Source organism: Prionailurus bengalensis, chromosome E2 (genome assembly GCF_016509475.1).
Source record: "Prionailurus bengalensis isolate Pbe53 chromosome E2, Fcat_Pben_1.1_paternal_pri, whole genome shotgun sequence".
Lineage (NCBI taxonomy): Eukaryota > Metazoa > Chordata > Mammalia > Carnivora > Felidae > Prionailurus > Prionailurus bengalensis.
The window spans coordinates 38300797-38877512 of record NC_057352.1 but is presented as its reverse complement, the minus strand read 5'-3'; the positions used below and the strand labels follow the sequence as shown (position 1 = coordinate 38877512).

The following is a 576716-nucleotide window of genomic DNA, read 5'->3' as shown; positions in this document are numbered from 1 at the left end:
GTCCTCAACTCACATTCAGGAAAAAAAAAATGTATCTATTGAGATGAGACAGATGTGGGTGTACAGCCATTCATCTAAAATATCAAAGGGCATTTTTGGGTGAATGCACACTTATATGAGGTAAGACTGCGATATATTTGCCCAAAAAGGCAGATGCAATGGCATTTTAGTAGCATTCATAGAGGTAGGTGTCCATTATAAGGAAGTAATTATTTCACTTCACTAAAGCCAAAGAAACTTATGGTAATGACAGAACGTGGCTGGCACGTATTGATTGTTTGAATGACTGCGTCTTTGAAACTAATGAATGAAGTGGTTAGTATATTAATGCTATAAATCTATCTCTAGTTAGTGTCCATTTAGAATGGAAAGTATGAAAGATTCTCTGAAAGATGCGAAAAGCAGTGTCCTGAAAGGAAATGGAGCCCATGATATTGACCTTCATCCTCTCTTTTGATTCCTGTAATTCCACTGCTGTTAAGGAGGCCAGTAGACCAGTTGGCAGATCTTTTCAAGGAAACTGACCCTGAATAGCTCGCTTTTGACATATGGCCAATGGAAAGTCAGGCTGTAATTCATCTGGGGAGTCTGGTTGAAATGTGTAATGATGGGCATGACATGTACTCAGCAAGAGTGGCATGAACCATACAAGGGCACTGGAATGCTTGCAAAGAGGATGCTCCAAAAAGAGGGTGCAGAGAAAAGCACAGCCCTCATTTGAAATATACTCTTAGTGAATTTCAAGAGACTGGAACATGTTTTAAGGAAATCTGGGCTTGCTTTCAAAAACAGGATCCATTTATAGTCTGAGGGGAAAGCCATAGGAGGCTAAGGGATGCTGGCTGAGATTTACTTTGAATTCCTTGATTTTCCAAATCTGAAGCTCAAAGTCAAGTTCAGGCTCTGCCAACTACTTGAACCATGACAGGAGTTAAAAGGTTTTTATAAGTCCTTGAAAAATGTAGCTATAGCTTGATGACTTCAATTCTGCAACATCAATAATGGTAACCGGGTTGGGTAATCCTTGTGATACTACTCAGTTTCACTCCCTAGTACAAACTGCATTTATTTCTTGTTTTGGAAAGGTATTACTCATACGGGAATGACTGTGAAGTGATTTGTGTAAGACGATTCTCTTGAAGCCCTGACAGTCCTGACTTGCTTGTATTCTTGGGTTGGATTTTGCCTTCTGCAGCCATGAAATTTTGTAAGAGCACATTACAACTCTTGTTAGAAGCAGCTGCAGAGAATTCTACAGGGAAATGGTGAGCACAGATTAGGCACAGGTGCACCATTGGCAGTATCATCTGGATTCAAGAGATGATAGATGACAGGTAGAGTAGATAGATACAATTTTTAAACTGGATAATGATTTTAGTTACCAGCCCTTTTTTTTCCTGTAAAATTCCCTCTTATATCACTCATCACTCATTTTCAGCTAATTGGCACTTGCTCTCAATTTCAGAAAGACTGCTCCTAACTAAATTGGTCTTACCAAAATATTACTTTTCAATTATTTTCCACATGTGAAGGCTCCTTGTTCATGTTGACTCTTACCCTGTTTATAAAACTCCCTGTAATAAACTATATGGTGTGGATTAAGGTCCTAACTCCAAATCTTGTTTGCACAACACTGTAAAATATATTTCAGAGATATACCATGTTATAGGCTCACCATCTGTGACACTAGTAATTGTGGCAGGGAAAGAGAAAGAACAGACACTTGTGCAAAGGTTGATTAAGACCTCCTTCTAGAAGTGTTATAAATCAGTTGTATTCATATCTCATGGCTTGGAACCCAGCCACCAGCCTGCTGTTGAGGACTCATTGTTCAAACTTCACCTGTGATGAACTGAGATGTGATACCAGCAGGTGGGAGGCACTAACAAGAACAATTACCCAGACAGTTGGAGACGTTGGAGTAAAGTAGTAAAGATAAGGACTATAGGAATGAATGGCCATTTTTATAAAAAAAAATGATACACTCTGGGGCCCCTGGGTGGCTCAGTTGGTTGAGCGTCCAACTTCAGCTCAGGTCATGATCTCACAGTCTGTGAGTTCGAGCCCCGCGTCAGGCTCTGTGCTGACAGCTCAGAACCTGGAGCCTGTTTCAGATTCTGTGTCTCCCTCTCTCTCTCTGACCCTCCCCCATTCATGCTCTGTCTCTCTCTGTCTCAAAAATAAATAAACGTTAAAAAAAATTTTTTTAAAAAACGTTTTTTTAAAAAAAGGAAAATAAATAAATAAATAAATAAACGTTAAAAAAAATGATACACTGAATAAGGTAACAATAGGTTGAGGATGGGTAATCAACAATTAAAGGCTAAGTGTGAAAGCCAATGAATTGGTACAAACAAAACAAAACAAAAACAGCCTTCCTTACTGTGTTTCTCCTTTACTCTCCTGTTACTATCACACTTAGAACACTGATACCAGATGTGTGTTGTTGTAGGTCCCCCCCCACACACACACACACAAAGCAATTCTCTGCAACACCAGTTTGGTATTCTACAATTTCACCCTGTTCTAATGCTATCTACCTGGAGATATCACCAGATACCATAGATTAAGGGCTCAGTCCCATAAGACTGTCCCCCATTTCAGATTCAGTAGCAAGTAGTGAGTCCCCAAGTTGCCTACAATTTCTGTCTGATTTGGCTATTAATAGGAGGTTCCCATGACCTTCTACCCCTTAGATTCAATCATTTCCTAGAACAGGTCACAGAACTCAGGGAAACACTTATTTATATTTACTAGTTTATTATTAAAGGATGTGACAAAGGATACTGAAGAACAGCTAAATGAAAAGATACATCGGGTGAGTTCTGGGAGGGACCTGCACACAGGAGCTTCTTTCTCTGTGGAGTTTGGATATGTCACTTGTTCATAGGTGGATAGATTCACTAACCTGGAAGCTCTCCAAATCTCAGACTACTGGGATTTTATAGAGGCTTCATCACCTAAATGTGATCACTTATTAACTCCATTTATAGCCCCTCTCCCTCTTCCAGAAAATGGCAGGTGAGACTGAAGATTCTGAACTTCTTTTTCCTTTCTTTCTTTCTTTCTTTCTTTCTTTCTTTCTTTCTTTCTTTCTTTCTTTCCTTCTTTCTGTTTGAAAGAAAAAGCACAATGGGGAGGCGGGGCAGGCAGAGAATATGGGAAGAGAGAGAATCCCAAGCAGGCTCTACACCATCAGTGGAGAGTCAGATGCAAGGCCTGAACTCACAAACTGTAAGATCATGATCTAAGCCAAAGTTGGATGCTTAATGTGCATCCATGAATGTGCCCCAAGATTCTAAGCTTCTAATCATAGTTTGATATTTTTGGAGACAAACCCCTATCCAGGAGTCATCCAGGAGCCCTCCAGAGTGACTTCATTAGAACAAAAGATGCTCCTAGTGCTCTTATCACATAAGAATTTACAGTGATTTTAGGACCTCTGTGCCAGGAACTTGGGAGAAAGTCTACAGATATGTAGATATAGATACAGATTTTTTTTTTCTATTATCACACAGTCATTGAACTTCCATGGCAGCATGTAAAGAGACTTTCAAGTCCTAAATTCTGCAGGCATAAAATTTTGAAGTTCAGGGCCAAATCTTATTTATAAGACTATCTCAATTCCATAGGAAGTTGAATTCTCCATTGCAGCTATACTAATGTCTGGCCCTAATTGAGAAGGAATAAAACCAAAAGATGACATGTAAACTTCTGAGTCATTCATATACAAATCTTGAATTCCAGATCCTTTTAGTATCCCTGGAACTAGAGAAGTGACCCACTTTTTGTTAAAGGCTGGTGCTTCTGGGGCAACTGGGTGGCTCAGTTGGTTAAGCATCTGACTTTGGCTCAGGTCATCATCTTATGATTCATGGGTTCAAGCCCTCTGTACTGATAGCTTGGAGCCTGGAGCCTGCTTCAGATTCTGTGTCTCCCTCTCTCTCTCTGCCCCTCCCCTGCTCATATTCTGTCTTTCTCTCTCAGAAATAACATAAACATTAAGAAATATATATTTAAAGAGTGCCTGAGTGGCTCATTCGGTTAAGCATCAAACTTCAGCTCAGGTCATGATCTCACAGTTTGTGAGTTCAAGCCCTGCATCCAGCTCTGTGCTGACAGCATGGAACCTGGATCCTGCTTTGGATTCTGTGTCTCCCTCTCTCTTTGCCCCACACCCACTCATGCTCGCTCACTCTTTATCTTGAAAATAAATAAACATTAAAACATTTTTTTAATTTAAAAAAGGCCAGTTTTTATTTCTCTTTACTTAAAGATGACTCAAAAGACTTGCCTCACAAGCAGAGGCATACCCTTAAGAACCCTCACCTACTTCCCACCTTTCACCATCCATTAATCAGGGCTGAGTCACAGATGACTTGGTTCAGTGTATGTGTGTGTGGAGCGGGGGGGGGGGGGCACTAACTACCAATGGACATATGGAAAGAGTAGTCAAAATTTAGCAGGCCAATGGATTAATCTTCATATAGAGCAATATTTGGGCAACTGAGAAAAAAATGATGGGAATATCAGAGAAATCCAAGATATACATATGTAGGTGGACTTATGGAGAGCACAAATGAGAATATCTTTATATCACATGTTAATGCCCAATAGAACACGTCCACTTTTGTGGTAGGCAGGATAGTGCCCCCTACTCCAAGATGTCTGCCTCCTAACCCCTAGAATGTGTGAATACGTTATCTTGTATGTCAAGAGGGACTTTGCGCATGCCATTAAGTTAAGGATCTTGAGACGGGGAGATTATCTTTGTTTATCTCGGTTGACCCAATGTAATCACAAGTCTCCTTACAATTGAAAGAGTAAGGCAGGAAATTCACCATCAGAGGACCCGAATGAATGAAACAGAAATTGGGAGTAATATGGTTGGTGCCAGGTGATCTTGAGTCAAAAAATTCTGGTATCTTGTAGAAACTGAAAAAGGTTAAGAAGTAGATTCCTAAATCTTCCAAAGGAAACCTTGCTGACACCTTGATTTTAACCCCACAATACACAGTTCAGACTTTTGACTTCTAAAACTATAATTTACTAAATTTGTATTATTTTAAGACATAAGTTTGTGGCAATTTGTTGTAGTAGCAGTAGGAAACTGATACAATCAGGGAAGAGGGACTAAACAACAAAGTAGACAGCATTACTCACCTACCTGAACTTGGCATGTTTCTATCAAAAGTACTAGAATAATGGTCTTATGAATTTAGACATATTGGCAGAGATAGAAGTAACACATGGGCTCATTGATGCCCACACACCAAAGCTGACCTAATTATCACCACCAAATATCTTTATTGCCATTAACTAAGACCAGTGCTAAGCCCTTTGTGTGGCATTCATCACTCAGAACACCAACCAGCCACTTAGTCACAAGTGTTTATAACACAGAAGTGTTCCTAACACAGAAGAGGTTCATCTTTCCTGAAGTTGGCAAATACTCTTGGTATGGGTTTCCCTTTCATGCCTGCAGAGCCCCAACCAGCCCCATTGTCTAGAATTTACAGAGGATCTGAACCATTGACATGGGATTTGCATAACATTGCATCCCATCAAGGAACCCTTTTAAGAGCAAAAGTTATGGCAGAAGGCAAATACCTTGGAATCCACTGTTTATGTTACATATGCAGCATACAAACTGTCAGACTGACACAGCAATGAGAACAGTAATTGAAATACAGCTTGGAGATGATCCTGAGTATATAGGATAACATCCATCAATATACCATATACACCCCAAATCAATGACCATTGTCTTTTCCACTGTACTTGGTAGGTATAATATGTGGGCTTGAGAAATACTGGTTGCAGGTAGGAGTGGCCACATGTATCACTCCCAGTGATCCCCTTGGGGAGTTTGTGCTTCCCATACCACATCTCTGGACTCGATAGGTCTGGAAGTCCTGATCTTTGCCAGAGAACACAGACATAATCTCATTAATTGTTTAGTTATAGCTGACATCTGGTTATTTCAGGATATATATGCCAATAAATGAATAATTACAGAAAGGAATTAACAACCTTGCTATGGTGATTGACTCTGATTATCAGGAGAAGACAGGGTACTTTCAGTCCACAAGGTAGCAGAGAATATATTTGGCATCCAAGAGATCCACGGCCACATCTCTCAGTATCCCCTGGCCCAAATTTAATAGGAAATTGACAAGCAAAGCACCTGTGGCCTGAGAAGGGCATGGTGACTATAGGGTAAGACTCCCTCAGAATAACAGTCTGGGTTACTTGACTAGGTAAACTACCTAAGACAAGCACAGATGCTAGCCAAGGCTAAGCAGAATCTAAAATGGGTAGTAAAGGAAGGAGATGGTGAGCATCACTTGCGGATTCAAGATCAGCCACGGTAGTAAGGCCATAGTGCATCCACTAGCATTGTTCTTATAAATTTCCCCAGGAAGATAGAGCAACCAGAATCCTGGAAGAGGTGCTTCCAGAGCACATCATATGACAAAAGTAGATTTACTGGTGTAAGATGTGCCACTCAGGTGTGTCACCATCCCTCCAGTCTCTAATTCCCACTTGTCAGAGCTGAGTCATACATCCTTGAAGCTGCTGGAATTGTTGGTGTCTGAAGGTTCTCAGGTGAATCATTGTCCAGGAATTCCCTCAAAGGAAGAGAGCTGCATTACACAAACACATTACCTTTCCCTGGGATATGCCACATATAGTAGATGGTCAAGAAAGGGGTGTAAATGTCTCAAAATAGAACAGTTATAAAGACCTGTCCCATCTCCAGTGACACCCTTGGATTGTAGTGACTACATGCATAGGTCAACGTCTCTTGCTGTTCAGGCTTACTTTTTTCATTCACCCATAAGTTTTAATCTAAAGCATATTCCCCAATAAATTTCTTACATGCAGATCTCCATCTCAGACTCTTTTTGGGTGAAAATATGACAATCTTTATTATAAGATCAAAGAGGCAACTATTGTTTTTTGTAATGCAGTTTTGTGAATCGGAAGCAAGAACTGTGATATGATCAGATTCTCATTGTGAATGGACCTTTCTGCTTTGGTATAGAAGCAAAAGGTGCATACAGAATATGGGAGGAATGGACACATAACTATGAGGGTATAGGTAGAAGTCAATGAGGACATGAGAAGGGACATCTAAACCAAACCAAGATGGTCCTTAGCATCATGTAAGGCTTCTCAGTAGAAATCACAACTAAACAGAGTGGGAAAAGCTGTACAGGCAGAGAAGAGGAAAAAGGGTTTTTCTAACAGAAAATGTGTGAAAACCTCTGATCAGGAGAGGGCAAGCCTATCACTAGCACTATAACTTGATAGTTATGTATCACTGAGAACAAAAACACATTAGCCTCAGAGCTAAGAGGCCATTTCCTAAATGAACTTCTAGGGCAGAGTTTAGACTTTACAGTAAAGGTCAAGTGGAACTATTGCACAAAATTAGCAGCAGAGGGGCCTGATCATGATTCCACTTTAGAAAGATCTCACTAAAAGCAACTTGGAGGACAAAGTGGAAAACTGAAGAAACATAGCAAGATTCTTACATAGGTAGGGGCTGTCTGTCATCTGATTATAGTTTCACATCAGAAAGATTACTCTTTCAGCTGTATTTATAGTGGAATAGGACAGGGAGACTTACCATCAGAAGCAGATAAAAGATAACACAAAGATACTTTTATAGATTATCAAAAGATAAAGACTTCAACGCACATGGTTGTAGGATGTACATGAAATCCTTGCCTCATCTGTCCATGGAATTTCCAAAGACAATAACAAATGTATCATTAAGGTACAATGAGGTACAGAGGAGGCTTCAGCTTGTCCTAAAAAGAGCTCTAGAATTGGGCTGGCCCTTCAAAGTTGTTCCATATTGAGGCATGGTGGCTGGGTATCTATACTCCTACATAGATCACTCTTTGGATTTCAAGTTGTCCCCAGAGAGGGAGCATACACTTGGGGATGGTCATGGTTAATTTCTGGTAGGGACTCAGTCTTAAACCATCAGCAGTCTATCCTCAGATTCTCAGCAGCTGGAGAAATGAGCATCTTGGCCCTTAATGGTAGAACTTAGTCATGCAATAGAGTATCCACTAGAGAAAGCAATTCCCGGGATAATCCCGGGGAAACTGCCTCCAGTTCTGCATAGGTTTCTCTTGCAACTTGCTCTCTGTGAGGGCTTACAAAGCTTTCAGTAAGTCAGCTTCCTTTCCTGTATTCTTTCGCAGTTTATTTTGGATCCTGTAAATCAGCTGCTTAGGCACACTATAGTAAACACTTTTCCAACTCCTAGGAAGAGTAGCCCATACTAGGTCTTGAATACATGTGCTGTTCACTTCTTAGCCCTGGAAACTGAAGCTACCTCTTTATTTACCTGCCTTTTTTCTTCTGGCTCTCCCACTAAGAGAGAAAGTTTTGCCAAAATCAAAGAGCAATCAAACTGTAGAGAGCTGACTTAGCCATCAAGATTTCTCATTGAGGTGATACATGTGACCTTCTCTCTTTTGCTGTCACTGAATTCTACACCCTACACTTTTTTTCTAAGATGCAGAGAGAAAACCAACTCTCTCCACCTTGAGGAGAATGCCTTTCTCCTCAAATTATCACTTGAGGAGATAGAATGATCCCTCTCAGACTTCAAGTTACCCTATGGGCTTCCAAATATGAGAGAAGGCACAGAATATACCTTCCCAGGTTTTTGGTACCTATCTGCAAAAATGACTGGAAGAGAAATGTAAAAAGTCATTTGAAATGTGTTGAGGCAAATGATCATTGATACTATTTTAAGTTCAAAAGATTTTATCTCTAAGACATTTTATTGAATATAGACTAAAAGCTTCAACTTTGGAGTCAGACAGTTGTGTCTCCAGTTGGACCTCCTTCATCCCTTACTTGTGTTATTTGAGCAGATTAGTCAAACACACTTAACCTCAAAGACATCACTTGTGCGAGGGGATTTATAATAGGTAGCATGTTGTTGGTGTCCTACTCAACTTCCTCTTCTCTGACAGTGATCCCTCCCCCTGCTGCAGGTGTTGACCGCTCCCAATACACATCTCAACTTTTTTTGAGAGGATTCTCCCTGATTTATGAGGTCTATCAAAGTGCCTAGGAGGTTACCCACCCTCAAGTCAAGCCAGTAATTGATTATGAGGTGGGTCTACATCCCATTCTGACTAAACGATTATGAAAAATGTTCTACTCGGAAGATCTTCCTCATTAGGAAGATACAGTCTATTTTTTTATCCTCTGTGTGTTGTTGTGCTTCCATGCACCTCACAAAACATCTGCAGTTACCAGCATACTATACTGAACATGAAACAAACATTGAAGTTGTCAGAGCAGACAGGTGAAAAAGCTCAAGTTCTTGGAAAGATTGGTGAGTATTCAAGCAAACATTCTGGAGACTTTTCTACCACTGGACTTCCTACTATGTTAGTCAATATATGTCATCACTACTTAGTGAGTTGTTGCAAGATTTATCTTACTTGAAATCAAAAGCAAGTTAACAGATAAACAGTGTAGAGGAGAGAGAGAGAGAGAGAGAGAGAGAGAGAGAGAGAGAGAGAGAGAAGAAAGAGGAAAGAAGAGAGAAGATGTGTGTTCTGGCATCCACATTGATTCCCTAGTCTTGGTCCTTGAAGAAGCCATACATTCTTCCCCTAAACCCTGCTCAGCTTTCTCTTTTACTTGAACTAGATTGAATTGAGTTTCATTAAAGGGGACCTGAAAGACTAATATTGATTAATTCATATTTCAAAGTGCTTTGAACAGTTACAGTACAATAAAGACTCAGTGACTACTAGCTATTTATAGCATCCTTAATTATCAAGATAATCATTATATTCTTTCATCTTATCACTCCCTGTGAAACCAAAGTAGTGATTCTTAAACCTGGTTTCACATTAGTATCACCGATAAGGCTTTTAAAACTTAACAACACTCAAATTTTCCACTTCTATAATAGAGTGGCTTATTCAGGTCTTCAATATAAATAGTAAACTATACAAAATATGTAAAGCAACTTTTGTCAGTACAATAAGTGCATCTTTGGTCTTTGCCCGTAGTTGCTGGCATGCAGCTCCCAGAACACTTGGAATCTCCAGAATAATAGGAACATGTTTTGTTCTACTAAGACTGCTCTTGACAGGGTCCTAGATCACTTCAGCTTGGGGTCTGGTTTCCCAAAAGACCAAGGCATGATTAGAGAGTTGGAGCTTTCATCCCTATCCACTTACCTTTAAGGAGAGAAGAAGAACTAGATATTGAGCTAATCACCAATGGTCATTGATTTAATCAGTCATACATACTTAACTAAACCTCCACAGAAACCCCTAAATGACAAGGTCCAGAGAGATTATGGTTTGCTGAATACATGGAAGTACAAGTGTCAGATGGATGGTGTGCCCGCAAAGAGCATGGATGCTCATGTGCCTCCCTCTATACCTTTCCCTATGCATCTTTCCTTCCCATTTGGCTATTTCTGAGTTGAATATTTTATAATAAACCCATAAGTAAGATGCTTTCTGAAGTTCTGTGAACCTTTTAAAATGGTCAAACTTGAGGAGAGGATTGTGGCTAGCTGATCAGAAGTACGGTGACAACCTGGGACTTACAAATGATGTCTCAAGTTGTGTGGGGACTGTGATAACTCCAAGCTGTTAGTATCAGAATTGAACCGAATTATATGACATTCAGTTGGTATCTATAGAGTTGGAGAATTGGTTGGTGTGGAGAAAAAAAGCAGCCCACACATTTGGTGTCATAAATGCTGTGAGTAACAACAGTTCAGTTGACATTATACAGCAGGCAGCAAAGGCTAGCACCTGAGAGAAAAGAAATAAATGAGGTGAACCTTACAATTTCCCCAGCTATTGTCTGGAGGAACTTTCTAGACCTCATACAAGTAGAAGGAACCCTACAAATGCAAGGAGTATTTTTGAGATTAGGAAGCAGAGTTAAGATAGTCTAAGGTAGTTGCAAAACTCAGAGTACTGATGGGATGCAGCCATGCAGAAAAAGAGCTTCAGATATCTGCAAGAAGCCCTATGGGTCTGTTATTGAATACAAAATTGTGTATGTGTAGGGGACGATGTCATAAACCCAAAAGTATACGACCAGAAAAGCTATTAGCTAAATTATTATGAGAGGTCACCTAAGTCTGGCAATATATTTATTTCTGACCAGTTAGATTGAAGACTGTTCACTGAACACCCAGAATATCTGGTAGTAGTAGATAAGTCATGACTTAGTTGTAGAGCAAACCTACCTCTAGGATAAGAACTGCTATAGATCAACACTAGTAAAGTTTAAAAGGAAGCAAGCCTGGGAAGTCTCAAACTGGTCCACAGGTAACTTACCTGCCAAACAAGATAAAATTCAGCATTTGTGAAAGAAGGCAAGAGAATCCAGATACTAATGTGATATTAACAATGCCTAATGCCTACTAAAAATTAGGCAGATAATTTTGGGTAGTCAAGACAATGTCAGCTATGTGAATTTGATTACCCCCCCCCCCATTTCTCCAACAAATAAACAATAAAGGACAAGAAAAAATACAATGACAAAAACTCAATCTGTCAGCATCACATGAAGATTGAGAACAACTAAAATTACATTGCCTGTAACTAGAAAAATAAACACCAAATTCGGGCCAGCTTTCTCTGTGCATCCTCGCACAAAAATTTGGAAATGCAAATAGAGTTTGGAGAATACTCTAGTATAGAGAAATTAGAGGAGCTATGTCTGGGTCTTTTTATTTTTCTAAAACTACATCAGAAAGAGAAAGCCTACTTTCTGTTGAAAATGCTTAAAAAACATTCAGGTAGATCAAAGCAGGGAAAAGGCAAAAATCTTTGTGTGAAGGGTGGGAGAGAGCGAAAGGAAGAGACACTCTTTAAAAGGACATGGAAAAGGAAGAAAAAGCAAGAGGAGAGAATTCAGGATTCTGCAAGATAAAGTAAAAGATATCAAAGATCATGCAACCCTTCCTCTGCTTTCCAAAAATAAATAAATAAAAGGAAAGACATACACTTTTGTACTCTGACAGGAGAGGGCACTCTTGAACTACCAATGTTCTAGCCTTTACAAGCTGGCAGACTTGATCATCTGTGTGTGTGCATGTGTGTATGTGTGTATCTCAAAAAACAAAAAAACCTATGTAGCACAATGTTCAAAGTTGAATTAATTATACTCACACAGCATTTAGGGATATGAAAAACAATCTGAATCAGAAATTTTAAGAATGCAAATAGAAATAGATTAAAACAATGAAAGAATGAAATGAAAATGAATGAATGATATTTGGAAAGAAATAGGAAAAAAATACAAAGACATATTAGAAATTACAACTAAATTACAAAGCACTCAAAGAGGAAGCTATTTGAGTGAAAGCATTAAAAAGGCAAAAATCAGTGTGCCTGGGTGGCTCAGTCATTTAAGCCTCTGACTCTTGATTTTGACTCAGGTCATGATCTCAAGGTTCATGTGTTTGAGCCCTGTGTTGGGCTCCGCACTCACAGCATGGAGTCTACTTGGGATTCTCTCTCCCCGCCTCTATTTCTGCCCTTCCCCACCCCAAAATACATAAATGAACTTTTACAAAAGGCAAAAATCAATGTCATGAACAAGTTAAATAAGTAAAATTATGTGGAAAAAAAATAAGTGTTTGAAATTGAATAAAATCAAAGAAAAAAAATAACATCTGTATAATTGGAGTATCCAAGGAAGCTAAGCTAATGCAACAAAATTCATCTGAAAACTGCAGTACAAAAATAATTCCAAAAACATAAATAAATAAAACCTGTATCAACATATGCAAAGGGCCCATTGCATACCTGGAAAAAATATCCTGTGATTATCAACTCTTTAATATATACTAGTAAAAGTTATAGTGTGTAAAATTTAAAAACAATCCTTAGGACTTCCAGCAAAAGGATACAGTATCTCACAAATGAAAAAGAATGAGGCTGACTTTAGACTTGTCCAAAATAACATACAAAAAAAAAAAAGGCAAAATGGAGAAGTATTTTCAATAAATTGAATGGTAAAAATCATGAAACACAATTTGCTCTGTATTCCTTTTTATTCCATTATTATCAACAAAGCTGTCTTTCAAATATCAAGGCTATTAAAAATAAGAGTTACAAGAATTCTAAAACTATGAGACTTTTTTTCAGAAATCTGCTAGAACATGAACTTTTTCCAATGAAAATATGTCTAGGGAAATTAAAACAAAGGATTAATAATAAGCATTTAATGTATTAATATATTAATTAGAATTGTATTAGATATAATTAGTTAGATATTGTAAGACAGACGTCAGCTGAGGGTGGAAGAATAATATGCTATATGATATATAAATTATCTTGTGGGTTCTGACAAGTAGAAATAATGCTGCTTAAAACATGGAAAGAGAAGAGGAGTAGAAAGTGAAATAAAGTGATTATTTTATAAGAAATGAGTGTGGGGGCACCTAGGTGGCTCAGTCAGTTAAGCATCTAACTCTTGGTTTCTGCTCAGGTCATGATCTCATGGTTAATGGGATCAAGCCTCACTGAAGCCTGCTTGGGATTCTCTCTCTCCTTCTCTCTCCCTCTGGCTCTCTCTGCCCCTCTCCCACCCATGCCCATTCTCTCTCTCTCTCTCTCTCTCTCTCTCTCTCTCTCTCAAATAAACTTTTTAAAAAAAAAATGAGTGTGAATTAAAGGATATCATTAACAAATGAAAAACCAAATAAAAAATTACCTAAGTGTAAAAACTTGAGATAAAGGGCATTTTAAAAAGTATAAGTAAATAGGTATCCACTAAAACAAAACTATAAAGCTTCCTAAATATTGTAATAAATTAAACATAAAAAGCCAAGAAAACTATCATGTAGAAAAAGAGATATAAGATATAGTACTAATTTTAAGATAAAATAATATGGCAGAGGTGAGACCAAACTATCAGTCTTATCAATAAATGTGAATGGGCTTAACTCACCTATTCAAAAACAAATCTCAATCAGACTCACAGAGACCCAAATATATGCTTTTTACAAAAGGCATACTTAAAACAAACTGAATACTAGGATAGAAAAACCCTAAGAAGAAAGGATTAAGAAATACCAGGCAGAACAATCAAACAAAACAGCAAGACAGTAAGAATGCAGCTGCAGAAACACTGATATTAGTTAAGGAAGAATACAAACCTAAACATAATATACATGACAAAGAACATATTTTGATGCTAAATATCACAATTCACAATGATTAATTACAAATATGTATGTGTCTGTACCCCAATGATTATAGCATTACTATCAATAACAACCAAATTATGGAAAGAGCCCAAATGTCCATCAACTGATGAATGAATAAAGAAGATACGCTTTATATATATAATGGAATACTATTTGGCAATGAGAAAGAATAAAATCCTGCCATTTGCAACAACGTGGAGGAACTGGAGGGTATTATTCTAGGTGAAATAAGTCAGTCAGAGAGAGACAGGTGTCATATGTTTTCACTCATATGTGGAATTTGAGAAACTTAACAGAAGACCATGGGGGAAGGGAAGTAGAAAAATTGTTTCAAACAGAGAGGGAGGCAAACCATAAGATACTCTTAAATACAGAGAACAAACTCATGGTTGATGGGGGAGGTGGGGAGAGGGGGAAATGGCGATGGGCATTGAGGAGGGGATTTGTTGGGATGAGCACTGGGTATTGTATATAAGCAATGAATCACAGGAATCTACTCCCCGAGCCAAGAGCACACTGTATATACACTATATGTTAGTTAACTTTGCAATAAATTATATTTAAAAAAATTTATATGTGCCACATAACAGAGAAACCCCTTTATATACCCCAAGTTATAAGAGTTATGTAAGGATTCATAGGTATAAAACACTAATAATGAGTCTTAAATAAGCTTTTCTCAGTAGAAGACCTATCAAACAAACCAAAAAAAATGAAGGAAAAACAGAGATGAACTGTATTAGCACAATCAGTATGGATATACGTCTTTATACCCTAACAATAAAGAATATGATTTCTCAAGCATACATGGGCCATTCATGAAAATTTAACATATTTTATAATACAAAGCAATCAATAATTCCATAAATATTACACATATTACCCTCTGATCATAATTTAGTAAAGACTAAAAATTATTGAAAAACAAAACCCTAGAAATCAATTAACTTTTTGGTTTTCCAAAAGACTCCTTCAACTATTTACAATCTCTACTTTGAATCAGATGTGCCCTGGCTGAAATTCAGCCTGAAATCTTTGGTCAGATGCTACATTCAGTGAAAGCCACAACTCTCCTAGTTTTCCTTTACAATGCTGTTAGTCAAAATTTAGATGATTCAACCTCTTTAATTGGTTTTGTTATATAGCTAGCATATACAGCACACAGCAGCACGGTCATCAGTTTTCCAACCCTGAACTGAGATTCAAAATCATAATGTTACAAGTATTAAGTGATTTCTCTGAATATGTACTTTTTGAAACACCAGTACATTGCAAATCATTAAAAACGAATGCTTTTCAGTTCACTTCATTGTATTTGGGGGTGGGGGAGGAGAAGAGATTTCTTCTGGAATTAACTAAGGGGATACTCTAAATCACGCTTCCGTTGTTGATAAGACGCTGACATTACTACCTATTTTTGAGTAGGTTAGATGTTCTCACCTTCCTTCTAAGGAGGAATCTTGCCAGAGAAGCATATAGCACATTGAATACCCAGATGGAAAAATCATACCAAATGAACAGAAAATACATTCATCTAGCAAGGCATTCCATCATTCAGAAAAGTGTATTTAACACTAGCTACATGTGAGTCACTCTGACAGGTAGTAACCCCCAACTTTGTAAGATAAAATCCTTGCCTTTCAGTAACTTATCATCTGAGAGAAACAAATTCACAGAGAAGATATTTCACTAAAATGTAATGGATATTATAGTAGACATGACACACTCAGAAAAATGATGCTTGACATGGAGAAGGAGTGCCTCCCAAAGCAGAGGAAATTAAGTGTGCACCTTTGCAAATTAAAAGATAATTTATTCAAGTATAAAAATGGGGTGGGTATCTGTTGGCTATTTCTGCAACACTGCTGCATAATATGGAACCACAAGGTCTAAGTGGCACACAACAAGCGTCTATTACTTCATGAGTACTTGGTTGGACTGGGTCAACTCTGATGATCTCAGCTGGACTCATCTATACCTCTTCAGGTTTGCTGTGGGTGCTCTAATCCTGACTGCTCCTGGATGGGTGGCTTGGCTTCAAGCTCTAGGGCTGGCCCTTGTGTTTACACTTCACCCAGGTCCTCACCCTGGGACTCATGCTGAAGGACCCTTGAAGGGGAGCACTTCTCTTAACATGAACAAAAGGGTAAAAGACGGAGCAGCAGACACGGTACGTCAGGGGCTGAAATGAGAGCCCAGAAATGGCAGAGTGTCACTTCCCCCTACATTCCACTATCCACAGTAAGTCATAGGGACAATCTACTCTGAATAGCATGGTAAAGTAAATTCATGCATCTCTGCTGGAAGTTTTTAAAAAGGGAACAGAGAGAGAAAATATATGTCTTATATAGGAAGGAAATGAATAATTGGGAATAAACGATTTAATCGATAAGCGTTATTCATAGCTGACATAATATCCTGAGCCAGAATTATTTTTAAAAACATAGAATATATTAAAATGCATTAAATATACAAATTATAAAAATATATTAAAAAGACTACCTATGCATATGTTATTTTAGGGAACTTTTAGTGGTTCTGTTAGGTTAAATGACATGGCGGGGGGTGGGGGGGAGGCATTGGCAAATGGTAAAGAGGGAATCTGGGCTCTTTTAGCCTAAAACAAAGATTTAATTTCCCTTTGAATCAATGTTTGTTTAGCTATCAAATATGTTTTCTTTTTTTTATTTATTATCTGTCATCTTTCACCCAAAATTACAAATAGGCCCTTTTGTCTTATTCATCAGTTTGACATGAAGGAAACACAGACTATATGGTATGTTTTCATCAGATGGTGAATCCTTGCTACATCCTAGTTAGCATTGAAATTATTATTAATAAAAAAGGCTGCATATCAATTGGCACCTTATGAGATGCCATGGGGAAGACACGAACATAAATTGGAAATGGAATGAAGCACAATATTTAGGATTTCTAGTATTGCAAACACGGCACAGTTTTTTGTGAAATGAAAAATTCTGACATCTATACCTTTCATCAGTTGGTTAAAAATGACATATGAGGAATGCTGAAATATTTAAAACCAGTATAAATATCCTTTTCATTCCATTTCCAATTTGCACCAATATCTCTCCCTCTGTATCTCTCAAAATGAAACTTCGTGTTTACCAACCTGTGGAGAAAAATTTTATTAACAGCACTGTTAACAGGAAGGAAAGGAAATATTAACTATTTGTATCTGTGGTTTAGGGAGCACATGTGACCCTGTAAGAGTTTCCTTTTTATTGTTTTTATGTCAAAATATTTTTGTGCAAATGGAATTCCTGTTCAAAATAGAATCTTACATTGCTATTGTTGCAAAGGCTCTTAATTTATAATAATCACTGAAAGCCTTCATATTTGGAAACCTTGCTCTATGTTATATTTGGAAGCTGCTAACACATTTTTAATCATATGATTTATATCAGAAGTCTTCAAAAATTTAGCAAAGGGAGTTTCTGGCCTCCTTCATTTTCAAAGCTAGTGACAGGTGGTCAATCCTTTCTGATGCCTTGAATCTCTCTCATCTCCCCTTGGTCTCATCTTTTCTGCATTCCTCTTCTAGTTCTAAGGATTTATGTGATTACATTAGGCCCACCCAGATAATCCAAGATAATCTCCCTTTCTTGAAGTCAACTGACTAGTGACCTTAATTTCATATACAATTAGTAACTTTAATTCTATTTACAAAGCCCCTCCATGACAGTATCAAGGTTAATGTCTAAGACTGTTTTTTAGAGTGAAGAAGAAAGTATCTTTAGATTCTGTCTACCATACTGCCTCACTGAGTTCCTCCAGGGATTAAATAAAGGAATATATATCCTATGTATAGTGGCTGACACATAAGAAAATATCTATGAATAATAGCTTTTATCATTGCTGATCAATCATTAGAAGTCTGACAGTTGGGTACATTTGACATCAGTCATCTTATAAAGGCTGGAAAAAGGAAGTTCAAATTTTGAGGGAATGTTATGTAGACTAAAATCATTAGGATGATCAGAGTTGTTAATTCACATCAAAAATTGGAGTCAAGTTCTTATTTTAGACTTTGAAGTTCAGATATGTCACTTAAACAAAGTGTTTCAATAAATAAAGAAGACTACAACTACCGATAGAGGCTATGCCATTCTATTACCATGTGACCCTGGGCTCTTTACCTTCCCCATATCAGCACTCAGGGATTTCAGCTGTAAGATGGGGTGATAATACCTACCAACATTAAAAAAAAAAAAAAATATAAGAAAAGTGCGATGATACCTCCTAAGTAATAAGTGCTCAATAAATGTGAGTTTCCTGTAGTACCCTTATACCCATGTATTAGTTTTGGAGTTAAGACAAAGAAGTGTTATTTTTGGTTCAGTCATTTATGAGCTTTTATTTTCATAGTCTGTAAAAATGGACATAATTGTTCTTACCTGTAGGACATTGGTAAATAAAATTAGAAACCTCCATGATTTAGTGATTACTGAAGTTTCCCTTTTAAAAGATTGAAGAATTTTAGAGGTGCTCGGTGGCTCAGCTGGTTAAACATCGGATTTCAGCTCAGGTCATGATTTCATGGTTCGTGAGTTTGAGCCCACAGTTGGGCTCTAGGCTCTCAGGTCTCAGCACAGAGCCTGCTTCAGATCCTCTATCTCCCTCTCTCTGTCTCTGCCCCTCCCCTGTTCGTGCTCTCTCTCTGTCACTTTCAAAAATAAACAGACAAATTAAAAATACATAAAAATAAATAAATAAAAGATTGAAGAATTTTAAAGCATTTCAAAACCTTTGATTGGCACATGTCCACCTGTCAGGTCACCCCTTAAATAATATTAGTGTTCCAGTTACTATAAGACTGATTGTAAAACACAATGCTCTTTGGGAAATGTGCACTTGTTACCACTAGGGATTCACCTCCTGTGCATCTGCTAGAGCGCAGCCACCTGTAAGCCTTTAGTTGGCCAATCTGAAAAGGCACTGGCTTGCTCCTACTATTTATTAATATGTGTTATCTATATTCTCAAAGGAATCTTCTATATCTGTGTACTTTGTGATCACTAACAATGTGGTAGGCAAGGTCATGGAAGATTAGCTAGGATTTAATGTAATTTGATGTTTGACAATGATAATGAAATGTGTACTGTATTGGAACTTTGCTTGTTAAACAGGGATAGTTTTTAATCTGAAAAGTTGCATTCAAAAAATAATTACAATGCCAGACCCTAAAACCAGAACACTGAAAGAGAAAAAACACGTGGTTACTTGATTTATTGAAACATTTTACAACTTTGGAGAATATGTTTATTCTCTCAATGGACCCAACTACTAGTGTGTTTATGTGTGTGTCTGCACATAATGATGCATATAAATTATATACCTATAAGTAGTACTATATATATATGTGTGCATATGATTATTAATGTTACATAAATTATATAGTATATATAAGAAAAGTAACATAAAACATAAATACATATAATTAGTTATATATACACATATATACACACACAACAAATATGTGTGTGCACACATAAATGGTTGCTATTACTATAACATAATGCCTTGTTAACATGCTATTTCTAAGGCTGAAAGTTCTTTGAAGGAGAGAACTATCGGAAAGCTATAGATACAACTGATCTGTTTGATTACACTAATAGTTTCCATACTAAACTTACTGGGTCAATGTATATGAACATTTCTTTGGTTCTTATGTGCAATAATTTAATTTTAGTAACTCCCATAAAGAAAAAAAAACAAAGTAGTATATCTAATGTGAATTAGATTATCCAGTGCTCTTCATTTCAGTGTTGTTTCCTATAAAACCCTGTTGGGTAATATTGATTCACTTCTGGATAGCACAGGGTCTTTTCCAAAGCATTTGATTTCAAAAAAAAGTTAGTTACTAGTCATTCTCCTTTTACTAGTAGATTTTGTCAAGTTAATTGGGTTTTATTGTATTTGGAGACACCTGTGGGTAATGGTTAGGATAGTATACCTTACACAGATCAGCAGGCAATAAACTGGCTTCTGCCTGGGCTTTCAATCCAAGGGCGTCCCCATTTAATCTAACAACCTGCTGTGTAGAAACTGTTTCCTGAGGTATTCTCACTTATATGCAGCATCCAAGAAATGTCTTTTTGAAGTACAACACAGTTGTGTTTTCTTAAAATACTTCCCACAAGGGATGTGAATATCAATAAATGAGAATATCATAAGAAAAAGAAAAGGGGGTCTTATTTTAGAAAAAAAAAATTCATGCATTCAAAAAGCATTATATTCTCAACCACTGCTGAAACCAGGGGTACAGGAATGAAGAAAATGTGGTTCCTTCCCTCAAGGAACTTGAAGTCTTATAAAAGAAATAGCATGTTAACAAGTCATTATCTTATGGTGCCCATCAGTATTTATCACAGTGATCTGTGTTGTTTGGTAGTCGTAAAAAAAAAAAAAAAGAGCAGTCATTTACTAAGCACATCATGTTTGCCACACCTTGAATAAAATATTTACAAAACTTATGTCACTGGATGCTCACAACAGCGTATGTGGTGGGCATACTTTGATCATTCTTTGTTCTGAGGATGAACTGTGGTTGGAGAGATTGACTTGCCTGCCTGAAGTAATATGGAGAGGACATCACTCAGTCAGGATGCATGCCTGTCTAACTAGCATCAGGGCATCTCATCGCTATGCTGTGTGGCTTGGAGGAGGGTGGGATTGTCTCCTTATTTAGTGGGGTGGCAGGGGGTAGGGATGTGGGAGGTTATTAGTCGTGGCGGCAAGTGATGACGTTGAAGGATTCACAAAAGAGTAAGGTATCAAACATACACTAAAAAATGTATATGTTGGGACACCTGGCTGGCTTAGTCAGAAGAGCATGGAACTCTTGGTCTTGGGGGTTTGAGCCCCACATTGGAGGTAGAGATTACTAAAAAAATAATTAGCTTAAAAATAGATATGTTTTCTAAGCAGACTTACACATGGGGAATTCCAGGTGAAGGATACAGCATGGGCACAGATGGAGAATCCTGAGAAATCATGGCTAGAAAAAGACAGACAATTCTGCATGGCTGGGAATAGGCTGCAAAAGGAGTAGGTGGCCCTCTAAGATTCTGGAAAGGCAGTCATGTGACATAGCTAAAGCTCTTACATTATGAATTGTCATTCACTACCATAGAAAAGAGTCAAACAAGAGTTCTGGGGTGATTAAGGTTTCAGAAAGATAGCTCTTCAGAGTGATAGAGGTATCAGTGGAACAGAACCTGAAAATGGCCATCCCAAGAAAAAGGCCATTGAAAACATCTAAGACAAAACTTACAAACTGAGACAGTGGCAATGGGAGATCAGGTGAGATGAAGGAATGCCAGATTGGATGTGGGTCCATGAAGCGGAAGAAGGATTAGGAGTTTACATTTCTAACTCAGGTGTCTGGTTGAGAGAGAGGCCTGACTATTGGTGCAGGATGGTTGGAAGGAAGGAAGAAATGATGATGAGGGCATTTTGTTTATGTCTGACCTTAGTTATGGCAAATTATGAGGTTACTTCACCAGAATGAAAAATGAGAGCTATCAAGCCATTTTATTTCCAAATACACAGTAATAAATGCTACAGCATAGTAACTTAGCAACCTTCCAAATTATTGAACTATAACTGATAAGGAACATTTTATCTAAGACCTCTCTCCCAATCAGTAGGTTGAAGAACTACACCTAAATGTATGTTTGTTCACCACATTAGATGCTCAGGAGAAACAACAAAACAAATATAAGCAACAAAAAATACTGCAGGAGCACATTTGTATCTTCACACCAAGATCTTATTGGTGAATGAAGTTCCTTTCTTAATATGACCTCCATTGTTGAGAAAGCTCCCCATCCACTCCTAGTATCCTCTGTTAGCTACTTCTGTTCCTGGATCCCATTCATGTTAATTCTCTTGGTATTCTCACTGCCATCAAAAACTTCACATACAAAAATTTTCTCAAGTTTATTAGGCTTTAGTCAGCATATTGTCAGACATTCTATTTACTGGCTGACACATTAGCTATGTAAAATATATATTACTTTGTTTCCTCACTCAAAGACATTTTCTTAAGAAGTTTTGAGAGTAGAAACCACAAGCTTCATTAGGAATTAAAGATACAGATAAAGGAGAAGAGTTATTGAGAATCTACTCTGCCAGGTGCTGTGTTTCTGTGACCTTTTATTTTCCTAACTCACAGTACGAGATTAGTATTATTATCCACAGTTTTAAGAAGAAGGGTATAATGTTTAATGAGACTAAGTACCTGTTAAACATGCCACATCTTGCTGAGATTCAACTCAGTCTCTTTGAGGAGATAAAACACTGCTGTCTTCGTTTGCTTCCCTCTGGAGAGATGCTTGGAAATTACTATGTTTCTTACCCGCTTCATTCAGCCCACAACTTCTTCTAGGGGTTAGAGATGAACAGATTAGAGAACTGCCCAGGATGAAATAATGACTTTAGGACTAACAAATATTGTCACAAATTGTTTTACTAATATATACCAAAGCCATCATTTCTCTTCCTGTGGAAAAATGAGGCAGGTATTCACGTTGTCCTTTTTCATGGATCCTCAGTCAGAATGCAAATTTTTGTGGAAGAATTTTTAAGATAAGTTAAAAATTTCTGAAATACCTCCTCCCTCATGTCTAAAGAATGATCTTTTCATCATATATCACATATCAACTACCTTGATCTTTTTGATTGTATATAATTCAGATATTGATGCATGCATGGGGGCAGAAAGGTTGAAATACATATAGCAACTCAAGTAGTCTTCATAATAAAATGTTGAGTCAAAAGTGAAGGAAGAGACACAAGAACTCTGTGTGGTTTGGTTTAATGACATTTTAGATATTGGGGTTAAAGGAAGGGAAAGGTTTCAGTGTGAGGAAAATACTGTGGGGAAATGGGGAAAGCAAATTCTCCCTAAGTGTTGAGAATCAGAGATCACTGTAGATCATTTAATTGTCTTTTAGCTGTTTTTAATGCCAGATTAATATTTTTTGGTTAGCATCTTATGAAAAGGTGTTCATTTATTTAGTAGGTTTTATTAATCACATTCATACAAGATAGAATAAAGAAAAAAAGAAGGAAAAATGATAATCAAACCCTTAGATCCTAAATGTTCATTTATTTTTTTTGAGTTTTAATAGTCTTTATTATTTTTTTATGAAATTTATTGTCAAATTGGTTTCCATACAACACCCAGTGCTCATCCCAAAAAATGCCCTCTTCAATACCCATCACCCACCCTCCCCTCTCTCCCACCCCCCATCAACCCTCAGTTTGTTCTCAGTTTTTAAGAGTCTCTTATGCTTTGGCTCTCTCCCACTCTAACCTCTTTTTTTTTTCCTTCCCCTCCCCCATGGGTTTCTGTTAGGTTTCTCAGGATCCACATAAGAGTGAAAACATATGGTATCTGTCTTTCTCTGTATGGCTTATTTCACTTAGCATCACACTGTCCAGTCCCATCCACGTTGCTACAAAGGGCCATATTTCATTCTTTCTCATTGCCACATAGTACTCCATTGTGTATATAAACCACAATTTCTTTATCCATTCATCAGTTGACGGACACCTAAATGTTAATTTAGATTCTACCATGTTTATTTCTGTGATAATAAAGAAGATACCTTATCCTCAGAGCTTTAATTTTCACCAAAAAAGTGAGAGATAGAGGGGAAGGAGAAGGAGAAGAAGAAGGAGAAGGAAAAGGAGAAGATGAGGAGGAGGAGGAGGAGGAGGAGGAGGAGGAGGAGGAGGAGAGGAAGGAGGGAAGGAAAGTGGGGGAGGAGAAGAAGGAGAAATCCTGGCAAGGAGAAGCTATCATAATGTTCATCAACTCAACAAAGTCAATAAGTTGCCCACCTTGCAAATAATACTTTTCTAAGAGGTAACCAAAATTCAAAAATACAAATTATAAATATTAGAATTACAAATTATTGTGCCAATTCTATCTCCAAAGAAGTAAAACGTGGTATTATATCACTGATTTTACCTTTCATTTTAGATACAATTTTCAATAATGTAATACTAGCATTTCTTATAATTTCCTTAATTTTGTTTCTTTGTTTCAAAATCAAAGATTGATAACTGGCTTAAGGTCACTGAGGGTCCAGCTAACCCTAGGCATGTATTGTTTTTGATAGGCATTTGAACATTTTCCATTTGTTTTTAATTTCATCACACTTTTATGATACTCCACGTATCAGTGCTACAGGCACTTTTTTCTGTTGTCCATTGTTTTCATATATCAGGCAGATTCAGTAATATTCAAGTAGTTTAACAAACTAGCATGCTACTGATAATGGACGATAACAGCAGGTAGAAACACTGTGTTGGAAAATGAAATGTAAGTTACTCACCTGATGAGCAACAGCCAAAATCTGACATAGGAGAGTTCAAAGTGCCCACATATAATATGCACATGGCAAGTGTTTTGGAAGTGAAATCTATAAAAATTAAAGATTAGTTGATACTTGTGTATGCAAAGAAAACAAAGATTAGAGGAAGAGGTGACAGCTCTTCATGACAAGCTTTCCAAAAGAAGCAGCAAGTACAGTCAGGAAAGCTTTCTAGGACAAAGAGAATATACAAAAGAATTTCAGAGTTTTAGAATTTAAGAGCTGGAACAATTTCAACATGAAGGAAATGATCAATAAGGAGATGCAAGGGGAAAGTTCTGGAATACATTTCAAGAGAGTATCTGTCAGCATCTGGTTAAAACATCATTTGAGAGAACTGAGGATATCTATAGAAATAGTAGAAACTGAGATGTGGTCTGTAGAATATTCAGATAGATAGTTTGGGGACAGAGAAGAAACATTTCTGTGTGTCTTAGGACAGTCTTCCTTTCCTTTTCATTCGAGTCTGTATGATCCATAAGTTTCTTATTAGTGGAAACTTTGAATTACTTTTCAATACATGAATATTCTAGTATCTCCTGGAATCAAAAAGCAATATGAAATGATTCTAAGATAAAACCAAAAAAAAAAAAAGCACTCTTTATATAAGCCGACTTTGGATAGTATCCCTTATAATAACCATAAGCTCTTCCCTTCAAACTAAAGACTCTGTCTCTCCCCCCACTCTACCTGTCTATTGTGGCTAAAGTTTTGATGATTGGCTCAGCCATCGCGGGGTCTCATTTTCCTTTTTTCCTGAACTAGTGATGTGATAAATTTCAAGTTTCAAGTTGCCTGCAAAAAAAAAAAAATGATATAGCCCATTCCAAGTGTTTTTAAAAAATCATGAAAATATCGGTGTCTTACTGTTCCAAAGGGAATTAAAAAAAAAGAGGAACAAAAATGAGAATTCTTTTTTCTGTGTTCAATTTTGAGACAACCAAACATGGACACAATGGGAAATGCAATAAAAAATTACATAAACTGTTTTGAGTTTTGAAAGATTAAATTTTTCAATAAACCATCAATTGAACATGTTTAGATTATTGTCCCTGAACTCCCTATTGTATTTTTTTTTCCAAACAGGAAATTTTTTGTTTCTTTGTTGGCATTTTGTTTTTAATTTTTAGATGACGTGCATAAAAGGAAAAGCATTAGGAAGAAAATCTGCAAAACTCAGTCACAGTTTTGAACTATCTAAACTAATCTTGAAATTTTAAATAAGCCACCCAATTTGTTGATCAGTTTTGTCATCTGTAATAAAAAAGAATTGACCGATATAGTTGTACATAATTTTAAGGTTGGCAGTAACCTTATCTACCTTTATTTAGTTAAATATTGAAGTAAAAAAGTATTTGTTTCTCGGCTAGCTACGTCCACAAGTGGTAAAACTCCCTCAAATATACCTCTCCAATATACTGAGGAATCTCAATTTTCCCAAACCAAATTCTTAGATTCTTCTCCACTGGCTATGGAGTTTTCCATATGAGCACACCAACAGGTTGTATGTCCAAGCAAGCTATGTCCAAGAATCAGACACAGAGTGCTAATTAGGTATAGTGGGTCCAATGTATCTTCACTTGACTTTCAGGAGGCTTCTGCCCTGGCCTTTCTCTCTGATGCACAGTAAATGTGTCCTTTTTTTTCCTCCTACCTCAACCTGGGAGCTTAAGGTCTCTGTTCAATTACCTTGAGTCAACAGTACTGATATGCGTCTGTTAACTGTATTCATTCTATCATTGCTTTCCCTTGACTGTTTCCAACTCCCTCATCTCAAGAATGAGCCTCTTGAGCAGGCCCACACATTACCACCAACAGGAGAGTATTCAAACTTGAATGAAACTTTACTTCCCAAGTAAACACTTGGTAGAAGAAATGGGCATTTATCAGAGATGGTTAGCAGTGGACACTGGAGAATGGAAGGGATTCTACTGTCTCCGGAAAGCCAGAGACTTTAGCACTTATTTTGTCTGTTTAACCAAGCATTACTGAGTAATACACAAAGAAGCAAATCATCTAGCTATTTAAGGTCTAAAATAGTGTAGCACCAGCTACATTACCCATTGTTTATGCCTTGCTATAAACTTGCTTTCACTGATAAGCTGACTAATACTTGGTGTGAATAGTTCCATCTTTCTCCATCTTTAAGAATGGTTCTTAAAGCTATTTTTTGTAGAATATTTTGAAATGGCACAGTTGACTCAATGAGCACAAGTTCCTAGAAAATCTATACAACTTCATGGCTCCCCCGAATTATTGTCATAGTCTGTGATCTTCAGAAGAGAAAACTAAGCTCTCCAAAACATACAAAGTGTCATCTGAGACAATGATCTCATTTGCTATTCTGGACAATTAATACATATGTGAAATTCTGAGATCTAGCTCTTCTCCTCCTCCTGAATTTATTGGAATCTAATGAACTGAGACAGTTTGTAAACAATTTAGGGGGTGAGGTAGAGGGCTGACCCCACTCATTCTGCTTTGAACTGGTCAGCAACACAGAACACGTATGGTAGGTGTGATTCAAGGATAACCTAAATACCACCTGATCCTTTTATAACTCTATCCACCTTAATCATAGCTGATGGAACGAAAAGATTAATATATAGGCAAAGCTAAAGTAAAATATTTTTTTAATTTTATGTATTTATTTTGAAAGAGAGAGAGAGAGCGAGCATCCAAGTTGGGGAGGGGCAGAGAGAGAAGAGAGAATCCCAAGCAGGCTCTACGCTGTCAGCACAGAGTCCCACGAGGGGCTTGATCTCGTGAACTGTGAGATCATGACCTGATCCAAAATCAAGAGTCAGACGTTTAACTGACTGAACCACCCAGGTGCCCCTAAAACATTTCTTTCACTATTTCTTTTCTGACAAAGTGAGGTTTGGTCCTTGGGAAACATGTTAATATATTAATATATTTCACCATGGTTTTTTCACTGAAAACTTCACAGTATTAATGAAAGAAATCAAAGAAGATATAAATAAATGAAAGGACATGCTGTGCTCATAAGTTGAAAGACATACTTAGTAAAGATGTCAATTAAAACACAGGTTTAACACAGTACCTTTCAAAATTCCATCAATTTTTTGTGGACATACACAAGATTGTTCTAAAATTTATATATAAAGGCACAGGATCTACAGTAGTGAATGCAGTTTTGAAAAGGAAGAATAAAAGACAAATCAGTCTGTTCAATTTCAAGGATTATTATATAGCTATATTAATCAAGACTATGGAAATGGTGGAGGGTTGAATACATAGGTCAATAGAGTAGAGAATCCAGAAATATATGTACATTCTCTTAATAATTTGAACTAAAAGAAAAATTGTCCTGAATCACTCTGTTGATGGTGGTCAGTTGAAGGAGGAAAATCAGGCGTGGAACAGCATTGGAAGCCAGGATTATAGAAAGTAAAAAGAAGCATAGATCAGAGATTTTGGGAGGTTAGGGGAGAGAAAGAGAGTAAGATTGATTTTTAGTTTCTGGAAATTCCACATGCTTCTAGAGACTCCTCATTCCTTCTGATTAATCGATTTTATCATCAAGGTAATTAGAAAGGTGTCTTACTGTTATTGCTGTTGTCCTAACATTGTCCCAAGCTACCAGCTTAGAAAGACAGATGTACAACTTGGAAACAGTTCAACAAACTAAAGAGTGAAGGCTGTAATATGAACATAAGTTTGCTGAGTTCAGGTTTCCAGGACAGGCCTTCGTGTTTCTGTGTAGAGAGTGACAGAACAGCAATCTCCTGGCCACTATCAGAAAGCAAAGACACACGACTTTCAGATTTAGGATGAGATTTAGAATTCTAAGATGGCATATATGAGGCAATAAAACCAGTGCTTTATGGACAGCAGCAAGAGTGAGCGTTGTACTTTCATTAGAGTCTCCCTGACCAGGGCTGGACTAAATCACCCTGAGCAAGTTACTTAACCTCTCCAACCTTTAGTGAGTTCAATGGAGAAATGGAGATAATAACAATAGCTCTTCCACAGGATAGCTGTAACAATTAACATACAGCATAGCACTCTGCATGATGTACTGAATATTTAAAAGTGCTTTAGTGATATTAACATTGGTTGTGTCTTAATTTTGTTATCTGTCATTTGGACAAGTTTTAGAGAAAGTCTATAGATGGAGACATTAAAGTATCATTTGTTAAAATTTCACAAAGGTATGTCCACATGTACAAGATTTTCTTTGTTACTTGAGACACTTGACATCCCATGAACTAGGGGAACAAAGCCCAAGTTTAAAATATCTCACGTTCACATTCGAACAGTTTCAGCAATGTGCTCAGTGCCAACTTTTCTGAATATGAAGTTATTAATGTAGAAAAAGAAAGTAGTGATTTGGCCCTCAGAGATGGATCATTGGGATGAACAAATTAAATGTGTATTCACTGATTTACAAAGTTTTAAAATACTTTAAATAAGAAATGAGTTTGAAAGAAATTTTATTCTGGCAAACTGATACCTTTCTTCCACATTTGTTTGCAAAATAAGACTTCTCAGCGATCGTTTGGTTTATAACATATAATTTGCACTAGTAGAAGTAAGAACACAAATGATTTATATTTATTAAATAGCTGTTTGCTAACTGGCCTAAGGAAACCTGTGGAATATCAGAGTTTGAGGTAAGAAATCCAAATGTACTGGCTGTTTTTAAAGGATATAATTGTTTAAAATATATAACTATTGATAGATATTCTTTTAAGTGTTGTTAGACAATAAGATATATGCAACTGATTGTGAAATAGTTAATTAAATTAAGCATAGCCATTTAACTCACCTACCATGAGTCCCAAGAATGTGATGCAATTGAAATCAAGGTTTCCATTTGTCACAGTTCACTGCAATGAGCTTTCATACAATCTCTGCCAAACAAAATGAAATGAATAGAGGTTACACATTCAAGTCCCCTATCTTTTATTCCTTAAAGCTCATCAATATGTAACCCCCTGGGGAGTTAGCTTTCACAGTTTGTACACCAGGCCTTCACTCATGTGGGGATCACAGTTCAGTGAGTTATGTAAAAGATCCCTGCGATCACTCTTTATGTACTCTTCCCTCCAAAAAAGATAATCTGATAAAATGCTTAGGCTATAAACAGGCAAGGCAGTAAGGGCAAAAAGGGCAGAATGCTTAAGATGTGGGAGAAAGAGATGATAGATAAATAGGGAGGGAGGGAGATAGATAGATAGATAGATAGAGAGATAGATAGATAGATAGGATATTGGAAATATTTTATTTTGGATACATAATTTTATACCTTGGAAAATAGATAACATTGCCGTGGACTAAAACTGCCTTGTGGGGAGAGAACTGCAGAAAGATTTTACATAAAATTCTAAATTGCAATAACTTTGTAGTCTCTTCTGACTGATTCAAGCTACCTCCCAACCACTTACATTCATCCAAGTCAACACCTCGGCTTGTGTGTCAGCTCCTTTTGTACCTTACATCTCATCCTAATGTTCTTCCTATCTGTAGCTATTGCTGGTCTACTTTGCTCTTGCAGTGCATTCAGCCTATAGAGATGGTAGCATTCTGAGATGTTAACTTATTCCATGTTAATATCCAGCATTTATTAAAGGGTTTAGGATTTTGTAGATACTCAATAAATGTTTTGAAATAAATGAATGATTGAATAAACAAATTAATGGATGAATGAATGGGTAGATAAATAGGACAAATGGATGGATGGATGGATGGATGGATGGATGGATGGATGGATGGATGGATGAGTGGATGGATGGATGAGTGGATGGATGGATGAGTGGATGGATGGATGAGTGGATGGATGGATAAGTAGATGGTTGTCTGAGTTTGGGTCAAACAGCTATTTAATTGTCATAAAATCAAAACATAAATCATTTAAAAAAATAACCAGTACTCTAATTTTATTAAAGTCTTCTTCACCATCTACTTTGTTGTTCTTCACATTTGGGATACTCAGTTAAAACTTCTTTCTCAAAATTATCAAACAAGGAATTTTGGGGAAAACACTTTTTTTTAATTCAGGAAATATTGAACAACTTCCAAAACCCCTACACAAAGAAAAAAGAAATCAATTGATGTTATCATCAGTGCATTTAAACATAGCTTCTAAAAATGAGACACTGATGAAAAGGAGTTTAAAAGCTGTTCCCTTTACACTATTCTAAAATAGTTGATGTTATTTCATTTTTTCTCCTCTGAGCTTTCAAAATACTCATGCTGAGATACTGAGATTGTATTCAGTTTCTGAAATTAGTGACATAAAGCTTCTCCAGCCACCCCTATTATCTAGCACAAAGATGCTAAAGCAGAATTGAAATCCTATTATATATATTGCATTAAATTGGTTCCCAGCGGGGCATCTTAATTAAGATGTGCTTATTACCTGGGTCCAGATTAAGTGGCATGGACTGTATCACAGTCTTTATAATCAGACAGAAAGCAGGGTTAGCCAGGCCCTGATTTGCTAATGAAGGCTAATGACCCGTCGCCTTCAATGGTACCATTGCGGTGGGGGCTTTTAATACCACACCAGACACTGTTTTAATTTAACGCTAAGAATGCACATAACCCTATTGCCCTTTCTTAAGTAAATACTCATAGGTCTTTAAGCATTACTCTCTTAAAGAGAGATTTGCATCAGAACCTCACTTTATGCTTTAGGGCGATAATACAGTTCCTCTACAGAACCTGCAGAAAATGGAAACTCTTTCCTAGTTTGATTCCTCTTCTCTCATTTCTATTATACCCCCAACTCCAACACCCATGGCATCATACTCCTCCTCATCCCATGTATACACCCTTCTGACAAGTCTTCATCTTCCTTGTTAATCTATCCAGAATCCCCAGAGCATCAAATCTAGGATAGATCAAGAAGCTCTTTATGATGTTATAGCACAAGTCAGGGTTCAGTTTCCAAGGTCCAAACTGGCTAAGAGATTGAGCTCCAAACTACTAAGTGTATTTTTGTGTGTTCTTTGTGAAATCATAGATATATCTATCTGGACCATCCATACAAGTATGTATTTTCGCATCTTTTTCCCTTTCATTGAATTAGAATATCCTATCTTTCTATTCTTATATGAATCTGGGTGCAAATCAGGGGAGAAGCTATCCTACCTGATTATAGAAAGTAGGAAATGTAACTGATCAAAGTAGCAGGAAGTATTCTCATCCAGGTGAACACCCTCTGGTTCATCCCCATCAACCTGGGAGTAAAATCTTATTGAGTGCCCTAGGTTTCTTTACTCTTAAGTGCCTAGGAAACCCACATACGAATTAAATATTCAGCTGGGTAGCAAAGATCCTATGACACAGTCCACCAAACACCTTTAAAATCAGCATTGCTGAAGGAGCCAGCAAAGTTACATAAATATTTGATGAAGGGGACTTAGTTATTGGTGCTGCAATAATTATACAGATTGTAATGGTAATCCTCACTATCAATAATACCTTTGGAGGTAATGGCATTATATACTTCTCTCAGAGAGAATAATAACAATATTAACACCGTACTGACACTTGGCAAGCCAATATCTCCCAAGCTGGGCTCACTTGGCAATCAGGACAGCAAGGAACCTTAGCAAACACATATTTTTTTGGCTGTCGTTCAGTTACTGGAGTGTCAGAGAATATTTGGCATTTAATGCTATGCAAAGTGTTGTTCCCGTTTGATTGTTGTATACTATATAAGCCTTGGAGCATGACGTGAAGTAATTTAACAACTGGAAAAACAGACATCTGGGACAAAACTAATTTCATAGAAAGGCTGATCACAGACATTTAACTTGTTCATAAAAATGTTACCTTGTCATAGAATACAGAGCTGAAGATCAAGCTATGGGGGCAAAAAAAGACAGTTGTGGGAATGTGACATGAAGTCTCTTTTTCACTATAATGTTATCTAAGCTCTAAGTACCAAGATGTGCCTTGGTCTTTCTTGCTGTGTCTCTCTTCGGTTTGCAACAAATGGGCAATTGAGTCAGTAGGTTTATGTTTTAATGAGTACTATTACTCATATCAGCATATTGATATGCTCTCATATCAGCTGTTTACTTCACCTGGCTCCTGTTAAAGATGCTGAAACAGTCTCATCAGTGTATCACAGAATGCACAAAGACCCAAGAGAAACATAAGAAAACAAGGCAGACTGTGAGCCACATCTGAGGACTGGAGTCTCCTTTCTTTTCCTGGATAATTTACACAGGTATAGTCTTAGGAGCCAATCTCCTTACATTTTCACATATCCAAAGTCACCTCACTTTAGTACCTGATGGGGAAGAGGAGGGTTCATCCTATGACCTCCCAGATTCACCCACTCTGCAGCTGCTCTTCAGCATCATGCTGTCTCTCTGTCAACTGTGATGCTTGTCACTGCCAGGGACTTTTCAGCATTGATAGAACGGTGACATTGATAGAATCCTACATTTTCTGCCCAGAATGGAGCAGGGGATTGAGAGTAAGAAAAAGCAACACTTCCTTTTACTGCCTATCTTTCTTTTTTCTTCAAAGACCTGCCTACTGTTTTAGAATTTACTGAATCCTTACGGTATAAAATCTTCAAGTTCCAACATCCAAAAATATTCTCTATATACCCACTGATTACCACACCCACTCACAACAACCCAATTCATACCACTATCATCTTTTACCTGGATTATTGTGATAGAGCTTCTCTTGGTGTTCTATTTCTTCTGTTGCATCCCTACTGTCATTGGTCCATCCAACAGCCAACATGTTCTATAAAAAAATAATGAAATACATTCAAAACATTAACACATGTAGGATAAATGCACATTTAAAATAAAACAGACCAACGATACATAATGTATAGATAGGTACAGAACATCTCTCTCTCTCTCCTAGTACAACATACACATGGACAGACAGAGACCAGGGTGTCTTTGTGTAGCTTATTCATTTTAATAATCCCTAGTAACTGGATCAGCTCCTAGAATATTGTAGAACTGAATATAAACTTGTTGAATTAATTAATTATGAAGTGTTCAACATCCCTGGGTCCTCTGACTTCATAGAAAGTTCTACATATAATCCTCTGTATTTGGTCTTGCCACATGTCTTTCCTCCTACTAATGCTTCTCCCTGATGTGAATCTGTCCTCAGGACAATTCATTCTCAGTTTTAGTAACACATGCTCCTTAGAAAACTGGGTGTGAGTGTTGTAGGTCTCCCACTTCCCAGTGAGTAGTTGAATCACACGCAGACACACTTGTGTGTACATAACCACATTATGCTTACTTTGGGTCTGCAGAGAATCAGAAACACCTATAGAACTGAAACACTCAGCACCCTTTCCTTGTTTTATTCATAGATGGAAGAAGGCCCACTGAAGCTCTGAAACCATGGACTGGAAGAACCTTCTATTTTTTTTTATTTTTTAATGTTTATTTATTTTTTAGAAACAGAAACAGAGCATGAGCCAGGGAGGGGCAGAGAGAGAGACACAGACATAATCCGAAGCAGGCTCCAGGCTCCGACCTATCACCACAGAGCCCATTGCAGGGCTCGAACAGACAAACCATGAGATCGTGACCTGAGCCAAAGTTGGATGCTTAACCAACTGAGCAACCCAGGTGCCCCAAGAACCTTCTATTTTTGACCAGGGGCCATCTTCCTTCCCAAATTCAGTGAGGGAAAGAGGATGTTTCTTTCAGTACCAAGTAGAATGTCAGCATTATATTGTCCATTGTTACCATGTTTTAAGAGATGTGCTGTGCTTAAATCATTGGAAAGAAATGGTTCTTTGAGGGTTAATTATATTTTGTTCAATTTTCTATGTGTCTTATGATGTTTTGACATCTCTCCTTGGGCCATACAGACCTGGGGAGAGACCACCCATCCCAGGGGTAGCTAATTTCTGGGAGAGGTGGACAGCTTGCCTGGGACATGCCCTTCCTGTACACATTGGGCATACCAAGCCAATATTTCCCCTGCCCTAACTCACACCAGGGCCAGGTACCAGACTACTAGGGACTGTCTCTATACCCTAGAGCCCACCGGAATAATTCAAACTAGCCAATCCTAAACTCTTAACCTTGCCATGCCCTGCCTTGCCTTTCCTGCAGAAACCTCAGAAAAGCCCCTGGCCTTGCCTTCCCCTTGCCCCTACTACTGCTTGGCCAAAATGGTCACTAATACTTTTTTCTTCCCCTTTCCATGACACTTACCTCTCTGTATTGGCACTCAGTCATCTCCATAAAAATGAGTCACCTCCATTAAAATCCCATTGGTCAATCTGGACAATAGTACCCCATTCAGAACACATTTGAAGGAGTTCTTTAATGAATTAGGCCATATACATACAAGACTCGTCCATAAGTGGGCCAGGAATTGAAAACAGACTTGGCTCTGTTTGAATTGGGATATTCAGTCCTTCTGTTGTGACCATTAAGAAAACCACCTTTCAAGAGAGGAAACAGGCATGTAATATTCATGCGTAATTCATAACATTGGTTTTCAGGTCTCTTTTTCCAGTACACCTTTACCACGTACATTGAGAGTAAATTTCTCGTCTCTGGATCATGCACTTCATTTACTAGGTCTACTATTTTCTTTTAATAGCACCTTTCCTTGGCCCATTAATTCCACTTTTGACACCTTAAAATAAGGTAAGAAAAAAAGCAAGAACTTAGTTCTCCTGCCTAGTCATTGAGTGTTTCAAATGATTGATGGAAGGGCAGAACTATTCATATGTGCCTGGCAGGAATCAGGTTTGTGCTCCAAGAATCAGAAGATTGAAAGGCAGGAAGGGCCTTACGATTCATGACAGAGGGTGGTAGGTGTTTGGATGAGTGGTTTAAAAAGTGGGGAAATATGGAGGCAGGGGATGGGGGGACTGGCGCTGTAATGACATTAAGGATTCACCACTTACAAGAATATTAAATGCATTTATTTAAAGTCATTGTAAATAAAACACATTGCTAATATTGTAGAACTTCTGTCAACCAGAATATTATTCATTTTTCATTTGTAAAAGAAATGGAATTTAATTATACAAAGGGAGCCACGTCTGGATAGCACTAAGCATTTTCTTGTATTGCTGATGCTTCCTCCTAGCTTTAAAAAAACTGCATGGCAATTTAGCTTGACAGATGTGCTAACAGAGATGGATGTGACATTACATTCTGGGTTTTGTTGGAGTTGCTGTTTTGGATGAATACAAACGCAGTTCTATGTGACTGATATCCTAAACTTTTGGTGTTTAGTGATTTCATAGTAAGAAAGACCCCAATTTTATTTAACACTTTCAAGCAGTTTGTCTTACTCTTTTTCACCATGAATACAGACTGCAGAGATGCAAGTTGGAACATGGTCTTGTTGATAATGGGGCAAGAATAGCAAAGTTAGAATTCGGACACTAGGCCTGAAAACAAGTAGAACCTGGGGCCAGACCCTCAGGCAACTTAGAATCAATTCTCCAGAGTGAGACTGTGATGGAGAATTGCAGGCCAAAGGTTTACTGGGGATTATTCTCAGGCGAGAACACCTATAGGAAAGCGATTGAAGCAGAATTGAGCAGGGAGAGAAGCTGACTGATAACTAAGTTGCAGTGGAAGCCTCAGAAGATCCTATGAGGAGCTCTGATGTTGGACTGGCCCTTTAGAACTGTCCCACATTGATTCAAGGTGTCTGGACCTTTGCACCTCTGAGTCAGCCAAGCATCACCTGTGGCTGAGGCAATGCCCAGTGAGAAACAGCTGTGAGCTGCTGGCAGCAACACTGAGGAGATGAGGAGGAGATAGGGAATGGCCGCTTCTACCCTGAAGAAGGATCTGGGCAGAACACCATAGTATCTATAACACTCGGCCTGGAAATCTAGAGCCATAGGAGTAAGTGAAATTAGAAACACATGTAGAACAATTAATTTTTAAATGTAGGGTGTATAAACTGAATACATGAATAATGAATCCCAGATAGACCTCCAGAGGGGACAAGCCAAGGTTTGGGAATGAGGAAGATAGTACTAATGAAATCTTTACCAGGATGAAGGGAGGTGATTTACAAGGGGTGATAGCCTGACTGCAAGACTTTAAATTATCAATTTCCTAAAGGTATTTTACAGGGCAAATAGGGGATGCTGGTTTAATGGATCAAAGCTGGGGTAAAAAATAGATGTTTCACTCCTAAAACACCTTTCATTTGTGGTGATGCCAAAAAGCAAAAGATTTTTTTTTTCCCTCACAAATAAGTATTCCCATGTTGAAACTGAAATGTTTAAAAGAGGGGAAAAAAAATGAAAGGAGATAAACTTTGGTCAAGGAAACACAAAACCTTCCAGAGCTTCAAAGCAGCATTTTAAGGATTCACATCAAGGCTTCTCAAAAGTGGCACTGATTGGCATTTTGGACCAGACACTTCTTTCTTGTGAGGGCCTGTGCTGTGCATTGTAGGATGTTCAGCAACATTTCTGGCCACTACCTCACAGATACCAGTAGCAACCACCCCTCCCCAAAAGTCATGGCAACCAAAAATGTCTCCAGGAATTAACAAGAGTCCACTGGGTGTGAGGGGTGGGGAGAGGCAAAACCACCCCAGTCTAAATACACTTACATTCTTTTATTTTCATTAAGGGTTACCAGTGGTCTGTTGGCCCAGAGCTGAGAGGTTTCTCCTGATGTGGGAATTTCAGTGCTACAACCAGGCAAGTCACAGGTAAACCATTCAAGTTGCTCACACTAATTGGGCTCTGTTTTGGAGAGCAGTGTGTTGGAAGAAATACATTGACATTGAAGAAATACATACCTGAAGAAATACATTGTAATACCAATTTTAATGAAAATAATAGGCAGCAGAATTGCCCAGCAAGAATTGTCTTTCGCACCTAAAAGAGCTTCTAATTTCTTCAGGACAGTATTGGGGTGACATACTGCAATTAGCAAAGGTGAATTCAGTGTAATTTTACCTAATCAGATAGAAGCTATTTCACTCAAACTTGATCATATGTAAAAATGGATATATTTTTTTACTGACAAGGAAACAATGAAATCCATCTAAGTAAAAGGATATTTTGTTTATTTTTAAGTTTTTTTAATCTTTTTTTTTTCAACGTTTTTTATTTATTTTTGGGACAGAGAGAGACAGAGCATGAACGGGGGAGGGGTAGAGAGAGAGGGAGACACAGAATTGGAAACAGGCTCCAGGCTCCGAGCCATCAGCCCAGAGCCTGACGCGGGGCTCGAACTCACGGACCGTGAGATCGTGACCTGGCTGAAGTCGGATGCTTAACCGACTGCGCCACCCAGGCGCCCCTATTTTTAAGTTTTTGAGTAGAGTTGGCACACGATGTTACATTAGTTTCAGGTGGACAACATAGTGATTCAACATCTCTATGTTTTGCTAGCTCAGAACAAGTGAAGCCACCACCTACGGCCATACAGTGCTATTCCAGCATCGCTGACTATATTCTCTATGCTGTACCTTTCCTCCTGTGACTTATTCATTCCATACCTGGAAGCTTGTATCTCTCACTCCCCTTTGCCCACCTTGCCCACTCGCTACCCCCTTCCCTCTGACAACCGTTTGTTCTCTGTATTTATCAGTCTGATTTTGCTTTCTGCTTGTTTCTTTATGTTTTATTTTTCTTAAGATTCCACATATGAGTCAGATCATATGGTATTTGACAATGACATTGTATTTACAAGTTCTTTTAAAAACAATTTTTTTTTAATGTTGATTTATTTTTGAGAGAGAGAGAGACAAAGAGTGAGTGGGGGAGGAGCAGAGAGAGAGGGAGACACAGAATCCAAAGCAGGCTCCAGGCTCTGAGCTGTCACCACAGAGCCGGATGCAGGGCTCAAACCCACGAACTGTGAGATTCTGACCTGAGCCGAAGTCGGACACTTAACTGACCCAGCCACCCAGGGGCCCCTGTATTTACAAGTTCTTAAGAAAGAATGGTTGTCTCAAATAGGTTTTATTGTTCAAAATTCAAACTTTTAGGGAAAGAAAAAGACCAGTGATTTGTTTTTTTTCTTTTGTTTTGTTTAAAGTTTACTCATTTGCAGTCACATATATTGTTCTTTTCTAATAACATGAGATGTGGAGGGAAGAATTTGAGGATCATACAACTAGTTCTTTCCTTTTTTTTTTTTTAGATTTAATTTACAGTGAGGGAGAGCATGAGTGGGAGAGAGGAGCAGAGGGGGAGAGAGAGAGAGAGTGAGAGTCAGTCAGAGAGAGAGAGAGAGAGAATCTTAGGCAGGCTCCAAACTCAGCATAGAGGCTGACGTGGGGCTTGATCCCGTGACACTGGGATCATGACCTGAGCTGAAATCAGGAGTGGTATGCCCAACTGATGAAGCCACCTAGGTGCCCCAAAGCCCAGTGATTTGTAATTGACTTTGCAGCAGAGATTTCTCCAATAAATCACATATTTATCCACTGCATCCATTTGTCTCAGTAAATTGAGGAAGTTGAAGAGAAAATGATTTACTCATAGGCACACAACTAGCATTGTTCTCTCAATATGTAAATGGAAACTAACTGGAAATTTACTAGTGAGAGTAAAACTAAGGTTAAATATTATTTCTGCTTTTGAAAATTCATTGTTTAATCATTAAACAAATATTGATTGAGATCCTATTATTTGCTAAGGACACTGTTAGATGTTGAGGTTCAATAACTCAATAATACCCCATAAGATAGCAAATTTGATGAACACCAATAAATCACTGATTGCTGTGCTTTTGCTTATGAGCAAAGATTATTAATAATAATAACTTTTATTGATCACTATATGTCAAGCATTGTGTTCAATACATTTGTATTTTTATTACTAATCAAGACAATCTTCTAAAGTAGGTATGAGGACTATTTGGATTTCAAATATTAAATGTGACATATATATGTATATATATAACATTATTATTGGGCAACTAATCATGTTATATGTATATATACATATACATATATGCAGTATATGTACAGTATATATACATATATACAGTGTATATATATATATATGTATATATATATATACTTAAGATTTGGCATGTAACAAGGTCACATGGTTTGCAAATGATGGGTCTAGACTCTCTAGAAACTATGCTTTTAACTTCCACTCTGATTTTTGACAAAATATGTTACCTCTATGATTTTTAATTCTGTACTAATTATAATCTATTGATATTTAAATGGAAAACTATGTATTATTGCTTTCAGAAGTAATACAGCAGCGTGAGGTAGGTGTGCATTAACTTTTCTTAGATTTTCAAAATTAGCCTTGATTTCAAATATTTTGTAATGTTCTCAGGCCATATATCTTTATGATTCAAAATATATATGTGGGTACTCTCAGAAGCATCAGTATGATGATTTGTAAGCTAATGAAAGAAATACAGAGCGCTTAGTTGCCCAAGGTCTCAGAGCTGGTAATTAGGAAGCATGGAATTGGAACCAGGACAGCCGATTCCAATGTCCACTTAATCAAGTCCTCTGACTCATAAAAGTTGTGAGACGGAAAAAGGAAAGATGGTTTAAAAAGAGAGCTCAAGCTCATGTTTGCCTAAGATTTTTCTTTTCTGGGTTTATTAAAGACTAATTGTCTTTTTTATGCTGTCAACGGGAATGGTGTTGGACAGCAAGCAGAAAAAAAAAACAAAAAAAAACAAAAACAAAAAAAACTTCTTTGAGCACTAAAATCCCTCTAACCCTCTACCTTACTAATCAGAGAAAGACGTGTCCAGGGTGTGAAAGCCTGAAAGCCTTTCTAGGGTTTCCCTTACTTCCCTGGACTCTCACTATTGAATATCTCACTACTGAGTGTAAGACCCTATATTTAGAAAACCCATTTGTTGCTTGGTCTTTTTCTATGTTCCACTACAGATACTCTCTTAAGTATCTTATAAAGTGAGCTGGAATCTCTTTTGCTTCTTGCAGTTCCTCAGCCAGCCAAGTCGTCATAAGGAAGGGAGGAAAATAGATCCTCCTTCGTGTTTCATGAGTTCATGGTTCACAGAACATCTCTTCAGAATAGATTATTGGATGTAGAGGTGAATGAGATACTGTTTATCTTGTTTGACCACCCCTCGACCTGGCAACTCACTATTACATAGAAGAAATCCTAGTGTCAGGCATCTTCTGTGTTTTTTTTTTAATTTTATTTTTGTTATAGTACATTTTTAAAGCTAAATGAAGGTAACTATCAAGGTTCTAGAAAATGTAATTATAAGACAAGCACATGTATTGTTGAAAAAAGGCCCTCTGAAGAGGTCAGGAGTTTGACTTATTCTTTGTGCCCTGAGGTCCAGAGTAATTGCCACATGGTGAGTGCTCAAACTTCAGCCCTATTGGATTGAAATGGGTTTCATGTATCACACCAGAATCCCCTAAATTATATGCAGTAAGAACACTATTGTTATACGTATTGTATAACTACTATAGTTATGGTACTTTAAACTCTATGTAAGTATATATATTACTACATATCTACACATTACTATTATGTTACTATATATAGTGCTATCACTTAGCTCAGACAGTGATCAGAGGAACTTTGCATCTCAATCGGAAGCCATATTCCCTTTAAAGAGTGACAGTGATGTGAAGCAAAACAGACAGGGGCTTGAGGTTCAGTCCAAGTTCTGACATTTACTGGCTGAGTGAAGATGGCAGATCTTTTTGCCCAACTGTGCTCCAGGTTTCATGCTTGTAAAATTTACCAGCAGAAGTTTCTTTCCAGATCTAAGGGCTCAATATTATCTGGTCACAAGCTAATCTATGCTCATTTAGTTTTATGATGAGAAACCAGTCCAAAACATTCTCACTTGAGAGCTTTCAAGAAAATACTCTAAGCTCTTTATTTTGAGCCTGTTGTAGATGAGAAAAATGTAGTCACCTCCCTATTTCCCCAAATTCTCAGCACTATTCTGCAGATGGCACCATATGTTCTGTTTTATAAACTCTGTTTTATTTAGTTAAGGTGTTTTTGTTTAAATGCAAAGTACTAATTGCTATCTGAGATCTTAAAAGATAAATATAAAGGAGAGGCTTTGTATTTTTAAAATTAGGAAAAGGCATATATTGACATGTATATCTAAAAATATAGGAAGAGAAAGAATGGGAAGAAAACAATCCCTCATTATGCATATCCACCACTGGATTTTTTTTTTCCTTCTTAAGGCATTCCAGTCCTTCTGTCAACTCCGTTGAAGTGGCTGTCCCTGTCAATTGTCTGTCACTGCTTAATGTCATTCTTAAAAAGACTCGCAAACTTTATGAGTGACACTGTAACTTCAATCAATCTGCATTTCTGCCACGGTGGAAATTATTTTTGAAAACGTATGCATCCTCCCTAGGCTCTTTGAGGCCTTAATTGCCTAGAATGTCACTTGATCTATAAACTTTCTGCAAGAGGTTTGTCTGAAGGGAAGTCTGTATGAGCATGAGGAGTATCTTCTTTCATAGAACATTTTTAAACAAGTGCTAAAATCTTGTCTGGTATACACTGTTATGAGATCCTGAGGACGACCTATTGCCACAATATGTTGAATTATTTTCTGATATTCCAGACTTGGCAGGTGCAGCACAGAACCCAATGGTAGTCAGTTACACAGACTTTAAAGCTAGACTGGTTCACAGTCATAGATTTCCTTTTTACCAATCTTGTGACCCCACATACCTCACATCAACTTGTTAACCTTGGGTTCCACTTTGCAAAATTGAAGATCGAAAGTGCCTAACTCATAAGGTTACTGTGTTAAGTGCAATTGTACTTTATACTTGGAACATCAGCACTCAGTCACTGTCTGCTTTCCTTCTTTTGATGCCTGTCTCTGGGAAAGCTTGAAGGGATACCTCCTAGGAAGCCCAAAACATGAAACTGTGAGAACAAGTCATAGGTGGAATGATGAAAAAACTGTGGCTATTGCTACCAAGTCTTGAATTAAAAGATTCTGTTTTTTGTCTTTACGCAATATGCATCTTTGTCAGACTACAGAGGCTTCTTTGTCTGTCTTTCTGTTGCTCCCCACCCTCTTCCTTCTTTCCTTCCTGTCTTTCACATGTGTGCTTCAGAAAATAGGTACAGGGAATTGATGTAAAGCAATATATGGATTGGTATTTACATTTTGCAGATGAAAAAATTGAAAGAGAGGGTTAAGAACTTACCCAAGACCCTCAGCTAGAAGGTGTCAGATCTGGGCAGGCTGGTTCTGTCTGGTCTTTTGTCGTGCATGAGGCAGCTCTGTCATGGCATTTCACAGCCATCCTATTAGTTTCTCTGATCGAATGACACTAAACCTGCACTTTTGTTTCCCTCTTAGGGAAGGGCTGATTCCAAGCCTAATAGCAGCTATTAACATCCTCATACAAGGTCCTTTTAAAATGTGGGAATAGCTTTGAGATTAATTTCTTTTAAAGCAAACTTGAACTAGCTTTTCTATTGATGCTATGAAGAGGAAAATAGTCTTGCCCAAGGTCGATAAAGAATTGAAAAGTGAGGTTAATAATAAAAGCAGAATTAGAAGCAGTTTCAGTGGTGATATGTCATGTGCAAGCCTATAAAATAAATAGCAATTATCACATTAGAAAAATGAGTCTCTTGGAATGGGAGCTGTTTCTGACAACTCTATCTATGTACCACTCTCCTCTGCCTTGCTCACTTTGTGACTCTTATTGACTAAATCAAAGCATGATACTGCCCACCCCTGTGCTTAAGATGAAAGCTATTTTCTTCCATAAAAACTCAATAACTAGAGACAAAACCATGCCATTCCGAAAGCAACCCCTTACGTATTAGCTTATTGTATTAACAAATACTGTCTGTATTATGCTTTATTTGTATATGAAAAAAGAGTGCTTGCTTATATATATCTATAACATATAACACTAAATTCTTACTAAATGGTAGCACATCTTGCCTACAAAATAATACATGTAAGTGCTTGTTTTATGTTACATCTCTGAATCCTTACAACATCCCAGTTATTAATTATCCTTATTGCATTTTACGGAGCAGAAATCAGAGTTTGGAGAGGTGTAATGACATGTTCAGTTTTATGGTGCTTATAGAGTAGCGGAGATAGAATTTAAACTTAGTTGTGCAGGCATACCTGGACTTAATATTAAGTGTGGATCACCTCCCTAAATTTATCATGTAAAATGTCCATATATACGTTATATGTCATTCACTGCCAATAGCAGAAAGTCATGATTCGTTTTTCCAAAGCTTGGAGATAGTATCTCCTCATTTTTAACCAAGTAAGGTAGGTGTATATCTTAGTATAACTCCACGATCTCCATTTCTAACTCTTTCCCAACAAACACAAAAGTCCTGATTGCTTCTTGAGCCCTTCATGATGGAGCTGCTTATTTGTTTCAGAGATCACATGGCAGTGGTAAACTTCATATCTGTAGCAAAACTGTAGCCTCCTCTTGAAGGAAGTCCTCTACCCAAGTTCTTTTTCCACTGGATGTCCTGGTGTCTTAATGGGCACCACTAGACAGACCCCTGTGAGTCTGTCTTACAAATGTAAGCCTTCTTGTGAATAATATGACTCCAACAATGTCTCAAGGACAGAGAAAAGTTACCTCATCAGTAAAGACAAAATGTTTTCAATGCTCAGAGATAACTTTTCCCAAAACGTATTCGCTTAATTGAATACTTTCCACAGAGCAACGGGTTTGGCAGATGATTAGTTGAGAACAGTGAAAGCAAAGTTTGGCAAAACTGCAATTGTCGTTGTAGGCTTTATGTCCACCCAGGCATGTCTCAAGACCATTTGAGCAGTCATACCTGGGACTTAGTTTTATGGTGGGTCAAAAAGCATTTCTGGGAAAACTCATCCTAGTCGGAGCAGTAGAGTCTAGAGCAATGGTCTCAAAGTGTAGTTCCCAGATCAACCAGCATGCCCTATGTACTTGTTCATGCCAACTTCTCAGGCTCCAGTTAAAACCTACGGAGTCAGAAATCTGCGGAGATAGGCCTGGAAATCTGTTATTTAATAAGATTTCCTAGTAATATTGCTAGGTGCTAAATTTTTTTTTGACATTTTTAATTCATTTTTGAGAGACAGAGAGAGGTAGAGTGCGAGCAGGGGATGGACAGAGAGAGAGAGGGAAACACAAAATTGGAAACAGGCTCCAGGCTCTGAGCTGTCAACCCAGAGCCCAACACGGGGCTGGAACCCACAAGCTGTGAGATAATGATCTGAGCCAAAATCAAGAGTCGGATGCTTAACTGACTGTGCCACCCAGGCACCCCTCGGTGCTAAATTTTAAGTGCTAAACTTAGTGCAATTCTTTTCAAATATAGCTGTATTCTTAAATCACGTGGGGAGGCTTGACAGTAATTACAATTAAGTGAAAATAGCTGGATATAGAGCGTAAGGACTTGTTTGGTTTTGTTTGTTTGTCTGAGACTTTAATTCTGAACTTCTCTCAGCCACTGTCTTCTTTGTAAAATACTTAATGTTTTCCAATACATGCTATGAGTCAGACATGGAATAATTGTTTTGCAAGCCTATCTTGCCTTTATGACATAGATACTAACCCTATTTTGCAGATGAGGAAACTTAGGTGCAGACAAATTAAGCAGCTTTCTCATAATCACTGTGTAAGTGGTAGAGCCAGTATTTGAACCTGCCTTCTCAAGCTCAGAGCCTGCACTCTGATCCACTCTTTGACGTCAGTCTAGACGAACAGCAGATAACCAACACATATTGGTTCTTTTCCTCCCTGCCAACACATCCAGGTACATTTCTCTTCCTACTTTCTTGTTCTTTAGTAGAAAAACATTAAGCTGATGGATTTCCTTTGTAACTCTGCTTTATAGGAACTAATCACTTCTCTTTCTTTTTTTATCCGCCCCCCCCAAAAGTAAGAGACTCCTTTTAGAAAGAAAAGAGGGAGAAGAAGGGACCATGTGATTTCATGCAAGACCTTAGGCTCTCTAGATCTCAAATGTGAATGTAATTTAAAAAAAAGAAACTTTGTTAGCATTCTGTTCATTATATACTCCCTGTAATCTATTCTAGGTTTTATCCCCCATCCTCACTAAACTTTAAAAAAATATATTATGGGTTATAACCATCATACTCTGCAACTGGGAAACAGCTTTAATGTGAGCAGATAGATATTAGTCTATTTGAAAATACCTCTTTGGTAACATTTTTAGCTAAGTAATTGGCAGCAGTGATAGCACAAGGAACAGGGTGGTATTTTCATCCTTGTGCTGATGAAAACCTATTTTACCTGTAGCCTACAGATGACTTTTGGGACTCTGTCGCTGAAGGGATGGGGCTGGGCTCAATAGATTAACCAATGAGGCTGATCTAAAAGAGCAGTATAAGAAAGAGGCAGTCCTCTTTACGTGCATCCTAGCAAAACAAAATTTATTGAGTGTTTACCATGTGTCATACACTCTTCTCTGCCTCTACCACATACCATCTAATTTGATCCCTCTGAAACACCATGAGGAATTGCTATTATACTCCCATTCTAAAGAAAGTTAAATAATTTCCCCAGGGTCACTCAGTAAGTGGCACTGGTAGATGCACTAAACACAAAGAGTTTGCCTTCAGAAACTGGGTTTGCATCTTCTGTATTGTTTTGGCTTCTTGACTATCGTTTTCTAGAAAACTCCATGTTACTTCTAATCTTTTCCTTCGTTTAATTAACAACAGTTTTTGAATGTGTATCTTGTGCTAGAGACTGCTGAAGACACTGGGGATTTAAGGGAAATTCACGGTTATACATATTTTGAAGGAATTCCTAGCATTTCATTTAACCTGCTGAAATTTGTCCATCTCTACCACAGTGCAAATGAACGGTAAGTTATAGTCAGTATTGATATACATTTTTTTCAATGAATAAATGTACAAATGAATACATGAGTCCAACCTGGGAGCAATGGACTTATAAACATATGCTCCTAACACATATGCTAATGATTTTGGCACAGACTAATGGATTTGTTCCCCCAAATCCATTCCTCCTTTCTTCCTTAATAAAGGAACCCCTGATATTTACCTAGACTAGTGGTAACCATGAATTCAATTACATTTCCTACTCATCTGTGTAGTAAGGTATAACTGTGTAACTCCTTTCTCTTAAATTAATACTAAATGTAGCTGTATGTACAATTTCCAAGAGTTGTCCTTGTAGAGAGGTAGCCCGCTTTTCTTTATGTCTTCCTCCTTAATTCAGACATGATGATTGGAGTTTGAGGGGCCATGTTGGACTGTGAGGTGACATATTAAAAATTGCAAAGCAGCAACTTATAAAAATACCGATGGTCACGAAACTCTCTAATCTCGTCTATGTAAGATTATGTGAGAGAAATAAATTTCCATCTTGTTCAAGCCGTGGTTATCTGTGTTTTCCTATCATAAGCAGTTAATCTAGCCTTGTTGATTCAGTGTTAAGATACAAATGTGCATAGTGTTGCAGGAAGACAGATCAGGGAGCATCTACCTTAAAAGATGGCTGAGAATTAGGAAAGATTCCCAAGAAACTTGAAGAATGAGTAGGAGTTTACCAGCATCCAAGGTGAGGATATTCTTTCAGGAACCAAAAATCATATTTCTAGGATTCCGTAGTTCTATCTTTCTCCAGGCTGTTTCCCAGTGGTGATTTTGAATGCGTAATATGCATTGAAGATTCATTCATTAAATATTTACTGGGCATCCAATGAAGCAGACACAGACTCTGTGTTCAGCAGAAGCTCCCTGTTCTTCACACTCTGGGATCAGTCTTTCTCTCTAGGCTTGCATCCTGCCACTGAGCTGGCTTGCATTTTATAAGTATTTAATGAATTAGGAGAATGTCTTTTAATACACCATGCTTGTTTTGCATCCATGCTGTGACAGTTATCCAGAATTCTTCTTTCCAGTCACAAGGTCTGCCAAAACTCTTTGCACCCACCTTCTTTCCCTCTTATCCTTCCCTCCTCTTCTCTTGCCAGATAATTCAGGTGAGACTGAGGAAGGTAGGTATGCACGCCAGGTCCAAGAATGCTGTGTGGTCCAGAGCAGTTTGTTAGAATCCAGTCAGGTAGAGAATGGCATAAAACCGTGTCTGGAGCATCTTAAGTCAGAAAGTAGAGATGTACTAATGGATGGTGGGGAATTTCAAAAGGAGACAGAAATCTCATTGAAGGGGCTCTGGCCAGTTTAGGGAAACTTGAGACTCAGAATAGGTAACAGGAGTAACAAATTGCAATGCATTGAATAAAATATGAAATCACTATTCTACACTCTTATATAATGAATGAATATATTGAAAGTTTTATCAGAATTGGATTATGTATATAGTTTCAAAGTAGCTCCCCATAAACTAGTTGTAAATTGTAAAGGAAAACTGGCTCATTTACAATGGAAAAGCCTGCTGGACACTGTTTATACCAAGAGATCCAAGTGTGAACCTCAACCTACAATGGGAGAGAGAGGATCTGGGCATCGTGGGATGAGATGCAACGAGAACAACGCAGCACTGATTTTGCAGAATTCTCGCCGCAGATACATAGCCTGAATCTGCTCATAAGAAATTTTCAGATAAGCTCTAATTGAGAAACATTCTCCAATGTAAGTGGCTTATAGTCTTCAGAGGAATAAGGCCATCAGAGGGCGAGGAAATATAGAAGAATGCTCTCAGGTTAAAGGGAAATGAAGAGACACTAAATTCTAGACTGCTTCCCTTTGTTGTAAAAGGGCACCTTTTCATCTACTAGCAAAACTTGAAGGAAGTCTCAGAATTCAACGTTACTCATGTATTGGTGTTAAATTACTCATGGACAGGATTGTACTGTGGCCACGTAGAAGAATGTATTTATTGTAGGAAATACACAGTAAGGTGGGCGAGGGTTTGTGGGCACCATCTCAGCAATTTATTCACACAGTTTTAGGAAACAAAAAACAATCCACAGAGTATGCGTGCATTTTTTCCTTCAGGTTCAACAATTATTTTAAAATACACTAAATAAGTACACCAAAAAATTAAGTGGTTGCAGGTTTTCCTCTGATTCTTCTTCACGTACCCTGATGTTGAACACCCCTCCTGCCTCAATTTTCTGAACAAGAGAAGAGCACGCGATTTAAATTAAGGCCGATACGGGTTTTAATCTAAGATCCGCTGTCTGTTTTATTTTCTGTGTGACTCTTGGCAACTTATTTACTTTCTTATCCTCAGTAACCACCTCTGCAAAAGAGAAAACATAGTAGTGTTTGCATTTTAGGCTCATTCTGAGAATCAAATTAGCTAGACTATGACAAGAGAAACACAGTGTCTGGTGCAGAGCAAGCACTGAGTATCTGTTAACCCCTTTAACTGACCTCTTCTGTCCTCACATGTACATCAGTAACTGCAGCTACCTCACTATTGTCTCACACCCCTAGGGGCCAGTAAGGCACTCCTCAGAAATGTGACATCACTTATCCTCTGATGTGACTCCTTTCATCTACCTCAAGCTTTGAAATTTCACAGTCTCTCGAATAAGCATAGGCCAGTAGCCAGAGTGCCTTTTTTCATCCCTGAACTCATTTGATCCTTACAACCCCACCATGGGTTATACCACTGTGTCCATTTTACAGAAGAGAAAGCCTCAGGTTCTTCAAGATGTTACCTGTAGTTCTGACTGACTATAAACCCTCCCCCTGTCCGCTGCCACCCCCATCCATCCATTTTGCCCTGACTCTGCAGGAGCCAGAAAAGTAAATTAAGTAGGACAGGAGCAGAGAGGAGGGGAGAGACGATCATCCTCAGTTTCTGAAGGCAAATTCTGATCATCTCTGTTTCTACCTAAACAAAGATGGCCTAAATAATTATAGAGACTGAGCTGGGTAGAGGGAGCAATAATAGTTTCAGCCAGTGAAAGACTGAAGTTTTTTATATTCTACTGAATTGCACGTGTACGCATCTATGAATGAAGCTGTTTTCATACTGAAAAGTGAGAGGAAAAATAGTGGACTCTACTTGACTCAGTGTCCATGATTGAGTGAGGGGAATAGAAAAGCATACTGGAAGAACTATGGTAGGAAAGAATAAATGTGTTTCTTCCTTATAACCATCCCCCATCGCTCGTTCCTTTCCTTTAGTTATTCTATGTATTAGTTTGCTGGGGCTGTCATAACAACATACCACAGACCGGTTGACCAAATAACACACATTGATTTGCCCACAGTTCTGGAGGCTCAAAGTTGAAGATCAAAGTGTCTGCAGGTTTGGTCTCTTCTAAGAATTAATTCAGTCCTCAGATTGCAGGTGACTGCCTTCTCCCTATATCCTCATATGGTCTTTCCTCTGTCTTACACACATTCCTGGAATCTCTTTCTGTGTCTCAATTTCTTCTAACAATGACACCAGTCAGATTGGATTAAGATCCAGTTTAAGGGCCTCATTTTAAAAATTTAATCAGCTCTTTCAAGGCCGTACCTCCACATACAATCAGATTCTGGAGTACTGAAAGGTAAGACTTTAGTATATGAATTTTGTGGGGACACAGTATAGCCCATGACACATATTATTAAGCACTGCTTCTATACCAAGGAGTTGACACAGTGCTTTCCTAATAATAGCAGAGTGTCTGTCATATCTGATGTTTTCAGTGAAATTTAGGCGAGTACTTTACAGGCATTATATCATTTAGATCCCATACCATGTTTGGGTGTATCAATCATTATCCCATCTCTAGAGTAGAAAACAGCTACAGAGATTTAGGTAAATTTCCCAAGGTCTCACAATTAAGAAGTAATTCAGCAGGAATTGTAGCACAGATATTTGTGTCTAAGCCAGCTTTCTATATTTATGATCTAATTCATCATTGCATATCTTTAGAACTGCATGATTATCTATCTCAAAACCTGGGGTTTGCAAATATCTCATTGATGAGAGATTTCTAGTTAATGTCAAATGTTTGTCACTCTGCTCTTTTTATATTTGATAAAAAATATGTGTAAAACTAATGAAGAATAAAGTACATATGGTTGTGTGTATGTGAAGTTATGAATGCATATATCTTCAAACATATGGTGATATAGTATGCATGTATTTATTCATAAGAATTAGCTGTTTGGTAACATGACCAAACCCTTTTCACAGTACAGTATTTGTTCTTTTGGTGAATCTTATTGTTGCTTTTTAGTTAAGGAATTAAAGAGCAATTGCATTTTTTATAAAAGAAGCCTATTACTAGCATTTATTGAGGGTTTTCTATGTGCCCAGGTCTTTGAACATTTATTTGGTTTCATCCTCCCTGAAAGCCTTAGAGGATTAACACTAACAGAATATAGATGGGTCCCTGGAGAAATTAAGTCACGAGTATCTGTATCAGGGAACTTGACTGATATTTGCAGAATACCCCAACAGATCCAGAGTAAGGAGATGCAGGAAGTTGGTCCCTGACAGAAGTGAGCTGGCCACAGACTTCCAACACCCCTGAAAAACTAACTTCTGGCACCTTCCCTGAAGACAGCAGGACAGACTCCAGAATTACAAGGGAGCTCTACACCAAGTAAACAACCAGTCAGAGGTGTTAAGATGTCAGTAGTCACAGTAGAGGTTGCAATTTCAGAACCTTTAGATTGCTGACTACCAAGCTTCATGGTCCATAGGCATCAACGAAGATGCTTATTAAAAAAATATTTGTCCCCTGAGTATCCACTCTCAGAAATTCTGTTGCATTCTGTTTTGCTAGTGCCCAGGAATTAATACACTTTATGAATTCCCCCAGGTAATTACTGGGGCAGTTAGCCCAATTCTTTTTCATATTGCCAACATAGTACATTTTGAGAAACATATATTTATATTAGTGGTTCTTTAACCTGGCTTCCTATTAGAATCAACTAAGGAGTTTTTTGTTTTCTATTTTTAATTGTTTATTTATTTTAACTATCATTGCTGTGGCCCATACTCCAATTCTCAGTTAATTGGTCGAAGATGAGGCTTAGGAATTAGGCAATTTTAAAGTTCCCAGAATGTTTCTAAAGGTTACCCAAGAAGCAGGGGCTGACAGTGGTTTCCCAGATGCAATGTAATAGAGTCAGGAAGATCTCACAGACCAAACTGATTCTTGCAAAGAAGGCATTCCCATTAAAACATTGCCATTGAAAATTATTTTCTCCAGGTTAGGTGTTTTCTCCAACCTCCAAAATATGATAGTGTTATACCTAAAAATATCAATTTAAAATTATTATAATGCAAAAAGTTACAGAAATATAGACAGTTTTTCTTTTTTTTAACTAAAAGGGAACTTGGTGAAAAGGGGCTTCAAAGAAATTGAAATTGTCCAGAGGAGATTATCACAGAAAATCACAGAACATGACAAGAATTTGTAACATTTGGAAAGTTCTTATGTTGTGCCCGGCTCTATGCTGAACAGTTAATGTACATAACGTTATTTAATCTTTACAATAATACCAAGATATGTGCATCATTATTGAACACATTTTTATAGCTAAGAAAAAATGACAAAATTCACAGAGAATATAAAATAACCAAATGGGACTAGCCCTCAAGGTTCATGATGTCGGATCAATGGTCTACTTATTGTAAGACACTATCACTGCACACTATTCCCAGATAAATGTGTAGAATTTTTCCTTGGGAAATAACAGTTGAGCTGTGAGATTCTAGGTGTGATGAAAAAAATTGATAGGAATCAAAGTGACAGAAAAGAAGTGATCATGGGACGTGAACGCCATGAAACAAGACTCTTGTAGCCCAAATGAGAAACCCACATCCCTTACCATAAACTCCTGGAAAGAACCCATCCCCTTGGAATCCAAATTCCTGCAGGGTATGTAAGAGACATACCGGTTTCCTGATTCTTGCTTTATTTTTTTTTCTTCCACTACTTTATTTAAATTCAAGTTAGTTAACATATAGTGTAGTATTGGTTTCAGGAGTAGAATTTAGTGGTTCATAACTTACATATGATACCCAGTGCTTATCCCAACAGGTGCCTTTCTTAATGCCCATCACCCATTTAACCCATCCCCTCACCCACCCTCCCTCCATCAGCCCTCAGTTCTCTATAGTTAAGAGTCTCTTATGCTTTGCCCCCCTCTCTGTTTTTATCTTATTTTTCCTTCCATTTCCCCGTGTTTTGTTTCTTAAGTTTTGTTTGTTTTGTTTCTTAAATTCCATATTGGCTGAAATCATATGGTATTTGTCTTTCTTCTGACTTATTTCACTTGTAATAATGCACTCCAGTTGCATCCAGGTCATTACAAATAGCAAGATTCCACTTTTTTTTTTTTTGGTGGCTCAGTAATATTCGATTGTATATACATACCACGTCTTCTTTATCGATTATCAGTCAATGGACATTAGGACTCTTTCCATAATTTGGCTATTGTTGAGAATATTGCTGTAAACATTGGGGTACATGTGTCCCTTCAAATCAGTATTTTTTATCCTTTGTATAAATACCTAATAGTACAATTTCTGGGTCATAGGATGGTTCTTTTTTTAACTTTTTGAGGAACCTCCATATTGTTTTCCAGAGTGGCTGCACCAGGTTGCATTCCCACCAAAAATGTAAGAGTGTTCCCCTTTCTCTGCATCCTCACTAACTTCTCTTGTTTCCTGAGTTCTTCAATTTAGCCATTCTGACAGGTATGAGGTACCTCATTGTGGTTTTGATTTGTGCTTTTCTGATGATGAGTGTTAAGCATATTTTATGTGTCTGTTAGCCATTGGTATGTATTCTTTGTAGAAATGTCTGTTCATGTCTTCTGCCCATTTCTTAACTGCATTATTTCTTTTTGTGGTGTTGACCTTGACAAGTTCTTTACAGATTTTGGATACTAGCCCTATATCCCATATGTCACTTACAAATACCTTTTCCCATTCTGTCATTTGCCTTTTATTTTTGTTCATTGTTTTCTTCACTGTGCAGAAACTTGTTATCTTGATGAAGTCCCTGTACTTCATTTTTGCTTTTGTTTCCTTTGCCTCTGGAGACATGTCTAGCAAGAAGGTGCTCTGGTTGAGGTCAAAGAGTTTGCTACCTGTGTTCTCCTCTAGGATCTTGATGGTTTCATGTCTCACATTTAGGTCTTTCATCCATTTCGAGTTTATTTTTGTGTTCAGTGTAAGTAAGTGGTCCAGGTTCATTCTTCTGCATGTCACCATCCAGTTTTCCAATCACCATCTGTTGAAGAGACTTTTTTTCATTGGATATTCTTCACCACTTTTTCAAAGATTAGACAACCGTGTGGTTGTGGGTCTATTTCTGGGTTCTCTATTATGTTCCATTGATCTATGTGTCTGTTTTTGTGTCAGTACCCTACTGTCTTGATGATTACAGCTTTGTAATACAGCTTGAAGTCCGAAACTGTGATGCGTCCCACTTTGCTTTTCTTTTTCAACATTACTTTGGCGATTCAGGGTCTTTTCTGGTTCCATATATATTTTTTTAATTTTTTTAATGTTTATTTATTTTTGTGTGAGAGACAGAACATGAGTAAGGGAGGAGCAGAGAGAGAGAATTCAAAGTAGGCTCCAGGCTCTGAGCTGTCAGCACAGAGCCCAATGCAGGGCTCTAACTCAGGAACTAGGAGATCATGACCTGAGCCGAAACTGGACGCTTAAACAACTGAGCCACCCAGGTGCCCTGGGTTCCATACAAAATTTAACATTGTTTGTTCTATCTCTGTGAAGAATACCAGTGTTATTTTGATACAGATGACACTGAATGTGTAGATTGCTTTGGGTAGTATAGACATTTTAATAATACTTACTTCCAACCCATGAGCATGGAATGTTTTTCCATTTCTTTGTGTCTTCTTCAATTTCTTTCATAAGTATTCTATAGTTTTCAGAATACAGATCTTTTATATCTTTGGTTATATTTATTCCTATGTATCTTATGTTTTTGGTGCAAATGTAATTGGGATTGATTCCTTCATTTCTTTTCCAGCTGCTTCATTATTGGTGTATAAAAATGCAACAGATTTCTGTATGTTGATTTTATATCCTGCAACATTGCTAAATTCATGTATCAGTTCTAGCGATTTGGGGGTGGAGTCTTTTGGTCATTCTACATAGAGTATCTTGTCCGCAAAGAGTGAAATTTTGACTTCTTCCTTCCTGATATGGTTGTCTTTTACTCTTTTTTGTTGTCTGATTGCTGGAAATCCAGCAATCCAGTGCAATGTTGAACAACAGTGGTGAGAGTGGACATCTCTGTTGTGTTCCTGACCTTAGGGGGAAAGCTGTCAGTTTTTCCCTATTGAAGATGAAATTAGGTGTGGATTTTTTGTATATGGTCTTAATGATGTTGAGGTATCTTCCTTCTATCCCTACTTTCTTGAGGATTTTTATCAAGAAAGGATTCTGTATTTTGTCAAGTGCTTTTTCTGCATCTATTGAGAGGATCATATAGTTCTTATACTTTCGTTTATTAATGTGGTGTATCACATTGATTGATTTGCAGATAGTGAACCAACCCTGTAGCCCAGGAATAAATCCCACTTGATCGTGGTGAATAATTCTTTTTTTTTTTATTTTAATGTTTATTTATATTTGAGAGAGAAACAGAATGCAAGTAGGAGAAGGGCAGGGAGAGAGGGAGACACAGAACCCAAAGCAAGCTGCAGGCTCTGAGCTGTCAGCAAAGTCTGATACGGGGCTCAAATCCACTAACTGTGAGATCCTGACCTGAGGGGCAGTCAGCTGCTTAACCAACTGAGCCACTCAGGCGCCCCTGAATAATTCTTTTAACGTACCATTGGATTACATTTGCTTGTATCTTGTTGAGAATTTTTGCATCCATTATTGATCTGTAATTCTTTTTAGTGGGGTCTTTGTCTGGTTTTAGAATTAAGGTGATTCTGGCCTCATAGAATGAGTTTGGAAGTTTTTCTTCCATTTCTATTTTTCAGTACAGTTTTAGAAGAATATGTATTAACTCTTCTTTAAATGTTTGCTAGAACTCCACTGGGAAGCCATCCTATCTTGGACTCCTGTTTGCTGGGAGATTTTTGATTACTGATTCAGTTTATTTGCTGGTTTGGGGTCTGTTCAAATTTTCTATTTATTTCTGTTCACTGTTGGTAGTTTATATATTTCTAGGAATTTATCCATTTATTCCAAATTGCCCAATTTGTTGGCATATAGTTGCTCATAAAATTCTTTTATAATTGTTAGTATTTCTGTGGTGTTGCTGGTGATGTCTCCTCTTTCATTCATGATTTTATTTGTTTGGGTCCTTTCTCTTTTCTTTTTGATAAGTCTGGCTAGGGGGTTATCTGTTTTGTTAATTTATTCAAAGAACCAGCCTCTAGTTTCATTGATCTATTGTACTGTTTTTTTTTTAATTTCTATGTTATTTATTTCTCTCTAATCTTTATTATTTCCCTTCTTCTGATGGTTTTAGGCTTTATTTGCTGTTCTTTTTCCAGCTTCTGTAGGTGTAACATTAGGTTGTATATTTGAGACTTTTCCTGCTTCTTTAGGAAGGCCTGTATTACTACACACTTCCCTCTTATGACCGCTACATCCCAAGGGTTTTGAACTCCCATGTTTTCATTTCCACTTACTTCCATGTATTTTTTTTATTTCATCATTAATTTTCTGGTTAATCATTAATTTTCTAGTAGGATGTTCTTTAACCTCCATATATTTGTGGCCTATCCTAATTTTTTCTTGTGGTTGATATCCAGTTTCATAGCATTGTGGTCTAAAAATATGATCTCAGTCTTTCTGTACTGGTTGAGGCCTGATTTGTGACGCAGTATGTGATCTATTCTGGAGAATGTCCCATGTACACTCAAAAAGAATGTGTATCCTGATGCTTTAAGATGAAAGGCTCTGAAAATACATCTGTTAATTTCATCTGGTCCAGTGTGTCATTCAAAGCCATTGTTTCCTTGTTGATCTTCTGCTGAGATGATCTGTCCATTGCTTTAAGTGGGCTGTTAAAGTTCCCTACTCTTATTGTATTATTACCAATGAATTTTTTTAAGTTTGTTATTAACCTACTATATTTGGCTTCTTTCATGTTGGGGGCATTAATATTATAAATGTTAGATTTATTGTTGGATGATCCTTGCTTTATTTTTGTTCTAGATTCATCTTTTGCTTTGCCACAGTTTAGGTGTGCCAAACACTATAGCCAGTACTGAGAACATACATTGCAATCACTATCCATATAATCACCTACATAACCAAGAGGAATTGACATATACATGAAAGCAATGGAGTGTTTATATTAAGTGCTATGAGCAAAGTAATTTTTGCTCAGGAGGGATGACAAAATTGGAGGGCTTAAGGGAAGAAGGTAGGAAAAAAATACATGAAGCAAAGAAAGAGAGAAAATTATTTCAGAAACATAAAAGAGCTATAGGGGAAAAACCTTGAGTACTGAAAACAGGTGCCTGAAATATACTTCCACAGAGAATCCACCCACCCCCTGCCATTTCCTCTTGACTCTTTGTCCTGAAAAGATAAAGAACCAATCACTTGTTAAGCCTTACTGATGACACATAGTGAACCTTCCCTTCCTCGTACATCCACTCAATCCTTCAGAAAATTCCCAATGGGCAAGGAGTGCTTTTTAAACCACCTATTTTCCTCTGAGTGCTATTATCACGGGCCAATTTCTTTTAAAGTGTTTCCGAAAAAACATTATCTACTAACTAATAGGGACCTGTTGGTGAGTAACAGAAGTCCTGTAGCAGCTGTTGACCAGTCCTACAAGTACACAATGCATATGCATGTGTTTTTCTCTTTCAGTCTGAATGTTATTTTCTGGGGAAAAAATGTATATAGACTTTTTTTTCTCCCCCAGATCAGTTGAGTAGTTCTCTTCTTCTATTCTAGGGAAACATTTCACTAGTTATTCCTGTTAGGTTGAGGTATTGGAAGAGATAGGAAAAGTAGAAATTCTATTCTCCTTTAATCCATCCCAAGACTTCTGCCATGGGGCACAAAGCCCCAAAGTGTTTGCTATTCAGCTGTGAATGGTTCAGCGAATCTACTCAGAAAACATACATCTCTTTATACATCTTCTATTTCACTATATTTTCATTTTGATTGATTTTTATATTTCTTTCTGAACTTTATAACTTGCAGATAAAACAAGCTTGGCACTGACCACTTGATATTAAGGAATGTACTGAACACTTGCTCTTAACAGAAAATTGGATCCGTGATGTGACTATTTCTATTTAATGTCAGGTAGTCACAACTTGTTAAGACCTGCTTTTCTTAAAGCTCTGAAATTGCACTTATAATGAAAATTCATTTTCAATGTTTGGTGTATGCTTACAGCAGGACTTCATCTGTAAATTACCTGTAATTTTCTTTTACTAGACTGGTTTCTAATATAAAATACTGATACTTTAATATAGTTTGCTTGAATTTACATCGATATGAATTAATAAAAAATAACAGTAACTGAATGATGTCTGTAGTCTAGTCAACAGTATCATACCAATGTCACCCTTCTGGATTTGATATTGATAAGTTACCTTAGATGTTACCATTGGGGAAGCTGAGGGAAGGGTACATGGGACTCTGTATTAGATGTAAAAATTTCTGTGAATCTATACTAATTTCAAATTCAAATTTAAAACAGCAGTAAAAGGAGGAAACAGAGAGTACTACAGAGTATCAAATATGCTTTAAAAATTAAATTTGGGTTCCTGGCTCCACCACAAGAGCTGACTTTGGGATAATTATTTGATTACTCAAACCCTCATTTTATTCATCTTTAAAATGGTAGCAATATTCTCCAATGTACAATTAAATAAGAAAAATTCTCCAATGAACCTTTGCTTGAAGAAGCTACTAAAAGTGTGATAAGCTAGTAGTGATACAAGATAAAATCAACAATAATAACAAGAAAATCTGTGCTGAATTACTTGTGTTTAAGTGTTTATACTACACATCCTGGATCTTAGGCAAAAACAAAACAAAACAAAACAAGTTTTAAGGTAACCTGACCCTTAGTCCCTCTACATCTCTGAAATCCCTCCCCATCTGTGTCCCTTTTCTATGGCTTCGGGGTGACTGGAGCATACATAACTTATGCCAGGAAAAGGAGTTTAATTTTCCTTGGCTTTCTCTCCTCATCATAATACCTCCCTGTTAACCACAGGGTTAAGATCTGGACCTGTTGGCTAAAAAGATTACCACTCCAAGGCCCTTTCATATGGTATAGGATGATCCTTCAAGTACCCTCTTTTACAATTGAGGCAGATAACCCGTTGTAATTAAAGTAAACAATCTACTGGATATCATCTTTTGCAATGAAAGCAAGCTTTCATAATCCTGAAGAGTTAGGAAGCCACAATTCTTTTTTCCTTGTAATTGTAGAATATTGCACTTTCAATCACCAGTTGGAGAAGGACACTGAAGTTTCCTGATTGTTTTTTTTTAACTTGTTTCTTATCTGATATTGAGTATGCCAGTGCATTCCTAACGAGTATCATCATTATAGACAGATTTCTCTGAAAAGTACTTCTGAAGCTGTATTACATGCTAACAAGGAACACCAGCCTCAATAAATGGTCTAACATCTATCCTATAAATGACATTTTTAAAAATTTTATGTGCTAATGCAAACATGTATAGCATCCTTAATTTCTGTTTTAAAGAAGTCATCCCTTACAGAAGAATGGATCCCTGCTCTTCATTGTCTCAGTGGAATTTTATGTCTCTGGGTAGAATTTCCATGTCATTGTTTTCATCTTATCAAATTCTCAGCGAAGTGTTCACAATCAGGTATGGGCCAGTGGTTGGAAGTTGAAATTGATGTGACTCTGAGATGCATATGTTCTTGTCAGTTATGTGCAGATCAATTCTAAATGCATATTTTGGGCCTTGATTTCTGTAAGTGTTCTACACACTTTGACAACTATCTCCCGAAGTTTTAACTGCAAGGAATGTTGATGAATAAAATGATAGCTCCCACATGAACAAAAGAATGCTGATGACATAATGTATGACCTGATGAACACTTATGATCTTCTCAGAGGTCTCGTAGAAAGGCTGAGGTTCCTGGAAAAAAAAGACTTATCGGGTACAAGAGGCTGGTGCACAAGTCTTATACAGTGATAAGGGAAAATAAATCTTTTTTCTGGTAACTAACAACTTTAACAATATAACAGAATCACATTTTCAAGACTGTGCATCACTTTGATTGATTTTGAATGAAGCCAGCCAAGTCACTAAGATGTAGAAATGTATGCAAAATCGAAACCTAGACATTCATGCCTGTTTCCTGACTGGTCTCAAATAAGATATTTAGCGCCTAAGTCCACAATTCCACTGGTGAAATGAGGGAAATTAAAAACAGCTGTGCCAGCGTTTGTGTGGCTGAAAGGTTGCCATGCTTCAAAACTGTTCCACATCACTTATGGTATGACTGAAGCTACACTACTTTTCCCCAAAATTATATTGAATTGGCTACCTACCAAATTGATTAGACTGTAATTGTCAGTGTCTTTTTCCTTTACCATCCCTTCTTTGTCTTTAGAGCCAAAGGATCATATAAGAACTGGAAGGTCCTTAAAGGGTTCGGATATCAGGCAGGCTCCTCTTATGTGTCAACTTGGCTGGTCCACAGTACCCAGATATTTGGTTGAACATTATTCTGGATGGTTCTGTGAGGTTTTTTGTTTTTGTTTGTGATGAGATTAGCATTTAAATGAGTAGGCATTGAGTACAGCAGATTGTCCTTAGAATGTGGATGAGCCTTATCCAATCAGTTGAAGGCCTTCCTAGAACAAAGACTTACCTCCCCTGAACAAGAAGGAATTTTGCCAGAAGACTGCCTTTAGATGCAAACCACAACTCTTCCCTGAGTGTTGAGCCTGCAGATTTTAATTCACTAAGTCTTCAAAATTATGTGAACTAGCTCCTTAAAATCAACGTCTCTCTTTCTCATTCTTTTCCCCCTCTTCTCAATAGATAGATAGATAGATCATATTAGTTTTGTTTCTTTGGAGAACCCACACTGATAGAGAATGCTTCAAAGCTCTGTATCCACTACAGCAGAAATTAAAGGAATTGTTTACCTGGCACACTGCTAAAGATGAGAATACATGTTATAACCCAAACACTTGGCCTAATATACATCTTAGTATTTCTCCTTTCAGAGCACAATTCAAACTCCTTAATAAATATATGGTCTCATTACAACCTAGTCTCACATTGTCTTTGCAAACTTATTTCCCAAGGACCTCCATATTATAGATGATGCTTCTGCCTGTCTTCTCAGCCCCAAATATTCTTCTAGGTGCCCTAGGTTTTATTTTCAAACTCTACAGGTGTGGGGACTAGGTGAATGGGTGAACCTAACTTTAACTAGAGAAGGCCTATTTTCATATGCCTTGATTTTTTTTTTATATGCCTGTCATTTGTGAAGAAAGATTCCTGCCATCTTTCATGTGGGTGCTGTGGAAAACCTTTCTACACTGAACTGAAGTTCATGAAGTAAATCCAGCTTCATGACTTTCTTCATTTGTTTACAAATTCATTTTCTGTTATCTCCCAGTTTAACTCAATCTTTGCCTGCAAAGTATTTGTTGGGTAAATAATGTCTCACAGTCTCTCAGAATTGAAGTGGATTATAGCGCCTGACTGGTTCAGTCATTTGAGTGTCCGACTCTTGATTTCAGCTCAGGTCATGATCTCAGGGTCATGAGTTGGGGCCCCATGTTGGGGTCCTTGCTGAGCATTGGGCCTGCTTAGGATTCTCTCTCTCCCTGTCTCTGTGCCCCTTCCCTGCTCAATCTCTCTTTCTCTCTCTCTCTTTAAATAAATAAGTGAACTTAAAACAAGAAAGTACTTGCTGACTTTTCATGAGGAAAATAAGTGCCTCACAAGGCCACTTAATAGGGCATTTTGTTCTAAACTAATTTTTGTGTGTTGTGCAAGCAACTAGATAGCGATGTTTTTCTGTGTAACAACATGTGTGCTGTTTTTCAAAGGAGGGCTGAAGATGAGAAGGGTGGTTTCTCAATTCCAAAATACATGAAAGTTCGGATTTTATATTTATTTTATTGAAAATGCAAGCGAACATTTGCATGTTTGCAATAAAAAAATGTCCGTGGGTTAAATTAGAGCTGGCAATGTACAATTGAAGTAGATAATAACATTCTTTCTTGTAAACTGATATGATACATAGATTTGGGGATGAGCAAGGATGGCAACTCTTATGTAAGATCCCTGACATTAAGAAATATGAAGGGGGCATTTTTTTTTCAGGTTGTCAGTCCATGTAGACAAATCACCACACAAATTTATTTACTTTCTTTCTTTGGCCAAAAATAATAAACAGGAATATTGACCACTGTCTTCATCATTTAGCTAACGAAAAAAGTTAAGAACGCCAAATTTCATGAAAGATATGTAACATTGTACCGTTTTTGAGTACTGATTGTGTACACGGTGCTCTGTAGCGAGCTCTCTGTTGATATTTCTTTATAATTTATCTGCACAGTAGCTCTGCAAGAGACAAATATTCTTCAAAGAGACAACTGTCCTAGAAGTATTATAATGGGACTTCATTGAGTAAGTGCCCCTTCCTTGAAAATGCTTGGCTTCATTTGATTCACTGAAAACCCTAGCAGGTAGGTAGCAATATACCATTTTACAAATCAATAAATCAAGGCTCAGAGAAGTTGAAAAGCATTGCTCATTCACAGCTTCATTTAAAAATAATATTTAGAAACTTTTTGTTTATTTATTTTCTTTTGCCTGGTAGTGTACCAAGCTTTGTCTTACAAAGAACAGAGAGTATGGAGAATCCATGACCTTTAGAATCAAGCAAGGGAGACAAGTGTTGATCAAGTATCCCTGTAACAAACGAAAATGGAAAAGTTGGCAAATTTGCTATGAAGGAAAGGAACAGTACTGTATGAGAGCAGGTAAACGTGATCGTAATGAAACTTAACCAAACCCCCTGGGCCATGGGAAGGCTTTCCCCCACAATAGTGTCACTAAAATGAGGCATAAAAAATAAAAATCCAGGGGTGCCTGTCTGGTTCAGTCAGTTAAGCATCTGACGCTTGACTTTAGCCCAGGTCACGATCTCATGGCCTGTGAGTTCAAGCCCACTTGGGGCTCCATGCTCACAGTGTAGGATTCTTTTTCTCCTTTCTCTGTCTCTCTCCCTCTCTCGTTCAAAATAAATAAATAAACTTAAAAATAAATCCAAATGTTAGGATGGGAGCCAAGAAAATTTAGACAGGTTAGAGCCATGCCAAAAGTTTACTGTAAGTCATTAGAGATTTATTTTATGGTTTGGAAAATAAACAAAGTAAAGCAAGCAAACAAAAAACTTAGCAGACCTTAATGGTCCACTTTAGTGGACCTTTTTTTTTTTTTTTTTTTTTGAGAGAGAGAGAGCATAAGTGGGGGAGAGGCAGATTGAGGGAGACAGAGGATCGGAAGCGGCCTCTACACTGACAGCAGAGAGCCCAATGCAAGGCTTGAACTCATGAACTGTGAGACCATGACCTGAGCCAAAGTCAGACGCTACACCGAGTCACCCAGGTGCCCCTCCACTTTAGTTCTAATAGAGATTATACAAACTTTTAGATAGAGCAGCAAAAAGCATAAAATATTTAAAGGTTGAAGGCCAGAATTCTTTTCTCATCACATGTGAGAACTCATGGGCTGCCCGCTCCACTCCCCATCAGTGAAGACCTCTGGGCAGTGACAAAGCTCACCAATTTCACCAATGCACATTTTTCATTTTCACTCATGCCTTTTTTCCCCCCTCTGCTGAGAATCCTATAGCTTATCTCAATCTTGGTAAGTAAATATCTGGCACTCCATCCCCAAGTCTAGAACAAAGGAGATGCATGTTGACATTTTGATGCCGGTCAATAGTTTCACAAAAAAATAGTCAAGATATCTCTTCAAAAAACCCTATGCCATAAACTTCCCTTAAATGAAAATGCCAGCTGAACTTGTTTCATTCTTTCTAAGCAAAGCTATTCAAAAGGTGCAGGGCATCAGAATGGACCACCTGGGCTGAGCTGTTAAAAAACAGCAGGAAATATAGGAGGTCAGAAAGAATAAAAGCAAGGTGTTCACCATTGCCATAACCAGCAACATGCCCCTGTGGGTTAACCTTTCCCGAGGTTCTGACCCCACTCTGCCTGGAGAAGTTTCCCTTGCAAATGAAAGCTACCTCTGATCCTGGCTCTAGAAATAGAGATATATCTTTGGGTAAGATCCAGGAGGTAATGAAATAAGGAATCATAAATTCCATGGGTGCTTATGCCTGCTAACAGAGAAAAATACTGGAGCCTCTGAGTGTTGCAACTGTTTCCATCTGTTCTCTTTATGTGTAACTGATGTAAGAAATTAGTGACTGCCAGAAGTCACTTGGTTTGCAATTACAGTGTTTCATGATATTAGTATAAAGTAGGAAAATGAGATACTCTATTCTAGAATGGAAAGCACAAATGAAGGTGAAAGCTACTTTTGAGATCCTATATCACTTCTGGCATCCTTTGTCATTACCTAAAGAACGGGATATTCTCACTTTACTTGCAGAGCATATGGAAAATCCCAGAGAACCTGCTGATAAAATATGAAGGAAACTTACACAAAAACTCCTGAATTCTCACAATGGGTCATAGGAGTGGCTTTATTTGTCTCCTATGGGTCAAGTGGTTAGGTGAAATAGAGCTTAAAAATTACAAAGCCTGTCCTGTTACAAATTAAACTTTGACCCCCTAGTGCTTGTTCTGTGTCAAAATGAGGCACTCGAATATTCATCCTTGTTTTTAGTCTGGCTCTGGTAGGTCACACATTCTGAAGTTCTGACTTTCATTAAGCCTCCCAGCCAGCAATACAACCTTCATGTTAATTCAGTGCAACCCTGGGTAAGGTGTTTCACTAAAATGAGAGTCAGAAAAATGATCTGCAGAATGGGTTGATGAATCAGTGCCCTGGATAATGCACAAAAACAATGGTATGGTAAGAAGACACAGAAGCTGAGAATACTCTTGGTAAAACAAACACTTGCAAATATAACTAGTCAAAAAACAAATACTGTGTCTCTTAAAGCACAAGTGTAATACAGAGTTCTCTGTACAGAATATCCTTTAGTCAACAATGAAAGAAAAATAAAAATCCACAAGACAAGCAACCGTTTTAAATAAATATCTTATCTGTGGGTGGCAGTAGATTTTAGCAGAAAATGTATGCATCTTGGAGAAAGATGGATATGAGTTTGAATGCCCAATCTGTCACTTACTAGCTGGATGACTAAACAAATCCCCTAACTTCTCAAAGTCTAAAATTCCCAATTATAAACTAGAAGTCATTCCAACTATCTCATTATACCACAGTGAAAATTATATGAATTAATGAATGTAGAATGCTGGCATGCAATAGTTGATTAATAAATGCTAGTCCTGGGGCGCCTGGGTGGCGCAGTCGGTTAAGCGTCCGACTTCAGCCAGGTCACGATCTCGCGGTCCGTGAGTTCGAGCCCCGCGTCGGGCTCTGGGCTGATGGCTCAGAACCTGGAGCCTGTTTCCGATTCTGTGTCTCCCTCTCTCTCTGCCCCTCCCCTGTTCATGCTCTGTCTCTCTCCGTCCCAAAAATAAATAAACGTTGAAAAAAAAAATTAAAAAAAAAAAAAACATAAATAAATGCTAGTCCATTCTTCAAACCGTCCACACCTTATATTTCAGTAGGATTTATTGTTTGGAGGGTCACTGGAAATCTAACGAAAGCTATCTTATAAAAATGTAGACACATACAACTTGCCTTACCTTTCTGAAGGTTCACAGATGACATCCATGAGTTTCCCATGAGCCCCTGGCTTATATACAGTTAAAAGACCCAAAGAAGGTTAAGGGCAGGATGCCCATTTAGGGTGTCCTAAAAATTCTTGAGAAAAATTAAACAAAAACTAACAGAATGTATTCCATTAAAATACTCAGCAAAGAATATTTCTTGGGAGTCTAGTTGTATGGCAACTATCACTTCCTTTCTGAAACGAACTACCAGGAAGTAAGATTACAACAGAAGGAACCAGATGCATGTATTTGCCACAAAACAGTTTGTTCTGCTGCACTTAGATTAGTGTTATCAAAGTTATGATTATTGGCTTGCACCCCCCTCCCCCCGCTTCTGAATGCACAGAGCATCTGGAAATGATAGAGAACTGTGGGACCATAAAATCAGACACTTGGGAAATTCGTACCCTTGAACTCCTACACCAATATATGGTCTTTTGTTAGTTTCTGAAGAAATATTCACCTCTGAGGCCTTTAGACATTAAAAAACATTTTGTTGCGTATGGTTCCTTATCTAGGGCATCTAGTAATGTAAAAATCCCTTCAATAATTTTCTTTTGAGTTATTATGAAAACAAGTATGGGAAAAAATAAGCCCATATTTATATACAACCTAGTTTCACATTTATTACAATGAGTAACTATATTGTTAATAGCTAGAATTACTGTAGTTTTGCAAAAGGTACTAACTTGAGACTTCATAGAGGATTATTTGTAACCATCCTTTTGAATCAAGTGTTTCCTATTTATCTTAAAATATGAAAACATTTTCTTTCAGAGTTCCTGTTTTTAACAAAGCTTTGATATTCCTTAAAATCTCATAAATTTAGTTGTGCATTTTAACATATGGTGGAACTAAAACAACCATAAAGAAGTCTTCGGCAAAGAAAGACATGAATTCGCTTCATATTAGGTAAACTGGGGTCATGCATATCAAGTGTAGGGAAAATATGTAATGTAAATCAGTGACATAAAATAAAACACTTTGCCTTTACTCATAAGGAAAATATAAAAGTTGAAATAATTTCACTCTCAATTTTTTGGTCAGGTTGGTTATAGAAGATGAGATGTGGGGCACCTGCCTGCCTCAGTCAGTTGAGCATGCATCTCTTGATCTCAGGGATGTGAGTCTGAGCCCCACGTTGGGCATAGAGACTACTTTAAAAAAAAAAAAGGAAGCTAAGATGTTCATGATTCTATTGCATCTTTAAGAGTTGGTAGTAGGGGCACCTGGGTGGCTCAGTCGGTTAAACAGCCAGCTTTGGCTCAGATCATGATCCCATGGTTTCTGGGCTCGAGCCCCACATCAGGCTCTGTGCTGACAGCTCGCAGCCTGGAGCCTGCTTCGGAATCTGTGACTCCCCCTCTCTGTCCCCTTCCCAGCTCATGCTCTGTCTCTGTCTCTCAAAAAATAAATAAACATTAGAAAAATTAAAAAAAAAAAAACAGTTGGTAGTAATGCTGTGTGGGGACAGACTATAACTACACCTATATGGTGAGCATTGTGTAATGCATAGAATTGTCTAATCACTACATTGTACACCTGAAACTAATAACATTTTATGTCAACTATACTTCCATAATAAAAATCGCTTAAAAAAGGAGTTGGTGTCGCATATAGAATGGCAGAAAGCATGACATTCGTAGTCCATAGATATTTTGACAAAGAAGTGTTTTGAACATAGTCATTTTTAATATGTGCTCCTCACAGTGATGACGGTATCGCGCTACAAAGGGTCACTGAATGGAAAAAGCCAATTCTTACTGGAAAACCCAGTTTCCCATTGAGAAATGAAGACCCTCACCACACCTTTTATCTCCCATGTTGTGGGTGGCAGATTTTGTTCTGCACTGATCTCTTAATTTGCAAATTAAATTTAAATGTGCATCTCTCTAAGGGTGCAGAAACATTTGTAGATAGGAGCTGAGTTTCCTTCTAAGGGCATGCATATGCTCTCCAACAGGTATGGTCACAGACAGCAGGTATTAAAAGCAATACAAAAATCCACCCACCTGTGCTCCCCTCCTGAAAAAGTTCTGAAGAATCTGAAGTCTCAGAATATTTCAGATGCGGGGGTTGGTGTGATGGAAGCTCTAAGCCCACTATGTCAACTATCTCTGCTTTTCCTTCAGCTTCAGCTGTATTCTCCATCTATTCGTATTGATTTCGGCACATAGCATATATATGGAACACTTATTATATGGTAGGGCCTTTGGTAAGAACCATGGACTCAAGGATGGATAAGAGATAACTTACATTCCCCATAGGAAGTTACAACTTTGTGTTGGAGGACTTACAAACAGATGTTCAGAGTCTGGGATGGTAACAGTTCTGATGGAGGTGGGCAAATTGCATTGTGAACTCAAGAAAGGGGCTAAATAACTCAGCTAGGGAAGGATTCAGGTTTTGGAAGACTTGCAGTGGAAGTGAAATAATTAAATGTCAGGACTTCTCTGGAGGTTCCCCTGGAAGACCCAGCTAACATTGTCTACTCTGGAGAAATTTATCTCCACTGTCACCCCACCATCATTCTATAGACAGTGTTATCGCAGTTTTGCCAAGTTGATGGTAGCCTCTCTAATGACTACCACACAGCGAATAATATGCACTCCCTCCTGGGGACGGGGGTCGGGGGGGTGGGAAGAGGGGAGGTTAGGGAGACCATCCTGTAATAGAATACATCTGAGTTAAATATTTAAGAATAGGAATTGGCCAGATAAGAAAACAAGGGAAGTGCATTTCAGAAAGAGGCTCTAGCGAACTGAGCATGTCCTGTCTTTTTGGCTCAAAAAATGTGGCTAAAGTCGTGTTTCTCTGTAGGGAAATGTTGATTCTCATTGAGCAGGATTTATTAAAGGTCAAGATTGGGAAATATCTCAAAGATAACAGCAACCTGTTTTGGAAAAATGAAGGGATGTAACAGGAAAAACCCAATGGGATGAGGATGATGTTTTCCTTTGGGAAAGGGGGAAATAATACATGATTTCCATCTCTGCTAGAAGGGAAAGGTGAATCTTCTATAGCTCACAGTGTTGCTCACAGTGTTTTCAGAAGATATGAATTAGATAAACTGCTTATCCTCATGTCTGGGAACTTGTCAGCACTTGATAGAAATAGTTTCTCCTCTCCCTCACTCCTCTCCCACTCATTTTTTTCAGTGAATATGGTTTGAAGACCTCATTTATATGTCTGTAAACATCCTGAAAAAAACATACACAAACTTTATCAGAAGAAAAATATCGAATAGACAAGTAGGATGTTGCTTGGTGTAATATATTAGTTTCATCACACCCATGGCCCTAAAAGCTGACTTATTACAGACAAGAAAAAAAAACCCATGAATTTCTTCACTCTTGCCTAACTTTCATACACGTGAAACATAAATAATGTAAAAAGGTGACTTCTTTGCTGGCTTGTTTTCTCTTTCACTCGTTTCCTCATACCTTTTTAGAATTCTAAGAGTCTTGTCATTGTATTATGAAAAGAAACCCGTGTTAATTGTGTTTTCAAGGTAGGCAAAATCTTAACGGTAATGCTAGCTGGCACGCTCACTGTGTTTACCCTATCTGGGCACTATTACAATGTATTAATTTAATCTTCACTACAATGCTGTGAGTTAAGTTTTGTTATTATTGCCATTTTAAAGAGGAGTCACAACAAATGAGCAATATAAGGTTACATTTCAAGGAGGGACTTGAACCCAGGCAGTCTGCACTTGAACCCAGGCAGTTATGCCAAAGCGTCTCTGTTTCTTTCAACTATTCTAAAGGAAGAAACACATGGTAGAAGAATCAACAGAGTGAATTTTTCTAATGCCTCTCTTCTTCTCTTCAAACTCAGATGGTTGAGGTTGAGTTTGAAAAGAAGTTGTGCAACACTCCCTAGTCACATACTCTGGAAAAGTAAGAGACTAGGGTGTGTGTGTGTGTGTGTGTGTGTGTGTGTGTTGATGCTTGCCTGTGCATTGGAGATGCAAATTCGCTGAAGGTAGAAAAGCAAACACACGCTCAGCATTTTCTCCATTATCTCCTTTGATTCCCCACACACATCTGCAATGTAGATATCATCCTTCCCACTTTAGGGAGACTTCTCCCATGTGACAGAGTTGCAAGTGGCCGAGCCAAGATTTCAGTGCAGGGTGCTTCCACAAAAGGTGAGACAGTATTATAAGAGCATTTAACAGAAATCATTACATTTGCTGGAAACAGGGTGAGATTCAGGAAAGGCTTTCTTGAAGAAAGAGTATGTGCACCGAGATCTGAAGAATGAATAAAATTAGAATGGAGGAGTAGTACTCCAGAGAGAAGAGTACCCGCAAAGATAGCCTCGCTTGCATGAGGAACCGAGGAAAGTGCAGTATTCCTCAACACAGAGAAGAAGCAGGGCAGTGGTGTGGGACGAGGAAGATGTAGGTGGAACCAGACATTTGGGATCTTGAAAACATGACCAGGATGGTCATCTGTATACTAAGAGCAAGGGGCAACCGCACACAGCTCTACAGTGTGTCATGAGCAGAGAGGGGAATGCTGAGATGAACAGCTGTGCAATTAACATAAGCATATTTGCATTTCTGAAGGTTGATTCAATAGGTAGAATATCGGGCACAGTGGAGTTCTGTAGAGCAGTTAGGGAGCTCTTGCAGTAATGTAGCCAAAAGATGGTATCATTAGCATAGAGCAATGGTGGGTAATACGGATGGATACATTTGAGAAATTATAAAAACTAGCTGAACTTACTGAAAGATGAGATGGGTGGTTAGAGTGATCAAGAGGTCCAGGCTTGACTTCTGGCTGGATGGGCTGTAGCTGCACTCCCTAAAAAGCGAAGCATGGCTTAGAACCAGCCACAGAGCAGGAAATGTGGAAAGGAGGAATTCTAGAGTGTCTTGAGCAATATGTATTTAATCATAGTCACACATTTTGCCACACCCCCCTATAGGCATTCAAGGAGAGAAAAAGCATCACAAAATAAGCACTGGAAAATCTGGGTAACCTATACCCACTGTAGTCATACACTGGATGTAAAAGAAATATCCATGGATACTAGACTCTCAGCAGCTCATTCACTAACTACCCTAAAACTGAGGTTCAGGAAGCATGAGTTCTCAAATTCCTCTAAGAAGTCAGGGTTTTGTTTCTCCCTCTGTGACACTTTAACTTTTGAGATGGAAGAACAGGTTAGAGATGCCAGCAATGACAGATGCCATTCAAAATTATTCCTTCATTTTACAACTGAGAAACTGAGGTGCAGGGAGCAGACCCACACACAACCAAGGCCACAGAGCATCATTCTATGTCATAATTCTATTGAACTGTTGGGGATCACACAATGCAATGACAGGATGTGAAGAGAATATCCTTTATACTTTGCTATACTATTCATCCCAGGGCCAAGACACCCCTATGAATCAAATACAGTATACTCAAGCACTGACATCCACATGAGATATTTACATGAATGGTGTTTGGCTTCCTTATGGAGTATTTAATACATTCAGTAATGCCAGGATATGAGCCAATGCCAAGTCCAAATTCCCATGATTTAACTTGCTCAAATTCATTATATTCTGTTCTTTAAACTATTATTTTTTTAGACTTCCTCCTATTTTTTTTTCATTTTTATTACAAATAACAGCAATTGGATCGTGCTTAAGGTTAAGATTCATATCAAAAGGAAGATCCCTTTATTTATTCATGTGTGTGTGTGTGTGTGTGTGTGTGTAAATTTCACTTTAGGAAATTTAAACACTTGCACATGATTAGGAGTAGCAACTAGCGTAGATCATAGATACTGGGTGATCTAGTAGTCAAGTGACAAACAGAACTTGATATGAGTTGTCTGCTTCATCACTCATTTTGGAGAGTCTACAAAACGAAAACTAAAAAGTATGCAGCAACAAAATGGTATACTCTTACAACATATAACTTTAAGGTTTCTTTCAAATCGTTGAAGGAGAAAAACTAGATAGGCGGATAACAAAACCCATTCGACACATTGCCCAGAGAGTTTGGTATTGAGTGGGACCTTAGATTAGGTTTGGGATAGCTGCCAAACATCCTACATTCCAATCCTCATTATTCATGCCGATGCTGTGTGACTTAGGGTAAAAAGCTTAACGTCTCTGAACTTCAGTTTCATCTTCGGTAAAAGGAGAATAATAGTTGTTCCTACTTTGTGGTAGTCTTTCAAGGATTAAATGAACAAATGTAGTGAAGGATTCAGTGTGGTTCCTGGCATAAATGTTAGGTATGCTGAGGATGATGATGAATATATACAGTAAAAGTTGGGAAATACTGGAAGGCTTAGTTAATGCTCCACAGAGAGAGATAATTTGTCATCATGCTATTGGAAAATAAAATTTCTTCATATGTCTGGGCCAAGGAAAACCGGATTTGTAATGGTATTCTGAATAATACCTAGTCTGTTTTCTCAAAGAATATACAATTTCTTTTTAGGCAGAGATTCTCTTCTGTATCTTTCTCTCTTTAGTTCTAGGTTACTATTCAACTGATTAATCTCAGAAAAAAGTATATAATAAAATATGTTTAGTCAATCAAATAATTATATATATTTACATATGGTATATCATATGTATTTAAATTTTTTATTATCATCATGAACATTAGGTACTAGTCATTAATATTAGGTAAATTGGCATAAGATGACTAATTTTGTGTTGGGCATTATAATGACCCTGCTTGTAAGATTTAGGTGGAAGAACAGGTTGATGAAAATTATGTGGGTTGTCAACAAAAAATAGGACAACTCATATTCCAGGATGTGCTGTTTCCTTGGGGTGTTTATTTAACTTCTGTTACCCTCTGTTACCTTTTTGTAACAACTAGAGTCATACAATCTTACAGCTTTTGCAATACATGATAAAATACATAATATATATCAAGTACCAGGTATCCAGGAAGAGCTCAGTGTTGATATAGAACACATTGGAGTAAATACACAACATAAGTGATGCAAAAACACTTGTCTTTTCTTTTTAACTAAATAATTAAACGAACATTAAATGAACCATCTCTGAACTGGAAGTCAGGAGCCCTGGATTTTCATTTTGGCTCTGAGTTGTCATGGTTCCAAGCAGCCATCAACCTCATTGAGGAGAAAGCATATGACACAAAACTTTTGTGCCAAAGCCCATCTAGAACCAGTATTTCCAAATCCCTTGTGTACTCCTGCAGATCTCAGCTTGCATATCTGTAAAACAAACCAGTGACCTAAATTATCTTTAAGTGCTCTTCTAGCTCTGAAATGGTATCATTACTAGCATCTCATGTTTAAAAGTATTTACAAATGGATTTCAATCTCACCTTGTTTTTTTCCTGAAAATTGATTTAAAACTGGTGCATAAAGTGGGTAGTTGGGAGAAACAAAGTATGAGGGAAGGCAGCTCCTTTAGTTTCAATCTGCCTAGTCAGAGACAGATTTTCTGTTAGAAAGAGTTAACTCACAAGAACCTGTGGTAGTTGTGCATCTTTTAAAAACAGATCTCTTTTTCTCTCCTCAATGAAAACAACTATATGTCCAGTCAATGGCTGTCAACTACTGTCAGGAGATTTGTTGATGGCTCACTGTCCCTTTTACATTCGCAGCATCATGCATTTTAATTAGAAGCCCATACAACTGGGTGCCCTCTCTACCTGCCACATATAAATGAATGCTAGCATGTTGCAGAGACAGTTGTCCCAGATGAAAAGAACCAAACAGGTCTCAGAAAAGACTGATATTCGTAGAATGAGTTAAAAACCCAAGGGATGATAAATGAAGGGTCCAATTTTCACTGAGCCAATATAGATGTCCCAAGGTCAGTGGCTCGGTTTCCATATGCAATACTGACCAAAGTGGTCATTGTTACCATTGAAGAGTGTTCCTATGTGCCAGTTACACAGTACACATGTTATGAGACAGATGTGGAAATTTAGGTTCAGAGGAGTAAAGACATTTTACCTAAAATAATGGGGACTAAAACCTAAGTCCCATTGTAACTTCACTTGGTGGGTTACCTCTTCATCACATTGTATAGTGCTTGTTGTTGGGCTGGCCACATCATCTGTTGGGGGAGGAAAATCTCTCTGAACACGAAGGAGAAAAGGAGTGAATTAAGGGAGAAAGGGAACACAAAAAGTATAGCAGAAAAAAAAAAGAAGTCAAAGAAAAAAAAGGTCTTGTCACAAAAGATGAAAAGGAAGACAGAAAGAAGGAAACAAAGACGATAGAACAAAAGGCAAAGAAAACGATTGCAGAAGAGCTATAAGCCAAAAGGAAAGGACCAGAGATGGGATTTTGTGTGACAATGCACAAGACGAACGACGGAGCAAGGGGATTTGTTAGGATGCATGTTAAAATCTAACTGTTTCCCTTCAGGAGTGTGTATTAGTGTCTCTTTTGATCAGTAAGTCAATGTTTCAACTATGTTATCACTGCCTTCCTTGTGGCTTTTAATCATCATTCTTGAAAAAGAAGTGTTTTTTGCCGACATATTGGAAGATGCTCTTCTCACTTGACTGATTATTTAATCCACCCTGAAGCTGTCTGTCTGTCGGTAGGACAAGGTGTTCATCCAGGAAAGCTAAGAACGGCACTGACGTCTTAGAGCAAATTAACTTCCATAATGGCCCTGTCAATCCACTGTCCCATCACATTCTATTTTGTTAGTTTATACTAAACTCAATCAGTTTCACACTCAGTTTGCTTTCTTTCCCATGCATCAGTTAGTTATCTCAGCTCCCTTGAAATGTACCAAGTGCTAGGCATAGATGAGTGACCTAAGGAATATAAGGAACATTTCCACCCCTACCACAGGAAGTATCCAAGTGTTTTTAGACTGAATGTTTCTGCCCTGCCCAAATCCATATGTTGAAGCTCAAACTCCCAGTGTGATGGTCTGTGGAGATGGGGGTCTTTGGGAGGCCATAGATGAAGTCATGAGGGTGATGCCCTGACGGTAGGAGTACTGTCCTTACACAAAGAGGTAGAGACCCGAGAGCGCTCACTTGCTCACACTGTCTCTCTTCAGCTTTCATGGGCTGACATCAGGAAGGGCCACGTGAACACGCAGAGGGATGGGAGCCACTTGCAAGCCAGGAAGAGAGCCCTCACCAAGGACTAAATCTGCCAGCACCTTGATCTTGGACTTGGATAAATGTCTTTTCTTTAAGCCACTCAGTCTAAGGTATTTTGTTATAGCAGACCTAGCTGACTAAGACAACACATAGTGTTAGACAAAAAGGTAGCTGTAACAGCCCGGGAGCTAGACAGCAAACAACAAGGTTTTTCTAAGTGCTGTAAGCCTGTGCCACGTTAGAGGGGAGGGGACTATTCACCTTGATTTGAGGAAATCAAGGAAGCGTTGTCGAGGAAGTGAACTGGCCAGATTCCTGAAGATGAGCCTGATGAAGCAGGGCATTTCAAGCCGAAGGAAGCATGTAAGCTCATTTGGCAAAGGAACTTAATCTAATTGTCCAATTCTGAATGATTCTCAGTGACTGTCTTAAGTGCAACCCTGAAGATAAATCTTAGAAATGAGTCCGTGCTCTGCTGTGATTAATTAGACATGTCTGCTACGGTTACAGGATTGAAGAGGTGCCTGTGTTAACTGCCATATTCAAAGAATTCAAAGAATCTAGGGAGCGCAAGCACTAAGTTTAGGGTGGGTAGAGGGGAAGGTTTATACAGCAGGTATAAGAGATTGGTTAGTAAAGGGAATTTGGGGAGGATATAAAAGGCTGTGGATGTCAGGCTGAGGAAATTATACACTGTGAGAAAAATTATACACTCATATATTTGGTACTCACTATATTATGTGTGAAAATCCAGTGGGACCAACTTCATTTGACTTAAGCCTCTATCTCTTCCATCCATCCAATTTAGACACTGTCAGTCATTTACCATTTCCCAAATGTTAACGGTCCTTTCGCACAATTTATTTTCCCTACTGCATATTGCCTTACGTGCAGTCTATATCGGTTACATAACATGTGCCCCGATTTCCCAGATCTTTAGTAGGTGTGACAGGACAGACGTCAGGAATCTGTGCGACACCGCAGTGGGCTCCAAGTACAGGAGTCGTGGTAGAGAGACTGTTGGGGGGCAGCATAGGAGCAGTGATAGCACAGGCTTCTTACCCTAGTTGGGTGTCATCTAGTTAGATCTTGGAGATCAGGCAAGATTTTCGTATGTATAAACCGTAAGGGAAAGTGAAGAGGAAATTCTAGACTAAGGAAACAAGCAATGATTCAGAGAAAGGAAAGACAATGGTGGCCGCTGCTGCCTGCCTGACAATACGTAGTCACATGTTACAGTAGAATTGGACCCTTAGAATTGTATACAGAGCCTACAGCAGCCTCTGACCCCCAGGACCCCATCGTGGTGTGTTTGGTAACAGTTATAGGGATCTGGTACTTGCTGAGTACTAAAGTGGGCTGCGTTAAAACATAATAAAAAAAATAATAATGCATGGAATTTAGAGTGCTTGTCCTGGAGCCTATGGCTCTAAGAAAAAAAAAAAAAAGAAAGAAATTACCAATTTAATAAGCAGAAGGACAGCAAATCCAAAATGTGCAGTAGGGTCACTTGGGTGGCTCATTCGGTTTAATCTCCAACTCTTGATTTTGGCTGAGGTCATGTTCTTGCGGCTCATGAGTTCACCACCCCCATTGGGCTTCGCACTGATGGTGCCGAGCCTGCTTGGGATTCTGTCTCCCTTTCACTCTGCCCTCCCCTGCTTGCTCTCTATCTCTCTCTCTCTCTCTCAAAATAAGTAAATAAGCATGAAAAAATGTACAGTGAAATAAAAGGAAAATTTTTACAGTGCTTTAGCTTGGTTCAATCCCTTCAATGTTCTTGCCTGGAGTACTACAGTAGAATATAATGGTTAAGGGTAGGATTGCTGAAGGCACACTATCTGTGTGATCATGCGCAATTACTTAATCTCTGTACCTCCCCCTTCTGTGAAATATGGATAATAAGATTACCTATATCATAGAGTTTTATGGGCAGTGAATGAGTTAAACACTCTTGGAACAATGCTATCTTCTATTTGCTATTGTTTTGTTAGTATTGTGGTTACTTTTTAACCAGTATTCCTGCTTCCCATTGCCCATAACCCAGTCTATACCCACTCAATTCCCAGGGCTATATTTTACATGGCTACCATAGAGGTGATATATCTATACCTGCTGGGTCTTTTTAAACATGAGAGAGGTTTGCTAGATTAATGCTCAGTTTCTCAGTCGAACTGAGATAAGGCCCTCTGAGCTGGTAAATTTAACTTTTGGAGCATGTGACCCTTTAACTCTCACCTTACGCTCCTCCATGTATCCTCCTCTCCAGTCACACCTGAATACTTATCAGAGGAGTTAAGTGGCTCCCAAGGTTAGAAGGTGACAAGGATCTTCAGAGAGGTTAAGTGACATTTCCAAGGATACGCTGATTCCTAAGCCTTTCACTGTTCCCATTAATCCATTGCGCTGTAGCTCTAGAGAGCTGTCGTTGTACTAAGATCAGGTGTTGGTGTCATCTGTCTGTGCCACTTGGCTGAGCTTTTGAGGACATCTTGTCTCATTCACCTCTGAGTTATCTGCATCTGGTACTAAACAGGGTAACAACATGAGAATTAATGCATGTTGATGAAACCACATAGTCATGTAGACATTTTCATATGTGAACATATTTTTATCTTAAGACATTGACTGCTAGTGCGTTCATTAAACTAAATACTACTTCTGCTAAGCACTCATGTAATGCCTTACCATTAATGACCAGTGTTCAGGGTGAAATTTTTAAAGGGAATGGCAGGACTCACAAGGGTGTCTGCTGATCAGGGAGATTTTGGACCCACACATAACAGTGTGGACTCTGGCCTCTCTATTTGTCATTATGGAAAAGCACAGATAACACATCAGACTTAAAATTTCAGTAAAATGGGGATTTCTACAACTTCATTTCTTGCTTTTGATCTCACACATTAACATCAAAGATCATAACATGGTGTGTGTGTGTGTGTGTGTGTGTGTGTAATACCATTCTGTCAAAAACTTTCATATTACTATATTTTTACTACAACCCAATAAGAAAGAGGAAGCAAGAGTTATTTCTCTCACATTACCGATGAAGAGCCTGAGGTTCAGGGAGGTAAATGAGGGCTAGTGGAGGGTGACTGTGGAATAAAAAAAAGGAGAAAGTCTATATAGACGTCAAAGTGGCATTGATAAGACCACCATAATCAATTAGTAGTCTCGTCCTGCCTGACTTAATCAGCGTGACCAAATTCACAGGGCACATAGAAAAGAGAATGGGGAGGATCTTCTTACAATTTATCAAGTAATCATTACAAGAACATCATTTTAATGGTTTTATTATTATTGAGGTTTATTTATCTCTGAGAGACAGAGCATGGATGAAGGAGGGGCAGAGAGAGAGGGAGAGAAGAGCCTGACATGAGGCTCGAACTTAGGAAACGTGAGATCATGACCTGAGTTGAAGCAAGACACTTAACTGACTGAGCCACCTAGGTGCCCCTCAGAACATCATTTTTAAAAGACAAACATATGGAAAAAAAAGCAATAGCTGTTTCACTCTTTCAAGGTCCTATACCTAGTGAATGACAGAGCCCAGAATATGTCCCAGATTTTCTGACTCCATATTTGTGCATTCCCAGAATGCTTTCTAGATTTGTGTATTTTGCATCTGACCTTGAAAAGAGATGTGTGTGTGTGGTTTAAAATTGTGAATGTCCTATAGGAGTACCCCAAACCCCAAGAATCTGGCTACACCAGGCAAACTCAAGGATCAAAGGGGAACCAGACAGTATTTACTATGTATTTCCTTTTCTATTTTTCTCAATTTCTGCTTTTTTGTCTTTTTTCTCTCCACTTTGCTTTGTCAAGTGTTTTATTTTTTTTTCTTCCTCCTTCACACAGTAGAGTGCTAGTCAGTAATTCAAACAAAAGGAAAACATAAATGGTACTTCAGTATTAAGTCCTAGGGGACGTAAGTGATTTATATTCTCTTTCTTCAGCAATATTTGCTATAAAGCTATTGAAGGTGATATTTAGAGGAAGTGGATATTTTGCCACAATTTCACCTCTTAATCCTTAGAGCATTTCCTTGATATCCATCAGCAGTTCATAAAGACTTTAACACTTTATGAGCAATATGTTGACTTCCCTTTACAATGGCAAGGAAAAAAAATAAAAATAAGCTCTCATTGAAGAAGACTACAATGTCTCCTCAAATGAAATTGGGTGATAAACCAAATAAAATAGGCACAAAAAATGGAAGTAAGTTTTCTCTTGTTTTCACACACTCTGCTCCAAATCTGCACACTGGGAAGATTTATTTGATTTATTTACTTCAGTCTTTGCTGAAAAAAGAAATTACAGGGGAATTTTTATCAACCTATGGTGAGGATGTTAACCGAAGATGATGATTATTGTTTCACAATATTAGTAGGGGGAGACAGAGAGAGATACAACAATACAAAATACTGTTTGTACCTAAAGACTAAAAGCATTTCTGCAGTGTCCATTGGAATAGGTTATACTGTTCCCATTCCTTAAAACTCTCAGAACTGACATTTTTATTTTTAAGAGTCGATTTTATAGGAAATCAAAGTAGAGAAATATGGAACATTTGATATTGCATAAAAACTTTAAGCTCAGGAATAGTACTTTAAATGTGTATACTTCTAAGTTTAAGAGGACAATTTACTTGATCATAGTACTTTGAAAGACTGCTGATTTAATAGTTTTTTTTCTTCAAGCTTCAGTCATTTATGTAGTTCTGTGTCATTATTTTCTAATGTCTGTACACCATCTGTGTCATATAGTTTTTTAATCAACTCACTTCTTTAAGAATGTAATCATTGGTTTTGAAAGGAAACTTTATATCTACACTTAAGAATAAGAAAATTATTTTCACTTGCCATAAATACAAGGTAAACTTAGAAATAAAATAAATGAAGGCAAAACAATGTTCTTACATTCTAACAAGGCACTCGGAGTCTGCTTAGGGCTCTGAGCCTCAGGCCAGCATTTTGCTTGTTAGAGGCCAGCAATGGCAGGGAACTGAAGTGTTCCCTCTGGACATAATGAGACAGTTGAAAGAGAAGTGGAAAGCAAGTAACTCTCCCACCATGTGATTCAGTGTTATTTATTTTCCACGTCTGTGTCCCATGAGAATCACCACGGGGGTGTACCACCTGCAGCATCGGAAATGCTGGGGTCTCCTAACAAGTCTGGGATGGACAGCCAAAGGTGCAAGTCGTTCTGGAGTCTCACATTTTGCAAATGAAAAATGGAGGTAACATCTGCATTTCTGAACAGTAAGTACCAATATGGACTGATTGCTCAATTAATTCCATCAGCCCTCATTATATGCTATCTTTCCTTCTCTCCTACAAGCATGAAGACTCCATTTATTCCAAGTTCCTGTCTTCTCCCTTTACATATCCTTCCTTCATATGGAAATCCTAAACTTGTGTAATTCACCCCTTATGTTTTGCTAGAATAGTCTGAGGTGTTTGTAGTTCTGAGGAAATTGCATCCAATATTCAGACAGATTCCATAAGGTTATCTGCCTGTTCTAGTGAAAGCTACACTGCCAAAATAAATACAGAAACGGGAAAAAAATACTAGTAATGTAATAAAATACAGGTTAACCACCTCTGTGTAGGGCAAAGTGGAAAGATTTTGAGAGCAAATGAGACTTTGAAATCACATCATCTGGGTGTAAGATCATGAGAAAAAAAAAATAAGTTCCTCTTCTTAAGGCAAAAACAGCTTTAAAGTCCCATTAGGTCCTTTTAAAAAGGCTTCTTGAACATCAAATATCTTTTCCAAAACACTTCATTGATTTAAGTGTAAATTAATCAGTAATGCATGGTTTCCATTTCCCTCAGAATACACATGGATTTTTACATCAGATGCAAAGTATCTTTCCTGTTTTCCATCTCTTCAGAATTTGCAAGGGTGCTTTAGGTACTCCAGACTGACTCAAAAGTGCAAAGCCTTGCCCTTGATTCTTGCAAAACCTAAGTGGTGATTTTGGCATGAGATTTGTTTGGTCCTTTATATGAATGCTAAGGGAGCATGTTTTCTCAGAATTCCAAACAGAAAAGGAGTAATTAAGAAGCATTGTGACCTTGGAAATATTTCTAGACAATAGCAGGGCCTAATAAGAAAAGCCAATGTGTTTAAAGATCTCAGATTGGTTTCCCTGACTTCAACTCTGACTCCATATTTCTGGTTTCCTCATCTGAAAAATGGGGATACTGGACAGTGTCTCTTTATCTTGCAGCTTGCTGGGGGAGAGATTTGAGATGATAAATCCACAAAAATTTATAGAGCATCTCTTCTGTGCTACTGGGGATTCAAAGATAAATGGACAAAATACTTTTCTGTGGTCTTCAAGGAAACTCCTAGCTCTGTAGGAAGAAAGCAGTCTGGGAATCTATTTTAGAGTGCTATCTCTGGGATGGGATGAGATGTGTGTCCAGAAGCTACAGAGACAGTGCACCTGCCCAAGGCATCCCAAACTTCCTTAATGGAAACTTGTTTTGTAAATACCCAGGTACTAAATTATGAGGCACTAAGGAGCAGGTGGATTCTCAGGAATACTTGATGTCATTATAATCATTATTACTACTGGTATTACCACTACTATTATGCAAATCACCAGTAGGGATCTGAATTATTTCCTGATGTTCACTCTTAATTTTGTCAGTTGGAAGAATTAATTTTTCCCCCAGTTATTCAGCCTTAGTCTGCTATCTTCACTGTTCTATTTCTGCTCTAAAAGATTGAGTTTCCTGGTTTTGTTTCCTTTCACTTTGTTTTGCTATCCCTTTTTCTCCCTCTCTCTTTTCCAGTGAAATCTGTTATCCTTGTTGAGTCCCACACACCAATCTGCTGAGCCATCTGATTTTTCTAACTCCAAATCTGGGTCTATTTCTAGCTAACTGTTGACAATAATACCATAGTTATCTTTGCAGTCATATTCCTTTATTCGTTATCTCGAATAACACAGTACCTGAACACTGACTATGTGTCAGGCTTTGGGCTTGGTTTGGATACACGGATACGGATAGTGGAGTCTCTGCTTTGAAGGAGCTCAGAATTAATCTGGTGAAGGGGCCAGACAAATGAACATAAAATGATAGGAGAGTGTGGGCCAGGAAGAACAAAGGTATATAAACGGGCACATGAGTGAAGACTTAAGACTAGAATTCCTTTCTGTGAGCCATCTAGAAAGAAAAGATGGCCAATACTTATTGAAAAGTATCCTAAGAGAGGAAGAAAGCCATCTCTCTACTCTTAGGGTCTGTTCAACAGGCTGATCCCAACCGCATCCCCAGAGTATGGTGCCCAGCCTAGTGGCAAATCCAAGAAGTGTCTCTGGGGAGCTTGAACTCTTTCATAATCAGTGGCAGCACCACAAGAACGCATCTTCAAATAGACGTACAATGTATGTAGGAACAGTGTTCTTGCTATGCAAATTCAGGTTCTAGGCAAGTTCCCCAAGGAACTACACCGTCTTAGGCTGACCCAGACATTTTTGAGTCCAGATCTCTTCCCTGAGACCTTCCCATGTATCAGGATCTTCAGGCTCTAGTCTCTAAGGTACATGGCTTCCAGATAATTGAATTGAGGAAGAATCCCCAGCAGAGTTCAGCAATGAAGAAATGGGTATGGGCGAGGCCCACTGTTTGCAGGGTGCTTCTCCTCTGAAGTCCTCATGTGGCCAAGGACTCAACTACAAAATGTTCTGAACACTGGTATGAAGCCTAGTGGACTGTCATTTTACCTGTCTGTAAATTTCAACATCCCCCTGATTAGAAACTGACCTTGTTTCACTAGAGATTTAGGAGAGCCCTCCTTCCATTACAACATGGGCCCTTTCTTGCCTCAAGATCCCATTATTTCTCCTTTAGGTCATCAAATGCAAAATATGCACCCATATTTCTTTACCAGATCGTGAGATTGAAGTGGGCCTCTTTCAAACATCAGCAGCCTTTCAACTCTTCTTAACAAAAGTAGGAGGGGGTTTGGAAGGCCAAGTGAAATAAAAGAAAAAACAACAACAAAAAAAAACCCCAAATTTTAATCTTCAAGAAGGAATGCAATTGCACGAACAAGGTATAAACTGTTTAAAAAATGATTTGAAGATGAAAGGCTGGTTTGTCTGGAGCTGAGAATGTGTTGGAGAACAGCGGATGGTACTAGTTAAAGGGCTGATTGAGGTCTGACTGAATGCCCTGTGTAGCCACAAGACAGAATTTTACAATTAAGAGGAGTAGCCTCACTGTAGCGATCTTGGAAGTATCTGTTTTCTGGCCATCTGATCTTTTTGAGGTAGGTGTTGATAGGTTTGCTTGAGAGGAAACTAACATATATACTGAAAACTAGATACCTTTTTTTTTTCTTTCATTGCATCCTTTAATGGAACAACGCTATGAGTTAAACATTTCATAAAGCATAAAAAGGCTTATGCACAGAGGCCCAAGAGCCTCCGAGTGGTTATCTAACTAGTTAACCAGTTAGCTGGTCTAATTTACAGAACCAGTAGTGTGTTCAGCCAGCCTTTGAAACGAGACGTAGGACTCCAAATGTCTGGCTCTTTCTTGCAGGCCTCATGCCTCCGAACTCCAGAGTAAGGGAGTTAGCATTTTCAAAGGAAAAAGAATTAGTTTAGCTGGTGCATACAGGACAAATAGATTGTGCTATAAAAGGATAGTGGAAAGATGAGCAGGGCCACTTGGGATTTAGAGAAGTAAAATACATTTCCCTTCACATTTTCATCATCTGAAAAACTAGGAGGTTATTGTAGAGAGTAAATGACACAACATATGTCCATCAATCCCTAGAGTGCCCAGCAAGATTTTAAACACTCAATGTAAGAACACTTATCACCACTCCTAATACCATTTATTATTACTTTCTCTTCCAGAAAAGTGATTATATGCATTATGAAATTTTGGAGGAGAAAACAACCCAGTGAAAAATAAACGTGTTCTGTGCTCAGGCACAATGAGATAGTTTGGGGGAAGACAGAATACCATTATATTAAAAAAAAAAAAAAGAATGACTAAAATTTTAATAGGCTCCTTCATTTTGGCAAGTCATGTGCATTTGTTGTCTCTGCTTTTGGAGAATGCAACAGTCTTGTACACCTGCATTTGAAATGAGTTGTTACTTTGTGAGGATACATCAGAATGTATGAGAGCACATTTATGTATTTTTTTTCTTATGTTGATGTTTTTCTCTGATTCCCCAACAATCCTTACTCCAAAAATCTGCATCACACAAATTTTGCTTTGAAGGAGCCTCTGGGGCTGCATCAGTGAGCTTAACTCCAGGATACTAAAATAATTCAACCAAGACAAGACACATTATTAGACTGAGCAGATACTAGGTGAAGGGAGTAAATGTAATCTCACCAGAAAATGAAAATACTTTACTGGACTACATTAATTTAGATCTAAGTACCTGAACTATTTTTTTCCCCAGTCTTCTAACTTCATATCTTAAAGATTATTGAGTGTTAGCTTAATGATTTTTGCTTGGGCCATATTTACAGAGATAAGTGACAAGCTGACATATGACCAAGGACTTATGACCTGATGACCAAGGACTTAGGATCTTGTGGGGTTCCCTCCCCCCAAGAACGAGTTATATAACCTTAGGCTCAGAAGTCAAAAGCCTTACCCCATTCTTTTCCTATAAAATGAATAACTTGAACTAGATAGTCTCTAAAGGGCCCTTTTGGTTCTGATAACATGTTAACTCTATAAAACTGAGGAAATAATATATCTTCTCCCCTCATAAGATTATTGTTGCAAGGATCAAATAAAAGAGCTGCTGTTTTTGGAAATATATGAAGGGCTATACAAATCTAAATAGTAATAGAAGAGTGCCTGAACCGTGGACTCCAGTACTGAGGAGTAAGCATCACCTTGGAGGCCATTTGGTTTCATTATTTTCCAAATGGTCTTCAGAATGGTGTTTGTTATGCTGAATCAGAATCGCCTTACTCGCTTTCAAAAAATACACATTCTTGGGGCGCTGGGCTTGCTCAGATCCTGCAGCTCTCGATCTCAGGGTGGTAAGGTTGAGCCCTATGTTGAGCATAGAGATTACTTAAATGAATAAAACTTTAAAAACAATACACATTCTCCTTGGAAAGCCTGATTTAGTTGGTTAACCATGGAATCTTGGATCTATATTTACAAAACCACATGCAATTAAAGATTCTGATTTGGTTTGGGAACACATAATGTTTAGTTCATCTTGTATTGCAATGTGTGGGTCCCTGCCATAAAGAGGTGATACATTATTTAAAAGTAGGTGATGATAGTTACTTATTAGTATTTTAATGCTGAGAGGTAGTACTCAACTGTATTTAATGTTGAAAACCCTAGGTTGAAATTGTGCTCTTTAACTCATTAATTGTGTAACCTTAAGCAAATCATTTAACTTTCTGAGCCTCAGTTTCCCCATACTTTAAAGGATACCAACCATGCCCTTTCCATTCTTAGTGCCTTAATAATAAAGCAGACATTGCCTGTAAAGAAATGAATGGGCATGTTATGATGTTATCTCGCCTCCCTCTTTAATTACTTTTTAAAGTATCATCGTTATAAGGGGAATGGTAAAACACAATGCTACATAATAATATTATTAAAAAATGCATCTCTGAGTTACATAACAGGTGTTTAGATATTCTACCCTCTGAATGGATGCCAAAGGAGAAGTTTGTTTACAGGTATCTTCTTCTCTCTCAGAGACTGTTTAGTGGGTGGTGTTTGGGTGAGTAAAATTACCTTCTGTTCTTGTTAGCTTATTTTCAAATTTAGGGAGATACACCCAAATGTACGTCTTGAAGGAATTTTGCCTTACCAGTTAGCTGTATTTATTCACACGCAGGCATGTTTGCAAAAGCAAGTACATTTTTCTTCCCCAGATATTCTTTCCCATTTCCTACCATTCCAAGTCTCTTGAGCAAATCCACTATTTACAATAGAGTTGTTTTAACGACATGTTTATGGAAATACAGACCCTGATCACAGTTTCCCTCTGGAGACCAAAGAGAATTTGAAACCCTGTTAGTAGATGGGAGATGAAAGGCGGGTTCAACTGTATATCAAATTGTATCTGAGGACCTGAAATTGTTTTATAAACCTCAATTAGGCCTCATACCACCCCCCTGAGGCAAGAAAGAAGTATTATGCACTTTTATGGAGACACAAACCGAAAACCCACGGAGAGGTTAATCAATTTGCATCACATGTCTTATAGCTGGGCTGCAGTGAGTTAGGAACAAAATGGAATTTCTTCCTAGGGAGCAACTTACCTTCTTTTATTTGCCTGATTACTACAGTGTGTGAAACTTCTGGAAAATTATGATGAATGTTCAAAAGAGACCCCTGAGAAAGGATTAGCATTTGTTTCCCAGTTTAGTAAATGAGTGATTTGTTTTTCACGCAAAAGCAACAGCACCTTTTTTGTTTTGCCAAACACTTTGGTAGAAATGACCCCTTCGAGGAAGGAGAAAAGGAAAAGCAGGGCAATTCAGGAATTAGGGAAGCAATTGGTAGGATATTTCTTTTTCTTTTTTCTTTCCACCTCCTTCTACATAGCAACCTGCACAGATATCGCACGCTAGAGGGCACTTGAGGTAGAAGGAAAAAAGTCTTGACGTCTCTCCGACAGGACCAGTTGCCTTTGCAAACAGGAGCCGGCAACCTAAAAGCACTGCTTTCCGTTTTCTACATGGCAGTCGAGCTCTGATGAACGAACAGACAAACAAAAAACCCTTCGATAGCACTATGCAGCTTGGACTAATAAGGAAACTGCATTCAGATTCTCGGAAACGCAATTTCCTTTCAACTTCTTGGAACCTTTGTCGAATGTAAATACAACATTCTTCCAATACCCAACTTGATAACAACTAATCAGAACTATAGGCTCCATTTTAGGCATAATAAGAGATGCTGATGTACTGCCCCACCCCCTACTACTGAACCCCCTATACATGTGTAGTGATACGTTAGTGTTAGTGTGCACATTGCAGATGACAGTGATCTAAACTAGTCTTAAGATTAAATTTAACTATTATATTTTAATACCAAATACAATCTGATATACCAAACTAATTTTACCTCATGCGGTGTGTGTGTGTGTGGGGGGGGGGGGGGTGGTTCTTTTCCTTTTCTTTTCTTTCTTCTTCTTTTTTAAAAACACAATGTGGATTCACTGCCCCCCTCCCCCCCCCCACTTCGTGGCTTCCACGTTAACAAGAGGGGTCTGGCATCTTAATCTAGTGGCCGCTCTGTTCCAGAAAACAAAAATAAAAACACAACACAATCAAACCAAACCAAAAATGCTAAGTGTATCATCTACAAAATCCGGGCTGGCTTATTTGATAGCTTTGTACCAGTCCCCTTAAATCTATCTAACTGGCCCCTCACCCCCAGTTTCTGTGTAGAAGCTGAATTGGAGCTTATCTCTTTTCTAGCACCTGGGAAGATAGGAGATAATGCCATTTTGAAAACCTTCTCCAAAATGCTCTCAGCACAGATGTGGTTTTCAGAAAGTGTTTACACCTCCATTTACTGAAAATATAATGGCAAGCTCAAGATTAGTAATTACAGTCAATATTAAGAGATCCAGGCCTAATTTCAGGGACAGCTAAAACCAGCAGCCAAGAAACGTAACCATCACAAGTCTGAATAACAAGCTCAATGATGATTTTACGCCAAGAATCCATCACCACTTCTAAAGAAATCAGTCTAGTTTTTCAAAACCTGTAATAAACATTGGTGAAGTAATTCCATTATTTAGTGTGCATACACTTTTCTTTTTATTTTACCTTATTTGTTAAGATAATAGTGTGCCCTAGAACATCCCAGGACAAAAACAATAAGTATTCATACAATGCACTGCTTTATTTTTATTCTTCTCATCTTTATATATATCACCTGAGAAAAGAATAGCCTAAGGCAGTGGTTCTCAAAATATAGCAAGCAACACAGTCCCTTGGAGCATTTGCTAAAACCCAGGTTGCTAAGCCCCACCCAGATTCAAGGTCTGAGAATTTGCATTTCTAACAAGCCTCCTGGGATGGGGAGGCAGGATCTGGACCAGAGATCGGTGTGAGAACCACAGTAATTGCTCACATTCACTTCATTTGACTACCCATTACATCTTTTCATGACTAATAAAGAGGCTGATTTAAAACAAACTCTTAAAGAAATCTTTCCTAAATGTACCTAACATTTACAAACTTCTTAAAATGCCTTCCTAATTTTTTGCCTTCTCATGATATATGCTCCAATATTGGAAATTCAATCAAATTTCAAAGTCTCTTCTGCCTAATGCTACAGTTGTTATATATTACTTATTACAACTCCCACCCCCTCAAAAAAAAGGACATGGTGGTTTTGAGATATCTGCATCACGATTTCATAACATGAAATCTGGGAAAAGTACTCTGCATTCCTGGAAAGTATTATATGTTAATTGGTATTACACTTACGTTTTGGCCTTCTTCATATTTCAGAGTCTTAAAGTTTTTACTTAAAATATTATGTTTAAAATATCCCAGGCAGGGGGCACCTGGCTGGCTCAGTCAGTGGAGTATGAGACTCTTGATCTTGGGGTTGTAAATTTGAGCCCCATGTCGGGTGTAGCGATTACTTAAAAATAAAATCTTAAAAAATTAATAAAAAATAAAATAAAATAAAATACCCTGGGCAGGAATTACATCGTGAAATATTTTCATTCACCGAATCCACACTTCTCAACCCCTCCTTTAGGAGAAAGTCCACAAATTCATTAATTGATCTAAATTTAAAAGCAAGCCAAGGAACCTGAAAGCTCTCACCATTATACTGTGGTAAACACATGTTTTTTAATGTTTGCTTTTATATTATTTTAGTTTTTAATTGTGTACCGGAGAATGAGAAGAAGAAAAGTTTACATTTTGATGCAGCAAATAGTAGCTATGTTCCATTCTGCCATTTCCTGCTCCAGTGGGACAAAGTGGAGTGTCCCTATCTCTCCCACCTCCTGCCAGGGCTCTGCTTCCTATAAGCCAGCGGGTTCTTCACTATCCAACTAACCAGTCACTTGGTTTAGTGTCTCCTTTAGTCCAAATTACAGCACAAGATCTACCTGTAGTGAAAAAGAAACATAGAGTTTCTTTCCATGTCATTCAACTGCAGTAGAGTCCTCCTCTGCCTGTCACAGAAACCCAGGCTGTAGACACCCTGCCTCATCCCAGTCTGCAACTCAGTCAGCCAAGGTTATTTTGAAGGCATCTCCCCAGCCCCCAGCTCTTCTCTGATTCTACTTCAGCCCTATCACATAATCCCTCACCCTTCCTCCCCTGCAAGGCTCCACCGCACAGGCAATTTCAGTTGCCATTCTGAAAAGCCCATGTAGCACAGTCCTCTTCCTGTGGACTGGAAGCTGGAAGGCTGTAACCCTGGAGAGGATGTTGAAAAGAAAACACTTTCTTAAGGAGTTAGGCTCTCACCATTGTGACATTACACTGCATCCTATTAAGTGTGGGTGGAATTGTTAAAGAGGCAAATGCCTTGTCTTTCAGCAACCCTGATTATTTTAGAAATATCCTTATAGGGCTTTTTAACATTATCCTAATCCTCTTTCACACTGCTTAATCACCCAGACCTCTCCTAAGAATTAGGAGAAAATTAGTAGGAAATTCCTACTGCAGTGCTTTGAGCAGAGATTAGCACATGGAGAGAGGGCTACCTTGAATTCTAGTTGCCAAAATTCAATGAAGACAATGCATGTAACTGCTCTGAGAGTACACGTAGAGGTGAGTCAAAACAACGCATCCCTAACCATGGCATCCAAAGCCATTGGATCCTGACTCTCTTCCCTTTGTCAAAAGAGTTGCTGTTGTTGTTTCCCTTTAAGAAAATGAGATTTGGGGATGTTGTCTAATTCTACCATTCTGGCTTTCTTTTGAGATGAGTTTGTTACTTGTGACGATTTGCAGCCTTCAGTAACACAAAACTTTTTCTGTGGTTCTCATAGATTTAAGAAAAGTACCCCCAGGAAAGGAGCAGAGCATGTGTTCAAACTGAAAATGAATGTCTGAAAATTAAGCACAACCCAAATATCGTGTATTTCTTTGTCCACTTGGGACTTACTTCCTGGTCTAGCAGGAGTTATGATTTGATTGAGGTATGACTTCTGTTCCTTTTTCCTAGATAGAATTAACCAACTCCTGAATACCCTGCAAGCTTACAGTCTGAGAAAAGAAGGAACAGTTACTATGTACTGTCGTGTGTGTGTGTGTGTGTGTGTGTGTGTGTGTGTGTGTTTGGGGGTGGGTGGGGGCAGAGGGGAGATACCTCCTGGTTCTCCTCACCTCTCCGTGTCTGAAATAATTCACTAAGTTTTTTGCCCGTAAGAAGCTAGAATGTGAAACAGATATTAGACCTATAGGCTGTATTCTTTTAAACATTTCATAATGGGACACACACACACACAAATGTCAAATCTGCATAAAACATTACAAGCATATTGTGCCTATTTTCTCATTCTGCTCACTGTGTCTCATTAATTTGCGACAGTCAGTACAAGCTCTACAGACCTTGTGTCTGGTTGTCTGCGCCCTTTCCCCCTTCTGTTTCGGCTGTGACCCCCAGATGGTAAAACCCTTCCTGAGAACTCCCCTCTGGTGCACAGGGCATGGACCAAATCAGGGTGGCCTGTGGAGGGAAGTTAATCAAAAAAGTAAGGATTAGTGCATCTTTCGTTTCACTGATTGTACCAAAAGATCACGGTGGCTCAATATATGCCTTGGAAGTGAGAAGAAAACAAGCCTGGACCTCTTAATTTATCTGTACTGGCTCTACCCCAGGGCGGGGGTGGGGGGGTGGGGGGTAACGTTTCTCAGGACCTGCACGGCGTCCATCAGAGCAGCTAAACGGGCCACAGCCAGGGCGTCTCTTGGCGGAGGTAAAGGAGCTGCAAAAATGGTGTCTGCGAGTAGATCTGGAGGCCAAGGGACACTGACAAGACAGGGCAATCTCCCCCTGGATTTCCCACGCAAGTTCTGCTGTTCTTTTCGTGCCTACTTACTGCGCGCCCCTGCCGGCTGCCCCGGTGCCCGCCCCGATCCCGTCTCCCTGAAGGAGTAGAGGCAGGGGGGTGCTAGGAATGTGCTCCACCCACAAGACCGCGACACACCGCCTGCCTCCGAGCTGTAGCGTCGTAGGTAGCGGTCTGACAAGCACCCCACTCTGTCCGCAAGAGGCTCTCGGAATTGCGAGGTAAGCCGCCCACGCGCACCCCTCGGCCCTGCCGCGTCCTCTTCCGCCCACGGAGAACAGCTGTGGGTCGTTGAGACGATTTTCAAGACCACGCTAGCCTCAGGGCGCAGGTGAGAGCCGACAGAGGAAGCTCGTGGGAACCGCCTCCGCCTGCCTTGATCCTCCGCCGGCCCCCTTCTCCGGGAGGCTGGCCTTCCGCGGGCTGCGCGCTCCGCACGGAAGGGCGCATCTTCAGCCGGGGCTCTGGCTGCGGAGACGCGCGGGGCGTGCTCGGGAGCCAGGAGCGAAAAGTTGGGCGCCCACTTGGAGCGGGGAAGAGCGAGCGAGCGCGCGACAGCCGAGGGGGAAGGCAGGGAGGGGGCGGGGAGGGGGACTGCTTACATGAATTTCCAAGTGGTAGACCTGCCTCTGCGCTCTGCCCAATGAGATCCGTCAGGGGAGGCACCCGGCTCACTTTTCCACATCACTTCACAGTTACATTTGGCAGGCAGGCGGGCTCGCACGCCGGAGCGCTCAGCCCGGAATTCGTGGATTTATTCGGAATCTCCTTGCTTCCCCGAGTCCCTTCCGCCGGCACCGGTCTGGGCACGGACGGTCCCGCGCACCCGCCCGCTCGCTGCACTTTGGGCTGCGGACACCCGGACTCGGCGCGCCCGCCCCGCGTCTCCACGGCGAGCCCCGCAGCTCCGAGAGGTATGAACGGAATCCGGAGGCGCCTGCCCTGCGCGCGGGAACCTCTCTTTGCTCGCCGCCCTCGGGAGCCGACCCAGAGTCCCTGCAGCCGTGTGTGAACCAGGAAGCTTGAAATTCGCCAGCGCCGAGCTCGTCAAGAGTAAGTGCTCTCCCCCTGTCCCCTTTTCCCTCCAAGCCCCGAGGACCCCGAAAGGACCGTTTCCTTTAAGAATCCCTATCCCCCTTCGGACACCTTGTGTGTCTCCTCCCCCCCCCCCCCCCCTCAGATGGTGGACGCGGGTTCCTAGCCCAGGCTTGGGGCTGAGCTGCGTCTTTCATGATGCGCACAGCCGACGGGGCCACCTCAGGGCTCTGACGATTTGGCAAACGGTTGTGACAGTAGGTCCTGGGGAGTAGCAAGCAGCCTGTGCCCCTTTAGTCTTCCTGCCAGTCTCCATCTCCGCGGTCGCCTGGCGATTTCGCCGCCTCGCCAGGCCGGCAGGCAGGCGACGCTGCAGCCGCGCGCCTTCACTGCGGGGTCCGTGCGGAGAATGGGCAACACCCGCGGCGGGGGTGAGGAGGGTGCGAGCCCGAGAGGAAAGAAGGCGCGGGGACCGGGGCTGCCCCTTTCCCCCGCCACCCCGGGGACAGGGAGGGAGACCCCTGCCTTGGGGCCGCGGGCCGCGACCCAGCAGCGGAGAGCCCCCCGCCCCGGCGCAGGGCTTTCCTACAAGTGGCTGCTCCAGCCTACGAGGCGTGGTGCCCGCTGCAAACTTGCTCGCTCTCGGGCCGCCCCGCGGCTCTGCAGCGGCCAAGCCCCTGTACCGAACCCCGGCAGGACGCCCAGAGGCACTGTCCTTGGCGAACCCGCTCTCACAGAGGCCCCCCGAGCCGAGGACTCCGAACCCTCTCCCCATCGCCCGGCAGGGCAGGCGGCTGCGCTTTGTGCCTTCTCCCTGCTCCCCATCCGCCGACACTCGGGGGGCGGGCCGCCTTGCTCGCCGGCCTAGAGGGCTCTCGCCTGGCTTCTGCCAGCGCGTAACAGGTTCGTAAGGGACTTCCTCCCCTCCTACCGGGTTCCAGCTAGGGCTGGGGGACGCCGAACACCTGCTGATGCCAACAGGTATCCGCAGTTCTCTTCGCTTCGCTTCTCTCCCAGACCAAAGCTCTCCCACACAATGTGGCAGGAACCTCAAAGTTTTGTTACCGTTGACCCTTCCCCGCAGGCACTGCGCCGGCCGCTCGTCAAGGGCCAGCCGTTGGCCTCCGTGAGCCGAGATGGCAGCTGTTTGCTTGGGTTGCTAAATCTTGGAAATCAAACAACATGAATTGTTTATTGTTGCGAACGCACAGCATCAGTCCGTCATGGCAAATCAGGCTGTCAGCTGCTCACTTCAGCTCCAGTTAGAGAACGGGGCTTGTAGCCGAGGCAGCGGGAGGCAGGAAAGGTCCTTGCAACTTTACCACCCTTTCCTGAAGATTCCACAAGAGTTTCCTCTTGAAGAGGCACGATCCGACAATCCCTTAGCGCGCCGGAGCTGCTAATCAGATCAGCCGGCTGCTGGGTTTCACCTGGCTTCACGCAGCTTGCGGGCTGACAATGGGAAGGAGGGGGCTTCGGAGAAGGTACGCCAGCACTGCCCTCTCGGGTCGGGTACCATTGCGGAGCGGGTAGGAGGGACCCGGGTGGGTTGGGGCGGTTGTGAAGCGCCTGTCCGCCCTACAGTTCTCCTGACAGCCGTCTCAATGGTTAACAACGCTCCCTGGGCTGTCACCTCTGCTTCATTATGGGAGCTTTTCAACTGGAAAACTATGTGGGAAAGAGATATTTATGTAAGATTCGAGAGTGGGATTTTCCATCCATTCAACCTCGCCGCTGTACTTGACTGCATGCAAAATGAGCCCCGTCTTTTAGGCTAAACACAACTGAAATTTCTGCCCGGCTGTTGCCTTTCATCAGCTGTGTCCAGTTTTGCAGGGATTTTATCTGGGTGTGTGTGTGTGTGTGTGTGTGTGTGTGTGTAACAAAGAGCAAGGGAGAGAGAGATTCTTTTACAGACAGGCCTGATACCTTTGAAGGATGTTCTCTAAGGGCTGCATTTTTCTCCCCTCAAAGGGAGTTCTCCATAATCATCCTGTCCAGACATGTTTTCCACTTCCCTGGGCTCTGTGGCTGAAAGAAATTCAAGGATTAACCCTCTTATTAAATAATAACACTAATAATATTCTATAATTCTTTAGCAGATTGGAAGCTCCCCATCACATACTCATTTCATGCTGGAGCAGTTGCAGCATTTTAAACCATCCCCTTTGATAGATTTTTTTTTTTTTCTGGACTCTTGGAGTCCAGGGCTTGGAGTTGAGAAAAATCTCCGAAAACAGAGAAGAGCTTTCCCAGCAACTCTGGGATTGCTTCATTCAGGGCTATTGAGTGGCATTTCGTCTTCCTCATTGTTTGTTCCCCCTGCCACCCAAATGAGTGTCAAGGTATCCCATGTCCATCACGAATGGGCTATATATTTTAGAGATGCTGGCTAACGTTCTCCAAAATTTGTGCTGTAATGCTGTCACTTAAACTTTGAATCTTTCTCCCCTGCAACCTAGATCTTGTATTTCTAGTTATTATTACTGTTAAGAATCACTCCGGCTTTAAAATCCCCAGATTCCCAAAACTCTCGAGATTCTTGATAGGTAAATCTCTACATGCAAGACTCAACATTTTTTTGGCTGCATTTTTGCTGCGCAGGATGCATTTTTGAGTTCTTGAAGGTGCTCTGAATTTCACTGAAGAGCAATTTTATAGCAGCCTTCCCTAGAATAGCAGCAGCATTTGCTGCTCTAAAGGATATTCTCTCTAAAGGATAGGAGGTCTTTAACCTGAAAATAACTTTATTTGGGTATTGTGTAGAACTCTGGTCCAGACCGAATTCATCTAAGGCAGCCCCTTAGTTTAGCACTGAACACACTTAAGTAGCCAATGGTGGTATGATCAATGTAAAAACAAACAGCCCATAAAACATGCTCAGCAGGCTGGAATAGACCACGTGAGAAGGCATTTGTAAAGGCTGTTGTATGAGCATATTCGTGATACAACATTTCCGTGTACACTGTGCACAGATTTAAGGTCTTAGGATGCTGGTTAGCTGGGAGCATCGGATTTTGGAGCAAAGCATGGGAACTCCAAAGAATCAGGGTATAATGAGTCTATTCAAGAAGTTGTACTTAAAGGTTTTGCTTTCCAGTTTCCTTTCATTGTTCATTAGTGAGGAGAAAGGAACAATCATCCAGAAGTTAGAATCCACACTTACCAACTGTCCAGAAAACCATATTATAAGTAAATTAATGCTTTAAGAAAAAAAAATCTTTATTTTTCTACTCAAGGTGGCACACCTCACAGCTTTATCAACATTCCAATCTGAGCAAAATTTCCATGCAAAGCCAGAAGCTTTTCAGGGGTAAAATGATATTCAATTTATATTTCCAACCACACTTTTCTGGTTTATCAGCCAAGTTTTGTGTTTGACAAATCAAGGAGCAAGCATGATCAGAGTAGCCTTTTAATTATAGATGGAGTCTAAAGTCTCAAGACTTTGTTTTGGAAGTAGCGTGCTCAGTGATACTGTGGATAGTGGTGTCAGTCATTTTATATTGCCTAAAAAGTTACTTGGAGAAGCAGGAAAAAGATGAAGTTTTCTTCCCCCGTTGTTTTCAGCATTGTTGCATTCACAGCTGAAATGATCATGTTTTGCTTTTTAGTTTAGGAAAAGGCTCCTAACTTTGGTGTATTAAACACCACCTGCAGAGTGTAAGAATTCAACCCTGGCCGGTCCTGGTAGCTCTGTATTAGGTGTGGTACACACATACACAAAATTTACTTGTAGAAAACTTCAAAATGTGCCCAGATAACTAACTTATGTATTGGTTCAAGTATGAGGATTTTTATCATGTTTCCTTTGCCATTTCATCTGCCTTGGATGGTTTGATTTGCACCCCCACCCCCCACCCCCGGCTTCCTGAATTTGTATATTGACCAGTCTTTTTTTTTTTTTAATATCTTTTTGCAGTGCTGGAATTTTTTTTCTCCAGAATCCCACAGATGTGTATTTGTGAAATAAAATATTATTTTGATGGAATAAGGCTGTCATCTGAATTAGTGGGGCTTAATTAACCAAAGAGCGATTAGGCTTTTCTCATTTAATTCCCATAGAAAGTTGCGATGAGCAATCTATTTCTGCTGAACCGTTGGTTCTTGCCTCTGGAACCAGCTTCAGATATAACCATGAGGAGAAAATTAGTTGAACCTGGCAACTTCGAAAGGTCAGAAAGGAAATAAGTTCAAGGGATGCCATTCAGCTGCTGCTCCCATATGCTGCCTCTAGCTAAGTCTCCAGAGTTACTTCATGGCAAAGCACCAGGGCCAGTACTGTTTCCTTTTTCTATCATGTCCCAAGCTTTTATTTCCCGAGTTTTAAATGTCATATGCTTTTCCTTATAATAAATATCATCTACCTTCTTGACTTTAGAAGTCTTGTTTTTAAGTTTTATTAATAGTTGAAATAGATGCGGTTTTCTGTCTTTCTTTGGAAAACATCATAAAAGAATAACACTTGTACTTAAAACCTTCAAACTTTCCTTTCCTATTCTCTCTGCCAAAGACAGTTGCAAATGTTGAAATGATGGTTAGTTGAGGGCAAGCACAGAGTTAGTGCTCTGCAAACATTTATTTAATGCATCAACAACGAACAAAGACTGCCCTCTCTTCCTTTACTAGGAGATTCTCAGTAAAGGATGGGGTGGGATATAATCCTACCCAAAATCCAGTATTATGATTATAAACCTCACTTGGAAAATCAAGACCAGACTTATATCAAGAATGCTGCTAACCTATATGGGATGCAAAGTAGTGTTTTATTGGGGAAAACACACTAAATTCTGAAGTGTTGCATGTGTAACTCAGTGTCCATACCTTTCCCTTGGTGGGGGAATGTATAAAATAATGAAGGGAAGAACTTTCCCTCTTTTGCTCCTTCCTTCCCCTCCCTCCTTTGCTTCTCTTTAGTATATTTTGTATTTGAATGGAAAGTTCATATTAACCTTATGTGAATTGCAAGTCAGAACGTCTTAGAAGACCATTCTATACTCTTCTATATTGCGTTAATCAGCAGGATACCTGGCACTCACATGTACACAATGGAAAAAAATACTGTTTGCCATGATAAGGTATTTCTGTGAATAGATTTATTTACATTTTAAGCATGTTGAATATACTGTAAAGGAATATTAAGTGGAATTCTTTTCTATGTATGTCATTAAGTGAAAATGTTATAGTACCTTCATGTTCTATTACCGATAACATTTTCCATGCATTGTTTCTTTCTAGATAGATTAATGCATAAAATATGACTATTTGATTTCCAATGTGACACAAATAACATGAAATAAGTAGGTGAGGGAGTGATATGAATATCATAAGGGAATACTTTTCTTTCTTATACATGCAACCTCATCTTCCGAACTTGTTATAAAAATTACAAGGACACATTCCATTCTTTATTTCTCTATTGCTCTTTCAGCTTGACAAACAGAATTTAATTTTCTGTGTTGAAGTATTTCCATCTTCCTACTGGGGGTGCTCAAAAATGAAAAAACCATTAATTTATACTTATTTTTATTAAAGTGGTAGGGCATATTTGTGTTTGTCTGAGTTTGACTCAAATATAGTTGGTGAAGATTGTACTGATTTTAGAACTCCTATAAATACGTTAATTGTCATGACCTATGTATTCTGTTGTATCTCAGTATTACTTTTGTCAAATGATTGCTTGTTATCTGTCTACCCATCTATCAACTGTGTTCGTAGTTCATGGTAACTGTGTCAGCGGGTGGTTTTTAAGCTATAAAGTCTTTGAAACATGAAAGAATGACAGTCAGGTGCACTTGTAAGAATGGTTACTACACAGTATAATCTAATTGGCAGAATCTTGACTTAATATGCTGGGATACTTGGCTGCATTTCAGTTTTAGTATTACAGACTCTGTACCCTTGGTTATGTGATATAACTGATTTTAACCATTTCCGCATGACTTAAGCAAGAAGCGAGAGCTTGTAATTTTCAGCTATCACCAGTAGTGCTGAAGTGAATGGAAACCAGTTGTTGAATACTTTTGAAAGAAGATACTACCTGACAATCTCCTATTATTATCTTCTCTCAGCAGCCTTCTGAGTAGTGTTGAGAGATCATTTTGGCCTCATTTCTGAGTTAGTGGGGACTCCTCACTTTGACCATTCTCATAGGAAGGTAGATGATGATGAAATGCAACAGAATTTTTTTTTTTTGGTAGCAGTACCCGGCCAATGAAATGTTGGTCATCGAGTAGTTAAAGTTTGGCTGTAGTGCAATTGTACAATAGGATGTAGCAGCCCATGTTTTTCTTTGAGTGGTTACAAAGGGAGGAATAGGTCCCATGTGGATGTTTAGTGCTTGTGTGTTGTCCTGTCTGCAGAAAATAGTGAAGGGACAATGCTATGTCTTCAATGGAAAGAGACATGGTTGGCTCTTGGGAGGGGACTAAAAATCCTGCCCTTTAGCAGCTTAATAAAACTATTTGAAGTCATTAGTTTTGTGTTAGCTGTGGGCAGGGAAAGCTATTTATAAAGTGCTATTTTATTCGTATCCAACATGGTTCCTGCCATTTAAAAAAACAAAAAAAAAAACACAAGAGTTGGAAAAGGTTATTTTATTACCTGTTCTAAATAGAACGCTGGGATATTCCCCATTGAGGTACACAGCAAGAAATTGAAATCATTTTTTTAAATATCAATCAAAAGTCTTTGTTAAGTACATGGAATTTTCAGTAAATAGTAGCTATCATTGCTTCATTGATAGAGTTTTATGTGCATTCACTTATTTTTTTCCACTGTCCCTCAAGTTAGAGAGTATGAAACAGAGCATCAGTTCCCTTGTCATAATTGAGATACATCTCCCCGTACCTTATGAGTGATAGAACAGTAATTCAAACTATTTCCAACTCCAAACTCGATGTTTCATCACCTGTGCCGTGGAGCTTTTCACAGCTCAGCTACACTACAATTGGGCAAGAGTAAAATTGATTTCTATTGGTTACTGTGATTTAAAGGGTCTTGGTTCACAACCTTGGGAGTTCCCAGAGTGAACTTTGAAATTGGCCTCCATATACAGAGGGCACGGAGTTGCCAAAGAAAGATGTGAGACACTCCTGACTGGTAGGTGGCAGTGTTAATAAACAAGGGAACTCAGATATGAGGTTTTCTCTCAGGTGGTCACACGATGAGATCTCCGCATCTGTGCACTAGAATCTTAAGGTGTTAAATAGAGGCCTCCATGGGGTTCAGTCACGTATTTAGTCCAGATGGACTCACCAACATCTTAATCCCTCAAAGCTGAGTCCTTGAAATGACTCGTAGTGAGAGAACAGTGGGTAGAATGTAGGTCCAGGAATAGGGATGGGATAAAAATTCCTGCGCCAGCCCTCTGATCCACTGGTGGTCACATCTTCACAATGACCTCCTCCAACAAAAGGCGAACACATTGTTTTCACTCCTAGGTCTCTATTAAACTTTGAGCACGTTACTTAAAGACAGCAATAGATGGGGCTTTCAAATGGAGAAGGAGGTATTTAGAATAGCCCTGAGAAATCACTGCCTGACACTACTGTGTCTATAATTAGCAAGGGATACATGGAACTTGTGTTCATTTTTTTGAGATGATCTCAGTACACTTCTGTCTTAAGAGTCTGACAGAATAGATTCATCTTCAATATCTTAACCTTATGATTTCAAGAAAGTTTTCCTAAATGAAGGTCTGGGTCTATAACACTAGAAAAGGGCCTTATTTTGACCTGGTCTTTGTCACAGACCTAGTCACCCCATGCTGAAATTTCCCTAACAAATAGAAATGCTTCTGTGCTCTGTGTGTAGAACAAAGTTCTGACTCCTTGGGAAAGGAGAAGGCATTTATTTTTGCCGAGGTAACCAATAATGATTAAACTTCATGAAAACTAAAGAAAAAGAGTCACGTGCCAATGGCAGCAGAATGGATTTGGCAGGTGTTCTGGGTGGCAAAATAAGCGAAAGATACGTGCTTTTGAATAGAATAATAGCTGGATTAAGGATATGGTAGGAGACCAAGGAAAGATGATTAGAGGGTTGTGGCTGATGGGGAGATAAATAGGGTGTGTGTGTGTGTGTGTGTGTGTGTGTGTGTGTGTGTGTGTGTTTGAAACAAAAACAAAATTAGAATCCTGTTATGCGACGGGTATCTGGTCAGGGAATTCTGAAGGCTTTAGGAAAGATGACTCTCCTGAATTGTATTTGGATGCATGCAAGTACCATCCCTCTCTAAACCCCAAATATATCTGTGCCTGTTCCGTTCCAGTCATCCAGCGTTTGGCGTGAATTGCACTGGGCCACAAGCTGAATCTCATACCCCATCTGTGTTTCTGAAACACCACTTTGAATTCAATGTGCATTTACCTGTTTTGAAGCAGCCTGCTAATGGTTCTAAATTCAAGGTCAGAAACATTTTTAATAGAAACTCTCTGGTCTTATGTGTCATTTTTGCTTCTATGAAATATTGTGGCTACTAAGCCTGGTGGATAATAAAAGCATAATTTCCTGTCAACCACAATAATCTGCTGGATTGAATCCTAAAGTGCCTGTAAAAGCCCATTTTTATTTTAGACTTCACCTATTGGTGTGCGGCTTATTGTTTAGAACTTTAATCTACCTTGTTCACAAAATTGATGGTGGAGTATATTTTTGCATAGTGACTTAACATACCTGAGAATTGACCACCTTAAAAAAGTTCACCATAAAAAAAATGTTGGGATCAGCAGAGTAACATCCAGGCTGTAATTAGAAAGGTGTCTAAAATATGTGTATGAATGAAAAGTCAGATTGTAAGTATGTTACCCAAGAGAGGATATTTTCTTATGGGGAAAATTCTAAAGACTTTCTTACTTGTAAGAATTCCAGAGAGACTGTAAAATCTCTTCATCTCACTATCTGGGTGTAAATCAATGCAACAGCATTATAATAAAGTGGATTGCTTGGCCAGACATACGTACTGTGGTTGGAAAATCTAAAAATAAATTGATTTTTTACCCAAGCTTTACAACCTTGCTCAATTTCTTCTTCCTTGCATAGACTTAAGCAGTTTGTGTATGAGTTACTCTTCACGATGTTTATTAATTCTGATAACAGTGACATCACATTTGGTTGCATCTCAAGAATTCCTATAAAGCTATTTTCTAATCATCAAAGAGGACATTACCTCTGCTTGTGGCAGAGGTGAAAGCAATATAAATAGTATGGTTCTAATTGTCACAGTAGAAGCTCATTTGTCTCCAAGTGAAGACTCTCTAAGGCAGACTTCGCTGAACGGAAGGCCAAGTCTCACCACCCCCTGATAGCACATTTGTGCCTGTGAATACTCCAGTTAGTGGCACAGTTTTACCAGAGCCTTGCATAAAGTAGTGTGTGTGTGTGTGTGTGTGTTGGGGGGGACGGTATTGTGACATCATACAAATCGCATATATTCACACCAGTGCAGGGATTCCCAAAGTCTGATGTGTGTATGTACTCCTGTAGGCACAGTGAGGGTGAGCCCTGCGTGGGCCTGGGAGGAAAAACCTTCTCACCACGCTGCTAAATCCTTTGTTATTTTAAGGAGAAGGTCTGAGTTGGGAAGTGGTCTCATTTGCTCCAACCCCAGGCTTCTCAGACTCTAGTCCTCAAATCCATACAAAGTCCCAGGCCCCCACCCTCCATTTACTGGGTTATTATCTGCATTTTGGCCAGGTTTCCTGAGGATTTGTATGCATATGAAGGTTTGAGAAGCACCCCCAGGGGTGTTGTGGAGAGGACTTACTACATTTACCAGAGCCCATTGTTAAATTTTCAGGAAATGCCAGAACTTGTTAGTGGCCACAGCGAGAGCTTGTAATTGGTGGAAGTATTTACATTATGGAAATCATAAATCAAGGATTCTTTCTTTCGAGAGCCACTTAAATATTTAACAGCATATCCTTGCCTCTAACTGTTGATTTTCCTTTTTATCGGAGACAGATGACCTCAGGCTTTGCCAGTGTCTAGTTAAGAGAAAATAAAACATTACTTAAAATACCAGTCTCTCTGTGCTTCAGTTTGCTTATCCATAAAATGGGAATGATGATAACAAAGTGATAATACTTACATTAGGGTTATTTTGAAGAGTAGATGTAAATACATAGCTGTGTGTGTACATATAATATGTATATATATATGTATGTAGTCTTGATTTACCCTATACATACAAATATGTGTGTATGAGTTGATGATTTACTATTACCCAAACACTGTCTAAGTGTTTATTGTTAATCTCTTTGTAACAAATAACATTGGTTTGCCATTTTAAAATAGATATTAGAAAAAACTCACATTTTAAATTTAATAGTGCAAGTAATTTAAGAATTTGGCTGCCTGAGGGAGGGGTATATGACTGTGCTAGAAATTCTGTGCAGGGGAGGGTAGTAGAAATGACCAACGTGGATGAAGGAGAGTCTCCCTTCATCCCAATAGAGTTAGGATAATTTCTCTCCAGAGCTCTGCCACCAGCTATTGGCCACTGACCAAATCATTCCTCCTTTCTCTGAAAAATGAGGAATCAGATTGGAATAGCACTCATATGTTTCCCATACCCTGTCTGTAGGATGGAAAATATTTCTATTCCTCAAAGCCTTGGAGAAATCCAACATGCTCTTTGCTTCACGGAGAACTGGCAGAGTAGAGGGTACCCTATTTGACAGGTACTCTGTGGAGACCATGTGTGGGATGAATTTGGTGGGTGGAGAGCAGATCATGGATTGAATGATCTGGTAAGTAATGATTTGCAGACTACCCAAGATGCTGGATTAATCGGTGGTCTAGTTCCTGTGCATTGCCTGACTTAAATGCCCTTTCACACCTAACTCCTCCCCAGTTGGGAAATTGCTTGCTTCTCAACGCTTAGATGTCACTTCCTCCAGGAAGCCCTTTTTTTTTTAATGCTGTGAAGATGAGTGGCATACCATCGCTCTGTATTTCTGTAACCCTTCTCAGCCTGCATTTCACTAAATATTGTAAGTATATCTTTGTTAGTCTGTACCCATTGGACTCTTTGCTTCCTGATGAGAAGAGTATTGACCTGATTGCCTGTTGACCATCAGAATACACTCATCAGTGTTTATATAACGAGAGACGTGGTAAAGAATGAGAATTTTGGAAGTAGATTACCTAGATTCAAATAATGATCTGCTCCTTACTGGAGGTATTTTTCGGGGCATGCTGTTTAACTTTTCTGTGCCTCAGTTTTGAATGAAACAGTGTGAGACACAGTAAGATTTATCCAGCTCTAAGATACTGCGTTAATGGGTGGTATTTTGGGCTATGCATCTATTCCTTTATTAATGCATCCTTTGTGACTAACAAAGGTGTGCCATGGCGTACAATTACTTCAGGGTTTGTTATCACTTTTTACCCGATTTTGGTAAGTTTGGGTGCAGTACCTCTCATGTCACATTTCATCCTGGCTGCCAGTGGATGGCTTCCATGAAGGAAGTGTCTATTATGAGTATCGGATTAAACTTTCTTATCCCAGAATCATCAACAACAGAACAGATGCCAGAATATACTTGCAGAGTTATTTGGCACAGTTTAAAAATAACTGTACGCTCTAGCCTTTTCTAATTGCTTTAACAAGACTACCTCTTCTAATCCTCAAAATAAACCATTTAGGTATTATTATAATTGTTGTTATTGTTGGTAGTTGGCCTCCACTAGTAAATGCAGTTTTTTAAACTAGAATTCAATCCCCAGACAGGCTGATGCTGGAGGAAAATCACAACCCACTTAGCCTTCTTGTCTTTGTAGTTCTCTGGCCACGAGAAGGGCATGCATGGGTTTTGAGCATTCAGGGATGTTCTGTCTTAGAGAAGGTGAATTTGGAGAGAATATACACTTTTTCCCGAGAAGAATTTAGAGTGAGGCTATGTGGACAGGACAGGTCTCAACTACTTTGTGATAAGGTCCAGCCTTTCCTCCCCGGCAACACCTTTGCCTTCTCCCATCCCACCTTCCGGAAGATTTTTGAGTGCTTTGTGTCACTCTTGGACCTTACCTTCTCCTGCCATAGAGGTCATGTGGCTTAAGTCTCTGCTTTTTCATTTGACTTTTTAACCAAAGCCTCCCAAAGGGATGGACCATGTCAACACCACCCTCACAGTCTGGTTTAGGAAAAACAGTTTAGTGAGTGCTTCGCATGTTCCTGCTGCTTTATCAGAATCTTGTTTCTGACTCCCCCTACTGACTGGAGGAAAGTGGGAATTATTTTTATTGCCATTTTGCAGAAGAGAAAACTGAAGCTCGGGAACTTATGTATCTGATGCATCATGAGAGAGACCTCAAGTGGCGTGAACTGGGATTCAAACCCAGGCTTATCTGCCTCCACGGTGGACCCTGTGGCCCACTACTGTGCTCCTTTAGCACTGTTCAGGCCCCCTGTCTAGGAGAGGGCAGGGTGTGTGATGGTCGTGCTGTGAATGCTGGTTAAACAGACCAGTGGATGGGCAATTTAGAAAGAGATTGATACTTGGGGATGTTTTTCTTGAGAACTTTCAAATTCCGTCTTGTTTTAAATTTGAAGCCTGCAAAGGTCTGCTTCTCACACTGGAATAAGAGAAGGTCATGATGGAAATGTGCTTTAAAGAAAGGCTTCTCTTCCTTTTGTGTGCTGCGGTTCCAGGGGAAGCAGAGGATATTGTTCTGGGCTCTGTTTTCTCTGAGCTGGTTTCCTATTGAAAGGTTTTCTTCCCTTCCATTTACAGACAACTGCCGTTTGCAGTGCTTTCCCTAGGCACTCATGGGGCGGGGCCACCTGAGGTACCGTCCTAGTCCCGGAGATTGAGCTGAGCCCGGGCAAAAGGTGACAAGTGGGGTGATTCCACTGGCCATCTTGTTAGATCTGATACAGCCTGTATTTGCGGCAGAATCTGGGTCTGCCATTTCAGCTGGCATCACTAAGGCCACTCACTAGCCCAGCCAATGTTAATGACTTTCTTGCTTTCCCATTCTGAGCCAGAATGGGACCAAGGACCTAGAGGTGAAAGGTTCCCTACCCCATTATGAATTCCCTGAGCCAAACTGATCCCCATGGTGTCCTGAGGAATTATTTTCCCATTTAATCTAATTCAGCAAGGCTTCTCTCTGGGTTCTGCAGTGAACATTCTTTCTTTAAAAATAATTTTTTTGAGAGGGAAGAAACACATTTTTCCACACTGAAGGTAAGCAAAAAAATGTATTTGACACCTCAGGTAATGGAGGATTTTTTTTGCCCATCCCTTTCTGAATCTCCTCAATTGAAAATTGTATTTTTACCATATTTCATTCCCAAAGGAGCTTTTCATAATTTAAATCTCCTGTTCAACTGTACATTTAGAATGGGAGCTCTGACACCAGCCTGATTATAGCATACATGCTGGACATTACAGAATTTCTCTCTGGGAGACTTCTAATTTTATTCATTCATTATTAGCATCCTGGCAGAGAATAGCATTCTGCACCCTGAATTGGACCATCCCTTCTGATGCTTTGTGGCAGCTAAGACTGTAAAATGGGAAATTTCCTTTCCCAATCTCATGTGTAAATTAAAAAAAAATACCCATTAAAGGCTATTTATACTGCTCAACATAGAGTGAACTAGAACCCATTTTTAAATCAGAAGAGAGGGAGGGAGGGAGGAAGGATGGGTGGAAGGAAGGAAGGAAGTAGGTAGGGGAAAGAACTTGTGTTACTTAAGCGGTTTGTGATAACTAACATAGGTACAAATAAAAAAATCTAAATAAAGCTTAACAAATAAAAGGACCCACTCATTCTAACTCCTAAGATCCACTTTTTAAACTCGAGAGTTGGGGAAATGCCTGCTGTTGTTCATTTAGGTGCTTCTAAAAGGCAGCAGTTTTGTTGGAAGACCTGGTGGAGTGAACCTTTACTCTTTCTCCTTGTGTTTGCAGGCGATTTCAGTGAGAAGGAGTGCCAGCGGATCGTGGTCTCAGAAAAGCGGCTTAGATGATGTCTGTTTCCTGTGCTAGAAACACGTGGCAGAGCTGTAAGTAAACGCTCGACACTGCATGATGAATTGGATGGCTGCAGACCGGAGGCAAAAAAAATAATTGTCTCATTTTCGTGGTGATTTGCTTAACTGGTGGGACCATGCCAGAACGGCTAGCGGAAATGCTCTTGGATCTCTGGACTCCATTAATAATATTATGGATTACTCTTCCCCCTTGCATTTACACGGCTCCGATGAATCAGTCTCAAGTTGTAATGAGTGGATCCCCTTTGGAACTAAGTAGGCTGAGTGAACAGCGGATTTTGAACCGCTCCAAAAGAGGCTGGGTTTGGAATCAAATGTTTGTCCTGGAAGAGTTTTCTGGACCTGAACCGATTCTTGTTGGCCGGGTAAGCTACACTTTTAAGATCCCCATTTCGGGATCTGTTTCTCTTCTTTAGATCTTTAACATCCGACTTGTCAGAATTGTTGGCACACTTAGCTGTAGTACTTTAGGCCAGTTTAGTTACCTATTGGTTTCTTTAGGAATATGACTAATCCCACTGTAACAGTCTTAAATGTAGACAGACTGCTCTTCTGGTGAAGGCTCGTCTCCCCCACCACTTTCCTCCCTTCAGATACAAAATACTTGTGTAATGTGTGTACCTACAGACTTTTCTTTCCCATTTTGTACAAGAAATCTGCATGGCAAACTTTTTCTCTAGCTTAAGTATTTGGAAGAAGGATACATTTTTGTTCGGTTTGAATTTCCTACAACCTTGATTCCTAAGATGTTTAGTTGTTTCATTTTGTTTTGAGGTCATGTGTCTCCAGTTGCAGGTAGATTCCCCCCCCCCTTTTTTTTCTGTGGTTTGTTTGTGGTTTTAGTCATTAACCTGGGTTGGAGAAAAAGAAATTCTTGGAGTGGATGTTTAACAGTGCTTTGTACTGTAATTCAATAAAATTTGTGATAGGAAACTAGTTCATTCATTGTCAGATGGAATCAAATGTATACAATCAAAATTTCACCTAGTGGCGTGTGTGTACATGTGTGTGTGGGTATTTACATTTGTTTTGTCGTTGACAGGTTAAACAAATGTTCTTTCTGTAGGTAAGTTTTTTTTTTTCCAAAATCATACCATGGGTACTGAAGACTGTATACATTTATTCCTCAGAACTGTTCATAGGCTTCTATTAAATTTGATACATCATGGTAGAATTCTAATTATAAGCCTACCAATGGCTGATTTTCCTGATAAGGGAGATTAAGATGTGAATCATGCCAATATTACTCATTTCCCAAAAGCAGTGATTTAGAAAAATAGGAGAATTAAATATTGATCTCTAAGACCTGAGTTAACTCTTTGTGTTTGACTAGGAACTTGTGAATACATTCCTGCTTCTACCTTATTGTCTTGCAAAGCAAATTGAGACTCTCCAAGGGTTATGTTTTCTCATTTTGTATAGTTAGTCTACTTGGACAAACGATATCTGGATGAGGAGATCTCATGAGTAAATCAAATAATACTTATTAAGCCCTTTCTATGTGTCTGTCACTGTTCTAGGGACACTGGAGCATATCCATTTTCAAAACCATGATCTCTTTCTTGAAGAGGCTCATACTGTAGCCAGTATTGAGTGTTTATTATGTATTGACCACTCATACAAAAGCACTTTGTGGGCACAATCCTGTTTGCATCTAAAAATAGCTTTTCTCCTCTTTCTGTGTATATATGTGTATGTGTTTATGTGTGTATATATACACATATAAAAAATGTGCGTGCAAAACAGCTCTACACTACTTTTCTCAGATGTAAAAATGCAAAAATTTCTGAAAGATTTTTTTTGCATGTTTAATACAAACTCAGGTAGCAGAACTGACTTGAGGCTATTTATAGTCATAATGCATCCTATTACTGTGACTATTCATATAATTCCCAGCAGAAATGTTAATGTGCTTGAATACAGGGTACTGCCCCAGACCCTGCTAAGGGTGTTACTTACTATACAGTTTATGTACCTTAATATGTTTCCAAATGTGGAAATTCCTGAATTTTGAAACACATCTGGCCCAGTGGGGTTTGAATATGGGCTTCTTGACCAGCATTATGTTTTTTGGTTTGTTTTTTAAGTACAGAAACTGAGACTTAGAAGGATTGGTAAAGCAAACCAAGATCATTGAGCTAGTAAAAGTTCTGAGTTTGAATCAAGTTGGGGATTCCCAAGGCCATAATTTTACCCACCATATCCTATTACATTTTAGGAACTAGTTGCCACGTGTTGAAACCATAATTTGCACTTAAATGTTGAATACAAGGGTGACTGGCTGGCTCAGTCAGTAGAGCGTGAGACTCTTGATGTCAAGGTTGTGAGTTTGAGCCCCATGATGGTTGTAGAGATTACTAAAAAATAAAATCTTTGGGATGCCTGGGTGGCTCAGTCAGTTAAAGCGTCCAGTTTCGGCTCAGGTCATGTTCTCATGGTTCATGAGTTCGAGTTCCACGTTGGGCTCTGTGCTGACAGCTCAGAGCCTGGAGCCTGCTTCAGATTCTGTGTCCCCTGCTTCTCTCTGCTCCTCCCCAACTCGTGCTCTGTCTTTGTCTCAAAAATAAAAAAACATTAAAAACATTAAAAATAAAATCTTTAAAGAATAAAAAAATTAAAAATCCTTGATCTTAATGAAAACTGAGTTAATGAATACAGAATGCAGAGCCTGTAAAGTCCAGAAAAGTGTTCTGGGTATTGAGAACTTACCCCAACCCTCAGGCAATTTGTTTTCCTACTATAGGAAATTCTGGATCTGCGCACACATGCATCCATGCATAATTGGTGAATTATGTGAATTCGATTAACTTTTTATGGAGGCCTATCACTGTGATGGCATTTTGTATAATATAAATAACCAAACATGCTATACCCAGGATGTCTCATTTTTGTCTGCATAGAAAAAGTATTTAAATTGGGGTTTGCTTTGGATTCGTAAGAGTCTGATGACTAATTTTAACGCTGTTCCTTACATTAATAGAGATAGAAGCAAACACGCAGACTTCAGCATTGATTTGTGACTTAGTAATATTTGAGAAATTCATGCTTCTTTGAAGGACAGAAATCTTGTCAGAGAACCCTAAGATTCTCAAATGACCAAAATGCTCCCAAGTCTTTATGACCATTTTAATGAATTAGCTCTTTGCTTTCCTGTCTACCCCAGCCAGTTCACAATTGTTAAATCAGAGTTAAACTTATTTTCTGAAGAAATTTCTACAAACAGTTCCAATCCTCCATATTTCCCCTTAAAGAAAATTGCTCCTGAATTATTATAGCTTAGCCATGGAGGATCTTGGGTTGTAGTGAAGCCAAAAATACCTTTCAGGTGACTGCTTCAAATTATAAGTCAGGCTGAGTGTGGGGATGATCCGTATCAAGGTGCCCACTGGTGCTTTATGGTGTTCTATCTCTATGTACACTCTTCCACGTCGGACTCTAAACCACTTGTCACTGAGCTTCTCCCCAGGAAGGGCTGGGAGCGTTAGTCACTCAGGAGCATACCTCTCTTTAAAAGGCACTCCTGGGGGCGCCTGGGTGGCGCAGTCGGTTAAGTGTCCGACTTCAGCCAGGTCACGATCTCGCGGTCCGGGAGTTCGAGCCCTGCATCAGGCTCTGGGCTGATGGCTCAGAGCCTGGAGCCTGTTTCCAATTCTGTGTCTCCCTCTCTCTCTGCCCCTCCCCCGTTCATGCTCTGTCTCTCTCTGTCCCAAAAATAAATAAACGTTGAAAAAAAAAATTAAAAAAAAAAAAAATAAAAATAAAATAAAAGGCACTCCTGTTGGTGCACCTGGGTGGCTCAGGTGGTTGAGCGTCTGACTTTGGCTGACTTTGGCTTGGGTTATGATCTCATGGTTTGTGAGTTTGAGCCCTGCATTGGGCTCTCTGCTGCCTGCTTTGGATCTTCTGTCCCCCCTTCCTCTTTCTATCCCTACCCCTCTCTCACTCTCCATCTCTCAAAAGTAAATAAACATTAAAACAACAACAAGAAAAGGCTTTCCTGTGAATCACCATGGTGGGGCCCTTGACACTGCAGGCTGAGTTCAAGCTCAAAGGCAGATTCAGTTTTTGAGTGACTGGCTTTTCAGAGCTTCACATATACCCCCCATCATCCATTGTGCTTTTAATGTATTTGTAGACAGTGGGGTGCAGAGAAGGAACAAGCCCTTGAGATGTACTTTCCAGAAGTTTGAACTTTGCCTTTGCTACCTTCTGAGTGTTAACCCTGGAGAAGTTACTAAAACTCTTTTAAAGTTATCCAGGTAAGAGCAGTAACACTGGCTGTTGTTCTATGTGAGTGATGAATCACTAAATTCTATTCCTGAAATCATTATTACATTATATCTTAACTCACTTGGATTTAAGTAAAATTAAATAATTTTAAATAAAGAAAAATAAGAGTATATAACAGCCAATAAAATAATATATGCATAGTGCCTGCATATAGTTACTGTAGTCATGATTGTATTCTTTAATTTTTTTTAATGTTTATTTTCGAGAGGCAGACGGAGCACGAGGGGTGTTCGGGCAGAAAGAGGGAGACACAGAATCTGAAGCAGGCTCTAGGCTCTGAGCTGTCAACACAGAGCCCTATGTGTGGCTCGAACTCACCAGCTATCATGACCCCAGATATCATGACCTGAGCCAAAGTTGGATGCTTAGCCGACTGAGCCACCCAGGCGCCCCTAGTCATGATTGTATTCTTAATTTTTTGTGTGTGTGTGTGTGTGTGTGTGTGTGTGTGTAGTTGCAGTGGTGGCTGAACAGACAATTACATCACCAGGTGAGCACAAGACACCTGGAGCCTGAACAAGAACCCTTGCCGTTAGTTATCCCAGGTTGCTTAAGGTGGAGGTGATACTTAGATGTGTTTTGAAGGACGACTTGTTGCCTAGACTGAGGTTGGGTGGAGTAGGAACTTAGGTATCCCAGCTGGACAGAGGGTTTACGCAATGTCATGGGATAGGGTAGGACTACTGAGGATCCCTTCTGTCAGAAGTAACGCTGCCTGTATATTTCTTGTTGAATTCGAATCAGGTTGAAAGTCATATTCACAAGAAGTCTTCCCTGTCCCATTCTGTATAAAATATAACTGTCCTGTCTCTAATATTTCATATCCTTTGTGCTTTATGTTTTCTTGTTCCTGATGATCATTGTCTCAGCCATTCTCTATCTTATTTAGGATTTGTCTCCTACTACAATGCAAGTTCCACAAAGAAAAAGGATTTTTGTTTCCTTTGCTTTTTACTTTACATCCCTAAAACCTAGAACACTGCCTGCATATAAGAAGTGCTCAGTAAATATTTTGCATAGATAAATGAATGAATAATTCACCTAAATAAGGGAAGAATTTATTAAAAAGTAATATAAATTCAATATGACTTAATAAAGTGGCATTTTTCAATAAAGAGGGCAATGCATTACTTTCATGTTCCATTTTCATATCGGTACCTTTTAGACAGCTGGGTAGTTTAAACATGGTCTCTATTTACTGATTTTATTTTTATTTTTCTAAATATTTATTTATTTTTGAGAGAGAGAGAGAGAGACAGTGCATGAGCAGGGGAGGAGCAGAGAGCGAGGAAGACACAGAATCGTTAAGCAGGCTCCAGGCTCTGAGATGTCCATACAGAGCCCGACGTATGGCTTGAACCCACAAACCATGAGATCATGGCCTGAGCCGAAGTTGGAGGCTTAACCGACTCAGCCACCCAGGCGCCCCACTACTTTCTGATTTTAAAAGTCTTTCTTTGAGGTAGTCATAGTGTGCAAGTTAACTTGTTAAAACAACTCTTTTTTGAGGAGGCTGCATGATCCTCTCTAAGCCCCTCACCCGTGGTATGAATCACTACGTAGAGATGATGATTTCATTGTCTCCAATCCATCTGCAAACTTATGTTTGTGCTTATGGCACAAGGTACCTCAGAACTCTTCTTTCTGAATTTCTCAGAAACAGGTATCAGCCAAAGAGACTCCAGTTCTTTGTGGAACAGGTGGTTCAGAGCCTGCTCTACATATAAGTACTTAGCATTCCACATACTTAGGAGCTCCAGGGGTGACTTATCTGCCAGTTCTGGAAGAGAATAAGATGGTGCAAGGACTCTTCATCCTATATACTTATGTGCTCTTGTCTTAGAGAGAGAGAGAGAGGGAGAGGGAGAGAGAGAAACATGGTGGTTTTCATAAATCGTGCAACTAAGACAGGAAAAAAAAAAGTCATGTCCTTGTGATGAAATGGACATGACATGAACAGCTTGATAACATCATGGGAGCCCTTCCCTGTGAAACACAAGGATGATTGATCAAGTCATTGTGCAAATATGTATTGAGCACTTACTGTCTCCTAAGCATTGTGGCCAGTAGATTCTCTGCTCAGAACAAATACAAATGCAAACCCTCTGTCATGGAATTAATGGGCTACCATGGGGAGAGAGACATTAGGAAAATAGTCATGAGAACACATGTCACATTAAAATGGAGGTAAGTGCTACAGGATAAAGAGATAGGGTTCTATGGAAGCACATACCCAGGAAGCTTGTCTGTTTGGTAGGATGTAGAACCTTCTTGAAAGAAATAGCCTGTGAGCTGAGACGCTATAGCCAGCGTCCTGGTTATAGAGTGGCATCCCAGAGTGCAGGGATGGAAAGGGAGAGCATTCCCAGCAGAGGCGATCACAGATGCCAGACTGTTGAAAGAGCCGAGAGGGTCAAGGTGACTGAAAGAGAACTAAGGTTGGAATCTGAGAGTCACAGAGAAAGGATGGGAAGGCTCTCTTGGAGATCTGACTTCTTCCTTTTTCACTTCTGCTACAAAGCAGCTGGAAGAGCAAGTCAGACAGCCTCTCTGGGGCAGTTTCCTCTCTTGTAGTGGTATCGTGGATTATGAAATTATATTTAACATACAAATCCCTATGGAACAGGAAAAGCAAGCAATATAAGAAAAAGGAGTGTAGCGTCTATTGATTTTCTGCCCAAGTTCTTTTGGCTCTTGTTCTCTGGTTCTGTGATCCTGGTTCCTCATATTGGTTTATTTTGGGAAAAACCGGCTTGCTCTCCAGGTGGTCAGAGATCTATCCTAAATCCTCTCTCTTACATAAACTCCTCTGCTCTCTTTCTTCCCTTTTCCCCTCCTACCTGGGCTTCTGAGCAGTTCCTTATTTGGATATAACTCCACTGCTGGTGATGCCACATCTATTTATAATTCTCTCCCTCCAAGGCACTGACTCATTTTCTCTCTTTAAATTTGACCTTCTAACCTTCCCTCTTCTCTGCAACTTGGAAATCGTTTGGGTGGTGCTTAGTATGAAGGACACGGGATGCCAAATAATTACACTATATTATAGTTTACGGTGTCAGCGGCTGGGGAGAAAATTGCACTTGACATGCCATTATTTTTGCTGGCCGTTTGCATGTAAAGAGCACTGGGCTACGCAGCCGCAGCCAAATTGTATCCTCGGCCTTGCGAGAACGATTCACTGTCAGTTCCGTGGAGCCTCTGCCTACTCAGACAAAGCCCGTGCACCAATAATTTGGCAGGAATGCAAGTCAGCATCGTGTGTCTCAATCTGGCAAAACGAGAGTTGTCGGCTTCTTGCCCCATGCCCCGACCTAGGAATAACAGGCATCCCAGAGTTTTGGGAAATCTCTGATGCTGATGTCAATAAAGGAAATAATATTCGTCATGGAAATCAGAAACCCTAAACACACACACACACAAACACACGCGCAATGCACACGTATGAGCCATCTACTAGCTGAGTTTGTGCACGAGTAAAATCCCAGATCATCTCCTACTCCTTTGTCTCTGGAGCCCCACCCCCCACCCTGTTTGCCTCATTCCTTACCAAGGGACCAGGTGAGAGTATGGATAGTCTGTGCTCATCTTTGCAGATACCCTCAGTCACACTTCTTAAAAGTCTTTCATATGTTCTTAATCTGCTTAGGGTCATCTCATTAAGGCAGGTCTTGTTTTCCCACTTGAAAAAAATGATAGTGGTCATATGTTTGTGGGTGAAAAGCCTGATAACATAACCCTATTTTATAAATGGCAACAAGGTAATCAGTATTAAAAAAAAAAAAAACTTTCCTTGCAAATTCACATAGCAGAATAGCCTGAATCATTAAAACTTACTAAGATTTATAACATGGGGACATGATTTCAACTGAGGAAATACCAGAAACAAGATATGAGGTGTGGATAGACTATAATAAAAAAAAATGCATGTGTGAGATGAGCAGAGTATGTGGCACACATGTGTTAAGATATGCATGTGCACATGTGAAAATACATACATTTAATCATCTGCAAAATAATGAACTCCTGTGTACTCATCACCCTGATCCTCCATATTCAAAAATTTTCACCATTTTGCTGCTTTGTTTCCTTTAGTTACTTCCCCTTCACCCTTGATAGTGCCAATACTCTTTATTTTTCTTTATTTATTTTGAGATAGTGAGTGAGCAAGGGAGGGGAAGAGAGCGAGAAAGGGAGGGAGGAAGAGAGAGAGAGAAAGACAGAGAGAGAAAATCCCAAGTAGGCTCCGCACTGTCAGTACAGAGCCCAGGGTGGGGCTTGATCCCACAAACTGTGAGATCATGACCAGAGCCAAAACCAAGAGTCTGACGCTTAACCAACTGAGCCACCCAGGTGCCTGTAATACTCTTGACTTTAAATATTAATGTAGGAAGAATCCTAATCATATTTATAATAACAACCCATTGTTTCTGATAATAAAATTCCCTAATAGAAAAAATGAAACATAAGTTAGCAAAATTCCCAAATATATTATTGTATCTAATGAATAAATGATAGGTATGTGACCCACATTAAAAACAAAATAAGGAGTTCATTCCTGATATTGACTCATATTAATAATTGTACCAGGTATCAATAAAGAGGAATCTTTAAGGAAATAGACCAATATATTCGTTTTTTCCCCAATTCATGTGATTGGATTACCATTTTGTTTTCTTTATAATTTTTCCTTACTTTCTAGGATATGCTATTATTATATTATAAAACACTAAAAAATAAAATTAGAGAAAATTAAGTGGCAATGTCATATCATTTAATTTTCTTAAAACCAGTGCTACATATTTATAGCATATTCTTGGAGACCACTGTTTAGTTTGAATCTCATTTCGTAAATGTAATCTTATTTAAAAAAAAAAGTACATTTATGTTAAATTCTTGAAAGGATAATCTCAGTAAATTAAAAAGTTAGAAATATTTAGTCATTTTTACACAATGATGAAGAAATAAAGAACAGCCATATTTAGCTATACTGCTAAATATACTTTAATGACTTTTATTACCTTGGGATAGACCAAATCCTAACTAGAAATAGTTTATATTTGGCTTTGAAATGGGAAACTATGTTTTTAATGTTTAAGTATTATAGTCAGCCTGCATGTTGCAAGTAACTTTTCAATCAATAAGAATAACCTAGAAAAGATATTTATGGAATCATGTTATTTAAGAAAGATAAAAGTGTTACCGCATTTATAGAGTTTCCTTTGGCCTGGCTATGCGTGTTTGCTAGACAGTAGTTTCTGTAATATTTTAGCATTTTCCTTCCATGCATATCATTAACCTTAAAAATAAAACCACCAGTTCCATTACCAGCAAAAGGTGGGTTTATTCGGGAATGAAAGGGAATTGCAATCTGGGATAAGCAAGAGGTGGCGACACTTAAGTAAGTCCAGAGAACAGAGTAGAGATCGCCCTTTTACCGAGGGGAGAGGGGAGTTGGGAAGGCTGTTATAAACAGTCCACTGGAGTAAACTGGGAGTAAAAGTATGGTGGCTTCTCATTGAGTTGTGACACACTCTAATTGGCTGGGCTGTTGCTGAGAGAGGAGGTAAGCTTTTCTTCCTTCTGCGGGGGTTGTGAGGTAGTGTCCATGTGCAAGGGACATCTCTTTTATTTGGGTCTGCAACTGACCTTGAGTCTAAGGGCTCTCCCTGCCATCCCCTTGACTTCATTTTCGTGAGGTATCCTTTCATTAATTTTCGCCGTATCATTTCCATTATAGCTAACTTAAACTCCCCCCCCCCACACACACACACACTTTCCCCTTCCCCTTCCCTCCCTGGCATAATTTGGTCATGTACGTTCCTGTTCCTAACTAAGTCTTTGAATATTTTGAAATATAGTAAAGACAGCCTTGTCAGTATTCAAATATTGGAATGTTTTGTTATGATGTGGGTGTGCTTTCTCATTAGCTACGGCTACCTTACCTCACATTTTAATACATTTAGGAGTCCTTTTAGATGTTCTGTCTGTAAAGAGAAATATAATTCACTACATTCTTATTACTAAAAGTGAGGGTCTGCAGACCAGCACCAGTTTCTGGGAGCTAGTTAGAAATGTGGAATTTCATTCACTACCTGTATGCCTGACTTATGAATCAGAATCTTCATTGTAACAATTTCTCCAGGTAATTTGTGTGCACGTTAAAGTACACATACGTAAATATAAGTATATGAATATAAATAAATACAAATCATCAGTCAATCCCAGGATAGCTTGAATCATGACTTTGGTGCTCTGTATCCGGCCTGAGTAAATTTGGAATACCACTTAATTAAAGAAACAGGTCATGGGGATTGATGTTTGGAAGAACTTTAGGCAAGGTATTGGGTAGGAACCGCAGCTTATTTCATTCGAACCTATGTGATAGGTGCCGGACACTATAGGCTGTGACATCAATTTGCACACGGGACTCCTCTATACTGCAGGTGATGGCAGAGGCAACAGCCTGTGGACCCCCACAAGCTGGATTAGTTAACAGGAACCATCCCCTGCTCAGCTCCATGGAATCCTTTTTTTTTTTTTTTCTGCATGTATTTACCACAACGTGGCAGATGTGCTCTGAAATCTGCAGAGTATCAAATGTCACTGGGCTTCCATGGGAGACAATAGCAGAATCCAAATGAGCCTGATCAGAAGGGCTGAGGGATATTGGGAAACAGCAGGGAATAAAACACTAGATGCATATTTCTATTTCTCTGTAATCCTAAAAAAGCCCAGCTGTGTTGTATAGATCTCTTTTTGTTGTGAATATATGTCGGAGACTATGAGATTGATGACGTGGTACAGGGACTTTAAAGAAAAGAAGGATTTTAAGTCACCAGAACAAACTGATCATGCGTATTGAGTGTTGACTGTATGGCAGACATCTTATAAAGTTTGCTGGTCCAGTCCTCACAGATACCCCTCATGAAGGCATCATTATCCTCATTGCCAGATTGAGAGAGCTCAAGGGAAGAGTTATTTCCATTAGTGGTTACAGGTTAGACAAACAGTGAGTGTGTGATGAAGCCAGGAGTCAAGCCCTGGGCACAGGGACCCCAGAGCCTGTTCCTGTACCCATGGCCACACATCGTCTCTTTTGAACCCCATGTGGGAGGTGTTCAATGAGCTTAGCTGCCACCCCAATTTGGAGATGAGAAAAGTGAGTCTCGCTGAAGTTACTCAAGTTATAGTTTCATGACTAGAATGTAAAGAGTTAGTAAGATTTGAATATGCATTTAGAGATGTCTAGCTAATTGCAAAACCACTGTAACTATTTGCATGCTTCTCTTTGTGCTTTGCTGGTTGGAGAGCGGGGTGGATGTAAAGCCCTTGAGAGAAGAAAAATATCCTTGAGGCTTATGTGTCTGGTAGCGCTGTTTTATTTCCTTTATGGAGACATGAAACCTCCACAGTGTGGGTCTGGGCAGGGCTGGTGCCACCTACAGAGTGACATGTGGGTTAGTCTCCAAATAGAGGGTAGAGAAATAACTGTCTTTTTTGCTTTCTCATTTTTAAATATACATTTAAAATAATTATGATAAGGAAGCAAGAGAAGAACCATGTGGAAGGAGTAGCAGAAGAATATTTCTATTGAACAACTTCAGGCATCTTGCTCAGTGCTTTAGATACACTTACAGATGTCATTCTCTGCATTTTGCAGATGACACCGTTGAGGCCTTTGCATCGAATCAAACTTTAATTGGTTAGGTGACTACATTGCAATGATTCTAGCTTTTCTTCTGAGCTGGGCAGAATTCTGTGGACTCATGAGCTATAGCATTACCTTGGAGTACTCACCGGGACCTTTGACCATGACTGGGCAATTTTGTAGGCTCCTCTTAAACTGAGAATCACCAGACAGCAGCAAGAAGAGTAGAATGGTTGAGTGGAATAAAAAATAAAATCCTGTACACGTAGGCAGGAACTAAAAGAAGACAAAAAGCTTGTACCCTCCAGCTGCTTGAACTAATTGTGTTAATGCTGAATAATGTATTAACAATTCCCTGTACACTTGGAAACTGAGCTGGACAATATTACAGAGGCTCCAGAGGTGGGATCAATGATTTCCTTAGCTCCCCGCAGTGACTTCCCTGATTCCTCTTGCAACTCCAAGGGTCTTTTTCCAAAGGGATATGGGCTTCTCTGTTTCATCTCTTCCTTCCTGACTCTTACAATAGTGACCTTCCTATGGCCAGCTCCAGTCATGTCCTTTGCTACTGGTGCACTTTGGCCTCTGAGAATAATTCCCTCGTGCCTTTAGCAGATTCTCTGAGGAGAAGTGATTTGGTGAGAAGGCAAACATGGCTATTAAAAATGACCAAATCCTAGATCTCTTTGAAGTAAGTCAGACTCCCTAGCCACTCAAGGGCTTTATTTAGAATGTGGCAGGGTTATTTATAGTAGAGTTTTCTTTGCTTTTATTTTTTATGTGCTTCTGGGAATCTAAAAATCTAAATGAATTTCTCATTGCAGTTTGTTTTTTGTCATACTCATGTGTGTGTGTTCACGTGTGTGTGTGTGCACGCATGCCTTAGGGCAGTGATGCTTTGGCATAGCTCAGCCTCCGATTATGTCCCTGCCTGCCTTTGCAGGAACATTTACAATCAGCCTTGTGAGGTGTTTTCAGAAATCATTAGACATTTGCAGTTGCTTGTCCTATTGATCACAGCCACTATTTCTCTCCTCTTCTCTGCTTTGCCTGTCATTAAACTCATATGTAAAGTTCTTAGATTTTTAGAGCTGAAACCAAGTTCCACATCCCCAACTAGACTATGGGGAATGCATTTCAGTGTTTGTGGATTTTTCTTCATCCAACAAGTTGGGTGAGAGATACAATTTGAAGCCAAAAGACCAGGCAGTAAACGTGGAGACCACCCCCCCCACCATCACTGCCCCTCAGAAACACACACAAACAGATAAGATGATCGGGTGGGGTCACAGAATACAAATGATCCAGCCAAGCAGAAAATGGAGTAGAAGACCAAAATTCTGAATTACAGAGAGAAAGTCACATTATAAATGTTACAACCTAAGAAAAGAGGGTAGACACAGAAAAAAACAACTGAGAGACTTTCACAGGAGCCAAACATTTAAAACTACACAGGATCAGGAAACAATGAGATAGAGGGAAGTGAAGAGTTAGAGAGCAAGAGAAGAAAGATAATGGAGAGGAAAAGAGAAGGAGAGAGAGAGAGAGGGAGGGAGGGAGAGAGAAAATGGGAGGGAGGGAGAGAGAAAATGAGAGGGAGGGAGAGAGATGAAGAAAGAGAAAGAGAAAAGCCAGAGTGAGTTTTGAATCCACTCAGTGATTTTCATTAGGAAGAGTCTAATTTCTTTCAGCCTCTACACAGATGGGCTTATGCACACTTCTTTGGCACTTCTGATCACACACAGGTTTGCTTTTTTTTTTTTTTTGAACAAGGAGTGTGTTTTGTTTCTGACACATGGCATTCGCTGAGTAACCGTGGCTGGCAGGACCCGGCATGAAGTCAGAACAATTTGAGAGAACCAGCACGCATGATGATCTTTCTCTTAAACTTTCCCAGAAACAGAATTTTGGCTTTTAAATTTAAATACTTTAGCAACTGGTGCTAGAAACTGAATGGTGGCCATTGTACCTCAAATGAGATATAATAAGTGAATAATGTCTTTAAATGAAATCATCACATAGTTCATTCTAAGGGTTCATTCTGATAGGCACTAGTTTACAAGAGAAGTAGAGAAGTTGGGGAGGATTGTGGGTAAACCCTTGCACCATTTATATCTTCTAAAACTCTCTAAAATTATGGATTGGGCTTTTGAAACAGTGTAAGAGAAAAACACATTTTATTAGAATTTCTATTTCTAGTAGAGAAGCAATTTAACTTATGTATTTAATTTTAAATAATCCAAACTGTGCATAGAGGAGGCTAAGACTGTTTTCTGTGTCTGCTACTTGACAAAGACATTTCAATGATATATTCTTTTGAAAATAATTTTTTAAATGTTTATTTTTGAGAGAGGGAGAGGGAGGGAGGGGGGAGAGAGAGAGGGAGGGAGAGAGAGAGATTGTGAGCAGGGGAGAGGCAGAGAGAGAGAGAGAGAGGGTGACACAGAATCTGAAACAGGATCCAGGCTCTGAGTTGTCAGCACAGAGCCTGATGCAGGACTCAAACTCAAGAACTGTGAGATCATGACCTGAGCTGAAGTCCAGTGTTTAACCAACTGAGCCTCCCAGGTGCCCCTTCAATAAATGTATTCTTAATGGCTTAAGAAAAAGTAGACAAAGTGAAATTTGAAGGGTGTATATAAGTAGGACAAAGGGAAATAACACTTGGCACATACCTCATGCCTTCTAGGATATACAAAATCTTATTTAGCTTCATTGAACCTTGTGAGAAAGAACTCTTGACACTGGTACCCCCCCCCCCCCAACGACCCTTCACATGTAAAGAAACATAGGTTCTGAGAGATGTAGCCACTGTCCCAGAATGGCCAACAAAGTGTGGGAATGGGTACTGGAATGCAGAGCTAGCTGATTTCAAAACCCATGCTTCTTCCTGCCTACACTCCACCACCTCCACCCTCCCTTTATTTGGTTCTTCCTTATGTTTCTTTGCACATGGATATGCTCTTATGGAATATGGAAACGTTCTTATTTTTAAACAACACCATTTGCTCTTCCAAATATTTCTTTTGATCATTCCAACAACCCTGAGGCCCAAGTAGGATGACTGTGACAGCACGAGACCCACAGGACCAGGGCTTCTGAGTCTCTGCTCAGTGTTTAATGTCACACTGCTTGATCAGGGTCCTCTGTGAATTCCTCGGCATTGCAGAAGGTGGGCATGTTTCTGTGATCACTCTTCTCCACTGGGAAGTGTGTTGAGATTCCTACTACAATTCCAGGTTGCACTACAGAGCAGGCTTCTTCGGACATGGAACCCTTATTCTTGCAACATTTTGCTGCCTTGAAATGGGAGAAGTCTGGTTGAGGTTACTTGTTTTAAGTATACTAGCCAATTGTGTGTTTGATGTGGTCTCTGCCATTGAAGGACTACACTACTTCCCTTCTCACGCTGGCAAATGAAGAGTGAGAACTTGGATTAGTAATAGTCATCATCCCAGGAGGTGTTAAGGAAGGAGGCTCTCAAAAACCTTCACTGCCTCATAACCTCTTAGCTTCACACTGTTCAAGATTGTGTTCCTTAATGCAGCCTAGTACCCAACTTCTGGATGACGTATAGTCCAGGCCAGGAAACCGTATGTACAAAAATGTTGGATTCTTTTGTTAATGTTTGAGGAAGTCCCGGGCAGTTGAAGTTTTCTGTAGGAATATTCACCAGGCTTGGATTTGGGTGGGAAAAGGTGGAGCATTTCTATGTCAGTTGGCATCGCAAGCCCTGGGTACAGTTTGATCCTATGACCTGGCAAAAAAGCTTTGCTCTATTTACAAAGGAAATCAGCATGTCTGGGAACTGCTCACTGAGATGTAATATGGAAGGAAAGGTCTGTCTGAAGGCTCTGCTCTCCTGAGAGAACTTTTGAGGTAGCTGAAGAAAGGCTGCCTCATTGGAATTGGAGACATCGAACAATTCTTGCAAATGCAAAGTTCTTGCATCTGTTCCTCTGAAAGCTCCACAAGGTTCTGGCCTTTTCTTTTAGATTTCATAAACGTGTCGGCTCGAGCAACACTTGTCTGTCTCATCAAATAAGAAGCTAAGTGTTGGCTCTTCCTCCCTAAAACTGAGCATTAATGCACCACGTGCAGATTTTCAGTTTGAACCTCATTCATCTTAAAGCACTAGTATTGGGGCGCCTGGGTGGCGCAGTCGGTTAAGCGTCCGACTTCAGCCAGGTCACAATCTCGCGGTCCGTGAGTTCGAGCCCCGCGTCAGGCTCTGGGCTGATGGCTCAGAGCCTGGAGCCTGTTTCCGATTCTGTGTCTCCCTCTCTCTCGGCCCCTCCCCCGTTCATGCTCTGTCTCTCTCTGTCCCAAAAATAAATAAACGTTGAAAAAAAAAATTAAAAAAAAAAAGCACTAGTATTTTCTAGTTTACAATTTACTTTTTAAGGTACATTGTTTTACCTAAGGCATCCTGTTTATGGAGTTATAGGCTTGGGTTTGCAGCTCCAAGAGGAATAAACACTCACTCGAACACAGAAACACACAGTTAGCACAAAGTTAGGAAACAGTGTTGAGCACCAATTTCTGAAACCTTTAGCAGATGTTCAACACAAGTTTTTTGTTATAGCCACAGTGGCTAGTCTGTTTTCCTTCCATATTTATTCCTGAGGCAATGAGCTTATATGGACCACCACACCCTGTAGTACCTGTATTGATCTCTGCTGGTCAAAAGTTTAGGCTTTTTTTTTTTGTTTTTTGTTTTTTTTTTCTAAATGAGAAATATGCTAGCCCAGAGTATTGTGGGAAGGAACTCCTGTGCTGAAGTTAGACAAACTTGAGTTTCAAATTCTGTCATAACTGACATACTCTGTGGCTTGTAACCTCTTTTAATTTTGTTAAGCCTCAGGTTTCTCATCTAGAAAATTAGCTTGTAGGATTTTTTTTTTCTCTAGGGATTCCTTAAGCTATGGATGTGATATCTTAGTATCTACTAAGTATAATAGTATATCTGCTAAAGATAATAGTAGTTGTTAACCTAACCATTTCACACCTTGGAATTTTTTGTCATTAAAGCTCTAATTGCCATTACCTTGAATTTTTTTTAAGTCCTGCCATTTTGTGCCCGTATGCTACTTATCTGTAAAATTACATGGATGAGTGCAATCTTCTCTAGGGCCCTCAGAAATCCAACTTGTCATTTCTCTAGAATTCTGTTACCTATACTGGTAAAACACTGAGCTTGAGGAAAGAATGAATCTCACATAGTGGAAGGAATAGTGGTTCTTTAATATGAGTGTTTTGTATTCTAAAGTCATAGGTGAAAGTATGTGCCTAACTGTTACTTGCTATTCAATACTTAACAAGAAGAACATTCAGAATGACATAATGGATACCCACATTCCATAGTCATAGGCAATCGAGTGCAGTGCTTCAAAATGTCACAGTACCAACAAGATAATTACTCTGAAGATCAAGTGAAGGGACAGGTTGAAGATGTTCCCCAACTTTCAACACTCAGGAGCCCATGTAATTGGAGAGCGATGTGGGTGCGACACAATGATGTTGAGTTCTGCCGTGCTGTGGACTGCTGTGCGATAAGCATGGGTAGAAGGACTATTTTCCTCTGAGCTATGTAGGCGTAAAAATGATCCTATGAGAAAAAATATAGTCAGCACTTACAAAGTGTTCCTGACTTACAAGTATAGAATCATCACCATCATAATAATATGAATGGCAATGAAATACTCGATCTGTAACACCTGGAAAGCAGGTTGCATGAAAAGAACATTATTAAACATATGTAATAAAAGCTATTATGTTGAAATAACTTAGTGTTATTCCATGGCTATATTATTTCATGCAAAATTTCAAAAAGAAAATTTTAAAACTCCTGAACAGGTAAAAAAAAAAAATCTGTATTAATAATACTATCTGGAATTTATTGAAATAGAAGGTAACCTTCAATGGCACATTTTATATATATTAAAAGGAAGGAACCTTTAGATTCATAAATAAGTATTATGTATCCTTCAATACATGCATACCACCAAACCCCATACCTATTCAAATTATTAACTTTCTTACTAATGGATAATTATCGTGCTGAATATGTCCAATAAATAGGTTTTTAGACAAGTGTTGGGTACATCTATTATCTAAGTTGTACTATCTTATAAATTCACCTAAGATTTGTACCAAGTGTCATTTTTAGGAAAATGAGGTGTTTTATAAGAAGAATGTCATTTTTAGGGTAACACTGTATCACATGTATTACGATTTCCATTCTGTATTTCTCTCTTAAGGAAAATAGATCTGACTGCTGTTAATAACACTAATAGCTACCATTTTGAACACTTTCATGCTAGCAGTAGAATGAACACTCTTCACTGCTCACAAAATCTGTATAAGGTGCACACTGCAATATATTTCAATTTGTAGGCATACACAGACTTAATGAACTTGTATAATTTGCTTACAGCCAGCCAGCTGAAAGTCGCTGAATCAGATTTCAAACATAAATATATTTGCCATCAAATTTTGCTCCTAAACATTTCTGATATATAATGTCTTAAAAAATGTTGAGGTTCTTAGATAAAGTACACACATTATGTCATGTCATCACACACACACACACACACACACACACACACACACACACACACGGAAGCTAGAAACTAATAGGACATTCCACAGATTTATTTACGTGTTATTTTCAAAATCAATACACTTGATTAATGTGTTATTCTGAAGTGCTAACACATTACTGGGTCAAAGTAGATTAAAATATTTATTCTGCAGTATTTATTGGGGACATAGTATGTGCTAGGGCCTTTGCTGAAATGATTAAGACAAAAGCCAAGACTCTGGATGAGTTAAGCATTCACTTTGAAGAAATGAGGTAGAAATATTCTAAATAAATTTAGAAGAAATGAGGGCTATTCACTCTTTAAAACAACTTTCTGTTTTGCCTTTAATATCCATACATTTTATTCGCAATACTGTTACCAGTTCACCTAAATTATCTGGATTTCACATCACCTCTGGAAAAGAATTAGCAATCAAACCAGCTTGAAATAGGAAGGATTTCTCTCTTCCTCTTAACAGAGCACATAGCTTGAAGCTAGTGCAACTTTCTAGTCAGTGAGAGAGAGGATCACTATGTAAATCATTATCACTGACAAGTTAAGCCTCCAGTCAAAAGCAGAATGTATAGTTTGTGTATTCACCTCAGGCTATTTGTCTCCACAGGGTAACTTTTTGAAAAGAAATACTTAGAGCAGGTTGATATCCACACATATCCACACAAACATACACACATACGGTATTACTCTCATGTCGTCTTGGGTTAACTGAATTCCAAGATTTAAATTACTCTCAGGACTCTTGATATTCAACTCTCCATCCTAACCCAGAAATTCCAAACCAACAAGATGAATTAAAACTTCCATTCAGAATGAATTGGAATTTATCTGACTCAGTCTGCATGTAGGTGGTCAAATATGCTGTCCCAGCCTCATCTTCTCTGTTTCATTCGACTTGATTTTCTAAATTTCAAAACCAGATCTGTTATTATCCTGCCTGTAAAATTTCTGCTTCTCTGTTACCTATGTGGATGAGTATAGAATCCTTCCCTACCTCAGTGAATAGCAGTTACTATTATGTGATCTTAGGGGAATCATTTAACCTTCTAGAGTTATTGAAAACATTAAATGAGTTGATAGGAAATTGATAACACTTAGAATAGTGCCTAGAGGTACTATGTAATGGCTAAGCATACTAATGATAATAAAACTAATTATAATTGTTCGCCAACAAATAACTGTTACTACAGCTACTACTAGAATTACTACTTCTGCTACTAAAAATACTTCATAATTTGTATCTACAGGTATTACATGAGAAAAAAATATATTAACTTTGCTCAGCAACCATGTGTGCATCTGAGCTCAGAGAAACATTGTAGCCAACTAATTCAAGTAGGATTTTGCTTTTTAAAACTCTTTTTTATTTGCTTTTATTTTTTATCTCTTTTCTTTACCATGATACCTGTAGCAACCTACATCTGTTCTGTTGTTGGCACATTGAGAGTACACAGTAAAAGTTTATTAATAGAGCTATCTGTGGATCATTTTTGTTAGACCATAAAAAAATACCTAACACTAGTAAATGCTAAATAAATGTGTGTTCTCTTTTCTTCTAGCACTTTCCCACAACATTTGGAAAATCAGTCTACTCTAAAAAGGTGAAACATGAACTGTCTTAAGCCGTGTGTTTTCAAGATAAGAAGGGGATTCATTATGACTTTATTTTTTGGAAAACATATTAAACTCCTGTCCTTAAAGTATGCTAATGATCCCAATATGGACATCAGAAACACATGCAGAGCTAAGTATATGTACCTTAGCTTTTTCCAGGGTCCTGTGATAAAACAAAATTCAGCTGAGTAAATTTTAAAGATGTTATTGGTTTCATGAATGGGTCAGTGTCCCATTTAGCAGATAGAAAGTAGTTCCAAGGAACCATACAGAATGGGCAGGAGGGAGTGGGACAAGGAAGTCATATCAGTAAAAAGTAGATTGGTCATGGCAAGGCCAGTATCCTTTAGGGGATGGCAGGGGACCTAGAGGGCAAATTACCTCACTAGTGCTGACTAGGGGATTCCTGATTGACTGGTTTAAGATTCCAGTTTTTGGAGAAGCTAAAACTGTAAGTCTCTGTTTGGTGACATGAGGTTTAGCCTAAGTGACTCCATTTCGAATCTGTTATTATTTTAATATATTCTCAATGATGAGAAACCCATATACCCCCAGAGGTTAGGTAAATCTTCCATTGAAGTGATGACAGATCTGGATCTGCTGATATCTGATAGGCATGTAGCTAGCTGTAGAGCTTTGGTTCAATCATCATACTGTTTATGCAAGAAATAGCCAATAGCTTCCATGATTTTCATGATCCTCTTACTCTGAGAGTTTTGACTTCCAGATTTCAACCCTCCAGTCCTTTATACTTTTTTTAAAATTTTTTTAATCTTTATTTTTGAGAGAGAGAGCAAGCGAGCAAATGGGGGGGGGGGGCGGTGAGAGAGAGAGAGAGAGGGAGGGAGACACAGAATCCAAAGCAGGCTCCAGGTTCTGAGCTATCAGCACAGAGCCTGACGCAGGGCTCGAAATCATAAACCACGAGTTCATGACCTGAGCTGAAGTCAGACACTTAAACTGACTGAGTCACCCAGGTGCCCCTCAACCCTCCATTCTAATAATTCCCCGTTATTAGATGCAATAACCTAGCAAGACTATGGTGGAGTTGTGTCAAACACCCGGATGCACGTGACTGGGAAAAAGCTTGTCCAACTTTTCTGAGCTCATTTGGGTTTTGTTTGTTTCTCTGTTTTTTTCCATCTATAAAATATTTGCTCAACTTACATTTTGTATTAAATGAAAGTGCATATGAGAAATACTGGTCCCACACTTTTTATACAGTAGGAACTCAGTAAATGGTAGCTATGCCTTTTATTTTTCTTACTATTCTTCTTATTAATAATCAGGTCATGTAGAGGCATCACTAATCATTATGAGTTTCATCCTTCTAAGGCTGTGTATTGGTTCTGTTTGCTAATGAGACTCTCAGACTTAACTGAAGTTATCTGCTTTGTCATGCCCCAGTGTCTTAGTTTTACCTTTCATGTAATATCCTACTGATTTCTTAGAACTGAATCTTTGTACCCCCATTGTATTGATTTCATACAATGAGTCTTTCAGCACAATGAGTCATTAGTTTGAAAGATGTGGTCTTAGAGAAAAGTCTTTGGAACCAGGAACTGAAAGTTTCAGTCCTAAGACAAGTAGGTGACTACAGAAAGCAGAGACTTGAATTTCTTTTCCAGATGACAGGTAGCTTCTTTGTGGGTGTCAGTGCTGCTATCCATCCCACGTGTCCTTTGATTCATGAACTAAGGTTGAGTAACTCAGTCTTCTCAGTAATGCTGAACAGATGATGGGCTTGATTCATTTATTTACAAGATGAGAACTTAGGCATGGCTCAGAGGAAGCAAGAAAGGGCAACACTGAAGTTTGTATCAACTTCCTGTGTTTAGGAATAAGACGGGCTGGTTGAAGACAGCATGATAGACGGGGATGTTTTAGATTTAGACAGTTACGGGTTAAAATTTTGATTCTGCCACTCTATTACTCAGGGATTTCCAGAGAAACAGAACCAATAGGTTACATAGACATAGAAAGGGATTTACTCTAAGGTGTTGGCTAATGTGATTATAGAAGCTGAGAAGTCCCACCATCTGCTGTCCCCAAATTGGATGCAAGGGAGCCACTGGTGCATTTCTATTCCAAGCCCGAAAGCCTGAGAACCAGGAGAGTCAGTCACGTAAATTCGACTTCAAGTCTGAAGGCCAGGAATGCTGATATCTGAGGGCAGGAGGAGATGAGCGCCCCAACTCAAGCACAGAACAAATCTGCCTCTTGTCTACCTTGTTCTCTGCCAGACTTCATTGGATTGGGTGGTACCTGGCTGTTTCTTTACTCAGTCTCTCCCGGAAACATCCTCACAGACACACCCAGAAATAACATGGTTTTTTTTTTTTGTTTTTTTCTTTAAGTAAGCTGTATACGCCCAATGTGGGGCTTGAACTCAAGATCCCAAGATCAGGAGTCATAGGTTCTACTGACTGCGCTAGCCATACACCCCCAGAAATAACGTTTTATCGGGTCTCTGGGCATCCCTTAGCCCAGTCAAGTTCTCAAATAAAATTAACCATCACAGCTCCTGAGTAGTCCTACATTCTTAGGCAAATAATCTGGTCTCCTTAAGCTTCAATGTAATTACCTGTAAAATGAGAAAAATTACACCTTGTAGAAATTTGATGAACAACTGTGGTTATTATTTGCCTTAGAGGGCCACATTGTGATAGAATTTCAACTTTTAGGAAAGTTGGAAGAATAATATGAAGATCTCCCCATATTTACCAGTTGTTTACATTTTGATCCATTTGTTTTATCATTTGCTATCTATCTACCTGTGAATATTTTTCTTCAAAGTCATTTGGGAACAAGTTAGGGACATTTTAGGGATATTTTCTAATCACAAGGTAATTATCATTATCAGGAAATGTAACATTGGTACACTACTATTATCCTATCCATAACTGCCTAAAATTCTGTCAGTTGTCCCAACAGTGTTCTTTATACATATTATATTTCTTGGTCCGGGTCAAGATGACAGACTGCTGGTAGTTGTAATGTCTTTTTTGTTTATCTTTAAATGTATATTGTTGAAGAATTATAGGCCATGTATTTTGTACAATGTTTTTTTTAAAATTTTTGAATCTGATATCCTCTTGTGAATACATACATGTTAGGTTTTTTGGATGAAAAACCAGAAGAAGTGATGATGTATTCTTAATATCACACATGTTGTCCCAATGTTGATGATGCCACTTTGATCATCTGGTGATCTTTGAAGTCTCTCTACTAGAAAGCTGCTGTTTTCCTCTTAGTAAATAATAATTGGTGTAGAGCTACTGCATGAATATTTTGTTTCTCATCAGACTTTTGTCTAATAGTTTTAGCATCATTGGTAATTTTGTATCTCCATTATTATATCCATGTTTGTTAATTGACATTCTACTCTAAAGAAGTCTATGAGCATTCAACCACTGTTCTCTATTAGAAGAAAAGCACAGTAGGATCATGAGACAGTCTAAGGGTATAATAGTGCGAAGACCTTAAGTGCCTATATAAATAACTGGTATATGCCTTCCTGACCAATTATTTTGGTGCCATGTGCAACATCATACAGATAGGGCCTTAAAGAGATATGCATTATATTCTCATTCCAATAGAATGTCTTAATTTTACTTCATATAGCATACCATAAGGTGGGATGGTGGAATAATGGGGGAATCCTTGGTAATCTGCACCCTAAACTCGAGGAGACTCTAGATTGGAGAGGGTTGGATGTTACATTAGAATTATGAATGTTTTGGAAAATCTAGACCTTGAGAACAAAGAGACTAGAATATTAGAGAAAGATTACTCTTAAAAATATAAAACACCTCTACTTATGAAATGCTTGTTTGAAGACTATTAACTTCACATATGAAAGAAAGCAAAGTGGAGATTAAACTACCTAACGTTTCAGGATTGTTTAAATTGTAGAACCCATCAGGGATCTAATAAACTGCCTTCATTGCCATTATATAAATCAATTTGTCTTTTGAAAATTACTTCATAAATTACTACCATATTATGGGTTTAGGTGAAATTGTTCTGTACATTTTGGAAAAGATCTTATCTGGGTCTGTGTTTGTGGGAAACTTTCAGATTTTAGAATGAAAACTGTTACAGCTTTGGGAAATGTTATTATATGACTTCATACCTTCCCAATGAAAAAATATTAAAGATGAGCATCCTTAAATGTTCTGTGTTATGTCTCCTAGGAATGTACTAATGCTCTCTTAAGAAGGGAGATGTGAGAGCACACCTTCCCTTCATCTGGGTACAGGTTGGCATGAATCTTTAAGTGTGGTCATTCTGGAAGAAAGCAAAATTTTCCTCCCTACCCCCGAGCCCAGGCAGTGTTTCCCTGTGGTGTGAATGAAAGAAGTGTGTTGTTCAATTAGAAAGCCTGATTCTTCCATTCTGGGTTCAACCTCAACCCTGATGCTGTTATTTTTAACCCTGCTTCTGGGGATTGGGCTTGGATGATCTGTCAGCTCCCTTCTAGCTCAGATATCCCAAACTAAGAAATAGAGAACACACTAGTAAACATTTCCACAGGCCTTGAGTTTTGATGAATTTATCTGCAAGGATGGATTAGGTTTATTTTTCTTTGTCTTGAGGCAAAGGAGACATATGTCTTTAAAGCTGCTTGGCTGGACTGTCTTTTCAGCATGATTTAAGAACACAGGAAACTTTCACATAGGATTAGGATCAGTATGAGCCATTGGAAGAGTTCATAAATTCTTTTTGGAGGGTGAGTAGCTAAGAAGACCAAGGGCGGATGGATTATGTCTGCTGAATTGGGCAGGTAGGATGAGAGCTTGTGAGATTGAAAGCATGTTTTCTTCTACCTTTCTAATATATCTGTTAATTTTGATGGCATAATAATGAGAAAACATATTATTAAATGTAATTGTAGGCACTCAGTCTGCACAGGAACAGCTGTTCTGTTCCACTTTATCCAAATGAAGAATGAGGCCTGTAAAAAAGTAAAAGAGAATTCCAACATGCCTGCCCCCCAGCACAAGCCCATCTTTGTCCTTAGAATGTGAGAATTAGATGATCTTTTGTGGGAAAACAAGAATTACTTTCAGTAACCTCTAAACAATTGGTTTTAGTTTTCCTCTTAATTTTTTTTTCCTTTTTTCTTTATTGTAGCTTTAGGTAAGTTCAAACCTGAAACATCTCATTCATAATCATCTATCACAAGAAGTGTTTTCTCTATCTTACACAGCAGAATGTTTCCTTTGTATGTATACTAGACCTATTCCCTCTTTAATAAAACTTTACCTTGTAAGTGTCTTGTCTGGGAACAAGAGAGTTATCATGATTTCACATAGTAATCACTTTTATTTGAAACTTGGTTCATTTTTCTTAATCTCCTTGGGGCTTAGGGTTTACCTTCAGACAGCTCTGTTTGGTGGAAGTAGGTATTGTGGGACACAATTAGGACTTCAGTGAGATTACCAAAGGAAACATAAAGGGCAGAGGTGAGGGGTGCCTGGGTGGCTCAGTCAGTTAAGCATCCAACTTTGATTTTAGCTCAGGTCATGATATCATGGTTTGGGTTTATGAGTTCGAGCCCTGCATCAAGCTCTGCACCATCAGTTCAGGATTCATTCTCTCTCTCTCTCTCTCTCTCTCCCTCCCTCCCTCCTTCCCTCCCTCCCTCACCCCTCTTAAAATAAACTTTAAAAAGGGTGAGAGGTGATATTTTGCTAATTTTCTAATGGGTGGTTCCAATGTGAGGAACAAAATGGTTGTAGGAGGGTAGATGATGTGAAAAAATTGAGACCTGAGGAAAATACTCTAACATAGTGTGGTTCTGAAAGTAGAGTGATCATCAGAATCACATAGAGGGCTTGCTAAAGCTGGATGGTAGGTCCTACCTTCAGAGCATCTAAAGGGGGGCATGAGAAACTGCATTTCGGACAAGTTCCTGCATGATCCTGATGGTGCTAATCTGGGGACCACACTTTCAGGATTGGGGCTCTAATACATCTGTAAAATACGGTCATTTCAGTAGCTTTTGTCTGTAATAGAGCAATAGATCGGTGTCAAAGCTTTGTGCATTTTATTGGTTATTCGACAGATTTCCCTTGTCCCATAATAGGTAGATTGTGGGTTATGCCCTGTTGACACAGAGGTTACTAAAGCACAATCTTTGTATTCTGGAAATTGATAGTCAACTAGGGGAGGCAGTGAAGGAAATCCACAATCTCAATACAGCGTAATAAACAGTCTAATGGAAGTTAGTACTGGTTGATATGGAAACATAGGTGTGCCTGAATCACTTTGCACCCAGGGCCTGCAGTCAGTGTAAGATCTTTGGGGGCAGACATCTACAATGAGTTTTGAACACCATATAGGATCTGTTAGATTGAGGGACAATATTACATGCATAACGAAAAGGGTTAAAGGCACAAATAAGTGAAATGGTAATGCAATTTAAAAATAGTAACAGTTGGGTAAAAGTAGAACATGCAACAATGAGGTACTTTTTTCCTCCTTGGCCTATTATTAGTAGTATTCACTTCCCAGGCATGAGTTTTGCCTGCTATTATTAGGGCTTTGCACTTTATTATGTATGTGATGGGCTTGGAGAGTGAACTCTGTCATTGATGATATTAAGCAAAGAGGTAATAAGATTTAATTTCTATCACGAATGCCTGAATAAATTGTGATAATCTCCCCTTTGGAATATGATGCAACTGTACAAAAGGGGGTGGCAGTACTCTTATATGTTAAGGACTAGTCTCTGAAACAGGGTACAGGATAATGTTCATAAAAAGCTTTTATTCATGTACAAAGCAGATGGAGGAGAGTAGCTGCACTCACATATTCTTGTGTGTGCTTTGAATATTTCCTTCTGTATGGACACATGTATATGCACAAATGTGCAAAGTATAACTTGATAGCCGTGGTTGCCTCTGGAGGGAGAAACCGGAGGACAGCGATCTGCATTGGGAAGGAGAGTTGATGCTCCGCGTGCTATTTTGTGCTACTTACATGACGTAATTTTAACATGCACATTTTGTTTTTGATATTATCACATATATTTACTACTACAACTACTAAGAAATCATTTTAGAGTAAAAAGGTTGCTATTATAAATGTTTTTATAAAAGAGGCCAGAAGGAAAGGCTGAAGAAGGAGGAACAGTTACCTTCTCTTTCAGTTCATGCCTTGAGTGTATTTAAAGTTAGAAATATGATGCTGGGGCACTTGGGTGGCTCATTCCTTTGAGCTCCTTGATTTTGGCTCAGGTCATGATCCCAGGGTTGTGGGATCGAGCTCTGTGTCGGGCTCCTCCCTGAGCACGGAGTCTGATTGTGATTCTGTCTCTCTCCCTCCCTCCCTCTCTCCCTCCCCCCTCTACCCAACCCCCCACCTCTCTCTGTTTGTCTCTCCCTCCCCCCCTTCCTCCCTCTCCCTTTCCCACTCCCTCACTTGTACTTTCTTTCACAAAATAAATAAACATAAAAAAAGAAATTCATGACAGGGTGTATTGAAAGGAAGAAATTGATTGATCTGAGAGAGTTATAAAACCCAGGTGTTTTCTGGAGTCACTGTATACACATAAAAGTTTGTTTTTGAACCATGTGTATGCATATTAAAAATATCAGTTTTCCCCATCAGAAGGTATGCAAACTGAAGGCAAGGGATTTATTTTTCTTGTTTACTGCTGTATCCCCAGTACCTCCTGGGTAGGTGCTCAGTAAATATTGTTAGATGAATGAATCCCAGAGCTTTAATTCCTTGCCTCTGTTGAATTTTTATTCTCTCAGCCACATATTAAATATACCCCCCACTTTGGTGTAGAATCCAAAACTTAATATATTTCTTTTTATTGCAGAACTCTAAATAGGGTATATTGCCTTATATAGTAGTCTCCCCTTATCCGTGGGGAATATGTTCCCAGGCTCCCAGCCAATGCCTGGTACTGCAGATAGTACTAAACCCTATATAAATTATGTTTTCTCTTATATATGCATTCCAGTTATAAAGTTAATGTATAAATCAGGTACAGTAAGAGATCAACAACCATAACTAATAATAAAATAGAGCAATTATAACAGTTTACTGTAATAAAAGTTTTGTGAATGTGGGCTTTCTCTCTCCTTATTATACCATATGCACCCTTGTTCTTGTGATGATGTAAGATGATGTAAGATACTTGATGAGATCAAGTTTGGTGAATGACGTAGGCGCTGTGACACAGCATTAGATTACTACTGACCTGACGATATATATTGTCAAGAAGGAGGATTATATACTTTGGACCTTGGTTGACTCTGGATAACTGAAACCATGGACAAGGGGGGGGGGGACTACTGTATTTTGTTTCCTGCGAAGATGACCCCCTACAGAAAAAGGCTTTACATGTATTTTGCTGGAAGCAGGGGGTTGCAGACATGCATTCAATATATTGACTGGCCGAAAAGTTAGAAAAGCAAAGCATCAGGCAGTCCATTGTTTCTTAAGGGAGGCTTGTGTCTCCAAAGTAGTGAATAAATTTTGTGTTTGCTAGTTTTAGGAATCAGATTACAGGAGAGAGAGGGAGAGGGAGAGGGATGGAGGGAAGGAGGGGGATGGATTCTTGGATAACTCCGAATTTTCTGATTTAGCTAAAATGATTGAAAGGCTTGAGCAGCACCTTTGTCCCTTACTTGTGTTGCTTTGGGCAAAACTCTCATTCTCTTGGAAACTCTCTTGTCCTTCCCTATAAAATATCCTTCATCTGGCTCCAAATGTGGTTTTAAGTACCCAGCAACGTGAAGAATGTGAAAGCATTTGGTACACTTCCCCAGTGCTGCAGTAATTTAAGTCATGTCATTGTCTGCCTAAATGGAGTCTTTACACATTTGCATTAGGTGTTAAGAGCAGCTAAAGGTTATGATCACTTACACTCCTGCTACATTGGGTTTCTGCGGGGAAATGAGAGCAGGAGTTTACAAAAAAGAATATCTGTAGTACAGACGGAGCGCACAAAAGTGCCTTACACTCCGCCTGGCAGATGGTAGTGTCTTAATAGATGTGTTTCCTTCCCTTCCGCCCCTGCTTACCTAAAATGTCTTAGAGATGCTAACTCTGGCAGTTTGTAGAAAATTGGATTCCTGAACTTGCCAAGTTGGTTTAGGGTATGAATCTATGATTTTTTATCTGAGTATTGTTAGTGAAGACATATTGCTAGTGAAGTCACAGAGGCAAGGAGTCAAGTCCTGACTCTTTTTAAGATTATTTGGCCAGGGGCGCCCGGGTGGCTCTGCCAGTTAAGTGTCCGACTTCATCTCAGGGCATGATCTCACGGTCCGTGAGTTCGAGCCCCGCATCTGGCTCTGTGTTGACAGCTCAGAGCCTCGAGCCTGCTTCAAACTCTGTGTCTCCCTCTCTCTCTGCTCCTCCACCGCTCACACTCTGTCTCTCAAAAGTAAATAAAGATTTTAAAAAATCTTTAAAAAAGATTATTTGGCTAATGTGCACCTTTATACTTGACTCTCAGCTTTTCCTTTCTGTAAAATGAGAGTACCTTCCACTTTATCGGCATGTTAAGATTTTAGCTAAAATATGCAAATTACTTGTTAAAGGATGTAGCAAATAATGGCAAACAATGCATGGAATTAACTAATATAACCTGGTTTAGAGGACCCTTCTCTGATCTGTTATAATATCAGCTAATGATAACACCCATGTAGTAAGAACTTAATGATTACTGTTTCATCATGCCAACCATTAAATTTTTGTTTCTGTATCTTAGGATGGAAAAAATAATAGTACCTGTCAGTTAATGTTGCAATTTAAAGAGATGATATACACTTCTCATAGTAGAAAATCCAGTAATTTGAATTATAGCAATTGGACCTATTCTTGTCCATCTCTAGAGTCTTAGCTGGCTTCTAACTAGCATGTGATATTTACTTTTCTAAGAGCATTAGAAGAACAAAGAAGGCTCATCCTGGGGTTTTCTCAAAGACAAAATTCATTGCCTTGGACAAATTACATACTATCATAAGATTCTAAGTTTGACACAGACAGCAAAAAAAGCGTATCCTTAGCACAATCTCAACAGATTATGGGAAGGACTTAATTAATGTTTATAGAGTGTTTCCTTGTTTGAACAGGAATACAAAAGAAGGAATAGAACCAAGCATATGCTTTTCATTCCCTGAGCTCTAATGCAATTCAGTACAATTAATTTATTTCATCATCTCCCTGATCAATCATAGGAGCTAAGGATGGCAGTCTGAGCACACTCCTGATTTGTAGCTGCAGGGAGTGGGGCTTTTGGCTGCACGAGCAAATCGCTGAGAAAGATTTTCCTGGAGATTTGAGAGGGGACCCTTGGCACTGGTTTTATCTCGGCATGTGTGTATTGTTCTCCCAGGACGTAGATGCTCTGCCTGCTTTAGGACATGGAGTTGAAGTTGCTGTGAATCTCAGTATTTCCCCACATCTTAGGAGTTCACCATTCCATCAAAGCTGGACATCAACACGTTGACAAACTCTAACATCAGCACGTTGCCACTCACCAACCCCCCTGTGTGAGGAAACTCATTTCGGTCAATCATGGTACTGATCTATCTGCAATATTTTGAATCACTCTCTTTGTCTAAAAATAACAATGCATCAACTGCATGGGGCCTCCCTTGCCAGAAGTGTATGGATGTGTGAAATTATAATTTTGGCCTCCCTTTTCTTTTTCTTCTATTTCATCTCTCTCTGTCTGACTTTAGGTGTTAGAACTAGTCCCTAAGCCAATTCACTTCCGAGGGTTTGCAGAAATCTCTGGTTACTTTTGGATCTCACATAATTGAAGGACCTTTCCCTGTCTGTGAGCTGAAATACAGACCAAAGGAAAAAATGCTAGAGTGTTTTTAGAAAATCTATTCAAGTCTTATCTGTACCCTGACCTTTTTATTCTTTTTTCTTACCAAAAAAGCCAATTCTTTTTGGAATGAAATTATATTGATGCCATGATCTCATGTGTGAATATTTCTGGTCTCAGCAGCTTTCTTTACGTCTCCTCAGCCTAACATTGGGATTTCCTGGGTCACATTTCACATATCTGAAGAGATTTGAAATTGCGGAGTTAAAAATTGCTGACAAATGATCAGCTGCCAGCCTTTATTATTTAAGTTAATAACAAAACATCACTTAAAAACTTCTCATTCAAACTAAAAACTTCCCATCAAATTGTGTTATAACAAACTCTAAATTTTTTAAAGATTGTTTTAATTATTTGACAGCATGAGAGAGTGAGCAGGGAAGGGGCAGAGAGAGAGGGAGGGAGGGAGAAAGAATCCCAAGCAGACTCTGCACTGTTAGTGCAGAGGCCAATGTGGGGCTCGAACTCATGAACCATGAGATCATGACCTGAGCTGAAGTCAGACACTTGACTGACTGAGCCACCCAGGTGCCCCCACAAACTCTGTAAATTTTTTTCCCATATGTAGTTCATTATATTTTGTGTTTAACAGAAGAATCCTCCGTCATCTGAAGATGATGGGTTTTTCTTTTTATTTTCTTCCATTATCATCATCATCATCATCATCATCATCATCCTTTGGGTATTTGTAGTTCATGAAGATGGGCCAGGGGTGGATGCTGGATTGTTACTGCTACATGCTTTTAGGATGGTTTTATACTGCTATTTCAAAAATATTTACAGCTAAAATGTAGAATTTGGTTTAAAGAGCACCTGTGTAATCAAGGATAGAAAGTCATCTTTTGTATGTGCCACTAGGTGAATAGCTGCCTTGCATGCCACTTCTGTCTCTGACGATGGCTCTGTTCTTGTGGAGTTTTCTCTCATTAGAAGATAATTCTTTTTAGAACCAGTGATTAAAATTTTAGGACAGATATTTCTGTACTGAGCACTGCTTGGGCACCAAGTTAGATATTTGTTTGTTTTAGTATAACTTTTTATGTTTAAGTTCCTTTCTGCCTTTAGAAGTAATTTCCTATAGGAAGTTTGTTGTAGATCTTACCCAGAGGAGGAAGAAGCAGATACCAGCAGTGTCCTGAGTCTTCTGAGCATCGTGATGGAATATTTTTGTTAATTGAGCAGTATTATTTTCTAAGAATAAATACAGGGTAAATTGATCACAGCTTGGGTCCTTAATGTTATGAAGTTAGAGAGAGTTGGGCCATTTAGTAGCAATGTAAACTTAGGAAATTTACTAACTTAGATTTTCCGTATTTGGAAAGTTATGAAAATTATATTACATACCTCATAGTGTTATTGAGAAAATTAAATGAGGCAATTCATACAAAGTGCCTGAAATGAAGTTAATACTTAGTAAATGGTAACTATTAGTGCTATGATTAATACCCAAACAAAAACTAAAAAAGGGGAACGATTTTTAGAGACTGAGTATTTTTGCCAGTCTAAAACACCAGACTGATTAGAATGTGAGTAATGGGGAGATTCATGTTTTTGACATCATATTGTAATGAGAAACAGAAAACTGTAAAATCAGCCAGATATATGAGTCTGAACTCTACTTCTTACTAGCTAAGCTTTAAGTTTTCTACCCTGCCCAATGGATATAATAATCCTGTCTCTAAGGGTTATCGTAAGGCATAAGTGACATGATGTCTCCAAATTGTATGACCCATAGTGAAAACCCAGTGTATTTTCAACCCTGTATGCATTCTCCTTTGAACTCTTCATTATTAATTAGCACCACAGAATAGATTAATACAGGGGAAACACATTTTTTAAGCCCCCCTCTCTTATGTAACATGGCTTTCATTCCCTGGGAGTTGGGAACAGGTTGTATTTGTTTAAAAGCCCAATCTTAGGTCATAATTTCTCAGTACTTTTCCATTGTTGTGAATGATGTGCAGTCCAGCCTGCCTGAGATTTGTATCTGAATGAAGAGTCTGTCACAAAATAGAAATTAGAAAAACTACATTAAAGTGCTTAGACAAATTCCATATCCTGATGTCTCTTTTTCATCCTTTGAATTGTAAATGGCTTTTCCAGACAAAAATCATTCAAGGTGTGCTTGAAACTTCTCTTTCAGCCACTAGCCCATAGAATCCATGGCTGGGTTAGAGCACCTCCTCCATTACCTATCTCATTTTCTAATCTGTCTTCACATAGTCCTGGACTCCCTGCCTCCAGCATACATAGAAACTTTACCCCTCCTTTACATAATCACCTCAAAGCCCATTACTGTGGTGACTCAGTTTGGACATGTTTCCAGTTTTTAGTGATTCAGTTCTCATAATTTCAGCGTTGGGTCATACAACATTTTGAATTAAGCCTCTGTTAAACAACACAATTCAACTGAGTAAGTTGTTATGACCTTATGGGCTTTGTTCAGCGATTTATGAATCAAGCAGCATCCAATCTAGCAGACAGAAAGGAGTTCAAAGGACTTGTATGGTTCAAGGTTTTAAAGCCCAAAGTGAGCTGAAATAAGACAGTTATACTGAGCATTTGTTGATGGGTTAGAACTGAATTACTTCCCTTATATGGAAAGGGACCTAATATGGAAAGGGAAGGGAAAGTCTTAGAGCCAGGTTAGGTAGTTTGTGATAAGCAGGCAAGTGCTCATTGGTTGACCTAGATTTCCTTTTCTGGGTGAGCAGAACATTAAAACGTAGTAAAGCTTTTGCCTGGTGAAGTGGGACTTAGCATGGGGAGCTCCATCTTGGGCCCAACCTGATTATTTTAACACCTGAAATAGCACATGTTCTTTCTTTTGTTTTCTACTCTATGCATGTAATAGCCCTTCTTGCCTTTCATAGCGATTGCAAGGTGAATAGAGAACTCAGGAAGATAATGAGTTTCTTATCACTAGGCATGTACAAGCAGAGATCACTTATCCTGCAAGTTGCCCAGGGATTTGAATATCAAAAGGTTTGTAAAAAGGGTTGAGAAAGTTGCTTACAGAATCTTTGAGGTGCAACTTACCCTTGAGGCTATTATGATTTTTCCTACTCAGTACACCTTAATTTTTCAACTGTTCATCTTTTGGAATGAGGATACCCATATTTAGCAACAAAGACATTACATGTAGAGATTTTAAAGAAATCCAAATGTAGAGAATAAGAAAAAAGAATGAATCAGAAGACTTTATTAGTTTGTTGTTGCAATGTTTTGTTCAAAAGTCAATAAATCAGCTGTCTTTTACCATTCCATCTTAAGGGTCTGAAACAACATTATCTGATAAAGTTTTCTGTGATAACAGGAAAGTACTATATCTCTGTTTTCTGAGATGATGGCATTAGCCACTAAATGTAGGTAGAATAACTGAGTAACTGAATATTTGTATTTAATTTTAATTAACATAAAATTGTGCACATGTATCTTGTGGCTACAGTGTGGGTTGATTGCAGGTACAGAATGTAAAATGGCTTTCTTGGAAGCTTGCCATTTACAGGGGATAGAGCAGAGATCATTACAACTTTCCACATTCGCAAAATAATTCTTCTTGGAGAAGAAAACAAGGTATGGGTGGTTACACTAACATAGACAAAGACTCAGTATAAAAGAAATATAAATTGTGGCTTTGGCTCCGTGATAGCCAAGTAGATAGTAGGACTGAATTAAAGGGGCCAGAAGGAGACTGTGCATACACCAAAACTTGCTGCAAAACAGAAATGGCCTTATAAGTCAGTGATCAAAGACTGGTCCATAGTTGGTAAACAGCTCAGAGACAATTCATTGTCCATATGGAAAAAAAAATGGTTTTCTATTTTAAACCATCCTCCCCAAATTAATTCCAGTTGGATAAAGGCCTTAAGGATGAGAGGTATAAGTTTTGGAAGGCATATGAGAAAATTATTTTATGTCCTTTTGATAGGGAAGAATTTATAAAGCAACAAACAAATAATGCAGACATTGAAGGGAAAAATGAAAAGGTTTCACTGCATCAAAATTAAGAACTTTGGCTTAGGCGTCAGGTTAGAAAAAAAGTGAAAAGGGAAGAGAAAAGCCGTCCGTTACATGTAACTGACAAGGATTTTCATCAGAATATGTGACAAGTAAGATTAATAAAAGACAAATAAAAATGAGAAAAAGATGCAGAAAAAGATACAAGTTACCCTTAAGCATCTTAAAAAGTGTTCAGCCTACTAATCATGCTAATTAAAAATTATAGTTAAGTAGCATTATGTACCCAACAAATTGCAGAAATGAGAAGTTCAACAATATCAGATGATGGAGATATAGAGCAGAATGAGTTCTTACAACTGGTAGGTAGTGTGTGAGCTCATAAAATTGTTACATACAACAACGTGGTATTATCTTATATATATTTTAAAGTAGGAAAATTGAAGCTATGGATGTATTGTATTACCTAGCAATTCTCTGGGTAAATGCCCTAGAAACCTTCTCTTAGGCATACACACTAGAGTCCAAGGAAAAACTATAAATCAGCAATGTTTATATTGCTAAAAAATATGGGAATAACTTACATTTTCACCTATTGTAGAATAGCTAGATTTTTATTGTCTTTCCATAATTTGCTGAAAATGAACTACAAGTGAAAGCATTAGCATGAGTCAATTTCAAAAACAGGTGAACGAAAAGCAAGTCACAGAAGCATTTATGAGGTTGAACTTAAAAGAAAGGCATGTTAAATACAGCATTCAGGGTATTGACAGCCTTTATTGATGAGAGAAGGGGATGCTATATTATAGGGTCATATTTAAGGTCAAATATATTAGGATTGTTCTATTTTTTTGTTAGATTTATTGATAAGTGTTCCTTTTAGTAGTATTCTTCAACCTGATTTTTATATGATATATATAAAATATATAAATATATAAATTTATGTTTATTATATTTCCTTAAATATATTTATATATTTATATATATTTAATTTTATATTTATATTTATAAATTTTATATTTTTATATTTATATTTTATAAATATATAATTTATTTATATATTTATATATTTATATATATAAATATATATTTATAAATATATAAATATATAATTTATATTTTATAAATTTTATATATTTTATAAATTTATATAATTTATAAATATATTTTATATTCATATTTATAAATTTTATATTAATAATTTTATATTTATATTTATAAATATATAAATATTTATATTTATATTTATAAATAATTAATATATTTAATTAAATATATTAAATATTAAATATATTATATATAATATATTATTTAATATATTAATATATCAATATCAATATATATGAACTAATATATAAATTAATATATTAAATAATATATAAATTAATATATTAAATAATATATAAATTAATATATTATAATATATTAAATATGTTTATATTTATAAAAATATATAAATATAAAAAATATATATACATTTATATGATATATATATATAATTTGCATGTAGAGAATCTATTTCATAATAAAAGTATTTAAAAAACCAGGAAATACTTTTATGACAGCATAAAAATTGTTTCATACACATGTACTTTATCAGCTACAGAAGAGTTCAGGGCTCACTCATAAGCTAAGAGTGTTTGATGGTTTCATTTTTATGTTTTGTTTTTATTTTTGTTTTTTTCCAGGCTCAGACTCAGAGTTCCTGGCACTCACATGTCTGTCTTATTAAATTCATTAATTCTTATATGTTATAAAACTTCAGGATCACTTATGGTTAACTAAAATTACTAGTATTATATCTAGAAATAAGAATGGCATGTGTTTATTGACTAGTTACTATGGATATGGCACTTTTTAAAGAGCTTGGTACACATTAACTTACTGAGTTTTTACAACAACTGAAAAGAGAGAACATTATTATTATCCCAACTCCTTTCTACTGGTTAGGGAGCTAAAACTCAGAATTTATTTTTTTAGTGTTTATTTATTTTGAGAGAGAGAGGGAGAGAGGGAGGGAGGGAGAGAGAGAGAAAGAATCCCAAGCAGGCTCCACACTGTCAGTGCAGAGCCCGATGAGAGGCTTGATCCCAGAAACAGTGAGATCATGACCTGAGGTGAAATCAAGTCAGACACTTAACTGACTGAGCCACCCAGGTGCCCCTAAAACTCAGAGTTTAAGAAGCTTGTTCAACTTTCCAGAACTGGTGAGAGAAAAGACTATTTCTTATGCAGGTAGTAGGACTTCAGAGGAAAGGCTTCTGCCATTTACATTGTAAGGACTTACTATACATACACCTTGTGATTTTTTTTTTTTTGTATAAGGAATGCATTTGGGAATTTATTCAATAAATATTATTGAGCATTTTCCATGTGCCAGAAATGATTCTAGGATATGAGGATACAGTGATAAGAAAATTAAAAATAAGATAATGCCTTTCTTTCCAGAAAGCCAGCAGTAAACTCACACAAAAGTAAGGCGCAAGAGAGGGGGCGATGGAGTGAGGGAGGGGAAGAGGAAGAGGAGAAAGAAAGAAAGCAAAACAAAGGATCGGGAAGCAATTTTACGTTCTTGTCACCAGTCCAGGGTAATTAAACAACCTTAATAGGACAAACAAGGCCTTTTATTTTCTGCTTCCTAATTACTCTATAACCTGAGAGTCTTAATTTATTACATTACTTTTCAATTCCTGACTCAGACATTCTTTCTGCTGTCACTTCTGCCCAGAATACCTTTTTTACTTACCTTTCTGTGCCCAGTGCGCGCGCATACACCCACCCACACACGCACACACACACCCTTCGACCACCACCCCCACCATACCACACATCCTTTTAAATTTTTAGCTCAAAATTTATGCTTTTTTTAAAAGACTTTCTGGGCTCCCCTCAATGTCTGAGGTGAGTGGATGATTTACTCTGTGTTTATTACATTTAGAGTTAGGGAGAGAGACATACTGGTTCCCTGTATTATTCTAGAGGCTCTTTCTTTGTATGCCCTAATTGATGCCTTAGAAAAACCCCATGTTCAACTTTAGATTCCTGCAGACCACCAGATGGAAGCCCATGGAACTAAGAAATTTAAGCCTTATTGAGAAGTATGGGGAGGAAAGCAATATTGAATACATTTGTTACAGTTCTAGGAACATGATGAGGCAGCAGGTCGACTCACCATTATCTCATGTTGAGGTGATGGCACTGGCCATGCTACTATTGGTTACTGCTCATTCCTCACTAGGAAGTTTTCCAAATTTGCTTCTTTCACTGTTGAAATGATTATAGGTCTGTTGTCAAGAGATATAAATCATAACAACTACAGCTAATGCTTCTTTAGTACTTCCCATGTGCTAGGCACTCTGCTAAGTGTTTTTGAGATATGCTCTCATTTAATCTTTGGCACAGGTACTGTTGTTATCCCTACTTACCATATAGATGAGGAGCTGAGCCACAGACAGATGCGGAAGATTGTTCAAGGTCACCCAGCTGTGAAATGGCAGTGCTGGGGTTCAAACCCGATCTTGCAAAGTCTAGCTTAGTTTTGTTCTTTCAGACTTTTTATATCTGCGTGGAGAGTACATTTGCCCTGTATAATTTTCTGGTCTGATGCTTCAATAAAAACATAAGTTAGGTAGTGTTCTAGGGCAGGACTTCAGGAATTGGCAAACGTTTCTAGAAAGGGTTAAATAGTGAATCTCATAGGTTCTGTGGGCCATGCGGGCTCTGTTGCAACTATTCAACTGTGTCATTGTAGAGTGAAAGCAACCATAGACCTAATGCAAGGGAATGCATGTGTCTGAGTTCCAACAAATCTTTATTAACAACAGGATTGACCATAATTGGCCTGAGACTAATAGAATGTGGACCTTGGTTTTAAGGGCTTTGTAAATACTCCCATAGTCCTTAAAAACAAAACAAAACAAAACACAGAAAACGTGAAAGTACCATGGCTCTTGGATAACATGGGTTTGATTTGTGCAGGGCCACTTAGTTACATTTTTTCCCCCCATTGAATATAGTACAGTACTGAAAATGGGTTTTCTCTTTCTTGTGGCTTTCTAAATAACATTTTTTTCCCTAGATTCCTTTATTTTAAGAATGCAGTATTTTATACATCTAATGTACACAATATGTTTATTGGTTATTTGTGTTAATGGTAAGGTTTCCTATCAACAGTAGGCTATTAGTAGTTAAGTTTTTGGGGAGTCAGAAGTTATGGGTGCGTTTTTTAGTGCATAGTGGGGTGGTTGGTGCCTCAGTCTCCAGTTGTTTGGAGTCAGCTGTGTTACTATTAGGATGGCAACAGTTTAACATAAGAGGAATCTGAGGTAAATGGAGTGCTAGTCACTTTCACCCAAAGTAACAGTTTGGTAAACAATAGAAGAAGGGTATGATGTCAGTAGGACTGTGTTCTTCGACATTTACATGATGTTATCTGCATTCTGACCCAGAGATTCCCTGAATGTGAGAGACGGTAAGAGCAAGTCACTGCCTCTCCAGTCCCAGCTACTTGCTTGGTTAGCTGTATGAAATCCCCATGCTGTGAGCCCCTTTAACATGTATCCTTGTCCCCGTTCCTGCCCTTCTCTCTTCCCTGGAGACCCATGCACTCTCCCTCTAGTTTCTACAAGACTGCAGTGCCTCATTATGCAAACTTGAATGCCTTCTGCCACCTTTTTAGGCTCCTCTTTCTCCTTCTACTCTCTAGTTCCTATTTTTGGGTTGTCTCTGGGTGGAGTGGATCAAATGTTGCACATCCTCTAAGTTAAATCTTTATAGGGCTTGAAAGGAGAAGAAAGGCACATGTCTGTGCTAGAGTTTTAAAAGAGGGAAGTATAAATGGATAAATGATTCTGTCTTGAGGGTGGAGTTCAACAAGATGCATCTTGATTTCTCCAGCAGGTATCACAGGACCTGACATAAAATAGATGCTTAATAAGTGTTTGTGGAATAACCTAATGGCTGAATGGCATCTATTATTTGATAGTCTTAAAGCATTTCTAAAACCGTGGGAGTAGTCACTGATTAGAACAGTGGCTGGCTCTGTGAGTACCTGTAATTAAATATTGGGGACCCTTGAGAAAGTCCCTTTTGTTTCCTCTATATAGCAGATGACTTCATGTGTCTCTCTTTGGCTTTCATTTTTAACAAATCTATTGACGTATAATTAATATTTAAAAACTACATATTTGGTGTATACAGTTTAATGAGTTTGCACATATGGACATATGTATACACTTGTGAAACCATTACCATAATCATGACAATAAAAATAACAATCCACTCCCCAAACAAAACAAAACAGAAACAAACACAAAACAGAAACAAAAACCAGTGACTAATGTTATAGAAAAACCTGAGGGTAAATAAAACAAGCAAACAAAAATATTACAGAGTCATCCATATTCCCTGTCTTCTGTGTTTGGGTTGGCCCAATTTTTTTTTCTTTTTTGCCTGTTCCAGTTTATTGATAGAAGCTGCTTGGAATGTGATGTTTAGAAGGACATTTAGGCTAATTCTGGCCCCATGAACACAAGTGCCTTCATCAGTTAGTGATGTCTGCCCTGTGTGCATGATCACAGAGTTGAGGCACCCTTCCAAAGTATCTGTTGATCTTTACCTAAGATTTATGTTGCTCTCTAAATAAAGGATTTTATTTTACTCATCAATGAGAAACCTTTAATTTAATGACATACTCTTTCTGGAACTGGGCCTTACTAGTGTTTGTCAACTTCTTTCTTCACTCTGCTTATGTCCCTTGAACTCCAGGTGATGAAGGAAGCCTTTTACCGTCATTCCAGAAGTCCTGTATGATGTCCTGTCTTGAATATCTCAAATGTGTATTGTTGATAGCCAAGATTTATTGCAGTGCCTACCTTAGGCAAGACACATTTACTCTGGGCCCATTGTTCCTGGCTCTGACTTTGGGCTGGATTCTTTATTTCTCTTGGCTTTTTTTTCAGTCGAGGTGCAAATTGCTTTTCAAAAGTTTGAGTAGAAACTAGAGCAGTTTTGGATGGGTTGGAAATGGGGAAAATGGCTCATTTCATGAATAAATATTTGCCTGCAGTTCTCTACTTTGCAGACTCAAACAGGGATTAAAAGGTAAAGATTGGCAGGAGGGAGGTGAGGAGGCTTTTAGGCAAAAACCAGCATGTGTGCTACAGCTCCACACACAGAGAATGCAATTTTCCCTTTGTTATAAGTAAAATCAGCTATAAGTAACCCTTTGTAGCTGCCACTACAGAGGGTCAGTCTCGTGGAAAAAGCACAGGCTTTGAGCCAAAAATATCTGAATTGGGATCACTTAGAAGAGGTGTGAGCTTGTGCAGGTGGCTAACTGTCTCAGAGTGTCAGTTTCCTCATCTGTAAAATGGGAACCAATACAGGCAAAGTGCCATGTCCAGAGCCTGATAGGCAGTAGATAATGAGCAGTAAAGCTTGGTTTTCTTATTTTTGCCATAAAGAAAAGATTATAAGCTAATCAGAATTACCCGATTTCAGAAGACTATTGAAGCAAACCTCTTCAAGCATTTTATTTGGATAGTCTGTTCGCCGTACAAAAACCCTACCATCACCATCACCACCACAACAAAGCAGCAGCAGCAACAGAACAGTGAGTGGGTAACTTCCTGAGCAGGTATAATCAGGGAGATGGGTCATAGCCTTTTTGTTAAATTGGTCAAGGAACACATGATTTGTGCAGAGAGAAATTTATGCACACGTGCGTGCGTGCACACACACACACACACACACACACACTCATGCACACAAGACGTAATGAGAATATTGTGTTTCAGAACTGCTAGGCTGGTATGCTCCCTAAAGTCCTGGCATAGCTTTTGAAGTTGCATAAAGATTTCAATAGAAGAGCAGAAGAAAATTTTGCAGTGGGCAAAGATAGTATGGCTTTCTTGCCAAAAGAGAAAGAGATTATAAATCAATAGATTCCGGACTTAAACTGAGCATGGATGTAGGTGGAAAAGCTGTTTAATGTATTGGCACATTTTACATGATTCTGTGCCACAGTAACAAAGCAACAACAAAGATAGCAATAATAAAAATAACAATCACTAAAGCTAAAGCCAGTATGTCCCGAATGGTTACTAAGGCCAGGCGTGTGCCAAGCCCTCTAATAAACCTGTCAGAACCCATGTGTTGTTGTTATGCAGGAAAAAAACGAGTTAAGTTAATAAATATAGTTTGTTCGTGGACACATAGTTCAGACATGGCAGATCTGGTATTGGAAATGAAGCGTTCACATGTCACATGACAGTGGAAAGGGCAGGCGTAATCATAAACGTTCTTCTCCACTTCTGTACCTTTAACCTTAGATATGATGAAAATTACCTTGATAGATTCACTTTACCTCCCCAAATTTCCTATGGAGATTCTAGGGTATTTTTCTTCCAACCTATAAATGGGTATCACATTTGAACTGATTTCAGTTATCCTTTATCTCAGACTCCCCTTTCTCAGGTAAAACTTTATCATAGTGACAATTTAGCCATCATGTTTTTTGGGAGACAAGGCTAGGGGAAGAGGCACTTTTCTTTGAAGTTGTTGGGAAGAAGTCTTTGAGCTAAATGTCTTGGAGAAATGTAGAATAATACCTCTTTATTATGGTATTTTTTTTCCCCAGTGTTTTTCAAGGTTTGGCCTCCCTGACTTCCTGCCTCTTGCTTTCTTTTGTGACTTAGACATTATTGAGCATTTATTATGCTCTAGACTGCTTGGGGCTGGAGACTCAAAAACAAATAAAGTGTTCTTTATGCCCTGAAGGAGCTGCCATTCTAGCATTTCTCAGAAGGTTAACTGTTGTATGAGTGGGAGAAGATAGTAGAACCCTTGAGAAGAATTTAAGTGACTTTATCTTAACCCCTCAGCAGTGAGAGATCACCTTTATTTTAAAGATACATGTTGCCTGAATCCCATGGCTGTGTGCTTTTTGTTAAAATTCTGGCTTCTTTTAAATTTTTTTTTTCAACGTTTATTTATTTTTGGGACAGAGAGAGACAGAGCATGAACGGGGGAGGGGCAGAGAGAGAGTTAGACACAGAATCGGAAACAGGCTCCAGGCTCTGAGCCATCAGCCCAGAGCCCAACGCGGGGCTCGAACTCACGGACCACGAGATCGTGACCTGGCTGAAGTCGGACGCTTAACCGACTGCGCCACCCAGGCGCCCCTCTGGCTTCTTATATTATGCAATTCAAGGCTCCATTGATTGCATGTGCTGGTAGGTATTTTGGAAACTGATATTGATACTGGATGTCTGTATTCCAGACTTTTCCCATATGAATTAGTGTGCGTTTTTTTTTGTTTTTGTTTTTTTTTGTTTTTTTATATGTATTTGAATTGTTTGCTGAGTGAAACCCCCAATGAAAAAGTTCCCACTGGCTTGGAAAATAAGGAATTATGCTTATGCGCCATTCAGCTGCTTATACTGGTCTAACTTTGATTTGCAATTAAAGTCTCCATCAATGTCCATTATGCTGTAGTTACACGCTATTGTGTTCTTAGTGTAACTGTCACCAAATTATAAAGCTCTCATTCTCAACATTGTTTCTATCCTAGAATTTTGATTGATAACAAAGTAAAACACATTCCATCAGCTTAAGCAGAAATAATAGCAGAATATCAGGAAATTCACAGAATCCAGAAGAAATCCATTGAATCTGTCTTGGAGAACATATTTGGATTCTGCAATGGTAGGCTTTATGAGAGCCCTGCTGCTGCCCCCTCCAACACTAATTCCTGGAAGTCTGCAATTCCTACTTAAATTCACGAGTGGTGGTGGATTTCCAAGATATTGGGAGAAGGCTCAGAAACCGTGCAGCCTGAGAGAGAGAGAGAGAGAGAGAGAGACAGACAGACAGACAGACAGACAGACACACACACACACACACACAGAAGGACAGAGAAGAGTGGATCCTCCACAAAAGCAATCTGGCCTGTTCAACTATATACTACTGAAATAGAGCTATGAAGCACAGAGGGTCTGCTGCATATATATTGCTGCAGGAATATTTGCAGAATGATTTTTATCCCTGTTTTGCAAACTAAGAAGCAGAGAATTTAAGCAATTTCCCCAAGTTTGCACAGTTAATAAAAGGCTGAACTAGGTTTTAAATGTAGTACGTTTTAGGGGCACCTGGATGGCTCAGTAGGTTAAGTGCCTGACTCTTAATATCCTCTCAGGTCGTGACCTCCTGGTTCTGAAGCTCTAGTTCTGCATCAGGCTCTGTGCTGAGAGGGCAGGGCTTGCTTGGGATTCTCTCTCATCCTCTTGCTCTGTGCCTCCCCTGCTCACACGTGTTTGCCCTCTCTCAAAAAGAAATAAACAACAACAATAACAACAAAGTAAGTGTAGTATGTTTTTGTATGACATTCTCCCTGATGAACTTTCAGTCATGTTTTAAGGGATTGAGGGTGTAGCCTTAGGAGGCTAGATATTAGGTGGAGCTAGAATTTAAGCCCATCTTCTACATTCATGGCCACTTTTATTTTTTCCTCTTCCAGCATTCCATGTTTGACAGTAAATGCCATAGTAGTATGGATTTTCTACTTTGGGTTTCCAGTGTCAAAATGCTGAGCAGCCTTTTTCTTGGCAGGAGGATGATCAGATTTGTTTCTTCTTCTTCTTCTTCTTCTTCTTCTTCTTCTTCTTCTTCTTCTTCTTCTTCTTTTCTTTAATGTCAGTGACACTTTCTCCCCAACCACGTAGACCATCACAGAACCTTTATGATCTAAAGGAAGACAAAGAGATTTATGGCTTCTTGAGATTGTCTCCTGCTTCCCTGAGAATAAAATGAAATTCTTTGTACCACACTTCAATATACTTGACATCTTTTATTATTTTCAGGTCATACACATCTTTCTTCCTATAAAGAGAGTCATCCTACAAGCATTCATTCATTACTCTTAAGGTCATGTCACAAAGAATCATAGACTTATTGTCAACACACTCAGTGTAGAAATACAAAACCTTTTTCCCCCAAAATCTTCTGTATGTTCTTATCAGGAAATCAATGTGCTGATGGGGCACTGAGGAGTGGGAGAGTTGGAGAAATTCAGTGCACTTTGCCATCTGCCCAAACAGATGGAATTGGGATTGAGTGCTCTCACTCCGATCTAGGATCTGTTGGGTATTAGCATCTGGAATGTCATAACTACTAGAATTACTGCCCATGAAAAGGTACCAGTTAAGATGCTGAAAAAGATGTGCAGAGCATACTTTGCTGTGATATGGTTTCTGTGTTTTGATACTATTTAATTCATTGTGTGCTTTGGAAAGTTTTTAAAAAACTGGGAATATCTACAGTTTCTTTCTTTTGAGTCTGCTTTTAGACTTCCCCAAAGCTGTGATAACCAACAGTAATAGTGTCACATATGGGTCTGAATGGTTCAAAACTTTTAGAACTGGGCATCTTTGATTTCACAGTACTTATTGCATCTTTTATTAGTTCTTGAGTTTGTGAGTCAACTGTACTCTGCATTGTCTAGGCACAACAGAATGAAGCACATGCTGCTACATATCCAGACCCTCATCCCTGACACAGGTTGGTACCTACCCCTATTCTCATGGTAACACCAGCCTGGTTCAGAGAGGGATGTCTATGCACTTAATACAAAATTCCACTGTCTCATGGGTGGCTATTGTAAATCCAGTAGATGCCTCATCCCTTTCCAAGATTCTGCTTTATTGAAAGCCAACTATATTTTCTCATTTCATGAATGCATTTCTTTGTATAGTTCTGCTGTTCCTAGCCTTTTGAATTATTATGTAGAAGTGTCAGCTAGGCCCAGTACTAGCTGCATTAGTCAAGTTATTTACCCTCTCTAAACCTCAGATTGTTTAATTCAAAACAGGACTAATTATACCTACACCATAAAACTCTTATGATGGTTAATACATGCAAATTGTTTATTGTATTTTAGGCACTGGGTTGGTGACTCACTGATGATGAGTCTGAGGATTAGGCAAACCTGATAGATGAGACTAAGGAGAAATGTGGCAACTATGTCCATTTCAAATATTTGTGACAGGGGCATTAGGATATATGGGCTTCTTAGTACAAACATCTCAGAAAAGTGTTAGGTATGCGTAGAATGTTTGGATATCAATTTCCAAATTGTAAATCTGAGGGGTAAGACATTCTGCACCTTGAGACTGAGAAGCTGTGGATATTTTCTCTAGCTCATCATTCAGGAAATTATATCTCTGGATTTATTTAGTTTCATGACATCATTTTCATGGACTACACTCCAGGTTTCTTAGCAACCTGGATGCCTCTGTATTTTTGTGCATTTTGCTGTGTGGCACCATGGGCTCTGTGGTGTGAAGGAGAGGTGGGTCAGTCTCTAGGGAATCGTATGACTATACATTATTCGGGACTCTGAAGGGTTGTATGCTTATTTCAGCCTCAGAGTCACCTTTTTGGTGTAAACTAGTGTGAGCAACTTCTGAATTTCGATCCACCTCCTTGCCAAATTTCATAGAATCTTGACTGAGTGTATCTCTTCTCCGTGTCTCCCTTTCTGCTTTCCTCTCTCAGTGGAAATCATCATGTAGACCTCTTCTGCCAGGTGCCTGGGTGAGACAGTTGCTGACACCTACAGGCTTAACAGTTCCTTCAACCTCAAAAGCCACTAGGTAAAGTGAGGTCCATTATCACCTAGCACTCATGACATTCCACGGAAGGATTTGGGTCAGCCTTGATGGGGTGATATTTCTGCTCTCAGTTAAATCTCATTGTCATAGGAAAGGATATTCTGAACATTCTAGGAACTAAGCCCAATTAAAAAAACATAAAACATAGAATAAAACACTCAAGTGCACACACACACACACACACGCAAAATATGTTCTCAGAAAAAGTACAATTTTTCTTGCTAAGAGAGTGGGGTAGGCACATAACTATAGATGCAGAGCTGACCTTGGTATCACTCTCTACCTCTTCACCAACCCTTGCTTTGTCTGCAGGAATCGTACATGATGCTTATACTGTCCCACCTCAAACCAAATTGCTACAAATTGCTCCCTGCTCCTCAGGGAGGTGAACAAGTTGTCTTTATTCTCTTCTTATGTTGATCCACTCCATTCCTCATTTCTTTCTTGATTTTGGAATGTCTGCATTTTTCCAGTTGTTGCTGCTTTGTTCTTCATTTTTCTGTGACTTTGGCAATCTTTTTTCAACTTCCTTCAACTTCCATTTATGAAAAGAGACATTCTCCAATATTTCCTGCTTGACTTTATTTTCTCATCCTTCTCTTGAGTTTGGATTTCACTTAGATCATACACATCATCTAAGTGATACACATACTCTCTTTTAGAGATCATACACATCTCTAAACCATGTCTCACTTTTAAGTTTCTAAACTGCATGGCTAATGGCTCCACCTAAACTTCCACGTTAGCACATTAAACTCAAATTATCTTGATGTAGTTAAAAGTACAGGGATTATGATGATTTATGGACTTGGGTAAAAAGTCCAGCATCCTAAATTTAGTAATGGGGTGACCTCGTAGAAAATACTATGTATCGTGTAGCATGCATAATATGGTGATGATAATACATGCCTTTAAGAAATGCTTTGAAGATCAGAGATGTTACATGTAAAATATTAAGCAGATGACTTGGCATATAATATTAAAGGAGGTCACCATTCTAAGAAAGAATGCCTTTCTTACCCTTTCAGTACTCATGGCTCAGTCCTAGGGAAGCACCTTAATTTGAAGACTTTGAATCACATAGCTCTATCTCTGGGTCAAAACACTGTTGTCCAGAAGGCAGGCCCAAACCTGATTTATATTCTCATATCAGAGACCAGCAAGGTACTTCTATATGCTAGATTTATACTCATGCCGTCCCACTTAAAGAGAATGCAATATATAGAAATGGCATCAGGAGCAATACTATACATATTTTACCCCACTAGTGTCCTGGTACACATTATATGTTCAGTCAATCTTTGTTCATAAATGCATTAGAAAATATATGTATCTGGGGGCACCTGGGTGGCTCAGTCAGTTGAACATCTGACTTTTTAAAAAATCAATTTTTAATGTTTATTTATTTTTGAGAGAGAGAGAGAATGCATGAGTGAAGGAGAGGCTGAGAGAGAGGGAGACACAGAATCGGAAACAGGCTCCAGGCTCTGAGCTGTCAGCACAGATGCAGGGCTCAAACTCAAAAGCCGTGAGATCATGACGTGAACCAAAGTCCAACACTTGACTGACTGAGCCACCTAGGCTCCCCTGAACATCTGACTCTTGATTTCAGATCAGTTCGTGATCCCAGAGTTGTGGGATCGAGCCCCACATCAGGCTCTGTCCTGGGCATGGAGGCTGCTTAACATTCTCTCTCTCTCCTTCTTTTTCTGCACCCCCCCCCCCCCCCCGCCCCACACTCTCAATCTCTTAAATAAAGAATAAAAAATATGTCTTTGGATCACTGTATAACTGACAGGATTTTGGTCCTATTAGAGCTAGGAGAGAAATCAGATGTTGTTCAGTACATTCTGCAGATAAACCCACGTAGGTCCTCTCTGCGCTCTGGGTATTCTTTGATGGATTTCAAAATAAAATGCACACAATATTTAAGGGACGTGCTACACGCCAAGACAATATCTCCATTACCCCAAACAGTATATGATGACATGTCTCATTTAGCAGTGACTCAGAGTAGTAGTTACAGCAAGCAAAAGCATGCAGCCAGCAAGTGTCAGACTTAGGATTCAAACCTGTGCCTCTGTGATTTTAATAGAGGAACACCCTGTCCTATGAAATCTACTCTCCAGATTCACAGTTTGTGTTTTAGCCTACCACCTCACACACGTGGAAATCCATTTCAACATTTCAAGGTTTCAAGGGAGGATACAGTCTACCCAGAAATCCATTCAATGATGGTGCTGCCCCAGGAGCTCACTTTTTGTAGTGATTTTCCGTGTTTGTGTCTGGGTTGTGTTCCATGGGTTCCGAGAACTTTCATGTCACATGCCAATCCTCACTTCGTACCATTCACTCTGCCAATGGGAAGTCTATTTATTGTGAGTCATTTGTATCGTTACTGCACACTTGAGGGCGAGGGAAATGAGGCCCTTAACACCGAGGAACACAATCGCCTTCATTTTTCTTTCTCCTTAAATATATAACCCTGCGTGAGAAGGTTAGTTCGGCTCCTTTTTGTGTAAATCCAAAGCCCAGCTCAGTGTTACTCAACAGTCGTGGACTCTTAGCACTCTGTGGTCTTCTGCCAGGAAAAATAGTCAATTTGTGGTGTGGGGATACAGGGAGACGTCCCTCACGGTTTCTGGGAGCAGAGCTTGTTTTCCATGAGCAGCCTGCCCCCTGTCAGGCTCCATGCCGCTTTCTCAAGCAGCACTAAAGGAAATGAGCTAATGATAGCTGATGCTTGGGATGGGCGAACTCCCTCCTGCTGCTCAGAATGGGAATGCGAGGGAAAGCTGTGGGGGCCCGGGCCAACCCCGGCAGAAACAGGTTTTTAACAGCATGAATTTATGAATCCAGTCAATGCAAATGAGAGTTTATTATGCTTGGAGTCTAAAAAACGATGCCTCATTTATTAAATTAAGCTGCAGAAATTCTGTTCAGATAATGTTAAATGATAGTTTTTACTCTCAAAGCTAGGCTTTTCTTTGAGTGCTTCTGCTTTTCATAGTATTATTTTAATGCTGTGCTTGAGACGGAAGGGAGAGGAAAGATAAGGTGATGGAGGGCATTATGATGATGGCCAGATAAGACTGGATCTGAATCACGGTTCTGCTCTTCCCTGTTCTGGGTCCCACAGATTTGGAGGTAACCTTTGTCATCTTTTAAATGGGCACAGTTACCTAAACCGTAAAGTGTGGCGAATGAGACAATGAAGGGAGATCACGACATTTAACTAATAACTCAGTGCAAACAAGAGGAGGAGAGAAAACAACTTTCAGATGCATATATAATCTAGATAAGTGTTTTTCACTGAGAGGCTGTGGACCATGTGTAAGAATTCCTAGTCATTCATTCATTCATTCATTCATTCATTCACATATTTATTTACCTGTTGAGGAGCTATTAGAGGACTCTGCATCAAACTAACCCTTATTCTAGTTAAAGAACCACTGACCTTAAAGTCACGGTCTCTGTTTAAATCCAGCTGTGATGTAAGTAATATGAGTATTTTAACCCCAGCGTGAGAGTGCTCACTAGGTTACTAATGATCAGTATCAACATGTTAGGAGCAAATGTGATGATGTTGGAAACAGAAAACTAGCCTGTACACACTCTTTGGGATCTTTTGGTGTGTTTATTTTTCACTGACTATATGACTCGGGCTAGTATTTAATTTCCTATGAGACTAGTTTCTACCTCTCCAACTTGAAAAAGTCTTGATGTATTTGCATGATTGCTTTGATTAGTAAATGAGATAATGCATGTAAAGGTTTTAGCGCAAAGCTTTGTATGTCGTGGTTGCTTTACAATGCTAGTGTTTTCTCTACCTACGTCCTAAAAATAAGTAATTGCTCATTGTTTATATCTATAGTTCAGAACATAATTGATTTGATTGATTTAATTTTAATGGTTTGACTCAGTGTCTTTTTAGTGTTCTTGCTTGTACATGGATTTTATGATGATAAGTTAATTATATACTTGAATATTTAGGTACTCTGTGTGTGTGTGTGTGTGTGTGTGTGTTTGAATAATCACACTGTTCTTTTTTTTCTTTTCTCTTTGCTAAATTGTGTCAGTATACAAGTTGGTTTGCTCTCAAGTTATTACCATGCCAACTTTCTATAAAATAATCACAAGACATATGTGGACTAGGGCACTGTTTTATACTCTTCTTTTCAAAGCAATATTTTCAACAAAGAGGTTCAGCCCAATAAAGCCCTTTGTGATAAAGCCAATGAACATGCGTTTTAATTGATAATTCTTCCTGAATCTTGCAAACATGATTTTTCATCCTAGGAAGCCAATTTTGCTAACCTTTTAATTGTGTCACATATGTGATCAAGGCATAAGGTGTTCCAAGAACAATTAGCTGTTAGGATTCAGGTGTAAACAGAAGGATAATTCACAAATGCATTCTCCATGCATGTTATGCTAAAGAGTCACTGCAAATGAAAAGAATTAACATATGTTATGGCCCATTTTCATGAAAGTGCCCGCTTGCAAATTAGTGTACCTAGTTGGAAATGTACAGTCACAGTGCTCCCCAAAGTGCAGTAATACTCCCTCTTCTCCTTGTCAGGATGTTTTATCAGGAAATCAAATGGCTGTAAGGTCATCTTGTGTATATATTTGTTTTATTCTTAGTTTTGTTCTTTTGATTTTCTTTTATTTGGAATTAAGTATGTTTGTTAGCAGGGACGAGTTCCTTTGTGAGGCTTTCACCTTATGTGAGCTCATTTTAGAATTTCACTTTTGGGTTTCTGAGAGCCATGACTTAGAGAAAATTGGGTAGCCAAATACTCAGTTCAGGTTACTTTGCTGTTATAAACCTTGAGAGCTATGAATGGGTCTTTCGTTGGAGACATTTAATAAATATGGAGGGAAAAATGAGACATTCAGGTCTTGTGCTGCCTCTGGGGTTTCAACAGTTACCATATTGAAGTGATTCTAGCCTTTACAGAAAGGTAACTTGTTTTTGCTTCTACTCCCCCATGAGAATGTAAGCACGTTAATAAATTAAGCACCAGGATGGGAAGTCAGCTGAGAAGAAAAGAAACTGGGTGCTGATCAAAAATAGCACATGGGTACGGAAAGTCTATTTGAGGTGAGTTGGTCATAAATTGACCACTTTCGACATTTAATTAAACAGTGATTCCCACTTGAGGGAATTTGCACATGTTGTTTCTTGTATTTTGAACACTCTTGTCCCCAACCTCAACTCTAAAAGCCAGGGAAAGAGTAGCAGATGAGGGGAATGGAAATCGTTTCATACACAGGGAACAACATGCATCAAAGGCCTTGAGGAGGATAGAGGTGGGAAAGAACCAGGTATATATGAGGTCCTAAGTAGAAGACTACTGTAGTAGAGGTCAGGTTTACATAGACCAACTATACCCCTATAAGGAGTTTGCATTTTATACTTCGTACCCAGGAAAGCCCTTAAAGCATTTTAAGCCAAAAGGGATGCAAACTAACTTACAATAAAGAAAATCCATCTTTTACAGAGCATCAACATAGTATGAGAAAAGTGTAGCCAGTAGACCATCTAGAAGGTCAATATTTAATGCAGGAGAGAGCAGTGGTGGTATTTTATAAAGAGGGTAAGGGGCAGACAGGGGGTTCACTATTTTGGGGAAGACTGAAGCCCTTAGAGGCAGTGATTTACCCAAGGCCGCAGACCTAGTCAAAAGTTGATTTAGGATTGCAGCCAAATATCTCCCCCATGCTCATTGTAAATAGGTGAGGTTTGAAGAACTTTTTAGAGAGAAATGCCCACGCGTTTTATTTTATTGCCGTTGCCTACCTCTTGTTTGCTAGAGATAAGCAAGACAGAAAGGCAAGCTTAAAAGTGGGTTTCTGAGTATTTGCTTACATATGGTTTGTTACAAGATTCCCAATTAAACAACAAAAAGTCAATGAACGTGACTGGTGTATTTGGTTCCTTGAATTTCAGAAACCGTAGGAGCTTGGAAAATACTTAAGACATTGGGCAGTCTGTTATTTCCCAAGGCATTCCCAGTTAGTTTTTGTTTGTTTGTTTGTTTGTATTTATTTTTATTTTTTCCCCCCAATCCTTATCACAATGCAGAAGAAAGTCTCAGTTTATTAGTCTTCAGTGAGTGTTAAAAAGAGAGGTTAACACTTCCCTGGGCCTGAGGCCCCTTCTCTCTTTCTTAGTGCCTTTGGCAGGCAACAGCATTTAGACAGAATTTAATAACATTACTTTGTTTTCATTGAATTTATTTTTATGATTACATTTATTTATGGCCTGTGATATAGGTTTTGTGTTAGAGTTGTGATGTAGAGTTTTCTTTTGAAATATATTTGAGTAAAAAGTCAATTTAAAGGCAAAAGTGAAAAACGTTAATAGATGGTATGTTACAATGAAACATTTTACATCCCTCCTGTCAGTTACCTCACTGATGGTTATGGTGAGGTAGTGGGGGCCGTGGAGAGGGGTGCACTGGGGGCCAGCTTCCTTTGTCTTATGCCTTTCCCTTGCCCCCGTTCCTTTCCCGCTCCCTACTTTGCTTTTAACTCTGGGGAAAGAATCAGTAAGGTAGTGAGTGCAAGGTACACAACACCCCTAACCTTCAGAAGCCTATCTCATTAAGGGAGCGGGGATGGGGAGAGAAGAAGAGGCTTAGTTTTGATTTTACACGATTCTCTACCAGTGTACCACTTTGCTGTGTTAGCCCATACTTTTTCTCATACACACACAGGTGACAACCACACATTCAGTTTTGGAAGGAAAGGAGAAGGTACCAATTTTAAGTCAAAGCCCTTTGAGTCCAGCAGTTTTGGAAGCAATGCTTTAGTCCAGCAGCCCCAGACTAACAAGGCTTGTGGCACATGTGCTCAGCACTGTCCTGGAACAACAGATCCTGCGGATCACGTGATGGTAACGGGAAATGCTTGTGCGGCATGGTCTTGGGACATCGTCAAGTTTGTTCTGCTCCCACCTCCACTGAGGATTCAAGGCTAAGCCACTCTTAGGGAGACCTGCTGACTTAGTATTTGTATTTTTCCCACTTTTAACAGTTACGTACCGAGATGCTGCTCTTTGCTAGGCACTGTTCCAGGTATAGGGATTCAGAAGGGGAGAAGGTTGTCTTACCTAACTTGATTTTGGTGTGAAAAAAAAAAACATTCAAATGGAAGTGAACCATATTTATTTACCTAAGTGCTTTGTATCAGGCAGCATTGAGAGACAAAGAGGAATACATTTGGGGGATCCTCTGTGAAGCAGTAACATCAGCACAGGGACTGGAATGAGAGAGCTGTGAAAATTCTTTCCCTGAGGTGGGAGGAGCTGGCAGACTTAAGGAGAAGGAAGAGTTGGGATCTTTGTGATGGAGACCAAGAAGGGGGGGGTGGGCAATGAAAACCTCAGGGGCAGAACCTCACACTCCCTGGAAAGAGACTGAACTTGGAAATGCATGATAGGAATTTGCTGCCAGATTTGGACATTTTGAATGGGAGAGTAACATGATCCAATTCATGTTTTTTAAAGAGGTTATTATGTTTTCTTTGAGGGGGATAGACTGTGGAGAGGCAGCAGTAGAAGCAGTGAGCCGATATAGGACCCTACTCTAACCTTTGAATTTTCATGTTAGAACTTTTTGGAATGCAAGTCCTCAGAGAATGTGGGTAAGGAAAAGAGAGCAAAGTGAAGTGAATGCTGTTAAACCTAACACAGACAGCTCTGGCAATATACATATATGTATATGTATGTGTGTGTGTGTGTGTGTGTGTGTGTGTGTATATATATATATATATATATATATATATATATATATATTTAATGGGAAGTGTTTTTGCTCAGCTCGACTGTAAGGATTCAGTCAACCAAGGCTAGGATGGATGATGGATAGTAAAGAAAGGAAAGAAAAAGGAGGGAGGGACAGAGGGAAACAGGCAAGTAGACTGGATAAAACAAAAGGGGCACCAGTCTGAAGTAGCACTTACCCATTTCTTCAGTTATTTGTGTTGTGTTTCTTTCAACATTAGTGTAGTTTTGAGCCCTAGGTTGTGGATTCAGTGAGCCATGCTGCACTATACAGAAAAATCTTCATGACACATTTTTTTAAAGAATTTTTTTGTTTATTTTTGACAGAGAAAGAGTGCGAGTGGGGGAGGGGCAGAGAGAGGGAGACACAGAATCCCAAGCAGGCTCCATATTGTCAGCACAGAGCCAGATGCAGGGCCCGAACCCACGAACCGTGAGATCATGACCTGAGCTGAAGTTGGATGCTTAATCCAGTGAGCCACCCAGGCACCCCTTCACTGAACATTTACTCTGTACTGCAGTGTGGTAGAGTCTGTGGTAAAGACAGAAAATAAAGTGAAGGGCACCTGGGTGGCTCATTCACTTTAGCATCCAGCTCTTGATTTCAGCTCAGGTCATGATCTCTTGGTTCCAGGCTGCATTGGGTGCTGCACTCATGGTGTGTAACCTACTTGGGATCCTTTCTCTCCCTCTCTCCCTGCCCCTCCCCTGGGCATGCTCTCCCTCCCTCTATCTCTCTGTTAAAAAAAATAAAATAAACTCTAAGGAAGAAAAAAGTGATAAGGCCATGATGCCCTAGGAATTCATATTCTAAAGACACCAGCCTGGCTCCTTATGCATGCAGCTTAGGGAATTGCATGGGTCTCTGTGGCCCAGAAGAGCCCATGGCTGGATTCTTGCTCTGCTGTTGCTGTCTTGAAATTCTCAATTTTTGGACATGAAATCCAATGAGACAAAAGAGCATGCGCATAAGTGGGAGAGTTACATGGAAGAGAGGAAAATACTTTATACTTTAATACCTAAATGATGCTTTATTCTTGTCCCTTTGTCTACATTTTCATTTCGCACTGGGAGCCACAAATTAAATTAGCTGGTTTTGCAGCCAGGCACGTGGACATATAAACCAGTAGTTCTAGTAGACCACGACTTTTCTTGCGTGAGAGATGCTTGTGTCCAGCCACAGAGTAGAGGCACTCAAGTCAGACGTAAGTGGGAGGTGCCAGTGGTAAAAGAAGAATATCAGGAACAAGTGAGAAGGTAATTGATTTTTAAAGGAAAATCAGGCCAGTGAGAGAAAGGACTTCAGACAGAGCAAACAATATGTGTGAATGCTGAGAGTTGTGAAGAGGTTGTGCCTGGGGATTTACAGTTGTCATTCAGGCTGTAGTCCAGGGAATAGTCTGGGGGTTATATCCACTGGGGATGTAGCTGGACAGACATGGTCAGACTCAGGTCAGGGAGGGCCTTCTGTGTCACAATGTTGAGCAGGGAAGCAAATTGTTGATGAAATACTGGTCTTAGTAAATAATCTCACATGTCCACGGAGTACTGAAGGTTTTAGGAGAGTCATGATGTAGTATTATACGGCACTCCTTGTGCAAATCTTTCCATGTGCGTTACTTTCCTTCACAAGATTATTTGGAAGGTTCCTATTAATTGCTATCCTGGCTGCAGGAACTGAAGTTGAGTCTGAGTTACTCTTCAGACATGTGATCTTAGAAAGATTAAGTGAGAAACAGATTCATCTAAAGTATTTTGACTTCAGAGTCCATGCTTTTAACCTTTTTTTTTTTTTTTTTTTTTTTGTGGCATCCCTATGGAATGGTAGGTAAACAGCAGTGGTGGGAAAAGGCTTTGACAGATGGACAAAACTTGACCTAAATTGTAAGGATCTTAGAATATTATTGTGTCACTGTTATGGATGAATGTGACAGTATTGCTTTCTTATATTGATACAGCTCTGCTTTGTTCAGCTTCTTTCCCACATATCACCACAATCATACACGGAAATTCAACTTTCAGATAGATCAAGAATTCCCATAACTTCAGACCTACGTACCCACTTTTCTTTTGACTGGAGAGCAGTTTCAAGCACGCTTTTCCTTAACTCAGTGTCGGGGGGCCCACCTGAGCTGTCTCCCACCTGAGCTGAATCTTCCCTGCCTCATGCAGACAGGCTTGGCCTCCCTTTTCCAAATTCCTGAATCTTCCATCTTTTTCTGTCTCTTACCATCCACACATTTTGCTTAGTTTTCTTTTTCTGTCCCACTACACAGGAGGTTCTTGAGGACCGAATCTGTTTTCTTTCTGTATACTACACCCATTGCCTAGAGCAACCTGTAATGCAGTCAGTGCATAATTTCATTCTGGCCTGGGTTACCACCACTTACCCCAGCAGAGTTCTTCATCGAGTAGAACACCTGATATTAACAGGATATTGTATTGAGTGCCTACTGTAAATAAGGCAGACACTGTGCTAGGTTCTGAAACTAGAAAGGTAGAGTAAAAGACATGATAAAATTAGGGGGAAAAGAAATAAGAAATGATTTTAAATATGGTGGTGAGCAGAAGTGGGCTGACGGTTAAGCTGTAGCTTGAATGGCAAGAAACCACCCATGTAAAGGTTCGCATAGAAAGTGTTTCATGTGCCGAGAAAAGTCCAAAGGATCTGAGTAAAAAGAAAATTTGCTGTGCTCAGAAAGCCTCTGTGGCTAGAACAGAGCATATGAATGTGTGTGCATGTGTGAATGTATGTGTGTTTGTGTTCAGATACCTACATACTGTCCTTCACATGTATTTAAGTAGCTCTGTTCATTTCCATCCTGAAATCCTATGCTCTCCTCTTTAGTACCAGAGCTGAATGGCTACTTAAATAGTTTGGAGTCTCTTGAAGTCACATTAACTGGTGTTCTTTTTCACAGAAATGGTGAACCTGACAGATAGGGAGGGTTTCCAATGTGTTCCTTTTAAACTACACTTAGCTGCTGCTAGTGGCTCTTAAATCGACATTCTTTCTGGCTTCCTTGAAGGGAACAATCAGATAGTCTGTAGGTGGTCTTGCTTAGACATTTGAAGCTTTATTCTTAGACAAATTCTGCCAGGATATGCTTTGATTCCTGAGAACAGCTAGAACCTATCAAGGTGTGTGTGTGTGTGTGTGTGTGTGTGTGTGTGTGTGTGTCTAAGGGGAGGAGACTTAGACTTGGATCTCTGGAGTCTCTGATTGTGTAATTAAGAATCAATTGGCCAAAACCTAATTTTGAATATTTAACTACTGCCACTGACTTGCTTCTGCTGAAATGATTTGCCAGGCAATATTACATTAACACCTAATCTACTCTGAAAGACTGTTAGAAATACTAAATTACCCAGATACACCTAATGTTTTCCGTGGAATGTCCATGTTGTATTAAACGCATGCATTGACTACTTCACACTTACTAGCATGAGGAATGATGTCGGAACATGGACTCTTTTGACCGCAGGTACAATGAAAGTGGATTGGAGAGAAATGCAGGCAATCCTGAAACATGCAGCTTTAAGGGCCCTCCAACCCACTTGCAGGCTGGACCCCCTGCCTCAAGTACTGAAGTCCATTCCTATGGGGCAGGTGAGAAAAATCAGTCCGAGTAAAAACACTGTTGAAATCAGAATGAGTTGTACAGAACCGAGCATTTCGCTTAGCTTTTTATTCTTTTTTTTTTCTTCTTCTGTTTTTTACTTGAGAAGTAAAATAACTTCTTCTTGCCGAAGAAGTACAAACTTGTTAAGCGGCATCATAAAAATGCTGTTCAGGAACTTGGTACTTTTACTGTAAAAATAGATACTGCTTTGTGCTTATGCAAACTAGGCTTAATTTGCCCTCATGAAATAGAATTGCATTACCTTGGGTCTGCTGTTTGGAAATTAGATAACATTAAAGGCTATAACAAAACACAATGTAAATTTACCTCCTCTCCTTCCTTTATACAAGATGAATTTTATTGGAGTCTAGTGATTATTTGAGTCAGTTCCAGGCATTTTCTCTAAGTTTACCTTAAGATTTTACTGTGTGTGGCTTCTGCGTTTTCAAAGACTGTCTTGCCTGCTTTAGAACAAAATAAACAAACACTTCTGTTGTGCAAGGCAGACTTTCAAGGAATAGGATCAAATTAGATGTACTGTTTTTAACTTTCAGAGTGTAGATATTTATAGTTAAAGGGCATGTACATGTGTGTGAGTGTGTGTTTGCATGTATGTATGTTCATGTATACATACTTTTTTGGGCAATTAATTTACCGGATTGAAACATAGTCTAATTATTAAAACACACATTTGGACATTTATATTAGAGAAAGTTAAACACATTTCATTTATTTAAAATGTATTAGTGTTTACATATTTACGTAAGCACTATTAAATTAAAAAAAAAATTAAATTTTTATTTATTTTTGAAAGAGAGACAGAGCACAAGCTGGAGAGGGGCAGAGAGAGAGGGAGACACAGTATCTGAAGCAGGCTCTAAGTTCTGAGCTGTCAGCACAGAGCCCGACGTGGGGCTTGAACTCAAGAACCGTGAGTTCGTGACCTGATCCAAAGTCCCACACTTAACCAGCTGAGCCACCCAGACACCCCTGAACACTACTAAATTTAACTTAAGTGATCAGGTATGATTATACTTAAGCTTCATGGTGTCAATGTCAAGAAAGGGGTTTACATTCTCAATATAGGGCTCATTTCTACTTGTTGGTTTAAATGTGGGAGAACTTTTGGTCTGTCTCACATGGCAACGCTGTTAACAGCATTATGTATATTGGGGCATTTATAGGTCAAATGCTACTTCTGGTATTTGAGCATTTGCTAGGGAGTCAAATAGTTTTGAATTTTTCAGGAGCCCTGTGAGACACATCATTACAAGATGTTAGGCATTGTAATGGAGATGGTGTTATTTCCTACAGAATATCAAGAAACCCTTCCTTTTTTTTAATTTTAATTTTTATTTATTTTTTGTATGAAATTTATTGTCAAATTGGTTTCCATACAACACTCAGTGCTCATCCCAACGGGTGCCTTCCTCAATGCCCATCACCCACTCCCCCCTCCCACCCCCATCATCTTCCTGCAAGGAATTTCCTTTGTACAAAGTTATACCCAGGTCTTTGCAGTCATTTTCCAATCACCTTATAGTTAAATCTTTATCCCAAGTTGTCAGTCAAAAAACAGAGAAAAAAACACAAAACCTAGAGTAACAGCAAAATAAAACAAGACAAAATGAGAAAGTAGATGAAAGCTCTATTTATGAAATATTTGAACATCTGAATGAAAATCAAGAAACCACTTGGTTCTCTGAATGTTCACATTCTTCAGTGGAGAGTGGCATGGTCTTTATTAGGAATGCCGTTTCTTCTTCACTTACTGTATCTATATGCTCGGGTAAGTAATTTCCCTAATTCTCTTTCACTTCCTCATCCATGAAAGGGAGCCAAAAACTAGTTGAGAAAGTTACTGTTGAAATACAGTGATAGTGCTAGTTCCTGATGTGTTAGCTCTTAATACTGTTACCGCCAAGCAGAGTTCATATTTAAAATTTTTTTTTTCAATGTTTATTTATTTTGGGACAGAGAGAGACAGAGCATGAACGGGGGAGGGGCAGAGAGAGAGGGAGACACAGAATTGGAAACAGGCTCCAGGCTCTGAGCCATCAGCCCAGAGCCTGACGCGGGGCTCGAACTCACGGACCGCGAGATCGTGACCTGGCTGAAGTCGGACGCTTAACCGACTGCGCCACCCAGGCGCCCCACAGAGTTCATATTTATAAATGTGTGCATTTTTCTTTAGATGTCTCATTTCCCACATAGTTAAAGATTGGGACTCAGTTAATTATGGGAGTTGAAACTCATTCTCAAAAGTATTTTTGTTCTGCAAGTTTGGTTAGAGTATTATGACACAAATTTAGTCTTGAGGACTAGGGATATAAAGGTGTTTAAAGCCTTCCTTTAGTCTTTGTAGGAAGCACAGTATTAAAATCAAAGTTGGCACTGGAACTGGTGGAATTGTGTTGACGTGAACTCCTTAGTAGAGAAGAGGATGTGTAACCAAGAAGGACAAACACCGTATCTTTTTTTAAATTTTCTTTTAATTTTAATCCCAGTATAGTTAACATACAGCATTATATTAGTTTCAGGTATGCAAAGTGATTCAACACATCCATACATCAGCGGGTTCTCATCATGACAAGTGCACTCCCTAATTCCCATCACTTGTTTCACCCCCCAACTCACTCCAGTCTGGAAACCAGCAGTTTGTTCTGTAGAGTTAAGAGTGTGTTTCTTGCTTTGTCTCTCTCTGTCTCTCTTTTTTTCCTTTGCTTGTTTTGTTTCTTAAATTCCATATATAAGTGAAATCATATGATATTTATCTTTCTCTGAGTGACTTACTTTGCTTAACATTATACTCTTTAGTTGCATTAATGTCATGGCAAATGGTAAGACTTCATTCATTTTGATAGCTGAATAATGCTATATTAGGTCTATATCTATATCACATCTTCTTCATCCATTTGTCTATTAATGGACACTTCAGACTGCTTCCATAATTTGTCTATTGTAGGTAATGCTGCTAGAAACATATAGGTGCATGTATCCCTTCGAATTAGTGTTTTTGTACTTTTGGATACATATCCACTAGTGTGATTATAGGGTCATATGATAATTGTATTTTTAACCTTTTGAGAAGCCTCCATATTGTTTTCCAGAGTGGCTGCGCCAGTTTGCATTCCCACCAACCATGCAAGAGGGTTTCTGTTTCTCTACATCTTTGCCAACGCTTGTAGTTCCTTGATAAACATCGTATCTTGTTTTTTATACCCCTTTTCTCCATAGTGGATAGATGAGAGGTGGACAACCAACTTAAAAACGTGCTCCCCTGAGTTACGGGAAACTCTGCAATGAAAAGATGTCACCTTAGTGGAGTCGTTGAAAATTCCAGATTACTTCCTTGCGTCCGTTTGTCCCACCTCCAATCTGTACGTTATGCTTAATCATAGAGTTGATAAGATTTGATTTGCATTTTGGGAAGACCACACAGGACACTACACATCATTTATTTTTCAGTGCTTATAGAAGATTAAATCCTGAGGATCCAGTAGACATTGCGTATGTTGCCCATGCCTAATTCCATGATCAACCTTCTGTAGACCGCGCACTCTCCTCATTGGTATCTGTGTCCCCCTACTCTGGCCTCCTTTCATTTCTTAATGTGTGCGTGGGTTGTTTCCTCTGGGTTTTTACATAGGCTATTTCTTCTATCTGGATTTCACCTCCTGTGTCATCCCAACTCCAGATTTTTAACCCCTAGTTGTTTTTTTTTTTTTTGAAAATCTCAATTCAATATTTATTTCACTTGAGAAGCCTTTCCTAACACCCCTCCATAAAGCCAACTGTCTTTATTCATTTTCACATGATATCCCAGGTAACAACACAAATATCAAAAATAAACACAAAGCATATGTAAAACCATAAGTCTGTCCCCCAAGTCAAGCTGTGCATTATTATTTTCTTGGTGTTCACCATTAAATCTTCAGTACATAACACTATGAGGGAGCTCAAAATATATTTATTTTTGAATTAATTATTGAATGGAATTCCCCTGTGGTATTCTTCAGCTGTTGTAGTGGTATTTTATTTCTGTGTAATAAACTCATACAAGAAATTATAGTTTATTGGCTTCTCATATTAATGAGAATAATTTTCACAAATTTCAAAAAAGGCATTTTATTTTACCAGACACGTATTGAACATCAGCTCTAAAGAACTCTGCTTTGGAAGCCACACAGATGAACAAGACATGGTCACTGCCTTCAGGGTGTCTAATAATATTCAGTAACTGATTTGGGGTTTATTCAGTTTCTCTCTACATCAAAGGTTTCTACTAGGTTATGCAATGAATGAATTCCAGCAAAGTTGGCAAATTCCTGTGAAGCAAATCCCATTTCCCATCGACTTCCATTATTAAATTGGAAATGCATTTCCTCTTGTGAGGGACCCGCGGTATTCTATTGCTTAGCACAGTGGCTCATTGGGAAATCATATCCCTTCAAAGGAGTAAAGAGAAAAGGAGGAGTGACAGGCATGGTAGGAATTGTTAATATCCTATAAAGGTGCTGCCGTTAAAGGATAATGGTGGTGTAGAAGCTCACTCTGGCTTTTAGCTTCACTATAGTAAAATGTGAGGCTCAGTGGAGAGTATGAGCAGGATCTTTTGATTTTGAATCCCCGTTCTCCCACACTAGTTAAATGATCTAAGGCGGTTTACTTAACTTCTTTGAGTTCCGTATTCCTCAAATATGAAAAGAAGATAATATGGGATCTCTCATAGGTGTATTGAGAGGATTATAAGTGCTAAGAATATGTGTATTGCTTAGCATAGTGCCTGGTACAAAGGAAGCACTCATTCAAGTGTATCTTCTGTTTATGATGATGATGATAATAATTAGCCAAAGACCGGAGTGTGGAGTGTTAGCAGCATAAAGATTGAAGGAACAAAAAAATTATAGTTGAACTGGTGTTGGGGAAGAAAATAAGAAAAAAAAATACTGTTACCTCTTGATGCTCTATTTCTTTATATTATCATTGTTGGCACTGAGCCACTTGAATCAAAAGCAGTAGGAGGGAATAGACACCCAGTCACGTGGTATTCTGCACTCGTGTGTCATTTAATCTTTTCAACATCAGTTCACTCAACAAACAAGTATTGAACTGCAATGCACATTTGCTAAATAGAGTAAATCTAGCTCCTGCCTGCAATATTTCCCTAAAGGTGTCTTTCTTATGAAGAGCTGCTTCTCAGCTAAAAATATCCTATACCCTGTCTTATCTCTACCACCTTCTCTCAACACAGAAGTCAAAGAAGAAAAAAAAATCCATTTGGGATCAAAAGGTCTTGCCTTCTGTATTACAACCTGTATCACTTACCAGGAAGTATGCTGGGCTCGTCCTGTATAGACAGAAAGTGCTTTATCAATAATTTTGCTGTACAACCTCATTTACAGGTCCCTGGCTGTCTTGATTTCAGGATTATTCAGCCTGTACATGCTGTACAAAACCAGGGAGCAGGAAGCACCAGTGTGATGTTTTGGTTCACAGAGCTTAAGATGCCTTAACTCTAACATGTACCCGAGTGCATCCTGTGAGGTATTAGTAGGTGTCACGTGAAATAGTCCCAATGTTAACCACAAAATCTATGAGTTAATTAGATCCTAACATGTGTCTCTGCTGAAGGAGTAATCAGAACTTTTAACACGCTGACTTGGGTATCTGCAAATTAGGAATGTAGTGTGTAAGTTCAAAATATCAGGTATTATTTTTCCAAAATTTATTGGATTACTTTTTATATATAAGATTACTTTAAAAAATATCTGCTGTCTCCATGGAAGGAGAATACTTTCTCGCTTTCCCCATTTTTTCTCAAAATATTAAGAAGGGCTGTATGCCTGTGTGGCTCAGTCAATTAAGCATCTGACTCTTGATTTTGGCTCAGGTCATGATCTCAAGGTTTGTGAGATTGAGCCCCGCATTGGGCTCTGTGCTGACAGTGTGGAGCCTGTTTGGGATATTCTCTCTCTCTCTCTCTCTCTCTCTCTCTCTCTGCCCCTCCCCTGCCTGCTTGTGCACATGTACACGCTATCAAAATAATAAACTTAAAAAAAATTTTAAAAATATATTAAGAAGGGAAAGTGAAGTTTTTATAAAAAGATACTATATTGAACAATTAGAACATACTCTCATCTGTAGCATATTCTTTAGAGGGATGAAAAGCATACATTTAGAGGCACCTGGGTGGCTCAGTTGGTTAAGAGTCCAGCTTTTGATTTTGTCTCAGGTCATGGTCTCATGGTCCTGAGATCAAGCCCCACGCCAAACTCTATGCTGACAGTGCAGAGCCTGCTTGGGATTCTGTCTCCCTCTCTCTGGCCATCCCTTACACACACACACACACACACTCTCTCTCTCTCTCTCTCTCTCTCTCTCTCTCAAATAAACATTTAAACAAAATAAATAAAAGTATGTATTTAATATGTGTTCTTGGACGGCACATTGTTTCAGCACTAGACAAGTTCTCTACCACTTGGAACCTTGGTTGTGATCTGGTTACATATTGGTAATATTTGTTGACTAAAGAATGAATAGCATGTCCACTATTACAGAGGCACTCTGCTAGATGTTAAGTCCTGACTGTGTTCTAAACCCCTTTTGGATGTTTCTTCCAATGTTGTGAATTTTCTAAACCTAAAATGATTTCATCAAAATAATCAGAAAACTAAGAGATCAGAAATTTTGGGGAGCTAATTCTTATAGGAAGACTTAATTCTTTCGTACATATCTTAATGTCTGCCTGTTTTATTATGTTCTTTACAATGTCAGCTCTACCCAAATGTCTTTGCCAATCTGCCCCCAATGTAGTGTCATGAAGTCTTATAGCTCAGTTGGTAATTACTGATTTCCAGTAATTATCATGTGGATTTCTCATGATGTTGCTGCTATCAAAGTGGGGTTCTTAATGACTTCATAACCAGGGCAAAAGTAGGGACAGGGAAGACTTAATGGGGACTGTTAACTTCCTGTGATCAGGAGCCTCTGTGTTTTCAACTATGTGGTCCTCCTGGGTGCCTCACTGTAATACAGATTCCATCAGATGAACATGTCCTTGGATTATTTTCATTTCCTTGTGGCATCTATTATTTGAGAACAGAAGCACAACAGCCTTGTAAGTTGACCAATAGCAATACCACACTGAAATTTAAATGCATTTTAACCCCATTTGACATTATTTTCATCATAGACATAACTTGCAAGACCCCAGAGTAATGAGTAAAGCTTTTTAAAGAATGAACTGAAATAAATATGTAGAATGAGGGGAAAAAAAAGCATATCCATATCTTAAGTCTGAAAAGGAGTATGTTACTTCATTTAGAGGAAAAATGTGCTATATTTTCTTTCCGATTTATAATACCTGAAACTCAAATTCTATTCCATTTTTATTTTCTACTTACTCATATATTCCGGGGGGAGAAAACTCAACCCAGAATGAGAACTCCTTGAAGGCAGGGGCCTTGTTTTATTCATCATCCCTGTATGTAACTCCTCTGGAAAATAATAGGGGCTCTGTTTGTTGAATCTGTATGACTGAAAAGCAGCTGAATCTATCCTTGAATGGTACAGTTAGAAAATATGTGCTTGGGGAATGATCAGCATTTTCTGTGACACATTCAATACACTTTTTAATTCATACTGTTTAAATGAAAAAAAAAGCCCTCAGTGTCTTATAGAAACGTCATATTTGCCGGTTTCCTCATAATCATTGTAATAATAATCATACTCTACTCAAGCCTAAAGTCACATATACTTCAATTTAAAAATAATGTCTACAATACTATTCCTGCATGGGAAATAAATAACAGTTTAGAGTTGTTTTGATACTGTTTGTGATACTGTTTTTGAGCAGTCTTGAAATTTATGGCTTTAAGAAACAGAGCTATTTTAACCTCCCGCCCCCACCCCTGCCAGCAAGAGAATACTCTGGCAAGCTATTGGAAAGACTCTGCTTTGATCACTATGAAATATTTCACCCACTAAATATAGTTAAGCACTTATCTTGGAAATAGATGACTGGATTTGGTCAATCTTACCCTACTGTCCAATTCCAGATTTCACCAGTTGTCTTCTCTCTGAATTCTGCACATAAGATTGTTGTGCACCATCCAAGAGAAGAAGAGAAGTTTTGCCATTCAGTTCAGCTCATGTATATTAAGAGACCAAATTGTCAAGATCTAGAGTCTGCAGATACCTTTACAGGCTGTGCCTCCTTGGGCAAGTTACTTAGTGGCATTGAACTTCAGAATCAATCCTTGTTCTCCCTACATGATATCTTGTCTTCAGTACAAACAGGGCTAATGTGTGAGTGGTAATGGTGGAAGAAAACTAGTAAGCTGTACACGCTTACTGTGTACTGGAGAGTGTCCCTTTCCAAGCTCAGCTTCCTAATCCATTAAGTAAGTATACTGGTACCTACCTACTTCAGAGGAGAAAATAGACCCTTGAACGGGCACCAGCTGCTGTAGCTCCTGTAATCTTATCCACAACGGTGGGGCAGCCTTTGTGCTGTAGGATGTTTCACCTTTCCTGTGTGTATGTGCACACGCGCGAGCACGCACAGACCTGGGTATTAGGGGTGCAGCTTAGGTGGTAGGAGCTTCAGAGTAATTAAATGGACTCAAGTTTTTGAGAATCACAGGCAGTGATTTTGAAGATGCTGAAATCCATTCTGCCTGTGACTTATTAAAATGAGGGAAAATCACAAAGCATCCTTTGGTTCAGTCACGTGTCTTTTCACATTTTACAGCATTCATTCTACAGGCTTTTAAATCCAAATGATTTAAAAGAAAAATAGTAGGGAGTAATAAAACAAAACATCACCATGCCTGAGAAAGCTATTAAAAGAAAAAAAAAAGCCCAGTTCTCTGTAAACAGGTAGCTCCATCACCTTTTAGCAAGAGTCTTCTTAATTCATACCAGCTGGTCATTTCTGGTTTCCCCTTACTTTCTTGGAATAGCTACTTTTCTTTGAAGCAAATTGCTCAGCTTCTGCAGCTGACTCCCCTAGTTTGGAATTCGTGAAGAAGGTAGTAGACCTCCACCGTCTGCTCTTCTCTGTTCTTCCTCCTCAATTTCTTAACCCTTAAACAAATTTAGCTTTCATGGGTAACCTTTGAGGAGGGGCGCTCCCCGAGATGGACGCCGCCTATGAGTTTGGGTGACCTTTACGAGTAAGTGCGATGGTGTAAGGGGGCAGATAAACTAGAATCCCTGACTTTTACCTTGCACCTAAGCACACAGTGAAATTGACTTTTCAGCAAGACCGGTGGAGGCTGGACTACCATGCCCCCCTATCACCTTTCTCTGAGCATTGATAGCAGTTTTAGTGGAGAAACTGACTTTGTGACTGTTGAGATGCAAATTCTGTTAACAAAGTAGAGCACATTTCTCCTGTACTGTTTCATTTAATCTCTGCAAGGATCCTGTCAGGTGGGCATTTTCATGTCTTCTTTAAAAATAATTTGGAAAATGCTGAGAAAGCTTAAGAAGCTGCTAATATCGCCTAGTTCATAGGAATAAAACCTTATTCAAACCCAGACTGTTAGACTCAAAAGCCAGATATTCTCCCTAGTGAACAATAGTGTCCCATCCTCTGTTGTAATAAATCTGATGAACTTGATGTTTTTTGAACCTATTTTTGTTTTGGAACTTTTGTCTTCCTTTACCATTGGTAAAACTGTAGTTTTATATGTATGTATAATTATAGTTATATGTATGTATAATTCCATATGTATATGGAATTAAATAAAAAATACAAGTACATAATGAGTATATAAATATATAACTACATGTTTATATACATATAAAATATGTGTGTATATATGTATATACAGGCTATTTAAGTTTTGTTTTTGCATTATTGAAAGGCTTCTGGATTTTGAGAAGACTTCTTTAGGAAATGAGGCAGTAAGAAACAGGCCTGGCATATTTCTCGTATTGTGTATTTAGAGAGAGCATTAACTTTTAAAATGTAAATGCCTGATATATACTACTTAATATAATTAATGTGTTTAATATATTTAATACTCACAACCTAATAAATTAGCCACCCACATCATTTTTGTTTTTAAAACAAAAAGAAAGAAAACTTAAATAGGGTGACGCAACTAACAAGGTAATAGTCAAACCAGCTTACTATGTACCAAATGGACAGTGGCCCCTCCTCCAGCAGTGTTTAGGAAGGAAAAACTGAGAACCTGTAGAATACAGGTTTATTTTTGTTGTTGTTAACAATTTCTTCATCCAAAATCAGCAAGAACTACAGATTCTTTGCTAATCAACATTCAACCTCTATAGCTCATTTCCTGTCACTCTGTGCATTCCATTTGACTGTTGAAACTATTTACTGGTCACTCTTAATGCTTGGAAATGTGACATGACATGCTTTGCACCTGTTATTGTCACAGTGGTCTTCTGAGGTAATGAGAAGTGTTCTCAAAGCCTGCCTTGTTCCTTGTAAAAGGAGATACTAAGTAACTTTAAAGACATGGGACTCATTTGTAGTAATGTTGGAATAGGAACCTTGTTCTGAACCTTGTTCCGCCTGATCTTAGAGCACCTGCTCTTCCCCTTACACTGTGCTGCTTATGCTCTGTCTACTATTTTAGAGGGTTCCTTCACAGGATTTGGTAACTTAACTCTCTCCTTTGGTTGACACTATCCCTGATGTAATTTATCTGGCTTCTCACCTAACTTTTATGTTGCTCTGAGAATTAGATCAGGCATTCACTTTTTCAAAAGAGACCTTCTATGATGGTTGACCTGTGGGCTCCATAACATTTCCCATAGTATAATATCACTTACTGTGCTGTAGTATTAATATTCTGTTTTTATTCTGCCACTCCCATTGGACTATGAGATCTGAGAAAGGGGGCTATGTTTTAATCATATTTCAGTTTTCCCAACTCAACACAGTACATGGAAGATAGCATAGACTGTCATTCAATAAACAACTATACAGTGCCTTGTATGTCCAAGTAAATCTACTTCTGACCCAGATAATGTGTGGAAGTACTTGGAAATCATGTGAGCAACTAGGTTTTGACTCAGAGTAGAATGACCACTCTGTAAAAAGTTCTGTACTATTTTGACATGAAATTGATCTGCAAACACTCATCTTGAACCCTAAAGTAATTGAAAGGACAGAATATATCCTCTGGACTTTATTTTTCTGAAGTATCTGGAATCTAGAAGATGGAAATCCATTGTACTACCACCATGTTTGTTTCCAATCACCTGTTCTCTCATTCATCAGTCTATTACATGGCACCTAATGTTGGTAAGACATTCTTAGATATGCTGAAATACAGACTGATAAAGACAGATAAGTCTTCTCATGAAGCTCTTACTGTAGTATTTGAGTCTATGGAGCAAGAAAATAAGATAAAACAGTGATGTAGTATGGAGTGACTGGATGATTATATTTGTTTGGATTTTCTGGAAAATAATTTCTGATTGGTGATTTAAAAAATATTGAAATATAATCGATAGGCAGTGTTATATTCGTTTCAAGGGCACAACATACTCAGCAATTGTATACGTATTCGTGTTCGCAGTGGTAAATACAGTTACCTCTGTCACTGAATTGGTGATTTCGTGTTCACCATGCTAAATAGAGTTACCTCTGGCATTGAGTTGGTGATTTATTTTCAAGCTATGAATGACAAGAAGAGACCAGCCTTGGAAAGATAAGAGGAATTAATGCAAATACCTTAGCAGAGAATAAGGCGAATTTGCTAGAGGAACAGAAAGGAATGTAGAGTGGCTACAGAGTGGTGAACTAGGAGTACAGTGGTATGAGATGAAGTTGGAATGTAAGACCAAAGTTAGGTAACAGGTTTTTATGGACTGAGATGAGGAACTTAGCTTATGTTCTAAATGTGACAGGTGGGGATTGAAGAGTTTTTGTTGTTGTTTTGGGGGTATTGAAGACTTTTACGTGAGGGGCAACAACGTGTGTGTGTGTGTGTGTGTATTGCGCAGTTTACAATATGCCGAATGGACATTAAGGAGGGAAGAGTAGAAGAGTGGAGACCATCTGGGTGACTCTTATGTCGTCCAATCAAGGGGTAGTATTTCATTGGTCTGAGGATGTGAGTCACAATGGAGATGAGAAAACAGGATAGTTTAGGGATATTGTTGAGAGAATGAGCCAGTGCTACTTTCTATTTGGACATAGAACTTATGAGAAAAGGGGTCAAGGAAGTCTTGTAGATTTTTGCTTTGAAAAATGGGTAGATGCTATTACCATTTACCAAAATGAGTATCAGGTTATGGGCAGAGGAGAGGTCAAGGTATTCAGAATTCTGCTTAGCTCATGTTAACATTGAGGTTCTTTGAAATATTCATGCAGGAATGTCACACACAATGTTGGATATTTGAGTTTGAGAACCTCAAGATCATTCATTAAACATACACATTATTGTGTCACTGACATTGACGTTAGGATGAGATTGACTAAGGAAAGTGTGTAAATAGAAACAGGAGATCAAGGAGACGACTGTGGGAACTTCAGCCTTTTGAGTTCTGGAAAAGGAGGGCACATCAGCAGAGGAAGAGTGTGCACCTGGAAAGTGAAATGCTTTGGACACCAAGAAAAACAAAGTGTTTCAAGGAGAATATGACTCTTTGTTTTACTTGCTGTTATCATTATTTTAATTAAAATCATTTTGAGTCAAAGATGGAGCTATTTGAAAACACTCTTTAAAGAAATCTTAACTTTCCAGAAAAGGGAAAAAAATGGCATTAGTCACATTTATAGGCCACCTCTGGAAATTTCACCATACAACCCAAACTGTCTTTTAAATCTGTACATGAATAAAATGAGAACCAAAGATGAATGTGGTCTGCCTCAGGTGCTTCTTTTTCTTGTGGATTAGGGCATAATTATTTGAAAACGGTGTTGTAGTACTGTCAAATTATTGTGTCTTTTTCTCTGTTTCAAGTTCACCTTGAGTGAATTTCGTATGCCTTTAAAATGATACAAGAGTAACATGCTCACTTAAGAGTCCCATATCTTCCAACATTTTATCATTATTAGCATTATTGTTACCTTTATGGTAATTGTTATGCATGTGTTTTGCTTGTCTTCAAGATCTGGGACTCCCCAAAACTCGAATTTGTAATTCTTGAGAGATCGACAAAGACAGGGAAGAAAGCATCTTTCGGGGTGTTACATATGGCCTCTTCCTGCCAGGAAGTTGTTGTTGAATCAGCCATGGTTACATCAGACCCAGGGAGACTTAAGGGATTCCAGCAGCAGCCTGTGTTCTGGGCCTTTTTTTAAGATAAAAGAACCCATTAGCACGGTTTTCCCCTGCAAGGCTGTAAACTCTGGTCCTGGTGAGGAGCACACATATTCAGAAGCCAATTCGGGCCAGTAATGAGATCTTTAATATGCAAATAAATATTAGATAGGGCAAAGAGCACACTATGATTAGATGCTGTGGTGACTCATTTATGTTGATGTGCAATGTTTGACGTAACAAAGATGTAAAAGGAGATAAGAGGGGCATGCATTATTTTTAATACATTCTTCATTTATGTAAAAAAAATCCATGAACTATCCAAGAAATATAACTGAAAGACTGATTTTTGTTTTCAACTTGGTGTTTATTATTTTGGATGTGGAAAAACTGGTAAAGAAGGAGCTAGGCTGAGTAAGGGAATGCACCTTTGTTTATGTGATGTTGGAAGGGAAGTGTTGGGAGGAGGGTGATGGTTTGTGAGCCAGACATTTCTGGCTTGACTCCTGGCCCCATCACTTAAAGTCTGTGTGCTCTTCCATAAGTTTCTTAATCTCTTTGGGTCTCAGCTTCTTATCGATGCAGTGTGACAAATAATGTTTATGTCCCTGGACATGGCAGATATTTAGTTAGTGATAGCTATTTACAATATTGTTTTATATCTTTCTCCAAATTAAGAGCCTGTTAGTCTTTTCCTCTAACTTTATGTGTAGCTGGAGAGGCAGATCTATTTGCATAGCCCATCATTTTCAGATTATAGTAGGGCTTGGTATTTAGCTTTTTGGTATTAAAGTCAATTACAATTGATTTATTAGCTACTAGGAAGGTGCAATATAAATAATAAACTTGAAGGTTATAGATAAATTATGTTTTTAATTGGGATGCTAATAAATTATAATGTCATGGTATGAAGTAAGTAGCTGACTTCTTCAAACATCAGAGAAGTCACCTGATGAAAATGTTTAATAAAATTAAACTTAGCTGTCAGAATACAATATGCCAAGGAAGAAAAATAATCCCATCTGTAGTTAATTTGAATTTAGAATTATGTCTACAGATCTATACTTTAATAAATCTGGAAGATCCAGAAATCATTTTTTTTCCTGATTATGTAACAATAAACTTTTCCCAAAAACTTTTTTCTCCTTGAGATAGGTAAGCCATATTTTGTTTGCAGATATCCCTTGAAATTGGAATGTGCGGCTTAACTCTTAGTAGAAACAACTTGAATTGTTATGATAAATGGAAGCATTTTTTTCATACCTCTTCATCTTTCTGGATTCAATACCGATATCCATATTTGAAGCAAGTTCTAAAAAGTGTTTGGTATTTGATAAATAGCATCACCTCTGGGAACTGCGAAACTCAGAAGAATAGATGAGGCCCTCATCCTAGATGAGACATTGGCTTCTTGCTTAATTTTCCTTGGCTTCCTTTTTTTGTTTGTTTGTTTTTCTGAGTGACAGAAGGAAATGTTTATATCGTACAGCTACTTATAATAGTATAATGACTAACATTTATTAGATGCTTACTAAATAGCTTGTACAAATGCTAAACATTTTACATATATTATCTCATTCAGTTTTAACAAACAACTCCAGGCGATCTAAACTAGCATCATCCCATTTTTGGATGAGCAAATTGCTCACGGTCATGTGGTATATAGATAACAGAGCCAAGGACACAGGCAGTCTATTGCATGCTTAACCTCAATTCAGAACTTCCACTTTTGATGAAAACCCCTTGGAGATAATGATCTTTGGACATTTGAGTGATTTTGCTCACCTGTGATTGTTAAAAAGGGGTTACCAGGTAGATGCCCTTGATGTTTTCATTGTCAATTTAACTATTTGCTATTACCTTACATTTAAATATTACTCTTCAGCTGTTCTATTTACTGATAGCAACCTTTAGGAATTTTATTTACAATTCTCAGAGATGTGGCCAAAGCACAGAGCCTTCAGTTCTGTTTCATGCAGAGCAAAACAGAACACAGGGATATACATCTTCTGCAGTCAGAGAGAGATGCCAACAGGGGTGGTAGGGAGGGGAAAGGGGGCTCCTCATTAATATCTAACTGCAAGGAGTGAATACTTCGAATTTTATGTATTCTTCTCCCTGAATGAGCTACCGCAATTCTGAGATGACTGGTAAGAACATGGAAATCATGTATATTGTAAAATAAGTGTCATTTGGGATAACGGGGTAATTAATTCATTCCTCATCAACTTGTCTGTAGCTGCTGATGTATTACATAGATCTGTGCTTTAGTAGGAATCGGTGAGATATACACTCAGTGAAATCATTTTATATATGATTGGGGATTTTTTTTTTTTTCGGAATGACTTTATCTTGATGATGCAGTGTGAGGTGTTGTACTTTTCCAGGGCATCAATGAATACGGAATTGTACCATTTGTCTCTTTTAAACCAATTTAATTCCATTACATTTAATAATATTTAGTACTTATGGAGCATCATCTCCTTTCAAATGGAAACATTAACTGTTGTAATTAATTTTCTGAGCACTTCTCCAGGCTTAAAATATAAATAGACATAAAGGAAGCAATTAGAAACAGGTGTGCCCTTGATAAAGGAAGGGAACACAATCAGATGTTCAGCCTCTGACTCAGGACTCCTGGGTTCAGTTAGTGCATGTAGAAGGTTTTTTCTTCAGGGAGGCAAGCAGTTCACTAAATAGAAATTGCAGCATATATCTGAAGCTGGACTCATTGGAAGATTTCTGGGTCCCTTTATAGATGTTGTGAATAAAGTTCTATCATTAGTAAAGGTTTGAAAATAGATAACATTGTGGGCGCCTCTCCATGCTGAAATGCTAGGATTGTTTTTTTTTTTTTGTTTTGTTTTTTGTTTTGTTTTAATTCTATGAGGAAATTGGATTACTGGGTCTCTGCTGTTCACTGTCTCTGGCTTATGCCAATTTGTCAAGGTCTTAAGAAAAGGTGTGTGTAGGGGGGATGGGTGGTGGGTAGGGGATAATGGAAGCCACAGATGGTTAAAAAAAAAAGTTGTTACTTTGGTCACTTGATAGCCCACTTGGAGAATCATCATCTCCCCGTTGAATGATAACTCAATAGGTCAGTTTGATTCCTTCTAAAACATGGACCTTAGCATTCCCCATTGTCCTTTCACTAAAGGACAATTTCCTTCTGTCCTCAGGAGAAAACATCCAGGCTTCCACTCATGGCACAAGACATGCCGTGATAAACAGCTCCTTGTTCTTCATTGCCACGTCTTTGAGAACCATAAGACCAGAACCATGGTTTAAAGTCTCACACATATAATAGTTACAAATTCACATTTCATGAAGACCACCCACTAACACTTGGACAAGCAGTGCTCCACCCAAAAGCAGGGTCACATGGTTTTCAACCCTGAGTAAACATCAAAATTACCTTGGAGGCTTAAAAATATCATTTCTTGCGTCCCACCACAATCTACTAATTCAGAGTATACAGAAAGGGGAGGCTCCTCGGCATTGGGTATTTTACAGATCCCGTAGAGACAGGTGGCATCAGTTTGCCTCCAAATTTTAAAACCACTTCAGTATAACAAAAGGTAATATTACTTATAAGTTAAGAATAAGGGCTAGATAATTAGACAACTCTGGGGTTCTTTATGTGTTCCTAAATGAATTTTTAATTCAGTATTTATACAGAGACAGAGCAGGACATTGAAAATGATCAGAAAAGTAGGACCCCTGGTGGCAGACCTTAGGTTTGTCTCTTGTGCAGAGCAGTCAAGCTAGTAACCTCCACTCTAGGGTATCCCACTCCACAAGACAGAAGCCTTCTGATTAACTGGATCTATTGTCCTTAGATACTAGTAGGGAGATAATTCATCATTACTTGAACATTCCTCTTCGGGAAGCGGGTCTCGTGTGACTTCTCACGTTACTTTTGCCAGCCACATGCATCCTCTTCCTGATGGAATTGTGATAAATCTAGTGTTTTTAATCTTTTTAGAAAGCCGTTGATATTTTGTCAGTCCTTATCTACTAGCCTTAGTTGTGTGGATTAAATGAAGCAACAGTAATAAAGCACCGTGTCTGACATTGTTAAATGTTAAATACATGTTGGCTGCTGTTATTATTTTTATTTTCAGCACTACGTATCTAATTACCTTAGTGCCTCAAAACTGTGATGCTCTCATTACTCATTATTTCTGAAATGCCTTGTTCTTCTCTTACCAGGAAATTCACAGTTAGAGCTAACACGGTGTAAGTATTTATAATGTAATGGGCACTGCCTTAAGTCCTTTATTTAGCTTATTTAATATTTATACCTATGAGATAAGTCTTGCTATTGCCCCCATTTTGGAGAGAAAGACACTGAGTCACTAAGAGGATATGCACCTTTTTTAGGATACAGCTAATCTGTGGTGGATTTAGGATTTGAACTCAGGAGCTTTGTTTCCAGAGTTTGTGCTGTGAATCTTTACAAAACTGATTCTCTCATGCTCCTAAGATTTAGCTCCCAAGTATTATGACCATGTGAATCCATCATAGACATCTTCCTGCCTAAGAAAAATGACCTATTTTCTCCATTGTTTCCTATACAGATGAAAACTGTATATAAAATACTATACTGTGTGCATTCCTTTTTCAAGGAACACATAGTCCAGTGCAAGAGCGCACATGTGTCTAATTGAGTTGAGTGTCTTTCGTCCATGGTAGAGTTTTGGGCATATACTGGAAGCTCAGCAAGTGTTAACAATAGAAGCAAAGAAGAGAGTGAAATAGTGAACTCACAGGAAATAGAAAATTATATCAGTGTCCAAGAAATAAGAGATTTCTTCCTTCCTCTCTAATCAAGGGTATGTAAGTATGAGTTGCCAGCCATGGTGGCGATGGCGGTGAGGACATTTAATTGTATATTTTCATTTTTTTGAAGTTAAAGAAAAGAACAGTTAATACACAATGTTACATATGTTTCAGGTGTATAATAGCATAGCGATTGGACACCTCTGTATTTTACGCTGTGCTCTCCACAAGTGTAGCTACCATCTGTCACCAGACTATATTTTCATTCTTGATGATGTATTATTGAAGTCCAGAAACAGTTGTAGTTATGTATTTTCAATGATATGCCACTGTCATTCATCACTTCTAAATCCCCCAGAATTCATCTACATAAAGTTGTTTTTGCGCCTAATGGAAATTTAATGAAAATGAATAGGTTACTTCATTTCATCAAAAGTAATATGATGACTGTATTTTTCTGGTTATGCATCATACATGCACATCTTCAAGTTTACTGATGCGTTCCAAATAGAACAATTATATCCTACTTTTACATTTATCATGCTAGCTTAAAGCATGTAGACTGTAGCTGTCTTACTTTTGGCTCTTCTGAAGTTAGCCTGCAGGATTTTGGTACATTCTCATCGAAAATATCATCTAATGGGAAATCCATAGGTAATTCATCTCCGCTCTGATGTAAAGATAGCATTCCCTGTGGCTGTGGGATTTAATGCAAAAGATGATAGTTAACATTAGTGTTAACAAATTCAGCTTGTTCCCAGTAGTCAATCCTCTCGGCGGTTTCCTATCTGGATGGCATACTGTGGACGTGGTGTGGGACCTAACGCCGGAATCACATCCTGTAGTTGCTGAAGCTTGCATTTTTATCCCTGAAAAGCTTCAGGTGACAATTAGACTTAAATCCCCTGAGGATTTTAGTGCTGGTGATCATCTGATAATTCTACAAGCATGTCTTGAATACCAACAATACGTGAAGTCTTGTATTCAGTGCCAGGTATACAAAGATGAGTGGGATGTGGATAGGAGTTCAAATCCATTTTGAGGGAGGAAGACAGTCGCGGTACTCATAATCAAGTAATAACAACCGCAGCTTCCGCTGAGTAATGTAAGGCGATGTGCTGGACATGTACCTCTCAAGAGGGTTTTCTTTTTTTTAATTGACTTTATATTTTCCTGTCTGAAAAATTGTGATAGAAGTAAATTCTTTAAAGTGAAATAAATACCATATGTCCTGGATCACACATGGGTTGTCCACAAGTCGTATTCTTCTTTAACTCTATTTTTTTTAATGTTTATGTATTTATTTTTGACAGAGAGAGAGAGAGAGAGAGAGAGAGAGAGAGAGAGAGAGAGAGAGACACACAGACAGACACAGCACAGCGAGGGAGTGGCACAGAGAGAGGGAGACAGAGAATCCAAAGCAGGCTCTAGGCTCTGAGTTGTCAGTGCAGAGTCTGACGTGGGGCTTAACTCAAGAACTGTGGGATCATGACTTGAACTGAAGTTGGACGCTTAACCAACTGAGCCACTCAGGTCCCCGTATAAGTCATATTCTTAAGTGCTAGGATACAAAAGAGTAAAGTGTCCTTACTGAATCTTGACTTTAAGCTTCCTCTTATTTTTATCCTTCAGTTTATACTAACTAGTGTAGAGTCACCACTTACTCAAGGGGTCAGGGAGACCCTTTATTGAGCCAGGACTTGAAGGATATCTGGTAGTTCGTTTAGATTCCCAGATACATCCTATGTACCCACACTAAACCTACCTTCTGACATATGTTGCCCCCATGTCCACTGGGCAGGCTGGCATGCCTCGGGTATTTCGCAGGCAGGGCTTTAGTGTTCTGGAATTTAGATAGGCTGTTTGTCTCTGGCTCACTCTGGGCACCACTCAGTACTTCTGGGCCATATGGGCTGAGGCAACTTCATTCATTCAGGTACTGTCTCCTTACTTTGTGGCATATGCCAGCACCATCCAGAAACACCTCTGTCACTGATCCAATCTGAGCACTGTAGATGATTTCTGCCCTCACTCAAGCAATGTTATCTCTACAATCACAGGTTTTGATGTGTTCATTGCCCTTTCCATTCAGAGAAAAAAAAATAATCTATACATTTAAAATTGTTCTGTCTGTACCACTTAAAATTAATTAGGGTATCTCTCTTCAGGAAACACAGATGTAATCCAAAATAGACTAGACCATATAAAATCTTAAAGTAGGAGAAAAAAATTCCTAGAACTCTGTTCCTTTTGCTACATGTGAAAATTGAAAAAAATAAAGAGAAAGCAAAAACCCAGGCTTGTAGAGTTAATTAATATCCCCAATATTTATCCCAATGAATATTTCTCAAATTTTACCATGCCTTTCCATTTTTGCTGAAACCACCTTAAGCTATATTTCCATATTTCCTTGCCTGATTTATTTCACCATGTATTTTAAAAAAATTTTTTAATGTTTATTTATTTTTGATAGAGCATGAGTGGGGGAGGGGCAGAAAGAGACGAGTCAACAGAATACAAAGCAGGCTCTAGGCTCCGAGCTGTCAGCACAGAGCCTGACCCGGGGCTCGAACTCACAGACTGCGAGATTATGACCTGAGTCGAAGTTGGACGCTCAACCGACTGAGCCACCCAGGCACCCCTTCACCATGTATTTTTTTTAAAAAGTTTTTTTTTGATGTTTATTTTTAAGAGACAGAGTGCAAGCGGGGGAGGGGCAGGGAGACAGGGAGACACAGAATCCGCATCAGGCTCCAGGCTCTGAGCTGTCAGCACTGAGCTGTCAGCATAGAGCCCGATGTGAGGCCCGAACTCACAAACCCCAAGATCATGACCTTAGCCAAAGTCGGAAGCTTAACAGACTGAGCCACACAGGAGCCCCATCACCATGTATTTTTTTAAATTTAATTTCTAAAAATTTCTTTCCTGATTTCAAGATTATACTCTTTCATTCAGTTTTCCACAGTGCAGTCTGAGTGATATTTTTAAAACACGTATCTGGACATGTGTTCCCCTGCTCTAAATCCCTCATTAACTTCTCCAAACACCTTTGGGTAAAAGTCTAGTGTACTTAATATGTCTATAGGATGCCCACAAACATACCACTACCTAAAAAATCAGCCTCTCCTCTTTACACACTGCTCAATATCCTCTGCTCCCCAACCATACTGGACCTATTGTGGTTTCTTGAAACTGTTCAATTGATGCTGATCCTCTCAGTTTGGTACACAGTGGGGTTGATTGTAAAGGAAAAGGGCTTTAGACCTATATTTAAACTTGGCTGTCCATTTTCCCTTTGTCTGTATTGGTGTATATTTCAAATGAAGAGGGTCTTACTCTCAGGTCATTATGAATAAGAAAGAGGACAACTTCTTCAGTAGATGGAACTTCTTTTTTTTTTTTTGTAAGTTTATTTTTATTGATTTTGCTAGAGACCTAATAAGTGGGGAGGGGCAGAGAGAGAGGGAGACAGAATTGCAAGAGCCCGATGCGGGGCTCAAACTCAGGAACCCTGAGATCATGACTTGAGCCCAAATCAAGAGTCAAATTCTTAACCAACTGAGCCACCCAGGCGCCCCTGGAACTTCCTTTTTCGCATGGTGGTTCCATCTCATCTTCACCTTCCAAAGAATGGATTCCTGTCTTGTTCTGAGTGGGTCTTATGGGGTTCCTAGGTCACACCAGTGTCACCTCGGAGCTTTTTAGAAATGCAGATGCTCAGGCTCCATCACAGACCTGCTGAATCAAAATTTGCATTTTAACAAGGTTCCCTAGATAGTATGGGTACACATTGGAATCTTAGTTCCCTGCTGGGGATTGTATTTCTTAACTACTGTGTTTTCTTTTGTAAAATTCAAATCCAGACATCATGTCAAATAAAATATATGTCACTGAGGGCAGGAGATATCTCTGATTTATTATTACATCCCCAGGGTTTGGAATGGTACAATCAATGACAGTTAAAAAAAAAAAAGCGGGTCCCAGAAATTAGGACTCAGTTTTCACCACTCTGAACCTCCTGTTATATCTTAATCCTGATAGCACTTAGTTATTACCTGACAGTGGCATAATAATCAAGGACACTGTATATAGCAAAACTCATATAATTCCAGATTAATTTTCCCCAGGCCACAGATATATTCCTGTGTGGAGAATATTTTCAGAAGTACATGTGTATACTGCAAAATTTATTTTTGGAGCACAAAAGTCCAAAACCCTTGAACTGGGTTTTTTTTTTTTTTTAATTTTTTTTTTCAACGTTTGTTTATTTTTTGGTACAGAGAGAGACAAAGCATGAACGGGGGAGGGGCAGAGAGAGAGGGAGACACAGAATCTGAAACAGGCTCCAGGCTCTGAGCCATTAGCCCAGAGCCCGACGCGGGGCTCGAACTCACGGACCGCGAGATCGTGACCTGGCTGAAGTCGGACGCCCAACCGACTGCGCCACCCAGGCGCCCCTGAACTGGGTTTTTTGACTTCATAATGCTATTTTTTTGTTTGTTTGTTTCTGGCATTATTTCTCATAGGTGTCCAGTGTTCTCTTCACAGTTAATAACACAGTATGTCATGGAGATGATTTGTAATTTTTCATTACATTTTAGAACATCTCACTTCTAGTCCAGTTATTCATTAGATGTGTATGTGTTAATCCAGTTATCGATTACTAGGCCTGTGTATGTGTGTGTGTGTATGTTTAGCTCAAATCCCAGAACCGCACATTTAATACCACTGATTTTTTTTAAAGCAGATTTTATCATTGCAAGTTTATGTGCTATTTTTGTTTGTTTGTTTAACATTTACTTATTATAGTTAGTAAAACCCCTCGTGGACTTTCTGTTGGACCCACATGACATCGTGGTTCACAATTGCTGACAGTGGAACGTAAGTGTTCCTAGTAACCAGAAAAAGTGTCACAGTGGTGTGATGAGAGTCTAATACAGTTTATATTTGCCTCCACCACCACACCCGCAAACCGAGGGATTCTTAACATCAGACGTACTCATTATTTCAACTTTTATATTCATTTTAAGTGAGACTATATGTGTGTATACACACACACACACACACACACACACACACACACACACACACATATATAGTTCAATGCAGAGAAAATGCTGCAGTAAGTACTATCTTTGATGTGAGTCCCAGCAACTTTTAAATTCAAGGGTGTGGTTAGATGTGCATTTATTAGCTAGTCAGACCCAGCAGGTAGCAAGTCAGGCTCTTTTGAAAGCTGCATTTTTGTCTCTTGGACTCTTCAAGTCAAGTAATGGAGAATAACATCAGGAATTTCATTGAGGGTGACATTTAAGGCCCTTTGTTTTGTTTTGTTGCAGTCAAATACCCAGAGACCACTTTTCTTAACTAGACAAAATTGTAGCTAGAAAATCCTTAATGGTCCACGGAGAAAGGAATGATACAGTACAAACTCTTGCTTCAGTTGTTATTTTAAATATGGACATTATTTTTACCAGGACTGAGAAAGAGTTTATGGTTTATTTTATGGAATAAAAAGGTCCACACAGTTCTAAGCCCAAAGCAAGTGTCTCCTAAGGTTTGTGAGTGATGAATCCAGAACTCCAAAGGTCAATGCAGGATTGTAAACTTACATTCCTTTTGGCATTAAAGAAATAAGCTAGTTTTAAACATTTTTCAAAAGTGCATTGAGGAATAGGCAATCTAATTGTAGTATAAGCAAAGGTCAGCGACCTGTGCTAATTACAAAGCATTTTAACCCTATTCTCAAGTTGGAATGTGTCCTCATAGTAGTTGGTTAACCTGCTTCTAAAGGTTATATGCATTTGTGTGCAAGAAAATGGAATTTCTCATTAAAAAAGAATATAGATACATGTGTGTGTGTCTTCTCTCATTTTAGCTACTTAATCCACATCACTGATGTTTAGTTTTACTGTTCACATTTTTTTGTTGTTGTTACTGTAAACATTTCTCTTTCTTCTTGGTTCAGCATAATGCAGATTTCAGTAAGCACTTGTTTTTAAGCACTTATTTCTAATCACCACTGTGATATAAAATGATTCATGACTGCACTTCTGTTTAAAAACTGTTCCCAGAGGGGCGCCTGGGTGGCGCAGTCGGTTAAGCGTCCGACTTCAGACAGGTCACGATCTCGCGGTCCGTGAGTTCCAGCCCCACGTCGGGCTCTGTGCTGACTGCTCAGAGCCTGGAGCCTGTTTCAGATTCTGTGTCTCCCTCTCTCTCTGCCCCTCCCCTGTTCATGCTCTGTCTCTCTGTGTCTCAAAAATAAATAAACGTTAAAAAAATTAAAAAAAAATAAAAAAATAAATAAAAACTGTCCCCATAGTATATAGGGCTATAGTGATAGGCATGTATTTGTTATGCAACAGAGTCATTGAGCAAAAGGCTCTACAGATATTAAGCTGACCTATAATTGATTGCATTTTAGTTTTTCTCTGAGGCATGTAATTGACATAAGTTTTGTATGTATTAATCTATTGATTAATTAATTGATTTCCTTCTTATTAAATAAGGCATGCTTTTGTTTACATCTTTACAGTGGTGCACTTATTAGAAATCTTTCCTGGCAAGCGCAATATAATAGTTTTCTTCCCAAGAATCTTCAATCTGTATGGGGAACAACCAGCTGGTGAGATAGCTGGGAATGAAAATACCTAGCTCAGGAAGTTTTTGTTGTAGTCACTTGGTTAAGAGCAGGAGTTCTGGAGTCAGGGTGGCCCGCTTGATACCAAGTCAGCCAGATATGTAACCTTAGCCCCACTATACCCATTTGGAAACTAAGGCTCAAGATGCTTGTATGGTTTATACATGGTACATGGTACACAGTACAGTAAATCAGAACAGGTAAAAATCTAAAGACAAATAGGCAAAGCAAATTGAAAAAGCCAAACTGTAAGCTCTATTAAAGAAATATCTAATGTATATAGTTCCAGACACTGTTCTGCTTCTTCACAGTTGCCCCTTTCCTAAAACACAAGTTCCTATCTAAGCCCCAGATATGTCTGCCTCTTATAATATAGACAAAGAAAAGCTATTTTAATGAAGTGGCTTCTACAACAGCACCTGTACCTTGAACATCTTTGGAAAAGTTCTCAGATCACTGACTTTCATAGAGTTTTTAAAATATAATGTTATTTTCATTTGCTCATTTGATAGGATGATAAACATTTCCTATTAACTGTTATTAGGTTCATTAATATTGTTTTTTATTGGTCTTAAAGTTGGTCTTTATTAGAAGTGGACAAGAGATAACAGGAAGGAATGGAGGAGGAGAGCTGTGTGGGCACACAACAGATGCAGTTACCCGGGGCAGTCAAGAGTCGCAGTAAGAACAAGGTTTCAAAAGTTCAAGTTTTTGAACTGATGAGGTTCCTTGATGAAAGAGAGAATTATAAATAGAACATTTCTACTCTGCAATAGCCTGTGCATAGGGTAGGTAGGCATTTGGATATCTCAAAAGCAAGTTTACTGTATTCACCTAAAGCATCTCAAAGCTTACCATAGATGAAAATACAAATCTAAAGAAATAAAACCAAAAAATAACATAAAAGCAAGGACAGGCCTTCAAAACCTAGTGATAATTGAGATCCAAGTTACAAAAACGGAAAACAAATGGGAGCGAAATAGTTTAGCTAATCCACAAAATTGCACAATAGAATTCCTATGTATTTGTTAGTGGTGGGGCCAACAGGTTGACTCTCAGCTTGCTAGTATCCATTGTGAAGTATAAAAGTTGATTACCAGTACAAATTAGAGTATCCATAAGATAAACCAATTCACCTCAAGAAATTTGGTCACTGGCTTGGTGTTGGGAATACTTATTTATCCTTCACCATTTTCCCCCGAAGGACATTAGGCAATGGAATGAGCAAAATCCCCAATGTGAGCTGTGTAATATCACAGTGAGGTATTTCATAAGGCTTTTAATTTCTAACATTCCTTAATGTAGGTCACAGAAGTGCAACTATTGCATGTAAAGTACAATTCATTGGAACTAACTTTACTAACCTACTGAAGGGAAGGACTGGTCATTATGATGATACTGCCCTTGGAACTCTCAGGTGTTCCTATATAATTGAATCATACGATTAGAGTATTTAGAGCAATGGTTTCAAATATAGTAAAATCTTGGTTTGCAAGCATAATTCATTCTGGAAACATGCTTGTAAATCAAAGCACTTGTGTATCAAAATAAACTTCCCTGACCTAGTTGGGATCATGTGACATTTGGCATCATGTACTGCTTGTATCACAACACATCGCTTGTTTATCAAGTTAAAATTTATTAGAAATGTTTGCTTGTCTTGTGGAACACACACAGAACAAGTTACTCTCAATCCAAGGTTTTACTAGGTATTTTTTTTTAATTGCCTCATCTTCTTGTCAACCAGTGTCTTATATAAAAGCAACAAAAGCAAACAACAAACAAAAACCCCAAACATTTTGGGGCGCCTGGGTGGCGCAGTCGGTTAGGCGTCCGACTTCAGCGAGGTCACGATCTCACAGTCCGGGAGTTCAAGCCCCGCGTCAGGCTCTGGGCTGATGGCTCGGAGCCTGCAGCCTGTTTCCGATTCTGTGTCTCCCTCTCTCTCTGCCCCTCCCCCGTTCATGCTCTGTCTCTCTCTGTCCCAAAAATAAATAAAAAAAAAAAAAAAACGTTGAAAAAAAAAATTAAAAAAAAAAAAAAAAACCCCAAACATTTAAAGTTGATTAAATGTAAGGCTTCATCATTATGCTTCGGGCCAGATAGGTCCACACGGCTCCTCATGCTCCATTTTCTGAAGCATCTCCTGAGGTATCACCATAGACCCTGCCCTGGGCACAGAGTTGTGTCATGTATTTACTTGTATATAATGTCTATGATTTAGCATTGCTGTGTGTGTGTGTGTGTGTGTGTGTGTGTGTGTGTATGAACGCACATGTGTGTTGTGTGTGTGTGTGTTTAATGAAAGATATGTACAAGTAGAAATAAAAGAATGTTTGGTGAATCCAGACCCCCACCTGTTCTGTACCTTACACACATAATATTGTCAGTTAACAGATATACTTCATTTTAATATAAATGTCACATTGACTCTGTAAGACGTTCTTGTTCATACTGTGATGTAGAAATTGAAGATAAGTAAAACGATTTGTTGAAAGTCACGTGATGTTTGAATCACAAAGCCACTGTTGGGATTCAGGACTGAGTGACTCCAAAATCCATCTTCTTTCTGCTATACCAGGTTGTTGAATTACATGGCAAGGCTAAATGGTGAGGCACTCAGACCACAGGTGATATAGCTCATGCAATGCCTTCTAATGCATCTCTTGGTTTTTTTTTTTTTTTTTTTGCTCTTTATCCTTGAAATTGTCATAAAAGGTATTAATGGCGGAGTTCAATGGCAGTGATTAGCCACTTGAAATAAAAAGTGTATAACAAATGAGACCTTGTGTAGCCATTTTCCTCTCCAGTCTCACCATTAACTCAACACAGCCTGGATGCCAATTTTCAGTATGTGTCTATGTATAGTTGCTATTACTATTAATGAGACTTATGTGAGCTCACAAAAGAAATAGTGGAATCTATTAAATCAAAATTATGACTCCTTTACCAGTTCTTCGTTGTGAGTGAGTGCACCACATCCTGATGATTCCTATTGCTTAGCCAACAATTGTTTAAATGCTGGGTCATTTGTGGGCATATGCTCCATCTGTCAGGTGTCACAGAAACCTAAGGACATAAAAAGTCCTTCTACCACCTAATGGTTTTCATCTGTTTGGTGAATTCAAGAGTTGACCCTTTAGAAGAAATAGCTAACAAGGACACAGATCAGGGTGTTAATTTGGAAGGTGTTACAGAGACAGGAAGCAACATTGTCTATAAATAAGTATGAAGACTTTGGAAAGTGATGTGAAGCACTGAAAATTAATGGGCTGCTGTCAGGCATACTTGGGTTCAAATAGCTGTTTTCCTGTTTGTTGTCTTCTGACTTAAGTAATCTACTAAATGATCAATTTTCAATAAGTGTTCAATCTATTCCCTTCTCATATTTAGGGAATAGATTATTTTTCTATTTCCAAAGAAGTATCAACAGAATCCTGGAGAAAACAAATAGAATATTTATTTCAAATGGAGAAAAAAAAATGGTTGTAAAGACGTGTACACACACACACAAACACATGTAGCTTTGTAGTTCGAGAACAAAACTCCATGATTCTTCTTTATTAACTTTGTCTTGGAGTCAGTGATTTAACTACTCTGTGTTTCAGATTTCTCATCTATAAAATGTGAATAATAAAAACTACCATGGAGAGTAAGGCTGAAACACACACACATTAATCAATTAGAATGGTACATGGTAGGTTCTATGTACTCAACTTATCCTGTCATGACCTGACCTGATCTTGATAACAGTTATCTTTGAAATAATAATGGTAGAGAGTTTGTGTTGCTTTGCGACAGCACACATCCCCCCACCCCATTAAGAATTAACTTCAGAAACCAAGTCATTTAGCGGGTAAACAGTTATTTACTGCGAGTCTTAATTTTCATTTCATGACATACATTTAAACTAAGGAACTGTATATTGTACTTTTGTAGAAGAAAACCCTTTTAAAATTTATGTTTCTTGATGCTTTGAAATATATGTGGGATAATTCTCTATAATTAGGCAAGATGCATTAATTATTTCCTAATGAGGCCAAATGGAAAAATAAAATAAAAATGAAACAAAGGTAATGTACTATCACTGTTTTATTTCTCTAAAATCATCAAAAGCCTATGTCTGACAAGTAGAAATAATTATTCATTCTCCAGATGGTGGCTTGGATTGGTGAAAGGGGAGCCTTTTGATTTGGGGATATTCAGTATTATCTCTACTAATCAATTTTTCCATTGAGATTTAGTTTTTACTGGGATAAGAAAAAACTGTGAGTCTCCCGACTTTGGTTAGCTTCCTGAGGTTCTATTAAAACAACAGGAACAACAAAAACTTCTTTGCTTTTTTTATTGTGTTTTGTCGTGTTATTTAATCAGGCTGGCGATGTCTGATAGGCATTTGCACTGTTGCTACCCCATGGTCTCACCTGCGTTAATTGGACAGTGGCAGTTTTCAGTTAGTGTAAGCTCAGCTTCTTGGACTGCCTTTGCGATTTCTCTCACACATACATTGTAATTATGTGTGTACCTCAATGTGTGAGACTATAAACATATGCTATATATTTGAATAAGAGTGCTGTCAACACTTTATTTTCAAAGTATATTAATTATGACTGAATAATAATGTGGATGCTAATGCAGTGAGAGAAGTATCCTGTGCCTGGTTGATATTTACATTACCAAATGCATCTCATTCTCAGAAGAGTGAATTTTAAAGTAAGGAACAATTAGCAACTCTATGGAAATTGTATATTAAGGGTATCTTACAAACAGTCCTCCTCAAGACAGCTAACCACTCTTTATTTTAAATTGTTTCTTTGCCACAACAGACAGAGATGTTAAAAATAGAAGGGTTGAGTTGTATTTAGAGTTGCAACAACTAAAGAAGACTGCATGGCTAGATAAGATTTTTAAGTGTTTATGGCTTCTTTTTATTTTAATAGAAGCTAATATCCATTTATCTTGATTATATCGCTCTATCAATCACCAAGATCCTGTATATTTATGAGTGCAATTTTTGAGTATGATGCTCTTTGACCTTCACATGAGTACACACTGATGATGCCTGGGAAGGTGAATATTTTCAGCAACTTTCAGTAGTTAGGGTAGATGTTAGGAGTGTGAAAAGGATTCTACTATTAAACATCCAAGGTACTTGTGGATTTGGTTAAGCAGGTAAATTTGACCTGATATTTAACTCTTATAGAACAGTATGAATCTGCTATGTGCCACAGCAAGAGGATGGGGTGAGAATCTGTTTTCTGGGCACATAGTAGAAACGGTATTAATATTTGTTGACTATATTTTACAATAGACTACAGGGACAGATATGAATCTCTATTACTATATAAATTAAGAGTTTTAGTATTCAGGACATGAATGTCAGAATCTTTGTAAAAAATGTTTTGGAACATAACATTGACCATTTCTGGCAGAAACAACTGGAACCATTTATTAAAATTAGCATTTGTTACCAGATAAAATAATTTCACTTACAATTTTTCAAGATTAAAAAAAAATCACAGAAGTAAATTCCTTTTTGATTTCTTAGCCAGTGGTTTTCAAAGGTTTCCTGGACCAATAATATTAGTATCACTTAGAAGCTTTTTAGAAATGCAATTGTTTGGGTGCCCAACCCCAAATTTCTACATAGGGTCCAGAAGTCTGTGTTTTTATTTAGGATTCTGATACTTATTAATGTTTACACTGCTCCAGTATATAGATGAAAATGTGTTTGTACTTTTTCCTTCTAGCCATGTAGATGGTTTACCAGGGCTTTGGAATAACCTGAGATAATATTCACCTGAGATTTCAGATGAGTGCCCAGTGTCTAAGAAGAATTGCTTTAATGTGCAAATTAGTGTTAAGTTAGCTTCAAAGAAGGAGGGAACTTGGGCGGGAACTTGATTTATAGTATGTCATTTAACATTTAACATTAACAAAGTTTCAAAGTGCTAATTTTCCCATTTGTAAAACTTGCCTCAGATTGAAACAAGGTAAGTTCAACTTTCTTGTGGTCATACATTGAAACTTCCAAACCTAGGTTTGGAATAACCCTACAATTTTTCTTTCTTTCTTTCTTTTTTTTTTTAATTTCAGCAACCTTTGTTTACATTACATTTAGCCTATGTTTAATGAAAATTTAAATTATATTAGTTTTTTTTAAAATAAACTTTATTAAGGTATAATTGTTATAAATTTGAATAAGTGGTTCTCAAATTTCTTTTGGTCACAGGACATCTTTATAACTTAAAAAAAACTTATTAAGGACTCCATAAAGCCTTGATTTATGTGAACTGTATTATACTTACATGTTTTCCATTTTAGAAATTCACACTGAGAAAGTTTAAAGATTTAAGTCATTTAAAGTTAAAAATTATAAACTTATGACATAAATCATTTATAAATGATAAACTCATAAAAGTTGAATGAACACTACTTTCCAAAGCAAAAAAATGAGAAGAATGTTATTGTTTTACATTAAAAAAAAACCTCTTTAATTTCGGAGTTAATAGAAGATGGCTGGATTCTTCTATCTACTTCTGCATCCAGTCTGTCATAGTATGTTGTTTTCATTAAAATATAAGAAGAAAATCCAGCCTCAAATCTGTAGTTGGGAAGGCATGGATATTTTTATAATCTTTCCAGATAATTGTGGATATTTTTCTTTGGTATGACACCCAAATCTCCACAAGAGGAAGTGCCTGAAAAGCTAGTTTCAATGTGAATCGGAAACCATGTCAATAAGTTTTTGTATTCTTCTACATTAAGTCTGTTGGTTTCCCTTTTGTTTGGAATAGATCTTTGCCATTTTATAGTTTTTTTTAGCATCACTCATTTGGAAAACCCTGTTTCACTGAGTTATATAGATCTTTAAAATTTTATTATAATAAAAATTCATGTTTAGTAGTGCCATCAGATTAATCTCACACAAAAAAATTAAGTATTTTGAAGTTCAATCTCACATAGGTGGATGCATGTTTTCTTAAATTTTAAGATTTGCTTTGAAGCTCAAATTCTTTCATGGGCAACAAATACTGTTATCTTTGAAGCAAGAAGCTAATTTTATTTGCAAATTAAAAAAAATATATTTTACAAATTGTAAATTTTTGATAAAATATATGGTAAATACTCAAGTCAGAATAGTTTGTCTATCATTTGTTCACATAAAAAAATGTAGCTTGTTCAGCTTGCAGCTGAAACAATGATATGTGACATTCCTTGAGTCAATAATCATACCTCACTATGGAGCAGAGATACCTTATGGGCATTGTCCATTCCATTATACAGAATGCTAAAAATGTATACTCAGAGCTGAGATTTAATAAAATTAATATTTTGTATTGTCTCATAAAAGACATTCTTGTTTTAAATTTATTTATTTTGAGGTGGGCGGGGGTGGGGGGTGGCGGAGACAATGGAAGAGAGAGAATCCCAAGCGGGCCCCATGCTATCAGCCCAGAGCGTGATGCAGGGCCTGATCCCACTAACTGGGAGATCATGACCTGAGCTGAAATCAAGAGTCTGTTGCTCACCCGATTGAGCCACCCAGATGCCCCTCATCAAAAACATTCTCAAGTGAAACCGACTTTTTAAAAATTATTTATTTATTTACTTATTTACTTATTTACTTACTTACTGAAAGTATGTGGTAGTGAAGAGTTACCCTGTTTCTTAGTATAGTTTGGTGCCACTGCCTTGATTGGTGCTAACATGGCAGCAGTTTTGTCTTATACTCACAATGTAAATACAAATGTCAATATGGTGAAAAAAGAAAATAACTTTGACGACCTGGAAGGTGCTCAGAAATCCCCAGAGATCTGTGGACCCATACTTTGGGACTTCTGATGTAGCCCTTCCTGTTTTTTCCAGTGCTCAGGTAAGAAGTCCTGACAGAAGTGTTTCCTATAGAGATAGGAGAGATCTCCTTACCAACCGTACAGGTTTACTTCTTCCCAGAGTATGTCTGGTACCCTGATGACAGAGACTTATAAATGTAACTATAGATAAGTAAGCATACCCACCAGGACTACACCATTCAATCCAATCTACCCAATCCTCCATTGTTGGTTCTGAATTGCCAAGTTATAAACATACACACACATGTAAAATTTGTGCAGTGCTGACCTATATTAAGCCTTTATCTCAGTACATAGTCACTTTCAAAGAACCCTCAGTCTTATATCCAAAGGTAGTTGAAAAGCAACGTACTTCTTTATTTTTTTAAATTTTTTAAATGTTTATTTTTGAGATAGAGACACAGAGTGTGAGCGGGGGAGGGTTAGAGGGAGAGGGAGACAGAGAGTCCAAAGCGGGCTCCAGGGTCTGAGCTGTCAGCACAGAGGCTGATGCGGGGCCTGAGTTCACAAACTGCGAGATCTTGACCTGAGCCAAAGTCAGCTGTCTAACCAACTGAGCTACCCAGGTGCCCCAGCAATCCACTTCTTTAATAGAATCCCTCCATAATATGCCAGTGTGAAACCTACATTTTATTGTTAAATGAAACATCTTAGAAATTTGGTTCCCTTCTTGCATCTCTGAAAATCTTTCACACAAATCTCTTCTCTCTGCTCAAATACACCAAAATCGAAAGTAAATATATAATACACAAAAAAGCTTATCTTCTCTTCTAACCACCACCCCATGCAAACTCTTCGTCACTCTTCTTCCCTCTCCTGTCCACATATATTACATCTGTATTAGTAGCTTTTGAACTTGTCATTGCAAATAAACTAGTACAGCTGATTAATAGGAAGAAGGTGAAGGGGACCGTTTGATCAATTTTGAATGGCCTAAGAGTCCACTAAGCCAGACTCACCTTTTCTCATGATCAAAGGGGGTGAAGAAGTTAGGAATGCATATACCCAGTATAGTTTCTTATAAATACATAGAAATACGAGCAAGAAGAAATTAAGTAGATTAGAGCTTTTTCCTATATTCAAAATTCCATATTGAGCATCCATATGCACCTAATGATTGCTGTCATGCTATTAGGGTTGTTGCGTGTTACAAAGGAAAGCTCTTTTAGTTTATTTTTTTCGGGCAAGTGGGAATACATGGTCATTTGAGTAGTTTTTCCCTATTAGTAGATTCAAATTTGAAAAGTGTATCTAATAATTCTCTAGCTTGCTACTGTTTTCTGCAAATCCCACATCTCACCTCCCTACTTCTACCTCCTAAGCTTGCTAGATCTCCCAAGAGCTAGGATAAGTTCTCTCCTTTACTCCACCTGGGAAGGTTGCTAACATTAGTCTCCTCCCCACAGGCAAGTTTGGGGACCTAGGGCTCTGAGGTGTTAATTAGGTGTCACAGGTTTCCAGAGGTCATTTGATCTAGGATTCTGTTTCCTGCTCTGTGCCTCAGAACCGATTACCCCTACCTTGGCTGTAATTCTTACAAGACTCTTATTAAGCAAACAGGCAGTATGTGAAATGCATGTTTTAAAATAATCACTAAACAGGTTTTTATTTTGTGAAGTCTTTGGTTTCAGGTACTTTCATTTTTCTTCCTCCATGTTTGGTTCTGGCACACAACTGTAAAACAATAAAATGAACATGAGTTTCAGAAGCAGATGAACTTGGATTCGAACCCTTTCGAGATAAGGGAAGGGGAAATTTTCCGCCAAATAAGTATACAATGTGGTAATATACGATACAAGCAAGGTGAAGAAGACTAAAAAGCAAATGCACAAACAAAAACAGGATCATTGGCCATACACAAAAGAAGTGGGTTTTAAACAGATGTTTAAAACATCCAGGATATTTTCAAAAGGTCAATTTACACTGGAACATTCACTCAAACTGTGGAAAAAGGAAAAATTTTAAGAGAATGTTTTGTCAGTGTTCTTTATGTTTCAAAAGAATTTGATTAACCAGAGAAATAAGAGGAGTTGAAAATACGAGTTAGATTTCTGATGTGCTAATCACAATTACTTGCTAAACAGGATGTATCTTGTTATCCAAATAACTGACAAGAGCACAGTGGGAAAGAACACAGTGGATAACCAAATGACAGTCATCTCCTCTCTGAAATTCTGTATTTAAAAAGAGACTGGGATAATCAAAATGCCGTGACCTTGAAAGAACATTGCAACTGAAGTTTAAAAAGAGCTACATAAACCTAGATTGTAGTCTGGGTCATCAAATGGGGTGTGATATTGGTAAATCATTTTTTTTCTGTGATCAAGATGCCTAATAATAACTTAGCTGTGTTACCTCATACTCCCCCTTGGGCTCTGCAAACCATCTCATTCAAAGTCTTGTGAAAAGCAGACGGTCACAGCCAAAGCTCAGATTTAACAGAAGAAATCACAATTTCAAGTTTCATCCACCACTACTCAATGGGTGGATGGATGGGTTGATGGGTGGATGAGTGAACGGACAAATGTGTGGATAAGAGAATTAAGGGGGGAAATGTAGGTAGATAAATGGTTTTATTCAACAGCATATGGGTGCATGAAAGAGTGGGTGAGAAGAGTGGTGACTGAATAGATTCACAAATATCCTTCCTTTTAGACAGATGAGAATCAAAAACTCTAGTTTGGAGTACAAATACAGTAATTTCCCATTATCCCAGTTGCCCTTTCCATGGTTTGTTACCCTTAGTCAACTGCAATCCTGAAACAGAAGATCCTCGTTCTAATCTATTATCAGTCAATAGTAGCTTAACACATGACGTCACAGTGCCTACACATCATTCATTTCACTTCATGTAGGCATTTTATCGTTGTGTATCATCACAAGAAAAAGGGTGAGCACAATACAAGAAGATATTTTAAGACAGACCACATTCACAGAACTTGTATTATGGTATATTGTTATAATTGCTCCATTTTATTATTAGTTACTATTGTTAATAGGGTGCCTAATTTATTTTTTTTATTTTTATTTTCACTTTTTTTATTTGAGATAGCACGCACACAAGCAGGGGATGGGCAGAGAGAAGGAGAGACAGAATCCCAAGCAGACTCTGCACCGTCAGCACAAAAGTCCAGGGAGGGGCTCAGACTCATGGGTCTGACACATCATGTTTCCAAATCTGTAAAGCCACAGTCCAAATGAAGGTGATAAATTTGCCCAGGTCATGAATGTTGGCTTGGGTAGTCTCTTGGCAAACAGTATGCTGGCCTCCTGTTAATATTCTCCTTTCGCATTCCTATTAGTTGAGCATTCTTTCTATGTCTGTGTCTATTCCATTTCAAACTTTTATAGGATAAATTAGTTTACAAAATACGCCTGTTCTCTATGGTTTTATACTCATGGCTTGTAAATGTGTCTATTAAATATTGTCATTCAGGAACAAACTGGAGAAGCTTTTATATCCTGTCTCCTCATCTAGGGAAATGAGAGATCCCTAGACTAACTACTTATGTACTCCTGAGGGTCTCTCTAGAATTATGCTAAAATGTACATGCTCTGGAATCCAATTTACTAGGTTTATATCTGGTTCTGTCGTTGTTAGGTGTATGTGTCAAAAAGTCATTATATTTGCTGAACCTGAGTCCTGCATCCATGTAAAATCATTGACAAGGTACGGGACATTAAAATAGGTCCTGTGCAGATGAAAAAATAAATAGACTTTAATGAGTGTTGACTATATGCCAAGTATGATCTTTGTTGCTGGGCATAATGTTTAATATTGTACATAGAGGTCCTTCCCTTGTGGAACGAACCTTCCTTCCTTCCTTCCTTCCTTCCTTCCTTCCTTCCTTCCTTCCTTCCTTTATATCTGTCTATAATCTATCCATCCATCCATCCACCATCCATCCATCTATCTTTAAAAGAGTAGTGAAGACAATGTATTTTTTTTTCTGACTATATTTTCAGGTCCCTGCAGCCAAAAACAGCAGTTCACTTGGGCTTGTTTCTAACTTTCTATTTCTCTGGACACCAGTTCCCATGGTCAGGTCAAGCTGTTCAATGCTCACACTAGTAATTGACAGAGAATGCAAAGAACAGGTCTGAGATATCAAGATGCTGTCCCTTTGCCAGTGGTGATGCTTTAGGAAAACTATATTTTTGTGAAGCAGGAGTCATTTTCAGTATGGGATGCTGTGTTCTGTTATTTTAACCAGGGAGTGTTTCTTCTTTAGCCTTTTTACCTCTTAAGACAAACTGAAGGGTAACTCGGTTTATAGGAGAGTTAATTTGAGAACTGTTGTTTCACTGAATTATTTTTTTCCTTAGAGTGTGTGATCACAAGAGTAATTGCATATCCCAAGCTTTGTCTTACAAAATGTTGGGGTGATGCTATCCCTATTACATGGCTGTAATCCCTGCTCCTTATTGGTAGAGAGCAGTTTGGAAACATGAAAAGGATCTTTATGCCCTTGTGCTCTTTTTCTTCACCTGCCCTTTCAATCTCCTAGCAGCCTATAAATGTTTTTTTTTTTAATGTTTATTTATTTTTGAGAGAGAGAGAGAGAGAGAGAGCGAGCAAGCATGAGTGGGAGAGGGGCAGAGAGAAAGGGAGACACAAAATCCGAAGCAGGCTCCAGGCTTTGAGCTGTGAGCTCAAAGCCTGACATGGGGCTCGAACTCATGGACCGCGAGATCATGACCTGAGCCAAAGTCAGACGCTCAACCACCTGAGCCACCTAGGTGCCCCAATGTTTTTGATTTAGATTGAAGTGCCACATTCTTGAGATTTAGACCAAAATTGTACATTGTGTCAAAGTCCCTAGTGCCATCTTTGGTAGTAAATGGTTGTAAGGATGAGATTATCAGTCTACTCACTGATAGTTTCACAGACCATGGTATTGTTTCTCCCTGACAGGCACAGTACTAGATACTGAGAATAAGGTGCTAGGATACAATTTGATTCAAGAGTGCTAAGCTTGCTGTCTTATCCAAAGGGGAGGAGATTCTTGAAAACGGATCAATAAGTGACAGTTTTATGCCACAATGATCTCTGTTAATTTCTCTGGGTCCCAGAAGATGATTCTTTCCTAGCAACTTGGATACTTCTCTAGAGCAGGATAGGGAATGAGACACTCTTTGGTGATGTCTTTGCAGATAAAGTGGAACTTCCAAATAAGTTCTGATGCCAGAGCTATCCAGTTGTCAGTTGATAAGGAAGTGATGAGGAAGTAATTTCCCCTGTGAGTCACTGGATGTCATCCCTCAAAACTCACTCCAGAGGGAAAGGTGGCAGAGTGGTAATTAAATCATTCTTTGGCATTAAAATAGCCATTAAGGGAGGAATTCGTCTTCTCAGACTCTGTTGTCCTAGGAGTACTTTAGTGTCCTCAGAGATCCTGTGTGAGAAGGTTGAAAAGTAGTCTGAACTTGTTTTTGACATTCACAAAGAGATGTGGGTGACATTGGAGACTGGGGTGGGGCAGGGGCTCTTGTTCTGAGAGCAATGATTTCTGATTATCACATAATTGTTATTTTCCGTCTGTTACCCTTCCACTGGCCATCCATTTATCCATCCATCTACTCATCCTTCCATCAACATTCCCATGTCTCCCATGTCCCCATTCTTACACTGGGTGTTAAAGTTGAATACACAGTTGGGGGACTTCCAGGGCTTTGGATTTACAGTTGATTAGACTTTAGATCACTGTGCCTAATTATTCTAAATTCCTTTCTCTCCTCTTTAAATCATTGTTTTGAAAATGGAATGGGAAGATCTTACTTCCCTCCATTCCTTCACATTCACTTTATTCCATGAAAACATTTAGAGCTTCCAACACCGTGACAGACACCTTACTAGGCAGTGGGGATACAAGGGGAAATGTAAATGTAGATCCTTCTTCCCATGACTTTTGTAGTCTAAACTCATTTTAATTGGGGGGTATTATGCAAATAGATGGAAGATGGCGAGGGTGCAATTGTACTGATACTCACATTTCAGCTCAGATATGTAGCAGTCCTGTTAGGATCCCTGAAATTGAAGACTTCATCTAAGAAACTGGGTTCACCCTTTGCACACCTGACACTCTGCTTCTCCAGCCAGGCCGCAGTGAGTGACCAGAGGGACTGAAGATTCGTCTGGTGGTAGATGTGACAGATCATGGGTGTCAAGCCGAACTTGAGCACCAAAATTGAGGCAGCTTTGCGAATTGGTGTCTGTTTTCTCTCTGACCTCCTCTCCCTCTTTTGCCCACAAGACCTTTCTTGTAGGCATACACCAACCTCTGTGATGTTATGAAAACAAAATTATGATAATGTCAGGCTCCTTACTGAAACCTTGTGTATATGGACTCTTGTTACTTTCATAGTCAAATCTAAATTCCACTTCTTGTTTTCCAAACTCTTCATAATCTGACCCCTGGCTGGCTTGGTTTCTCTTTCTTTCTTTCTTTCTTTCTTTCTTTCTTTCTTTCTTTCTTTCTTTCTTTCTTTCTTCCTTCCTTTCTTTCTTTCTTTCTTTCTTTCTTTCTTTCTCTCTCTCTCTCTCTCTCTCTCTCTCTCTCTCTTTCTCTTTCTTTCTCTCTCTCTCTCTCTCTCTCTCTCTCTCTCTCTTTCTGCTACATTTTCTCTCCTTGACTCAGTGCTCTAGCCATATTGAATCATCTTTACTTCCTCTAACACAGCATGCTCTGTTTTTTTCTCTGGATCATTATCCGTACTATTACCTGTGGCTGGCATGTGCTTCCTCCTTTCTTTGAGATCTGAGGTTTTAATCATCGCTTCTTTGGAGAGGCCATTCCTGTCCCTCCACACTTCACGTTCTGACTTAAGTAAAATTTCTGTATGCTCCCGTACCCCTCCATATCATAGCCTGTAGAGCATGCATTTGGATCCAGGAAATTGACTCTAAAGCTTACACTCTGAAGATTGCCACTTGCTGATAATGCATTCTGTGGAAGAGTTCCCGAAAACTCTCTGAATTGCATTAGTTGCATTGGTGAAGTGGAGAAATATTATCTAGTTTGCTGTGGGAATAACATTGCATTTATACATGTAAAAATGTATACCAGATGATAAGTAGCCAACACATGTAATAATAATTAATAATAATAATAATAATAACAAGTCTACTTACCCTGAATTTTCTGTGTATTTATCTCTCACTAGCCTTTGGGTCTTGGAGAGCAGCAACCATGTGTATGTTGTTTGTAAACATTCTCTGTTCATATTTATTTATTTATTTATTTATTTTTTAAATTTTTTTTTTCAATTTTTTTTCAATGTTTATTTATTTTTGGGACAGAGAGAGACAGAGCATGAACGGGGGAGGGGCAGAGAGAGAGGGAGACACAGAATCGGAAACAGGCTCCAGGTTCCGAGCCATCAGCCCAGAGCCTGACGCGGGGCTCAAACTCACGGACCGCGAGATCGTGACCTGGCTGAAGTCAGACGCTTAACCGACTGCGCCACCCAGGCGCCCCGTCTCTGTTCATATTTAATAAATGAATGGGTATACTGTACTTTACTGTAGCCAGGCCTTGAGAGTTGTACCTCTCGAGGAGAATTTGCAGGTGTCCCTTACCCAGCCTGCTCCATGTCACAGAAGCAGCCCTCAGGAGAGGTGGTCCTCACCCTTGCACGTGATGCATGGTGTGTGAAAATTCAGTGTCTTGGGGACATCTTTTGCACCATAATCTCACAGAGAGGATCTTGGTGACAGGATAAGTGAAGTTGTATTGAAGTGAGCAGGTGCTGGCTGACTTGTGTGATGCACAACAAAGAGAACAGCTTGTCTTTCTGTACCCCACGTCCTTTTGAAGTCCACACCTGGAGTCTTACAGCGTTTGTTGCCTGTAAATTGCTATTCTTACATATCCACAGATCTTTTGTTTGTAATGCCAAGTGGGTTACTTGAATAACCATGTGAGTGTGTGTTTGTATGTGTGACATAGATAGTAGGATGAGCCAAATATATATATAGAAACACAATTCTCTGTGTTTCAAGAGTACCGTTAGCCAGGTGATCTGGATTTTACTGAGATTCGCTAAAAATGAATTTCTGGAAGAAAAACGGAGCATACAATGTTTACTTAGGGTTTTTGTTTGGTGTTTTGTTTTGTTGTGGTGTTTTTTTTTTTCCATTTTTTCCAGGATCTAGTTTTGGGAAGTTGCTTTCACTTATGTTGCAGTGTTTCAGATAGTTGCAAATGGTTGAGTATGATACTGATATAAAAACAGTTTTAGTTACTGTATCCTTACTATGTCCACTCCCCTTTTCCTCTATTCCTCAGATGATCTCAGATTCCAAAATCACATCTGCAGAGTAGATGGTTTATCCCTGTGTTCTAGGCAAGGTATCTGAAGCTCAAATAAATGCGTTCACCTCTCCAGTTCATATGGTTAGAGACCTAAATATTAGCTTTGTGTTTTATGACTTCAAAAACCTATGCTTTCCCCTTCTGCTTCCATTACTTTTAACAGAAGGGGCCATCAAAACCCAAGTTAGGATTATAATGCAATTTACTTATCAGAGGCTATGGGTAAATATAAAGAAAAGTATGGCAGAAATAATTTCCAGCATAAATGAGGATAACACCATTTGGATGGCTTGAGTTTTTTTAGCAAAAATGCTGTGTGCAAGAGTGACACATACCAATACCTTTGTGTCTCAGGAATGCCTTGTATGTGGATGGAAACCTCCAAGAAGGATATATTATTCAAATTTTCTTTTTTTAATAAAAATGCTAATGAAAATGTTAAAATGCACATAAATTAAAATGATCATAAATTAGGATTAATATCACATTAATGAATTATAATCCCATACTCATTAAGATAAAGTGGCATTTCAATATTTGCTCTTGTTAATAAATTTAATACAATAAATGAAAGGGATACATTTTGAGATTCAATAAATATTTGATGTAATCTTATGCTTTAACTTTTTAAAATATGCAAAAGTAAAGTAGGAGATCTAGATGCATTTGGATTCTTTGTTGCTATTTTATGTCTTTTTTTTTATATTCTTTTCATTTATTGAAGCGCTAAATACAATTTAAATTGGCAAAGAAAGCGATAGAGCCTGTTCTGAATAAAAGTGATCCCAAGAGAACACAGTATCTTTGAGTCTAGGAGTTTCTTTCCATGCAGCAGCAATTTTTTTTAAGGAACAAGTATTTGAAATTTGAAATCTTACAGTGAAATACCTGGAAGATAGATAGATAGATAGATACACGCACAGACACACATACATACATACATACATACATACATACATACTGAAGATATGTACATTTAAGCACTATTTTCAGCCATAATTCAGTGAATTTTCCTTTAAAAATGCAAACTGAAATATATACAGTTTTGTTTTTAGTTTTTTTTAACAGGAGTCAACGTAGTATAAAGAAGATGTACCATGTGTCAGAACACTCCTGTCTCACTCTTGAGAGTAAGCTGAAAATTTTAAAAGAGGGGTTCTGTTTTCCCTAGTACTTACCAGAATGCTTCAGGTAGGGTAGGTATTCAGTAAATTTTTGCCCTTGTAACCAAACTAACATGAGTTCAGTCCTTGGTGAGTCACAGATAGAAACTATACCAGGTGGTGTTGTCACACAAAGTAAACTTTTTTGCGACAAATAAGGAGACCATGGGGAGTAATTTCAAAAGCTGTGACTTTTGAGCAAGGGTAACTTTGTTTTCTTTTCTTTTCTTTTTTTTTAGGATTAGGATGAATATTTAGAAAGGGGAGCCTTGTCATTGGATGTAGAGGTGGGCATTAAGGTCCCACATGTACCTTAAGGAAACATGCATATTCATATTATATTTGTATGTTATGTAAATGAGGCTTGTGCTCCTCCCAGGGTGGAGATTTTAGTATTGTAATAAGGTAAAGGTAACTGTCAGTCACTCTGTGGTCCATCTGCACAGGTGTGAGTCAGAAGTTTAGTTCAAACTGGTCTGGGTGGTCTGGGTCCATGGAACTCTTCCTCTAAGCAGTTCGTTATTGCTTGAAGGATAATTTTGGTTTCCTTCACGGGATATTGTACCTATAGGGTCTTTTGCTTGAATAAAGAGATAAGCTGGAAAGAAGAGCTTACAGAAACGTGTGGAACAAAGGTCAGTGGGTACAAGCAGGTAAAAGTAGTAAAGGTTAGGCCTTGGGGGTCTAGCTAGTGATGACACCCTGACCTGAGATGAATTTGTATTTCTCCTGCAAAGTTCTGATTTTTCAAAGGGGACCCTTTTCTGGCCCCGCTGTTCTTTATAAAATGGGAATAATTTTCCAGGACCAGAAAAATTGTACAAATCAAAGAAGAGAAGGTCATAGAAAATATAAGATCTTGCTATACTTCAGGTTGGATTATTTTTGTTTTTCTAACAGGTAGACCTGAGTTGAATTATGGGTCTACTGTACCTGATCCCATCAAATAGAAACATTGGAGAGGTTATGATGGGCCTTGTCACACCTCACTTTTCTCATGTTTCATGTGAAATAGTCTAACTTATCGACTTCTAGAAAAGTTAAGAGAATTATCATATAAGCAAATCCCATAGTTGTTGACACTATAATCCATTAAATGATCCATTAAAGGTAGCTAAGAACAACTTTAAATAAATGTATTAATAAATGGAAAAGAATACATGATTTTTGTGTTTTCCTCTTGATATTTTTATCATTCTAAATGTATGGTTGAGTGTCTGACTTTGGCTAAGGTCATGATCTTGCCATTACTGAGTTCTGGCCCCACGTGGGGCTCTGTGCTGACAGCTCAGAGCCTGGAGTCTATTTCAGGTTCTGTGTCTTCCTCACTCTGTACCTTATCCACTCATGCTCTGTCTCTCTTTCTCTCAAAAAATAAATAGACATTAAAAAAAACTGTTCAAACTGATTTGTATACATTTTATTGTATTTCATTTTGTTTTATAATATTTTTTAATTTTGTGTTTAATGTTTTATTTATTTTTGAGAGAGAGAGATAGAACACAAGTGGGGAAAGGGCAGAGAGAGGGGACACAAAATCTGAAATAGTCTCCAGGATCCAAGCTGTCAGCACAGAGCCCGATGTGCGGCTCAAACTCACAAGCTGTGAGATCATGTCCTGGGCTGAAGTCAGACGCTTAACCGACGGAGCCACCCAGGTGCCCCTATATTTCATTTTGATTGATATGCATACAGTGCCTAAACTCTTTGTACAACTACTGTTAGAATAAATTGATGATGTTAGAATGAATGTAGAAAGAACCAACTTGATACTCAAACAGAAGGTGGTTAAGAAATAACTTTGCAAATTGCCTCATTGCTAACCGATGTCACTTTGCATTTTAGCTACACACAGACCTGGATCCTGGAAGCAAAAAAATCAAGTATATCCTGTCAGGTGATGGAGCTGGGACAATATTTCAAATAAATGATATAACAGGAGATATCCATGCTATAAAAAGACTTGACCGTGAGGAAAAGGCAGAATATACTCTAACAGCTCAGGCAGTGGACTGGGAGACAAACAAGCCTCTGGAACCTCCTTCTGAATTTATTATTAAAGTTCAAGACATCAACGACAATGCGCCAGAGTTTCTTAATGGACCCTATCATGCTACAGTGCCAGAGATGTCCATTTTGGGTAAGTATGCTTCCAATTTCACAGAAATATTAAGAGTCCTCTTTAAAATAGCTCCTGGCATCTGGGCTGGTGTGTTGCTGAATGAAAGACATTTATTACCGTCTTATCTCTGATTTGCATTTCCAAATCCCCTTTTTTGGCCTAAGTTCCACAGCTCAATAGCTTTAGTCCCTTAGTAATAGGAACTGACGAAGCAGTTTTATTAAAATATCTCTCCTTACAACGATAGTACTTCAATAGGCTGAATTTGTATTCCTCTCACAAACTTGTAGTTTGAGTATTGTTACTGAGATGGATTTATCAAGATTTGTTCCAACATGCCAGACTAATCCTATTGATATTTGCTTGATGTTTAATTATTTGTTTGTGTATATTCACATGCAGATGCCACGCATAGAGAAAGAGAAAATGGTCAAAATCTGTAGTCAGCCAGATATTGGATTGAGCTGGTGGGTCAAGTCAAGAGTGAATTAGGAAATCACAGTTGCGAGAGACTTCTTTGTAACTGAGCTTTCTGTAGGAGCACTTCATTCACCAGTGTCCTGCTCATACTTGTTTGCAGGCATTCAAGTATCCGTTATATTTTATTGAGCAGTATATTTTTCAAACCATGATTTTCTCCCTTTTCTTTTACTGTTTTTGGATATCCTTATCTGTCCTCCACCCCTGGCCTTGCTCTAGGAAACACCTGTTTCTAGACTTTATACTATTAGAGGAAAGGTGTTAGACCTCTTCCGTACCTGACAAGATAAGGCGGGATCCAAAATTCAGAGTCTGAGATTACAAAAGTCATTCTTATGTATGTAATAAGTACCCCGGCTTATTTCAAATTGCATTTAAGACAACCTATAAGGATACGTGCAGTGCAGCAAAGTCACGTAAATTAAAGCAGGTGGAATGATGAGACAACTAGAAGACACAAGTAAACATATAAATTGAAGGCCACAATTAGGTAAATAGCTTGGCTTCATTTGATTTCTTTGCTCTTAACCTACATTATAACTTTGGTAAATAGACCCACTGCAACAGTGAATGAGCATTTTAGGTCTTCCTATCTTACCCATGTTATCTCTTGCCAGGACTCCACTTTACCCATCTCTTGTGCAAGGAATTCTACTTTCTTCTTGTTCTTGTTCTTGTTCTTGTTCTTGTTCTTGTTCTTGTTCTTCTCCTTCTCCTCCTTCTCCTCCTCCTCCTCCTTCATCATCATCATCATCATCATCATCATCATCAAAATCCAGTTGCTCTTCTACACCTGGTTGAAATGACCTGTTTTCTAGGGAAACTTCTATGGCTTTCTAGCAAGCAATTAGCTTTCTACCATCACCACAAGGAGACACCCACAAATGAGCAAAAGCATCTCCATGTTTATACTTCTTTAAGAATCTGACATGCAGGGGCAGCTGGGTGGCTCAGTTGGTTAAGCTTCTGACTTTGGCTCAGGTCATGATCTCACACTTCTTGAGTTTGAGCCCCCCATTGGGCTCTGTGCTGACAGTTCAAACTCTGAAGCCTACTTCAGATTCTGTGTCTTCCTCTCTCTGCCTCTCCCCTGTTTGCGCTCTCTCTCTCTCTCTCTCTCTCAGAAATAAACATTAAAAGAATTAAAAATCTGACATGCAAACAGGAACTCAGAAACTATTTTTTTTCTTTTTTTCCCCTCCTCTTTTTCTTTGATCAACTCATTTAGAGCAAAGAATTTCTCTAATTTGTCGTTTTATTTTTTATCTAAATTATAGTAAGATGGTTTTAAGAGACTCCTGATACCTACAATACATACAGAACACTTTGTCTTAATTGCTAATAAGTGATGAACTGTTGATTGCAATTCATGATTATGATTCCTGCATCATAATGACCAAATCTGTATCTATTTATTGTAAATATGTCAGAGGCTTCCTTTACTGTGTATATGAGTCATGTACTTGGTGAATACGTTGGGAAAGAAAACCCCCAAAACTTCTGAAGACTTCAAGATCATTCAGCTAAGAAAAGCATATTAAACATAATATTAGCTACATAATACAGTGTATAAATGTATACTTATGTATGCATTTTTTCCTCTATTTAAAAGATTTTTCTTGATAATTAAGTAGAGACTAAAGGAAATAACATAATATTAGCTACATGTGTATAAATATACACCTATGTATTCATTTTCTTGATAATTAAGTAGAGACTAAAGGAAATCATCTATAGTAACATATACACAGTTATTTTTTAAAAGATGTATGGCCTTTGACATCTCTTCCAAAAACCTGTGGTTTTTGCTGCGATTGAAAGTGTGGTTTTTGAAGTTAGATGGAGTTTTGAATCCTAGTTCCATCCCTTATTATCTGGTTGACTTTGAAGTTCAGGGAGGTTAAATTATTGCTTATTTTCCCAAGCTATAATGCAAAGATAATAATTTCCATCTTGCTTTCATTGTGAGAATCGCATGAGGAAACACAAGGTAAAGGTATGCTGTAAAGTAAGTAATTGTGCAGAATTGGCTGTTGCAGTTTTTAAAATCATTTTTATTAATCTGTTTCCCACGTTACCTTTGGACCTTTGCTCAAGTATTGATTTTACGCATTGGGTGTCTGGTTTCTGTTTGACTCCAGCCTCTCTGGTTAAAGGAAGCAGAGGCAGCTGCACTATTTTATTGTCAACTGTGAATTATTCCCTTCATTTCTCATGAAGGTGAATATCAGGATGAAGGTCAGCTACTATCTCCTTTCTCTCCCCATTACCACTGTTCTCTCTCAGCCTGGCTCTTCCCTCCCCTCCTTAGTTCTTTCATTTTTCTTCCTTTGCTACTGCAGAAATGCCAGCACTTGCACCTGCACACCCTGAGGAATGCCAGCAAGGACTGGGGGTTTCATTGTGCAGAAAGTGAAAAATAAAATTCTAATTGAGAAATTTACCAATATTAAATTGAAATGAATGTGATGTTCAAGAACTGTCTGCCAGCTGACAGGCTGTCAAGACAAAACACACATATATATTTGCCCAAATGGCAGCCAAATTATTTTAGAAATATCTTACTTGGAAGCTAGAGACACAGCTCTTTTATATTCTACTGTGAATTTCAGAACTTGATGAGAATTCACTTTTATAGCAATACCACATAAAGAGTGGCATGTGAGCTTGTCTGATTTTAACTGTGAATCCCAAACTAGCATTGTTGAGGTGGGTTTTTCAATGCAGATTTGCCTATACCTATTGAGTTTCAGACAACATAGATATTTTGAATGCTGTGGTACATTGGGGTGAAGGGTGTTTAACCCTGACCATATGCCTAAACCTGTGTTCAGATAAAATAAACTTTTTATTTGAGTTGAAAATAGAATCTCAGATTAGTGGCCTGCAAATATGCCTTCTATTTGTGTGACAAAATCTGTAGAAGCCTTACTTTATACTGTGCACAGTGATCTCTACCTAAATAAATATGTTGGGAAGAATTTAGTGATTATGTGTAAAGTACTTGGCAGAGCAAAGAGTTAGTGACCAGGGTGTATGAGTTTCTTTACAGCCATCCATTCGTGAGTTACTTCTACTAGTAAGATTCAGTAACCTATATGAATGCCTTGGTCAATGAAAAACTTCTCAGCAAGCCTTACCTTTTTATTTCAAAAAAATACATATGTTGGAATGAACCCTGCTTCATTCAAAAGGCCATATTAGTGAAAGTAGTGGTGAAGGAATGAGAAGTCAAATAGTGCTTAAGCTGCTGGATGTTACTGCATTGTAGAGTACACAATTATATGATATATAACACTAGAGGTTTTCTTAGTTTTCTTTGTGATTCCGGGCTTCTCTAAGGATGATCCACGTGTATTGAAAAGTTGCTATATGCCAGAAGCTGTGTTAAATGCTTTTAATATCTGCGACAGCCCTCCACCACCAGTACTGATGTTAACTCCTTATTTCTCATATTTTTAATCAGAAAAACAGGGAAAATAATAGCTAATCCAAATCCAGATATTAAGTGAAGGAGCTGGGATTTAAATCCAGACATCTGGCTCTAGCTCTCATGGGTTTAACCAGTATGCTGTACTCATCTTTGATAATATCTCTAGAGAATTTTGTTTATATGAGCACTATAATTCTGCTACATATATATAATAGTTAATGTTTTTCCAAGGTAGATGATCACTTGAGGTCAATATACTTTGCAAATTAAACAAAAAACGAAGACAGGATTTGGAAAGGAAAAGTTTGGGTAGAGAGTTGCACAATTTTCAACCTAGGCACAGAAGCACTTTACAAATTTCAGAACAATGCATCACATACCTATTCAGATAACAATAAAATTAATTAGGAGCCATGTGGTGAAGACTGACCCTGAAGCGCTGCTAATATAATAAAGATTAAAGGGAATAACTGAGATTGACTTTGAATTTCCTGGTTGTGAATGCAAAAGGAGAATGTACTATCCACCAAAAATATCCACCAAAATATCAGGAGAAAGTTAAGAGATGACTTAGTATGATATATTTTATTTTGTTTTATTTTTTAATGTTTCTGTTTTGAGAGAAACAAAGAGTGTGGGTTGGGAAGGGGGAGAGAGGGGGACAGAGGATCCAAAGCAGGCTCTATGCTGACAAGCGGTGAGCCCGATGCGAGGCTTGAACTCGTGAACTGAACTGTAATCATGATCTGAACTGAAGTCAGACGCTCAACTGGCTGAGCCATCCAGATGCCCCAGTAAGATCTATTTTAAAAAGGCGATTCTTACTGCTTTCCAAAGACTGACAACTGAAGCGGTTATGGAAGTCAATACACAATACACACATAAACTCATTCTCCATGAACACTAACTCACACAAAGGAAAATGTTAAAATTTGAAAATAATTTCTGTCATTTTCTTTCTATCTTCTCTTGCCATTAATAATAAGCCTTTTCTTTATAAACATGTCCTTTTATGATAAACATCCTCAAATCTTCTTATGAGGAAGGCCCCACATAAAATACTTATTATTTATTTGGTGTTTTTTATTATCTTTGATTTGGAATATATTTAATCTTAGAGAAAAGGAGTAAATGTAGTTCAAGTGTATTTTCCTTGAACCACTTGAGAGTGAGTTGCTGACTTGATGCCCCATCACCATGGAAAACCTCAGTAAGTCCTTCCCACGATGCACAATGCAGCCATCACCATCAGGAAATTTATATTGATGTACCATTGCTATTGAGAGCACAGACCTCAGTCACATGTCTCCAATCATGGCAGTAATGTTCTTTTGTATTAAAAGTATCAAATCCAGGACTGTAGGTACATTACCAGTATGTGTCCTTAGAGCGCTTCAATCTGGAATGGTTCTTAAGTCTTTACTTTGCTTTTATGACCCTTCTACTTGGACATTATAGAAGAGTTAATCTATAGAATTCCTTAGTTAGGATTTGTCTGAGGTTTCCTTGAGATTAGATCCAGAATATGCATCTTGGAAAGTGATATCACAAATGATATCTTATTGATTTGTATCACGTGGTACAAGATTTTGACATTATTGGTGATAATAACTTTTGAAGACTTCATTAAGGCAGTGTCCACCATGTGTCTCCATTGTAAAGTTATTTTATTTTTACTCTTTGTACTTAATAACAACTTTGTGGGCAGATGCTTTGAGCCTAAGTAAATATCTTATTCTTCATCAAATTACTACACCCCCAGTTTTAGCATTCATTGAAGTTTCTTGGCTGAATTATTACCATGACAGCTGTCAAATGGTGGTTGTACTAATTCCCTCATTCCGTCTGCATTGATTACTTGATATTCTTCTTTAAGGAAAAACATTCTTTTCTTCCCATTTATTTGCTTGTGTATTTATGTTAATTTGGACTTCTAGATTTCTGTTTTATTTAGTGAGCTATATACTGTTATTATCATTATTTATCTTAATGCCATGATAATAGTTATGAATCATACTTGTATCAGACTTGGTCATGACATGCTCTTGAAACTTGTTCTGTGTCCTATTGACATGCCTCATCATTCTTTGGGTACAGTCTTATCTCTGGCGAGAGTGTTCTAGGTTTTTTTTTTTGTATTTTCCCTACCCTGGCCCTGGAATTTGCCATTTATACAAAGACACTTGGTTCCATTTAAAACAGACTTGTATTTGGCACCAAATTCAGGGTATTGGTTGTATGCATTGCTACCAGGGTGTTGCTCCTCCCATATCTTCTCAGTGGACAGGGCAGAACGAAGTAACATATGAGAGCATGAGCGCGTGCACACACACACACACACACACACACACACACACACACGCACACACACTTATCTGTATTGAGTTGAACAGTGTTCCCCTCAAGTTTTGTCTGCCAGGACTTTAGATTTTACCTTTATTTGGAAATAGAGTCTTTACAGATGTAAGTAGTTAAGTCCAGGCCATGAGTTAGATAGAGGCAGAGATTAGAATGCTGCCCTAAGAAATGTCAAGAGCTACTAGTAGCTGGAGGGGCAAGGGAACATTCTTCAGAAGAAATGTGGGCCAGTCAACACTGATTTTGATTTTGTACTCCACCACTGTGAGACAATAAATTCCTACTGTTCTCAGCAATCCAATTTGTGATCATTTGTTATGGTAGCCTTCAGAAACTAATGCACAATCGATCTATTGAAAACCATAAGTTTGTCTCTAAACCTCCAGTTCTAATGCAACAACGGAGGGTTCATTATATATTTTTCCCTTCTCCAGCTGTAAGAAACTGGATTTTCCTTATCCTCAATGTATTTATTATTTGGATCACCCTTCACATCCTGTAATATGGGATTTCCATTTGCTCCTTCTGCCCAACCCCAGATCTCTCACATAAATGTTTATCTGTTGTCATACTTTCCCTTCATCTTTCTATTCTTACACAGATTAGTATCTTGCCCAGTCACACTTAATGGCTTTTGCATGAAATTGTTCAGATGGCAGGAAAACAGGAATGGAGGCAGAAAACTTATACTACTCTCTTCTTTTGTTCTCTTCTATTCCTCAGTTGTTTCTTGTTGTATACTGGACCTATAGCAACATTTTCCAATCTGTATTCAAAATAGGTTTACTAAAAAAATCAAATTCAATTGATAAACACTGAATTTTGGAAAATGCAATGTTTTTTTGTACTTCTGAGTCTTTATTATTATGTCATAATTTGATAAATTTGTATTACATGCTCTTTCAGAGATTCAGACATTTATATGATCCCAGAAGCTATTTTTTAAATAAATATTTTGCAGCACTGCATAATTTTATACTATACAAGCTTTACAAACACATATCCAAAGAGAAGAGATTTTTGATTCTATGCAAGGCCACATATTAGTTTAGCATGTAGCTAAATAGTAAAATTTGCAGTTTCTAAAGAGTGAATTAAAAATTATGACAACTGTAGCTTACATGGATTAACTTGTCATTCTTGTCACTTCCTGGTACTTATTTCAGTCATATGAACAAGATTCCCAAAGTAATAAAGAGTTCATTCCCATATTCTTTTTTTATTATTATTAAAGAAACATTTTTTGTCACATAAGCTTAAAAGATCAAAGAATGTTCATACTAACAAACAGTCTTAAGCTTCACATTCTCCTTTCTTATAATGTAGAGGTTGTAGATTTCTTGTCTGGATTAAAAAAAAATGGTACTTTTCTCTATTTTAATGGAAAGATGCAAAATGAAGAAAGGGAAATACATATCTTGATGGATTTGATTATATTTTTTTGTCTTGTTTGATTCAGAGTGATGAGCAAAACTGCAATTCTTTAGGAAAACATGGGTAGGAAATCATGGGGATTGAAATAAATACTCTCAAAAGAAATCCAGCTGCTCTACCTGATATGAATGCCTATAACAGCTGTGGTTCCAAAACTCAAAGATGACATGAGGATTGTGTAGTTTCTATTTTGCATAAGGAAGCTAACCTTCATTAGGGATACATGTTTGAAATACTGAAAGTATTCTCCTATCAGCAAATCTGTACTTATCATAAGGAAAATTAAAATACCTCCAGAAAAACTTTGTATTATAGGTTGAGGTTTGAGAAACCAAGGTAGTATTCTACCTAGACAATCCAATGATCTGCTGTCTTCCTTGTCTTTTTGCCCTCATATGAGAATTAATATTTTAGGACTCACCATATTTATTGATTCCAGAAGCAAAAGGGCAAGTCTTCTGTAAGTTATTCAAGCCGTGCTTGTGTCCAGAGCTCTGTGAATTAGCATCAACACCCACAGTGTTAGGAGTTTTTCTGTTATGTTGTCATTCCAGGAAATCATGAATTAAAAGGAACCAAAGAGTAAAAGCTTATAGAGTTCAATCTTTGCCCACATTCGCCTGCTAGAGACATGAATCAACTGCATGTCAGGGCAGCTCCAAAACATGCATTTGTGAAATTCTGAAGTCTTGGCTGAAAATGAATGTAGGACACCTTTGTCAATATATTTTTGCTATCAGCATGCTCTTCTCAGAACCTTGCCTCTTGGAGCTGGTGGGAATTCCTTAGAATGTCTATGCATTTATTAATATTATTTCTTTAACTTTGGTATTTGTGCATGATGGGCTTAATAATAGTACTTCCTGGATTCACTGGACTTTAAAAATTACCATTTGATTTTTTTAGAACCAAACGCTTTATTCCTTGGTTGTTTTATGAGGTATGTGTTGCTGTTATTTCCTATTCTGCTTACCAATAACTTCACATAGAGAAAAACAATGAGATTTATATGGCGAGAGAGCTATATGTGTAGGTAAGCACATAGATTAATAGATAAAAAGTGATAGAGCTGTTAAAAGGGAAAAATAAAGATACACAGATATGTAAAATGTAGACCTGTGGATAAAAGAGCTGTGTGTGTGTGTGTGTGTGTGTGTACGTAGTTGATATATAATTTGATATCCTAAAAAAAGACAAAAAATAGTTATATAGGAGGCTGTAGATGAGAATACATGGATTGCTTCAAATACATGTCCCATTGTAAGGGAACAGGTTTTCATCCCTTGTGCCTGCATTTGAAGAGTTTAAAGTCAGTATAACCATATTTGTTGCCAAGAAGATTTTATTCATTTTCTTTTGTCAGTGAGCATGACACCAAAGAGTCTTCCCTGTATAACCATGTCACATTTTTCAGATCTCATCATTATCGAACAATTATGAATCTTTGCAAGCCACAGGAGCCATCTGAGTTCAAGAAATATATTCAATGTGGGAGAAGGGGAGAAGGTGTCTGGGGAGGAAGACCACAGAAGTAAAAGTGACATTTTCATCACATTATATCAAGGGTACCTACTATCAGTAGGATTTATTCTTGTTGATGTTAATCTTGATCACTTGGCTGAGGTATTATTTTATTAGATTCCTCTACCATAAAGTTACTCTCTCCCTCCTTTTCCATACTGTACTCTTTGGAAGGAAGTGTCAGTGTGCAGTATATATTTAAAGAGTGGAAGGTTATGCTTTCCTCCCACACCACATAATAGCATCGCTCATGTGATTTCTCATACATATGAGATTTTTCTCTTCTGTATTTTTCCTTTCTTTCTTTCTTTTTCTTTTTCTTTTTTCTTTTCTCTCCTCTCCTCTCCTCTCCTCTCCTCTCCTCTCCTCTCCTCTCCTCTCCTCTCCTTTCCTTTAACCAATATGTGTACTCAAGTGTTATTTATTTTGTACCTTGGCTTATAATCCAATACAACTTTATTTTCTTGCTCAATTTCTTTGTCAGCTTTGGCCGCTGGAAGCCATTTTAGTTGTTTCCTGTGTCCCTTTAACATCCATCCATCCATCATTATCATCATCATCATCATCATCAGTACTTTGGTTTAGATTTTAGCACTTATTTACTTTCTTACTTTCTTGCACTACATGATGCTTCAGGCTCATCTTGTATAATTATTACTCCAATTCTAGAATAAACTATTTTTCCAAGGAGCCCCAGTTCCTTTTATTGGAGTGTTACAAACCAAGATGAGTATTGGGTGTATTTGTTCCTACTGAGTTGCCTTTGCTTCTAGGCCCTCTCAGCTGATACAGGGAGGGCAAATATATGTGGATATACTAAATTATACACACACACACACACATATATATTGTACAAATATATATGGATAGTAGTATATGTACTAATCTACTAATCCATGTATTCGTATATACGTTAGTATGTTAGTGTATTAGTATGTTAATGTGTATATATACACACACAGTATACTTATATACACACATATACAAACATATACAAACACTCACACGCTTAGGTCCCCCTTTTTCCCCCATCGCCCTCAGTAAGTTCTAAAATACATATGTAATATAGTGGCATTATTTTCTCACAGGTTATATTTTATCCTGGGAAACTCTATTATCCATTTTTTTAATTTGCATATATTAAGATTTACTCATTGTGCTATAAAGTTTAATAGTTTTGATAAGTATGTTGTGCCATGATTCCATCATTACAGTATCATACAGAATATTTTACTGCTTTAAAAATATCCCTTGAGCTTTACCTATTAAACTTTCTCATATCCTTAACTCCCAGTTAGCACTGATCTGTTTATTGATTCTTTCCTAGAATGTCCTACAAAGAAATAATATAGTATGTAGACCTTTCACTTAGTAGTATGCACTTAAGATTCATTCATCCATGTTTTTGCATGGCTTAATAGTTCATTCCTTTTAACCAATAAGTAGTATTGAGTCATATGGATTACCATAGTTTGTTTATCCATTCACCTATTGAAGGATATTTTTATTGCTTCCAGTATTGTGTGATGATAAATAAAGCTGCTCTAAACATTCATGTATAAGTTTTTGTTTAGAAATTAGTTTTTTTAATGTTTATTGTTATTTTTCTTATTTTTGAGAGAGAGAGAGTGAGCGAGCATGAGCAAGGGAGGAGCAGAGAGAGAGGGAGACACAGAATCTGAAGCAGGCTCCAGGCTCTGAGCTGTCGGCACAGAGCCCGATGCGGGGCTCAAACTCATGGACCGCGAGATCATGACCTGAGCCGAAGTCGGCCGCTTAACCGACTGAGCCACCCAGGTGCCCCTAGAAGTTAGTGTTAAATTTAGTTGGATAAATATCTAGGGGTATGACTGCTTATATTTAATTTTATAAGAAATTTTAATTGGTTCAATGGAAGTACTAACCACAAAGCCCTATCTATAATCTACAAAACACTATAAAGATATCCCTCTTTGATCATCACGTCATCAAAAACCTAGAATAGAAAGCAATCAGTTAATATAGAGATGGACATAAGTACTTGAATGAGTTCCAGTCATCACATTACAAACAGGAACTATCTTAAAATACTGTCAGACCTTTGGAAATGCAACCCAAGAGGATTTTTTTTTTAATTTTTTTAAATGTTTTTTTTTTTTTTTTTGAGAGAGAGAGAGAGAGAGAAAGCATGAGCAGGAGAGGGGCAGAGAGAGAGAGGGAGACAGAGAATCCGAAGCAGGCTCTGGGCTGTCAGCACAGAGCCCGACGTGGGGCTTGAACTCACAAACTGTGAGATCATGACCTGAGCCGAAGTCGGATGCTTAACTGACTGAGCCACCCAGGCGCCCCCATTTTTTTAATCTTTCCTTTATTCTGGTCAAAATGAGTCCTCTTTATTCTATTCTTTGTGTGTTGTTCATAGGCACTGTTCACCAGCTTGCCACTAACAACATTACTCTGCCCATTCCTGCTTTTTGAAAGTTTGTGTGAAAAAAGGGAATGAGTGAAAAAATGAGTATCTTCTAGTCCATAACCACCTATGGAGAACCTACCTCTTTCAGGCTGTAGTGAACATCCATTGAGTGTCTGCCTAACTCATGCTGTGTTTAATCTCTGCTAACTGTCCATCTCCCTGTTGACAGTATGGATAATTAACAGTCGGTTTATATAAGGTTGCTTCTGTTCTGGAACACAGGTAGACATTTGATCACATCGAATTTACTTAGTCTCAACCCCAGGAATTGGCCATGAAGACTCAGAAGATTTTGAAATAGTATCTTTCTAAGAAGCCCAACATGTAAATATGTGAACATGTAAATCACTATGTAGACATCATCTTTTCACAGTGTCTATTAGAGAAATCAAAAAGGTACACTTGACCGAGAGAGGTAGGGAGATGAACTAAGTAACAAAGAAAAGAAAATGATGAATAAGTAACAAAGAAAAGACTCTGCAAGTTCTTACTGGATTTTTTAGTCTCTGGTTTTCTAGAAACATAGTGAGTCTTAGGTAATTCCCATCACTGGCTTCCCATGATACTCCATCCATACATGACAACTCCACAAGGGGAGGGACATATTATGTTTCTTAAAAACAAAAATTTCATAAGAAATATATAATTGTCTTTTGTGTGTTGTCAGTGCCAGTGGAAAGAAATTATTCAGAGGAAGTTTGGTCTATTAGAGAAGGGATATAGAAGCATTTTTCTTCTTGGATATGTTAACCCTGTATAAAGATAATCAATATTTATGCACACTGAAATTATATGAAGTTCTTTTTTCATTATATAAACCTAGAGAATAGACTATCACTTTTGTGTCTTCCTTCTGAAACATCTTGGCTCTTCAGGGCAGGGTGTGGCATTGGGAATATGTCGGGCTTATCTTCATAATATGAGTAAAAGAGGAAGTTTTGTCTTCATCTGCCATCAACTGCTCATTTAAACACAATGAACTGAAATATTACATTCTTGGGAATGTTTAAACTAGAATTGGGGATGGGAAATCCCTTCTCCCAGGCTTTTGAAAAGGTCATGTATCTCCTTGACCTGGGAAAGAAAGAGAAAATGAGTGAAGGAATATTCTCTGTTCAGTATGAAAAAAGACCCTTCATGCCAAATGTAATGTCACTCTTCCACCCATTTATATTCATAGATGCTTTTAATGGATGTCAGATAACATGCCATCTTCTGTGCTTTGTTCTTTTAAAAATCACTATTAAAGAAAAGCTGGATGATCAAGACTGAAAACAAAGGACAAAATTCATTCCTGAGTATGTCTTTAGTGTCCTTTTTCTCACCTTGACAAAACCATCTGAATAATGATAATCACCCCAGGATCCTTTTTTTTTTTTTTTTGGTATTGTTATTCCTTTGTAATTTTTAGGGCTGCTGATACCATTAGGTAACAATGAAATAATATTCAATAGTCCCCACACATTTATGTATATGTAACAAGTTACAATGTCAAAATTAAACGAAAGGAGAAGTGCCAGTATCTGCCTTAAGAGTGGCTCTTGCAGTGTCTCGCAGCTCCGGGAAATGCTGTGTATGTGCACTCTGAGCACGCTTTTTTTAAAAAATAATTTATTGTCAAATCAGCTTCCATACAATGCCCAGTGCTCATCCCAACAAGTGCCCTCCTCCATGCCCATCACCCAGTTTCCCCTCTCCCCAACCTTCATCAACCATCAGTTTGTTCTCTGTATTTAAGAGTCCCTTGTGGTTTGCCTGCCTCCCTCGCTGTAACTTTTCCCCCCCTCCCCCCTCCCCTATGGTCTTCTGTTAAATTTCTCAAGATTCACATATGAGTGAAAAAATACGGTATCTGTCTTTCTCTGACTGATTCCACTCAGTATAATACCCTCTGGTTCCATCCATGTTGCTACAAATGGCCAGATTTCATTCTTTCTCATTGCTGAGTAGTATTCCATTGTATATATAAACAGCATCTTCTTTATCCATTCATCAGCTGGTACACATTTAGGCTCTTTCCATAATTTGGCTATTGTTGAAAGTGCTGCTATAAACATTGGGATCCCAATGCCCCTATGCATCAGCACTCCTGTATCCCTTGGGTAAATTCCTAGCAGTGCTATTGCTGGGTCATAGGGTAGATCTATTTTTAAGGTTTTGAGGAACCTCCACACTGTTTTCCAGAGCAGCTGCACGAGTTTGCATTCCCACCAACGGTGCAAGAGCAAGTGCAACAGTGCAAGTCCCTCTGAGCACCTGTTAGGGGGACCCAACAGCAAGGAAAGTAAGACCATGTGTTGTGAAGCCAGCATTGTCTCCCTGCTTCATGTAGCACTAAGGGCAATGGTGACTTAGAATTTTCATAAGCACAGAAGGCAATTCTTGTTCTCATTCAGGCTTTTCTGCATGTTTGCCTTCGCTTGTCCCTGGTACATATTTTTGAATTATGCATTAAAGTATAATATCCATACAGTAAGTGCATATGTCATAAGAGCACATGCTCACAAACTGAACAGTTTCATGTAATTAGCACCCAAATAGAAAAAAATCAGAATAGTATTTGCCTTGCAAAATTCATTCTTGGGCTTCTTCCTGACACTATTTCCACAAAAGTAACCTGTATCCTCACTTCTAAAAGTATAATGTTTTGCCTGCTTTGTGCTTGACACAATTGGACTCATACACTCCTTTTGGCTTTTGTGTCTCATTTCTTTCTCTCAATGCTCCAGACAAGCTTGAAACCAGTTCAACCAAATTTACAAGACATGTGAATGAATCAGTGAATATGGTGCTTTTTAAATTCCTTTATCCTGTTGATTCCTCCCACACTTCTCCTCTTTCTTTTTGGTTTTGGTGTTAGAAGGTGACTTTACCATTAGATATGTTATTTCGGATGTCCTTTCACCACGTACCCAGCTCAAGGCAGACAGTGGGAACTTCCACATCAAGGCCAGGATTGGTTTGGTAAGTCTGCATCCATGGGACACAGAAGTGGTTTCTAATCTGCCTGAAACAGATTGATTGATTGATTGATTGATTGATTGATTGACAGAGAGAGAGAGTGAGCGAGGATGAGCCTGGGAGAGGGGCAGAAGGAGACAGGAGAGAGAATCTCTAGCAGGCTCTATCCTCTGCTCTGAGTGGATCCTATCATGGAGCTCCATCCCATGACCTTGGGATCATGACCTTAGCCCAAATCAAGAGTAGGATGCTTGTCTCAGCCACTAGGATGCCCCAAATGTCACTTTTTTGTAAAAGAAATTTACATATTAGAATTACTTTTACCCCAAAGGGGAAAAACACACAAACTGCAGTTCTGCCTTTTCTTTTTGGTTTTGTGAGAGGGAGGGAGAGAGAGAGAGAGAGAGAGAGAGAGCGAGCAAGTGCATGTGAGCATGAGCAGGGGAGGGGCAGAGAAAGAGGAGAGAGTCCCAAGCAGGCTCCACGCCCAGCACAGGGCTTGATCCCACAAACCGTGAGATCATGATTTGAGCCAAAATCAAGAGTCAGACACTTAACCATATGAGCCACTGAGGAGCCTTCTACCTTTTCTTTTTTTTTTTTAAACATTTCACTCCCTGTTTCTCCATTGTCTCTAATGTTATCATCAAACCACCTACATTTTTGGACAGTAAAGTCACAGAGATGAAAACTCAACTCTGGGGGCTCCTGGGTGGCGCAGTCGGTTAAGCGTCCGACTTCAGCCCAGGTCACAATCTCGCGGTCCGTGCGTTCAAGCCCCGCGTCAGGCTCTGGGCTGATGGCTCGGAGCCTGGAGCCTGTTTCCGATGCTGTGTCTCCCTCTCTGTCTGCCCCTCCCCCGTTCATGCTCTGTCTCTCTCTGTCCCAAAAATAAATAAAAAACGTTGAAAAAAAAATTGAAAAGAAAACTCAACTCTGTGTGCAGAAAGAAGGACCTAGTGGTTAAGAATTCTTTCTCTAGAGTCTGTAGGCCATGTTGCAAACCCTTAGTAGTTTCCTTAGAGCCCCAAACTGACCTTTAGTCCTTTGAGATTTGCCACTGGGATTTTTGTCCTATATCAAGTATGACATTAATTACATGGAACATGTCATGTTAGAGAAAACTATTATAATTTTGTTTACTGATATAAATTATCATTTAAAAAGGAAACTTTAGGGGGTACCTGTGTGGCTCAGTCGGTTAAGTGTCCGACTTCAGCTCAGGTCATGATCTCACAGTTCTTGGGTTCGAGTCCCATATCTGGCTCTGTGCTGACAGCCCAGAGCCTGGAGCCTGCTTCGGATTCTGTGTCTCCCTCTCTCTCTGCTCCTCTCCTGCCCATACTCTTGTTTTTCTCTCTCTAAAAAATAAATACAAATAAAAAGGAAACTTTATTTCATCACTAGTATCATTTGCCTTAAATAGATAAATGTCAAATGTAACATTAGATATAATGAAACATATATATAACATTAGGTAGACATCATGTGAGATATATGTAAATATATAAAAGTTATTGACTTTTGTATAGACACTGTTGCCTGGTGAAAGCTTTTATTTGTAGGCCTTCATGTTCCTTGGTATATGAAAGCATATTGGCAAATATCAGCTGTTAAACTCATACAGGCATAAAACTGAGATTATGCCTTTAGTATAAAAGGAGAATGGAATGGGTATATGTCTGTCACTGTGGATTTGAAACTAATTAATGCTGATTCCTTGCATACCTAGAGTACCCTGCTGGAATGCTGCTCCTATTTTGGAGCAACGTGTTATGCAAGGTGCATGTTTACATTTTGGTATATGCCATGCAAGGACACACACAGCCGATGTTCTCTCTTAGCCATACTTACCGCCAAGGGGCACAGAGTTTGGCAGGGAGGGTCAGCTGCTACTTACATCTTGCCAAAGATGTGGAAGGACCATCACAGCAGAAACCAAGACTGCCTGGAGGACCCAGAGATGCCTGGAGATATCCCTGGGAATTTTTCCTCACCCAAGATTTGCATGGCAGGGGATCCATTAAAATTTCATGTTTCCTGTGACTAGAGGAGCTGTGGCCATTTCTTAAGGTCTTTGGAACAGATGAGGAATAGGCACACACTATCATCTGCTCAGAAGTCAAGTCCTGTGCGTTGGTCAGAGGCTGTGCTAGTAGGATTGTGTGGGCTCTGCTAAACGATCCATTTCTGCAAAATGGAAAACATTTCAGCATCATCTTTCCATTCCTGGGCCTTAGCCATCCGGAACGTACGAACAATTAACATTGTATTCAGTGAGCAAGCAGGTGGATGAAAAGAAAAGTGTGTGATTGTTTCAAATATTTGGTGGGAGCCTTTACCTCATATCCATCAAGTGAAACACATCTGATCAGAAGATATTTCAAGATGTCATGATAAAAGTGAGTTATTGCTGTGCTATCATCCTTGGTGAAAAAGGCAGTTTTGAAGCTTCCTTATCCCCACGCCTCAGACACAAGAGCCATGTTGGGTTTTGAAGGGACATTCGAACACATTAGACTTGGCATTTGCTTTGAACAGAAAAGACATTCCTGATTAATTTTAAGATTTGCTTGACTCGTTAGATATATCTGTAGCTCTTTAACTTCTTTAGAGCTTCCGATACTATAGAAACCAATTTGAGCAGGGTGGGGAATGCTTAGATATGTAAGATCCAAGGTTAGGCATAGGACTGCGTGGAGATTATAAAAATTTGCTTCCCTGTCTCTGATGTAATGCTTCCTTGAAATATTCAAAGGTAAATGCTTAGGCTTTGAAGCCAGACTGTGTTTGAATTGTGATCTCTTCCTAACTACTGGGTGACCCTAGGAAGGGAATTTACCTCTCTGAATCTGAGATTCTTTGTCTTTAAAATGGGGCTTAAAGGGGCGCCTGGGTGGCACAGTCAGTTAAGCTTCCGACTTCAGCCAGGTCACGATCTCGCGGTCCGTGAGTTCGAGCCCCGCGTCAGGCTCTGGGCTGATGGCTCAGAGCCTGGAGCCTGTTTCCGATTCTGTGTCTCCCTCTCTCTCTGCCCCTCCCCCGTTCATGCTCTGTCTCTCTCTGTCCCAAAATAAATAAATAAATGTTGAAAAAAAATTAAAAAAATAAAAATAAAAATAAAATGGGGCTTAAAAAGGAAAATTACGTGAAAGGATAAAATACTCTGGTATGTAATATTCCAAACAATGTCATTTGGCCCAGGCTCTGAGGCATAACTACCTGTTCCAAAGGTCTGCCTCATTGGCTTTCTTTGCATGCTCCTTCTGAATTCTCTGAGCATCAGTGTATATAAATTTGAGTCTTTCTGCATGGTGGTTTTTGTTTAGGATATATTTTCAGAATTAAGCTAGTTAGTTTGTTCAAATAATCAATTATTTTATTACCTTTACTTAAGACTATACCTTTACTCTTTGTTTCTGTGATCCTACCTACTCTATGAAAGAATTTTTTTTTTTGAGAAAGAGAGAGACAAAGCCTGAGTAGGAGAGAGGCAGAGAGAGAAGGAGACACAGAATCTGAAGCAGGCTCCAGGCTCTAAGCTGTCAGCACAGAGCCTGACACAGGACTTGAACTCACGAGCCTTCAAGTCATGAGATCATGACCTGAGCTGAAGTTGGCCGCTCGACCAACTGAGCCACCCAGGCACCCCAATGAAAGAATTTTTAACATCTCATTTCTTTACTTTGTGCTGAGTTCCTGGCCTATAACTCCCAACTGCCCGCATGACATGTATATGTGAGATTGAGAAGCGTTTTTAACAACTAGCACATCCAAAACTGAATCTCATACACCCTGTGGGACAGGATCCAAGCAAGGAGAGCCATGGGTCTTCTGCATTTAAGCATCTTGCAAAGCTGCAGTCAACGTGTCAGCCAGGACTGAGATCTCATCTGAGGCTCTACTGGGCAAGAATCCTAATTCCAGTCTCATGGTTATTGACAGTGTTCAGATTCTTGAGGGCCTTCAATTCTTTTTTGTATTTTTTTTTATTTTTTAATGTTTATTTTTGAGAGACAGAGGGAGAGAGGAGAGAGAAAAAGCAGGGGAGGGGCAGAGAGAGAGGGAGACACAGAATTCGAAGCAGGCTCCGGGCTCTGAGCTGTCAGCACAAGAGCCCGATGTGGGGCTTGAACTCATGAGATCATGACCTGAGCTTAAGTCCGATGCTTAATCGACCAAGCCATCCAGGCGCCCCAGAGGACGTCTGTTTCTTTCCTGTGTGGTGACCATCTTCCCTTCCTTGCTGCATGGCCTTTCCCTGTGACAGCTCAGAACATGGCAACCTCCTCCTTCATAGTCACCAAGAGAGAGTCTCTGGCATAACAGTCATAACAGTCTCGTGTGACATAATCCCTTTGCCCCATCACCTTGGCCGTATTGTATTGCTCAGAAGCAAGTCACAGGTCATAGTTATCATTGATCCCCTCCTCTGTGGTTTTATAATAGCAAGAGTGATTATTTCTAAAACAGGGTTTTGAGCATGGCATTCCCTTGCCAAACACCCTTGTGTGTCTTCCCTTTGCTCTTAGAAATAAATGTAGTCAGATTTGAACCATTTTACAGTAGAGAAGGGTCACCTTCTCCTTTTCAACTGCTGTGTCTTCCCTCCCCATCCTAGTCCAAGAAACCATTATATTTCACTCAGACTTCTGGCTGGCCTCCATGCTGGCTGTCTGGATTCTCTATACTGTGAATTCTAGTGCATTCTCTGATTATGGTGTGTTCCTGCTTACTGAGCGTCAGTGTTTCTCCATTGCATTGTAGAGATCGTTCAAAATTTATAACACGGCTGCTAATGCTCCGCTCAATTTGTTCCAACATCCCTGTGTTTTCAAGCTGTTTACTGTCCCTCACAGGCCTACTTCTTGTCCCTCGTGTGTGATGGCCTCAGAGACTCCACATGTGCCATTGATTTTGCCTAGGAGAGTCTAATTCCTCGTCATCCTTCTAGTTTGGATTTTTATCATTTCTTCCGAGTGTGTTCAAGCCTTCCTATCATTCTGTCTTTTCCTTCATACAAATTATAATTAATTAGTTACTTGTGTAGTTATCTGTGCTTATCACTCCTGAAGATGGAGCCTCTGCTTACATTGTTCCCTGTTGTCTTCTGTACCTCGCAAGAGGCTAACACAGGTATATCTCAGAAAACAAACAGACACACAACAAACAGAAAAGGAAGATAGGACTAAAATAACGAACGATGTTCTCTTTACATATTTCAGTTGCAGTTAGGGAAACAGACAAAAGATCTTTCTGCCTTGAGGCCAGGTGTGAAGGACATCTGCGTTCTCATGATCTGTGCTCCTGAGAGGTCAGGAGAGGAGCCCAGGAGAGGTTCGGTCATGGCCAGACACAGAACACTTCTTGAGGTGGTAAGTATCAGGTACAACTGACAGCACTCCAGGAATCCCATGGTGAAGCAAACTTCAGTGTCTTGGGGAAACATGAGGCGTTTTGGTGCTGGAACATTATCAAGATCTGTGCTGCCTCGCAGAGTGACAAGGCAGCTGATCTTGAAACGTGACAAACGGTAAATTCCTTTTACGTGATGCTGTGTCTTCAGTCTTCCTGTACACACCAGACTGATAGGGAAATGAGGAAAGTGCTCTCTGTTTAAGAGAGAAGATGCTCGGGCCTTCTTCACTTGTTTTTCTTTTGATATTCACGTTTCTCCCTCCTGTTTAAGAGAAATCAGTCTTAATAACATTCTTCCCCTTTATGATTCAATATAAAGTTGACTTACGTATTACTTCCTTTTAATTTTTGGTTGTCCTAGGTAAGAGCATCATGGAAAGCTGGGGAATAACGATGTATCAGTGTACCTTCCAGGAAACTCATTTGTGTAGGATTTAGACAATGAAATATAAGATTCACTGTATCATCTTTTATTTTTCAGTGGCTTTAGAAACTTAGGCAGGACATGGAGGTGAATACATTAATTTTATTCAGATACAGGGGATCAAAATATTCAGGTGGCAACTTAGATAACCTTTTATAGAATAGGATTTAATGTACAACATGAGACTCTAGAGTCTCAAATGAACAGCAGAGAACAGGTAGACTCTGGAGAGGAAGCTGTGGATCTGGGAGGCCGCTCGTTAAACATGCAAATTTGGATGTATTGTTTCTCTTCTCTGCACATCCAGTTTGTAATTTTTATTTTTATTTTATTGTATTTCAATTTTTGAGAGAAAGAGAGAGAACATGCATGTACAAGGGAAGGGGCAGGGACAGAGGGAGAGAATCTTAAACAGGCTCCATGCTCAGTGCATAGTTTGGCACTGTGCTCTATCTTAAAGCCATGAGCTCGTGTCCTGATCCAAAGTCAGGACTCAGATACTTAACCGACTGAGCTGCCCAGGTGCCCTAGTTTGTAATTTTTAAAACAATTTTCTTTTACTATTATTTAGGGAACTGATTTACATTCAGTGCCATTTAGTAGGGCTTCAATACCTGTTAATTAAGAAATAAAAATAAGATCACCTACAAAATTCCTGGGCTAGTGTCTTACACACAGTAGGTGCTCACTAAATCTACACCGTTGTTATCTCATTATCAGCATCATCATTACTACTGTAGACCAACACTACACTGAGCAATTTCACCTGATTGGATGGGCACACATATCTATGAGGCCTTTTGTTCCTTTGTTCGGTGTAAGAAAAGCCAACAGTTGTCTAAGAGTCTTACAGCAAATACGCAGTGAATCCGGGGTTTTATTCTTTCCAGTCTTACCACAAACACTTTAACTAAATCATGATTCTGTACATCCCAGTGGAGCACATCATTGTATGTTGAATACCTGTATATGGTTATGAAAATCACAGCTGCTTTCAAGGTACTTAGGGTTCACTCACTTTCCATTGTCCCCAGACTAAAACCTGGGCAATTATGTTGAAATACTTAAAAGCAGGTGAGGAAGTATAAAGTATTTCTGCCATTTGGGCATCGTTTATTCAGGGTTGCTCCTTGAGCAGCTTTTAAAGGATATTCTTTCTAGGAATAGAAAAAGAAACTCATTACTTGGTTTTCCATCCTTCTTTAATAAACATAGAAAAGTATTCAAAGAAAGATTAAAATTCTTCTAATATCTGACTCGACGATCAGTTCCATGAAGGCAAGACCATTGCTCACACACTTTGGCATGGTGTTTGCAAGTATTTTTTTTTCTTAACTGTGACAAAAACTTCATTCTAAATCCCCCTTCTTGGTTTTTAACTTACTGTTTATGAATTGCAGGTTAATGCAGTTTGTAAAAAAAATTTTCTCTTAAGCCTTGCAGGAACCAAAATTTTCTAATATTTTGTCTTTTTTGCACCTGTTCTCTCCTTCTCTCTGTCTCTCTATCACACACACACACACACACACACACACACACTCCTTTGCCTTCCACTCTCTCTATATGTTGCAGTGTGTGTGTTTGTGTGTGGATTTGTGTGATACATACTGTCTGAGTTGGAGGGAAAATGCTGCTTTCTTTCCAAATCAAAGAGAAAAATGCGTCGAGTCTGGAATGGCAACAAAAATAGCTGGCTTGACTCACAGTCTCTCTACTCTGAAATATAAATTCTATCCTGAAGGGAATTCTCTTTTCTGTCTCGTGCAGTCTACTCTTCATACATACACACGTAGTGAAATATGCACAGATTCTAAAGTCTTCATAGGAACAAGAGAGATCATTAATTTTGTCCTATCTTGGCAAAAATGGGGGGTGAGAAATTATTTATATTGTGGGCTGTAATTCAAGGCAGTTCAAGTTCCAAAGAATTGAGTTTCAGCAAATGCCTAGGAAGCCTCTTGTTTGAAGAATTCCACATTACCCCCATTTACTTGTTGATGAGCTTGCCAGTTCCAACTGCAATATACAGCTTCGGGTAGTCTTGTTCTGAGAAGATGATGAAATTATTTCTTTCTAGTGGTGCGTAAAGTAATTGTGTTTGATTTCATGGGTTTTATAAATGGAGTAAAGAAGGTATCTGAAATGGCACATCATGCTGGTGACAGATAGAGGAGATAGAGGGTTAGATGTAAGAGAACTGACATCGAATATGTAAATAGGTATTATAGTTATCTCTGTGGATTCTTTATTGTTTGTATGAGGTTTTTGTATATTATGCAATAGTGTTGTATATCTTTGTGATCCCTTTGGTTGTCCATGATAGTACGGTCATGTGAGTAAAGCAGAAAAGTATATTGGACTCAGAGATTTATGATTTGCTTTAAGTCTGTCTGTTCCAGCTCTTATTATTTATAAGCCCCACCGAGACAGATCCCCTGTGCCAAATGTGCTTTCCGTAGACTTTCTACCAAATCTAGGATAATGCTTGGATCAGAAATAAGGGAGAAGGGGCCAGACACAAATGGAAAGTTGAAGCTGTTCTCGGTGGTTGATCACCTTCATTCATTTAATCAAGAGAGAGAGAACATCTTTTCTATAAGGATATATGCGCAAGAGGATTCTTTTTTATTATCAACAGTCCATAGTCTTTGCTTCTGCTTTTGTTGCCTGAACAACCATGTGCAGAATCAACTACAGAAGTGGTCTAAGCTCAGGCAAGCAGAGGTCATTTCCCTGACAATGGATTAAAACAATGCTTAGACCTAGTTTTGAAGGTTTTTTGAAAACTGCTCATGTAAACACAATGTCCAGGATTCTCTTTTTTTTTATAATAATTTTTTTTTAATTTTTATTTAGCAGGGAGAGAGCAAGCAGGAGAGAGAGAGAGGGAGACAAACTCCCAAGTAGGCTCTGCACCATCAGTGCAGAGCCTGATGCAGGGCTTAAACTCAGGAATGTGTGATCATGACCTGAGCAGAAATCAAGAGTTAGATGCTTAACCAACTAAGCCACCCAGGCACCCCAATGTCCAGGATTCTTAATCATTCTAGAGCTGTAAAGTATCTCGGTGCCTTGCATAATAAATGAGGACCAGGAAGGTATCATCACAACCCTGATGTCTTTTAATGTAATGTGGGAGGTAGGAGAGCAGCATTTTCATTTCTTAGGGGATTTGTGAAATTATGTGCCTGGAAATTTATGTTATTTAATTCTTATTCAAATTTTCACAAAGTATATAATTTTAATGGCTGTGGTTATCTGTGTTATATTAATGTGGTAGAAAAAATTATAATTAACATGAAAACTATACTGCATTCCATATTTCTTAATTTATTATCCTAAAAAAATGTAGCTATTCTGATGATCAGAACACCATACCATTTGGTGGAAAGATACTTTAATTACTGGAAAGCATTGCATGAAAACAGCGAGATTTATGAATTATATCCTTACTGACACTAAACCCAAAACATATCACATATTGAAAGACTGAAAAGCATACTTAGCTGTATTCCCAAGTCCCCAGTATTGGTACTTTCCAGACAACCTTTGAATACAAAGAGGCTAGGGGGATTTTTGACTCTACTCTTCTATACAATTACAAACTTGATAGTTTTCTTATCTTACTCAGAAGATTGTAAAGTTATACAAATAAGCTAAAGCCCTGTGGAACACAAGTTATTAGTGGCTTATTTCTTAGATCGTAGATACCTATGTTGATCTGGTGTAAATAGTACTGCAATTGGTCAGGTGATACGTGGGCTCCTTAATCTGAGTGTGCATGGGAAGATCTCGGGAACTGGTTAAAACAGTTTCACACCTTCACCCTCACAATCTGTGACTCAATAGGTTTGGAGTGAAGCTGAAAATTTACATGTCTAACAAGTTCTAGAGGAAGCTAATGCTGCTGGTCTAGAGACCAGGCTTTGAATCCACTTGCTCAGTGGGTGATTAATGCCATATTCCGTTACTTGGAGTCCAAGGCAGTGTGCCAGGAGATTCTGAAAACAAAATAAGAGAGGTGTGACACATCTTTTTGAGGTGTTACCAGAATATGGGCAAAGCTATTTCGTTTTTTTTAAAGAAATAATGTTGATATATTAAGGAATGAAATGCAGAAACAGCATGACATATCCTGAGAAAAACACAAGACCTCAGAGTTGTGCCAAGTTTATAATTGTCTGCTTCTACCTGTGAAAGCTATCACCTAATATGACTGCCTGCCTAACTTGCTAGAGCTTTTCAAACACGTCCACCCAAACGTTGTAAAATTAGGGGTTCCACAGGGCAAGTGCTGTTATGCCTGTATAGCTAATCTTGAATCCCCAGGTTTTAGCTTCAGGTCTGGCAAAAATAGAGGCTCAATAATCTGTGTGGTGTTAGGCAAGATTTCTTTTATTGTAACCTCTCTTGTGTCTAGTTGCCCCCAAAGGAAAATAAGAACAATGATAGAACCACTTCATTGGGAAGATAATGTTTTAGGTTGGGCCTGTCATATTGATTGAAGGCAATATTTGATACTATTTATCAAATATAGTAAATGTACTGAGAGCTTACTGCGTGCCACGCCACTGTTTAATAATAGTGAATAGACAAGGTGATATATACCATTCCATATGAAATTCTTTGTTGGGAGTGGGTGGGCTGAAAATTTCAGGTAAACCAGTTCATGGTGCACTTCTTAATTAACTGCATGGCTCACAGTTCAGAAAACACGGCTACAGAGGTTTTTATTCCTTTCAGAGACAATGCCTGCCTGGAGGATATGGCAGCAAACAAAGATAGGGGGAAGAATTGAGCCTCCTTCAGGCTTATTTGTGTAAATTAGGAGTCTGGTGTATGCCTATGATTGTCTAAATAACTCTTTATTATTTATATATCAGCAACTGTATTCATCATTGATTTCCGTTAACAAAAACACACATCCATACAAGCTATGCTCTAATTAGAGAGCGAATTAGAAGTGTCTAATGCCTTAGTACTACAGAAAAATGACAATACGCAGGTTTATGTATTTACAAAAGTAAAGTTTAAGCTCTTATCTTTTGCAATTCTTCAGGCTCTCATGGATGCTCTCCACAGGGTTTGACCCCCTTATCCGTCCTACATTATACTTGCTGCTTGTTAGAATGCAGGTGCTAATTAACTAGTTAACACCTTTTGTACAGTACTAAGAGCCCCGCCTTCTGTGCCTTCTAAGGTGTCTCTTTGAGTTACCCACTAAAAAGAGATGTGCTTCCCATGGCAAGTATGTATTACTTTTGTAATTAAAAACTCAAAATAACATATAACTTTTCAAAGGGCATGAAGCACCCTTTCCTCTTCCTAGCTCACAAATAGCATTTTTCCACGTGGCCAGTTTGTGGTGACTTGGATTCTTTGCTCCCTTCTCTGATTTTGAATTGATTTTCCAAGGGGTAGCACCCAGGGATCTCTCTGCATTGTAAATACCACTTATCTGGAGATTGTGGTCTTGGTGAAGCAATCATTCACCCAGAGCGGAGTTCTTTTCAAACTGGACACACTGCTCTGTTTTCTGACATATCATGCTTTGTTTGATAGTTTCAAAATAGGTCCATTAAGTGTCTCCACATTCTGATTCTCAAATAGCTGCTAAATTCTTTTTTGTTTCATCATATGGGAATAATATAGTATAGTACATATTACACAGTACATAGGGCATAGCATAGTACGACATAGTGAGACACAGAATAGTGCATGCCATTTGCTCCTAATCAGAGTCAGCCTCTGATTATGGGTCCCACATCCGTCGGTTATGGCAACCCATGATAGTGTCCTAAACATTTTAGTTTTTTCTTTTCTTTTCTTTTCTTTCCTTTCCTTTCCTTTCCTTTCCTTTCCTTTCCTTTCCTTTCCTTTCCTTTCCTTTCCTTTCCTTCCTCCTTCCATTCTCTTCTCTTCTCTTCTCTTCTCTTCTCTTCTCTTCTCTTCTCTTCTCTTCTCTTCTCCTCTTCTCCCTTTCTTTTCTTATCTTCCCTTCCCCTCCCTTCTTTCTTTTTATAAACAGTCATTGTTTTCCTTTGACTGTTTTCATTTTGTATATATTATTTTATCTTGAGGGTTTTTTTTTTACTATTTTAATGTTTGCTATTATTGTAACCTATTACCAATAATATTCTACATTTTTTAGGTTTAGTTATTTATTTTGAGAGAGCGAGAAAGAGGGAGGGGCAGAGAGAGGAGGAGAGAGAAAATCCCAAGCAGGCTCTATGTTGTCAGCACAGAGCCCAGCCTGGGACTCGATCTCATGATCCATGACATCATAACCTGAGCTGAAATCAAGAGTTGGATGCTTAACTGACAGAGCCACCCAGATGCTCCTAAATGTTTTTAAATAGGTATTCATTTGTTCTGCCATCGTGTAAGGAAAAAAAAAAAGCTTGCTCATATTTTGGATTCTTTAGGATAACTTGAAAGCGATAGAATTACTAAGTCAAATGTTTTGACTCTATCTATATATCTACATGTACATATCTGTGTATCCATCATACCTATGTATGTATGTATGTATCCTTTGTTTTGTATCCCTGACTGTACTAACTACTTGGGTAGTTGCTATTATTATTATGCTACAAATACCCAAATGGAAAACATCTGTAATTGAGCACATGAATGAATTGAAAATATGCATTTCTTGAAATATGTATTTCTTCCTTTTTTTTTTTTTTTCAGGAAGCTATAAGTGATTAAGTTTTAGGGTTTATGTGAAGTCTAAATGAGGTAATCCCTTAAGTAAATACTTGGGCCGTGTGTGTGTGTGTGTGTGTGTGTGTGTGTGTGTGTGTATAGCGTTTCCTCTATTTTTGATGGTAATGATCAGTATCTAATTAAAACAAAAGACTGATATTTGAAAGTAAGAAAAGGCAATTGACAATGAGTTGGAAATATAGCAGTTAAAATGATATGGGATTCTCTAGGAATTTGTGGATTTTCCCTTCATGCTTCTCCTTTGAAAGAATGTCATGAGTGAAGTTTGTATTTAATGACCATCCCGATTCCTAATTATTTTCCTGGGGAATCGGGAGAGCTGCTAAGGTAGCTACATATCCTGTATGAAATACTGTTTTGAAAATATTTCTCTGGAGAATTTAAAAACAAGAAGAGCTCAGATTCCACCGTTTTTAGACCTATCCCGGTGCTCCTCATTTCACACATTTGTACTCAAACATGTACAAAATCCTTGCTGCCACATTTTCCTTTCTGCCTGGAGAACAGCTGTAAAGATATTAATTGTGCTTCAGTTATAAATGGATTGCCAAAAGGGACAGAACGGGTTGTGTATCTCATCAGCACGCCCTGTCTGGTATAAATAATGAGACAGGAACTTGGTAAATTGGAAATTTGTGATAAAAATGAGATGTGATATTATAAAGTCCCATCAGTTCCTTCTTTGAACGCATTGATTTTTAAGGCATTCTGCAGGACTGCTAAATCAATGATTGTCTGTCACAAAATGTTGGTTAAAAGGGTTCTATTACTGGGGTCAACTACAAATTAGCCCAAAGGGTAAACACAAAGGTAGTATAAATGTTAAAAGGAAAAAAAAAGTCACAGATGTTGTGAAATAGAGTTGGAAAGGCACAATTGTAAGAAAATGTATACACTCACTGTCCCTCCTACGGTTCTTAACTGTGGTAACTAGGAAGACTTGAAGAGTGGAAGTACAACTTAATTGAACAAGGTACTTGATCATTTCACTTATTTTTAAAGCAAAGTTGGGCTTTTCTTTGATGTTTCTCCAAATTCTCTGTGTGTCTTTCGAATCTGCCGATGTTCACATGTACCTTTTGTGAGCACCTAGCAAAGCTCTTTCCCAGCACATCATGCTTAAATTTTAAACAAACCTAAGAAAATATTGATAGTTCCAAATGTTTCATACAAATAAATTGATACATTTTGACTTGTTTCTTAAACCCAATTTTGGAAGAAGTCTTACCTTAATGTGATAAACATTGGTGGATGGAATTTAAAAAAAAAATCACATAACTATACAGAGACATGAATACTTTCATTTCTTATGACCAAGTCAGTATTCTGAAATCACAGAATACCCTTGAAGTTGAACTACCTGTCATTTCACGTCATCAGGAGAGGTTGCATTTCCGTACCTCCAGTCTGCCTTCCACTTTTCCCTAGGCACGAGTCTCCTCTGCACCCATACACAACTCCTTGAACTAAACTAAGTTATAGACTGTGTGGTGATGTTTCTTTCCATAACTCTCCCCGTGTTCGTCTGTGAGCCCTCCTCTCAGGCCATGAAGGACCTATATTCATTTTTAAAACCCCAGGGCCAAGCATGGTTTGATGGTGTCCAACAATCGATAAATGTCTGTAGGATGAGAGGAAGGAACTAAGGAAAGGAGAATAAAGAGAGAAAAGGATACACACAAACAGATACAGAAGAATAAGAGGAAGAGATGAAAAATTAATTCAACTTCCTCCTGCTGTTTTGTTGAACTCTTTCAAGGTATGGTCCCTTCAGATTCAGCTTTATGTCTTCAGGACTAGAAACATCATCGTTCTGTTTCTCTCTGTCTCACCCTCTCTCCCTCTTTGTTCCCCTTTCCATCCTCTCCATTTGAAAACCACTCAAGATGTTGGCAGATCCTTAGTCACTTTTTGTAAACTCATTGCCTCCCTAGCCTTTCACATATTCTTTTGTTTTTGTCAAGATTTGAAGTAAGGCAGAGTTTTCAATACATTTCTCCCAAACTCTGTACAGGTATACAGGTATCAAGGTCTCGCTTCATTCTTCTAGTAATTTTGTTTCCATGCTACAGTCTGCTTGTTTAATGTGACTGCATAAAACTTCTCAAGTATAATTGTAGAAGACTTTTTTTCTCACATATATGTTAATATGACCTGGGGGAAAGAAAAGAGGCTGTTAACTGCAGTCCCAGAATTCCTACATGTAGGAATGAGAGGTTAGCACCAGAGTTACCAAGGATGGGGTTAGGAATTGACCTCAGTAGACTTGATTTCAAATCCTTTGAATAACTTTCTTTAAGGTGAAGTTTTCTTGCCAAGGCTGGTTATTTGTAAGGATTATATATGTGTGGATTTCTGAGTTGTATGGTCAGGTTTTAGACATGCATCTAAACTTGACTGTTTATGGTAAGGTGCTGGAACTTTAGAGTTGAATTATCTGGGTTTGAGGAAAGAAGAAAAGTGAGTTAGAATAGCATTTCTTCACTTACTATATGCCTCAATACATGTATTTAGCTTCGTTGCACATGGTTTTCCATACTTTTGAGTGTGTTGGGAGACAACAGTATCAGGTTAATAGGTATATTTAGTGTAAAAATGAGTAAGGGAAGGTAAAGGATACTGCATAGTGAGTATGTAGCACATAGTTGGAGATAATTGTTCCAACTAGAATTTGAAATTAGGATAGGTGATATATCTGTAACTCTTTTCAGATTGAAAGTCAATGTGTTTATCAGAAGTAAAATTTGATATAAAATATACTAATACCAGAATACAGATACTGTATATATCTGTGGTTTTTTTTTGTTTGTTTAATACAGTAGAAGTGTTGATTTTGGGTCAGGTGGAACTAGAATTGAATGACAGCTTCTTAAATTATAACCTAGACCCTGGTAATAAGAGATGGTGATATACTGTGTCTTAGTCAGGACTGTGATCAAAAACTACCACAGCCTGGGTGACTTAAACAACAAGCATTTATTTCTCACAGTTCTGGAAGCTGGGAAGTCCAAGATCAGAAGATCCAGTATCTGATAGAACCTACTTCCTACTTTGCAGGTGGCTGTCTTCTTGCCATGTCTTCACATGATAGAGAGCAGGGGGAGGGAGAGAGAGGCACATTCTTTTGCCTCTTCTTATAAGGGCACTAATCCCACTACCCAAAGCAATCTACACATTCAGTGCAATACCTATAAAAAAAAACACGAGCATTTTTCACAGAGCTATAACAAACAATTCTAAAATTTTCATGGAGCCAGAAAAGACTCCAAATAGCCAGGGTAATGTTGAAAAAGAAAACTAAAGCTGGAGGCATCATACTTCTGGACTTCAAGCTGTATTACAAAGCTGTAATCATTAAGACAGTATGGTACTGGCACAAAGAGAGACACGGATCAGTAGAACAGAATAAAGAACCAAGAAATGGACCCCAAAATGTGTGGCCAACTAATCTTTGACAAGGCAGGAAAGAATATCCACTGGAAAAAAAGACAGTCTCTTTAGCAAGTGGTGTTGGGAAAACTGGACCATTTTCTTAACCATACACAAAACCAAAATGGAGGAAATACCTAAATGTAAGACAGGAAACCTTCAAAATCCTAGAGGGTAAAAGAGGCAAAAACCTCTTTGACCTCAGCTGCAGTAATTTCTTACTAGGCATGTTGATTGAAGCAAAGGAAATAAAAGCAAAAATGAACTATTAGAGCTTCACCAAGGTGAAAGCTTCTACATAGGGAAGGAAACAATCAACAAAATTAAAAGGCAATGGGAGAAGATATTTGCAAATGACATATCAGATAAAGGGTTAGTATCCAAAATCTCTAAAGAACTTACCAAACTCAACACCCAAAAAACAAATACTCCAGTGATGAAATGGGCAAAAGACATGAACAGACACTTTTCCAAAGAAGACACCCAGATGGCTAACAGACACATGAAAAGTTGCTCAACATCACTCATTATCAGGGAAATACAAGTCAAAACCACACTGAGAGATACCACCTCACGCCAGTCAGAATGGCTCACATTAACAACTCAGGCAACAACAGATGTTGGTGAGGATGCTGAGAAAGAAGAACTCTTTTACACTGCTGGTAGGAATACAAACTGGTGCAGCCACTCTGGAGAACAGTATGGAGATTCCTCAAAAAATTAAAAATAGAGGTACCCTATGACCTAGCAATTGCACTACTAGGTATTTATACAAGGATACAAAAATGCTGATTTGAAGGGGCATATGCACCCCAGTGTTTATAACAGCACTACTAATAGTAGCCAAAAGATAGGGGCATCCCAAATGTCCAGCAACTGATGAATGGATAAAGAAGATCTATCTATCTATCTATCTATCTATCTATCTATCTATCTATCTATATCTATATCTATATAGATACACACACACACACTAGAATATTACATGACAATCAGAAAGAATGAAATCTTGCCATTTGTAACAACGTGGGTGGAACTAGAATTTATTATGCTATGTGAAGTAAGTCATTCATAGAAAGACAAATATCATATGACTTAACTCATGTGGAATTTAAGAGACAAAACAGATGAACATAAGGGAAAGGAAGGAAAACTAAGATAAACACAGGCAAAATGTAAGAGATACTTAAATATGGAGAACAAACTGAGCATTGCTGGAGGGGTTTTGAATACAGGGTTGGGCTAAATGGGTAATGGGCATTAAGGAGGGCCCTTGTGGGATGAGCACTGAGTGTTATATGTAAGTGATGAATCACTAAATTCTATTCCTGAAAACATTATTATACCATATGTTAGCTAACTTGGATTTAAAAAAAGAAATAGTCAGTAATCCCATTATAAAGACCTTACCCTCATGACCTAGTTATTTCCCCCACAGTCCCATCTCCTAAAATTATCCCATTGGGGGTAAATATTTCAACATACAAATTTGGGGGGAACACAAAATGCAGTCCATAGTATCCTGTTAGTGATTTTTTTTTAAAATAGGGATTAAAGGACTTCCCTATATAATACTAGTGGAACATTTAGCAGGGAGTGACTCAGATTCAAGAAATGCGGTCTTTATTTTCTCCAGTTTAAGTAGAATTTCCTTAAGCACATTCTAGCAAGATAGGCAGAAGGTCCTTGTTTTTTCATCAAACATAGGAAAATCCCAAAAGATTTATTCATGCAGGAAAGGGCCTACCACATTTCCAGCCCCCTCAGTAGGGAAGGAGAGACTAACCTTCCTCCACTCTCCTCCATCCTGTCCCCTCTCCTAGGACTCCATCCCTGACCATTGCTACTGCTCTTCAGTATCAGATGATTTTGTTGATTCACACTTGGATAGAATCTCCTAGTCCAGTTCTTTGCCAGAACCATGCTTGCCTTGCCTGGAAGGAAGCTTTGGGGCTGTTCTTTCACACAATGATAAGGTAACCTGTGATGCCCAATTTTCAGACTTGGGCTCTTACAGATTCGCCTTCACAGATGTGGCTGCAGCCTTCCTAGATGCAGGATTGTAAAACCTAGAGAGGCTTCACTTTGTCACCCATGGAACTTACCATCATTGCCCTTCTTCCCAGTTTCTGGTAAAGACACTTTACCCCTGGTAAAGACACTTTCTACCTTCTCAGACCCAAAATAAAATCTTTAGGCTGTCATTTCTTCTACAGGAAGTTTTCATGAGCTCATATAAGGAACTGGTATTATACTAGGTTTTATTTATAGCCACAAGAGTGGGCCCATCTTTAGGAAGTCAAGACTCCCCTCTTAAGAGGAGGAAAAATTCCTATTGTTTATTTTCTAGTGAATGTATAAAATATGAAAATAAGACAAAACAGTAGAAACAAATAATTCAAAAGATCAATGGACCAGACTCCTCTTAATCATTGAATGTGTCTTCCTAAAGAAAAGAACCATTCATTCATTCATTCATTCACTCATCTATTTAACAAATATTTATTTCGCTTTCTCAGTTGCTGGAGAGAGAAATAAAAATATTAGGCCAAGTTCTCTGTACTTGAAGATAGAAAATTCAGAACCAGTATCATAGTTATAAAGGCTGGGAACCTCTGTAACTGGTTTTGAATATAGGTTTTACCCCTTTCTGTTTGAATGGAGATCATCTTAACAGATGTTCCAAGGCTTGTTGCAAAGATTAAAAGAATAAATATTTTATAACAGGCATTGTTCTTAGTGCTTGTACCCCTAGGATGATGTAGAGCTGTACCTCTTATATAAATAAAGGATGAGGCCACCTTGCAGAGGAATGGGCTAATTCTGCAGAGGAGGGTCAGATGGGAAAGTTTGAGAGAATAAGAAAGAATATTGTTTTCAAGAAGCTTTCAGGGGCACCTAGGAGGCTCAGTCGGTTAAGCATCCGACTTCAGCTCAGGTCATGATCTGAGAGTTCATGAGTTCGAGGCCCACATCCAACTCTGTGCTGATAGCTCAGAGCCTGGAGCCTGCTTCAGATTCTGCGTCTCCCTTTCTCTGCCCCTACCCTGCTTGCTCGCTCTCACTTGCTCTCTCTCTCAAAAATAAATATTAAAAAAAAAAAAAAACACAACTTTCAGTCTGGAAGGAAAAAATCTGTGCACGCTGCAATGTAAATATAAAAGGAAAAGATGTTCCCAGGGACAAATGAAGTATTTTTAGAGTTCAGCAGAGGGGACAGTTCAGCTTGGGGACAACTAAATCTTGAATCTGGGTCTCCATGAGTTAGGCAGATGTGTTGGGCAATCATAGGAATGTACTTGAGCAAGTCTGCGGGTTAAAAAAAATAATAATTGGGAAGATTAGAAACCTCTGGTGTAAAAGAATGTTGAAAACCCTTTTCTGACATTCTGTTTTCCTGAGATAAGTTCCAAACTTATCAACCTCCTTCATGGGGATTCTTCCTGATTTGTAACCCCACCTCTGAACTTTGACTCAAGAGCATCCTTGTTCTTAAATGTAACCTCAGTATCATTGCTCCCTCCTCCCAGAAACCTTGCCTTTGCTGTTTAGCTGCCTCTCCAGTGTGACTCACACTGTCTTTGTCTCCCCTACAGCACTTTATCACATCACTGGTTAGTCCTGTTATTTTCTGGTCACCCCCTGGTGTGTCCTTCAAGACAGCAAAACTCTTCTAACTATAAAGCCTCTTAGGTGCCTAAAATAAGGCTCAGCACATAGTAGGAGCTCACTGAAAATATAGCGTGATAGCGAAGGGCCCAAATAAGCCCAACTCTCATCCTTTTCCGCTGCGGGCATCATGGATGGCAGCATGTATAGGATGGCATATTCGGGGTGAGTTAAAAGTCCCTGAAGCCATTTCTCTAGAATGATATTTCAATTAAGCCTGTTTTTGTCTAAGACTTTGCCTTCTCAGTAGCTCAGTGGTTCAGTGGTTTTTCACTTGGGCGCGTGTGAAATTTGATAGGAGAGTTCCTCATTTTGTCTTTGAGTTGAGGGGGTGGGGGTGGGGGGTAGAAAGTAACCATGTGAGGTGGTTGGTGGATGTGTTCATTAATTTGATTGTGGTAATCATTTCACAATGTCTACATTTATCAAACGATCACATTGTAGACTGCTTTAAATATATTACAATTTTTTTTTGTCAGTTATGTGTCAGCAAAGGTGGAGGGGGGGAGATGTAAAGGAAGAGATTATAGTCACAACTACACTGTCAGTTTTAAAACTCCTAGCTTTTAACTAGAGAATTAAGCTCATTCTAAAAAGAATAAAAAAAGAACAGCCACTTGAGTGGTTATAATTTTGTTCTCATGCCTCTTAAGCTCAAATTCATCCTTCACCAAATGTGCACATGTCCAGGTAGCATGCCACAGAGAGCCATGGGTCAGTTGAGCTGAGGGGTCAGTTGAGCCATGGGTCAGTTGAGGGGATAGTGTCCCCTCATCCAGGGAATCCTGATTGTTTATCCATATGGAGCAGAATAAGACTATGAAGTAGTCATATCATAAAAGTGATATTCCCATTTTTAAATTAGGAAACTGAGTCTCCTAGATGTAAAAGAACAATCCTGGCTGCAGGAGAGTGACAAGTCATTGATAGCGAATGTGACCTCAGTCCAATAATAAGAGGATGTGAGCAAAACTTCTGACACTATAATTGTAGCATATGCCTGTGTTCCACGACATCGTGCTGATGCCTTCTACAAATAAATTTTACAAAGATTTGCAGTTTCCTGTTACGGTGAAACCCTGTGAAAACATTGCTAAAATAATCGTCAAACCCTCTCGGGACAGAAATTCTGACTGCTGCACATTCTTTTGCCCTCCACGTCTAACTCAGAGCTCAGCATACAGCACCCACCATGCAAATAGCCTTTGTGTGAGGGAATGAATGAGTTCATATACTAAAATATAATGAAGGAAGCTTCCACCAACTGCAACCCTGACACATTGTAGAAGGTACCCACAGAGCCCCTGGTAGCATAATTTTGCAAGGTCAGGATGGAAGTAGCTGCCAGTCTAAAGCATAAATGATGCTAGTTTACTTCTTAGGTATTTATAGGATTTCATTCCATAGGTAACAGATTAGCGAAGGCTTGATAGCTGGGAATAGGCAGCCTAAGAAAAGAAAGCATACTTTTTTTGTCCCATTGTACTATAAGAGTCATTCTGATTCTGAAAGAGTTTATTTATGCACACGGAACCGTAAAACAGACAGCTTATTAGTTTTCACAACCAGGCTTCCAATCGTCCTCATTATCTGTTTGCAAAAGCAGTGGGTAGGCCACCGTTCTGGCGCTGTTTGTGAGAAACACGGAAGGTACTTTTCTCCTGTGCATAGTAAACATGGCTGAGATTTTACAGTTACACATTTTCGTCCAATATTTTTCACTTCTCTCACCCAATGCACATTACAGATGTTCGCAGGAATGATGCATGGGTGGATAGAAGACATCTGTGTGCTTGAATGCGTTTCCTGAAGTGTTTAATTGTTCCAGAAAGTTTCGAGCTCATTTTATAAACACAATGTTAAGTGTGTATGGATGTTGCATTAAGTTACAAAACTGTTTATACCTCTAAATGCTCCAGAATAAAATATGGAAATGGAATTTTATTTCCCCAGTTTATGTCCCAAATCATAGAGCCAGAGAAATGACAGGATGCATTTCGGTGCTGTCCATCCGCCTGACTGCAGTTAAGAATCTGTCCCTGTTCCCATAATAAAATCAATTTGGAGCATATAGTATCTGGCAGCAACATTTTACTACAGGCTGAGAGTTGGCACGTGAGAAGACACCCAGTGAGCAATGGTTAGACCTTTGCAAAAGATGATAGAGGAGGAAGTGACTGTTCAGGATTTCATTGTGCGGTATATGTCTTAAAGACCGTTTTCTGAAATGAAATGGCAAACCCGTGCTGCCCTTGCCTCCTGTTTAATTGGCTCTTACAAATTGCAAGATGGATCGCCAAAAAAGAAGAAAAGGGTTTGATCTTCTCTTCTCACCCTGACTGTAACTTCCCTAGTTTAACCAGTGGTTGTTCAGAGCAGAACTTCCTAGAAGGAAGTAAAATCCTGTCTTCTTGCTTCCAGGTGGCACATCTCACTATTTATTTCCCTCAGAGCTTGGTTGAGAAAGAATTTTCCATGTGTGGGTTAAAAAAAACAAGCCATAAATTTTACTGATCCACGTTAATCCTCCTCATCCTCCAAAGATCCCCTAAGGCGGCCCTTGGAGGTTTGGATATTTGGCATATGTCTTCTATAATTAAATAGCAAAACTGGGGGGGAAAAAAAGCTCCTGGTAGGATTTAGGCCATCTTCGCACTGGGAGGATTTGCTTGAGGCCCTTCAGGAGAAAGTAATGTTGAAGACTATGGTGTCAGTTGGAGGGACGTGAAGAAAACTGCATTGGCTGCCTGCATTTACTCTCAGCTTTTCTGTAAGCATATTAGGTCTGTGTTCTCATGTAACTTGGGGGGTAGGAGGAACAAAATAAACAATGAAAAACCCTCTAGAATTACACAGCCATCATGCACAGAGGTATCCCAGAGCACATTTCCATGAAAGTGAAAAAATAATGGATTTGGCATCACACGTTTAAAACATCCAGGGCCGATGCTTCAGCTTCTAGTAAGGGATAATTTAAACGTCAACAAGTTACACAGGCCTTAAGAAATTATTGCTCTGCTATTCAACAACAACCAAAAAACGTTGCCATGGCAACACCTGTGCCTCACTACCTCTGGTATTGCCTAGTACTTGGGAGAATTAACAAGGAGGATGAGGGAAGATGGGCTGATGGTTTCATTTTATTAAAATAACCAATGCCTGCTGCATCATTGCTGTGACCCGTTAGGCCTCTGATCTTCGGAATGTGTGAATGTTTAAGGAAGACGTTTTCAGAGGATAACGCGGGGCACTCTATCCATGGACCGTACGTACTGAGCTTGCATCTGGGTAGCCAGAAGGTCAAAGCAAAAGTTTGAAGATGGTAGCCGGAAGGCCAGGAACATACACCTTTCTGAATTTCAGTAATTGCAAGGGTTCTGCTGCTTTATTTTCCCACCTGCTATCAGAACGCTTATTCTCTGAAAATGGATTGCAAATGACTCTTTGCAAATGGGGTTTATGTTCTTCTCATCATAAGAGTTTTCGCTTTTCCAGTGTGCGCATTTTCACGCTGCACCAAACCTTTGTTTTCCTGCTCAGGGTGTCAGCACCAGCATATTTCTTTCTGAATAATGTGCAGAATTGGTGTGCTGACTTGCTCATAAAAAAGTATAGTCTAGCTAACAGAGCTGCACTACCCAAACCCAACATCTTATTTTCCCGAAGGCCTTTCATCTTAGTTTGTCAGCAAACTGGAACCTCTAACCTGACAGTGTAAAATTTTTGATGGTTAATTTTGCTTGTAGTGTTTGCTGTCATTGTAGGGGGAAGACTTGTGGGCCCTGCTGCTAACGGGAGGGAACTTTCAGGTGTGGCAGGAGGCAAATGATACCGTGAGCCTTCTGTTAATTAAAATCCAAGTGCATGTTGGCAAATATCACTTATACAAGAAACTAAATGCAGAAAAATGGGCTTATTAAAAGCAGAATGCACCTTGGAATTGACGTATTCATACTTGAATTGATACAGCAGGATGCATTGTGGTGACAGGGATCATTTTTGTTGACAACAGCTGGAAATACAACGGCTATATTATTATAATTAGGATCGGCATCAAGTTGGATTATAATAGGGGCTTTCTTGGAGAAATGGCACAGTGTCAAATTTATAGTCACCAGCTAAATGAGTCTCTTGTATCCTCGACAAAGGGACAGAAACAGTTCCAAATGAAAACACAAACAGAGAATCCTGTTGTTATATTTCCTGGGTATTACGCAGGGTCCTATTTATCACACACCAACACTTGCCGCTTTGAAGAAACATTATCCTGCAAGGTTTACACTTTTCAATTTGCCTCTGTGGTCTGCATTCTGCATGCATTTCCATGGAGAAGCCGACACCACAGCTTGACTAGAAATCTTTTCTGCTGCAAGATTAACCTCAAAGCATCCATTTCCCCCCCTCTGGATAATCACTTGACAAATGCATCCACAAAACCTCTACACACATCTATTCCAGTGTACAGGTGCATCAACAGTCTTGAATCACTATTAGGAGAAATATTATCCTTGACGGGAAGTAGAGCTGCCTTTTCATTTCCAGATGTCTAAAGTTGAAGGATGTGGATTTCCCGGGAAGCCAGACATCAGGCAGAAATATCATGGATGAGGATGTGGGTAAAATCTTGCCTTAGCTACGTCGCATTGCTCGGGACAGTAGTTCATCTTCGAAAGAGTATGGGATTTGCATGGGCTGAGAGACAGGGCATTGATTTGAATGCCACCCATTCACATAACAGTGAGAAACTTGTGCTGATGATGTGCCCACTGCCTGGCCCTTGTGCTTGCTACATCCAAACACAGTTTATTTTTGAGTCCACAGCAGTTTTATACCACAGAGGAAACTGACGTGAGATAAACTAGATGGGAGCAAGTGAGATGGAGTGAGTGTGTATGTGTATTTTCTAAGTTAGTTTCTTATTAAGGACATGAACATATTGTTACATTTGGGAAAGTCTTTCTGTGTTTTCCCCTCAAATTTAAGGAAATATACTACTATTAATTAGGCACAGCACTTAGAAATGACAGCACCCACCTCCACTTAAAATGATAAAAGATGAGTTTGTTTCTCAGTCTCTCATGCACATACACATAATGTACATATAATTACAGTGACAGCAAGGTCTCAGAAATATAAAATGTCAATGACTCTTCATTATTGTTTGCGTAACTTATTACATTTAATTATCTTAACAAGCCTAGGTGGTAGCAGTTATTTTACCTTCCTTTTTGCAGATTAAGAAATCAAAGCTTAGAAAAGTTTTGTTTCTTTGGCCAAGGACACAGGACTCCTAGAAGTTGAACATGGGTATAAAACAAGTGTTCTGGTTCAACACAGTATGACTGCAAATTGATCTTCTTAGTCTCTTTTCTCTACTTAATATCATCCCATTTGATTCTCTCACAGAACTTTAAGGTGTGCAGAATGAAAAATGATTGTCTTCAGATGTGCAAAAAACTAAATCACAGAACGTGGAAATTATGGAAATCTGGCCCCTTCCTCCTGCCTCAGTGTTTGGTAATGTGATGGGACAATAAAAGAACATCAGGTTACAGTAATCAATGAAAACAAATAGAATCATCATCAGTCTGGCATTAGTGAAGTTCCCAGGAAAGATCCCTAAATTCCATTTAAGGAAAAATCATCTCCATGGTCCTTTATGCACTATGAATGGATTTAAAAAACCTTCAATATATAAACAAATCTGAGTGAGAATTCTTCTGAATAATCATGATAGAAATTAATGTTTCTTTGTAGGGGAGTGAAGTCAAATTATAAAAGAGTCCGGGACCCACTACAGTCATTCTGAACAATGACTTTACTTAAGAGTTGCCTGAGAAGACTTTTAAAAATACTCCAGCACCATCCCCATATTGCCATGCCATAGATCTGAAAGGTACCCCAAAGATCTAAATGTTTTTCAACCCAGATTCTAAAATGTAGGCAGAGTTGGTGCTCATAGGCTTAGCATGTGGTCATTTCTGTGCTCAGCGTCTATATAGATTATTTAGTGTGACTCTCACAATAATTCTGATGTGTATTGTAGATTTGAAATTGGTGGGTGAGGCAGGTTAAATGATTTGCCCAAGGAGACGAGTAATTGTTTCAGCGTAGACTGGAAATATCCCATCTGCAAAACCATGACCCACATACTTCTCCACCCAAACACACCCACTGCACACATATATGCAGTGATTCTGTCATTGTTCACAAATTTGTTTGATTGATTTATTTTTATGCATGAAGGTGTTTCTCAATTTAAGTCACCTACTAGCATGTAATTTTAGTGATGATAGGAATTTTTGACTATTTGTTCACTTCTTTGTTTCCTGTGCCTAGGCAGTGGTTAGAACAGAATTAGCTTAACGTCATATTTGAGTTCATTTTTCTCAAACAATGATAATGTGTTACTTCATAATGGTGGGGGGGAGCATTTCTCCTAAAAAAAAAATAAGACAACTCAACAAAGCAAAACAAACAATTATTTCACGGACTTCTGCTTGGAAGAGTTCACCCTTTCTTATGAATCTCTGGACTATTAGCTCTCAGTAACTCCTGAGTCTTTTTCTTGCTATTCATTCTTTTTTTTTTTTCTTTAACTTTTTCCGAACTATTTTTAGACTTAGAGAAAAGGGACAGAAAGAGTTCTGCATACCCCTCACTCAGTTTACCCTCATTTGAACATCTTATGGAAACTTAGTACAAAGGTGAAATCAAGAAAATGAGCCTCAAGATCCATATTTATTGTTAATGTTTTATCACCCCCCTAACTGGACTACTGCTGTAACCGCATATCTAGTCTGATCTCCTAATCTTGTATATCGCTTGCTCCAGTTAAATCTGGGGGCACTAATCAAGGAGAACAGCATAGGATTGGTCTCTCACTGAAATACCTTCTCTGTTTCCTACAGGAAGAGCCAATACTCCCCATCTGGGCATTCAAATGACCTCTGCATTTTGTACTCCAGCTTTCCTCTCCAAAGTTAGCTTGATGGCTGATTTTTCCAATCAGATCTCCTCCTAAAATGTATTTATTTCACTTTCTTCCTCTTACCTGGAAGGTTTTTCCTCCATTTCTTTTCCATCCCACACAATATTCAAATAACTACAAATATTGTACTTTCACGTGCTCATCTTTACCAGCTTGTTGATGAGTTATTTTCGAAAGTGAGTCTTATTTTTTTCTTTGATATTGTTCCCAGTGTCTGATGGAATGTATTACAAAACCAACATGAGGTGTTTTTTTTTTATCACTGTAGATTTTGTAGCACCTCTGAATCATAATGCTGAGTAGAAATTCCAATTTTACAGGACTATCAACAGCTCAATGAATAGTATTACTACATTTTCATGTATAGTGACCGTAATTCAAAACCCTTAATAACATTTTGATTGGCAAGATCTTGCAAAAGCTCTATCCTATTTCAGTAAACATGGAAGTATGCTGCTCAGATCCGCCCTTCAAATTGAAACACTCTTCCCCCATGCTGCTTGAGAGTGTTGATTATTGGCATCTCAGGGCTGAAGGTCATCCAGCTGAAGAGAGCTGCATGACCCAAGACCAAGCCTCCATTCTCAGAGGGGTTCCCACATCCAATAACTGGACAGTGCTGGAGTCTAAAGGTCTGGCCCCATTTCCTCAATGACCATGTCAGGTATAGAGAGGCCGCTGGAGTCTGTGAGTGCATCACAGACCAAGGGCTGATTCCACCCAATATTGTCCTGTTCATTTCCCCACAGGTATCAGTTGAAGAGAACTCCCTGGTAAAAATTCTGCAATTAGGGGCATCTGGATGGCTCAGTCAGTTGAGTGGCCAACTTCAGCTTGGACTGTGATCTCACAACTTGTGAGTTTGAGCCCCGCATCGGGCTCTATGCTGACAGCTCAGAGGCTGGAGCCTGCCTCGAATTCTGTGTCTCCCTCTCTCTCTGCTCCTAACCCACTTGCGTTCTGTCTCCGTCTCTCTCAAAAGTAAATAAACATTAAAAAAAATTCTGCCATTAATCTGAGAGTCTACTTGCTAGGGAGCTTCTCTGTGACACTTAGATACCATTTGTCGTTAAATCATCAGATGATTTATTCATTTGCCCATTCATTCAATTATCAGTGTTTGATAATTACAGCAAAACCTTGGTTGGCAAGCATAATTCCCTTCCAGAACCATTCTTGTAATCCAAAGCACTTGTATATCAAAGCAAATTTCAAGAACCATTGGCTCAGTTGTGATCATGTGAAATTCAGCATCACACACTACTTGTATTGCAAGACATTGCTTGTTAATCGAGTTAAAATTTATTAGAAATGTTTGCTCGTCTTGTGGAACACTCACAGAACAAGTTACTTACCATCCAAGGTTTTACTGTATTATGTGTCCAACCCTTACTGGATTAAGGACATTGACCCTGTCCTCGCAGAACTTGAAGCCTGTCACCACACCAGACATTTCCAATTGCTCCCAGTTTTAGCAGTTCCCAGAATTTCACACAGTCTTTCAGACTACTTTGCCTTTACTTATGCTTGACTTATTGCTTGGAATTCCTTCCCTGCTATTCTCATGATTAAACTCTACCTGTCTTTAATAATGTAAGTCAAATGCAACGTCTCGCAGAAAGCTGTCCTGTCCCTGCCCGCCCTCTCTGTGGAGTGAGAGTTCCAGACATGGTGCTGTTGCATTCAGCTGAATTTCTATGTGTGTGTGCACCAGTCCCCTCCTCTTCCCTTCCACCACCAAACTGTATACTCCTTCAGTGTAGACCTTATCTTAGTATCTTTACTTCATATGAGGCAAGCTATATGCACTCAATTGCTGAATGAATGAGTGAATAACACAAAGAAAATCCGAAAAAAAAAAGTTTTGATTCTATTATCCATAAGGCGTAATTACCTAAACATGCTGATTAATTGGTGGTTCCAATCTAATTTTATATTCTAAAGAATTAGATAAAATGAATTAAATATCCCTCTTATATTTCTGTGCAGTTTTTCTAGCAGCCATTTTATTCAGGTGTCTTCAGTTTTAGTTTTGCAAAACTTAAATGCTACGTGTGATATGATTAATTTTGTGTTTCATGTTTCTTTGATATTTTTCCTTTCCATATCCTCCAAGCCCACATGAATCTGATAGGTGTCTTTAAAATGAAAACAAAAAAGGAATCTTAAATAATATTGATTCTAAAAGGGTTATCTTTATATAGTGTTCCAGCCTAGCTGTACTCGTTCTTTTAAAAGACTTGGATAGTTTTGAAGTTATGACAGAGTAGTTTATCTCCATATTTTTGAAGAGATTTCTTATTTTCCTTATTCCCACACATGGATTTCTGTATTATATGCTTGGCAAAATTTAGCTCTTGGCAAAGGATAATGTGTTAATTATTATCTTTTCTCTCCCTCTTTTTCTTCTTTTTTTCCTCTTTCTTTCATTCTTCCTTCCTTTCTTTCTTTCTTTCTTTTTTTTAGGTACGTCTGTCACTAATGTAACAGCTACTGATGCTGATGACCCAGTTTATGGAAACAGTGCAAAGTTGGTTTATAGTATCTTGGAAGGGCAGCCTTATTTTTCCATTGAGCCTGAGACAGGTTTGTGGCCTAAATTTTGAATTCTATTTACCATGTTATTGCTTCAGGGAAACACTTTTCTTGGGATTTGGATTATGAAATGTCATGGTTAAGTACTTCACTGCCTGTATCAATAATATTTGAATGTGTTATTCCTGTGCAATGTGTGCTACATGGCAAGCCCAACAATCATTTTGATACTGATTAAAACAAATTGCAGACCCATTATAGAATATCACCTATTTAACAGATGGCCTGGCACCATTTTTTATCCTGGGGGGAAAATGTGTTTATACATCAGGCACACTTAAATATCAGATTTAAGAATAAAGCCAGTTGCTTATTGGCTCTGTGATTCTTTGCGAGTAATACTTACAAATCTTTTTTAAGTTTCAATTCCCCTATCTATAAATTGGGTATGGAATCTATTTAATAGTGTTATAATGAACATCAAATCAGGTAATAAATATCGACCATATAGTGCATGACATGTGGTAATCATCCAATGGGTGGGTATTATTATGTTTGCTATTAGGTTGCTTATTTATAAATCAGGATGCTGATATCTACCCATTAGAGATCTTTATGACCTAGTGGTGGTGGTATTAATAAAAGTATTGCCAGTATTCGACCCAACCAGTATCCTGAATCTGGTGGTACAGATTTTAGAAATCATTAAGTTAGTTTCAACAACAAAACAAAACTTTTATAGCATACTTAAAAATTATTAATAACAGTGTCTTTTGCATGAATTTTTATTCTGTATCTTGTGGTTCGGTCTGCAAATTTTCCAAATTGACAAATTCAATACATAGCTACGTATAGTATAGGTATAATATATTTTCTCTGATTCATGAGTTTTCAGTATTATTGAGATAAATTTCCATGTCTTACCAGTAAGTCAATTATTAATAAATTAAAAATTTAAAGCCTCTCTTTGCTTTTTTTTTAAACTCAAAGAGTAAAATCCTCATGCATTTAAAAGTGAGAAAAAGTACAATTTATATATAAATAGGTCATGTCTTAAAATTGAATTTAGATTTAGGAACAGGAAGGAACTCTTGTAAAAGACATTAATTAGGGGCATAATTACATACTCTTCCTCAGAGAAGAGAGAAGTCTGTTATAAACTTCATCTCATTTGGGCTCCTTGATGACCCTAGGGGAAGTGTCAGAGAAGGCAGTCAGCTGAAAGAGAGAGAAAAAAAGAGGGAGAGAGGGAGGGAGGGAGAGAGGGAGAGAGAGAAGTCTGGGGATGTCCTGTTGGCCAAAGTCACAGTGACAGAGCTGGGAGTAAAACTGGGACTCATCCCCAGGTCCTTAATTTCAAAACCATCTTTGAACTTTACTTTCCTAGGGAATAATTATGGAACAGAGGCTTCTGTAAAACAAAACTGTGTTGATGGCTTAAGTGGAGTTGAATCGCCTTTTCCTTTGCTCCTTGACTATTTGTCCACTTGGATCGTTTTGTTCACCAGGCCCAGCATAATCCAGCAAAAATGTATTCAGCATTCACTGTGTGCCAGACATTGAATTAAATGTAAGGAGAAAAATTCACAAAGGCTAATGTCAGCCTTTGAGTATCACACAATCCATTTTGGAAGACAGATTTTTGCTTTCAACATAAATACAAGGGAGTATGGTGATAACATTTAAATAATTCATATATCAAGAATAAATTACTATGAGGTATAGATGATAAAAGTCCCCTAGTAAGTCAGAGGATTTGGGTACTTTTAAGTCTCATTGACATCTATTGCCATTTGCTTAATCAAATGTCAGCAACATTTAATATTTACATTTTTACCCAGCATAATGAGTGTCTTTCTCAACATAGATTTATTTTAGCTTTATCGTTTCTAATTTGAAAGATACAAAATTATCTGGTTTTATATTTTAGAAAGTTTATTCAGAACCCATTGTGGGAAATAAAATGGAGAGGAGATGCTTTGAGAATGTATATAGAAATTGCTTAATCGATATTGGTTGAGTGAAGTTGAGATTTTAAACTAAAACAGACACAATGCAGAAGGAAATAGAGGCTAAATTCAGTAATCAGTAGTCAGCCTAAGTTATTTTGCTACAACACAAATATGTACAAGTGAAATATAAACACTTGTGTGAATGCCTGCATAATTACACTTAGGTGTGTTCAAATGAAAGCAGAGTGTAAGTTGTTCCCATACAAGCTAAAGTTGCTTTGTGAGTCCCTTTCTCTGTGTTTTTAAAAATATTTTTGAAACTGGTATGAATTTTTTTGAGTGTTTGTGGTAGAAAAGGGCATGTTATACATAAATTGATTAAGAAGACTTTTTAGAACTTTTATGTCAGAAAATTATAGAAAAAAAGGGAAAAGACCATTGAGCATTTGGGCTTTTTATTTTGTAAGCAAATGGAAAGTAAATACACTTTCTGGCAACCAAAATACGTGTACCAGTTATGTCCTCTGGAAAAGACATTGAGACAGAATGAGGAGAAGAAGTGGCTTAGTGGGGAAGGGCTATAAAAGATCAAAAAAGCACTGTCTTAGTTCTGGCTGCTATAAAAAAATACCTTAAACTAGGTGGCTTATAAGAAACAGAAATTTATTTCTCACAGTTCTTGAGGCTGGAAGTCTCAGATCAGGATGCCTGCATGGTAGCATTCCAGTGAGGGCCCGCTTCCAGGTTGCAGGTGGCAGACTTCTTGTATTCTTGTAAAAACAGAGCGAGCTAGCTCCCTCGTCTCTTTGTATATGAGCATTAATACAGTGATCACATTGCCTCTTTTTTTTTCTTTCTTTTTGTTTTTTAAATGTTTATTTAGTTTTGAAAGAGGCAGAGGCAGCATGAGCTGGGGAGGGGCAGAGAGAGAGGGAGACACAGAATCCGAGGAAGGCTCCAGGCTCTGAGCTGTCAGCACAGGGCCTGATGTGGCACTTGAACTCACGAACTGTGGGATCATGACCTGAGCCGAAGTTGGCCACTTAACACTCTGAGGCACCTAGGTGCCCCTGATCGCAATGCGTCTTAAAGTCCCTGCCCCCAAATATCATCACATTGGGGATTACATTTCAACATAAGAATTTTGGGAGGGAGATTAACATCCAGCCCATAAGAGGCCTGAAACAGGATTAGGCAGGGCAGTCCGTCACACTGCGGTGCAGATCTGATACCCATGCAAGTTAAACAGAGAGGAACAGGAAAGGCAGTGCAGATTTGACAGCATCTTGGCCAAACCCATGGGGGTCCCTGAAGCAAAAATGGGTCTTAAAAGAAACCCATAATTTACAAACATGGGTAGGCTTTAATACAGTCTGGCCATGCTCAGTCTTTGGCTCTGATGTGTCTGGGAAGAAAAGTCCTCAACTTGCAAACTAAAACTAACCCTAAAGGTGCTTCAGCTGGAAGATGTCAGCTAAGTATACTCTTAGGCAAATTTTTTGTTGAAGAGAAATCCAAGCAGTGGTTCTCTGTGGCTGTCACAACATGTTGCAAACACAAAAGAGTAAATAAATTTGCCCTATCAAGTCAGCAAATGTGATGTTTAAAACAGTAATGTGCAGGATTAATATGTGCTTGGTAAATTACTTAGTCAAAACCTAATAGTAAAAGTATTAATAATTACATTTATTGAAAAAACTTGAAGGCTATGTATCAAAACCATTAAGAATGTCCACTAATTTTAGGGGCGCCATAGTGGCTTAGCCAGTTAACCATCTGGTTTCGGCTGAGGTCATCTCACAGCTCATGAGTTTGGGCCCTGCATCGGGCTCTGTGCTGACAGCTCAGAGCTGGAGCCTGCTTCGGATTCTGTGTCTCCCTGTATCTCTGCCCCACCCCTACTTTGTGCTCGTGTGCTCTCTCTCTATCTCTCTCTCTCTCAAAATTAAATAAACAAAAAAAAGAAAAAAAGAAAAAAAAATGTTCACTAATTTTGACCTAGGGATCTAAATTCTAGAAAAATAGAGAAATATTCAGGGATGAGCCCAAATTCATTACAAAAGACCTATATACCCCTACAACTCTCATAGGTGCCAACCCTGTACATAGTTATTTGGTCTGTCCATGACTTCAGGAAGAGATGCAAAATAACTGAGACAGAATATGTTGGTTTAAATACCAATACACATTTCTACTGTGGAATTGTTCAGTTCCTTTTTTTTTTTTAATGTTTCTGTATTTTTGAGAGAGACAGTGTGTGTGTGTGTGTGTTGGGGGGGGTGGGTGGGTGAGTATGAGCAGGGTGAGCAGGGAAGGGACAGAGAGACAGGGAGACACAGAATCCAAATCAGGCTCCAGGCTCTGAGCTGTCAGCACAGAGCCCTACATGGGGTTTGAACCCATGAACAGTGAGATCGTGACTTTAGCCAAAGTCCAATGCTCATCCAACTGAGCCACCTGGGTGTCCCCTTCAGTTCCTTTTTTATTGTTATTATTGTTGTTAAAGAACCAGGATAGTGAAATTTGTATTTTGGTAATAATTTTGAAACAATTGTTTCTCCTTAATTTAAAAAGAAATTTAAAGACTTAAAATGTTTACAGCAGTATTTGGTTTAGAATATAATTGAGAGAGAGGGACAGAGATATTTCATATATCCTTTGCCCCACAAATGCATAGTCTTGCCCATTACCAGTATCTTTGACCAGCACAGTACACTTTTACCAAGGATAAACCTACATTGACACATAATAATCACTCAAATCCATAGTTTGCCTTCGAGTTTATTTTTCGTATTGTACATTATATAGGTCTAGACAAATATATAAGGATATATATCATTGTAAGGATATATATCAGTATAAGGATATATATTACTGTAATACCATACATATTTTCACTGCCCTAAAAATCCTCTGAGCTCTTTCTGTTCATCCCTCCCCTAATAACCCTTGGCAACTACTCATCTTTTTATTGTGTCCATAGTTTTGCTTCAGAATGTCATATAGAGTATGTAGTTTTCTTTGATTGCCTTCTTTCACTTCGTATATGCATTTGAGTTTCCACCATGTCTTTTCATGACTTGATCACTCATTTTTAAAATTTTATTATTTTTATTTTTTACCATTTAATTTATTTTTTTTCATTTACATCCAAGTTAGTTAGCATATAGTGCAACAATGATTTCAGGAGTAGAATCCTTAATGCCCCTTACCCATTTAGCTCATCCCCCCTCCTACAACCCCTCCAGGAACACTCTGCTTTTCACCATATTTGAAAGCCTGTTATATTTTGTCCCTCTCCCTGTTTTTATTTTATTTTTGCTTTCCTTCCCTTATGTTCATCTGTTTTGTGTCTTAAAGGCCTCAGATGAGTGAAGTTATATGATATTTGTCTTTCTCTGACTAATTTTGCTTAGCATAATACCCTCCAGTTCCATCTACTGTTGTATTGGTAAGTTGCAAATGGCAAGATTTCATTCTTTTTGATTGCCATCGATCACTCATTTTTTTAAGAGTTAAGTAATATTCCTTCTCTGGGTAGATCACAGTGTATTTATCCATTCATTGGCTCTCGGACTTCTTAGTCCTTTCATGTTTTGCAAATTATGAATTAGGCTGCTATAAACATCGATGTGCAGGTTTTCATGATGATATAAGCTTTCAACTCCTTGGAGTAAATACCACAGAGTGCAATTGCAGAATTGTATGGTGAGAATATATTTAATTTTGTAAGAAACCTCCACATTGTCTCCTAAAGTATCTGTACCATTTTGCATTCCAGCCAGTATGAGTGCAAGTTCCTGTTGCTGCCATTTCCTCACCTAAATTTGATATTGCCAGTGTTCCAGATTTGGGCCATTATAATAGATGTGTAGTGGTATTTCATTACTTTAATTTACATTTCCCTGAAGACATGTGATGTAGTGAATCTTGTTGTAAGTGTATTTGGCACCTCTATGTGTTCTTTTGGTGTCTGTTAAGGTCTTTGACATATATTTTGAAATTTTTAAATTAAAAAAAATTTTTAACGTTTATTTATTTTTGAGACAGAGAGAGAGAGAGCATGAACCGGGGAGGGTCAGAGAGAGAGAGACACACAGAATCTGAAACAGGCTCCAGGCTCTGAGCTGTCAGCACAGAGCCGATGTGGAGCTCGAACTCACAGACCTGAGATCATGACCGGAGCGGAAGTCAGACGCCCAGCCGACTGAGCCACCCAGGCACCCCCGTCTTTGACATATATTTTTAAAAACTAGGCCCTTTGTTTTCTTATTGTTTAGTTTTAAGAGTTCTTTGTGTATTTTAGGTAGCAGTCTTTTGTCAGATATGTTTTTTGCAAACATCTCCAAATTTGTGACTTGCCTTTTCATTCAGTGAAATACAGTAACTTTTACAGACCAGGGATTTTAAGTTTTAATCAAATCTAGCTTACCACTTCTTTCTTGGTTTGTGCCTCTGGTATTATATCTAAAAAGTCATGGTCAGGGCGCCTGGGTGGCTCAGTCGGTTAAGCGTCCGACTTCGGCTCAGGCATGATCTCGCGGTTTGTGAGTTCAAGCCCCGCGTCAGGCTCTGTGCTGATGGCTCAGAGCCTGGAGCCTGTTTCAGATTCTCTGTCTCCCTCTCTCTCTGACACTCCCCCATTCATGCTCTGTCTCTCTCTGTCTCAAAAATAAATAAACGTTAAAAAAAAAAAGTCATGGTCATATGCAAGGTCATCTAGATTTTCTCTTATTGTCTGGGAGTTTTATAGTTTTGTGTTTTACATTTAGGACTGTGATCCATTTTGAGTTAATATTTGTGAAGGGTGTAAGGTCTGTATCTGGATTCTGTTTTGTTTTTGCATATGGCTATCCAGCATCATTTGTTGAAGAGATTATCTCTACTCCACTGCATTGCCTTTGCTCCTTTGTCAAAGTTCAGTTGATGTTGTTTATGTAATCCCATTATGGGCTTCTTATTCTATTTCCTTGACCTATTTGTTTGTCCTGTCACCTATACCACACTGTCTTGATTACGGCAGCTCTGTGGTAAGTCTTGAAGTCAGGAAGCATCAGTCTTTCTAATTTGTTCTCCCTTAGTATTTTGTTGGCTGTTCTGGGTCTTTACCTCTCTATATAAACTTCAGAATCAGTTTGTTGATATCCATAAAATAATTTGCTGATATTTTGATTAGTATTGCATTGAATCTCTACATCAAGCTGGGAAGAACTGACATCCAGATGTTTCTGAGTCTTTCTGCTGATGAACATGGAATATCTTTCCATTTTTTAGTTATTCTTTTATTTCATTCATTGGAAGTTTGCTGTTTTTCCTCATATAGATCTTGTACATATTTGTTGGGTTTATATTTAAGTACTTTAGTTTTGGGGGTGCTAACATAAAACATATGGTGTTTTTAATTTCAAATTTATCATTTTTTTATAGGAAAACATTGGCTTTGTATCCTGCAGCCTTGCTCTAGTTTATTATGAGTTCCCGAAGGTTTTGTTGTTTTTATTTCTGTCGATTCTTTTGGACTTTCTGCATAGATGATCATGCCATATGTGAACAATGAACATTTTATGTCTTCTTTCCCAATCTGTGTACCTTTTATTCCTTTCCTTGTCTTATTGTATTAGTAAGGACTTACCAGCATGATGTTGAAAAGAAGTGGTGAGAAGGAACATCCTTGTCTTGGACCTGATTTTAGTAGGAAATCTTCAAGGTTTTCACCTTTATGTATGCTATTAGTTGTAGGGTTTTTGCAGATAGTCTTAACTGAGTTGAAAAGTTCCCTTATGTTCCTATTTTACTAAGAGTTTTAAATCATGAAGAGAGTTAGATTTTGTCAAATACTGTTTCTTCACCTACTGATATGATCATCTGATTGTTCTGTTTTTAATCTGTTGATGTGATAGATTTTATTGATTTTTGGGTATTGACTCAGTTTGGCATATCTTGGATAAATCTCATTTGGCCATGACATATAACTCATACTATTTTTGGATTCAATTTATTAATATTTTGCTGAAGATTTCATATCTATGTTTTTTATAGATATTTGTTTATAGTTATCATTTCTTAGAATGTCATATGATTTTGGTATTAGGGTAGTGGTGGCCTCATAGAATGAATTAAGAAGTATTTCCTCTGCTTCTGTCCTCTAGAAGAGATTGTAGAGAATTACTATAATTTCGTTATTAAGTGTTTAGTATAATTAGAATAACCCGCAAACACATCTGGTCCTGTCCTCAGTTCATTTTTTATCAGGATTCTGGCCTTACCAGCAAGAGCCAGACTTGTAGCTATAATCAGTATTGTGACAGTGAGCATCCTTTGAGCAGGCTATGGGACTTGAACATATTTGTGAAATTTATAAAGAAGATTGCCCGATGGCAACTGTCATCAAGTTATTGATACTAGAGTATTTTTAATAATAATAAAAAAAAACAGAGCACAAGAGACAAAAAATCCCCTATGTGTCTTAATTTATCTTCACAAGAATGTTAAGAACAGAACTCTGGACTTTGGAAAAGAGAAGTTCTGCTATCCCCTTACTTGTTACATACAACTTAATGGAATTATTTTCTGTTGCCATAACACCTCAATCTCTCTACCTCAGGGAGCACTCCTTCTCTTGTTTCAGGAATAAATCTGAGATTACAGAAAGATTTGCCATTTGTTTTGCTTTTTATATTATTTTAGCTTATCATAATCAGTAATTATCTTACATATTGATTTTTTTTTATATTTTGAAGTTAGTTCTAATGCTAGAATGTATAATCTGTGAAGGAATGGAGCTTACCAGATTTGTTCCTTATACGTCCCTATGCCCAGCAGAATGTATGGCACCTAGAAGTCCTTCAGTAAGGATTTTAAATAGGAAGACAAGGGAAAGAAAAGCAAAGGATGGATGGAATGGGGTAGAAGGCAGGAATGGATTAATAGAAAGAGAAAAGCTTGCTATAACTCATAGAGAAGATGTGTGATAAACCAGGTAGGGAATGCAGCTTGGTTTTTAGTCTATATTCCTTCTATTTGTTCCTATGGTGGGAGTAGCCCTACTGTAACCCCAGATGTAGTTTTGTTGTGGTTGTTGTTGAGATTCACTTAGAGCTAAAATTCATGCCATTTCCAAGTCTCATACTATGTCCTAAGTGTCTAGCCAACACAGTGCTATTCTTGTACTTGCAAAAATGAGCCTTGAGACTGTGATAAACTCTTGCTCAGATTTAATTCAAGATCACATGTTGAGATAGAAAAGGGCCATCACACAAGGAAGGAATGGTTATTAATATATCCTCTTATTCGAGAGGTCACTGTGATAATAATGATAACAACAACAACAACAACAACAACAACAACAACATGCAAAGGAAAGTATTGGTGTGTTTCCACAGTTTTCTAGGTGGACAGAGCAATAAGCCAGACTGTAGAGGGAAGAATTTCTGTCTCCATGCTACAAATGACAGAATTATATTTCAGAGAGAGAGGTGAAATGCTTTCCACATCTATCAATAAAATTCCCTGTCAAATTATAACAAAAACAGGAAGAATGACAAGAATATAAACCTGAAGTCTTCATTTATTGAACACCTATTATGTTCTTGGCATTGTGCTAAATGGGTTTGCATGCATTATCAAATTTATTTTAATTTGCACACAGTATTTTGAGATAGTTTCTCATGTCATCTCAGTTTTACTTATGAGAGAATGGAATGAGGGTTAAAATTGATATTTTTTTACACAAGGGGCTTGAAGAAAGATTCTAAGTCAGCCTGTCTGATATCAGTCTCCAGTTTTTCAACAGTCTCCTATATTCCCATCTGACTTCCAAGCAGTGTAGCTGAGCCCTAGGGCTATCATTGGTGTAGAAGAAAGGGACCTGTAGATCTTGCAAAGTCCAGATATACTTCATACCTAGACATAGGAGGCAGTTCGGTGTCAAAGAAGATGTAAGCAGTAGTAATTGTAAAATGAATTATCATTTTTTATGAATAGCTTCAAAAGGCTGAAAATAGCTTATTTGTATTCTATAAGTACCTTCTTTTTTTGTTTTCCCCTTCATGCTACCCTCAATACCATATGTTTGCTTACAACATTGTGAACAAAGACAGGGAGAAATGTGGCATCTATTTAAAAAGCACCAGTTTAAGGACAGCAGTGAGAAAACAGTTGCAGTCTATCCTAAGTGATTGAAAATGGAAAGTCTAAATGAAATGCAAGGCAAGTGAATGATAAATGCTTAATTATCCACAGAAACCAAGGTAAAGTTGCAGGACAGTTTAAATGTTGCTCTAGGCAAGAAAGAGTGTGAAAAATGACCTGCTTAAAAATAAGCTAACTTAAATCATTGACCTTTTTTTTTGAAACTCAGAACATCGTTCTTCGTTGGATACAAATAACATTTGTCTCAGTAGAACCTGTAAAAAATGCGCTAAGGAAAAAAATACTCTTTGGGAAAAAAAAATCCATATAATGAATGGTTCTCTTTTAGAAAAATCAAGATAACACATGGAGTCTTTATGAAATGCCTTCATGGAATTGAGTCATTTTTATGCATTCTGAGTCAAAGTGATAAATTGCAAACACACGGGGTCTCTTTTTAAAACATCAGGATTGGGTGGATTATCGTTTTCATTGCCAAAGGGACCAGCCAAAGAATGTTCTTAGTGCAGATCTTTGAGAAGAAATATTCAGATAAATTCAGGCAGACCAGCAATGCTAAGATATGAGTTAAGTGAGAATGTCTTTGTAATGCACATCAATCAATATTTACTGTCAACACTCTGATAGGTCATGTTCTGGGCATCAAGGGCGCAATGTTGTGTATGGTAAATCCTAAAAAGAGATGTATATCGACAACTTCAATGGTGTGATAACATAGAACACGTGCCAGAATTCATGATACAGGGATGGAGCAAATTGCCACCTAAGCAAACGGTAGAAAGAGAACAAGGGAACCTTTAAAAAGGCTGTGTTCTGAGAAAATGGTGGCACTTTAACCTGTGATTAATAGGGTAAACTGTTAAATAAAGCCTTACAGCAAGAGGAAATCAAAGGTATATGTGGTCACGTGAAAAAAAAATTGGATATTGCGGTGATACTGAGAAATTAAATAGTTTTCACTTAGAGGTATCAGAAGTTTTTTTTGTTTTTGTTTTGTTTTTCCCTTAAGAGATTGTTCTGTATGAAATAAATTTATACCAGAATTTAAAAATCCAAGCTCCCACTAATTTTCTGCATGATTTTGCACGAATACCATCACCTCTTGGGACTAAATATCCAATATTAAAAAACACCGATATCATTGCCATTTCCAGCATCCATAATATTGGGGTTAAGGAAGCACATATTCCATACTTTGCTTTTGATCTCTGCAAACTGAGAGTTCCTTTAATATTATTAATTTTTATTTTTATTGAATCAAGAAAAATGATTTTGGGCAGGATATTTCCACTTAGAGCAACCCAAAGATTTTGTTTGCGTTAATGGTAGATAGAAAAGTATTTCTGCAATGTTAAATACAAGACACCCATTTCTATTGAAACTACTGGATTTGGAGTGGAAAGTTTGACTGAAAGGTAAGAATGCCATGGAAATGAGGAAGGTGGCATTTCCAATTGCCTAAGGAAGTTACATCATAGGGGATAAAAACCCTTTCCTACATGCTGGCCAAAAGCTGAGGGATCTCCACCAGCTGACTTGCTTTTAAAAATTAGAGAATACTCTACATCAGGTCTTCCTATGAAGTGGGTGGCTAGTAATGGGGAAGGGATGGGGATGGCTTCTTATATAACATGTGGAGTCTCTTTTAAGTCTCCTGGAAAGAAGGACAGGGACTCTCCATGAAGAAGTCAGGCTTGAAGTCAATAGACAGGAGGATTTGGAAGGGAGCCAAAGAGTAATTTTCTCACCTGTGAGGATATCCTCCTGTTGCACTCTTCATTCTATTTGTGTTTCCTTAATAGTGAAGTTCATCGGTTTCTATAATTTTACAGGAAAGAATACAAGCAGAGAGACATACTTTTCAAACATAATGGCGCACGCATATGTGTGCGTGCACACACACACACACACACACACACACACACAGGCACACATATGTTCAGAGCAACTAAAGAGGGGAGGAAAGTATCAGTGTGTGAGTTTGCTTGTTTTAGGCCAAATGGGAAGATAGAGAAAAACAGTTGCCTTTTTTATGTTGCTTATATTTCAGGTAGAAGAGCCAGCAGTGGATATTGAGTAAAAATCATAGGCATTCACAAACTATGTGCCAGTGTCTTTATTTCTTATTTAATTCATATATCATATAAAGTAGCTATTTTAAGATAAATTCTTAGAAGATGAGGATTATGAGGATCTTTGAGGTTTAATGATACACTAAGTCAAACAGGTAACAAGTGTTTGGTACATATAGATCACAATAAATGTTTGTGGAACTAATGAATGAATGAATAATTTAATGAATGAGTAATGAGAATCTAAAGCATCTAGTTCTACCTGTACCTAAGTCTAAACTTCACTGTGTTGATGATAATGATGACAAAATTTAATTTTAAATATCTAATAGATCATTATCCTAATCTACTCAACGTTTATAGATAGTATTCCCAACAAATTCTACCCCTCCCCAGTTTTGCTGATGATTAAATCCTCATATCCCCAATGAGCATGACAGCTGTCTGCATGCACACACTAACTTAAGAATCATTTATTTTCTTGCTTGGAATCTCCTATGGGAGGTGAAATAGGTTGAGTAAGTTTTGTGATCAGATTAATTGCTTTATGATTACTAAAAACAATGTCTCTACCCCAAGAACATAGAATAATTAAATATATTTGGGTAAATAATAATAGTGTCATGTCATGTCACTTACACCTTTGGACAAACACTTTTTAAGTCCAGAGGGAGCTGTCCAGTGATGACTGTAACTGAGGTTGAAAAGATGCATTTTTAGAGAAACCAAGGTCTTTAGATGTGCACAGTGAACAGAAAGACTATGAACCACCCAGACTCCTCAACATGTAACACATGCTGTCACACTGGGGTGCTTTGGGATGGATTTAAGTGGAAGCAAAAGCAAATACTTATTCGCAATGACATCCATTCAACCTGAGCAGACCAGCTAGGATCAAGGATTTTTCCAGCTTACTGTGTATCATGTCCCTGCAGAATTAAACTGTAATTTCTATCTCTATGGTGATATTCTTTCTCTCCTTTGAAATATTTTGAGTTTTATTTGGACTAGTTCAAAATGACTTCGTGAAGAAGGACAAAACTGTATTTGCATTTATTTTATAGGAAAACATGGTTTATCTAAGAATGTCAAAGATTAATCAGTATCCAAGATAACGTACATTTTGACAACTCTTACATCAAAAATGCATATGTATAATATCTGGTGTTTTTTGTGTTAGTATAGCAGGTTTTATACAGTTGGAGGATATAATTCTACCCTCCATCCTTTAGGTCTAACTCCATAACCCAACATTTAAGATTACCTAAGATTATACTAAACATATCATGGAAATTCAATAATTGTTTTTAAATATTGTGGTAAGTCTGACTTTAGATAAACCTCCCCCAAAAAGAATTATCTAATGTTCAAATTTCCTTGTCTGGAAAACAGAGTTAAACATCATAAAATTTTGTCTATGACTGTATATGTAATTATTGGAAGCTCAGAGAGGGGATTAGTTAATATTGGACACCCCTTTCACTTAAGGTAATAGTAGTCTCTGTGATAGGTTCTGATGCGTGAATAGGAATCACTAAGTGGCTGTAGGAGGAGAAATGTACAAATACTTCATCTGTTTCCTTGTAAGTCATATTCCAGAAACATCTCTGTGAAATTATTTCCTCTGGGCTAAAACATGAGATATCATAATTTTTTTTGAGAAAGAGAGTTAAAAAAGGAAGAATTTCTTTTTTTCCCCACTATATGAAGTTTATTGTCAAATTGGTTTCCATACAACACCCAGTGCTCATCCCAAAAGGTGCCCTCCTCAATACCCATCACCCACCCTTCCCTCCCTCCCACCCCTCATCAACCCTCAGTTTGTTCTCAGTTTTTAAGAGTCTCCTATGCTTTGGCTCTCTTCCACTCTAACCTCTTTTTTTTTTCCTTCCCCTCCCCCATGGGTCTCTGTTCAAAGTTTCTCAGGATCCACCTAAGAGTGAAACCATATGGTATCTGTCTTTCTCTGTATGGCTTATTTCATTTAGCATAACACTCTCCAGTTCCATCCATGTTGCTACAAAGGGCCATATTTTATTCTTTCTCATTGCCACGTAGTACTCCATTGTGTATATAAACCACAATTTTTTTATCCAATCATCAGTTGATGGACATCTAGGCTCCTTCCATAATTTGGCTATAGTTGAGAGTGCTGCTATAAACATTGGGGTACAAGTGCCCCTATGCATCAGTACTCCTGTATCCCTTGGGTAAATTCCTAGCAGTGCTATTGCTGGGTCATAGGGTGGGTCTATTTTTAATTTTCTGAGGAACCTCCACACTGCTTTCCAGAGTGGCTGCACCAATTTGCATTCCCACCAACAGTGCAAGAGGGTTCCCGTTTCTCCACATCCTCTCCAGCATCTATAGTCTCCTGATTTGTTCATTTTGGCCACTCTGACTGGTGTGAGGTGATATCTGAGTGTGGTTTTGATTTGTATTTCCCTGATGAGGAACGATGTTGAGCATCTTTTCATGTGCCTGTTGGCCATCTGGATGTCTTCTTTAGAGAAGTGTCTATTCATGTTTTCTGCCCATTTCTTCATTGGGTTATTTATTTTTTGGGTGTGGAGTTTGGTGAGCTCTTTATAGATTTTGGATACTAGCCCAAAAAAGGAAGAATTTCAACCATAAGTGTGGGGATCTTGTCTAATACTCACCATACACCCTAGTGCCTGGCACTTTTCCTGTCTCATGAGAGTTGTTCAAGAACATACGATAAATCAACCAGTAAACATAGACAACAAAGTCAAGGATGAGCGTGCCTAGAAAATGGTCATCTTCAGAAGGATTTGGGTATGGTCAACTTTAGATCACAGGATATTGGGGGTTTGAAAAATGGAAACTTTTAAGAAGCTTATATCTTTGTGCTATGTTCTCATATTTAACATATATCAGCATCTAATCATCTGATTATTTAAGAACAGAAGGTATGACATTGCTGATAACAGACTAGAGACACAAGGATGTGCCCACATTTCAGGTCATTTGTATCTCTTCTTCCAGAAGCAGGGCCTTTAACTCATTACAGTAGCATATAACTCTGGACATTATAGTCTGTTCAGAAAATCAAAAGAAGGTACCAGTTATTGATTATCTAGTATATGCCATTTGTCATTGTTGTTTTAGTAACCATGTGCAGTGGGTGCTATGATCCTCACTTTACATAAAGAAAATAAAAGCTCTGGGCAAATTGATTTCTGGAAGATGCCCAGGTAGTAAAAGAGCTCATTTCCCTACCTCATCTGTCTGATTTCAAGCTCTGCTATATTAGGCTTTCTGTCTCTCAACAGAGAGGATTAAGGTTGTGGGGTGGGGTGAGGAATGGTAAAAAGCAAATGTGATCAGGAAAAAAAATGAAAAGAAGAAAGAGACTGTAAACTATTTAATGCCCTCTGTTAGATTAACATTTATTTTAAATTCAGTAAATAAATATTTATTGATTACCTCCACTTTCAGGGACAAAATGATGGATGAGGTAGACATGGCCCTGACTTCATGGAACTTATGGAACAACTAGAGAGATGTCAACATAAATAATTACATTATAAATACATCAATTGGATATTTCTTATTTATTGTCCGAAATGTCATGAAAAAAAAACTTGTAAGGGAATGTGATAATTGATTTATTGTTGTTGTTGTTGTTGTTGTTGTAGTAATTTGAAAGATTGGGCTGAATTTCATGAAAGGAAAGTGGAAAAAACATTTTGGATAGTGAGAATAATTGGTTTAGATGAATATGAATATGGATGGTACTAGAATATTGGATAAGGAAGTCTAAAATAGAGATACTTGCAAAAATTAATTAGTCTCAAGAGAATGTCTTTCTTTTAAAAAAAAATACCAGGAGGACTTTCTACTTGGGGTGAAACCCTGATTCAGAAGGAATTTTGAGTATCAGGACTGGTCTTTGTCCCCTTCTAGTTAGAACATTTTGTGGTTATAATTTGGAAATAAATTGATATTTCTACTAGGTTTAATCAACATTTATAGAATAAACAGATTTTTCAAATTTGTATGTGCCTGATACTGTGCTTAGATCAAGTGAAAGAGACAATAGTTTTGACTTCCCATAGGCAGGGACTAAGGAATGTGTGGCTATATAAAAATAAAGCAAAAATAATTTTTTTTAATGGTTTAAGAGTTAGACTAGAGTCACTTCACAATTTGTGATTATGTATAATTTTCCATTCAAAATCTTATATGTGATTGTTTTATTACAAGGTAGGATGTTATATATGACCACAAGGAGCAGAAATGTGGAATTCAGTAAATTAGTAATCTTAGTGTTCATAAGGTTAACAGGGTTGAACTGGTTGGTAAATGTAAACATAGCCATAATTAGATAGATCGATCTATCTATCTATCTATCTATCTATATATCTGGAGTTTCTTTAAAAGTAGTTTCCATGAGCGGTAAAATTTTATTGTGTGTGACAGAGTACTATTAGAACTTTCTTTTCCGTCCCATTAACTTTAATAATGTTGCTGTGGTATTATCTATCTTAACAGCTACCTTTGCACTCTGACACCTGTGGATCTCTTAAAGACAGGAATTGAGATTGCCTAATTTTCTATTTAATAACAAATCCATTCATGGACTATAAATGGAACTGATAATAATGACTATTTACGTGATAAAACAAAATGCAAATTGGGTTTCCTTGCTCTTATTCTCAGCAGCGTATAGATTAGCAATCCCATACACAAATAGTAATAACAGAAAAAAAACTTAGTATGTAGCAGACCTTGGATAGTAAGTGCTAGAACATTAAGCAGTTGAAGGAGTTGGGGGTCACTCACTGGTCCTCAGTTCCTTTTTTTTTTCTTTTTGCAAAAATGAGGTCAAGGAAAGAAGTAGTCCCATAAATTTCTCATAAGAACATATCAGAACTTAAGGAACTTCTACGTTTTTACAGGAACACTCTATAACTTCAGTCAAGTCATTTATGTTTAGATGACTCCACATCAAAGTAGCAATCTTATAAGAATGACCTAATAACTTCAGAAAGTCATATTTTAAAAAATCTTTTTTTTCCTTTTGAGGAAATGGTCTGAACAGGATTTGTTAATAATTGAGTAACAAGAAAATGTTTAGAAATGTAGTACTGGTTGTGTGCTTTTTCTCACTATGTGTATACATATCTGTAGTTACTCTATGATAATCAGAAGGAAGCAGCCTCACCACCATGTTCCATTTTCTTTCCGTCAGGTATATCACATTGCAGCAATAAAATATTAGAACTGTCACAATGGAATCTATTCTGAGATGACATCATTTTATATTTAAAAATAGATACAGGGGAAAACACATTTGAAAACAGCATTTGTCTTATTTACATTTCATATGAACTCTAAAGTAATGTGCCTCCTACACTCTGGAAAATAGTTATTGAAGGCTGTCATCTAAAGTAACTGAAAAATATGCTGAAAGGAAGCCAAAAGACAAACAAGAGCTCTGTGTTACATATAAACATTTATTTATAACAGAGATAAATCTCTGAATGGTCACTGTGTTTAAGATTCGAGGTGGTGACGATCTAGTTTAGAATTTCAAGGGAGACAATATGGTGCATGAAGTTCTGAATGTGGACTTTGGAGTCAGAGTTAGATTCAACTTCTGTCTCTCACATTTACTACTTTACGACCATCACTAAGATATTTCACAACCTCAAGATCCTATTCTTTATGTCTTAAGGGTGGATGATCAAAGCTACATTTAGAGCTCTTTTATTCTGACTGAGATAATATTTTTCGTGTGCACAGCAAATAATATCCGTTGAGCTCTTCAAGTTCCCTGACTTGATGTATTTAGAATTTTCAGACATGCGTTAACCCAAATACTTCCCCCTTGAATCTTGCATTTATCAATATTGGGTCACACCAAGTAAAAATTTTTGGTAACATAGGCCATTGAGTTGAGAATGAATTTGGGTGGAAACGTGAGGTTTGTTCATATTTAACAGACACATACAAAACCGTCCCTTATTATCTTGGTGGGACGGCCCTAGAGTGTAGGACCAGAAGGCCCAGATGTATGTTCAAATCCCTGAGCAACTGACTAGGAAATGGCATCTTCAGAAGCAGCTTCCATTCCACCCACACGAAATTCTGGCTTCTGCTATTTTTTTCTACCACTTTTGGTTGTCGCATTTACCAAGGACTGTCTTCCTCTGTGCTGACTACCAACATCTGTCTCTGAGTCAACTTGTCTCATTCTTCCATGCAACCATTTCAATAAATGTCAGGGTGCTGAATTTTTTCCTTTGCAAATATTTATGTATGAGTGAGAATAAGCACAACAGTAATTTGATCCTAAGGTATTCAGAATGTTTCACAGATGTAAATTAATTATACCATGCATCTCCCTGTTAAGTAGAACAGTACTTCTCTGGCTCTTGAGCTTTCTGTGGCCAGAATTTTCCACTATAGAAAGGGAGAAGTGGAGAAAATCAGCTCTCACTAGGCCTCCACACATCTTCAAAAGAGCCCTTTAGATAGTCATGTACTTGCATGTATTTACTTTTATATGGGATCCCTCACAAGTTTGCATAGGGAAAGATCATTCATGCCTTGACTTGTTGAAAAATATTAAAATATATTGAGAGACTGCTACCTGTCAGATGCTGGGTAAACATGAATAAACAAGAAAAGTCCATTTTTTTATTGTCTGCTCCTGCTGGCATCCATATGGGCAGAGACTGATGGCTCGGTAACAGAGAAGGGGAGTGTGGACAGGGAATCCTCACTGATAATTTGACGTTTGAGTGGAGATATCACAATAATGTTCTTACTAACAAAGAGAGGGTCAAAGAGATAAAGTAACTCACCCATGGTCATGCTATCTATGGCAAGCACCTGGAACATAATAGGTGTGATGGAAATGGCTTCTATCTGGTCTTATGGTATTTATCAAAGTGTTTAGGGGGGCGCCTGGGTGGCGCAGTCGGTTGAGTGTCCGACTTCAGCCAGGTCACGATCTCACGGTCCGTGAGTTTGAGCCCCGCGTCGGGCTCTGGGCTGATGGCTCAGAGCCTGGAGCCTGCTTCCGATTCTGTGTCTCCCTCTCTCTCTGCCCCTCCCCCGTTCATGCTCTGTCTCTCTCTGTCCCAAAAATAAATAAACGTTAAAAAAAAAAAGATACAAAGTGTTTAGGGAACTAAACAAGGGGCTAGTCATATATATTTTGGAGTGAATAAGGATAAGAATACTTTTGAAGATAGAGGATGCTTAAAGCCTCAAGTAAATGTTGACACAGGAGCTGAACAGTTAGATGCTAAAATAACAAAAACACATTGAAAACAAAATGTTGCAGTAAATGTTACAATAGAGGGATGCATAAAATGATAGCAACATTCAAAATGGGAAAGGGTGAAGTTGCATTTTATAGGCAATTGCTCACACCTGCCTCATCTTTTGACTTGTGAACCATTCCAGTCCAGAGAACTGTACCTCCTTTATCTTTCTATCTCCAAACCTTAGGACAGTGCCTCTTTCTTCCGAGATGCTCTCTCAGTGGTCATTGATTTAAATGATACTATCCAAGATTTTGCAAAGATGAGGACTTAAAGGGGGTGAAAGTTTGGTAGTGTGGCTTCTTTACTCTTAACTTGCTATGGGTGTAGTAAGAAGTTAGAGTTAAATTTGGAGTATTTGGCAAGATTTAGCCTAAGTATGGAAGACTAGTCAGGAAGAAAGAAAGGTTGGTTTTATTTATCATCTTCCTGATTCCTTCACCTGAGACTTCTTTGGCTATTAATTTCACTCACACCAGAAATGGACCCCTATAATGTATTCCTAATAACAGATTATTTGCATGTATGAAGCTAGTAAGGTTAGTGAAATTTTATTTGCCTTTAAATATAGAAAATATTTGGGAACTTTCAAACATGAAATGATTAGGCAAGTAGCTATTGAAAGAATGCTGAGTTGAGAAAGAATCAACAGCATCCTCTTATCTTTGGACCCCTTTGGGGTGATCACTTGGCAACAATTTCTAGAAAAAGAGAAGGAAGAATAATTAAAGATCTTGGGAATGATCATTACAATATGCCTCTAACTATAATGCAGTATGTTTGGATGTTTTCTATAGGTTTTCAGGAAATACATGTTTTTAACAAGGATGGATGAAAGAACACACTATTGCTTAGATACATTCATGCTTGTGAAGAGAAATATTGGAACTGGAGGTAAAAAATTCTGGATTCTAACATCATTTCCTGGTAGTGTGACCTTAAGTAAATCACTGATCATGCTGTACATACTTTTAAAGAGTAGGAAAAACATGTCTTTTAGGCAACCTCACACATGTTCCCCTGATTCAATCCTTTGACCTTGTTAGAAACAAAGAGTTAGTGGTCTTCTTTTAATACAGGATATTTGTGATGAGAGAAGGGTAGGTGACTTACTTGAAGTCACCGAAAACACAAATGTGAGATTTGAAGACAAATTTATTCTTTTGTCCTAGTCCAAAAAGGTTTTCTGTATCACATGATTTCTTTTAACTGTGCTGCATTCATGTACACCCAGAGGTTACTTCTAGAGATGGTTTGATTCATCATCACACTGCATAAAGTGATACTATGCAAGTAGTGGTGGCAAATTTCTCAGAATCAGTGGCTTGCATTCTTTGCATTTTTGGAAGGTCAAAAACAGATAAATATATAAAGCCCAGTTTCTATAATTACCACAATCAACTGGTTGAGAGTTTGAAGGAAGCAGTCTTTCACCTACTGTGGTACGTCTTCTACAGAGAATCTCAGTGCAGACCCCTCGACCTAGCTTAATGCATAGCAAGTAGGAGGTAGTCGGTGAGAATCTATTGAACTGATTTGTGGGAAGCGGCCATATAGAGAAGGTAGAATTTCAGTATTCATTCATTCGTGCATTCACACAAAGTATGTATTCCCATAATATGTGTCTTCATTTAGATTTTTTGGAGCAAAACCATTAAAAAGAATATATATTGCCACAAAAGAGGAAAAAAATGGAAAACAAGTAGTGATTGATAGGAACCAGGAAGAGGAAGAAAAAAGGACTGTTATGTAATTATTAAAAATCCAGAGCAGGAAAAAGAATATGTACTTATTTCTTGCAGTTTTTTATTTTAATATAGAGAATAAAAATCATGAGCCACTTAATGTATTTGAAGAAACAGCTCTGATGTATTGTGACAACTGTCTTGAAGGGAACAATAGAGCCATAAAAATCTGCTCTTACTAACCCTCTGTATGGTAACTCCTTTAACTAGAACATCTACGTCACTTTTACATTCTGACTGGTTTTGCCTCTGGCTTGTCTTCTAGGGAAGTGAGATGGCCTCCTGTTAACATAAGTCTAATTATCTCTGTCCTGGAGGGACATAGAGATCCATTTCCCTATGCGTGCTACTCTATGATGGGGCATAATCATACCTGGATTTCAATATTCAGAAATGTCCTGGGCTAATCATAGTTAAATGTGGCCTATGTATATGAGAACCACTGGTAATGAATAGCTCCTGCAGGTGACTTGTGTCTGTCTCATTGTTTTTTTTTTTTTTTCTGCAAAGTAAGTTTCACTGTCCCAGCATTACCAATTAAAAGACTGGGGCCCGGAAAGCCAATGAGTTGTGAGCCTGGTTGCCCTGTGTAATGTAGCTCTGCACATTACAATACATTCCCCAGCTTTTATACTTAGAATGCAAGAATTGTGAAGTTAGCCTCCTTATCTGTCTTCTCCACTATATCTATAGTACCTGAAACAGTGTATGATATATAGTAGTCCTCCACAAACATTTGTGTAATGACAGATTTATTACTTGTCTGTTATTTTGCTATGCTACTACTTCTCCTTATCCAGTGCGAAATAGAGCATAGGGCATTTTTGTGCCACCTGCCTTCTTAGGTCCATGAATGGGAGCTGAAAGGCATTAGCTGCCTGAGTACAAATAATTTTGAGAGGGGAAAAGTTTTTTTTGAATAAAAATAATAAAATAGATAATGATAATAGATCACGATAATAAGAGTGGAAAGGAGGGGTGAGTATTGTGCCAAAGGAAGGGAGCTGATGGTGCTTCTTGCACAGACACTGACCTGATTAAGTGGGAATCACGTAGCAATATTGTTTGAGAAGACACATGAGGGGTGGAGGAGGAGAAGAATTCTATTTTGAGAGAGAATGTGAAGGCAAAGAGAGAAGTCACTCTGCTGGAAAGAAAGAGCCTGCATCCCCAAAGAAGAATGTAGGAGGATTTCAAAAGCAGAACTTGCAGAATGCAACAAAGCGGTCAAGGAGAGTATTGGATTAAAAGGTACAAAAGGTATCGTGGGAAGATTATCCAGGGATAGTAGTGAGATCTGTGCCCCTCAGATGATTTTAAACAAATCAAGTTGTCAGAATTTTCAGTAATTCTAATATGTAACCCCTCTAGGTACTTCAACACTTTTCACATTTGTACATCTCTATGTTTTATGAGTCTTTGGCTGACAAGGAAAATGTAGCAGAAACATGCCACTGGTAGGAAATTCTAGAATATTTCTTTTGAGCCCAATCTTGTTTCTGATTCTTATTTTGAAGGGAATTGAGGCAAGTTCTTGGCATGATGATGTCTGATGTCCATTGTGGCACATTTCATTGAAGCTGCTGTGCCCCTCTGCCCTGGGTTAAAGCAATGGAAGAAAATTGTTGCCCCACATTTATGGAGTCCTGGGTTCTGATTATATGAGTAGGAAACTTAGTCACACCTAGAAATCACACAGTGATCATTTGATCCTGAACATGCAGTGACCTCATGGGGCAAAGGCATGGTTGATTATTAGTGAGAAACTTCTCTAGAAATTTGAGGTTGAGTATTTAGCTAATTGGGACATTTTATTAGCAAAGGCGGGTGTCTTACTCTCTATATTGCATAGATCCTTCAAATCAGGGCTAATGGGTCACTGGAAATTCCCTAAGGGAGGTCACTGAGTTGATTTAGCATCTCTGAGTTAGAGATTACTAAAGGAGAAACAGCACTGACTGCCATTTGAAGCTAACAGGCAGACTTACCAAGCAGATTACTCTCAAATTTGCAATTAGTGATCATCTAAAGCCTCCAGAGTATAGGAGAGACACGTTGATATAATGGGAAGTGCTGAGAGACGCATTAGAACTATTACTGTCTCAGCCATGTTGAAACTCACAGAATACAAATAATTTAACCAAGACCACAAAAGTTCACGTTTCTTCATGTTTTCATGGGAACTGTAATAGTTATGGTCATGAAATGTAGAGATGAGGTGATGATGAAAATTATTATAAGAGCTATGTGGGTGACTATCTACTCTTTGTCAGCCACTGCATTAAACACCTTACCTGCGCATGGACTGTGTACCTGTGTAGGACCTTGAACAAAGAAGGCTCAGTAGGATATGAAGTATTGCTATTTTATTGTGAGTGATCTTCACAGTCATCCAGCAACAATGTAGTATTACTGGGAGTTAGAGTAGGAGTAGTATTAGTGATCAGCAAATTATGATTTTGTTATTGCCTAAATATGTTACATGCCCTGTCTTCTTTAATAATATCGTGCGGAAATAAAACAACAACAAAAAAAACTATGGGGTAAATACTATCTCTGTGTAGCAAAAGAGGAAACAGGAGCTCAAAGATTTTGAGAAATTGCTCAGGTTACTTACAACAGTTGGAAGCGAAGGAGTCAGAAATCTCATTGTCCGATATCAAATCCAGAGCTCTTAAAATGGCACATTCTGCTTGTCTGTGTTGCCAAGTCTTGATCCATATGACATGCTGTGTCTGACTGATATCTGGGGCCAGAAAGTTTCAATGGTGCATGAGAGGAATCAGGACCATTTAAGGATCATATCGATTCAATTAAAATTTGAGTGTCTTTTATGCTCTGTGAACAATGTTAGATGCTACTTCATATAATGTCTGGTAGGTGATACCATCTCCGTTTTCTAGATGAGGAGACTGAGGTTCTGGGTTGAAAAGAGTGGCTTCAGTCTATTTAGATGCAGGTCTCAATCCTGGCTCCATTTCGTAGTAGGCAACTGTAAAGCCTGTGCTTTATCTGCTCTACAACCCTGTTATTCTCATCTGCTTAAGTTCTCAATTGCTAGGAGAAAGCATCCAATTTTTTAGCAACTTTCACGTTGCTTTTTTAAACCACCCATACTTTTTATACATATAATTAGTTATTGGAATTATGGCTTAAGGAAAGAATAGTGCCATCATGCTCTTCGCAGAAATAATTCCACTTGATTGAGGAGTCCCTGGAAGTGTTTTCATTTAGGGGAAAAGAAATTTCACCTTAATTCTGAATAGGAATAATTGCAAGTATTGCAGTGTAACAGAATTGGCAATTTGAGCAGCATCATTTATTGGCTAGCCATGTGTTGATGCTGCAAATGGTGGCCTGTGCAGAATTATTTAATAGAAGAGCTACAGAACAAACAGTCCATGCACTAAAGTCACCATGCACAGGGTGTGTAAAAATATTGAGACAGGATATCATTGTTAATTCGCTTACAATCTATGATATATGTTCTCCCATAAGGAAATGGGTGTAGACATGTCTGTGATCCACAGAGTGGGATAGTTAAGTTATAATTATTTAGTCAAAGAATACACTGCTTTACAAGACAGGAAATTCACATATAAGGAAGCAATTTGTACATATTGAGATACTTGAATGATTCTCAGTGTTCTGATTTAAAGCTCTCAAGTTTGCTGTTCTCTAGTAAGAGCTTTCAAACACAAATGTGAAAGGTCAGGTAGAGGTTAATATATAAAATCTATGTGAAGAAGTCATGTCTGTCAAACAGATTCACGTTAAGATGCTGTAATAGCATCGGAGATGATTGTTAGACAAATGTCTCACTAAGCACTACATAGACATTTTTTTTTAGCAAAAAAGAGTATGTTATTTTATTAACACATCATAACTAAGATTCTAGAGACCCAGGTTTGAGCCTTTGTTCTGCCACAGTCTGTTATGAACTGGCCTAAAACATTTTCCATTGCTGAGCCACATTCAAAATCCATAATATTCATGTGACAATAGATTTCCAACTAAGTTTTCCTATGAATTATTTTAGGAAAAATCAGATGTCATCTATATATGAACATACATATATATGTATATACATATACAAACACACAAATGTATATGAAATGTTACAGGATGCAGAACTCATCAGCATCACCCCTTTTTCTGAGTAATCCCGAGGCTATCTGAAATAGTAGAAACTATACCACAAGTTTATACTGAGGCATTTAATAAATACAAGTGTCAATTACAAAACAGGTAAAATACCTAGAGGAACAGTGAGAACACTTAGATTATTTAATATGAAAAACACACTCTCCTCACCAGCATTCACTGAAGTGTTAGGTCCTTTCTCTTGGCAAACTGATCATGACCCTTGGGATGGAATGGAGTAGTCCTTGAGCCTCGCTTGAGCCTTGGAGGTGGCGAGACTTAAAAAAATGCATCTGGTCCCTGAGACATGACAAGTATTAATATTGCATGCTTCCATAGTCTAGCTCTGAGCTCCCAGAGCAACTGGAAAAGCCCCCAATTAACGTTTTATTTTGTTTGTCTTTTTTCCTCCCTCTTCACTTTCTTCTACCTTCTCTTCTTCTCCCTTGTATTGTCTTTTTCTCTCCTATAATTGTCCATACTTATCATGTGCAGGAATTGTGTTTGGTTCTGGGCATGGGAATGAATGAGGCATGCTTTCTGTCTACAGTGATTTACTATCAGCACAGGTTGAAATCCTAGGGGAAGTGATGAAGAGGAGAAGAGACTTGAAAGTTAATGCTATGAGAAAGTGGCTAGCAAAGGTGCAGAAGATCGAAAGGAAGAGAGTAATTAGCACTACCTGGGAAGCCTTCTTAGCCTCTGAAACACCAGAGCTGGGCCTGAATGGATGGATGGAATTTTAAGAGGCCTAGTAAAGGGCAAGGGTGGTCTAGACTGCATTATCCACACAGAATAGTGAAGGTGCTAAAGTCTGTTGGAAAAATCTGAAGAAAGGTAAGTATCTGGGGAATCAAGGGCATATGCTGTGTAGAATGTTATAGTAAAAGTTGAGTTTGGGTACAAATCATGCAGTAGAGATTTGAATGCAAAAAAAAATTTTTGTCTGTCACCTGGAAAGCACTGTGGGGACATTACTATTTTGAAGTTGATAAGAGATGTTCATACATTGTAGCATCACTGAATATAGTCTTTGTTTCTAATTTTTAAAGTTAAGGTAAGTTTAATTATTATCACTAGATACCTAATTTTTATTTACATACATATATACGTATACGTATATATTTATAAAATGTATATACAAAATGATGTATATATAACTTTGAGTATACTTATGTGTGTGTGTATATATACATATATATATATACATTAGATATGTGTATGTAAAAATAAATATAAAAATGTACATTTACATATATCTTTGTGAGGATGTCATATATCTCTGTATGTATAAAGGAAGACATTGGCTTTTTATTTTTCATGTAATAATATCAAATTTAAATTCTTATATAACAGTTAATAACCTTTTACATATGATATTGGTAAGTCTCAGAGAGTTTTAGTGATTTACCCAAGATCACTACATTACATTGTTGGTAATCTCATATCAAAATAAATTCTCATCTGTATAACCCCAGAACTCATTTTCTAATACCTATAGTCCTGTGCTTTCCATTACAAAGAACTGGGAGATTTGGGGGAGGGGACAAGCTTCAATTTCTTCATAAAAACATGTCACATTATCTTTGTTTGTATTTTTTGCCAAATTTTATAAGCACATTATAATATAGAATAATCATTTCATACATTATTTTTAAAATTTGAGAATTGTTATAAATGTTTTATGTTGCTATGGAATTATAGAACATAATTTTATTTTATTTTTTTTTTTTTTATTTTTTTTTTTTTAAATTTATTTTTCGGACAGAGAGAGACAGAGCATGAACGGGGGAGGGGCAGAGAGAGAGGGAGACACAGAATCGGAAACAGGCTCCAGGCTCCGAGCCATCAGCCCAGAGCCTGACGCGGGGCTCGAACTCACGGAGCGCGAGATCGTGACCTGGCTGAAGTCGGACGCTTAACCGACTGCGCCACCCAGGCGCCCCTAGAACATAATTTTAAAACATCCGCTTAACTTTGTATATGTTTGATTTCTATAACCTTCACCACTAATTTAATATTTCCCTACTGTTGCATATTTAAATTGCTTGACAGTTTTCAAAATATCATGTAAAAAAGTGAACATCTTACTCTAAACATTTGAGATATCTGGAGAAAGGAAAATTTATAATTTCCTTGAAATAAATTCTTAGTTTTAAAAATACCAGATGAAAGTATATAAATAAGCTTTTGATTCCTGATACATTTAACTCATTAGCTTCACAATTATGTTGTGATATTTTACAAAAGCACCAGAAATATATGAGAAATATAGTTTCTCTAAATCCAGACCGTTGTATCTATCTGCCTATCCATCTATTATCTATTATCTATCTATCTTTACATCTACCTATCTATCATCCATCTATCTAACATTACCTTTCTAGCTAATTCATAAGTTGTAGTCACAAGGGAAAATGAACCCTATCGAGTTCATTAAATTTTTTTTATGTTTATTTTTGAGAGAGAGACAGCATGAGTGGGGGAGGGCAGAGAGAGAGGGAGACACAGAATCCGAAGCAGTCTCCAGGCTCTGAACTGTCATCACAGAGCCCGACATGGGACTCGAACTCACAAACAGCGAGATCATGACCTGAGCTGAAGTTGGACACTTAGCCAACTGAGCTACCCAGGTGCCCCCTCATAGAGTTCATTTTTGAACACTATGGAAGCTAAAGAGTTTTCTAATGATTTGTTTTCTCCTTTGTGGTATATCTGTGCAAGTTTGACATTATTGCACTTATTATATTGTAGCTATAATTCAGTGATAAGGTGGATTTATATCTGGTTGTATATCCTTTACCCCTCATACATGGCAGCATAGAGTACAAATCACATGGCAGAGCAGAGAGTTGTGGGTACAATATATGGTCCCCAAAAGGAACTTTTCCCTGGTGGATTTGTACCACTTAATCTCATAAATGAGAGATTTTTTGTTCCACAGATAGTAAAATGATAATTGCACATTGAATTGGCAAGAGTTTGGGAATAACAAAGCTAGTGGTTTCATAACCAGGATAATGTGTTCAACAAGTCTTATTCAAAAGAGGAGTCTAGCACAGCATTTTATATCAACTGCAATCTTTGTACAGCACAATCTGGGAAACCCGCAAAGAGTGAATTACAGTAATCAGGCTTCAGAATGACAAAGGAGTTAATCAGCATCTCCTTGCCTTTCTCGTGAAGCCTCTCAATCTGGTGATATCACAGAAATTATAAAAAGAAGTCTTCGTGACGGATACAAAATGCTTCTCAAATGATAACATTAAAGACAATGGGAAACACACACACACACACAGACACACACACACGTTTTAAATTTTTGAGATGACTGACGCTAGATTCTAATCAGAAATACTCCCTGGATAATGAGACAGAAGGAACAGCTGTTTAGCACTTAGGAAGAACTTAAGGCCAACCTAGGACTTAAATTTTTAAACTACTGCAACAGGGAAATCTCCATATGATTGAATAAGGTTAAGATAGAAATACTGTCTTTTAAATATAGGAAAATCTATTCACAGTAGGGTAATATGTACCAGTTGCAGGGCAAAGTTATTCCCCCTCTCCCTTCTTAATTCTGTTACCAGGGTTCACCTCCCATCCCAAACCTTCCCACCCAGCTCTCCAGTGTCAGATTCAAAACCTCCAATGAATTAAATTCATGGAGAATAGATTGTTCTCATTAATTCTCATGAATTTTCTGATTAGATTAGATTTTCAAAATGAAGTTTGAGGGAAATTCTTCTAAAATGTGATGATTTATGTTCCTTTTTCTGAATTTATTTTATAGTTAATGCTATTGAGACTCCAGCAGGACAGGCTCATTCTCCCTATCACCAATTTGTGTATGTGTGTTTTTTCTTCTCAAAATCTTAGAGCTTCTTATTTTCAAGAAAAAGAAAAGGTTTCTCCCAAGGATGTTCCATGATTTATCCTAGAGTAACTAGGTAAAGGGTTTAAGTATAAATACTAGAAACGTTACTGAGTTGGAAATTTACAAAAGTCAAAGAAAGAAGATTTTTTTTTTTTTTAGTTTTATTTATTTTCAGAGGGAGACAGCACAAGCAAGGGAGAGGAGCAGAAGGAGAGAGAGAGAAAATCCCAAGCAGGCTCCACAGTCAGCATGGAGCCTGACATGGGGCTCGATCCTATGACCCTGGGATCATGACCTGAGTTGAATCAAGAGCCAGACACTGAGCCACCCAAGCACCCCAAAAGATGTAATGTTTTTAATTGTATCAACTGCAAGTCAATCCTGGTATTACCATATTTAATTAAGTTGATTTTCTTTTTCTTTGTGAGACTATTTATCAAATGCCAACGTCAATGAGTTTCACTACCCCAGAAGAAAGCATTTTGTGATACTGCTTGCCATAAAATTGAAAACTCTGATTTGTTGTCAGACTGATATTATGGAAGTTTAAGTATAATATTTAATCTGCTGAACACTGCTGGACATCAAAAATGTGTGACTATGAACATGTAGAAAGACATGAGCACTAATTTTGCTTGACTACTTTGGTAAAAAAGGAGGGACACAATTCTTGTCTTTGGGAATGGGAAGTTATTTGAAATTAACACCATCAAAGGTGTTTTAAATTGGTTTATTTCAGCAGAAAGGATGTAGGGATCTCCTGTATGCTGTTTGAAAATCAAAGTTGAAACTGGATAAAAATGCCATTTAACTGAGGCTTTCGGTAACTTTTTAGTATCATAGGTCAAAATTTTTGACTTCTCAAATCTGAGAGGAAAAAGAACTTACTATATTTTCTGCTCTTTGCAAGGTGGTATTTGATACCAAACAATACTTTTTAAAATAAAGAAGTTATCTCTTTGTCGATAAAAGAAAAAGCCTGAAGTGTGGGAGAACGTGTGAACCAAAGGATATAATTTAGGAGAGAAATAGAGGGAACTTTTAAGGCAACTTTAAGCTTGTATTTTAGGAGTTTATCAATATCTTACAACATCTACGTAGGTGACATGATTTGAATAAGAATTTTAAAAAAGGTTCAGTGACAAGTGTAGAGATGCCCCAACTCAAGGAGAAAAATGGGAGGGTTGAGGTCACTTGGGGTTTTTCCTAGCCTGCCTTTTTGGCCACCAGGTAGCAGGAAAAATGCTCCAGAAATTCTTTCTTGAATTTTCTAATGAGTCATGGTTAATTATGAGATTGAGCCTAGCGGAAGCTCAGAAAACAAGAGCTGTTCATTATACAGTTTTGCACTGAAGTCCATGAAGTGTGCTGCATGCCCTAAAGAAAACTTGTGGAGACTCCTTGCTTGTCTTAGAAATTAGAAAACCCACTCCAAGTATTGTCTAAGAAAAGAGAAAGTGTGAAGACGTCCAGGTACAGCTTTCTGGCTGGGTCATCTTGAGCAACTCACTTAACTGAATAGCTCTTACTCGCTTTTTACTGATGGGGAAACAAAGAGCCTGCCCTGCCGTCTCAAAGAATAGCCCTTTGGACAGCAATGTGTTCATATATTGAAGTACTCTTTGAACTGTAGATGTGTGTTTAACAATGATGTGCTGGAAACATCTTTGACACCTGGGTAATGAACCAGTATGCTGACCATATTTTATAGGGTCTTGGCAGGAATGGGGTAATTGAGGAGAGTTTAATAAGTAACTGTTGACAAAACCTTGGCCAGGTTAAGAGAGACCATCACAGGATAACAAAGCACCTCAAGCCTAGCAGCAGAAGAGCGATCATTATCCCTAGACGCAAGAGAACAAGGGATTGGGGCATCTATTGGATACTAGAGTTTTGTTCTAGTAATACCTGAAAAGACTAACCATAGAGTAGGCCAAACATGTGACTGGGATATTTGGGGAGTCTGGAACTTCACCCTGCTACATCCTCCCAATCTCCTTGGGTAATGTGTGTTGGCTGAATCTAATGCAGAGTCAGAAAGTAAGGAAGTTCGTTGAAGCAATCCATAAAGGTCACTGTCCCATGCCAAGAATAGGTAGGAAATGCTGGAAAGTGGATCTGGAGGGGCAACTGGAGAATGTTCAGCACTCTAACCACCATCCAAAGAGGCATTTAAGTAAATTTTGGTTGGGAAGGAAAACGGGGAAAGGGAGTAGCATAGTTGGATAACTAGTGTGTGTGAAGAACTTTACATGAATTATCTCACATAATCTTAGTATAACCACAATGGAAGGCTGATTTATTATCACCATTTGACAGGGCAAGATACTGAATCCTGATGAGTTTAATAATTTGTTCATGGTAATAAAAGTAGTTAAGTGTGAGAATAACATAAGAAACCAAACTTGCTTGACTTCAATATGAAGGAGCATCTGTAAAGGGACTCCAGCTTCTCAGTAGATATGCCTATAAGGTAGTGTGAGGCTGCTTGCTTTTATAGAGGAAGGAGTAAACATAGGTGGAGACCCATGGAGCTCTTTTTGTCCCATTTAAGCAAGGCTCTCATCATGATGCTTCACATATATTTTGATATAACTCATACACATTAGCCCGGGTATGCTATTTTTAACTGAGCCTCAATATTATTTTAATTTCAAATGTCTGAGAGATATCACAGTCTTTTTTTTTTTGATTTACACTCTCATGATGTATTTTAAAAAATGATGAGAATAATACATACCAAACTTCTCTGACTCTGAGGAAATTATCAAAATTATTCCACTGAAGTAACCTGAAAGGACTCTTGCATAGACTTCAACCTATCCACTTCTTTGGGGGGAAAAATGATGCCTTCCTTGGGTAATTATATCAGTTACCTCTGATTATTAGATGTTATATATTCCAAAGTCCAAAGGATGGCTTTAATTTATGATGAACTTAGAATGTGATGGTACCTAAACTTGACACACACTTGTGTAAATATCATGGGAGTAAAACAATTTTCTAATGCTTCCTACTGGAATTGGGCCCATAATGAAGGTATTCTGAGTTATGAAATATATATCCATAGCAGAATAGCCATATTGGCATCCCATCATGCTAATGATGAGGCTTTATTTGTTGTTGTTGTCTTAGCTCACGAGTTATATTTTGATATGATCAAATCCTGAAATAAGCCATTATATTGAAAAATATTATGTTACTATCAATATTTCCAAATAAGCACGGTTAACCAATTAGTGCTCCCTGAATGGGAGTCTTGAATATAAAAGTGGTTTCAAGGTGTAATAAAGTACATCAGAACTCACAGCTGTTCTTAGACCCTGCACACTGTCTGGGTGGGATAGATTTCCCTGGGTACTCTTGTGCCTCGCCTGCTATTCGAATAATTCAGAGACTTGAACTCTTTGTAAATCTTTTACAGACAGATGATTTAAGGAGATCATAAGAGTTAAAACAACCAAACCAAAAAAAAAAAAACCCAAAAAACAAAAACAAAATGAAACAAACAAACAAACAAACAAAACCACAGGATTACAACTTTGGAAATGGCCAGATAGTGGCCCATCTTCCATTTGAACCAAACGTGTAGGATATCCCTGGGGTTAGAAATGCAGGGGAAATTCTCTTTAATCCAGAAAGTTTTATATTACTTGGGCCAGAGACATAACTCACACTTATTCAACAAGAATGTTTTGGGCTAGTCACAATAATTTTTATTATGGGCTTTTACCAATATGGTGTGTGGGGGTGTATTTTTTGACACAGAATTAAATAAAACTGCAGAACACAGAAAAAATATAGTGTCACCACTGTAAGGGATCTCATTGTTCTTTGAAATGGGAAAAACTGGAAATAACTGGAATATCCACTGATAGTATGTTCATAAATGAACAATCATGCAGTTAAAAGAAGTAATGAGTTGGACCTCTAGATGCTAGTGAGCAAACAAAAGAGATCTCAAAGATATCTATTCTGTGATAAAAGAAAGTCCCAAAACAGTGCCTGTATCATGACCACATTTGTGGTTAAATGTTTATATGCATATACACATTTGTATGAATATACATATAATGGCTTTGAAATTATACACATCAAAATGTTAGCAATATTTATCTGTAAAAAGAGGTATGAGAGTAAGGAGAGGGCTAAATAAAGATTTTCAAAATAACTTCAGAAGCATCTACCCAAATTTTGTATCTTTAACAAGAATATTAAATTACTGGTGAAACACATAAAGAAGCAGATGGATGAAACCCTGAAAATATATCAGAAAGGAAAAAGCTAACATTTTAGCACTGACCATGTTCTGTTATTTTGTATGATCTTACGTTTTACCTCCTTTCTCTTTTCTCTGTTTTTAATTTTTTTCTAAATTTTGTATTACTTTTACAATGGAGAAAATGTAGCTAACTAATTAAAATATAAATGTTGAATAGTACCTTTGGATTTAGACACTCGCCTACATTAATTCTGATTGGTGTTTTATTCATCTGAGTTGATTCTAATAATGCATTTATTTCTTTCATCTCTCTGATGTATTTGTGAGCTTCAGGATAATTTATCTTTGACCTCAGAGCCTTCAAGCTATTTATGTATTTACTCCTCTTGTAGGGGAACTGGAGTCTGTGATAAATTGTAAGATTCTTTCACTTCCAGGGTTTTCCTGGGTAGATGAGGCCATGTTTTGATTTATACTTTAATTTGGTAGGCAACAGTATGCCATTCAGTTTACTTTCTAATGTATATTTTTGCAAGTTCTCTTTTTTATACACTATAAAATGTATTTTTGCAAGTTAGCCACTAATGTCTGTGACTGAAATCTTTGTGTTGGCATCACTGATGCACACCAGTTAAAAGGCAAAAGAAAACAGAAGATTATCTGAGTGGGGACTTGATGTAGGCGTGTGTGTGTGTGTGTGTGTGTGTGTGTGTGAGAGAGAGAGAGAGAGAGAGAGACATGCACACATTCATTTTGAATGAGCTGTCTTCCTGAAAGTCATTTTCCCATTTTTCCCCCTCAGCAATTATAAAAACTGCCCTTCCCAACATGGACAGAGAAGCCAAGGAGGAATACCTGGTTGTTATTCAAGCCAAAGATATGGGTGGACACTCTGGTGGCCTGTCTGGGACCACAACACTTACAGTGACCCTTACCGACGTAAATGACAATCCTCCGAAATTTGCCCAAAGTAAGTTTGTTCCCTACACTGGGTGAATATCTAATTACAATGTTTTCGTATTAATTTATTTTCTAATTTTTAGCAATATCCATAAACCTGACAGCAATCATTGAATGTTTATTATATGCAAGGTATGCCAATGTGTGTGTGTCTGTGTGTATACACACACATATACACATACACACACACATAGATATGAAACCACCAACTCTCCTGTCATTTTGGTAATAAATATATTCTCATTTTACAGATTTTAAAGAAGTTGAGAAAATTTCCAAATATTTAGGGTATAGTAAATAGTGTAGCTAAGAGTTAGAACCAGTCAGTTACAGAACATCTGACTGCAAGACGTGTGCTTAGTTCTCCATTCCCTGGTACCTCCCCTTGTGAACTTGAGAGAGTAATTACAATGCACCTCAGATAGTGCTCTATCGATAGTCCCACTTTGTTTATAAGAGGAACCACATCTGTAGTGCCTTAGGAGGGGAAAGCAGATAGGCCGTGTACGGTATACTGGCCGCAAAAATAAACACTCTTTCCTGTGACTTCCTGTGGGTCCTTCAGCCATCAGTGATCACTGATCCTACTCATCCTTACTAAAGCCAGGCTCTGCCTCAGAAGCATCTCAACAAAATTCGAGGCAGCCACCATCCATGAATCAGGGAGACAATCATTGTTTTCCAATTTTATGTACGCTCACAGAACCGTTTCTTTTTTTTTCTTTTGTTTTTAAATTTTTAATTTATTTTGAGAGAGAGAGATTGAGCATGAGCAGGGGAAGGGCAGAGAGAGGGGAAGAGAGGGAATCCCAAGCAGGCTCCATGCTGCCCGATGCAATGTGGGGCTGGGTGTCATGAAGCCGTGAGATCATGACCTGAGCCAAAATCAAGAGTCGGATGCTTAAGCAACTGAATCACCCAGGTGCTCCACAGAACCATTTTCTTGTGAGCACTTATCCAAATACTCTGACAAACTGCATTGTGAAGACCTTTTGATGTGGAGACTCTTGAGTTGAGACATGAGTGATGACTAGGAATTAGCTGGAACAAGATGAAACTAGGGAAGTGGGGGTGTGGACATGGCAATGGGAAGAAGAGGATATCCCAAAGTCTTGTGAAAGAAGGGTATATGGCCCTAGGTGAGAATTAAAAGAATCTTATAATAGGGGCCCCATGATAGCTCAGTCGGTTGAGCATCTGACTCTTGATTTTTGTTCAAGTCATTATCTCATGGTTCATGAGATTGAGCTCTGTGAAGGGGTCTCTACTAATAGTGAAGAGCCTGCTTGGGATTCTCTCTCTCCCTCTCTCTCTGCCCCTCCCCACTGTCTTTCACAGTAAATAAATAACCTTACAAAAATCCTACTACAGTTGGAACACAGAGTCTAAAGAGTTAGGTTAGGCAAGAGTTAGCTATACTTGGATTTGGAGGCCATTCTGAGTATCATGATCTTTATTCTAAGATCGCTGGGAAGCCATTAAAAGGTTTTACATTATAGGTAAAGTAATAGAATTGAAATCCAGGGAAATAAGAGAAAATGAAATCTGGCCTCCTTCCAATGTGTTCTCCACACTGCAGCCACTTGAAAGGTGTGCATAAGCATTCATGTAAAAAGTGATGGCAGAGCTAGCACGCCAGGGTGGTCTTTGTGGAACTGGAGAAAGGTGTATAGGTGTGACAGATACTTAAGAGGTAATGATAACAAAACTTTAAGGAAATGTTGTATTCTCAGTTGAAGAAGTGAGTTTTCACATTTTTGCAATGAGGGATTACATGCATGCTGGTGCTATTTGCTATGGTAGGGAATACCATAGGAGAACCTGTTGTCGTTTTTTAGGAGAATTTTTTAAAGTTTATTTATTTATTTTTTAAAAGAGAGAGAGAGAGAACGTGAGCAAGCATGAGCAGGGGAGGGGCAGAGACAGAAGGAGAGAGAGAGAGAATCCCAAGCAGGCTCCGCACTGTCAGCCTCTAGAGCCTGATGTGGAGGTCAATCTCACAAACTGTGAGATCATGACCTGAACCACAACCAGGAGTTGGATGCTCAATCAGCTGAGCCAACCAGGTGCCACTGAACAGAGAGAAGAGCAGGGAGAGGGATGAAGAGGGAGGTGGGGGAGAGGCAGAGAGACAGATGGGGAGGGTGTTGAAAATGATACATTTAAGGTATTTTTGAGAATTTACCTGCAGAAAAAAATCAAAGGTAAAAAGAACAGAAAGGATGAATTTTCATTAGGAATTTCAGCATTTTCACTTCTGGCTATGCATAAATCTGATAACAATGCAATGCTTTTTTTTTTTTTTTTTTTTTTTTCAACGTTTATTTATTTTTGGGACAGAGAGAGACAGAGCATGAATGGGGGAGGGGCAGAGAGAGAGGGAGACACAGAATCGGAAACAGGCTCCAGGCTCCGAGCCATCAGCCCAGAGCCTGACGCGGGGCTCGAACTCACGGACCGCGAGATCGTGACCTGGCTGAAGTCGGACGCTTAACCGACTGCGCCACCCAGGCGCCCCAATGCAACGCTTTTTAACCAAATTATTGAAATGGAGAATACCATCTCTCCTATCCTTTCCCCAGCTCTCTTCTTTCCTTTTCAGTTGCCATTATAGTTAAGGATCTAATATGCAACTCTTCTTTCTCAGAAAATGATTGTTTCAATTCAGCAGTGGCAGGTGAGTTTCAAAAGTGTTCCCTTTCTTAGGAGTAATAACTGTTAACTATGATCACACTAATAGAGATGAGTGAGCAGAATAGGAATGGATAAATGTTCCATTTGCTTGGCTTCCCAAAGCTCCCTGATGTAGGACTAGCAGCAAGGTGAAGCCCCTTGCTGGCTTATTGCCTTAACAAGCATACCTAGAGGGATCATCTCAAACCTTAACTGGAATATAAAGTTTGAAGGAAATGGAATCATTACACTAATTATGAGAGAATTGGGAGGCTTGTATTGGATGTGTGGATTTTCAGTGCCTACCTTATGGCAAAACTATTTGGAAAACATTTTTGTTCCCCAGTCCCATAATTTCATGATTCAAGGAGACATTTTTATTTCATCGTTAAATAAAAGTGTGCTAGTGCTAGAAGAAAACCTTACCCATCATAGGAAATAATCTTGTTAGATTGGGTAGAATGAGCCTAGTTTATCCAAGGGACTCAGTGATTGAGTTCCAACTAGAATTGGGTAATGTTCTCTAGATTTAATTTTTCCTTTTGTTTTATAGCTCATCAAATATTTATTTATTCCCTTGTTTTGGTTCCAGTGGGACTAAAACTTCCTGATTGCCTTGACTTTGGGTTCCCCACAAACAGGCATTGAGACAGGAATTTGATTAGAAGTAGTTTATCTTGGAGATGATCCCAAGAAACGCCAGTGGGGAAGTGAGGATGTGTGCGAGAGAAGGATGGAGAGCCAATAATGTGCATTATCAAGCCGGCTACAACTGTGGAGGAACTGGAGCTTTATCCCATCGGGGAAACTCTGCAACACTGTAAATAGACAAAAGAAAAGAAATAGCTCAAGGTTACCCTACCAGAAAGGGGAGGAGCCTGGGATTCTATATCCTAAGTTGTGTGAGTCTTTGAGGGCTGCTTCTGAGAGGGCATTAATTTTCTGGTAGTTAAGGCCTGACAGGCAGTGGGCAAAATGGGTTCTGAAGGCCAGAAAAAAAGCCTCAGGCAAGAAATGCGGGAGTTGGCAGTTAGATGTGGGGCCAGTGTGTACTGAAGTGGTAATGGCCAGGGGTTATGGTCTCTTCCCTCTACCAATGAAATGAGTGACACCAATACAACAACTAAAGTGATTTGAGTAAAAATGGGACTGATACCACTAATCAGACACATTTTACTGGCCCCACAGGAGAATGAACATACACTATGATTGCATTTTGCCTAGAGAGTCTTGGAAGTAGGATTTCTGGTCTTCAGAGCAATGAGGACTTTAGTAACAGGAGGACTGTTTCATGTGTCTGAACAGCTTGCTGCAGGGCACAGCAAAAGTTTAGTAATTGGATGTTATCAAAAATGGTCTACAGGTCTGTAAATATAAAGGTAACTTCAAAAGTGACTTTCAGTGTGTTACACATTACATCTTTCTGTGCTGAAATTAGCGTAATATTTTATGTTGGGCAACAATGAATATCCCCATGGGTAGCCGGTGTGATTATACAGCAAATTGGAAAGAACATTCACATAGACTCCCTCATATCCCGATGTAAATTTGCTCCAAATATATGCTTGGTAAACATACAGTTGAATAAGTTTTATATCTCAGAAGAGTCTCGAAGAGGGATCACTTCTTCTGGGAACTCTTTGACTCATTTAAAAGATTGTACACTTCGCAGCAAAATGGTTATTTTTCTCTTTTCCGTCACTGTCCTGTTAATATCTGTAGGTGTGCTCGGAACAAAGAAAGTACCCAATAAATATTTGCTGAATAGGTCAGTAAATGAATGGAAGTTGTGCAGTGCTCAGTGTCTTGTTTTGTTTTGTTTTTTCCTAAGGTCTCTATCACTTCTCAGTACCAGAAGATGTGGTTCTTGGCACTGCGATAGGAAGGGTAAAGGCCAATGATCAAGATATTGGTGAAAATGCACAGTCATCCTACGACATCATTGATGGAGATGGAACAGCGCTCTTTGAAATCACTTCTGATGCCCAGGCCCAGGATGGCATTATAAGGCTAAGAAAGGCAAGCTAAGGAAGATTTTGTTCGTCTTCCCAAGATGTCTTTGAAACTTGAGTTTTGAAGTTGACAGGGGTTGAGTGGGCTTCCTGACATAATCTTAGGATTGGTAGAGGTTTAGCTTCTTCAGCTGTGAAAAAGCAGAGTCCTTTTTTTACCTCATAATCTTGGCCCCAGTTTCCCTTTCAGCTAGCTGGGGGGCAACCAGTTACCATGGTAGCATCCCATCTCACCCATTATTTCCCCTCATCTATGCCTCAATGTTCTTCCCTAAGCCACAGGAATTGGCTCACTTCCTTTGCAGAGCACCCTCGTCACAAAGGGAAGTCAACACTCAAAAGGTCACCCTCAAGCAATGAAGGACATAGATTGGTAGACAGTTCTTATTCATTGAAGACATTTTTCTGAGGCATATTGTCTATGGTTCTTAAGAGGATTCCCAGTAGGAAAAAGATTCAGGTGCCCAGAGAGGTGGCAAGTTCAGTGGCCTTTAATCCTTCCCTATAGAAATCTCCCCATTTCCACACTCCTGCTTCCTGGAATATCTGCACAAAATATATTGAAGATTCCCAAGTTTTTATTGCAGGCTCTACTTTCAGAGAAACTCAAGGACAGACAGAACAGTCAGCCTGAGTTGTTCTGGTCAGCTCTAGCACTAGAAGGGCAGGGCCAACCCTCCTTCCATTGGTTACTCCAAACCATGCATCAAAGGTCCAAGCATTATGGTAAACGAAGCTCCTCTTGGCCTTGCTTCCGGGTGTGGGGCTACCATGAGAGAAAGAAACATCTAGATGAGTAGTACAGATAATGTATGGCTGTTGTATCTGCATTTGCCAGCAGCCATTTCTTTTGTGATAGATGTGAAAAATTCTGTACAGTAGCTTCTGAATTTATTTATCATCATGACACCTACATTCATAAAAAAAATATGTAGAATGCATTTCATTATCTTATGGGCATGGACCTTTGCAAGGGAAAATATCCTTTTATCCTCATCATGAGTATTTTTTTCAATACTGTTTTTTGAATCTTTTTCACAAAACAGTAGAAATTAATTTTAATTAGATGAGTGTGTTCATGAATAAGAATATAAATGGCAGAGCACACTGTTGGGAGCCTGTCTTGATCAGCATTATATTCATGTGACTCCAAGCTTACTATCTAACTCTCTCCATCATGTTACACAAGAACATGATTCCAACGGCCATGCTCTAAAAATCCCCCCTTGGAGAGATAGTAAGATTATGAACCTGGAGTTTCCTGGACATACTTTTTCTACAAAATCAATGAATTTTTTTAAATTAATTTCAAGCGAAAAAAAAAAGGCTGCATTTATTTTAACTCTGTTCGGAACAACACTAGCTTTCTACCTGGCTTGAGTTTAGGTTAAGAGTTGGAAAGTATTTAAAAACTCATGTTTAAAATAGAATACAGTATAATTATGCTTGAGTCAATTATTGAATAACCCAGAGCCACATTTTCTTTAGCTAATGATTCCTAATGTCATTTTTATTGTTATTATTAACTGCCATCCTTTGCTACCATAAGGTGCTTTTATAAACTGAAGCAGTTAGCCATGTGTTATAGTTTTATTCACTGTTATTCATAAACGTGGAACTATATACTACATGTTTTGACACTGAGAAACCCATGTATTTTCATGTAGAGAGCAATATGTAGGGAGTCATATTTCTACAATTCGTGGGTCTCCTGTTTGATAAGATCCTAAGGACACTAGGGATGTGTTTGGATACATTGTCATTATGTTGAACTAAGAAATAAACAGAACATAATCTGCTACACTTAACAGTGTTTGTGAGGAATTTGAAATTGCAAAATAGTTACAGTAGGGGTGATTGGCAAATTTTTGCAAATGCTGATGTTGAATCGTCTATTCGTGGCTATGTGTGCCTAGGAATTTCAGAATAGACAGGGAAGTGACTATATGCCTTGTTTACTAGAAAATATTTCCCCCAAAAGTCGAGTCCCATTAGAACTGAATTCAGGTAGAAAGATCGACCCCAATTTTGAAATAAAGATACATCTTTAAGCTTATACAGGAGTTCTGAAAGAGTTCCCTAATGCCAGTTTGTCTTCTGATTTATTTTTTTTAAAAATCTGCATTGCAGATTGTGAAGAATTGCACCTCACACCTAAATTGTCTCTCTGAACTTTGACAGACGTTTATTCATGAAATCTGAAATATTACGAGTTGACAAGAATTGCAATGTAAGGAATCTGACACAGATTGGCTTCTGAGTATTTAGGGGAACTAAATATTTTACCTAACTCTCTTCACCTAGGTCATTAGCTGAAGTCGTAGGGGCTTTTAAGGAATGAGATATTAATATGTCAGAAGTATTGTCAGTAATGGAGCAGTGAGGTAATTTCAAATTGCTTTTAAGTGGTTGGTGGAGGCACAGCCAGACCTAGTTATCTATATATATACTGCTCTCGCCCTTCCTTCTTCTAAATATAAACCCTGATAAATATGTATCTGCATACATATTTCTTTATATGCCCACCTGCTTCAGAGCCCAGAACTTATAATAGAGACCTTCTAAGAATACCCTAAAAAATAATAAACCTCATTTTAGCCACATGATCAGTAGAGCAGCGGTGATTTTAGAAGCGAAATCAGAAAACACTCTTTGTTGGGATTAGTGCTAAATTATGCCTTATAATGTCTCCTTGGACTAAACAATGATTATTTCTAGTTCTTTACATTTCACACACTGTTGCAAAAATGATAAAATATTCTTCCCAGATAGAGATTGTGTTCGATGCTGCCTTATCTCCTACCAGCAGAAGCCCGATTAACTGGCTGATTGGTATTCAGGTCGTGCCACCACTAGTAAAATTTTATTATGACTCTGAAGTGAAATTTTGATGGCACAATTCATGACTGTGAATATTTTGTGAATTCCAAGTGAAATGAGCAAAACAAAACAAAACAATAGGAGATTAGATTCACTGAGCTTGTATAATAAACAGATATCAATAAATGCCTGTAAAATTTACAGGTTGAATCTGAGGGAATGGAGAGTGATCCCATTAAGGCTCGCAAATGGGCTTAAATGCACATAACTATCATCCATCAGCATTATACTCATTTGTTCTTGCTGCTGTGGTCATTAGCGGGAAACATTCATCTTTGTCATTTCTTAACAGCCTCTGGACTTTGAGACCAAAAAATCCTATACGCTGAAGGTAGAGGCAGCCAATGTCCATATTGACCCACGTTTCAGCGGCAGGGGGCCCTTTAAAGACACGGCGACAGTCAAAATTGTTGTTGAGGATGCTGACGAGCCTCCTGTCTTCTCTTCACCTACTTACCTCCTCGAAGTTCATGAAAATGCTGCTCTAAACTCCGTGATTGGGCAAGTGACTGCTCGTGACCCTGATATCACCTCTAGTCCTATAAGGTATTCCTTTTATAATTTTTTTTAATGTTTATTTTTGAGACAGAGAGAAAGGGTGTGAGCTGGGGAGGGACAGAGAGAGAGAGAGGGAGACACAGAATCCGAAGCAGGATTCAGCATCTGAGCTGTCAGCACAGAGCCCGATGCAGGGCTCGGACTCACAAGGGGTGAGATCATCACCTGAGCGGAAGTCGGATGCTTAACCGACTGAGCCACCCAGGCGCCCCAAGTATTTCCTTTTTAAAAGGCATAGGGGCTACATCAAAGGACAAGCACATCAGTACAGAATGCAATTATGTGTACATTCTTTGTGGCTGGCTTTGGTAATTAGCTCACGTGACTGAGGGATTTTGGTCAGCACAATGTCTGCATGTGTGTGTGCACGTACGTGCCCAGGCACACATGTTCACACACACCTACTAAGAGCTACATGCAATACCCAGAGCCAGGAATATCAAGATGAATGAAGCCATTGCAGCTTTCAGAGAACTCAGTGAAAATACAAAATTGCATTTTTTTTCTAGTATTGGGCAAGTATTGCTGGTTTGTCTTCTTTCTCTTTTGACGGTTACAGTGAACTATATATATAAGAACTTGAGAGACTTGAGACCAACTGCCTCATTCAGTTCATTAAGAGGCCCTTATCTTATTTGTGTCATTAGTGTTTGGCTTTGAAATTATCTTATCACTTCATGGGCATTTCTGATAGGTCAGCATATCTGGATTGGCCCCTTTTAGACAAAATCTTTCTTTGCCATTAAACAAAAAAAATCTTTTGTTTATATTTTCCCTGCTCAGAATTTTTTCCCAAGATGAAACAATTCGTTTGTTTTTTAATGTTTATTTATTTTTGGAAGAGAGAGCGAGAGGGACAGAGAGAGATAGAGACAGACAGAGAGACCATGAGTGAGGGAGGAGCAGAGAGAAAGGGAGACACAGAATTGGAAGTAGGCTCCAGGCTCTATGCTATCAGCACAGAGCCCGACGTGGGGCTCGAACCTACAAACCATGAGATCATGACCTGAGCTGAAGAGTTTAACCAACTGAGCCACCCTGGTGCCCCAAGATGAAACAATTCTTTATTAAAGTTTTTCTGCTTTTTTTAGAAATGAGGCTCAATTCCATTTTTTTTGTTATTGTTGTTGAACTGTGTACATCTTTTCTCTTTTGCCATTCATCTACATGACACTACAGGTGCTGAAGCTACATAACATGAACACTGAAAATCTATAACATGTAAACTGGCTAATGATGTGCTTGAGTATAGATTTCAAATATTGTCTTAGAAATGCTCGTTGGAAGAGAGAGAGAGAAAGAGAGGGGGAGGGAGAGACAAGCAGGGAGAGAGGGAGAGGTGGGGAGAGAGAGGAATATAGTCTTAAAGAATTGTCCTTTTAATCTGGGAGTTAGATGTCAGTTCATCCCATCTCATTGAATGGATATATTTTCAACTAGTTTAATCACAGAAACTCTGGATAAGTGAGCTTTCTGCAAGTTTTATCTATTCACTTTTTTTTTTATGTATTAAATTTCCATTACTCACAAGGGCACTGAAACTGTGAGGCTACAAGTGAAACTCACAGAATAGTCGGTGCCCCAAATAGTTTGCGCAAAAAATAATTCTTTTCAGATCCAGAAAAGCTGGTTTTAATACAAGCCACTTCAAAACTCAGGATAATGAAGAGGGTTTCCCAAAAGGATACAAAAAAAAAAGAAAATTCCCTCAAAAGAGCCCAATCTCTGAGAAGATAAAATCCCACCTGGGGATTTGAAAAATGGTCAGGTGTCCATTCTCAGTTCTGAAGAAGTTCAACAAGCTATAGCCATACAGGATGTCCATAGTTGCCTAAGAGAATTGTATCTCTCAAAGGGCCAAGTGTTGAAAACAAGGGAAAAATGTATCCGAGAAATAAATGTGCGTGGTCATTCATTTTCTGACTACATATTGAAGTTATGAAATGGCTTTGTATTGCGATGCCAGTATATAAATACAGGCCATATTTGGTAAATATTCTGTCCTGTTTCATGTTTTTACTACTTTTCCTCCGAAAGAACACAGAAAGGAGCAGTTTCCTCTTGCCTCACATCTCCAAGCATGACACAGAATGAAGGGAGAACTGAATGATGGGGCCAGTTTTAACCCTTGATTTTACACGATTTCTAAGCTTTTTAGCAAGGAACATACAAGGGCTCAGGAGTATGCCAAGTCATGGGCCCTTACAGACAAGGGGGTTTCAGATATTGGGGCAATCACCTGTAAACATCAAACATGGAATCCATTGTGGCAGTGGGAACACACTTCCAATGCAGAGATAAGCTCTTAATCAGCTAGGAGAAGGTCTGAAGAACTGTGACAGGAACCTCAAATTGGCAGAACTGATTAAAAATCCAGGTTTGTGGTTGCCCACATATTTTTGCACATTCTGTTATCTATCCACATACTGATGCAAACGTGGCGATTTACTGATACCAACTCCCGGTTCCCAGGGAATCAAATGATGATTATCACTGTAGTTAACTGTTACTGTTATTGCTGTTGTTATTTTTATTATTACCACTGCTTTGAAAGGCAGGTGTAGAGGAAGCTTGAAGCTGGTTGGCAACAACTGTCTAGATTAGAAGTGTTTTGTATTCAGGCAAGCTAAAGGAGATTAGAGGCCATGTTACCTGGAGAGATGGACAGATAAGATACCACCTGATGACACTGACATCTGTGCCTCTGATAGATTTCAGGCAAGCGCTTATTCCTTGGCATCTATGGTCCCACCCAAAGAAGGGGAGAATACTGTTTCAAAGCATTTTACAACAGGGCTTTGATGAGTGATTCAGAAGGCAAGCCCCTCTCAGTGTGCATGGAGGTGGATTGGATGCATGGGATGGGAACGTAAGAATCATCAACTGCATTTTTTCAGCACTTCTTCTGCTTTTCTGTACTTGTTCCCCTCCCCCCCACCCATTTCATTGCGTTATGGAGAGCAGCTCTCCTCTCTCTTTGCACAATTGGTTAATTTGAGTAGAAAATTAAATTTTCTGAGTAGCCAGAGCAATGCATGGTTCCTTCTGAGTCTAGCAGACAGATTTAGACCCATTTAACCTTTTTAAACAGAACTAGAGGACATGGATATTCAGGGAATTACTGAGTGACAAATAGCTATGCATTATTGTCTCTTTAGAACTGTTGTATTTTATATGCTGATAAGAAGGTACCCATCTTTTAGAGGAATGTTTACTTTGACATGCAGTAAGAAAGAGGCCTTTTTATGGCATTTGCTGTGTTTAGAAACTCAGTTGTTTATTGGTTGGTCAACTTCCCGTAAGACTCAACTTCTTTCTAGAGCACATCATCAAGTTGGAAATATCATGTATTTTAAAATTCTTATACCTAAACCTGTACTTTTTTTATTTTTTTAATTTAAATCCAAATTAGTTAAGATATAGTTTAATAATGATTTCAGGAATAGAATTTAGTGTTTCATCGCTTACATATAACACCCAGTGCTCATCCCAGCAAGTGCCCTCCTTAATGCCCATTGCCCACTTAGCCCATCCCCTGACCCAACACCCTACCAACAACCCTCAAGTTCTCTGTATTTAAGAGTCTCTGTGGTTTGTCTCCCTCTATATTTTTATCTTATTTTTGTTTCCCTTCATCTATCTTCATCTGTTGTGTTTTTTAACTTCCACATATGAATGCAATCATGATATTTGTGTTTCTCTCACTGACTTATTTTTCTTAGCATAATGTACTCTAGTTCCATCCACATTGTTGCAAATGGCAATATTTTTGATCTTTGATCTTTGAGTACAATTCCATTGAATGTATATACCACATCTTCTTTATCCATTAATCAGTCTGTTTGGGCTCTTTCCATACTTTGGCTATTGTCTACAGTGCTGCTATAAACATTGGGGTGCATGTGCCCCTTCAAATCAGCATTTTTTTTATTCTTTGGATAAATACCTAGTAGTGCAGTTGCTGGGTCATAGAGTAGTTCTAGTTTTAATTTTTTTTTTTAGAGTTTATTTTTAAGAGAGACAGAACATGAGCAGAGGAGGGGCAGAGGGAGAAGAAGGAGACACAGAATCTGAAGCAGGCTCCAGGCTCTGAGCTGTCAGCACAGAGCCTGACATGGGGCTCGAACTCAGGAATGGCCAGATCATGGCCAAGGCCAAAGTCAGATGCTTAACCAACTGAGCCACCCAGGCGCCCCCCTAGTTTTAATTTTTTGAGGAACATCCATACTGTTTTCCAGAGTGGCTGCACCAGTACCTAAACCTGTGTCTGTAACTACATTCGTATCTGTATCTTTGTCTATGCCCTTTCAGGGGAAAGTAGACAGTGGCATGGAGGGTCTTACCTTGTCCCTGCCAGGAACATTAATTAAATACTTGCTACTCTTTTCAATACTAAATGTCTCTGAGTAAAATTGAATGAAGTCGGGTAAATTATTTATATTTAAAAAGGTGATACATTTTGAGCTTACATTTTGAGCAATCCTATCATTGCTACTTCCTCCAGCAGCTGGTCTCTGGAATTCTCTTAGACTCAGTTTCCTCATATGTATTTTGGGTTAATATCATGTCCCTCACAGGGTAACTGAAATAATTAAGTTATTAAATTTAAAAAATATAGTAGCTACTAGCATTGCCAGTTAATAACGCCACCATCAATTTCATGTCCTAAACACAAATTAAAAATCCAGTATTTGAGCTCTTGGGTGGCTCAGTCGGTTAAGCGTCTGACTTCAGCTCATGTCATGGTCTCATGGTTAGTGAGTTGGAGACCCTCACTGGGGTCTGCACTAACACACACAGCTTGCTTCAGATCCTCTGTCTCCCTTTCTGTCTTCCCCTGTCCCCCATGTGTGCCTGCTCTCTCTCTCTCTCAAGAATAAACATTTTTTTTTTTAACTCTGGTACTTACATAAGCAGAGTTTCCTCTACAAATGGTTGCTTCACTGTGCAGAATTACCTGTTTTTCCTTTAACAGTTAGCTGCTAAATAGTCTAACCTCAGTTAGTGTAAAACGCCCCTGCTACTGCAGTGAGTATTGTTACTGGTGAGTGCTTAATATGTGACAAGGATGTGCTAACTATACTCATTTCATTCCCTAACACCTCTGTGATAGAACATATATTGTCATTATCACAAACTGATGAGGAAACTGCAGATAAAAAGCCTCAATTGCTGATTATCACACAAATACTGTAGTGGAACCATGAAGCATACCTGGGTTTTCCTGACAACGCAGTGCCTATCCTCTGTCCCTCTGCCTCACTCTATCCCTGAGATCTCTGTGACTTCACCCATGTCTCTCCCTGCTGGAACAGCCGAGCAGGACCAATTTTAATTGAAATAATAAACTGTGCATTCTCTAAATGGCCTCATTCCATTCAGGATGCATACCAACAAGGAAGGAAGATAGACCAGGTCTGTGGCATTAATCAGAGCATGGGCGGAATGCTCTTTGCTCCTCAGCCCTACCCCTTTGTATGAGTTTTGTTACTGTTGGCTGTAAACACAATCGTGATGATGGAGGTAAAAGAAGAAATGATGTTCTAACAATAACATAAATGAAACATGGTGTAAGTTACTATCATGTACCATTTCACTTTAATTCTCACAAAAGTTGCTGTAAAGTCATCAGTGTGATTCTAGTTTTATGGAGAAGGAAGCTGAATCTCTGAAAAAGTTCCCTGTGTGTGCGTTAGGGATTGCAGGGCCAGGATTTAAACCTAAATTTATTCTTACCATTGGCTACTATGTCTGTGCATGCTTCTGGCATCTTTCATGAGGAGTAGGCTGATGACATCTCATATTTACTGAGTCCATACTTAGTGACAGACACTCTGAAATGCTGTTATGTGCAGTAAACTGTTTATGTAAGGTAAAAATTCTTAGCACCGGGTAGGTGTGAAATTCTAAGTCAGTGCCTTCATGTAAACCCTCTATGGTTCATTTTTCCCTTTAAATAAATTTATGAGAAGTGTGTATTTGAAGTTACCACTGTGTTGAGATGACATGTGTCTGGGGTTGTTAGTAGTTGCTTCCTGTTTCTTTCAGAGCCTTCACCTTGGGTAAGACTACATGAACTGCTTAAATTAGAAGTAGGGATAATGGCCATTCAGCAGGCAGAGTAGACGGACACCTGATCATGGTAGGCACAGTGCTCTGTTGTCACAAGTCCTCTCCTGAAAGTAAGTGCCCACTCAACACAAGAGATTACATTTTTAGTTCCTACTTGTACTTGGGCATTTTTATAATTCGCTGTCGTTATCCAGCTTGCTGTTAATGAGCTCTTTTCCTGAAAACACTCCTTACAATCCTGATGCCCAGTGATGCAAAAGTGGAAATATTTCATTCAGTAGAGAACCTGGCATTAATTTGGAGAGTAGACTGTGTATTGATTGACTCCTCAGTCTTGCAATAACTTCCATTTTAGGGAAGGACCTATTTTTTGTTTGTTTGTTTTTATTTATTATTATTACTATTATTTTTTTGGTGATAAGAACACTTTACATGATTTCTGTCTTTTAACAGATTTTTAAGTGCACAATACAGTATTGTTAACTGTAAGTACAGTATTGTAGAGCTTATCTCCAGAATTCATCCTGTGTAACTGAAAGTTTATATCCATTAATTAGAGGCTCCCCATTTCCCCCTTCCACCAGCCCCTGGCAACCACCATTTGATGCTTCCATGAATTTGACTATTTCGGATTGTCTCCCATAAGTGGAATCATGCGGTACTTAATGTTTCTGTCATTAGCTTATTTCACTTAGCATAATGGCCTCCATGTTCACCTATGACATGGCATATTACACAATTTCCTTTCTTGTTTTCAATGTTTATTTATTCTTGAGAGAGACAGAGAGAGGGAGTGAGAGAGTGCTCGAGGGAGGAGGGGCAGAGACAGAGAGGGAGACACAGAATCCGAAGCAGGCTCCAGGCTCTGAGCGGTCAGCACAGAGCCCGATGTGGGGCTTGAACCCACGAATGGTGAGATGATGACCAGATGCCCAACCGACTGAGCCACCCAGGCACCCCCACACAATTTCCTTTTTTAAGGCTGAATATTACTCCCTTCTATCAACATACCATGTTTTCTTTATTCATTCATCTGTTGATGGTCATTTAGGTTGTTTCTATATCTTGGTTATTATAAAGAGTGCTACAGTAAACATAGGATACTAATATCTTTTAAGATCCTGGTTTCAATTGTTTTGGACAAATGCCCAGAAGTGAGATTGCTGGATCATATGGTAATTCTATTTAAATTATTTTTTAAAACTCCCATACTGTTTTCCATAGAGGCTGCACTTCTTTGCATTCTAACCACCTGTGTGCAAGGATCTAGTGCAAGGACCGAGTTTTCTTAAAATAATTAAAATTTGGCCATTTCATTCCTGCACACTCTTAGCCAGATAAAAGCTTGATTGTGTCCCAAATCAAAAATACCAACCCTTCCAAATCATTGTTCCAAAACAAATCTCACTATAGTTGCTAATTCAACTAATACTACTTAACTCATCTATTAAGTCATATTTTCATTTAGTCAGATAGTCATTTATCCATTCAGTCACACTCAGACTATATATACATTTACATATACATATACATATGTGTATATATATGTGTCATATATAGAATTTATTTATTTTACTAGGGGATTTCTGTAAAGACAGAGCCCCTGCCCCATGGACCTTATTCTGTAGTAGGGAGGCTGGCTAAATAGCCATGAAAAACCCAACTTTCACATTTATCTAATTAGATACATTTTTTCTAAAAATGATGAATAAGGATGGATTCTGGAATGTTAGGGTCACACGAAGGAAGAAGTGTCCTCATTTCATAATGGATTTGAATAGAAACAGCCATATACATCCAATGATGCTAAAGTGGAAATATCTCACACTGTAGAAAGCCCTATATTAATTTGAATGTTTTTTTTTCTTTTATCCTCTCTCTCTCTCTCTGTAAAGAAATGCTTTGGGTAAAAAAGGAATCCTTTTTTCTCCTTAGAGGAGTAATAAATAATATGTGATGCAGAGACCTTAGAATCCTGGGACCAGCAGCACCAGATAATATTATTTATTAAAGCAGTTAGAGCAACCAGTGGAGCAATTAGAGGCAAAAAGCTGAAAACTTGTAGATGGAATTTTTGATACTCAAAATGCATGCGAGAAAATGTTAAAATGGTTTCTTTAGGCATAATAACAAAAGCTAGAATGAAATTAAGCAGTGAGAAAGAAACAGTTGGAGTTCACCGAAATATAATAACTGATTCATAACTAAGGGGTTTATTTCATTATAAGTGGCTCTAAATAGCATCTTCACTTGCAGTTGGCTCAAAATTGCATCTTCCTATAAATTTTCCATATAGAGGCTGCAAACCAGTGTTTAGCAAAACATGTTTTATAATAGAAAAGTACCTGTATGCCTGTTAAACTTGAAAAATAGACATACACTGCCTTTCTCTGACAACAGCATCTCCCTAACTGTGCCCTAAGGGACACTATCGGGATCAAAGACATTGTGGCCACATTGATTTGAACTCAAGTTCCTTTGCACTAGGATTCCACAGGTATGTTAATTAGCCAAAGGGCATTGCACTTTTTAAGAAGGAGAAAATGTAAGCAGCACACATTCAGTCTTTGAACTTTGTGTAGTTTTGCAGAATATCCAGAACATATGATGGAAGACAGGACCCTGAAGCTCCTGTACTGGTCTGTGCTCTAGATTCTAATGCACTGAGCATTGCGAGTTTCACGATACTTATCCTTCTGGGTGTAACAGGCGGTTTATCTTCTTATGACTGTATGAGTCTCCCTCCTCCCAAGAGCTGCCTTTTTTTTTTCTTTAGGACCTACTTAAAGGAGGACTCATGACTTTTAGCGAATACTTTTACTCTATTACCGTAGGCCTGCAGTCAATAAACTATAACCTGTGTGCTAAATCTGGTCTACCACCTTTTTTTGAAGTTTTATTAGGACACAACCACCCTTATTCTTTTATGCCCTATGACTACAGAGTTGAGTAGCTGTGACAGAGATAGTATGGCCAGAAGAGCCTAAAATACTTACTTTACAGAAATTTTTTTTTTTTTTTTTTTTGCCAAACCCTACCCTGGACTGATAGCAGTTTGGATTTTCATCAGTAATTTGAACAGTTGGCTCCTGTATAATTCTGGGATCTTACTCTGTCTCAGAAAGTCCCTACAGATAACATATATATATATACACACATGTATATATATATATACATGTAAAAAAATTATATATATACATACATACATATATATACATATGCATTATATATATATACACATACCTACATATATATATATACACATACATATATATATATGTAGGTATGTGTATATATATATATAATTTTTTTAAACCTGTAGCAGCCAAAGAAATTCTTTATATTAGACTATGTGATAGGAGTTGACTTTGTCCATTTTTGTCTGAGAGCCCTTGGGACATTGGTTCTCATGGGATCCATGGCAGTGTATTCTCACGTTGACTCTGCCAGAAATGACTAGTTTTGTTTAGTGTAGCTTTGGAGCCGATCCCCATAACTACCATACAAGCTGTGAAAGGGCATCCTGAGAAATGGTGTGATGCTTACCTGCTTGGAGTGGGGAATTTACTTGTTTTTTGCATGAGTTTATTAAAAAAATAGATTTTTTTCCTCCATTCTCCAGACCTCAGTAATAAGTATCATATAGGGTTTTTAGAAGTGTGACTGGTGACTGCCTTAGCCAAACACTGGTCTCTTCATTTCAGTGTCTTGGTAAATTCTCTGATTTCAGCAGTATTTTTCTGTCTAAAAGCGTGAGATCCCCTAAAAAGAGAAATTAACTTGTAATAGACTTGCTACTGTAGTGTGCTAACAGACTCTAACATGTATTCTCCAATATGAGACTAGATAGTCACCAAGTGATACTGGAAATAATCTGTGGATCTTTATTCGTGACTATTTAGCATATTAGTATAGTGCCCTTCACATGTATCTCATTCTCACTTCATTACGTTAACTCTATGAGTGACATGTATCCTGTTTCCATTAAACAACTTGTTGCAGGTTGTTTTCCCTGGGAGTAGATGCATTGGAAGTACAAGATGTTTATTAGGGATCAGCACCTGTGAATGGAAGGAGACAAAAGCAGGATGAGCAGGGGAGAAATCGAATGGCATTGCAGTCCTGGCAAAAGACCCAATCCAGTGGGTCTTTCTGGGATGAGTGTTAACCATCAGAGAAATGCATCATCCCTCTGCTTGTGTCATCTCCAGATGAACTCTGGAGTGTAGGTTCTCTGCAAAGGGTCCAGATTCTAAGGAGTGGATAGCTGAAGGGTGTCTACTGACCCCTCCCCACACAGCCCAGGCTTCCTTCCTCGAAGGTATATCTGCACAACATATCTTCATGTCAACCGTGGATAAGAGCACTAAACATCTTTATTCGTGAAGTAATTTGACTAAATTCATACTGCTAGCCATGTAGCTCCCAAATCCATGTTGCCACCACACTACAGTGTCTTCCTTTAGGCAAATGTGTATTTGTTCTGCATTTTGAGATGCAAACACCAAAGTGGCAGATTGGTTAGCTGAAATGTTATCAGTGTAGTATGGCAATAGTTATCCAAAACTATGAAGCTGCATGTATTTATAAAATATTTTATAAAATATGAGTAATCTAAGTGGTAAAAATAGCTTAAGAATCTAGAGACAGGAAAAAAAATTGGAAAATGCTGATCTTGGGTTTAAAAAGTTTGTGTTTTTTTGTTTTTGTTTTTGTTTTTGTTTTCTGATGGGTGAAGTCTTTGTCTTCTCTAGGGAACAAATTTGATAATAATGTTTATATTCTGAGAGAAACAAAGATGCCTGTGTAGGCTGAGCAATGTTATCTAATATTGTTACTCTCATAAAGCAAAATAAATCCTCTATTTTGCATCCCAACAAAGGGAGATTGACATGCTTATCTGATGTTCAAATATTTATGGGAGTCATTTCAACCAAGCCTTTAGTTTTCCTTATATTTCTACATTCTGATTTGACACAAGGTATTATACAACCTTGCTTTTGATAAAGGACAATCAGATTTGACTTAGTGTTGCAGAGGGAAACATAATATTGCATATTTTAGAAGAGAACACGTTAAAAATGGAGAAATGTCATCTCCATCCATCTATCAAAAGTTTATTGGCTCTATTCTCTGTGTCTGGAGCCAGCTTGCTGGGGAGCATAGTGGTTCAAGTTGAAGTGCCTTCCAAATGGGCTTCTAGATTCAAATCAGTTTTGGGATAGTCTGCTGAGAGGTGTAGCTTCACAGTAAATAAGATTTAGGAAAGTCCTTAAGAAGGATCAGAGTTAGGGAAAATATACTTAATGGTGCAAAAGACAGCAATAGATCTAAATGTCCCTGTGAAGACAATAGGACAGAGCAGGTATGGAAAGGGAGCAGGCCCCAAAGTATGGTGAAGTGTGGGAGATATGCTCACTGGAAAAAGAAGAAGCCTGTCTAGATCACCTGTATTAAATATCACGTGCATGATATTGGGCTTTGCACTTGCTTAAATGTACAAGATTAAGTTAGACAATGCGGGCAGGCATTGTGCTTAAAGATGGGTATTTTTAGTGGAAAATATTTTTCCCCCTAGACAAATTACATCTGCCTGACACTGGAATAGTGTGCTTATATTAGTACTATTGTATATCACATAGGTAAACATGCTATTGCAATGTAAATTCATTTCCAGCCCTTAAGATTTAACAGGCCACATCTTGTCCACCTATTAATACCTATCATTTAGCATAAATCCTTAGCATTTATTAAATGATCCAGAATTTACTAAATGTCTAATTAAAATTTCAATATATACAATTTTATGCATTAAAAACACCTGCTTTAATATAGTTAATATTTAAAATATATTTGTATTATTTCTTCGGTGTGCATGTTTTTAATAAATCCTTTTTTCTTTTGTACAGTAAGTGATTTTGACCAAAATTGGACAGATATATAATCATCCTTATAACTTTCCGACATTTAGTGTCAGATACTATGGTCAGAATTTTATACTTACTATCTCAGTAACTTTATGACTGAGGAAGAATGTGTATTATCTTAATTTTACAACCATAGACATTTAGAGTCAGGACAATTTCTATGGGCTACTCCAGTCATTTATATAGAGGATTAAGTAAGAATTTAATACGTGGGGTTACCAGAGAAGCTGAAAATTAGGAAGACCACAATAAATACATTAAATATATTACTCAATCTTAATTCTGGGTATGGTCCTATGGTCCAGACTGATACATAATGAGTACTTTTTTTTTTTTTTAATTTCACGCCATCTCTGTTTTATTGTTAATGTAGCCTCATTAACTTTCAGTATCCTTTCATATAAAGAAAAGTCATTATTGGCATGATTGGAAGCTCCCAGAAGACATTTAACAGAGTTAAAGAATGTTCTCCACTTTTAGATTTCCCCTGAGAAGAGGAAAAGGCTGTGAGCCTCTCATAAGGGTATTTCTTCAATATTCTTCCACCTCCTTTAGTTCCCACATCCAAACAATTACCATGTTATGTTTATTTTACTTTCTAAGCTCAAGCACCATCATCTCTAATGTGAGTAGTTGCAAAAGTCCCATTTGCCAGTCTCGTATGCCTTGATATTCACACAGCTGCCAAAATGATCATTAACTCAGTTTAGAGCTGTGTGTTGACCAATAGGTTAGCCACTGGTCACACGTGGATCTTTGAATTGGAATAGAATTACTTTAAACTTCATAAAATACACATTTCTGTTCCTCAGTTATACTTGCAGGATTTCACGGGCTAAACAGCCACATGTAGCTAGGGGTCACCATATTGGATGGCTCAGAGCATATTTCTACATCACAAAAAGATCTACGAAATTCAGCTGTGTTTTAGATCATATCACTCTCCTTCTGTATTTTTTCAAGTGGCTTCCCATTTCCTACAGGTGAAAAAAAATCCTTCATACAGTTTCCAAGGTCTTTCATGATGTATTCCCTGAGGCCCTTCCCCTGTTGAGTCTTGAACTTCAACCACACCATCCTCTGTTAAGGTCTTCAAGCACACTATTCCTAACTCAGACTTTTCGTATTTGCTTCTTCTTTTGATGTGAAGATTTTTGTAATATTTTATGTATCTCAGCCCTTTTCTTTTTTTCTTCATGAACCTATGACTGTAAGTTTTGAAAAAACTTATTTACTTTCATTGTCTTTCTTTACCTATAGACTCAGTGACATGAGAACGAGGCCATGTAAGGGCCAAGATAGAAGAAAGGGTGGGAAAGAAAAGACAGAATTCTCATCTGTCAGACCTGAGCTCTCCCCACACTAATCTAGTCCTTTAATTTTATAGTTTCCTAAACAAATCCAAACTCTCAAGATTTTCTGTGTGCATTTTTTTTTATGCTGAGGATGCTGTCCTTACATATTTCACCTGGAAAAATCCTGCTCATTCTTCCTGTCCTTAAAGAGATACTATATCCTCTTAGTGTCATCTCTGGCCACCCCTCCCCCTTTCCCAGGCACATTTGGACTTACTGCGATGTGACTTCATTACGGAGCTTGCTACTTTTCATTGTAAACAATGCAAAGGTCACACCAGTACATCTAAGAGGAGAGTCTCTATTCAAACATTTAGCTTCTTCCCTAAAAGAAGTAGCCACTAAAACTTTACTGAAATTAAAAAAAAACATAAAAATAAAAACTTATATTTAATACCTTCATATTGTATAAAAATGTATTCTACTTTTTTCATGTATTTGCTATAATATCATATTTAGAATTTTGAGTTATGAATGATTATTTCGATGACTCAGGGATAAAATTAGAATTTCTCCAAAGACATTATGTAAATATGGAAGAATTAACCATGAATCAAATTTACCTGAGATTTACTTTAAGTAATTCTCTTTTTTGTTGTTGTTTGTGTTTTGGTTCTGCAGCTACAGAAAGTTACACATGAGACTATGGCTTTAGGCTGCTATTTTCCCAAGGTATAAGTGGGATAAACTATAAAACAAAACGCATGCTCAAAAAATGGAACCTCATATGAACTGACAGAATTGAAATCTGAGATTTCTATACTTGACCCTAAATAAAGTAAAAGATACCTGAGATTGATTGGGTTGGGTGGATCCGCTTCACTCTTTAGGTGAAAACAGTAAGTCAAAATACTACAACATTATGTCTGTCTCCATATGGACACCAAAAAACCAGAATCTTTCAAATATTCTGTTGTTGTTACTTAAAAATACCTAGATATTTGGCAGAGTGTATTCTAGAAATAATGATAAATACTCAGTGTAAAACCATTTTTAAAAAGTGTGAGGAAATTTAAAATTTTTATGTTTTTATATATTTTTGAGAGAGAGAGAGAGAGAGAGAGAGAGAGAGAATGAGTAGGGGAAGGGGAGAGAGGGAGGGAGGGAGGGGAATATACAGAAATACAGAATCTGAAGCAGGCTCCAGGCTTTGAGCTGTCAGAACAGAGCCCGTGCGGGGCTGGAACTCACAAGCCGTGAGATCATGACCTGAGCCAAAGTCATATGCTTAACCAACTGAGCCACCCAGGGGCCCCAAAAAGTGTGAGGAAATTTAGAATGTGTTATCTAATTTCAGATTCACCTAATCTTTAAAAGAAGGCAATCATATTGTTCTCATTTTTAGATGAAGAAAGTGAGTATTGCTTATATAAATTGGCTTAGTAGAGAAGTTAAGAACGGGAGGGCCATTCCCTGGAAAAATCATCACGTGTTTCACAAATATTATAGTGGCAGGTCGCCTGGGTAGCTCAGTGGGTTGAGTGTCCAGGTCATGATCTCGCAGTACACGAGTTCAAGCCCCGCGTCAGGCTCTGTGCTGACAGCTCAGAGCCTGGAGCCTGCTTCAGATTTTCTGTCTTCCTCTCTCTGCCCCTTACCCGCTCACACTCTTTCTCTCTCTCTCTCTCTCAAAAGTAAACAAACATTTAAAAAATAATAAAAAAACTAAATATTATAGTGAAAGAATATAGTCCAGAATAACTTTTTTAAGACACTTATCAGTTTATCTGATTGCTAATATAATTAGTGTAGCTGGTTTTTCACACTGCACAATTAAACCTGCACATTTGGCTCATGTTGCACTGAAGTCATTGGGAGTGAAAAGAAAAGTCTCCTTGACTTTAGGAACTTAGTTCTAAAAGTCCTGAAAGTGTTCTTAACATTGTTATAGACCAAGAAGCGGTAAACTGAATAGGGGATAGAGGTTCACTGTACATAGTGTTAGGGGTGGGATGGGGAAGAGGAGGTGGGAGATGCTTTAAATGGATATGCACCTATAATACTTGCATATTGAAAACAAAATACACATACACATGTGGAATTTTGCGCCACAAGCTGGTATGAAATATAAATAGTTGAGCTGTGTTAGTTGAGGAAACATATTACATGTTTCAGGTAAACATTGTTATTTAATATCAGTGGTGGCAGCAATGCAGAATAGGGTGCCTTTTCCCAGCACAGTGATATCCAGTGGTCTATCTGGATCTACTCTCAGCCGCTGCACCAATGGTATCTTCTTATATTTACTTCTCTCTGTAAGCTACTCTTAATTGGGCAAACTGGTGACATCAATTTGTGTTCATGGTCAGAATGATGTATGTTAAAGTAGAGTCTCCAAACAAGGTGCTATGCATCTAGGTAGGAATTTTCTTGCCTCTATAGCTTTAATTTCACAAAGTAAGATGATGAAGCTTTCACCATTTACTTCTAAGACATACTACTATAGGTTACAGAAACAGTAGTATTGAAGCAAACCAGGAAATTTGTTAGAATAAAATGAGAGAGTTTACACAGGGCTTCTAAAACATATTCATTGTACTCGATGGAGAATGTGTATTTCCAAAACTTCCGTCATTAGAATTGGTGTTAACATGACCCAAGGAGCCCATTTTGTCACATGCCACTTCCCACTGTGTTGATAAGAATTCTTTTCCTTCTTACTGTGGCAGGAAGATGGCTCTCCAAAGTATATTCTGTTCTTCTCAGAACGAGATCTTTTCTCTAACACATTTTAAGTAATTCTGCATAGGAACAGCAAATCCAATACATGCAAATTTTAAGAAATTAGAGTGGAGACTTGAATACTGGAGATACAGATCCTATGACTTTTAAGATACAAATTAGAAGGCATTGAACTTTTCGGTAGATTTAGGAACCAAAATAATTCTTTCTTATTTTTTATTTCTTTCCTGTCCCATTTATTGCTTTCCCTTGTATTTATTTCTTTAGCACCCTATTTCACATATAATCATAACCTATGCTTGATACATGTTTGTGCATCTTGCCTACAACCAGTCATTGAGTAACTACAGTGCAAAATCTAACCAATGTGATATTGTAATATATGAATCAAAAATGTCCCCTTGTCCTAAAAAAGTGAAAGTCTGGCAAATGTTTAGCTACAGAAAATGGAACATCCGTAAGGAAAAGAATGACTCAGAAGCCTTGAAGAGGGATCTGTATGGATGAGGTGTGTGCTGAGAAACCCAGTATAGCCTTTCATGTCATCACTCAGAGTCTGTGCTCCATGGAGGTACTCAGACTAGCAGGTAGTTTGAAAGAGGTGAAGATGGGAATAGACAAATATTACCAAGGGTTTTGCAATATCTTTCTAGTGTCATTTGTGAAGTTCTGTCATTCCTAAGACTACTAAAAGATGTGAATGATAGCCCTTATTTATATATTTCCATTTCTAGAAATTTATGTCCACAGTTACTCTAGGCTTGAAGGCATCTCTTACAGATTGAAAAACTGGCTCATCATTTATTTTATTACTCATTTATTTATTTGCCTAATGTGAGTCATGTATCAACTCATTTACTGCAAAGCACCACTCTGTGAAGAAGATATTCTCTCCTATTTATAGACAAGACTGTGAGATTATGAATAGTACATGATTTCAGGGAGATTCCACTGAAGGTTCTCTGGTTTCTCTGATTATACTTCTCTGTGCTGCTATTCAGAAAGACACTGGGAATCCCAGAAGACAGAGTGGCTTAAGGATCTACTTCCCAGGTATCTAGCTCCAATCATGACATTCTGAGAATTTACACAGTACACTGGATCCTAATATTCCAGTCGTTACTCCAGGTTTGTTTTCTTAACCCATTCTGTTTTTCTTTGAAATGATTTTCTGTTAACTGACTTAAGGAAAGAGCCTATAGTAGAGTTTCGTGTTTAAGTATTGCCCTTTATTGCTGCTGTTGTAGCTGTATGACAGAGTGGCATGAGAGGGAGGGGAGGGGAGGATGCGAGGCAATGCAGTGGATGGTGGCAGCTTAGAGGACTGGAGGAAAGCAAGGTGAGCCTTTGCAGCTAGAGATGCAGTGCTGTGGCTCTCGTGTGTGTGCTTGGGGTGGGGGTGGGTGGTGGCCTGAGTGTCTTCTGAGAACATTCCTAAACATGGCATGCTTTCAGTTTTTAAATGGAATCTTTAGTTGTGGAATAAGTTTTAAAAATATGTTAAAATGCAATCAGTTTTAACTATGGTTAAGAAAGATCATGTTACTCAACAGTAATACAAAATTGAATGTGTTCACTAAATCTGTGGACCCGCAGTGGTGACTTCACGAGACAGAGATTTTGGTCAGAAAAGTTGGTGGAAAAATAAACATCTGAAATGGTGCCAGACATGCCGGTTTCATTCCCCATTCCCCCACACTTGCTTTTCCTTCTCAGCTTTATTTTTAATCACTTAAACTGGCATCCTCTATGTTTCCTTCTACGGATAGGAAAATCCAGATGAACTTGTTGAGGGACAGAGAACCAAGGAGTGAAATGGATGCTACCTTGGGCCTGAGAAGGGACTAGGGAATCATCAGGAGAAACTTATTATCATGTCCAGATAAGTAATGATAAGATTACAGATTTTTAAATAATAGATTTACTGAGCAATTATTATGTGTCAGGCACGCTGGTAAGTGCTTTGTATGCAGTACCTCATTTAAAACTCACAAAACCCATTATAATTCCCAATTTACACATTAAGTAACAAAGACCCAGATAGACTAATAGCATGAGTAAATCACATCTATGTAAATGGTGAAATTAAGCCATGAACTGAGGCAGTCAGACTGGGACCCATGTTCTTTACAATGAGATTATTATTTTTTTAAGTTTTTTTCATTTATTTTGAGACAGCATGAGCAGGGGAGGGGCAGAGAGAGAGGGAGAGAGAGAATCCCAGGCAGGCTCTGTGCCATCAGCAGGTAGAGCCTGATGTGGGGCTTGATCTCACGAACAGCAAGATTATGACCTGAGCAGAGATCAAGAGTCAGATGCTTAACCGACTGAGCCACCCAGGTGCCCCACGATGAGATTATTAATGCATATGGAGCCTATGGTCTGGGACTCTCCTGGTAGTCTTAATGTAAACAACCAGAAACTCAGGCCATGCCCTTAAACAACAGAGCAGAAAAAAGTTTGCTAGAAAACAAAAGTGGATTAAAAACCTATCAGGAGGTCTATAAAGAAGATGGGAGATGGAGAATTCTTATTCCCTGGCTTTCCAGCGAGGTCTAACCCCTTGTCATCTGATTTAATAAATCATATTTCTTTAGATATATTTCAATATATGGAATTATATATATATTATAATACTATATATACTATAAAATACTATATTTTATATAATATATAATAGTATATATTATATTAGGATGTATATATACACACATATATATGTATATATATGTATATATATATATGCACACATATATATGTATATATATATGTGTATATATATATACACACATATACACACACACGTATATATAGGCATTTGTAAGATGTTAAATCAGTGTGTTCTAAAATAAGAAAAATAATCACAATTTTGGGTTCAGAAAAATTGAGTGCAAAGGTGTCATTCAATGATGTCACTATCATACAAATGATAGTAGAGTCTTGATCCCTGATACTTAGTGGGCAGCACACACGTATTGACAAAGTATGCCACACTTATCATCTCCTCTAGTCCTTGCAAGAATCCTATTATCCAGTATTAATATCACCCCTACTTTATATATCAATAAGGTAAGCCCTTCCTTTAGCTGGTGCACACATAGACTTCAGAGTGAATCAAATATGAATATTCATTCTGGTTCTGCTGTTCACTAGTTATGTTGCTTAAAATGTCCTCTAAGGGTTTCATTTTTCCCTTCTTCATTCTATAAGAAACCAAAGAGAAGGGACACCTGAGTGGCTCCATAGGTTAAGCATCCAACTCTTGATTTCAGCTCAGGTCATGATCTCATGGTTCGTGAGTTTGAGTCCCATGTTGGTCTCTGTGCTGACCATATGCAACATGCTGGGATTCTCTCTCTCTTCTCTCTTTGCTCCTCCCCTGCACTCGCTGGCTGTGCTCTCTCTCTCTCAAACAAACAAACAAACAAACAAAAAGAAACTGAAGATTAGAAGACAGAAGAAGGAAGGAGCATCTAGCACTGTGCTTGGTCCACATTTGGTGTTTAATGCATGCTTGTTGACAATGTTGAATCAGGACTTCTAGGATGTTTAGCAGTTCTTGGGAGCCTTTATCATAAAGTCAACCAGGCAGATGTGTGAAATATCTACATAGGCAGCAAGGGGCATCTTTAAATAGTTGAGGTAGACTTTAAACTGAATTTAAACAAAGTCATTTTTCCCCCATCAAGTTCCTCCCATTGTGTAATCTTGTAATATTATGACATTCTCACCTGTGATCGTACTAAAGGGCTGTATTTATAGCCTATTTTATAAATTCTTATGACTCACCCCATAAAGTCTGTCATGAACTGGAACTTTAAAAAATGAGAAAAATATCTCTGCCTCTGTTAGAGTTAAGAAACTTAAATGACACCCAAAAGTTTTTCCAGTTTTATGCTATTTATAAACTGCTAAGAAAGGGGCGTTCTCTACCACCTTCTAAGTAGGAAAGTTTATTAAATTTTTGTGCAATCAGACATGGTGATTACGGTGAGGAGGATGATGATAATGATAAACATATCTCTAGCACTTTTAGAACATATCTTTAGAGACTGATTGATGCTTTATTTTTAGTCTGCAACCATATTTGACCAGTGAAAAAATCAAGGCTCAGTGAAGATGAATTATCCCAGAAACAGCAATACATAAATAATAGAGACAGAATAGCCGTCTTCTCATTGCACCCTCGTTGGTGGAGAACAGAGAGAGATCCTGTGTCTACTTCATTTTGTATAAAGCCATTAATCCCATCAGACCTAATCTAACCCTATTTACCCCTCAATGTCCTCATTTCCAAATGCTATCATATTGGGAGTTAGGATGTTAGCCTCTGAATTTGGGGGCAGCACAAACATTCAGTCTACAACACCCTCTTTTCAGTCTCCATTCCATCCTGTTTTAGTTTATTTCACTCTTTATTTATGGGTTAATTTTTCTAACTATGTCTTATGTTCCTTAAGACTTTTATCTTATTGAATTCAACATTCTATAACCAAAACACAGATCTTGGTGTATAAAGAGGATAGCAATAAATGTTGTAAAAATCATAATTACTATATTATCTTGATGCCTAGTATCCCTTAGAAGCAGTTGGTTCTAGATATAAAATACCTTAGTGGCACCTGCATGGTTGAGTCGGTTAAGCTTACAGCTCTTGATCTTGGCTCAGGTCATGATCTCACAGTTCATGGGTTCAAGCCTCACATCGGGATCTGCACTGAGAGCACGGGGCCTGCTTGGGATTCTGTCTCTTCCTCTCTCTATCCCTCCCCCACTCATTCTCTTTCTCTCTCTCAAAATAAATAAAATTTAAACATAATACCTTAATAATGTCTTCTCTGAAGGAGTTTTCTCAAAAGAGGAGCTACTAACCTGTGCACTTAAAATTGTGAATTTTGGAGACTCGAGTGTTATAAAGCTGCTGAAATATCTTTTCTGACTCAAAAATGATTACTAGATAATCAGCCACCATCTTATTTCTATGGAAAGAAACTAACAGGAATCCTAAATATACACTTTACTTGTCAAGAAAACAAAACAACCCAACAGCAGCAATAATATTAACACATACATGTTGTCTAGTGAAATATGGGTTTAACATAAATACACATTTCTTTGAACTGCCGTAAATGACATGCTGCCTAGCACCATCCTGATTTGGGCTTGAGTTTATTGTTTTATGTGATATTTTGTGGCAACTGCTAATTATCATAAGCTGTCCAATAAATGTGATGGATTGTGCAATTAACTCTTCATCAGCATCCGTTTTTGAAGATGCTACCTATTGAAACTGATGGCAGTTTATGACCTCCATGTTGCATAGGTAGCTAATTACTCCTTGGACAATAATTATTAAGTTTCTTGTGCCTCATTCAGTCATTTTATTTTACAAATTATGATGCCACCGAGTTTCCCAATCCATTTGACTTCACAACTATGACTCTCACAGGATTACTAAAGGTCTGCTGTGGAATATATGGATCATATAAACATTGAAGTGATTACAGATGTATCTCTTTTGTAGGTTTTCCATCGACCGGCACACTGACCTGGAGAGACAATTCAACATTAATGCAGATGATGGAAAAATAACGCTGGCAACACCACTTGACAGAGAATTAAGTGTATGGCACAACATAACAATCATTGCTACCGAAATTAGTAAGTGCCTGGGTTTAATTTCTTCCTTGTGTGACTGGGTTCAATTTATGCCTAGTGATCACATGACAAATGGTCCCTGTTTGCATCAGATATTTTGGCATTGGAACTTATATTATTTCTCCCAAGGAGCCTTTGAATGAATTGTCTCAACAAGAAATAACTTGCCCAGTGGTAAATTACCAAAGGTTGCAATATATATGGGAAGGAAATACTCTTATATCCAAATATTCTTATATATATATTATTCAGCCACTAAATAATGATTTGCATATTAAAATATGGAGAAAGAGTTAGTGTGAAAGGGTAGGTAAAAAATAGAACTCAAGTATTGCACACTAGAATTTAAATAAATGGACCGAACATATATACTATTATTCACATATTTAAACCACACACATACATATTCACATATGCAGACAAAATATAGACGGAAACTTCATACTGTCAATGCATATTATTTTGGAGTGATAAAATTATAGATGATATTTTTTTTTAAGAGTTTAATGTATCTTACATGGTACCATAGATTATTTAAAACTGTAACTTCAATATCATTGTTTTCATAAATTACATGTGAAAATGTAAGCTTTTTTTTTTTTTTTAGAGGATGTTCCAGGGTTGTTAAAATAACATGTTAGTCTTTCAGTCAGTTTTTAGTGAGCACAGCTTCTTTGATTGCACATACTGCCGCTATTACTGGGTCTCTAAGCAGTAGCTCTCTGGTGGAATTTTGTGCTACACTGTCTCAGAGAATTTGCACTCTGCCTCATCAATTTTTATTACACAAAAATATGCAAAAGAACATAATATTCATCTTATTTCCAAACAAAATACATTTTGCATATTATCTGATGTCCTTCTTTCGATCAAGGACCTGATAAGGTCTTTACAGTTCACACAGATTCAAGGGAGACAAATTCTTTTTTTTTTTTTTTTTAACGTTTATTTATTTTTGCGACAGAGAAAGACAGAGCATGAACGGGGGAGGGTCAGAGAGAGAGGGAGACACAGAATCTGAAACAAGCTCCAGGCTCTGAGCAGTCAGCACAGAGCCTGACGCGGGGCTCAAACTCACATACCGCGAGATCGTGACCTGAGCCGAAGTCGGACGCTTAACCGACTGAGCCACCCAGGCGCCCCAAGGGAGACAAATTCTTGAATGAGTTGGGAATCTGGGTAAAGAAATAAAAATCAACATTAAGAAAAATTCCTGGGCGTACATACAATATAGTTGTGATACAATATAGATGACAGTTAATGGATGTGGGACCTAAAATCCTCTCTGTACTCTCTCTAAAATTTCCTCTCTGGTTTCTTGTGAAGACAGGGCAAACATCTCTGAGATACACGATTAATTTGTTTGTGCAAATGAGCCATCCATGACATCAGGATGGCACCACTTTTCCTTGTTCTGGGATATGGGAGAAATGTTCCCCATGGAACTTGGTTAAAAAAACAAACAGAACAAAAGTAAACCAACAATAACACTGTGTGGAAAAAGTGAAGATGTAAGAGTGTGGCATATCTGTTTTTTTTATAGCCTCCTTGAATGCAAGCAGAGGACATGCAGTCAGGTTGATAGGTAACTTCAGCCCTACCAAATGGAGGGTTCTGGAGAGAGCATAAACTCTGGAAACTCGAGTAGTATTCTCTTCCTCAGTGTGTTATTGTGGTAGCAGTTACCCTTCGCTAACATTAAGGGATAAAGCAAACCAACGATAGTACTTGGTAACTGGTTCATCAGAAATGTTAACCCCATCTACGCCTGGGTGGCCCAGTTGGTTAAGCCTCTGACTTCAGCTCAGGTCATGATCTCATGGTTCATGGGTTTGAGCCCTGCCTCAGGCTTTGTGCTGACAGCTCGGAGCCTGGAGCCTGCTTCAGATTCTTTCTCCCTCTCTGCCCCTACCTGGCTGGCTCTCTCTCTCTCTCTCTCTCTCTCTTAAAAGTAAATAAACATTAAAAAAAAAAAAAAGAAAGAAATGTTAACCCCATCTAGAGAAAGAAGTACAAACATGAAATTTTCATAATTTACAATGTTGAAGCCACATTATTACCTTAAGCCTCAGAGAAAAACTGTATACAATTTATATTGCTTTAGAGCTTTATAAAAATTCTCTAAAGGATCACAGTTTTCTTTATGCAGGCAGTAATTACTTTTTAAAGAACCTTCTCATATTGAATACAACCAAGTTGAGTTAGCCTTAATTCGTGACACTTTTTTTTTTATAAGATGGATGCCTTTACTTAATATTCATCAAGGAGGTCCTAATTATAAGGATCTATGTTACTCATTCTAAGGAGTAAAAATAAATGAATATACAGAGCAGGTGGTTAAGAAACATTTCAGGGACAATCACGAAACAAAAGACTCGTTTGCAAGGAATTACAGACAAGTAAGAAGACAGACACAAAAGCAGTTGCTGCAAGGAAATAAGCTGCTAACTCTAGGGTGACCAAGTCTGAGATGACATTAATTTGTTCATTTACTCAATAACTATTTATTGAGTCTATACTACTTGCCAAGTGCTCTACTGGTGGCTGGGGATATAGCAGTCAGCAAAAGAGACCAAATCCCTAGTGATCTTGGGGTTTTCCTTCTCATGTCTCCTCGAAGCACCTGGATATGAAAGGGTAAGTTGAAATCTGCTGAGATATCCATACAGAAAGACTGAGGGGTAAGGAAGAAGATGGTGAGTGTTGGGAATTACAAGCAGTTCCCTGTTGATGGTGTGGAAAAGTGCAATGATGGAACTCCTTTAATGAACATACGATTATATTAAAAAAGGGATCATGATAAATATGAAAAAGATAAGTTGTATGTGTACTAGTAAGATAATTAGTTAAGATCATTTTTAAAGCAATATAGTTTATTTTTTAATAAATACAGTATACTCTAATTACAAAAGTATGTCAAAGTTTAGACCAGATAAAACTTTCTTCATGGCTTAAGATAAACCACTCAAACATGTCCCAGATTCAGGTTTACAGTTGGTTCCGTGTAGGGAACAAATACATAATGGCTGTGCCTGTATAAAGACCATTGCCTTGTCTGTGAACATTATACACTTTAAAATATATAACCCCAACTTACATTACTCTATTGAAATAATGAGAGTTATCACTCTCTTTTACTTAATTAAATCTTACCTGGAGATTGAAAAATAAACAAACTACATAGGCATATTTTGACCTATAAGGAAGTTTAATTCAGGAGGTCAAACATCTCAAGAAATGTGGAACTGTTAACTTAGATATCAGTCTGCTTTTCTTGGAATGTTTGCCTGTAACCTTCTTAGCACCAGCAAGAAAGAAAGTACAAAGAGAACTTTAATTTTTGGCTGAAAGATAAAAGCTGAGATGGGCATAAATTTAGGAACTTTAAAGTACAATTAAGCCTTTTATTTCCTAAAACATAAAAAGAAGTATAAATAATAAGATCACAGAAGGCTTCAGAAAAATTAGAACTACATGAAAATGGCTTAAAAACTTGTTTGACTTGGTTTTATTACTTAGCCCATCATGTAATGTTTATCTTCCGAAGCCACAGACCATGTCTTGGGGAAAAAAAAGAAAATTAGAGATTTATTGTATTTGGATGAGTTGAAGATTTAAAACCACCCAGAAAAACAGAACCTTAAAAGTTGAGGTGTTAATAAAGATAAAGAAATACTCTTTCCAGGGAGAACAATTTAAAATGATTCTCAGAATGCCATCTCATCAAAGATTTAAACAAATGAAATTAAGGTAAAAAAAAAATGGATCTTAGGGAAGTCCTTCTCTTATCTCTTAATGAGAATGGAGATGTTGTCCTTTATCCTCTGTCAGATTCACTTAACCAAGGCTGAGATGCTTCATTGTGTATAGTACACAAGTATTTCTGTGGTGATAGATCTAGCTTGCCATCACAATCGACAGGCACCTCTCATTACACGAGCTGGCAGCTAGATGCCCATGTGCTAACAAGAGATTAGACCGGTAGAGCGTGTTTCTGCTACCAGCAATGCCATCGTCTGCAACTAGAGCGCATGGCTGCTATTTACCACAGTGGTGAAGGCTTAAGGTAAATTTAGCTGACTAATTAAACACTGAAAAAGTATTAGGTAAGCCCTATCATGCATTAAATTCTCACAGCACTCTGAGAAAGTAGGTACTGTTAATATAATTGAGCCTTGAACAACACACAGCTTTCTACTGCACAGGCCCACTTAGATGCAGATTTTTTTCCAGTAAATACACTTACAGTACTGTAAATGTATTTTGTCTTCCTTATTTTCTTAATAACATTTTCTTTTCTCTAGCTTACTTTAACGTAAGACTATGGTATATAATACATATAACATAGTAACTACATGTTAATAAACTGTTTATGTTATCAGTAAGACCTCTGGTCAATAGTAGGCTAAATTAATATAGCTTATAGTATATAAATATAATTAAGTTTTTGGAGAGTCAAAAGTTATACACGGAGTTTCAACTGTGCAGATTTGGGGGATTGTTGGCACCCCAAGCCCCAGAATTGTTTAAGGGTCATCTGTATGCTTTTTTCAGACAAGGAAACTCAACACAGTTAAGTAACTTACCCAAAATTTCATAGAGGTCAAGGATTGGGGTAAGAAGGCAAGAATAGTACCCATGCCATTCAACTGCAGATGATATGTTCTTAGGTGCCTTCTATGGAAGAAACCTCTGTTAAGTCTTCTTTCATCGTCTGGCTTAAATTGAGCTTCTGACATTGCCTAGCATTTGCCAAAGCAAGTGAGTGAAGTATTTCCTCTATGCCAAGCAGAAGGGTGCCCAGACAGGGGTTCAGTGGAGGAAAGAACAAGATCAGGTCCTGCTCTTGTAGCGCTTCTAAGCGAAGGTAGGAGTATTGTCTAACGCACAAAGCAGAGCCCTGAGACTGTTCAGACTGCAAGTGTATGACCATTTTACAGATGAGGAAACTGAGGAAGGCACACAATAATACATTTTAGGGGACAGTGTTTTTCAATGAAGACCACATGGTATTCAGCTGACCCGAATCACCTACATGAAAGAGCCCTGGTGTCCGGCCAGGACGTGCTGTGTCACAATTTCCAGGCAGTTCAGGAACCCCCTGTCCTGTCTACCCCCCAATCAGAGGTGCCTTAGGCTCTAAAAATGCCTTGAATGAAGGCACAGAAAGCTGAGGTGTTCCCTTGTTTGTTTCTGTCTTTGTTTGTTGTCATTCATCTGGTGACTAGGTGATACTTCCCTGAGCTGTGATTTGGCCTAAGGCCCATCAGACGACGCACGGGGTTCCTCTGGGTTGGACAGAATGCTAAGACCTGCCTACGAGGACAGTGTGATTAACAACACAGCTGTAGGAGACATAAAGGACATTGGGGGACAGCGGGGGAATCCACTTGCTTAGAATAGTCTCTCAGAGGCATTTCAGAGGCACCGAATGACAGTTTTAGAGCAGAGAAACTGGTAGTGTGAGGTGGTTAAGTAGGGAAACCCGCTGACCCTGGGTGCCTGGGTGCTGGCAGTTGGCATTTACAGAAGCACACTATTATTGGTTACCTGAAAGTATTTTAAAGCAGGAAGCATATAATTGCCCATTAAATTAATCTCTTTGAGTTAGTGATAATGCATTGCTCTGGCCCACTACCGTGGGCTGCACACAATATTGCAAATGAAGCTTTTCACTAATGACGGCTAAATCTCCCAGGGAAAACACTAGTTTGATAGCACTTAAGAAATGTTTCTTCCTGGCATAGGGCCCAGTTGCCAGAATAATTGCTTTGTCCAACCCAGGATACTTAGGAAAAATATATCTTTGTAGCTCATGGTGCAGAGAAATCTTGAGTCCTGGTGCTGGCCGTGTCTTGGCCATATAACCTTGGGCAAACTCTTTCTCCTCGTCCATTCTCAGTGTTTTCATCTGTGGAATGGGAATCATAATTGTCTCTTGCAATCTTGGGTGTAGTGAGAATTGAATTAAAAGTGATAGTACTGTACCTCTTAACTCAAAATCCATCTACAGCCTCTAGAAATTAATAAATTATGTACATTATTGCTAATATAGTTGTAATCCTGGGCTTTGAATCACAGCTTAATTTAAAACTATGTATTAGGTTTATATTTTGTGTTACTCTATCTCCTCCCCGCAGCAACAGAATTGGTAGTCATGGTCTGCGTATTACTGCTAGGTGTGGTTATGTTTCTTCATTGCACAACTGATAGGATAAGTTTGTTCACTGACCTTTATCTTGTCCTTGGTTCAGGCACGGTAGACTGGCCAGTGGCTAAGGGAAGGTACTCACAAGAAAGCAGGCACATTTTTGCAGAGCCTGTTTGAACTAAAGACTTCAAATTTTATATCAAGGTCCTGTTCAATATATATCATCTCTTTCTTTTTTCCCTGTGGCATAATAGAAACTAGAGTTTCATTGAGATCAATGCCATTCCCTAGTGTAGGATTAGATGGAAGCAGATGAAGGGATGCCATATTTTTCAGTTAGATAACGCTCACAGAAGGGAAAGGGTGCTGGAACCTGAGGTGGACAGTGAAATTCACGTGCACGGGTGGTTAAAGGGCTCCCAAATATCAGGGAGGCCATAACAATATGACCGTCTGAGAATATCGTCCCCTGACCTCAGACAAGCATACAGGTGCTGTAAGGTGAAGATCACCATTATTGTTAACAACAAGATTAATAATGAAGGGATTTGGGAAATAACATATTTGAAAGTCATGGGGAAACTACAGGTTCCTGGGAAAGGGGTCATCCTCCAGTCAATCATTATCCAGAGGGATGGACTGGAGTCAGCATCATTCTGCATCCAAGGAGATGCTGATTCAGGCCCAAATGAGTATCATTCGGTGGGTAGCCCGCATCAGCTTTCTTTCAACTGCTATAGCGCCCATGTTCTATATAGCTACTCTGGTTCTTTGCAGATTGACCTGGCAATTTCTCCCTATATCCTCTGTGTTCTGCATCCATTCTGCCAACATCTTGCCACAACATCTCCATCTTTTTCATCTCTGCCCTCCTTTTGCTTTCATCTACTTAGAAAAGCATGCAGATTGAGACTAGAGATATGGGTTTTAACCAGGAGCTTCTTTAGGATCTCACTATAACTAACAACCCCTTAGTCCTAACTTAGACAAAAACTGAGAGGTTTCCATCCCTGTCTTGTCCTGGTTTCTCTTTATAAACCACCTACCCAAGCCTCAGCTATAAGTCTTCCTATAGACAAAGGGTAGAAAGAAGGTAAGCAGCGAGCAGCAATTCAAGCTTTTTAGGTGCACGTGACAAAAAATTAGCCACTTCGGGCAAATAAATGGTCATTTGCAGCTTTAAGGATAGCAGATAGAGTGGTGTGAGATGGAGAAGGCCTTAGATATAAATATATGAACAGATTATAAAGATAAGATAGTATTAGATTGATTTTTCTTCAGGCTTTGGTTTCTCTGGGACAGAGACGTTGTAAGGACTTGGGGAGGAAGTGCAGTTATCGGTCTGGAAATCAAAGAGAGAAAGGGGGAAGTTAAGTGATTGGTTTTCTAAGTCCTGCTGCTTGGATTACTTTTTCACTTAGCCACACTCACTCTGTTGGCAAGGTACTTCTCTCTGTGGCTCACTGTCCCTACATATAAAATGGAGACTGCATTGGTGCACCTTTAGAGATATATGATGAGGAGTAAACATATTTAAGTGCTAACATTGTGTCCAACATAGTGTAAAATTGTTGAGGACCGGTTCTGAACCCAGGTTCAGCTGCTTGCTGCCTTAAAGGCAAATTCGAAAGACAGGTGATGGTGGGAAAGGCAAGGTGGGAGGCCAGCAACTGGGGAGGATGGCGGACTAAAGTCCCAAAGACCAGCCTCCCAGTCCAGGCCAAGCATGGGGTTTTCAACAGGGAAGATGTGGAAAATCGTGAGGATGGCTACGTGCAGGAGAAGCTAGGGCAGCAGTTAATCATTTGTCCTTGCAAGTCTTCCAGATTCCGCTACTCTGCTGGTAATCAAGGCTCGCAGGTGTCTCGCAGTAAAGGATGCCCCAGGAGTGCAACAGGTGCCTCCTGATAAGGCAGTTCAGACTCCTCCCCTGTACCAGTAATTAAAACTACAAGTTGTCTCTTGAGGAGACTGGTCCATGGTTGCTGTCTTTGAATGCAGTCTGGCCTTATCTTCTGGAAAGTCTGGTCCTTTGTCCCTCACGGCCAGAGGACTGCGGGATCTCCTGGGAAGCAGGTTAGTTCTCCTGAAAACCATGAAGTTAAGGTCAGCAAGCAAGGAGTGAATAAGCTTGAAGCAAGGGAACCTTTAAGGACTGGTTGGAGGGCTGTTATCAAGTGCTGATAATTATGACAATGCAGTATTGATTATTATAGCAATAATTATAAAGCAAACTTACTTTTATCATTATTATACAAGTAAAGAGGATATGCCCAAGACGGGTCTTCTTGTCATGAGCAGAACCACCTAGCTTCATTCTGAGGATCTACCAAATTGTGAGTTTTTTCCAGAAGTGTCATCTTGGGATTATTTGGGGAATATAATTTTTCACAATGATGTGTACCTAGTAGAAGTGTTGCCTTTTCTCTCTCAGCTCAAAGTGTCCTGGCCAGGTTCCCAACTTGAAAAGCTCCCTAGTTCTAACTCCAGACTGAGGTCAAGGGTATTGCTATCACCCTTTCACAGCAGGTGGTAGTGGTTATTAGTTTAAAACATAAATTTTGAGTCAAATCGTCATGGCCAAAATATTGGGACATTGTATGCTTTATGTGTGACTTGACTAAGTTATATAATCTCTTTAAGCTTCAGTTGCTATATTTTAAGTTTGTTATGAGAGTTAAATGAGATAATACAGAAAAAGGACGTCAGAAACCAGTGTATAGTGAGTCCTCAATAGTGTTGTCTTCCCTCCCTCAGGCTTTCCCCTTCCTTCTCCCTGCTCTTCTTTCACCTCCTCCACACTAAACGTGGTGCTTACCCCTCTCACATCCCCTGGCATCTCCTTTGTCCTGTAGCTAAACATTCTGTTGGGCACTCATCTTCCCCCACTTTGTCCCCCAGCCACTTGGGCTTAGGGGGAAAGGGTTGATCAAAGTGGTTATATGAACCCTCTGATTTGTATCCACTCACCTCTGTGGAATAAGCCGTGCCTAAACTCTGCAGCTTAAAATAATAAACATGTATTTCTCCTGGTTTGATGGGGCCAGATGGGTAGTTCTTTGGGTTTGAACTGACTTTGCTAGTCTTTCTGGTCAGCTGCTGGCTTGTCTGGGGGTAGATGGTCTGTGTGGATCTCACCTGTCTATATAGAAGGTTGGTTAGACCAGGTGCCATAGAGGGCACCGCTGTACCATGCTATGCATGTGTCTGATCCTCTGATAGGCTAGCTCAGCATCTCCAGTGCTGCTCTCAGGGCTCCAAGGAGCAGCAGCAGATTGGTGAAGACGCACTTTTCAAGTCTCTGTATCAAGTTTGCTATTACCACACTGGCCAGAACAGGTCACATACCAAGAGCAGGTTCAAGGAGCAGGTTCAAAAGTTTCAAGGTTCAAGAGGTTCAAGAATGTCACCTCTTAATGGGAGGAGTTGGAAATATTATGGCCATTTGTTTTTTATTCTTTTAAAAATGTATTTCATGCTTGGATGCCGAATCTCAATAGGTGTGACCAGGAAGCAATAATGATCTGCAGCCTAGGCATAGGTACTTACCTGCCTTTCTTCCAGAATCCTCACTATACTACATGTGAGTCAGAATTTTTTGCTCCCACACCTTTCTTATTTGGGAGAAACAATAAGACAATATTTCTGACAGCCATCAACTGGTTAACTGCAGGGTCTTTAGAATTTCAACTTAAATAGCAATTTGTATTACGCATACTAAATCTATTAGTGCATTTATAATGCTACAAGAACTTCTATGTGAGTGTTCATGCAAGCATTAACTATTATTATTACTATTTCCTGATACTCAAACTGGGTCAGGTTTCTTTGTTCTAAGTTCTCACAGATCCATTCTCTTTTACTTCAAATGACAGGTTAAGGATTATAAATAACCACTGATTTGCTTATGGCTTTGAGAATACATCTCGAAAGGAAGAAATGGGTGAAGCCCTTGCTCTTGTGAAACATGTTATTATTGTTTTATTATTGATCACTGTTTTGTCCTGGGATCCTACCATAATGCTTGGTGCTTCCAATAAATATTTGCTAAATTAATGAATGATTGAAGGAAACAATGTGTTAATACTACTGGAGAGTACCCTGATGAGTTCTGACTCCAAACAGCCACTATTAATGGATTGGTGAAAAGGATCTTTGCTTTAATATACCCCACTGGGCTCCTGGTTACAGGTCTCAGACAGGCCTATGGCTTTCTGGATTTTCTAAAGTCATGCTTTCCTCAGTGACTGAAGCTAAGACACAGAGGGCAAGAAGAACTGTGCTCCCCTTATATGAAAATTGTGAGCCATTGTGCTCACAGAGAGGGATTCCTGTAGAATATTAATCAATCTCAGGAGTCAGAAACCATGAGAAAGGTGCTGGCAGAGAGGAGCGTCGGATCCCCTCTCCTTCCCCAAGGAGCCAGGCTTCTGATCTAAGAAACTTTATTTCTCTTTCCTTCTGAGAGCCTTGAGGCAAGCCCTGAATAATGCCAGCCCACACTTCATTACCCAACAAGCCCGTTTATCATTTAATCTGATCTGTATTGAACAACTGGAAGCAGGTTACAAAGCAGCAAAGCCAAGAATGAAAATGCAGCGCTTTTTCTGATTACAGGAATCCCTAATCCAAAGCTTAGAAACTGGGGCTAAAAATAGGCACCAATTCCATCTTTATCCACCCCCACCCACCTAGCATTTCAGTTAGGTTCAGGTGACCCTTCAGCCAAACAGTAGACATTTAAATTCTGATAGCTTGCTTACATATCATTTGGGGTGGCAAGGCATTAATCACGCTGTACCCTTATACTAGTGATGATTTCTGGTTCCTGGAGTCTCTAGTACAAGGATCCACCACATGTGATGGCCAAGGTCAGAGGTTATGCTGTTCGTAACAAGGATGTGTTATGCTTGCTCCTTTTATGACTATCCGTTCTATGTACCCACAAACTCAAATCAACTAAAAGCAAAGAAACTAACATCATTTTAGCACCAAAGTTGGGGCCAGGTATTGTGTTGAATGTTTCACAAGAGTTGTTTTGTTTGAGCCCTACAGAACCCCATTAAAGAATGGAGAGGAGGTGGTGCCTGGGTGGCTCAGTCAGTTAAGTGTCTGACTCTTGATTTCAGCTTAGGTCACGCATGATCTCAACGGTTTGTGGGATCGAGCCCTGTGTCGGGCTCTGTGTTGAGCCCTGTGTCGAGCACTGACAGCAGAGAACCTGCTTGGGACTCTCTCTCTCCTGTCTCTCTCTGCCCCTCCCCAGCTTGCACAATCTATCTCAAAATTAAAAAATAAATTTAAAAAGAGTGGAGAGGATATCCTCTGAGATGTGAAATGACTACTCCAGGACTACATAGCCATAATTCACAAAGTCATGCCAAAACATAATGCTTTCATATCCTCAAGACAATTGGTAGTATTTTTATAATGTTTCAAAAGTAAACAAATACCTAGAGCAGGTAGGGCTCAGCTCATTTCAGCAAGGATTCCATGGGCACCTACTGTGTTAAGAATTGGGCACTTGGAACGCAGTAAGACGTGACTCATTTCTCTTTGAGCCTTAATAGTGCATCTAAAGCAAAGAACTTTTCCCTCAGGCATGCATTTGAAACTCTTAACATATCATTTACTAAAAAGCTTGTAATTGGGAGCAGGGTGAGATTTCTCCATTGGACAGGAAAGACCATGTTCTCTGGGAGGATTCCTTGGAGGAGGTATATTTTCATCAGGCTTTTTGTGAGAGATTTCACAGTTAACAAACATCTTGATCAAGCGGAGAAGAGCTTAGAATATCTTCTGGTGATGAGGGAAATCAAGAGAGAAAAGATATGGTTGGAAAATTAAATGAATCAAATTTTGGTTGCCTTTTGATGACAGAACAAGGAAATTACCTTATTCTGTGTCAGAGAGCCCATCATATACATTAAAATATTGAAATAAGAGATAGGGTGAAGAATATTAGGATTCAGGTTTAGGAGGTTAGGCGATTGGAATGGAGAGCCTGAGATGGAGACAATGAAGGGGGAAGAATAGGGCTATGATGGAGTTTTTGTTTTTAATACCAGTATAGTTAACATACAGTGTTATATGAGTTTCAGGTATACAATATAAAGATTCAACAATTATATACATAGTGCTTATCGAGATATGTGGACTCTTTAATCCCATTCATCTATTTCACCCATCCTCCCACACACCTCCCCTCTGGTAGCCATGTTTGTCCTCTATAATTAAGAGTCTGGTTTTTTTTTTTTTCGATTGTGCATGTGTGTTTTTTTCCCTTTGTTCATTTGTTTGGTTTCTTCAATTACACATATGGGTGAAATCACCTAGTATTCGTCTTTCTCTGACCTATTTCACTTAGCATTATACTCTCTAGATCCATGCATGTTGTTGCAAGTGGCAACATTGCAACATATAAAAAATCTTTTTTTATAACAGATTATAGATATAAATTACTAATATCCCATTGCACATATTTACCCCATCTTCTTTATCCATCCATCTATCAATGGACATTTGTGCTGCTTCCATAATTTGGCAATCATAAATAATACTGCTATAAACATAGGGTTGCATGTATTTTTGAATTAATGTTTTTGTATTCCTTGGCTAAATAGCAAGCAGTGGAATTAATGGATCATATTGTAGTTCTATTTGTAATTTTTTGAGGAACTTCCGTACTCTTTTCTACAGTGGCCGAACCAGCTTACATTCCCACCAGCAATACACGGGGATTACTTTTCTCCATGGCCTTGCTAATGCTTGTTGTTTTTTGTGCTTTTGATTTTAGTCATTCTGGCAGGTGTGAGGGGAGACTGGTTTTGACTTGCATCTTTTTGATGATGAGTGATGCTAAGCATCTTTTCATGAGTCTGTAAAGCATCTGTATGTCTTCTTTGGAGAAATGTCTGTGGCTGTTTTCTTCCCATTTTTTAATCGGATTGTTTGGGGTTTTTTGTGTGTTGATTTGTATCCGTTCTTTGTATATTTTGGATACTTACGTTTACAGGATATGTCCTTTGCAAATATATTCTTCCATACACTAGGTTGCCTTTTAGTAGTCTTGGTTATTTCCTCTGCTGTACAGAAGCTTTTTATTTTGATGGAGTCCCAGTAGTTTATTTTTCCTATTGTGTCCCTCACTTTGGGTGACATCTCCAAAAAGGTTACTACAGCTCATGTCAGAGCAATTACTGCCTCTGCTCTTTTTATGGTTTCAGGTCTCACATTAGGGCCTTAATCCATTTTGAGCTAATTTTTGTGTATGGTGTAAAAAGTGGTCTGGTTTCATTCTTTTGCATGTGGCTGTCCAGTTTTTTTGTTGTTTTTTTTTTTTTAACATCATTTGTTGAAGAGATTGTCATTTTCCCATTGCATATTCTTGCTCCTGTATTGAAGATTAATTGGCAATATAATGAGGAGTTTATTTCTGGGTTTTCTCTTCTGTTCTATTGATCCATGTGTCTATTTTTGTACCAGTACCATAGTGTTTTGATTACTACACCTTTGTAGTGTATCTTGAAATCTGGGATTGTGAAACTTCGTGTTTTGTTCTTTTTCAAGACTGCTTTGGCTATTTGGTGTCTTGTGTGGTTCCATACAAGCTTAAGGATTATTTGTCCTAGTTCTATGAAAAATGTTGTTGGTATCTTGATAGGAAATGCATTAAATCTGTAGACTGCTTTGTGCAGTATGGACATTGTAACATATTTGTTGTTCCTGTCCATGAGCATGGATATCTTCCTAATTTCTTATGTGTTGTTTTCAGTGTCTTCCTTCAATGTTTTCTAGCTTTAAGGGCACAGATCTTCCAACTCCTTGGTTAACTTTATTCCTAAGTATTTTATTTTCTTTAAATGGGATTTTTCTCTTAATTTCTATTTTTTCTCCTTCATTATTAGAGTATAAAAATGCAGAAGCCCTTCTGTATATTGATTTTTGTATCCTGCAACCTTAGTGAATTAATCAGTTCTAGCGGTTTTTGATGTAGTCTTTAAGAATTTTCTAGATCTGGTATCATGTCTGCTGCAAAGAGTGGAAGTTTTGCTTCTTCCTTACCAGTTCAGATGCCTTTTCTTTCTTGGTTGCCCTAAGTAGGACTTCCAGTAAATGTGGTGAGAGTGGACATTCTTCTCTTGTTCCTAATCTTAGGGGGAAATCTGTTTTTTACCATTGAGTATGATATTGGCTGCGGGTTTTTCATAATGTTAAGATAGGTTCCCTCTAACCCCACTATACGTTGATGGTCTCCATCATGAATGGATGTACTTGGTCAAGTTCTATTGAAATGATCGTATGGTTTTACTTTTTCACTTGCTGATGTGATATTCCATGTTGACTGACCTGCAAATACTGATCCACCCTTGCATCCCAGGTATAAATCCCACTTGATGGTGGTGAATGAGTTTTTTATGCATTATTGGATATAGTTGGCTAATATTTTGTTGAGGGATTTTGCATCTATGTTCATCAGAGATACTGTCCTGTAGTTATCTTTTTTTAGTATTGTCTCTCTCTGGTTTTGGTATCAAGGGTAATTCTGGCCTCATAGAATGAACTTAGAAACTTTTATGTTTTTCAGAATAGTTTGAGAAAAATAGGTAGTAAATCTTCTTTAGATGTTTGGTAGCTTTTACCTGTGAAGTCATCTGGTCCTGGACTTCTGTTTATTGGGAGTTTTGATTACTGATTAAATTTCATTGCTGCTAATCAGCCAGCTCATATTTACTATTTCTTCCGATTGATTTTTGGGAGGTGATAGGTATTGATCATTTATTCTCTTTCATTTCAGATTTTTTAATTTGGGTCTCCTCTCCCCCTTGTTTTTATGAGTCTAACTAAATATTTACCAATTTTGTTGTTTTCAAAGAACCAGTTGCTGAATTCACTGATGCTGTTTTTTTGTTTTGTTTTGTTTTTTAGTTTCTATTTGGTTATTTCTGCTCCAATTTCATTATCCCCTTCCTTCTACTGGTCTTCACTTTGCTTTTTCTATCTCCTTCAGGTGTAAGGTTAGGTTGTTTGAAATTTTTCTTGCTTCTTGAGGTAGGCCTGTATTGCTATAAACTTCCTTCTTAAAATAGGTTTCCTTCATCCCAAAGATTTGGACCATTATGTTCTCATTTTCATTTGTCTCTATGTATTTTTTTTATTTCCTCTATGATTCCTTGGTTGGCCCATCCACTGTTTAGTAGCATGTTATTTAACCTCCATGAATTTGTGTTCTCTCTAGATTTTTTTCTTGCGGTTCATTTCTAGTTTCTTATCATTGTGGTCAGAAAAGATGCATGGTATGACTTCAGTCGTTTTGAATTTGTTGAAACTGTTTGGTGGCCTAATAGGTGATCTATTCTGGAGAAAATTCCATGTGCATCTGAAATAAATATGTATTAAGGGCGCCTGGGTGGCTCAGTCGGTTGAAATAAATATGTATTCTGCTATTTGATGATAGAAGGTTTGGAATATATCTGTTTAATCATCTGCTCCAATATGTCATTCAAAGACACTGTTTCCCTGTTGATTTTCTGCTTGGATGATCTATCCATTGATGTAAGTGTGGCATTAAAGTTCTCTACTATTATTGTATTACTAATGATTACTTCCTTTATGTTTGATACTACCTGCTTTATGTATTTGGTGCTCTCATGTTGGGTGCATAAATATTTACAAGAGTTATATCTTCTTACTGGATTGTTCCCTTTATGATTATATAGCATGTTGTAAAGTCTGTTTTGTCTAATATAAGCATTGCTAAATGCAGATTTCCCTTTACTTTCCTTTGGAAAATAAATGTTTTCCATCCCTTCACTTTCAATATGCATGTGTCTTTATGTTTGAAATGAGTCTCTTGTAGGCAACATATAGATGAGTTTGCTTTTTTTTTTTTAATCCATTCTGTTACCATATTTCTGTTGGAACATTTAATCCATTTACATTAAAAGTAATAATTGATAGGTATATACTTATTGCCGCCTTGTTACTTGTTTTATGGTTGTTTTTGTAGTTTGAACCCATTCTTTACCCCTCTTCCACTCCACATGTTTTAGGTACATGGAAGCATACATTATAGCCTTTTATTTTGTCAATCTCTTGAGTGATTTTTATAGATACACTTAAACTTTTTTTGTGTTCCTACATTTCTTACTCCTGCTTATGGTTTTTCCTTTCCACTCAATATATCCACTGTAACATTTCATGTAAGGCTAGGTTAGTGGTCATAAATTTTTTAATTCTTTTAACTTGTGTTTGGGAAACTCTTTATCTTTCCTTCTGACCTGCAAGATAGATAGTATTCTTGGCTGCAGTTGTTTGTTTGTTTGTTTGTTTGTTTGTTTGTTTGTTTTGTTTCAGTACTTTGAGTATATCATGCCACCCCTTCTGGCCTGAAGAGTTTTGCTGAAAAATCAGCTGTTAGCCTTATGGGATTTCCTTTGTATGTAACTGTTTTATTTTCTCTTGGTGCTACTTTATCACTACTTTTTGTCGTTTTAATTACCATGTGTCTTGGTGTATACCTCCTTGGGTTGATTTTTGTTGGGACTCTCTGTGACTACTGCATCTGGATTTCTGTTTGCTTCCCCAAATTAGGAAAGTTTTCAACTACTGTTTTTTCCAGTAAGTTTGCTGTACCCTTTTCCCTGTCTTCTCCTTCTGGGATCCCTATAATGTGAATGCTATTATGCTTCATGGTGTTGCTGAATTCCCTAAATCTATTTTCATTTTTATTAACTTTTTTCTTCTTTCCTGTTCAGCTTGCTTGCTTTCCATTAGTCTGTCTTCAAAGTTGTTGACCTCTTCTGCTGCTTCCGCTAGTCTTTTTTTTTTAATTTTAGCTTGTATATTTTTATGAACCCTTTTTAAGTTTATTTATGTATTTTTAGAGAAAGAGTTAGTGTGGGGGAAGGGCAGAGAGAGAGAATATGCCAATCAGACTCCATGTTGTCAGCACAGAGCCCAGTGCAGGGCTTGAATTCACAAATTGTGAGATCATGACCTGTGCCAAGATCCAGAATCAGATACTTAGCTGACTGAGCCACCCAGGCACCCCTATTTTAGCTTGCATATTTTTAATATCAGTTACAGAGTTCTTCATCTCTGATTGGTTGTTTTCTATGTTTTATAGCTCTTTGTTAAAGGTCTCAGTAATGTGTCCTCCATTCTTGTCTCAACCTTTATGACCATTAATTTAAACTCTCTATGAGTCATATTACTTACCTCTATTTCATTTAACTCCCTTGCTATGATTTTGTGGTGCTCTTTGATTTGGAATATATCCCTGCTGTGCTCATTTTTTTTCTAATTCTCTGTGTTTGTAGGTGATTGGGAAGTCCCCTATGTCTACTGGTCTTCAAACTAATGGCTTTATGAAGAAGGTGTTCCTGTTGTGCAATGTCCCCTGTTCACCAGAACCTGGCACTTTAGGGGTGTTTCTTATGTGTGTTTTGTGCACTGTATTGTTGTGGCTGAGCTGATTTTCCCTTCTGTCTGGTCATCTGCAATGGTTCTTTTTGCCTTTTGTGGGCAGGGTTTTGTCTCTGTGGTGTTAGTGGTCCATTCTGAGCTGCCTTTGTCTTGAGTCAGACCAGGTGCATGCCAGAGATGTAGTAGCACCAGACTGCAGAGCACTTTCCCTGTGTTATCACCTGTAAAGCTTTGGTTGGTGGTTGGGGTCTGTAGTCAGACCCAGTGCCTTCCTCCAGCCCAGTGCTAGTTTTGAAGCCAGACTGCTATGTCTAGTTACCTTCCCTTATCCTTAGGGCAAGAGTCACCTGGGAGTAGTGCTGGCACCGGTCAGTGCTTCTTGAACACTGCCAGGCTTGTGGCTTGTGGCACTGCTTTGAATAACCTCAGGCCAAGGGAGTATTGGAGGAGTCAGGTCTGCATGAGAACAAGACAGCCGGGGCAGGCTGTCAGCAAGTTAGGTAGTGGGTGTTGGTGTTGTCTAGTTCTCACAGGAGTTCCTGTATCTAGGCTATGGGTGAGAGAGGAAAATGGTGCCTGCCAGCTCCTTGTTCCTGGAGAAGTCTCCCAAAGATCCCTTCCCCTCCAGCATTTTCTGAGATGAGTAAACAAATCTCCTTTCCATGTACCTCACGTGTTTTTCAAACTGCTGCTTCTCTGCTGTGTCCCTATGGGGCTCCTTGTTGTGGTATCCCTTTAAGCACGTGCACTTAGTTTCCTGTGGCCCTCAGGTTCTTCCAGAGCCATGCACACTGATTTTTCACATTCCAGGTGTTAAGCCCCATTGACTGTAAGAACTCTAAAAATTTGGCCCTTTGGTTTTCAAAGCCAAATGTTAAGGGGATTCGTCTTCCCCATGCAGGTTCCCTGTGCCTGATGACCTGGTGTGAGTGTCTGTGTTTTTGCTCTCTCTGTGCCAGTGGTATCTCTCCTTGCTGTGGACAGTCCTTCTGTCTACCTCCTGACTATGCTCTGCCCTCCCTACCCTCTTTCATAGGGTCTCTTCTTCGCATTTAGCTGTGGAGAGTCTGTTCTGCCAGTCTCGTTCATTTTCTAGGTTATTTAAACTTATGGGAGTGTTACCTAGTTTTATCTGTGGGATGAGGTGAGTTTAGGATCCACCTACCATGCCATCTGCCTTGGGAGTTTACAATAATGGGTGTTCCTGAAACTTTATGGTGGATCAGAATCACCTGGAGGTTTGTGAAAACATATTTCTTGGACAAGAATTTGTATTTCTAACAAGTTCCCATGTGAGGGATGCTGCTGGGCCAGGTACCACTTTGACAACCATTGCTATAATCCCTGCAGTCCTAATTCAGAATATAACTAAAGCTGTATTAGATATGGGGTTTGAAAGAACAGAATTTGGCATCTGATTAAAACTAATGAGCAGAGAGGAGAAGCAAATACTCTTGATGGTTGCAAGCCTTGATGATGAGTATGAAACTAAGGATATAATTAAGTATTGTGCTTACTGTATTCTAGGCAGTATTCTAGCTCTTTGTATGCCCTTTATCACATTTAATTTGCACAAAAACTCCTTAAGTGGGTATCATCAATTCCTTCCTCTAATAAAGAAGAGATTCAAAATTCAAGCTCACTAGATTTAGGTGGCTGACTTTGGATTTGACCCTAGGTTTGTCTGTCTCTTTACCCCCAATCTCTGAACATAGAACCACTTTCTTCTTTTGATAACCTAAATGCTATTAAGATCTACCATGATTCCCATGAACAAGCCAAGAACAAGAGAAGATGGCCCATCCCTTCCAAAGTTGAAGCATCCACAGTTAAAGTCTTCCTTTAACCAGATTTTCGTAAAAGAGGTTCCAACACAATAGGATATCATTGGTAGACTTTCACCCCCACTAAAATAACTAAATGGGGTGCATGTGAGGAGGTCCAGATGGGGGCAATTAATTTGAAATTTACATCTGTGAACTATCTGTTCTAAAGGAATTTATATTTTTAGGAACCTCCAGTTCCTAACTTTAGAAGAAATTAAAGTCTAAATGAGGGGCTAATATTAAAATCTGAATGCTCTGCAAACCCACAGAGGTAAGCTTGGAATGATGCTGAAGTCTGTTCCACACACCTGCTGTTGCAATTTGATAATTAATGCTTAATAATAGGCTGACGAAGGGGGATGTGGAATAAAACCAGGGATGACAAGCAAGGAATGTAAAGGCTTTGATTCTGCAGTCAAACCAATAGGATTCCAATGTAGTTTCCAGTAACAACAGTGTACTTGAACATAATTTCCTTGACCAATCTAATGTATTTGCTTATTGATTAAAAGGAAACTATAATATTCAGAGAGCTAAAACTTATTTGGCTGGCACAGAAAATAGATACATCTATATCACATTATTATATTTTTATATTTACTATAATAGATTATATTAACATAAAATTGTTACGTTTTATTATATGTAATTCTATTATAATGCAATATGATACATGGTTATACAGTGTAAATATATTCTCTATATCTGTATTTAACAATGGTGATAGTGATAGTTTTACCACTTTTTCTTTCCAGTGGACTGCTGTGAGTGTGATGTTTAAGAGCCACTGATTTTTTTTTTTTTTTAAGAACCTTTTCTCTCAGCCTTATTTACTTGTTTAGCAAACACAAAGGAACAACTCTAATGCACTGTAAAGAAACAATCTGTGTTTGGAAAAAAAAATGTTCTATTTGAGCTTTTTTTTTTTTTTTTTTTTTGCTGGCTTTTAAATAAGGCCTGCCATTAGATTGCATGTTAGGCACAGTATCCAAATTTCTTTGCCGGTTCATATTTGAGTATCTTTGGATATAAAAATACCCATACTGAGCCAGCATTTGATTTCCTGCTGAACTGTTTTTCACATTTCCAATATAATTATGTAGCAGTTACAAAGAAACAAAAACTGAACTCCAAAGAATACCATAGAAACCCACACTTGTTTATTTAAGAAAAGATATAAAAAGCATCTAAGACAGAAACTGATGTGTCAGATGACATGTCAGGGAAACTGATACCTAAAAATAAGTCTGAACGTATCTGGACATTTATCAGAAGTGGTTGGTTAGACGTGGTTTAAAAAGGCAGTTAGTCTATTAGATGACTTCTGGTGTGTAAATAGGAGATCTTAGTGAAACGGGGAAGTGCTGAATTTCTTTTGTCTTTTTTCTCTGATTGATTTTTGATCCCTATAGTATCCTTCTTAAAGAGGTTTAAAATATAATAAAATAATCACTGAGTATCCCAAATAATTGTGGGTTGAACACACAAAACATTAATGAGTCAAATATATTTCTGCACAACACTGCTAGGCACTGTGGTCCCAGGTTGTTGAAACTGTAGTCCCCAGCCTGGAGGTGGGGCTTCTCTAGTTGGGAGACTATTCCTGGATCACAGTCAAGTTGTCTATGGAAGGAGACAGAAAGCATCCAAACAACACCTAGAGGAAGAGATGAGTTCTATATGATACCTTCCTTAGTGTGCTTCCAGTCAAGCTCAGTGCCACTTTAGGACAAGTGAAGAAGGAAAGCAAGGATGTTACAGGCAGAGGAATTGGCATGAATCCACCCAGGATGCTTTGGGAATTTGGAGATACAAAGCAGGGATTGTTAATATTGGCCTATTTCAGTCTTGGTTATGGTGGCTTCCATTGTATGTGCATCTTACTTCCACCTGATCTTTCTGTTGTGCTTTAGGATTGCATAATAGGTCAATAGGAAAATATAAATTAATGCCCAAGGTTTATTTTCTGGCTGCAGAAATGCTAGAGATGCTCACTTGGTTTTGGACATCAGAAGAATTAGGATTTAGGAAAGTTGCATGGATGCAAAGAAAGCAGTGGTACTGTGAGAACTCTCCTATGATCTCTATTGACTCCATGTTTAGATCCACAAGATTGAATGATACCTGAATGTGACAAGGGGATAAACTGGAATTTGGGACGCTATAGAACGCCAAGCAGAACGCTACTCACTGTATGCAAATGCCTCTTTCATTAACTCCTCATAAAAACAAAACAAAAAAAAAAAAACCATTGAGATGGATGTATTCTGAGGATTGTTTCAGAAATGGAGAAAGAAGATCTAGGGAAGTCAAGGAAGGTGTATATAGGGTCATGTACCAGGTTTGATACCAAAGCCTGGATTCTTCATGCTACTAAGAAGTGTGGCCTTTGGGCAAACATCCTTTGAAAAATATTAATATTTGCACAATTTTTCAAATATCTCAATAATGACAGGTGTAGTGTACTAGATATTATACATAGAGGAACAGAAAAATTAGGGAATTGCTTACAGTCTATGTGGGATTAAGAATCCTAAAAATAAGTCAGAGGGTAGTATGCTTATTTTATTCAGTGTAGTTTTAGCTTGGAATTTGGCTCATCATTATTTTCACATGGTCCGTTTTTTTTTATATACACATAGAAAATTACTTTATCTGCAAAAGGAACGTCTGCTTTTAAGAGGCCTGTTAAAACCGTATGGGGAATATAGGTTCAATTATTGGGCCCTTTGTAATTTTAAAACTGGACTTCAGAGTTGTCTGTAGTATCTGAGTGAAATGAGAGCTCTAATTCATCTCTAGTTGATGTATCTTGGGTGGCTGCAGCATAGCATGATAATGAAGAGTACATATGTGGAGACAGAAAGAGAAGATGTAAACTGATGACAGAACTTCTAAGTCATGTGATGTTGAGCAAAGTACCAATCCTTTCTATGACTCAGTTTAATGATTTGTAAGGTGTGGATAATAACACCTTATCTTTCTAGATAATCTTTCTATATGGTTGGACAATATACCTAGCATCGTGTGTAGTCTTAAAAATACTACAATGGTTGACTATATGGAGGAAGGTTAGGGCAGGAAAATTTTATTCTTTAAGACAGCATAGTCAAAGTGTAGTCCAGTGACACTGAAAGTCTTTCAAACATTTTTAAGACAACTGCAAGGTCAAAATGTGTTTATAATACTAAGACACTATTTGGCTGAGTGGGGAGTGGAGTTGTCTAGCAGCTGCCTAACATGATATGTTGATATTGCTCAATGGCCAATGAAATGTGTGCTTGTGTGTCACTGTGTTTTCAAGAAAAAATTAGTTGTAACTTCTAATTGATAAAAAAATTGATAAATACTGGGCTCAAGAGATAGCCCAGTAACATACATCTTTAAATGTAAAAGTTTTTTTTTTATTTCTTCAATAATTTTTAAGTATACAACGAGGACTTGAGACCAAATTGCTTGAGAACTGTCACCTTAGAAAGGCATTCATTTTTGCAATTGGTGTGAGATATAGTAACAACAAAAATTGTTATTACATATTGGATATCATGTTGGTAAAGTATTTTATCACTATAAAATTGAGGTTGGCTATTGAAAGCAGCAATGCATTCAGGAGAATTCTTGGTATAGAGTACACAGTAAGAACTCCATAAATGCTAGTCCCTGTTAAGAGCAGAATGTTAAGAGCAGTTTGATCAGGCCAGATCAAAACTTGACTGCTGCTAAATCCCGGGTCTTACTATTGCAAAGAGATATGTGAGCCAGGGGAAGGAATTAAGAGAGTCATAGAAATAGAGCCTGTGGGTACTCATCCTGGTTCTGCCAGAAAGAGATGCCCTGGTCTAAGGATCAAGACTGAAGTGATCTTCCCAGGACCAGCCCTGTCTCTGGAAACAGACGCATTGTCAGAGCTTTTGGCCACCAAGATTTAAATTATACATCTTCCCCAGTGCTCTCACTCTGTGTTTTTCAAGCCACCTTTTTTTTGTGATTATTTTGTTCAATTTTGGAAATAGCTGCAATAAAATACAGTGACCCAGATAATCTTTATCATAACTACTATCCCATCGTTTCATGAGATTTCCTTAGTGCTTGACTCCAGCATTTGGAGGAGATTGCCCATGTACTTTATAAAACTTCCCTATGTGGTTATGAATCATACGATTAACACTGTAAATAAAAAAATAGGACAGGTGTTGTATGTCTCTAAGCTTCAAAGAGGACTTCACAAGTAGTGTTTGGTAGAGCCAGACTTTGATCCTGCATTTTGCCTGACTACCTAACATCTGCCTTAACCAGTAGACTACACTGGAAGACCTTGGACAGACATTCTATTTTTCATTGTAAACTAACATAATCATTGTCTTGTTAGGCAGGCGTCTTCTAAGAGTTTGGGTAATGCATGTCTGTGCTGAAGCAACATTCACTTCAAGGATGTGCAGACAGACTAAAGTTTCTGTTTCTGCGAAGTTGAGGATAAAACCCTAAACCTCCGTGAACCTAGAAAGGTGAATGGTATTTTTAAAACTATAGTCAAAAATTGAAGCCCTTGCCAGGTAAAGATAACTTTGGCCTCCAGACTTCATTTATGCTAGTAATGGGAGTTCCTTACATTACTCTTATGATATTATATATTTCATAAATGGATACTTTATTCTTTACTACACTGAAAACTTAAATATATGAAAATAGGCCAGGGCTGATAATATTATCCTGCATTTTAGGTGATGTTCCCAAAGGTCAGAAAGCTTAGGTTGTTTTGTCAAGATCATTCAGCTAGACAGTGCAAAGTCATTGTGCAACCCTAAGACTTTTCATGAATTCATAATTAGAGTGTGTGCCACTCATAATCATTTTATGAGAACAGATACTAACCAGATTGATTCTAGGAATACAGACTGTAACAGTGGTAACAGTAATGGCATCTGTGACCACAGTGGTCCATAAAATTGTGTAGTAGTTGTACGTAGGAACTGTAGGAAGAGTGGCAGAGACAAATCATGCAGAATACCTTGAAGGGTGTCATCATTTCAGAAGAGATATAATTGAGAATATGCAGGTCTCAGTTCTCTTCAGTGAAAGCAGATGCCTGCTGGCTTGCTCCTTCCATAGTGCCCATCCTCTCATCTTCCTGCTGATTGTCTTCTCCAAAGTACACAAGTGCATCTCTGGAGTTGTATATGCTTTGCAGCTCAAAGGGATGGTCCTGTTCTTAAAAGGGCCAATATAAGCTTGGCCTGAGGTTCTTCTTCATAAGTAATTTTCACAAATGACTACTTAACTTGTTTAGCAGCATTTCTGTACATATAATATTGAGATAAGAGACCGTGAAGTAAATAGGTTACATTATCCTCAATTTATAAAGCTGAGCTCTAGAGAAGTTAAGTGATTTCTTTAAGATCACAGACTTGGCAACTTAGGTACATCAAATGTCCACCAAGTCTGTCTTTCTACATCAGTAGACTATTTCTGAGTCAGTATCACATGGACTTCTTGCAGATTTGAAGATTTATTCTGGATGTCTTCTGGAAATGGAGTCTCTCCTTTCTCTCTAACTCCTTTCTGTCATCCCATGGGATCAGCCTGGAGTTTCTCAGGGAAATAAAATGTATGCAGGCCCATTGTTGAAATGCTGGGTCAAGATAGATATGAATTTCAGATCCAAGTTCATATTTTAAAACAATAAAATTACTTCTTTTATTATTTTGATTAAAGCCTAGAAGGCAGGGAACAGAACTGTCTTGAATTAATCTTGCATTTTGAAGCAATTATATGCCTATAAACTATGTGATGCCAAAACATCTGGAAGGAAAAATGAAAAATTAAATCAACTGGCATTTACCCATACACAACCCAGCAACTGATGTGGGGAAAGGCTGCATGAGTACCTCAACTAATTTTGATGAATTGCCGGAGAAATAAACCCTAATTGTCCATTTAGTAAGTGGCTGGGATTGTGGATCTAATGACAATAATCTTAACACTGAAGTGTCAGCCTGCGACATTGGAAGATCATACCTTTCTTGGTTTCTCAATTCTCAGATGCGTTGGTTTTTTTTTTTGAGAAATCTCAGATCTTGATATTTAGACATTTAATTGAAGCCCTTCTGTTAAAGAACAAAGATTTCTTTAAAAATTACATTATTGCTACATTATTTTTTTTTTAACGTTTATTTATTTTTGAGACAGAGAGAGACAGAGCATGAATGGGGGAGGGGCAGAGAGAGAGGGAGACACAGAATCGGAAGCAGGCTCCAGGCTCTGAACCATCAGCCCAGAACTCGACGCGGGGCTTGAACTCACGGACCGCGAGATCGTGACCTGAGCCGAAGTCGGACGCTTAACCGACTGAGCCACCCAGGTGCCCCATTATTGCTACATTCTTACATCTGCCTTATTTGCAAAGGTTGAGGGTTATGGTTCTGCAAATTCTATTGGAAGAATATAATAGAATCACGATGATCTCCGAATTTATCCAGTTTACAAGTCTTAACAAATATTTCATTAATCTTTGCAGCTTTTTCTCTGAGTTATGTAAAGGGCAAGTATTATTATACCCATTTTTCAAGTGTAGAAAACAAGGTGAAATGACAGAAAATAATTTTCCCATAACAGCAGCAAGAGTCTTGCCCATACTACTCCATGTTTGTCATTGCTGTATTGTTTTAAAAACATTACACATGTTAGCTAATTAGTTCACATGTAAATTATTTTTTGAACTTTTATCATGTTGAATATTTGTGTATATATACATCTTTAAATCTGTATCTATATTTATACACCAAGTGAAAGAGGGAAGAAAATTGTTTCTACACGTTAAGAGGAGTATTAGAGAACTGAGGACTAATTTAGTCAATGTCTGTCTATATCATGCCATCTGTTACATTCACCCTAAATGTGTCCGTTTCCTCTATTTTCCCCCCAATAGCTCATGGAACCAGAGACTATGAGGGCAGAGGATCTCTGGTTTACTTCAGTGTTGAGACAAAAAGAAACATACAGCAACATTAATCTGACATGTTTATGGACATGTATAGTGGCACTTAGGCTGTGTCAGTAATTGGATGTGAATGGTTAGCGATTCATGTAGATGGTAGTAATTAATCTTAAGTTTTCTAAAGATAAGCACATTTGGAGCCATCTGTGAAGGAAAGAGAAGTACTGAAGTTGGGTAGCCCTCTTTGATCTGAGTCTAAGCTCCTTCCTATCTCAAAGGATTCTACCTCCTTTCGATGCGTTTTCTGACTTCTCATCAAAGAAAGGAGTTTCAAGGGGATAGGCTTTTGTTTGAATTCTACCAGCCACCTACTTGCTGTGTGACTCTGGAAAAGTCACCTCATGTTCCTGAACTTCAGTTTCTTTGTGAAGTATGAATGTTAATATGATAGGCACGCTGTGTGATCTGCAGTAGAAAAGCCACCTGTCTAGCACCCAGCCCCAAGCTTGGCACATTGAAACTGACAGTTAAATTAGATATATTAAATTCATTTGATTATTGTGTTTTCACCTTTGAATCTCCAGAGGCAATCATGAATTAGAACAGGGTAGTCAATAATATTAGTTGTTATTAGCTATTAATGAAGGTCTCCCTTGTTCCATTAGCTGTTTGTTTTGCTGTTAGACATGTAAACTTATTTCATTTCTCAGGATTCTTCAAAATACACAGAATCTTAATCTGTTCTCTAACAGCTTTGAAGCATTTTCCATCCATGCCTCCCTACTTATTCGGCAAAAGGATTAAGAGCAACTACCCCTCCCCCTGAAATCCCAAACCATTTACTCCATGTGAATTTTGCTATTTTCTTGAAGTTAAACCCTAGACATAAAAATGGTAAATGATTTTTTACGCTGTCAGTTGTGCATTCAGATAACACTTGGTTCTGCCTGCACTCTTCCACAGAATTGAAGTGTGGAAGATAAATATGCAGGAAATCCAGTCAGAGACAATCAGAGACTTCTGTTTCAACTCCAGCTCCCAACAGTATTATTTTACAGCTAATGTGCACTCTGTCGACTTGGAGTCTGTGCCCTGTGATACGCGTGGAAAGATCGATGGAGGGCCTTAGGGAGGAGGAGGAGGATGTGCAGATGCTCTGCAGTCCTGAAGCTGGAGCATCCTGGGTGGTGTATCTGAGGTTCCTGTGGTGAGCTTAGTGTTCAGATGGTAATATAGTCAGAGCTGCCTGAGTGAATAATGATATCTCTTCCTACCCTGGCTTGTACCTATGCAGTTCAGGACATTCCCTGTTGTAACAGGTTGGAAATCAGAACTGGCCCACAAGGGCTGGCCTAACACATGAAGAAAGACTGGACACTTTAGCATATTGCTTATGAACATAGGCTGTGGAGGGATCCAGCCCAGAAGGCTGTTTCCTGTTCTTTTTTGTATTGTGCAAGCCCGGATCCTTGGTTACTTCTGAGATATGCACTTTAGGGCAACTTGTTTAACATCTCTGCCCCAGCAGGAACATGGTGCCCAAATATTCTCACTTTCATTGGAAACAGAGCTGCATTTTGATGGAAAACACATGCCAGTTGTTCAGAAAATACTCTAATGTACTGCTTCTGAAGCTCTATTTTTTTAAACATTTTTTAGAAGTTTTATTTATTTTGAGAGAATGCACAAGTTGGCAAGTGGCAGAGAGAGAGAGACAGAGAGAGAAAACCAAACGGGCTCTGCACCCGTCAGCCCAGAGCCCAGTGCGGGGCTCGAACCCATGAACCTTGAGACCACAACCTGAGCCGAAATCGGATGCCTGACTGAGCCATCTGGGCATTCCGTGGAGCTTTAATGTATCTTTGAATTACCTGGAGATCTTTTAAAAATGGAGGTTTGGATTATCTAAGTCTGTAGTACAGATTCTCCATTTCTTCTAAGCTTCCATGTGATACTGATGTTGGTCAGTGAACTCACCTTGAGTACTAAGGATGTATTCACCATATTTTTAACAATTATCACAAGACCCTAGGTTGGGTGTTTCTCAAAGTTCATTTTGCATTATCCTCACCTTGAGAGCTTGTGGAAGCCCAGATTGCTAAGCCCCACACTCAGAGTCTCTGATTTGTTGGGTCTGGACTGGAGCCTTACTTAGAATGTGCATTTTTAGCAAGTCACCAAGTGATATTCAAACTCTGCTATAGATCATAAACTGAAAAAAAGACTGATCTAGATCAGCTCCTCCTCTATCTGAAAACTTTGGTTAATACTTCTGAAGATCATATGTGTGTTTTTCAATCTTAGATGACAATCATCAGGAAGTTGATGTTCTTAAATTGTTATTTTTATATAATTATATACTTGCATGCAATTTTAAGAAAAAATACAAAGAATTCCTGTGTACTCTTTATACAGTTTCTGATAGTGGTAACATCTTACAGAACTGTAGTATGATACCACAACCAGGATATTCACTCTGATATAATCTACCCGAGGTCCTGAGATATCCCCAGGTTTATTGAGTAAAACTATACTCATGGTGTTTGTGTGTCTATAATTAGTTCTGTTCAGTTTTAACATGTGTCAATTCATGTATACACCACCACAGTCAAGATCTAGGGCAGTTTCATTACACCCTGAAAGGATTTATCTTAATACACTTTTATAACCAACCACTTCCTTCCCAAGCCACATTTTCCCATCCCTCATTTATGGCAATCAGGAATCTCCTCTCCAGGTTTATTGTTTTGTCATTTCAACAATGCCGAATAAATTGAATCATACAGTATGTAAGCAACAGGAAGTGTTTAAAGCTTACAGGTGCCTGGGTCTTACCATTATATTTATTATTTTAGTATGAGACCCAATATCTGTATTTTCTGAAGCATCACAAGTAAGCCTAATATTCACAGAATGAATAATATCTCACTCCCAATAAAGGAGGTCTTTAATTTCAGGGGTTGCTTTACAACTGACTCATACAGATCTAATCTCCTTTTCAGTGGCCAAAAACATACACATGACAGATTTAATACTGAAGCCTTTTAAAGTCAGAGAACTTCTTGGAAGTGCATTTTTATCATTCCTTAAATTTTTAATTTGTTGTAACTAAAGACTCTGTGGGCACTTTGGCTGCTTCCATAACTTGACTATTGTAAATTATGTTGCCATAATCATTGGGGTGCATGTATCCCCTTGAATTAGTGTTTCTGTGGGTTTTTTGGACAAATCTCCAGTAGTATAGTCACTGGATTGTAGGGTAGTTCTATTTTTTAATTATTTGGGGAACCTCCATACTCTTTTCCACAGTGGCTGCATCAGTTTGCATTATCACTAACAGTGCAAGGGTTTCCTTTTTTTCCATATTGTTTATATTTTTGATTTTAGCCATTATGATAGGTATGAGGTGGTATCTCATTGTGGTTTTGATTTGCATTTCCTTGATGAGTGATGTAGAGCATCTATTCATGTGTCCTTCGGCCATGTGTATGTCTCCTCTGGAGAAATGTCTGCTCTTACCTTCTGCCAATTTTTAATTGGATCATTTGTGGGTTTTTTTGTGTTGAGTTGTGTAAGTTCATTATGTATTTTTAATATATTTATATATTTTATTGGATATGTCATTTGCAAGTATCTTCTCCCAGAAGATTTGCAGAGAGGGAGAGAGAATCCCCAACAAGCTCCTTACTGTCAACACAGAGCCCCATGCAGGGCTCCATCCCACAAACCTGTGAGATCATGACCTGATCTGAAATCAGGAGTTTGAGGCCTAATCGACTGAGCCACCCAGGCACCCCAGTTACCTTTTAGTTTTGTTGGTTGTTTCCTCTGCTGTGCAAAAGCTTTTCATTTTGATTGAACCCCAATAGTTTATTTTTGCCTTTGTTTCCCTTACTTTGGGTGACATATACAGAAAACTGTTGCTATAGCTGATGTCAGAGCAATTTTTGCCTGGGATCTCTTCCAGGATTTTTATGGTTTCAGGTCTCAAATCCATTTTTGAGTTAATTTTTGTGGATGGTGTAACATTCTTTTGCATGTAGCTATCCAGTTGAAGATACTGTCATTTGGCCATTGCATATTGTTACCTCCTTTGTTGAAGGTCAGTTGACCATGTAATCATGGGTTTATTCCTGGGCTCACTAGTGTTGTCCATTGATCTATGTATTTTTTTTTTTTTTAACCAGTACTATGTTTGTGTTATCTTCAATTTCTTCAATGTTGTCTAGTTTTAAGAATTTGGGAGTTTAACCTCCTTGGTTTATTCCTAGGTATTCTTTTTGGTGCAACTGTAAATGAGATTTTCTTAAAGTCTCTTTCTGCTCCTTCATGGTTAGTGTGTAGAGATTCCATGGGTTTCTGTGCATAGATTTTGCATCCTGCAACCTTACTAAATCCATTTATTCAAGTAGCTTTTCAGTGGAGTCTTTAGGGTTTCCTATATATAGTATTATGTCATCTGCAAATAGTGAGTTTTATTTCTTCCTACTGATTTGGATGTCTTTTATTTCTTTTTGTTGTGTGCTGTGGCTAGGACTTCTAGTATTGTGTTACATAATCGTGGTGAGAGTGGACATCCTTGTCATGTTCCGGACCTCAGGGGAAAAGGTCTCAGCTTTTTGCCAGTTTTTCATATATGGCTTTTATTATGTTGAGGTCGGTTTCCTCTAAACCTACTTTGCTGAGGGTTTTTATCAGCAATGGATATTTACTTTATCAAACTGCTTTTTTTTTGTATCAATGGAAATAACCATATGGTTTGTATACTTTCTCTTATTGGTGTGATATATCCCATTGATTGATTTGTGAATATTGAGCCACTCTTGCACCCTGCAATAAATCTCACCTGACCCTTGTGAATGATTTTGTTTTTAATGTATTGCTGGGTTCACTTTGACACTATTTTGTTGAGGATGTTTTTTGTATCCATGTTCATCAGAGATATTGGCCTGTAGTTCTCTTTTCTAGTCCTGTCTTTCTCTGGTTTATCAGAATAATGCTGGCCTCATAGAATGAATTTGGAAATGTTCCTTCTATTTTTTTTTTTTTTTGGAATAATTTGAGAAGAAATTTTGAGCAGAATTAGCCTGTGAAGCCATCTAGTCCTGGACATTGGAGTTTTTAATTGATTCAATTTTGTTGCTAACCTTTGCTCAAATTTCCTGTTACCTACCAAAACTAAATCAGGAAGTAATAGGTTTCTAGAAATGTGTCCATTTGTTTTCATAATATTCTTAAAATCCTTTGTATTTCTGTGGTGGCAGTAGTTGTTTCGATTTTTATTTTGTTAGAGTCCTTAATTTCTTTGTAATGAGTTTATCCATTTTACTGATACTTTCAAAGATTCAGCTCTTGGTTTCATAGATATGTTGTAATTTTTGGATTATATTATTTCCTTCTTTCTGGTTTTTGTGTGTGTGTTCCTCTAGCTCCTTTAGGTTTAAGGTTAGGTGGGGTTTGGGATTTTTCCTGTTTCTCGATTTGCCCTGTGTTGCTGTAAAGTTCCTTCTTAAAACAGATTTTGCTACATTGCAAAGGTTTTGGACCAAAGGTTTTGTGTTTTCATTTGTCTCCATGTAATTTTTTATTTCCTATTTGATTTCTTGGTTGACCCATTCATTGTTTAGTAGCACGTTAATTACATGTATTTGTGTTCTTTCCAGATTTTTGTCTTGTGGTTACTTGCTAGTTATTTTCCAATTTCATAGTGTTGTGATATGAAAAGATACATGGTATGGCTTGGAGGCTTATTTTGTGGCTTAATATGTGATCTATTCTGGAGAATATTGCAAGTGCACTAGGGAAGGATGTATTTTGTTGTGAGGATGAAATATTCTGAATATATATGTTAGACCCATCTAGTCCAATGTGTCATTCCAAGCGACTCTTTTCTTGATTTTCTGTTGGGATGATCTGCCCATTAATATAAGGGAGGTGTTAAAGTCCCCTACTGTTATTGCATTACTATTGATTATGTTTGTGATTAGCTGCTTTATGTATTTGGGTTGTCCCATGTTGGGTGCATAAATATTTACAATTGTCGTATAACATTGATTTTATTTAGGAAAAGCAGCATGGGTAAAGTATAAATTTGCGATATGAGACTTTTTCTAGAAAGGGCTATAACCTCATGTTTTTGTTTTTCCCCACTCCTTTCTCTTTTTAAACCTTATTAATGAAATGTGAGTTCTATCTTTTCCATATTTAATACTAACACACATTTACTATTAAATATGTAGAATGCTTTAACAGGTATTTCTGATGTTCCCTGAGGTAATTATGTTTACATTAAGGGTGAATAACATGGCAAATACTCAATGTTACCTACTAACACTAAAATAGACATCTTTAATATTTTCACAAGTTTTAAATTCAGAAGGCAGTATCTAGGAGTGGTGGATCAACTGGGGCTGGAAGATCCACATCACTTCTCTAAATGGCTGGGAAACTGATGTTGATCTCAATGTGGGTTTCTTCAGAGAGTGGCTTGATGCCTAGCGTCCATGGTGTCTGGATTCCAAGAGCAACCATCCCTAGACTGTTGGAGAGTGAAGTCTAGAAGTTGTTGTTATATATTTTTTCTTTTTTAATGCCTATGGAACTCTACTACTGGCTAAGCTTTACTTCTGTCGTTTTCTATTGCTTAAGCATATACAGATTTACAGGCAGACAGAGAAGAATGCTAAATAATTTCTGATCAGAGGTGGTTTGTGGTAGTTTTAAAACGTGGCATAAAATTACTTAACTCCTGTTTTTAAAAGTTCCAGTATCAGCCTCAGGCTTCAAGTCCAGGAGCTCATCATGGATGTTAGAAAGAGGTGTGCTTCTGTGAGTCAAATTTCTAGAGTGTGGTTCTTCTGTATTGGAAGACCTAGAGACAAAGAATAGAAAATTTGGACATATTTACAATATAATGGTGGAAGGTGATAAGGATAATTTCTACAGACAACTATTTTTCTATAGACAACTATTGAAAAGGAAAGATGAATTCAAGTGAACATCTAACACAGGTTCATGTATACAGTACTTCTCTGAAGGGCTGATTCTTCTAGATTCTAGTCTCTATCCTACAGCTCTTGGTTGTGCTCTAGGAATCATTCTTTTTTTTTTTTTTCATAAACTATTTGTGTTTGTAGCTGAGATTTCTTCTCATCTCCTTCCTGTCTAGAAAGGTTTGAGACTCCACTAGCCTCTTTTTATCATTTACTGTCTTTTAGTCAAAGCCAGTACATTTCCTTTAAAGACTTTCTAAATAAGTTTATAAATTGATTTCATTAAGACAGTGGTATCTCTTCATTATGAGCCCTTACTGACCTTGGCAGCCTAGGTAGACTGCTATAGTCGATGCCCTTAATCGCCTTAACAGAGCCAGTCTGTGAAATGAGCTCTGTTTTTAAATTGTCAAAGGGACTTGTAGCTCTCTGGAAATTCCCATGAGGAACCTCATACTTCTGACATATTAACAACAAAGGATCATATTGTCCCATTCTGTATCTGACCTGTGGGCTGAGGTATTTCTTAACTTTTTTCTCTGGAGAAGACAGAAATGAAAAGTAGTTTTGTTTTCACACCCAACCAACGTGGTGGAAAAGTTCCTTCTTTAGCTAATTTTTCTCCATTCCTATTTATTTAGGCATTGAAAAGCCATGTGGCAGTAAAAAAAAAAAAAAAACAGTATGCCTCTACCTAGTATCTCTTAATTATCATCAAATGCATGAAGTACCTTTCCTTTTTTCATATCAAGCCACTACCTACCTGAGTTCCTTTCCTCCAACTTCCAATAATGCATGCCTTATTTTTATGACTAGAAGATCTCGTTGCCAGTGCTCCCCCCGCCCCATTCTTTAGTCTTGGAACACTCTCTCTGGGGCCCTTTAGGCTTTCACTAACAGTCATCTAAAATCCCCCTACCTCTTGTTTTCCACTTGGTCCCAAGCCCAACGCCACCTGTTTTAAATTTTCTTTACAAATCTATCCAGATTATGTGTTCTTACATTAAAAAACTACTCCTGCAACACTTAATGACCTAAAACAACAATTAGCACTTATTTTGCTCACAAATCTGAAATTCAGCAAGGTTGGTCACACTCAGCTGGTCTCTGCAAAAATGTAGTGCTAGCTGGGATAGCTTGAAGGTAGCTGTCCATCCGGTTCCGAAATGGCTCCCTTACCTGACTGGCAAATCTTTCCAAAAGGCAATTTGGGTTTCTTCATTGTCTGGAGTCTATATTCATATCTCCCTTGGGATACTAGCTGATGGGAGTGGAAACTGCTAGGTTTTTCAGACTTGAGTCTAGAAAGTGCCACAGTGTCACTTGTTTCATATACTACTGATTAGTAATGGATTATACCTTCAAGAGAAGGGAACGTAAACCCCACTTCACTATGGGAGGCATGTCAAAGCATTTTGGGGCCATGTTTAAAAATCACATTGAGTTGGATCACACAGAGCATATTGCAAAAGACAGTTAAAATAGTCTCAAATTACGTTTGTAAAATATGAAACGAGATATACTTCACACTCTTAGATTACTAAAATTTTAAGCATTGATGTAGATGGCATGTTCTTCACAGACCCCTTAGATAGATTGTTTTTGTTTTATCTTTGGCAAAAACAAGTCATTTTCTTAAGGCTCACCTTTGCAATCTGAGCAGCTATGTAACCTGAGATTGTTTCTTATATCCACTGAACCTTTATTTTTTTTTATAAATGAAGAATAACATTTGTCCTACTTAAACCAGTGGCAGTAGAGACCATCTATTGGGACACTAATGCAAGGCCTGTATTTTCATATAGTAATGGCATTTTAATTTAGATATCTGAATAATAAGAGAGCCTGAATAATGAGGGGTCTGCAGAGGACTGATAATTGAAAATACAGATAACTCAAGATTCGTCAAGGTGAGATGAATTTGTGCAGATGATAAGCTCAAGATAGTTTCTTGAAATTTTGACAAACCTGAGAGTCCTCAGCCCATAGATTTTCTTACTCACTGGGACATTTTTGCATTCAATTTTATAAGCTTTTTACAGACACCTCAAATAATGTCAATATGAATGATTTGTGGATCAAACTGTGGCAAACATGTAGAGGGGGGAAAGGGGAAGAGAAACTAGAGATTCAGGAAAAATACGTTTTCCCTTCAGCTGAGAATACAGTACATTATGTTAAATATGACACTACCATATAATTGCTATCTTTAGATAAGAATTTTGATCTTGATATTACATATGTAATGCACAATTGCAATAATTTGGTATTGGGTAACTATACATTAGGAGGCAACAGCAACACAGACACTGTAAAGCCTAGCAAAGAAATTATCCTCTTACAGTGATAGTTTTCTAATGATTTTCTATGTAACGTTTTAATACTGGTGATTTCTTGAAAAGGTTTTCAGTGGTTATGGAAAGTAAGTTTGCAAGGAGAGGGGATGACAGATGAGCTCAGATTTACCTTAGATATTTGGCAATAGAAATCTTTCTGGTTGTAGGAAAATGGAGGAGAGGCACAATAAGGATTCAAATGTACAAAACATCATGGTTTTCGGGGTGGAAATAAAAAACTTAATATGCTTGGATAACACAGACAATATGAAAGAAAGAAAAATCATTAAACTCCAGACGATTTTGTTCACAACCTGGAGACAACCACTATTAGCATTCCATATATTTCTATTTGGTGTTTTTACTGTAATTTTAACCCCGCTTATATGCTGTCTCTATTGCCATAGTCGCCACACTATGCCATAAAAAATCTTTACATACACCTTATTAATTACTACATACTACTTTGCATGACTAGATTATAAGTAAATTTCTTCAATATGAAAATTCAAATAGTTTAGGTCATTATCTGTGAATGTGAAATCTTTAGAAAAAAATAGCATAAAATATGCCACTACTATGAATACACACAGAAATAAATACTAAGAATCACAGGGAACAGTCAACTAATTGTTGTTAATTGTTCTGGATTATTTTAATTGTGACTCTTCATGATAATTTTAAGTTTAAAGCCAATATGCACCCACTGACCAATAGTAGGTTCTCTACCTGTAAGTTGCACTCTTCGTTGGGCTTGAGTTTATTTGGAGACCATATCCTTACTCTTATGAAATGAGACCTCAAGGAAACTTTACTTGTGAGGACAATTTTTGTTTGCTTGGATCTCTCACCTTTACTTGAGCTTCTGCATTACTTTACTTTTCTTAAGGAAATATTCTACTGATAATACTTGTCCTTTGACTCATCTTTTTAGCCATGTAACTATTCATTCCTATGTTAATTACATTTTTATTCATTATTGATTTTATAGACATTCACTGACTAACAGTTATGTACAAAACAGGGTCATGTTTTCTGGGAGGTATGAAAGCAGTAAAACAATTTCATCTTTAAGAAACCTGATACTTTTCAAGGAGGAGGAAGGGTTTTATATTTGGAGAGAACTAAGTTTGAGAACATACAATTGGGAGACCTGCCTTTTTTTTGTATAAGATCTATTTATAGTTTCTACATCATAAATACAGTTATACTAATTTATAATAATATCCAATAGGATACCTGATAGGTTCAGACATGAAAGGTGTTTTTGTTGTTTTCCGTGTTATTATTACACTTTCTATCCCTACTCATGTAAGTAAGTGCCTTACAAACTCTGACATTTACATCCTATTGCTCTTTTTTGGTTCCACTAGCTGAGTTGGAACCTGTAAGTGTAGTGTTTATTTACTGATCATAATTTGAAGATCAAAAATAGACTTGTTATAAAATCCAAACTTGAAATTTCTTATCATTTTGTATATGAACATATCCTCCAAAAGCTTCTTTATGAATAAAGTAGTTTAAATTTTTTTTCATGTTTATTTTTGAGAGAGAGAGAGAGGCAGACACTGCAATCAGAGCAGGCTCCAGGCTCTGAGCTGTCAGCACAGTGCCTGACACAGGGCTTGAACCCATGAACTGTGAGATGATGACCTGGAGCTGAAGTCAGATGCTTAACCAACTGAGCTACCCAGGTACCCTGAAAAAATAGTTTAAATGAGGAATTATTCCTTTAGCAATACCAATATGTGGCTATGACTTGAAAACTAAGGAAATACTTTGATATTAAAGAGTAAAATTTTTCCTCCACCCCAAAGCTGCATAGATGCCTTGTATCTATAATTTTTCATGTAACACCTTGTTTCTTACTACATGTCCATCAGACACAGTGGGCACTGCCCTAACTCTGGTTCTTTAATCATAACGTTATTACTATTATTGTCTCAAAAGTAATTTGCCTTCAAAATTCAGATCAAATATTACCTCCTTTTGGAAGCTATAGATGTTGCTCCATCTACATGGGAGTTCAGAGAAGGCAGCATGATATCCTTTATAAATATACTTATTTGTGTATATGTCTACCATTTGTAATCCTTGTAGCATACAAGATATCACATTATAAATGACTGGCAACTATTTGGATGCAACAACAAGGTGTTTAACCACATGCTTATAAGATGCTAAATACTATTCAGAGGTGGTGGGGATAGATTAGAAGAGAGGTTTCCTAAGGAAATGAAATACCCTCCACAAACACAGCAGTTGGTTGTATACTTTAAAGTTAATAACCCAAGCCTAATTCTTTGTTAAAACCCAGAGTAGTTGTGCCTTGCTTTATCTCAATTCAGTAATCAAGAAAAGGATGTTGTTTAATTTTCTTTGCAGTCTGTCACTGTTATGTGCAATTCTATTACTACCCCTAAGAAAATAATTTTGTGTGCTAACCATCCAGAAATCTGTGATTGAATGCTTCCAGACGTTAGCTATGCTCTCCCTTAAGAATCTTTGCAGTAACTGTTTCCTCTGCCTGATCTATGCATCCTCTTGATATTGTCAGGACTGACTTCATCTTTAAGTCTTTGCTCTAATAAATCCTACCCTCAACCAGTACGAAATCTTGCTTACCCTACTTGATTTGTTTTGATCAGCATTTTATCCTATTGTTCACAAATTCTTTCCCAGGAGTAGAACTTATGCTGTAAATTGTTACCTCCCCAAAAGCAAAGAAGTATCTGATAATACTAAGCCTTTAGTAAATAGTTACTGAATAAAGGAATAGTTGACTGAATAAATGAAAACATATAAACCAGGACTAGACTATTAACATTTATCACTTGGCTTAAAGAGGATTGTCTAATACCTAATTCCATTAGATAATTAATTGCTGGTATAGTAACATGATAGTTTTCATGGGCCTCTACCAATATTTAGACTGGAAAGTTTACCACAACTTAGTGTAATTTTACAAAGTGTGGTGTGAATCAAGCACAGAAAGATGTTTCCTGCTACAAACAACAAAACGTATTAACCGAGGCTGAAACTGCATTCTTGTCCAGATTTATTGTCACCACACTCCTTGTATGCAGCTACCCTATAAACCTACATTTTATTCTTATTCACTGTGTTAATGCACTATGCCAATTTGGACCTTTTTAGGCCATCATAATGGCTCAAAATATGATTGGATAATCCTTTATCTTACAAATAGGAGTATCACATTTCCTTTAAGCCAATGGTTTTACTTCTCAGACTTCTCTCTTTTTTAATGGAGAGACTGTAGAATGATACATGGGGCAAAGTATTTTGCCCCAGGTAATAAAGGAAAATGATCTCTGCTAGTGTATGGCTTTCTAACTTCTCTTCTAATGGGGTCTCTATCAAGCTAACATTTAAGGCAGATATTGTATAACTGCATGAGATAGGTACTTTGGAGTGAGGCAAACATGAATTTTAAACCCTGTATTGTATCAGCATTTAATTGTTTGACTTCAGAAAAGTGAGATAGTTTCTCTAAACCTTTGTGTTGCCATCTGTACAATGGATACTGACACCCACTGAACATTTATCATTAGCTTCCTTTTTTCCTTCCCTTTCTTACCCTTCATTTTCCATGTTACGTCGGAACTATACTCATTGTTATTCATAGGATGAAATGATTTGTTTAACTGCCTTAATACATTAGGCAATTAATTCTTTTTAGTGTTGAGCAAATTCCAACAATTTCCTGAGAAGAAATTATAATGAAGGTTTATGTGCAAGAAATGAAAAGTTACAGAATCTTTTTTATTCTCATAGTTATAAAAAATCACCTGGCTAGGCATTATTTCAAATTACAAAATTCTGAATTGCTCTTATGCGCTTAATTAGAAATAAATATGGATGTTGGGATGAGAAACCACATTGTGGAACACATTAGGATAGCTTTTTTTTCCAGTATGGAATTATGGGAGCAACATCATCACCACTCTAAGAATTTAGTTGGGGGACAGTGCTGAAAGGATGTATAATAAACCAGAGTCAATGTGCTTACCGGCAAAACAGTAATTTGTAATGGTGTGAATGAATGACCTGTAAGAGCAAGGTAAGGTCAAAAATTAACAGTTCCTAATTTAGTTCACTGAGTCAAGTTTTCTATGGGAAAACCTTAGTATTTCTATGGGAATACACAGAAATATTTTGATAATCAGAGCAGATATTAAATCCTAACCCCATATATACCATCGAGTACTCCATTTGTCTCTACCACAGTCCTATACTGTTATTCTATGCTTGAAGTGGTCAGAAATACACTGCTTTGGGAGATTATTTTTTTTTCTTGAGTAACTGTTAGAAATAGTGTTTTCCTAAAGTGAGTCAAAATGTGCCTCAAGGTATGAACAAGTCTTATTTGCTCCTCTTTGGCATAGTAAAATACAAAGTTTTTTCAAAAAGTTCATGGGACCTCGTTTCAGTCCCCTGGAATAATGGATATAAAAACTGTGTGTGGATTTAGGTCCTAATGTGCCTGGACCTCAGAGGAAATTGAGTCAGTAAGGAGGTACCTTTTGAGTGTCGAGCAAAATACAACACAGGACAAAAATGAGACCTAATTCTTTTAAAATCCTGCAATTTGCTCTGTGTTTTCATGTATGATTTCATCCAATCCTCTCAAACTCCTCAGATAAGATACTATCTATGTAGCAGGTACTATTCTCTATGCTAAATATAACAGTGAATAAAAAAGACCTAAAATTCCTGCCCAGATGGAATTTACACTCTTTTATCAGCAGTAACGAGGGTTTGCAAAACCATAATACCTGCTTCCTGGTTGGTGTAAAGTCTAAATTACTAACAACAGAGGGGAGAGAAGGACAGAGTCTTTTTTCCTAGAAGCAGAGCTTTGCAGAGAATGTAAAAATAGGGCAAGCATGAATATGGTCTTCCAAATCCTCACAAGATTTATGGTATATACAGAGGGAGATTCTTAGTGAAGGGATTTTTTTTCCACTATGGTTCTTACTGCATTAGGCTGCTCAAAACTCTGGAGTCCTCTTTTTTTTTCTTTCCAGTAAAAGCTTCTGGGATCCAAACCTAAGTCAGATTTTACCAAATTTTTGATCATCACAAGATTTCAAGAAAAACGTCCTAAGTTTTTATTGTAGATGTTTCAAATGAAGTGAATATACGATTTACCCTATCTCAGGGTTGTAGATGCCAGTTTGCATAGCCAGAATTCAATAAAATTATTTGTTCCTCTCAAAAAAATCAAAAGAGAAAGACAATGACATGTTTCTCTATAATAGACTATGCCTTGGTTATAGCATCAGTTGGCAGAAGTACCTAAAGACCTCTCGGACCTCTGGAAGCCATTACTTTGATGTTCACTGGTTGCCAATAGACCTCTGCTGAGAGTAGATACAGTTTTCCAACAGTCATGAAGAAAAAGGAGCCAATGTCATTTCATTTCCATACTTGGGATGAATGCTTGGGTTCAAATTGTTAACTTCTTTAGATGGAGAAAGGAGAGAATTGATTGAGATAAGAAAATAGAGAAAGAAGGTCAACATACCTATAACTTGATACTACAATCAGCTATAGGTGGTTTGTAAGCATTATTTTCTATTTGGTATCTCCAGTGCCTAGAAGAATACCTGGCATCCAGTAGGTACATACTTAAGGTTTCTTGAATGAACACAAGTTGGGAGAGTTACTTTTTAAATTACAATGATCATGTTAAGACTGCATAAGAATAAAACCATGATACCTGAGAATATGCACTAAACATCACATCATTTAAGATGATGATGGTGTGGTGGTGATGACATTCTAATGTGACAGGCAGAGATTATCACTGGAGTAGGGATTGGGTTTACAAATAAGATTTCAGTATCAGATGGTATGAGGTAAGTCTTATGTAAGGAATCTCAGAGCTTAGACTTCAAGTACAATTTTTTCTAACATAATGGAGTTCAGAAGAGGAAGTACAGTAAAGTTGTTCCTCTCTACTGATTGATTCAAGTACTTTGATGGAGAAAATCTACATCCAACTAATTTATGCTCTAAGAGGGTATATATCAATATATAGTGATACATTGGCCACTTTTTACCCACCTAATTTTGCTCAAAGGCCTGCCCCAGTCATGCCAGGCCATACCTGGAAGGAGACCACCACAAGCAAGTGGATGATCTGCGATAGCAAAAATGTAGATGTTAACAGTACAATTTAGCATTTTGCTTGCAGTGCATTTCTCTTGCCTCTTTTGTTTCTTTTGCTGGTGTGTTAAAGAAAAAAAAACACTTTTCATTTTTGTCTTTGACCTAATTTATAAAAAACTGAGGCATTTCTGTAGTATCCAAGGCTTTTTGCCATTCTTCATAAATTGAGAAAAAATATAGTACCTCTGGCAGTTTTTCTTTTGCACTGTTATTGGTTATTATTTTGCTAACAACCTGGAAGACTACAATACTGGCCTGTGTGCTCTCACTTTGTCCTAATGTTTTGAATTAAGCTTGACATTTTGTGTCCCTGTCAGCATCTCTGTTCTATAGGTTGCAAATTTGCATGATAGATTTACTGAGCCCACAAAACATTTATTAATCTTTGTTTAATATGGTAGGCATTTTAAAAGTGAGTTTTGTGCAACTGACATCTAAATTTTACTGATAACCTCTCCCTCCAAAAAAACCCCCCAAATTTACAGATATCCTGTGCTGTATAATGCCATTATGTACAAGTGCTTCACCTTACCTCTGCAAACCCAATTATAAAACACAATGCGTATTACTTACAGGATTTCCTATTTCACCCAAGGTATGGTTTTAAGTTTTATTAGAAGAAAAGATAGCACTTTTGTGTCTAGTTACCTTTCTGATATACCTTGATAGACAGATGGTTTTGCATCTGTAAACACAGTTGGGCGAAGTAGTGATGTATAGATCTATGTATATCTACATTTATGTTTACATATATTCACACTACTCAGTGTTAACATCTGCGAATAAGTCAGCATCATCCATTTTATTATCATTTACAAGACACTGGTGATAAGTTGTATTGCAATCATTTAAGCCACCTTTGCTAATTTATTTGTAATTGTTTTTTTTTTTTAAACTCAGTATGGTGTACATTATATCTTGGTCCACTGTTAGAGTATATGCAGAATTTACTGTGGCCAAAGCAGAGACTGAGCAAAGGCAGACTCAAGATCAGTTTGGCTTTCTAGTCAGAGGATTTGTTAAAGATAACACAATCTTAATTACACTCTATGAACTCTACTGGGAACCAACTCACAGAGGATTAGGGTCTTCTTACAGTAATATTTTGTCCATTGTTCAACAAGTACAGAGTGACTTACAGTTAAATTTGTAGGGGGAGGGGAAGATACTAGACATAGTATACCACTATGTGATGGGGGGAAATACCTCTTTTTCTTAGGTTTATGATAATGGCTTATGTATGACTAACTATGAGAAGAACTATAAAGTTAGGGGGAATACTATTTGAAGACAGCCAGTACTTAAGAAGCCAAGATACCAGAGAAAAAGCAAACAGATTGAAATGATTCCTAAATTTATTTCTACTTATTTCCTTAGGGGCTTTAACTTCTTCAACTCACAAGGCATAGAAACCAAGCAGGAGTCAGTGACCTGGAGTTTCTGATGATTTCTTAGGATTGTGGAGATAAAAGTTGAAATTCATGGTTAGCAAGGTGTGTGGAAAGTGAAAGGCCAACTCTATGGTGAGAAGGTACTTGAAAAGATTCAGAGCATTATGGGTGACTTTTTACCACAATGCATTTATCAAATCTTAAAATGTACACGAATAAGATGATTGCAACCTATCAGAAGGCATGTACTAAGAGGTAAAAGCTAAATAAATATTTTAAACAAGTAGAAAGGATGGGTTCTAGAAATAAGAGAAAAGCAGAAATAAATTACCCCCACAAATTCTGAAATATAATCTTGATAGTTTCAAGATCTATAGGTCTCCTCCTATGAGGAAAAAATCAAACCCTGTCTATATGAACATCTTTTCGTGTCTTCAGTTTTCAAAATGCAATGTTCATTTTCAGTCCACATTATAAAATTCAATTAAATCAGCAGGCATGCCATAAAAGAAAATCAAACCACCAAAACTCCAGAAACAGATACAATTCTAATACCACTTTAGTATTTTTCTATAAGTACCCAACAATAAACACAGCTAATACATTAAAAACTACAACAAAGGGTGCCTGGGTGGCTTAGTTAAGCATCTGACTCTGTATTTCAGCTCAGGTCATGATCTCCTGGTCATGAGATTAGGCCTTACATCAGGGGTGGGGGAGGATTCTCTCTCTCTCTCCCTAGGATCCTCCCTTCTGGGGATTCTCTTCTCCTCTCCTCACCTCAAAATAAACTTTAAAAAACAACACAGGAGATGGATACTTTGACCAATGAGCTGGAATCTAAAAATAAAGTATAAAACTAAAAAAATTTACTGATTAACAGTATAATCTGAATTTAAACAGAGCATGAGACCAACAGCAATATTTAGAATGGTAAAACAATGATAATATTCAGGAAAAATCACAGAACATATGAATAAAAATAGAGAGGGGCCTGCTAAGATACAATAATAGAAGTCTAACATAATGTTCTAGAAAGAGAAGAGGAAGACTAGGGAAGAAGTAATGTTTAAAGAGGTAATAGTCCCATAGCTTTTAATTGGGTAGAAGACCTCAAGCCATGGATTCAAGAAGTTAATCAAACTCGGGGCACCTGGGTGGCTTGGTCGGTTAAGCGTCTGACGTCGGCTCAGGTCATGATCTCACGAGCCCTGCGTCAGGCTCTGTGCTGACAGCTCAGAGCCTGGAGCCTGTTTCAGATTCTGTGTCTCCCTCTCTGTCTGCCCCTTCCCTGTTCATGCTCTGTCTCTGTCTCAAAATTAAATAAACGTTAAAAAAAAAGAAGTTAACCAAACTCTATCAACTAGATACATAATAGTAACATGGCTGAAAAACAGACCATGATAATCTGAAAATCAGCACCCCTCACCCCATTATATTTAGAATTCGACAATTGACAGCTGATTTTATAGCAGAAATTATGAAAGTCAGAGGGGGAAAAAAGCAGAATAAATATCAAACCAAAATTTTATATCAAGAAAAAACTTCACATAAAAATGTTTTGTTTTTTTGTAAAGTACTTGGTGTAATTTATCCTCACTAGTTCATTACTAACAGGAATAAACAAATACCAAAAATGGTCATGAGACGAAAAGAAAAACAACCTAACTGGAAATATGGTAATGCTGAAATGTGGGGAGAGAAGAAGGAATATTTACTATTAGAATGTTTCACATGTATAAATTACATGGGTATTTAAAATATATAACAAAAATGATCCAGAAAGAAGAAAGCTAAGAAATGAATTGGTATAAAAAAATTAATGCATTGCAAATGTCTTCACATTCTACATAAAATTTGTAAAAGATTACCATAGACTCTGTTAGGTCAAGGACACATACATACATGTATTACCTGACTTCCTGGGAAGATGAGAGAGTAGGAGCACCCCAAGCTCATCTTGTCCCATGGGTACAAAAAGGAACCCTCACATCAATGTATGTAAAAAAGAAAATGACCCAAAGACTGACAGGATGAACTCCACAACTAACTGTAGAAAAGAGGCTACATTTTGAAGAAAGTAGGAAGGTCACAGACATGGTAGGGAGTGACCTGCAAGACAGTATGCATGAAGGGAAGGAGCCACAGGTACAGAGATGGGAGAGAAGGACCCTCATACCAGGGAGCCCATACAAGGAAGAAAAATTCCCGTAATATTTGGATTTTGAGTAACTCAAAAAAAATGGTCCCTTTGGTTTTCCACTAGTGGGACTTAAAACCTAGAATTTTAAAAATCAGTGGGATCATGGACATGCTGCTTCATTCAGTCTTGGTGTGGCAAGGCCTCTCCAGTGACATGAAAAGCTTGCTAGTACTACCATCCTTTGCTTTGGGGAATCTACCTTCTCTAGTATGCTGTTGGCCAGAGCCCATACAGGGCAAGGCTGCAGGCCTGACCATGTCCAAGGAGCCCCATACTGGTCAGCACCACTCCAAAGTGACACATGCCCCACAGAGAGGGAAAGATAACCACATACACCAGTCAGAGGCTACAGTAGGCTGGAGAGAAATAGCTGTCCGACTGCATGCCATGTCCACTAACAAAAGCTTCTCAGGGGACAACACAGGAAAAGCACCATGCGGTAGATAGCTACTGTATCTCAGGCAACTATCTGGTATGACTGAACTGAAGTGCAAGACATCCCCAGACAGGCACATTAACACCACAAGAACCAAACACTGCCCATACCAAGGGAAGAGAGCCATTGGAGACAACTAGATTCAAGGAACAAGTGGCTCATCCAAAATAGCAGGGCACATGCACCACATATAGGAGATATCCCTGAAACACTGGGTTCTGATAAAGGGCACTACATGGTCTCTTCTTCGTAAGGCCACTACTTGCCAGTGCGGGAGATGTAGGTGTCTCTCCTAACACACAGGAACAGACACAGAGTTAGGCAAAATGGAGAAACAGAGAATATGTCCCAAATGAAAGAACTGGACAAACCACAAGAGACATAAATGAAGTAGATACAAGTGATGGAGAAGTTAAAGTAATGATCATAAAGATACAGGACCTAAGGAAAGAGTGGAGGGCATCAGTGAGACAACTAACAAAGAGATGGAAAACATAAAAGAACCAATCAGAGATGAAGAACAAGATAAATGAAATTAAAAATACATTTGATGGGCAGCACCTGGGTGGTTCAGTCACTTAGTTGTCCAACTTTTGATTTCAGCTCAGATCATGATCTCATGGGCCATGATTGAGCCCCATGTCAGGCTCTGTGCTGATGGCATGGAACCTGCTTGGGATTCTCTCTCCCTTTGCCCCTACCCCACTAACTTGCACCTTCTCTCTTACTCCAAATAAATAAACTTTTAAAAATACAGGTGGCTGAATACATACCAGACTAAAGGAAGCAGAGGGATCAATTAGACAAGTGGAAATTAACCTGAACATATGAGAGAAGAAAGAATTAGTCAAAATGAGATTAGACTTAGTAAACTCAGTAACTCCATCAAGCATAATTCCATTTGCATTATAGGGAATCTGAGAAAGAGAGACAGAAAAGGGGGCAGAAAATTTAAGAAATAATAGCTGAAAACTTCCCTAATGTGGAGAAGGTAACAAATATCCAGATCCAGGAGGAAGAGCACCTTCAACAAATTCATCCCAATGAGGTCTATACCAAGACTTGTAATCATTTAAATGGCAAAAATTAGTGATAAAGAGCTAATTTTACAAACAACAAGAAAAAAACAATTACCTACCAGGGAAACTCCCTAACACTATCAGATGCTTTTTCAGAAAGAACTGTGCAGTCCAGAAGGGAGTGATATGATATACTCAAAGGGCTAAAAGGGAAAAATCTGCAGCCAAGAATATTCTATCCATCAAGGTTATAATTCAAAATAGAAGGAGAGATAAAGACTTTCCTACACAAACCTGAAGAAGTTCGTGACCACTAAAGCAGCACTACAAGTAATATTGAAGGGGGCTTCAAGAGGACTTTGAGAGGAAAGGAAAGACCATAAGTGAGAGTATGAAAAGTGTATCTATAAAAATCACTCAAAGGATTGACAAAGAATGTAAAATATGAGAACATATAGATAAAATGTGGTAGAGAGGAAAGAATGGGCTAAAACTTAAGTGACCATAAACTTATAGAATGCTTTATGCAGAAGATGATATATACAAATATGATGGTAATCACAGATCAAAGCCAATAAAAGATGTGTAAAAACTGAAGAGAAGGAATCCAAGTAGATCACTGAAAAAAGCCAACTAATTGTGAGAGAAGACAGAAACAGAAGAACGTATCAGAAAAACTATAGAAACAACCATAAAACAGGTAACAAAGTGGCAGTAAATATATATCTTTCAATTATAACTTTGAAAATGGACTAAACACCACAGTCAAAATATATAGGGTGACAGAGTGGATGTAAACACACACACACACACACGTGCTGCATAGAAAAGACTAATTTTAGGGGCGCCTGGGTGGCGCAGTCGGTTAAGCGTCCAACTTCAGCCAGGTCATGATCTCGCGGTCCGGGAGTTCGAGCCCCGCGTCAGGCTCTGGGCTGATGGCTTAGAGCCTGGAGCCTGTTTCCGATTCTGTGTCTCCCTCTCTCTCTGCCCCTCCCCCATTCATGCTCTGTCTCTCTCTGTCCCAAAAATAAATAAACGTTGAAAAAAAAAATTTAGAAAAGACTCATTTTAGACCTAAATCCACCTGCAGATGGAAAGTGAGGGGATGGGAAAACATTTATGATTCAAGTGGACATCAAAGAAAGGGTAGAAATACTTACATCACTAAAAATAGAATTTAAAACATAGAGACAAAGAACATTATATAATAAAATACAACCTAACAAGAACATATAACAATAGTATATATTTATGCACCCAACATGGAAGCACCCAAATATATTTAAAAGTTAATAACAAACATAAAGGAACTAATTGATAATAATAGGGGACTTTAAAAGCAATGTGCCATCAATAGATCATCCCCAAAACAAAAAATCAACAAACAGTGCCTTTGAATGACAAACTGGACCAGATGGATCTAACAGATATATTCAGAACATTCCAAACCAAGAAAATTGAATACACATTCTTTCAATTACATATGCAACATTCTCTAAAAATAGATCACATGTTAGGACACAAAACCAGTGAAAACAAATTCAAAAAGATCCAAGTCATTTCATGCATATTTTCTATCCACAAAGCTATGAAACTAGAACTCAACCGCAAGAAAATATCTGGAAAAAGCACAAATATGTGGAGGTTAAATACATGGTACAAAACAATGAATGGGTCAACATAGAAATCAATAATTACATGAGAACCAATGAAAATAAAAACAGCCCCAAGTCTTTGGGGTACAACAAAAATAGTTCTCAGGGAAGTTTATAGCAATACAGGCCTACCTCAAAAAGAAAAATCTCAAACAACTTAATCCTAGACCTAACGGAGGTCAGGAAAAAAAAAAAGACCAAAACCCAAAACCAGCAGAAGGCAGGCCACAATAAAGGTTAAAGCAGAAATAATTGAAATAAAACCTTAAAAAAAAAAAACAAACCACAATAGATCAATGAAACCAGGAGCTGGTTTTCTGTGGGAAAAAAAAATAAACCTAGGCAGACTCAAAAAATATTTCTCAAATAAATTAAAAATAAAAGGAGACATAACAACACCACAGAAACACAAAGGATTATAAAAGAATATTATGAAAAATTATATCAACAAATTGGACAACCTAGAAGAAATAGATGCATTCCTATAAACATATCATCTACCAAAACTGAAGCAGGAAGAAATAGAAAATTCGAACAGACTAGCTATTAGTAAAGAAATTGCATCTGTAATCAGTAAACTCTCAACAAACCAAAGTCCAGGACCAGACTGCTTCACAGGTAACTTCTACCAAACATTTAAAGAATAGAAATAGGAAAGGAAGTGAAACTTCTAAAATCATTCTATTATGCCACAATTACCCTTACACCAAAACCAGACAAAGACACCACAAAAAGAGAATTACAGGCCAGTATCTCTGATGAATATAGATGTAAAAATCCTCAACAAAATACATCAAAGCGACCCCAGCAATACATTAAAAATAATCATTCACCATGATCATGTGGATTTATTCCCAGGATGCAAGGATGATGGCTCAATATTTGTAAATCAATCAATGTGATACATCACATCATTAAGAGAAAGAATAAAACCCATATGATTATTTCAGTAGATTCAGAAAAAGCAGTTGAGGAAGTACCACATCCATTCATGATAAAAATATATATATCGACAAAGCAGGTTTAGAGGGAATAGATCTCAACATATTAAAGACCATATATGAAAAACCCACAACCAACATATACTTAATCTGGAAAAATTGAGAGCTTTTTCCCTGAGGTCAGGATAAAGACAAGGGTGTCCATTCTCACCATTTATATTCAACAAAGTACTGGAAGTCTTAGCCACAGGAATCAGACGACAAAAAGAAAAGGCATCCAAATCAGTAGGAGGCAAAAACTTTCACTATTTGCAGATGACATGTTTGATGGAGTTTTGGGGTGGACTCCAAAACCCCAAAACTCCATCAAAAAACTATAACTGATAAATGAACTCAGTAAATTTTCAAGATACAAAATCAACACAAAAGAAATGTGTTGCATGTCTATGTACAAATAATGAAGCAGAAGAAAAAAAATTAAGACAACAATCCCATTTACAATTGTACTGAAAATAAAAAAAATACCTAGGTATAAACTTAACCAACGAGGTAAAAGACCTGTAATCTGAAAACCACAAAACACCGATGAAAGAAATTGAAGGAGACAAATGGAAATACAGTCCATTCTCATGGATTAGAAGAACAAATATTGTTAAAATGTCCATACAACCCAAAGCAGTCTGCAGAGTTAATGCATCCTTATCAAAACACCACAAGTATTTTTCATAGAATTGGAACAAATAACTCTAAGTTTTTATGGAACCACAAAAGATCCTAAATAGCCAAAACAATCTGGGGAAAAAAAAAAAAAGCAAAACTGGAGGGATCCCAATTCTGGACTTCAAGTTACACTACAGAACTGTAGTAATCAAAAGAGTATCGTACTGGCAATAAATAGACACAGAGACCAATGGAACAAAATAGAAATTCCAGAAATAAACCCACAATTATATGGCCAATTAATCTTTGACTAATGAGGCAAGAATATGCAATGAGAAAAGGACATTCTTCTTTAACAAAGGTGTTGAAAAAACTAGACAGATACATGCAAAAGAATGAAACTGGACCACTTTCTTACATAACACATAAAAATAATTTCTAACTTATGATGTAAAAGCATTAAAATCCTAGAAGAGAGAGTAAGTAATAATTTCTCTGACACTGGCCATAGCAACATTTTGCTAGATAGGTCTCCTAAGGAAAGAGAAAGAAAAGCAAAGGTAAACTATATGGACTACATAAAAAGCTTCTGCACAGCCAAGGAAACAATCAACAAAACTAAAAGGCAACTATGAAATAGGAGAAGACATTTTCAAATGACATATCTGATAGAGGGTTAGATATACAACACTCAAAAAACAACTAAAAATAAGCACATGAATAGATCTTTCTCCAAAGACAACATACAAATGGCTAATTAACACATGAAAAGATGCTCAACATCACTCATAATCAGGGAAATACAGATCAAAACCACAATGAGATACCACCTCACACATGTCAGAATAGCAAAAATCAAAAGCAGGAAGCAAGAAGTTTTGGCAAGGATGTGCAACCAAAGGAACCCTTGTATATATTCTGTTGAGAATGCAAACTGGTACAGTCACTATGGAAAACAGTATAGGAGTTCCTCAAAAAGTTAAAAATAGAACTACCCTGTGATCCAGTAATCACACTACTGGGTATTTACTTTAAAAATACAAAATCAGAAGGATACATGCACCCCCATGTTTATGGCAGCATTATTTGTAATAGCTAAATTATGGAAGCAGCTCAAGTGTCCATCAATTGATGAGTGGATAAGGAAGAACTGACATATATATGCAAAGCAATATTATTCAGCCATAAAGAATGAAATCTTGCCATTTGCAATGATATGGACGAAACTAGAATGCTAAGTTAAATCTGTCAGAGAAAGACAAATACTGTATGACTTCACTCATACATGGAATTTAAGCATCAAAACAATGAGGAAAAAAAAAAGACACAAACCAAGAAACATTCAACTATAGAGAATAAACTGATCATTACCAGAGGAGGGGTGGGTGGGCAAAAGGGTGAAATAAATGATGAGCACCGGGTGATGTGTGGAATTGTCAAATAACTGTATTGTACACCTGGAACTAATATGCCACCGTATGTTAACTTTACTGAAATTAAAATAGTAATTTTAAAAATCAGCAGGCTCAGCTCTGGGAGAGCCAGGCTGGCTTGAAGAGGCTGAATCCCTGTCCACAAGGAGACAGCACAGAAAGAGAAGTTTCTTGGGCATAGGGATCTGAGAGTTATTTACTAATCTTGGAGCATATCCTGGTGGGGCAGAGATCCTTCTAAGACTTCTCCAAGAACAAAGACTTGTCCAGGCATCATTTACTTCCCCCACCCCTGAGCATTAACACAGGATCACCTGGGATAACCAGCACAGAGCAGATACTTACTAATATTGTGCCTCCACTGTCCCCACTACTATGGAAATACCCCCTTCAGCCAGGCCTACCTTTGTCCCCAAGCTGCAGGACCCTTCTGCAGAGGACCAGCGCAAATCTGGCTAACATTGTGCTCCCTACCTGCTCCTCCCTGCCCACTTTGTGGATCTATACCCACCAACATGTCTGGCCTAGATCAGGGTGGCAGCAGGTCCCCTTTTGCAGAGGACCGGTATGCTAACAATGCTACAACTGCGTGCCGCATCCACATGCACCTGGTGGATTCACAACTTCCACCACCAATATGCTTGTGGCCAGAACCTACACAATGTGGTGCCACAAGACTGGCAATTTGCCAACTGCCCCAAGAGGGGCTGGTACCAACCTAGAGTGACACCTGCCCTGGGGAAAGGGGAAGATAACACCAGATCAAACTGTAACTCCAGCATTGGGCTGGGGTCAGACAGTATGTCTAACTGCAGGCCCTGTCAACCAATGAACACTTCTCAGGACAACACAGGAAAAGCACTCTGCATTATTGTGCTACTTAATCTCTGGCCAATACCTGGTGTCACTCACCAAAGCCCAAGGCATCCTCAGAGTAGCCCACTACCATCATAGGGAAAAATCCTGTCTACAATGGACAAAAATCCAATTTGGACACCTGTCTGAAGGAAAGGCACCTTGTCCACAATACAAGGGCACACAAAACACACATGGGAGATACCACTGAACTGTCAGATCCTCGTAAATGCAGAACACTGTGTTACAGGGCAGTACAGGATCTATTCCTCAGAAGGTCACTACTTTCAAGAACACAAGATATAGCTGACTTTGCTGACACACAGAAACAGACCCAGTGAGTTAGATAAGATGAGGAGAATAAGGACCATGTCCTAAATGAAAGAACAGGACAAAATCACAGCAGGAGATCTAAGCATATAGTGGTAAGTAATATACCTGATAGAGAATGTAAAGTAACAGTGATACAGGTACTCAGTGGATTTGAGAAAAGACTAAAGGACATCAGGGACATCATTAACAAAGATTAAAAACAGGACAAATCAGAGATGAAGAACACAATAAATGAAATTTAAAATACGCTTGGTGGAATAAATGGCAAGGTAGAAGAAGCAGAGAACATATTAGTGCCCTGGAGGACAGAATAATGGAAAATAATTGAGCAGAGCAGGTGAGAGAACAAAATCATGCAAATGACAATAGACATAGGGAACTCAGTGACTCCAACAAGCCTAAGAACACTCACATTATAGGGATCTCAGAAGAAAGAGATAATGAGAAAAATTATTTTGAAGAAATAGAAAACTTCCCCAATCTGTGGAAGCAAACAGATACCCAGATCCAGTAGGCACAGAGAACCACCACCAAATTCAACCCAACAAAGTCCACACCAAGACATGTAGTAAATAAAATAGCCAAAAATAGTGATAAAGAGAAAATTTAAAACCAGTAAGAGGAAACACTTACCAGGGAAATCCCATAAGGCTATCAAGCTGCTTTTTCAGCAGCAACTTTGCAGGCCAGAAGGGAGTGGCATGATATATTCAAAGTACTGAAAGGTAAAAATCTGCAGCCAAGAATTCTCTATCCAGTAAGGCTATGATTGAGAACAGGAGAGTGAGAAATTCTCGATAAAAAAAGCTAAGGGAGTTCAGGACCATTACACCAGCCCTATATGAAATGTCAAAGGGGACTCTGAATGGAAAGGAAAGACCATGAGTAAGAAAAGTAGGAAACAAAAAAGCACTAAAAAAAATGTATCTAGAAAATTAGTCAAAGGGCTCACAAAGTAAAAGGGTATAACGTATGATACATTCACCTAAAACGTGTGTCAAGAGATGAGTGAAGTATGGTTCAGTATGCATACAAGGTTACATGTAATCCTACGGGTAATAAAAATTCAAGAGCAAGGAATAGATAATAAGAAATGAAGAGAAAGGAATGCAACTATACCACTAAAGAAAGTCAACTAATTGTGAGAGAAGACAGCAAGAGAAGAACTACAAAAACAAGCTTAAAACAAGTAACAAAATGGCAATAAATACCTTTCAACAATTTCTTTGAATGGAAATCGACTAAATGCTCCAATCAAAGTGCACTGGTGGCAGAATAGATTAAGAGAAACAAGACCCATCTATACGCTGCCTACATGAGACTCACTTCAGACCTAAAGACACATGCAGATTGAAAGTGAAGGAAGAAAATCATTTATCATGCACATAGATGTGAAACGAAAGCCTGGATTGCAATCCTAATATCAGACCAAGCAGATATTAAACAAAGACTGTAGCAGACATTTAAAAAAAAGGACACTATATTATCATAAAGGAACAATCCAACAAGTTAACATAGCAATTGTAAACATTTATGAACCTAACATGAAAGCATTCAGATACATAAAGGAGTTAATAACAACCATAAAATAAGTGATTGAGAGCAATACAAATAATAGTAAGGTACTTTAACACCCCACATTCATCAATGGATGCATCATCCAAGCAGAAAATTAACAAGGAAACAGTGACTTTGGGTGACCCATTGGACCAGATAGATCTAATATATATATATTGAGAACATTCCACTGGAAAACAGAATACACATTCTTTTCAAGTACACATGGAATATTCTCCAGAATAGATCACCTATTAGGCCAAAAACAAGTCAACACAAGGTCAAAAATATCCAAATCATACTGTGCATCTTTCCTGACCACAATGGTATGAAGCTAGAAATCAACCACAAGAAATAATTTGGAAAAAGCACAAGTATGTGGCGGTTAAATAAGATACTACTAAAAAATGAATGTGCCAACATAGAAATCAAAAAAGAAATCACAAATTACATGACAACAAATGAAAATAAAAACACATCAGGGGCGCCTAGGTGGCTCAGTTGGTTGAGCGTCCAACTTTGGCTCAGGTCATAATGTCACAGTTTGTGGGTTTGAGCCCTGCATTGGCTCTGTGCTGACAGCTCAGAGCCTGGAGCCTGCTTTGGATTCTGTGTCTCCCTCTCTCTCTGCCCCTCCCCCACTTGTGCATTCTCTCTCTCTCTCTTTGAAAAATAAATAAAATCTAAAACAAACAAACAAACAAAAAAAACCACATTGGTCCAAAATCTTTGGGATGCATCAAAAATTGTTCTCAGAAAGAAGTGTATAACAATACAAGCCTACCTCAAGAAGTCAGAAAAATCTCAAACAACCTAACCTTACACCTAAAGGAGCCTGAAAAAGAAGAACAAAACCTCAAACCAGCAGGAGGAAGGAAATAATAATGATTAGAGCAAAAACAGATAGAAACTAAAAGGATAATATATCAATGACTCTAGGAACTGGTTCTTTGAAAAGATCAACAGATTCATGAAATTTTACCCAGACTCATTAGAGAGAGAGAGAGGGAGAGGGAGAGAAGGAGAGAAAGAGAGAGGGAGAGAGGGAGAGAGGGAGGGAGGGGACTCAAATTCAATAGCAAAGAGGAGACTTACCAATCAACACCAAAAAAATACAAAGATTTTACAGAATATTATGAAAAATTATATGCCAACAAATTGGACAACCAAGAAGAAATAAATTGCAAGAAACATATTACCTACCAAAACTTAAGTAGGAACAGAAAATTTGAACAGACCAGTTGCCAGAAATGAAATTGAATCAGTAATCAAAAAATTCTCAATAAACCAAAGTCCAGGAGCAGATGACTTCACAGGTAATTTCTAACATATTTAAAGGAGAGTGGATACCTTCTCAAACTATTCCAAAAAAAAAAAAATAGAAAAGGAAGGAAAACTTACAAATTCATCCTATGAGGCCAGCATCACCCAGATACCAAAACCAGATAATGACTCTACTAAAAAAAAGAACTTTATCTGTAATGAACACAAATGCAAATACCTTATTAAAAACACTATCAATGTGGACACAGCAATACATTAAAAAAATCATTCACCATGATCAGTTGGGATGTATTCAATATGTATCAATATTTACAAATTTATCAATGTGATACACATTAATAAAAGAAAGTATAAGAACCATATGGTCATTTCCAAAGATGCAGAAAAAGCATTTGACAAAGTCCAACATCCATTCATGATAAAAACATTCAGCAAAGTACAAAGTAGGATTAGAGAGAAGAGACCTCAACATAAAAAAGGCCATATATGGGGGCGCCTGGGGGGCTCAGTCGGTTAAGCTTCCGACTTTGGCTCAGGTCACTATCTCACTGTCCGTGGGTTCGAGCCCCGCGTCGGGCTCTGTGCTGACTGCCCAGAGCCTGGAGCCTGCTTCAGGTTCTGTGTCTCCCTCTCTCTCTGACCCTCCCCCGTTCATGCTCTGTCTCTCTGTCTCAAAAATAAATAAATGTTAAAAAAAAAATTTAAAAAAAAAAGGTCACATATGAAAAACCTACAGAAACATGGTACTCAATGGGGGAAACTGAGAGCTTTTTCTCTTATGTGAGGAGCAAGAGAAGGATGTCTACTCTCACCACTTTTATTCAATATAGTATTGGAAGTCCTAGCCACCTCAATCAGATAACAAAAATAAATTAAAAGCATCTAAACTGGTAAGGAAGAAGTAAAATGTTCACTATTTGCAGTTGATATGATACTGTATTGAGAAAACCCTAAAGACTCCACCAAAAAACTAGAACTGATAAATGAATTAAGTAAGGTCACAGGATACCAAATGAATGTACGCAAATCAATTGCATTTCTATAAACTAATAATGAAGCAGAAAGAGAAATGAAGAAAACAGTCCCATTTACAATTGCACCAAAAATAATAAAATACCTAGGAATAAACTTAACCCAAGATGTGAGAGACCTATACTCTGAAAACTATAAAACACTGATGAAAGAATTTGAAGAAGGCACAAATATAGAAAGACATTCCTTGCTTAGGGATTGTAACAACAAATATTGTTAAGATGTCCACAGTACCCAAAGCAATCTACAGATTTAATGAAATCCCTATAAAAATACTATCAGCATTTTTCAGAGAACTCTAACAAACAATCCTAAAGTTTGTATGGAACCTTAAAAGACCCCTAATAGCCAAAGCAATCTTGAAAAATAATAAAACTGTACGTTATCACAATTCCAGATTTCAAGTTATACCACAAAGCTGAAATCATAAAAACAGTGTGCTATTGGCAAACACGCACAAAAATTCCTACATGGAAAGACCAATGGAACAGAATAGGAAACCCAGAAATAAACCCACTATTATATGGTCTGTTAATCTTTAACAAACAAGGCAAGAATATGCAATGGGAAAAAGACAGTTTCTTTCACAAATGGTTCTGAGAAAACTGGACAGCTACATGCATAGAATGAAACTGGACCACTTTCTTACATTGTATACCAACAAACAAAACAAAAAAACACCTCAAGATGGATTAAGGATCTATATGTGATACCTGAAACTATGAAAATCCTGCAAGAGAACACAGACAATAATTTCTCTGAATTTTTTCCTAGCTAGGTCTCCTACAGCAAGGGAAATAAAAAGCAAAATTAAGCTGTTAGGACTATATATAAATAATGAGATTCTGCATAGCAAAAGACACTACCAACAAAACTAAAAGACAACCCATTGAGGGGTGCCTGGGTGGCCCAGTTAGTTGAGCATCAGACTTCAGCTCAGGTTGTGATCTCACAGTTCCTGGGCTCAAGCCCCACATCAGGCTCTGTGCTGACAGGTTACTCAGAGCCTTGAGCCTGCTTTGGATTCTGTGTCTCATTCTCTCTCCCCTTCCCTGTTTGCACTCTGTCTTCCTCAAAAATAAATAAATGTAAAAAAAATTAAAAAGATATGTGCAAAAAAACCAATGCACTGAATGGGAGAAGATGTTTTCAAATGACATAGCCAATGAAGGGTTAGAATCCAAAATATATAAAGAATTTATATAAATGAACATCCAAAAACAATCCAATGAAAAATGGGCAGAAGACATAAAGAGCTATTTCTCCAAAGAAGAAGTAAAGATGGCCAACAGACACATGAAAAGATGCTCAACATCATTCATCATCGGGGAAATGCAAATCAAACTACTATGAGATATCACTTCATACCTGTCAAAATGGCTAAAATGAAAAGAAAATTTGTTGAGAATGTGGAGAAAAACGAACCCTGGTGCACTGTGGGTGGGAGTGCAAAGTGGTGCAGCCACTGTGGAAAAAGAATATGGAGGCTCCTCAAAAAGTTAAAAATAGACCTGCCCTATGATGCATTAATCACACTCTTGGGTATTTAAGTAAAGAATACAAAAACACTAATTTGAAAAGATATATGCACTCCTGTGTTTATTGAAGCATTATTTACAATAGCCAAATATGGAAGCAACCCAAGTGTCCACTGATAGATGACTAAAGAAGTGGTGTGTGTGTGGTTGTGTGTGTGTGTGTGTTTACAATGGAATGCTATTGAGCCATAATACAGAATGAAATCTTGCCATTTGCAACAACATAGATGGATCTAGTGAATTAAATCAGAGAAAGACAATTACCATATGATTTCACTCATACGTGGGATTTAAGAAACAAATTATTAAAGGAAAGAAAAAAAAGACAACCAAAACCAACTCTCTTAACTATACAGAACAAACTGATGGTTATCAAAAGTAAGATGGGTGAAGGGATGGGTGAATTAGGTGAAGGGGATTAAGAGTACACTTATCATGATGAGCACTGAGTAATATATAAAATTGTTGAGTTATTATATTGTAAAACTGAAACTAATACAACACTGTTAACTCTACCGGCATCAAAATTAAAAAACAAACAAGTGAATATGATATTTAAGGTTCCAGCTAAGATAATATGAATAAAAGTCTATGTAACTAATCAGTTAATGGGGAAATGGACGAACTGAAATTTATCAGTACAAAAGAATATAAATAGGAAAAATAGTAAAGAATTGATGAAGAAGAAAAAGTACAGTAAGAAATTAACACCCAAATATATAACCAATCACACTGAATGTAAGTAAACTACATACTTCACTTAATATTTATCAATTTTCAAACCAAAATAAAAAGGAATAATTTTTGAATCATGTTTCTATTCAGAGTAAACCTAAAATCAAGGACACATAAGGACTCTAAGGATTAAAGAAGATCAATCATGCAAATTCAAAGCAAAGTAGTACCGAATAAGGAGAAAGAAATATTACAAAAAATAAAGAGAAAATTTTCATGATAAATGATTAAATTCAGCAGGAAAATATAAAAATCTTGTATGTTGCCAATAATATATTTGCCAACTATGTAAGGTAAAAAAAAAATGACAGAAACAGGGAAAATAAATCAACAGCTACAGATAAAAATGTTAACCCCCAACTCTCTACTAATCAAACACGTAAACAAAAACAAAATAACAACAAAACCACCTATCTGCCCTTACAAGGATAGATAGTATTTGAATATTGTGATTTGTAATCTTTTCTAATTGAATGTCTAAAGTACTGCACTCAAAATTACAGAAATCGTTCATATCAAATGGACTTGAAATATTTACCCAGGGTGGCTCAGTCCCTTAAGTCTCTAACTTAGGCTCAGGTCATGATCTCATGGTTTGTGGGTTTGAGCCCCGTATCAGGCTCTGTGGTTACAGCTAAGAGCCTGGAGCCTGCTTCAGACTCTGTGTCTCCCTCTCTCACTGACCCTCCCTGCTCATTCATTCATTCATTCATATTCTCTTTCTCTCTCTCTCCTTCTCTCTCAAAAATAAATAAATAAATATTTTAAAAAATTACCCAAAATGTCCAAAGGCTGGGCCATAAAGCAAATCTCAACACATGCAGAGTATGATTTCCTAACACAATGGAATTCAACCATGGGGGGAAAAAACACTCAACTAAAATCATCCCTACGTATTGGAAATGAAGCCATACATTTCTAATTAGTCCATGGGAAAAAGAATAAAATCACAAAGGCAATTAGCACATTTTTAAAATGGATGATACTAAAATCCTGACATGGCAAACCTTGTGCTAACACAGTGTCCACAGGAAAAAGAACCTTAAACGTCTGTATTGAAAAAACACAAATGCTAAAAATCAGTCATCTAAGCACCCACTTCAAAGAAGCTACAAGCGAATAGAAATCTAAAAACTAGCAGAAAGGTCAAAATATAGTATAGAATATAATGCAATTGAAAACAGGTACAATAGTGAAATTCAACTAAACAAAAGCTGTTTGTAAAGATGAATAAAGTTTCTTTGTAAAGATGAAATGGTGCAAGGAGGTACAAGTTACCAATATCAGAAATGAGGAAGGGGACATTATTACAGACTCTATAGATGTTAAAAACATAATTGCACATTATGAATGTATTTATGCCCATACAGTTTAAGCTACCTATGAAATAAGCTAGTAAGTTAAAAATGTAGTCTTTACAAACTGGCATAATTATGTCTATCACTTTCTCTACTGAATAAATTGAATCCATAGTTACTAACTTCTAACACATAAACCATCATGCCCAAATGAACCAGACACAAACTTTATCAGAGAGGAGTAAAAAAGGGAGCATTTTCTACTTCATGTCACAAAGGCAGCCTAATCTGAATGCTAAAAGCTGATGAGCATATTACAAGATAGGAGATTTAACAATCTGCTTCTCATAAACAAAATCCTAGGCAATATACTAGCAAATCAGTACCACTAACGTAAAAATATAATACTCCAGGGAATACAAGGACAGGTTATAACTTTCAAAAAATCTATTAATGTGAATTAAAATATTGAGAGAAAAAAAAACCTAAAAAACTATCATCAATCTCAGTAGATGCAGTAAAGTGTATACATCCATCTCTTGATCATGAGATAAAGCCCTTCGCGCACTAGAAATAGCAGGGAATTTAATCTGATAAAGGATAGCCACACAACCGCCCCCCCCCCAAAAAAAAACAAATATGAGACTTAATGGTATAAAAGAATGAATGCTTTCTCCCTGAAACTGGAAATGAGATAAGTGTGTCTACTGTTGCTACTTTATTCAATTATACTGAAGGTTTTAGCCAGTACAGTAAGATACAAGTAAGAAACAAAAGTGAAAATATTGGAAACGGAGAAATAAAGTTGTTACTCTTCATAGACATCATGATTGAGTGCATAAAAATGAAAAAAAAAATAACTTTACATCATCAATAGTTATAATCAGATTTTTTATTAATAGAATAAAGATACTACTTATACTAGTAAGACTTCAACTAAATAGTAACAGGATATAAAGAATGATGTGTAAGCCCTCTAAACAGAAAACTACAAAATTTTAGTGAGAGAAAGTAAAGAATTTGTGTCTACTAAAAAAGTGAAAAATCAAGCCACACAGTGTGAGAAGGTATTGTGATACACTGTCTAGCAAAGGACTCATAGTCATAACATATAATGTGCCTATTAATCAGGAAACCTAAATAACCCATTACAAAATCTTCATAAAAGAAGATATCCGGGTAGTCGGGTTAGCATGATAGATTCTTAGCATCAAATCATCAGGATATTGCAAATTAAGATCTAACTGAAATAAAATTACACACCTCTACATTGGCTAAAATTAAAAATTAGTAATGAATTGCTGACTTTGCCAAGTATCTTTCAACATTTGAAGAAGCCTGAACTTTTTACTCATTGCTGGTCAAAGTATAAAGTGGTACATCTCATTAGAAAAATATTTGAACACACACTCGTACTGAAAGGATGCATGTCCTATCACCTTTCACTCTATTCCTAAGTATGCTGTGAATTCATGTATTTGTGCACCAAAAGATATACAGAAATGATTTATAGTAGTACTTTCAAATAGCCTGAAACTGAAATATCCCACATTTTTACCAGAAAGAGAATAAATAAAATTGTGGTATATTTATACAATGAAATCATTTTCCATGTAATAGGAAAAATAAACTACAGCTACATGCAACTACGGAAGCTAAAGAAGCCTATTATACAATACGTTAATTTAATTTTTATAAAGTTGTGAAGAAGGCAAACTAATGTAGTATTAAGTTACAGAAGAGGTTACCCAAGGATCATAATGACTGACATGGGGCACCCGAGAGGCTTTGGGGGAGCTGGTTATACTGGATGTCTTGGTCTGGATGGTGGTTATATGGGTTTGTTAATTTTATAAAATTTTACTGGAATAAAACCTCAAGAGTTATATGCTTTATTGTTTGCATAGCTGACTTACAACTACCAAAGTTTGTCCCTACACAAAAAATTTAATGGAGCCATCCCAAGAACTTTGAAAAAAAATATATGACTATTAGGTTTCTATATATAAATTCACTAATAGAAAATTTCATGATAATGGAAACGTCAAACCTTTTTTTTAAAATATATTGTTGATTGGCTTATTATGGTCTTGTATTCTGTGGGGAGTGATTCATACTGAAATTGATATGATGTTTTAAGATTATGTTTTATAAGTACTATATTTTAAAAAGCCTGTGGGGAATAATTAGTTTTGTTCCTATTTGTTTCTTTACTTGTTGGTCAGACTGCCCTGCATTCACATTTTAGCTTTACCACTTCCTGGCTTTGAGTAAATATGAACGGGATGACTAAAGTCCATATAATATACCCTTTTTTAAGACTCCTTGGATGTTCAAGAATTGATACTTCTTTACTACATACTGTATTTCACTCATATAGGTGGATTTCAGACCTTACATACCCAGAGACTAGATTCATATTTGAGACATAATATTCTTCACAGTAACCCAACAAACACCAAATATATGGTATATACCAGATCATGCAATAAATGCTGGGCAGTTTACAGTATTAGTTTTCTTCTCTAATAAAGTGTGTTGTTTTGTGTGCATGCATGTATGAAGGCATGTCTATGTATTAAGGCATAACTGTTATTGGAAGCTGGTACTGAATGTTCATTTAAACTGAATATTGGATACATCTATGTATGAGTCCCTCTGAAAGTGTGTCTCCTTAATTAAGATTTGAATATATAAGGGATTTAAACTCAACTGCATTGTAAAAGTAACTTCAAGAAATTCAGTTCCAATAATCTTGAATCAATCCTATTTGAAATAATTAGAAGGAAAAGAAAAACCACTGAGGATTTGGTAATAGAGGCATAATGCAATTTTGTTGGCAAAGTAAAATGAGAGATTTTTGCAAAGACTTACTTAGATTATCAAAGAGGACATGGGAGTTATAAACTCAACACAAAATTTTATTTCCTTATCTGTTACAGTTGGTAGAAAGAGGAGATGGGTTGAGAAGGCTAGAAAGATGTATTTAGGACCGTACAAAGAGAAAGTCATTACTTGAGTCATAAATTGAGCAAAAGCGATACACAAATCTAAAACAAAACAGAACACCACATATGCATGTACACATGTGTACAACAACAAAACGAGAAGAATGTAGACAACAGAAGAAAACAAATTTGTAAGCCTGCACAATTAAAAGTAGGTAATAGTTACAATCAGATACCACCTCACACTGGTTAGAGTAGCTAAAATAACCAGCTCAGGAAACAACAGATGCTGACGAGGACATGGAGAAATGGGAACCCTCTTACACTGTTGGTGGGAATGCAAACTGGTGCAGCTGCTCTGGAAAACAGTGTGGAGGTTCCTCAAAAAACTAAAGATAGAACTACCCTACAACCCAGCGATAGCACTACTAGGAATTTATCCAAAGGTTATAGGAGGGCTGATGCATAGGGACACATAGACCCCAATGTTTATAGCAGCACTTCCAACAATAGCCAAATTATGGAAAGAGACTAAATGCCCATCAACTGATGAATGGATAAAGAAGATGTGATTTATATATACAATGGATTACTACTTGGCAATGAGAAGGAATGAAATCATGCTATTTGCAGCAACGTGGATGGAACTGCAAGTTATTATGCCTTGTGATATCAATCAGTCAGAGAAGGACAGATATATGTTGTCACCCATGTGGATTTGAGAAACTTAACAGAAGACCATGGGGGAAGGGAAGGGAGAAAAATAGTTACAAACGGAGAGGGAGGGAGGCAAACCATGAGACTCTTAAACACAGAGAACAATCTGAGAGTTGAAGTTGGGTGTGGGGATGGGGAGAGGAGAAAATGGGTGATGGGCATTGAGGAGGGCACTTGGGATGAGCCCTGGGTGTTGTATGTAAGCAATGAACCACAGGAATCTACCCCCAAAAACCAAAAGCACACTTTACACACTGTGTGTTAGCCAATTTGACAATAAATTATATTAAAAAATAAAAAACAAAAAAAGTAGGTAATAATTTATAGCAGATATTGAGAAAAACGGACAATAGCTCATTCTCATTAGTATTTACTTTTCATTTATAAATGGACATAGATGTCTTCACTTAGAATGTGACTATCAAAGTTTTACACTTAATAAAAATATAGAATGCAAGAGCTTCAAAAGTTAGTTCTCACCTCAACGGTTTGAAAACTATTTCCTAGGAGATCATAATTTTATAAGCATAAATTGCTTAGTTTTAAGGACCTCAACCCTTGATCGGAGTAAACAGATAATGAAGGTTACTGCAGATAGACAGGAAAAGGGTGGAGTGGAGGACCTGCCACGTGTTTAGGCAGGACTCTGTAATTTCTAGGTTCACGTAAGATGCATCTAATAAATAAGAGGGCTACACATTTTCTGCTCCTTTGGAGAGTGTCTGAAAATGGTGTAGCCAGGTAGCCTGCTTTCTAGCAGGTGGAAAAACAGACAGGGTCAGTGATGACTTGAGCCAAAGTCACCCTTTGGAGTTATTTTCTCCAGAGAGTTTAAGCCATTTCAAAATGTCTAAGTCCACAACTCCCTCAGCAGAGAGCATTTCTCTCCCTTTACCGCGAGCGCTCCTATTTAGGTAATAGAAAAGTAGAACTTACAAACTTTGTTTATTTGATACTAAAGCCTCCATCTGATTTAAGTTCTTTTTTTTTTTCAATGTTTTTTATTTATTTTTGGGACAGAGAGAGACAGAGCATGAACGGGGGAGGGGCAGAGAGAGAGGGAGACACAGAATCGGAAACAGGCTCCAGGCTCTGAGCCATCAGCCCAGAGCCTAACGCGGGGCTCGAACTCACGGACCGCAAGATCGTGACCTGGCTGAAGTCGGACGCCCAACCGACTGCGCCACCCAGGCGCCCCCTGATTTAAGTTCTAATTGAATTCTAAACTATTCTGTAAATATGCCAGATTTTTAAGGAGTAAAACAGAGTGTCTCCTCTTTATAGTCTGCCTTGCTGAAATTTTCACAATCATACAATAAAAAATTATGAAAGTTCTGGTGGTCAACTCCTCCCTCGATACATTCTAGAAGGTAGAAATTTCTTGGTGTGTATTGGAGGGGGTCAAAAGACTGAACCAACAATCAGTGCTGTTTCCCTGATAGTGAAAGGGTAACACATAAAAATGCTATCATCAAGAGAATCACCTAACAAAAATATCCCCAGTAGCATTTCTCCCATGCTGGTATCCACTGGTTTATTATATCCTAAGTTGCTCCTATTTAATAACCTATTGATTGGTAGACCATCCACTAGCAATTTAGAAATTATGTCATCAATGGGCATAATAGACCTCAAAAAGTTTTATATTTAGTCACTAGGCAGCCTAAGTCTGCTCCTGAAATTATTTCCCAAGACTTCCTTAAACCTTCTTATCAGTTTTGTTTTACATTTCCCAACTTGCTATATTTTTCTATCACATATTCAGTTCACATCTTCCTTTTTTATAAACTTCCACTGTTCCTCTCATCCCTATTCAATTATAAATTCTCTTACTTTGCATTCCCCTGTTGACTGTAATTTACTGCTCATGGCTTCCACCCTTCTACTTGTAGAAGGCTCAAGAATTATTTATTGAGACCCACCAGTATATCTAAATTTGTCAAATTTTTTTTCTCTCTTATAGTCTGAAAAGGAGAGGCTGTTTATTTCAATCGATGTCTGCAAAAACAGCTCATGGAAACTAGTTAGAAGCAAATTCCCAAGTAACTTAGACTTGGCAGGATTCCATTACCTTTGATTATAAAAGGGCAAAATTAATGGGCAATTCATGAGGCTCTGTGACAGAGAGGTGACAGGAAGTCACTACGATTCAAATGGTAGAAGTCAAGGAGTTGTTTACACTAGGTGCCATTTCACTTTTTTCTTCCATGGTACGTGAAACAGTCTGACTTTTGTGGCCAATTTAAACAGGCTTTTCCTTCCAGACCACTTTGTCACATCTCTTGTGTTTAGAAAATTAATCTTTAATGAATGCTAATCAAGTTTCTAATTATAATATCTTTATATTTAATGTTTGTGTATCAGATGAAAGGCAAACATTTTGGGGCCAGTCACAAAGGACATGAATTATTTCCTCAGAAGCTTATCTAATTAATTTTATTGCTCTATAGTATCTTTAAAATTTGAATTGCCATCATTTCATTAATTTAGATAAAAGTGAATCTTCAGCATTTAAATATGACACTTGCAATAATTTCAATCATGCATGTTCATCTAATGTAGATAGTGGTAACACATTTTGGGAATATTTTGGGGGCATGAGGTACTAGTTTTCTTATTTTATTGTGTTTCTTCCTATTTTAACAGTTTCAAGAAATAATCAGTAAATTTCTGGGAGAGCCATATACTTAGAAAAACAAAATAAACCAATGGTAACATTTTAAAATTGTAAATTTCATCAAGATATAGTTCAACGGCTTCACACTAATCACATGATACAGCTCATACTCATCAACATATACCAGAAGACTTCCTGATATGGCCTGAATTTTGTGTCCTGGCATCACCACCAGCTACTTCTCTGGATGCACTCAAAATTTGGGCTACTGATGTACTGGTGATGGCATGGTCTCTAGGCTTCTGGGCCTTTTCAAATGTGGCTGATTCTATCTAAAATATCTGTACATCTTTGTTTACCTAGGGTACATCTACTCATTTAAAGCTAATTCAAAGTTTATTTCCTTGTTTAAATCGTTCCTATGACTATAGCACAGGGTCTCTGCCTCCTGTGTTCTTCTGCAACATTTTGTAAAGGAATATTTTGTAGAATAGATGAAGGTATAAAACCATTATAATGTATCTCCTAGATTACTGTGGTCTCCTTGATTGTAAGAGCTTTGTGTTAGTAACTGGCAAAAGAGAGAACACTATTTATTGGATAGCTAAAGAGAAGAAAATGAAAGAATAAATGAATGACTGACAAAAGGGTGTTATCGAAAATCTCAGGAGGGAGTTATGAGCTTTTTAAGCCTCCTCAAGCTTCTATGTTATGTTGAAGAATGAATTCAAAAAGCAGCTAAAAAAAACTGAATTATTTTCATTTATGTTTGCTTTCTAGGACAGGAGCAGGTTTGTGATAGTATCATCCTATTTAGTCACAAATATCCTAGCTTTTGAGAAAATGGAATATAGGGGCTTATATGGTGGTCCACAAAAAGATATATCTAGGTCCTAACCCCAGGAACCTATGAATGTGCTATTTGGAAAAAGGGGATTTGGAGATGTGATGAAGTTATAGATTTTAAGATGAGATCATCCTTAATTGGCTGGTAGGCCCTAAATATAGTAATAAGTGTTCTTATTAGAGACAGAAAAGTAGAAAACATGGCATGATAAAAAATAGCCCTGTGAACATCGAGGCAGACATTGGAGTTCAACTACAGCCGAAGAATGCCATGGCTGATCTGTCTCCAGCAAGTAGCAACAACTTCCAGTATCTTGAGATAATCATTGGGCTTGATCTTTTCCACATTCCTTTACAAATGACATCCATTCTTTCTAAAAGATTCAGAGCCCTCTGCTTTATGTTTCATCTTCCTGCCCATCCCAAGACAAAATGATTCAGCCATGGCTTTCCAAGTGACACTCTGCTTTAGGAGTGGAGTGCCCTGTGTGGGTGGAGTATGGTAGAGAAGAGTAATAGCCTTCAGTCTTCTTGGTTCATTTCTCTCAGCATGAAATTTCCCCTCATGAGACTTGGCAAGGAAGATCAGGGCCCAGGATTCTCAATGACATTGTTTCAAATGTGTAAGTGTGTCCCATGAGTAGGGACTTGGTGGAAAAAGGCAGCCCCCAACCAGCAACTGCCCCAAACTTAGTAAGCAACAGGTATGTGAATAGGATAAGAAACGCTCATGTCCTGGGTATATATCCCTTGACTAGTAGCTTGGGGGAGAAGGACCCCTGTGTTCTTGTTTGTGTTTGTCCAGAGTAGATTTTTCGTCTTCCTGAGCTACAAGGGTAAGAGGAGTAAGCAGGTATTGGTTCAAATGCCACAGGATTCTCTTACCAACATTTTGGTTTTCTTGAGTAAGTATTTTTACTTGTTGTATGCACTTAGGATGGTTAAGCATCCAACTTGATTTCAGGTCAGGACATGATCCCAGGATCATGGGATCAAGCCAAACATTGGGCTCTGCACTGAGCCTGCAGCTTGGCTAAGATTCTCTCTCTTTAAATAAAAAAAAATAAATATATGGGGGCACCCTGGTGGGTACCATTCATGGATTCAAGCTTTGAGTCAGTCTCTGTGGTGAAAACTCAGAGCCTGGAGCCTACTTCAGATCCTGTGTCTCCCTCTCTTTCTGCCCCTCCCCCACTCATACTCTGTCTCTCTCTCAAAAATAAAGAAAAAATTTTAAATTAAATGTATGTTTTTTCTTTTTTTTTTTTTTTTTAACAGTTTTTATGGGAAATGGGATAGTGGTATTCCTCATGTTGGCATGCCACAAGTAAAACAGTAAAAAACAAAAAACAAACAGAAACAACCTGAATTGTGTGTTTAAAAGACTTTTGGGAAGAGATGTAGTTTGGTGTGAATCTTAAAGGATAACAAGGAATTCCACAGTTATAAAGAAATTATATTATCTTGTTAGTGCTTACATAATATATAATGGACACTTAACCCTAAGTCTACAGAAATTCTAACCATCCAGTAGCATATCATTTTTCAGTGCCAGGGGGTACAGTTTAGATTTCTTTTTTTTTTTAATTTTTTTTTAACGTTTATTTATTTTTGAGACAGAGAGAGACAGAGCATGAACAGGGGAGGGGCAGAGAGAGAGGGAGACACAGAATCTGAAACAGGCTCCAGGCTCTGAGCTGTCAGCACAGAGCCCGACGCGGGGCTCGAACTCACAGACCGTGAGATCATGACCTTGAGCCGAAGTCAGACCCTCAACCGACTGAGCCACCCAGGCGCCCCTAGATTTTATTTCTTTTAATAAGGTGTACTGTAAACTACAAAGTCAAAAGCAAACACCTAAAAATATATTGAATTCAACTATATAATGAAACGTGAATTTAGTGAATTTGGGAGAAGAGAACATCGGCTTTAGCATAATTATCCTTTGCCAAAATTCTGAAAGGAAAAAAATCTGTGTATGCATGTTTGCCTGTTAGGTGTGTGTGTGCAGTCTAAGAGAAAAAACAAAGAGTATCGGTTGGTAGACTTGATCAATCAGCCATTGCCCATGAACCTGACTCAAGGTTAGCATTTCCTCACTTTCCAAGAAGCAAAATCATACTAAAAGGAATCAGATAGTTTTTCCTTATACTTAAGTTTCCAAAGACTGTGCACTTATATTTCACAGTCTATTCTGCATGTGCTATTTATTAAACATATTTTGATCATTGTTAGGTCAAGAGAGGTAGATGACAAAAATGTAATACAAGTCTCTTGTCATCATTTATATACACAAGAGTTGGTCTCTGATGGGGAACAGAGAAAATGAATGTTATGTAAGTAAATAACTGATCAACAGTTCATAAAGTTGGGATCCAGAGAATTACGAGATAAAATTAATCAGTTTAAGGGGTTCAACTTGGGTGCAATAGTACCTTGAACAAAAATACGGAATTTAAACTGTTCCGACTCTCAGGGAGGTTTGAAAATTATTATACAATTCTGAGAATGTTCAGGATAGATCCCTTTTGGTATGTGGTATTTGTACTCAAACTTCAAATAGTGGTCACTCATGAGATAAAGATTTAGAATAAGCCTGTAAGTATTCTTGAAGAAATGGCAGTGATTAGTTACCTTAATATACTTTGTTTTTGAAGTTCATCAGTACTATACTATGCAAAGGTTTCATGTTTGGGAGACCGCAAGTACATCTTCGAGTTAAGTTTTAACTGAATAATCTTGGTAAAAGCTTATTATCCTTTGAAGGGCAGTCTCCCATCAAAGCATGGGAATATCACTGAATTTAATGTAACTCCTACTTAGATTCGATAGTTATAATTTACTTAGGACTGAAGAGATTTAATTATGTGAAATATCTCTTATTGCATATACTAAACAGTATGCATGGTACTGATCGTGCTGACAATTACAAAGGGCAAAGGCTAAAATGCCCTTGACTACGTGCCTAATAGTATCTGAGCACTTTCTGTTTTCTCTTATTTATAACAATTCTGAAAATAAAGTGTTCAGTTTTTCAGTTTCCATTTTCTCAGGAATAAAAGAAAGTTAAGTAATTTTTTCAGGATCACCTAGGTGGTACAGAACAAAGCTGGGGCCCCACACATTGCTGTGTAGTACAAACACTATATGCCCTTTTCTCTCTAGCAGCTGCTATCCAGCTCACGGTCCAGCTAGAAGAGAGGTGGTGTATTTCAAATACCTTACACCTTATTTATTCACCTTACATAAGTAGACAAAACATAAAATGTAAGTTCCTTGCCTTAGGGTCATGTAATGTTTTTAAAAAAACTTCTCTTTCCATTTAAACTAGAGAGATCCACAGTTCCTCTCTCAATGAACCAATTCATTCATTAGACCTAAAACAGGAAAAGAAAAGGGATTCATCAGGTGAGACATTTAAGGCCATTGGCTTGATTTTGGGGAATGAGGTTATGTTCCATGACTGAGGCCGTGGGAATTCCACAGGATAATATTCACCCATCCACAGTTAATCAAATTAGAATATTGGAGAGTAGCCATCCTAGTTAACTAAATTCAAATCTTGTAACACTGCCAGTGGGTTTAACCAACTATAAATTTGTAACATGGCTATGATTATTGGTTGTGTGCTTTACAAGTGTTTTCATAATAGAAGTATTTTCGTATTTCACACACAAAAAAGAGTGAAGGTTTTAGAGATCTGAATTTAATCAATTATCACCAAGAAGACTTTGAAGTATCAAATCCAAGTCTGTTTCTTCATATTCAAAAGCCTTCCATGTCCCCCCTCTTGCCTTACATATAAATAGTGCCATAGAAACACAAATAATTGGCCATCACCAATGCATTCTGTATAATTTACAAGAGATCAAAATATTATTACATGGTACAAACTGTATGGCATTTATTACAAGTGAAAAATCATCACATGGCTGAAGTCAGCAATATATTAGTAGACCAGATTTCTGTGCATATGTGTGTGCGTATGTAACTTTTTAAATTTAAGGACTGGGGATTAAGGATTATGTATTAAATTCTCTGCTGTTGGAATTGACCTGAAAAGATTACAAGATTATTATCTGTTTACACTGATGAAAATCTTTATGAAAATGACAATATTAAAATGACTTAGCCTTAGCTTATCCAAAAAGATCCCAAGGTCAGTTTTTAATAAAAAAAAATTCATAAAATGTAGGCTTCCCCATCTTTAACGTTATCTTGTTTATCATTGTTAAAGACATTCTCTTAACAATTGACTTGGTTCTGGCCTTTTCCTGGGTTTTTGATGTTCACCGTTAGTATATAGCCAGTCAAATATGGTAATAGCACAAAAATGGCTTGTGTTCTACCCAACAGAAACAAAGAGATAAATCTTTGTTCCACACAGCACTTTTTTCTTTTGTATAATGGATTTTATCATTAACATAAAGCTTTCTTCATCAAGGAAACCTCTTTTAAGTTTTTCAGACACGGTCATTGTAAAGCGAAGGTCCAGCAAGTGGTGTTTGAAATAATAATTTCTCCTTTTTTTAAGCAGTCAAGCACGTGCTATTTTTCCTTATTGAATGGTCAGATTCCATAATCACTATGTTGAAAACACCCTAATTAAGGGAAGTAGAAACAGACACACATGCTTTAAAGAAGAAAGTTGAGTTGCACGGTAAAAATGAAATACCCTCAATGCTGATGTTATTTTTTCCTTCCCATAGGGAACCACAGTCAGATATCACGAGTGCCTGTTGCTATTAAAGTGCTGGATGTCAATGACAACGCCCCTGAATTCGCATCCGAATATGAGGCATTTTTATGTGAAAATGGAAAACCCGGCCAAGTAAATATCTCCATGTTGTTAATGCTGAATATGTTTGTATACAACTGTCTCATATTTAATTAACCTGCATTATAGTGAGCATCTCATCATTTATGGTTTGCAAAGTCACAGGCAGGAAACACCCAAATGGGAACAGAAAAGGAGCATTTTTCTTTCTCAGATGTTTGTTAAATCTCCCTACTTATGACCACATTGGCTCCTGAAGTTGAACAACCTACTGGGCCATGAACCCAGAGCCAAACAACCATCTTAAAATATCTCAGGCTAAGATCTTAGAGAGGTGGGGACAGAATTTTAACCTTCCAATGACAGGAAGCAGGAGAAAAAGTTCATGGGGAGGGCCTTTCAGTTTCATATCAATCATAGGAATACCACTTAAGGGTGAAACCCAGCAAGACCAGTTGTAGAAAGCTAATTTTGAAATCTATAAATAGTGTAGATTTATTTAGATCAACATAGGATGAACAATATGTTTTAGACATGCAAGGAAAGCAACTGAGTATTTTGTGTATTAATCAAAACTTTTTTTTAAACCTGTCTTCTGTAGCAGAGATAGGGACAATGGAGACAGACAAAAACACAGAGAAGAAGGAAAAAAAAAAAAGGGAAGGAGGGAGGGAGGGAGGGAGGAAGAGCGAACAACACAAAGAGAAACAAAACCTGCTCTGCTCTGAATGTCAAAATGGAAATAGTCTATGTAAAGTTCTAAAAAACACAAATGTAATAGATTTATTTTAACAAGGTGCCAAAGTACTGTATGTTTAAGAAATTTATCGTTTTTCAACTTCCTAATTTATTTCTGGATGGTGACATTTTAATTTAAATAAACAGCAGCTGACAGCATGACACTGGAGTTGTTAATCCAACTATTCTTGTGCCTCATGTGGGTGTTAGGAATTAAACTTACTATTTGCCGAGTAGCTTACCTGACAAGAGTTAGATATTTTTTTTTCCACCTAAAGAAAGGACTAACACTGTAGCCCTATACTTTTATTTCATTATTTCACAATACTCCTATACAACAGGGGACATTTTCCCCTCGACTACTCTCATGTATCTGAAGGATTAGCCTCATTTCCATTTCCCAAAAAGAGACACAAATACATACGTGCACACACACACCAAGTACAGCTAAAATTCTAGCAATAAAACTGATTAATTTCAAACATCTACGTGTCATAAATATGGTTATCAAAATATTCATTTTTAGCAGCAATACACTTTTTAAAAAATATTCTAACATTAACTTAAATGTTTCCTAATTTCATCATGTGGAATTGCCCTTTAGCCTATCTTTTGAACATTTTCATCTGTTATCATTTGAGGGTGGAGTGTGTGTGTGTGTGTGTGTGTGTGTGTATACACAGACACACACACACACACACACACATATATATACACACATATATATAGTAGTAAATATCATTTAGCTAAGTTAGGATTGAGTTGGCAAAGAAAGTTTGATCAAAATTTATGCAGGTTAGTTTCAAGGATATGGTTGTGTGGGCCAGATCCTTGCTGGGGTAATATAGCCAATTACAGACTTCTACACCAGACATTGTTGATCACACAGAATGTATCTAATGCTTTAGAATTTAAATAAAACCCCATTTTCATGCAAAACTCACCACACAAGTTCAGAGAGTCAATGGCATTGAGATTTCAAAAATTCCACATTGGCTTCACTTGTGATACTGACCTTTGGACCTCTAGGAATCTGGAGATTTATCCTATGGATTTTGACTATTTCTAAGGTTTTAATGATTCCTCAGTAGTTTTTATCCTCAGGAAAAACAAATGCATTGTTTCATCATCTTTCCTATGCAAGATCAAAATAAAAAAAAGTTGATTCTTTGTTTTATGATTTTTGCCTATCAAATTGAATGACTCATTCTGTGAAGAAATGCTTATGTTGTGTATCTGTCCACTGCCACTAAATTATCCTCAAGTGAATGTGTTTAGGTACGTTTATTAGAGTTCATATTAACATGAAGAAATCAGATTTTTGACTGTTCACCTATGTTTTGGACATAGGACTGGTTGATACACATGAAGTTGTTCAAACAACTCCTGAATTCCTTGAATCCTCTGTGCTAGTCACAACTCATGTAATTCATTATATCATTAGTAGGCCACTTTTAATAGCTCAAGTATATTATTTTTATACTTAACATTTTCCAAAATTGTTATCAACATAAATTTGTTATCAACATAAACACTAGTGTGTTTATGTAACTTCAACATACACATTTTCAGTTATTTCTCATAATGCCACACAACCTCTGACTTTGAAATCAGAATATTCCTTATGAGGTGATAACACACCCATGAAAAACAAATGCCAATAGCTGAATGAGCACTAAATTCATAGTTCTATCAATATTTTCAACCATTAAAGTCTGCTTTACAACAGCCTCAGAAAAAGGAATGTGGAGGACTCTGAAATGTCTGGTTTGTCCGGAAGGTATGGACTTAAGGCTAAAATCAAAGAGGATCTACTTCCTGGGAAATGAGGCAGCTGGGGATCATTGGGAATAATTAAGAGCAAGCCACTGCAACACTCAGTCTGTAAAAACCTCCTGGACTGAGAGAGCCTCTACAAAGAGGTTTTTAAAACATCTCAAAAATGAGAACCAGTATCAACAAAACACAGACAACTCTACTGTGCTTGACCACTCTTTTCCACTAATTGGACTCATTAAACAAAGAATAAAAAAAAAGACTAAATAAAAACTTTCACCAAGGAAGGAGGGACAACACTTTCCTCCTCTCTGGAAGTACATCTCCAATACGTGATACATCTATGCTGAAACTGTTATAGGTTCTTTAAAAGTAGAATTGGAAATCATGTCTGCTTCTAGCACCTTTTCATTATTATGAAGTGAAAGATGACATTTTCTTCAATTTATTTCCTAAAGAGAGGAACCACCACCCATAACAGAAAAAGTCCATAGTCCATATTTTACAACATCATTGTGCATCCCTTTTCATTAGAATCATCTGAAATAATTGCTCCATTAGATAATTAATATAGTATTTTCTGTTGCTAATTACTTCTATTTTAGAAAAATTTCCCCAATAGTTCTAGGAAATTTATCTCAAGTCACAAGTTTTAAGATGACAAATATATATCTTTAGTCTCCAACTCAATCATATCACGATACAATCATTTACAAATTACTTGGCTCTCAGTTTAACAGTAAGAATAAAAAAGATTCCTTCCACCGACTCCTCTCCAATGGCCAAAACAGAAATGATGGTATGGTTTAAAGATTTCAAAATCAGAAAATATATAACTGATAGTTCATGTGTATAATAGGATGGTAGGTTTGGGTCAGTCAGTAAATACTTACTAAACAGAAACTATGTACCAGGACTTGGTGAGGTACTGGGGATTTAGTGGCAAACAATGCCCTAAACAACAGTCTTTTTCCCTTCTAGAGTTTTCTCTCTGGCAAACACGTAATAAAATTAGAAATGATAGAATTGCAAGAACATACCTCAAATCCTCTGGGCAGAAAGGAGGCTGAAGAGCTGAAGGGAAATGAAGCTATCTTACTGAAAAGACCTCTTAATATAGGACCTGTTCCACCAGAGACAGGAAACATCTATCAAGAGCTGAAAAGGAGTCAGCTGGGGATAAACCAGGTTCTCTCTGAAGAGAATGGTAATCTGGCTGGACGGGTGGAGGAACAGGTAACAGCTGTGGAGAAACCAGTATCTTCCTTCATTATGCTTGACAACAGCACACTCAGAACCAAACATGAAAAGAGAAATAGAGAGCTTTAGTGACCAGTGTTGGCTAGAGGGCCTTCCATAACTCTCTTCTACATCCTATCCCCTTGATAGGGTCTTTCTAGGATTTTATTTCAGATGCTAACCTCTTGCTTATCATACATAATTAGGATAATTTGCTTCAGATGGTTCATTGATGCAAGGACTACATTGAAAATGTTGTATTTCCAGGTATGAGTCAAGGTCTCTCATTTAGTCCCAGAGAATATTTTACTGTTTGAGGACTAGATGACAGACTGCTTCAGTTCTTTTTTCCTTCAGGGAGGAGCTTCCCTTTTTACTGTAAATAAATCTAGTGGCATATAATTACAGCTTCATCACCCTCTATAGAAGCTGAGGCAAGCTACTTGGCATCAATTATGTCTGGAATGAAAAAAAATGCTTTGGTTTACTTCTTCTAATCCCCTTTGTCTCTGACCAATACTGTAGCAATATGAAGTTGGCTTTCCTAGGAATGTCATAGGTCAAAAAATAAATAAATAAAAACCACAAAGAAAGGAAGAAAATAATATCCTATATTTCTAGATATGTATCTAGCTAATGCTTTGCATGTAATGAATATTCACGAAATTTTAGAATCATAGTTCTAATTCATTTCATTCAGCAGTGACAAATATTTCAATAACTAGCTTCTCAGATATTACCATGGAAACACTTGTTTTACTCACAGACACAGTGCACAAACTAACCTCTTCAAATGAAAAATCACTTATTTATTTATTTACTGAACAACATTTTGTATTGCATCTACAAGATACTAACTATTGTAACATGACCCAGGGAAACAATGTAAAAAGGGCAAAAAAAGAATGTCCTGTCTAATGGAACTTAATGAGGAAGAGGACTTATTAAAAAAAAAGTGGAATGAATACATAATATAATTTCAATTTTGAAAACTGGATTGAAGGAAACATTGGCACAACTAGGCAGAGGGGAAAAAAGACAAAGCAGACCCTACTTTATATGGTGCTGTCAGAGAAAGTTACTTTTTAAGTGAGTATCCTTTAAGCTGAATCTGAAAAAAAAAATTAGAAAGGGCTAGACATTCAAGCAGTGGAAGCAAGAGACTTCTAGCCAGCACGATAAGCTTGGGCAAAGACCCTCAAGGGAGAAAGACCTTGGTTTGTTTGAAGAATTGAAGACCTCTGTGGCTAAGTGTAAGAATAAGAAGAATGTAATAAGCAACACTGAAACTGGACAAAACGCATTTTGAATAAAATGTACACACACATGCACAACACACACACATGCATACCTGCAATTAAGCAGGAAGAACATTTAATAGGCTGTAATTGCAAAAGATGTTGGTAAGAGATATTTATTAAACATAAACTATGTACCAGGACTTGATGAGGTACTTGGTGATCTAAGGTGGTAGCAGTAGAGATGCGGACAAGGAATTGTGAAAGCCACATGCTTTCATGAATACCGTAATATAGACAGACATCCAACATACAATCAACATCACCACTTCGGAGATTGGTGTTGGCAGCCACATTTTACCGATAAGGAGGCTGAGGCTGAAAAAGGGTGAGGGGCTTCCCCAAGGCCATGAAAAGTGGCATACATGGGTTTCAAGGTCTGTTCTTGAAGCGTCCAAAGTCCTTGCACTTTCTATGATCTTGCAGTGCTTCCCAAGGAAGCGGACTTTGAGATTCCATTGCCTGTGCAACAAACTTCTTAGAAATAAGACTGTGATCAAGAGTGAGCATTTTTCAAAAGCGAAGAATGTCAACTCCTGTGACCCATAAGATACATTATCCAAAAAGCATTCCACAAAATCTTAAGTGAAAAGAAAGAAAGCTTAGGGAGAAAAGTAAAAATAATTATCTGTTGATAAACACCAGCACCAGGGTTTGCTACTTTATTTATTTCTTTTAAAAATTTCTGTTGGCTTTTTTGTAATAAATATAAAACAGTGAGTCAAAAATATGGCATTTTATAACACTCATGAAACAATAAATTTAGGAGATTTAATTTTAACTTCCCTGCCAGCAGGCATTTTTCAGGATCTATCTGCATGCACAAGAGGGAGACAGGATTGATTTTAAAACAGATGAAATTGATAGCCTCAACAAAATGCATACAGTACTATTCTCATTTTGGGGGGTGTAGCTAGGAGATGGTAAATTAATAGAATCCGTAAAACAATACTTGAAGAAATCATACTTAACAAAATATATTTCAAAACCATCATTAACAGAAGTATGACTTTTAGAGCTCACTTTTGACAGAGGGGAGCACAAAAGTAAAAAATACAGTGGAAGGATTTGAAACCAGAATAATCTTAGTGTGAATCACAGCTCTGCCATTTACTAATTTTGTGACCTTCAGTCTTAACCTCTACTAAACTCCGATATTTCAGAAATACCTAGTGCAATATCACGTGCTTAATAAGTAATTATAATTATTATTAGTATATATTTTAACTAATGTCATAGTCTAAAAAGCAAAATATAGGATTAAATCATTAGGATTGCTTTATTTTGTTGTTATAGCTACATGACTTTGATTTGGAGCAAAACATTATAAATAGTCCCTTAATGGGTCCCTATAACAGAAGACAATCTAGTTCCCTGTATTGGAATAACTCCTCCTCTGGTAATTTCCAAGTATTTTATTTATTCAGGGTAAAGGAAAGGCTTGCACTTTATTCCTCCTTATTTAAATGTGTGGGCCAATATCATTATTTTTGAAATATACTGGGATCAACCTGCAGGACACATACAATCTCCATCTTTTTTGGAGTCATGTTTTCAGCCAACATACACATTGGCTGAACCTCTTGTGCGATCCCCAATTCCATATTCTAGCACCTCACCTAAATGAGATTGATGATCCACAGAGAACATGCTGTCAGGGATTGTTTGAGAATCTTGGCCTATTTCATACAAATATATTTTCTTTGTTTTGTTTTCATCCTATAAGTTACTGAGTAAGAATTTAGGACTGAAGCAAGGTGGGCACATGTGTATGCTTCTTTCCATTTGTTCTTAGAAGCCAAGTTGATACCCTTTTGAAGAAAGTAAAATTGACACTGGATAGTAAAAGGCCTTAGGCCTAGGCTTTGTGCCAGTGGGTAATACGTGGTACCACGAGGAGCTGACATTTTGTTGGAAGGGCAGAGACATGGTAACCACCAAGCTAGATAGACACAATGCCTCCACACAGAGGTGGAAGTCTTCCAGGCCTTTAAGATTCAGTAGGAATTTTGGAGGACAGCATTTCTCAAAGAGTGCCTGAGAAAAACTTGTAGGGCATAGCACATCAATATATGGTGTGGCGTTTGTGGTGTGTGTGTGTGTGCGCGTGTGTGTGTGTGGTTTACTTAATAAGGTCGTGGAGCACTGACACCGAATTAAACCAAGTTCAACAACATTCCTTTCTTCTTTTGTTTAACTCAAAGATTCCCTTACATTTATAAATACATATGAATCATGAGAAGGCTATATGGTCTTTGCCATTTAGCAAACATAGCTGATTATAAAATCTTTCAAATTTCCTTCAGAGAAAACTATGCAACTAGTGGTAAAGGGAACCCAGTCAGGAAACAAATCTGCTCCAGGAGGATAAATAATGCCACACAGGTTCAGCCTAGGAAGTGATGCTTGCAATGTCAAGGAGGCATCAGGAAGTATTCCTGTGGAGTAGTATCATGGAAGATGGAGAGAAGAGATTGAAAAGGGACCTGAGACTTCTCAGCTATGTTAGAAACTTTGGGGTTTACCCTGCTAATGAGGTTTTCAAAGCAGAGCAAGTGATGGAATATTTTGTTAGTATTAATTCAGAAGTGCACAAAATACACGTGAAATATGCAGAGTCTAGGAAAAAAGGTATGAGACACTGGAAACTCCAAACTTTGTATAAACATACTATTCAGAAGTCCTTGCTTTGTATCATTTTATCTCAACTTGGTTTCAGGAAGGGAAAGGGAGTGAAGGAAACAGAAATGGAGGAAAATATTGAAAGTTTCACAAATGGGTTTATAAAGGTACAGTCCCCAAATGTTGACCCAGAGGACTGACGACTTCACTTAGTGTTTAAAAGAGACATAGAAAATCAAATCTATATCCTCCTGTTGTATTTTCCATAGGTCAGACTTCCAAGGTATATGTTCTGAACAGTAACCTAATGGTTTTTAAAGACAAAGATACACACACACACACACACACACACACACACACACACTGGCATGGCAAAACACTCTAGATAGGAGAAGTCTTGGTAGAGATTGGATTACCATGCAAATTATAAAACAAATATCCAGTAACTATCCATTAAATATCTATTAACAGTGCTTATATTTGAACCTTATTATATACAGTTTTGAAATTATGGAGGATAATTGGGTCATTGTGCGGATTTTAATATAATTTCCCAAATTCCAATATTTCCTCTTTTTTCAATTTATCATCATTGTTATAACTTGATTTCTCTTGCGTGCATAATTTTTATTTCCAAGGACCCGTCTTTTAGGGGCTGGTTTTTAAGCTATTTTGTTTTCTTTCAGTTATAAAAAACATCGATACTCTGATAAAATCTATGGACTTTCCCCTCCTTTATGTGCATATATAAGTAATTTCATTCAACTTTACTTTCAAGTTGAAAAGATTGAAGCATGTGATGCTTATTCATGGTTCATCCTTTCCTTTCCCAAGTTTAAAACTCATGCTCTAATAAACAGAAGTTAGTATTTCAGGAAAGCTAATAGGCAGAGGAATGAATAGAAAACCAAAAATGATGCTGTGCTTTCCGCAGCACCTTTGATTTTGTCCCATTCAACTCACTTCCATCACCTTCCAATTCACACCACCACAGAAAGACTTGCCAAGAAAAAAGAAAATTAAGTTTTGCCTGACAAAGTGACAGTGTTCTGTGATGGTAGATAGTATCTTGGCTATCAACGTTGAGTGTTCCTGGAACATAAATGCATATTCCAGAAGCTTTTGAAAGCATTCCAAAAGATGCAAGAGAATGCAATCCTCTCTCACCTTGTCCACACTTACAAGGAACTATGATTTCTAAGTCTTCATTTTGTTGTGTGATGTGTCAGAATAAAAGGGGACCTTTATCTCCGTAAAGCAAAGTACCTGAGCAATGAGAACAAGAATGGATGAGTGCATCCTATGCACGCTCCAAAATATTGAAGACGTAAGCCCCAACTTAACTGAAATACATGTGCAGAATGTATGAATGTCAACAAGATTTTGAGGCAGCCTGATGTATTGGGGCAGGAAGACACAAGTGGTTTGTTATCAGATATATCTGGGATCAAATATTATATATCACATCTTTGATGTACTAGGGTTCCAATACATTTCTTCATACATACTTCTCAAGGTTATGTGAGAATTAGTGATGAGGCTAAAATATGCTGACATCATCCGTTCATTCATTCATTTTTTCATTTAGGCAATATGCATTAAATAGTTATCATGTGGTGTTCTTACAACAGTGAAGGGGGTAAAAATCCAACTCATTGTATATAATCATGCTTGGTACCTAAGAACAAATCAATGAATAATATCTATAGAAGCTTATATTGCATTTCTAATGGATCTCATGACAGTTTTATGGTTGCAAACAGATCAGATCATCCAAAATGTATCTGTTGGATGCTTGCTTTTCAAAAATTAATAATGACAGTGATACCTCAGTCATTAAATATTTTTGAAATAAGGTAAAATAGTCTTACGTAAAGTTTAATCAACTCCGCTAATAAAAACAATATAAGTTGGGTTAAGTGTTGATAAACAACAAATTGTTTTTTAATAAAACAGAAATATGATATGGCCCCATAATTCTCAAAATTTTTCTTTTTTTAGTTTCATTTCTTATAAAGGTTATTTCATTTCAAATTAGTAATCTCAAGAAATAGAACAAAGTCTGCTCCCATAGAATTCCAAGTATGGCCTTGAAATTCATCTCCTTATCCCAACATTCCAGATATACTTTGTTTTTATAATAAATCTATCTATTTATCTATCTATCCATCTCCTATATATAGATATTACCTATCTACCTACCTATATCTATATAGATATATAAAATTTCAGCTTCCTTTAAAATTAATCCACAATAAATCATCAGACATTAGATTTTTTTTCAATTGCATCTTTACTGGTAGAAAGGAAAAATATTTAAACCGAATGTTATATATGTACTCCTAAAAATCTGTGACCTCTCCAGAAATTTTCAATTATCTAAAAGGTAATTGACGTCATAGTAGCACACTGGGGGAATGTGTGTAGTTTTCATTTTCCAGCTAGTCAGTGTGCCTATAAAATCTGCTTATGTGGAGTTGCACTGCCTTGAATAAATCTATTATTTTCTTTCTATTGTTTAAAGCTGAGTGTATTCAGATGTTATTACATCAGTGAAAATTTCAGCCTTTTAGATACGGGTATCTTAACGCATTTCAATAGTATAAAGTCCTTCACGTGATTTACCGGGTGTCTACTTTTAGAGAAAATGTCTAGACAGTAGCTATCTACATTAAGATAAAATGAAGTGTCAAAAATGGTTTAAACCAAATTCTTAAGTGTAGTCAGTTCATGGGATATTTGGAAGTTGATTTAAAGATTCACCATTTCTGGGGCACCTGGGTGGCTCAGTCCATTGAGCATCTGACTTTTGGTTTCAGCTAAGGTCATGATTCCAGGTCATAGGATTGAGACCCTGTCTGGCTCTGCCTGAGCATGGGGCCTGCTTAAGATGCTCTCTCTCTCTCTCTCTCTCTGCCCCTCTTCCCTGCTTTGTGCTTTCTCTCTCGCTCTCAAATGAAATTTAAAAATAAAAAATATAAAGATTCACCATTTCATCACTATTTCCCCAACATATCAAGCACTGAGCTTGATGTTAGCTTAATAATACAAACTCCTCTAGGGGCGCCTGGGTGGCTTGGTCGGTTAAGCATCCAACTTCGGCTCAGGTCATGATCTTATGGTCCGTGAGTTCGAGCCCCACGTCGGGCTCTGTGCTGACAGCTCAGAGCCTGGAGCCTGTTTCGGATTCTGTGTCTCCCTCTCTGTCTGCCCCTCCCCTGTTCATGCTCTGTCTCTGTCTCAAAAATAAATAAAAGTTAAAAAAAATTTAAAAAAATAATACAAACTCCCCTAATGAGTAATAATAAGAGAATTGTAAACACCAATCTTCTCCCTTGGCTGAAAACAGTCCATCTCAGACTTAAGCATGCATCAGAATCACCTGGAAGACTGTTTAAAATGCCTCACCCCAAGCCTTTCTAGTTCAGTAGGCTCAAGAAATTGTATGTCTAGTTTCTGGCTTAAATACATTGTGGAAAAAAAACATATTCATTGCAGGTATAATGTTTAGACCAAACTTCTGAGATATGGCATGACAGGTAATTATATTCCTTTACTTCAGGTAAGCTAAATTATTGCATCTTTTATTTTGGTCGTGGCGGCTTAACTAATGAAATAACTCATGTAGATCTACCTGCCAGCATGTATGAGTATTTTTCATGCAGATTACTTAGAAATATTAGGAAGGGTATTATTACAGGAGCTCTATCCACTAACTACACTACAGAATGCATTTAGTCGTGAATGATTTTCACCACAGGATATCAAAAAGTCTTTTCGTTTGCTCTTCTTCACTTATGCTCACACACTTTAAAAGTTAGATTTTCAACTGGTGCACCTGGACATAGGAATACTTTTGAAACAAAATTGGGTAAATGGAGAAGGGAATACTACCTATGCTCATGGATAACTTTCCCCCTCACTATTCTTTATAACTGCTTAGAAGAAGGTTCTTGTCAAATTCTTCCCTTAAATATGCGTACATGTAGGCTAGTCATAAAAGACTTACTTGTGTTCCCCAGATTTTCCCCTTGGATTTCCATTCTTTCAATTTTTATAAAACTGGAGGCCCAGGGCATCTCTCTGCACTTAAATGTCAGGGAAAACATACTAGGTGTTCAAATAGAGTGAATATAATTATATTCCCATCTAATCTGATAAGGTTAGGGAACTGTTGTGGTAACATCAAAGCCATTACATTTATCATGGGGCTATGTCATGAATAAATGGTACTGACCCTAATAAAAAAAATGATAATGACAATAAGGATGATGACTGACATTCATTGAACATTTACTAGGAACCAGATACTATATTAAGAGATTCACATGAATTTATATCAATTGCCAAAACAGCCCTATGAGAAAGGCACTTTTTATTTGTCATTTTAGAATACATGGAAACTGAGTTTCAGAAAGACTAAAGTAACTCCCTCAGTGTCACAATGACGAGAAGGTAAAACTATGCTTCTATCAAGGCTGCTCAATTTCAGAGTCCATCACTTTGATGACTACCTCACTGTCTTAATCCTGAGTTATATTTTGTGCTATTTTTTTGTTATCTTATTACTCAAACTAAGTACACTGATAAGACATTTTACAAGATCCTTAACAAAAGTAAAACCCCTACCAGGTAAGAATATGTCCCATTTTTAAAATGGAGAAATGAAAGCTGAGAGGGGTTATTTCCTTTATGTCTTAACCTTAACGTACTGTTCATCATATAGTATGCACAAAAGTCATAGATGCTCACAGTTGTGGTTCTCACACTCATTTAGGCGATAAGTCACTAGGCAAGGATATCCTTTTCTCAGAAAGAAATGATCCATTTTTTCATCTATAACTAAATTGGTAAAGTTGAATGGGACCTAAATTCAAACAGACCTAATATATTAGGCATCATCATTATATTCTCTAAATTTCACAAACCTTACAGTATTTCCCTGTTAATTCTTCTTATGGTAAATCTGATGTCGCCTTGACTGTCATGCTTTACAGGCATTTTTTTTTTGTAGAAATTATGTCGTAGTTATTTACAATGGTAGTGTAAGCTATCATTTTTACTACATTAACTACTGCCCGGTGTTTCATATTGAAGTGATTAATATCACAGAATCATTAATATGAATTATTAAGCTGATTCTCTGACATCCTAAGAAACAACTTAGCACTAAGTTAATGCAGCTTTGCAAATGAAATAAGCACATTCAACCGGCACCAATTCCAAGTGTGTGTATCTATCCAAACAGCTCTGCACAGTGGTAATTCTCCTAATCCCTATAATTTATTCATCTCAGATACACTCCAAAGCATTGTTTGCATGTGTTATCCACTAGCTTTAAAAACAGTATTCATTATTGGGAGGGAACAGATGCAACTCTTCAGAAAGGTTTGTTGCAGTGATGTTTGTGCCGAGGAACATTCTATTTGGCAAACATATGTAACCTGATAAGCAAAATAAAAGAGGAGTTTTGAGGATTCAAGATTTAAGTTCTTTACTTCCACGATCCTCCCAAGAGCCACACTACAATCACTGTAACAATTCCAAATCTCATTCTAGATGCCCGTGTATATTCAAATTGGAAAGAAACCTGTAATTACCCAGTGGAATTTTCAAATACCCTTAAATTTGCTACTTTGAGCCACAGACACCAAATGGACACAAATGAACATTAATGTTCATCAATTTATCAAAGCTGAAGTTTTAAAGTGATAAATGTTTCTCCTTGTTCTTGGCACAAACCATCCACAGCAACTCAGAAAAGTGAAAAAAAAATCGTTGGACCAAATATCAGTCAACTAAGAGATGTCACTCAGCTTTTAAAGGCAGTATAAGCCCTCTGATGTCATCAGTGATGCTGACGTCGAGTTTTATGTTACAGGTCATTCAAACAGTGAGTGCCATGGACAAAGATGATCCCAAAAATGGACATTATTTCTTATACAGTCTTCTTCCAGAAATGGTCAACAATCCGAATTTTACCATCAAGAAAAATGAAGGTAAATCTATTAGCCTTATGAAACAGGGTGGAACATAAATTGGAAAATAGGATGTGATTTCATAATTTGACTGAAAATATCAATAAAATAATTTTTGCTCACCCATGAACAATTGAAACTTAGCTTATCAGCCTAATGGCTTGGTAATTACATCACTTCTTCCTTCCAATATTGAAACAATAGATAAGAAAGCTGTTAATGTGAAAGTTAATTTTATCCCAGGGAATACCTCAATCATCTTACTTTGAAGAATGAACAGTAAGATTTAACCCCTGGGAAAGTTCCAGGAATTTTGAGATACTGAGATATCTGTTAGAGAAGGAACTGGCTTATACTTCACAGTTGCTAAGTTTTAATTGAATGTTTACCAAGTCTTTAGGGAAAGCCTATCCTAATTTTGCCTGATTTGTGGGTACACGTTAGAGGTATTTGTTTAAGCCTGTACCAACTTTGATAATAGCAATTGGATCAGGAAATCCTTCTTGAAGGACACTCCTTATCAGTATTATTGTGGAGGTAATATAAACTGATTTTATTGTTAAGTCTTTCACTCATGGAGAACATTTAATCCATTTCATTATTTCTTGAGAACTAAGTTTGGATTACTGTTTTCCCTAACTATTATCTATTACATACGAAGGTTATAGATCTATTTTTTTAAGTCCATCTCATCTGTACATTTTTGTTTCCAAATCTGCTGTATATGTAACAAGCATTTTTTTCTGTTGATTTTGGCTCAGGTATATTTAAAACTTAGTTTTGGCTGTTTTGGAATGATTAGCAAAATAAATGTATTGTTTTAAGCTGTTTTCTGGCTTTACTGTAGGCATTTGTTTGGATTTCTGAATGGTCTCTATAAAAACTATACTCAGAAGAGTCAAACTTAGTTCATGACATTTGGGTAATTTGCTATGTTGTGTTTCAAGGAGGGAGTGAATTTTGACGACATTTCCTTCATGAAATAAAACATTTTATGGCCCTACCTTTTAACATGATGCTCCTTACTTAGTTCTTTGGGGATGCTTTGATAAATGTAAGTGCAACACCAAAAATGAAATGGAGAAGTCCTTATACAGATATTCCTCGTTTAGCTGGCCTTCACTATTATAAACACGAAGGAGACGAAATCCTGTTCTTTCTCCTTAGTAATGGAGTACTCCTTTGTTAACCTTCCCTAATTAGGAACTGTAATCCATGTACATTGTCTTTGTTTTTCAGTTATCAAGATTTCGTTTTTATGAAAGTCACATGAATATGGCTAAGATGAAAGCCAAACAGAAATCCCAAGCTGAGCTAAAAGTCTGTGTATACGTGTGGTCCATGCTCACTTTGATTGTGAGCTAATAGGTATCAGTCATTATTTTTGCATATGAAATGCCCTCCATTTAAAAATTCTCTGTGAAGAAATATTTTCCCATCCCAAAGGTTTTGAGCTTTTTGGCATATTCTGGGCATGCAATTTCAAGATGTGCCTGTCATATAAGTACAGCCCGTCAAAGGCACCACATAAACATATTGCAAAGGAATGAGAGGCTGTTTGGGGTGCCAAGGAAAGTGCAGTTTCGTACTGTATTTGTTTGTACCCTAAATCTTTTAAAGAGGGGATTTTGGTCTGACAGTGAATGAATTTCATGTGTTTTCTCTGAATTTTGGAAGCAGTAAGAAGTCAAATTTGCACTATTAAGTAACCTCTTTCACCCTATCACACATTTCAATAAGCCCTTTAACAGAATATTTTAAAAGCATGTATATTATATGTTTTACTTTGAAACTAGAACATGGAGTTTACACTTTTTATTTATGTCACAGAATTGTGTGAGTGTGAAATAACTGAAAAAATTTTTACAAAGATTCCAGGTGTTATGAATATTTTGTGCAAGGACCACTCTGTGCTACAATTGTTCCATTTAAATTGTGCATTTATTTTGCCAAAAGTGACCATATAATTTATTTTTCCAATTGGGGCATTTTTTAAAGTGAAAGGGGTTGCTATTTATACTTGTTCCTGAAAAAAAAAAAAACAAACATAAACCAGGATTGTATTGTGGAAATCAGGATATATGTTCACTGTGATTTTGGATTTAGGATCCAAATATTCAACTTCTCCGCAGAGTAAATCATGAGCTCACTAGTTTTTCGAATAGATATGTATAATTTATACTCTATCTTCCTTTTCCTAGATCAGAAATTCACAAGTTTTGCTACATAGACCACTACCTTATTGGCATCTGGATAGTTACTATAAAAATAGGGTTGGGGGAGATGGTCCCTTCTTCATATGTAGAAACAATCAAAGTAATGGAAAAAAAGTTGTCAGATTTAAAATTATGGAAATAAATAAGTAAATAGGTAAATCAGTATTTTGTTAGCCTATTACCCATTCCCTGTTAATGATAAGACAATACAAGCACAATTGAAAAATCCAAATACTAGACATTATTTATTTTTAAACTATGGTATATTTCATGTTTTAAGATGAAGAAAATCAAATGGTATAATCATATTTAGGATTGTTTTTTTTCTTCATAAAATGGACTTTAAAATGGTCATTAACTGATGTTTCTCCACTGAGAGTGTCATGATTTATGAGTCCCAGCCCAACAGATGAAGGTTAATATTTTGAGAGATCTAGTATATCCAAATTTATAATTGATGGCCAGATGATTTCCTTATTTAATTAGATATTTATGGGTGATGGTTTTAGTATTTCGCATTTTCTAAGGAAATTGTAGCCACGTCTTTCAACTTGAAGTTAATGTGACCTTTCCCCTCCCTTGTATAGATTGGTCCTTCTGCAATTTTCAGCTGACTAATTCATAATCAAAGACAAAAAAAGATCAAAATTAGCTGTATCCTATCTCCTACACAGTTGGGTGATTCCACAAATAATTCTCTTTCTGAATATATGAGATTCATATTTCATCCAGATTAGGAAAACAACTTTAAATACCCATAAAAGTGAAAGCAAACATCAAAAATATGATGAGTCACACCATATATGTATCACATATATACACCGATCATAGCACCTCACATTGTCTAAATAATATGGCCCAGACATTGGTTTCCCCATCTTCCAGTTGGGTGAATTTAGAAACAAATTGAGTTTTTTGCTGACGCATTGCAGTATTGGCCTCCATTCTAACAATGAAAATGGAAGATACTCAACAATTCAATATAACAAGACATGGAAGATAAATGGACCTTTCACAGATACAGAAATATCTTGGTTGCAGAAAATTTCAGGTCTGCCAGGATCATGGTCTTCTCCAGCCTGCACATTGTAGTTAAAAGATTTGATTGGAATTACCAGAGAGCAGTCTGGAAAAATGGGAGTCTTCATGTTTTGTACTGAAATATTTGAATCATGTGTATACAGAAATGAGGAAAACCACAAACAGGACAGTATAAAAAGGAAAGAAGCAGACAATAAACTTGGCCTTAATTACACTTTGGTTAGGCTTCAGAAAAGACAGCAGGGGAACCAGAGTACCTGATGATACTAACATTTGTTTCTCTTCTTGGTATTTCCTTTGTGACCAAAATCCTACTGATAAGCACCTCACTCCCCAGGTATAATTGTGATAATTAATTTGGATAATGTTGATGCTGACTGCAGCTTTGGATAAATGCACCTGGTAATCTCAATGTCCAAAACATGGTTCCCTGTTTAGAATGCATTTCATGCTTTGTTTTGTGGGGTTTCCATCTCAATTGATTGGCTGGTTTCAAGCAATATGTGTTTTATGTCTTTTTATCCTCTAGAAGCACCCCTTGTAAGAATACAGACTACAGGCTGATAATTTTAAACCATACTTTCCTCATCTGTAATACCAGGATAACAATACCTATTCACCCCACAGGTGTGCTGTGATAGATATGTGTAACCAAGGTCTTAGACAGCTCTTAGCACAATGTCTGGCGCATAAAACAAAAAAAACCAAAAACCAAAAAACAAAAAACCTTCATCAGTAAATGGGACAAGATCCTTATAAGATTAATCTATTAATTCTTAAATTCCTATGCTATGTCCCATCTCCTCTGGCTTATCATTCTCAACCAGCCCCTTGGCAGCTTTAACTCTGTTAATTTTCGAATATTGTACAGTAATTGCGAAAGTGGCCTCATTGGTAGTTGTGAAAACCTTCATCCTTACTAGAACACATTACGAGAAATCTGCTTAGTAATGTATTGCAATCTAAGTGATATAATAGAAAGATAAAAGAAAAAAAAAAAGGAGGAGGAGGAGGAGGAGAAGGTAGGGAAATAATTAAAATATTTACCAGCCTTGGAAATAGCTGCAGGGTTCTTGGACCTGTTTTTGAATATAAAGGCTTTTCTTTCTTTCTCCTGTGCCAAAATGAAACTCAGCTTTCTCCACACAATAGCCGACCCCATCTTCCAACTTGATGGGATTACTTTTCATTTTAGCATATCAAGTTGTTTTAAATACCCACAACCTCCTAACAAAAATACCCTGTGGAATCATTTTGCACAGGCTGGAAGATTAAAGGCAACATTCCTTTGCTTTTTTGAAGAATGTCAACTTATCTCACGTTCCTCTCACCGCAAAACTGAAATTTGCTGCCTAAAGCTGTAAGTGGATTTCCCTGATCCCAGGCCAGCCAGAGCTGGCCCTCTGTCCTCCATCTTTACTCAGGCTGAATCCTCACACATGCTTCTGCTGTATTCAGAATGGAGGCGTTGAGACAAACAGAGGCCCTCCTCTTTCTTCTCAAGCCACTTGTACCCCCATCCAGGCAGAACTGGACTTGAAAGGTCTTCCTGAAGATCCAGAGCAAAGAGGGCCCCTTTGTAATACAGGTGTCCTTTTCTGGCCACCTCAGGCCCTCATGGAATTCTTCCATTACCTCAGGCTGCTTTGAAGCTAAGATAGGACTTTCCAAAATAACATCTTTCCTCATGTGGCCTTTACGAAAGCCTCCGTCCCTCAGCCACTGCAGATCCATTCTTAACAGGTTTCCCAGGCAACCATACCTAAGCAACAAGTGAAAACCCTGTGCTTGTATGAGTGCGATAATGAATACCTATATATGCATGTTTGCAGTATGGGGACCCTGTCTATGCTGCTCACAGAGAGGAATTTTCCACAGCACTTACACAGCACCAAACATTGACAGAGGTCTTTTCCATATAAGGTATCGGTTCTGATCCACATGAAGCATGGTACTTCTTGTCAATGTTGAATGGTAAAAGGTAGTACTCAATTTGCATGAAACAGGAGGCCCAACTGGGATCCCAAATATGCAGAACAGCATTATGCATACATGATCCAAAAGGCTTCTGCTTCAGTAATTCATAATTTATTGTTTATGCTTCTAGCAATGTTCCGTTGATAAAAAGCCATTTATGTTTCATTTTGTCGTCTAAACTGTAATTAAGGATGATGTGCAAGCTCAGAAAAATAGATAACAGATCTCTACTTCCACTTTCCAAGTTGCATATGATTGTAGAGTTGGGTTCAGAAAACTAGATTTTCTTTTCTTAAGTAGTTTTAATAAAATTCTTGTTATTTTGTATAGTCTCCATATCTTTTTGGTTTGTTTTTCTCTTTTAAATCATAATACAAGAGTGCTTTCAGAAGTTGAGAATTTCCTCTGCATATACTGAAAATCCTAAAAGTATTGCTCTACTCAGAGATAGCACTGCTCCGTATCTGTTCTTTAGTGTATACTGTGGGAGACAATTGAGTTCTGAGATTACTGACTACCAGGAATATAATTTAGATACACAACATAGACTCACAAGTGTGGTTGTCCACATGCTATTCAAAGTTATAAATTGATTAAGAGTGTCATAGTTTGCTAAATCATATCTGATCTGGATAGAGCATTCTAATTCAGAAAAAATAATTTTAATGTTTATGTACTTTATTTATTTTGAGAGACAGCATAAGCTGGGGAGGGGCAGAGACAGGGGGGAGAGAGAGAGAATCCCAGGCTCGTACCCACAAACTGTGAGATCATGACCTGAGCCGAAATCAAGAGTCAGACATTTAACCTGCTAAACCACCCAGGCATCCCTCTAATTCTGAAAATTTTTGAAAGAGAGAAACCAAGAGATAAATTGTACATGCTTAGTTATCTTAAAGCTATTGTAGTTACCTTAAAGATCCCTTAGGACAAATAATCTTTTTATTGAGAATTTGCTTTCTGAAACTTTTACTTCAAAAGAAAAAATAGAAAATAAGGAAATCAATTGAACATCAAGAGGAGTAGAGAGAATTACTCAGAGAAATGTTTTTTATTTATCGAATCTTGTTTGGACCACTTTCTTGTTTGTGCCATTAAAAATAATGCTATTTACTGATTTAGAATCTGTTTACAAGCATAAACATAGGTCTTGGGATTTCGTGGGTGCCAAATAAACATGACTGTCCTTTTGGTAAGCACAAGCAAATATTAAAATTGAATATGGAAACAAAATGAGTTGTCAGTCGATGCAACTTCTCCTTTTCTAAGAAAGTATTAAATGTAGCTGACAATCATTTTATCTCCCTTCAGCATAGAAGTTTGAATTAATTTTGAGCACTTTATAGATACATTAGGTATACGTGACATTCTGTCTAGGGATGTGACCTGAATAACACATATCATGTGTGTTGCATCCCTTGGTTTATTAAAGTGGATACAGAAAGCACAGAAAAAATTTGGAAACAGTAAAGGGGGCACTCATGTAAACATTTTTAAAGTTGACTTGGGGTGAGGTAGAATGGATAGTAAAAGAGAGACCCTGTGGAATATATAAAGCACGAGCTTCATAGTTAAGAGTATTTAGCTTTGAATCCTAGCTTTTTTGATTATGATCTGTGAGAACTTCCACAAATAGATGAATAATCTCGAACCTTTATCTATAAAATGGAAATAATTATTACCCATATGGTGTTTTGAATAAGAAAATATTGATTTAATTGTTAAAAATGTGCGAAGTCCAGTGTCTGATAAATTGAAGGTACTCACTCAATAAATACTAATTTCCTTTCCTTATTTCCCTTCTTTTTCTACAATTGTATGAGCCTCCTGAATCTCTCAGCCCACTGCAACAAACCCGCACCCACACCCAATGGAACAAACAAAAATATGAATAAGGAAACTAAAATAAGGCATTTGGATGGTAACTAATGATAAGCTATTTAACTGCCCCTTATTTGAGTGGCCAGTGATTGACCATGTCTGTAAACATCGGCCATAAGTAAAGCAAAGGGAGAGGAGAAATGGTAAAGATGAATTTTGGGGTAACTGAAATTTTTCTTTGAATACAATCCTCATTACCGTAACATAATAGATAAAAAAAAAAAGAGTACTTACAAATTGTAGGTGTCCATAGAGCTGAGTTTTCTCTCTCTAGATCCAACTGCATACAACTCTGTATACTGGCAAATGGAACATTTGAGAGTTGATAGAATGATAGATTGTTTTATCTTGGAGCACCTTAGTAAAAAAGAAAAAGAAAAAAGAAAAGAAAATACAGATTAGGAAGATCTTAAGTGTTCAATATGGAATGTCAAATATATTTTAAAAACTCAGTGATAGTGTACATTTAAAAAAGGCAATGATGAAGAATGTCTCTCTCCCCAATTTTATTATCCACCACTCTCTCCCTTCTACCTTGTTCTTACCTCTATATTCCTTATGCATCCTTGAACATGCAAAACCAATGATGCTTTTTAAATGCACTCTCCCTTCCCTTTATCTGGAATACACATCTACTGCTCCCTCCATTTTCTATCTAGCTAATTTCCAATCATTCATAAGAATTCAGGTTACCCCCATCTGTGAGCAGAACAAGGGAATGTTTAACAGTTGCTGTAAGTTTTTTTTTTTTTTCCTTTGCTTTTCTCTGCAGGACAGTGTGGTAACTGCTAGGGCGGGCACATGAGTCAAAGAATGTCTCCCCCATTATCTTCTGAGGTTATTAATAAGAGAGTATATCTTTATTCACTCATTCATTCAATACCTATTTATTTAGTGTCTACCATGTGCTAGGCACTGCCTTGGAATTGAAAACAAACCAGGGAATTAAATAGGCATTGTTTTGGTCCTCCTGTACAGTGTATTTTTGTTCTCACAACTCAATCTTATACTAATTTGAATTCACAGAAAGGAAGGCTATAATCTAACATGGATTTTTGTCATATAGTGGAGAAATTCACAGGCTAGGCTGCAAAATACTATGATTTGGGAGGGAAAGATCACACATTCTAACTTCTATACTGTCATAAACAAAGGTCCCTCTTAGACCTCACCCAACTCGTAAAACTGGCCCTACATAAAAAAGAGTTTTCATCTTTACCAAGCATTGTGATGATCAAGGTGGTGATATACATCCATAGTCATGGATAGTGAATTCTCCCTGTGAGTTTTAGATTTGTGCCCTCACTATGTCTGCACTCAGACAAGTTGAACCACATTACTCAATGTGCTTCTGACTACAGTCAGATCATGTTGGGGAGTTCTTTTCAAATTTAAGGTGATCCCTAGGTATCACTGTAATTTATGCGGCAGCACTGCCACTGAATGGGGGCTGATGATTCTATTTTTGCATGTTTATTAGAATCCATTATAGTTTTGATCCAAGCTTCATTAGATATAGTTTATGTCTTTTCCAGTTCCTATGCATTGTTGGTTCAAATACCTGTCAGTGACCAGGTTTTAGCTAACTTTCAGTGTTTAATGTTTACTGAGGTCTTCTGGCAACTACAGGATGGTATTGTGCTGATTTTTGGACGTGGCATTGGGTTCATTTTTCTGTGTGTTCCCTAAAGAGCCACCAGAATGAATGTACTGATGCACTTCATAGAGAAATATAGTAATTGTTGTTCTTGGACCTTTATGGGTCACCCATTGCCTTTCCTTTCAGCCTAGTAGATAGCTTACTCGAATTTTCTCCGTCTGTTGTTTGAGTAGATCATTCTCAGCCTTTTGATGGCTGTTTATCTTAGGGCAGTCTGAGAAAAAAGTGATATTGTCCCTGGTATGCTGAGCACAATCTTCTTTCTCTGAGTTTCATGCTTTCACTTGGCTAGACTGTCATTTCTCATTCCATCAAGGTCACACTGTGATGTACTTTTCCGGGGACTTCAGTTTCTTCTCCTACAAAATGAATGGGTTAGTGCTGAGGAGCTAAGAATTCACGTACCCTAATATATTGAGAGTGCAAACATGTGCTATTTGGAGAAATATCACAGACTTGGAAATCAGACAAATTCCGCATCCACCAATTAATGAAGATGTGACTTTGCATAGAGCTTTTAACTTTCTGTAACAGACTGTGTTTGATAATGTTAAAATAAAATTGCTGTGATGAACAAATGAAAGGATATATGATAAGTGCCAAGGGCAGTACCTAGAACTTATGTGATGTTCTGTGTACTTTGTCTTCTTCATTAACCTTCAAAAGAAACAATGCACATGCAAGTCATCTTTATACCAGAAATTATTATACCAAATCTCATTCATACTAAAATACTAGATAGTATTATTAAAAGATATGCCTCTGCAATATTACAGGTTCTCTTTCTCAGTATGTTAGGGCAGAATTCTGGACATATTAAAGAATTAAACCATTCCCATATATCAAAAGAACTCAATAAACATATGACACATGGTTCTAATAGCTCAGAATTTGGTAGTCTTGCTTATCTTCTAAGGGTGGAGAAAGAAAATATAAGAGTTCTATGAAGATATTTAATTACTGGATTGGTATTGATTTATCAGGAAGGTCTCTCAAAAAAGTAGAGCTTAAATAAAGTTTTGCAGAAATGAATATACTGTTATGTGCAGAGGGTGCTAATCACAGTTAAGGGAGAATGGTCAGATATACAAGGAATTTACTTTAAGGAACAATAAGGAAAGGCCAAAAATGTATTTAAAGATAGATGCAATGAAACATTTTGTGGAGATCCATGAACTCTATTCTCAGAAGACTTTGCATGGTTCACAAAAGGACATTAATGGTGTGGCTCTTAGTATTTTAAGTATGTCTGCATAGATTCTTGATGTTTTTCATAGAATAACAAATGTGTCCTACACATTTGGGAGGTTTTAAGACAGACACACACACACGCACATGCACACACACGCACACACACACACACACACACACACGTTTCTAGTGGGGCTGGGAAATGAATTGATATAAACACACACGATATATACCAGTAATACATATATGAAAAAGGTCCCTCAGTGCATATTTTCGTATCTTAAAAATAAAAATAATAATATCTTGGCTCATGTTCTGAAACATGAAGTTGACATCAGTTGATAAGAAACTTCCCTTTCTTCTAAATGTCATTGGGCAAATGTTCAACAAAGAAGGTTTTAGAGGGGTTAGGAGAAAATTATCTAAAATTATTTTTTCCCAAAGTAAAATGGATAAAATGTACACAAGTTCACATTTTGATTGTGTAGGGAGAAACAAGAAGAAAATCTATGCCCCTATATTAATTCTGGTATAGGCTTTCTGTCTTTCTAAAATATGTATGTATTCCAAGGCTGATGCTTAATTTTACAAGAAGTTATTTTTGAGAAACAATCTAACATTGCATAGAAATATGATTGCTTATAAAATATATTTAATTGGGAAACATAAAAAAAGATTATACACATTAGATTATAATTCTACACATTAGATGCTTACATCTCTGGTGAGAATTTTATTTAAAAGTCCTGCAGTTATTGTAAGATAAATCTGTACTCTATTACTCTGCATGGGTTATATATCAAATTGCAAGAAAAAAACAATGGTAAAGTTTTTTGAGTTTTTTCAGTTGTTTCATATCATTTACACGATATATGTATCTATCCATCGATCTCTAAACGTACACATTCAGGTTGAGCATTATCATTGCCATTTTACAGATGGGAAACTGAAGCTCAGCTATGTTAATTGAATAGGCACGGAATGAGGCTACCAAGCTGGGAAATCTGCAGTCTTACAAGGAGCACTTACTGCCTCTCAAAGCCTTGCACTTTTACTCCTAGAACATTTGCTCAGCAAAACTGCTGATATTTTATTTATAGTTTTCAAACACTTGTGATTCTTTTTCTCAAAATATAGAAGGCTAGAAACTATCAGCTAAGCCTTAGAGAAGACCATCACAGTATTAGTTGAGTAAAACTTGGCAACTCTAATCTGATGCCTTAAAAACTTTAATATCACCAAATATACAATATTGTTAAAGAGATACACCATTAATTTATGTCCAATTAAGAAAAATAGCATTCCATTAAAAAGCTGACAATACAACATGCCCTTAACTAAAAGACATATCCTTATTTCATAGGTATTAAAACATATATATGTATATATGTATATATGTGTGTATATGTGTATATATATATATATGTATATATATATATGTATATGTATGTCATATACACACATATATGTTAGAATCAATAAAATACAGTATTTCAAATAACAAGTCTGAAGGAGAACTGGAGGGAAAAAAACCAAGAACTTAGGTATAAAAATAGTGCTGGGTGCAACGTTTAGGTAATCTAGATCAACATTCCACTGAAATTTGAGTATAGACAAACTGTGAGGGCTATTTTAAAGAAGCACATTTCTAAAGGCAGTCATTGTTTTTATTATATCACTCACTTGCTTAATCCCTTCATAGAATGCCTCTCAAAATAAGCCAAGGGCCATTAAAGGAATTGCGTATTCATTTCTCTCAAAAGCACAATTTCCAAGGTTGGAATTGCAGTGTGAGAATTTCAAATCTAAGTCTTGGCTATGCAAGCTGTTCCTGGAAATGCATTATTGGGGTACGTGCTGGGTCTTGTTTATAAATATAGAACATGGAGCTTTTGCATCATAAATTTCTCTTATCAGGGCCCTTCCTCTTTAGAAAGGTGATGGTAACATAAAAGTGTCAGAGAACAGAAAAGTGGCAAGAGTTTTTATATCATAATTCAACAGGACCAAATAGCAAAATTGGTGGGACCTTAAAGAAAAAAGAAGGAAGCAGACATCAGGTGAGGATGGGCTTTAAGGGATTAAGCTAGCTATATAAAACCTACCCTGAAATGCATTCTAGACCTCAATATGCTAACTGCAAAGAGGAATAGGGATAGTGAAATTAGTAAGGCTGGTATAGCAGCAGGAATTTCAAAAAAAGTTAAAAGAAAAAAAAGAAAAAAAATCTCACTGCTAGGGACAGAGATGTTCCTATCCAGAACTCTCCTTAAGAGTAGTAGCCAGGGAAGGTGCTTATTAGATGACCTACATATGGCTCTGTCAAAGGGCAACAATGACAACAAAGTAAGATTCAGGGAAGTTATCAGTACTTTTAGGAGATCTAGTGAAACAGGAAACCAAGGCCAAGAACAGATAAAGTTCATTATGTGCTAAGTAATCCCTGGATCCCTGCAAACTCCACTCTTTAAGGTCCATGAATGCTGGGCTCACAGAAGCCCATTCACATTTCAGGGGATCTGAGCCTCCTGTACAACATGCATCAGTTTGTTCTCCTAGAGGACAGAGAGGGGGAACAAAGTTACAATGTGAAGAAAATTATGGGGGAGGAGGAAGCATGGGCTCTCACAAATGTGATTCTGTTATGCTTGATCCCACACGATTCTTGTCCTCCTCCAGCTACTAAAATATAATATATATAAAACATAAAATATATAAAATACAAAATATTCTTAGAGGTAACAGTGATGAAAGTGAGCAATGACAAAGACAATCACACACAGTGGGAAGCCAACTCCCACAGGTTGAGTACAGACTAGGCTCCATCACTTGCGAGCTGATCTTTGATGAGCTATTGCATTTCTCAGCCTGAATCTTCTCTTAAAATGGATACATCCAGGCATTACTTACAGCATTGTGAGGAGTTTTTAAAGATTATGCAAACTTAGAGTACAATACATGGGGTCAAAGGGAGGATCAATGAATGGTGGCTGTGGTTAAAGAACATAAGAGGCTGGTGAATGAAAGTATTCATTTAAGGTACCTTCACACAAAAGAGTTCATGAAAAGCTTACCTGTCAAGTCTTAGACAGAAAAAACTAGGTGGAGAGAGTACATGTACTTATTAAGACTTATTTGCTTGCAGACAACCCCACTCAAACTACCCTCGCTATAAAGGTAAATTGGCCCAAATAACAGAAAGTCTAGAGTTTATATGGCTTCTCTAATGATGAGACCCAGGTGCCCCAAAGCCTGTCTTTCCCTACAACTTCCTCTACTTTCTTTCTGTGTGTTATCTTGCCTTCCCTGCACAGTCTCTTTAAAGAGAAGGAAACAAAACTTGCTGAAGGATCAGGGCTATACATATCCCACAGTCTGGTATTTCTGGAGGAGAGATCCTCTTTTTCCTGGGTTCCCTATCTATCAACTCCTGTGATGGCCTAAGAGATGCTCATGTGACTCAACTGAGCCATTCTCTGTATTCATGGACATGAAATATCCTCAGGGCTGTTTTGAACAGTTTTGTGAGCTGTTCCCTGTCCAACGCCCTTGGCCCTGGGGTAAGCAGCAATTGAAAACCAGCCCATTTTCCCCATGAGAAATTATGACCCCAGGGAGTCATAATTCTTTCTCTATTCTCAGAAAGGCCTGATTTCATTTCAAGCCCTTGAACCCTTTAAGGTTGTAGCTGCCCAAAGGTGAATCCATCCCTTAATTCACACAAATTCAACCTTACGCTGGCAGCAGCCTGAGATCTCTGATGGGTCAGCCTGGGTAAGTCCCCACTTTCATGGTGGCAAGCCACTTGATTGACAGCTTTGTCACACTCCAAAGAAATACTGGAAGGTCAGTTTTAAAAAAAGAGATAGGTTGGAAGAATAAAGAGTACAGATGGGATAAGAAGGTACAAGTCATAAATAGGCCAGTAGCATCAATGCTGTGAATGACCTCAGCAGAGGGATTCCTTCACTTCCCTTGGGAAGCTTCTTGGTAGAGCATGACTCTCCCTGTTCAGAAAGTTATGAATTGCAGCTGTCTCTTATGTGACTTACATTGCATTACATTGCAATATGTCATTGTGAGATGTGACATAATATAATGTAAGTGACAGGCAGCTAAAATTTTACAGCAAGAAAACTTTTTTTTTATATCCAGGATCTGCTATCAAATTTGATAGCAGCTATCAATCCATTTTTTTTTCTGCAGATAGATCAAAAATTTGATGTTCATGAAAAGCAGGTCATTTTGAAACATCCACAAACACTTCAGTGCCTGCACAACTCAGTTACCATAAATCAGTTAAAAAAAAATCCTAAAAGCTGCATTAGTCTTGACTCAAGTTCTGTTTTTGCCTTCCATGACTAGTGCAGATATTGTTTTAGTTTTCTGTGGGATATCACTAAGAAGTGACGATCTAATAAATTATTTTAGTGCCCACATCAGACCACGTGTTTCACAACTGAGGGTGGCTTTGCAGTCCAGGAGACATTTGGCAGTGCCTGGAGCCGTCACAACTAGGGAAGTGGTGGGAGATTACTGGCATCTAGTGGGTAAAGGTCAGACATGCTGCTAAACATCCTAAGATACATAGGGCAGTTTCCATAAGATCATTCCGTCTAATGTTTGGCAATTCCTCTGATCCCAGAGGTCACTGTTTAAGAAAATTCACCTAAATATGGCCATGATCTAGTCCAAAGATGGCCGAAGAGTAATTCTGATGACTCTAGAACTAGTTTTTTTCCGATGGCCCCATCCTCAAGACAGGCCATGGTAATGCATTAATTAAATATTCAGCTAAACCTTTTGGGCCTAAGGGGCACTTAAGAGAATCTCCTTGCACATCAAAATTGACTGGACACCTCATCTAGTAACAGCCTCACAGAAGGTTCTACAGGGAGAGGAAAGCCAGATTTTTGAGGTCTAATCCTACCTCTATCCGAAGTCTGTCTTTGGGGGTCTTTGTAAAATAGTTTCCACTTTGGGCCCCAGGGGTCTCCTCTACACTATGGACATTTGCATGAAACTGAAGTCCTTGACTTTGTTACTGTTGTTGTTTTAATGGAGGAATCCTTTTGTTAAGTTATATTTTTCAATATACCCTAATTATGTAGAACACACAGATATGAAGATTCTATGACTGAAACATAGGTGAGGGACAGGACCAGATAGCCTGCCCATTCCCTATCGCCCTCTCTTCTAATATGACAGAACCCAAGATATAATTTGAAAACCAATGATGGAAGGAGAGTCCTTCTAGGAGTAAATTCATTTGGTATTATGAGTCATGTCAGGAAAAGACCCTGGAGAGTCAATTGTGCCCATGTTAATACTCAGCTATAGAGTGTGGAAAGCTTCACCAACCTTCCCCTGTGCTTTCTTTCTGAGAACAAAGCAGACAATAATCCACTGCCAGTGTTTATGTGAACCTGACAAAGAACTCTTAACTTTGTAGGATTTCTATCTGCCAAGATGCAGAATGACACCAGCAAAAAAAAAACATAGGTTTTAGATTATGACAGCTCCAAATAGGAATCCCTGCTCTGCCATTCACTAACTCTGTGTGTTTGGGTCCTTTATTTAAGGTCTGTGCACTTCTGTTGCTTTATTTGTTAGGTTGGGTTAATAATGCCTATCATAGAAGTGATTTTAAGGATTAAATGTGATAATGATATAAAGCATTTACACAGAATGTGATGCATAATAATAGCTATCATTTATCGACTGCTTCATAGTGTAATTGTAAGAATTAGAGATAATGTGTGTAAAGTGCCTGACATGTAGAAGATGCCCCATATATAATAGCTACTGTTATTATTCAGCTCGAATGCACAACCAGGAAAGTCCCAGAAACATTTATAAAATGGAGATAGTTTAATGTCACTTCCTTGAATCATACCTCATTTACTTTTTCCCCTTCTTTATGGCAGAGGATCTCTAGGCTGCCCCTGGGATTTCAGTGTTCAACTTTGACACTCAACAAAGTTAACTTACACATAACTCGTATCAACAATATATGAGTGTCTACCATTGCTTTTTGGAGTATATCTCCATTTTGCAGATGAAGAGGCAGAAACAGGGGGCTGTGAAGTGCCTTAGCCAAGGTCAATTAAACAGGTGAAAAGTAGTGAAACCAAGATTCAGGTGAAGGCAGTCTGCTCCAGAACTCTGTGTAAATCATATAGCTTAGTGTTGCCAAATCAAGTCTCTCTTAATAATGATACCCTGTGAGGCATAAAAACAATTGCCCTTTAATTTCATCCCAATTCTGTGAATCAGCAAATTTGCTGCCATGCTTGTCTTCCTGGTTCTTCTGGTCAGAGCTAGGCTGAGCTATTCTCTCACCTTGGTTCACACAGCTGCCTGTGGCTTTGTAGCAGACAACTGGGAACCCATTCCACATGGTTTCTTCTCCTCTAGAAGGTTAATTTGGACTCTGGGGGTAGATAGTTTCCCAGACTGAGAACAGATTCTTCAGGATCTCTTAATCCCTAGGCTCAGAACTTGCACAATGTCACATTCACCAAATGCTTTTAGTCAAAGCAAATCACAAGGCAACCCACATTTGGGGCTGGGAAGGGAGACTCCACTCCATGAAAAAGAAATATATATTCTGTGGCCATTTTCTGTAGTCTACAGAATCCTACAGAGTCCATAAATCCTTCTTATTCTTCTCACATTTGATACATGCTCACCCCTATCCCAGGATTCCCCAAAATCTCTTAACAATTTTAGAATCAGTTTGTCATGATCTGTAACAGATATGAGTGCAGATGACATTTTGAGTTTCAGCTTCTCTCAGTCAGGAGACTATGAATTGAAAAGGCACATTATCTGTAGCCCATATACCTAACGAATAGAGTTAAGCTCAAAATAATTGGACTAGAGATTGACATTTTAATAGAGGATGAATGTTACATGTATAGAAGGCACTGGTCCATAGCTATTGTACAATCCACCTGGTGACTTGTTGCCATCCTCTTATTCTAAAGGTAGGGAATAAACCAGGTTCTGCTTCTGGGCATGGCTCCCAGTTCATTGTTTACTGCTCTTGCCTGTGCCCTCTAGATTCTTAGGTCATCCCTGAGAAGTATTTCATTTTCTACAAGAAACACTTCATGTTTTCAGCTAAAAGTCTTTCTTATCTGCTAGGTGTCTGAGGCTTCTTTTTGAATTACAACTGTTTTAGTTCATGCTGAAGATGATTTAAGTTGTAAAATTATCTTCTCATACTTTATGGGTTTCCTATAAGTTTAATCAGTAGCCTCCACTAAGAAGATAATAGTATCCTTTCTGATTTTCTAGAATTTGCTAACTGTTTCCTGACCTCTCTCCACACCTCTGCACCTACCTTGTCCCAAAGCTGTTGCTACACGTTTTAATTTTTTTTTTACAACAACCCCTTTATAAGGTACCTGTTTCTTTATCAGTTTGCTTTTCTCTGTAACAAACTAACTCAAAAATTAGCAGCTTAGGGGCGCCTGGGTGGCTCAGTAGTTTGAGAGTCCAACTACTGATTTTGTCTCTGGTTATGATCTCTTGGTTCTTGAGATAGAGCCCCATGTCAGCACAGAGCCTGCTTGGGATTCTCTCTCCCTCTCTCTCCCTCTCTCTCTGATCCCCTCCTCTCTCTCTCTCAAAATAAACAAACAAACATTAAAAAAAACTTAGCTGCGTAAACAATAAACTTTTAAAGTTTCTTATGACTCCTTCTATCACCTGGATGATTCTTCTTACTTAAGCTAATTCAGCTAGGACTCAGTCTAACTTGGCTTCACAACATACTAGATGATTGGCTTAATATTAGGTGGGCTAGGGATGATTTAACATTGTGTGTCGCATCATCCAGAAGGCCAGTCCACACTTGTTCACGTGGTATTGGTTATAGGATACTAAAGCATAGGAAAATATACCAAATACCAAATACTAAGCCGCATTTCCTGTTGCCCCTTGGCCAAAATAAGACACATGATTAATTCCAGAGTAAGTCTGGGAGGGGAATATCCAGAGGCATAATTATGGAAAGAAGACTTATTGCAGACATTTTTGCAAAATAAAAAAAAAATCTATAACCACCTACTCATTATTCAGCACCCATTTCCTCCAGAGAGAAACAGATAAAAATATTCTATAGAGCAATACAAGTGCACCATTTATTCTATTTTCTGGGGGAAGGTGGAAGGGCTTCTAACAACTTTTTGTTATAATTGTTTACTCTGCGACTGTGGCCAAAATCTCAGGGAAGCAGGACCTATTCTCCTTCAGTCAACAAAGAACAGTTGTTCCTCTTCTTAGCAACATTAGGACACAACCCAACACATGTGTGCACATGCGTACACACACACACACACACACACACACACACAACCACCTGGGAGAATTCCAGCATAGCCAACAAGGTATATGCATACTCTTCCCTTACTCTCTGAAAGGGGAACTGCAGAAGAGCAGTAAAACAGTATATATGTTTTTTATTCAGAGAGGTCTGGAGGAAGGAATCCATCAAACCTCACTAACAATGCATAGCAGGATTGAGTGACTAAGAAAAATATCTAATGGTTAGGTTTACAGGCAACTTCAGACACTTAGATAAAAATCTCTGATGGGGAGGCTCTTCATAGAGTTGGCTATCACATTTGCCTTTGGACACTGAAATTCAAATGAACAGACTGACATTCATAAAATCATTGCCTTTTCCCTCTAGATAGGGTAAACTTTCACCACTGTTTTCCTGGTTAATTCCAGGTTTAAGCCTGCTAGCATTTCTAGCTAAGCAGTTCTAGCATGCTAGCTGTTAATAATGGCCTCTTTTGTTTCCAAAGCATTTGGATGATAAATTATATGGCCACCTAACCTCTGAACTACACTTTTATCCCTATGACAAAAAAATCACTGATGTTACTACATATAATAATTTCCAAGTGGATAACAATGTACTTCCCCTGAACACCACTGAATCATCCGCTGCATAGCAAAAATATTCAGTGATTGTACTGTCTGGCAAGGTAGTCAAGAAGGTGGTCAAGGTGGTTAGAAGTGTTGATTGATGGTTAATTGGATATAAGCTGTGCATGTTTACTCTTATTCAGTATGTTTTCAAAGAGTGTTATGACCAAATACTACAGAAGCAATCTTTCATACATTTTCCTTTTATTCATCCATTCATGCACATTTAACAAATGTTGACTGAGTTCCTAAAACTTATCATGAACAGGTACTGTGACAAATATAGGAAATACAGAGATCAATGTCATGATCCATATTCTCAACAATGCTATTGGAGTTCTTACTCTGTCCTAGTCATTAGGTTGCTTGTCTTAAGTCTGGAGTTTTCAGAGGGCACAACAAGATTACAGATGAGGGGATCTAAATAGATGAGGTAAGAAAAGCAGGCAATATGGATTTCTAGAAGAAGAAGACACCTGAGCTAAGTCTTAGAAGAAGTACCAGATGGAGAAAATACAGACTTGGTGGTGCTTCCATCCAAGGGAAGAAAACTGGGAAAGAAAAGATTACATAGAAGTATGTGCCAACCACAGTGCCTGTAATGTAAATAGATAAGTTGCATTCAGCAATGGCCCAGGCATACCACAAATAAATGAGGGCTTTTGCCTTACTAAAGGTCTCAAGATTAGAAAACCAATGATCCAGGCAATGAGAGGAATAGGCACAGAGAACTTGAACACAGAAAAGAAGTCCTGATGCTCAATTCTGAAAGAGGTAAATCTGGGCTGATTCTTCAAGGAAAATGTACTTATCAAAGGTGTATGACTTACCAAGATAAATGAAAGTGGGGGTCATCCAAGACAAAGGGAACAGCTTGGCTAGACAGGGGAGATTACAGGGGAACTATAATCTCACTGGCACTACTAGACTGTATACTGAGGGGGCACGCAGGCATTAGTAACTAAAAATGAGGCTACAAGGAGACCAGAGATATTTTGAGGAATTACAAGGTGGAGGTGGTAAAATAAGAAAAAAATGGAGGCAATCCTTATAATGACTTTGTGTACTACAATGAGCCTTGAAGAAGGAGTCACTCACATATAATAAACCAGCCCTACTGAGGAAACAAAATTCCAGAGGATCCAAATATGAATTATACTGATATATTCATTCTACTTCTTCATTTTCTTAGATTGAACAGTGTTCTTAGAATAAACATATGGTGCTGTTAATGGACATGTTACTTGGTACAGGAGAAAAATAAACCAAATAAAAAGACCAAAAGTTGAGAGATTTATTTCAAATGTTTAATCAATAGCAGCTCGAAAGGTATGTGTGCTTATCGAAAGAGCATAAATATTTTACAATTCCCATTCCTGCAAACACTGATCAAACTCTGTAGATCATATCATGCATATTGATGAGAATTGTATTGTTCCAAACCTCATTTTTTCACGTGAAATAGGAGAGCTTATATAGATGAGAAAGACCATTTTAGAATCATCTATGTGTGAGAAAACTCACTTAGCAAGGGGGTTTATAACTTGCCACCACTGTGCCAAAATGTTCCAAGGTTTCAGAAAGCCAATAATGGCAGAATTGCAACAAAGATCAATAAAGAATCCAACATTTTAGACAAGAGGGAGAAACGTGATTAACCTTCAGAATCTATCTTTATACCTTCTCTCAACAATGCTCCCAGGAGTTAGATTGCTACTTCAGAGACCCTCTTGACCCAGGAAACTTGATCATCCTTAAAATATGGATACTGAGCTGCCAAAATGCCAGTGTAAATCCCCCATGGCCCATTATTCAGCATATGTCCAACATACTTCCTTGCTCCTATACATCCTGAAAAATGTCAGCTTTAGTGAAATGGTCCTGAGAATATAGTCCTAGTTTAAACACAGCTTAATATTGGATAACTAACAAAGTTAAAATTCCTAGACACTGATTCAGATGGCAGTCTATATAGTGGTTTTTAGGGCATGGTTAGATTGTTGTATCTCAACTATAACATATATTAGTGGAGTGAGCTTGGGCAAATTAGTTAAACTCTCTTACAACCCCATCTTTATCCAAAAAATAAATAAATAAAAATAAAACACATTAGTAAAACTATCTTCATAGAATTTTGTCATTAATGTTTATAAAATTCTTCAGGGGCACCTTGGTGGCTCCGTCTGTTAAGCATCCGGCTTCAGCTTAGGTTGTGAACTCACAGTTTGTGGGTTCAGGCCTGTGTCAGGCTCTGTTCTGACAGCTCAGAGTCTGGAGCCTGCTTAGGATTCCGTATCTCCCTCTCTCTTTCTGCCCCTCTCCAGCTGGCACTCTGTCTCTGTCTCCCTCTCAAAAATAAACAAACATTTAAAAAAATAAAAATAAATGAATAAATAAATAAAAATCTTCAGAAGGACTCAATAAACATTTTTTTCTGTCTCAAATTTCTGGCTATTACCATCATCATAGAAGCAAAAATAAAATCTGTAATCATAATAAACACTAGTAAGTATTGCTTCCTGTCTTACAAAGGAGTGGCTTGAGTTCCCTTACAAAGATCCTTGAGGAGATATTATTAACCTCATTTTAAAGCTGTAGAATCTAAGGCTCACTGAGGTTGAGATTAAGTGATTCCCTTAAGTCACAAAGCAAATAGGTGGTAATACCATAGAGAAAGTAGGATTCCATGTCAGTGTGCTGGGCGTAGGGGGTATTTCCAGGGAGGAAGTGGGGCTTGACTAACATTAATGTGTACCTCTTACCAGCCAGGAACTTTATATATCTTATCTACTTTTAACTTTACAACCGTCCTAAAAAGGAGTTGTTACTTGCTCTACCTTATATTTACAAAAACTTGAGTGGTAAAGAGACTTTTCCAAGATCACAGAAGACTTAAAATTCAATCATCATTCACTTTGATTCTAAAGCCCTTAGCAGTTCATTGAGAAATGGTGTTTTGGTTAACAGCGACAATGCTAGTTTCTTAAACTGTCAAATGAAGAGGGGGACCATACCTTCGCATTTTGGAGCAATCTGCCAGCCCATGTGTCAACAAAGCTCCCTCTGCCCTATCCCCCTCTTATGTTTTTTGCCCCTGGGATGCTATACATTAGACTGTTAGATACTGAAGACATCAAAGTGGGTGGCATGGGGGAGATGAGGTAGGCAATATTTGGACTTAAAAGTAACTTAAGATAACAGAAGGTAATGCTTCGATCCACTCAGACCCCACAAACCTACTGCAGGGGCTTTGATGGAAAAATTTTTTTCTTTTTCTTTTTTTTTAATGTTTATTTATTTTTGAGAGACATTGAGAGAGAACACAAGCCAGGTAGGGACAAAGAGAGGGAGACAGAACTTGAAGCAGTCTCCAGGCTCTGTGAGCTGTCCGCACAGAGCTCGACGCAGGGCTTGAACTCACAAACTGCAAGAGCCAAAGTTGGACGTTTAACTGACTAAGCCACCCAGGCACCCCTGAAAAATTGATTCTAAGTATAGAATGGGTTTGGGACATCTTAGGCTTATGAAAATTTCACTTTCAAGATGATAAGAACCATTGGAAATGATGCTAAGGGTGGCCCATCCACTAAAGGCAAAAAGAAGTAAAACGCTCTCTTTAAATGGGTTTCATTTTCTCTCACCTTGAGGTCCCTCAGTATGGAGTTTTCCCTAGCTGGGGAGAGAGTAGAAGGGAATTCACGCTGTTCAAATCTCAATATCCCCACTGCCACCTCAATGGGATCATTCTGCAGAATCCCAAACCACAAGGGAATACTAACAGTTACTTTCAGACCTCAGGACTGCTGTGTTTGGGGTTATCCCAGACAGCTGAGTGCACTGCATTTCCCCCCACTGCTTGATGGCCCAACAACAACACGAAAAAAGAAGCACTCAAAAAAAGAGCAAAACTCTTCCTTTTTAAACTCCTTTGAAAACAAACTGCTTTGCAGGCAAGTTTGGGCCCTGCAGGAGGTTAGGGGCACAGAGAGAATTGCTACATGTCTTGAGTCCTTATAAAGCTGAGGTCGTTCAGTAGAGTTTCCAAGGGCACATATGCACTAATTACATGCTTGGCTTTCATCTGACCTGAACGAACGGGATGTAAATTAGTTGCTCTGGCAGAGAGGTTGGCATGATGGAGGTGATGCTGGCATGTGACACATGAAAGGAATAAGTAAACACAAGTAGGCAGGTCTCCTCCTTGCTTTTCCTTCCCTGTTCCAGCAGGTTAGAAGTTCCTTCTGCTAAGAGATTTCAAACTGTTTGGAACACCATTTTTGGGACAGAGAGACATGAATGTAATGCCCTCTGTACCCATTTAACAAGCTGTCAGTAGCCCCATTTGCCAAAAGACACTGATGATTTTCCTCACTGTAACATATGGGAACGGCTTGCAATGTTGCATGATAAAAACAAATATGATATAGCCAAGTGAGATGAAGGTTAGAAAGAACCCACTAAAGTTCCTAGCTTATTGGGTATACACACTCAGTAAAAATCACTAGAATTCACTTATGCTAGGGCTGTTATTTCTCCATTCAACAGATGAGAAAACTGACTCACGTAAAGGTTAAGCAACTTACCCGAAGCGCTTGGTTGATATATGCAAAGCCAGGGTCAAACCCAAACGGTCTGGCTCCAGAATACACAAGGAAACCATTCTGTTAATAAGTATTTTTTACACTGTAGAATTAGGATAACAACCCCTGGTGGGAAGGTCTGTGTGAGAACTAATGGGGTTGTAAGTATGAAATCATCTTGTAGGGAGTTTAAAGTGAGAGTCTCCTCTTCATGACAATCATCAAAGCCTTCATAATGTCCTCTAAATTCAGGAGAACCATGACAAAGCTAAGGGAATCCCAGCTGCTCAGTGCTACTGCCAAAGAACAGAAGAACTTTTAGGAAGTTATTTAGACTGTCTGAGCCTGAATCCTGATCTATAAAATGGGCATATGTGATGATCACAGCTTCATTTATAGTGAAGAAGGCTGGATACAATCTATATATGTACTGTGTGTATTAAATAAGGAAATGACCTTTATGGATGCTATGAAATTTGTGACTGACGTTTTTTTGGCTTTAAAATGGGATGAGGACTGAGAATTGACAAATTTCACTCGCAATCAGGCTTCATTGCTTTTTTGTTGTGGCATGAAAGGAAGAGGGAAAGTAAGCCAGACTAAAATGAGTCCATTATAAGCCAGGTATACTATTACATGGTTCATTTAAACTACCCCAATATTTAAGGAAAGTATCAATATCATTTTAATGTGTAAGGTACTGAGGGGGAAAAGATTGTAATTTGCATCCAACTATGTGGTTAGGAAGCTGAGGAGTTGCTCTGTAGGATCCTACCTAAACCCCCAGGTAACTGCCTTCTTCAAAACTGCCTTGGCACAAACATTTCATTCCCCCTTATTTCAAAAGCTATCTGGTTAAACATAGATTCCACTTTCAAACCTCAAAAGGACACATACACATATGTAGAAATGTCCTTGTAATTTCCGAGCACACTCTGCCTAACCTACAATGCATTAACGCTAGTAAATATAAAGAAACACAAAACCCCAGCCTTGTGGAGGTTTCCAGCTGCAAGACTTCCAATTAAAAATTTCTCCCTTTCTTTACTCACGTAACATTTCCAGCATAGATAACAATTTTACTGCGACATCTTTAATACCATTAATGATTTGATCTTTCTGCAAAGAGCTTAAAAGCCCATAGAAGACAGAGATAGACTCGAGGTAGGTAGGTGGAAGGTTACACAGCAGGAGTATCTAGTGATGTGAACATAATAAAGAGAGTGCCCCAGAATTAAAGGAACCAGATGAGGGGCATTTACAAAGTAACACTTGAACACAAACCAACTGCTGATTTTTTTTAAATAAGAACTTTGGAATGAGAAAGTAGATTTCCAGTATCTCTTTGGTTTTATTTTCACAGGCAAAATCAAATGGAGAGTTGAGGCAATCAGTACTGGGAACGGTGCCCCGTACAGAGTAGATGACTAATAAATTTGTCAAATGAGTGATTCGGGCAAACAAAAAATCCTGCTGTCCTAAGAATGGAGTGCAAAGAATGGATGCATTCCTGCATGAATAGCGATCATTATTTGAATAATTATCTAAACATTCAGATCATCCTGGTGTTGATAGATGTGCTTTATGTTGGCTTTGAGGAATCAGATTCACAGACACAGAAATATCCCAATGTGAATAAGACTTCTTTGCTTCAGTGATGCGTAAGCAAAGGCTGGCATCTTCATGTTCATTGCCCCAAGTTAGATAATCTGGGAGGATGAGAACATTCATCTTTCATTCCGCAAACATTAAAGCTTTACTACAGCCTCAGTGTTAGAATATTCAGATACGAAGTCATTTAAGACATAACCCCTTCCCTCAAAGGAATTTACCATTTGACTCCACTGAACACAGTAGAAATTAATGAAGCTAGCTTCTTTCTCAGGTGAGAGAGCAACTTCTGCTTTTGGTTTAGAGCAACTGATTCAAAAAGCCAAAAATCATCCTCTAAGGGAAATGTGTGTGGAGCAAGGGAGACAGACTCATCATCTCCGCCGAGGGAAGAGAAAACACAGGGAAGGTAAGTAATAGAAACAACACAGCAATAGTAATAATGATAGACCTCTTTATATGTGTCTGGTCCCTGGTAAGCACTTCATACACCTTATGTAATGTCATCCTCACTATTAGTATGTAAAGTTAGTTATATTATTACCACATTATATATAAGGAAACAAATTTCAGGGTTGTAAAAATTCTGATAGAAACTATGTAAAAAATGTAAGTTCCCTTCTTTATCTCTTTGACTTGATCTTATACTCTGATTCACATCATTCCAGCGAACCCCCAGCCACAATGACATCCTTCCTTTTGAGCTCATTGAACTTATCACAGGCATGCCCGCCTGAGGTCATTGAATTTACTATCCCCTCTCTGGACACATTGTCCTCTCCCCCCTCCTGACTCAGCTATCTAAGTGATTGACTCCCTCATCATCTGCCTCAACTTGCTCAAATGTTGCCTTCACTGAGCATGCTCTTCTCTACTGAGCTCCTCAGTTCCCCAGACCTGCGTTGTTTTCTTCCATAGCATTTTTCACCTTCTGTAATACCTCACTGGCCAAGCCCTTGCACCCGGTTCTACTCTCCAAACTAAGCTGGATAGGGGTTGCCCTTGTTTTGTGTTTTTTTTCCCCCAGAAAGACCCTTTTTAGACGCTAGACAAAACAAGTCCTTTGTTTTCAAGTTCTGTTTCCAATTCAAAACTGTGTATTGACCACGTATCACCAAAACAGAAGCCACTCTCAGTATTTAAAACAGGAAATTTAACACAAGGCAATGGTGACAGAGATGATGGGAGACAACTTAAATATTGGCAACAGGAGAAAGTTATTGCAACCAAGAAGCTGAGAGACAAAGGGAAGATGCAGAATTACTGGAACTCAGTGTCTAGTGTTTCCCAGAAAAGTTAGAAATGCAAAAGGAGCCATAGGAAGGGATGGAAGACTGAAGCCACTGAGGAGGTTCAGCTGTTGCTAGAAATGCCACCTTGAGCTAGCGAAGAGAGATGAATAACTTGGAGTTCTTTTCTCCAACCCTCCCGTCACCAGCTACTGACTCCCCATTAGCTGAACCCAGCCAAATTCTGGATGACACAGGATCTGTTAGGTCAGCACCTCCTGAGGCAAAGAGCAGAGCAATTGACTGTCAGGAAATCAATGTAAATGCAAGCAGTCAGATAACTGCCCCTGTCTGACTGATGCATTAGATTTCACATAGGTTTTAAGGCCTGTTGCTATAGCCCCTCAATGTAACCTGGCTCCCTTATTACCTAACACATGGAACAGTTATAATTAAAGAAATACGTGTGATTTCTGCATTTGTCATTATGGTTGTTGTTTCACTGTATCTGCCTCTAGATTAGAAGTTACATGAAAGCATCTGAACCTTTTTATTGCTCTATCTATAATGCCTAGACCATGGAAACACTTTCATAGAGTTCTTCACAACAAACACCTGGAAAATGGAGGAGAGTGAATCACCTGAGATTTAGCAACATCATGATTTACACACTTTATTATCACATTGCAATAATCTGTTACTGGTTTTAGTTCCATTTTAAACCTGAAAGGCAAGAATGTACAACTGATCTCAAGTTCTGAAGGTGTTATTGCTTAGTCTCCCAGCACTGTCATGTATTTGTGGGGAAGTAGGAGGAATGGACAACAGAAAAGATAACAATTCCATGACGACAGGCACTGTCTCTGCTGAACACCAATGGTGCAGTGGTGATCTAGTCCTGGAGGGAAGGTATCCTCAAAGATCACTTGACTCTGTGCTTCACTGGTTTTTCTAGAATTACCAATTGCAGGGTCTATCCTACCTCATGGTGGAGGAGGGTGACTGAAATAATGCCTTTTGCAGAGAAATTGCACCTATGCAGCAAGATCAAGTGGATTTCAAAACCTTTCTATCTCTAAGATCCTTAACGTGAGCACAGCCAGAAGTTTGGGACTGAACGCAACAAAGATATGAATGAATGCATGATGGAATGAATAATATCTAGAGCCAATACCTCTGAAAAAATAATGTCCCCAATGTCCATTAATACTTTTAAAGAACCCAACTAATGAATCTTCTAAGGACCCATGTCTTTTAAAATGCTGCTCAGACAATGTTTGATTGTCTGGTTAGAGGATGCCAAAGAGAGATGGAAATCCAAATTGTGTACATGTATATACATGAGGATATACAAACATTATATCATCTGATTCTCATTTAAAAGTATAAATGACTCCTTCCAAAGGTCCATGAACTAAATCATGGGTACCATTCACTGACTTTAGGTTTTGTCCTGTGCTCTATTTTTTACATCTATAGTATGATCTCTAATCTTTGTAATAGTCCAACAGGTTGTGTGTTATTATTCCATCATTCAATTAAGAGAACAAAGACTCAAGGTAGTAGAATATCTTGTCTAAGTCCACAGAGCTAATAAACAAAGATGTAATTAGAAAATAACTGCCTAGGTTATTTTTCAATGTTTCATTATGAAAATATTTAAAGTTTATAAAATAAATCATCTTATTGCTCTCTGCATACCCATATCTTAAATTTCAATAATTGCTGCCTTATGCCCAAGCTTATTTCATTTATTTCCTTACCACTTTCCCCACTTCTATTTCTTTGACACAAGTCCCATGTATGATAGCATTCGTCAATAATATATATATATTTTAAATGCTTATTTAATTTTGAGAGACAGCATGTGAGCAGGGAAGGTATAGAGAGGGAGGAGCACAGAGGATCCGAAGGGGGCTCTTTGCTGACAGCAGAGAGCCTGATACAGGGCTCGAACTCATGAACTGTGAGATCGTGACCTGAGCTAAAGTCAGACACTCAACTGACTGACCCACCCAAGAGCCCCCATAAATATTTTAGTATACGGTATATAGGCTGTTTTTTAATGTAACAGCTTTTTGTATACTGTATATAGATTGAATAGCTTAATATAGACTAGTTATTACTGGCAAATGTTAACTTACTTTCACTTTTAATTGTCACTGGGCAAAACTCCCATTTCAGCCTGTACAGGGATAGGCAATTATTGTTCCAAAAGTTAAGTAGGATAATTACAGATGTTCTATTGGCTTATTGGACAGGAATGAGAATTTACATTTACATGAAATGAGAATCTACATTTACATGAAAGAAATGTACATGAAAAACATATCTGTTGTATTTTTCTTTCAATGCCGTTGTCTTTAATATAAGCATTGCAGGAAAAGAGAAGAATAATCAAGGAAAAAAATACCACGATTGTGATGAACTGGAGGATTTAATTGGAGATACTGTAAGAGGAAATTTTTAAAATGTGAAAAATGTTCAAATGTAAAAACATGGTAACAAAAGCAACACAAGAATTTAAGTATCACTTCTACCTTCTATGGTGGGTATGGAGATCCTGGCAAATGCATGTTTAAAAGTAAGAATGCAGAGCAATTACCAGCAAATCCACATATGACATCTCTTGGGAGTCTTTTGGAACCAGTTTCACTTATCCTTAGGTTTTTAATATTTTCCATCTCAAATTAAAAAATAAAGTTACTTTTTCCTAATAAATAAACTCTCATTGCTTCAGATCACTAAAAACTAATGAGCTGTTAAACGTCCACAGAAATTGTTTTTGGTCTTAAATGGCTTCTTGTAAAAGGAAAATGCTCAAACTCTTCAGAAGATTGGCTTAGATTTCACTTTTCACAAGCTTAAAAAAAAAAAAAAGACTGAATAAGCTCCTTTTTGTTATAGAAGGGCAAGTTAAACAGCAGAATCTACTTATTGAATTCTGTGAATATCAATTTTTTTTAATATGGAATATTTTAGGAGCTTATCCTTTACTTGGAGAGATTATGTTCCCAGAGATTCAGCGGAGGTTTCTACAGTTTTTGCAAGACATGACACATACTGGTAGATCATCCAGGTTACCACCTGGAATTTTCCTAATTTTAGGAGCCAAATATTGTCAGCTGTCAATCTATGCACAGTGTTACTCAAAGGAACGTTTTGTAGATAGGCATTAGGGTCACAAATGACTTTGCGACTATTCATCAATCTTCAAAGAGATAGCACATGTGGCTCTCCTATGTGAATGCTAATACAAATGTGAGCATATTCTTTTTCTTTTTCACAATTTTAAATAGATTTTTGAAATACAACATACATTTCATATAACCCACCTATTTTATAGTACAATTCAATAATTTTTAGTAAATCTACAGAGGTACACAACAGTCACCCCCATCTAATTTTAAATCAGTTCTATCACCTCAAAGTAATAGACAGATGTAATGATATAGAGGCTTAAATGCCATCCCAAACTACATTTTGAAAACGAAAACCATTTTAATATTCCAGGATTGGGGGTGTTTTCAATTTATCCACTGATATCTGGTCCCATTTTCCAAATTGTATAAAGTGGCAGGTGAATGTGGGATCATCTTAAAAGAACTCCAAGTCCTGGGTGGACAGAAGGACCCAAATAGGGTAATTCTAAGAGTTCAGTTTGGGAACTTTAGAAGAAGGCACCATTTTCATCACATGAGTTCAAGTCAGAGGGGCTGCCAGTGCTAGAGTCTATGAGGAACACATGAAAAATTCCAATAAAAAAAGTACCAGCACTTTCTATCTCCCTCTCATAGGGCACCAGTAACAGATTATAGCTGTATCAGCCATGTGAAATTTTACCCTTTCCCTTGACCCATGTGTCCATGGGCAGATCATGGAGCTGTCACAATCAGATACAGCAGATATGTGACTAGAAAAGGAATTAGAAGGACAGAGAGAGAAGAGAACTAAATACCCCACTTTGGGAAGGCTACCTTCCACTCCTGAAGCAAAACTAAGTGCAGGGGAGGCAGATGTAAATCAAATGAATTGGGAAATTCTTAAATCTTTCTTGAGATATAATTGACCTGCAACAAATACTCGTTTTAAGTGCACAGGTGAAAAGTTTCACAAACCCATGCACCTATATCACTATCACATTTCCATCACCCCACAAAGTCCCTTCATCTCTCTTTACAGTCAATCCCTTGCACACACATGCCACCAGACAATAAGGGCACTTTGTGGGGCTATGAAAATATTCTACATACCAATTAGAGTTTTTTGTGTTCAGTATTATGTTGTTAGTGAATAAAGCAGGTTTCTTCTTCTTTTACAATCTTTAATTTCTTTCTTGTGCCTTATTTTTTTCTGTTTAGAGCCTGTAGCAGAATCTTGAAAACAAAAGAATACAACCTTGCTTGTTGCTGATGGTTGGGAAAAAGTATTCATATTTTTCAACATTATGTAAGGTGTTAATTCCAAGTTTTTATAAGATAGCCTTCATTAGGTTGAGGAGAATCTCCTACTCACCGTTAGCTGAGTTTTTTTTATCATGAATGAGTGTTGAATTTTATCAAATTCATCTACTGAAATGATCATGTGGTTTTCCTCCTTTATCCTATCAATCTGGCAACTGACTTTCAAAGTTAAGAGAAAAACAAAACCATATTCTTAGGAGAAATACCACTAGGTAGTGTCAGAATCATTTTTTCGTATTGCTGTATTCAAATTGCTAAAATGTTCTTAAGAATTTTCCCCCATAGGTTAATTAAAAGATATTTGGTGCTCTGCTGCTCCTCTTTGTAAGTAGTTCATGAGACCTGATTTTTAAGATTTCAGGAATTTGGGGAGCTGGTTAATACTAGGTTGTTAGCTTGAAATCAACCATAGTTGAGGTATCGTATCTACAACACAAAAATTGGCAAATGCTACCTATCAGTGTCTTTCTCCCTGTCTCAGAAAAGCTGGTTGTAAGACATTTAACTTCATACCGCTGGGGACATTGATGTGTGAAGTGCCTGCATATGTTTGCAATAGTTTTGCCTGGTTTAAGTATCAGGGTAATGCTAGTCTCATAAAATGAACCGGGAAATATTTCTTCCTTTTCTATTTTATGGAAGACTTGTGTAGAATTGGCATAATATCTTCCTAAAGAGTATGGTAGAATTCACTAGTGAAGCCATCTGGGATTGTGGTTTTCTTTACAGTAAGCTTTTTAATTATTAGTATAGTTTCTTTAATTGACATAAGGCTATTCCAAATTTCTGTTCCTTCTTGAGGTGGTTTAGGCACTTTTGCATGTCAGGAAACTTGTACAATTCATCTCAGTTAAGGCAAGCATTGTTATTAAATTGTTCATATCACTGCCTCACTTCATACCTCTAATATGTAATTTGTGTTTTCTTTTACTTCCTAATTAGTCTAGTTAAAGTTTTATAAGTTTCATTGATCTTTAGCAGTAAACAATATTTCATTTTATGAATGGCTTGTATATGTTTTAATTTACTCTTTCATTGATACTTACCTTTGTTAAACTCTTTCATTTATATATTTGGACTTAACTTGCTCTTTTTCAAGTTTCTTAAGGTGGAAGTTTAAGTCACTGATTTTAAGACTTTGTTTATGTCTAATACAAGTATTTAACATTTTATATTTCTCTTAAATAGCTCTTTAGCTCCATCCCACAAAATTTTAATGGGTTGTGTTTACATTCTCATTCAGTTCCAAATACAGTTTCTAATGACCCTTGTGATTTCTTCTTTGACTCATGGCATAATTTTCTTGTTAAGGTATTCTAATTTAATTATTTTGAATCAGGGAACATAACTTGTTTATTTCAACTCTTTTGCATTGGAACTTTTTATGGCCCAGAATGTAGTCTATCGTGGTGAACAGTCCCTGTACCTTAGAGGAAAACAAAACAAAAACAAAAACAAAACCCATATATATATATATATATATATATGGTTTTCTTTGTTTATATATATATGTATACACACACACACATATATATGGTTTTGTTTGTATATATATATATACACACATATATATTTATATTTATATATGTATGTTTTCTCCTATTGTTGAGTGGAATTTTCTGACAAATAATTTAAGTGACAAATACTTTACATCAGTTTATAGACTAAAACCATCAGGTTCAGCTATTCTGTCACCTTACTGTTTTCTTCCTATTTGTTGTATCGATTACTTGAGAAAGGAGTGTTGAAATTGCAAAGTATTATGGAATTGTCTGTTGCTACTTTCAATCCCATCACTTTTTGTCTTACGTATTTTTTTCCCCCAGTGGTACAAGTAGGAAAGTTTATTAAAGTGAAAGTACTCTCTGGGGATGTGAGAGCAGGGGAGCTCAACTGACAGCTGCCTACCTCAGGGGGTGGGTCTCTGTCTGTCTTATGTATTTTTGAAAGGTATATTTGATCATCACATATTAAACCTTCTTACTGAATTGACATATTCATTACTATGAAATAGCCCTCTTTATAACTGATAATTTTCATTGTTCTAAAATTTATTTTGATTGATACTAATATGCATTCCACTTTGCTTAGTATATTAATATAGCTAATATTATTACAGCTTTCTTAAATGAAAAGTTTTCATAATATTTTTTTTCCAAAATTTTCCCCTTTTTATCACTTTCCTTACCTCTCTCTTTGCATACATTCTTTTTCTCTGGTACTTACTCCTACAAATCCAAAACCCATCTTTGTGTCTTCAGTTCAGTGAGACTATTAGTCTCTCCTTGGACTTTTCTCAAGTTGGGAGCTTTCAAATGACACTGAATAGTACTTTTTAAATATTAAAATGAGATGTCTCATCATTAAGACTCACCAATAATGTTGTAGAATGTGCACCAAATTTTTTCCAAGGACAATGATCCAGGTGAGTTAAATATTCCTAGGTAAGAAAGAGTAAAATTTTTACATAAATGAGTTATACTTGTCAAAGTTGTTCATTTGGTACAATAACAACAAGAATAGATAGCAATGCAAGGTGAGCACCATCAAAGAAATGTATAATAAAAATATTCCATTTGAAAGTAGGGGTATGTTGTATATTCTTAGAACAATCTTGATTCACAGTTGGAGAGAGAAAATTTGCATGAACCAGACCATTTTAAAGAAAGAAGTGAGCTATTTACTGATGGATAAAATGCATCCTAAAATGACATGGACCAAGCTTCCTAGAGAACTCTCAAATTTTCCCCTTAATTGTTGAAATATTTGTGTTCCCAGTCAGTAGAAACACATACATGAGAAAATAACTCTAAGGAAGGAAGAGGCCTCAAGACAAAAATAGAGATAGAAATCTTTCAAATGGTACCAATGATCTTGGGCTAAAAAAGTTAAAGATAAAATAGAAGAACTATGCAATTTAACATCACCTACTGTGTACACGATCTAATACTAGACACGGGCGATGTAAGATATAAACTTTCATTGGACAGTCTTCTCTTTAGGAATTGTCATCAATGGATTTTCTGAACCTAGCTCTGAACTGTAGCAATTTCCTAGTGGTTTTTGGCTTTTTTGGATTTTTCTGTGAGTTCACTGGGCTTCCTTTTGATTAAGATAAAGTTTTAAATCGAAATCTGGATTACTAAAACCGATGACTGATTTTTTATAGTAATTAAGTGGAAGTTTTCCTTAGAAATCACTTCATACTGCATCTGGATTCTATAAGAACCTCATCATATTCCATTCTGTTAACTCTTCCTCAATGTGCATCCTGAAGTCTTACTCCTTAACCTTTATTTTCTCAGTTCTTTACTTTATATTCCAACTTTGAGGTTTTCAAACAGAAATTCCTTATAAAGTATAAAACTATGAAATCCAAATATTCTTAAAAGATTACAGGTCTTCACTTAATTTCAAAGTTAAGGTAACTGATAGCTTTACATATACTAATGAAAACCACTGTTATTTTAAGTTTTATTATACACCTCAGGAAGAAAAACACATTTGCTCCTCAAAGACCTTCTGACTCTTGGTTTTGTAATTAGTAATTTGGGTACAATAAAAGTATTTGCTCTGACCATGGGGAAATTATTTTAAAATGCAACCAGGTAAGTAATGAAATTGGGGTGCAAACACAATTAGGAATGATTCCAGAGCCTGAATATTATCTAATAAGATATTCAGAAAAATTCTGAAATACACACCCTAAAGGAATTATACCTTAAGATAAGCTATTCAGGGTTTAGAATGTTGAAAATGGAAGAACTCCCCCTAAATTTCTATTTGTTAAGCACAGCTCTATGGTGCCAGAATGTGGAGTATTTGATAGTAGGGATCTTTATATCACTGCCCAGTACCAGAAAATACTACGCATCCATTGTCAACGGGGGTTGGCAAGCTTGGAAAATCAAATAACATCTTGAGAATATTTTAAAAGACTCATCAAAAAAATCCCTTTTATTTTCAAAGAAAGTATTAAAATGAAATCATGCATGACTTCAAAATGTATTCAAATTTCTCTATAGTGTATAACAATAGGGAATTTTATCAGATTACATTTTCAATAAAAAGAGTTTGAATGAGTTTGATGTGATTTCTATTTCAGTCATAAGGGTGACCTACACAGGTATCTTCTTCTTCAATCATTTTATTTCTGCTCCTTCCATCTGTATTTTAACCTGTTAATATGTGGGTGAATTTGAGGAAAAGCAAATCAGTTTGACCTTTAATGTAAAGTCATTTTTGTATGATCAAAACAGTACTATTTCCAATACTATACAGGATGTGGATTTTAAGATTCAAAAGCACGTGCCATTCTCAGCAACCTGGGAGGAATGATAATGTGACCACTGCTTGAATGATAATTTTATCTACATAACTGCCTTCCGTACTCTTGCCTTCACTATATATTAAGACTTCTGCCCAAAGATATATGTTTAGCCAAGCTGTTTTAATATAACATATTAAACTTTAAAGTGATTCAAGGACAAACACTGGACTTCAGCTCGCTGTAGGATGCCACATTTTCTTGCATCTTTCCCTCCTTTTTTTAGCAGTTATTTTACCACTAAGCCAAAAAAGAAGGAATTATGCAGGAAAATTGCTATCAGCTGCTACCCCTGCTGGATTACAGAACCCAGAGCATAATAGCTTCCCCAGTGGAGCCTCTAAGGGTTTGGGCCAAGCCATTAACCACTGCAAACACCTAAGGGAAGAAATGGAATAGAGTAGAATGGCTCTCAGGCATCCCAGGAGATTTTTATGCAAACAAAATTTATTTGAAATGCAGATGTCCAGGGCCTATCCCCGGAAATTCTTATTCAGTTGATTTGGGGTAAAATCCAAGAATAGGCATTTTTAACACATGCAAATATTTATATCTGAATTACTGCCTGAATTTTAGAGTTGGCTTCTGTTTGTGTGAATATTTGCTCAGATTTAAGTTGATAATGAAATGGGTTTAAGATTGCAATGTCAAGATGGACCAGGTATATCAGACCCTAGGAGATAATGGACACTTTATTTTAATTAGTGTAATAATAAATATAAGACTGCTGACATATGTCTCTCTCCTTGCATTCTAGTTTTGTAGGGCTAGGAATATTTTGGACTTCTCAAGGTTCTGTTTTGTATTTTGAGACTCGTTACAAAGTGACTAACTCATATTCACTGTATTCACTATCATGTATTTAAGAGAACAATTAAAACCACTATATTTACTTTACATTTCTTTATAAGCCAATCTCCATTTCATCTCTGAATTAGATACTCCCAAATCCCTAGGCTGTTCCTACAGCCTCCTTCATAAATGAAGTAATAAATTTTCAGCTAGTTACTGAAGGATAGACAGAACTTTCTTACATGAAAAGAAAGAAGTGAGGTTATTGGATGCAAGGGGAGAGACATATTAAGTCATAAAGCCACACAGATGATGCAAGAAACGGAACCAAGAAAGGGATTTTTAAAAATGGGGAAGAATATGGATGAAATATTATTAGTTCCATTATTTGAAAGGTTGAATTTGTGCTACTGACATTCAGGTACATATGGTCAGTAGGTAAGTAGAAGAGATGTAGGGTAACATTTTAGAAAGAAATATTGTCTGGTATTTGAAATCAAATAAGTGAATCACATTCAAATAGTTCATAAAGAGGTGGTAAAGAATGAAAATTCAACTAAGGATATTTGAAGCTCCAACTGACTTTATTCAAGAATAAATGAATCAGACAGCATCCCATGTAGCAAAGAGAAAGGAGCACCAATGACGTCCAGTATAGAAAGTTTTTTAAAGTCAGAGAGGACCAGAAAAAAGGAAATTATTAGCAAAGAATGCACTGGTGGGCATTCTAAGGCAACATAAGGGTTCTTATTATGGACTGTGTCCTAGTGCTGACCACACAACTCCAGGTTGGTTGGTTGAAGGTCACATTCCTTGCAGGTGGTGGGGCAGGGGGGCAGCTGAAACTGCATTTAGCTTAGGTATCAAGTCTTGATTTGCTAATGTGGGCTTTAATATAGTGACTCCATTTTGAGCCCGTGGTTTTCTTGTTGTCAGAGGTTAGATGAAAACGCTGAGGGCAGAATGCTATTGAACAAAACAAGGAAGCAGAAAAGATGGAATGCCATTCTCTGTATTTCCCCATTTCACAACCAGCTGTTTTTAAAACCAGACCACAGGCCTCGCCTTCCTTAAGGCTTCTTTTCATCTGTATCTATGATGATGGAACTTTAAGTCAAGGTACATATGGCATAGTGGACCACAGGGTATGAGAGCTAAGGCAGGACAAAGGTCACAATTAGAGAATAGACCACCAACTCGCCTATGTTTTGGCTAGTTACATGCCATTTTTCTCTCCCCTTCTGTGTCAGAAGTTCTTTGAGATCAGTAATCACATCCTCACTTAACCTGGCCACCCATTTGCTCATTCAACAAGGATTAACATCTCGCCATGGAGACTTCTATATAGTGACATACATGACAAATGAAATGATGCATTTGCATTTACTAAAGAAGACGGTATCTCTGCATCCAAGGATCGTTCACTTTGCAAGACAGAAAACCATCGTATCTGACCATATTGCAGCATGCTAGGGGAAAGTATGCAGAGGATCTTTCCTCTGACAGTGATGTCTTGTTGACAATAGGCACTGAATAACTGAGGGCAGAATGCAGTGAAGGTATCAGTGTAGATTTGAAAGAAGTTAAGATAGAGACGTGGGTGATAGCAAGGGAGTGTGCATTTGTACCATTTTTGGTGGCTTTCACCTTATGTCTTATTTGTATATGTGCAAATTCAAAACATTCAGGGAGAGGATGGTATCTAACAAAATGATGATTTGCAGGGATACTTGACCTCCTTCAAATGGAAGCAGGTTAACTAGATAACAAACTACTTTTGGTAATTCCTTTCTTTCATATCCTCAGTTCTCCATTCACTATATTTAATGATTTCAGTAAGTTATATGCAATGTATACCTCACTTGAACTGCTGTTGTAAAACAGCCTTACTCTCTGGTCCAACTACCCTATACATCAAGTGTGTTAATAAGCACAAATTTATCATCTCCAGTGCAAAATGAATTAATCAGCTCCAGTGCAAAAAGAATTAATCTCTGACACCCAGTTTCTTAAATATTTAGAGAGGTCTACTCAATCAATAGTGATGTGGTGGAAAAGTCACTCTCTTGACAACACTAGCTTTCCAATGTCTTGATTTTTAATGACTATGAGGTTATTTTCTGGAATTTTCACAAGAAATTCCAATAAGAGCCTTAGTATTTCTTTGTTTGGTTTGGTTTGTATTTAAATAGCTTGCACACTCTAAAAAATGTTGTTGTTGTTGTTTTTTACTTCTGCATAAATAGGTAAAAATACTCTTTCTCATACATGTTGATATTTATAAAAGGTTTAAAATTTCCATTCGAACAGAAACTGACTGTTGGTATAGTTTTCACTTTCTGGGGTTAGTTAATACAGGTATTCCTGAAATAAAATGAAGGTCATATTAGTCTTCATCCCTCATTCCCCAGTGCCTGGAGTAAGACAAATCTTTTCATCTGAGCATTAAGTGATCTGCATAAGGTTCATGGAACATTTTGTGTAAGAGCAAGTATGCAAATTAAATACAGGGAAAAAATAATCAAACTCAGAAGACCTTGGGCAATATGATTGTATCTAGCATAGAATTTGTACCTGTAATACTTGTGTTTCTCTCTGGCACCAAAAACAATCACTTCTTGATAATTAATTCATGGTTATGTTATGCTATGATATGTTGTGCTATGTTAGGCAGACTCTCAGGATATGGGATTTAGATCTAGGGAGTACTGTACTGAATACCTTTTGATCCTCCTAAAATACTGAATTATCATCTACAGTGGCAATGACCATTTAGTTTTTCCTTGTTCGTGATAAAGGTGTCATAGAATGGAAAAACCTCCCTCCACACACTTTCTGGTTTGTATCTTATCCTTAAGCTTTAATTTAACCTTCTTAGAGCTCATTTTCCCTTGTTTTCTGAGATGACTTTTGTTAAGATGACAGAAAGTGTAGAAAATGCATTGGATTTAGTTGTAATTCTTAGCTACCAGCTGAGAAACCTTGAGCAAGTCACTGTCTGTCAAAAACTCCATTCCTCATATGTAAAATGGGAATAACTATGCCCTTCCCTGACTCTGTAAATCACATTTAATCAGATTCACTGATTAACTTAGTTTATTAGGGATTCCAGAACAAATTACCACAAACTGAGGGGCTTAAAATAACCAGAGATATATTATCTCAGAGTTCTGGAGGCCAGAAATCCAAAATCAATTTGCTTATAGGGCCATACTCCTCTCCAGAGATTCTGGAGGAAAATTCATCCTTTTTGTCTTCCAGCTTCTCTGTTGGCTGTAGACATTCCATGGCTTGATGGTTACATCATACCAATGTCTGCCTCTGTGGTCACATTACTTCTTCCTTTACCCTGTGTCCAGTCTACCTCTGCCACACTCTCACAAGGATACATGTTTTGAATGTAGTACCCACCGGTTCAGCCCCAGATGAACTCATCTCCAAACACTTAATTTAATTACATATGCAAAGACTCTTTTCCAAGGAAGGTAACATTCACAGATTTCCAAAAAAAAAAAAGGACTTGGATATGTCTTTTTGGACATCACCATTCATACCATTATATTCTACACCAACTTCATATAATCTAATTTTTTGCTTTTATATTAACAATTTAAGAATAGTTTATGTAGCTTCTTAGGGAATTTTAGAAGATGTTTAACTTTCACAGGCTACTTGCTGAGTCCTAAGCATAGCCGAGCTTCTGTATATTTCCTCCGCAAAATGAAAACAATGCAGATATTTATAGAACTGTAGTATTGCATGCTTATAGCAGAGTTTTTCTGTTAAAAAAGTGTTAATTCACTTAATGTGTACTTGCAAATTTTTGACTAAACATTATTTGGTGTTAGTCTAGGAACTTCCAAAAGAATTCACAATGATGTTTTTTTTCTAAAGGCAGAATAAACATTGATCATTATTTTATGGCTAGATATACTTTATTATTAAATATTTGGAAATTTGATAATGAGTTAATGCTTGACAAACATTGATATTATTGACATCAGGTGGTATTGTGGACAACCTAATGAGGAAAAAAAAGGAAACAAGTAACAAATGATCTAATTAGGTAGCTCAGAATATCCAGTTGCTTGTTGCAGATTTAGTATGTTGGTACACTTTCAATGAATTATGTAGGAAGTTATAATGGTACTAGAGGAGATTGGCTTCACAGAGTCTTAGTTTTTATTAATTCATTACAGCCTGATTGTTTCCAACAAGACTTAGTGTTTAGGGTAAAAATGTATAAATGAAATATAAATGGTATGATCTTCACTCCATATTCCCAAATATTAGGTACTGTCTATACATATATTTATATCTAATTTGCTAAAAGCTAATAGATTTGGTATCTCTATTGCTTTGCCAGGCTCTTAGAAATAAACAGCAGACACAACACAATAAGGATTTAATTAAATCTCTTGTCCATACCTACTGAACAGAGTGCCATTTTCCCTTTGTTTTGACCTCCTTGCCATTTTTATTCCATTTTACTTGAGCGAGAAAATGTGAAATAAATTTGCAAGTCAAATGCCAGGAGATATTTTTTCAAAAAGAGAGAACGCCAGTGATCTTCTCTTCATCTACTCCTTTTGTCATAAACATTTGTCTGGCAAGTGCCTTCATTAACTCTGGCTCCTTGTTGCTTTTGCTTGCATGTAAAACAATAAACAAAAGCCATAGCTCCATGATTTCAAATAAATGGGACTTGGGGAAAGTAAAATTTCTGCATCAGGGCAACAATAATAGATGAACGACAGTAAAACAATAGAGAATTTAATTTGCCTGCCTTATTTTATCTGGGGGAACAAACAAGGACAATGTGGAAAGAACATGGGATATTTAAATAATAACAAGAATAATGACCTTTCTTTTTCTATTAAAAATACATAGAAAATAAATGGAAGGAAGGAAATTAGTGAGGACGGTGGGAAAATTACACAAATAAAGTTAAAGAATTATCCGGGAAGACACAGTCTATCTCTTTAGATAGATTTGGATATTTCATGGAGTATGTATACAGAAATAATTAGTGCCTACAAGATTTTAGTTTGCTCAGGCTGCTATAACAAACACTGCAAACTGGTGGCTTAAACAACATTTGTTTCTCACAGTTTGGGAGGTCAGGAAGTCTAAGATCAAGGGGCAGGCAAGGTATGTTTCATTCTGAAGCCTCTTCTCTTGGCTGCTTGTAAGAGGCCACCATGTTTCTTTGTGTTCACATGACCTCTTCTTTGTGCACCCATGGGTAGAGAAAGAGAAGCATTCTTGTGTCTCTTCTTATAAGGGCACAAATTCTATAGGACCAGGACCCCACCCTATGACCTCATTTACCCTTAATTAATTTCCTTAAAAGATCTATCTCCATAGACAGCCACATGGGGTTGGAGCTTACAAATGTCAACTGCAGGTGGGGGGAGAGGCACAAACATTTAGTCTATCACAAATGCTTCCTGGCTTATTTATACAAAGAAACTTTTCTTCTAAGAGTATTAATGTTCTATGAAAGAAGGCCCTTGATTGCCAACTCTAAATGATATAAAGACTGAATATTAACAATCAAAGAAGACATTCCTCCTAAACCAGCTACAGGAGATTCTAATTCCGATTATGTGCCCCCCTCTGAATACAGGACTAAGTTATCGAATTTCAGCTCAGTAAAAGGGAATTCTGGTGTGCACTCTTTAACATGATGATAGTCCACATATTTTAGCTATCTGAGATGGTATTTCAAATATTCTTCTCCTCTCAGTCTTCTCTATTTGAATCTAAGCACCCTTAGTTTATTGTTCATGTTACATGGTATTAGTTATGCCCAGAGTAAGACTGAGAAACCATGCATATTTCTCTTAAATTTCCATTTAGGACCTTGGGCTATATATCCTTTCCAATAGCCTAAATTGAACTTTCTCACTGACTTATTCTGAATCACATATAATTCCCTATGACAAAATAAGGGAAATAAATGTGAGACCCATAAAATGCAGCTAATGATTATTCATTCACTTAACAAATATTTGCTGAGTACTCATTATGCATTTTAAATTGGTTATCCATTACTTAAAAGTTTTTCAGTTTATTTTGGCATCCCCTGTATCGATCACATCCCTATTACTATATTATTTCTTTGTAATAAGTTCTTTGATAAAAATATAAAGATTATCTTATTAGATTGCATAAATACTCTGTCTGGGAAGGCTGGGGACGGTTAGTAAAGGAATTATCCCCCCCAAAATTACATTTAAGTAAAGACATAAAGAATGCATAAATGTTAATTCAAATGAGGGCTAAGGAAAGGTAGAAAGATTATGAGGTAGAAGAAAGAGCAATTATGAAAGCACGAAGGAAAGAAGATCCTTGACTCAGAAAAGGCCAGGATGGTTAGAACACAGAGGAGTGGTAGGACGGGAAGCTGGAGGATGAGGCTGGGGCTCAACCATGTAAGTCACATAGGAAGAAAAACTCTCATATGCAGCAGAAATTTTAAACGGACTTAGCAAGCTTCTATCATATCAGTTAGTTGATCACTTCCTTAGAACTGAAACATTCCAAATAAAAGTGGATAAAACAACCCCACCAGTGTTGTTGTTTTTTATGAGGATCTTCACTCTGTGTCAAATCCTGTGCTGAAGACTTGGAATAGAGCCATGACTAAGGCTAGACTCCCTCAAGGGGGTTAGGCTTTACTGAGATAATACACACACTTTACTGAATATTATCTATTTGTCTCCTCAGTGTTAAAACCATTGTATTAAAATTCTGAGACTTTAATTTTAAGATGGCTGTATTTGATACAACATCAAACAACCTCCAATAATGCACTAATAGGTATATCTGGAGGAAAAAATGACAAACTAAGCATATAAGTAAATATTTTTATTTATAATGAATATGTTATCAGAATCTGAAAGGAATCTCATACATAATGGCATAATGTAATGTGCTGTCTGAAAAAAGCAAGCATATACCCCTACTGTTTATCTGTTCCCTACTTTACTATTTATTTGGTGTAGACCTTGTATTACTCAGCCAAGGAGTAAGAAACCCAACGATTCCACTATTTTTGGAATATTGTCAATTTTGAGAACTATGTCTGGTGTTACTGGTCCACTTTAACTTTCCACCAAGATCTTTCTTTCACAAATCAGTCATAAGCAAAAACGAATGGGTTTAGAGTATGAACCAAGATTCTGGAATGGAATCATTCATCCTCCTTGGTGTAATGCCCATAAGCAAAATATTCCAGGAAGATGAGAAAATAGGAGAAATCTTTAACTTATGGAAATAATAAGGAATACTGATATTTGACTATTTCACCTATTAAGAGTATCAGGCAACCAGGTGATAAGCTGAAGAGATATGTTTCTATCTCAGTGGAACACAAATGCATGAATTGGACAGCAAGTGGACATTGCTCTCCACCTGGATATTAGTCCTCCCTAGAGAATACCAAACTCTCTTGCTCCATCCTCTTCTTAAATAGATCTTGACAAAACACCCTTCTTCCCTTTCTCAAACTGTGTTATTTTATACTCAATTTCAAAAGATTTAAATTTAAAAATAATTCATGACATATATGTTGATGGGCTTTCAGTGACCACTCTTTTTTTCTCATAATTTTTTCAGTTTTAGAAAATGTATTTTCTCTAGTAAGTCACCAGGATATGTTCTTCTATTTGCTCCAAGGGAAAAAAAAGTAAATGCAATAAATACAAAACCCAGGAGCAGAAGCCATGAGGATGGAATAGATTATGATGCAAAGGCAACATGATAGAAATTGGAAATGCATTAAAACAAAAAGGTATGAAAAAAAGTTTTTAAATAATACAGTAACCCAGTTGAATCCAACTTTAGAGGTATTGAACAGCTGTCTTTTATATGGCTGCCTTTTCCCTTTGCATCATTGCAAAGAGAACAAAAAAGTAAGAAAAATTAAGGAGGAAAAAAGAGTACAAGTAAACAAACTTGAACAAAAACTGCCTTCCAATAAAATCAGTCATCTTAATGTTGAAAGTCAAAACCTATTTTCTCTTTTTTAGTATCAAGAACAAGGTACAGGTATCACCATAACTTCTTACGCTCAAAATTCTGTTAGAAGGTCTAGCTAGTATAGTACAATAAGAAAAAAATAATAACGTAGGCATTTAAAACTATAACTTTCCCTCTAAACATTGCTTTAACTGCATCCCTTACATTTTGATATGCTGTATTTTCATTTGCATTGTGTCACAATATTTTCCAATCTCCCTTTTGACCTTGCCTTTGACCCAATGATTATTGAATAATGCATTGTTTAATTTCCACAGATTTGTTAGTTTCCCAAATTTCTATTATTCATATGTTTCTTCATTCCATTATAGTCCGAAAACAAATTTTGCATTATTATCTTTTTAAATTTTACTCGTTTATTTTACACCCTCACATATTGTCTACACTGCAGAATGTTCAGTGTGTACTTGAGAAGAGTATTTATTCTACTGTTGTTGAGTAGAGTGTTCTATAGATATCACTTAGATATCATTGATTTATACTGTTTTTCAAGTCTTCTATTTCCTTGTTTATTTCTGCCTAGTTGTTTTATCCATTATTAAAAGTGAGATACTGGAATATCCAACTATTACTTTTGAATTTCTAGATATTACATGCCAACAATATATTATGTACTTACTGTTTTATACAATTGCTTTATAAAACAGTGAAGAAAAAAGGAGAAAGTTGTGTATTCCATCTTTCATGATGACATAATTACTTTTTCTGGTCCTCTTTTCTTTTTTTTTTTTTAAATGTGAATTTGAATTACCATCTGAGGTTATTAGCTTTCAGTCTGAAAGAGTTCCTTTGGTATTTCTTACAAGGCATGTCTGCTGCTGATGAATTTCCTCAGCTTGATGTTTACTTTCCAAGCTTCTATTTCATGTTTTTTTTTGTTTGTTTTGGAAAGAAGGCTTTGCTGAATATATGATCCTTGGTTGAAAGTGTTTGCTCTAAACACTTTGAAAATGCTATCTCATGTCCTTCTGGCTTCCATTATTTCTTTTCTTTTCTTTTTAAAAAAATTTTTAACATTTATTTATTTTTTTTAACGTTTATTCATTTTTGAGACAGAGAGAGACAGAGCATGAACGGGGGAGGGTCAGAGAGAGGAAGACACAGAATCCGAAACAGGCTCCAGGCTCTGAGCTATCAGCACAGAGCCTGACACGGGGCTCGAACTCACGCACCGCAAGATCACGACCTGAGCCGAAGTCGGACGCTTAACCGACTGAGCCACCCAGGTGCCCCAACATTTATTTATTTTTGAGAGAGAGAGAGAGCACAAGCAGGGGAGGAGCAGAAAGAGAGGGAGACACAGAATCCGAAGCAGGCCCCAGGCTCCGAGCTGCCAGTACAGAGCCCAATGTGGGGCTCAAACTCACGGACCGCGAGATCATGACCTGAGCTGAAGTCGACCACTCAGTCAACTGAGCCACCCAGGCACCCCGTGGCCTCCATTATTTCTATAAAAATTCAGTTAATCTTATTGGAGTCCCTTGGAAGGGAAGAGTCAATTTTGTCTTGCTTTCAAGCTGTTCTCCTTGTCTTTGGCTTTGAGTATTTTTACTAGGATACACTGTGAAACTCTTTGCATTTGTCTTCCTAGAGTTTGTTGAGGTTTCTGAATGTGTAGGTTAATGTCTTCAAAATTGTTTGAAGTTGTCAGCTTTATTATTTTTCTTTTCTTTTCTTCTTTTCTGGTATTTTCCATCCACATATTTTGGAGCCACATTTTTATGAGGCTCTGTTCATTATTCTTTATTCTCTTTTTTCCTCTCTATTCTTCAGCTTGCATATTTCCTATGCATCTATCTTCAACTACATGAACACTTTATTTTGCCAATTCAAATCTACATTTTAGTCAGCCTAATTAGTATTTTATTTCAGTTATTGTGCTTCTTAACTCCAGAATTTCCATGTTCTTTTTTAAATGTTTTTTTAAAAATAATTTCTATTTATCTCTTTATATTATTTGATGTGATATTATTATCAGACCTTTCTTTCTTTCTTTAATCATAGTTTAGTTTATTGAACACTTTTATAATGGCTTCTTAGAAGTCTGTTTAATCTGATATCTGGTTGCTTTCATGAATAGTTTCTTTTGCCTCCTTTTTTTTCCCCCTTGCTATATGGGTTTCCTATTTCTTTGTATACCTTGTAATTTTTTGTTGGAAACTGGACGTTTTAGATATTATAGCAGTTTTGGATATTGACACCCCCCTACACACACTGAGAGCTTAATATTGCTGTTTTTGCTTGTTAATTTGTTTAATGACTGGCTAGAATGTTTTTGTTAAGTCTATTTCCTATCTGCAATTTTAAACCACTGATATTTCACCTCAAAGGATCCCAGCCTTGGGTATGCCTACAGTCACCCTAGAATGACAGTGATTTGGGCAGGGTTCTCTGTATCTTTCCCTGACCATGTTCCAATTGTTAAACTCCACTAACTGTCAGATGATTTCTGTATTGTTTTCAGATTGGGGGCAAGATTGCTCTACAGACTAAGCCAATCAAGTTTGGGCTCCTAGAATATTTCTCTAAGTCAGTGTTTCAGATGTGTTCTCCCCAGGCGTGTTGCTCCCCCAGTCTCTGTCTCAGGTTCTCTGTGTCTCCACTGAGGCCAAACTGTAAGCCACTCTCTCCAGAGTTGAGTTGGAAACTATGATGTGTTTCTCTGAATGAAGCCTCTGTTTTAGATGATGAGCACTTGGTGCTGGGTGGGGGTGGGGGGTGGATGTGGAGTAACCTCAAGTTTTTTGGCTTGTCCTTCCCAGTGTGTAACCAGTGCCTGATAGGCTAGGGCAAGGGTAACTGAGGCCCTATATCCCCAAGGGAACCCTTCCCAGGGAGAGTTTCTGTCTCACAAGCAAGGGCTGTGAGAAAGAAAGGAACCCTCTTTTGGCTGCACTCACTTGAAATTTAGTTTCAATAATATAGTAGGATGAGACTGCTCACGCCCTGTATCTCCTGCTAAGACAGTTCTTTAACTGTCTTAGCTGAGGGGACAGGGAGCCCTATGTTCTTGGCTGAACCAGTATAGAGTGGATTTTCCATCTCACAGAGCTGGGAGAAAGTGGGTTCTACTTCACACATGAGTCTTGTCATTCTTACCAACCTTTGGTAGATTGTCCTGGATAAATGTTTCTTCATTTGCTGCTTGCCTCCAGGACCATTTCCAGAGATGTTAAACGGTTTTCCTTTTATAATCACCATTTTCACTAGGGAACAGTTCTGTGGAGCTCCTCACATCATTGTCTTGCTGAAGTGGAACTCTGTGATGAGAATATTACTTTTATAAATAAAGAAAAGTTTACAAGATTGCTAGAATTAAAATCAATGCATAAAACAATTACACTTTACACACTAGCAACAATGATCAGAAAGTGCACTTTTAAAATATTAATATCACTTTGCAGTTTGATAATATTACCAAGGCAACAAAAGATATACAGTACCAATATTAAATCTAACAAAAGATGTGAAATTCTCTTGTAGCTAAAAGTTAAAAATTACATGTTTAGTGATATATATTAAAGAAAATAAGGAAACTATGATCTTGAAATGGAAGACTAAAGACAGTAAAGGTGATGCCAATTCTCTCAAAGTTGATTTATATTTTAACATAATTTCTACTAAAGTTCTTATAGGGATTATCATACAATTTGCTAATCTGATTCTATAATTGTCAGAGATTAGCAAATGAACAATAATAGCCATGATACTCGTAAAGAAGAACATGAAAGGGAAATTAATCTAATAAACATCAGGATTTATTATGAAGTTTCCATACATAAAAGTGTATTACTGATGCAGATTTATAAAAACAGAGCATTGGGAACATAACAGAGAGCTCCTAAAAGGGTGAGGGTGCACAAAAGTTTGATTTGTGAGAAACTGAGAGTTGAAGAGCAGTGAGTAAAGGATAAGTTACTCAGTAATTAACCTTGGGGAAATCAATTACCAGTAAAGAAAGAAACACACACACACACACACACACACACACAATTCCATACAATCACCTAAATGTGACAGATGGCATTATAAATATATTTCATGTAATTTACTTTTAAAAACTCAGTTTAGAAGCACAAACCTAAAAGAGATTGATAAAACAGACTATATTAAATTAAAACTTTCATGAAATTAAAAGGCACCATAAGTCTTAAAGAAACTAACCACAACTTCATAAAAGATATTTGCCACAAGTAGATTTTTTTAAATGTATTTCAAATGCAGGAATTTGAACTGTGTGAAACTGCTGATACTTGTTTTTTTTTTAAAGTGTACAATAATGACAATTTCATTTGGCATTATAAAATAAATCCATAATAAATATAAACACCAATCAGAAATAGTTGTTGTTGTTTTTTTTTTTTTAAAGGAGAAAAATGAATAGGCAAATAAGGAATTGACTTGCCTGGAGGTAGCAGGTAAAATTTGCCAAAAATGACTCATAGACTTCCTCTACTCAGATAATAATTTTCATTATCTAGGACGGGAATAACAAATGCAAATGCAAGGAATAGTAAACACTGTAAGTTTAGTGGTGGACTCACTAATGCTTTTATACGTATTAAAGAGCATAGTTTTTTTCGACACTGAGCAATATTCCTGCTGCGGTTTCTAAATTATCAGTATAGATTGTTTTAAAGAAGAATATGCAAAAATAGTTTCCCATATAAATAATGTCAACCACAAAAAGGCAAAAGTCTCATTGTAATTTTATTAATTGCATCTTGAAGAACAATTCCCATCTTCTGTTTTGAACTATGGTATATGAAATCATCCACAAATGTTCCTTGCACTAATTAACTGTACTCCAACTTGTCACACATTTTATGAAAATATAACATAACTATATATTCTGTATCTGTTTTGAGAGAATGTTCTCCCATTTTTTAGCTTAGTGGTATTTCCCTCCATGTCTTGGAAATAAAGATAACTGGATCATTTGGTACACCATCACTTTATTAGAGAACTCTTTTCAGTCTTCAACTACTAATGAGGCACAACGAAAAGAAATTTACAAAAAATAATGTTACTCAATTTGAGTGTTTTCCTATTTGCTTACTAGCAAGGCATTAGAGATCCATTTAATATCTTAAACAAAACAAAAATAAATATAATTTATACATCTATTTTGGGGAACAGCCATCTTTTTTTTTTTTAATTCTGGAATAGCACTATATGGTACAGAAAATTTAACACATTTATTTAAAGTCATTTGAGTAGAATATGTGTTCATGTATTTGAGTGTTCTGGAAGCCAGAAGGACATTAATGACCAAGAATTGGACAACAATGGTTTGGAATCCCTGCTTATTATGCAACAATGAGGTAGCCAGGTATTCTAGGGTCTACAAACTTGCCAATATGTGAAAAAAATCCGAACTGAAATAATCCTTTTGCTCAAATAATATTATACACGTTACCTGAAATTGTTTATTTGCTTCCATGTAGAATATTAAAAGGAAAATATGTTCCCATTTTGAATAGATATAAGTCTTTCATTAATCAAAAGGAGAAAACAATAATTAATATATACAATATGACTATAGTTCATGAGCTGGGCATGAATGACTACGAAGTTTTATTTTGAGGGGTGAAATTTTGAGAACCATAGGGCTAGCATGGGTTCAATTACTCTTCGCTGACAAGTTTTACCCTGAACTGAAATGAACCCTTCAGTACGTCTTAATTGTCTTGAAATGTTGCTCTAGATAACCAATATATCTCTCCAGATAATCGACTGATACATGTAAAATGGAGCATTTGCTCCAATGACTTTTCCATTTATTCTTTTTTGCATAACCACTATAGGTCTTCTCTACAGAATTTTAATATATGTGGCATATCTCCTCCAATTGGCAGTAAATGGGACTTTTGTTAGTTTAAATGCTCAAGGGCGTGAATGACTCTTTTTAGATACCTGTGGGAGACAACAGAGTGCATTATTTTGTATGCCATATCGTCATATAGTCTATCTTTCAATGCAGAATTTCTCAAACATGCCTTTCAAATGTGGTCCAATTCTGTTCAGTCAATTTTGCATTATCAGGATAAATGAGGGAAAAAATAAACTTATTTATGGAAACATGGGTTAATTTGTGTCTTCTGAAAGGATACTTGAAGATTATTTTTATAAAAGAAATATTTTGCATTTACAAAGTGATGGTAAAATTTCATTAATTCATGGTGGGGGCCCATTTATTAAATTTGCAGGGCATGGATGTTTTGGCCCATGTCAATTGGGGAGGTGGGGAGGGGGGAGGGGGAAAGAATCTAACTGGTCTAGTGGAGTTGGGATTGTCTTGAGTTTTCCAGAGGATTTATGAACTGGAAAAACAAGTGTTGTTTCAGCAGCCATTTGGAAATGATGCAAACTATTGTAATTTTCACTTTTTCCAGATAATTCCCTCAGCATTTTGGCAAAGCATAACGGATTCAACCGCCAGAAGCAAGAAGTCTATCTTTTACCAATCATAATCAGTGATAGTGGGAATCCTCCTCTGAGCAGCACCAGCACCCTGACCATCCGGGTCTGTGGCTGTAGCAGTGATGGTGTTGTCCAGTCTTGTAATGTTGAAGCTTATGTCCTTCCGATTGGACTCAGTATGGGCGCCTTAATTGCTATATTAGCATGCATCATTTTGCTGCTAGGTATGTATTTCCTTCACAGCTTAATGGTCACCATTTTTCTGGTTCATAAATGACTTAAATAAGGACAGCAAACCTGAACCCCAGTCAGGTATCAGCATTCTTCTGGGGAAAAGGAACTTTCTTGCACTTCTCCAAGCTTTGAAGTTACCAAGTAGGGGTGAAGGAAGAAAAGTGCCACAATAGCCAATGTCCAATTGGAGAGGACAATTCAGTGCCTTTTTCAATCCCATTACCAGTGAAAAGGCAAACTAATTCTAATGGTGGTGGAAGTGGGGACAGACCTTTATGTGGTTACAACAGCATCTACCATATAAGAAGGCCTGCAGATCTGATGTACACCAGTTTACTGTAATGGGAGGCTCTCGTGTGTCCATAATACTCTTTTCTCTAAACGATGTATACATTGTGCTGCTGAGTTCATCCAAACACACAGTTTGGTCAGACTAAAAGATAACAAACAAGCAAACAACAAAAAAAAATATTTTTCCAAATTACACTGTGTTCTTCAGCTATTTTTCTGGATATTAAAATCAACTTAAAATGAAGATTGAAAATGAAGGAAAGTTTTTTTTTGGTGACTTTTCCATTAAAAATTTCTAATTATAAAAACAACATTAGAGACTAGAAAGATATATAAGAAGAAAATTATGTCGTATCCTGTCCTTAAGTAAAGGATATGGCAGTTACCACCTTTCCAGTCACATCCGTTCTATTCACCCACTGCCTGGATTAACATTTCTAGACATATTTTACCCTGTGAACCCTAGTTTGGTTTGGCTGGCTTTGCTTGTTGGGTATGTATTCCTTTCCTTTTGCCTACCTTTAGGCGTATATTCCCAGATGGAGAAGCCCCAGCTTCCATATAAGGCAAGAAATTGCGTATGCCAATTTGACATTCATCTTGATATATCACTTCATCTGTGAGTGAACATTATTTGATTGGAGAGAGTCTTGAAGAGCTGATAAAACACAAGATATTCTAGATATGATTTACTCTGCTACTTTTTCTTTATTGAAGAAGGACATGGAATCAAAGGATATTAAATAACTTGCCCAAGAGCCACAGCAAGTTAATTATTTTTATCTTTGCTGTTTTCTATTGTGTGCCATTTATTCTAGAGCTTGTAACAGTCTTACATGCAGCTTTCACCATGCATAGATGCAAATTAATTCTTTTAACCCAACTTCATCACCACTTAATAAACAGAAGCAACCTGGAATAATACTTACTCAGAATTCAATAACCCATCTTTCAGAAAGGTGTTTAATTTAATTCCCAAGTGAATTGTATTAAGGCTATATGCTGGCAAATTTCTACACAATGCCACTCTCTCGTAACATACATGATATGTTGCTTGTGAAATTATTTGCAAATTGAGCTAATTGTTATTTCACATTTTTCCTACAGTAATTGTGGTGCTGTTTGTAACTCTGCGGCGACATAAAAACGAGCCATTAATTATTAAAGATGATGAAGACGTACGAGAAAACATCATTCGCTATGATGATGAGGGAGGAGGAGAGGAAGATACAGAGGCTTTTGATATTGCAACTTTACAAAACCCAGATGGAATTAATGGATTTTTACCTCGTAAGGATATTAAACCAGATTTGCAGTTCATGCCAAGGCAAGGGCTTGCTCCTGTTCCGAATGGTGTTGATGTTGATGAATTCATAAATGTGAGGCTACACGAGGCAGATAATGACCCAACTGCCCCGCCATATGACTCCATTCAGATTTATGGCTATGAAGGCCGAGGGTCTGTGGCTGGGTCCCTCAGCTCCCTGGAGTCCAGCACCTCAGACTCAGACCAGAATTTTGACTACCTCAGTGACTGGGGTCCCCGCTTTAAGAGACTGGGAGAACTCTACTCTGTTGGTGAAAGTGACAAAGAAACTTGACAGTGGATTATGAATTAATCAGTGGAACTGAGCATTCTGTAATATTCTAGGGTCACACCCCTTAGATACAACCAATGTGGCTATTTGTTTTAGAGGCAAGTTTAGCACCAATCATCTATAAACTCAACTACATTTCAATGTTGAACCAAAAATTAATAATAAAAAGCATATGTTAGGAGGTTATAAATCTTGTGGAGTGTGAATTAAAGTATGTGGAGTCTCTAGAAGTCTTTGGATATTTGATATTTACTTAGCCACCACAGACAAAGATTGGGATCCTGGCTAATCCTTAGAGAGATGGTTAAAAAGAGGAAAAAATCAAAATTAAAAGGTGCTTTCTTAGAAAAATGGACCTGCAAGAAATGTGCTGCTGATATGTGTCTTCTGCAAGGATTTTTATAAATGCAAATGGTTTTTTCCCCTTCACCAATAAGGATTCCGCCACAAACGATAAAGCAATACTTGGTCTGCTGTACGTTATGACTTTCTGGAGTTTTGGGAGGCCTCCTAGATTATACGGTACGGTGACCGCACATTGTACATAACTGTTGGCCCCACTCATCAGAGACTGAATAGCATCTTTAAATATTGTGTCGAGCCTTAAAATATTCACATGTTCGTAATCCATTCCCGGGTGGGGATTGCCAACTCAGTGGTGGGAGGAGAGAAATCCCATTCAAACAGGCTTGTTTTCTGGAAGCAGGATTACTCGTTCCCTCCACTTCATCTTCTTCCACAAGGACAGAAAGATAAACCGTATCACACAGCGGACTACATATGAGACAGATGGTTTTATTGCTAGCGCGTGAATTTATTTGTTTAATCCTCGAAATAAATATTTTATTGATGTCCATTAATGCTTTTATTTATTAAGGTTGGTAATCTATATAGATTAAGGGACTATATGGAAAAAAAACTAAATTATATCCATTAATAATCCTTTAGATTGTTTTATATAAATATATATATATATATACACACAATGAATGTTTAATACATGTACATTTTGATGAGATGAGTATGGCAGGCAATATTATCAAAAGGGGAGCTAAGAGTCTCTTTAGAGTAGAAAGTGTTATTGTGTCTGGTGATGGCAGGAGCAGCATTTTCCCAGAGAAACTTTTGGACTGTTTTCTATTTTGTTCATAATCCTAGTATTTGGTGTTTTTACTACAAGCACAAACATCTGAAAGCATATTGATTCATGTGACTATTTAAACTCTAGACTTTTAGATACCTACATAATGCCCTGCCCAGTAAACATGCTTCAAGTTGCCCCCACTGTTTTAAAGCAGGAAGTGGTTTGTACATAATTTTACTGCTTTTGTTTTTAGCACTTCTCTCCCTGATCTTCATGGTGATGCACAGAATGTCGTAGACTCCGAAAAAGGACAGCACTAGAAGATGTGAGCATATTCAATTTGTAACACAATCCTGCCATTTAGGAGTAGAAAATGTATGATAAAAATCAAGTACTACACGCAGATCATTTTAATTTTCTACTTTGCTTTAATGCAATATTGTTTATTTACTTCATGTATTGTATTCAGAGAAACTCCTGTATTGTTTCCTACTTTGTGAAATATATTTTTATAAATACCTTTGTTGTCATCACTTTTTTTCCCCTAATCAGATAAAGATCTGTTAACAGAGACATCAACTCTAATTAGAGTTCTACAATGTTCAACTAAATCATCCCGAGGATCACTTATATTTCTAAGAGTCATTATTATAAAGCAGAGGAAAGAAATAACCTGGCAATGAACACAAAGCAAAAGGGACATTAAAGGAACATGGTGTACAGAAAGTCTAGTCCAGCTGTGCTCGTTGGGTCCTCCTGGCAGCAGAAGCTGTAATAGAGTTAAGAGTAAAAAGAAAAGAAACAAGAATAAGGAGGGAAAGATTTCAGCTAGGAGTACAGGTCTAAAACCTTTAGAAGGAACGTGATCAGTATGCAGGATTTAGCAAAAAAGATCTAAACCGCAATACAGACCTGACCAACTTCTGCCAAATGGGTTCTGAGTGAAAGACTGCCTGATGAGGGGTCTGTCATTGGGGAAAAAGTAGTTGAGGTCTACTTCCCCTGCCATCTCAGTCCCTGGCGTGGGGGTTGCCTGGAAGAGCAGGACTTTGGCTAGAAAACTGAAGATGTCAAATCCTGGAGACTGCCTCCACTGTGACAGACATAAAATGTTTGAATATTAGAATTTACAACTATCCAGGGACTTAGTTGACTCATTGAGTGTCTGTTGCCTGAGGATAGTTCATGTTTTATGCTCTGGCTACTGGACACTTTTTCTTGAGGTAAAAGTAATGGTCCAGAGTGACTTTATGCCACAGCTTGGCACAGTACCTAAGACAAGTACTTAGTGAATGTAGATTAGTGATAGTAGTTGCAAGAGTAACCAGTGGTAATATTCTGACTAAACCAAGGTGAAATCATTACCTTTTTACTTATTTCTTGTATACCAGATGCATCTCTAATGTACTTCTCAGTGAAGCCCTTAGATTACTGACATACAAACATGTTTGATGGGAAAAACTACACTCTTTTTCAGGAATACAAAATCTATATCCTCCAGTCTTGGTAATCCATAGGGTAATATTTATATGGTGGTTTGGGGAGGGTAGGAGATGGTGTCTATCATATTAGTTCCCTAAATCTTACCTCAAAATTTATTTTGACCAGGAAGGGAGAATGAAAGTGTTTTAACCTCTTGGTGATTTACTTTGCCACCACCTACTAGCATTTTGTGCTTTCAAAGTCCATTTAAAGTTTTCTAATATGGAATGAAGTAATTAACACCATGTTCAATGGTACTTTTAGGGTACCCTGAATCTACATAAAGATCTGAGAAACACCCGCCCCCCACTCAGCTTAAGTACTTTGTATTTTAGCAAGAGACTTGTTAGGACTTCCTCAACCAAGACAGGTTGATGGGGTTCCCAACCTTTTTCAGACTTTGAGTACTCCATGCTCAACTCTTTAAATAATACATTTTTTGAATTTTATCAGAATGAGTATTTTCACTTCTGCATTGTTTTCTGTTGCAGTAATACATATGTCTTACATATACATGTGTGGTTAGTTTTCAAATAAAATGCTGATTCACTTCACAGGCATTTTAATGTGACTGTAGGTTTTTATTGTGTCCTAAGCATTAGTCGTTTTCCATTCTTAAAACTCATTCCTGCACAAGGTTTCTCTGCCTAACAGCAAATGACTAATAAGTAGGAGTCAGGTGAGACAAAATTATTTCCCTCTGCCCACCTCACAATTCAAGTTCCTGTCTGGGAAAACTGATACATTCTTGGGTGACTGGACACCACCTGGAAACAGTTCAGCCCCAACCCTGTCTACTATTTCAGCAAATCATATTACAAAAATGTCTCTTAAACATCCATGCATGGTTACCACAGAGTATTCAGAACACAACCTTCCAATAATATTTTATGATACAGTTATAAGATTAAGAATAGTTTATAATAGGATGATTAAAATATGCTAGAAATTATATGCAAGTATTAACATTGCTGCACAGAATTGTGATTTCTGAAATATAAACTTGACAGTGAAAATGCTTTGGGAAAATGTGCGGGTGTTTGTATGTATGGAAAATAAAACTTGGATCTAGGGGCATCACCAGTGAAAGCAGGATGCTTAAAAAGAGTCACATGTGTTTTGGGAGAGTTTCCTTAATCAGATGCTTAAAGTGAGACAAGTCTCTGCATGAGATGTGGAAACCACCTAGGAGCAGCCAAATTCCATACTGAGACTCTTCTGGGCTGTGCTGTATTTTGGAGAAGGAAAAGCGGGTGCTGGGAGCTAAGTAACCAATTACTCTTTATAGCCACATAAGGACCAGGGGCAAGTAGGCCCTTCCAACAAGTTATATTATGCGATCACTGGCTTTGCAGGGAATCTCACGAATATATAACATTCTGATTGCCTTTTTGATTGAAAGTTCCATCTGAGATCAGGACAGTGCAACCAGTAATAAGATTTCAAAAAATCCCATCACTGGCACTGTTGGAAAGGCTGAGCATGACTGAAATCACATCATTGTCAGTCAAAAAGATAAGGTAACTGTGGGCATCAATATAAAAGCTATATAAATGCACAATTTAAACATGAATATCAACATGGAAAAACTATATATATATATATATATATACATATATATATATACATACACACACATATATACACATATACATATATATAAACACACATACATATATATATGCCCACATACATAGATATATACACATATGCCAAATTAAGTTATGGGGGTTAATCTTATATTTATAATTTTCATCCCATAATCCTATGCTACTAAAACCCCGGAAGGGTAGCTCCTTGTTTTTCTGAAACTAACCTTGAATTGGAAAGAAATTGGATTGAAGATAAACAGTTTTAAATGCAGGTTTTTGTTTGAGAACAAAATAATGGTTTGTAATACCTGGGACGAGAAGGAAATACATCACATTGTATTTGAGATGTTTTTATATTATTGTGTTTTTGTGGAGAAAATAATTGTGGAATGTATTCTGCAGGTAATAGTTTTCAATATATTTTTATTTTCCCCATTCCAGTACTATCTTATTTGCTATACAAAGTTTTTTTGCAGAGTAACTCAGTTGGCCAGTGTTAAACATATTGTTGCCACTGTGGTCATTGCCCTCTTGATGACTGTAGAAGACAGAAATGCTGTCATTAAAGTAGATGTTTATTTGTATTATTTTCTTCTTAGTCAACACACATTTATTTAGTCCATGGTATACTATTTTGTTTTTTTATTTACATGATACACTCTTTAGAGTAAAGACATTCTAGTCCTAGTATTTCTGACCCAATCCTAGTATTAATGGGTCCATGCAACTTAAAATCCCCCTGACTGGATGGACTATCTTCAAGGAAAGAATGTGTTTCCTACATGTATTGAGCATCAATCATCTCAGGAAATAGGCTATATATTTGATAAAGAAAGATTAAATGAGATGGCATCTCTAAACTAATTCCCTTATTTATAAAGTAGAACTAATTAATCGCATCTAACCTAATTGTTGAGACATTCTTTCTCTATCATCTTGAAATAGTACTTTGAGTCTAGGTTTAAACTTAGGTTGGTCTGACATTAAAGCCCATAACTTTCAATTAAACAAAACTCTAATTATAATGGAAAGCTTGTAATGATAAGAAATAGAATCTAAGTTATGAACAGTGATATGGAAAAACTGAGGAAAAACTAAGTGACTCTAAGTGGGAACACTCAGGAAGTCTTCATGGAGAAGTTTTCAAAAAAGATGGGAATGAAAGAATTGGCAGAACAGAAATCACAGCTTTTCAAACACCCAAAACTAAGAGGGGGGACATTACAAAAAGAACGCACTTACAGATTAATGACAACTTTGTGGACCTTCAGAAAGATCCAAAACATTGGTGCTCATAGGGCACTTTAGGTTTACCTAAATTGTAGCATGTTTGGTGGATGAGAAAAATGAGGTTCAGAGATGTCTTTGGGAATTTTTTGGAGTTACATTAATCATCTAAGAAGTAAGAGAGACCAGATTTGAACTCTGGTCTTCTAATTCATTACCAGGATTGTGAAGTTGTGTTTTTGTGTATATACATACCTCCCCCCCGCGCCACCCCCCCACACACACTTTATGTCAGTTTCATCTAGATCACAAGGCTAATAGGCATTTGTTGGAAGAATCAATGTCTGGGGCATTCCTCTTCCATCTTGAGTTCCTGTCATCATTTGACATACATCCTGAGTTTAGGCACCATCTCTTGCAGGTACCATTATTAATAGATAACAGCTATCTATTACTATGCACAAATGAGAGAAGGATAATTGTTAGAAGGAATAGCACAGGAAACTTAGAAGAAAAACTGTAGAAAACAAAGGCTTCAATTAACCTAGAGACCAAATAAAAGAAAATGAGAAATCACTGAAGGTAAATTTTAATTGCTTTGGATCCCCTCTGTGGAGGCAAAGATATCCAGGGCCATCCTATGACTCTTCACAAATATGAACTAGATTCTAACAATTATGCTCCAAGTGAATACAAAAATTTAGGAGTCATTGGAATAATTCTTTTTTCCTAATATATGCATTCCTAACTACAACTTTACTTAATGTTTTTCTATTTTTCTCCCTTAATTCAACCTCTAAATTTTGAGAGCAATTCCGTATTTATGAAGTCTAATTTTTGCAAAAGTGAATGGATTATCTAGGCTCAAGGAGAGAGCTATAATCATACTGCAAATAAACTTTAAAAAAAAGATACCTTTCTAAATTTTACTAAATTTATTTTCTACAAAATATGTGATATGATAAGAAAACTCTTGTCTTATCTTTCCAAGACACAGGGTCTAATTGGTTAAATTATAGAAGCAAATAAGTGATAAAACATTAGATTTCGCTCTGCTATGGAAAAGGGGAACAGATAGTTTTATGAAAAGACAGAAAATTAATAATCTAACCGTGCCAAGGCACAGTATTCTGCTAGAAACTGTGTTATAGTGAATCTTAGAGAGTGAGTATCAATAAGTAGTGTCTGCTGGGGTAGAATCTCTCTCAACGGACTTTACAGTTAGTGCTTTTTACCATATGAAATCTCTACGTGACAAAATTTCCAATACCCTTACTTATTTCATAAGTATTTGCTTAGGATTTCCCAGAAATCTGGGTGCTGGGAATATAGCACTCAACAGGACAGGGAGGTCTATTTCTTCACAGACTTGGTGGTATAAGAGAAATATAAATAGAAATAAAAAAGACAGAGATGATGATGATATGAAAGAACATAACATGGACAGGAAATTAAATGTTTTACATGGAGTGGACAGGGTCATCTTTGAGTTGTCATGTGAAGTTGCCAGGATAAGAGCAAAGGAAAAGCTTATGTCCATCGTTGTGCTGTTCTAAACCATATACAAGAAATAACACATACAAGAAATGAACATGAGGCATAGACCACAGTGGATCAGGGTGGAGGTGGCACAATGTGCTGTGGAAAAGTAGTCAGAGACCACGTTATACAAGTCCTTGTCAACCAGGGCAAGTAGCTCAGATTTACTTCATGTCTGCTGGAAGAGGAGGTGAGTGAAAGTGTCACTCACTTTCACAAGCAAAGGGATGACATATTCTGGTTTGTATATTTAAAAAGATCCCTCTGGTTCTCGAATGGAAAGGGATTTTAGGAGACAATGATGAAAGCAGGAAACGCAGAGAGGAGATTGCCACAGTAGTCCAAGCGAGAGCTTATTTTGGTTTTGATTACTGAGTTGGTATTAGAAATGGAAGAAATAGATAGTCCAGATATATTCTGGATATAAAACTGGCAGTATTGGCAACTTCATTGGATGTGTAAGATGAAGGAAAGATGGATTTAAGGGTGACCTCCAGAATTTCTGACTTGAATAACTATGTGATTAGTGGGGCCATTTATAGGGATTGCGTTGACTGGAGAGGGTCTGGTTATCAAAAGCAGACATCCGGACTCCTCTAATGATCCACAATAGAAGGGATAACAGAAACTAGAGTCACTTAGAATTTCCTTGATGGTGTGTATAAATGACTTCTAGAAAATTTTATTGCATTTTCATTCTCCTATATATGAATACCTGAATCAATAAAGGTCACAAGTGACATGATCAGCCTCGGGCAGAAAAAAATCCAGCCACACCTATTATTTTTTTTTAATCTTTCTAGAAATAGGAAAAATAAACACTTGATATTAGTGAGTTTATTCTTGGCTGGAGTAAGATGGATTCACCTACGTTTCTTTTCTTTTTTTTAATGTTTTTTTTATTTTGAGAGAGAGAACATGAGCAGGGGAGGAGCAGAAAGAGAGGAGGACAGAGGACCTGAAGCAGGCTCTGTGCTGGCAGCAGTGAGACTGGTGAGGGGCTCAAACTCACGAAACATGAAATCATGAACCATGAATGAGATCATGACCTGAGCTTCTGACACCCAATGGGCTGAGCCACCCAGAAGCTGCCAGATACGTTTCTTAATGGAAGTGAGGAGGGACAGTTTGAAATATTTATCTATAATTATCTTAAAATGGGGGCAGTAGCATTTGTAACTTTATATATAAACATAGTATGTTATCCAGAAAGCATTCCTAAAGTATGTCTTTTCTCTTTGGACTGAAGGCTAATTCTCAAGGGAAGAAGCAGTTTGGTCTTTGTGGTTTACTGATATATATATCAGGATCAGGATATATCAGGATATATATCAGGAAAATAACACACTCAAATCTTGTTTATTGCCATTTATTGATAAAGTTCATCTGGTTATCTGTAAGCTGAGGAGCTTGGCATTTAAGAAATGCTGGGTGCATGGAATTAAAGTGGGATCAGTCTGGAGGGAAACATCTTATACAAAATAAACATAAGAAATTCCTACACAAGAAAACAAATTTAAAAGGATGTTTCTTCCTTGTTATCCCCTTATTATGTTATAAGCCCTATACCAGATGTCATGGGAGTTGGTCAAAGGTGGTAAGATTTAGTCCCTCCTTGGGAATTTCTAGTCTTCTGTGTTAACATGACACATTAAAAAAAAATCATAGCATTGTGTTTTGACATATAGGTTTTTGCACTTTCAAACTGCTTTAAGAATACAGAGTGAAAATAAATAATGCTTTGTGACTTTAGGAAAATAAAGGTACACAAATATTTACTGAACTATGCCATACAGGAAAAGTTATTTGGGTTAGTGAATCTGGTGAGAGATGGGACAAATAGGCACAGATAATATCACAAGTCAAAAGCAAGAGCCTAGAGAAGATAGAGTGCATCTTTAAAGTTGGCAGAGATAAACCAAGAACTAAAAATTACAGATCTATTTATTTTCTCTATAGAAACATCAGTAGAATCTAATAGTATTAATAAGTAATGCCTCTTACTTTAATGTGGTGTATCCCAAGAATTTCCTCCCAGGAATGTAATTTAGTGTTATTTGGCTGTCAAAGACAGAAATATCACTTAAGATTTCAATAGATGAATAAAAAATGTCTCAGAGTTCATGACCTGTTTAGTATTAAAAGAAAAAAAAAAAGAAAAACTAATAAGCACAGATTCTTATTAAGTTGATAAATGGTAATCTATCTAAATTCGATAGCAATTGAAATATTTAATAAAGAATTTAAAAGGTATATTCCCTTAATATGAAAATAAGAAAAGAATTGCTGTCCTCACTGCTATGGTTCAATATCATATTGGAAGGGCTGGCTACCACCATTACACAAGGAAAAGCAAAAATAGATCCCAAGATTTAAGATTTATGGGGCAGGGACGCCTGGGTGGCTTAGGCAGCTGAGGATCTGACTTGATTTTAGCTCAGGACATCATCCCAGGATCATAGGATCAGGCTCCCCATCGGGCTCTGGGCTGAACATGGAGCCTGCTTGAGATTCTCACTCTGTGTGCCCCTTTGCACCTCTCCCACTTGGAGTCTCTCTCTCTCTCTCTTTCTCTCTCAGGTTAAAAAAAATTTTTAATTAGAAATTTAAAAAAATTTTTACGTGGGGGGGGGGGGCGGGGGGCAAGGGCGGCACCTGGCTGGCTCAGTCAGAAGAGCAGGTGACTCTTGATCTCAGGGTTGTAAATTCAAGCCTCATGTTTGGTATAGAGATTACTTAAAAAAAATAAAATATTGAAAAAAAAAAGATTTTTGGGGAAAAGAAAAAAAAGTGTCAATATTTGCAGATGGCATTGCCATAAATAAAAAATTTTAACAGAATAAGCAAACTGTTAATGCTAAGCAGAGATTTGGAGTGTCTCAGTCAATTCAGCAGCCAGCTCTTGATTTCATCTCAGGTCGTGATCTCCTGGTTCACGAGTTCTAGCCTCTCATGGGGCTCCGTGCTGTCAGCATGGAGCCTGCTTGGGATTCTCTCTATCCCTTTCTCTCTCTGCCTCTCCCTCTTGCATGAGCTTGTGTTCTCTCTCTCTCTCTCTCTCTCCCTCAAAATATATAAATAAACTTTAACAAATACTAAGCAGAGAGTTTATCAGTATAACTAAATCTATGACAAAAACCTAAAATGTTAAAGATGCAAATTATTCTAAAAATCTATAATTTCTCTTCCATTGAGATCAAAATTAGAACAGAATTTTGATACCAATTCAACATCTTTTCTTTTTCAAATTTGATTTTAGTATTTACTGAGCTCCATTCTTTAATATAAAATAATTATAGTAACACTAGTGTATTCCTCACACTGCCAGATAAGGACTTGCTACGAAGCTGTAAAAATAAAAATAAAACAAGAAAACAATAAAAAGCAAAAACGAACAAACAAAAAAACAAAAAACAATGGCATCCCTGCTTCAGGTGAATAAGCATATTCAAGTACACTAGCCAATAATCAAACGTAGTATGACAAAACATGCAAATACAGAAACAGTAAGCTATTATTGTAAATAGTAAGCTATTAATGTAAACTCAGAAGGTCTAAAAAGGTAGATACAGCCAAATGTTGGTGAAAATATTAAAAGTGAGAAGATTCATAGACTGCATCTATCTTGTGATCCAGCAATGACATACGAATATAAGTCAATATGCCTGATATTATTTATTATGTTTTTATGTTTTTCTAACTAAGATGCCAGAGACACTGTACTCATCGACAAAAGGAGAATGAATATTAATTATGACTACTTAATAAATTCTAAGGGCAACTATGGGGCATTTAGAAGTAATAAAATGAATGCACATGAGCCAACATACATCCACTTTGAAACAACGTCAAGGGTAAAAACAAAATATAAAATGAACTTTCTGATAAAATATCATCTGTATTAACTGAAAATGCAGTCACACAAATATACGTTTTACAAAGGCTAGTTATTATCATTGCATTATGTGAGAAGACAGAATGGCCCAACAACTTTTACTTGAGGTTCATAGAAGTAAATGAATACATAAATAAAAATAAAAATTAAACAAATATAAACGTGTTTAAGGAAAATAATAAACAACCTATGTCTTGGATTTAGGGTCAGGTGGAGGAGAGGGAGCATTACAAAGAGGATAAGTTGTGGTCTGTTTATGGAAGTTCATGCATGCTAAAGAGTCTAGACCAACATGGAAGGTCCCATCTATGTAATTTGTTATACAGAACACAAGCCCATAGGATTTTAATAAATATTCTGACTAAAAGGCAGGTTTTCAAATATATTTCATATTTGGTGAAATGCTCAGACTACCTAATCCCCCCCTAAAAAGTCTCCATCCACATTTAATAAAGACCCTTAGAAATCCTACTGCAATGAAAACTTCTTAATTTGTTTACCTGATGATTTCTCAAATGTAATTATATATATATATTTTTACTGAAACACCAACTTCACCTTTCCAGATATATGCATGTGGTATAACAGAAAATGAGCATTATTACTGAAATCAAAAGACAAACAGGATTTTTAAAAAGTGGAAGGATATGGTCAAATCTAATTTTAAAAATCAAACCATTTAAATTTTATTCGGTATATATTAGCCAATCAAGTTTCAAACTTAAATGTTTAGTAATTATTTTTATGTTCTCACTGAGATCATTATGAGATCATTATACAGTGATCTTTCTGTCTTCTGAGCTCCTCCTATTCTTCATTTTTTATACTAATTTTTATAAGTTTATTTTTAATTTACATCCAACTTAGCATGCAATGCAAAAAATGACTTGAGCAATACAATCCAGTGATTAATCCCCTACATATAACACCCAATACTCATCCCGGCAAGTGTCTTCCTTAATGCCCCTTGTCCGTTTAGCCCATAATCCCACCCATAAAACTTCCAGCAACCCTTATTTTGTTCTCCATATTTAAGAGTCTCTTATGTTTTGACCCCCTCCCTGTTTTTATATTATTTTCCTGCCGTTCCCTTATGTTCATCTGTTTTGTATCTTAAATTCCATATATAAGTGAAATCATATATTTGTCTTTCTCTGATGAGTTCGCTTACCATAATGCACTCTAGTTCCATCCACATTGTTGCAAAAGACAAGTTTTCATTCTTTTTGACTGCTGAGTAATACTCCATTGTATGTATGTATGTATGTATGTATGTATGTATATACCACATCTTCTTTATTCATTCATCTGTTGAAAGACATTTGGGATCTTTCCATACTTTGAATTTTGTTAATAGTGCTATTGTAAACATTGGGATTCATGTGCCCCTTTGAAACAGCACACCTGTATCCTTTGGATAATGATGAGTAGTGCAATTCCTGGGTCATAGGGTAATTGAATTTTTAATTTTTTGAGAAGCTTCCATACTGTTTTCCAGAGTGGCTGCACCAGTTTGCTGTCCCACCAGCACTGCAAAGGGGTGCCTCTTTCTCTGCACCCTCACCAACATCTGTCGTTGTCAGTATTGTTAATTTTAGTCATTCTGATGGTGTGAGGCAGTATCTCACTGTGGTTTTGATTTGTATTTCCCTGATGATGAGTGATGTTGAGCATTTTTTCATGTGTCTGTTAGCCATCTGGGTGTCTTCTTTGAAAAAGTGTCTATTCCTCTCTTTTGCCCATTTCTTCACTGGATGATATGGTTTTTTGGGGGTGTTGAGTTTGTTAAGTTTTTTTCTAGATTTTGGATTCTAATCCTTTATCTTATATGTCATTTGTAAATGACATTCTGTTGGTTGCCTTTTAGTTTTGCTGATTGTTTCCTTCACCATGCAGAAGCATTTTATCTTCATGAAGTCCCAATAGCTTTTGTTTCCCTTGCCTCCAGGAACGTGTTGAGTAAGACATTGCTATAGTTGAGGCCAAATGGTTTTTGTCTGCTTTCCCCTCTAGGATTTTGATGGCTTCCTGTCTTACATTTCATTACGTTAGGTTTTTCATCCATTTTGAGTTTATTTTTGTGTATGGTGTAAGAAAGTGGTCTAGGTTCATTCTTCTGCATGTCGCTGTCCAATTTTCCCAACACCATTTGCTGAAGAGACTGTCTTTATTCTTTTGGATATTCTTTCCTGCTCTGTCAAAGATTAGTTGGTCATACACTTGTGGGTCCATTTCAGGGTTCTCTATTCTGTTCCATTGATCTAAGTGTCTGTTTTTGTGCCAGTACCATACTGTCTTGATGATTACAGCTTTGTAATACAGCTTGAAGTCCAGAATTCTGATGCCTTTGCTTTGCTTTGGTTTTATTTTTCAGGATTGCTTTGGCTAGTCAGGATCTTTTCTGGTTCCATACAAATTTTAGGATTGTTTATTCTAGTTCTGTGAAGAATGCTGATGTTATTTCTATAGAGAGTGCACTGATTATGTAGATAGCTTTGGGTAGTGTCGACATTTTAACAATATTTCTTCTTCCAATACATGAGCATAGAATATTTTTCCTTTTATTTGTGTTTTCTTGAATTTCTTTCATAAGCTTTGTATAGTTTTCAGTGTATAGATTTTTCACCTCTTTGGTTAGGTTTATTCCTAGGTATTTTATGGTTTTTGGTGAAACTGTAAATAGGATCAATTCCTTGATTTCTCTTTCAGCTGCTTCATTATTGGCATATAGAAATGCAACTGCTTTCTGTGCATTGATTTTATATCCTGCAACTTTGCTGAATTCATGGATCAGTTCTAGCAGTTTTCTGGTGGAATCTATATGTGGGTTTCACATATAGAATATCATGTCATCTGTGAAGAGTGAAAATTTGACCTCCTCCTGGCTGATTTGGATGCCTTTTATTTGTGTTGTCTGATTGCTGAGGCTAGGACTTCAAATACTCTGTTGAATAACAGTGGTGAGAGTGGACATCCCTGTCATGTTCCTGAACTTAGGGGAAAAGCTCTCAGTTTTCCCCCATTCCTTTCACATATGGCTTTTATAATCTTGAGGTATAATCCTTCTATCCCTACTTTTTGAGGGTTTTTATCAAGAAAGATGCTGTATTTTGTCAAATGCTTTCTCTGAATCTATTGAGAGGATCATGTGATTCTTGCCCTCACTTTTATTAATATGATGTATCAGATTGATTGCTTTGTGGATATTGAACCAGCCCTGCATCCAGGTATAAATACCACTTGATCGTGATGAATAATTTTTTTAATGTACTGTTGGATCCAGTTGGCTGGCATATTGTTGAGAATTTTTGCACCCATGTTCATCAGGGAAATTGGTCTATAGTTCTCCTTTTTCGTGGGGTCTTTGTCTAGTTTTGGAATTAAAATAATGTTGGCCTCATATAATGGGTTTGGATGTTTTCCTTCCAGTTGTATTTATGGAACAGCTTCAAAGGAATAAATGTTAACTCTTCCTTAAATGTTTGGTAGAATTCCCCTGGAAAGCCATCTGGCCCTGGACTCTTGTATTTTGGGATATTTTTTTATTACTAATTCAATTTCTTTACCGGTGATGGGTCTGTTCAAATTTTCTATTTCTTCCTGTTTCAGTTTTGGTAGTTTATATGTTTCTAGGAATTTGTCCATTTCTTCCAGACTGCCGAATTGACATATAATTACCCATAATATTCTCTTATTATTGTAGTTTTGCAGTGTTGGTTGTGATCTCTAATCTTTGATTCTTTTACTTTTAATTTTTTAAATGTTTATTCATTTTAGAGAGACAGAACATGAGCGGGGGAGGAGCTGAGGGAGGGGGAGACAAAATTTGAAGCAGGCTCCAGGCTCTGAGCTGTCAGCACAGAATCCAGTGTGGGGCTTGAACCCATGAACCACAAGATCATGACCTGAGATGAAGTCTAATGCTTAACTGACTGAACCAACCAGGCGCTTCTTTCATTCTTGATTTCATTTATTTGGGTCCTTTTCTTTTTCTTTTTGATCAAACTGGCTACAGGTTTATCAATTTTGTTAATTCTTTCAAAGAACCAGCTCCTGGTTTCACTGATTTGTTCTGATTTTTTTTTTCTGATAGTATTGATTTCTGCTCTAATATTTATTATTTCCCGTCTTCTGCTGGATTGGGGTTTAATTTGCTGTTTTGTTTGTTTTTTTTTTAGCTCTTTAAGCTATATCGTTAGGTTATATATCTGAGACCTTCTTTCTTTACAAAAGCCTGGATTGTTATATACTTCTCTCTCATGACCACCTTTGCTGCATCCCAGAGATTTGGGGTTGTGGTGTTATCATTTTCATTGGCTTCCATGTACTTCTTAATTTCCTTTCCAATATCTTGGTTAACCCATTCTTTCGTTAGTAGGATGCTTTTTAATCTCCAGGTATTCATTATCTTTCCAAATGTTTTCTTCTGGTTTTCTTGTGGACTTCTATGATTCAGATATTATTCCTTTTTAGTGAGTGGCTGAGTTATCTGATTCTTATATTGTGCACTTTTTTCCTTAGTTTCTGTCTTTTTTTTCTGCTTTATTATTCTCCATAATTTTGTCTTCTATATTGCTGATTCACTGCTCTTCTTCATCCATCCTTGCCGCTGTGGCGTCCATTTGATATAGCATCTCAGTTATCATGTTTTTAATTTCATCCTGACTAGATTTTACTTCTTTTATCTCCACAGAAAGGGATTCTATGTTTTTTTCTACCCCAGCTAACATTGGTATTAGCATGATTCTAATTTTTATTTCAGACATCTAGCTTATATCTGTGTTAAGTCTGTGGCTGTCATTTATTCCCATTCTGTCATTTGGGGTGAATTCCTTCATTTCATCATTTTGGAGGAAGAAACAAAATTCATAAAATAAAAATTAAAAAATTAAAAACAACACAAAAAAGCAAATAAATAAATCAATATCCTAGGTATGTTTTGGTCTGGCTGTTGAAAGAAGCTTGATGGAATAGAGAAAAAAAGGGAAAGATAAGAAAAAGGTAAGAAAACATTTTAAAAATTTAAAATAAATGTATATAATAAAATAGAATGAAATTATATAAAGTAAAATAAAATAAAAAAGATTACCAAAATAAAAATATACTAATTTTTTTAATTTATAAAAATGGAAAATAAAAATAATTTTTCTCTTTCTGTATCCAAGAATAAGAAGATAAAAGAAAAAAAAAAGAATAGCTGGACCAGAGAATATAATGAAATCTGAGTGAAATTACATTCAGTTTCCCTAGAAGTTTCCTTAGAAGTCAAATTACGAAGCACTTTTTAGTCCGTACACTAAGCAGGTGGAGAGACTTGCGGTGTTCCTCTAGGGCTTGGTTGGAACATATGGACAGCACTTGGTGTAAAACTCATTCTCCACTAGATGTTGCTGCTTAGCTTACTGGGGTGGAGCAGTTTGGCACATAGACATGTGTATGTGCATGTGTGTGAGAGGTGAAAATGTTGTCACCCAGCTTCCCAGTCTCTAGCACCAGAACTCTGTTCTCTCACCAACCGGCAGTCAAGCACCCCTCCTTTGTCTCAGACTTCCATCCACTCCCTGCTTCCACATTGTTTGTATCCAAACCATCAGCCTTCTAGGTGATCTCTCCCTCCTGAATTTTATTTCAGATGGGGCTGTGTTTCCAAACCCCTCACTTCTGAGCACCCTGAAGCTTGGACCCTCTTTGACCCTCTGGGGGAGGGTCTCCATGAGCAATGGCCTGGTGCTGGCTTACCCCTGGGAATGTTCCTGCAATTGCACTGCTGCAGAGGCTCAGAAATTGTGACCTAGTGCCAGCTTGCTTGAGATACAGTTTGTGCAATCGTGTGGCACCAGAGGTTCAGGGATTATGACAAATCACAACACAACTAGCACTAGGTTTCACCACACCCTGGTGTCTTTGTTCCAATACCAGCAAACATGGCTGTTCTGTGGGGTTTGCTGGGACCTTTGCCTGTGGGGAAGCTATATGGCCACTACCAAATGCCCTCCTATCAGGGGAACCACTTCTCCCCATTTGGCCCACTGACCCCTGAAACCCCACGGTCTGCTCCTGGGGATTCACCCTTCCCACCAGAGCATTGCCAGGTATTGAGTTGTGCAATTTACAACTCTGTACTCTCCTGTTCATAAAATCCTAACGTTACTGAAACCCTCTCCTTTCTCCTTTCTCCCTTTCTTGTTCAGTCACTTGTGGGAAAGAGTGGGTTTCCACTCTTTCTCTTTCTCTCCAGCTACTTTTGGGGGGAGTGCTTTTCCTATACTATTCCCTCTTTCTCTGTCCTCTCTCTGCAAAAATAGCTCCCTTTCCTCCTCAACTTCTTTCTCCTCCAGTTCACCTCTTCGTGCCACGTACCTGCCAAATTCTGTTGCTCAAGTTATGCAGCTTGTTGTGTTAATCCTCAGATAAATTTTCTAGGTGTGCAAAATGGTTTGGTGCTGATTTAGCTGCATTTCAGGAATGAAAGAAGCAGACGACTTCCATGCTGCTCCACCATCCCTACCCCTCTTCCTGATAAAACCTAATTTAATCCATTTCCTCTTGATGGAAATGTATTAAGGTTACTATCTCCTATTTATTGAACATCTATACTGCACACAGCTCTGTGATGAGTGTCATTAGACGTAAAACAATGGAATAAATTATAGACCTTATTCACACAGAGCTAAGTGAACAGATAAATTTACCACATGAAGATAATTAGGTGATGCGACCTACTGTATAGAATAGTATCTAAGGAAGTGATAAAATGTGGGGAAGCTGTCAAGTAAATTGACATTCAGGAAAGGAAAAGCTCAAGGAAGGTCATAATGGCCAAAGAAAGCCATGTGCAAGAATTTAAACTTGTTTTAGGCTTCCTTCCCTATTTAGGAGAGAGGGATTATGAAGCAATTATCTTCCATATGGTTTATTGCAATATCCTACCAAATAGTTTCTTCATCTCTAAACTTCTCCCTTTTCTTTCTTTTTTTTGTTTATGTTTTCTTTTGTTTGTTTATTTTTGAGAGAGAGAGAGTGTGTGAGTAGGGAAGGGGCAGACAGAGAGAGTGAAGGAGGGAAGAGGATATCAAGTGGGCTCTGTGCTGACAGCAGAGAGCCTGATGTGGGGCTTGAACCCATGAACCATGATATCATGACCTGAGCCAAAGTTGGACACTTAACCAAGTGAACTACCCAGGTCCCCAAACTTCTCCCTCTTCAATCTTTAAAAATTTCTATTATCAGGTGCCCGGGTGGCTTAATTAGTTAAGTGTCCAACCCTTGATTTTGGCTTCAGTGCAGAGACTGCTTGGAATTCTCTCTCTCCCTCTCTATGTCCCTCCCTAACTTGTGGTTTCTCTGGCTAATAAACAAATAAATAACTAACTAAATAACTAACTAACTAAATAAATAAATAAATAAAATAAACTTTAAAAAATTATATTATTGAATAAACTTCCTGAAACTTCATATTTAACTATCCATTATTCTATCACTAACTTAAAATGGCTCTCTAATCATTCTTTAAAAAAAATATTGGGGGCAGATTTCAACATACATTTGCACAGCTTATTATACATCATGTCCTGGTAGAACTGAGTTTCTGAGTGAAAGAAACTTTAAGACTGGTGGAGAAGGCTATAGTGGAAAAAAAGAGGATTTATTATATTAAAAGATGACCTCCATACCCACAAAATCCACCCAAGTTACTCATTTAAAGTCTTCTCACTTTGCTTTGTCAGGATAGGATTTTCCCTCTTATTCAGAAATGTTTCAGAAATTATTCAGAAATGTTCTTCCCACTGACACTCAACTATACATATTACATTTATCTTCCAGGCTCCACTTTCAGTAGTGGGTATGTCATCACAAGATTAGATATGAACAGTTAGGCAGAAGATTATAGCTAGGCAGAAGTTCTAGTAAAAATGAAAAGGATACAGAGTACATTATTTTGTTAGAGTGGAAGGAAGGAAGGAAGGAAGGAAGGAAGGAAGGAAGGAAGAAAGAAGTCCTTGAAGGCTCAAATGTTGGAAATGAAAAATATTTAAACCAGTTCAACATCTACATAGTTTTTGATGAAAATAGTTATTTAGGGGTGGGTGGTGGGTCTAATAGAGTAGTAACCAAACTGAAGGTAGGTACTCCTTCATATTAATTGAACATAGAAATGATTGAATACTTTGGGGTAGGAAAAAAAAGATTTATATGACACAGTTTTTAGATTGTATGCCCTTAAACATTCAATTGTCTCTCCTGAGTTCATTGTCATCCTCTAAAAAATGAAGGGAACTATAATACCTCAGTTGCTTTCAAACAGCACTCTACAGAACCTGGCCCAGTTGCTGCTAATGGAGGGGATGAAGAGAAAGGTCTATGAGCAGGGTCATAGACCCTCAACCATCACTACAATCATCACTTGTTTTTAATCCTCTAAAAATTGTTTTCTGTGTTGTGGTTTCAAGTTAACTACACTTGAAGGAAACCTTTTTTTTCTGTGTGTGCTAAAAAATCTTTCTGAACAATTTGCCCCACATTTTTCAAAATTTCCTTTCTGTATTTTATTAGCTTGTGTGTTTCATTTAAAAAGCTACACATTTATATATGGCCAATAGAACTCCATGACAAAAAAGAAAGGTAGAAAAATCGCTTTGAATTTTTCTAAATAGGGTAAAGATAATACCAGAATATTTACTTCCCAATAAAAGGAACAAAGAGTATTTGATCTATAGCATTTTGTTTACAACATCAGAGGGAACATTTATATACAAGAATGCAGTGATTGCTAAGTTGTCATGGCCACCCCAAGATTGACTTGAAAATCTGCAAGAAATAAAATTCAATCCTATCAACATTTGTAGTGGGAAGAGATGTTTCCATGTCACTATGCTTACTACTTTCTGGAATGCTCCTGAAAGGTCTGTGTTGAATGGAGGGAACAGCAGTCTTTTAAAGTCTGTCATTCATATGAGTTAGGCTCATATTATTTCCATATTTGTGCATGATATATTCTAGGATTGCAGAAGGTAGAAACTAATTTTGCCAGCTTTTTAATGGATGATAGTTTTATAATCACACTGCAGAATGAACACTCTCTTCTATGTTATCCAATGCTGAAAGTGTAGAAAAATGGCACACGCCCAGCTTTAAGATTCTCAATGAGGAACTACAAAGACTCTTACAAGGGCACTTATGGGACAGTGATGAAGATGTCTTCAAGACTGTTAAATGAGTTAAATACTACATATCTAGAGATGTAGAAACACAATCATTAAACCAATGTTCCTCACTGTGTCCACCTACTTATCACTATACTCAAAGCATGTAAAATCTTTCTGATCAATTAGGGAAGAATGTGCTAAGTGGTACAAAGTTAAAGAATTTGAAATTGTCTCTTCTAACCACTCAGGTAACTTGTAACCACAAATGTTCACTCCATGGACATACTAAAAAATGGTGGGGCTTCTCCTGGTCCACACTTAAGAAGCTAATAAAGAGCAATAGTGACTTTCTGTGATTCTACTCTAAAATGGCCACATCCCCACTTTTTCTTATTATTTCCTTGTGACCTAGTTTGTTGATTTAGTCATGACCAAACTTCTCTGATGTCATGGTTTAACCTTGCATTCTATTTATTCCTCTCCCTACTCTGAAATTGAGTAACCAACAAAGATGTGGAGAACCTCAAAGCTAACCACGGAAATAAACCCAGTAACATTCTTAGTCCTGAGTGGATAATGAGAATAAAGTCAATGGAACTTAGAGAGGGAAAGTTTTGTCTGTAGGATAGGTGACAGGAGCTATGGCAAAGAAAAGTGTCTATTCCTACGTGCCTATTGAAAGATGAATGGATAAGTAAGATGTGCTAATGTACATAGATACAAAAGAATATTATGCATCTGTACAAAAGGAAAAGCACTTGGCATTTATGACAACATGCATGGACCTCAAGGGTATGATGCTAAGTGAAATAAGTCAGACTGAGAAAGACAAATACCATATTACTCATAGATGGAATCTAAAATATAAAACAAATTAGTAAACAAACGAAAAAGTAGAATCAGACCTGTAAAGACAGAGAACAAATTGATGGTTGCCAGAGGGTAGTGGGATAGGGGCATTAACAAAAAGAGTGAAGGAGAGTGAGACATACAGGTTTCCAGTCATGGAATGAGCAAGTCATGGAAATAAATAGCACAGCATAGGGATTATAGTCAGTGATTTAGTAATAGTATTGCATGGTGACATATAGTAGCTACACTTGTGGTAAACATGGCATAATATGTAAAGAAGTTGAACTGTATGTTGTACACTTGAAACTAATGTAACATTGTACATCAACTACACTAAAAAAATATTAAGAAGTGGGTGTTCTTTTTGATTTTGTGGAATTACATGACTTATCAAGGGATAGAATAAGGACACAGAGAAAAGTAACCAACAACAAAGAAAGTAGAAAACTGTTAAACTATTTATTGATTAGGCATTACGGGATTGTTTTCACATGTTTGTAGGAGATGTCTATGAAATCAATGCTATTTTTAATTACCATTCTATAAATTAAGAAACTGAGACTCTTAAAGTAACTAGAGCAAAATTCTCATTTCACCTGATTACAAAGCCTGACATTCACAGCCTATGGATGGTTGTAAAAAAATTCTGGGAGGAACCCAGAAATATGATCGCACATTTGCAGTGACAGGGTTTCTGCAAAACTCTTCAATCACATCCATTAATGCATTTTTTCAAAGTTCTACTTTCAAATACTATTGAAATACCCCTAGATTTTCATGGAATCCTTAGCCTGCAATTTTGTGTCACCTCTAGCAAAATCATTACCTGTGAACAATTTGGAAAACTGTGCCACTTTTTTCTGGGACTTTCATTACATATACCAGACAGCTACATTTAGGAGTGTTTTCTGGCTTACCTTATTTCCTATGTATGCATTTGGAGAAATTCCTCTTTGTAACTACAAAATTAAATCTGATTCAATCCAAATTCAAATTCAACAATCAAGAATGTTTCAACATTCCTTACATTTATGATGTAGCTAGTTACTGTGACATCATGCTTTCCAGAAATTATGAACCCATGCTACTGGGAGGACATAATGTTTCCTGAACACACGTGGCAGGAAAAAAAGGCATACTCTTGGCCCAAGATAATAGGAGATACAGTCTATTAAATCCTCATGCATGGAAGAGGATTTAGCAGATATATACATGAAATAATCATAACTACGTGGTACTGAAAACTTTTGCAGACCTGTCTGCCATGCAAAAACCAAAAAAAATTACCTGTTACTTATTTCAGCTGATGTTTATTGGGTGCCTTCATTTGCTACAGGCTATACTAAGTTCTAAGTACATACCAGCTAATGACAATGATATGGTCCCTGTCTTCCTAGATCTAACAGACTATGTTGGGTTGTGTACACATAAATACATATATACACACATAATACATATATATCTGGGGTGTGTGTGTGTGTGTGTGTGTGGGCACACACACACACACACACACACACACAACACATATATTTTGGAAAGTGTTTTCTAGTTGGCAGTGTGATGCTATACAGGTGCCCTGCACCAAGTGCCCAGGCAAAGGGCACAAATGGAGGCAGAAATCTAGCCTGACTTCATGGTTATGCTATTGTCATGACATGGAGCTGTACCAGTTGGGAGAAAGGACTATTATTTGTTCACATAGAGAGGATGCCTTTTGCAACCCATCTCCTGGAGTAGAAGTATTTTACTAAATCTTTAGGAGACACTCTAAGAAATAGAGATACTTGAAAGTACTCCGAAGAAACATCTTAAGAATCTATGAAATAAAATAATAAGGGAGCCCAACTTCACTGGGTTATTAGGAAAGTCCTCAAGAAAAATGGCATTTCAGCTAACATTTAAAGGGCAAGAAAAAGTTAACTAGGTCAACAGAGAAACAAAGAGGGGTAAGACAAGAGTCACAGGTAGACAGCCCCCGATTTCAAAGAGTCTGAATAATCTGAAGAAAGGGAAGAAGAGGATAACTAGCACTTAGTGGGGACAAGGGGAATTTAACAAGAGGTGAAGATGGAGAGATTGCAGGTGGCAAATCTAATAGGATCTTAGAGGACATTGTAGTGAATGTTTTTATTGTTGGTCCATTGAGAAGTCACATGTTAATGGTAGGATGAATGTAAGTGCTGATGTCGAGGAGGTGGACAGAAAGACAAGTTTGGAGCATAAAACAAAGTTTTCTCTTGGAGATGTAATTCTAAATATCATTAGCATATAAGTGCTACTTAGTAGTGAAATTGCATAGTGGTTAACAGTAGAAAAGAAGGCCCAGAACTGTACTAACAGAGTAGAAGAATTAAAAAAAAAATGGGAGTAAATACAAAGCTATACAAGAATACCCAAGGGAAGGGGTTGTCCTGGAGGACAAGAGAAGTGAGGTTTCAAGAGTCATGTACTTGATTAAAAGAGCTGAGTAATCTAGCTGGGTACAGACTAAAAATATCCACTGAATTTCTCCTTGGTGGCTCTTGTAAGTGCACAGGGAGTAGAGTGAACTGAGCTCAGTGGAATGAATCAAATGAAGTAGAAGAAAGAAAGAATGCAGGTTTAGGAAATATAGACAGTGGATATAAAGGAAAAACTCTACTTATTGAATAGCTCTGGGCTCCAAATAGGTGGGTGATTCTCCACACTAAGAAACACTTCAAGTTTCAGGTGGACACGAACTGGGTGTCCTACAATCCAATTCAGTTCTGACACTATTCACCCAGAGAGAGCTTCAGACCCACAGAGTAAGTACTCAGTCCCACAGGACTGCCTGCACTTGAGATATTGGGCCTACACAAGGAGACATGTCCACCTTGCTCCCTGTGCTTGTCACCAACCAGCCATAAGTCAGAAGTTCCTACAACCCCCTCCACCAGTTTGGTCACTGGCTAGAACAGCACACACAATTCAGTGAAACAGTTGACTTACTATTGCCGATTTATGGGAAATGATATTTCAAAGGACACAAATGAACGGGTAAGTAGAGGAGATGCACAGGGCAAGGTATGTGCATGAGGGTGCAGAGATCCTGTGCCCTTCCAGGTGAACCACATTCCCAGAACATCCACAAGTTCAGCAACCTGAGATCACTCCAGGGATTTTTACAAAGGCTTCATTACTTAGACGGATTGGCTAAATTGTTGGCCATTGATGACAGGTTCAACTTCCAGCCTTTCCCCTCCCTCTAATCAAAGGATCAGTTCCCCTGGAAACCAGACTCCATCCTTAGGGCTTTCTAAAAACTACCTCATTAGTATAAACTCAGGTATAGCTGAAAAAGGCTTATGATAAACAATAAAAATCATGTTTACCATTTAGGAAATTACAAATGTTTAAAAAACAACAACAACAACAACAAAAAACAAATGTTTTAGGAGCTGAGTGTCAGGAACAAGGACATAGACCAAATATATATTTCTTATAAATCACAGTATTACAATAGATTGCAACAAATTTTGGCTTACCTTTAGGGGTATCTTTCTTAATAGAACTAATTTTAGGAATATATAAAATCAGAAGAACATTTAAAATAAATAAATATATTATATATGTTTGTTTAAATATTGAAGACACTGGATCCTATATTATGCTATTAGAGATAAGCTAGTTGAATAAAGAAAAGTTGAGGCTGTAATCCACAGAAGATGTAAATAATTGCTTTTTGATAGGAGTGGCCCATTTTCTCATTTGGTGTAAGACTGAACAACTAATGGCTTATGCATTTTATTCATTCAAAAAATAAAAATAAAATAATTTGTTAAAACCTTACTATGTTTATACCCCTGTGCTAGATCTGGACAGGTGCAGTTTAACAAGATCAGTATGGTCACTCCCTCAGAGAGCTTTCATTCATTTGCAGGAGACAGATAAAGGAAAGCAAATTTGCCACCTCAAAATAGGCCTTGTTGGCCTAAGGATGATTTTACGTTGATTACTTTTAAAAAACAGTGGACACAGGGAAAGCTATTAAAACCCAGTAGAAGTTATGGGGCATCTGGGTGGTGTCTGACTCTTGGTTTCAGCTCAGGTCATGATCAGGTCAGGTCAAGATCTCATAGTTGCTTGAGCTTGAGCTCTGTACTGGGCTGGGGCTGGTGTGAGGCCTGCTAGGGTGCTTAGGATTCTCCTTCTCTATTCCTCCTCTGCTCCCTCTATTACTCTCTTTCAAAGTAAATAAATAAACTTAAGAAAAACCAGCAGAAGTTATCCTTTTGTATGGGGCATTTACATTTATAAAGAAAATCTCCAACTGTAAGGGTATCTCCTTCTCCTTATCAGGAAGAAAAACTGACTAAATCTCCAGAAACTCTTATCAGTGCAGGACACAGGAATCTAAATTTGCATAACAGCACTCATTTACTGTGCTTTTCCTTATAACCTCCCTTGACTACACTTCCCTCCCCTCCAAAAAACCATCTTTTCTTTGGTCTTTAGCTAGAGATGGTATTTAAGGTGGGGACTTAGCCCATTTCAGGAAGTTACTCAGTGTTCCTGGGTCTCTTCCATGGATACAGGAGGTACACATGTTATTAAACTTTGGTGTGTTTTTCACCTCTTAACCTGTCCTTCTATTGTGAGGGTGAGGGGACAGTGTCCAGGGGGTCTCAGCCAAGAAAATAGAACAGTATTTCCCCCCTTCCACAAAGACAAGAAAGAAACAAAAATAAATAAATGAGATGACTTAAAGGAAGAAATAAGGGCAGGATAAATGCAGTGAGAGGAATAAGAGAGGAGAGCTTAGAACTTGCATAGGCCTCTGGAGGAGGAAGGCCCAGGAATGTAAAAAGGGATCAGAGATGTTCCTGAACAGAAGCATTTTCATACTCCAGCAAGAGACAGACTCTGTCGCAGATACTTATGGTTTAAAATCATTTAAAAAAAAAAATCATGTCAACTTATTTAAGGAAGAAATTCCCCCATATGCTCTTTTTTTTTTTTTTTTTTCCCCTGAGCATTTGGAGGTAATGCTCTGCCTGGTGTTTTCCCTTATGCCCCTATTTCAATGCTCTGTTTAATAATAATAATAATAAAATTATCTGGGGGCGCCTGGGTGGCGCAGTCGGTTAAGCATCCGACTTCAGCCAGGTCACGATCTCGCGGTCCGTGAGTTCGAGCCCCACATCAGGCTCAGGGCTGATGGCTCAGAGCCTGGAGCCTGTTTCCGATTCTGTGTCGCCCTCTCTCTCTGCCCCTCCCCCGTTCATGCTCTGTCTCTCTCTGTCCCAAAAATAAATAAATGTTAAAAAATAATAATAATAATAATAAAATTATCTGGATATTGTACAAAATTTATTCACAAATATATTACAAATATCACTTCAGTCTCCAGTAACTGGTAAAAAGCTGTACCCTGATGTTTTAGTTGCTACAAAGTTCCTAGGTTCCTTCAGGAATGTTTTACATTTCATTAGTATAATGATAGAGTTTATGATTATCTACAGTATGTAATTACATCCGTTAATAGTAACAGTGCATTTTTACATTAATTATAATGAGAATTAATGGGTGGTTATATGGGTTTTCAGCTATATGGAAAAGTTTTGCTACCAATTACTCTTGTATGGCTGAAGATGAATTTATGCACAAATTTATTTTGCTAATTATTTTTGGAAATTATGAGATTCCAAGTTCCAGTAACCATGAATTACAAAAATTAGGGAAAAAAATATTGGGTGGGAAATTAGTATTTGGAACTCTAAAAGAGAAGAAGTTTATTAGAGTTTGGCATGTAGGTCAGGAAGTGAAAACAGAGAGACCTGAATTACAATCCACTATTTGCCACTTCTTTTCAACTCTCCCACCCTTATTTTCTTCCTCATTTGTAAGTTAGCGCTCATGATAACTACTGTTCTGAGCTATACCAATGTGAAGAGATAATTTTGTGAACTTTCAGCATGCTGCCTGGGACATCATAAATACTCAATAAATGCTAGTTACATATATGGAAAACAGGGAGGCAGGATTTATGCAATAAAAGCTTAGGAAATATACAGGTGGTTCCTTAAAGATAAAAGAGAAGCTGAACTCATGGCAAATAGAACTACACTTTTTGATATCTGCAAGAGAATAGGGACCAGGAGACAAAGTGAGCCTGGGAAAAGCAGGAGGTGGCTGTGGAAATTATATTTCATGGCCCATAAAATCAGAAAGGCATCACAATCTTGAATGGAAGACCAACCAGGGTTAGGAAATAAATTCCCTCCAGGCATGCGTATTATCCATAATAAGGCAAAATGATTTCATAAGCAGCCCATTGAAACATAGAGGGGGAAGATACTAAAATTCTTCTAGGTGCCCAGGACTGGTTAAAGAGAAATTAATGTGTAATAAGAAATTATTACTAATTTAGGACTTGCAAAATGCCTTCCTAGGTTTACATTAAATCTTACTACCTGATTATCTCTCAACCTCTGTCTCTCTCCCCCCCATCTCCCTCTTTCTCTGTGTCCTCATCTATGTTCTTCAAAGTGATTACTTTTGCCCAAAGTTTTGCAGGATATGTCACCCCATGATAAGAAGATATGGGAGTTTTTTGTACATTTTAAAGTATTCAGAATCTTAATTGTCTCATTTTCATTTATTAAATCATCCAATCATGATAACCACTGTGATAGTTACGGCAGGGGCTATTATTACCATGTTTGCGACTGGCAAATATTTGCCTTTGACTCTATTAAGCTACGTTCTCCTTTCCTCATCCAATTAGTCACAAAGGTATCTCCATTTTTTTCACACCATAATTGGAAGCAAACTACCTGAACAATCAGTGTGGTCAGGTACAATTCTCTGAGTTAATTTGTCTTTCTCATATCCACTGCCTCAATTAAGAACACATCAGCATTTTGAATAAAAGAAAATACGGTGACATTTCCCAAATCTTGACAAGGTATAGAACAGTCAATAACGAGATTTCCATTTCCTCCTATATTTCCTACAGCAGGGTCTATAAGTGTCCCATACAGATGGCTGTCAAGCAAGCCTGGGAACAATATTACAAACAAAACTGCCTGATGGAGCCAGAAAAGGAACCCTCTGTCCTCTGCCTGCGGATTTGAAATGACCTCTGCTTGAAGCCTTTGTCTTCATTAGTGGAAAATTCTTCACTTCACATTTGGAGACATAGGCTCAAGGGATGCAAGCTAATGTTCTCCAAATTGGGTTTAAAATTAGACCTCAGTCCTAATATCCTGCCATATTGAGAGTCTTAAAGAACCCTAATTTCCTCTAAAGGAAGGCTAATCTAATCTCTCGTCTAGGTGGGCTCTTAGAAATGTGTGCCATAGCACAGAGTGAATATAGACCTCTCCTTCCACCTTTCATACCTTCAGTTAACAGGTATCCAAACCAGCTTTCATCCCCACCCCATAAATCAGGAAGCAGTGAGAAGATTTTATTTGGGCCTCATATGGCACCATGTCTGTTAGATACATGACCCAATAAAAAATCTGGGCCCATTCCAGGGAGAACAATTTTGAATTCATTAGACAAGCTGCTGTCTTGCTGAATTTCCAGCTGCAGAGAAACAATACGCTGTATCAATAACAAGAAAGGGTGACTAATCAGCTCTTAAATAGAGGAGGGGCCAATTCAAAGGTCAGTGGGCAATAGAAAATTAAGATTCACATGAAATCTCAATCAAACAATCTCAAGGTGTAACTAGGGAATACTTTCCATGACTATGCCTCCTTCCCTTATTGTAGTAAAATACAAATTGTAGGCCTTATAATTACTGAAACAAAATAAACTGTGGCTGTAAACATAGTAACAGAACAAAAAGATTAAGTGATTTTGGGGCACCTGGGTGGCTCAGTCATTGAGCATCTGACTTTGGCTCAGGTCATGATCTTGAAGTTTTTGAGTTCGAGCCCCATGATGGGCTTTGTGCTGATAGCTCAGAGCCTGGAGACTGGTTTGGATTCTGTGTCTTCCTCTCTCTCTGCCCCATCCCTGCTTGTGCTGTCTGTCTCTCTCTCAAAATTAAATAAACATTAAAAAATAAAAATAAAAAAGATCATGTGATTTTAGTAGATGTTCCTTTTATCCATTCATTCAGTCGTATAACAAGTGTTTATTGTCCATTTACTGTGTGGTAGGCACTGTTCTAGACAGTTGGATAACATCACTAAAGAAAAGAGCCTTAACATCTGCTCTCCAAGTAATTATAGTGAAGGAGATAGACAATAAACAAATATAAAAAAATGTTCTGTTAGGGAGACGTGTATTCACTAAATGTTAATCTTATTTATCCTTATGTCATATTTTTTCTAAACCTCTCAGTATCCATGTATCCACAAGATGCTACCTATTTATAGCACTTTTAAAGTCAAATGGCATGTGTGTGTGTGTGTGTGTGTGTGTGTGTGTGTGTCTGTCTGTCTGTGTGTGTAGAGGGGAAGGGATGATAAAAGTATAGCAATTTGCCAAATTCAGGTATTAACTAATGTATAAATGAGAAAACTGAGGGACACAATTTCCAGCCAGTCTGTCTCAATCTAAAGTCATCTTGTTATCACTATGCTACATTATGTCTAAGAAATAATACTGCATAAATAAATGAATAAAGATGGGATTACTTTTTCATTTAATTGTAATATATTTTTAATTTAATTTCAATTTTTTTCTTTCTGTGAATTCTCTATGATGTGAAAATGTCGGAGTTCAGGAACAAATGGTCAAAAAAGAACTCTTGAGGTGTCCTTTGTGTAAAAAGGGTGGTTTTATTAAAACACAGGGACAGGACCCATGGGCAGAAAGAGCTGCACTGGGATTTTGAGGAATGGCTGATTATATTCTTTCAAGTTGGGAGGGGATTAGGGATAGCCTAAGTTTCTAAGGAATTGAGAAGCAAGATTTCTAGACATTGAGAAATTAGCTGTTGTTAGGAAAAGGTCATTTACTACAGTCTAGCAAAACCTTAGTCATGAGACCCTTCAGATGTGTATCAGTCAGCCATATGCTTGGAAGATGATTGCTAACATATATCTTGGAGGGTACAGATAATGGAAGTTTTGAAAGGAATTTTTATATGTTAATAGAGACTTATGGTGATCCTAGAGGTCAGTCTCTGTTAAGCTAAGAATGCCTTCTGCCTCTAGTCAAGTATTAACATAGAGGGAGTTGAGTTCCTAGAGGAAGGTCACTCTGCCTGTCTCAAGGACTTGTCAATAGGCTGTACGTTGTAAGAAAATTGCATTTTTCCTTTTGCCTTTGTTTTCCACATCACTGTGTATCCTGATAGAATTCAATCACTGTTCCCACATTCCTCCTTTTCTTTCATTTCCTCCTTCTTTTTCTTTCTTCCCTTTCTTAAATCTTCCTTCCCTTGAACACACTTTTCCTTCTCATTTTCCTCTTTAAAATATATATCTATTTTTATAGTAATTAAATATATTATATAAGCTTCAAGTCTCCTGAGGGTACTTAAGCTAAAAGATCAGATACAGATTTTTGTTTCAGGTTACTGTTTCTTTTTGTGATCTCTAACCCTTTTTCTTTTATAGGAAAAGAAGTTGAAGAATTTCCTTTTTTGTTGTTGTTTTTTCCCTTTCTCCCATTATTATCCTTTCCCTCAAAAAAAAAAAAATCCTCAGGAGCTCCTTCTTCCTTCCAAAGTAAAATTCTTACTATTAATTCTTTGACTTTAGCATTGGACTCCAACTCATAGTTGTTTTCACAACAAAAACAAACATTTTCTACTTTGCAAGGAAAACTGTAGGTCCATTGATCTTAGAGATCTAACATGATGTAAATATTCATGTAAATGTCCCTTTCTCCACTTTGCATAAATGAAATGGTGACCTTTCCTTATCATATCTTCAGGAGTCCACTCTAAACATCTCTTTCTTTATGTTGTCAGAGTGACTTCCTACCTACCCAAAGTCTGCAGCGAACTTAGAGTCTTCTGCAGTTGTCGGTATACCATTATGAGATAATAGAATCTAGTACTTAAGAGGTGGGAGAAACTTTTAGGAAAAAAACTATCTGTGAGAAAGGTAATCAACTCCTGAAATAACACACGCACACACACACACACACACACACACATCCTTCAGACTGACACATTGTTTCTTTCCTGAACTTTGTGCACATGTAGGAGCTATGTATAATTTATGCTAAAAATAGATATAATATAGATATAGATATAGATATAGATATAGATATAGATATAGATTTATTTTGGGCATGTTTAAGTTGCTTACTGAGTCCATTGATCTTCCTTTACTGGGAATCTATCTTATAATAAATAATCTTTTCAACACAAAATAAGCCCATTATAAACAAAGTGGTTTTCATTTGCAATGTAACAGCCTTCAAAAACTTTTTTTTTAGGTTTTCAGCTGTTTCTGTTCTGTAGATATTTATTGAAATTATGTATACGGAAAGTAATAGTTTTAACATGCAATTTAGGGCCAGAACCTCCCACTCAGTTCTCTAAAAATATCTCCATAATATCATTTGCACTAACATTACTATACCCTGTGACTAGAAGTTTCCTATTTCCTCTCCCTCCTTCCTTTTTTTACTTATACGCTTATACTATCCAGGTACATTTTCAACAGCCATGTCACTATGCCAATTTTATTTCATATTATCTGTAAACAATAAAAAAAGAACAGTGATCATCTGCAGAGGTCAAGTGGCCTGCCATATTTTCCGATTCATGTGGAAATTCCCTATAAGTGATGTAGACCTGAAGTTTTCTCATTACACTTAATTTTCAAAAACTGTTTTCCATAAAGTAAATTAAGACATTGGTCAAATTTATTACTTCAACTTTATCACTGTGAAATGCAGATCAGAATGACTATCAGGTTTACATAATATACATCAAGTCAATGGTCCAAATTGCTTCTCCAAAGTCATCTCTTTCCATCTGTCATGCCCACTCTATTTGTACTTCTGTGATCTGCATAAATGTTTTTCTTCCACTTTGAATGCCCCAATTACACGTTGTTCCATGTACATGTGGTAAATGTCAACTCTTCCTCAGAAAACAATGCTATCATGAGGGTATCTCTATGTCCCAGGACATTTACACCCAGAAGACAAAAGTACACATGGCTGCAATTGAAATACAATGAAGGTATATTGCAGAACAAGGTGATAAACACCATAACAAAATGAATACAATCAATTGTTTATATGCCTGTACACTCATTAGGTCATTAAATTTTAGAGAAATTACTCACACTTATTTTTCTCATGACCTAGTTAAGAACCTCACAAATAGTGTACCAACAATAAATTTTGGCCTTTTATAACCAATGTTGCCCTGCTTTTCCAATCTCAACACAGACAAGAATTTCATGAGCAACAATAATAAACTGGGAAGTGGGGTGAGGAATCTAATTTCCATACTTATGATATCATAGTATTTAAAAATGTCCAATTTTGAACAATAAAAATATGCGATATAATAGTAAAGTACGGCCTTTATACAAGAAAAACACATCAGCCAATAAAAACTGTCCCTGAGGAAGCCCAAATTGCACATAATAGACGCAAACTTCAAAGAAGTTATTAAAAATACATTAAAAAACAAACGAAGAAAAAAAAAACCTAAATGAAATGACATCTAAGAATTAAAGTACGACAATAATGTTTCACCAAATAGAGAATATCAACAGAAAGACAAATTATTAAAAAAAAAAAGTTGGAAAGTATAGTAACTGAAATAAAAATTTTACTAGAGTGACTCAACAGTAGATTTGAACTGGCAAAAGAAGAATGGTATATTCAAAGATGCATCAGTGGAGATTAAGCAATATGATAGTAAAATACATAAAAACTATGGGAATAATGGGAAATAAGCATATTAAAACACGGTCAACATCATATGTCACAAGGGAAATGGAAATTAAAACAATAATGAGATACCACACTACACTATCAGCATGACCCAAATCTGTAACATTGGCAACAAATCAGGCAGGGATGTGAAGCAGCAGGTGTTCTCGTGTGTGATAGGACTGTAAAAAGGTGCAGTCCCTTCAGAAGATAGTTTGTTGGTTTCTTACGAAAATAAATATACTCTTACCATACAATCCAGCAATAAAGCTTCTTGGTATTTCACCCAAGGAAGCTGAAAACACATCCACACAAAAACCTGCATTTGGGTATTTATAGTAGATTTATTCATAATTTCCAAAATTGGAAGCAACCCAGATGCCCTTCAGTATGTGAATGAATGAATAAACTGTGAAGAGTCCAGACAATGGAATATTATTCATTCCTCAAATGAGTTATTAAGCCATGAAAAAACATGGAGAAACCTGAACTGCATATTACTATGTGAAAGTGATCAATCTGAAAAGGTTATATACTATATGAGTGCAACTATAGGACATTCTGAAAAACAAATCTATGGAGACAGTAAAAAGATAAGTGGTTGCCAGGATTGTGTGTTGGACAGTGAAAGATAAATACATAGAACACAGAGGATTTTTAGGGCAGTGAAAACACTTTGTGATGCTATAATGATGAATACATGTCATTATACATTTGTTCATATTTATAAACTACAACACCAAGAGTGAACCATAATGTAAACTATGGACTTTGGGTAATTATGATTTTTGTCAATGTGGGTTCACCAATCGTAGCAAATATACCATTCTGGTGAGTAACACTGATGATTAAAGAGGACATGCATCTGTGGAGGCAAGGGGCATAAGGTAGGTCTCTGTATCTCCCTCTTAATTTTACTGGAAACCTACAGCTTCCCTAAAAAAATAAGGTTGTTTAAAAAATTAAGAGAGCTCCAAACCTTTGGAACAACATCAAATATGCCAACATATACATAATAGGAATCCCAGAAGGTGAGGAGAAAACAAAAAAGGATAGAAGAAATATTTGAAGAAATAATGCCTGAAAACTTCCTTGAATTAGATGAAAACCATCCATGAACTCTACGGGTCCAAGGAGGATAACTCAAAGAGATCCAAACAAAGATGTTTTCTTGTCAATCTGTCAAAGGCCAAAGAGAGAATTTTAAAAACAGAAAGGGAGAAAAGTGGATTCATTACATACAAAAGGGTCCAGGTAGATGATCAGTTAATTTCTCATCAGAATCCATGAAGGAAAGAATGCAGGGAGATGAACCATTCAACATACTCAAAGAAAAAGGCTAAATAAGAATTATCTATATGGCAAAACTGCCCTTCAAAAACAAGGAGGGAATTAAGACATTTTAGATATATAAAAACAGAGAATCTATCACCAGCAGACCTGCTCTATCAGAATTACTAAACAGAGTCCCTCAGGTCAAAAATGAAAAAAAACACTAGGCTATTAAACAAATTCACAACTGAAAAGCTAAGAGACATGCAAGGTAAATAAATAAATAAATACGAAAGACAGTATAAATGTGTATTTGTTTATAAATTCTTTCTTATTACATATTATTGAAGACAGAACTACATAAAGAATAATTAGAATATTGTGTTAAAGGTCTATATAAAAAGTTAATTTGTCTGATAATAGGAAAAAGAAAGGGAAAGGCATAGAGTTATTTTGAAGAAATTACATATGTATATAATACACTACTGAAAATAGTTTGAAATTAATCCAAACTACACAGTGTTAAGATATAATTTTAATTCCCAAGTCAACTACTAAGAAATTTTTTTAAGTTCAAAAAATAATTGGGGTGCCTGGGTGGCTCAGTCAGTTAAGCATACAACTTTGGCTCAGGTCATGATCTCATGACTCATGGGTTTGAGCCCTGTATTGGGCTCTGTGCTGACAGCTCAGAACCTGGAACCTGCTTCAGATTCTGTGTCTTGCTCTCTCTCTGCCCCTCCCATGCTCACACTCTGTTTCTCTCTCTCTCAAAAAATAAAATAACCATTAAAACAGATTTTAAGTTAAAAAATAGTCAATTAGGACTTAAAATTTATACTACAAAATATCTAATAAAAATAAAGGCAGTAATGTAGGAAAAGAGAAATATACAAATAAGACATAATCAATAGTGGAATGGCAGACATAAATGGCAACAATAAGTAATAACACTAAAAAATAAATAGACTACATGTTCCAAACAAAAGTAGAGAGAGTCATAACAGAGAAAGAAGTAAATAATCCAACTATGCTGTCTATAGAAGACATACTTTAGATTCAAATACACAAATGGATTAGTAGTAACAGAATGGGAAAAAGATATACCATGCAAACAGAAATTTTAAATAAGTTGAGGGGTGCCTGGGTGGCTCAGTCCGTTAAGCATATGACTCTTGGTTTTTGGCTCAGGTCGTGGTCTCATGGCCATAGGAACAAGTCCTGTGTGAAGTTCCGTGCTGAGCATGGAGCCTGTGTGTGATTCTCTCTCTCTCTCTCTCTCTCTCTCTCTCTCTCTCTCTCTCTGTCTACCCCTCCCCCACTCATGCTCTTTTTCTATCAAAATTAATATTTTCTTAAAAAGTTGAAATATAATCAATAGTCTAGAAGCAAATTCTATTATTTTTGGTTAACTGATTTTTTAATAAGTATTCAAGAAAGTCAATGGGGTACAGGGGAAGATTTGTGTTTTCATCAGTTGGTGCCAGGACAAATGCATACCACATGGAAAAGAATGAAGTTGGATGCCTACCTAAAACAGTATATAAAAATTTACTCAAAATGAATAACAGATTCAAATCTCAGACTAAAACTGTAAAATTCTTAAAAGAAAACATAATTATACATCTTTAAGTATTTGGATGAGGCAAGGTTTTCACATACAGGACATTAAAGCACAAAGACCAAAAGAGATTATGGATAAATTGGACTTCATCAAAATTAATTTTTTTCTATTTCAAAGGACACCATCAAGAAAGTGAGGAGGCAATCCACAGATGGGAGAAAACCTCTGCAAGTCATATGTCTGCTCAGGGACTTGTACCTGAGACAGTTAAAAAAAAAAAAAGAAAATCATGCCACTCAAGAGATACTAAGACATAAAATTAGATATATAATAAAGGGTGGCGAGGACATGGAGAAGTGGAACCCTCATAAAATCATAAGTGGATTTTATAATGATACATCCATTTTGGAAACCTATTTTTTTAAAGGGTTATCATATAACTCAGCAATTTCACTCCTAGGTATATACCCAAGAGAATTTTAAGCATGTATCTACATACAAATTTGTACTCAAATGTTCACAGAAGCGTTGGTCATAATAACCAAAAAGCTGAAACAACTCAAATATTGATCAACTGATGAATGGATAAATAAATGTGGTAAATCCATATGACAGAATATTTTTCGGCCATAAAAAGAAATGATGTTCTGTTAACATGGTACACCATGGATGAACTTTAAGAACATTATGGTTAAGTGAAAGGAGGCAGACATATAAGACTGTATACTGTGCCATTTCATTCATACGAAATCCCAAGCAAAAGAAAATCTATAGAGACAGAAAAAAGATTAGTTTTGGCCAGGGGTTTGGGGAAGAGGGAAATGAATAATGACTGCTAATGTGTATGAGTTTTCTTCATGCAGTCACAAAAATACTCTAAACTCAGATTGTTCTTAGGTACAAATTTGTGAGTTTAATAAAAACCATTGAACTGCATACTTCAAAAGTATGAGTTTTATGGCATATGAATTTATATCTCCATAAATGCCATTTAAAAAATAACATAGCTTGAGTTTTACACTTATTTTTGTAATTATTTGATTGATCTCTCTTCTCCATTATATCAGATCTAAAAAGAGCAGGAATAGTATTTTTCAACCCATTCCACATCATTCATATTGTATTCACAGTATCTAATGTGATTTCTAGCAGTCAGTAGATATGGAAGAAATGCTAAAAATAGTGAAATTTTAAAATGTGTATTGAATGAATATAACCTAGGCAATACTAACACGTTCTAGACCAAGTGTATCTCTGCTAAGATGAATAGGCCACCTCCAGGGGATAAATGATAGCTGCTGAAGATAATTTTTGAGTAAACTCAGTCTCATTTCCTGATACCTGAAATGAATAGAATTATCTTGATTAGCAGTCAGGGCCCCACATGATATGCATGGTCTAAGCTATAATTGCAAAATGATGAAATAGATATATTTTTTAAGTACATTATTCCTCTATGGGTATACTCCAATTTGCGTGATCAGTTGCTTGTATTAACCCTTCCCTATGATTGTTCAGGTGACAAAAGTTAAGTCACAGTTACAGTCAGTAACCACTCAGCAAGGGAACTTAGGAAAATGAATGTTTCTGCTTTGCCCTTTAAGAGGTTTTACACTCCAACAGTGGCAATAATCTTTTGTACTGTTGTGATCTATATATTCTTTGACCAAGAAGTATAAAACCACTGGTTGGCACAGACTTACTTTGCTTTCACAACTTTCCTGGTAATTGATAATTGAAGCTGACCTGTGAATTGCTCTCCAGTGACAGTGATGTCTTAAGCTAGATATCCTTGCAATTGAGAGCAGGGTTTGACTGTAACTTCAGAGTGTCTCTATCTTAAAATTCTAGCCTATTTTTAGAAAAATTTTGTTTCCTTTTTTGCCAAGATTAAAAATGTATACGTTTCAAAATATCATGCAAGACTCAAAAAAATCAACAGAGTTTTTCCTTCATCACTAAAAATTTGAAACCAATATTTTAAGCTACTTACCACATATCAAGTACTTTACATACTTTAAAAGCTGTATTCCCAAAATATAGATGAACAGGTTAATACCTCAGATTCTTGAGATAATTTATCAGTGGAGGGGAGCTTAATCCTACAGTGGTCAAAACTGGATTTAATCATAGTTGAGTTTATTTATTTCCATTACACCACTGGTTCTCAGTTAGGGGTGATTTTACCCCCAGGAGACATTTGGAAAAGTCTAGAGACAATTTTGTTTCATAAGCACCACCAGCATTTAGTGGGAATGGATAGAACTTCAGCTAACCACCCACCAATGCATAGGACAACATCCCACCACAAATAGTTACCTGGCCCAAATATCAAGCTGAGAAAACCCACATTACACCAATAGTTCACAAATTTGAATTCATGTGAGAATCATCTAGGAATCTTAAAAAAACAATGACTTCCTTTCTGAGGAGATTTTGATTTAATTGCTCTGATATGCAATCATGATATTAGGATTTTTAAAAACACATCCCCTGGATTTCATGTGCAGTCAAATTTGAGAACTATGAGAATATACAGTGCTGTGCCTGCACACACTGAAGCTAATACACGATTTATGAAATGGAAAATTCTGTAAGGACTACCTTCAGCAGTTGCAAGAGAAGACAGAACAGGCTGAGAACCTCAGGTTGCTGCAGAACCAAGGCAAGATCTAAGTCCATCCAGAAGGCACTGAAAAGCTAGACCACAATGACTGGGAGACCTGCTTGAAGATTATAGAGTATTCCTTCTACCTGGAGAAAAGCGTGAACCAGAGCTGGCTGCATGGGTATCAGCTGGCCAATGACAAGAGGATGCCCACCTGTGTAACTTCCTGTAGCATCGCTATTTGCACCAGCAGTTCAAAGTTTTCAAAGAGTTGCACAACATAGGAGCCATGGAAGGCAGTATAGCAGAGTATCTTTTCAATAAGCTCATCCTGAATGATGGCAGTAAGATGTGAGCTTGGACTGCCTTGCTCATGGCCATGGAGTGAATTCCCCTTGTCACCAGGCAATGCATGCAGATGTAGATCTAAATAGATCTAGATTGGGGTGCCTGGGTGTTTCAGTCGATTAAGCATCCGACTTCAGCTCAGGTCATGATCTCACAGTCTGTGAGTTCGAGCCCCACGTCAGGCTCTGTGCTGACAGCTCAGAGCCCGGAGCCTGCTTCAGATTCTGTGTCTCCCTCTCTCTCTGCCCCTTCCCCACTCATGCTCTGTCTCTCTCTGTCTCAAAAATAAATAAAAACATTAAAAAATTATTTAAATAGATCTAGATCTATCTATCTTTCTATTTATCTATTAATCATCTATCAGTGCATGCAAATTTAGAGCTAAATAGATCTAGATCTATCTATCTATCCATATCTTCTTATATATATTTATATCTATGTCTATCGATTTAGAAAGGGATTTATTATAAAGACATGGCTCACATGACTATGGATCCTGAGACCTCTGCAAGCTGGAGGCCCAAGGATGTGGTCATGTCTTTCAGTCCAAATCCAAAGACCTGAGAACCAAGTCAGTCCCAATCAAAGGGTAGGAAAAAAACCCCAATCCCCAGCTCAAGCAGTCAAACAGCAAACACAGTCTGCTTTTTTGTTGTACTTAGGCGCTCAATGGGTTGGAATGGATCATATCTAGGCAGTGAGGGGAGAGCAATCTGTTTTTCTGGAGCTAATCCCCAGAAAAAAAAATTTCAAAGATACAGGTGGAAATAATTTTTACCCAGCTCTCTGGACATCCTTTGGACCAGTCGAGTTTACATAAAATTAACTATTATAGTTTCCAAAAGTAAAAAACAAAACAAAAGCAAAATAAAACAAAACAAACAAACAAAAACACAGATTGTATTTTAGTAATTCTTTGTGGACCCTCCAAATGTGTCCTCATTATTCTTCCTGCTGTGCCCTGGAGGAAGATCTTTGCAGACTGCACCAACCAGTTTCCCTCAACCTTTGTTTCTCTCCCTTCTTAGCTACAGTTTTGCAGTGGCTGCTTCCTAAGATGCATTACCATCTCCCTCTCGTAAACTGACCCTTCATTAAATTCTCTTTGGACACCCCTTTTGAATGGGCCACCTTTTCTTGCAGAATAGCTAACCACAGCAAGGTCTAATGAATAAAGACAGTCTTGTTTGTTTGTATATTTGTTTTTTAAATCTTTGATTGGCTTTTTAGAATTAAAAAAAAAAAAGGCAGTTTATCACGCAGGTTTCCAGGAAAAAGGTAATCTCAACATAGGGTATGTTTAAGAAAGATTATTTTCAAGGGATTATATAAAAATAAGCCAGAGATATGTGCATTCTGACCTTAATCAACTCCGTACTCTGTTCTCCTCTTGGGAGTTCCGTGGCTTAGTACAACTGAAAGCATAAGGTCAAGAAACTCATTGGCACACACACAGATGATTCTTCTGGATTTAAGATAAATAGGAAGAAGGGCGGGAAGCAAATCTGGAAGGGAAAAGCAAAGCCGTTGACCACAGTGGTCATCTTGCTATTGGCTCCTTCTTCTTTTATGCATATTACTTAGCTTAAAAAAATGTGCACATGAAATATTTCATTAGTCCTTAAATCGTTAGATCTTAAATGTACCTTAAAGTATCTTTAGTATACTAAATGTATCTTTAGTATACTAAATGTAGAACTTAGAAATCTTGTAGAAGATGCATAAACTCATAGTTTATGTTTTGAAGGACAAAACCTGTAAGATTACTGACCAATTACAATCTAATGAGTCTTCTAAAAACTTTACTGATATTTTTCTTTCTTCTTTTCTTCATTTATATATTCATCTATTTACTCCTACACTAATTTAACAAGAATCAAAAAGCATATTCACTGAGCAGCTACTATGTTAGAACTTGAGAATTCAGTAAAGACAGGGTCTCTGCCAGTTGCAATTTAATGGGAAGCAATTAAATTTGAAAATAAATGAAGACAGTCTTATTTGAGATATTTTTTGAAATCTGTTAAATCAATAAGTTACCTTGTCAAACTCTAAACATCCTTGTGTTCAATTTTTTTTTATTTTACTGATTATGAAGTGATTACATGGTGCATAGTTTATAAAGCAAAATGTAGAACTAAAAATCCCTGACACTGAGGCCAGTGTTTTTCCAAACTCAATTACTGACACTACAATGAATTTTACCAGTAAGAACGGATCATCCTCACCTGTAAATGCTAATTGGTTTCTGCCCTTTTTCTTCCTTGTTTTAAAATGATATATTTATCAAGTATCTAAAATACTTGTTTCTCACAAGAACTGGAATTTTTGTAAGAAAAATCATTTTTATAAGAAAAAATCATGTGTGGAAGGGATATCCTTTACTCTCTGACTACTCTCTGACCACAGAATGCTGATAATTCAATAGGAGTATCTTACATTAAATTTTTTTAATGTTTATTTTTGAGAATGAGAGAGACAGAGTTTGAGAGGGGGAGGGGCAGAGAGAGAGGGAGACACAGAATCCGATCATGACCTGAGTTGAAAACGGACGACCAACCGACTGAGCCAACCAAGCGCCCCAACGTTTTAAATACTCATATAAATGAAACTGAAAATTATGAATCCTTTCAACTACTCAAGTTAATTCTTTAATAATTGTTCCGAGTTCTATATTTTTTCAGAACAATGTGATCTAATTTAAATAAATAGGAAGTACCCATAAACTGTGCAGAGAGAGTTTTTTTTTTGAAGAATAAAATCATTTAATGAACCTCCAAGAGTGGAAAACTCCATTATGCACTTTCTAAATAGGTAATTCCTCCATTATTGATGCTGCCCTCATTTTAATTAATAATCTGAAGATAGGAACAGGGACTTAAGAGTCCGTGTCTTGGTTTTGCATGTAGAAGTTGATTTGGGCATTGCTGTTTAAATGAAATATTGTTTTTCCACATAATATATCAGAATCTCAAATCCGACAATAGGTAAAGACAACCAAGAAATAAATAACTAGATTAACGAACATTCCAAAAATATGAAAGCTCAATCAATGGAAAGAACCCACTAGGACCAAGAGTGAGCATTCATACAAAAGCTGCGGATGACAGAAGTTACATATGGTGTCTCCCCTACTGTGTTCATGAATAACTCTGTAACATGACCCATTACATCATGTATGAATTGTTCTCTGAACACCTTTTTTCACACTAATTCCTGTTACTTTTCACTTGCATTCTCCAGCCATACAGTCCTTCTCTTTGTTCCTGGAACAGGAAAGGCTTGTCCATGCCTAAAGTCCTTTGTATCTATTGCTCCCTCTGTCTGGAACGTTCTTCCTCACAAGGCTGGCAACTCACCATTCAGTTCTCAATTCATGAACCATAGCCTCAAAACTTTCCTAATTATTATCCCATTTTATTGTTATTCTGCTGATTTTAACCACTACATTACCTTTAATTATTTCATGAATCAGTTCATTTATCTATTCTTGCCTCTGCCACTGGGATGTAAGCATCAGGAAAACTGAATTTTTATGTGGGTTATTATTTTTTAACACTTATTCATTTTTGGAATGACAGAGAGACAGAGCATGAACAGGGGAGGGGCAGAGAGAGAGAGGGAGACACAGAAACCAAAGCAGCCTTCCAGCTCTGAGCTGTCAGCACAGAACCCAATGCGGGGCTCAAACTCAAGAACTGCAAGATTGCGACCTGAGCTGAAGTCAGGTGCCAAACCGACTGAACCACCCAGGCATCCCTTGAGTGGTTCATTATTATTGTTATGGTAGCAAGAGCCTGGCTCAATAAATATTTTATGCAATATTTTATTAAAAAGTGGATATTTATAATAAAGTGGATACCATGAAAAGCAGTCTAATACAGTGATCAATTTTGTAAGACCTGGAGCAAGAGTCCCTAAATTCAAAATCTAGTTCTGCTACTTTCTAACTACATAGCCTTGGATGCCTCGGTATCCTCATCTCTAAAATGGTAAAAATAGTATCTAAATTTTAAGTTTTTATGAGAATTAAACATGTTTATATTTATGAAGTGTTTAGGATGATGCCAGGCATAGAGCAAGTGTTAGGTGTTGTTAAATGCTTGTATGTATGATGTGCATGAGTGGGTGTGTATGTGTGTGTGACCCATAATTTCTGCAGTTAGTTTTAGAATCTTTCTCAATGTAGCTGTGCAGGCTGCCAGTTAACTATTCAATGCCACCATCTACGGTGAAACCTCTTTGCTATCCCTGGTACATTCACTTACATGCATATATGTGTGTTTCATCAATTAAAACAAATAGTGTATTTGATTTCTTAAGTAGTAACTATGTAAGAAAGCTGTGAACACTTCAGAGGGGCCATTATCCAGAATCTAGTGCCTCAGGTAAGAACCTAAATACTTAAAAAAATAAATTAATGTTTACTTATTTTTGAGAGACAGAGACGGAGCATGAGCCGGGGAGAGGGAGAGAGAGAAGGAGACACAGAATCTAGAGCAGGCACCAGTCTCCGAGTTGTCACCACAGAGCCCGATGGCAGGGCTGAACCCATGAACCAGGAGATCATGACCTGGCACCCAGGTATCCCAGAACCTAGATACTTTTAATGTTTATTTATTTTTTTAGACAGTGTGAGAGACTGAGCACGAGTGGAGGAGGGGCAGAGAGAGAGGGAGTCACAGAATCCAAAGCAGGCTCCAGGCTTTGAGCTGTCAGCACAGAACCCGACACAGGGCTCGAACTCACAAAGATCATGACCTGAGCCAAAGTCAGATGCTTAACTGCTGAGCCACCCAGGTACCCCCAGAACCTAGATACTCTTATAGCTTCAAATAAAGAAGTTTGGTCTCTAACACCTTTTATTTTATTTTTTTTTAATTTTAAAGTTTATTTATTTATATTGAGAGAGGTAGAGAGAGCATGAGCAGGGAAAGGGCAGAGAGAGAGGAGAGAGAGAGAATCCCAAGCAAGCTCGACACTGTCAGTGCAGAGCTGATGTGTGGCTTGAACTCATGAACCATGAGATCTTGACCTGAGCCCAAACCAAGAGTCAGACGCTTAACCAACTGAGCAACCCAGGCACCCCAGGGTCTAACACCTTTTATAAGGCCCAATTACTCATCCTCCCAATAACATTGCCTCTCTGGATTCAGGTATATCCTATTTAGATTTACCAGTGCCCTTGCCTTGACTTCCCACACCCATCACCTGGCCCCGTCTTATGGTAGTGAGGTCAGGTTTAGTTCCCTCTGCTCCACCTATCCATGTCTATCACCAGTTATATTAACAGTCTCTTCTTGCCCTCTTGCAATTAAAGGTCTTCCCTTCCAAATTACCCAGGTCTTGCTCAACGGCATGCTTAGCTGTCACAGTATGTTAGTTTCCTGTAATTCCTTTGCTTGAACTCCCATCTGGGGGGTTTAGAAAAGTAGAAAATACAAAAGAACAATTTGTAAACACATGTTTCTAAAGCTCTGAACACAATGTGGAGGAACAAAGGGGAGTCAGAACTCCCTGATCTAATCTTTGGAATTGTAAAGAAGTCATGACTATTTTGACTTATTTAATTTTGTGGAAATAACATTTGAGCTTAAAGTGAATGAGGTTTTGGTTTCCATGTGTTAACTGTTTTAACATTTTCCTCATTTAATAATGAATAGAGTAAGTGATAGAAACAAAATGATTCCATGTTTGTTTTAGATATTTTCCTCAAACATGTGATGTGAAATCATTTAAGTTGTAGAAAGGGGCTCAAAAAACTAGTCAGTGAAAAAGTACAGTGAAAGAAGCCTTGAGTAATGACTGGGATATATGTTTTGTTGCATTTGATTATTCCCAAAAATGCTATGTGTTGAGCACCTTGTACTAAACAAGATAGTGTTTTGTGGGTTTTTTTTGTTTTTGTTTTTTGGGTTTTTTTTTTTTGCTCACTGTTGAGGAGACAGAGATTTTTAAAACATAATCACTGCTTAATAGGAGGTCAATCTCCTGGGGGAGCCCATACAAGAGATGTGAAATGAAAGATGACAGAGACACTTACAGAAAGAGACACTTATAATACTCTGAGACTGGAATAAACTGGTTTTAAATTTTCACATTCCCAGTGAGATAACTTGTCAAATTAAATCCCATCCCAGTATGTTCGTGTTCTGAGAGTAGGATCTGGACATAGAGGAACCCACCTAGAAAGGGGACACTTTGAAGTCCCAGAGAGGGAGTGAATTTTCTGTACCAGTTTCTGTGTTATCATAGCCAATGTGATTCTTCTTTGTGGGGCTCAGAAATTTCATTTAAACATAATGGATTTGGGAAAGATGAAGCTAAGATATTTTTAAGACCTGGTAGTCTATGTCTCATAAGAGCTATCTCCCAACTCATCCTAGTTTTTCAACATATTTATTAGATTTTTTAACTTTCTACCTTATCTAAGGCATAAAAATAGCTTTGGATGCCTTAATGCTTAAAGAGATATGTATGTGAATAGACAAAGTGCTATTTCAAAGGGCAGAAAATCAAATAAATTGAGAGAAACAATACAAAAATACCTAATTCTCATAGTTTTACCTGAGCTGTTTTCTTCTAGGAAAGCATTATAAATCAACCACATGGTGAGAGTATATAATTTACTTTTTGGAGCTATTTTGTGAGTATGATGAAATAAATTACCATAAGGTTGTAGGAGAGGAAAGAAAAAAAAATGAACAATAAAAAATAGAGTGTTGTCTTGAGAACTAATTAACTTTCCTACCAAAAAGACCATACGGCTGAAGGCCTCAGCTATGGTGCTTCTTCCATCTGGGTAACTGGTTCAAATGCATAACATGCTGCTAGTAATCAAAACCAAATCTAGTAGGTTACTCTCTTAATGTTTGTAGACACTAAATTGATGGGCAAAGTTCAATCTCTTGAGCAAGTACCTGTCACCAACACATATTCTGATTTGCATTAAAAAAAAAAAAACAACAAGAGGGAATGTCCATTTAATCTTAATGTTGAGCTTCTCTTCCTTCTAAATATTAGTAAGTTAATTAACATTGACTGTTTACACTATGTGGGTACTAATCACATGACAACTACAGCACATACAAAATGAGTATATTGTTACTTCTACAGAGTTTACATTGTAATAGGGAAGGTCAATGGTAAATGCATTTGGGGGGACCTTACTTGCCCCTCATGATAGGAACTGGTACTTGGTCATAGTGGATTGACTATTCTACCACCCACAACCATTTTTCATCCTTTTCACCTTGCTGTAAACCCTGAGGGAAAAACAGTCCTGCATTATTCAGGTTCCTTTGAATACCAGTTGAAGTGGGCCAATGGGCAGAACCAAACAGAAACTGGAGATCCAATGGAAAGGGAAGTCAGTATATTTCCTTCTCATCTCAACAGCTCATTGCATGGCTATTGTTCTGGCAAGGGCTGAATTCCTCTACCTGTTACTACAACTTCTATTAATCAACATCTCTTTCAAGGTTCCAGTTCATACCTGGCTTTTAGTAATACCATTTGATCCTTTGCCATTTTAGGTGTAGGGGTGGAAATGTCATCCAGTGGCCAGAAGTTAGATATTTCACTACCCAGTGTTCACTTCCTTAAATCTGCTCATACCTCTGCAAATGTCCTTTCACTAAACTGTCATGAATTAAACTGCATTACTATTCATTTGTTGAACCTTGATATGGTTAGCAAAACTAAAACCATGGTTAATTGGGAATCAAACTAAGTATTCAAACCTTAAACAAATTTTTAGTTTAATTATAACCATTTACACTCATCAGTCTTTGGATTTAAGGAAAATATGTGTTGCAGAATATATGACTATTGATTAGAAATCAAACTTACTTTTTTTGCATGATTCTCCCTGTCCATTTTTTAAATTTCAATTCCATCAAAGAGAGATGAGAACTCACACTTGTAAAATAAGGACAGCATCAGTTTGGAATTTCTCCCACTCTTTCATATTGCTTCTTGCTCACCTAATGTAGGAATGTCTCTTTTCAACATTCTTTATTGTGTCTTTATAAAATATTCTGTTTTGTTTTCATAAATGTAGCAATTCTTTCTTGCTGCACTCTAATTAAATATTGCTTAAACACAATGAAATACAATAAATAATTGCAATTAAAAGTGCAAATGGAATAAATAAGGTTGGAAACAAACACAACATATTTGAATAAACAATGCAAACAGCAGCAACAAAGTGTCAAAGCATCCTAAAGGAGTCTATTTATTGGCTGTGTGTGTATGCTTTTACCCAGGAAACGGACACTGTTTATTAAACAAATATTTTGGTTAACTAGAATAGGATTATTAGAGTTTCCCTGTTTAATATGAACATTTATAAATACAATTACTAAGAATATGAAAGCATGAAAACTGTGTACTGTTAGCCTGGGAGAAGGGAAACTAAGGATTGTTCCCAAAGGAAGTAATGAAGGAGTTAATACCTGAAGGATGAGTAGGAGATATTAAGGCAAGGAGAGAAGATTATTCCCCTAAGAAGAATAGCCTATGGAGGGCATTGATACTAAAAAGGAGCACCAAATTTAAAACAAGAATAAATTCAATTGAGATGGTTGATATCATACAACTTGGCCAGTGTTTTCCCTCTACAATTACATACTAAAATCCACCTTATGGGAATGAGTGTGGGTTAAGTGAGCTGCCATGTGTAAGAAGTCTTTAATAATGGTTGTTCTTAAAAAGTTAATCCACTCTTGCTTATATCAAGGAATATCAGTTTGTTTCTAATTGTTATTAAATTCTGGAAAAGACACACTGCTCATATTGCTATCCACATCAGTCTCCCCACAATTGGACTAAAACTTGCAACATTGTAATGCTTTTCCTAGATATTCTTGTAGCCCCAGGGGAAACTCCCGTGGCCCTTTCCTTAATCAGTTTCACCTCACACCAAGTGAAGCATGCTATTCACTTAATCCCCTTTCTCACTGGCATAGTAATAACTGCAGGGATCTGCTGAGATGGGAGGTGTTATTGTTGGGAAAATGAATAAAGTTTTACACCATAAGATGGCCAATGGGACTAAAACAAGCTCTGGTCTCTAGTTTAGAGACCCCTCTTCTGGGTTCTTCTTGCTCTATTTGCCGCACGCGCACGAAAACCCCCACAGATATGGAAGCTGACAACTATAAATTACCCTTCCCACTTGCATTCGGCACTAAGATATTTGGAAAAACAGTCTCCTCTGAGCCTGCTGGTGTTAAATAAATCTCTGATCCACCAAGATTTCCGAGTGCCGCTTGGTTTTTCTGCCAGCATTCCAGCCTGGTTCTGTTACATTATAACCTCATCCATGGTCTATCATAATTTATCTCTAGAGGTCACAAAAGGCCTAGAAACAATAGCTAAATCCTTCTTAACTGTTCAAACCAATTGGGGTCTTTAGCTGCAGTCATCTTGCAGAACTGACCCGGCTTGGAACTCGAGTTGCAGCCCAAAGGGGAATCTGTGCCATGCTAAAAGAAAACTGTTGCTTTTGGGTCAGTCAGGACATACACAATAAAATGCCCATAAACTGATTAAACAGTCTATCTCCCTCCCAGACTGTGCAACGCAAGGATGGTTTTCCTGGAATGAAACCTGATCATAGCCACCCTGGCTTCCTCCCCTCTTAGGACACCTGGCCTCAATACTCCTACTTCTCATTATTGGTCGCCTCTTTTTAATCTCAATGTTAAATTAGTCTCTTCTAGAATCGAACAATTTCATCTGCAAATGATGGTTCAATAAGGATTCCATCCCATACCATCACAGGATCCCTTCCCCCTACATCCCATGCACCTGGCCACCAAGGAGTTTTTCTCAAATTGCCTATCGGCATGTTAGTATAATACATGCCCTGGTCTATAACTTGCAGACCATCCCTGATGGGCCAAAAACTTTAGAGAGGGACAGCACCCTCCCTCCACTCCCACCCCATCCAGCAGCTACTGAAGATGAGACCTCCAACCAAATACCAAAGATTTGTCATGGTCGATCTGCCAGGGGGGAATTTAGAGGCTGCTTTTAGGCAACAGGCTTGAGCAATGGAAACTTAAGCAAGACACAGGGCTCTCAGTGATCACTGAGCTGAATACACACAGGCTCATTAAGCAACCCAACTCAAAATGGCCTTAGGCCCTAAGTAACTAACCAACAGGCTACTTACAACCAGGCACAGCTCTAAGATTACCAAAAAAGGGAAAATCCCATACATTTTCATACTTCCTCACTCTGCCCTCTAACTATAGCCCTTCACCACTCCCTTGTCTCTCCCAGTCTCTCCTCTGCTCCCGTCAATGCTCCTGGGCAGTTATTCAACCAACTACTGTCTTCTTTGTTCTACCTTGGGTGAATTCTTTCACTGCCTGTGCCAATGGCTCCCACCCAGTCACAACAGACCACACATCTCACTTGGGTACAACCAGCCCCTATTTAAAATGTTGAAAATTTCATATATTTAATAAGGCTGCAGCTATTCACCTGGTCCTTATTCAATCTGTCATGAAGGACTTACTTTAAAATATGTAAAAACACTATAATGTACTAAAATCTGTGAAAAATTTTAATAGTGTCCCTATGATAATGATTCTGATAATTGCCAACATGAGTTATTTCTCAGAACTAGGTAAGTTCTAGTCTAGGTCTAGTACTAGGTCTAGGTAAGTAGACCTAACAGAGGTGGGCATTACATTGTTCAGTGTGAGTTGGGTTGCCCTCTATCTAAACCTACTCTGTTGTCAATAAAATCAGAGCTAGAAGTATGATATTCAACCACTCTGGATTTCACTTCTGCACCACCACTAGCCTCCTATCTCATCCACTTAAATTTTGAAGCTGCGAGAAAGGCAATATCTTGCCTGTGATATTGGACTGAAAGAAATCTAACAGGCTTGAGAACCGAAAATTTGTTTTGTTTTGCTTTGATTTTTAAGGCAATATACTGTGGTTAATGTTTCACTTCTGAAAAATAATGCTATGCAAATCCCTATAAATTATTCTCAACAAAATTTCCACATAAATTCCCGTGTTCCTTTCCTTTGCAGCATTATAGTTTGAATGTGAGACTTGGATACTGATTTAAAATTCTTTCAGATGAAGCTGAAACATCAAGTCCCATGTTTATAATGTGCTAGTGGAGGTCCTGTGCATGTATAGTTGAGAGAGTTATACCCACATCCACCTTTGTTCAAAGAGAATGACCAGGCTAATATGTGTGAATAGGAACTCTAAGAGATTGAAATCTTACTAAGGTGGAGAATGTTATCACTCAGGTAAACATATTGAAGAGCTTACAGGTGAATAGATAAAATGTCCTAGTTCTTCTTTTAAAAAATATGTATGGCTTGATGTATAGGTAAAACATTATTGGTTTTATTTTGGTATTTGAAGCTCCATGATAAATACACTAGAATTTATTATACTATTCTCTGCTTTATTTATGTTCACAATTTTCCACGATAAGTTTTTGTTGTTTTTGCTTGTTTTGCTTTTAAGTTTACCCAGTGTGGCTTTACCTGTATCTACTTTCTGCCTCAAGTCCAAATTATATCTCTCATACCCATGTGTCACAGTTTCGCAGTGAGTATTTTTCAGTAGTAATAAGAAAATGATACTATGTTTCCCATTGGGCATGAGTCCTTGTGATCTCTCTCCCTTGGGAATCTCAAAGGGAAGAATGATAACTGGATCCAGGCAAGATCTATGCACTGATCCCTTAGACTGACACAAACTTAATAGCACCACACTGAACGATAAACCCTTGGATATCCTAAACCCTTAATTTAGAGGGTTCTGGCCTTATTCATCTTGATAAGGAGTATCACACAGGCTCTCATGCTATGAATTTGAGGTTTACCCTATGTTATCTTTTGATAGCTCCATTTTCAATCAACCCCAAATATAAATAATTTTTCTCCAATATAAACGAGATAGACTACCTCTTCATCTCTGCTCACACCTCTTTTAATTCAGAACTAAGTATTACACAACTGGAGTATTTTAGGAGCACACTTACTAGACTCTGCCTCTAGTCAATTATCAGGCTACCCATTCTCCAAACTGCTTGAGGAAAGGGTCACCTTTCTAAAATTCAGTGAATTCTATTATTCTTTTTTTTTTTTTTAATATTTATTTATTTGAGAAAGAAAGAGAGACAGAAAGAGCAAGCATGAGTGGGGGAGGGGCAGAGAAAGGAGGAAAGAGGGAATCCCAAGCAGGCTCCACGCTGTCAGAAGAGAACGCAAATCAGGACGGGATCTCATGAATCATGAGATCATGACATGAGCCAAAATCAAGAGTCAGACACCAACCGAGTGAGCCACCCAGGCACCCCTATAATTCTGTTATTTAAATTGCTGGACACCTCCCATCTCCTACCTCTGAAATACATCTTCTTCCAAGAAAGTAGTAGAATTGCTTTTCAAGAATTGCACATTGTTTTAGGTATTGAGTCTGCTCACCTATCATCGATTCTGTGCTCCAGACACAGCTAAATTTTTGCCAGACTCAACCATGCTTCACCTTTCCTCTCTCTCCACATTTTCACACTCTTCCTTTCCTCATAGTCCTGCCAGCCCTGAAAACAGCTATAGTCTACACCCTTTGTTTTGCATTATCCCAAGTTCTTCAGTGTATCTACTAAACTCTTCCTTATTTTCCCTTTAAGAAATGAGTCAATACCGAAATTATTTGCACTTCAGTAAGACTAGAAAGTCTTTAATGCATCAGGCAGAGATTGGAGTGTGTGTGTGTGTGTATGTGTGTGTCTGTGTGCATGCGTATGTGTGTGTGAGATTTGGTATGTTAACATTTTCATGATAAACATAGCTACAGGGATTCTTCACCAAGCCTTTTGAAAATCTGATTATTAAGAACAATGTTCAACACTGCCTGAGACAAAGTCCAAGTTCTATAGCATGGTATGCAAACTGTCAGGCCTGGCATGTATGTGCTGCTCGACTTTTAACTCCAGTCAAGCTTGTCCCCCTACTTTAACCTTTATTAGTAATGAACTATATAGCTTGCCCTTCGATACCATTAAACTTGCTCATCATTCTCCCATTTCTACTTTTACTTACCGACTAATCTCCACTTATCTTTGTGGACTGAGCTCAGTCATCATTACCTTGTAAAGGCTCTCAATATCTCTGCTCATGCAGTCCCCTTTTGCAGACATCCATTCCATCTCTCTCTTATTGCCTAACGGTTACAACACTTTGAGATGCATCTTAGATTGGAAAATAATATAAAATGTTCCTTGGATATGTTGACACTGAAATCCCTGCCTCTTCTATTTGTTTATGCCAAGCTTTATCTAGTTGTGTGTGTGTGTGTGTGTGTGTGTGTGTGTGTGCGTGCGTGCGTGTATCTTTTAAAAAGTATTCTCGTAAATAAGAAGGCTTGTGTCTGGGTCAACTTTGTGCCAGTCACTCTGCTGGATAGTTGCAATATATAGTAGGAAATTAAAAGACCTGAAACTTTATCTATGCCTGGCTGATGGCCATCTCTATCATAGACAATCTCATCTTTGGTTGCTGTTTTTCTTTCAAACTCTTGACCATATCCTCTGTCAGTATAAAGAAAGATAGATAAAGAATAGCCCTATTATGAGAACTGCTCAAAAAAGTACTTGCTTTCTCTTATTTGATTCCTGCGGAGGATAGGTAGGGAAGGCATAGGAGGATCTCATTAAACAATGGAAAGTGACTTTGGGAAGTGGCATTTGGAGTAAAGGATTCATCACCTAAGGCAGATCTTTGGTGGTGAAATTTCCATTGATAAATATGAGAGAGAGAGAGATTGCAACAAGCTTGCACTTGGGAAATAAGGACAGGAATGAGAGCTTATTTTTATTGACCTTCTGCTATGGCCTAAGCTATTGCTTCAATCAACAGCAGCTTCTTAGTGAGTACATACCCTGTGCCTGGGATGGAGCTAGGTAATGGGGTTTCAAATGCCACCAAACTCATCCAATCAAGACTCTGTCATCGCAGAACTTACTGACAAGCTGGAATATAGATAATTATTCATCAATACACTGAAGCTAACAAATGCTTTGAGAGGGGAAATACTGGGGAAATGGAAAAATGGACAAGACTAGTTATCTCTCTTCTGTTGAGACCATCCCTCTAATTCATAGGAACTGGCTTCAGAGCAGGAAAAACAAACGCTATAAAAAACATAATGTGTGTGTGTGTGTGTGTGTGTGTGTGTGTGTGTGTATGGTCACCTAATGTTTAGAACTGAGGGTCATCCTTGCTTACATATGAAAGGAAAGAAGATTAGATTTGATTACAAAATGATAAATATAAGCCCCAGTTCTGCCCCTTTATTTTTGACTAACCTGGAAAAAATCACACCACCTCTTTGAACTTGGGTTTCCCTAGCCGCAAAATATAAGCACCGATACCTGACTTCACAGATTCTAAGGTTCAATTAGGACAATTAAGGGGAAAATACTCTGTGAACCATCAGTAGTTGTGCAGATTTTGTTATTAGTATTTCTGCTATGTGAACCGGCCTAGGAAGTCTGGGACTGAGCAAGATAAGACTTGGTATAAACTTGTAAGACTAACCAGATGAATGGTTCTGGACATCTAACTTTCAAAAGTTCCCTGCATTTCCACACCAATTTTTCTCTTATTTCAAAGATTTGGCCTTCTCTTCCCTGAAAGGATGAGCTTAGAAAAGCAAATCATTCTTGTTAGAGTTTGTCTAGGGCTCATTGGCAATTAAATTTTCACTGGGTCTATTTTGGGACCAGTGGCGGACATTGTCAATGCTCTGTTTAACCCCCACCCCCAGGTCCTTCTTACCTGTTTTGTGTGCGCATCTGCAATCTGTGTATCTTCTGTATTTTCCTTCAAGCTTCATACAGGACAGTCTTTGTGTAGTGGAGTTGCTTTTGCCTGAAAGCAAAGAAATTAGAATTATCTGATTGTTTACAATCCCCCTACATGCAAGCAGGGATAGCTAAAAATCAATGACAGATTGGTTCAGGACTATGAAAGCCCAGCTTCCTTTCCCAGAGTTGGGACACTCCAGAGCTCATGTAGGTTTTGGGCTGATGCTGGGACTATGTCTGAAATGTCATCTTTGTTGGGCTTCTTCCTCATGTCAAATATTCCCCATTTCTGCTTGTCCCATTTTCTCCACTATTTTACTGCTTTCTCTTAGAAGCACTTTCTTAATAAATGACCCTGATTTCTACTTTTGGGAAATCTAACCTAAGGCAAATCCCTTTAATTTTGAGAAGCAAAGACAGATCGACTCCAAGCAGTTGGCTACGGATCCCCAGAATGGATTCTTCTAAGTAGATGGGAGAAAAATGACTGCAAAGTGGAGACAATAATTTTGGCAACAATAGAGGCATTATTTCAACAGTTGCATCTTTAGAGACCATATTAAATGGAATCTAGTGTTATTAAGTGTATTTAGTAGTAACCGAACGACTCCTTGGTGATGTTTCCAATAACAGGCATTTGGGTGTATAAGATATGATTTGTCAGACTATAAGAGGAGACATATTGCTTGACAACTGTACAGACTTAACTAAGAGAATTTTATATTGTACTTAATAATTAATATATATTATCTCTGTAATTTATAAAGTATAAAGAAACTGACATTTATCCAGCATAAATTTCCTTACATACATTATCTCACTTACTTCTTATCACAACCTCTTGAAGCAATTAACATTCTCATCTGAAGATGAGGTGAATCACATGCAATACAAGAACTTATGCAGAAATACAGGGTATGGGACTGATTTACTGCAATCCACATCATGTGTACTTCAAATCCTTGTTTATTATACTAGACCACAGACTTTGAGAAAGTAGAATCACTCAAAAACAAACAAGCAAGTGGCATCAATCTTTTGCTAAGTGATTTAGTAAGTTCCTGGATGAGAGAAGATTTGTATTTTAGCTCCATCAAATTGGATGGTGCAACCTTCTCCCATCACATGAGTTGCACTTCCCTTAGACACAGATGTGTACATGCATTTCAGTATTCTCTTAGTATTTAGTGGTATTCAGTGTATGGGAATTTCACCCCTTCTACCTCTCCTATGCTGAAGCAAAGATTCCAGAAGGACTGGCATATAAATGATATGGGCTGTGAATATAAATTCTCACTCTCAGCTTAGAAAAGTAAAGCGATTATTGTTATTTCATTAGTTATAGAAAAAGACAGAATTAGGTCCAAATCCCAACTGTGACACCTAGTTATGTGATCTTATATGAGTGAAACTTTGGATCCTGAGATTTCATTATAGGTAAAAGTAGTTGGCTACTTTTAGCCTGAGAAGAATGCAGGCTGAAGTAATACTCACTGTTAATTTCCTTTTCTTGGGAATCTCAGAAATGGTTATTAAGTCATATTTATTTGTGTTTGGGGTCAAATACAAGATGAGAAGTTTCCTGGCCATGGCGACATGTCCAAGGTCACAGGGAAGTGCAGAAGAAGGTAAGGGCACTTGTGCTGGAGGTGTCAGCCCCATTTGAACGGTAGATTTTATATAAGGTTTGTCTGAATCTTAGGATATAATCTATGTGTCAGTAGTGAGCATGTTCTCATCTGTAAGAGTGATCACACGGAAGGTATAGCAACCAAGCTGCCTATTTTGGGGGGTGAGGAGTGGGAGAGAGTTTGCCCATATGTTCAAGCAATTAGGACAGATACTCAGGATCTACAATCACTTCACAAAAATAAAAGTGAGTTATCTTAGACATAGTTTCAGAGATGTAAACTACAGTAGCTATTTTACAGAGATGAAGTCTAACACATAAGAAAGGAACAAAACAAAACTCTGTTTCTTTGATTGTCCACTGAATAAAGGCCATATGTGACAACGAGGCAAAGGACATTCTTTCAACTTGAAGTAAAAACATTGTGTGTGTTTTCTGGATTTATTTGAACAAAGAAAAAAAAAACTGAATCAAGACAAGGGATGAGCAGAGTTTGTTTATTCCAATGACTGTGATGTATTGGTGTCATTTCTCATTTAATAATTCACATGGAGAAGCAATTCTTCTTTGTTCTCTTCTCCTACCTGCTAAAGAACCTGAGACCATGCCCTGAAATTAGCAGACTTTGACTTTGAGTCATTCAGAAGGCTGTAGTTGAGCAACTTCAAGCCCCATTTAAAATTTTTCTTTAGTGCTTAAAGGCCCACCTCTGTACACAGGTTTCTGTTAACTCCTTCCCAAGAGATCTCATCACCACGACCTAATGATGGAATACATTTGTGTGTTCACAAAAACTCAGCATTAGGAATCCTTTTCAGTTTTGAAACACATGCAGAGTTTAAATGTCTTTGTAAAACAACACTAAGAGTGAGTCACAACAGGTATTTTGCTCCCTGTGTTTTACAAGATTACTAAAACATAAGGAATAGCCTACAACTCAGGAATCCTGTTTTTAACCAGGGTCCTACATTGTCCCCACTCTTAATAGGTGCCCTATTCCCCAAACAAAATAGTAATAACCAAAGCCTCACTAACTTTGACCGAGAAATTGGTCAAGGGCAAGTAAGGAGGGTTCTTTCCCTTACTCCCTATAATTCCTGTTTTCTTGACAGTGAGTGAAGGAATGAAGAGCCCTGTTAGGTTATCAGCCTCTCTCTGGCAGGATTCTCTGGCCAGGAGCTCAGTTTCCTCCCCCACATGCCCCCATTGTTCATTTTTCTAAATGCTCCCTCTTCCCTCTCTCTTCATTGTAGAAGATAACAAAGGCTATCAATCTCCCAACGCTGTTCTGATGCTTTCCTGGCAGTTAGGAATTAGATTTATTTACACAGGTTTCAACAGAGTCCAATACACGTTTTTATAGGTCTTTCCCCAGAACCACTCTGTTGTTGTTTTTGTTTAGTAGACGCATTATTATTTTTCTTCACTATAACAGACACAGATGAAAGTTACATCTCATTTTTAAAATCCAAAAAAGTAAAAAGAAAGAGATTAATCAGTCCCAACACCCAAAAATACTAAGCTTTTTCTTCTAATACATTATTCATAGCTCTAAAATAGCTGAATATTACTATACTATATGTTGTAGTGTATATACCATACATACACATATATAATATATAATATATAGCATATACTATATAATACATGTTACAATACATAAAATATGTTATTTTTGTGTATATATACAAATACACACACACACACATATATATATACACTGTGATGTTTTCCACCTAATATAAAAATAATGTTTCATATGGCTTTATAATATTTTAACATAAAATCTATTGATAATATAATTTGCAAGTTAAATTTATCAAAACTTATTTAACCTAAGAGTCAAATAATAGGTGATTACTACATAGTCTTTGTTATAGAAACATGACTATCTGTGAACCTTTCTTGGTATGTATGTATATATATATCTCAGTGTGTGTGTGGGTGTGTGTGTGAGATATATATATATATATAATATATTATATGTAGTATGTACTAAATATATATGAAATACTATATAGTGCCATATGCTATATATATGTGCATGTATATATACTGCTATATACTTTTGTATAATATATACAATAATACTGTATATTATTGGATACATGTCTTAAAAAATTATTTAGCTTTTAGACTATAACAAGGATCTTTAGGATCTTGATATTTACAACCATATAGCTATAAAAGGGGTTGTAATAACATCCATCATGTTTCATGTAGAATATACCATATATTTCTATACCTGTGCTAAATACTTCAGTTGAAATTTCAGTGGGGAAGCAAGCTTGGAATAATCTTGAATGTTATGGAAATTGCCATTGTGAGTGGCTAGACCACAACTGGACTGGTTTTGGTAATGACTTACTGGTTCATGTATTTTGGTGGGGTGGGGGGCATATATTCCCACATCATCTATTTTGTTCTTGGGACCCCAACCTTCAAGGCATAAATAATTCTTGTATATGTACTTTGGCAGAATGATTTTGATGCAGTCATGAAACCACACAGAGGATATACCATGCTCCCTTACTTCCAATCCATACACACTTAAACAGAAGCCTCAATTTTATCGAAAGCCTCCTTAGATAAGCACCCCCTCAGAACCACATGTCTACTTCAGTTCTGACACATCCTTCAGATAGAACAAAGCATTGCTCATACCTTGAGCTCTTTAAAAAATGCTCAGGACAGCAAGATTCCAGGTGGCAGTCGGCCATAGATGCAGCTCTTTTTGGCAGGAGTAACTTGGTAAGTTATTCATTCTAAGCAGTTTGTGGGGGGGGGTTCTTCAGTTCAGTATTGTCACTCACTGTTTACTGGGGCTGAAAAATTAGCACCATTCAATTTTTAGAGTATTACAATAGAATTCATTATATATGTATATATAATTTCAATTCGGTTTCTGTAAGAGATAATGTCAAATGTTTAACACAGAAGCAATAAATGTGTGATATAAGCAATAAATGTCTAGCACAATAGGGGTATTGAAAGATAGATCTTTAAAAGTAGAAGCTTCTGAAATACCATAACCTGAATGTAACTATCTATCTACCATTTGTCTATAGCATAAGATACACAAACATCCACAAGGGTAATCACTGACATTCACTTATACACTTATACATGATATTTTTTTGTATTCAAAAAAGTATTTAAGATAGGCATCGAATTAAAACATTTGTTTTTTTCTCTTTCTAAATAGTGAACTCAGAGTTCTTTGAGTAATGGAAGAGTTTTGGGCCTCCTGGGTGGCTCAGCCAGTTGAGTGTCTGGCCCTTGATTTCAGCTCAGGTCATGATCCCAGGGTTGTGGGATCCAGCCCACAGCAAGCTCAGCACTGAGCCTGGAGACTGCTTAGGATTCTCTCTCTCCTTCCCTCTCTCTGTCCCTCTCCCCTGCTCATACACACTCTCTCTTAAAAAAAGAATTAAATAACTGGAAGTGTTTCATTTTATTTGTCATATCCCCAGAAGTGAACACAAGTCCATTCATACAATACTCAGTATACATTTTTTTTAAATCAATAAATGAAGAATGAAGATAAGGAGGAATTAAGTAAGGCACTAATCATACAATGTACAGGAGAACCTCCCCAATTTCTCCACTCCTAATTTCAATAATGCCAAAGTTGAGAAACCTTGATTTAGATTGAAGCATAAAAAATTTACAAGAAAGAGTTGAATAATTAATATCTGGGTTTTTGATTAAGAAGGATTAATACAATTTTTTGCCATCTTTGGAAGAAGTTATCAAGCTTTCCAAAAGTAAAAAGAATAATTTTATACAGATTTTAAAATGTTGGAGCTATGAATTAATGAGTCCCAAGGATGCCTGAGCCATTGGATTGGATAGGGTTGGTATACACTTTGCAAAATGTGGCTGCCCACACCACTGCCTTCACATCTAATTCTCTGTAAATCAACCAGTACAGAGAAGTTTCTAAGCTCCATTTAATTGTCCCAGTCAAGAAGATGTTATAGAAGTGAAACTTCATAGTGAGTCATGTGGGTGCTTACTTAGACTCCAGAGAGGGAATGACCTTTTTAGTTACCAATAAAATGGCCTTCATTTTAGCCAGTTTGTACTGCTTTAGTCTTTAAAAGAGAATCAGACTATGAATAGTCCATTTTCAATGAAATTAACAAATAGAACACTTCTCAAAGAGTGGGTTAGAGCTAGGTCTCTAAAGCTACATTAATTCACCCTGGAGCATCAGTGCTTGTCTTCTTTTATCTAGTCATCATAGAACTGAGAACTTTAATACTATGGAGAGATACATGAGTCTTCAAACTTCCTTTAGCCTTCCATCTCTGAGAAAATGATCCATGACTTTAAACTTTCCTCAGAGTAACTTTAACTTGCCTTCAAACTTCTTCGTTATGTCCCTGGAAACCATTCCACTTTCTTCCCACCTCTTGACTATATACATGTAGTATATATGTATATATATATGTGTATAGTCATACAGTGTGTGTGTATGTATATATACATATATACATATATATGTACGTATATATACGTACATATATATGTATATATACATATATACATATATATGTGTGTGTATATATATATATATATACACATACACACACACACACACATACATATATGTATGTATAGTGGGTTGGAGATCCAGAGAAAAGCAGATGCTGAAAGTCTGAAGGCTCTCTATTGCAATGGGGAGGTCAGTCTTTGTACTAAGGCCTTCAACTGATTAGATGAGATCCACCCACATATAGAGGGCAAACTGCTTTACTCAAATTCCACTGATTTTAATATAAACCCCATCCAAAAATACCCTCATAGAAACATCTAGGATAATGTTTGACCAAATACCTGGACACCATGGCCCAGCCATGTGACACATAAAATTACCCTTCAGAGCCACTTACGCACACTTACCATTCCTACTACTCTTAGGCATGTATGTACGTGAAATGAAAGCCAGTGTTTAAAAAGAAATCTCTTACATAAATGTTTATAGTGATTTTATTCATTAATTGTCCCTAATCAGAAACAACTCAAATATTCTTCAAATGATAATGTATCCATCAAATAGAATGTTACTCATCAATTAAAATTAAAAAAAAATACTATTATAAGCAGTGACACGGATGAAACTCAAATTCATTGTGCTAAGTGAAAAATGCAGATAAAAAGGTTACAGAGTATAAACTCCATTTGTATGACATTCTGAAAAAAAAAAGCAAAATATAATGAAAAAAAAAAAAGCCCAGATCTGGGCGCCTAGATGGCTCAATCAGTTGAGCCTCTGACCCTTGATTTGGGCTCAGATCATGATCCCAAGGTCATGGGTTTAAGTCCCACATTAGGCTCCCTGCTGAGCATGGAACCTGCTTAAGATTCTCTCCTCTCCCTCTGCCCTCTTCCCCTGCTCATGCCCTCCTCTAAAACAAACAAACAAACAAACAAACAAACAAACAAACAAACACACCAAGATCAGCGGTTAAGAGTGGCTGTGAAGGAGATGTTGATCTCAAAGGGAAATAAGTGGACCTGTTTGCGGGAATGTTAAAACTGTTGTGTATCTTGACGTTTCACAACTGCATACGTCTGACAAAACCCAAATAGTGAATTCTACTGTACTAAAATTATATTGCAATAAAAGTTTTCAGGGCAATTCTGCAAAAATTAAATCATTACACATTTAACGTATGAAAATATATATGTGATATAACTAGATAAAACCCAGTAATACCAGGACCATAAGATGAAAATTGTCAGTTCTCTTGTTTTCAAATCCATTTTGCTCAAAAGAGGCAGTTCTACCATGTACAAATACTCAACAAACTAAAGAGGAATTATATGTGTACTTTTACTATTTTTAATCATCAGTGTTCTTATAACTTCTAATTTGAAAGATATCTCCCATGTATACCTTTTTCCTTTTCCTTTCTTTCAAAAAAACATGAATTGCCTTTTCCAGTCTTTCAACAAGTTTCAACTTAAACTTACATGCTTTTATATGAAAGAAGTATGGCATTCCCACTGTTTATGAGTGCTACATAGTCTCATTAAGTCATTTCCTGCTAACAACAAATGTCAGAACACTTAGATTCTCTATCTGGAAAATAGGGAAAGTGATGCTTGAAATGTTTATCTTACTCAAGATCTCTTAGCTAATAATTTAGTGACCCAGGATAGGTACCTAAATCTGACTACAGGTTCCAAAATACTTTCCTTTCAAGTTTCCCAAGAAAATGTTCTAAGCTGGAGCCACAGATACTTGGATTCCTAAATTCCTCAGTTGGTTGCAAAGGTTGAAAGAAGCTCCCCCCAAATTTTCTCATGATAAGATAAAAACATTGCATCCAAATTGATAATTAAGATAGAAGTAATTGAACAGTGGAAGCCATTCTTAGCAGAACACATTTTCTGACACTTGGTATCAGAATCTTCAAGATGCCTCCAACAGAAGATACTGGGGAAAGTGGCCAGTAAAGTCAGCCACAGAGCATTGCTTAGATTATTTCCAAGGCCATCTGGACTACTCTAGGGTCTCATCAGTTAACTTCATCAACTTCTCCAAATGGAGAATGGAACAGTCAGATAATTTGTTCACATAATCATACATAAAGGGCCAAAAGAAATAACACTTCCCATTGATTTGAAAACAAGTAAATTCTGTTCATTATAATTTTGTTTGGGCAGTGCTGTGACTTATCTTTTTCACAAGCTATGCTAGTACCTTAGAACAGAGTTGGAAATTCTTCATTCAAAGTTAGTATAGTAAATTACCAACAAAATAGAGTGTCCCAAACAAGTGGGATCTTGTTTATGAAAGATAACTGTGGTCCATGCTCTGGATTAGATATCCACTTTTGATAATGACAGTAGGTAAATAAACAGAACTTTATGTGCTTCCACTCATAGCAAAGCAATAAGTTTTGACCTTGGTTGGTCATGTAACCAGAAGGCTGAAGAGCAAATTGCTGAAAAAGACTAGAAATCATAGTGAACTTACTAACCTTCTAGTCATGCCAGGTATCTCTGTCAAGATATTCTATAGAATGCCATTAGTAGAACAACAGGGAGATGGAAGTCAACAGCCCAGCAAAAGGGGTCATTCATGAAAGAAGAGAAGAAGACAAGTGAAAATTACAGTTTTGACATTAGTAAGTGGGAATAAATAGAGATGTTCTCAGAGTGGTGCTTGTAAGCAGGGAACAGGTAATTGAGTATAATAAATGCCCTAGAATTGTCATTCTTGGGCTGGTATGCCCTTCCTCTATTTCATTGCCTCCTTCGGATACTTGGTGAGATCTGTTTTATTTTCTCTTGTCTTTGCACTTTATATTGATAATGAAGCCTCACACCTAATAATAAAGAGTCACTCCTGGAAACTGGACTCTCCCTTTCCCTGGCAGGAAGAAACAAAACTCCTTTAGAATATTTTATTCCTTACATCTCTGAAGTATAAATTCTGAGGCTACTGATTGAAACACACGCTTTTGGGTCATTGTATCATCTTCTGTGATGGTTGCTTAATGCCTGTGGGTTGCCTAATGTTCAGTGGAGAAAACAGGAAAGAGAACCAAGATTTACTAAAATCCATCATGTATCAGACACTGTACTAGATGCTTTTCATTACATCATTTATTACCTTATCAATCATAACTAACAGATAATTCCAAATCTTAAGAGTTTGGAGTTATAGAAAATAGAATATAAAGAATAAAAATATTTATATTCTATTTTATCCAACTATTATGTGTCCTACTTCTTGTTAATTAAGAAACCAACAGGGGCGCCTGGGTGGCGCAGCCGGTTAAGGGTCCGACTTCAGCCAGGTCACGATCTTGCGGTCCGTGAGTTCGAGCCCCGCATCAGGCTCTGGGCTGATGGCTCAGAGCCTGGAGCCTGTTTCCGATTCTGTGTCTCCCTCTCTCTCTGCCCCTCCCCCGTTCATGCTCTGTCTCTCTCTGTCCTAAAAATAAATAAACGTTGAAAAAAAAAATTAAAAAAAAAAAAAAAAGAAACCAACAGAGTCACTGAGGACAAAGACTTTCCAAATCTTTGTCCACCTTAGTCAACATGGACTTAATTTGGGGCTGGCTGCCTTCATGGCTGCAAGAAGGATGCTGCAATATTAAATGCAACATCTAGATATGACAAACCCAAGTGGAAGAAAAACAGCATTATTATGGATAAAACCCTTTTTCAGGATCCTCTGGTGTCTTTTTGAATTGAAAATAATTATATCATAGGCATGTTAATAAACTACTCATTGGTAGATAGAAATAAGAACACTGTAATTGACTCCAACTAATGAAAGTTAACCTCAGAGAAAGGCTGGACTGCTTGGGGAAAGGAAGACATCTAGACAAAACTGAGATTTTATAGGAAGTGAGAAGGCTGCCATCAGTGTTTTCTAGAATCAGTGATTCTTTTGACTTTGACAACATAGAACATCTAATGACTTGTATGGGCTATGGAAACTTAAAAAGCAGAGATAGAAGTATTTAATTTAGTCTCTTTATCCATTATGACATTGTGTCCTGTGTTTTTTCTCTATTCTACATGGTGGTTTCAAGCAAGGGTTTGAGAGGGGTAGGACATGTGATTACAAAATTATAAGTCACCACCTTGGCCCATTAAACATTTGAGAAATCTGTATGTGAGAATGTCAATCCTCTCAGGCCATGTGCACTGACTTCAATGCTTTGTGGTTTGGTGGAAACAAACCTAGCAAACCCAAACCTTGGTCACTAAAAATGAAAACTTTATTGGATTCAACCAAATGGATACAGAACAGCAAAAATACAATATGTGGTTAACCACAGACCAAGCAGTTCCTTCTGCTTAGTTCTGCTGACATCTGAAACTCTTTTCTCCATCATTGCTGCTCTTTTGGCTCTGGTCCAGTAGTTGATCATCTAAATGTGGAGAATTACTGTGAGGCTAGCACATTTTTAATGAGTTCACATAGAAATAAAGCTTCTCAAACTTGGTGCATGCTTATAATTTTGTTCCCTCCTTCTGGGAGAATGAAATGTTGAGTTTATTATATACATCTTGAACAACCAAAGTGAGCCATTCAGGACTAACTCTCAGTCTAAATAAACATGGCTCCTGATCTCTTAGCTAGCCGCCAGGGAGGTGGTAATGTCAACTCTTAGTGAACTTCTGGAACTGTAAAAAGGCAAACACAATTTAGATCAGTTTTACCTTGTTTGGATTGTGAATGTCAAAATCTTATGAAATTCTTAGCATTTTTTGGATGAATAATCCAATAAGAAGTGGAGAGACTTGTCCAATTTGAATTACAGTCCTAAAACAGTAATGCATCTAGCATAGCCTATGGACATTTGATATCTGGATATAGCATTAAAAAAAAATGACTATGTTCACTTTAGAACTTCAACATAGTGAGTAGAAAATACCACATAGACTTGGGTTTAAATCCTGAATATTTTATTGATTAGTGGTTCTGTGACCTGAGAACAGTATTATATAACTTTCAGGGTTGTTGTGCAGATTATATATAATACAAATGTGGTTTTAATATAATGGTAGGAGTAGAGTAGATCCAAAATTTCAAAGAATTTGTGAATACAAAGAGCAGGTATAATTTAGTGGGCTAATCTTGTCCTGGTTGTCTTCCCAGCTATGTATCTTGTCCTCTCCTACTCTACTACACATTGTAGGAAGACTTACTTCTATAAGCTGCATTTGTCAACTGCTCTATCTGTTCATCTCTACCTGATTTCAGTCTTTTTAAAACTCTATAAGGAGACATTAAAACAAAGGTAAGTGGAAACCAAATTCATACAGTATCCTTCACTGGGTCCTGGAACAATAAAAGGGTATTCATGGAGAATTGGTAAAATCCAAATAGTCTGAAGATTAGTTAACAGTAATGTACCACAGTTATATTTATTAAACATTTAGGGGGAACTTGGTAAAGGTTATATGGGAACCTCATTTATACTCTTTCAAATGTTTCTATAAATCTGAAATTATTTAAAAATAAAACATTTACTTAAAATTTTAGTAAATTCAAGGCAGGATGCTTATCTTACAGCCTACCCCTCCCTGCCCCCTTATCAAGAAGCTTTTCCAGCAGTGGGGTATTTCCTCCATGGCTCCAGTGCCCAATGAATGGCATACCTGTCTCTGTTTTCCCCTGGAATATGTTAATACTGCCTCTAATTTCTTTTTTTTTTCTTTTTTTGTTTCTTTTAAACTTGGGATGAATTTCAGGACCACAGTCTTAGTGACTTGGACACTACTACTTCTGGGTTGATGGGTTGGTAAAGATGGACTCATGGTAACCATAAACCTTAGGGATGTTAATAAACCAAATAATAAATAGTCTCCTTAGCCTTCTTGAAAACTAACTTTGAAGTAACCTGCACATCGCTTTCCTATTAGTTTAATATATTCTGTTTAAAATCTAATAAGATGGTTTATTAAGTTTATTTATTTATTTTGAGAGAGAGAGAGAGAGAGAGAGAGAGAGCAGGGAGAGGCAGAAAGAGGGGAAGAGAGAGAATCCCAAGCAGACTCTGCATTGTCAGTGAGGAGCCCAATATGGGGCTCATACTCATTAACCATGAGATCATGATCTGAGCCAAAACCAAGAGCCAGCTGCTTAACCAACTGAGCCACACAGAAGGCTCAATAAGATGACTTCTTGATGAGCATAGGCTAAGAACCACAGGAGTTGGTAATAGGATTTTATTATTCAGGGATATCTGGATAATAAAGTTTAATTATCTGACATGAAGACAAGATATTTCTAAGCCTTTTATGTGGACAGAGCAAACAGGACTAAACAAAGCAAAGAGGGCAATCAAGAAGTGGTGCTCACTTCTTCATCTATCACTCTCCTCTCCATATTTGTATTAACCTTAGAGTCTGATCAACTTCCATCTTATTGAAATATTTCATGTATTCTAATTCATCCACTCACTTTACACCCAAATTTTGCATTCTGTCCTTTTGCATGTATTTGTATTGATAATCATGCATAGCTCAATCTATTTCCAATTTCTTACTGGGCATCATACTTATTTGATGATGAGTTAATAATATTTTATGTGTTATTCTATTGTTATTGTCATTGCCTATTTATATTGTGTTTCTCCAAATAAACATGCCATAAATCTATTCAAAGGACCAAGGTGGATAGTTGAAATTACTAGGTTCTCAGAGCTCTGGGATCAACATTCACCAGATAAGTTCTAATTAATCTTGTCACGGCCTCTTCCTACTCCTCTGGAGCCTACAAACAATTTCCAACGCCTGTCACACTAGCAACAGGGGGGAAGCACAATGATTCAACTATGAGCACAGCTCCCTGATGCTCATGTCCTTACCCTAGCTAATAAGCACCCAGCTGTGGAAAGAGCATAAGCTCGGAAATCAGAATGTCCTAGTTTTTAAGGCATGAGAAGTGGGATCTAGAACAAGTTACTCTGACCTGCAGTTTCTTATCTGTGAAATGGGATGAGATTTTATAGCTCTTAGTAAATGAAATAGAGAGTAATTTAAAACAAACACTACTCAGTGCTTGAGATATGGTAGATTTTCAGTGTTCATTAATTCCCTGCCATGTGTAAAATAATCCATTGTATTCCCAACTCCTTCTTCCAGGATCCAGTAAGAGTATAGCAAATAAATACTTAAAAAATACAAAAATCCTCCTCAGATAGTATTATAGCTGGTTTCTCTAAACATCCTATGTCACATCTTGACAACTTGTAACCATGTCTCTTAGGTTTCAAGGACCCTGATTCCTGTGGAGATTTTGGGGCTCAAACTTACATTCAACTTATATCTGCCAAACGCTTTGGCTTCTTTATTGGTAGGAAAGGAAGTAGGCATGAATCAATATTATAATGGAAAGAAATATATGGTCTGACAGATGTAGATTTGAATCTTGCCTCTGCCAATTATTATCTGAGCAACTCTTGGGTAAGTTTGTTCATTTATAAAATGATAACAATAATTAACACTTCACAGGGTATTTATGAAAATGAAGGAAACATGGGAAGAAATCAATGAAATCTTTGATATAGTAAGATATGTGCAAATTTATTAATAGTAGAGTCAGTTGACGGTTTTTATTACTGAAGCAATTTTTGGTTCATTTGGCAGTGTTGGGGGGCACTTAGACTTACGTGGATGGGCGGCAAGACGTATCCCAGAGCCCGCTCTGCTGCATCAAAGTCATGATCTACCACCCCTTCTTCCTAGAACTGGTAGGTCTTCTCACCATAACATTCCCTTCTCAGCCAACATACTGTCACTTTCCTTGCTTAGTAGACCATTAGTTCATAATTTCAAGATAGGAAAAAATGAATCTGCTATGCCTTTGCGAACTATTTGTTATTTTTATTTTTGTAGTGTGACTCTACCTCCCCAAATACTGATTCCCATTGGTTTCCTATATCTTAGGCTACTTCCTCCACATTTAATTCCAAGCCTGGCTTGCAACAACTGTAGGCAGTAAGAACAAATTGCAGGAAGCCAATCTGGACAACTCTGACATCCTAATTGGTCTAATGACCTACTCTCTTATTCCTGTATGAAGAAATGAATTTATAGTTTCAACCTGATTACCTATGATACCATTTCTTTCAGGAATTCTCTCTCTCTATCTCTCTCTTTATATTTCCAATTAAACTATATATTATTATATAGGACACAAGTCAGTCACACTCTCTGTTATCAAGAAAATTCATATCATATAACTGGTTTGATGAGATTAAAGGTTTGGAAAGTAAATTATATAGAATTTCAGGGGCCAAGGTGCAAGCTACATCATCATTTATTCATTAGTTCACTTATATCTTTAACAAATATGTATGAATACTTCCAATATGATAACCCATATGAATTCAGAGGAGAAAGAACAGGACTTGGAATGTAAGAAAGCTGGATTCATATCTTGCCTTGACCCTGAGAAACATACTCAATCCCTTGAGCATCAGTTCCTTCAATTAAATAAGAAGAATTGGAAGGATACTGCATTTAACATGTTTCACAGCATCTGCTGTACTATTCATGCTCAATAAATATTGTTTCTTTTTTGTTGTTGCTATTTTCTTGCTAAAGTGAAATAGATGGACCATATTTAGAATAATTGAAAAGTTCTCCATGTTACCATTTTTAAAATAAGATTAAAACACTATTCGTTTTGTACCCTATAATTATTTTAATTAATATTTATCCCCTCTAAGTATTAACAAGGATCATGGCTTCAGTGATCTTGAGTACAGATGTATCAAGAGAGGCCTTTGCCCTCCCAGATAGCAAGGTGTATGTATGTATATATATATGTAATGGGATGTTGGTGAGGTTGGTCAACATTATTTCTGAGTGAAACTCTAGACACTTAGAAAGGAAACTGGAGTTACAATTTGACAGATGAGTCACTTCTGAGACTTCTGTGTTCACAGATGAAGGACCAGAGTGATATAACAAGAAGGAAACCCAGAAATATATTCCTCTCATCACCACAGACAATTAGAATCATAGAATCCATGAAATAATTATCTTCACTTTCAAAAGACCACTGGTAAAAAAACAAAAAACAAACAAAAAACAAAAAACAAAAACCATGGACAAGCAGAACTAATGACTCCTCAGGTCTCACTAGCCTCTGCCTACAGACTAAAAATTTTTAAATGCCCAATCTAAGATGACACAGTCAATGTAGTAATCTGACAATTTTAAGAGATGTTAGGTATTTAAATACCTATATTCAAAGACTGTACTGTAGTAGTAAATACTAGTTTTCAGCATATGGAAGAGGAGATTTATCTGTGAATGCTCCCATAGACTGAATGTTTGCATTAAATGCTTATCCCCAGTGTGATGGTATTTGGAGATGGGGCCTTTGGAAGAAGGAATAAATTACCTGATACAAACTTAATTCTATACAAAGAAATGATAAACAGGGGAGACTATTGTATTATCAATCCCACTGTTTATAGGACTCTGATTTAAAGACGTCAGGATTTCAGGCACAAAGACAAAAACAACTCTACACCCTTCAATATGTATAGATAATTCAAGTATCAATTATTAGATAGATACATAGATACTTGTTCACATTAGTAATAAAAGGACTAGAAAGCTCAACAGAAAAAAAAAAGGCAGAAAAAAAAAGAAAGCCCAACAGAGAATACTGAGGGATCCCAGAGATTGGACATTACCACTTTAATTTATTTTAAATGTTCTTTTATTTTTGAGAGAGAAAGTATGAGCGGGGGAGGGGGAAGGGTAGGGAGAGGGGGATAGAGGCTCTGAGCTGTCACCAATGAGCTCAATAGGGGGCCTGAACTCATAAACCCTGAGATCATGACCAAAGTCGGAGGCTCAACTGACTGAGCCACCCAGGCAGGTACCCCAAGACATTACCACTTTAAGAGCTGAGTGTTCAATAGGGGGAATATCAATAGTATCAACAGTACATAGGCCAGAGCCCATAATGCAGAGTCATCCAAAAGGAACTAGAACCATGGCAGGGTGTTGTTTTGTTTTGTTTTGTTTTTGTTTTGTTTTGTTTTGTTTTGTTTTGTTTTGTTTTGTTTTGTTTTGTTTTTTTCATTGAAGGGCAGCCATGGAGGGAGGCCATCTGGTGGAAGCTGGAGCCAGAAGAGCAATGCAGCCTCCATCAGAGGCAACATAGGAAACTGAAGGAAAGGTAACAAATAACATAATTTTTCTCTCCCTTCCAAAGTTCTACAAGGTGTCTTATTGACTGAAGAACACTAAAAACCAGAGAAAAGGGGGAATCTGAAAAACATAGTTACTCTGAAAAGAGAATACAGTAAGAGAAGAGCAGGTATAGATTGGAGAGTATATGGATGGTTCAGTGGCACACTCTTTAATCCATCCTATAGAAGGGATGCATAGTCATTAGTATAACAATTCCACTTGACTCTATATTACCCTGTTAAAACTTCAATGGCTTTCCTTTTACAAAGTTATTAAATGTTTTGCATGGCCTCTTCTCCCACTTGTCTCCATTCTGGGAATTATACTCCAGAATTACTTGTAATGTTGCTTTTATAATATTTTGCATCCATTATATATGCTGTTTATATCCTCAGCTGGACAGGATTCTCAAGACAAAAGACTATTTAACTTTAAGTCTCATATCAAATAACTCATCCTCTATGTTCAATCTATAAGTCAACACAGCCATCACATAAAGACACAAGGGCACTTGTAAAAAAAATCCCATCTTGTGGGTTGTCAAACTGTATGATCAATTTGTCCTACAACGAGACTGAACACCTTCATAAGCAGCAACTGCCAGTTTCAACTCTGTACCTCCAACACCTAATAGTATATGTCACATGTTAGAAACTCAATACATATATATGGAAAGAATGGCTAAATAATCAAACCAAAATGAATAAAATGAAAGTCTGCACAGTATACTATTCAAAATCTCATAACCTTCTTTCTCCAACTCCATGTTACATGTTACAATATGATATGTGAACTCTTCATGATTGATATTATGAGAAGACAAAAAACTAGAAGAGTGTGTTATCAGGATATCAATAAAGTTTCCCCTGAAAAACATGTTAACATGCTATATATTCACCTGACAACTGTTGGCCTTTTGAGGTCACAACACAAGAGGTCAACAAACAGTAACTGAACATGGTGGCCTTCATGGCAGTTGGTCTTTGCATTGTATTTCCATGAAAACCAATACTGTGTGGAAAACTGGGTGGCACATATTCATGTTTAAGTCCCTACTCATTTATGCCAACATACCATATAGAATCCTAATTTATGATTAAATATTTCTAAAAAAATATTACGCTTAAGCAAACATTAGGAAGAAACTGAGATGACATTTAAATCAATCACCTCATTAGCAACCAGTTTTTATAATAGCATGATATTTATGGGAAAAATACTTACATGTTGTTAGATTCAACACTAAATTTAATGGTCTTGAGGTCTTTCCCATCTGATAAAACCTCCTCTTAGGTGACAAGTCAATGTTTTACACTAGAAAATATCACAGAAAATAATATTCATCGTTGGTTTGTGTATGTGCTTGTATGTTGTTTTTTCCCCCTTTCTCCTTTCTCCTTTTGTCAGGCTAAACTTTATATAAAAAAAGAAAGAAAAAGAAAGGAAGAAAAAAAATCCTGGTAATATTGAAAGCAAATTTCTTTATAAGAATATAAAACCCAAGATAGACTTTGTAAAGTTTGTAATTAAAATTCAGAAGCTTCATTTTAGTGAATGCTTTAAAATATTGCACACAGTTTGCTATTTCCCCTTGATTTTCTAATGAAATTGCAAATAGAAATTCAAATCTAGTAATATAACATGTCTATTAAACCATATTTTATTCCCTTTATCTATGTTATTTGGAAATAGGTGGTCTTAGTTCTATCATACCACTATAATAAGAATATCATAGGCTGGGTGGCTTGGAACATAAATTTATTTCTTACAGTTCTGGAGGATGGAAGTCTATAGTCAAGACAAAAGCAGATTCAGTGTCTATGAGGGTTTCCTCATAGAGGGCCATTCTTCTTCTGTGTCCTCACATGACAAAAGGGGTGAGGGAGCTTTCTTGGATGTCTTTTATAAAAGCATTAATCCCATTAATGAAGGGTGTGCCCTCATGACCTAATTATTTCCTAAAGACCCCCACCTCCTAATAACATCACCTTGAAGGTTAACATTTCAATATATAAACTTGGGGGATGGGAACATATTCTATCTGTAGACTAGACACTTTCTGGCCCATAAGAGTGTAAGGGTTTTCATTATAAATCAAGGAACTAGAGTTCTGGTAAATATGTCCCTTTTTGAGTGAGAAATGACCCGTCTCAATAAGCAGTCATCCGAAATATATTTCCTAAGTGACATAAGCTGATTTTGGAGGAAGGTAAGTATGAAGACAGAGAGAGAGAGAAATGAAGAGAAATGAAGCAATTTCTATACTAATGGACCATGAAGTATATATATGCTGTTTCCTACCCTTTGATGAGGAAGATAAAAAGTGGAAACATACCAACAGTGCTGAATGAGGCATGAACCAGATTTTTTTGTTGTTGTTGTTGCTGGGGTGGGGGCAGAGGGGAGGGCAATATATACATTTCTCAAAACCCAAAGTTAAAATAATCTCTACCAAAATAAGAGTTATATCTATAGATTATCCTAAAGGAAATTTAATGTCTGACATGTAATTTTATTGCCTGTGCATCATATGCAAAAAAAAAAAATCCAAATTATTTACTTGCTCAAATTTTTTACAGAGTAGTAACAAATCTCCTTCACTTTGAGTTGACTAGATGATATGATCCAGTCTCCATCTTTAGATCAGTAAAGTCCATCTGGGTCTACAGGCAAATATAGTGTGATTAAACCCATAGTTTCTTTTGAAAGACTGAACTGAAGTAATAATTAACACTCTATAACTTTAAACAAGATAACAAGCCATGAAAAATATACAGCATTATCTCCTGGGCTAGAAACAAATAATTCACCTAATTTGTTCCCTATTAAGTGTAACTGATTCTATTACTTAACAGCCTTAGGGGGAAAGGGGGGCTTATAGGGGGAGCTAAAATGTATTATTTTGGATTTTTCTTTTACAAACATTGTATGGATTAAGGTAGTGTTTAAGACAATGGACTACTAGATGATTCTGACTAATTCTTTCACTCAGATAACTAGAAAAGTTGAATTTTAAAAAGTTTGAAGACATTACAAGAATACCAGTCAGAAAAGTGACTGAAAGGGATCAACCATCAGGTACAATAGAAAGCTGGGAGAACTGAGTCCTGCATATGGTACAGCATTTTCAGTAATAATTTTCCAAACATAAGCTGAGGCTAAGCTTTCAATAGCTTCACAGGGCTCAAGAGAAAGAGAGGTTTCTTATGAAGAGGGGGACTGATAGTCCCATCATGATTTCAGCTAGAATCTCAAAGGGAGCCCCTATCAGTGTTAAGACAATAAGGAATAAACTAGCTTTGGAAACATGTGAAAACCTGTTTTGAATACCCTAAAATACTAATTAGATGAAAGTAACATGGAATTACTGCAGCCCATAGCCCTGCTGCCAGCCAGAAACAAACATTGATTCCCTCTAGAAAAACATGCTTTCACCACAGTTCTCAAACTACTTGTGCAATACTGGCATATACAAGGTTCAGCATTTAATTTAAATTAGGCAAACATATACGAGAAACCAAACAATGTGACAAAATGCAAGAACCACTAAAAAAAAACAAATAAAATCTAGCAGAAACAGAAACTCAAGGGATAAAGAGAGATATAATAGCAGATAAGACCCAGCTAAAGAGAAAATTAGTGAACTTAGAGGGAGGTCAGACAAAACTCTGCAGAATTAGAAAACATACAGTTTTATTAGCTACTAAAGCTTAATATACACACTCCCTATAAACCAGAAATTCTACACTTACATACATCACAAAGGTGTGTATATACTTATATCTTAAATTTATGTACAAGAATTATACATATGATTATATTAGTAGCACTGGTAACAGCCAAAAGTCTAGACACAAGCTTGTATAAACAGTAGTCCGAACAAATAAATTGTTGTATATTTACACAATGGAATAATATACAAAATAAAAATAAAAATAAACAAAAGGCACATACACCATTCTGAATAAAGCGTTCACAAACATATTTATGAATAAATTTGCCAGAGACAAAAGATACCATGCTATGTGATTCTACTCACATAAATTCAAAATCAGGAGAAACAAATCTGTATTTTTAGAAAATAGAATATTGGTTCCTTCTTTTTTTACAATAGTGGTTACTTCTGGGAAGAGTTGCAGGTGTGATTTGGAGATGCACGATTCACATTATTGAGTGCTTGTTACAGGAATATTATTAATTTGTGAAACAGCATCGAACTTACTCTCATGATTTGTGCACTGTTCTATAACTACATTTTGTACAGATAAAACATTTTATTTACAAAAAATGTAAATGAAAAGTGCAAAATAGGAAAGATGTTCTTAAGGAAGAAGAACATGGCTACAGGACTTAGATGGTCAGATATCAAGACTGTTTTAAAGTGCTAGCATTACGGTAGAATGGTGTTGGCCCAAGGATAAGGTAAAAGACCAAGGGAATAGAAGGGACAAAATAAATAAACCCGCATACCTGGATACTTTTTCGTGACAAAGATTACTTTGCAAAACTAGGAAAGGGATGACATTTTCATAATTGTCATTAGATTAATTTATTATTCAAAATGAAAAAAACATGGAATTTGATCACTACTTACCTTCTACTATGCACACCCTCTCATACAAGCATACAATGATTTGTAGGTAGATTTTAGATTTGAAATAATAAAGCTTGTACTAGATAAATGGCTAAACAATGTCTATGATCTTGAGAGAAGTAAAATTTTCTTCTTAACAGGACCCAAGAAGAGTATCAAACATAAGGTAAAATATGCATAAATTGGACTACATTAAAAATGACAATGTCTAATCATTCAAAGTATATTAAGGGGGTGAAAAGATAAACCACAGAGTGGGAAAGGTTTTGTAACAAGTATAATAAAAAGGGCTCTATTTTAGAATATATCAAGAACTTTTACAAAATCATATAAAAACAGTAACCTAAGTTAAACTACGGGATAGAGATTTTAATGGGTCTTCATTAAAGAGACTCATAATAGGCATTGCATAAGTATTTACTAAATTTATAAAGTAAAAACAATCTAGTTAAAGCATAGGTAAATACAGAGACTACCAGAAATCTCAATAACCTGTCTCTCAAGAGGCCATCTCTCAGAGGCAAAGAGATCCTATTCTTTTTTATCTAGGAAAGAATTTTGTACCAGAAAACTTTTGTCGCTAACATCTTCCGCAGAATGTAAATTTCACTCTCACATCCTGGTCACGCACCCTCTGCAAGGTGTGGGTCCAGGGAGGCTGACATGAAATTTAAGTCCCTTTTACCACTCTCAAGTTTACCATCTTAATAGATACCTTTTGTTGTTGTTTAAATACACCACCACTCTGATGCACAGAACTTTAAATGATTTCCACCTTCAGGCTGGAATCTAATATAAACTCCACAGGAAAGGAGAATTAGCCTTCCTACCCACGGCCAGAGATCCATAATGGTACATGATGGTTATTTTAAGTAACTGAGCTATGGGGTGGGTTTTTAGGCAGCAATATGGTGCCATTAGCTTACCAACATACCAATTGATTTGGTATAAGTTTTGTGAATCTACATAATAATGTGTTCTTATATGTTTATTACTGGGGTTCTAAATCAGTGATCCTATTATAATGCACTAATTTCTCTTTGGTATAGGAAGTCATGACATTAACTGATTTCATAGATAAAGAAATGCAATCTCAGATATTTGGCTAAGACCACTATTATATGTCAGAGCCACCCTGTCTACTGACAGGTAATTGCAATTTCTCATTCCACTATGCTGTTTATTCAGGAATTAAGATGAAGGGACAGGAGGAATAACAGAAGAACATGTAATGATTATGTAGTCTATTTATTGCATAATGAATTGCTTGAATATCTCTAAAGTTTTTAGTGGATTTACTAACAGAGACCTTTATACTTTATTTATTTATTTATTTATTTATTTATTTATTTATTTATTTATTTATTTATTTTACTTGTTTCCACTCACCATGCTCCTGTCTCTGACAAAATCCCATGAAGAATTGAGTTAGGAACTAAGGATCGGAGGGGAATGCAGAGGGAAAAACAACAACAACACAATAGCTAGATAATCCATAAACTGAAACAATCAACCCTTAATTGAATGCACAAGTGTAAACTGAGATGTTTCCCTAATAGGGAGGCAGTAGGCAATGATTAATGACTGGAAGAAATCAGTAAAGAATTCTTCCTGAGGTCTGAATTGTGCCTTGAATATAAAAATCTGCTGGAACTGGTGACATGTCGCCAAGGGTTCTGAGAAGCAGACAGAAGAAATTGCAGATCTGCGAACAATTTATTTCCAAAGACAGAGAAAAATAGTGACGTAGCAATGTCACAAAATAACACAGAAAGCTTTATTTTATTTTTCCTTCTGTCTGAAGAATAGTGAGCCAGACTATAGTTTTATTATCTGAGCTACAGAGAAAGACAAAATGCAATAATTAAGAAATCCAAAGACTGTCATAAAAGACAATATAAAGCAGGAAGTTGAACAATTACTTAAAGTGCTCAAAAAGCTTAGCTCAGAACTTCCTTGCTCTAAGTATTTTGGGGAAAATGAGGAGTTATCTCAGGATGGAGGAAATATTAAATTCCTAGGGAAATAAACATGAGTACATAAGAATATTTATTCAGTCATCCATCAAATATATATTGAAACCTACAAAACCTTCAAATGTAAATTTTTGCAAGAGAAGAAACATAAAGATACTGCTCACTGATTCATCTCCATCAAGTAGAACAGAGTCAATTACATAGAAGATGCTTTAACAATGCCTAATCAAAGAATAAGGGGGGTGGTGGTGACACTGCTTTCATGGAGTTTACAAAAGAATGAGTAAGACAGATATTTGCGTGGTGCCTGGGTGGCTCAGTCGGTTAGGCGTCCAACTTCGGCTCAGGTCATGATCTCATGGTTCATGAGTTCTAGCCCCAATGCATCAGGCTTTGTGTGAGAGCTTGAACCTGGAGCCTTCTTCAGATTCTGTGTCTCTCTCTCTCTTTGCCCTTCCCCCATTCATGCTCCATCTCTCTCTCTCTCTCTCTCTCTCTCTCTCTCTCAGAAATAAATAAACATTAAAAAACTTTTTAAAAAAGACAAATGTTGCTGTATTTCCAGATTTTTCTTGTGATTTATATAACTGCAAAGGAGAGGTACATGCACATGGTAACAATAGAATATATAGAACAGCTATTCTCATACCTGCCCACACATCAGAATTACCTGGAGAACTTTGTAAATAATACCGAAGCCTGTTCCTCTACCCTCATGAGCCTGATTTAATTTGGCTGCATTTGGGTCCTGGGCACTGGCATTTAAGAATGGTAATGTGCAGCTAGAGTGTAAGATATGCATATATAAAAGAAGTACTGACCTAATCAAGAAGTTCTGAGAGAAGAGCCAGGGTTAACCAAGGCAAACGTAGTATATGTGGGTGTAGTATTCCAGGCATAGTAAACAACATGTACAAAAACTCTGTGGCTAGGAGAAACATGGCACTATTAGCACACTTTAAGGGCAGCATGGCTAGTTCACAGAGGGAAGAGGGATGGGATGATGTCGGTGATAAGGTAGACAGGTGCCAGAACATACACATTTTTGCCTGTGTGTTTAAATCCTTTAGTGGCTTTTTGTTATTCCTAGGATAATGCAAGTTGGGGGTTGCTGGGAGAGATTTTGACTTTCAGGATCATCACTTTGCCTGCAGATTTAAAAATGGAATAGGAGGGGTAAATATTTATGCAAAGAACAGTTAGGAGACTACTATAATTTTCTACACAAGAGCTAACAGTAGCTTGGACTAGACAGAAGTGGGAGTGAGCAGGGCTGCTGGCTATGAGTCCCAGGCAACTGGTGTTCTGGGTTCTAGGAGTTAGGGGGTTCTTCTCTGTCCTCCCCACCAGCCTTACTTTTTCCCATGGAGACTTCAGCCTTCTTCAAGGACCTGTGCAGACCCTTTCCCCAAAGTTGTGCCAAGGGGCTGCTGTTAGTAGTAGATTGGTGGGTAATATAATGTAAGCTGGGGTGATCGTATGTATGTGCATTAGCTCCTTAAGATGTAGGTTACAGGTTGGGATGCAACAGAAGTAGGTTAGGCTTATGAATAAGGGTCAGGCTTGTGGCCAGTATGTTCCATATATAATTTTGTCAATGGCCCTACATATATATTAAGGACAGATCTGGCAGTGAGAAATAAGTATAGACAAGTACACGAAGTATGCAAAGGATAATAATACATGGCCAGCTTCATCCTCTGAAATAAATCCTATTTTTAAAATATCTCAGCATTTGCAGTATCCCAAGATATTTTCTTACTCATATTTTCCCCAATTATTGTCACAACAATTCAATAAGTTAGTCAAAACAGGTATGATTTCCTCCATTTGCACATGAAGAAATAGACACTTCTAAAGATTAGGAATTGGCAAGATAGTAAATATGTTTGAGTTTGCAGGCTATATGTTCTCTGTCGTCACTGCCATTGTAGCTACTCATGCCTGATATTGGAGTTCAAAAGTGGCCATACACAATATGTGAACAAATGGGTGAATCTGTGTTCCAATAACTCTTTATTTATAAAGAGGCAGCTGGCCAGATCTGACTCAAGGGTGGTAGTCTGCAAACGATTCCTAATGAAGGTTGTTATTCATTGACTGCAAATAAAGAGCACAAGTAGGACTAGAAGTCAGATCCTTTGGTTTCTGGTTCTGTTTTGGCTACCTCAAAGTGCTTAAATGACAGAGAGATGGAACATTATGTCCGAGGGACATAGAGATCACCTTGTCTAAAATCATTTTACAGATGAGAAAACTGAGGACCACAGTGGTCAAGCACTCAAGTGAGTTGGTCCCTGAGTTCTTTCAAGCCAGAACCAAGACTATAATTTGGAGCTTTTTAATCCTGTCGTGTGTATTTTCTGTCAACACACTGCAAAGTCAGGAACCCCATGAACTTGACCTGAACCAACTCTGGACTTCCTATTGTGTTCTCTTTATATGATATCTCATTAGAAGAGTGTGGGCCAGAGCCTAGGACCAGCAAAATAGCAACAGATTGGACAAAGTTGAGAAGGGCCTTTTTTGTATCCTCCAGGCTCCAAAGTGGTTAACTCTAGCCCAGAAATGTCTAATTATGTTAGTTCTTAAAAATATTTTTTAAACCAAATCACTCAGGAATTCACCTCAAATTTCTATTTCATTTAAGGGCTGCATCTTGCACCAACCTACGTTATCCTTGCTGTGATTGTATTTGCTGTGACTACTGTTGTGTTTGTGCATGTGTTTGCATATGCTCTGAATGCATGAGGCAGACCCTTCTTCAGCCTCCTTGAAGCTGTAGACCACTTGATCTAAACTCAGGGCACAGGTGCATTCTAGAAAACACAGTCAGGAAGGCAGAAATAATTACAAGTGAGCCCAAAGGTTTTATGTTCATTTCTTGAACATGATGTTGGGGATATTTTTCAAAATCTCCATTTTCTCCTCATCACTTTCTTCTGATCCACAGCAGTTCATTTGCCTTTGCCTCTTTTCTAACCATAACATTTCTTTTCTTCCTGCCTCTCTTCTGTTTCTGATTCTGCATCAAAATGCCAACAAGAAATGACCGGCAAAATACTTGGCAGAGAGTGGGGATGGGAACAAACAGGGTAGGTAGATAAAGTCAGAATCTTCTTTATAGAAGAGAGAAGATAAGGCCAGGATTACTCATACCCAGATAACGTTTGTCCAGACACATTAAAAAAAAATTTACCCTTTTACTTAGAATACATCAACATTCAGAGCTGTTTTAATGAATGTACCAAAGGCCTCTTTTTGGAGACATAGTGTCTGTTGGCTGACGTATAGCATTTGATAATAAAACTGGAACATGTCAGACATAACTGATAGCCTTCCTTGACTCTTGTTGTAGTTGGAAACAAATTCAGAAGGTGTAATTTATTTAGAGTTTAGTAAACCATTCAAAAAAGTTCTGCTGGGAAATCTAATAGAGAAATAAGAAGCATTTTGTCTGAAACTACCAGTGTCTGTCTACATAAAACTGACTAACGGACAATAAAATAGGTAATTACCATCAGTACAACATCAAATGGAAGATAAGAGAAGAGGTTTAGATTAGAACAGACACCTATGAAGGTAGAATTTGGAATTCAAAGTGCATCTGTAGCCAGACAAATAACCAATTAAGAAACAATTTTATGTATTTCACTTGTATTAGGAAGCGAAATACAATGAAATACTAAGAAAATTTCTTCAAGCTCAAGGTTTTTCTTAATAAAAAGAAAAGAAAATAATAAAGCAATGTTCACACAAAAACTCGTGATAATATATACAGCAGCTTTATTCATGATCACCAATAAATGGAAGCAACAAACATGTCTTTCATAAGTAAATGGATTAAAAAAAAAACCTGTGGTACATCCATATGAGAGAATACTAGTCAGTGATAAAAAGGAATGAACTCTCATGCCATACAAAGGCATGGATGGATCTTAAATGTATAATACTAGGTGAAAATACTAGGGTGACATACTGTATGATTCCATTTATATGACATTCTGAAAAAAAAAATAAAACAACACCTCTACAGTGATGGTAAACTGATGGGTTGTTGCCAGGGATCAGAAGGGAGAGGTTAAATAGATGAAGCACAGGGGACTTTTTTTATGGTGGCAAAACTGTTCTATATGATACTGTATTGCTGAGATATGACTGTATTTGTAAAATTCATAGAAATTCATAGCAAAAGAGTGAGTCCTAATGTATGCATATTAGAACAAAAAAATCATTTAGGAGGTTGGGGGATCTCAGAATAGAAAATAGAATATAACCAAGAGGGTGCCTGGGTGACTCAATCTGTTAAGCATCCGACTCTTGATTTCAGCTCAGGCCATGATCTCACAGTTTGTGAGTTTGAGCCCTGCATAAGGCTCTGCACTGAAAGCATGGAGCTCACTTGTGATTCTCTCTCTCTCTCTCTCTCTCTCTCTTTCTGCCTTCCCCCCAACTCTCTCTCTCTCAAAACAAACAAACAAACATTTTCTATTTAAAAAAAAGAATATAACCAGGCAACCAAACTGTAATCAAAATATATGAACAACCCCAGTGAAGTGGTGGGGAAAAGGAGGCTAAGTAACCTTGGAAGTAAGTGGAATCTGTAACAGTATAGGCAAACAGAACTATAAAAGCACCGTACTCTAGTTGATAAAGTCCCCCTTCCCCACAGTGGTGTGGGTCAACATTTTCCCAAACCACAATACTTACATACTGTAGTTGAAGAATTAAGTAAATAGATGGTGGGATCCAGCTTTCAACTGGGAGAGGTTACAGGTAAGCAAGGATGGCAAGAGATAAGGATCTATAAGAACGGTTATAGAGTTGGAAACATCGGCTTAAACTCATGTTTAGTTTAAGAGAGGTACAGAAACATCTATTGATATATTTATATATTTGGGTTTGCATATACACACATATCCCCTTGCTCTGTCAGCTGAGAGATCCTAGAAGCAAAAACATTTCAGTAGCAATAAGCACGCTTGTGTCCAGAAGCTGGTTTCTAATACCACTTTCCAAAAAAGAGAACCCAGGGATCCTTGGAGAAATGGTTGATTCTAAGACTAGGATGGGAAATAGTCAAAATAAACCTGGAGCTTCTCATAATTCTAGAAATGAAGGAAGTGTTCAAAACATACACACACAATGATGGAAGCTTGGAAAAGGGATAGAGAAGACAAGTAAAAGAGTTCCCAATGGCAAAGCTAGAATAATCTGAACAAGAAAATAAATAAAGTCATATTGGACTATAATCCAATATAAAATAAGTATCCATGAATCTATACTGTTAAAAATAAGTGACAGAATTTCTAAAAAATGGGAGAAAAGAGAAAAGTCTCCCATATAGAAGTACTCTAAGTAAAGCATGGTGATATTTCACCCTCAAGGAAGTGGAGCATAACTCCCACTGTGTGTATTGCTTTCCTTCCAAAAGTACAGAATGGAAATAGAAGAAAAATGGTAACTTGACATTGGATAAACTTAACAAGCACTACAACAGCCAAAAGATCAATGCTAACATCAACAGTGATAAATCATGTAAATATTATGTGCATTTAATGTGATATAATGAGAATAACACTTTCCCACTATGATCTTCCTTCCAAAAGTCCAAACACCAGTCTAATAATGAGAAATAACAGACACATCCCAGCTAAAGGACATTCTACAAAAATCTTATCAGTTCCCCCCACAATTTCCAGGTTATCAAATATTTTATTTTATTTATTTATTTTTCCATTATTTTTCCATTATAAAAATTATTTAAAAAGCCTCAGAAACAATCACAGCCTACAGGAGCATAAGGAGAACTGATAACTACATCTAATGTAGTACATTGGATAGAATCGTGGAACAACAACAAAAAAGAATGTTGGGTAAAAACTATTGAAATCTGTATAGTCTATGGATTTCAGTTGTTCCTCATTTATCAGTATTGGTTAGTTAATTATGATAAATGTATCATAGCAATATAAGATGTTAATAATAGTAGAAAGGGTATGAGGTATATGGAACTCTCTATTACCAACATAAATTTATATCTAAAACTGTTATAAATAGAAATTTCACTGGAAAGCTGTAGAAGATTTCAGTTTAGATATATTTTATTTAATAAACAACCCAAAGCCAGGTACTAAAAGAGTAATGAAATAACTAGTCTATAGATTCTCTCTGTAGCATTTGACAATTTGATTTTATGATGTTTCACATCCTTTCATCTTAGACATAAATTTCATGACAGTGGAATGTATCTTATTTGTCTTTATATTCTCACAGTGTCTAGCACATTAGTTGGCAAATATAAGTGCTCAAAGGTTTGGGTAGAATTGAAGTAACATATATTAATGGTTCCATAGAACTAGGTAATGAATAAATTGGGAACAAAATGAATATGAGCATTCATAGCTACTGTAAAAAATCCAAAAGCAATTGTTAAACATACAACATGGATCTAGTGCTCAGAACTATAATTAATGCCCCTTGAAGATTAATGGTAGACGATCAACTTTTAACTGGTACCACAGGTTTGAGTGATAGGATAAGTAGCATTTGAATACACTGTCAAAAGGAACCTTGCACTTGGACCCAATGTTACTAAATTCTTAACAGTGGAAATAAGTACTGTGTGCGCCCAGAATGCCTTGATTACGTTTACTCCAATGAAGGCATAGTAAACTTTTAACATTCATCCATTTAGCAGTCATCATTCCTACCTTTGCAAGTAATTTGATGTATGATATAAAGTCATTTTCAGTCAAATCGATGCCTCTGTACCTACAAATTGCTATGTGGTTGCTGAACAGAATTCACTGAGTTACTCATGGTGCCTAGCTAAACACCCAACATCTTTATCTCAAACTGTTTTTTTTTTTTCCTTTGTGTTGAATAGGTATATTGCATATTATACCTTCTGCTTATAAATTGCTTTCTAGGTCATTTCAGTGGAGTTAAGAAGTTTTAAAAAATAGCAAAAGTAAACTTCGCACAAAATAAACATTAAAAGTGCAAAAGTATATTCAATGAAAAAATCATTTCCTGAAACAGAACCCCAGATACAAACAGGGTATTTTATATTCCTATTCCTTGCATAGGAAACTTGATTTTTTGGACTTCTTTCACACAAGGTGAGTACATTTCATTTTTTAAAAAATAAATGGAATGTATTCCTAATGTATTACTATTCCTTAATTTATTTAACTATACTCTTAGTGATGGCAATCTAGTTTATTTTCAGTCTAATGCTCCTCTTACCAACAATGTGGAAAAAAACCTTTCTTTACTTACAGATATGTGCACATGTATATAACACATGTATATACATCTGTAGGAAAATTCAAAAGTGTCTTTGCTCGTAGAAAATATATGTGCATTTTTATTTTGGATAGATTTTGCCAAACTGACCTCCAAAGAGATTGTACAAATTTATTGTTCTATCAATCAAGTCTATTTTCCTGCATCCTTACCAACTCAGTCTATCTTGTCAGCTCTGACCAATGTAGAATGTGTAGATATGCACAAGAAACAAGTAGTATTTATTTGAAATGGCATGATAGCCTGTGTGAACTGGTCCTTGTCCTGGAAGAAGCAGATGCTTTATTAAACTCTCTTCAAGTTTTTAAGACACCAGCTTTTTTGCCAGGGTGCTGAATAATTTACACAGTTATCTATAGTTTCGAATAAGATTTGTTTCTTGTGCATGTTCACAACAGCCAACATTGAAACCTTGGTGAGAATATTGCCTGTCAGGGGTTGTGGCTCTTGGTAGAAAAGATCATTACCAAAGTGCAGCTCAGCAGGAAAGGAGCCTGCATTTTCTCTCCCTTACTATGGAATCTCCATAGGCCAAATCTAACTGAAATTAGAAGGCAAGGGAGCTCAGTGGATAGTCTACAAAGATTAGCTTTCTGAGAAACAAGAAATACACAGAATAAGCTTAGAAAGGACTGAAAAGTAGACCGAGGGGGCAAATTTTAAATACGTAGCATATCATATATTTGCAAATGTAAATATTCAAGTTCTCATTTTGATTCCATCAGGACTATTAACAATCTACTGTGAGAAAAATATATAGACCCAAATGGATAAGAACTTTCATGTTGGAATGTAGTGGAAGGCAATATTGTTAAAAAGAGAACTACAGATTTCTTTCAACTTGACAATTCTTAAGTGATAAATACTTTAACCACTTCATTTTTAAAATGGGGAAATGTAGATCTAGGAAAGTGGCTTGTAAATGTAAATCTAGCAAAGGGAGAGTGCTTGACTGTAAATACAGGATGTTGATCTCCCTGGGGCTCCGAGGTCTCTCTTCACATAGTCATGGCATATCTCATATAACTGACTGAGGAATTTACACTTGCAGAGAGCAACATTCATTTTGTGGTTAATCCTTCAGAACACCTCTTTTCTGGGTAATCCATGGCTAGTTTGAATAAATACAGTGGTGATGTATAAAGCTATAAGGGGACTAATCTTAGACTACTCTCTTAGGCGACTGTCTTACCAACAATATATTTTCTGCACAGAATATTGGTTTTCCACCAAAAAAGTGTAATAAAGATTTTTCAACTTTAAAAAAAGGCACATATAGGTGCATGTGTGCATATACATGTGTAGGTATACATGTGTATATTTTACTGTGTTATAAATTAATAAAAATAAACAGATCATATCATACACTAAAATACAAATACATACACTCTCTTTAAGAACAAGCAAATAACATTTGACAGATTTATTTCCTTGCACCAGTATTGTTAGATAGGATATTAGAAACAGACTGAAGAATTCTTAGAGCTAAGAGATCACTTCCAAATATCCTCCACTTTCCCCATTTTAGTATGAGAAAATTCAGGAGCTTAGAGAAAGGAAACAGATTTGAGAATCAGATTCTCTGATTTGAGAATTAAAACCGAAGTTTACAAAGATTTTCCTGGGATCAGAATCCGAAGGAGCAAAAGGCAGGAGGAGGGAGAAGGGGTGAAACTGTCCAAAGCAGGTCTGCTCTAGTGGGTCATGTGGTGGTGGAGAATGAACACAGAGAAACCAGCTCAGCAGTGAGAAAAGATATTGCAACATAGCAGAGAAGTGTCCTGAGACATAGAGAGCGCTTATTACCAGCTTTTGGGTTCAAGGCCCTGTAAAGCCTGGTCACACTTCTGTTCCAAAAGCTATAAAATATTATTGAAACTATGTTCTCACATATATAATTGAGCAAGCTTCAGTGAGTTTCTGGTTTTGATATTAAAAGAGATTTGACTGATACAGGAGTTCTCTGTGTTCCCATCTGACATTTTTCCTCATATTCTAAATTGTGGTTATACCAAATTTAATACTCCACTTTAAAAATGTCTAGCTTTTTGGGGCGCCTGGGTGGCGCAGTCGGTTAAGCGTCCGACTTCAGCCAGGTCACGATCTCACGGTCCGTGAGTTCGAGCCCCGCATCAGGCTCTGGGCTGATGGCTCAGAGCCTGGAGCCTGTTTCAGATTCTGTGTCTCCCTCTCTCTCTGCCCCTCCCCCGTTCATGCTCTGTCTTTCTCTGTCCCAAAAATAAAATAAACGTTAAAAAAAAAATTAAAAAAAAAAAAAAGTCTAGCTTTTTAAGAGCTCTATGGCATGCTGATAGAAACCTGAGAAAAATCCACGTATTGTAGATGCTTTTGCACAAAGCAGAAGGGACTTCCGTTATGGGAATATTAGACCCGGAGATTCTTTTCTATGAATTTTGTTCTATCTACTGCAAATATTTTCTAAAATCCAACAAATTCATGTGTTTATTTTTAAATTTTTTATTGTTTTTCTCACTGTTGCCTTATCACGCCCTAAAAAAAAATTCTGAAGACAGGCCCTTTGTAGGAGTATAATTATAGATCCAAAAAGCCTTCATTTCCTCTTACATCTTGTGATCATCATACATGTTCAAAAGCTTTGATGAATACCCAAAAGCAAGATTAGAGGACCAAGTTGCCAGGAGCTCTAAAATCATTTAAGTGAAATCTCTTTTTGAATTCAGCCACTATTCTACATAGTCAGCCTCTAAGAAATATGGAAGTTTTAGAAAATGTCAACCATCCATCAGCAGGAAGTCAAAGTCTCCAAATTCTAGGCCTTTTACTCTTCTCCTGGGTCTATACCCATGGGTTGTACAGTAGTTTGCAGAAGGCCAAAACATGCTTACAATCTCATTTTAAATAAAAAATAGAAAAATAGAGAAATTAAAATAAATGAAAGGAAAAGGGGTGATGCTAGACTCAGGAAGACTCTAAGGACTCTTAACAATACTTCCAAACATCTTCCATTGTCCTCAAAAGTTTCACTAATGATCCAAGGCTCAGAGGATGAAAGGCATTTTCCCCAGGGCCACACAATTTATTCTAATGGCTGAATAGATCTTAAGTCAATCTGGTTTTATGGCATGATTAATAAGGATATACACTCAGGCCAAGCCTGGATGGGCAGCATAGGTGCCATTTGACTCAAGTGTTTAGAACAATCCGTCAGCAACCCTATGCCTAAAGCAAAAGTTGCTCAATGAGAAGTGTGCAGCTAAAATTTATCCAACTATATGTTTTGCTTTTGTTTTTGCTTTATTATTTTTTTGCCCCCTTCTGTCCTTACACCGTATTGCTTTCTCTCAATATTGAAAAATAGAGGGATTGCCCATAAGATTCTGGATTTCTGGTGTCTCTCACTAAGATGAATCAGTATCATCAACACTGGGCCAACAGTGCTGACTGTGAGGTATAGCCAGTCAGTATACACAGGAAACACATGATCTAAGTCTCCCCCTGCTCACAGCCTGCTTTCTTCCTTGTAGTTACTTGCTTAGCACTGACATTTGCTATTTCCTTACGTTTCATAGTAACAATGTCATGTAATATTGATGCTTCTTTGGAAAGATCCACTTTGCCCTTCTACACAAGATGCTTCCATGGATAGTATACCACATTATATATGAGTAGCTAAGTATGTGGACTCTGGAATCAGACTACTTTGACTCAAATTCAGGCTTTCTCACTTCTTAGTTGTGTGATTTGGGCAAACTAACAACTTTCTGCTTCAGTTTTTTCATCTGCAGGAAGAGTTTGGTAACACTACCAAGCTCATTGAGCTATTGTGGGTGTTCATTGAGTTAATAAAGAATACATTTGCCAGAAAATGTCCCATATTATTTTACATATAAGTATTAGCTATTATTATATTGTCTGCTTAGGTGCACCTGAGTGGCTCAGTTGGTTGAGCCTCCAACTCTTGATTTCAGCTCAGATCATGATCCCAAGATCTTGGGATCAAGCCCCTGTTGGGCTCTGCACTGAGTGTGGAGGCTCCTTGGGGTTCTCTCTTTCTCCCCCTCTGTCCGTCTCCCCTACCTGTGCTCTCTCTCCATCTCTAAAATAAAAAAAAATAAACTGTCTGCTCAGATCTGCCTATTGTCCCCAAAATGCAAATGTGACTCATAAAGCAAAGTCATTATGGGAAACTCTGGATTCACAAATGTAGACTTGTTTTACCCAAAGAACAGACACTGTTTTGTATCTGAATGATCCTTCCATCCTATGCTCCACCATAAGTATCAAACTTTTTGTGTTCAAGTGAGTATATATGATTTTAATATCTTTGTTCCTACACTCTATTCTGATATAGTAACAACTTAATCAGAAAAAAAAAAAACCTCTTGGAAATAATCTTTAAAATATTCAACATCTGAAAATAAGTCCAATAAACTAGTGAACTTCTTCTCCAAGATAGATCATATACTGGGTCACAAAACAGCCCTTCATAAGTTTACAAGAATTGAAATTATACCATGCTTACTTTCAGACCACAATGCCATGAAGCTTGAAATCAACCACAGGAAAAAGTCTGGAAAACCTCCAAAAGCATGGAGGTTAAAGAACACCCTACTAACGAATGAGTGGGTCAACCAGGCAATTAGAGAAGAAATTAAAAAATATATGGAAACAAACGAAAATGAAAATACAACAATCCAAACGCTTTGGGACGCAGCAAAGGCAGTCCTGAGAGGAAAATACATTGCAATCCAGGCCTATCTCAAGAAACAAGAAAAATCCCAAATACAAAATCTAACAGCACACCTAAAGGAACTAGAAGCAGAACAGCAAAGGCAGCCTAAGCCCAGCAGAAGAAGAGAAATAATAAAGATCAGAGCAGAAATAAACAATATAGAAACTAAAAAAACTGTAGAGCAGATCAACGAAACCAAGAGTTGGTTTTTTGAAAAAATAAACAAAATTGACAAACCTCTAGCCAGGCTTCTCAAAAAGAAAAGGGAGATGACCCAAATAGATAAAATCATGAATGAAAATGGAATTATTACAACCAATCCCTCAGAGATACAAACAATTATCAGGGAATACTATGAAAACTTATATGCCAACAAATTGGACAACCTGGAAGAAATGGACGAATTCCTGAACACCCACACGCTTCCGAAACTCAATCAGGAGGAAATAGAAAGCTTGAACAGACCCATAACCAGCGAAGAAATTGAATCGGTTATCAAAAATCTCCCAACAAATAAGAGTCCAGGACCAGATGGCTTCCCAGGGGAGTTCTACCAGACGTTTAAAGCAGAGATAATACCTATCCTTCTCAAGCTATTCCAAGAAATAGAAAGGGAAGGAAAACTTCCAGACTCATTCTATGAAGCCAGTATTACTTTGATTCCTAAACCAGACAGAGACCCAGTAAAAAAAGAGAACTACAGGCCAATATCCCTGATGAATATGGATGCAAAAATTCTCAATAAGATACTAGCAAATCGAATTCAACGGCATATAAAAAGAATTATTCACCATGATCAAGTGGGATTCATTCCTGGGATGCAGGGCTGGTTCAACATTCGCAAATCAATCAACGTGATACATCACATTAACAAAAAAAGAGAGAAGAACCATATGATCCTGTCAATCGATGCAGAAAAGGCCTTCGACAAAATCCAGCACCCTTTCTTAATAAAAACCCTTGAGAAAGTCGGGATAGAAGGAACATACTTAAAGATCATAAAAGCCATTTATGAAAAGCCCACAGCTAACATCATCCTCAACGGGGAAAAACTGAAAGCTTTTTCCCTGAGATCAGGAACACGACAAGGATGCCCACTCTCACCGCTGCTGTTTAACATAGTGCTGGAAGTTCTAGCATCAGCAATCAGACAACAAAAGGAAATCAAAGGCATCAAAATTGGCAAAGATGAAGTCAAGCTTTCGCTTTTTGCAGATGACATGATATTATACATGGAAAATCCGATAGACTCCACCAAAAGTCTGCTAGAACTGATACAGGAATTCAGCAAAGTTGCAGGATACAAAATCAATGTACAGAAATCAGTTGCATTCTTATACACTAACAATGAAGCAACAGAAAGACAAATAAAGAAACTGATCCCATTCACAATTGCACCAAGAAGCATAAAATACCTAGGAATAAATCTAACCAAAGATGTAAAGGATCTGTATGCTGAAAACTATAGAAAGCTTCTGAAGGAAATTGAAGAAGATTTAAAGAAATGGAAAGACATTCCCTGCTCATGGATTGGAAAAATAAATATTGTCAAAATGTCAACACTACCCAAAGCTATCTACACATTCAATGCAATCCCAATCAAAATTGCACCAGCATTCTTCTCGAAACTAGAACAAGCAATCCTAAAATTCATATGGAACCACAAAAGGCCCCGAATAGCCAAAGGAATTTTGAAGAAGAAGACCAAAGCAGGAGGCATCACAATCCCAGACTTTAGCCTCTACTACAAAGCTGTCATCATCAAGACAGCATGGTATTGGCACCAAAACAGACACATAGACCAATGGAATAGAATAGAAACCCCAGAACTAGACCCACAAACGTATGGCCAACTCATCTTTGACAAAGCAGGAAAGAACATCCAATGGAAAAAAGACAGCCTCTTTAACAAATGGTGCTGGGAGAACTGGACAGCAACATGCAGAAGGTTGAAACTAGACCACTTTCTCACACCATTCACAAAAATAAACTCAAAATGGATAAAGGACCTCAATGTGAGACAGGAAACCATCAAAACCTTAGAGGAGAAAGCAGGAAAAGACCTCTCTGACCTCAGCCGTAGCAATCTCTTACTCGACACATCCCCAAAGGCAAGGGAATTAAAAGCAAAAGTGAATTACTGGGACCTTATGAAGATAAAAAGCTTCTGCACAGCAAAGGAAACAACCAACAAAACTAAAAGGCAACCAACGGAATGGGAAAAGATATTTGCAAATGACATATCGGACAAAGGGCTAGTATCCAAAATCTATAAAGAGCTCACCAAACTCCACACCCGAAAAACAAATAACCCAGTGAAGAAATGGGCAGAAAACATGAATAGACACTTCTCTAAAGAAGACATCCGGATGGCCAACAGACACATGAAAAGATGTTCAGCGTCGCTCCTTATCAGGGAAATACAAATCAAAACCACACTCAGGTATCACCTCACGCCAGTCAGAGTGGCCAAAATGAACAAATCAGGAGACTATAGATGCTGGAGAGGATGTGGAGAAACGGGAACCCTCTTGCACTGTTGGTGGGAATGCAAATTGGTGCAGCCGCTCTGGAAAGCAGTGTGGAGGTTCCTCAGAAAATTAAAAATAGACCTACCCTATGACCCAGCAATAGCACTGCTAGGAATTTATCCAAGGGATACAGGAGCACTGATGCATAGGGCCACTTGTACCCCAATGTTCATAGCAGCACTCTCAACAATAGCCAAATTATGGAAAGAGCCTAAATGTCCATCCACTGATGAATGGATAAAGAAATTGTGGTTTATATACACAATGGAATATTACATGGCAATGAGAAAAAATGAAATATGGCCTTTTGTAGCAACGTGGATGGAACTGGAGAGTGTGATGCTAAGTGAAATAAGCCATACAGAGAAAGACAGATACCATATGGTCTCACTCTTATGTGGATCCTGAGAAACTTAACAGGAACCCATGGGGGAGGGGAAGGAAAAAAAAAAAAAAAAGAGGTTAGAATGGGAGAGAGCCAAAGCATAAGAGACTGTTAAAAACTGAGAACAAACTGAGGGTTGATGGGGGGTGGGAGGGAGGAGAGGGTGGGTGATGGGTATTGAGGAGGGCACCTTTTGGGATGAGCACTGGGTGTTGTATGGAAACCAATTTGTCAATAAATTTCAGAAAAAAAAAAAAAAAAAACTAGTGAACTTCTTCCTTCCTTCCTTCCTCCCTTCCTCCCTCCCTCCCTCCCTCTCTTCCTTCCATTTCTTTTCTTTTATTTTCCTTTTTCTTTTCTTCTTTCTTTCTTTCTTTCTTTCCTCTATATAAGACAAGTATGAAAAATATCTGACATCTATGCAAATGTTTTCTCATCCTGTGCACATGGAACTCAAAATGAATCTATTGTGATACTCTTTTTCTAGAGTTTAGCCTAGACCATAATATCTTCATCAGAGTGGTTCAGAAAACCACTACCTATTATTGTAGTTGATCCATCTATTGAAAACTATTATTTAGCTATTTTCCTGTTAACTGTACTATTACCCTTCCATACGAGGTCAAAATCTAAAGGTCATCTTCAATTTTTTTTTCTCACAGGATATTGCATCAGTTTCAATATCTTGTCAATTACACTCCTATAATGTCTTTTGAAGTTATATCTTTCCATTGCCATTTTGTGGGTGTGGGCTTTCATTGCCTGGCACTTTGGTGGGAGCCCTGGTTTCCTAACAGGTGTCTGCCTCAAGTCCCCTTTATGTGATTCTACCCAGACTGATTTTCCCAGGAGCACAGGTAAATCATGTCATTCCTTTTTAGCAACTTCTCAGTATCAATTTTATTTCTAACACAATTATGGCCCAATCTGCCTTGTATTCAAAACCTCCCATGATCCATCCACAACCTTAACCCTGACTTTCTTTAAGCCTTGCCCCAGTTGCTATACTCCACTTTCTCAAAATGGTTTTTAATTTTCTTTGTCCTTGTTTGATTATGGCTTATTTCTCTGTTTCCACATTTAAAATACATACCAATTTGCCTAATATCAACCCCTCTATAGAGTACCTCAAGTGCTTTCATGAAAAATTTTTTAATGTTAAGTTTTGAGAGAACGAGAGAAAGTGAGAGCACGTGCACATGCGAGTAAGCAGGGGAGAGGCAGAGAGAGGGAGACAAAGGTTCCAAAGCGGACTCCACGCTGACAGCAGAGGGTCCAATGTGGGGCTCAAACTCATAAACTGTGAGATCATGACCTGAGGCAAAGTCAGACACTTAACCAACTGGAGACACCCAGGCACCCCTCAGGGGTGCTTTTATCTAATAAGAATTACATATTCCATGGATTTCTATAGTGTTCTGTTTGTATTTTCTAATAAATATCCATGTATTGCCTTTTACTAGAGCTAGCTCTGTATGACTCACTTAAACTCTAAAAAGGAAGGAAGTGTGTTGACAAGTATTTTTAAATATCTACTTTGTTCATATATGCATTTATAAGTGCTTAATATATGTGCTGCATATAAATGGAGGCAGGAAAACACATAGAAGAGATCAACCTTAAACTAACTTTTTAAAAAACATTTTTTTTTGTATCCCTGTGTAATTCTGATAAAATATTAGGTGTAGGGAATGTTAAGATTTTCGATTGAAAGGAATTTTATGTATTATCAGTACTTTTTAATTACTTAGGTTCTGACACTTGTCTGAAAAAATACAGAATTACATTTGACCTAATAAAGTTACTTTAGTCTAACTACCTACATTTTTATTTAGTACTTAAATTTTTCTTTATTTTTTAAAAATAAACATTTATCTTGATATAATGCCAAAAAGAGCTGCCAATTTGAAAATATTACTGGAAATAGCATCCCTACAATTGGCTCAGGATAGCAAGTGGCCTCTACTCTTCATTTCAAATTTATGAGGGCAAATGCTTATCACTTTCAATCATTCACTTTGCTTGCTGTACCTCCAGCTTAATTTAAAGCAGGCCAAACAATAAAATCATAGATCAAAGGGTCACAAAAGAAAGAGAAACATAAATCAACAGCTTGCAACTTCTGGTATTGTCTTTCAGTGACTCCTTTCTTCCTTTGCTTTTAATATAAAGACAAATTGTACAAATGAGGGATTTTTTTTCAGTTAGAAGTTCAGAAAAGGTTATCTGATATTATTTTTTTTCTTTTCAAATACTTTTATACACATGTATACAGCAAAGCTATACCTTAAGGCCAGTCTTCAGTATTTGTAAATAGGTAATAAAATTATGTTTCTCTAAATCCAAAAGTGGTATGATCCAATAGGAAGCTACCAAAATTTGGAGCTAGAAGAGTGTACTCTAGCTTGACTATTTACTAGCTATGGGATGCCATGGAAGGAATAAAGTTCCACATAAGTTCTTACAGCAGAGACCTAGTTACTGAAACCAGTATACACAGAACAAGGAAATAATCCATTTACTCAACTTGAACTACAAGGTAGAACATGAAGGTAGGATTAGGCTGGAGGTACGGGAGGGAGATGGATCAGTAGCCTTCAATGTCACCTTCTATACTATAAATACGCACACATACATCCACTGATGTGGTGATTTCCTTAAGACATACAATGCATTGGGGCGCCTGGGTGGCGCAGTCGGTTAAGCGTCCGACTTCAGCCATGTCACGATCTTGCAGTCCGTGAGTTCGAGCCCCGCGTCGGGCTCTGGGCTGATGGCTCAGAGCCTGGAGCCTGTTTCTGATTCTGTGTCTCCCTCTCTCTCTGCCCCTCCCCCGTTCATGCTCTGTCTCTCTCTGTCCCAAAAGTAAATAAAAAACGTTGAAAAAAAAATTAAAAAAAAAAAAAGACATACAATGCATTTCACCTAGGCAAACTTTCTATTCTTATAATTTCACCACAGGGCAGGCACCACCATAGCATTTTCCTGTGATTCCCTTTGCCTCTTTCCTGGAAATGTTTTACTTTCAGGAAGGAAATCTGATAATTTAAGATATTGGTTTAATATTCTTAGTTCAATCTCTGGATAAGAAAATGTACAATGAATTTGAATTTTAACAAAATGGACACGGTGCTCACATACAAGTGGTATCAAAATGGCTTGAAGAAGAAGAAACTAGTTTGTTATCCACAATTTGAAAGGTGCTGAAACTGTGTAGAAGCAACACAAAATTAGTTGAACCTGCTCTAAATTTCTGTACATTTGCATTAGATACTCTTGTAATGGACTTTGGATTCTCAGCTATTGTGCTTAACAGACCATTCATAAAAATTGCTATCAAGAGGAACTCAACATGATTTCATTAAAAAGAGTTGAATACTCAATTCACTAAGTCCAGATACTTCTCAGCTAGATGAGGGTTAGCCATCTTGAACATTGACACATTCTATTAAACTCAAAGAGATAATCATCAAATTATGTTTGGCTGTTTTCTGGGAGTTACAGCCAATATGATATGCAAGACTTAGAAAAACAACATCAAACTGTTCACTTCAATGGTGTCCTCAGGCTGACAAAAATCTTTTCGGATTGCTAAATGCTGTCAGTGTGTTTCCCTCTTAGGCTTTATAGTTTTGCAGGTCATCGTAAATATAGTGTATCCATTAAACAGTCTTACTGCAAATCAGACACTACAGATGATATTTGAAAATTTCCATTGCACCTAGTTGAAATGTTAATTTGTTCTTTCCCAGGAGCAACTGAAACATCTGGTGCTACTTCCAAGGGAAGTCACTGGTGCAGTTTACTTTCTGAATGGTAATGTGATAGGTGAGCTAGAGGGTAAAGCGGCACCACGTGTGACAGAAAGCAGGTATGGCAGAAATAAAATGATATTTTTTTTAGTAACATGCTTCCTGTAAAAAATGGCTGGAACATCCACTAGATTCACATTTCATTTGCAAATGACTCTCATCAACTTTAAATAAAATTTTGTAATTTTGATCTATAAATATTGAATAAACAAGATTATCTTCTGTGGTGATGAGAAATCTATCAAAAATACCATGAGGGTGCAATTTACATCTTTCTCACACCACAAGGCTTGTCACCATACCCAAAGTTGGACACTTGAGTTGAGGTCCACTGGAAGAGATTCAGGCATTACTAGAACTCTGAGATTGCCTATGATCTCAGAGAGAAGAAAACAAAAAGAGATATTGATACGTTAAAGGTATGAAATACTGTAGATAAGTTTCAAACTTAAGATATTTTTACTAACAACTCACAAATCCACACTCTTATTTAAGACAGAGTACAGTCAATAAGAGGCATGCTTGTTCATGCAACAAATATCAGAAATCATGGGACTTAACCTTTAGAATCTCTATAAAAACTTACTAAGAACAGTAAGTCTATAGTTCATAACTGGAGCAGTCTGTCTGAAACAAGAAAGGAGCTCCTTTATAGCTCTGTTCCCACCCTTTTTAGGGTTGATGCCACAAAATTATATCTTTATACATTGTGTGCTCAACAATTTAATAATCTTTTAAACACATTAGTGTCTTAAATTATGTAGAGAACAAGATCCAGCATTCTAAACCAAAGTTACAGTAGTACTAACTTCACACTAATAGTTTATTTTCTTTAAATGTATTAGTTTCTGAAATAATGTAGAATAGAAAATGTGCAGTTACAAGCCATTGTTACAGTAACACCACCTTTGGTAATTGCCTGTGTATTAAGTTTTACTGAGATCTTTATTTCTTCATACAGTTTCCAGTTACTGGCCACTGTGCTTTTCATTTCACTTTGTAGGACTCCCTCAAGCATTTCTTGGAGGGCAGGTAGTGGGGCTATGGACTTCCTCAGTTTTTGTTTATGTGCAAATGTCTTCATTTCTCCCTCACTTTTGAAGGACAATTTTGCTGGATATAGGGTTCTTGGTTGATAAGGTTTTTTGTTTTTGTTTTTGTTTTTGCTTTTGCTTTTCTTTTAGCACTTTGACACAGCTCTCTTCTGACTTCCAAAGTTGCTAATACAAATTTTGTGGATATTCTGATTGAGGATCCCTTGTATGTGACAATTTGCTTCTTTCTTGCTACTTTCAAGACTTTTTTGTGTTTGTCTTTTGAAAGTTAGATTATAATGTGTCTTGTGGCAAGTCTCTTTGAGTTCATTCTGGACTTCATTGAGCTGCATGGATGTTTTTATTCATGTCGCTCATCAAATTTGGCACATTTTCAGTCGTTATATCTTCAAAAACTCTCTCTGTCCCTTTATCTCTCTTTTCTTTTTCTGAGACTTTCACAATACATATGTTGTTGGTCTTCTTGATGGATACAGAGATCTCTCAAGATCTGTTCATTTCTGTTCAATCTTTTCTTTCTGTTCTTCAGACTCAATAATTCCAATTATACTATCTTCAACTTCAGTAATTCTTTCTTCTGCCTGATCACATCTGATTCTGAATTACTCTGGTGAATTTTTTATGGCAATTAATGTACTTTTCACTCTAGGATTTCTTTCTTTCTTTCTTTCTTTCTTTCTTTCTTTCTTTCTTTCTTTCTTTCTTTCTTTCTTTCTTTCTTTCTTTCTTTCTTTCTTTCTTTCTTTCTTTCTTTCTTTCTTTCTTTCAGTTTTCTATCATTTTGTTGATGTTTCCATTTTGTTCACACATTGTTTTCTTCACTTTCTCCACATCTTTTAGTCCTTTGAATGGCTTTAAGACAATTGTTTTAAAGTCTTTGTCTACTATATCTGCCATTGGGTCTTTTTTCAGGGATAGTTTCTGTGATTTATTTTTCTTGAATGAGACACAGCCTTGCCATGCTTTGTTGAATACTGAACATTTGAATATAATATGTGGTAAATGTTGAAATCAGATTCTATATCCTCCTAGGGTTTCTTGGATTTTGTTATTTTTTTATTTATTGTTTTTGTTTGTTTGATGTTTGTAGGATGTCTCTGTGCTGAGAATCAGCGTGGCATATAAATTTAAAGTTTAATTAGTTATTTTCAGAGCCTTTCCCTGAACATGTACAGCCACCTTCTAATTTTCCCTGTATATGCAACTGATTTGAAGGACCTTGTGTTTAACATCTAGCTTCTGAAGGTGGAAAAAGGAAATAATTGAGGAGGGGGGAAGGCAGTGGCCCCTTAAGTCACTGGAAGTTACTTAAGTTGGAGGGAAGTGTGTTTGCAAAAGTGGTGGGGAGTGCAACAATGGCTACTTGCCTCTCTGCACCTCTGTGATAAGAATCAGCAATCAGTGATCAGAGCACAGACCCCAAATATTTAGAGAACAAGGTATTTTTTGTCCACCCTGGTTCTCACAAGGTATGTGTAACCTGTTCCAGGAACATGTGCACAGCTGCCTGCCTGTCACATGGCTGATGGTGGAGAATGGGTAGCTGCTATGCTACAGAGAGCTGAAATTGACCAAAATTAACCATAATTTACCATCCAGCCTTTCTCTGGAAGTTTCAAGCTTTTAACAAAATCTGGAGTTCCAAAGTAATTATTTCAAAAAGATTGTGCCAGTGCAATTGTGGTCTATGTGGGGAGACAGATTGCTGAGGCTTCCTGCTTTGCCATCTTCCCAGAATCTTCTCTAATTTCCTCATCTTTAAGTTGGCATATATCTGTAGGCATAATAAATGTTATAGACGTTGTTCCACAGGACTAAAGGTAACTGAGACTTCATCTTTTCGTTTTTAAAACACTGAAGGTGGCTAGTAAAAATTAAATGTAATGGAATACAGTGGTAAGATTTCATTCACTGAGTATCACCTAAATTTGGTTATCAGTTTAACAACAACACTCATGTATTGTGAGTTTCCAAGGTGGATGTCATTAGAGTTCAATAATAGATGTCTGTTTCTAGGAATCTTATTTATCACAGTTTAATCATAGAGATTGGACTCTTAAAAGGATAAACAATAATTCAGAGCCCCATAGGCTAAGTGTTCACTGGATAATATATGGTTCAAAACTGAGATAGATTTCAGAAGGCAGAGTATTACGAGAAAAGTTTATTGAGGAAAGTGATGCTTGGTCCAGGTCTTAAAGGATGTAATGAGGAGAAAGCATATTGCAAACGACATCTGAAATGTGTCCCTAGTGTATAAAGAATGACATAGTTGGTTTGTTAATAGTATCATTTCTTTTCTCTCAACAAACCAGATTGTACTCTATTTTTTTTCTATTTTACCCTCACAAGAATATCTTTTGTATCTCATTTCCTTAGGATCCTTAAATATGAATGAATAGCTAATCTTGAACTATAGGGTCTTAACAAAATAGAAATGTGAAGCTAAATCAGGACTTGGCTACATTTTTCCTGTGTTATTATGAACAAGTTGTTCAACTGAAAAGCTGATCAACTGTGGTATCCCATATGTTCATTTGAACATAAAATGAAATAATGCACCTAAGTTGCTTGGCCAAGTGTCTATTTGTATACATGTCACACATGAATACTGCACATTCTGGAGTTTTGATAGGAGGGAACAGTCTTCTCTAACAGCACACATGGGAGATTCCAACAAAAATTAAAGACAGATACTCATTTTCAGGTGTTTGAATTAATCTCTTCTTGAGCATGGCATAGTGGACCAGCCAGGCTGCCAAGGGCTCTACGAAAAAGAGGGTCTGCTTCTGATAGCTCCAGAAAATGCTAAAATTAAGGGATATGAGGAATCAAGTCAGGTGGGAAACTTGTGAACTATAGAGAGGAGGCCAAGGAAGAAGATGTAATGAAAAACTCTTGGGTAGATCCAAGGATGGGAAGAATAAGGATATGATAATGGAAAACTGTGGACCAGGAATTCAGTAAAGTAAGAACAGAACTTCTCAGAAATAGGCATTCCTTCATTATTTTCCATGATGTACATAAGTGAAAATTCAAACATTGGGAATGAAAGGGAGATTTATTGAAAATAAGTGTAATTAAAGAAGATAGAATATAGTGAAATGAAGGTAGTCACTAGTTTAAAAATAATAACTATGGCAGTCAAATGCTAAATTGTAGCCAAATCTCCCTATATGTCCACCTCTGAAAAGGTGAGGTATACTCTGTGGCTCATCAATCTTACCTGAAGCATCTTCCAAAATTTCTACAACTTATTGGTAAGTATATTACTTATGTCACAGACTCTACTTATTCCTCAGAGCCTTTCCCAAAGAAAAAGGAAATTCCTGTTCCCAAATGATGCATTTCCCTACTTGCAATCATCTTTCATTTCATTCCCTTTTTAGTGCCCTAACTTGTTCTTTGTAGGTTATATGGTTGCTTTCTATTGTTTCCAGTCAAACTTCTGGAATATCTACTCTTAATATGCTTATGTTATAGACATGTTATTAATAATAGAATTATCTAAAATGTTACTTCTTATTTCTCTTTCTCACTTCCTACCCCTTGTTTTTCTTAAGTATATCAGTAATGGATGGATGATGAAAATCTCAGACAGCCTGATAAGAAAAATCTTTCTGTGTGTAAGTGAAAATAATGGTCCACATAAAATTTATCAAAATTTATATATTTGATAAATATTTTCACTCATAATCATGTTAAGGATTCTAAAAATTTTATGAGAAGATTATAACATGTCTATAGATAGGAAGATAATTATATATTTATAGGTTGGCCAATGAGTTCATAAGCCACATACCACTATCTCTTTAACTTTCAGATGAAACATTGAATTTTGGTATCTAGAACATTGAAGTATATTCAAATGATCCTGCTTCCTAGTACAAGGAGAGAGTTAAAAGCAAAGAATTAACCATAGAAGTTAAAAATATAGATTCTGGAATCATGATTGGGTCCTAATCCACATTTTGTCATTTACTGATTCTGTGACCTTGAACAATTAACTTCCTTTAAGCCATATTAAGGAAAATAGTTATCTGCATATTTAAGGAAAATAGTTTTGGGATATTAAGGGAAAATACATAAAATATTTCTTACTTCATTCTTTCCTTTTCTACAATTTGAGCAGAAGAACAGCTCTATATTAATTGCTTTGGGGCACAGGAATGGGGCAAGAAGGAAGGCAGGAAACTCTGCTAGTCTTCTGTCTTTGGTTTTCAAAAGCTTAACATCTTAGGAGATTATGCTGTGTGATTCTGAGACTAAACATGGAAACAGAATGTGATATTAAGTAGAAAGGAAAAGGATGACTCAAGTTTAATAAGAATTTGAGGTTTGTATGTGCCATCTAAAAAACAAAACAAATTAGCATACAAAAAAAGTAGAAACAGACCCATAAATACAGAGAACAAACTGGTGGTTGCCAAAGGGGAGGGGATTGGGGGATGTGCATAATGGGTGAAAAGGAGTGGGAGGTATAGGCTTCCAGTTATGGAATGAACAAGTCACAGGGATGAAAGAATAGGAATATAGTCAACAGTACTGTAATAGTGTAGTATGGTGACAGATGGTAGCTACACTTTTGGTGAGCATAGCATAACATACAGACTTACCAAATCACTACGTTTTACAACTGAAACTAATGTAACATTGGGTCAATTATACTTCAATAATAATAATAATAATAATAATAATATGAGGAGCTTATCTATCCTGAAGATTAGGGGCCCATACTCTAACTTCATGCTTCAGGCTGGTGGTTGAGGTTGGGGGTGGATAGCTAGGGAAGGAAAAGAAGCTAAAAGAAAAAAAAATATCTTTAGAGGTTAAGGGTTATAAATTTACCATGTGTATAGAAACAACTAGAAAAATATCAACAAAGCTTGATCAGGAATTGGAGCTAACTCAAATTTCATAGACACTTCAGCCTTCCCAAGACAGTTAACAGCAACAGAGACCTAACAGTGTTAAGTCTTTCCTAACAGTGACCCATTATGGCCCCAGGAGCCAGGACTTTGACTGTGATATCCAGCAAGTGACACCAGTGTTACCTTGGGATTCTGTAAGAGAAGGTATTCTATGTAGATACAGTCATCTGGAGACCGAATATGGTCCTAATGTCATAATAAACATAAAAATATGATCTTGGCTATCATATACAAGGGAAGAAGCAAGGGAAGCTCTCCATCTCTAAATGGGTTAGCACTGTGGGAGGAGAGCTGTAACAGCCCAGCTTGAGATCTCCACTGAGCTAATACAGTGATTGAACATCACTTTTCCATCCCCATCCCCATCAACATGCATATGAAATGTGAATGAGAATACCAGCCTAATTAGGATGACAATTAGGATTACATCATCAACATGTTACAACCATCATCACCACCACAGATAAGAGCACTGAGCCTCATAAAAGAGAAAAATCACTTTTCCAACAGCACATAATACGTCAGAATATCTTTGAAGAAGTACTGAGTGATTAGAATAAAGATTCCTGAACTGGGGTATGAGGATACGTAAGTTATGATGTGTTGTAGTTGATTGTCTGGGAAGTCACAAAGTTTAGCTTACTGTTTGTGCAGACCCCCTATTGAAAAGTAAGACAAACCTCTCAAAATACAATCAGTTGTGCTTTATATTTGTTTTATTACCTTTTTTAAATTATGAGAACATTCAGTTGTCATACCTGATGAATGCCAACATCTGCTACTGTATATTTAATTATCCTAAAAGGAAAAGCTCACCGTGTGCCAGAGTATCAGAAACAAGAGTATTGATTGCATGCCTCTGCTGGGCAAAGCTGACCTCTGTGTCTCTGGCCTGGGGAACCTCTGTGGTTGTATATCCAGCTTATGATGACATGTGTGTCAGCTTGGGCCCCAACACAGCAAGACTCTCATGAATCTAATCAGGTGGATGGTACCAATTCTTACAGAGAATGAGATAATAAATATCAACTGCTCCTGAGTCAACTCTAAATTATCTATTTTGGGGACGATGTAACCAAAGTAGGCACTGACTGTTCATACTCCCCCAGATTTTCTTTTTAACATATTTTGCATATTTTGAAGTCCTATGTGGGGCTTTCATTGTAGAGAAAGATATCAATTCCCAGCTTGCCTTACAGCTAGAATGGAGCCATGTCACTTGGGTTCGCCAACCAGTCATGCTGGTGTGAAACTTTAATCTGAACTCAGTAAAACAGGCCAAGTAAGGGTGATGGCAGAGGCAGCTTGGTTCTAAGGTCTGTGGTATTGGTACAAGCTTCCAGTATGCTCCAGAGGCACACCCTTGTTTGTGATGACAGCTGCTCTGTAACAAGTTAAATATAAAGTGTGGTTTGGAAGTTGCTCCTTAATAACTTACGTTACTGTAAATGCTTACAGTCTTCCCAAATTTTCTACAGGGTACTCAATAATTAAATTTCTCCCTGCTTGCATATATTGCAGTAGATTCTTCTATCTATATAGATAAGTCCTAAACATATAATAGAATGATGATAAAGGGTTCTATCAATCAGAAATTATGAGTTGAATTCCTTGCATTTGAAAGAGGGTATGGGATTGAATATGGACTTCTAAATTTAAAGGGGGGCGTGGGTGGGTAATAGAGAGGGAGGGTGAGAGGAGGGAGAGAATGGAAAGAAATATCTCTTTCAGCTCTATTTACCCTCTCAAATCTGAAGTTATGAGGCCCCCACCTGGACAGAACCTACTTATGTTCTCACTATTTAGCAACCTCAGCAGAGGAGAACTAACTTGTAAAAACTGACTGGTTCTAGGTATAAAAAGATGTTCTCTGCTTCTATCCTGACATAGTCATAGTATCGCCAGGGGGACACGTGATCCCCCTGAACATACTCTCTAAAACAGTGCTTTCTCGACAGTTGCTAAGGTACTATGTTAGATGATTTTTAATCTGTGATTAAAAAAAAAGACATCAGATAAAGCAGTTTTATGAGATTGACATACTGTCCATTATGCCAAGATGGCTTGCAACAAGAAAGCACTTTTATCTATCTGTCTATCTATCTATCTATCTATCTATCTACTTAAAAAAATTTTTTTTAATCTTTATTCATTTTTGAGAGAGAGAGACAGAGTATGAGTTGGGGAGGAACACAGAAAAAGGGAGACACAGAATCTGAAGCAGGCTTCAGGCTCTGAGCTGTCAGTACAGAACCCGACGTGGGGCTCGAACTCATGAATGGTGAGATCATGACCTGAGCTGAAGTCGGATGCTTAACCGACTGAGCCACCCAGGTGCCCCTCTATCTATCTACTTTTAAATGTTTGTTTGTTTGTTTGTTTGTTTGTTTATTTAGAGAGGCAGAGAAAGAGAGGTAGATAGCTGGGAAGAGGCAGGGAGAGAAAGGGAGAGAGAATCCCAAGCAGGCTCCGTGATGTCAGCGCGGGGCTCAGTGTGGGGTTAGAACTCACAAACCATGAGATCATGACCTGACCCAAAACCAAGAGTCAGGATCTTAATCGACTGAGCCACCAGGTGTCCAGATAAAGCACTTTTAAAATAAGACTATGAGGCACATGGAGAAGGTGGTCAAAGGATGACACTTCTTATAGGACAACTGCCCACTCCTGACTGCCAGCAAGGCTAACTCCACCTCCAGGCACCATCCCCTGGCTCCTAGGGTTTTAGAGGTTGAATCAGGCCACCTCCTTCCTTCCTGTTTGCTTGTCAAGTACCCAATTTCCATTCATCTGCACCAAGAACATGGGTACGAAGGAAATAACACTGATTAGTAGGACAGGCCTATTTAAAAAATAACGGTAATTAGGACTAATTACCACCTCCCCAGGCTCACAAGGTTAAAGAGGGTTTATTATCATTGTTGTTGTTATTATTTTTCACAAGCAGAAAAGACTGCAAGGTCAGATGCACTCAAGAGGGCTTTGTGTCTACAAGTTAAAGCTTGAATTCATTAAACGTGTACATCTGTGCAAAAACATTTGTGCTCACAAATGCACAGTGACGGATTCGCATTCACACTTGCACGGTTGCACACACGGACCTGCACATACTTTCCTATCAGATTTCTTCATTATTCAAAAGGAGAGGAGCTGCTCCAGGCAGGGAATCCAACTAACTTATGACACCATAACACTTACTCTAATTTACACTTTACAAACAAGCCCAAATATATCCTCCCCTGAGCCAAAGCAGTAATTCAGCTCGCGCACGCTGAGGAACTTAAGGTAACATTCTCTTTCTGAGGTTAGAAATTATGCCTAATATATGCAATGTTTCTCTTTTGTAATGCTAATTAAAACAAAGACTGAAGGAGACAACCGATTCAGGTTATTTATGCTGAACTACCTGTACCGCCTTTCATGTTCATCAAAACAAAGTACCAAACTGGCTTTTGTTTGCACCAACGGCTACATCAGTGTTCTCTACGTTTTTTATATGTAACACTTTAGAAAAGGAATATTTGATTGTGGTGTTAATTGAACATTGATTGTCAGGTTTCGTTTACACCTTACAGGTATTTATATACCTGTACTTTAGATACTCAATAACATTTTATGTTATTTATTATTTTAAAAAATTACTGTTTATTTTTAAGAAAGAGACAGAGAACAAGTGGGGGAGGGGCAGAGAGAGACAGAGACAAAATCTGAAGCAGGCTCCAGGCTCCAAGCTGTCAGCACAGAGCCCTATGAGGGGGTTGAACTCACAAACTGTGAGATCATGACCTGAGCCAAGGTTGGAGACTTAACCAAGTGAGCCACTCAGGCGCCCCTCAATAAAATTTTAAATGATGAACCTGAACATCTGCCTACTTACTGCTTAAACTGAGAACTTTACTGTCCATTATCATGATGCAATGGGAGCATCTCTGGCTTAGAAGAAAAAAAAAGACATGATCATGATACTAGTATTTATTTTTTGGTTAAACCAGAGTTTTAGAATGAGATGTGATTAACTGTGCTTGAAATACCTCTTCTATCTTTAAACTGAGGAATTATTGTCATGTCATCGTTACTTCCTTTCAGAAAGCGTGGAATGAGCAAGTAATTTTCTTCTGGGTCATTCCAGAGAGTCTGATTTTAAATAGTGTCACAAAGGAAGTACCTTCGCACCCAGGCTTCTGCCATTCATATTACAGTACAGAGGGCACCGATTTTCTTCCTGATAAAGGGAGGAGAATAAAGCTATTTTCTCTCCTGTAACAGCAGCACAGAGAAAGTGAGGGGCAGCATCCATAGAGGGCAGTCCAAGCGCTGAGGAGATACAGCGAATAATGAGTCCATTCTCCCTGTGGCACAGTGAAGGGGTAACTGCTTCACAGCATTTTGATCCAGAAGATGCTCTGCTTGAAGGAGACCTTTACTTTAGACATGTATTTTAAAGTAAAATTAAAATCAGACATTTTAGTGTCTGCTCATACTTGTTCAAACTTATCTCCCTCCAGAGTCCAAACATAAGGAAAGACTGTCGAGCACACTATGGGCTTGACCAGGGAAATCCTGGAGACCTAATTGGAGCATCTTCGGCCCATGAAAATGCCATGGGGTAATCAATGTCTATCTACGGACATCTATGCATGGACATCCCAATTGGTGTCCAGGTCAGTAGGAGCAATTGTGGTAGTGGTGATGACAGTAGTGGTAACATTCGCAACAGCAGCAAGAGCTCACATCCATGGGAAGAAGTTACTTGAGTTGTACCAGGCACCGGACTGAGTATCTGACATGGACAATTTCATGCGATCCTTCAACTGTGTAATAGAGATACTAGTATGCTCATTTAACAGATACAGTACCTGATCCTTAAAGGCGCCCGTTTCCCGAGGCCATACAACTAGTAAGACACAAAGTCAATATGTGAACTTCTCTAAATTGGCACAAAGAAGATGCTCTAAATGGAGAGAGTCCACATTAGGAAGAGTGAGGCAAAAAGTATAACCAAACAGTTTCAAGAAGTACTAAGGAGAGTAATTGCTGGAGTCAATCTGAGAAGATACAACTAAATGTTAATTGGGTGACTTTTCTATACCTAAGTGCCCTGTTTGTAGCATGGAACAGGCTGGGGACAGTTTAAAAGAACCAACAGAAAGCAAATAAAAGAATCACTTTTATTTACTACACTATTGCATTAAAGCTATTATTTTAACTGTATTAAAAATATTGTTTTATGACACCTGTGCAGGAAGCATCCAGTTTCTGAGACAAAGTCAAAGGTTAGCATTGGGACACGTAAATGAGGGTACAGATCAGCCAAAATGACAGGTTGTTCTTTTAGTGACATTTTATGTAATAAATATTTGCAGGCATCTTCCCAGATGACAGCAATTCTCCATTCTCTCTTACCAGTGTCCTTTATCTCCTTGAGCAAGTTCTTAGCCATATTGTATATTAAATCCCCCACACAGGCTCTAGACAGAATTTACATGTTCACCTCTGATCTAAGCTAACTTTCTAGCTAGAAATTTGGAAATGGGGCTATGAGAAGTTACTACAATCTGTCTTTTCATGGACAGTAACAACTCATGCTCTCTTTTTGGGATATTTTTTCTTGTGGATTTGAATAGCAAAGAGTTGGAGAAAATTTCATGACATTTTTAGTTTCTTTTTCTTATCATGTCTGTATTCGTGCTTCTGAATTCTCTATGATATCTTAATAACACCTAGATTTAAAAAAATAGCCAATTAAGTTGGTTTTTGTAACTTAGGAAAAAAAACCCTCAACTAATACAATTGATGTAAACAACATAGTATGTTATACATGATACTGTTATGATTATTATTATTTTGAGGAATGGGCTAAGCTTTCTCAGTGATGTTTTCTCATCCTTCATAAGAATATAAGGTAGGGAACTTTGCCAAGTCCTATAATAAGCAGACATCTGGACTACATAAATGTTATATAAGTACGTAAGATTAGATTCTGCAGCTTAATCAGATAAGACTTATTCCTTTCAAAATGCGGCTTTACAAAAATTTAGGATGTGCTATATTTCACATTATCAAATGCCTCACAACTCATTACTTTACTAAATTTGAATACATCATGAATGTTCAATTAAAAAATTCAAACCAACATGAAGAAAGAGCAGTTGACACAATCACCTTGTCCAAGTATAAAATTTGGACTTAATTACACTAATTAGAAAATAGACTCTAAAAACTGTGCATAATTTTCAACAGGATAGTAACATAACTTGTTTTATGTTCCATAATCAGTTGCAGAACTGTGAAATCCCCCGTTGGTACCATGGCTAATTTATAAGCTTCATACTTACAAACTTACGTTAGCTCTTATTACAACAAACGCACAGTTGCCTTTCCTTCTGTGTTACAGAGCGATTAGAAGAGGAGTATCCAAATAGACTCTGCTAGTTCATGCTCATTCTGTAATGTAGTAGTGAGTCCTGAAAACAGTTATCTGTTGTTTGAGAAGAATATCATCTATAATTTCAGTATCATGGCTTGGTGACTCGAATCCCAGACTACTGCACGTCTTGAATATGCCACCATATAAGGCTCTGATTCCCATCAACCATGCTTGAATGCTTTCTGTGAAAATCATCTTGTGTTGGTCAATGGGGAGAGATATGACCAATGAAAGTATCTAAATAATTAAAATTAAGTTTTTACTTATTTATCCAGTATGTTAAAATAACAGAGGATCACATATCTATATCTATATAGTTATATTAGCCAGTGTGGATGCAGTCTTTGAGATGGGTTGAAAACTATGCAGGTTCTGAGATATACATGGAATTCACTCTAGGGCAGTGGTTCTCAAACTGGGAGGTAACTTTGCCCCCAGGGAGCATTTGGCAGGTTTGGGAGACACTTTTTTAAGTGAAGTGGAAAAGTGCAGCTGGCTGCTAGTGTTAAAAGCCAGAGAAGCTGGTAAACTCCCTCCAAAGCATACGATAGTCCCGCATAACCAAGAAATCTTCCACTTAGTACTGCTGAGGTGGAAACTCTGCTATCTCCTTAAAGAGCTATTTTCAGTTGTTTTGGTGATGACTATGTTGAGATGAAAGATCCCTATCTTGCAGCTGACTGGGGAAAACTCATGGATTGGGAAGTGCATGTTAATGTCAGATGGGAGCCCCTTGGAACATAAGGACACTCTAAATTAAAGAAATTATTTTTTGATCAAGTGGCTTCTCACAAGGTCTGATCTTTATAATTTACCCCAGAATGAGAAGCAGCAGTTTTTTTTTCCTTTAAATTTAACAGGTTTATTGAAAATTCTAACGAATATATATACCAATATATTATTAATCTAAAATTCTAACCAATATATATACCAATATATTATTAATCAATTGATTAAATCATTGTTTACATGGAATATCATACATTTGTCTCAAAGTACTGAAAAGATTTTAGTTAATTAGATACTATAAACTCTTTTAAATGGAAGAAAAATTGGTATTTTAACTCTAACTTTGCATATGGAAATTATGTGTCTCATCTGAGTAAACAGCCAGGACCCTGAACTACTGCAAATAGGCTAATTTAATTGCATAACACTTGAGGTGTCATGGCCCTATGCAAGAAAAGATGATTTTCATTTGAGACTCCAAGTAAGAATGGACTTTGCCCATTAAAGGTTGAAACTATAAACTTTCCCAAGAGACTGTAATGCAGGAAATGTTGATTGTGACAGAGAAGGTGACACACGGAGACAAATATTTCAGAACACAAAACAGCTTCAGTACAGTGAGGCCATTCCAGTCTTCGAAGTCAAACAGACAATCAGCACTTAATAGTCTATTGGAAGGAAGCAAAGGCCAGATGGTAATCAACCAATAATGACTAGATTTAAAAGGAACTTTAAGCCGGTATTGGTCACTTCCTTGTTTAAGTGTACACTTTGTAGTTAACTCTTGGTCTGGCCTAAGACTGAGAAGATGTAAGAAAAGAACACAATTAGCGCACAATGGGAAAAATAGAAGTGACCCTAGAAAAAGTGATCGTTGGGCCAATAAGACACACAATTATCCTGCTTATCCATATGAGCATTGCTCTCATTCAAATTCTTACCCTCTTTTACCAAAATTCCCAGACAATATGGCCTTAAATGCTTTGTCTGCCTCCAAGCACACTATATTACTCCTTCCCATCATCTACAAGCACTCAAAAACACAATTTAAAATTGAATGCAATTTTGAAAAGGTGATAATGAGAATCAAGAATCAATAATAGTTCCCACAAATTCACCATTCTCATAAATTATATGTGTTTCCACTTTTTCTACTTCTTTTCCTTACTTCTTTTCTAACAGTGTGAGGATCAAATGATATAATTTTTAATTCTAATTTGTCTCTTAACATATAATAACATTTCTATTTGCTTTCTAATCTCCATTACTAGAGATTTTATAGATACATAATTTGCAGCATAGTTGAAGTGTCACAAATTTATTACCATAAAGAACATTTTAAGGAAATCGTATTGCTTTTTCCTTTATTTTTAGATGAAGGTGCTCATTTCAGTGTTACTTATTCTGAGCAATTATGATGTTTCTAATAGTTATCCAAAAGCAAATCAGTATTACATGGTCAACATATAGAACATTTTATTCTTTCCTAGCTTCATAAAAATAACCAACATTTTTTCTCTCCTAGCTTCATAAAAAATGCTGTAGCAGTTAATATGGGATTCCGGTATACATGAAGATATGTTTCAGAATATCCTCATTTGCCCTTGTTTCATGATTAATTTTATTAATTTAATAACTTTATTAATATTTATTAATAACTTTATTATTAACTTTTATGAATGTAAAATAATACATTGCACCTATTGTTAAATCGGAGTTTTACATGGTGAGCCTGATGGTTACGTATATCTCAGAAATTCTCATACTGTGACTGAGGATTTAAAGTTTACACTGAGGTTTAATTTGCCACAATTCTGTTTGTGAGTATTCATTAGAAAGTTGAGGATCACTTACGTGCAAGGTTCAACGATAGGCATGCAGAGAGGAAAACTAGATGGTCTCTGTCTTCCGCAAGTTTGTAACTGGTAGAAAAAACCAAGTTATATGTTCAAATAACTATGGTAATGTCAAACATTATAAACGACAGAAGAGAGATGTTACAGGTATGAAGTGTAGGAACAGAGTAGAATGGGGATGGCTTGAGGAAGTCATGGCATTTCAGCTGGGTCTTGATGAAAAGAATATTTTAGGAATGAAAGGGGTGCCTGGGTGGCTCAGTCGGTTAGGCTTCCAACTTTTGGTTTCAGCTCCGGTCATGATCTTGGGATTTCATGCCCCACGTAGGGCTCCCATGCTGACAGTAGGAGCCTGCTTGGGATTCTGTCTCCCTCGCTCTCTGCCCCTCCCCCACTCAAGCTGTCTCTGTTTCTCTCAAAAAACAAACAATAAGGAACGGAAGACACACTTTACAAGGTGCAGAAATCTGAGCAAAGGCACAAAGGCAGAAAATACAGAGCAGTGGATTCTAATAATTTTACAAGTCTGCACCCTCTAAAATTATAGAGCAAATGTGTGGGTATGTGATCATACTTTTTTTTTAAGTGGTTCAAAAACTTTCATCAGATTTTCACAATCATTAGTGACTGAATCGCTTTTAATTTTTTCTTCTTAATTTTTTTTAATGTTTATTTAGTTTTGAGACAGGGAGAGACAGCATGAACGGGGGAGGGTCAGAGAGAGAAGGAGACACAGAATCTGAAACAGGCTCCAGGCTCTGAGCTGTCAACACAGAGCCTGACGCGGGGCTCGAACTCACGGACCGCAAGATCATGACCTGAGCCAAAGTCAGATGCTTAACCGACTGAGCCGCCCAGGCGCCCCAAATTTTAAAAAGTAGGCTTGAGAGGTGCCTGGGTACCTCAGTCAGTTAAGTTTCCAACTCTTGATTTTGGCTTAGGTCATGCCCTCACAGTTTGTGGGATGGAGCCCGATGTCTGGGCTCTGTGCTGACAGCATGGAGCCTGCTTGGGATTTTCTGTCCCTCTTTCTGCCCCTCCCCAGCTTGCAGGCCCTCTCACTCCCTCTCTCTCAAAACAAACAAACAAGAAACTTTTAAAAAGTAGGCTTGAAGCAATAAGCAGAGAGAGGGGAAAGTAGGAGTATATGGTTCTCCTTTATCTTAAGAAACTGGAAATTCTTTTTTTTAAATGTTTTATTTATTTTTGAGTGAGAGAGAGAGAGAGAGAGAGAGAGAGAGAGCATGCACTCATGAGTGGGGGAGGGGCAGAGAGAGCAGGACAGAGGATGGAAAGCAGGCTCTGCACTGACAACAGAGAGCCCTATGCAGGGCTGGATCTCACTCACGAACCACCATGAGGCCATGAGCTGAGCCGATGTCAGATGCTCAAACAGACTGGGCCACCCAAGTGCTCCAAAACTGGAAATTCTTAAGTATACGTTTTTTCCATTTGCAAATTAGCAGAAATAAGATTAGCTCACAAATACCCAATATTCTGGGTTTATTTTAAAACCCAGTATCTTCTTTTAATATTAATGTTTGAGGAGATTGAATGTCATTCCTTGTTCGAAACAATGTCTTCTGCATGATAATAGTATTTTTCCCTTAAAAGTTTCACGTCTTTTTTTTCCCCAGTACAGATCTTTCAGAATAAAACTAGGATAGAATCCAAGTCCTATGAAAAAGAACTCTCGGGGCGCCTGGGTGACGCAGTCGGTTAAGCGTCCGACTTCAGCCAGGTCACGATCTTGAGGTCCGTGAGTTCGAGCCCGCGTCGGGCTCTGGGCTGATGGCTCAGAGCCTGGAGCCTGCTTCCGATTCTGTGTCTCCCTCTCTCCCTGCCCCTCCCCCGTTCATGCTCTGTCTCTCTCTGTCCCCAAAATAAATAAACGTTGAAAAAAAAAATTAAAAAAAAAAAAGAAAAAAAAAAAAAGAAAAAGAACTCTCTTATCTGCCCCAGAGGGTAGAGTTACTTGGACGTTAGGAGTTGGGAATATGGAGCCGTAATGCATCAGGTCACCTGAATGTCACTTTTCTCACCTCTCATTTCCTTTCTATTTTTCAAGTGTATTTGTTTATTTTGAGAGAGACAGAGAGGCAGAGACAGACAGAGAGAGAGAGAGTGGGAGAGAGAGAATCCTACTTAGACTCTGCACCATCAGTGTGGAGCCCCATACGAGGCAGCTCGAACTCAATGAATCATGAGATCATCACCTGAGCTGAAACCAGGAGTCAGAGGCTTAACCACCTGAGCCACCCAGGTGCCCCTCACCTCCCATTTCTTACACTTGCCTTGCCTTTACTTTCCCACTTCTCTTGATCTTCTGTGCTTTGCCACTTCTCCATCTTTTTTTTTTTTGAAATAAGATTTCTTTTTTTATTATAGTAAGAAAACTTAACATGAGATCTACCTTCTTCACAAAATTTTTAATTGTACAATACGGTATTGCTAAGTATAGGCACAATGTTGTAGAGCATATATGCTCTAGAACTCATTCATTTTGCATGATTAAAACTTTACACTGGAAGCAGAGCAATGCCCCCAAGCCCCTGGCAACCATCTTCCTACTTTCCACTTCTATGACTGACTATTTTAGATATACAAGTGAACACTTGCAGTGCTGTTCTGTCTGTGACTAGCTCTTTCACTTAGGATAATGCCCTCAAGGTTCATCCATACTGTTGCATATGGCAGGACTTATTTCTTCTTTTAAGGCTCAGTAGTGTCCTACTGTATGTATATAACACATTTTCTTTATCCACTTGCCCACTGATGGACATTTAGGGAAAATATACAGGAATTAAAACTATTGTACTGGCATAATGGAATCCATCTGTTTTCTTAACTTGCATTTCACTCTTGTTGTCCTTCTCTTTCCTATGATGATGCTGTGTGACAACTGATAATTAAAAGCCCTAAAGTGGATTTCCTGTTATATAATATCTGTCCCCAAACACACATTTCTCTTTCATTTGTAGGATTCCTAGAAAGTAACATGAAGTATCTCTTCATACTTTAGATGTGGAATAGATTCCAAGTATTATATATTTGTTGAATTAAGGAATTGAGCAAAGGAAAAGAGAAAAAGAAGAGTTCTGAAGTGCCACGGAAAAATATAATGGAAACACAATTACTAATTTCTAAAGTGTCTCAAATGTAATAAGGAGACGTTGCCTCTTGACAATTTAATGATGTAGAATAGGGTAAGTTGGTAGAATTTCATTTGAAAGTGGAAAATTAGGTTTTATAAAAAAATATTGTATGATCTTGATTATTATTCAGCTCTAACATGAATTCACAAGGTCTTTAGCAGACTGGAAATCCCACATGCATGCGTTTTGTTGATTTTCAAGGAACTCAGCTTTTACACTGATATATGTCAATCTGTGGAACAGGATGTGAAATCTTCAGTATTTTATGTTTAGGCTACAGTTTCTCAAATTTGTTTTTTGGCTTTTCTCAAGGGAGAAAATAACTATGCTATATGATTTAAAATACACATTGTACAGATATTCTGTCAAGATTAATTTGAAATGATGAGAGAAGAGTCCAGATCTTTTTCATCACTTCTGAAAGAGCTCACCACTCTCACCGTGTCACTTGGGTTTCCCCATCTTCCCAAGATAAGATGGTTTCATGTCAGACTGTGAGAGGGAAATGACCCTGACTAATGCTTCTTGACACACTCTGATAAGACAAGCACAGGGTCATTAAGTAACACATAAGAGCTAGGTATACCTAGATTAAAAGTTTAGCATCATAGGAATTGGACTAGCTAGTGGCTGTCCTGTCATCGAGCTCCAGATAGGGTGAATAGCTTGCCCTAATTTTCTGGGATTTTTCTAGTTTAACACTGAATGTCTCATGTCCTGAGAATACCCTCAGTTCTGTTTAAATCAGGACAGCTGGTCATGTTATCTCTATGCCAAATATAAACTAAAGCATCATGTAGACTTGCAAGAAGAGAATCAAAAGAATCCCATGACATGTATCCCACTTTATAGCTTTAATAAGAATCTTATGTGAACACATTTTACCACACTTAAAATACTGTGCAATATATATTATCACCTCAATCTTACAAATGAGGTATTTTGATAATTATGTCTATCTAAAGTGCCACAGTTTTAAGGAGAGCCAGCTCTCAAACACAGGTACTTTGGATGCCATCCCATAAAGTCTACCCATTTTCTTTGCCCTGGTCAATGAAAGCACAAGGCAGACCCAGTCAGGGAATTATACAAGCTTTATGAAAAACAAACACAAACACAAAAACAAAACAAAACAAAACAAAATAAAACAACAACAACAACAACAACAACAACAACAACAACAACCACCACCCTAGCATTTTAGGCCTGGTAATAAAAGAAAAAAACTCTGGGTAGCCTGAAGTTTAAGTTTCCATCTCCTGTTGATATGTATTGGAAAAAGGCGGGGGGGGGGGGGGCCTTAGTCAGTGACACTATAAACTCAATAGTCCTTATTTTCTAAGCCTCAGAGTTTGAAGGAGAATAAGGATGATGTTCAAACACCGAAGATGTCTACTCATCCCACTAGAGGCTGTGAACAGAGCTGAAGAATAGAATATTTTAGAAGAAACAGGGTGGGAGATGAATGTTTATGAATGTTTAGATGAATATATATATATATATATATATATATATATATATATAGTGTGTGTGTGTGTGTATATATATATATTAGCTTTTAATCACTGTGATATACATATATATGTAATATATATACATATTAATCACTGTGCCATATGGGACAGTAATTAAAAGCTAAAAATAAGTAAATAAGTAGGTTCAAGTCCTTGTTGACTTAAGGTATAGGATCCTGGAAATGTTTCTTAAATTTTTTTATTTCAAGTTTTTTTGTTTTTGTATTTTTTTAATTTGAAACTAACAACAACGATAATAATATCTAAGATGGTTTCTCTGAAAATTGTTTACAATGATTTATAAAATATTTAGCAGAGTTCCTGGCCTTTGGTAGTACTATATAAAAATAAATGGCAATTCTTATTATTGTATTGAGGGGTCAAATTTTTACTTAAAATTCACTATAAATACATATGTGTTAATATGTGTCTATACATATATACATAACAGTCTGAAAGAAGATAGAAAAAATATAATTATTCCTTATACTGGTTGGGCTCTATGTTTCCTTTGTTTGTTTGTTTGTTTTGATTAAGGGGGAAGGAGAAACAAAAGTAAATGAATATTTCTTTAAAAAACAGTATTTTTTAAAGCAATTAAACATTCTAAACAATGGCAGATAGGAGGCATTCGTTTTATGGAAAAGCTTATATTTATCAGTGGTATTTTCTTTTAAATAGCATGTAAATATTATTTTTGTTAAGAGTTTAACCAATATTTACATCTTTATTTTCACTGACAGATTTAGTGAAGCCAAACCCAAAGGTGGTGTGATTTCTGATTTATCTGGTGATGCACCCTATAGGGGCCAAATTTGCTTAGTCAGCTCTTAGAGCCCGATGACTACTGATTCTTGCTTCACATTTGGCTTTGCACACATCATGTTCTCCTGGAATCTCAATTTCTTGTCCATTAAAATATTAGGATTAGAGTAAATGGGCTTCAGAGACTCAGATATGCTATTATGTTTTATTTTTCTATATTTAGGTAGAAACAAATGACAAATCCCTTCATGTACACCATTCAAGAGAGGAGCAAAGGCAGTAGCTCTGGGAGGCATGGAAGCAAAGAGAATAATAAAGGTCCCATAAATCATGCATAACAAAACATGCTGGTAAAAGGCATCAGGACAAGAAAATTGCCCTTAGTGTGAGCAAGATTTGAACTTCTATGCTTTGCTGCTGCATCTGTGTCAAGTCCCAAGCTCACAGAAAAAAAAGCATAATCCTTCCTCCTCTACTAGAACATTCTAAAACTGTGTTAAGCAATGGGTTGGCCACTAAGGTGTAGAGGTACAGAGGCTCCAAAGGGTTCAAAGATACAAAGACGATGGTGACTTCGAAAATATTTCCTGAAATTAGGTCTTAGATATTTCCAAAATGCAATGCAAGTCCAACCCCCTCCCTTTCTTCAGGCCAAAACACAACAGAGGCATATCATAGGAATAGAGGTAGAGGAAAAGGTGAGAAGGTCTTGACACGTGTTCCCCAGGTTGTTGGAATACATTGACCCCACATTAGAGTGGAGCTTTACTGTTGTTATGTGTTGAAAACATTCACTTATTTGCTATTTCAATCATTCAGTAAACACTGAGCATTTATTATGTTCCATATATTATGCAAAGCACTATGGACACAGGTACCATGAGAGACTTTAAGAATTGGTGGGAGAAGAAAAGAAACTAACTTGCATTATTACACTGATACAGTGTGAAAATTGGAAGAAATAAAGAATTTTTGAATTAGAAATTTGGAAAAGAAAGGGGAATCGAGGAGAATGGGATCTTTTGCCCAGAAGTTGTTATTTTGCAGCAGTAAGAGGGAGAAAAAACCAACTGTGTATGCTGTAGTGGTAGAGCCAGTAGTCAACTCAAGCAGTTTGCTCCAGGATTCTTGTTTGTTTGTTTTTTAATGTTTATTTGTTTTTGAGAGAGAGACAGAGTATGAGCAGGGGAGGGGCAGAGAGAGAGAGACACAGATCCAAAGCAGGCTCTATCCAGGTTCTGAGCTGTTAGCACAGTGCCTGATGCAGGGCTTGAACTCATGAGCTGTGAGATCATGACCTGAGCCTAAGTCTGAGCTTAATGGACTGAATCACCCAGGCACCCTCAAGATTCATGTTCTTAATCACTTTGCTATGCTGCTTCATAGCTATCAGTAGCTCTCATTTGATTAATATTAATAGTAACAATAGTTAAAATGTATTGAGTACTTATATGTAAATTCACACTCAGTTGTCACATTTTAATTCTCATTGCAATTTTATGATGTGAGCACCACTTTAAATTTTCTTTTACAAACAACAAATGTATGAAGAAAGATTAAATAATGTGCCCAGGGGTCACAGAGCTAGAAGTAGCAAATCCAGGATCCCAGCCCAGTTCTGATTAACATTAGAAACTATGCTTTTAATCACAAGTTATATTATGCCGCTGGCATGTCACATAAGCCATTTCTCCTCAATCTATGCCTCCTTCCCTCACACTGAGCATATGTTCTGTGGATATTTCAAATTCTGATTTCCAAATGAGCCAACATCTCTTTATAAAAATATTAGTTCACTTTATAGTATATAATGCTATCTGTTATAAATTAATTATGCTATTTTAATAAAAGTACATTTTGCTTTGGCTTTTATTTTTCTTTTCAATAAAGCATTCTGTGAATGAGAACTTTACAAACTGTTAATGTATATACATGATTCCTTTTGCTTTGAATCTAGACTATGAGCGGGATGATCTAGGTCACTATGAAGGGGCCAGGAATAGGTAGGCTTTTACTTGTAAGCCATAGTTGGCATCTATAAACCAGAAGACCGCCCCGCACCCCCTTCTCCAGCCATTACTATTTCCCATCCCCAGGGTAGCTTATGTCCCTTGACATGCACCTTGGCTCCTCCAGAACATCACTCAAAGAAGACTATCCTGATACCCATGGCTGCTTGTTCAGTTTCCATCTTCCCCATCTAAGAATTCTGTTAGTTCTATCTGATTTGTTCCCAGCTGCATCTCCAGCATTCAACATACAATGTAGTATCTCAAAAAATACACTAAAATCCAACCTTATCTTACATCTTTCACATGATCATCATTTTTCATCCAGTATCTATTTATACTGTTACTCTTCAACAGAGTACTCTTCTATTCTATTCTATTCTATTCTATTCTATTCTATTCTACAGAATATCCTGAGTTAATGCTTTTTTAAGCAGGCTCTATGCCCTACATGGGGCTTGAACTCATGACCCTGAGATCAAGAGTTGCATGCTCTACTGACTGAGCCAGCCAGGTGCCCCCAGAGTGGATTTGTAAGAGCACAAAGCAGATCATGGAAATGCATTAAAAGCCTCTAGTGACTTCCATTTGCACTTGGCATAAACCCAAGCTCCATATGCTGGCATAACCATAAAGAGCACCCTTCTTCCTCTTCAGCTTCAGGTCCTACATTGTAGCCTTTCTTCACAATGTTCCACCCATTCTGATTCCTCACATGGACCAAAGGTATAATCTCAGCTCTAAACACTTGGCCTTGCTGTTTGCCTTGAAATAGTCTTCTCTCTGATTTCCACATGACTGGGTCCCACAAATCATACAGGACATAGAGTGAATTTCACTTTTCCAGAGAGGCCTTCTCTGATAACCCTTTCTAGACTTTCTATCTCTCTACTCAGTTGACTTTATTTATATCATACATCTTTTATTAGCTAAACAAACAAGATGATTTTTGATAGTATTATTTCATTTCACTAGAATGTATTCTCTGGACACAGAAAAGGTGACTATCTCCTGTGCACTTGGAGTTAAGGATTAATAATGATTAGCAAATATCAAATACTCAAATATTATTTGAATTACTGATGAATTATGAATGTTAGTAGGTCCTAGAAGGTATGCCCATGTGAAGTATCATCAGTAAAGAGGTCCAGGTGGATAGGTGGTAATGGGTATCAGTAGTGTTTTGGCTTCACCTGCCTAAGGTCTTTAGGGGGAATGCGGGGTGCTACTTCTCTGTCCAGTTTATGTGGCTCTGTGTGAGCCTCTAATACCAATTAGTTTAATCACATATGAAATCCTAGGAATGTAGATTTGATGGAGACACAGTTCTAGAAGGGCTTTAAAAACAACCATTCAATGGATGTGAAAGCAGCAGAAACATATGGCCAGTATCTTCCTTCAGAGGCTCTCATTTTTCAGTGGATGTCTTCTACTTGTGGAAAATTATCAGAATTATTTTCTGTTGCTCAGAACCAAAAGCCTGCCATAGATATGGGGGAAGGGGGCAGGTATGACATCAAGAGCTCAAGGTGAAGTCGAATAACTGAAGTAATAGGAAAGTTGATTTAGGGTAACAGGCAGACTGTTGCAATTTTGTGGGTGGTGTTCCAATGACTGTAGCACATGTTTAGATAGTTTAAGTAAGATCTGTGTTTTTATGAACCAATCATATTTATTTAAAGGAGAGTAAAACGATGGGCAGTGAGAGGTATGGTAGTGGCCTCCAGTTAGTGTGTCAGATGTGCTATATTTTTTAAAGGGAAAAAAGATTAAAAAATATGAAGAAGAAAATCACTTTGAAGTGTCTTGTAATCTCATGTTGGTTTTTCTATCACTCTGACACTTTAAATATTGTTTCTGAGTAAATTTCTCCTCAGGTATTCTACTTACATATTATTTCTTTAAGTTTTTTTATGTTTATTAAACTTTTTTTAATGTTTATTTATATTTGAGACAGAAAGAGAGACAGAGCATGGGCAGGGAAAGGGCAGAGATAAAGGGAGACACAGAATCTGAAGCAGGCTCCAGGCTCTGAGCTGTCAGCAAAGAGCCGGACAGGGACTTAAACTCACGTGCCGTGAGATCATGACCTGAGCTGAAGTCGGACACTTAACTCACTGAGCCACCCAGGCACACCTAATGTTTATGTATTTTTGAGAGAGAAAGAGAGACAGAGCATGAGAGGGGGAGGGACAGAGAGAGGGAGACACAGAATCTGAGTGGTCAGCACAAGTCTGCCTCAGGGCTTGAACTCACAAACTATGAGATCATGACCTGAACTGAAGTCAGATGCTTAATGAACAGGGACACCCAGGTGCCCCTCTCTTTACATTTTATTTATTTACTTTTTAATGTTTACTTATTTTTGAGACAGAGAGACAGAGCACAAGCAGGGGAGGGGCAGAGAGAGAGGAAGACACAGAATCCTAAGCAGGCTCCAGGCTCCAAGCTGTCAGCATGGAGCCTGACGAGGGGCTGGAACTCACAAACTGCAAGATCATGACCTGAGCTGAAGTCTGGCGCTTAACTGACTGAGCTAGCCAGGCACCCCTCTTTTTACATTTTAAATACCCAAAGCATGCAAGTATCTCTATTTTGCACCTCTAAGAATATATGCTACATAATAAAAATGAGGCTCCTTGGGAACCAGGTCAAACTTCTCTCCTCCTTGATATGTGTATATTTCCCAAAGTCTCCATGATTTGGGTCGATTGATTATTGACACTTAATATCTTCATTCTTCAGATGGGGATTTGATATAAGCAGAGCCCAGTTAGAACAAAGGCAGTTACACTACAATGGATACTTATATTTTTGGCTATAATTGTCTCCATTGGGATTCCATGAAAACTTAAAGCAACAGAAATTTTAAAAGGCTATGGATACCCTTCCATTAATTGAGAATATGGTTTTTTAATAGAGAAAATTCCTATAACAAAATAAAATGTTTCCTTTTATTATACAGGGAACAAGAGTTTTCCTGTTTCTTTTATTTACTCCCTGGCATTCTTATTCAATGTTTAATTATGGTCCAGTTTAACCTATTAAAACTATTAATATTGTTATGCACTTAAAATTCACTTAACACAAAAAATTCTCTTAATAGATATATTTTCCTTTATACATATGCTTCCCTCTGTAATTGTACTACTGGAGATTATTGACCTTCAACATCAATAATAACAATATTTGTAGAGTGTTTTCTGGTTAACAAGGTGCATTCACCCTTATTCACTCGATTCTCTCCTATAATCTATGTTCAATATCAATGTGTTTATTTTACAGGTAATGAAATAGGGCTCAGGAGTTAAAGGACTGGCCCAGGGTCATGTGACTAGCAAACGAAAGAGCTGGGATTTGAAGCTAAGCCTGCACAATCTCAAAGTCTACATTCTTTTCCTAAAAAGCTATGTCATGTGAAGCTAAAGAGTACTTGGGGAAAGAAAAGAATGATCAATAAGGAAAAAATACATTGCTATTTTTTGTTAAAATAGTTCATCCATTGTCCTTGTAGAATTCCGATTCCTATGCCCTATTAGTAAATACTCATCTACAAATAGACTAAAGAGCTCCAATTTTTATCTCATCTTTTTCTTATTCCTATTACTATTATTTTTATGATAAGTAGGTACAATATTAAAAGGTGGTGTTTTCTCACAATAACTGGACACAATGATAAGTGTTTTACACCTGCATGACTGACAGGCGGATGAAACCCAGGAAGCGAGTTACTACACCGTACTCAATCATACCATTTCAAATCTCCAACTGACTTTGAGCACACAGCAGCTTCTAGTGGTTCTCCCAAACAGAACAGTAATCCTGAATGTTATAAATAGGTTGTTTGGTCAAAATATTGACAACCTAATTGAAAAATATATATCCTACTGTTCCACTGTTTGCTAGCCAGTGAAATGAGACAGAAACCCCAAGGAATCACAGAAGGCTTCATATGACCTGCCACTTTGACTTATGTAACTGCATTATCCCTGCGAATAAAAGACCTTGTTTATTTTTAGTTTCTTATTTTTCCCCATCAATGTGGTCTATGAGGCAACTGTAAACAACAAATGTTGAGAAGACAAAAAAAGTTGTTAGAACTTTCACAGCTTAAGCCTTTATCTGGGCCCTTCTTAAAGAGACAGAGAACAAAATTCTGGATGTATCTTTACCTCACCCCAAATCTACACAAGAGAACAGTGGCATTCCTATAGCTGGCAATAAAATAATGAACAAAATCAAGGTTGTTTAGTAGCATGGGGACCTGGGAAGTGTCCTTCACATCTGCCATCCTGATTGATTAATGATTGATTATCTACACCTTACATACATTACAAGTAAAAATTGTTGACTACCTGGTTGTGTCATCACAAAACATACGATTTGCACTCTTTTGGGCTAAGTGCTGGAGAAGATTCAAACCTGAATGAAAATGAAAGACAGGCTACTCACTGAGTGCCTACAAAACCTTGCTTTGCAAAGTGGGGTCTGTGGGCAGGCAGCACATACACATTACTCAGTTTAAGCTTTGGCTTCCTCCTGTTAACTGGGGATAAACTGTTTTACTTTGAATCTTGTCTTGAGACAAACACAAATACAACACTTCTAGTACAGCATCTACCTGAGTATTTCTCAGTCTTTAATGAAGGGCTAACTAACCCTAAGCCTTACATTTTTCACCACACCACATGGTATCTTAAATTAATAATCTAAGTCCTTTTGGAGTATGGCTTGCAATTCTCCCTCCAAAACTTCTTGCACATATTATCCCGTAATAGAGACCACTAAAATATCCATTCTTCTTTCAATTAACAGTATCTGAGTTTGTAGAGGAAAGTAATGTGTGTAATTAAAACAAAACAAAATAAATCCAAACAAAAATACTACATTTAAGGAAATTTCCTGGAAGTCCCTTCCAGCCACTCTTATGTGCATCACACTGCCCACAAATTAGTCACATGCTCCTGCCTAACTGAACGGAGGATGGGAAATATGAGACAGCAGACAGAATATTTGGTGGTCACTGCTATTTTTTCTCAGACTGATCCAAATGTTTTCTATTTTTTCTTGAATAAAAAAAATGCTACATGTATTTTACTGCAGCAAGAAACAGTAAATAAAATGGATGAAATATTGAAACTTCAGATCCTCTGAAGAGATAATGAACTTCCTTAAGTGAATGAAAAGACAAGGCTTTCTGAAAGACATCATTCGCTCTTTCTCTTGCATTGTGTACAGGATGTATATACGATGCCTGGAAG

The 576716-nt window shown here is 37.6% G+C and overlaps 1 protein-coding gene across 3 annotated transcripts; it reads left to right on the top strand.

Moving 5' to 3' along the window:
• Window positions 1-91045: 91045 nt before the first annotated feature.
• Window positions 91046-455671, top strand: LOC122494308 (cadherin-8). Of its 3 annotated transcripts, XM_043599374.1 has the most exons (13): window positions 91046-91522; window positions 105427-105874; window positions 207429-207723; window positions 251471-251590; window positions 285802-285969; window positions 290464-290651; window positions 293817-294070; window positions 315643-315779; window positions 387848-387969; window positions 391411-391665; window positions 401470-401587; window positions 451919-452170; window positions 453579-455671. In XM_043599374.1, the coding sequence occupies exons 2-13, from the start codon at window positions 105626-105628 to the stop codon at window positions 454070-454072; spliced, it is 2652 nt and encodes an 883-aa protein (XP_043455309.1). In that variant the 5' UTR covers window positions 91046-91522; window positions 105427-105625; the 3' UTR covers window positions 454073-455671. The 3 variants fall into 3 exon arrangements, with proteins under 3 accessions (XP_043455309.1, XP_043455308.1, XP_043455307.1); XM_043599372.1 differs by lacking the exon at window positions 391411-391665 and having other exon boundaries at window positions 91049-91522; XM_043599373.1 differs by lacking the exons at window positions 251471-251590; window positions 391411-391665 and having other exon boundaries at window positions 91048-91522.
• Window positions 455672-576716: the final 121045 nt, after the last annotated feature.

Excerpts from the sequence above, each read along its gene's own strand:
- LOC122494308 (XM_043599374.1), top strand. The coding sequence starts at position 105,626 with ATGCCAGAACGGCTAGCGGAAATGCTCTTGGATCTCTGGACTCCATTA. Across the intron at positions 251,591-285,801 it reads TTCCATTGAGCCTGAGACAG|CAATTATAAAAACTGCCCTT; the intron begins GTTTGTGGCCTA and ends TTTCCCCCTCAG. Across the intron at positions 294,071-315,642 it reads ATCACCTCTAGTCCTATAAG|GTTTTCCATCGACCGGCACA; the intron begins GTATTCCTTTTA and ends TCTCTTTTGTAG.